The sequence below is a fragment of the Canis aureus genome, chromosome 19 (assembly GCF_053574225.1).
Source record: "Canis aureus isolate CA01 chromosome 19, VMU_Caureus_v.1.0, whole genome shotgun sequence".
In the NCBI taxonomy this organism is placed as follows: Eukaryota; Metazoa; Chordata; class Mammalia; order Carnivora; family Canidae; genus Canis; species Canis aureus.
In genome coordinates this window covers 56,711,253-57,255,835 of record NC_135629.1, presented here as the reverse complement: position 1 = coordinate 57,255,835, position 544,583 = coordinate 56,711,253, and the positions used below count along the sequence as shown (strand labels likewise).

At 60.2% G+C, this 544,583-nt stretch overlaps 25 protein-coding genes, 7 long non-coding RNA genes and 1 other non-coding gene across 90 annotated transcripts in view; 11 read left to right on the top strand and 22 right to left on the bottom strand.

Annotated features, from left to right (window-relative positions):
• The window catches only part of LOC144290875 (uncharacterized), a 4,146-nt gene extending 2,190 nt beyond the window's left edge, over positions 1-1,956 (bottom strand). The window contains exons 1-2 of the long non-coding RNA XR_013358369.1: positions 664-1,956; positions 1-5 (exon numbers count right to left, since the gene is read on the bottom strand). The exon at positions 1-5 is cut by the window's left edge and continues 1,206 nt beyond it. This is a non-coding gene — a long non-coding RNA (uncharacterized LOC144290875). The remainder of the gene's footprint in view (positions 6-663) is intronic.
• Positions 1-23,145, top strand: part of CELF5 (CUGBP Elav-like family member 5) — a 48,376-nt gene extending 25,231 nt beyond the window's left edge. For 2 of the 18 annotated variants that reach the window (XM_077860523.1, XM_077860533.1), the window contains exons 3-13: positions 4,789-4,840; positions 6,613-6,741; positions 8,963-9,042; positions 11,090-11,236; positions 11,862-12,003; positions 12,099-12,245; positions 13,741-13,803; positions 14,199-14,282; positions 17,516-17,659; positions 19,706-19,963; positions 20,769-23,145. In XM_077860523.1, coding sequence (XP_077716649.1) covers positions 4,789-4,840; positions 6,613-6,741; positions 8,963-9,042; positions 11,090-11,236; positions 11,862-12,003; positions 12,099-12,245; positions 13,741-13,803; positions 14,199-14,282; positions 17,516-17,659; positions 19,706-19,923 — 1,206 coding nt within the window. In that variant the 3' untranslated portion in view covers positions 19,924-19,963; positions 20,769-23,145. The other 16 variants (XM_077860535.1, XM_077860539.1, XM_077860538.1 and 13 more) reach the window with 16 other exon arrangements.
• Positions 22,825-28,295, bottom strand: LOC144290876 (uncharacterized). The gene is made up of 2 exons (XR_013358370.1): positions 27,919-28,295; positions 22,825-24,103 (listed from the first exon to the last, which is right to left on the bottom strand). It is a non-coding gene; the product is annotated as an uncharacterized LOC144290876 (long non-coding RNA).
• Positions 28,296-63,755: 35,460 nt separating this feature from the next.
• Positions 63,756-125,935, top strand: NFIC (nuclear factor I C). 6 transcript variants are annotated; one of them, XM_077860519.1, is made up of 11 exons: positions 63,756-63,883; positions 79,675-80,206; positions 104,145-104,216; positions 107,985-108,059; positions 108,686-108,809; positions 109,368-109,492; positions 114,404-114,529; positions 116,234-116,418; positions 117,015-117,162; positions 119,039-119,124; positions 123,214-125,935. In XM_077860519.1, exons 1-11 carry the CDS (start codon positions 63,881-63,883, stop codon positions 123,229-123,231), a joined length of 1,494 nt encoding a protein of 497 aa, XP_077716645.1. In that variant the 5' UTR covers positions 63,756-63,880; the 3' UTR covers positions 123,232-125,935. The 6 variants fall into 6 exon arrangements, with proteins under 6 accessions (XP_077716645.1, XP_077716644.1, XP_077716648.1 ...); XM_077860518.1 differs by lacking the exon at positions 63,756-63,883 and adding an exon at positions 69,922-70,092; XM_077860517.1 differs by lacking the exon at positions 63,756-63,883 and adding an exon at positions 79,075-79,185.
• LOC144290871 (uncharacterized) lies at positions 97,176-99,105 on the bottom strand. Its single transcript, XR_013358366.1, has 2 exons — positions 98,795-99,105; positions 97,176-97,903 (listed from the first exon to the last, which is right to left on the bottom strand). It is a non-coding gene; the product is annotated as an uncharacterized LOC144290871 (long non-coding RNA).
• Positions 125,936-132,693: 6,758 nt separating the features above from the next.
• On the bottom strand, positions 132,694-134,690 carry LOC144290868 (small integral membrane protein 24-like). Its single transcript, XM_077860516.1, has 3 exons — positions 134,535-134,690; positions 134,340-134,451; positions 132,694-133,531 (listed from the first exon to the last, which is right to left on the bottom strand). The coding sequence occupies exons 1-3, from the start codon at positions 134,611-134,613 to the stop codon at positions 133,408-133,410; spliced, it is 315 nt and encodes a 104-aa protein (XP_077716642.1). The 5' UTR covers positions 134,614-134,690; the 3' UTR covers positions 132,694-133,407.
• Positions 134,691-135,774: 1,084 nt separating this feature from the next.
• Positions 135,775-139,755, bottom strand: SMIM24 (small integral membrane protein 24). The gene is made up of 4 exons (XM_077860515.1): positions 139,620-139,755; positions 139,115-139,226; positions 138,793-138,858; positions 135,775-136,368 (listed from the first exon to the last, which is right to left on the bottom strand). The coding sequence occupies exons 1-4, from the start codon at positions 139,690-139,692 to the stop codon at positions 136,221-136,223; spliced, it is 399 nt and encodes a 132-aa protein (XP_077716641.1). The 5' UTR covers positions 139,693-139,755; the 3' UTR covers positions 135,775-136,220.
• A 107-nt stretch (positions 139,756-139,862) lies between these two features.
• SMIM44 (small integral membrane protein 44) lies at positions 139,863-143,231 on the bottom strand. The gene is given in 3 exon segments (XM_077860514.1): positions 139,863-141,576; positions 141,579-141,653; positions 141,807-143,231. Coding segments are annotated over 3 exon segments (537 nt in total). The 5' UTR covers positions 142,108-143,231; the 3' UTR covers positions 139,863-141,415.
• A 598-nt stretch (positions 143,232-143,829) lies between these two features.
• Positions 143,830-152,798, top strand: DOHH (deoxyhypusine hydroxylase). 2 transcript variants are annotated; one of them, XM_077860513.1, is made up of 5 exons: positions 143,830-143,992; positions 147,601-147,957; positions 149,664-149,740; positions 150,927-151,170; positions 152,021-152,798. In XM_077860513.1, exons 2-5 carry the CDS (start codon positions 147,684-147,686, stop codon positions 152,335-152,337), a joined length of 912 nt encoding a protein of 303 aa, XP_077716639.1. In that variant the 5' UTR covers positions 143,830-143,992; positions 147,601-147,683; the 3' UTR covers positions 152,338-152,798. The 2 variants fall into 2 exon arrangements, with proteins under 2 accessions (XP_077716639.1, XP_077716638.1); XM_077860512.1 differs by lacking the exon at positions 143,830-143,992 and adding an exon at positions 144,095-144,204.
• On the bottom strand, positions 148,250-149,828 carry LOC144290865 (uncharacterized). The gene is made up of 2 exons (XR_013358362.1): positions 149,087-149,828; positions 148,250-148,514 (listed from the first exon to the last, which is right to left on the bottom strand). It is a non-coding gene; the product is annotated as an uncharacterized LOC144290865 (long non-coding RNA).
• An 8,116-nt stretch (positions 152,799-160,914) lies between the features above and the next one.
• Positions 160,915-181,804, top strand: FZR1 (fizzy and cell division cycle 20 related 1). 2 transcript variants are annotated; one of them, XM_077860508.1, is made up of 14 exons: positions 160,915-161,077; positions 172,970-173,092; positions 174,747-174,872; positions 174,967-175,030; positions 175,106-175,233; positions 175,733-175,815; positions 176,253-176,436; positions 177,011-177,076; positions 177,582-177,684; positions 177,770-177,954; positions 178,072-178,305; positions 178,820-178,924; positions 179,534-179,635; positions 180,025-181,804. In XM_077860508.1, the coding sequence occupies exons 2-14, from the start codon at positions 173,024-173,026 to the stop codon at positions 180,064-180,066; spliced, it is 1,491 nt and encodes a 496-aa protein (XP_077716634.1). In that variant the 5' UTR covers positions 160,915-161,077; positions 172,970-173,023; the 3' UTR covers positions 180,067-181,804. The 2 variants fall into 2 exon arrangements, with proteins under 2 accessions (XP_077716634.1, XP_077716633.1); XM_077860507.1 differs by lacking the exon at positions 160,915-161,077 and having other exon boundaries at positions 179,534-179,626.
• A 1,670-nt stretch (positions 181,805-183,474) lies between these two features.
• On the top strand, positions 183,475-186,101 carry TEKTIP1 (tektin bundle interacting protein 1). Of its 2 annotated transcripts, XM_077860511.1 has the most exons (4): positions 183,475-183,631; positions 185,338-185,576; positions 185,679-185,804; positions 185,904-186,101. In XM_077860511.1, the coding sequence occupies exons 1-4, from the start codon at positions 183,549-183,551 to the stop codon at positions 186,080-186,082; spliced, it is 627 nt and encodes a 208-aa protein (XP_077716637.1). In that variant the 5' UTR covers positions 183,475-183,548; the 3' UTR covers positions 186,083-186,101. The 2 variants fall into 2 exon arrangements, with proteins under 2 accessions (XP_077716637.1, XP_077716636.1); XM_077860510.1 differs by having other exon boundaries at positions 185,679-186,101.
• On the bottom strand, positions 184,839-194,883 carry MFSD12 (major facilitator superfamily domain containing 12). The gene is made up of 10 exons (XM_077860509.1): positions 194,522-194,883; positions 190,558-190,768; positions 189,110-189,248; positions 188,833-189,015; positions 188,607-188,699; positions 188,421-188,513; positions 187,918-188,088; positions 187,747-187,841; positions 186,785-186,915; positions 184,839-186,684 (listed from the first exon to the last, which is right to left on the bottom strand). Exons 1-10 carry the CDS (start codon positions 194,817-194,819, stop codon positions 186,662-186,664), a joined length of 1,437 nt encoding a protein of 478 aa, XP_077716635.1. The 5' UTR covers positions 194,820-194,883; the 3' UTR covers positions 184,839-186,661.
• A 9,166-nt stretch (positions 194,884-204,049) lies between these two features.
• HMG20B (high mobility group 20B) lies at positions 204,050-209,087 on the top strand. Its single transcript, XM_077860506.1, has 10 exons — positions 204,050-204,139; positions 204,419-204,474; positions 204,810-204,918; positions 205,430-205,633; positions 206,169-206,289; positions 206,590-206,636; positions 206,904-206,976; positions 207,237-207,452; positions 207,963-208,095; positions 208,419-209,087. Exons 2-10 carry the CDS (start codon positions 204,437-204,439, stop codon positions 208,429-208,431), a joined length of 954 nt encoding a protein of 317 aa, XP_077716632.1. The 5' UTR covers positions 204,050-204,139; positions 204,419-204,436; the 3' UTR covers positions 208,432-209,087.
• A 458-nt stretch (positions 209,088-209,545) lies between these two features.
• Positions 209,546-211,699, bottom strand: LOC144290858 (uncharacterized). Its single transcript, XR_013358361.1, has 2 exons — positions 211,574-211,699; positions 209,546-211,006 (listed from the first exon to the last, which is right to left on the bottom strand). It is a non-coding gene; the product is annotated as an uncharacterized LOC144290858 (long non-coding RNA).
• GIPC3 (GIPC PDZ domain containing family member 3) lies at positions 211,693-219,228 on the top strand. 2 transcript variants are annotated; one of them, XM_077860502.1, is made up of 6 exons: positions 211,693-211,929; positions 212,693-212,878; positions 213,002-213,182; positions 214,636-214,748; positions 215,041-215,135; positions 215,250-219,228. In XM_077860502.1, the coding sequence occupies exons 1-6, from the start codon at positions 211,693-211,695 to the stop codon at positions 218,899-218,901; spliced, it is 4,464 nt and encodes a 1,487-aa protein (XP_077716628.1). In that variant the 3' UTR covers positions 218,902-219,228. The 2 variants fall into 2 exon arrangements, with proteins under 2 accessions (XP_077716628.1, XP_077716629.1); XM_077860503.1 differs by having other exon boundaries at positions 215,041-215,122; positions 215,250-215,533.
• An 833-nt stretch (positions 219,229-220,061) lies between these two features.
• On the bottom strand, positions 220,062-228,545 carry TBXA2R (thromboxane A2 receptor). The gene is made up of 3 exons (XM_077860505.1): positions 228,411-228,545; positions 223,978-224,810; positions 220,062-220,442 (listed from the first exon to the last, which is right to left on the bottom strand). Exons 2-3 carry the CDS (start codon positions 224,761-224,763, stop codon positions 220,197-220,199), a joined length of 1,032 nt encoding a protein of 343 aa, XP_077716631.1. The 5' UTR covers positions 224,764-224,810; positions 228,411-228,545; the 3' UTR covers positions 220,062-220,196.
• Positions 228,546-231,785: 3,240 nt separating this feature from the next.
• On the bottom strand, positions 231,786-245,779 carry CACTIN (cactin, spliceosome C complex subunit). Its single transcript, XM_077860501.1, has 10 exons — positions 245,573-245,779; positions 242,306-242,786; positions 239,561-239,656; positions 238,967-239,112; positions 237,940-238,102; positions 237,744-237,858; positions 234,651-234,843; positions 233,836-233,958; positions 233,439-233,722; positions 231,786-233,204 (listed from the first exon to the last, which is right to left on the bottom strand). Exons 1-10 carry the CDS (start codon positions 245,737-245,739, stop codon positions 232,714-232,716), a joined length of 2,259 nt encoding a protein of 752 aa, XP_077716627.1. The 5' UTR covers positions 245,740-245,779; the 3' UTR covers positions 231,786-232,713.
• A 1,726-nt stretch (positions 245,780-247,505) lies between these two features.
• Positions 247,506-310,181, bottom strand: PIP5K1C (phosphatidylinositol-4-phosphate 5-kinase type 1 gamma). Of its 14 annotated transcripts, none has more exons than XR_013358357.1 (20): positions 298,372-298,500; positions 297,617-297,740; positions 275,551-275,582; positions 273,964-274,056; positions 272,799-272,929; positions 271,962-272,079; positions 269,028-269,180; positions 267,590-267,889; positions 266,855-267,060; positions 265,230-265,313; positions 263,551-263,599; positions 261,898-261,982; positions 260,172-260,333; positions 259,287-259,425; positions 259,136-259,168; positions 257,395-257,499; positions 256,570-256,681; positions 254,800-254,920; positions 250,903-250,986; positions 247,506-250,307 (listed from the first exon to the last, which is right to left on the bottom strand). XR_013358357.1 is itself a non-coding variant. In XM_077860486.1 (20 exons), exons 3-20 carry the CDS (start codon positions 275,563-275,565, stop codon positions 250,305-250,307), a joined length of 1,959 nt encoding a protein of 652 aa, XP_077716612.1. In that variant the 5' UTR covers positions 275,566-275,582; positions 289,272-289,448; positions 298,372-298,529; the 3' UTR covers positions 247,506-250,304. The 14 variants fall into 14 exon arrangements, 12 of the variants coding, with proteins under 12 accessions (XP_077716612.1, XP_077716605.1, XP_077716616.1 ...); XM_077860486.1 differs by lacking the exons at positions 256,570-256,681; positions 297,617-297,740 and adding exons at positions 253,477-253,554; positions 289,272-289,448 and having other exon boundaries at positions 298,372-298,529; XM_077860479.1 differs by lacking the exon at positions 256,570-256,681 and adding an exon at positions 253,477-253,554 and having other exon boundaries at positions 298,372-298,499.
• Positions 303,019-330,386, top strand: TJP3 (tight junction protein 3). 4 transcript variants are annotated; one of them, XM_077860470.1, is made up of 21 exons: positions 303,019-303,267; positions 315,058-315,114; positions 315,244-315,353; positions 316,041-316,143; positions 316,360-316,687; positions 317,636-317,739; positions 318,672-318,837; positions 319,070-319,178; positions 321,134-321,192; positions 321,432-321,498; positions 321,708-321,864; positions 322,483-322,591; positions 322,666-322,903; positions 322,995-323,206; positions 325,314-325,409; positions 327,885-327,955; positions 328,237-328,447; positions 328,557-328,657; positions 328,808-329,065; positions 329,724-329,770; positions 330,185-330,386. In XM_077860470.1, the coding sequence occupies exons 2-21, from the start codon at positions 315,067-315,069 to the stop codon at positions 330,285-330,287; spliced, it is 2,697 nt and encodes an 898-aa protein (XP_077716596.1). In that variant the 5' UTR covers positions 303,019-303,267; positions 315,058-315,066; the 3' UTR covers positions 330,288-330,386. The 4 variants fall into 4 exon arrangements, with proteins under 4 accessions (XP_077716596.1, XP_077716598.1, XP_077716597.1 ...); XM_077860472.1 differs by lacking the exon at positions 303,019-303,267 and adding an exon at positions 304,766-304,845; XM_077860471.1 differs by lacking the exon at positions 303,019-303,267 and adding an exon at positions 310,488-310,629.
• A 97-nt stretch (positions 330,387-330,483) lies between these two features.
• On the bottom strand, positions 330,484-337,955 carry APBA3 (amyloid beta precursor protein binding family A member 3). The gene is made up of 11 exons (XM_077860491.1): positions 337,806-337,955; positions 336,648-337,250; positions 336,520-336,559; positions 332,948-333,093; positions 332,743-332,829; positions 332,501-332,662; positions 332,043-332,222; positions 331,748-331,960; positions 331,025-331,144; positions 330,791-330,931; positions 330,484-330,698 (listed from the first exon to the last, which is right to left on the bottom strand). Exons 2-11 carry the CDS (start codon positions 337,221-337,223, stop codon positions 330,627-330,629), a joined length of 1,737 nt encoding a protein of 578 aa, XP_077716617.1. The 5' UTR covers positions 337,224-337,250; positions 337,806-337,955; the 3' UTR covers positions 330,484-330,626.
• Positions 337,956-338,272: 317 nt separating this feature from the next.
• On the top strand, positions 338,273-341,679 carry MRPL54 (mitochondrial ribosomal protein L54). The gene is made up of 3 exons (XM_077860500.1): positions 338,273-338,872; positions 339,501-339,666; positions 340,216-341,679. The coding sequence occupies exons 1-3, from the start codon at positions 338,755-338,757 to the stop codon at positions 340,346-340,348; spliced, it is 417 nt and encodes a 138-aa protein (XP_077716626.1). The 5' UTR covers positions 338,273-338,754; the 3' UTR covers positions 340,349-341,679.
• RAX2 (retina and anterior neural fold homeobox 2) lies at positions 341,617-343,907 on the bottom strand. The gene is made up of 2 exons (XM_077860499.1): positions 343,680-343,907; positions 341,617-343,134 (listed from the first exon to the last, which is right to left on the bottom strand). The coding sequence occupies exons 1-2, from the start codon at positions 343,893-343,895 to the stop codon at positions 342,796-342,798; spliced, it is 555 nt and encodes a 184-aa protein (XP_077716625.1). The 5' UTR covers positions 343,896-343,907; the 3' UTR covers positions 341,617-342,795.
• Positions 343,908-346,908: 3,001 nt separating this feature from the next.
• MATK (megakaryocyte-associated tyrosine kinase) lies at positions 346,909-353,702 on the bottom strand. Of its 6 annotated transcripts, none has more exons than XM_077860493.1 (14): positions 353,116-353,326; positions 352,619-352,727; positions 351,785-351,844; positions 351,328-351,441; positions 351,083-351,198; positions 350,781-351,000; positions 350,202-350,295; positions 349,116-349,181; positions 348,411-348,510; positions 348,246-348,321; positions 348,076-348,149; positions 347,763-347,958; positions 347,428-347,514; positions 346,909-347,335 (listed from the first exon to the last, which is right to left on the bottom strand). In XM_077860493.1, the coding sequence occupies exons 2-14, from the start codon at positions 352,622-352,624 to the stop codon at positions 347,096-347,098; spliced, it is 1,449 nt and encodes a 482-aa protein (XP_077716619.1). In that variant the 5' UTR covers positions 352,625-352,727; positions 353,116-353,326; the 3' UTR covers positions 346,909-347,095. The 6 variants fall into 6 exon arrangements, with proteins under 6 accessions (XP_077716619.1, XP_077716620.1, XP_077716618.1 ...); XM_077860494.1 differs by having other exon boundaries at positions 348,237-348,321; positions 349,128-349,181; XM_077860492.1 differs by having other exon boundaries at positions 348,237-348,321; positions 353,116-353,322.
• ZFR2 (zinc finger RNA binding protein 2) lies at positions 353,634-409,305 on the bottom strand. 8 transcript variants are annotated; one of them, XR_013358356.1, is made up of 23 exons: positions 402,600-402,693; positions 388,536-388,749; positions 387,476-387,599; positions 386,849-387,067; positions 386,489-386,745; positions 383,755-383,937; positions 381,873-382,098; positions 380,670-380,827; positions 379,639-379,758; positions 377,999-378,123; positions 377,154-377,286; positions 376,301-376,488; positions 373,351-373,522; positions 370,409-370,547; positions 368,853-368,950; positions 368,552-368,647; positions 367,652-367,763; positions 367,042-367,139; positions 359,629-361,207; positions 357,117-358,289; positions 355,530-356,747; positions 353,900-354,858; positions 353,634-353,707 (listed from the first exon to the last, which is right to left on the bottom strand). XR_013358356.1 is itself a non-coding variant. In XM_077860477.1 (19 exons), exons 1-19 carry the CDS (start codon positions 402,650-402,652, stop codon positions 361,136-361,138), a joined length of 2,787 nt encoding a protein of 928 aa, XP_077716603.1. In that variant the 5' UTR covers positions 402,653-402,693; the 3' UTR covers positions 358,340-361,135. The 8 variants fall into 8 exon arrangements, 5 of the variants coding, with proteins under 5 accessions (XP_077716603.1, XP_077716602.1, XP_077716600.1 ...); XR_013358354.1 differs by having other exon boundaries at positions 353,900-356,747; XR_013358355.1 differs by having other exon boundaries at positions 353,900-356,747; positions 357,117-358,283.
• Positions 398,067-402,320, bottom strand: LOC144290854 (uncharacterized). The gene is made up of 2 exons (XR_013358360.1): positions 402,038-402,320; positions 398,067-398,844 (listed from the first exon to the last, which is right to left on the bottom strand). It is a non-coding gene; the product is annotated as an uncharacterized LOC144290854 (long non-coding RNA).
• Positions 409,306-409,423: 118 nt separating the features above from the next.
• On the top strand, positions 409,424-439,235 carry ATCAY (ATCAY kinesin light chain interacting caytaxin). Its single transcript, XM_077860498.1, has 13 exons — positions 409,424-409,773; positions 412,320-412,437; positions 423,358-423,416; positions 426,174-426,395; positions 427,288-427,473; positions 427,785-427,887; positions 428,717-428,848; positions 429,552-429,638; positions 432,522-432,620; positions 433,300-433,335; positions 435,244-435,315; positions 436,827-436,859; positions 439,041-439,235. Exons 2-13 carry the CDS (start codon positions 412,361-412,363, stop codon positions 439,048-439,050), a joined length of 1,116 nt encoding a protein of 371 aa, XP_077716624.1. The 5' UTR covers positions 409,424-409,773; positions 412,320-412,360; the 3' UTR covers positions 439,051-439,235.
• Positions 439,236-447,413: 8,178 nt separating this feature from the next.
• Positions 447,414-461,076, bottom strand: DAPK3 (death associated protein kinase 3). Its single transcript, XM_077860469.1, has 9 exons — positions 460,953-461,076; positions 460,018-460,157; positions 454,621-454,981; positions 454,254-454,383; positions 453,918-453,966; positions 453,207-453,233; positions 450,317-450,469; positions 449,559-449,604; positions 447,414-449,148 (listed from the first exon to the last, which is right to left on the bottom strand). Exons 2-9 carry the CDS (start codon positions 460,077-460,079, stop codon positions 448,612-448,614), a joined length of 1,365 nt encoding a protein of 454 aa, XP_077716595.1. The 5' UTR covers positions 460,080-460,157; positions 460,953-461,076; the 3' UTR covers positions 447,414-448,611.
• A 3,521-nt stretch (positions 461,077-464,597) lies between these two features.
• Positions 464,598-473,604, bottom strand: EEF2 (eukaryotic translation elongation factor 2). Its single transcript, XM_077860468.1, has 15 exons — positions 473,450-473,604; positions 472,277-472,491; positions 471,196-471,377; positions 470,899-471,110; positions 470,240-470,418; positions 469,927-470,032; positions 469,601-469,714; positions 469,232-469,370; positions 468,867-469,062; positions 467,996-468,254; positions 467,457-467,564; positions 466,567-466,920; positions 466,100-466,282; positions 465,886-466,018; positions 464,598-465,303 (listed from the first exon to the last, which is right to left on the bottom strand). Exons 1-15 carry the CDS (start codon positions 473,450-473,452, stop codon positions 465,110-465,112), a joined length of 2,577 nt encoding a protein of 858 aa, XP_077716594.1. The 5' UTR covers positions 473,453-473,604; the 3' UTR covers positions 464,598-465,109.
• On the bottom strand, positions 470,495-470,559 carry LOC144291260 (small nucleolar RNA SNORD37). Its single transcript, XR_013358573.1, has one exon. It is a non-coding gene; the product is annotated as a small nucleolar RNA SNORD37 (small nucleolar RNA).
• A 21,140-nt stretch (positions 473,605-494,744) lies between the features above and the next one.
• On the bottom strand, positions 494,745-497,417 carry LOC144289391 (uncharacterized). The gene is made up of 2 exons (XR_013357282.1): positions 497,204-497,417; positions 494,745-495,200 (listed from the first exon to the last, which is right to left on the bottom strand). It is a non-coding gene; the product is annotated as an uncharacterized LOC144289391 (long non-coding RNA).
• Positions 497,418-497,899: 482 nt separating this feature from the next.
• PIAS4 (protein inhibitor of activated STAT 4) lies at positions 497,900-522,711 on the top strand. 3 transcript variants are annotated; one of them, XM_077860466.1, is made up of 11 exons: positions 497,900-498,037; positions 503,007-503,433; positions 514,290-514,374; positions 515,203-515,244; positions 515,568-515,658; positions 515,745-515,873; positions 515,979-516,084; positions 517,904-517,977; positions 518,065-518,225; positions 520,575-520,705; positions 520,876-522,711. In XM_077860466.1, the coding sequence occupies exons 1-11, from the start codon at positions 498,011-498,013 to the stop codon at positions 521,148-521,150; spliced, it is 1,548 nt and encodes a 515-aa protein (XP_077716592.1). In that variant the 5' UTR covers positions 497,900-498,010; the 3' UTR covers positions 521,151-522,711. The 3 variants fall into 3 exon arrangements, with proteins under 3 accessions (XP_077716592.1, XP_077716593.1, XP_077716591.1); XM_077860467.1 differs by having other exon boundaries at positions 497,959-498,037; positions 502,909-503,433; XM_077860465.1 differs by lacking the exon at positions 497,900-498,037 and adding an exon at positions 500,451-500,510.
• A 1,514-nt stretch (positions 522,712-524,225) lies between these two features.
• Positions 524,226-543,737, bottom strand: ZBTB7A (zinc finger and BTB domain containing 7A). 2 transcript variants are annotated; one of them, XM_077860464.1, is made up of 3 exons: positions 543,133-543,737; positions 532,530-533,803; positions 524,226-529,284 (listed from the first exon to the last, which is right to left on the bottom strand). In XM_077860464.1, the coding sequence occupies exons 2-3, from the start codon at positions 533,786-533,788 to the stop codon at positions 528,783-528,785; spliced, it is 1,761 nt and encodes a 586-aa protein (XP_077716590.1). In that variant the 5' UTR covers positions 533,789-533,803; positions 543,133-543,737; the 3' UTR covers positions 524,226-528,782. The 2 variants fall into 2 exon arrangements, with proteins under 2 accessions (XP_077716590.1, XP_077716589.1); XM_077860463.1 differs by lacking the exon at positions 543,133-543,737 and adding an exon at positions 541,878-542,122.
• Between the last annotated feature and the right edge of the window lie 846 nt (positions 543,738-544,583).

Genomic DNA, 544,583 nt, shown 5'->3' with positions numbered 1-544,583 from the left:
GCACCCTAGAAAAGGATAGGTTTGTCTGGCTGGCTTGGAGGGATCCCCCCCCCCCACAGCCTGCTGCAGAAAACCCGTCCTGTGCACACAGGGGTTTCTGAAGTGCCCCCTCACAAGGCCCACTCCCACATGCCGTGACGTGGCTCAGAGCCAAGCCAAACCAGAGAACGCACTAGGGGCCCCAGGTGCCGAATGTCCGGTGGTTTGACCTTCCCAGGCCTCAGTTTCTTCACTTGTGAAATGGGGCCGCAGAAGGGCTTTGAGGATCCGGTGGGGTGACACGGGCCCATTGCTGAGCTCACAACAGGAGCTTGGCAAATCCATGCTGAATGATCGAATGAATGAATGAATGAACTGTCCCACGCAAGTCAAGCCTGCAGGACTCCGGGCCAGTCACGTTGTCTGTCCAAGTCTGCTTTCTCCCTCGGGATAGGGGGATAGCGTGGACACAGCTGGGCACAAGCGCTTGTCACTCCCTGTGCAGGGCGCTGTCCCCAGCATGTCGTGCCCAGCTTGCTCTTGGCCCACAGGGACGGGGACTGGGGTTCCATAGGTCTTGTATCATGTCATTTTGGTTGTTGTTTGCGTACTCTGTGTTGGGGGTTTGGTGGGGAGGGAGGCGCGGGGCCCCTGGGCCCCTGCCCCCCCACCCCGGGAGCTCACCCAAGAGGGACACTGTGTCTGTTGGGGGATGTACCACAGTCAAAGTCGTGCCTCGGCAGAGCCCCTGAAGCAGATGGCCTTGGGGGGGGACATCTTCAGGGGGAGGTGGCGTTGGAGGGGTGGGGTGTGGAGGGGTGAGTTCCAGCCAGTGGGTTCAGCAGTCCTGGAGTGGGGGGTGGGAGGAGGAGTGGGGAGGAATCCCAGGGTGTCACCCCCAGGGCAGTAGGGCCACAGCAGCACCTAGAGCAGGAGAGAGGCCTGGCCTGGGTGTTGGACAGAGGCCGGGCTGGGGCCGAGGGGCCGAGGGGAGGCTGGAACGGGCCTGGGCACACCTGGCCTTCGCCTCCTTATCACCTGGAAACAACCCAGAAACAACCCCGTCTTCTAAAGGCACAGCTTTGCATCTTCTAAAGGACCATTTGGGGGCCCCAGCCTGACAGCCAGGAACAGCTCCTGCGGTCCCCCCGCCACCCCCCGCACCCTTGCCACCCTCCGCACCCTCGCCGTTTCCCCGTCTGCAATATACGTGGGTCAGACATGAGGGACGCTGGTTTCTCAATGATGTGTGGCTTGGCTGAGGTGGCCCAGCAAAAGCTGGGGGGCGGGGGTGGGGGGCAGAGCAAGGCCTGGGGCTCAGCTATCTAATGTGTGCCCACCCCAAAGGCACAGACGTTCCCCCAGAGCCCTGGCCCACGGGACCGCTGGCTGGGTCCTAGAGGACCCTGGGGGAACCAGCAGGGGGTCGGGCCTCCGCCTCTGACTCTCTCCTCTCCCTTTGTGACCTGCCCATCTGTAAAATGAGAACGTTCCCATCTCGTAGAGTAGAGTCGTTTGGAGATTAAATGAGTCAGTGGATGTAGGCATCCCTCCAGCCTGAGAAACTGTCTCCCCCCACCCCAAACTCTTACTCATACTTCAAAACCCATTGCGGATTTTCCATCTTCAGGGAAGCCCCAGGATAGCCTTTGGCTCTTCACTGTTCTATGCTCCAGGGTCTCCCAGGCCTGGATCCCCACCCTCAGGTCCGGGAGCGGCTGTATCTGCCTCTGCCTCCCCTCCGGGGGCCTCCCTGGGGTCGCAAGATCACTCAGCGTGGGGCACACGGGGGAATGTTGCTGAATAAATGGAGGGAGGAAAGGAGGGGGCAGGGAAGGGACGATGGGGAGCCAGGGAAGGTGGAGGAGGGAGGGAGGACACTAGGCAGAGACCTCTCGGTGGGACAGATGGAGAGACGGAGCCGGAAGGAGGTGGGCAGAGCCAGATGGGCGGGCAGGGGCGACAGGAGGGGTGGGTGTGGGGAGACCCAGCTCCCCCCAGCTCCCCCCCAGCTCCCCTCCCCCCGGCACGCCTCCGCCCCTCCCGGCTCGGCTCGGGCGGGCTCCGCCGGCAGGGCCCGGCCTCTGGCGGGCGGGCGGATCGGCAGCAGCGCCCGCCTGCCTGGGCGTCGGGCGCGGGGAGCGAGGCGCGGGCCGGTGCGCGTGCGGCGTGTGCGCGCCTGTGCGCCCGGGGCGGCCGGGCGGGCGGCGGCACGTGGAGGCCAGCCTGGCGCGCGTCTCCGGGCCGGTGGGTAAGGCGGGCCGCGGGTGCGGATGGCCAGGCCTCGGCGCCTCGGCTCCGGAGCGGGGGACGGGGAGGAGCGGCCCCGCAGCCTGGCTCCTCGGGCCCAGACGGGGACCCCTGCCCCGAGAGCCCCGCAGACCCGGGAGGGGGGAAGGGGGCCTCCCAGGGGACGCGGAGGGTCCCAGGCCCCGCAGCGGCGCGCGGGGGAGACGGGGCGCAGGTACCCAGGCCGCGAGAAGGGGGGGCGGGGGTGGAGGGTGCCGTGATGGGGACCAGGTTCCCTCCCCGTGGCCCCCCTCCCTCACTCCCTCCTTCAGCTCATCCATCTCCAGAAGATTATATTTAAATATCTCTTTTGTGCAAGGCAGGAGCTGGGCTCGCCCCTAAGAGGCGGTTTCCATGGCAACAACAATTGCCAGCTTCCGTGTGGTGAATCAGCGTTGCCATGGCAACCCCATCCTCATCTGCCCAAGGTGCTGGGAGGAGGGAGGAGGTGAGGGCCAGCGGAGGCGGGGTGGGAGGGGTGGAGGCGAACGGGAGGCTGGGCTCAGGTGCCCCCACTCCCCCCGCCACCTCTCTTCACAACCACAGCCTCCCCGCCGCACCCCCAGCCCAGAAACTGGTCCCATCTGGTTAAAATAACCTTCCCTCCTGCCTCCAGCTAGCTGGGTGTGGTACCCAGGTGGAGAGGGCCCTGGGTGTGTGTGTGTGTGGCAGTGCGTGATGGGGGAAGGGAGACGTGGTTTGGCCTTTCCCAGGTGGTCAGGGTCCCTCTAGGGATGCTGCTGGGTGGCAGGAATTGGGGACACTGGAAGGCCTCTCTGCTTCCGGGGCTCCCGAGGCTGAGTTCAAATTGAGGCAGCCCATATGAACCTGGGAACAAACAGTCAGAATGGGGGGGCTCCTGGAAAAGAGGGTGCAGAAGGAGGGAGGGGGCTTGGATGGTGTGGGGTTGCTCAGAGCTGAGATAAGGTCTAAGACAAGGGGAGGAAGATTTAGGGAGAGGGGTCTCTACTCATGGGAGCGGGTAGAAAGGTCCTGACATGTGAAGTCTGCGAAGGCTTAGTGCCTCGACTACCCCACCGTGACCTTGGGCACATCGTCTGGGCCTTGGTGCCACCATCTGTAAAGCCTGGTGAAAACCATGCCTCTCCCTGGAGCTTGCTGGGGACCTGCGCCGTGACTAGGAAGCTGACATCTGTCAAGCACCTGCTCTGCCTGGCCAGGGGGACGGTCTGACCTGGGAGGGGGTCCGGGCCTGGCGCTCATTCCAACCCCGGCCGGGACTAGAGGCACCAAGCGGCCCTCCTATGCTGCTGGGCATGAGCCACTTCCTTCTGGTCAGTTCGGTTCAGCAAGTTTCTCGGATTCTCCCTGCGTGGTGTGGGGAGAGCTGCCTGCTGTGAGGAAGCAAGACATAGACTCTTCCTGCCCTGAGGCAGAGGGAGGAAGGGACCCAGAAGGGTGGAAGGAAGGTGCCTGCATGGGGGCTTTGGAGGTGGGTTTTGAAGGATGAATAGGAGTTCACCAGGAGCCACCAGGCGTGGAGGATTCTATTCTCAGACCAGTGGAGAAGCAAATGCCACCCACTTCCCACATCCCTTGAGTTCATTCTCAAATATCCACATTAGCTCACACCATGGCTGGGTAAGTTTGGGGGAGGGGGGTTAGAGAAGGATTTCTGTCATTAGATGTCATTTCCAAAAAACAACAAAACCCTGTCATTTTCAGTGCTGGGGGTGGAGGATAGAAGTGTCCAGAACAATGAGTCCAGATTGAAAGCTGGCCCACTCAGGTATGACAGTCCTCCCGCCCAGGGCTCAGAGAGCAGAGAGTAGCTGCCTTGGTGTCACCCCAACCATTTTATCTGTGCGTGATTCCCTGGGTTAGGAAGCTCAGACCGGGCTCAGCCGGGTGGCTCTTCTGCGGGTCTCTCCCGGGGTCGTTCCTGCAGGGGTAGGCAGGGCTGGTCCGGATGAGCTGGGACAGGCCAGCCTCACCCCTCCGCGTGCGGTTTGTCAGTGGGGACTCTCGGTGCATGAGCTCTGTCCTCCCGCCTTGCCTGGGCTCATCACCTGACCACGTCAGGGTCCCCAAAACGGAAGTCTCTGGAGGCCAGAGCTTGGAACCACTGTCCTTCCACCACATTCCACTGGCCAGAGCAAGTCACACCAAGGCCCAGATGCAGAAGGGTGGGGAAATAGACTCCAGTTTTTGACGAGAGAAACTGCAAAGTCACATCACATCCGGGGACTAGCGGGGTCAGGCATCTTTGCAAGAGCCTCTACTGCCCTTGGGCAGGCAAGGAGGCCTCTTCCTACAGCAAGAAATGGCGTTACTGGATTTTGAAGGTAAAGTAAGAGTTTTGCAGAGGGCAGTGAGCGAAACCCTGTCAGTGGGACCACGTGTCACTTGTCTGACTGGTTTGCTGCTGCAAGTTTGGTGGGATGCTGAGCCTTGGGGCGGTGGGCAGGGTGCCTGCCAGAGCTCAGGTGAAGCCCGCACCCATGGTGCCCCCCACCCCCACCGCCAGCTTTGACATCCTCCTCCCCTCTCACTCCACAGATGGCGCGGCCGATCCAGGTGAAGCCGGCGGACAGCGAAAGCCGCGGAGGTAGTTGTCATCTCTCCGTGGCCACCAGGCTGGGTGTGGGGGGGAGGCAGGAGAATGGGTGGGGGAAGGAAGGGAATCCCCCATCAGAAGGACGTAGCAGTCACCTATCTGCTCACACCTCTCATGGTGGTGGCAAAGGGGCAGGGGAGCAGGGGCGCTGTGTCCCCTCTTCCAAATCACAGTGCCACAGGCCCAGGATTGGGGGGGGGGTCTGGCTAGGTCCAGCTGCTTGGCCCTAGAGCTTGAAATGCACCACTCCCCCTAGGATGCAATGTTGGGGGGGTCTTCTGACGCAGAGGGGATTGCTTTCAGCACCCACGTTTGTGCGTATGTGAGCATACGTTCCTTGGCACGCCTGTGTACAGATGTGCGTGAGCACACGCACATGTGCATGTGTGTTTCCGGGGCTTACACCCTGGGGATCCCTGCCTGGCCTGTGCGTGAACGCATGGGCCTGTGGATGTGTGTGTGTGCGAGCGTGTGTGCTTGACTGTAGTTCCAGGCTGGGCGTGTGGGTATGCAGGCTGGAGGCCTGGCGTCTGCATAGGTCTGGACCGTGTTGGGGACGTGACCATGGGGGAGGGGATGCTCGGCTGTCCCCCATCGGCTGTCCCCCAGGCTAGTCATTCTTGGAGATTTTCCTACCTCCTCCCCATTTCTGGTGGACTGGGGTCTGGGAGGTGGCGTGTGGAGCAGCGCTGTTGGGACGTGTGTGTGTGTGTGTGTGTGTGTGTGTGTGTGTAGGACCTGGTACGGCCCATCTGGGATGGGACCTTGTTCACGCTCTCCCACCAGCTGCTAGTGTAGGTCACGGATTAGAGGGGGGTGGTCTGCAGACTCCATCTCTAAGGCTTCTCTGTCTCTATAATGCTCCCTCCTCTCCTCCCCCTTGCTCTTCTGTCTCTCTCTGTGTCTCACCTTCTCTCTCTCCCTCTCACTCCATCCCTCTTTCTCTCTTATCTTTTTCTCTCCTTTCTCTCTGGTCCTCTCGTGCTCCTCTTTATGTGTCTCTCTGTCTCTTACTGTCTCTCTTTGCCTTCTCTGTCTCTGCTTCTCTCTGTCTCTCCTCTCTCACCTGTCTCTTTCCCTCACTCTCTGTTTCTCTGCTTCTGCGTCCTTCCCTTCCGTCCCCGTGAGTGACAGCTGCCAGAGAACCCGTTTCCATAGTAACCCAGCTCAGCATCCCTGGGAGCGGCTGCTGCCCTGGTCCGGATTACAGGGGAGGGAGCGGGACTCTGGTGCCCCTTGCCGGAGAGGCTGGCCCAGCCGGGCCTCCAGCCAGAGCCCCCCACCCCAGCGCCACCAGATGGGGGCTCAGGCTTCCCGGGCACCTGGTCCTGTGCGCACACGTGCCCGCACTCACTCAGCAGACACTGTGCCTGGCTCCTGTCGAGCGCTCACCCCGACTGGGAAATCTAGATGACAGACAGACAGACAGACAGCCATGCAGTTCGTAGCTAGAACCATGCGTGGGTCCTCGGAGGGCAAGGAGAGAGGCACCTCGGCCCGGAGGGTGGGAGCAGGGACGCGGAGGCCCCAAGACTGAAGGGAGGACGTTCCCGGAGGTGGGCACTGCGCGAGCAAGCGCTTGGAGAGGAGCCGCGCGCGGCACGTGGGAGGATGGAGAGAGCAGGGCCGCGCGGCGGGTCCTCCCACGCGCAGGCAGGGCAGGGGCCGGCAGTGCTCCCCCCACGCCCGGCTGCCGCGGCTCCGTTGGAGGGACCGAGAAATTCCCGGAGACCAGGACGCGGCTGAGGGGGTGTCTCCGCCCACAGGAGACCGGAAGCTGTTCGTGGGGATGCTGAACAAGCAGCAGTCAGAGGAGGACGTGCTGCGGCTCTTCCAGCCCTTTGGGGTCATCGACGAGTGCACCGTGCTGCGCGGGCCTGACGGCAGCAGCAAAGGTGACCGGCGGGGCGGGGACTGGCGGGGACGGGGGCTGGGGCGCGGAGCTGGGCGTCTGCGGGGATGGGCCCAGGCTGGGCGACGGGGGCGGGGCTGGCTCCTGGAGGGGCGGGGCGGGCACGTGAGAGGGCGGGGCTGGCTCCTGGGGGCGGGGCTGGCTCCTGGAGGGGCGGGGCGGGCACGTGAGAGGGCGGGGCTGGCTCCTGGGGGCGGGGCTGGCTCCTGGAGGGGCGGGGCGGGCACGTGAGATGGAGGGACTGGCTCCTGGGGACGGGCTGGGCACGTGAGAGATCGGGGCTGGCTGGGGGGCGAGCACGTGAGAGGGCGGGGCAGGGGCTCCTGGGGGCGGGGCTGGCACGTGAGGGGCGGGGCTGGCTCCTGGGGGCGGGCACGTGAGAGGGCGGGGCTGGCTCCTGGGGGCGGGCACGTGAGTGGGTGGGGTTGGCCCCCGGGGGCGGGGCTGCTGCTTGAGAAGGCAGGACTGTCTCCAGGGGGCGGGGCCAGAGCCATGGGAGGAGGGCGGGGTTGACTCCTGGGGGCGGGGCCACGCACTTGAGAAGGCGGGACTGGCTTCAGGGGCGGGGACAGACATTCGAGGGGGCGGGGCTAGCTCCTGGGGGCGGGGCCGGGCCGTGAGAGGGCGGGGTTGCCCTGGGGGCGGGGCGGTGTGGGCAGAGACAGCCTGGTCCCACCTGCTCCCACCTGGTCCCACCTGCATACCCAGTCTGTGGCGTCGTCTGTACCTCCCTGAGCCTGTGTGACAGTTTCCCGTGGACCCTCTGCCTTATCCTGGCTGATCGTGTAGGAAAGACTTGAGCTGCTTCCCTGTCCACCTACGTCTCGGTCTCTTTTTCTCCCTGAGTGTCTAAATGACTTTCGGTGTGGGTCTTCATGTGTCTGGTGGTTTTTGTCTGCTACGTTTTTGGGTTCATCTGTCAGGCACCAACTCTCGCCCTACCTGTGCTACTTTTTATCGTCTAGGATTGAATGAATCCCATGGTCCTTATTTGCTTGGCTCTCTCTTTTTTAAAATTATCTTCATTTTTTAAATTTTTAAGTGTTTTTTTTTAAAGTTTATCATCTCTACACCCGGTGTGGGGCTCAAACTCACGACCCTGAGATCAAGAGTCACAGGCTCAGGCAGCCCTGGTGGCTCAGCGGTTTAGCACCACCTTCAGTCCAGGGTGTGATCCTGGAGACCCAAGTCCCACGTCTGGCTCCCTACATGGAGCCCGCTTCTCCCTCTGCCTGTGCCTCTGCCTCTCTCTTCGCTCTCTCTGAATGAATGAATAAATAAATCTTAAAAAAAAAATCACAGACTCTACCCATGGAGCCAGCCCGGCGCCCTTCTTTTTTTTAATTGTTATTTACGTACTGTAAAATTCACCTTTTCCAAGTGTACAGAGAAATGCTTTTCAGTATATTCAAAAAATGCAACCCTTGCCACTCTCTAGTTGCATTTGTCCCACCTGCCTGGCTCTCCCATAGTACTCTGCCTGTCTGGAACTATGTCTAGTAGTCTCTCCTTATGATTGTGTGTCTGAATTTGCCTGTGTCTGCTGGTCCCTGGCCGTCTGTCTGCCTGATTTCTGATTTCTTCCTGTGTGACTGTTCATTTGGGTCTGACCTGTTTGCTTTTTTTGTTTGTTTGTTTGTTTTTTGTTTGGTTTTTTGTCCCGGTCTCTCTGACTCTGGTCACACGGGCATATCTGTCCGGGTGTGAATGTATCCATGCCTGAGTGTGCCCACAGGACTGTATCTCTGCACCTGTGTCAGAACATTTGTCACCTTCTCTCTGCATATCTGATTACAACTCTGGATCTCGTGGCATCCAGTGGCTGATGGGTGTTCTTAAGCCTGTGCCCTTCACTCGTTCTGGTGGGCAGGACCTGCCTCCCCGACTGCGCACCACCTCACTGTGTCTGTCCGACTGTGTGTGTGACAACTAGCTGTAGCTGGCTGGTTTCTGAGTGAAAGGACGGCCAACTGGCCGATGTTGTACTCTGCGGCTGGCTGCATGCTTGTCTTATTGCCTGATCCTTTACTGTCCAGCTGTCTATCTCAACAGATGACTGTTGTCTCTCTGTTCTGACTGTCTGACCTGGCTGCCTATGTCTGACACTGACCAGCCATCCAGGGCTCCCTGTCCCCTCCCCAGTGGCCCCTGCCCACCCGGAAAGGCCCTGTTGCCCCTCACGCATTCTCCTTCTCTTGGGGCAGGCTGTGCCTTTGTGAAGTTCTCCTCGCACACCGAGGCCCAGGCGGCCATCCATGCCCTGCATGGCAGCCAGACCATGCCGGTGAGTAGGAACTGCCCTGGGTCGTGGTGGTGGGTATGGGGACGGGGCCAGGGAAAAGAGACAAAGCCTCTCCCTACCGTTCCAGCCACCCTGTAGCCTCTGGCTATTCATCAGCAAGGCACAGGTGGAGAAAGAGGTGCAGTCTCTCACGGTGGTGTGGGTGGGCGTACGCATGTGAGTGTGCGATCGTGCATGTGTGCTGTGAATCAGTGTTTGTGTGAGCATGCAAGTAATTCTGCAGGGGTGTGCATGGATGTACTGCCGGTGTGTGGCTGCATGTGTGGTTGTGTGTGGACTAGCATGTGTGTGTCTATGTCTGTGTGTGTATTTAAGAGAAAATGTATGTGAGTGCATATGTGTGTGGTTGTTAGTAGGTGATTGTTAATGTGTAGTATGAGGTGTATGTGTGTTAATATGTATGGATAAGTGTGTGTGCTAGTGTACGTGTTTTTGTGTATGAGTGCATGTGTGTAAGTGTGTTGAATGAGTGTGCTTATGTAAGTGGGTTTTGCAGTATGTATGTAGGTGTGTGCCCATGTGTGTTTATACATGTGTGTACTGAGTGCACGTGTATGTGTGGGTCTGCCTGGACGATGGGGGGAATGAGTGCATTGTGCATCTGTAGGTATATGTGAGGGCAAGTGTTTGTGGATGGGTGAGCACTTGTGTGTGAATATGTGTGGATGTGATTGCATGTGTGATTGTGTGCATCTGAATGTAATGTGTGAATGCATGTGTGCAACCATGTGTGATATGCATGGTGAGTGTAAATATGTGCACATATTTGTGCGTGTGTTTATTATGTGAGTGTGTAAGTTTGTGTGTGTGGTGTGTGTGCAAATGGACATGAGCATGCACAGGGAGTATGCATGTGTATGTGAGTGTGAGCATGCATAATGTGTGTACGTGTGTGAGTGTATGAACATGTATGGTGTGTGTGTGGCACTTGTGCTGTGTGTATTTGTGTCTTCAGCTGCATGAGTCTGTGAGCATGCATGGGAATTATGTGTGTGACTGTATGACCATGTGTGTGCATAAGTGTGCACGTGTGTGGTGAATGTGTATGAGTGTGTGTGTGTGTGTGAGCATATAAGAGGGCATCCTAGAGGGGCGAGACCCAAAGCCAGCAAGGGGACATGGAGCGTGGGGAACGACAACAAGGATGGGGGTGGGAGGGGGTGGCCCCAGAGGAGTGGGGGACATGGCTGGAGGGGCTGCAGTCCACGGCCTGGGAGCACGGGGCTCCTAGGGTGATGAGGGGCCACGAAGGTTTGGGCAGGGGAGGGAGGGACGGGGCCAGGCCGGTTGGAAGTGTCCCCTGGGCCAGAGCGGGGATGGGCGGGGGGCAGGCCTGGGGCGGTGAGAGGCTGGGGACGACCAGCCAGGCACTGAGAGCGGCCCTGCCCTCTAGCAGGCGATGCCAGGTGCCACCGTCCCTGTACATAAATGTCCAAATTTGCCACAGGCCTTAGAGAACCAGCTCCCCTCTCAGCTGTTCTCAAAAATGGGTGTGAGGAGCGGGGCAGCGGGGAGCGCCGTTGCTCTCTGGGCATCGGGCATCGCTTGCAGTCCTCGGAGGGGCAGGTTCAGCTCAGCAGGAGGTCAGGCTTTCTCCTGCACCGGCGGGTGCGTCAGGGAGTGAGCTCTCCATCAAAGGGGGCATGTCCCCTCTCTGACGGTTGGGGTCTCACCTGTCCTCAGGGGTGAGCGACGGTCATAGGGGCCTCCTCCACTTGGGTCCCCATCGCTCCTCCCAAGCAGTTGGATTCTCAGTTTTTGAGAGTGTGGCCGATAGTCAGGGTCCCCTCCATGCCCCAGACACAGCCCCACCCGCGCACACAGGCGGCTGCACCGTCAAGCCGCAAGGCCCAGGATGCTGACCTCTGAGCTGTTCTCGCTGGGACACGCGTGTCCTGCAGCTCCAGGCCCGTGGGCAGGACTGGCAGCTGCTGGCATCACCGCTCACCCAAGGGCCGGAGCTGACGTGGTCCCGGGAACCCCGGAGTCCTGGCTACCTCCCTCCTTTCCCTCGTGCTTGCCGCTGTAGGGTGCCTCCTCCAGCCTGGTGGTCAAGTTTGCCGACACGGACAAGGAGCGAACGCTGCGGCGCATGCAGCAGATGGTGGGCCAGCTGGGCATCCTGACGCCATCCCTCACCCTGCCCTTCAGCCCCTACAGTGCCTACGCCCAGGCTGTGAGTGACCCCAGCAGATGCACTTCTGTCTCCAGCGGGGCCCCCGACACCACTCTGGGGGTCCGGCTCAGTCTGCTCGCGCGCTCTCTCTCCGTCTCTGCTCTGTTGGGGGTTCAGTGCCTCTCTGCTTGTCTTTCGGCCTCTCGCCCAGTCTCTCTGACTCACGGTCCTATCCTGGTCTTGGGTGACTCCCTAGATCCAGGCTGGTTCCTGAGCACCCCCACCCCAGCTCAGCCCCAGCTGAACCCCAACTCTGGACCACATGACCCCATGCTTAACCCCTAAATCTAGGCTGGGTCTCAAACCCCAAAGAAGCCTCTAAATCCAGGCTGACTCTGACTGGGACCCAACCAACCCTGGTTGAGTTTAATGTTGGCTGATCCATGGTCCCAGACCAAGTCCAAATTCCTGACTCAGCCCTCATCTCAAGGCTTGGCCCTGATCCGAAACTAATCCTTGATCCCAATTCCTAACTGAGCCCTGACCTCAGCCTGTGCCAAGATAGCCAGGCTGACCTCCTCCACCCTCCAGTTACTTGAAGGCCGGGCCTCCCTCCCGCTGTGAGTCATGACCTCAAGGCAGGTGCCACCCCTATTGTGCACGCTGACTCCCTTTCCACCCCCAGCTCATGCAGCAGCAGACAACGGTCCTGTCCACGTCGGGCAGCTACCTGAGCCCTGGCGTGGCCTTCTCACCCTGCCACATCCAGCAGATTGGCGCCGTCAGCCTTAACGGGCTGCCTGCCACGCCCATCGCCCCCGCCTCTGGTGAGAGTCCGCCAGGGGCCTAAGGATGGGTGGGCAGGGCAGGGCCAGGGCCAGGGCCAGGCTCAGGCTCCTCATGATGCTCCTCTGTCCTGCAGGACTGCACTCACCCCCGCTGCTTGGCACCACTGCCGTGCCCGGGCTCGTGGCTCCCATCACCAATGGCTTTGCAGGTGTCGTGCCCTTCCCTGGGGGGCACCCCGCCCTAGAGACCGTATATGCCAATGGCCTTGTGCCCTACCCAGGTAATTAAATGGTCCCCTGGGACCTAGGAAAGGGGGTAGGACAGGGAGTTCCTGTGCCATAGTGGGACACAGAGGGACACAGGAAATCTCAGCTGACTAGACGTGAGCCGTGGGCATACAGAAAGAGGCTGTAGCAGGGCGGTTAAACATGGGAACTTTCTATGCAGACATTTCTGAGTTCAAATTCCAGTTCGGGGGCCCTGGGTGGTTTGTGTGAATCTCTGGGCCTCGGTTTCCACACCTGGGACATGGGGCAGATGACATCAGTCATCTCATGAGGTTGCATTGACAATGAAATTAGCATGTAAAGTGCTTAACACATCACCTGTACCAAGAACAGCAGGGTCAGTCTTCACTGTGAATCGTCCCTATTTAGGAAGACATATTCATACCCATACCCATACCCATATTCATACCCATACCCATATTCATTCACGTATGCATCCATTCAGTATTAGGCACCGAGTCAGGCTGGGCCCTGCCCTTGTGAAGCAGAGGCCCCACCTTTCCCTGCCCTACACCGCGATTCCCAGGCAAGCATCCTCCAACGCCGTGCTTCAGTGAAGTAAGCCATCCGCGTTTCCACCATTGAGGAGAATTTATTTTTATTTTGAAATGAGTGGAGCTCACTGGGAGTTTCAAAAATAGTACAGAGAGGTCCTGGTCCCTTCAGCCCAGCCACCCCCCACCCATGCCAACATCTTACATAACCTGAGCACATGGTCGAAACCGGGAAACACACTGGTACAGTCCAGTGAACTCAGCGAGAGCTGGAGACCTTATCCACACGGCACCACGTTCTGTGTGCACTCGTGTGGGTGGGTGGGCAGGGTGGGGGTCTGTGCCATTTCATCACAGGCATAGATTTGTGCAACCACCACCACCATAATCAAGACACAGAACTGCTCCATCTCCGCAGTGATCCGTTCATGTGACCCCTGCATGGTCACCCCCACCCACACCCCATCCTCTAGCAACCACTCTCGATTCAGAATCTTTTGGCTAAATCCCCACCACCACCACCACCACCACCACGCACCAGCTCCAGTGGTCTGGACAACCTCCCCTCCCCTTACTTCCCCCCCTGGGAGCAGGTGGGAGGACACAGCCCTGTGGGGGATCCACGGGGTGTCTGATGAGTGAGGCAGGGGGTGGGAGAGAGAGAAACGGCGGGTGTGGGGGATAATCAGGAGCAGAGGCCTTAAGTCCTGGAGAACAGTGCAGGGGTCCATATGGGGGTGCTGGTCTCACCTCTCTGGAGTCCTCTTCGACTTGTGCCGCTGCCGATCCGAGGGGCCCTGTGCCAGCTGCTTCATCTCTCTCAGCCTCTGTTTTCCCACCTGTAAAATGGGGACCCTACCTGTAAAACGTTTATGCAGAGGTGAAGCTGGGGCGGGGTGGATGTCTATTGCTCTCCTTCCGGGCTCCTAAAGCTCGGGGCGGACGGAAGACTTCTCGTGCCCCCGTCCCACTCAGCCCTCTGTCTGCCCCGCAGCTCAGAGCCCGACCGTGGCCGAGACCCTCCATCCCGCCTTCTCCGGAGTCCAGCAGTACACAGGTACGCGGGCAGTCGGGCCGGGGCGGGTCGCGGGCGGGGCCCCGCCCCCTCGGCTCCGGCGGCCTCCCTAGGCCAGCCCCGCCCCTAGCCCCGCCCCTAGCCCCGCCCCCGCAGCATCTGGTCCCGCCCCGTTTCTGTCCGAACCCCGCCCTCAGGCAGGCTCCGCCCCTCGAGCTCTGGCCCCGCCCACTCCGGCGGGCACTCGTGTCATTGGCCCCTCCTTCAGCCCCGCCCCCGGCCGCGGCCACGCCCCCGGTGGCTGGCGTTGGCCCCGCCCCCTCCCGTGGGCACGCCCTCCGCCGCGGCAGCCCCGCCCCCCGCCCCCCTCCCCCCGCCCCGGGGCGCCCGCCGGCCTCACGCCCGCCTCCGCCGTGTCTCGCTCCCGGTCTCCGCAGCCATGTACCCCACCGCGGCCATCACGCCCATCGCGCACAGCGTCCCCCAGCCGCCGCCCCTCCTGCAGCAGCAGCAGCGAGAAGGTGAGGGGGCCGCGACCTCCCCTGGGCGCCAGCCCCGCCCTCTGACCGCCCCCCTCCACCTCCAGGACCCCCCCACCCCCTCCTCCCAGCTCGGCCTGGCCGGGAGCGCGACCCCGGAGAACCGCGGCCTGGAGCGCCGCCTGCTGGCCGGACAGACCTGGGTTCGAGTTCTGGGGCTTCTGGGGGAGCTGAACCCGGAGAGCAGAGCGGGGAACCCTAGGAGAGCGGTGACCCCACCACCGCCAGCCGCCCTCTGCAGGACCGGCTGATTTCCTGGATTTTTGGAAAGAACGCTCGTTTTGAGGTCGGGAGGTGGAGGGGCCATGAGATGTCTCGGGTAAACTGAGGCCTCCCCAGCAAAGTGGAAGGAGGGAGGAGTTAAGATTCTGGAATCAGACAACTCGAGTCCAGGTCCACCCAGTTCTGACTGTGTAAGGAAAGCACTTCGCTGCCCTGTGCCTCAGTTTTCTCCTCTGCGACAGGAGCGACCATCTGTGTCAAGAGGTGTCCCTGGGAAGGAAGCAGGGCCGGTGGGACCCGTGGTGCGGCTCAGCACCCAGCAAGGCCCCTTCCCTTGCCGGTCCAGCCAGTGGGGGTGGGGGAGAGGTGACCCACTAGAGAAGCCCCAGATCACCCCATGGCCAGGGGAGCTCCGCAGATGGCCTGGCACCAAGACCAAGTCCTTGGGGCCCCATTTCTCCCTTGCCCTTGGCCTGTGGAAGGGGCGGGGGGGACACTGCCAGGGTGCAGGAGCTGAGCTTTGGAGGCGAGCCCTAGGCTGAGGGGTCCCCAGCCCTGCCAACCAGATGCTACCCCGTTCCCCGTCAGATTTTACCATCTCCAGGATGCTCTGTGGTTAAAGTCACAGACAGTGGACATAAGGATTCGGCAGTGCCAGCAGCTCCAGTGTGACTTTTGGTGACCTCCCAACACCCCCTGTACCTCCCACCCAGGGCCGGCCAGTGGGAGCTTCAGAGAGGGCCCAGCCGCCTCGGGTCACTCGGACCTGGGTGTCTCCCTTCCCGGTCCCTTCTCCAGCTTCCCCCAACCTGGGCTGGGGACGTTATAGCACTGCTGTAACTCGAGACGTGCGTTCTGGGGAGTTCTGGAGAGTCACCACGGCATGCAGAACCGCGCAGTACCAGACTCCTGCTTGCATGGGGTCAGGATGCACCATTCCAAACCTTTGTCCGTGACACGTCAGAGCAAAACAAAACGAAAGACAGAACCCTAATAAAAACGGTAGCACAATGTCACGCATGTGAGCAGGTCCAAAAAAACCCACAATGACCTGACCCTTTATCCTGGAAGAGGGCTCAGGTCTGCGCGTGGAGGTGGCACTGATGGAAAGGGTTGCAGCTGTGGGTGCAGTGAAGAGGCTTGTCTGAAGTCAGACGGGGAGTCGTGACCCCAGACGGGGATGCGTGTGGCTCACAACACGCTTGGGGAGCTGAGGGAGTGGTAGGTGTTCCAGCCATGTGTGTGTGTGTGTGTGTGTGTGTGTATCTGTGGGCGCGTGTGTGCATACTTTGTTATCTCAAGAGGTCCGATTCAGCTGGGTGCGGCTCTCTGTGTTCACCCCGAGTTTCATGGAGGTGAGAGAGCACATGAGCAAGCGTAAAATCTGTGTCGAGGTCAGAATTGTGCCGTCCGAATCAATCGCAGTGATGACGTTGGAACACACTTGTGTTTTAAAAACGAGCATTTTTAGAACTGTGGCCCTAATCGGGAAGGTAAGGGTTAGACGTCAATGTGTAGTCTTGGACTTTATGTTTCTGGGGTGGAGCGTACCCATTTCCAGGCCAAAGGGAGTTCTTGGTGGTGGGGTTCCCCAGGTTTTGTGGGGCCATGGGAGAAGGTCATCCCTTGGTTTGGGATTAGGCAGATTTGGGGACTGTTCATGGCTTCGGATAGTGGAGGTTTTTATTTTTTATTTTATTTTATTATTTTTTTTTGGTGGAGGTTTTAAAATTGGATTATTATTTATAGCTTTTACATGAGTCAGGCATTGGGGATTATTTGGGGAGGGGATGGTTTTGAGAGTTTGCTATGCTTTTAAAAATTATTTCTAGTTGGCATAGTATATCATTTAAAAATTATCAGGTGGGGGGGCTGGTTACCTGTCTGGCTCTGGGTAGGGGACACAACTCGACCTCAGTGTTGTGAGTTTGAGCCCCACGCTGGGCATGGAACCTCCTTAAAAATAATTTTATTTTTATTTTAAAAAATTTTTAATATATTTTTTTCTCCTTAAAAATAAGATAAAATTACCAGGTGATTTGGGAGCTAGAGAGTTTTCTTCTTATCTTACTCGATTTTATTTTTGTGTCATCTGACTTTTGAAAGTTATTCAGGGTTTGGAGGATCATCCACAGTTTTGAAAAATATCTGGATTTCTGGGGCTTGGGACCAGGGAGTTACTTGCTTCGTTTTATTCTGTGATCGTTGGACTTATAAAGCGTGGACAGTTTATTTTATTTTATTTTTTTTAAGATTTTATTTATTTATTCATGAGAGACAGAGAGAGAGACAGAGAGAGAGAGGCAGAGACACAGGCAGAGGGAGAAGCAGGCTCCATGCAGGGAGCCCGATGTGGGACTCGCTGAGCCACCCAGGGATCCCCTAAAACCTGTTTTAGATTCACAGAATTAGTGCAAAGATAGTGCAGAGGGGCCGTCGTATACACCACATACAATTCGTCTGATGCTGTAAATGATCTGGAGTTTCAGGTTTAGGTTTTATTATATTTATTCATGAGAGACACAGAGAGGCAGAGACACAGGCAGAGGGAGAAGCAGACTCCTCATGGGGGGCCTGATGGGGAACTCGATCCCGGGACCCCAGGGTCACAACCTGACCGAAAGGCAGATGCTCAACCGCTGAGCCAGCCAGGCGCCCCAGGTTTGGGGACTTTTCAGGGGTTTCCGGTTGGCTGGGATTTGGGGATTATCCAGGGTCTGGCATTGAGGGTTTATCTCAGTTTTGGGGGTGTGGGAGGGACTGTCTGAATTGTGTGAATTATGTAGGGCCTGAGGATCCCGAGAGGTTCAGGGTCCCCAGGTGTGGGATTAGGCAGGCGAGGATCCCCTCCCTGCCGTCTCCACGTGCCCCTGCTTCCCCGGTACCCCCACCAGCTGCAGATGCCAGATGTGGGCTCCGGTCCCGCGCCCCTCCCCCGGGGGGTCCGCCTCCTCTCCTTGGGGGCTTTATGTCTTTCTCTCCCCCACCTGCAGGTCCCGAAGGCTGTAACCTGTTTATCTACCACCTCCCCCAGGAGTTTGGAGACACGGAGCTGACGCAGATGTTCCTGCCGTTCGGCAATATCATCTCATCCAAGGTGTTTATGGATCGGGCCACCAACCAGAGCAAATGTTTTGGTGAGTACCTGCTCCGGGCACCCCGTCCTGTCCCGCTGGCCAGCCCCGTCCCCGACTCCGCCTGCCGAGGAACAGGGGCGCGGGCGGGCGTGGTCCAAAAGAATCCCCATTTATAAACGAGAACGAGCACTTAGTAGGCGCCTGCTGTGTGCGCCAGCCAGTGCTGGGTGCTGGTACACAGCAGTGAAGGGAGCCAACGAAATCCCTGCCCTCCGGAGCTCAGGGCCCCGCTGTGCTGGCAAGCGGGGTTTGTCCACGGCGGAGATGTTCTGCATCTCTGCCGTCCGAGCCATCAGCCGCCGCTGGCCGCCCGGCGCCTGAAGCGTGGCACCCCACCCACAGAACCCAAGCTGTGGTTTTAACGAATCCAAATCTCAATAAGCACCTGTGGCCAGCGACTACGGAGTGGGAAAGCCCAGGTTTACGGGCAGCAGATGGAAATACACAAAGCAGGACGTAGGCCAGGGGGCTGGAGGTGGCGTGACAAACGCCATCATCATCTACTCCTAAAGACGTAGAAGCTGGCACACAGGAGGCAGTGTTTCGGCTCGGCCCCAAATGGTGAGATTTCCCAGCCACAGGACGTCGGGGGTATGGCGTTCCAGGCAGAGGGAGCAGCACATGCAAAGGCCCTGGGGCATGACCTGTCTGGCAGGTTGGAGGGCCAGCCAGGGGCCCCAAGTGGGTGGCTGGAGCAGAGTGAGAGAGGGAGGAGGGGAGGGGAGGGAGGGGACAGGGCAGGTCCTGCAGGGGCTCGGGGGGCTCCAAGTTCACACAGCAGCAAGAGGCAAATGTAGTTTTTTTTTTAGATTTTTTTTTTTTATTTACTCATGAGAGACACAAAGAGATGCAGAGACACAGGCCGAGGGAGAAGCAGGCTCCCTGCAGGGAGCCCGAGGCGGGACTCGATCCCAGGACCCTGGGGTCACGACCTGAGCCGAAGGCAGACGCTCCATCGTCCCCAAAACATAGATTAGAGCCAGTCTGTGTGACTCTAAAGTCTGGACTCTTAATCCCACCCTGTCTTACTCAAAAGGCCAACTGTTGCCTATCTAGTAGGCACCTCCTGTATACGTTCAGTATCCCCATGAAGTAGAATTGTGCCTATTTACTGAGGGACGAGGGAGAGGCTCAGGATGGCCACACAGCACAGCTGAGGCCACCCAGTAGGGGTGCTCGTCCAGTGCCCAGGCCCCTCCTCAGCGTCCTGCTTGCGGGAGGAAGCAGGAAATGTGTGCCATGGGGAGTCCTGTGCCTTCTCAGTCTCAGTATATTGGGGCGGGCGGGGCAGGTGTTAGGGACATGACAGATAGGAAGACGTCACTCCCTCGCTGGCTCCACGTTCCCTCATGGCTCCCCGTGGGCCTCCACTCACCCCTGTCCCCACCACCTCTCTGCCTGGCCCCCCACCCGGCCTCTTGAACAGAGCTCAGGGACCCCCGCCTCAAATGCCTGTGCATGTGGTCCCTCGGTCCAGAGGGCCCCTGGCCGCTGTGGCCCCACACCGTCCCGGGAAGCCTGTGAGGGGCAGGAGTGGGGCGGGTGGCCTGGGGTGGCAGGTGGAGGGAGCTGGGGCTGCTGGACACTGCAGGGGTGGCAGCCTGGGATGTTTCTCATGGCCTTGGGGGACATGGGGGGAGAGGGGGTGGAGAGACAGAGATGGAGAGACGAACGGCAGAGGACAAGAAGAGTAGAAGGTGCACAGGACACTCAGAGTCCGATGCACAGTCAAGATCCCAGAAGGATAGCGGCCTCAGAGGGGCAGGGGGTTAGCACCCAGGGCCCTGAAGGAGGCGGGCATCCAGGATGGGGAGGGAGGAAGGGAGAATGTGACCCTCCCAGGACCCCCAGGCCTCCCCTGCACCCTCTGCAGCGGGGGAAGCCGCAGCAGAGCAGACCCCAGGTAAGGAGCAAGCACCCCGTCCCCAGAGGCATGCAAGTCCAGAGGGTGTCAGAACCAGCCCCGGGCTGCCATGTGTGCTCTGGTGCCCCCTCCCACCTCGCCGGGCCCATCTGCCCCTGCGAGCGCACACCCCCCGCCCCCAGGACCCCGCGAGCCGGGAAGCCGGGGCTGCAGCACTGGAGCAGAGGACGCCCACGTTGCCCACCATCGCGGGTCCGCCCCGGTCTCCGCAGGCTTCGTGAGCTTTGACAACCCGGCCAGCGCGCAGACCGCCATCCAGGCCATGAACGGCTTTCAGATCGGCATGAAGAGGCTCAAAGTGCAGCTGAAGCGGCCCAAAGACCCGGGACACCCCTACTGACCGCGCCCACAGCCGCCCGGAGGCTGCGGGCCTGGCCCAGGTGAGCCGCCAGGCGGCCCCACCCACACCCACCCACCCCCTCCCCGTCTTGGCCAAACACCCCCTCATTCTCCAAACCCTCCCCAGCCCCCCGGGGGATGCTGCTGGAGACCACGAGGAGCCCCCAGTTGGGTCGGTGGGGACACAGTCACCCCCATCCCCCCTTTGGCCGGGGCTGGGACAGAGGGTGGAATTGGGGTCCGGGGGTGGTTGGGGGATCCTTCCAGAAGAAGGCTTTGAGGGATGAATAGGAGTTCATCCGAGAGGCCAGGTTTGGTCTGGGGTGGGGCAGGCCATGGGGAGGGGCTTGTGTCCTGTCCTAGGAATTGGGGAGCGGGGCCCCCGTCCATAGCCCCTCGTTTGGTGTAATCGTGCTCAGAGGACTGGTGAGAAAGTGGAACGTTTGCCCTGCTCACCAGCGTGCCCCCCCAAAGATACCCCCAAACAGATCTCCCAGAGTGTATTTTGCCCTCAGAGAGAACACCTTTATCAACAACCAAACACCTTCCTTGGGGAACGAACAGAGAGCCTAAGGGGCCAGTGGGGAAACGTAACTGGCCACAGGCCTCGGTGAGCCTCATCTGTGCAGTGGGTTCGTGAAAGTCGCCTCCCGAGAGGCAGCAGGGAGCATCCGCTTGGGGATGCCGCGTTTTCCCAGCCGAGCCCAGGACCCGCCACCTGGAAGGCTCTTGATCATTTGTTTCGATTCTCTTTTTTTCCACCGCGAGCGCCGTCATCATCAAAGCACCGCGCCTGGGGTCTGGCGCGAAGTAGGTGCTCAGTTAGGGGCTGCGCGTGCTTTTCAGACCCCGGCGAACCAGCACCCACAGATCCGAGGGTATTCAGTCACGGGATCAGGCACCCAAGAGACGCCCCATGCTCCTGAACACTCTGGGACCGCACATCCTTGCTGAGCACCTACTATGCGCTGGGCTCGGTTTCCAGCGCTCGGGGTCACAGCTGTGAATGACCAGAAGCGGGGTTGGGGTTGGGGGAGGGCTGCCTCTGCGGAGCTTCAGTGCCCGGGAGCGGGGGAGGGGACACGAGAAGAACCCCAACTCTTGCCCCACACCCCCCCACACCCCCACCCTGGGTTTGCAGGAGGAAATGGGCTCCGAGACCCAAAGTCCCCTCCAAGGCGGTTTGTTGGCCTCCGAATCTGAAAATGGACTCTCTGTCTCTGACAAGATAGGGGCCCCCCGGGTTCCCAGAACCCAGCCTGGCCAGGGCAGCGGGGCGGGTGGGGGGCACTGCCGTAGGCCTGCGTGCCCCCCATCACTGCGCCCTAACGCCCCTCCCTTCTCCGCCAGGTGAGGGGGCCTCCCCACCCCAGGAGGGCTTCCCGCTTCCAACCGATCCCGGACTTTCCCGTAAATTACAACCGAGTTTGGACACCAGCCCTCCCTCTCCTGTCCCACCTCCCCTTGCCCCCCACCCCCTAATGTGAACGGGCAGGGGGGTGTCGTGGTCCACCCTAGCGCTGGAGGGGGAGGCGGGCTCCTGAGTCGGGGGCCGAGGGTTTCACCGCCCCCTCCTTGGTGGCTTCCCCAAACGAAATCTCAACGTTTCCTATATATATATATGCATATATATATAGAGCTATAGACAGTATATATATTTTTTGAGTGTAGATCATGGGACCAAACTTTTCCGACTTCCTTCCGTCCAAGAGAAGGTGACCCTGGCCCGGTCACTCAGCAGGGACATAAGAAGGGCTGAGGATGACCGGGCAGCCCAGTGTCTCCCCATCTCCCGCTGTCATGTCAGACCAGGGCACCGAAAAGCACTGGGAATCATCAGCCAACGCGATATACCTCCAGGACTTTGGGCCCCTGCCGTCGACGGTTCTCGCAGGCCTCCCGGCTCAGCCAGCTCAAGTGTCCCTGGTCTTAGCAGCAGCTCCCGGAACCCCCAACCCCTCCCGCGCCCCAGGGCCCTGCCTTCCCCGACGATGTAGGCACAAGAGAGACCCCCGCCCCGGCCTTCCCCCCATCATAGCCTTACTCATGTGACCAATAGCCCTTAGCTTTCCGTCAGGGGCAGACAGGGTCGGGGGAGCCCCCCCCAACCCCTCGTGCCCCCTCCCAAGGGCAGGCAGCCACCCTCCCTGCCTTCGGATCACCAGCCTGGAGTTCACGATCTCATGACCAAGATTGCCAAGCGCGTTGGACGAGCCCAACCTGCACAGCACCCCTTTACCAGAGATACCTCTACAAATGATTTTTTTTTTCTTAATTTTGGTCTTTCTGAGCAGATACAAAGAAGAAAAGAGAAAAAAAATGGGGAAAAAATCAGACGACAGTGGATTTTTGTTTCCTAGTTGGGGCGGGGAGGGAGGTCTTGCGGGGCATCTCTGTATAGCTACTCAAACCGTGAAAACCCACCTTGAAGCACAGAGTCAAGTTCGTGGACGTCATTGGGGCCTCTTGCCAAGTGAGGCGCCAGAGAACTTAATAAGCTCAAGAAAAGAAGAAAAAAATTTGTAAAGAAAAAAAAAAAAACAGCATTCCCTTTTGTTTCTACCAAAATGTGTTGACTGACCCAGAAAAAAAAAAAAAAACACATAGCAAAAAAAAAAAAAAAAAAGGAAAAGAAAAAAAAAAATCTTATGACCAACTTGTTTCGATATTCCAGAGTTTGATAATTGTTCCGAGACACTCTAGCGTGCCTGTGTCCCGTGCGTCTGCGTGTGCAAGCACGTGCCCAGGGGCCCCGAGGGGGCCTCGTCCGCGTCCCCGGCACCTGCCAAGCCCCCGCCGGGCCTGCTTGGGAGTGCGTGCTGGCGTGCAGTGGCGTGTGTCCTTCTGGTCCATGTTTACTGGCTGTAAATACCATTTTTATACTCCACATCGAAGACCTACGTGATTTGTACGATGTACTTTATTTCTGCTACGAGTAATTTCATGAAGTTTCAACTTGCAAACCGACTTTTGGAGACAAACCGCCACACACACACACACACACACACACCTCTACACATACACACAAACACACAGAAAAGGAAGACAAGAAAGGGACTTCGAGGGAACTTTGGGTTGGCGTGGTTTGGATTTCTGGCTGGAGAGGTCCTTGTCACTGTGGCGTGTTCAGGTGAGAAGCTGCGAGCATCATCTTAATGTCCAAACGCCTCTCTTTGGTCTGGAGAAACTGAAAGTTTATTTAATAAAAGTTTTACTTGCTAAAGGACTGGGTCCTCTCTTATTTGCCCTCTCTCGTCGATGAAAGGCCCAGCGTCGCAGAACATCCCCGTGACCGGGCTTCTGGCTGACGCGTGCGGAAGTTGCCCAGATGGGACCGTTTCTTCTGCAGAAGAGCAGGTGGCTGTGCCGGTGCAGCCACACGCGTCCACAATGCAGACGCCGGCCGTGCGCCCACCCCCGTGCTGGCCGCCGTGACCGGGGGGCTCCAACGTGCGTCTCCTCTAAATCGAGGTCAAATTCACGTAACGTAAAATTCTCCATTTTTGCCACTTTAAAGTGTACGATCCAGTGGCATTAGGTAGGTTCACAAGGTTGTGCCTAATTCCAGGACATTCTTACCCGCGAAAGCAGCCCCGTCCCCATGAACACTCACCCCTTGTCCCCCTCGAGCCCCCTCCCTGTCCGTAGATGAGCCTGTCCTGCATGTGTCACACACGTGGACTCACACCCCACGGGGCCTCCTGTGTCTGGTTCCCTCCCTGAGCGTCGGGGGCTCGGGGTCCGACCCCGGGGTGACGTGTGGGCGCCTCACTCCTGTCCGCGGCTGAGGGACGTGCACTTGGGAGCACGGACCACGTTTTGTGCATTCGTTCATCCGTCTGCGGACACTTTGGGTGTCACCTCCTTTCGGCCGTTGCACGCGGTGCCACTCTAGATATTCGGGTGTGTGTGTGTGAACACCTGCCTGGGTTCCTGGGTGCGGGGAGTGGGGCCGCGGGGCCGCTGGGTGGGGTGCCGTGAGCTCTTGGAGGGGCACCCACCTGGTGACCGGAGACAGAGATGCGCCGTCAGACCTGAAACAGCTGAGGACTCAGCAGCGTCTCAAAGAGGTGAGGCCCAGAGGAGGTGACCCTGGGGAGGTGACAGGGCTGTGGCTGAAGGAGAACCAAAACGAAACTGCATGCTGCTCCTTGCCGTGCTCCTGGGAGGCCTAGAAGTCCCTAAAAAAAATAAAATAAATAATTGAGACCTGGGGTTAGAGACACCAGCTCGGGGCAGGGTCTGGCTGGGCAGGGGTGCAAATAGTGGGGACGGCCACAGCCACACTCATACTGACCACTCATCAGTGAGCCACTTAACACCCCGCCAGCCACTTGCCACTAGCCACGTCTTTCCATCTTATCAATGACTCATCCCATTTTCTGGTTCAGGAAACTGAGGCCCAGAGACGGCAAGCGCCTTGCTCCAGCACGTCAGACAGGGCAGGGCCAGTTAGGGAGGAGGCTGGGAAGCTGAGTCTGCCTGGCAGGGCTTTGTGGGTGGAAGGAACAGCCTGGGCAAAGGCTCAGAGGCTGAGATGTTGTGGAGGTTGCACGGTCGGCTCAGACGCAGCTCTGGCGGCAGAAGCAGCTGCGGAGGTGGCGGGGCCTCAGCTACACGGGCCCCTCGTGATTCAGCAGCTACCAGGTGCCGGGCCTTGTCCCCGCGCTCCCACGGCGCCGGTCAAGGGGGAAGATGGCAAACAAAACCCCAAAAAACCCAGAAGTGCCCATCCCGGCAAGAAAGAGTAACTGCAGAGTGTGCTAAGAGTTGTAACCACAGCGACACGAACGAATCTGGGCTATTATCTCGAGGGCAGTGAGGCGCCCCAGCAGGGCTTTTTTTTTTTTTTAAGATTTTTATTTATTTATTCATGAGAGACACAGAGAGAGGCAGAGACACAGGCAGAGGGAGAAGCAGGCTCCACGCAGGGAGCCCGACGCGGGACTCGATCTCAGGTCTCCAGGATCAGGCCCTGGACTGAAGGTGACGCTAAACCACTGAGCCACCCGGGCTGTCCTCCCAGGGCTTTGAGCAGGGATCCGACTGGCGAATGAGAAGGAAACAGGGGCGGGGTGGGGCATCCTGCTGCTGGGAAGTAACTCCATGCTCTGGATGATAACGTGGCCGGACAGTAGTTCCACCAAGCATTGATTAAGCACTTACTATTTGCCAAGCATTGTTTCAAGCCTGAGTCACACACGCCAGTAGCCGCCGCTCATCACGCACGGCTATTTAAAAGTTAAACCGATTTACCGAAATTATAAATTCACTTCCTTGGCCAACCCAAGCTGCGTTTCAGGGGCTCAGCAGCTCTATGTCCATCACCGCACAGCGTTCCCGCGGACAGCCCTGGGCCGAGCGTCTGTACGATGTCACTCACGTAACCTGCCACCACCCTGTGAGGTATGTCCTGATGACAGCCCCATTCTAGGAGTGAGTAAACTGAGGCCCAGAGACAGCAAGTGCCTGCCTGAGGCAGCCCAGCAGGAAGGCGATCCCGGCCCTCTGGCTGGCCTCTTAACCACGGTGCCAGTGCCCAGTGCCGTAGTGGCTAAAATGCAAATGTATTAGATTGTCATTTGAATTATTTATAAGACTCCAACATGGGGATCCCTGGGTGGCGCAGCGGTTTAGCGCCTGCCTTTGGCCCAGGGCGCGATCCTGGAGACCCGGGATCGAATCCCATGTCGGGCTCCCGGTGCATGGAGCCTGCTTCTCCCTCTGCCTGTGTCTCTGCCTCTCTCTCTCTCTCACTGTGTGCCTATCATAAATAAATTAAAAAAAAAAAGACTCCAACAGAAGCTTTTAACCATAACTAAGACCCCAACAGAAGCTTTTAACCTTAACTCAAAGTTGCCAAACGTTTGAAACGTGCATCCTCACAATACAGCAGTTCGGGCGTGTGCTTGAGACACCGAGGCCTGCTGTGATGTCGGGGTCCACCCAGTGGGAGGGGCTCAGTGAGGTCCAGGGTGTATCAGTTAGCGATCACTGCCTAACAACCACACCCCCTCCCAGCAGTGTAGGAGCTCAAAGCAACACGCATTTATTTTCTGATGGTTCCTGCGGTCAGGAATGCCGGAGCTGACTTAGCTGGGTGGTCCTGGCGCAGGGGGCTCTCCCGTCAGCACAGAGGCCAGCACATAGGAAGGCTGGACGGGGGCGAGAGGAGCCGGTCATGCTGGTGCCCTTGCAGGGCTGCTGGCGGGAGGGAGGCCTCAGCTCCTTACTGCGTCGGTCTCTCCGTGGGGCTGCTCATGACCTGGCAGCCGGCTTCCCTGTGACCCAAAGGAGGAGCAGGGGAGGGACGGAGAGAGTGGATGCTGCCTTTTATGGTCTGTGTCCAGGTCACACATCACCACCCGCACCTCGTCCGTGTGGCTGTCAGAGGATACAACCCTCTCCAGGCCACGTCCTCTGATGAAAACGAGAGAGTTGCAGGGAATACCGGCAGGGAATACCGTGTGTGTACGTAAAGCATGCATTCTGTCCAGGGACGCGTGTGTGATCGCAAGGATGTTATGATCACACACGCTGGAGGTGTGTTCACCAGGATGGGGAAGGAGGTGGCTTTGGGGAGTGGGGAACGGAGGGTCTAGAGGAAGCACAGTGGAGCCTCACCTGCAATCTTTACAAGGTGGGTATATTCATTGCTTAGGAAATTAAGAATTCATCTTAAATACATCTTGTGAAGATGCAAGAATGGAAAAGGCAGGGATGGGAGGCACTTTGGAAAGAGCGCCGGCATCTCCCATGACTGCCCCACCGCCCTGTGGAGAGGCCCACGTGGCAAAGACCAGCCATCAGTGAGGGACGGAGTCTTGCCAGCAGCCACACAAGTTTGGAAGTGGGTCTTTCCCCCATGAACCCGCCCTGGCCATGCCCTTGAATGCAGCCCACCGCAGGCCGGGAAGCAGACGAGAGAACCCAGCTGAGCACCCTCAGGCTCCCGAGCCTCGGAAACTCAGACAATGAACGGTTTAGGCCACTAAGGTCAAGACTCCCAATCTTGAAGAGAACTTCGGCACAGTTCAGATCGCCAGGATAGAACTGGACCAACTGATCCTCACAGTCATGCAGGTAACTGAATTGCAAGCGAAGCCGGGCCGGGATGCGCCAAAACCAATGGCTGGTTACTGTGCGCATACGACGTGCCTGACACGCTGGGCTCGGGCTCGGTTCCCTAAATCTGCCCGGTGCCGCCGGCTGCGGGTTTTATCTACTTCCCTATTCCCGGGGCCTGGCTCGGAGCAGCTGTTTGCTGAGCGTCCTAAAAGCATAGTCCTGAAGTCTGGAGGCCTTGCGCCCAGGGTTGGAATCGCAGTCATGACACTTGTCAGAACGGTGGCCTATCCCTCGGCTCAGACCTCTCAGTGTCCCCTCTCTGCAGAGTAGGCTCACCGGGCACCCCGTTTTGAGGGTTCTTGTGGGAACGAACGCGTTAAAATATTTAGAAAGCACGAAGGAGTGAGCGGGCTACACAAGCGGCCAAAATAAATCAATCCCTTTTCCAACTTTCCAAAGACTTCCTCCCAGGACACCAGCAGGGGGCAGCAGAGACCAGTATTGGCGTCACCATTTTGAAAGGCCGCGAGCATTTATTGAGCACCCGCTGTGTGCCATGCACTGCTCTGGAGGCTGCGGGAGGTGGCAAGGGGAACTGTGGGTTCTCTGCGGGGACACTAAAGGAATACCCTGTCCAAATGTCTCAGCCCGTGCCTTAAGGCCGGTGGGGTCAGCCCCGTCCCCTGCGCGGCTGCCAGGCCTTGGCTCTCCTTCCCACTCCGGATGCTGAGATGCTCGGCTGGGACGCAGGCACACGTAACTCCTGAGCAGAGGGGACAGCACTGACCGCGGTGGAGGGGAAGGGGTCAACCGGGCCCCAGTGGCGGAGCAGGGGACGCCAGCGGCGTGCGTGGTGGTCAAACCGAGGGTAAGGTGGGGCGCCCGCCCCCCCCCCCCCCCCGCCCCAGGATGCGGACTGCATGCTCACCTCTGAGTTCTCAGGACCTGCTGGGTAGAGTCGCGGTCGGCCCGCCCTGGGGCAGCCTCTTTCTCTCTCCAAACCTCAGTTTCCTCATCTGTAAAATGGGACTCGCGACAGCATGCCCCGTCCAGGACTGCGGAGCTCTCATCAGGGAGATTAATTAATGCACGTAAGTTGCGACAGCCGGCGTCATTTTAATGCAGTCCGATGAGGCAAAACAGAACCTGCTCCCAAGTCGGAGCAGTGAACCCTCAGACATCACTCCTAGTGGGTTCGGGCGTCGGCAGCATCTATCGAGCACCTGCTGTGTGCACCCCGGCAGGTCCCACCAGACCGGAAAGCCCAAAGCTCCCAGAGGGCACGTGCAGCACGGCGCCCCGCCCCCGGCCCCGCCTTCTCCCCGCCCCCTCTCTGTCCCGAGCCTATCAGAGTGCGGCGGGGGGTGGGGACTATCTACATATTCATGAGGCCATCAGCCAATCCCCGGCCGGGACTCGGGCGGGTCTTTAGAGCCCGGTGAGTGAAGCCTTAGGTGACCCTTAAAGGTACAGTACCGGCCTGCAGCGAAGGGAGCCTGGCACCTCCCGGCCCGCCTTTGGAGGTGCGTCCAGCCGTGGAGGTCTGTCCAGACCCCGCAGGTTGGGGGGCGCCCAGCAGAGAAGCCGGCTCAGGCCAACGGCGCCGGAGCAGGGGGTAGGTAGGCCTCGAGCGCCCGCTCCCGAGCGAGCCCGGGTTCGCCACAGGCAGCTTAGCTTCAGCACCGGGGGGCGCGGACAGGGCCAGGGGCGCGCCGGCGGGGGGCCGCGTGGACGGGCCGGGGGCAGGATCCGGAAAGGAGCCCAGGCAGCCAGCCAGCCCAGCAGGGGCCGGGGCCTGCCCTTGTCCGCCTGTCCACCCCCCACCAAAGCCTCCAATGAGCCAAGAATCCACCTGACACCCTCCCCCAGAGGCTGTCCCTCCGGACCCCAAGACCTGCCTGGACCCCCCCCAACCCAGTCCACCAAAGGGCACCCGTGAGCACCCGAGTCGGTGCGGCCCTCCTCTGCCCACAGCCCTCCAGGACTCCCACCTTCCTGGGGGGAAGAGCCCCAAACCTCCCCGAGGCCTCCCAAGACCCTGCAGGACCTACTCCCATCCCCTCCCAACCTCACTCACTCTGTTCCAGCCACACGGCCTCTTCGTTGTTCCTCCAACACTCCAGGCAGGTCTTGCCCCAGGACCTTTGAATAGGCCCTGTCCTCTACCTGGAACCCTCTTCCTCCAGCTTCTCACCCGCAAATTATTCTCACTTTCTTTCCACACACAGGGGTAGCCTTGGGGGAGTGGAGGTGGGAGATGTTAGCAGAGGGCTGACTAAAGCGGTTACAGTCTCTGGAGACCTGGTGACAATGCTGGTCTTTATTCAAAAAATATATTTATTCATATATATATAAATATTTTTATATATATAAAATAATTTAATGTTCACCCCCCACCCCGGCATACTGTGAGCTGCCCGATGGCAGGATTGGGGTCTGCCTTGGTCTTGTTATGTTCCCCAGGGCTCAGTACAGGACCTAGCATACAGCAGGTGCTTAATAAAAGTCTGATGAATCAACAAATAAGTGTCTCATGCCCAGAGCCCTAGCTAGGAGGCATCTGACATCGCACCGTCTCTCGCAACAAAGCTGCAAAGAAAAACGTCACTGGACCCATTTCACAGATGGGGAAATTAAGACCCAAGGAAGGAAAGTGGTTGGCCCGAGCAAACCCAGGCAGACACGAAAGAGGCTTCTGGTGGTCGTGAAAGGTCTCATTCCTCAGAAGGCGGCATGGGGGGCAACGGTGGAGCCACACGGTTGCAGAGGATGGAATCACCTGGCAACCCAATGGCAAGATAGCGTGCGGCCCAGTCGGGGAACGGGTCCGGAGCGGAAAGTCCAACCCGTGCAGACAAGAGCACTGTGGTCAAGGGATCACGCCATCCCCCAAGTGACGGCAGCACCTGCCACTTGCTCTAACCAATAGCGTATGGCAAGGGCGATGGTGTCAACTCCCATGGTTGGGTTACTTTTCTCCCTCTTGTGTTTTTTTCTTCAATTTATGCATGTAACGTAAAATATGTGTAATACTGTGCACGTAACGTAAACTCTATCATTTGAACCATTTTCAGGCACACAGCGTAATGGCACCAAGCGCATTCATACAATCTATAACATACGCCTTTGACGCTGTAATTTTTTCACCTAAGTGCCGTTTTAGCTGCAGCTCATACATTCTGATGTGTTGTGTTTTCAGTTTCGTTGAATTAGAAGTATTTTCTCACATTTCACGTGTTCCTCTCTGATCTGGATTCTTTTTTTTTTTTTTTTAAGATTTTATTTATTCATGAGAGACACAGAGACAGAGGGAGACATGGCAGAGGGAGAAGCAGGCTCCATGCAGGGAGCCTGATGCAGGACTTGATCCCGGGACCCCAGGGTCACGCCCTGAGCCAAAGGCGGATGCTCAACCGCTGAGCCCCCCAGGCGCCCCCTCTGATCTGGATTCTTAAGAGAAGTTGGTGGCTTGACGTCCAAACATCCAGAAATTTGTTTCCCCACATGCCTCTTTGCCAATGATATATAGTTCCATTTTGTCATGGTCAGAAAACATTAATTTGGGCGGCTTGAATTCTCTTAAATTTATGATGGTTCATTTCACACCCTGTCTTGGTGAATATGACAAAAGAATATGGTCTCTCTTGGGGGATGTTCCATGTTAACTTGAAAAGGAGGCATATTCTGTTATATGATGGCGTGTTCCATCACACTGAGATGGAACTGAGCCACCCAGATGTCCCTGTTTCTTATATTTTATTTTTATTTATTTTTTTAAAGATTTATTTATTTATTCATGAGAGACATAGAGAGAGAGGCAGAGACACAGGCAGAGGGAGAAGCAGGCTCCATGCCAGGAGCCTGACGTGGGATTCGATCCCAGGACCCCAGGATCCCACCCTGGGCCAAAGGCAGGCGCCAAACCACTGAGCCACCCGGGGATCCCCCTGTTTCTTATATTTTAATTGTCTGTTGTTAGACAGTTTGCTGATTAGATGTGCTTAGATGCACACACATTCCGGATTCGGGGACTGAGCCCACCATCAGTATGCACACCTTGCTAAGTGTCTGCCTTGTCTGTGTTTAATATATTCACCCCAGTGTATTTTAACTGTTCCCTCATACATTTCCTCCATCCTTTATCTTTATATTTAAAATGAGTGTCGGGGATCCCTAGGTGGCTCAGCGGTTTGGCCCCTGCCTTTGGTCCAGGGCATGATCCTGGAGTCCTGGGATCAAGTCCTGCATCGGGCTTCCGGCATGGAAACTGCTTTTCCCTCTGCCTGTGTCTCTGCCTCTCTCTCTCTCTCTCTCTCTATGTCTATCAGAATAAATAAATAAAATCTTTTAAAAAATAAAAAATAAAGTGAGTGTCTTGCTCATCATAATCCCCCCCCCCCAGTATTCATTTGCTAAAAAATCCTTCCTTTCTCCTTCATTTTCAAGTGATACTTTCATTGGGTATAAAATTCTGGGTTGACAGTCTTTTCCTGTCCGCAGATATCACTCCATTGCCGTCTGGCCTGTACATGTTCAGATGAGACGTCTGTGGTGACTCTTACTGTGGGTCTCCTGTATGTGATGCATCTCTTTGTTTCCTTAGCCCCCTACAAAAATTTTCTCTGTAGCTTTAATTTCATGTACTTTTAAAAAGAATTTATTTATGGGGACCCCCGGGTGGCTCACTGGTTGAGCATCTGTCTTCAGCTCAGGGAGTGATCCCGGGGTCCTGGGATCGAGTCCCATGTCAGGCTCCCTGCATGGAGTCTGCTTCTCCCTCTGCCTGTGTCTCTGCTTCTCTCTGTGTGTCTCTCATGAATAAATAAATAAATAATGTTTTTTAAAAGATTTTATTTATTTATTTGAGAGAGAGCAAGAAGGAGAGGGAGAAGCAGACTCCTTGCTGACCAGGGAGCCTGACATGGGGCTCGATCCCAGGACCCCAAGATCATGGTCTGAGCCAAAGGCAGGTGCTTTGCCGACTGAGTCACCCAGGTGCCCCTAATTGTATTCTTTTTGCATATGACTTACCTAAGTAGGTGTTGAGTGGGGCAGGGCGATATTTATTCTGTTTAGTAGTTTCTGAGCTTTTGGGATCTGTGATTTAATGTCTTTAATTTTTGAAACTTATTGGCCAGTCCCTCTTAAAATATTCAGCCTCTTTTTTTTCTTCTGGGGATTCCGATGACACGTGTGTTAGATCATCTGATCCCGTCCCACAGCCCTTGGATGCTCCTAAGCTGTCAATCTGTCCGTTACGCCTCTCTAACACTTGTTACCTTTTCAACAGAGAGAGAGCAGACTTTAGACTTCATCTCTGGCCAGAGGTGGATAAGACTGAGGCGTTTCCTGCATGCATCTTTACCGCTGGCCTTGACTCATGGCAGCCTGAGGGGCGAGTTATATTTTTCTCTTTAAATACACCTCGGTCTTTTTATATGGATAGTTTGATTGAAAGAAAAACATTGGGCAATGACTGGACAGAATGGAGAAGGCGAGTAACAGAAGGCTGAACAGGGCTGAACGGGCCTCATCTAGCCTGCTTGTTCGGCCGCTGGGGAAACCAAGGCACAGTGTGGGCAAAGATCTGTGCACCTGGGCCTTCTGCCCTTGGAACTGGAGGATAGGAAGCGGGGGGGCCGTCACAGAGACCCAGGCCCTGGCCCAGCTCAGCCGCTGCTGAGGCTTTGGGCTGCTATCTCAGGGGGTCTCGGTTCCCCCGAGTGGAAACAGTAGCTCATCAGCCAGGCCCGCAGGGCTGGGAGTGCAGGGTGTGTGACCCAGAGGCCTGTCGCAGGGGGGGTGGCCGGTCCCCTGGCCCTCCTCTTGGCCCTCCCCGCTTTACCTCTGTGTTGTGTTTCTCTGTTCCAGTTTGTCTCTGTGCCTCTGCTCGCTGGTCTCAATCTGTCTCCGTCCCCCACCTCTCCCTCTGTCTCCCCGTGTGTGTGTCTCTCTCTCTCCCTCCCTCTCTCCCTTCTTGTTTGAAGACTGCCTCCCACATCTGCCTTCCGCCGGGCCCGGGCTCTGACCCGCCGTCTGAATGCCTTACTCCGACCGCACATCTGTGGGGTAATTGTCTCCTACGACCACAAGGTACTGAGGCAAATTATAGTTACGGGCGGGGGCCTCCATGTGGGCGAACCGCGTCCGCCGGGCCTGGGCTGTACCGGCCTCGGCGGGGTGAGGCAGCTGAGGCCGAGGCGGGGCCTCCCTGGGCCTGGGCCTGAGAGCCAGTGCCGGCCCCTGGCCCCTCCCTGCCCCTCTTGCCAGACCTGCATCTTTTGTGGCAAGATGAAAATGCCTTTTGTGAAAGTCAGCAGGAAATGCCATTGTTTTGCAAAACCCTGGCCCATTATTTATTCACTCACTGGTCCATTCAACAAATATATTACGGAGCGTCCACTCTGTGCCAGGCGCTGTTCCAGGCACTGAGGCCAACGCCGTGAACACGACCCAGGGAAGTCCTTGCCCTCCTGGAGCTCACAGTCCACTAGGGGATGCAGACGAGAAATAAATAATCGTGATAAAGAATGACAAAGCTGGGAAGGGAGCCACGTTAAACGGGGGGTCGGGGGGTCAGAGGGAGGTGAGGGCAGTGGGGGGGGATTCGCGGCCCTCCCACATCGCAGGGGGAGACCTCCTTGCCATGTGTCCCTGGGCTTGCGACCTGACTTCTCTGAGCCTCAGTTTTCCCGTCTGTAAAAGAGGAACACTCAAAGTACCGATCCCCCATGGCTCTGGGGGCTTGCGTGTGGTCGTGCACCTGGCCCGTATAAGTGGTCCCTAAATGGCTGCCGTGAATAATGAGGTGCAAGTAATTGGGTCTAGTCCACGTGCTTGCCCTCTGCCAGCAATCGCGGAGACTGCTGCATGCACAGCTCTGAGCCGGGTGAGGAGGGAGTCCCAGGGACGTGGGGAATGTCAGGCTGGGTTTTGAGGGATGTGCAAGAGTCCTTGGGTGATACAAGAATGAAGGGTGTACCAGGCAGAGGGGATGCCGGGAAGCCAGGCGCAGTGCTTGGGCCTTCACGAGGGGACCTGGGAGCCATGGAGGGTTGCAGGCAGCGGAGAGGAGCACTCAGAGCCCCCCTGAGGAAGAACTGTCCAGGTGGTTTGGGGACAGAGCAGGGAGGGAGAGCCCGTGCAGCCAGGACCCCCTGTGCCGCCCTGCTTCACTCAGCCTTGGTCTCCATCCACGAGCAGCACGTGCTGCTCCACAAATCCTGCCTCCCCTGCCCACTCCCGGCCGGCAGCCTGCAAGGCCACCTGGAAACCCGGAGCAAGTGCTTTCCAGCCAGACGAGCACGTGGGCAGCCCTCACGCGGCAGTCCTTCCTGCTGTCTATCTTCTGCCCCTCCTGCTACCAATGCCGGCCGGACAGCCAACACACACAGAGCAGGCACCCGCGTACTGAGATGAGGCATACACCCAGCGCTCCATAAAGACACAGCAATTATTAGATTACAAAATGCAAAGAGCCTCCCCGGCTTGCCCCTTCTCAGAGGTGGGGAGAAGGAAGGGAGGACGGGAAATCACAGGGCGGTAGGAGCCCCTGCTCTGGGCTTTGGTGTTTTGTCTCCGACCCCCACCCCCACCCGGGCGCCCACCTGGGCCCCACCTGGTCCTCATCCTCAGCGATTCTGCACCCTTTTCCAGACAGGCGTGGGGGCCCGCGGAGGGCCAGCCACTTGGAGGTGGCACCAGCCCCAGCTCAGCACCCACCTCCTCCCAGGCCCCGGGCCCCTGCGGCGCGGCCTCTTCCCGCACGCTCGGGCACCCAACCTCTCCAAAGGCCCTCCACCGCCCGGCCTCGGCCTCGGGCCGTTCCCAGGGCGCCCGGGACGCGGGAGGTGGGAGGTGGGCCGGCCTCGGGCGCGACCCCGACCCGCTGCGCCCCAGCGCCCCTCCCCGACGGAGCCGACGGGAGGCAGGGAGGCGGGGGGCCGCCCGGCCGAGCCACACTCCTTCCGGGGGTGGGCGGGGGGATATTCCCGGGCAGAGGCTCATTCACAAACCCACGGGCCGGGCGCCGCCGCACGCGCACTCGGGGCGGTGGGTGGCCCTCGCGGGATGGCCCGGCGGGTCTCAGACTAGCGCGTCCCGCCCGCCCCGCCCGCTCCCCGCAGCCGGCGCTGAGCCGGGCAGGGGACCCCTCCTCCGCGCCCCGGAGCCCCGGGCCATGGGCGCCCGCTCCCCCGCCCCGCACCCCCGGCCCGCCCGGCCCGCGCTGCGCTCCCAGTAGGCTCCGGCCGCCCGTGCCCCCGCGAGCATGGAGGTGCCCGGGCCCCCCGTGGCCAGCAAGCCCGGAGAGACCTCGGTCAAATGGCAGCTGTGCTACGACGTGACGGCCAAGATGTGGTGGATGGTGAGTGGGGCGCCCCGCGGGACCTCGGGGGACCCCTGGGCGCCGGGGCCAGGTGGGGCTGCGGACGCGCCGCCCTTCCCCGGGTGTTTGCAAAATGGGGAGAGGTGGGCACAAGGGGGGGAAACCGAGGCCAGAGATGGACGATCAGCGCACCCGAGTCTTCCACCTGGAAGTGGGTCCGAGGCTGCCCCCGGGGGCGCATGTCCTGGTCCCGGAGGGCAGTGGGGGTGGCGTCCCCCTGGCAGGTCGGCAGGGAAGTAGCCAGGCTGGAGACCTTGCAGGGCCCTGTCCGGGACTCCTGTTGCCCCCGGAGTATCTTGGGGGGCTGGGGGCGGGGGACCCCCCAGGCGAGCTGGCCGGGACTCTGCGCCACCCAGGCTGCGCCTCTGCCCGTTTCTGCGCCCCCTGACCCGGGGAGGGAGTGGACGCCCTGCGGCATCCACCCTTAAGACTGAGCACCCTTCTAGACGCTTCCAGGGAGAGTGACCAAGGCCCCCGAGCCAGGGTTCAGCGACGGGGCAGGGTGGGCCGTGGAGGCTGAGGCTCTCAGAGCCAGCACGAGGCCACTAGGCCAACACACCATTGTCTGCCCAACTGTCCCCCACCCTGCGTCCCTCCAGGAGCTGGCCTGTCAGCCACAGCCAGGCTCTGGAAGCTTCTCTCAACAGTTCTAGACCATACAGACTAGGTTTGGAGCTGGGTATGCCATGTGACTGGGGTCAGCAGCGAGGGGCGCGGGGGTGCGGGGAGGCGTCTCATGACCGGCCACGACCACTGGTCCCTGCCGCCTCTCAGGTTCCTCTGACTTGCGGGGACTGGGGGCAGTGGGAGCTGCTTCCTTGGAGTGTGGCCGTCTTGGGATCCACGGGGACAGGTCTCCCCTCGTTTCTGGGGAGGCTCATACACTGCTTTCATGTGTCATCATTCCTCATCCAGCCAACATTTACTGAACACCTACCGTGTCTCCAGCCCTGTTCGCATGCCCAGGACACAGCAGTGACTCAGACAGAAATCCCTGTTCTCTTGGGGCTGATGTATTGGTGGGGGAGACAGAAAATAAAAATACCAGTGCCCAGAGTCAGACAACCATGAACGTGGAAAGGATTATATGGACCTGGGGGGAGAGGGGGCTTTGAATAAGCCTGGGCGATCTAGGAGGGCTTCCCTGAGGAGGTGACATGTGCTCTGAGGCCTGAATGAGACAGAATTCATTAGAAAGGAAAGAGCAACAGCGTTCCAGGCAGCAGGAACAGGCCATGCAAAGGCCCTGGGGCAGCACCAGGCCTGGCCCACTGGAGGGACAGCGAGGAGGCCTGTGTGGCTGGAGCAGCATGAATGAAGGGGAGAGAAGGAGGACGGGAGGGCAGTGAGGGGAGAGGGCAGGCCGTGCGGGGGGGCCCTGGGGGCCGCAGGGAGGACTTGCCCCCCCCCCCAGGGAGCTGGGTGCCCTGAGGGCTGTGGGCAGAGGAGGCCTGTTTTACATTTTTTAAGCTCCCTTGGGCTGCTGTGGGGAGAAGGGCTGGTCCGGGGCTGACGTGGCAGCCGGAGGCCAGGGGGAGCCTGGGGCGGCGTCCGGGCGAGCGCTGATGGGGGCCTGGGGGTGGGAGGAAGAACGGCGGGAACTTGACAATTAACGTGAAAACTCGAATCGTGGAGCGACTTGCTCAGAGGCCCGCAGCCAAGCAGGGGGGGGAGGCCGAGCTGACGGGGGCAGAAGGGGCGCAGGGCAGGAGGTCAGCGGCGAGGGCACGAGGCCCCGGGGCCCACCTCCACGGTCCTGGGGCAGCCGTAGGACCTGGCAGCAAGAGGCGCGTTTCCATGCAAACTTGAGGTCTTATCAATGGAGGTAGTAGCCCTGACACCGGGGAGGTTTGGAGCCAGTACTCAGCCAAGGCAGGTGGCCCCTGAAGAGGAAGAGGCTGGCGCACGTGGGCACGGGGGCTGCAGGGGGCCGGCAGGAGGGACAGGGTCTGCACAGGCCCTGGAGGGTGGAACTTGGCGTCCGCGGCCTCAGCTGCACTTGGCTAACCACTTTCTACTAAGTGGGTGTCAGGTGATGAGGCCTCCAGTGCAGGAGGCAACCAAGCCCCAAGTGGTGGGAATTCCACCCTCTGAGGCAGGATGGACTCCATGATTCTGAACATCAAAGACCCCAACATGGCTGGGGGTGGGGGGCAGGCGGTGTTGAGAATGTGGGAGGGGAGCGGGGAGGGACCCCAGCCTCGACCCGGAGTCCCTGTGCCTGCACATGGCTGTGCAGGAAATCCAGTCAGCGGGGGCAGGGGGCCGAGCCAGGGGGGCGGGGGGGCAGGGGCGGTCTTACAAACTGTGAAGCACCGCGCCCAGGTGGGGAACCGGCTAATACTCACGCAGTTACTGCAGGAGGAATTGTGGTCAGACCCCAAGAAGACTTCCGTGGCCACGCCGCCTGCTCAGGGAGTGCCCGCTCCAGCTGCGCTGCCCTGGGACCCCACGACCCCCCCATGCCCCCCGCCCCCGGGCCCCTCCTTCCTGGGCTCTCAGTCCAGCACAGGAAACAGAGAGAAAAGGAATCAATGCGTGAGATTATTTCAAACTGGGAGGAGGCCGTAGGGCTTTGGAAGCGGGTCATAGAAGCCAGGTGGGCCGGGTGGGCCGGGCAGGCCTCCCCGAGGAAGCGGCAGTGCAGTCTGAGGGATCTCAATGGACCAGAGCTCTAGGGGCAGAGAGCACAGCATGTGCAAAGGCCCTGGGGCACGACCCGGTCTGGCGTGCTGGGGGGGATGGCGAGGAGGCCCGTGTGTGGCTGGAGCAGAGTGGAGAGGGGAGGGCAAGGAGGGGTCAGGGGAGGTCGCACAGGCCTTGTGGGCCCGGTGGGGGGTGGTGGGCTGTGTGCAGAGGGCACCAGGGAGCCCCGGGAGGGCTCTAAGCAGGGGAGGGCCTCCGCCGCCCGCCCGGCTGTAAGTGCAGCCCGCCACCTCCCCCGCCGTGTGCCGGGCGCTGGGGTGGGGGTCGGGGTGCGCAGTCTCCCCAGTCCCCAGCCCGCGCCCGCCCGGCCGCCGCCCACTCTGCCCACATCTGAGGCGCCGAGGAGCCGGACAGTCTGCTGCAAACCACGGAATGTTTCCCGGAGCGCCCGGGCCGGGAATGTCGGCGGCGGGGAGGAGAGGGCGGGGAGCCCCGGAGAAGAGAGTCGGGGAGACACAGGAGGCAGGACCGGGGTGGGGGGCGGACCCGGCACCACTGGGCGCCGGTGCTGAGGCTGCTGTCAACCAACGATGGGCCACCACGAGGCCCCCTGGCTTCAAGGACGGGGAAACTGAGGCAGGCCCACAGAGGCGCAGGCCCACAGAGCTGCAGAGAGGCGGACTCGAACCCAGCCCACCTGGCTGCAGAGCTGGGGCTCGACGGGCAGCCTCTAGGGACGGAGCCAGGGCAGCCTTTCCTGGTGAATGAGTGAAGGCGAATGAATGAATGAGGGCTGCAGGCACCACCCAGCCGGCCCGGCGCCCGTCAGCCCCCGTCCCCGCATCCCAGTGCTGCCCTACCCTCCACACGTCCCTCTGCGGACGCGCCCTGGACCCTCCTCGCCCCTTTCTCCTCCAGGGCAGACAAACACAGTGTCCACACCCTCCCCTGGGGGCACCTGCCCCCCCAGGAGGGATACGGAGGGGCCACCGCTCGTTCTAGAGGAGTCATCAGAGAAGGGACCGCCTAGGCCCAGAGAGGGTCGGCACCCGCCCCACGGCCACAGAGCAAAGGACCCTGAGCCGACACCTCAAGAGAGCGGCCGGGCGGCCCCCACGTGCCACGTCCTTCCAGCTGCGCCGCAAGCCCACGGGGAAGGAGCCGCCACGATGATCACCTGATCACCGTCTCATGGGCAGGGAAACCGAGGCGCGGATGGGGCAGGCAGTGCGCGGGGTTGGGGCGGGTGAGCAGGGTGCCGTGGCGGCCCCGGGGGAGCGAGCGGAGATGGCTCGTCCACGTCCGTCCGCGGGTGGGTGATGTTCTGGGAAGCCGCGCTGCCGGGTGGGGGTGCTTTGCACTTCGGGGCGCCTTTGCGCTTGGTGGCCCTGCAAGTCTCCACGGGCCTGGGAGCCTGGGGGGGAGGGGGCACCTGGTCCTTGGATGGAAACGCAGGGAGCCAGGAGTGGCCCCCGGAGAAGGTGGCATCGGAGCCCGGCCTGGAGGGGTCACACCGAGATGGCAGGCCGGGCTCCCACACAGGTGTGGTGGCGGGACTGTGAGGGGTGACGGTGGGCGGGGTGAGAGCGTGTGCACCTCAAATGCTGGGGAGCGCAGGAGGGAGCCGTTGGGGGGCGTCAGAGCAGGGAGCACCATGGCCACACCTAAGGCAGGTGCGGGGTGTGCAGTGGGGACCAGGAGAGGGTGGAAGAGCCTTGATCCAGGTGGGAGAAAAGGAGACCCGAGCCCAGGCCAGGACCGCGGGCGGACGGGGGAGACCCCAGGGTGCAGGGACCCCAGCCGGGCAGACGCACAGCACATGGCAGGGAAGGGGCCAGGCCAGTGCGCCGGTTCCCACCTCAGGTACGGGAGCGACGGGGAAACTGTCCGTGAGGTGGGGACACTCAGGGGCAGCAGGTTCAGGAGGTCTAGGGACTCTGGGGGATGCTCAGGTGGGGGGGATGCTGAGTGAGGTGTGCGGAAGTCTCCTGGGGCCTCAGAACACCTGATCCATCTTTGTGACCCAGAATCACTTGTCAATGGCAGGGAGGGAGGGAGGAGTGAATCCAGGGGGGATGATGGATGGATGGATGGATGGATAAGTGGGTGGATGGGTGGGTGGATGGATAGAGAGAGGGATGGGTGGGTGGGTGGGTAGTGCATGGGTGGATAGGTGGGGGAGGGATGGATAGAGGGACGGACGGGTGGGTGGACAGGGAGAGGCCGGGTGGGTGGGTGGGTGGAAGCTAGAGACAAGTGGTTGTCCTGAGTGTGTGGCAAAGGCCTCCGCATGGCCCCGGGAAGCCCCCCCCAGTTCAGGCAGGGGAGGGGAGACGGGGTCCCCGTAACCATCGTCTCTCGGCGAGGCCCTCCCACCCACGCCCTCTCCTCTGCCCTCACCCCCCCACACACATGGCTCTGCTCTGGGGGGCCCACCGCAGGCAAATCAGTGGAAAATTAAAATAGTGCCTGTGCGCCCGAGATCGGGGCCTCGGCTGGGCCACTTAATGAGACCTTTCTGGGGATTGTTACCAGCTGGAGGTGCCGGGGGAGGGGGTCAGCGCCCAGCCGCCCCACGTGCCAGGACAGGAGGGTGGTCCCTGGAGGGGGAGCCAGCCGGGGCTCGGTCGTAGTTGGGGGAAGATGCCCCCAGGCTCCAGGCGGACTCACCTATCCCCGCCCCCCCGCAGCCCCGTGGGTCCCTCTCACGGTCTGTCCCTGCAGCACCTCCTGCCGGCCCGCTCTTCCCCTGCTCTGCCTGGGTAGCTCCGGCTCACCTTTTAGGTCCCCGGTCCATGTCACCACCTCCGGGGAGCCCTCCCAGAAGAGGCCAGCTCCTCCTGTGGTTTCCTCTATCGCCTTACCCTCCAGCCACACAGGGGTGAGGAGCAGGGCCTGCTCTTTGCCCCTCCCCTGCGGTGTGTCCTCCGGCAGGCCACTTCCCTCTCTGGGCCTCACGTTCCTCGTCTGGAAACCGGGATGCGACGTGCTGGTCCCTCCTCAGGGCGGGCCGAGCAGGCCACTCAGAGCCCACAGTACGCGTTGAGCGAGTACTCTGCGCCGCGTGGGGCCTGGGTCTGGTCCCCAGGCCCTGACAGTCCCATCTTACGGGGTGGGGACACTGAGGCCGGGAGCATCATCGGGGCTGCGACTAGCCCAAAGTCCTCTGCTGTGGACGACCCCCCCCCCGCCCGCCCCCCACCTGGGGCTGCGGTCTGGTCCCTACCATCCACCTCCCAGCAACGACTACTGGAGGGCCCCCGTGAGCACCCCCCCCACCCGCCCCCATCCTGCTCCCACCTCACTGGGTAAAAACTCAAATCCTCCCTGAGCCCCCCCCCCCCCCCGTCCTGCATGACGCAACTGGCCCCCTCCCCTCCCCTCCTTCCTGTCACCTCGCCCACCCTGCTCCAGCTGCACAGGCCTCCTTGCTGCACCTGCAACAGTCGGGTCAGGTCCTGCCCCAGGACCTTTGCACAGGCCGTGCCCCTCTGTTCCATATCCTGTTGGCCAAGTTGATTTTGTCACATTCCTCTGTCCTGAGCTCAGATGGCACCTAGGAAACCCCCACTGCTCAGCTGAAGTAGGTCCTCCTGCCAGTCTATCTCTGGCCCCTCCTGCATTATGCTCTCTCTCTCATTTTTAAAAAAAGATTTTACTTATTTATTCATGATAGAGAGAGAGAGAGAGAGAGAGAGGCAGAGACACAGGCAGAGGGAGAAGCAGGCTCCATGCACCGGGAGCCTGACGCGAGACTCGATCCCAGGACTCCAGGATTGCGCCCTGGGCCAAAGGCAGGCGCCAAACCGCTGAGCCACCCAGGGATCCCCACTCTCATTTTTTAAAGATTTTATTTATTGATATGACAGAGAGAGCTCAGTTACTGGAGCTCCCACCTCCCCAAGCTCAGGACCCTTTCCCCCACCCTGGGCCGACTTCGTGATGATTTTTTAAAGAGTACATCATGGATTCCATTCTGCTTATTTTAATTTTCTGGCTTAAGAATCAGTTATATATGGAAAAACGCCGATCCAAAGGGCGGAAATAGGCCCCCGACACATTGCGGGGGGTGCTTATTCCAATTAGCGGAGAAGTGACAGGTTCTTCAGTGAATTTTGATAAGACAGCATTAAGGGCAGGGGAGGGGGGAAGCCCGTATGTTTTATTTTAGAATAATTTTGGATTTATTCCAAAAATTGTGGCAAAGTGGCAAAGTGTGGAAAAGTGGCAAAGACAGCTCGGAGAGTTCCCTCCAGCCTGGTTTCCCCGATGAAAACACCTTTCTTAAAGCTCTGCTTTAGTGTACTATCCGCTACCGAATTATGAATTTTTTTGCTCTGATTTCTCTGGTTCTGCCACTGGGGCGGTTCCACAAGGCTCCCGTGAGGAGGACAACTCTTTAGCCACTGGAGAAAGTATGAACTTGTTTCCCTTATATGGTAGACATCAGTCCCCAATATGCATCACATGTGGGTTAAAGATTTAGCTGTTAGAAAACTAAAATGTAAAATACTAGAAGAAAATTCCAGGAGAAACTGTTTATAGGATCAACGTGTAAAGGCCTTTCTAAGTGAGAACAAAGCCCCAGAGACCATGAAAGAAAGACTTAAAGGTTTCCTTACGTAGGATTTAAAATTCTATGCATGGCAGAAAGTCCAGGAAACCAAACATGCTTGCAGAAGATTTTTACCGGATCACGAATATGTCAAGAGTGTCTACAAATCAATAAGAAAAGATGAACAGCAACAACAACAGAAATACAAAGGATGTGAACAGGCCATGACAGAAAAGACTTACAATGGATAAAAATGGACAAAATCTATGAAAAGATGTGTAATGTTGTTCCTACGAGGAGACATTCACGTTAAAGCTACGACAGGACAGCTACTGTTCAAATTTCGAAGAGTGAAAGTCGTCTCGCACGTGAACTTGTTATAGGCTTGGGGCACTGACTGTCAACCGGGACTGATTTCGACCCCGGGGGATGCTCGGCGACATCTGGAGACATCCTTTTAGTGGTTATAACTCAGGGGAGGAGACGGCTGGCGTCTAGTGGGAGGAGGTTAGGGATGCTCCTCGACACGCTACGATGCGCAGAAGGCCGCCCCCTCAGCAGGGAATGATTCAGCCCAAAGCGTCAACGAGAAAGCAAGCTCTTCCGTGGACCACTTGTGAGACCATACGTCTTTTGGGGGTGCCTTGGTGACATCTGCCAAAATGCTCAGTGTGGACACCTCATACCGCCCTTCCAGTTCTCGTAATACGTCTTAAATGTCTGCAGCGTTACCTTAATGCATGTAAGGGGGTTCACCCCATCGCGACCAGAGTCCCCGAAGACCGGAAATCGCCAAAATGAGCCGCAAGCAGAGACTAGCTTGAACCATGGTCTGTGGGAAGCAGTGTGGCAGGTCCTCAAATCCTTAAAAAAGGAATTACTGTCTGACCCGGCTATTTCACTGCTGGGTCTTTATTCCCCCAAAATCGGAAGCGAGGATTGGAAGAGACATTTACACACCCACGTTCACAGCAGCATTAGGTACAACCTCCAAAGCTGGAGGCAACGCAAGCGTCCACTGGTGGGTAAATGGATAAAGAAAGTGCGACCCCTCCATACGATGGAATCCGGCCTCGGGGAGGAAGGGGACCTGCCACCTGCCCTGCGTGGACGGACCCCGAGGACACCGGGCTCAGGGAGGGGACCCAGACCCAGAAGGACACCTCCTGCAGGACCCCACTCCAGAGGAGGCCCGCCCACAGAGACAGAGAGGGGGTGGTGGGAGCCAGGGGTGGGGCGGGGGGCGGGGGTCAAGCTTCCTGGGGACGGGGCCTCCGTGTGGGGAGATGGAAGGTTCTGGAGGCGGTGGTCGGGGAGGGTGTGCTTCATGCTCTGAGCTGCGCACTTAGAAATGGTCAATACAGTAAATTACAGATTATGTGTATTTAACCACAATTTCTGTGACGGCCGGGCATCCACGCGAAGGCCCGCTGCACCTGCCAGCAATCCCGAGTCTTGGCTGTTTCGCTTTGCGGCGCAACCACGGCCCAGGCGAGCCAAGTAATAAGGCTGCGGTGCTCACCGTCCCCGCGAGAGGGCAGCGCAGGACCGGGACACCCGCCTTCGGGCCGCCTCTGCCCTTGGCCATTTTGGTGGTTTTCTTCTCTTCCTCCCTTTTTGTTGGTTCCTCTACCTAAGTCTCTCTGTCCGCTTTTCCCTTCGCCTCCTTTTGATCCCTTAGCCCGTTCCCTGCCCACCTCCAGTGTTCAACGTCTTTTCTTTTTAATTATTATTTCTATGTGTCCTTGAAAAATGCATTTTGTTGCCATAGGTTGCACACGCAGGTGATTTGCTTCCGAAGGGGATACCTAAGCCAATGGGTGTGGCCACGTGCCAATAAAATTCTATTTATAAAAACCAGCAGCGGAGTGGGGGGAGCCTGGGGGCTCAGCAGTTAAGCATCTCCCTTCGGCTCAGGCGTGATCCCGGGGTCCTGGGATCGAGTCCCGCATCGGGCTCCCTGCATGGAGCCTGCTTCTCTCTCTGCCTGTGTCTCTGCCTCTCTATCTGTGTCTAATGAATAAATAAATAAAATCTTATAAAAAAAAAACAAAAAGCGGGATCCCTGGGTGGCGCAGCGGTTTGGCGCCTGCCTTTGGCCCGGGGCGCGATCCTGGAGACCCGGGATCGAGTCCCACGTCGGGCTCCCGGTGCATGGAGCCTGCTTCTCCCTCTGCCTGTGTCTCTGCCTCTCTCTCTCTCTGTGACTATCATAAATAAATAAAAATTAAAAAAAAAAAAGCAGTGGTGGGCTGTGTTCTCTGGAACCCTGAACCCCGTGGCCAGGGTTCTCCAGAGAAACGGGACCCGTAGCATGGGTGGGTGTGTGTGCACAGGTACCACGTGGATGGTTAGGCATAGACAGACAGACATGGAGATAGGGATATGCATACATACGGATGTTTATTTTTTTTAATTTTATTTATTTATTCATGAAGACACAGAGAGAGAGAGAGAGGCAGAAACCCAGGCAGAGGGAGAAGCAGGCTCCATGCAGGGAGCCCGATGCGGGACTCAATCCCAGGCCCCCGGGGTCATGCCCTGTGCCAAAGGCAGACGCTCAACCACTGAGCCCCCAGGGCTCCCCCTAAAGATGTTTATTTTAAGAAGTTGTCCCATGTGCTGTAGGAGCCGGCAAGGCCAACATGTATAGGACAGGCCAGCACGCTGGAAATTGGGGTAAGAGCAGATGTTGTGGTCTCGAGCCTGAAACGTGTAGGGCAGGCTGGGAGCTGGAAAGTCAGGCAGGCTTTCTGTCATGGCCTATGAAGCAGAACTCCTTCCTCCCCCGGACGCCTCAGTGTTGGCTCTTAAGTCCTGCAACTGATTAGATGAAGCCCACCCTCCTCGCAGCCATCTGCCTCCTTCACTTAAAGTCAGCGGGTTGTACGTGCGTGTAAACGCGATCGCATCTGCAAAACAGGTGCATGGGGCTGTCTGGTCCGGCATCTGAGCGAGCGGCGGGGCGCCACGGCCCAGCCGGGTGGACACATAAACTTTAACCATCACAGCTGGCTCGGGTCCAGGGGCCACACCTGGCCAGCTCGCGTGTGTGCTTCTTTCCTGGCGCTGCCGTGATTGAGGTACCAAGAGCTGGGCGGCTAAAGGAGCAGGAACGGCCCGGTGACCCCGGGGCCACAGGTCTGCCGTCGAGGCGGCGGCGGCGGGGTGGGTGCTGTGAGGGCGGCGAGAAAGGCTCCACTCCCGGCCTGTCCACTTGGCTCGCCCCGTCCCAGCCCCCGGGTGTCCCCATGTGCGCAGCCCTGTCCTCGTTCGGGTTACCAGGAGCCCCGGCCTGTTGGACTGGGCCGCCCCAACCCATGTCCCTTATGGTCCAAAAGGGGAGTCTGGGCGGGGGGGGACACGGCTGACACATCACACCACCGCGGTATAAATGGAGAGGGCTGGCTCTCCGCGGCGCAGCCCTCCCCGCTGCCCTCTGCCGCCCTTCGCCCTTCTCGTCTGTTCTGGGGATGGTGCTCGGAGGCTGTTTGTGGACCCGCTGCCCGGGGCGTCCCTGCGGGTGCGCGCCTGTGGGTGTGACCGGGTGGCGACAGAGGGCCTCCCCGGGCCTGCTGCTGCCCAAACTCACACACATGTGCGCACATGTACACACTCACATGTGTGCGCTCATACACGTGTGCCTGCACACATGCTCGCATGCACACACTCAGGCACACATGTACACACGTGCTCACGTTTGTGCAGTGCTCAGATGCAGACTCACATGCGTGTGCGTGCTCACACTCGTGCGTGCACAGGTGCGTGCTCACATGTACACACTCATGCACATGCCTGCGCTCATACTAGTGCGCCTGCACACGTGCTCACACGCGCACGCGCGGGCTCTGCGAGCCTGGGCAGCTCCTGCCCTTCTCATCTCTGCCCCCTCGTGGGCGCGGGTGGCGGGGTTCCGGAAGCGGCCCTGCCACCCCACCCCCTGCTCCGTTCCCAGTGCCCTTCGTGGGGCAGAAATCCTTCCAGTTATTGTCAAATCCACGCATGGGTCGCACAGCAGCGCGTGCGCTGGAAGTTCTGCTTAAGAAACCCCTTCCCGCCGCCTAGTCGTGAAGCACCCCCCCCCCCCGGTTTCCCGTGTGCGGACTTAATCCAGGTGGCTCCCCACTTCGGGGGCTCATCAGGCGGGGAGCCAGCCTCCCACACTCCGCAGGCGACAGGCGGGGAAACTGAGGCTCAGGAAGGCGAGTGCTCCCAGAGTCGCGCTGGCTGCTGGGGACGTAGAGGCAGCGCTGGAAGCCGGCACAGGGTCGGGTGACTCCATCGGTGTGATTTCTTGCCGTTAATCTAAAGCAGGAGGCGCGAAGCTTCTCCGTAAAGGGCTGGACGCTCAGTCGGTGGGGGTCTGTGCGCTGGGCGGTCTCGGCTGGGACTAGTCAGCTCTGTCCAGCGACGCAAGAGCGGCCACAGATGCCACGTGAACACGTGCATGTGGCCCAGGACTGATAAAACTTTATTTGTGAAATCAAGGGGTTGGCCCGCCTTGGCGTCTGGCCTATGGTTTGCTGACCACTCGCCTAAATGTTTATCAAGCTCCTACAGGGTACTGAGCCCTGTTCTCCAGGCCTGGAGGTCCAGCAGTGATCAGGACAGGTGTGCAGACAACTGAACAGATAGGGTGACATCAGATGAGTGTGAGGCTGTGGGATAAAACAGGATGGGAGGACGGGGGAGCGGGAGAGGAGACAGGAGGGCAGGAGAGAATGTTCCCGAAAGATGCGAAGAAGGCAGCATTGGACACAGCCTGTGCAAAGGTCCTGGGGCCTTTGCATTGGAGGTCCGGGCCTGGTGCATTGGAGGAACAGCCAGGAGGCCCGAGCGGCTGCAGCAGAGTGGGCTACAGGGAGAGAGTGAGGAGGGGACGGCAGGGAGGGGTGGGGCAGGTGGTGTGGGCCCTGGGGGCCACGGGAAGAGAAGGCTCGATTTTACCTAAAGGGCAATGAGGAGCCAGAGAGAATTCAAAAGGTATGTTTTAGGGACAGGACGGGGTGGGGGCAGGAGTGAAACCCAGGAGGCCAGGGAGGGGCCGGAGCAGCCTGCACTGAGCAAGCGGCTTCACGTCCCGGCTCCTCTGTGAAGCAGGATCCACGGCACCCACTTACTCACACAGCAGAGCAAGGGCCCGTGGCGGGGTGTCCACGGGCGCAGGTCCCGGAGTCAGACAGGGGCTGAGCTGGGGGTCAAGCGGTCGTGGCCTGGGCTGTGGCCGGACTCGGGCGGCGGCCCCTCGGAGCAGAGCACGACCTCGGGACGGAAGGGGCGAGGGCAGGAACCTCTCCCGCCTCCTGCCACACCTGCTGTGTGGGTTGTGCAGGCTGCCCCCAGACTCCACTACTATTGGGATGGGAGGTTCTCGAGTCTGGAAGCAGGTTGCCAAGCTGAGGCCAAAGGGATGCTGGGGTCAGGGAGCCCCTGGGTCCCCCCCGCCTCCAGGGACGCCGGACACCTGCCCGGGCCGGCCCGGCTCCTGCGGCGGGCACAGGGGAGGCCGCGACCTTCCTCCCAGATCCCAGAGCTGAGTAACGGTGACCGGAAAAATAGCCCTGCCAGCCGGGTGGCTGCCCTGTGCCCTCGGGAAGCGGGTCCAGGTCCCCGGCCAGGCCGCAGGAGGCGGGGGCCATGTGACCGGGCTGAGGGTCCCCCTCCTCGCGCACCCTCCGCTCTCCATGCTGCACCCAGGAGGCCTGAAGGGAGGTGTGGGAAGAGCCCCCGGGCCCTGGCTGCCCCCGTGTCTCCCCAGGCCTTGCTCCCACAGAGCCTGTGTTGGGGAGGAGGGAGTCGGTGACGCGGCCGGCCAGGAGCCCGGACATCGGGGCCCTTCAACCTGAGCGCCGTTGCTTTCTGGTGGGGTGACCTTGCACAGGTGACCCCCCTTCCTGAGGCTTGGTTTTCTCCTCTGGACAATGGGAGCTAAGAGACCCCCCACCCCGGCTCCGAGAGGCTGGGGTGCAGTAGGGTGGCCCGGGGCACCGCGTGGTCCTGAGTGGCTCAGGCTTGGGAGGCCGGGAGGCCGCAGCAAGCAGAACAAAGGCACCTGCCCCCGTGCAGGCGACATTCCGGGGGGAGGGGGAGGACACCAGCATGTGACGTCCAGGAGCCCAGAGACCACGGAGCTCATGGGACCTACCTCGCATTTGTTACCGTCGCCACTGTGGCTGGTGATGCTCCATGAATGCACCCCACTGTCCGCAGCCTTCCAAGGCATGTGATTATTTAGCGCTGACTGTGTACGGCGCTCCGGATGCATGACCCCACACGCCCATCCCCCGAGGACAAAGTGAGGCCCTCGGTCTGTGCTGGTTGTACAGACAAGGGCCTGGGAGCAGAGCTGCCCTGGGGTGCGGGGGGGCATGCTTCGGGGACCCCGCTGCCTCCCCGGGCAGAGCTGGCACCCTGTGCCCTGAGCCTCCCCAAGCCGGGGTCGAGATGGGCAGTGGCCGGGGCGGCGCAGGAGTGGGGTGCCCGCTGCCCACCCCCCACCCCCAGGGCTGCCTGGGGAACGCCAACGCCTAATCCTGGCTCAAGAGGACACGTTGTACTAGAGATTATATAAACCGCCTCTCCCTTTGTTTGTTTAACGCTTTCAGGCTCCCCCCAACCCCATCTGTCACGCTCCCATCGTCCTGTCAGCGGGGCCGGGGTGGGTGGGATACTTTGGGCCTGGCCTCTTGGAGGAGGAGGGTCTGCAGCCCGTCGCGTGCTCCCCCTGCGTCCCGGCCACCCCATTCCCTCTCCCTGGCCAGAGATCCAAGTGGGGTCTCTGCCCCCCCAAGACCAGGTGCACCCGGCATGCAGGGCGGGGTGCTGGGCGGGCTGATGGAGCGTGACTGAGAAACAGGAGCCTAAGGGCCCAGAGCAAGGGCTCCGAGGTCAGGCTCTCACCCACTCTGACCCTGGCCGTGTCTCTGCACCTCAGTTTTTCCCTCCTCCAGAAAATGGGGGTCTGAAAGGCCCCGACCTCTGGGTGCTTGAAAAGGCCATGCAAGGAGCTTGCGTAGTATACAGTAGGTGCTCACTTAGCGCTGGCTGTTCACTCTCATTGTGCACCCTGAGAAGCGTTGATGCCGCCCCTGCCCAGCCTGGGGGTACCCGACCCTGGGCGCCCTCGCTAAGATGTGGGGTTCCCATCCGTGGAATGGGGAAGCCAACACGGAGCTCCCCTAGTCCGAGCTGCAGGGCAGACCTCCACAGGGAGGTCTGGGTTCAAATCTCAGTGGGGATCCACTGAGTGAGAGCACCCCCTCCTGCCCCGGGGTCCCCGAGAGGGTTAAAAGCACTCGTCCACAGAAGGTGCTTAGCACGGGCGCTTTACACATGCGTGTACACGTGTGTGCTAAGAAGGGGAAAGTTAGAACCGAAGCGTAAGGTCGTGAAAATGCCGGGCCCACGGGACAGATGGGCCGACAGGGGCTGCGGTTCGCGCGGCAGGTCCAGGGTAGGCCTGGGACTTGGGAAACCAAGTTGGCTGCCCTCACCCCCCGCGCCCACGGTGCCCGCGCCCGGATGGAGGGCGTCCAGCCCCAGCGGCAGGATTCAAACCCCAGGCGGCCTCCAGCCAGTAGCCGGCCCGCGCGAACCTGCATTTCCCGCCTCCTTCGGATGGGACCTGGGTGGGTGGCAACATCAGGGTGCCCGCCTCCCCGCCTGCTGCCCCGCCCCTTGGCAACCCGGCCGCCGGCCGGAAATCACAGTGCCAACGACTCTCTCCCTGTGTAACCCACTTCCTGCCGTTACCGACCCACCTCGGGTGCCCGTGGCGTCCCCCCCCCCCGGCCCGCCGTGGCAGAGAGGTATAGCCCTTCGCCCTGAGGCTCCCACCCCGGGGGCACCCCCCTACTCTTCGACCGCCCGTGGGCTGGCCGGGCTCCCTTCTGCCACTCGGCTGGGAGGTGGCTTGCTGGCCACCCCGTTCCTGCAGCGGCAGGATAAGGGGCAACGGGCCAGGAGCCCCCTTCGCGGATGGAGAGGAGCAGGAGGGAAGCAGGCCTCGGGGTGGCAGGGCTTCCCAGGGCAGCTAGCAGGGGCGGGCGGGGGCTGCCCTCGCAGTACAAAGTACCGTGGGGGCCACGAGGCCAGTCCCGCCGAGAGGGACAGCTGCGTGCTTCAAGCGCTGGGCCCATTTACGGGGTGAGCGGGCTACCTGCCCACCTGCCCACCTGCCCACCTGCCCCAGCCGCGAGGTCTGTAAGCAGCAGAGCTGGTCTCTGAACGTCCAGAGGCCTGATTGCGTGGGCACGGGGCGGCCTTGGTGGGCTCTGGGGGCCCAGGAACCACAGCTGCAACCCCCACCCCACATTTCTGCCCGGAGACGGATCCTCGTCTCTTCCCTGCGGCGACCCTGCCTGGCTTGTTAGCAGACAAGATGGGGACACTGAGGCCAGGAATACAGAAGCGATGCGTGCCAGTTCCCACACGACAGTGGGGATGCCTCATCGGGTCCCCGGGCCCCTCCCACCCGTGAGGTCCTGGCACACTTGGGACTCAGTTTCTCCACCCAAAGGGGGAGAGGCCAGAGAGGTGTGAGCGGGACTCGGGAGATGGGCCCGGGGCGGGCGTGTGCGGGCAGGCTCCGCGCTGCCAGGCGGTGCCCGAGCCCACACCCAGGTGCCCACGCCCGGGTGCGAAGGGGCTGGGCGGAGTCCGTTCCCCGTGTCCTCTGCGGAGGCCTGGCCTTGACTCCGGCTGCACGCTCCACGGCCTTGTGGCTGTCCCCAAGCCTGCCAAGCTCCGTCCCACCTCGGGACCTTTGTTCAAAGTCACGCAGCAAGCAAGCGCAAACCCAGCTCAGCCGAACTCAGAAAGCTACAACATGTGGGGAATTTCAGAGGATTCCGGGCGCCAGCTCCCGGGCCAGCCGGAGTCCCACCACCCCGGGGCAAGCGGCCACACCTGCCTGAGCCGTGACATCCCTATTTCTTACAAAAGTGGCACCATTCACCCGCTCTTTGCTCCTCTCCCGAGGGTGTGAAGTGTGTCCAAAGGGGGAGAAAACATGGGTAGATTCCCTGCTCCACTGACCTCCAGACCCGGGAAGTGCTGCCAGGTGTCTAGCTGTAGTGTGTCTGGCTGCTTGGCTCCCCCTCTCAGTTGTTTGGACACTCCCCCCCGCCCCGGGAGGGGGGGCGGTGCAGGCAGTGGGGGCTGCTACCCAGGGCAGCCGAGGAGGTGGGTACAGTGGTCACCAGGCAGGGGACGTGGCCTGGAGGTGGACGGAGCCTCAGTTGGCTTCAGGCTCAGCGTGGGACCCCCCGGGGCAGGCGGCACAGTTTGCACAACCGTGAAATGGGTGAGAAGTGGCTGCAGCCGAGGGTGTAGACGAGGCGGGGAGGGGGGCGCCCAGCACACAGTAGGTGTGGAGAAAAGCCTGGCCACCCCCCACTGCAGCCGCCCGTAAAGGCTCCGCGGGGAGACTGAGGCAGCCCCTTTCCAGCAGGCGATGCTTTCCAGTTTCCAAAATGGCTAGGCCTCGGGGGCGCGGGTCCACCCGGCGGGGCAGGGGCGCTGCGGGCAGTGGTGGGGGCGCAGCAGCACCCCGGCCCCCTCCCGCTGCCGCCGGGGCACCCTGTTGTGACAACCACGGATGGCCCGGGGAGGGGCGGCGCCAGCGCCTGCGGGCACCTGGGGGGGTCGGGGGCTGGGCGGCCTGCACCCCGGGTTCCAGGAACTGGCACGAGGAGCCCAGGGCGTGCACAGCTGCAACATCTGAGGGCGGCAGGCCGGCGTGCCCGGGCAGGGCCCCCCCTCGGCAGCTCGCAACCGGGCACCAGCACCCCCGGCTGGGATCGCGGGCTCGGGCGGCGGGGGCGGCCCAGGTGGGGCCTGCGCCCTGCGCCCTGCGCCTCGCCCTGCGCCCCGGCCTATCCGGCGAAGCTGGGTGCGTGCTGGCCAATGGGGAGGCCCCAGCGAGGACGGCCACACCCCCGCGGAGGCCCATTGGCGCAGGGCAGCGCGAGGGGTGGTCCCCCCGCCTCCCCCCCCCACCCCGGGTCCTGCGCCGCGGCGAGCTGCGGGTGCTTCCTAATACGGGGGCGCGGGGGGGGGCCTCCCCACCCTGAGCGCCGCTCGCAGGCGGGACCCTGGCTGTGCTCCCTTCCCTGAGCCAGAATGAGGCTTGACGGTTCAGGAAGGCGTTCGCACGCCGCGTGTAGGGGGAGCGCGGGTCTGCGCGGCGGGCGCAGCCCGTGCAAAGATCCTGGGGCAGCACGGGGCCCGGCGCGTTGCAGGGACGGCCAGGAGGCCGGTGCGGCTGGGCGGCCGGAGCGGAGTGAACGGAGGGGGAGAGGGAGGAGGGAGGGCAGGGAGGGGACGGGGCGGGCCCTGCAGGGCCTCTTGGCTGCGGGGAGGACTTTGTCATCCTGACGACCATGGGAGGCCGTGGAGGGCTTCAGACGGTGGAGCGATGTGATGTGCCCCCAGAGACAGTGGGGTTTGGGGCAAAGGGCTTTGCGTGCGCGGGCCAGCAGCCCCTCGTGCATCAGCCGGGGGATCACAGCACCTCCTGGGGGGCCGCCGTGGAGAGAGGCTCGAGCGGGGTGGCTGGCGCATAGCAGGTGCACAGCCGTCACCGCTCCGGCCCAGCGTCACCCACTCGGAGCACTGCAGGACCCCCCCACGCCCCACCGGTCCCGGGGCTCCCGCCCTCGCCCCCCCACAATCCGTCCTCCCGGAAGCGGCCACCAGAGGGCGCCCGTGAGCACCCGAGCCGGGTCCCGCCCTTCCTTGCCCCCAGAGCCCTCCGGGGCTCCCACCCTCCCCGCGGGTCCCCGAGGCCCTGCACCACCTGCCCCCCGCCCTCCCCCGTCCCCCTCACTAACTCCATCGGGTCACACCAGCTTCCTGGCTGTTCCTCCACGCCGGGCCCAGTCGTGCCCCAGGACCTTTGCATGAACTGTTCCCTGTGGAACCCCCTCCCCCGAGACACCCACATGCCTCCTCTTCCACCTCCCTCCTGTCTTAGCTCCTTAAAATCCCACCCCCAGGCCCGACCCCCCCACTCTCCCTCCCCCGCCCCCCAGCATGGCTTTTCTCAGAGATACCACCACGCAGTGCGCAGTACACTCCACGTCTGCCTCTTGCTCACCATCTGTCTCCCCCACTGGATCGTCAGCTCCATGAGGGCAGAAATTTTGACTTTTTGTTCTCTGCTGCATCCTCCGTGCCCAGAACAGCCCTTGGCACATAGCAAGTGCTCAGCAAATGTTGATGAATGAATTCATGAACGATGACTATTATTATCCTCCTCCCCACACCTCAAGTTCCAGTCAGTGTGTGCTCCCCTTCCTGGCCTGCCCCGCAGCTCCCCCAGCCCTACGGGAACCCCAGGGGTTCATGGGGCCGCAAGAGGGAGGAGTGGGCATGGCCAGGAGGACTGGGGTGGGGGGCATGTGCCAGCAGAACAGCCACCTGCAGCCACCTTCGGCCCCCTGGTCACGCCGATGCCCCGGGCAGGTCCCCGCGATTTCTGTTTGGGGGAGAGGCGGGGGAGCAACCGAGGCGGCTCCGGGCTCGTGTGTGGGAAGGTTCTGCGGCCTGGCAGGGCCTCATTCTGGCCGGTGTCAGAAGTCATCCGGCCCGGTTCCCGGGAACAGAGGAGACGGGGCCACGTGGGTGCGAGCCGATGAGTGGAGGGGGTCCCGAGACCCACCCGCCCAGAAGCCTGCGCCGACCAGGGGGGTTGGGTGGCCGCGGCCTGGCCGGCCCTCTCCTCTGCTCTGGGCCCCGAGCGCCTGCCCCTCGGCTCCAGGATCTCTCCACTAGTGGAACCCCGGTGCCGAGGTTCTCAACGATGAACAGATGGTCTTAGGTCGGGGGGTGGGGTGCAGGGGCGGGGAGCTGAGCCCTGGAGGGGACCGGGGGTCCCTGGAGCAGCCCTGCAGCCCTCCTGGAGGGAAACTGAGCCAGGGAGCTCCTCCGAGCTTCTGTAACCCAGGGTGGGGGGTACCATCCGCAGAGGGTCCCCTGGTTTGGCCACGTTGCACTTGGCAGAGGACGGCTTGGGGAGGGCGGAGACCCGGGCCCTCTGCCAGGTCAGATTCCTCCCAGCAGCGGTTGGGGGGGAGGGAGAGGGTGTTTTTTTTTTTTCCACCAGAATCAAAAGGAGGAGAGAGAGCTGTTGGCAGGAAGAAGGGATTGGAACGGAGCCTAGGCTGGGCTCACCCTGAAAATCACACTCCTGGCCTCGCGCTTGGCAGCTGGGAATGGGGGTGGCGGGAAGGGGAGTTTGGAGGCTCTCAGCATCCACCGCACCCCTGCATTTTGCAGAAAAGGAGGCAGCCTCCTCGAAGGGTACTGGATGCGGCCTTCAAGGCCCCCCCCCAACTGCCTCAGCCCCTCTCCCACTGGTTACTCAAGGGACTTTGCTGCCTCCACACCTTTGCTCCGGCTGTTCCCTCTGCCTGGGATGCCCTTCCCATCCGGGCCCCCGTGGATCTGGGCTTCCATCCCCCTGGACCTCCAGGGCTGGGGTGGGGGTGCCAGGTGCTAACCCGAGGCTGAAACACCCCAAATCTGTAATGCTGACCTTACCTTTTCCAAAACATGGTTACTCTGTTAGCCGTGGGTTGTCTGCGTTCAGTTTGATTCTTCACAAGATTGTGGTAAGAGGTGAGCTGCCTCGAGGACCGAGAGCAGCCCTGGTGCAGCCCCCCAATAAGTGCCTCACCCTCCTTTCGGCTCTGGCGGTCTAGCTTGTCCTGTAACAAGGCCAGAAATGAGCAGAACCCAAGCCCAGCCATCACCCCTGGAGACAGACACGGGGAGGTGAGACCCTGATAAAGGGGCCCAGGCAGCAGTGGGGGTGGGGGTCCCCGTGGGCACATCGGACCCATGCTCTGCCCTCTGGTCCTGGAGCCTATCCCGGCGAGCAGGCGCCCGGCAGACCTGGTCACACCAGTGTCCCCACGTGTGACCCTGGGCAAGTCATTTCCTTCTTCTGGCCTCAGTAATGCCTCTTCCACCAAACTTGTTCATCGGGGCTCCCCTGCCTGCCTCCAGGGCTGTTTGTGCACCCGATGGGATAATAGCTGGAAATGGCTGCCTACACAATGAGAGCTGTTATTAGGGCTTCCTGGCCACCTGCAGGCCTCAATTTCCTCATCTATAAAATGGGCGTAATGATACCCACTACGGCTAACCTCTAGGGTTCCAGAGGTTTCTAGGTGGGGGGCGGGGGATGATGAGACTTGGCAGAGGGAACATCTGAGGGCCGAGAATGTTCTGTGCAGGTAGGGACCGTGGCCAAGTCTGAACACATACACACACACACACACCCCCGCATTAGAGTAACACCTCCTACAGCAACACTGTCAAGGAGAAAAAGGTTAGCAAAAAAAAAAAAATTCAGCTAACACCATTGTTGCAAATGTGACCTCTTTCCTCCTGGTCCGTTCCCGGCTCCACCTTTCTGTTTTCCTCCCCTTTTCACAGCTCAGAGCTAGAAGGTAACTGGAGGGGGCGGTTAGGCAGTGGCCCTTGTGAGCCAGACAGCCCGCCTAGTTTTATTTATTTTAAAGATTTTGTTTATTTATTCATGAGAGACACAGAGAGAGAGGCAGAGACACAGGCAGAGGGAGAAGCCCGACGCGGGACTCGATCCCAGGACTCCAGGATCGTGCCCTGGGCCAAAGGCAGGCGCTAAACCGCTGAGCCACCCTGGATTCCCCCGGCCCAGCTTTAAATCCCAGGCTTACCACGTATTGGCTGTGTGGCCTGGGGCAACCCTCTCCACCTCCCTGGGTCTCGGTTTCCTCATCTGTACAATGAGAATGATGCTAGTCTCTGTCGCGTGGAGCTGCAGTGATCAGTTAATGCGAGGATCTGCAAACCACATGCCAGGGGCCGGATTTTTTTGTGCTCGGCCCATGAGCTAAGAACTGTTTTATGTGACATCGTAAGTGGGTGGAAAACTCAAAAGAATCATGAAAATCACGTGAAATTTATACCTTGGCGTTCGTGAATAAAGTTTTATTGGTACACGGCCCATCGGTTGACACACTGTCATCCCTAATGGCTTTTGGCTTTTTGGCTTTTGGCTCAGTAGGTGCTGAGTAGGTACATCAGAGACCATCTGGTTGGCAAAGCTGAAAATATTTACCCTCTGGCTCATCCCAGAAGTTTCTCACCCCTGAGTAACTTTCAACAGTGCTGGGCACATAATGAGCTTGGTATCCTCATACTGGCCATTGTTATGAAATATGTGGTTTGTATAAAAATCACATGCTATTTCTTCCCCTTAAAATGTCATATTTTTCCCACACCACTGAGGATTCTGGGAAGCTGACCTCACTCCCCCCATCCTGTGAAAGTTCCTCCCCGATCCCCTCCTGTTGGGTGCTCAGGTTATTCCCAGATGCTAAGGTAGAGCTGCGGAGGCCAACGCCCCCACACCTCCAGCTGGGTTTGTGTTCACGTATCCGACACCTCGCTGTCGTTTGCGGCGTGCCGGGTCCTGTCCTAGGCCCTTTGCAAATGTGAACCTGTTTAGTCCTTGCGATGGCTCCCGTGATCCTCCCGTTTTCCAGATGGGCACACAGAGGCTCAGATGACTGGCATGACTGGCCCAGGGGACACGGCCAGCATTCAAACCCAGGCTGGGGGGCCCCTGTCTGTGTCTCGACTGCGGTCCTCGTTTCCGAGGAAGAGAGACCCAGAAGCCAAATCCTGGTATCAAAGCGGGACAGGAGTAAAAGATTCTGGCAAACTGCCCCTGCTGTATACATATGGAGGTCACTTAGGGCTAATGCGAGGTTTGATGCTCAAAACCTGACTACGGCCTCCCAGGGGCAGGTCCTAGAATCTGAGTGTTGCCAGGAGAACTGGCCGTCCCTGCCAGGTAGGGAAGCAGCAATCCCTTGGTTACAATCCAGGTGCAGTGGCTGGGCCCCAAACCTGCAGCTGCTTCCCTCACCTGGGCCTGGGGGCGTGGCCAGCAGGTTCTGCACAAATCCAGGCCTTCATCTTGCCAGGACCTAACCCCCCCCAAGCTACCTCTTTCCCCTTCACCCGCCCTGTCTGAAAGGATGCCTAGGCTCTTCCCTTCGTTCAGGCTCAGCCACCAGAGGTGGGGCAGCTCGGACTCCCCATCCCTCCTGGCAGGTATGTCAAATGGTGCAACCGCCTCGGAGAACAGTTTGGCAAGTTCCAGAAAAGTTAGATACACACCCACCGCCACAGGACCCAGCGTTTTACCCCCTGGGTGTCTTCACCCAAGAGCAATGAAAGCTGATGGCGGTGCACGCACTTCTACATAGACGCCCCCAGCCTGTCACCCATTCCAGTCCCAGACATTCACCGGGAGGAATGAAAGGGCACGTCCATAAGGTGTCGTGCCACCCGCAAGTCCCAGCCACTTTCTTTGTGACAGTCTGAGGAAACACCGCAGATGCCCATCGGCAGGTGAGCCAGAGAAGCATGCTGCGACCTATCCGGCCCATAGCACGCTAGCCGCCAAGAAGGAGGCGTGAGCCATGGGTGTACATGGCAGATGGATGAACCCCAAAATAATTAAGCTGAGCGTGAGGATCCAGACACGTGGCCGTGCCTGTGGGTTGACTTATTGTCCAGGGTGGCTTCCGTGCTACTGGGGCAGAGTTGAGTAGAGAAGAGCTCTGGGTAATCAGTAACTGTCTGGGTCTCAGGTCCCGCAGCTATGGAAGGGGCCTAGGCGTGGCCCCTGACCCCACAGCCGTGGGTGCCCCCTGCTGCGGTGCCGCGTGGCTCCGGCTGTGCTCTGGCCTAGATGCCGGAAGGAAGTCTCCTTCATCCAGCGATTTGGGTTTTCTCTTTGCTTTGCCTCCGAGACAAAGCATCGTGGACATCGGTTCACGCCAGTGATTGAGTAACCCTGGGAGGGGGGTGGGGTATGTGTGTGATTCTTTTAAATATGTGTATTTACGTGTCTCGTTATCTAATAAACATATTTAATATGTTTATACACGTGGTAACATACAATTATGCATTATACAGTGTGTAACAATACCTGGCGCCTTCGAGTGCATGTACATTGGATGTGACACGTTACACACGTGTGAATATATACTATATGTTATGTGATGTCCATAGCATATTTAAAGCATAGACGTTTTATATAAATACACTAGGTAAATAATAAATACATACACTACATATACGTTGTATGTTACACGTTTCATGTGCACATATATTATGCATATCAATACAACATATACATAAACATATGAGATGTGGGGTTTTTTCTTCCTTTTTTTTTTTTTTTTTTAGAGCGGGAGGCGGGAGGGGCAGAGGGAGAGGGAGAGAGAGAACCTTAAGCAGGCTCCATGCCCAGTGTGGAGCCCAACATGGGACTTGATCTCAGGACCCTGAGATCATGACCCTGAGCTGAAATCAAGAGTCAGACGCTTGGGGCTCCTGGGTGGCTCAGTCTGTTGAAGCATCTGCCTTCGGCTCAGGTCATGATCTCAAGGTCCTGGGATTGAGTCCCACAGTTGGGCCCCCTGCTCAGCCTCTGCTGCTCCCCCTGCTTCTGCTCTCTCACTCTCTCTGTCAAACAAATAAATATATATGAAGAGTCAGATGCTTAACCGACTGAGCCACCCAGGCACCCCTGTGATTTGTTCTTAAAATGGGATTTTTACAAGGCCTTTGGTCCCTCAGACTTGCATTCATTCAGTCAATATTTATTGAGCACCTACTTCGTACCAGGAGCTGTTCTCGGTGTCAGGATGCAGCTGTGAACTCACCAGATGGGTACCCCCTACCCTCGCGGCGTGGAGCTGACAGTTTACTCTCACACGTTATTCTGAGCTGGTGGTTTCGGCAGTTTGTTTGGGCTTTAGATGCTGAAATGAGTTCAGTCCCAGGCTGACTCATGACTTACTCTCATCACTGTTCCACTTATCAGTAAGTTTTAAATTTTGCTAATAGGATAGATACCCACCAACTCAACACCACCTGGATAAAGAGAATTTTAGCAATGACCCCATCCTGCTGCCTGGATTCTCCCTTAGAAAGCAACCACACTCCCTGATCTGGGGAAAGGATCATTTATCCTTTCCCTCCCTCCCCACCCCCCTCAAAAATAAGCATATCTCAAATTGTTATTCCCCCGTAAAATGTCGTTTCAAGTACTCTAACTTCATAAGGAGGCTATCACACCATGTGTAACTTCTGGAGGCTCCCTGCCCCCTCGATGTTGCATTGCTCCGTCCCTCCATACTGTTGGCCTGTGGCTGGGGACACCCCCTGGCCGGGCTGCTGATTGATACTCCAGTAGGTGAATTTCCCACAATGCATCTCTCCATTCTCACAGCAATGGGCATTAGGGTCGTTTCTGGGTTTTTGGCTTCTTCACGTTGCAGTGATGACTGTTGGGGGGGCGCATCTCCCAGAAGCAACGAGCAAAGCTTTCTGGTGGATGTGTATCCGGGAGCGGAAAGGCCATGTTATGCGGCCCATGGATGTTCAGGGCTGCGATTCAGGCCAGTCTGTTTCCCGGAGTGTTTGCAGTGTGCAAGAGCTCTGTGTACGCACAACCTCTGTGACATTTGGTATTGCTGGACATTTTAAATGTAGGGCTATGAGGAAAATTGGGCCTTGCCACGGCCTTCCCGTGCATTCCCTTGATCTTTTAAAAAATTATTTATTTATTCATGAGAGACACAGAGAGGGAGAGACAGAGACACAGGCAGAGGGAGAAGCAGGCTCCCTGCGGGGAACCTGATGTGGGACTGGATCCTGGGACCCCAGGATCAAGCCTTGGGCCGAAGGCCAATGCTCAACCGCTGAGCACCCAGGCATCCCTCCCTTGGCCCTTAAAGAGGCTGGACATCTCGTCATGAACTTGTTGGCCACTCCTGTCTCATCATTCATCGTACACCTGTTCGTGCTTTCGACCTATTTTCCTTTTGAGTGGTTGTCTTGTTCTTACTAGAACCTCACTCCTTTTCACATTTCATCAGAAGTCTGTGCCATTATTTGTAGTATGCATTCTCGAGAAGGGCAAAAATTGGTCTGGTGGTGGGAGGGTTGTAAATAAAATCTTACTCTTCTGATGTACAAAACACAGATATACATTAAATATAAACACAAGCACGCGGTATACCCGTGGTATTAAAATTTCACGAGAGGTGATCAGGAAAGAAAAAGTCTCAAGCAGGGGCGTCTGGGTGGCTCAGCGGTTAAGCATCTGCCTTCAGCTCAGATGGTGATCCTGGGGCCCAGGGATCGATCCTGCAGGGAGCCTGCTTCTCCCTCTGCCTGTGTGTCTGCCTCCCTATGTGTCTCTCATGAATAAATAAATAAAATCTTAAAAAAAAAAAAGTCTCAGACAGTTCAAGAGGGACTCTAGTGGGGGAAAAAAAAGGCTGAGAAACATTGTTTTGTAGCAATTCTCACAAGCATAGGGCAAGGAACATCTTCTGGGGCACTCATAGGTTATGGGAGTTCGAGACAGACTCCCAGAAGTTGGGCCCCGAGGCCTGAACGTGCCTTCGCCCCCTGCCATGCCTGCCAACTGCTTTCCCAACTCATACACATTCACCTCCGAGCACTTTGTGAAAATGCCTGTTTCACCACATCCTCACCAGCACTAGCTTTTTATCAATTTAACAATCTTTACCTACTTTGATGAGCGCCAGAGCATGGTATTTTTCTTACTGTTTGTTATCCTTTCTTTGGCCTCTGTAACACTGGGCACTTTTCGTGTGTTTACTAATCAGTCTGCCTCCCAGGAATGTAACAGAGTAGAAGCACTGCAGGCCAACACATCTGGAGGAAAAGGGGGGGTCCTTGGTCTGTGGTGGCAGAGACTCAGCTGAGCTGTGTCCTACAGTTATACAGGAAACAGGAGTTGATGATGTGAGAGATTCTCAGCCTATTCAGATCACAAAAGAAGCTAAAATGAGAGGAGGTTAAGTCAGGAAGGCGTCCTCCAGGCCAGCTGGGTGACCTTGGGCACATGTCTAAACCTGTCTGAGCCTCAGTTTCTCCACTCATGAAATGGGGATGGAATTAATAGCACCCACCTCATAGGGTTGCTGGGAAGGGTAACAGAGCAGGCTCACACATGAGCTCGGTTCCTGCAGCCCAGGGGTGGCCTCTGGGGAAAATGATGGGTGGGAGCTGCTTCTGTGCCCTCCTGACTGTCCGCTGGACCCCAATCCCTGGGGTCTGGCAGCTATCAACTCAGGCCCCGCCCCTCCTCTCAGGTACCTAAGAGGGAGGGGCAGAGGATTCATGCTGGGGATTAACAGGGGAAGATTAGAGATTGGGGGGAGGGGGGGGAGAGAGGCAGAGGGTGGGGGAAGGGGTCTCTATCCACTTAACCCTTCCCTCGCCAGCGCCAGAGTAGCCACCCCTACTTCCTTTGGCCTCAGGTTTGTGAGAGGGCAGGCCACCTGCAGAACCTTCCCCTCTCACCACCGCAGAACCCTGGAGGAGGCTTTAGGGTTGGGGTCCTCAGGCTTCCCACATGCTGGTTGACCTGGGGAAGATGGGGTTCCTCTCTGGGCCTCAGTTTTCTCTCCTGAAAAACTGGGAGAGCGTGCAGAGGCGATGAGACCTCGGCTGGCAGGGCGGGAGCTCAGGGCCTGGTGGAGATCTGCTGGGGCGGCCCAGACTTACTGAGCACCTACTATGCAGGCAGGGCTGCTGTCACATCTCATTTGTCCGAGATTTCCCAGCCTCTGGGATGCCCAGCAGCGCGCGCAGAGCCGCAGAATCAACTTCCAGAAGCCCCCAGAGTCCGCCACGGCTGCGGAAGGGCGGTCCGGGGCCCGATTCCCGTCCTGAGCCCCCGCCTGCCCCCTCCCTAAACCCCGGCGTCCTCCCTGGGAGAGCTGGGAACCACTTCTCCAAAGGGGTCCTTGAATCCCGGCGCCCCAGTGCGGGGACCTGGGGGCGCAGGCTGAGGGGAGCCCAGACAGCAGGACGCTCGCAGGCTCTCCTCCGCCCACCCGGCCCGGGCAAGACCCCTCCCGTCGTCCCCCAGCTGCGCCAGACGCAGAGCCCGGGAGGGGGGAAGGGGGCGGCGCCTGCTCTGCGGCTGCCGGAGGAGGGGGACTGCGGGAGAGCGCTGGGGGTGGGGGGGCGCTGCGGCACCGCGGCCCGGCTCACCGCGGCCCGCGCGGCAGGGGCGGGGGGTGACCCTCCTCGCCCGCCCCTCCCCCCGCTGCGGACGCTCCACCATTAACCGTGACCCGGGGAGGGGGCGCCCGCTCACCCCCACCTGCGAGGCCGCCGCGCGCGCTCCCCGCCCCCCGCCCCGCTGGAGCCCCTGCGGGACCCCCAGGGGACCCCCGCGCCCCAGGTCTGTCGCCCTCGGTGTCCGAGTCTGTCTGTGTCCCCATCTGTCCCGTCTCCCCGCTATGCGTGCTTGTTGTGACTGCGTGTATCCGGGACACCTGCACTCACGGGCCCGGGGTGGGGGGGCGGGCGCGATCGCCTGGGGGAGGCCTCCCGGGGTCGGTGTGCGGGTCAGGCCGAGGTCTGGAGGGTCTTTCCACGGCCGTCCATCTGTGTGGGTGTCCAGGGGACACCCCGCGGGCTGTGAGTGTGCATGTGACAGCGTGGAGGCTGTGGCTGTCTGCGTGACACCCCACAGGCTGCGAGTACGTGCGAGTGCCCGGGGTGTCTGTCTGGGTGGCAGCCGCAGGCCGTGCGGGTGTGCGTCCGTGGCCCCCTGCGGGAGGCGTGCGTCCGAGACAGCCCCCTCGGCGGCGAGCGTGGCCCCGCGCCCCGGGTGACGCCGCAGGCTGTGTGTGTTGCACGCTGCGGGCGAGCCTGTGCGGGTCTGCGCGCGTCGCTGTGCGTTGTGTGTCCGCGTCGGGGTCGGAGGCCCGGGCCGCGAGTGTCCCTGAGCCCTGTGCGCGCGTGTGTGCGTGTGAGTGCGAGTGTGTGTGCGAGTGTGTGTGCGAGTGTGTGTGCGAGCGCGCGCGCGCCGCGGCGAAGGTGGATCCGCTTCCTCCGCAGCCAGCCCGACCTGGGCCCCGCGACCCGCCGCGGCCGCCGCTCGCTCGGCCTCCCCTCGCGCGGGCCGCGCCGGGGATGGAGCCGCAGCCGGGGCCGCCGCAGCCGGGGCCGGGGCGCGGAGCGGCCTGAGGCGCGGGCGGCGCGCGGGGCCGGGGGGAGGGCGGGCCGAGGGGAGGGTCCTGCGGGCCGGGGGGGCGGGCGCGGCGCGCCCCCTCCCTCGCGCGCTCGCTCCCTCCCCCGCGCGCCCTCCCTCGCCGCCTCCTCCCGCCGCCTCCGGCCCCCCCTCGCCGGGGACCGAGCGCGCTCGCTCCGGCGCCGGCCTCGCCTCCTCGCAGCAGCGCCATGGTACGTCGCCGCCCCCACTTTCGTTTTCGCCCGGGGAGTTTTTGGGGTGGTGCGTGGGCTCCCGGCGAAAGTTGCGAGGTCTGGGGGGGCGGGGGGCGGGGGCCGCCCAGGGGAGGGGCTCCAGGCGGGGACCCCCCCCGCGCCGCCCGCGGCCGCGGGACCCCCGCCCGCCGATCCCCCCCGCCCCCCCCGCGCGCGGCTGGAGGCGGAGCCGGCGCGCGGGGCTCAGCGGGGGACCCCGAGTGGGGGGCCGCGGAGTTGGCGGGGAGGGCGGGGCTCCCCGGAGAGGCCCCCCCCCCCCCCCGGACCCGGCTCCCGCCTCCCGCCTCCTCCCGGGCCCGGCCGGCGCGGGAGGGCGCGGCCCGGAGCGCACGACCCCCGAGCGCGCAGCCCGCGGGGGCGCGGGGCCGAGGAGGGGGCGCCCGGCGGGGCGCGCGGGGGGCGGGGGCGGGGGGCGGCGGGCCCCGCGGGGTGCCCCGGCCCGGACGAGCGCCGCGCGCCAGCTAGCGGAAAATGGCCGCTGCGGAGAGGGGCGGAGAGCGCGCAGCGGCCGCCGCCGGGCGCCTTGAACTTGGAGCGGGGCGGGCGGCTGCGCTCGGGGGCCGCACCCCGCCCGCGCCAGGCCGCAGCCCCGCCCCCGGGCCGCCCCCGGGCCGACCCCGGCCCTCCGCCGCGCGCGCCGGCCGCCGCCGGGAGGGGTCCCCGGGTCTCGGCCCCGCGCGCCCCGGGCCCGCTTGGCGTCGGCGGCTGCGCCCGAGGGCTCCGGCCCGGCCCGCGGGCGTCGGCGGCATCCGGCGCTCGGGGGGCGCGTGGGGGGCGCCTGTGCCCCGGCGGGTCCGCGCGGGAAGCCCGGGCGCGTCGGCGGCTCTGCACGGCCGGGGGCCCCGTCGCGGGCCGCGGGCCGCGGGTCTCGAGGCGTCGAGCCCTCCTTTATGTGCCTGCGTGTGTCCGCGCACCCACGTGGCCGAGTGTGTTGTGTTGCGCGTGTGTCCGAGCATTGTGCGGCTCGGGGGCGGCGGGAGCGCCGGTGGCCGCGCGTCCCGCTGGGAAGATGTTGTGAAGCTGCGAGGAGGGCCGCGGTGTCCCGGGGTGACCCGCGGGGGTCCGCATGGGGATGTGCGGCCGCCGGGGGGCTGTGTGGAGCGGCCGCGTCCCAGGGGACGGCCGGGTGTCGCCGTGTGCGTGACTCTCGCGCCCAGGGACTCTTCCTGGGGATGGGTCTGCACGCTCCCTGGGCCCCCCCAGTTCCTTTTCTCCTGCACCCGGGGCTCCTGAGTGAGGGACGGGTGCTTCCCCTACCGCGTCCAAACTCTGACCCCTCATCGCACCCCACACCACCCCCTCCACTCGGGGTGCCCCATCCGCGGGGCCCCAGGTGGTCCCGGCTTGAGGCTCGGGCGCGAGGTGGCGCCGGGACACGATCGCTCGGCGGCGGCGCCTGCTCCCGCCCGGGGCTGCGCGTGCGCGGGGACCTGCCCCAGAGGGAGGCGGGGCGGCGGGTGTCCCCCCACTCCGCGGCGGAGGAGGTCCCGAGGGACGGCTGGCTACAGAGGCGCGGGGGCCAGGTGGGGCCCGGGAGGGTGGCCGAGGAAACCCCCTCACCCCCGAAGCGGGGAGCCACCCCCAGGCCTGCCTCCCTGCGCTTGCCCCCTCCCAGGCCAGAGGGGCGGGCACAGAGTGTTGTTTGCTCCCCTGCGGGGGAATCCCCGCCGCACCCCCACCCCCACACCGGGGCGCTTGATATAATTTTCTAAATATAAAAGCGCCAAGGCCAGGCCGGAGGAGCAGCTTTTTTTCCTTTAAACCTGCAACCCATTTTAGGGGGCTGTTGGGGAAAGGGAAAGAGGGGTCCTACACCGACACCGGGATGTGTAGGCGCCCCACCCTCAAGGTCGGGAGGTCTGGTAAACTGCCCCCCTCTCTCTGCCAGTGTGCCCCCTCCCCTGCGCTCCCCGCCACTGCGGAGACACAACAGTCCAGCCACCCTCCCGCCCAGTGGGACACCTGGTCCGCCTGCCCTTCCCAGCACGAGCCTCTCCCGCCGGGCGCCTGGTGCAGTGGGACACATCTGTGCAGGAGCATTGACAAGCACACACCCAGGACACAGGTGTACAGCACTGCACGCCCGCACCACCGCACACAGACCCACACTGACACTCCCAGCCGCAAACAGGCACCTGCATTTGGGGTGGGGAGACAGGCCCTGCCGCCACCACCCACCACCCCTGTGCAGCCCACTGGGGAGAGCATTGAGCCTGGGCCCGGCTCTGGGGGGCACGGGTTGGGGAGGAGCAGGGATGTGGTGCGCACGTGCAGGCACCTGTGTAGGGATCCTGGGAGGGCTGCTGCTTGTGGGCGTGTGCATGGTTGTGTTTGGGTGTGAGGGTGTGATGGTGAAGGAGCATATATGTGTTATGTTCACGGTTGTGTGTGGACTGGAGTGGATCTGTGTGTCTCCCCAAGTCTGCTGAAGGTGTGTGTGTGTGTGTGTGAGCCTGTGCCGTGTGTGAGTCTGTGGGAGTCCGGGTGTCCCTGGGTGCCCCTCTGAGGAGATGTTTGAGGCCAGGTGTGGGGAAGTCTGAGTTCATGGGAGTCTCTGTGTTTGTGTCACGTGTGTGTGACTGTATGTGTCATATGAGGACTGTGTGTCTGCATTTTTGTGATGTGAGTGTCCGTGGGGCATGGTGTGTGTGTCTGCGTGTATCTGTACCAGCCTTGTGCCCCATCCTACCTTTACTTGTGGAGACCAAAGACCTTAACATCGCCTTCTAGAACCTCAGTTTCTCCTCTGTAAAATGGGAACACAAGGGCAGAGGAGGGGTGACACTGTCACATTCCCAGGGCCTGGACGGTGCTGTGTCCTCTGTTCTCTGGGTGTGGTGGCTGTGGACTTACTGTGTGGACACCTGTGGTCCCTGCCTCAGCTGCCCTGTGAATGGCACTCACTTTTTTTAAAAAGTTGGTTGTTAATGACACAAACCATCCAGGAGCATCTAAGGAAGATATAAAAGTCCCCAAAGTGAAAAGCAGCCTTCCTCACCACCCCTCCCCGAGTGGGACCCCACTCCGGGGCAGCTCTCTTTCCATCAGCTTTGTCTGAACCATTGCACACATAACAGGTACATATTCTTACAAATATGCTTCCTTTTTTTTTTTTTTTTAACAAAAGAATCCCAGATGAGAGCTTGAGTCTCCTTGCAGCATTTCCAGTGGGCGGGGTGGGGTGGGGTGGGGGGTGTCACCCAGGGACTGTTCTGCCCCAGGAGACACTGGGTAATGTCTGGGGACATCTGTCTGGATTGGGGGGTGCCCCTGGCATCCAGTGGGAAGGAGCCAGGGATGCTGCTCAGCACCCCTCCCCCACAGTGTCCAGGATGCCCCCAGTCCCCGCCCCCCTCCCGGCAGAGAATGATCCAGAGCACCCTGCAGGGAGAAGCCCTGCCTACAGCTTGCTTGTGCTTTTATGGAGCTGCATAGTAGTCTCCCCGAACTGCCCTCCCCCCATGGACTCGGTGGCTTGTTCCCAAATTGTTGCCGTTGGTGTTAGAGAGTGGTAGTCAACACACTTGTGCGTCTGTCCCAGGGACAGTTAGAGAGAAGACAGAATGAGCTATAAAGGAGCGAGCGTGTTTTATTTAATCTTTTTAAACCAACGAGCTATATGGTGCTCCATCCAGGGTGCCAGAGGCTAAATCGTGCCCCCACCCTCGCCTCCTGGGCCCTGGCACAAACAGGTCCGGATCCACCAATTGCTTTGGTAAGACACTGCCAGGTGCAAGGCAGTGTCCTAACGTCAGTCCAGTCACTGGTTCACCCACGACATCCCAAGGGGTTGGAACTACCTTTGCCCTTTCTCACGGAGGGGAAGCTGAGGGGAAGCTGAGGCGCCCTGGAGTTTAGCTGCTGCTGGAGGAGGCACAGACCTGGCCGCAGCCCTGCACTAGCGCTGGCCCGCTGTGTGCTCGCAGGGCCCCTCCTGCCCGGACTAGAGCACATACATCCGCACTGTCCCACTCGTGGTGTCCAGGGTGTCCACACAGGTAACCCCAGGACTCCCAACTCCCCAGCCCTCCTCCAGGCGGGTCCTAGCACCTTTGCCATTTTACAGATGTGGAGACTGACGCTCCCAGGGGGTTAGTCTGTACTCTCCAAACCTCACTTTGCCAACAGAAGCCTGGGGGTTGGGGGGCAGGCTGGGCTCAGAGGGCCAAAGCCGGGAGAACCCTCTGAAGCCAAGGGCAACTTTTAAATGTCTGTGAATTCGGGATCTTGTACTCTCTGTGCTCCTTGCACTTTTAAAATAATAAAATACTGCCTGACGTTATGTTGGCATTTGGATTCCTAGACACCTGCCTTCCCCGTTCATCCTGGGGTTTTGAAATGCACCCCTCCCCACACTCCCCGCCCGACAGGGGTTTTCAGACATTCCCATGAAGTGCTCCTGATGTGCTAAGCACTATTTGTTTGAATAACGGACACCCACATGCAGTGGGGAGGTCCCCGTGGCCCTGAACGTGTGTTCTGTGGGAACCCTGCTCCCGCCTGGTCCATCCCTGGGGCCCTGGGCGAGCGGCTCCCTTTCTCTGGGCCTGTTTCCTCCCTGTAATGCGGGAGAATAACAGGGTTCCTGGCACCTTGCTTTACCCTGGGCATGGGGCAGCTGCCCCAAGTTGGCAAGAGGGTATCATTTGGCGTCAGGATACTGGGAGAGAACAAATCAAAATCACCAGGCTTTCTAAGAATGCCTCGGTGCACATTTGACAGAAGGTCAAGGCTCTGCTAAGTGCCATTATCCTCATGCCCATGGATCCCATGGGTGGGCACCGTCAGTGCACTTGACAGGGGACGACACCAAGGGGCAGAGCGACACATCGCCCTGGTCTGTGGGGTGGGAGTGGGAGCTTCCGCGGTGGAGGCTGGGAATGGGAGGATTCTGGGAGTGAATGGGGAAGGGTTGAGGTCATGGTCCTCAGGCACCCTGGGGGCTCAGATGAAGGGGGATGTCAGGTCTATGCCCCTTTCTCTAGAGGGAGAACAGTGGAGCTTTAGGAATGTGGGTTCTGGGGCCAGGTGGCCTGGCTCCAAGCCACTCGCTGTGCCTCAGTTTCCAGATCCGTGAAATGGGCACACTGCTGGGGCCAGTAGGAATTACTGGACGCCCAGGGAAGAGGCTGCAAGGGTTCACCTGGCCAGCCTGAGGTTCTGGACACATCCTCCTGGCATGTTGGGGAGACTCGTGGGGGATGCCACAGCAACCCCCCTCCCTGCACACCCAGGTCCCCTCGGGTGCTAACTGAAGAGGCGAGAGCAGAGTGCTGGCGGCTCTGGGGTCAGCTGGGACCTTTGGGGCTGGTGGGCTGGTGGAGGAGTGCACTTGGAGCCAACCCCTGCGCCCAGGGAACCGCAGCCCATGTGTGGCTCTGGGGGAGCGGCGGGAGACGATGCCCCCGGAGCCCCCTCTCCTGCCCTGCACCCCGGGTTGTACATCTTTAAGGGGAAAGACGCGCGCTGGCGCCGGGCCTCTGCACACGTCACTTCTTCATTCTTTCCCTCCCCCCCCCCCAACTTGGCTCTTTTCTCCAACTTCCCGGCCAGCGCGGGGAGGGTAAGGGGGGGGTCTTAAAAATCCACCTCCGGCCCCAAAGTGTCCAGCACCAGCCCAGCACCCCCTCCCCACTTGACTCGGGTGGGCGGTCCTGGGGGACCCGCGGTGACCCGGGTCGCGCGGCCAGTCGGTCCCCGTCGGTGCCCGGGACCAGGCGGCTCGTAATTCGTAATAATAGCGATGATAGGGGTTCACGGGGCGTGGGGGGGGAGCGGCTTTGCTTCCCCGCTCGCTCGCGCTCTTTTTTCCCTCGTTTCTTTGAAAGTTGGATGTTGAGAAGTGGGAGGTTCGGGTGGGAGGGGAGGGGAATTGGGGGGAGGGAGGGGGGAGGCTGCCGGAGGGAGGAGAGACAGAGACACGGAGAGACAGAGACGGAGGAGGAGGAGAGAGGGAGGGGGGACAGGAAAGGAAGAGAGGGAGAGCGAGCGAGCGCGGGAGGGAGGGAGGAGGGAGATCCAGGGAGGAGGCGGCGAGGAGCGCGCCGGCCGCGGCCGCGGGGGGGGGTTTGGAAAAATGACTCAGTAAGTTCAGCGCGCCCGCTCCGGCCGGCCCTGCGCCTCCCGCCGCGCCCGGGATGTATTCGTCCCCGCTCTGCCTGACCCAGGTACGCCCCGCGCCCCCCGCGCCCCCGCGCCCCCCGCGCCCCCCGCGCCAGGGCCCCGAGCCGGGAAGCCCGAGGAGGCGGGACGGGAAGGGCGCGCGTCCCTCCCGCCGCCCCGCAGGGTGCCCCCGCCGAGGGCCGGGGGCCGGTGGGGGATGGGCCGGCCCGGGGACCCCCCCCCCGCGAGAGCCGTCCCCGGGACCCCCGCCCCGCCCCCGGCGCCCCGGCCGCTCCCCTGCGCGGGCGCGGGGCTCGGGGTGCGGGCCGGGCGCTCGCCCCCACCCGGGAAGGTCCGGGGAGCGCCCCCCCCAGCGGCGAGGGCGGGCCTCTGCGGGGACCCCCCCACCCCGGCCTGCCTCCGGGCGCAATCGAGGGGTCCTGGCCGCCCCCCCCCCCGGGCACTGCCGAGGACAGGATCCCTCCGACGAGCTCCCCAGACAGCGCCCCCCCACCCGCCCCGGGACGCCGTCCCCCCGCGCTGGCCCACGTGTGCGGGGAGGGGGAGGGGGAGGGGGCGCGCGGAGTTGGAGGCGCCAGGGCGGGGGGAGGGGGGAGGGGGCGCTGACACCGCGGCTCGGCCTCCGCCCCCCCCCCCCCCCCCCCCCCCCCCCGACACCGAGCTGATATTTTCACCGCATCGATCCTGGATTGTTGCGCCGCCGCCGCCGGGAGGAGCCGGGAGGCCGGGCGTTCCGGGGTCTGGCCGGGCACTGCGGCGCTGCGGACGCCTCGCCAGCCCGGCACCTGCCCTGCCCCTGCCCCCTCCCGTAGGCTCTCACCCCTGGCCGCGCTCCCAGACCGCCCCGGGCTGAGCCCTTGTGCAACGGGCCCGGGGGTGCGTGGGGAGGGGGCGGCCGGCCGGCCCGGCCTCCTCTAGTTCTCTCTGGGACACCCCCAGGTCTACTTCCAGCTCCCCCCACACCCTCGTGTCTCTTTAGGCCAGGGGGGTTCCGGCCTCAGTTTCTCCTGAGGACTAAGGCAGGTTCTGGAGACAGGGCCGGGGTGGCCTCCAGCCTGCAAAGTGCAGGACTCTGGGAGTCCTCTGAGTGGGGGGGGGGACTGCGTGTCCCGTGTCCCTCCTCCCTCCCTTGTGGGGAGCACGTGGATGCCTGGCTCAGGCCTCAGGGACCGCCAGCCTCTGTGGGGAGGGTCCCTAATCCAGGATCTTGGGGTCCCCAGTCATTGGTGGTGGACTCTTTCCTGCTGGGGTAGGGAGTAGGGAGTTCCTGGTTCCCCCCAGCAAATGGGTGGACGGGTGCCCCCCCCCCCGGGGGGGTCTCAGAGCTTGTCTTACCCATAATCCCCTGAGTGACCTTGGGCCAGTCCCTGCCCCAGTGCAGGCCTCAGTTTCCCCTTCTGAACAACTTTGGAGGGGGGTCTCCCCCGGAAGCTGTCAGTGCTGCCCCTCCTCTGCCTCCCCACTGTCCTGCAGCTCCTGGGAGCAACTGGGAGCTACTGGGGTTCTCGTCTGGGTTGCCGTGTGACCTTGGGCCTCCCAGCCTCTGCGCTCACGGGGTGGCCTGGGTGGCTGTGGGTGCCCCCGCCCCCTCCGCCCTCCATGCGCTTGCCAGCTCCCGCCAGCCACACAGGGGGGCTGAGCCAGGGAGGCTATTCCAGGGGAGGAGGTTGGAAGGCCGCCTTTTGTCACCGAGCCCTGGAATTCCCCCATCAGGACTCCTCGGGAGACAGGCCTTCATCCACGTTGCCGCGAGAGGCGGTGGCGGTGAGGAGCGGAGCCCTGGGGTGAGCGTGTGTGCTCACGGGGCCTGGCGGGGCTGTGCCCCTGCTGGACGTGGCCCTGACGCCTCCCTGAGCCTGTCCCGGGCTGGGGACAGGGAGACAGAGACAGGGAGCCCCCTTGCCACCAGGCCAGGGTGCGGAGAGAGTGGCCCACGTGCAGGGGGGTCCCCTCCCTCCCCTATCTCCTGCGTCCCCACCAGGATGGGAGTCCTGGGACCCTCTGTCAGGCAGCCTGGGGGCAACTCCAGAGCTCCTGGGAGAGCCAGTCTGGCCTGGGGCCTCTGGCGGGGGTCCCCGGAGCACCCCGACTGATCCCCCTCATGCAGGACCTCTGCTCCTGGCTGCCCGGCGGCTCAGGTCCCTAAGCACGCCACCACCCCCCTTCTCTGTGACCGCCCCCAGCTCCATCTCCCTGTCTCTCCGTCTCTCCCCGTCTCTGCCTGCGTCTCTGTCTGTGTCTCCATCCGGTTCCGTGTGTCTCTCCCCCGGCCCCCCAGTCCGTCGTCTCTCCAGTGTGTCTCCCCGTCTCTGGGCCTCCGTCTCCCCCCTTTTCCCAACTCATTTTACAACCTGAGCCCATCCTAAAATAGCTCGCTTTTAGCTGATCCGACCCGGATCCTTGTCGGAGCCGGAGCCGAGGGGGGAGGCAGCGCCCCGGTGCCCGCGCCCGGTGCCCCCCGGGCCTGCCCGCCAAGGGGGGGCGGCGGCGGCCGCGGCCCTGGAGGATTCTGGGAGCCCCGTCCCTGTTTCAGTGGTGACTCAAGCGCTTTTTCACTTTTACTCTTAAGAGGAACTGTGTGGAGCAGCCGTTACTTCCATAAATCCTGGCGGCGGGAAGGCCGGCCTCCCCGCGCTGGCCCTGCTCCGGGCCTCCCTCCCTGCCTCCCTCCGCCCGGCACCGCCACGTTAGTTATTCCGGGTTTGGGGCCAAATCCCTCTTGGCTGCAGTGCCCAGGATTCCCCGGGGCCGAGGCCGGCCGCGGCGGCCGCCAGGGCCCCTCCCTCATTCATTCATTCCTCCCTTCATTTCTGCCCCGGCTCCCCTGGGCCTGGCGCCCCGGCACTGCCGATTCCCCAGGGGGGAGGCCGAGGCCAGAGGGCGCCCCGCCGCTGAGGCGCCTGGGGGGGCGGGGGAGGCAGTGAGCTCTAGGCCTGGCCTGGGCTGTGGGGCGGTCGGGGTGCCCCAGCATGAGGACTGGGCGACGCCGAGCCCAGAGAGGGCCAGGGCCTGCCGGGGCGGCACAGCACGGCCTGCGGGGCGCGTCGGGGACACTCCCGCTTGGCTGTCTAGCCGGGCCTGGCAGGTGGGCGCTCCCCGGGTGATCCCCCCACCCCACCCCGCCACCCGCAGGGTCTGCTGGCCTCTGCTCGGCTCCTGCAAAAAGCACAACCTCCCTGTCGCTGTCTCTGCGTCTGTCTCTCCCTCCTCCCTTCTCTGCGGCGCGGAGGTGCCTCAGCGAGCGCGCCAGGGCCAGGCGCCTTGTAAATCACGAAGCTGGGATTCTGGCCGAGTCAGCGTTCCCTCTCTCCCTCTCTCTCCCTCTCTCTCCCTCTCTCTCCCTCTCTCTCCCTCTCTCTCCCTCTCTCTCTCCTCCTCCTCCTCCTTCTCTCCTTCTCTCTCTCCCTCTATCTCTGTCTCTCTCCCCCCACCTCTCTCTCCCCCTCCCCATCTGTCTCCCCCCACCTCTGTCTCTCTTTCTCCCCCCACCTCTCTGTCTCTCTCTTTCGCCACCTCTCTCCCCCCACCTCTGTCTCTCTCCCCCATCTCTGTCTCTCCCCCACCTCTGTCTCTGTCTCTGTCTCTCTCCCCCTCCCCATCTCTCTCTCCCTGCACCTCTGTCCCTGTCTCTCTCCCCCCACCTCTGTCTCTCTCGCCCCACTTCTCTCTCACCCCTCCCCCATCTCTCTCCCCCACCTCTGTCTCTCCCCCTCCCCCACCTCTGTGTCTCCCCCATCTCTCTCTCCCCCAACCTCTGTCTCTGTCTCTTTCTCCCCATCTCTGTCTCTCCCCCTCCCCACCTCTGTGTCTACCCCATCTCTCTCTCCCCTCACCTCTGTCTCTTCTCTCCCCATCTCTGTGTCCCCCCATCTCTCTCCCCGCAGCTCTATCTCTGTCTCTCTCTCCCCCACCTGTCTCTCCCCTTTCCCCACCTCTGTGTCTCCCCCATCTCTCTCCCCCTACCTCTGTCTCTCCTCCTCCCCATCTCTGTGTCTCCTCCATCTCTCTCTCCCCACACCTCTGTCTCTGTCTCTTTCTCCCCCCATCTCTGTCTCTCCCCCTCCCCATCTCTGTGTCTCCCCGCATCTCTCTCTCCCCACACCTCTATCTCTGTCTCTCTCTGCCCCCACTTCTCTCTCCCCCACCTCTGTCTCTCCCCCTTCTCCACCTCTGTGTCTCCCCCATCTCTCTCTCCCCGCACCTCTGTCTCTCTCTCTCCCCCCATCTCTGCCTCTCCCCCCACCTCTGTCTCTGTCTCTTTCTGTCAGCCTGAGCCCTCCTCCCTCCGTCCTCACATCACAGGGATGGGAACCGCTCAGCACCTCCGGGTCCTCCTGTCGCCCTCACGCGTGGATGCACTGTTCACACCCCCCTGCACACACGTGTGCTGCCCACTCGCCCAGGGGCGTGCACGCAGACAGGCTGCTCGCTGACGGCACCGTCGAAGACGCAGCCCGGCCTGGCTGGCCCCACAGGTGCTCTGACGAGGGTCACCGGGATGCAGGCCTGGGGCCCCCAGAGCCCATGCAGACCGTGCTCGGGAGGGAGTTCTCAGCTTCGGGGCCACATGGCCCATCCGTGTCCCCTTGTCCCCACTGTGATGGTCAGCGGTCATCTCGAGCTGCGGATTCGGGAGGCGGGACCCCTGTGAAGTGCTCAGCGCAGGGCCTGGCATGCAGTAGGCGCTCACGGGTACCTGCCACGTGAAGGGATGGACGGCCCGGCCGAGAGCGGCCACTCTGTGAGCCTCAGTTCCCGCCCGCATGAGACCCTGGGGGAGACAGTCCTGCCGTTCTCAGAGGCTTCACCCCCAACACAGTGCCTGGTATACAGTGGGTGCCAAATAAAGGTGGCTGTGATTCGGGCTGTTGCTATACTTCTCAGGGGTGCTTTGGACGCGCCCTCCCTCCACCCTGTCACAGTTGGCTCAGCGGGAGCCAGGCCTTGGCCTGGGTGACAGGGTCAGCTGGGACCCCGGAGGGTTCTGTCCAGGGTCATTCCTCCCCCGCGGCCTTCTCCGGGGTCCTGCTGAGTCTGGCCAACCCCACGGGGGTGCCGGCATCCGCTGGCGTGTGGGGAGTTTGGACTGGGTGACGTAGGGATTGCTCCTGGGGGATCCGGGTGCTGGGGGCCCAGCCGGGGACCGGGATGATACATCCATGTCCTGGAGGGGCCGCGGTCCGGGCGCTGGGCAGGGCAAGGAGGCCCTGGGGAGGCAGACAGAGCCTACGGGGTGCAGGGTGGGCCTCTCTGGGGAGTCCCAGCAGTGGGGCTGAGGTGTCAGGAGGCCCGCGGTCACGGGGACGCGGGGTGGATCCTAGCGGGGCTCCTTCTGGCTGGGTGGCTTCCGTGCCCAGTGCCTCGGTCTCTCCCTGCGGAAAGCGGGTACGAGGTCGGCCCTGTGTTGTGGGGTTGATCGCTCGAGACACGCGCAGCCCATGGCCGGGTGGCCCCACTCCCGGCCTCCCTCCGCGCCTGGCCACCTGGCTCAGCCCCCGCCGTGTCCCTGGCACAGAAGGCACAGAGAGGGAAGGCAGGAGATCCAGGGTTCAGCCTCCCCGGTCACTGGGGCAGGAAGTCTCCACCCCCACTACTCCGCGTGCCCAGATTCCTCCCAGAGGCCCCCAAGACCCCGCACAGGCAGACCCCGGCACCTCCCTGCCCTCCCCCACCCCCCTCCTCGTTCGCTCCGTTTCAGCCACACGGACCTCTTCACTCTTCTCACAAACCTGAGTTGCGGTGCTGCCTCTGGGCCTTGGCACATGCTGTCCTCACTCTCTGGAAAGCTCCTACCCTGGCCTGGCATTTTTTTAGATCTTTTTTTCAAATGTCCTCTCCCACGAAAGACCCCACCCCACCTCCGCCGCCACCGGGACCACTGTCAGCTAAGAAACAACCCCCTGGGCATTCCCCTGGCCCTCCCCAAACACCTTGAAATTTTTTCAGGGCACTTTGTTCAGACTGACATTTTATTTTTATTTTATTTTATTTTTTTTTATTTTTTTTCAGACTGACATTTTATTACACATCGTGCCGGCTTGTTTAACATCCATCCCTGCCCCAGGTCAGGATCCACGCGGGGACTGAGCCCAGGTCACTGCTGGATCCGTAGCACCATGCACGGGGCTCGCATACAGCAGGCACTCCATATATGTTTGTCGAACGATCACACGGATCTCGCCCTGATGACCTGGGGTCATGTGTACGCTGTGCTGCTCTGAGTGTGAGGGGAGGGATGATCCGAGGTTGGGAACACCCCCTCTGGTGCCAGGTGGACCCGGTTTTGACCAGGAGCTCTGCCCTTCGCCCCTTAATGCTGGCCTTAACGTAGAGGAAAAGACGTCGGAACCAGGGCTTTGCAGGATGCGTAAGAGTTCGGGATCGGCATTTAGGTGGTTCAGGCAGTGCCCGGTAACGCTTGGCGAGCCGCTGAGTGACTGAGGGAGAGAGACTCCTTCCTGGAAATCTTGTGGTTGGTGGACGGGAGCGTCGTGGCCCCAGCCAGCCACCAGCCAGGGCTTGGACCCAGGTGTCCACCTCCCAGCTGCTGACCTCCTGGGCCAGGAAATCCCAGCGGGCCGAGCGGAGTTTCTGGGAAAGGCCTGGCCTTGCTCGGCCTGCCCCCGACATTGCCTCCCCGGTTACCAGGAACAGACAACCCCACCCCCCCGCCCCAGGACACACCCGACAGCTGTAGGATCCCATCCCGCCGGGTGTACAGGATGAGAAACCGAGGCCCAAAGCAGAGCCTCGGTTTGTTCTGGGGCCAGATGGAAGGTGAAAATGGAGGCCCTTTGCCGCCCAGCCTCATCCCCTTGTAGAGTCTGCTTGGCAAACGCGTGCTTCGGCCCCCGGTCTCAGTCTCGGGGTTGGGGGTTGGGGAGTAGCAGTAGAGCTGGACTCAGAAGCCCGGCCTGTGTGGTCCAGGCGAGGTCTGCGGGAATCCCTAAGGAGAGCACGGAAGGCTGCCCGAAGGAGAAGGAACGTGGGGACAGGGCTTTGAGGGATGTGTAGGAGTTCGGGAGGAATCTCCACCTCTGGCCCGCCTGGACTGCCTCCTTTGCCTGTCAAGCCCGGGGGGAGGGGGGGATGTGCCTGGGAAAGATGCCTCGGATGTTGCAGGTCCCGTGGGACAAAGAGTAACAGGCCTGCCTCTCACCTGACCTGACCCCCCGGGGAGGACGAGGGAGGATAGGGCAGCAGGTCCGTGACCCAGTTACAGACTGTTTGTCTTCCTTCCTCCCGGACCAGCTGGGGTCACTGGTGACGTGGGCTCCCGCCCCTGTCCGCCTCCCTGGCACCTCTCTGGAGAGTGGGCCCCCCGGGGGTGTGTAGGGCCCCCAGAAAGGGGAGGCGCGCGGGGATCCGTCAGCCTGCCCCACCGGCCCGCATTCCAGCTGCCCCTTCCCAGCTCCCTCTTATCGCTACCCCAGTAAGCGCCGGTTTGGGTGGCAGCCACGGCTCTATGTCAACACCACTGCTTGGCCTCTTGCCACCCTGGCCTCCCCTCTGCTGGGGGCAGCGACCTGGGCCTCTATCGATTCCCTACCCCTGGTCCTCCGGCCGGGAAGCCTGGGCTCTGGTCCCAGCTCTGCTGAGCGGCGGTGTGACCCTGGGTGAGTCACTCCCCGACTCTGGGGCCGTCAGGTGGGCCTCAGGCGCAGAAGCCCCGCCAACGACCATGACCACGACCATGAGCACGAGGGACAGGGAGCGGGACCGGGATGCACCCCCCCGCCCCTCCCCCTGCCTCAGCAGGTCAGCCGGGGTGGGGGTGGGGAGTGGGCCGAGGAAGAGAGCCCTGAGGTCCAGCCCCTGCCGCAGCTGTTCTGGTGACTCACGCTTTGGGGGACATCGGAGTGGGGAGCGGGCTGGCATGAGCCGAGCCCCATCCGCCCCACCCGGGCGAGGGCGGGAGGCTATTTTCAGAGCCTCAGTAATAGGTGAAATCTGAGGTCATCTCCCTCCCCCCGCCAGCGCCCCATGGCCCGGCCAGGGGTGCACAGAGCAGGGAGGGCACATGCTGGGGGCTCCGGGGACAGTCCTGGCCTGGTGGTGGGCCCGAGCCAGGCCACGTCCAACCCGAAGGCAAACGGAGAGCCCGAGCAGCCGCCTCCCCGGGACCCCAGGCCGTTCTGGGAAAGCGGTGGCGGCCTCCGCACAGGGCTTGGGGGCCTGGGCTGGGGTCCTCACGAGGCCCTGAGACCCTGGGGGAGCCAGGGCGGGTGTCCGCTCCTCTCCGGGCCTCAGGTCCCATCACTTGATGGGTAGCTGCGGCCTGTGGAGGGGCTCACGTCCCTGGAAGCCCACGGCCCAGGCCACAGGCAGAGTCCGGGAGCCTCAGGGTTTCTCCTCTCTGCCTTCCTTTCTCCTGGACGCTGAGAAGCCAGGCCCCAGGGGTTCTGCAGACTCAGTTTCCCTTGATGAAACCTGGAGAGGGTGGGACCACCATCCCACCGGACAGAAGGGGTCAGGGACCTCCCACGACCCAGCCAGCGCTGCTGTTGTTTTCATGGGGAACGGTCCATGCCCCCCATGAGTAGGGCGCCTCTTGGGGCCTCGGTTTCTTCATCCGTAAAACAGGTGTTAGTGTCTCCCAGCAACGCCGGTTAGGCAAGACGTGTGGGGGGTGTTGAAGTCACAGGTCTGGTCAGGCCTTGGTTTCTCCATCTGAATGGGTCTGTGGGGGGCAGGGTCATGGGGTGAACGGGCGCCGGGGGGCCCCTCTCTCCAGCTCTGAACCTCCGTGGCCCAGCTCCCCTTCTCTCGATCTCTCAGCCCCTACGGTGGGTCCATGCAGGAGCCCTCCCCCGCCCCCGCCCCGGCTGCCCTAGTGTCGCCCCATGGACCTCTGCCGGTCTGTCTCTACGAATGACCCCTAGACCTCATTGTTTTGTTTTGTTTTGTTTTTTAATTTAAGGGGCCAGTAGAGGCAGCCCTGAGGACCCCCCCCCCCGCCCCCGAATCCAGTGTCAGCTTTCTTTGCTGATGATGACACTATCTGAGCCTGGTTTCTGCTGCAGTCGTCGAGCACCTGCTGTATGCTTGGCCCTGCTCTGGACATTGGAGCTCAGACTGCAGTTCAGGAGTTTGCAGACAACAGGCCTGGGGCCCAGCGCCCGCCACCACCTGTTTTTGTAAATAAAGTTTTATCGGCACTCAGCCATGCCCATGGCTTGTGCGTCACGTCTAGGGCTAACCGGGGGCCACCGTGCACAGTTGGGTAGCTGCAAGGGACTAGGATGCTCGCTGTCTCGTTCTTTAGGGCGCTTGCAGACTGGGGTTTGCAGACCCCCATCCTGGTGGACAGACAGTAGGTCCGTAACCTCCCCATTCTCCCGACCTCAGTTTTCCCCGACTATACAGCGGGTCAGCTCCCATAGGACCTCTGGGGACCTTCCGCTTGCTCTGTCTGTGTGTTGGGGTTCAGGACGGTCCTTCAGGCACTTCTGCTGGGTCCCCTCCGGCCTTGAGTTTTCCCCAGGAGGTACCAGGTCAGCGGCGGCCCCCATGCGCCTGGCCCTCCCCGCGGGTCTTCCTGGAGCCCCCCTGCCTCAGTCTCCCGGGCGGGGCAGGGGCCCACGGTCCCCCGGCGCCTCCTGACCTCTGTCCTCTCGTGCCCACAGGATGAGTTCCACCCGTTCATCGAGGCGCTGCTGCCTCACGTCCGCGCCTTCGCCTACACCTGGTTCAACCTGCAGGCGCGGAAGCGCAAATACTTCAAGAAGCATGAGAAGCGGATGTCGAAGGACGAGGAGCGCGCGGTGAAGGACGAGCTGCTGGGCGAGAAGGCCGAGGTGAAGCAGAAGTGGGCATCCCGGCTGCTGGCCAAGCTGCGCAAAGACATCCGGCCCGAGTGCCGCGAGGACTTCGTGCTGGCCATCACCGGCAAGAAGGCGCCGGGCTGCGTGCTCTCCAACCCCGACCAGAAGGGCAAGATGCGCCGCATCGACTGCCTGCGCCAGGCCGACAAGGTGTGGCGGCTGGACCTGGTCATGGTCATCCTCTTCAAGGGCATCCCGCTGGAGAGCACCGACGGCGAGCGCCTGGTCAAGGCGGCGCAGTGCGGCCACCCGGTGCTCTGCGTGCAGCCGCATCACATCGGCGTGGCGGTCAAGGAGCTCGACCTCTACCTGGCCTACTTCGTGCGCGAGCGAGGTGAGGGGGCGGCTGTGGGCGCCCAGGGGCGGGGGGCAGGTGTGTGCGCGGCCCGTGAGGGAGGGGACGTCCCCTGGGGAGGCCTGCGGATGGAGGGACTGCAGGTGCCGTGGGAGGCGGCGTGTCCAGGGCCGTGGAGGGTGAGAGACAGGCCCATGAGATCTCGGGAGATGAGACCTTGTCCCAGAACGTCTAAGGGGCAGCATAAGGCCTTGTTGGGACAGTGGTGAGGACAGGATGGTGACCAACCGAGAGGCAGGGAAAGCTGACAGAGTGCCCGCGTTGCACGCTGTGGATGCTAGTTGATTGACTCTCAGACCTTCAGCAGAGGCCTGACAGGTCCCACGTTTGTGCTGAGGGGGAGGCTGTGTGCTGTGTGACTTTGGCTAGGTTTCCACCCTCCCTGGTCCCCTGTGTCCCTGGCTCTGGCCGTCCTAGAGGGTGTTTGCTGGCTGCCTGGTCAGACGCCCCACCTGGGGACCAGCAGGGTCTGGGGGACGGGGATCCCTGGCCGCTTCCTGGAGGGAGTGCTATGGCAGATGTGAGCTCTGCAGGGCAACTGTGGGGGCAGGGGGGTCCCAGAGGGTCAGCAGCCTGGGCAAAGATGTGGAGGCCGGATGTCAGCAGGGCTGGTGGCCAAGGGCAGGGCCTGGCCGGGAGGGCGGTGTTATCTGTCGCCCTGCTGCCCCTGGCTGTGTGGCCAGCCTGGGCCTCAGTTTCCCCCATCTGTCAAGTGGCGGCCACCTGAGTCTGAAGCTGGAGTAGGCCACAGGGGATTGGCCGGATCACGCATGTGGAGTGTGAACCCTGGCCTGCCATGTGGCAGGTGTCAGCTGGGAAGGTCTTCATGCGGACACAGTCAAGTGTGCTCGTGGAACCCAAGTGTCAGGTGTGCCCCAGGTCCCCGGCAGGGCGGAGTGTAGTTCACACCTGGGTAGCTCAGGCTGCAAACCAGCCCCAGCGACCCTGCAGGAGCACAACCCCATGGGAGCATGCGCCTGGGGTTGGGGAGGAAGTGGCACCACCAGAGACAGATGGGAGGCGGCCGGGGGAGAGGCGGGGGCATGTAGCGGGGACAGGTGGGGGCCACTGCCCTTTGTGGGCTGTGTGACTTTGGACGCATCACTGCCCCGTGCCTGTCCCCTCTGGAAGGCGTGGAAACGATGGCGCTGCCCCGGCCAGGAAGGATCAGACCAGCTTGCAGGGCTCTGGGTCCCCGGGGTGTGTGGGAGGGAGACGCAGGGCAGTTTCCCAGTCTCGACCTTGACTCCTTGACCTTGACCCCTCCTGCCCCCGCCCCCACCCTCCGAGGCCCAGGATGCAGAGGGGTGGACGCCACCTGGGTGACCGCCTGTCCCTGGCGGGGGGGCGGGGGTGGCCTTGGGGGCGGAGGGCGCATTGCCATGCGGGGCCAGGCCTCTCCCACCACATCCATCCTCTGAGCCCGGCCCTGCCCCCACCTCCTCCGCGCTGAGCTGATAAAATTTTGAAGCGAGTTTTCTGCCTGTGTCAGCACAATCTGCAGGCGCCTCCCCTCCCCCAGCCGCCCCCTCCCCCCTGGGCTCAGCAGGCAGGCCAGGCCTCCAGGCTTCCCCAGACACCTTCGCGTCCGGCCGCCCTGCCTTCCCCTCCAGGCCAGCCATGGGCGATGGGCCTCGGGGCTGGGGCAGGTCAGAGTGGTCCGGCCGTGCTCCCAACGCCCCTCATGCCCTGCTCCAGCTGCCCCCCCTCCCCGACCCAGCCGCAACTGCAGCCCCCGCGAGTGAGGCTAAGGCTCCGTCCAAGGCCGGCTCAGCACTTGCCCGCTGGGCCACCCCAGACAAGTCACCTAACCTCTCTGTGCCTCCTTTCCTTGTCCTTAAGGCGGGAAGCTCAGGATAGCTACCTGGTTGGGTCCTCGTGGTGAGTGCTCCCCAGACAGCCCCTACAGGGGGGCGTGGGGGGGCCGGCTGGCGGGGAGGGCTCTGCGGGCCACTGTTCTTACCACCCCCCACTCCATACCATCCTCATCGTGCTTAGTTACCATTTACCAATTCCACGCCTTTGCCTTGCTGCGCCCCGGGGAGCACACGGAAAGCTCCTGCGTATGCTTCAGCACCCCAGCTCCTAAGTCCCCTTTCTCTCTGCCGGGCATTTTTCCTGAGCGCCTAGCAGTTCTTTCCGGGTCTGTCAGCAGCCCTACAAGGGCGGGGTCACTGTCGTACTCCTCCCGCCGCAGATGAGGAAACAGGCGCAGCGCAGGGCCCTGGCTGCCCAAGGCCCCACTGCCGGGGAGGGTGGGGGGCAGAGGGGGTTGTGGGTGCAGGCAGCTGCTGTGGAGGATGGCCCCCAGCCCTCCGCCCCCGACGGTGGGAGAGGATGGAGGTAAATCGTGCGCTCCAAAGCCGCTACCCGGGCAGCGTGTTTGGCACGTCAGGGTTGGGGCCGGGTTCTAGGCTCCCCAGACCCTGGGGCCACCCTCCAGGACCCCCCAACCTCGTTCCAGGCCCAGTGAAGTCTCTGTTCTTGGTGAGGCAGGTGTCGGTATGACAGTGGAGAGAGCTGGCCGCCCCCTGACCACAGCATGGCACTCCCTTCACCCAGCCCTGCCGGGAGCCATGGACTGGATGGGGAGGCAGGGGACAGGCCTCTGGGAGTGGGTGCAGGTGGATGTTGGGGCGGGGCCCCCCTGCAGCTGCAAGGGCACCACCTCCGACCTGGCAGCCCCAGCCCGTGCGTCTCTGCTGGACAGGGGTGCCCCCCGCCCTCCATCCTCAGGTTTATTTGAGGGGGGGAGGGGAGGTGAGCTCTGAGAAGGTGCCCTCACCACTGCGGCTGCACTGCGGCCCGGTCAGAGCCGGGGGTGCCTCCTGAGGCTAAATCTGGTGACTCTGGGCATCCCTCTGGGACCAGAGGGCCCTGATTCCAGGGGCAGCACTCGGTGTTGCCCTGGGGGCTGCCTAGGGCACATCTGGGGGGACCGTGAGGAGGGGGCAATGCGAGCTCTACTTTGGGGCTATGGGGGGGCTGTCTGCGGAACGGCTGTGTTGGGTGGGGTGCAACTGAGGGGGGGACCCGGAAACCGCCAGGTCACAGTTCAGTGAATAAGAACAAGGGCAGGAAAAGAAAGCAGGGGCAGGGTGTGGGGCACTCCAGACCCAGGAGTTGGGGGGGGGAGTGCCCAGGGATGCGCCTGAAGGAAGTTTGGGAGCCACAGAGGGATTTGTGTGAGTGCACAGTGGGGGGGGGGGGCAAAGCCAGTGCAAAGGCCCAGAGGCCAGCGCCCCGGAGCCTGAGGAGCAGGGCAGGAAGGCCCCGGGGGACCGTGGCGGGGAGGCCAGGCCCGCTGCGCCGCGTGGCTTCCGGGGAGGCCCGGAGCGGGGAGCCCGCCACTCCTCCACCTGCCCGGCACTTGGGAGGGAGCCTGCAGGAACCGGGGCCCAGAGAGGGAAGCCGCCGGCCCAGCCCTGAAGCCCGGCCAGGCCTCCCCGCCCCCTCTGGCGGCCCGAGAAACCCGAGGCGCGGGCGGGCGCCGTGCCAGGGCCGGGCGGGGGAGGGGTGCCAGGCCCGCCCGCCCCGGCAGCTGCCAGCCCGCCCCGAGCCGCCAGCCCAGATGGTGCCCATCTGCTGACGCTGCCGCGGGCCGGCCTCCCGTTCCCGCCTTGTGCGGTGCCAACCTCCCGGGGTGGCGCTGCGGGCCGGGGCCGGGCTTGGGAGGCTTGCAGCTGCTGGAGGGGCTCCCGGGGCACCCCCGGAGGGTCCCCACCCCCCCCACGGGAGCGGGAAGCGGCAGTAGCGACGGGTATAGTAATGGCGAACACGTGTCATGTGGGTCCAACACCGGGTGCCTGCTCCTGGGCTCACCCCATGTTCTCGCTCGTGGACTCCTCTCCACCACCCCGAAAGGGGGGGACTGCTACCTTGTCCCCGGGCTCGGGTAAGGAAAGGGCCCAGAGAGCGCCAGCCACCGGCCCAGGGCCACACAGCCCCGGAGAATCGGAGCAGAGTTAGAAGCCGCAGGATCCTGAGTGCTCCGAAGCCGGAAAGCACGTTGGAGGTTATCCCCTCCCGGTTTGTGCAGCCGATAAAAAGAGGAGGCGCTGGGTACAGGGCGAATAAATGAATGAGTAGCGGTGAGCCACGTTGAAGAGCCCAGTGTGACCGAGCCCGGGGGCCGGGGTCACCGTAAAGCACACCCTGGGTTCGGGTGCAGGAGAAGGGGCCTCAGTGTGGAGCAAGGGGGCCCGGGTCAGCTGTGTGACCGAGGGCAGAGCCCTGCCCTCTCTGGTCTGCGGGGGAGGCGGGCGGAGCTGAGGGCAGGAAGGTAGGGCCTTGTGGGGCACAGAGAGGAGCAAGCGGGCTCATGACTGAGGGTCCCCCTGCCTCCAACCCCGTTAAACTCCATCCCAGCACTGGGCCCTTGGGAGACGAGGGGTGGGCAGGAGGGTGTGAGGTCACCCGTTTATCTGCGTGACGGACAGAGTGAGTCCGTGAGATGCATTCCCCTGTGAAGCCTTGGTTTTCCCATCTGTAAACGGGGAGCGTGAGAACTGTGTCCACCGCACTGAGGACCGGAGTCAGCGATCCCCTCCCTATACAGGAAGCGCTAAATAAATGCCCAGCCCCTTCCTGGATGCTCTCCCCAGCCCGAGGCGACAGTGGGAGGGCGCCTCAGTGGCACTCTGAGACCTCGGGCCTTCTTCCCGCCCAGTGAACCCACAGGGACACCTGTGACCCGGGACGGGCTCGTCCACTGGCAGCCGGCCGGCCGCCCTCTCCAGGTGTCTGGGCGGCGGAGGGGTGAGGGGCTGCTGGCGGCCGGAGCACCCCCAGGGCCGGGCAGCCAGGTGTACGCCGTCTGTCTGTGCAGGGAAGGTGGCTGCACGGCTGTGAGGCCCAGACGCCAGCTGACGGTGTATTTATAGCGATGGCAGGCCTCCAGGCTCACGGCCAGCGGCAGACAGCGACAGGTGAGGGTTGTGCTCACGGAGCAGAGGCCAGGAGCCGGGGGCGGGGGCGCTGGCCGTGTTTTGGGGAGAGTTGGGGCACAATCTGTGGCCAGACCACCCTGGCTCAAATCTCACGGCTCCTGAGATTCGCGGCCTTTGGTAAGTGACGTCACTGCCTGCATCTCGGTTTCCTTCCGTCTCACGTGGGCAGGGTGAGAACACCTGTGCGCTCCTCGCCGCGCCCCGTAGGGTGAAAGTAGGGAACACGTGGGGAGTGTAGAATGCGGGGTACAGGGTAAGCCAGCATTCGAAAGCCATTTGTCATCCCAGGAAGGAAAGGGCCCTGCCACCTGCCCCGTGTGGACGGACCCCGAGGACACCGGGCTCAGGGAGGGGACCCAGGCCCAGAAGGACGCCTCCCGCAGGACCCCACTCCCAGGAAGTCCCCAGAGGAGGCCCGTCCACAGAGACAGAGGAGGTGGTGGGAGCCAGGGGTGGGGCAGGGGGCGGGGGTCAGTGCTTCCTGGGGACGGGGTCTCCGTGCGGGGAGATGGAAGGTTCTGGAGACTGTGGTCGGGGAGGGTGCGCGACGGGGTGAGGGTGCTCGGTGCCCTGAGCTGCAGGGGGTTACGGCGGTGAATCTACGTCGTCGTGTGTATCTTACTCCCACTGATGCGATTGTTGCCGTCCGCGTTGATCCTACCGAGTTCTGTAGGTATCGCGTGCTGATGAATAATTCGTGGAGATACGGCTCTGGGGACGCAGTGAGAGAGCGTCACCCTCAAGGCGCTGGGGCTCTGGTCGGCTCTGCTCTCTGGCCTGCTGGGTGCTCTTGGGCAGCGCAGCGCCCATCTCTGTGCTGCTGCGTCTGCAGAACGAGCAGAGGGCGCGAGTCCACGAGTAGGTGCTGCGCTGCGGCCCTCCGCACCCCTGCGGCCGTGATGCCGCCATGGCAGGGTTGCAGGGGCTCCGGGGGCCGCCCCCAGGGTGAGGGAGGGCAGGGCCGGGCCGGGCTCTCCCCGGAGCCGGCAGGAGGGGGAGGCGGCCTGCTGCACCTGTGGCGTCCACCCCGGCGTGGGGGGGGCTGCACTTGCCACCTTGGCCCTCTGCCCAGGGAGCCGAGGGGACGCCGAGGGCAGCTAGGGACATCTCTGGCACCCCCCGCCCCCCCTGCCAGCTGCCAGGCCAGCCCCTCTTCCTCCAGCTGGGTGTGGGCAGGAAGTCACAGATGGTCAGATGTGGCGAAGGGTGAGGGAGGGGGCACACGGGGACACTGCATGTCTGGTCCAGACGGGGAGACCGAGGCCCAGGGAGGGGTGGGGCGTTGTCCCGGGCCGCCCGGAGAGGGCCCTGCCTCTGGTCCCTTCTGCACCATCTTGGCCTCCGGGCTGGCTTTCAGGGGTGTTGGGAGGCGCAGGTGGACGGGGACCCTGGCGCCTCAGGGAAGACGACGCGCGTGTGGCGGGCAGGGGCTCCAAGCCTGGGGCGGGGAGTGGGGGGATGATTCTAGAGCGCCAGAAGCTGAGGAGGCTTCCAAATCCTGCAGGAGGCCGGTTCTGGATCTCCCCAGGCCTGAGTTCGGGAACCCTCACCATCCTCACCGTCCCCGCGGCTCTGCAGTTCTCCCAGGCGGGGGGCGCCGGGGTGGCTCCGAGGCTTTGGCCTCTGACGCTCCATCACAGCCCAGGGTCCTGAGTTCAAGCCCCGCGATGGGCTCCGCGTGGGTCTCCTCGGCGGGCTTGGGTGCGATACCCGGCGAGCCACATAGACAGTTGAACGTTGTTGTCTTTCAGGTGTCCGCACTCTGAAGCGCGTACATACGTACCCAGGGGAAGTTGGGTTAATTAACAACGTGGTCACCCGGGACGTCCGCAGTCTCGTCCTTTTGACGCGTCGTCGGCCTGAATGGGTTATTGGGGTGTTTTACGTTATTTTATTTGTTCTGTCTCTGACGTCAGTGTGTGTTTTACACTCACACCCCCCCCCCGATTCTGAGCAGCCACGTTGCGGGGCGCAGAGCCACATGGGGACCCGGGCAGCTCCGCGCTGGAGCATGTGAAGTCCAAATGATTTCAAGGCCCCGTCTCAGGTCGGCCCCCGGCTGGATCACAGAGAACGTGAGGAGGGCGTCCTAGAATTCCCCACTTGGCTTCTTGGAAATCCAGGGAGTAGGTTCTAGAAGGCCTCACCTTGGCGCTTTTGAATGTAGAAAGGCAGGTCTCTCCCCTTTGGCACCACTGACCTCGGGGCTCGGCCAATGTCTGGTTGGCGTCCAGGGCGCTGAGGAGGGCTGAGCAGCATCCCTGGCCTGCACCCCTCTGGGATGCAGGAGCACCCCAATTGTGCGGCCACAGATGTGCCCAGACATGGCCCTAGTGTCCCCTGAGGGCAGAAGCCCCATGCTGAGCCCCCCTGAGCCCCCCAGGGAGACTGCGTTCTGACCCCTCGGGCATCTACCCTGGTGTCTACTCTGACCCCCACCCACTTAACTGTGACCACCAGAAATGTCTCCAGACGTCGACAGGTGTCCCCCAGGGGACAGAGTCACCCCGGTTGAGAGCCGCTGTGCTCAGGGCAGCCTTAGAATTCTTTGAGGTTGGCCGATTTAAGGATCCAGGTAACTGCTCTAGGGCCTTGCTCTGGAACCTGGATCGGCAAGCCGGTCCCTCGATCTAGAATTCCTCGAGGGTACTCTGGACCACCTGGGAGTTGAACCAAGAATTTCCCCAGCTGGGTCACCGAGGGTCTCGACGCAGCGTCCAGGATGCTTTACGAAAACGTGTCACCCTGGGTTTTTGCTCCACTGAGGGCCAAGCTCCAGAGACCTGCGGGTTGGGTTCTAGAACACGTGGGTCCTCGCCTTCTTCGAGGTGGGTTTCTTTTCAGCAGCTGGGGACAGATCTCACATATCCCACGCAGGTTCTCAGGAGGCAGGCTGCCTTCTTGGGGATGGGGGGCGGGCAGCTGGCTGGACCGGGGCCCCAGTTCTGGGGTGAGATGTCTGGGGGCATTTCATGGGGGTTACGTGACTGCGAGAACCTGCAACCCGGTAGTCCTGGGAACAGGAATCGAGACTTTGTTGGATCTGACGCTTACTGGATGTGGGGACGCAGAACCCCAGGGTGGGGGGTGGGTTCCAGAGGCTGCTGTGGGGCCCAGGGACACCAGGAGGGGTGTTTAGTAGGTCCTCAGTTGAAGGCAGTGGCTGTCCTCGAGACTGACACCTGGAGGGAGGCAGAGTGCACGCAAGTGTGTCTGGGCGTTGGCGTGCGTGTACGGGGGGCGCTTGCGGGCATCCCAGGGACGCCCCCAGCTGGACCCTCAGTAGATGTCAGGTCCTGTTAGCACCATTTCATTTTATCCTCATGCCAGCGAGGTAGAGATGGGCGTGACCTGCATGTCAGAGTCGAGGAAATGGAGGCCCCGAGAGGAGAAGCCACTGGCCCGAGGCCAGGTAGCTAAAAGGCAGCGTCAGGACTGGAACCCAGGCCCACAGGGGTCCCCTCGGAAGGGGCAGTTGGAGATGTGTCAGGGACCTCCCCAGAATGGCCCAGGACCACCACCCCACCTCCTTGGGCCTATAGGACGTCGGTGCTAGCCGGTGGGCACCAGGTTTGGCTGGATCAAGGGGCCTCTTGGGGGGCTGCACCCCAGCTGGGGGTTGGGCCAGCCTCACACTCAGTTCAGGGACCCAGGGGAGCAGGAGGTGCTGCCGAGAGGCCGGGTGTGTCTCTCCGTGTCTCTCTGTCCGTCTCTGTGTCTCTGCCTCCCTCCCAGCGCCCGTCTCTGCCTCTGCTCGCCCCTCACTGTCCCTGCCTTTGCCAGCCTCCTCCCTACCTCCCACCCAGGCCAGCCCGTGGGCTGCCCGGAGGTGGCAGCGGCAGCTGAATGGGCCCCTTGTTCCCGACCACACCCCGCCCCTTGGGGTAACCCCGGGACAAGCCCTGGCCGCCTGCTGCCTTAAAGGGCCAGTGCCCACAGAGAAGGGGAAGGAGGGGGCCGCCTCCCCTCCCGAGCCACACCCCTGCCAAAGATGGGGAATGGACGGGGGTGGGGGGCTGCCATCCCCAGACACCCCCAAGCTCCCCGGGGGGCAGACGGAGGGTCCGGGGCTGGGGAGACCCGCTGGGGACAGAGACGGTGCACGCGGGGTAGGGCTTGGATTGGGCCTTGGACAAATCCAGGCTCTCCATGCCTCGGTTGGCTTCCCGGTCTGTCTCTCGGGCTCCCGAGTCCACCTCGGGGCTCGTTGTCGGGACAGTATCTGGGCCAGAGGTCGGTATACAGTCGGCACTCTTCCCGGCTGGGGGGGAGGGGGTCACCCTCACGCATTCCCCTCTGTCCCTGCGGCTTCAGGGTAGCACAGGGCAGTGGCCACGCCAGCTGCCCAGGGGCAAGCGGGTTGATAGAATTAAAAGGCTTTTCGAGCAGGCCCCACGGAGTTGAGTGCTGCTGCATTTATTGAGTGCCAGCTGTACACTAGGCGTGGCGAGAAAGCTGCTGCCGCAGCCCCGCTGTGCGAAGGAGTGGGGACGTCGGGGCTCCGCTGAGGCCGCACCGTCCACGTCTGCGCTGCGCTCGGGGCTGGGCCGCGCTGGGCTGCTCGCTCGCCCTCTCTGGGCTCAGTCTCACCTTCGGAGCAATGGGAGGCCCGTCCACCCGCGGACCAGAAGCCCGCTGCCTCCCCGCCGAGGATGCCCTGTGTGCGCCCCCCGCGGGAGCCGACCCCAAGGCCCGTGGCCGGGGCTGCGCCCGGTGGCCACTCTGGGTGGCCCAGCGCTCCTGCGCCCCAGGCCGGCCCCGCAGACGGCCCGGGACAGGTTGCTGCCGGATGGACAAGCCTGTTCCCTGCTTCCTTATGTAACCAGGTTATGCAAGGGCGGCTGGGCTGCTTACATAAGGAGAGGCCGGGCCAGCGCCCAGCTGGGGAGGGGGAAGCTCTTAAAGGGGCCGGTGGCCCCCCGGGTCCTCCCCCCGCCCCCCCGCCCCCACCCACACCGGGGAACTGGATCCACGGGCCGATTCTGTGTGGGTCAGTGCCTCCTCGGTGTCGTTACTATTACTGTCGTTGATGTTGTTGACGATCAACTGTGTTGTTGGCCGCAGGTCAGCCGCTGGGGCACAGTGATCCCTGGCTTGGGCCTGCTCGGCTTCTGACCCTAGCCTTAGTTTCCCCACCTGTAAAATATGCTCGCCCCGTGGGGTTGCCGGGGTGGTGGTGGGGGGAAGTGTGTGAGCACTGGCGAGTGGTCTGGGGCGGCGTAGAGCGCGCCCACCCAGCACCCACCCAGCTAGAACCATGGTGTAGTCAGTGGATGACTCAGGAATAGAGATGGGGGCTACGGGGGGCGCTGTTTGAGCTGGGACCTGAGGGTTGAGGAGCCGGCTGTGCAAACGAATGGCAGGAGAGCATTGCAGGTGGGAGGAACAGCCTGTGCAAAGGCCCTGGGGCAGCCCTGGGCCTGGCGGTTTGGAGGAGCAGCAGGGAGGCTCGTGCGGCTGGAGCGGAGTGGGTGAAGGCGAGAGAGGGAGGAGGGGCCGGGGCAGGTGTGCAGGGCCTTGGGGGCTCTGCTGGAAGCACTTGGGCCTTGACCAGGGGGAGATGGGGGCCCTGGAGGGCTCACAGGCGCCCTCTGGCCACCGTGTGGAGCACAGACGCAGGCAGGAAGGGGGCTGGAGGGAGTCAACGGGCCCAGGCCACCGTGGGGGTTCAGGAGAGGGACAGGGACCCTCTCCCGGTTGGTTCCCTTGTCGCAGCCGGGGCCGCGTGGAGCCTGCAGGCTGACCGCCCGGATTGTGTGCCCCCACCCCCCTGCCGCAGGGCACCTGCCTGGGCATAGCAGGGGAGGGGTGCTGAAGTCAGGGCAGGACGCCCTAGACCTGCCCAGACACCCTCTGGGAATGGGGCGCTGCTGTCAGGCTAGCTGGGTGCAACCCAGGAGGCCCCTGGGGCCTGGGGGGTCCCCGCGGGGCAGCGTCTTGACCATTTTATCTCCGATCTCATCAGGGGAGCTTTATAGGCCAGCGCCTGCCCTGCTCTGTGCCTCGGTTTCCTTGTCTGTGAAACGGGAGCGATAATCCATGAGTGTCCAGTGGGTTCCAGGAGCACCTAGCACGCAGTAGGCGCCTTCTCAGGGATGGGCCGCAAGGAGGCCAGAGGCCGGCACGGGAGGTGTGCAGGGGGAAGCGCGCATGCTCACCGAGACAGGCCCCAGGCGGGGAGACCACCCGCGACCTCGGAGGCCCTGCTTTGTTCCGGGAAAATGGGAGCGCGGACACGGAAGGCACCAGGTGCCTGCACAGGTTCCAGCACAAGGTGCAGAGGCTGGTGTCCTGCTGCCCATCTGGGGGCGAGGCCGGGGGGGTGGGCGGTCACCTCACGCCATGGCTCTGATGCCCCGGGAACATGAAGATGCCTCTGGAACAGGGGTCCTGACTCCGGGCCACTCGCCGTGCCTCAGTTTCCAGGTCTGTGAAATGGGCACACTGCTGGGGCCAGTAGGAATTACTGGATGCCTGGGGAAGAGGCTGCAGGGGTTCACCTGGCCAGCCTGAGGTTCTGGGCACGTCCTCCTGGGATGTTGGGGAGACTCGTGGGGGATGCACAGCAACCCCCCCCTGCACACCCAGGTCCCCTCGGGTGCTAACTGGAGAGGTGAGAGCAGAGTGCTGGTGGCTCTGGGGTCAGCTCGGGGTTCCTGGCTGGCGGAGGGGATGCAGCTGTAGCTGAGCCCCTGGACCCAGGCCCCACAGCCCCTGCCGTACAAACACGCAATACGTGGAAGTGGTGGTTATTACTTTCGTGCACTCTTCTCACCCCCCAGGAGCCCCTTCAGTGCCTGGCAAACTCCTACTCACACATCAAAGCCCCAGCTCCAATATCCGCTCCCCCAGGAAGCTGTCCTGGGCCCCCAGGACAGACTCCAGTTACTTCCTCAGGCTTCTCTACCCTCTGAGACATTCAGGATCTGGAGCCATCGGGGGGATCTACTCGAGAGAGGATTTCTGCTGATCCTCGAGGGCCCAAGGGGACCGAGGTGGGCAGTGTTGGGGTGACGTTCCACACTCTGTCCCGGGCCTGCTCTCAGAACCCCCTGCGTCACCAGTGACTGGAGTCTGTATCGCCCTCGGCCAGGTCTTTCCCTTTGAATATTCCCCGATTTTCCCACCATTCCTCCAGTTCCTTGCACAAGCGTTTATTGTGCACCTGTTGTGTACCAGGCCCCATCAGGATCATGCCAGCCAGTCACACGACAAGCATGTATGTATTGGGTGCCTACTGCGTGCGGCCCCCACTGGGATCGTCATCACTTGCCTACAAGCATCCATCGAGTGCTGGCTACATGTGAGCATTTATTGAGCACCGACTGTGTGCCAGGCTCCCCGAAGAGAGGTTGTCAGGAAGGCCGGGGGAGCAGCAAAGTCTCCCGCGGCCTCCCCCTCTGGCGCCGAGGCCGTGGGTTTAGAGTAACTGGGCTCCGACGTGCTGGCCCACTCGCTGGCGGTGGGACCCGGGCCCCACCTGCCCGCGGCCCTCGCTTTGACCCCCCACGAAACGGGCTGCCCAGCACCTGAAGGGTGTGCACGTTGACACCTGCTCTGTGCAGAAAGGGAGATGAGCATGAGGGGGGCCTGGGGCCCCTGTGTCCCCGCAAGCAGGGCTGGGTGGGGGGGACCATTCTACTGACCCCACTGCGGGGCTAGGGGTGCCCCCCCGCAAGGCCCGAGGCCACACAACTCCCGGCAGGCCCGAGGCCTGGGGCCTCCTCAGTGTCCGCCTCCCTTGGTGGCCTCGTGGGGGGCGGGGCACAGTGGGGCAGGGGGGTTGGGGGGCGGCCCTAGAGGCCTCAGAAAGCAGGGGTGAGCTGGGGGGTCGTGGCCCCCGCCCCCCCGCCCCTTGCCCGCCTCGGGCAGCCGGTGTCCTCACGCGCTCCCGCTGGGCTCCGTCCGCCGCGCGGCCTCGTGGGGTCGGGGGCCTCCGTCCCCTCCCGGGCCGCCCACGTGTGCTCAGCCCGGGGACATGTGGCCCCGCGCCCCCGGTCCCCCCCCGCGGCCGCTGCCGGGCCTGCCAGGGAGGCGGGAGGAGGCCCTGGCTCGGCTGACGGAGAAGCCAAGAATTTGCTCCAAATGTAAACAGCAAGTTATTTTAAGTCTGCCCCCCTCCCCGGGTGGCGTTGACACATTTGACATTGGAGGGGACCGCGGGGGGGGGGGGGACGCGCGTGTGGGTATTTTTAACCTGTTTTTCGCGGCCCCGGTGGCACCCGGAGCGGAGCCGCCGGCAGCCCCGAGCCCGCGAGCCCCCCGCGCCCCGCCCGCGCCCAGCCCCGTGCCAGCCTCGCCTCCTGCGCCGACAAAATGGCCGCCCGGGCCCGCAGAAGCATCTGGAAGGCGGCGGGGAGAGGGGAGAAAATGGCCGCCGCAGCACTGATGTCATCGGGCGGCCTGGCCGCCAGGAGCGGGGCCGGGACCCTGCCTGCCGGCCGGGGGAGGCGGGGGCCTCGGAGCGGCGGCGGAGCCGGGCCGGCGGGAGGGAAACAGAAACTTTTCTTTGAAAGTGACTCCGGAGCAGGTTGGCTCGGGCCCAGCGGCCGCGGCGGCGGCAGAGGAAGAGGGAAAGTGTGGGCCAGACTCGAGGAGCACGCGGGCCAGGAAGCGCCCGAGGCCGCCGCGCCGTCCCCGCCGTCCCCGTCCCCGCCGCCGCCTGTGGCCCCTGGCGGCTCCCGCCCGCCCCGGCCCGCACCCGGCCCCGGGGACAGAGCGGCTCTGCGGGCGCCACTCGGCGGGGCGAGGCGGGGCGCAGGGCCAGGCGGGCGGGCTGCGGGGCCTCCTGCCCCCCGAGCCGCCGCCGACGTCCCGTAGCCCGCAGGCCTCGGCCCCGCTGCCATGGCGGGGGCAAGCCCCGGGCCGGGACCGCGTGCGGCCGGATGAGGGCCACGGCCTGGCCTACGCGGGCACTTGCGCAGACACCAGCAGCGGGCTGCAGGGGCGAGGCTCAGGGACGCGGAGCGGGCGTCCCGGCACCCGACGGCCGCGGGAATGTGTTGTCGCACTTCTCGGGAGAGCCGCGGGGAGGTGAGGTCCCAGCCTACCCGGCTCAGAGCCTGGATCCTGCGCCCACGGCTGTGAACGCATAAACCGCACTTGAGCAGACCTGATACAAAGTGAGGGCTTGAGCCAGGCAGGCATTGACAGGAAAGGCATTCCAGGCAGCTGGCACAGCCTGTGCAAAGGCCCTGGGGCGGCCCCCGGCCTGGCGTGTGTTGCAGGAACAGCGGGGAGGCGTGTGAGGCTGCAGTGGAGCGAGCAGGGGGGCGGAGGGCAGGAAGGGGGCACGGCGGCAGCGCGGAGGTCATAGGCCAGGGTCGCGGGTACAGCACGGCCCTTCCAGGACACGGAAAGTTGAACCTCGGCTGGCTAATGTTTAAAAATGGCTGGTGACACCCGGGAGCTGGGAATTCCAGGGCCTGGCTTTGGTTTCCTCTCTGGCTGGCGGCGGCGGGAGGCAGACGTGGCAGCCCGTGGAGCCAGCTGCACTTGGACGCCGCAGACGTTGGAACGTGGACCCGGTGATAGGTCCCCGTGCAGGCGCCGCAGGTCCCGCAGACGTGCCGCGGCCCAGGCCCCCTGCCTCCCGCCGGGTTTCAAGGAAGGGGCACGACGACGGTGCCAGCAAGTCCTGTCTGTTCTACATCCTGAGGATCCACGAACGAAGACCCTCTGTCCGCGCCCTGGCCGTCCGTGGGGACACCTACCCCCAGGATCTTGGAATTCCCTGAGACGTGTGTGTGTGTGTGTGTGTTATTGTGGTTGAAAGACATGGAATATAAAATTCACCATTTTAACCATTTCTGAGCACACAGCTCAGGGCACAAGGCACCCTCACCTGCCGCACACCTGCCCCCACTGCTGTCTCCAGAACCTTCCGTCTCCCCACTCAGAGACCCCGTCCCCAGGAAGCACTGACCCCCGCCCCACCCCCAACTCCCACCACCTCCTCTGTCTCTGTGGACGGGCCTCCTCTGGAGACCTCCTGGGAGTGGGGTCCTGCGGGAGGCGTCCTTCTGGGTCTGGGTCCCCTCCCTGAGCCCGGCGTCCTCGGGGTCCGTCCATGTGGAGGCAGGTGTCGGGCCCCTTCCTTCCTGGGGCTGGGTCGTGTTCCGGGTGTGGATGGGACGTGTCACGCTGATGGGCACCGGGGCGGCCTCCCTCTGTGGTGACCGTTGACCCCGCTGCTGTGCGGGCGGGGTGCATCCATGGGGAGCCTCTGCTTTCACCTCTTTGGGGAAGATCCACGGGCCTGGAGTTGTTGGGTCATGTGGGAACCCCACGTTTAAGTTCCCGTGGAAGCGGAAGTGCCAGGCCGGCCTCCACCACCACGCACCACGCTTCCAGGTCCTGCGCAGCCTCGAGGCCAGCCACACGGTTGAGTCCCCCAGAGCTGGAGTCGCGGCGCCCCATGTGGCGCTTGAGGGTCCAGGCCGAGCTTCCCTCTGCGGTCACGTGGCTCAGGGGCTCAGTCCTGTCCCCTTTGTCTCAGCACGCAGTGCCACGTGGCCCAGCCCTCAGACGTCCCCACTTTATTCCTGCCCCAGGGCTTTGGCCCTGGTTGCGCCTCCGCCCAGCTCCCCCGACCCCGTTGCACAGGCCTCTGTGCCCACGTGGCCTCCTCCGCCGCCTGACGGCACCCCCAGACCCGATCTCTGTCCCCTCACCCAGGTTCATGGCCTCGCAGGAACGTAGAGCCGTGCACAGGGGTCTGGGGTCTGGGGTGTGGGCACGCGTCCCGCCGTCTCTCCCCCGCCCCAGGGTGTCCCCTGCCCCCGATGCCTGGCGGGCCTTGGTGATCGCTAACTGCTAACCGCCTGCGGGACGGCGGGACAGGACGACCGTCGACTGTCTGTCTGGTGGTGCGTGGTCTCCCAGCTCCAACCCGGGTGACGGGAGCTGTCACTGCACGGGGGTGGGAGCTCCCGCGGGAGGGGCAGGAAGGGCGGGACCGGAGGCCCGATGGCGCCTTTGTCGTGGGCTGGGACGAACCAAATTTGGGCTCGTGGCCACGGACAGGAAAGAACAGTTTGTACGCTCGTCAGTGGGATCCAGTTTACATTTCTATTGTCACCACGGTCATGTGCTCGTTTGAGCAAACGGCCGCAGGAGGTGGTGACGTCCCGGCTGCGCACAAACACCCCAGGGACCTGCAAAGTCGAGGGAGCTGGGCCCAGGCCAGGGCAGGGAGTCACCTGCAGGGCAGCTGCTGTCGGGCCGGGGTCTCTCTGATCCTCACGCAGGCGTGGGTGACTGTGCGCCGCGCGGGTGCTGAAGGGCCTTCTGTGTGTGTCAGAGAAGGAGACGTGTGAGGGGGGCCCCGGGTGACAGAGGGGGCAGGGTCAGCCGTGCAGATGCTGGGGGAACAGTGTTCCAGGCGGAAGGCACAGCCGGTGCAAAGGTCCTGGGGGCAGTAACTGCCTGGCGTGTTGGAGGAGCAGCCCGAGGCCCGTGAGGCTGGGGTGGCAGGACGGCAGGTCCTGCGTGGGCCGCGGGAGAGGGGAGCCCTGCAGGGCACTTGGCGGAGGAAGGACGGCGAGTTCAACTAAAATCAGAGTTTGGAAAAACGCCGTCACCGAAGCTGTATTTGTCCCTTATCTGCCATTGGCCCTTCCTGTTCCGGAGCTCCTGTAACTTCTGCCTGACCCGGAAAGGGAGGCAGCGATTGAGAACGTTCACTTGACGGATGGGGAAACCGAGTCTGGGAGCGGGGCGGGGACTCAAGGTCAGGGCTGGCAGATGGATGGGTGGACGGAGGGATGGACAAAGCTGGGAGCCGCTGCCCCTTCGAGACTCCAGGGCATTTTAAAGACCCTACAGGGGCGCCTGGGCGGCTCAGGGCGTGACCCCGGGGTCCTGGGATCGAGTCCCACATCATCTCCCCGCAGGGAGCCTGCTTCTCCCTCTGCCTGTGTGTCTGCCTCTCTCTGTGTGTCTCTCATGAATAAATAAATGGAATCTTTTAAAAAATTTTTTTTTATTATAAATAAATAAATAAATAAATAAATAAATAAATAAATAAATAAATAAATAAAGGCAGGCAGGCCCTGGAAAGTCCTGCAGCTGCTCGCAGACCCAGTGAGGCTGGCGCGGCTTGGTCGCGTCTGGAACCACACGCCCGGCTCCCCAGCGGCCACGTCCGGCATCTTTTCCACGGGAGACACGTCCATGTTTTCCTCGTGGGGAGCCCAGCGGCCGGTGGCGCGCCCGCCCCGCGGGGGCTGCGTGTTCAGGGCCGGGAAGCGTGCGCCGCCGCCCGCCGGGTCACGGAGAGCTCACAAGCAACCAACGCCGCAAGGCTGGCGGCGGTCGTGGGACCACGTCCAACGGGGTGTTCGCTTACGCGTGTTCTTTTTTAAGAGGGGAGTGGAGAAACCCGGTGGGCCCATCGGCCGGCTGCTGTGTGGCCCCGGGTAGCCCGCTCACCCTCTCTGGGTAACCCGGGAGCTGCGGCCTCCATCAGGTGCACGGCTGCCGGCCGGCCCGGGTGCGGCGCGCCGTGGGTACGTGGCTGGTGTTGTTGGCCCACGCGGTGGGCTCGGGGGGGTGGGGGGCCCTGTCGCCCTGGGGTGTTTGCCGCCCTGCATGGGGCCGGGGGCAGCCGGGCCTCACCTGGTCAGGAGCGCAGGAAACAGAAGTGCGGCCTCCACTCTGGGCCCGTGGCCTCCGGCCGGTGCTACACACCTTTAAAGCTGCCTATCTGGTGCCTCAGTTTCCCCATCTAGCAAATGGGGACGAAAATGGCAATGTTCCTCCTGGGGGAATTTATTTATTTATTTATTTTGTTTGTTGTCTTAATCAGGGTTGATTTTTTTTTAATTTTTATTTATTTATGATAGTCACAGAGAGAGAGAGAGAGAGAGAGAGAGAGAGAGAGGCAGAGACACAGGCAGAGGGAGAAGCAGGCTCCATGCACCGGGGGCCCGATGTGGGATTCGATCCCGGGTCTCCAGGATCGCGCCCTGGGCCAAAGGCAGGCGCGAAACCGCTGAGCCACCCAGGGATCCCTGATTTTTTTTAAATAAATCTTTAATCTTAATTCCTATCTAGTTACTGTCCCGTGTCACACGAGTCTCAGGCGTGGGATAGGGGGATTCCGCAGTCCTACCTGGGAGCACGCTCCCTAATCCCCTCCGCCCCCCCGACCGCCACCCGCCTCCCCTCTGGGGACCACCTGTTTGTTCTGTGGTTGTTGTCAAGAGTCTGATTTCTGGTTCATTGCTCTTCCCTTCCCCGCCCCCCTTTGCTTGTTTGTTTCTTCAATTCCGCATTTGGGTGACACCGTGCGGTGCTGGTCTTTCTCTGACCGACTTACTTCGCTCGGCCTTACACTCTCAGTCTCCACAGTGTTGTCTGTCCTCCTGGGGACAGTTTTCGAAGATCAAAGAAGTCAGTGGAGGTGAAAGTTGCAGCCCAGTCAAAGAAGTGACTCACTAAGTATTAACTCTTGGAATGTACCATTCCCCACACAGCGGCCTTAACCACCCTCCCGGAGGCTCTGGCCGGAGCCCCTCTCCCTCCAGGGGCTGCCACCCGCATCTCCCGCTTGGTTTGGCCTTCCTGGCACTTGGCACAGCCTGAGGCTCTCTCTCCTCCTCGTTTATTTGCTTACCCGTTGGTTGGTTGCCTGTCGCTCCCCCGTTAGGACAGCAGGGCCGCGAGGGCAGGGACTTCTGTGCATCCTGGTCGCTGCTGTGTCCCCCTGGGGCAGCTGACACCTAGGAGGTGCTCAGCAAGCAATTCCTTTCAAAAGAACAAGGTGACGTTAGTGAGGTTCACATCTGGTTTATGGATGACGGAAGGGTACCCAGAGACGTCAGAGGACGTGCCCCGTGACACGCAGCCGGGAGGCCGCACTCACGGTAAACGGCCCAGAGGGCGAATATTTAAGACCTGGCAGGTCTCGTACAGTTTCTGCCTCATGGTCTCCTTTCTCCTTTTACAATCCCTTAAAAAAATGTACTAGGGTACAACACGTACCGATCTTTTTTATTATTGCTTCCCCGACATATTCCTTTTTAGACCTTTTTCTATAATCTCTCCATTCCATGAAGCTGGGTTCGTTTGTTTGTTTTTTTTTCCTAAGATTTTTATTTATTTGTTCATGAGAGACCGAGAGAGGCAGAGACACAGGCAGAGGGAGAAGCAGGCTCCCTGTAGGGAGACGATGCGGGACTCGATCCTGGGACCCCGGGGTCACGACCTGAGCCGAAGGCAGACGCTCAACCGCTGAGCCCCCCAGGCGCCCCCTCCGTGAAGTTTTCATATCACAGGAATATTACACATTTATTCACGTGCCACGTCTAGATGGACGTATCAATGTTTTACACGCAAAAGAGCAAAACCCCTCAGCTCCTCCGTCCCCGCACGAACCGGTTTTCACCCCCACTGAAAATGGATGGATCCAGACCAGGGTCTCCCCACTTGGCACTGCAGACACTGGGCCAGGTCATGCTTGTGGGGGCGTCCCTGCGCCCCTGCCCCCCCATGCCAGGAGCACCCCCCGTCGTGACGACCACAGATGTCCCCAGATACTGTCCCGAGGGGCAGGCTCCCCCCAGTGGAGGTGCTTCTGTGCACACAACTTCTTTGACTTGACATCGGTGTTGGGAAATAGGCTCTCTGAGGCTGGCCTCAGTTTACCAAACTCATCAATTGGGTGGGTTGAATCAGATGGTGCCGTGAAGCTCGTTGCACAGTGAAACTCAGCAAATGAGAGCTGCTGGCTCCGGGCCTGGGACATCCTGGGGCATCGGACGGTAGCCGTCCCTGAGACGTTATCCACTCCAGGTACCTCTGTTCGGGCCAGAGAAAGGTGTGTTTTAGGGCGCCGGAGTAGATGCAAGGAGGAGGGATTATCTGTGCCCCTTTGCTCCTGAGTTTTCATGGAAACATCCACAGGCCCTCAGCCCCTTCTGTGGTGATGGTGATATTTGGCACCGTCCAGTTCAGTCCCCATCAGTCTTGTGGGCTATTGAGTATGGAAAAGTGGCCAGTGCCACTGAGGCCCTGAAATTCTGACTTAATTTCGATTTAGCATATTTAAATTTAAAGTCTCATGTGGGGCAGCCCAGGTGGCTCAGCGGTTTAGCGCCGCCTTCAACCCAGGGCGTGATCCTGGAGACCCGGGATCGAGTCCCGCGTCCAGCTCCCATTGCATGGAGCCTGCTTCTGTCTCTGCCTGTGTCTTTGCCTCTCTCTCTGTGTCTCTCATGTATAAATAAATAAAATCCTAAAAAATAAAAATAAAGTCTCAGGGCAGCCCTGGTGGTTCAGCGGTTTAGTGCCGCCTTCAGCCCCGGGCCTGATCCTGGAGACCTGGGATCGAGTCCCATGTCGGGCTCCCTGCATGGAGCCTGCTTCTCCCTCTGCCTGTCTCTGCCTCTCTCTCTGTCATGAATAAATAAATAAAATATTAAGAAAAAAAGAAATCTTTTAAAAATAAAGTCTCGGGATCCCTGGGTGGCGCAGCGGTTTGGCGCCTGCCTTTGGCCTAGGGTGCGATCCTGGAGACCCAGGATCGAGTCCCACATCGGGCTCCCGGTGCATGGAGCCTGCTTCTCCCTCTGCCTGTGTCTCTGCCTCTCTCTCTCTCTCTCTCTCTCTGTGACTATCATAAATAAATAAAAAATTAAAAAAAAAATAAAAATAAAAAATAAATAAAAATAAAGTCTCACGTGGCGAGTGGCTCCCATAGGGGACAGCTCTAGAAGGTGGGGTTTTCAGGAGCCAAATGACAGGCAAATGGTTGGCAGATGGATGAGAAATATTTCAAGGGTGAGAGATAATTAAAAATATGATGGCATAATTAAAAGGAAGGACATCCTACACCTATGTCCCCACGTGGATGGACCCCGAGGACACTGGGCTCAGGGAGGGGACCCAGACCCAGAAGGACACCTCCTGCAGGACCCCACTCACTCCCAGGAGGTCCCCAGAGGAGGCCCGTCCACAGAGACAGAGAGGAGGTGGTGGGAGCCAGGGGTGGGGCGGGGGGCGGGGGTCAGTGTGGGGAGATGGAAGGTTCTGGAGACAGTGGTGGGGGTGGGTGCGCGGCGGGGTGAGTGTGCTTTGTGCTGCTGTGCTTTGCAGTTAGAGATGGCTAAACGGTAAATTTTATGGTATGTATATTTAAGCACATTCTAGAAACTAAATTTAAAAAATTTTGATAAGATAGCATATAATTACAGTATTATTTTTGAGAAACTACACTTATTTAATTTTACAAAAATGCTCCTGGGACCATGGAAAGAGAAGAGAACCCCTTCGGCCCATTGCAGGGGTCAGCAGAGAGCCAGCCACATGACCACTGCACCGAGGAGGTGAGATCCTGAGTGACTTCACCCCAAGAGCAGAAGCGAGAAGGGACACTCGCTCTCCGCACTGGTGCTCAGCATTGTGCCGGGGGTCCTCGCCAGAGCGATAAGGCAAGAAAAGGAAATCCGAGGCATACAGATGAGAGGTCAGGATGGTCTGCTGAGGAAATTCCAAGGAGTCTATGCAAACGTGAACATCTAGAACCATCAGGGGAGCTCCGGAGGGCTCGCCGAGTACGAGATCGACCCACAAAGACCGGCCGTAGTTCCCCGCGCTGGCAACGAACAATCAGAAACCGAAATTGAGAGCACAGTGTCATTTTCGGCCGCTCCCCAAGCCTGCCATTTCTGTGAATGTCAGCCGGCGGGTGCCAACCCTCTCACACGTATTATTAGCTGCCTTGGCGCCCTAACAACGCCTGGAGGTGGCTCTGACCATCTTCCCCGCGGGACTCTCAGGAAGCGAAGGCTCACAGAGGTGGGGTGGCCGGCCGGCCCGGTCAGAGTGAATGAGCAAGGGGACGAGGGCTCCCAGCTGGAGCCTGCCGCCGCCCAGGGCCATCACTCTCGGCTGGTGCCAAGGCACACGGAGGACCAGCACCCAGGACGGAAACGAGGGACATCACACTAACAGCAGTAAAGCCCCCTGTCCGATTGATGATGGGCTTCCCGTGAACCCCCCACCCGGTGGGGTACTGGGGTGCATTCACTGTCCCCCTATTGGTCCGGAACGGCGTGTGCGAGGCGTGCTGTAGTTGTGCCCACTTCCCGGATGAGGAGAGCGAGGCACAGGGGAGGGGAGGCCCACAGCCCCGCTGCCCTGATCCCCAAGCCAGCAGGCGGCCGGTGTTCGGGCACTACTCCCCCCCCCCCGCCCGGGGCAGCACCCGGGTGCCAGCCGGGCACTGCTGCCTGCTGAGTCCGTGTGGGCGCCGGTTCCTCGGGAGGGTCCTGTGCCCGAGGCCCGCAGCCCGACGGCCGGCTGCCCGGGCTGGGCTCTTCCCAACGCAGGGGCCACCCGTGCCCAGCCGCCTGGTCGTCCAAGCAGAAGTGGCCCGCGCCAAGGGGCCGCTGGCTGCCCAGCCTGGGAGCGACCGCAGGGCGCGGGGCCGAGCCGGGCACACTCCCCTCGGCTGCTGCCCAGCCGTGCCCGGCCCAGTGGGTCACGCCTGGGGCTGCTCCCGTCTGCGCCTGTCAGGGGTGGGGAAACTGAGGCACAGGTTCCGGCTCCGGTGTGGTTTCAGGCATCCTCAATCTTGGCAGGCAGGAGGTGCCCCACACATGGAGTGGGTGAGGCCACAGGGCAAAGGGTGAGGGCCCATGGCTGTTTTGGGGCGGCACCCACATATCATGTCCACGGCACTCCGGGGTTGCTGAGGCTCCCGGGGCTGGGGTGGCCCTCGGGTGTCTGAGCACAGCGCTGGGCGCCTGGACGCACCCGTGCAAACGAATGCGGAATATCACCCCCGTAAGGGAGGAGCACTTGTTCGCGGTGTCAGCCTCAGTTGTCCTCGCCTATAAAAGGGGTGCGCTAACGTTGTGGCTCTCCCGAGGATTCAGGGGAACGTCTACAATGGGAACTTCAAGTGAAGCGCCCCATTTACGGTCGTCTTAGGGGTTCAAACATAACCCCACCGCCAGGGACACCGGGATGGACGTCACCTGGTATCCGGTCCTTGGCGTGCCCTGGGTGCTTCGTCGGCATCGTCTCTCCACCCCCTCTTGGTGATGCTTACACGCACCTGAAAGAGAGAACGGCCGCTCAGAACAGCTCAGCCGCTGGCCCGAGGTCACACTGCGAGGATGCCTGGCCTCGGGGGGTGGCAGGTGGAAGGGGCTGATGCTTTCGTTGGCCTCTGATGGTGATGCCTCTCACCACCTTGGTCTTTGACCTGACGGACAGCCGGGTAGGGCCGGGGGTTCCGTCTGGCTGGGCTTGGCCGCGTGCGCCCCCCACCGCCTGCCCCAGCATCGGTCCTGGGTGGACGTGGTGGGGGCTGCCGCGGGGGGTTGGCGCTACTCGCCCTCCATCCAGGCCGCCAGAGCTGATAATGCTGAGCTCAGCGTCTGTCTGCTTCGCCCGTCTGCCAAGGAGCCTGATTATTTTTAGATAAGATGGAGAGGCGGGCGCCGGGGTGGGAGGGAGCCCCCAAGCCAGGCGGGTGGGTGGCGGTGTAGCAGCTGCAGGGGGACGCCCCTCCGCCCCCTCCTGGGGGCTGCGAGCGACAACCCAAGGACCAAGGGCTGGACCCGCAGGACGTCAGGGGCAGAGGCCAAGCGGAGGGGGCCTGAGGGCTCGATGACTCATCTCTTTGGCCATCAGTTTCCCCATCTGTAAAATGGGCATAACGAGAGCTCCCACCGCACAGGGTTGAGCCAGTTAGTGAATAAACGGGCTCGAGGAGGGGAAGATCTCCAGCCTGCGACTGAGCCGGCGCCTGTACACGGGTTCTGGCAAGTGGGTGCCCTGCCAGGCCCCCGTGACCCTGTGGGGCAGCAGCCAAGGGAGGGGGCGAAGCGGAGACCCTGGGGCCTGGGCGCCTTCGGAACCACCTCTCCACGGCACTGCACAGGGGTGGGGGTCTCCTCTCTCCCTGGGGTGGGGTTCCCTGCAATGTCACCACCTCTTCCTCCTTCTCTCTGCAGACGCAGAGCAAAGCGGCAGTCCCCGGGCAGGGATGGGCTCGGACCAGGAGGACAGCAAGCCCATCACACTGGGTGAGTCTGGGGATGGCGACGGGGGAGGGTGCCCGGCTCCACTGCCAGCTCCTATTTAAGAATCTGAGCCACATCTGTGTGCTCTGCATGGCCCCACGCGGGCATCTCTCAGACACTGATAGATTTGTTCATCACAGCCGTGGCGTGGGCAGGTGCTGCTGTGGATGAGAACACCAAGGCTCAGAGAGGTTACGGGCCCTTCCCTGGGGCACCCAGGAAGCTTCTGCCCTGGTCTGCTCCCGTAATTGCCCTCCTGACCAGAGGAGTCCCCTGCACCCTGGTCCCCTGGCTTCTGCCCTCACCCTTCCTAGTGTGTCCTCCCTAATGTAGCCCGGGGGGGGGGGGGGCGCCTGTGAGCACCTGAGTCAGGTCCTGCCTTCCTCTGCTGGCAGCCCTCCACGATTCCCACCTCCCTTGGGGTAAAAATCCTCCCCTGACCCCCAAGGCCCTGCACAACCTGTCCCTGTGTCCTCCCTGCCTTCCCCTCCTGTCTCCTCCTCACTCTCTCTGCTCCAGCCACATGGGCCTCCTAACTATTCCTCCAACAGTCTAGATCCAGTCACTGCCTCAGGGCCTTTGCATGTGCTTTGCTCTCTATTTGGATAGCTAACTGCTCTCTCTCTCTCTCTCTGTCTCTCTCTCTCTCTCTCTGCCCCCCTCTCTCCGGATCACTCAGGTCTCAGGTGACATGCTCTCCTCTCAGAGAGATCTTCTGTTCTCAAGCAGCCTTAGCCACTCTCGATGGCTGCCTTCTGTTTTATTTCCTTGTGAGGAAGTTAGTGATTGCATATGTATTTGCTTAGTTGCTTAGTGACTGCACACACATTTGTTTATCTCCCCTAATGCAGCATCACCTCCTTGAGAGCAGAGGCTTTTGTCTGTCCTGGTTGCTATTGTGTTCTCAGTGCCTAGAATAGGATACATGATAGGTGCTCAATAAATATTTGCAGAAAGGAGAAGAAAAAAAGAGAGAGGGAGAGATGGAGCAGAGAGAAAAAGAGAAACTAGAGGGCTGCTTTACCAGGGGTGAGGAGGGAGGAGAGATGAAAAGGAAGGAAGAATGGAAGGAAAAGCAAATGGGTGAGGACATCCCTGTTGGAAGGACCAGCACGGGGAGGCTGGTTCCAGGAGGTTCAAGGGCCCCAGGCTGCTGACCACTGGCCGTCTGTGACCTGAGTCCTCCTTGGCCTCCTGTGATCTCCAGGCGCCTGCCTCCAAGCCAGATGTTCGAGGCAGGCGGGGGCAGCGGCGCTTGGCCTGGTCCCATGGGGAGCTCCAGTGTCTGGCGGAGGAAAGCACTTCCTCCCACCCGCCAGGGAGTCCCCTGGAGATGGAGCTGGGCGAGTGCTGCACAAACAGGAAACCCCGGTGGGGGGAAGGCGGAGGGGCGTGCTGACACCAGCTGGCCAGCCGGGTGGCAGGAAACGGCCGTGGCCACTTCCCCTGGATGCTGGGAGGCCATCGCCCGGTCCTCCCAGGGATGTTGTGGCCCTGGGCCTCCGAGCACGGGGCTGGGCATATAATAATTGCTCAATAAATGGTGTTCACAAAGCTTGTAACTGGGGAGCCTGGAGTCTCTGGACTGGCGGTGGGGGCGTGGGTGTCCCACAGCTGGGGAACTGGGCTCGAGGTCAGCTCCCCGGGGCCCGTGCTGCCCCCTGGGGGCCTGGAGAAGAACTGCTCTCACTGCCCCAGGAAGCCCAGAGCTGCCCACCTGCTGGTCCCGTCCTCCCTGGCTCCCGTCACTCCAGCCCTGGTGGCCTCCGACCCCAGGGCTTCTGCATGGGCCATCGCTGGGAACATCAAGGCCCTCGGGGAGGCGGCAAAACACCACATTTGAGATCACCCCGAAAGCGGCAGCCAACGCTCGCTGGCGTGGTGGTCACCCAGCGCCAGGTGCTGTCCTTGCCGTTTCCCAAATTTGAACGTGTCTGCTCCTCTGGTCCACCCGCACCTTGAGGTCTTGGTAGAATGTCGCCCACTGCACGGCCTTCTGAGAGTCCCTTGCGTACACTAGGTCCCCTCACCAGTGGGCTCCCCTCACCCTGCCCGCTGGCTGCTGCCCGGCACACGGCGCCTTTGACTTCATAAGCTTAATTTTTTATTTTTTATTTTTTTTAATTTTTATTTATTTATGATAGTCACACAGAGAGAGAGAGAGAGAGGGGGGCAGAGACACAGGCAGAGGGAGAAGCAGGCTCCATGCACCGGGAGCCCGACATGGGATTCGATCTCGTGTCTCCAGGATCGCGCCCTGGGCCAAAGGCAGGCGCCAAACCGCTGCGCCACCCAGAGATCCCGAGCTTAATTTTTTAATTGTGGTTAAATTCACATAACATCAAATGTACAGTTAGTGGCTTTAAGTACGTTCACTCTGTCGTGCAACCTATCCGTCTAAAACATTTCTGTTGCCCTAAAAAGAAGCCCCATCACCATTAGTGGTCACCTCCACCCCTCCCCCGGCCCCCCAGCCCCTTTCAGGTCCGCGGACGAGACCATCCTGGACATGTCACCCACATGGACTCACACCCCGTGGGGCCTCCCGTGTCTGGTCCCCTCCCTGAGCATCATGGGCTCGGGGTCCGTCCCTGGGGCGGTGCATGTGGACACCTTGCACCTGCTTGCGGCCAAGGGACATGCCCGCGTGTGGATGGACGGCATTTTGGGTATCGGCTCATCTGCTGATGGGCTGTTCCCAGTTTGGGCTGTTGTAGACCAGGACCAAGCCACCATGCACATGCACGCACAAGAGTTTTTTTGTTTTTGTTTTTGTTTTTGTTTTTTTGCCTTATTCATGTCACATGGTGCCCACTGCCCACACAGACCGTGCGTCCCAGGAGGGCAGCCACTTGCGTCTGTCTCATTCCCACGGTGTCCGCAGGGCCCAGCTCAGAACTAGACACTGGAGGCCCTTGGTTAATGATTGTTGAGTAAGTGAATTGTGCCTGTGGGGGCCTCAGGGGACACAAGAGGCCTGCTCCCGGCTGTCTGAGGTCAGCCAGGGTTCCCGCCCTCTTGGAGCCAACCCACATCCACATCCACAAAACGGGTCCCAGCCACCCCAGGCCAGAGAGGAGGGTCCGTCTTCCTTTGCATTATAGGCAGGAGCAGTTCTAGGGACCCTGGGGACTTTAACGGCTGCAGGTGGACCCTCCCTTCAGCCCCCGCTGTTGGGCCAGGCTCCGGGCTGGGCACTAGGGGACACCGTGGGACCTGGGCACGCAGAACCCCAGCCTCACGGAGCTCCCCGTCTGGAGGGGGATGGATAACAGGCTGCACTGCTGCATGGCATAATAAGTGACGGGTGGCATTTTCCCAGCTGCCTAGGTGACATTTTCAAGATGAGGGAGCACGAGGCTCAGGGATGAGAAGGGACTTGCCCAAGATCATATCCCCAGTGGCAGCGGAGGCAAAATTTGCACCTGGGTCCGGCCTCTTCCTCCATCTCGCCGCAGGGCTGCAGAGGGTGGACAGGGTGACCCCCAAGCCCCCGGAGTCTGGGTAGCCCATGGTGTCAAGGAAGGAAACAGGGATCCCTGGGTGGCGCAACGGTTTGGCGCCTGCCTTTGGCCCAGGGCACGATCCTGGAGACCCGGGATCGAATCCCATGTCGGGCTCCCGGTGCATGGAGCCTGCTTCTCCCTCTGCCTGTGTCTCTGCCTCTCTCTCTCTCTCACTGTGTGCCTATCATAAATAAATAAAATAAAAAAAATTTAAAAAAAAAGGAAGGAAACAGACCCGGTGACCCCCGTTTTCTCCCTGTTGCAGACACCACCGACTTCCAGGAGAGCTTTGTCACCTCCGGTGTGTTCAGTGTCACCGAGCTCATCCAAGTGTCCCGGAGTGAGTGTCCCTGCCTACCTTGTGCTGGGATGGGAAGAGGGGAGGGACTCACGCAGGGGAGGGGCGCCGGAGGGGGGCGGGGGACTCTGAGAGAGAAGGGGCCCCCGGGAGAGGGGAGGAGCCCCTGCCCATCCCCCTGCCCCACTCCCCTCTGTCACCAAGCCAAGGTTCCTAGCAAGGGCAGCATCCAGGCCCTCCCTGGAGCCCAAGGTCAGAGCAGCACACTCCTCCCCAGGAAACAGACTCCACATGCTGCCTGGAGGGTGCTGGAAAACCCTCTGCCCCGCACCCCCAGGAGGAGACCCCAAAGGGCCCCCCCTCCTGTCTCTGCCTCCAGTCCCCTTACCTTCCTAACAGGCCCTGACACCCCCTGTGGGCACCGTCCTGCCTCAACCCCGACCGTCAGCCTCCCAGTCTGCATCAGCAGAGCCGGGCCTCTCTGGCTGCCTTCGGTCTCCTGATCCATAGACTAAGGACAGTTTCAGCCAAATTAGGAACCAGGCCAGTTAGGGAAGGGGTTCCCTTTCGGACTGGCCAGCCCCCGGATGGCTCTCCCCACCGTCCGGGGCCGAGTGCAGCCCTGGGCCTTGCGCCCTGCTCACCCTGCTCTCTCTCGCCCCCCGCAGCACCCGTGGTGACTGGAACAGGACCCAACTTCTCCCTGGGCGAGCTGCAGGGACACCTGGCCTACGATCTGAATCCAGCCAGCACAGGCATGAGAAGAACGCTACCCAGCACTTCCTCCAGCGGGTACGTGGCCTGGTCGCCCTCTGAGCATTTACCCTCCCCACACCCCGGCGGTCCCAGCCCCCTGGTTCATTCCCCTCCTTGCCTGCTTGCAAGGCCCACGTGGTAAACTCCTACTTATCCTTCAAAACCCAGCCCCGAGGCCTGCTTTCCCCCGACCCGACACCCCGGTCAGAGTCCCCGTCCACGGCCCCTCGAGACCCCAAGAGAACGCGGACACTTGTTCCCGCAGAGATGCGCAGTGCGGGCGTGGGCTTCCCCATCTGTGAAATGGGACCGTGGTCCTGAGGTTGACGGTGGGCCCGGTGATTAGCCAGGCCTCCAGCGTTTTAGTCCGCAGCCCGCTGACGCTGGGCCCCCCGCTGCCTCGGGCCTCACGCGTCCCATCCGAGCAATGGGCAGGTGGAGGCAGGCGCTCACGCCTCCCGCTGGAAGCTCGCGGCTCCCGCGACGTCTCGCGATAGCGCCCTGCCCTCTAGGGACCGGAAGTTAGCGCAGCCTGCCCCACGCCCTCGCGTCTCCGTGGTAACCGGCCCGCGCTCTCCCTCCCCCTCCCTTCAGGAGCAAGCGGCACAAATCGGGCTCGATGGAGGAAGACGTGGACACGAGCCCCGGCGGCGATTACTACACCTCGCCCAGCTCTCCCACGAGTAGCAGCCGCAACTGGACTGAGGACATGGAAGGAGGTGGGGCTGGCGGGGGGCGGGGGGCGGGGCCGGGTGACCGCGGCGGGGACTACGTGTTCCGGCAGGCACTGCGCGGGCACCGGGGAGCCGGAAGCCCGGGGGCTGGAGCCGCGGAGCCTCCTGGGAGTTGTAGTCGCGCGGGCGGCTCCCCGCTGCAAGTCCGAGCTGGGGTTCCCGAGCGTTCGGGTTTGGCTGCGTGCAGGGAGGGCGCACAGTCGTCGCGGTGTGGTTCGTCTCCGCGGGCTGCAGCGCGGACTCGGGTGGCCTCGGGTCAGCAGGGCGCTGAGCCCCGGGGTCGGCCCAGACCCTCCTCTAGCGGGTCCCCTCTGCCTGCGTGCTCGTGTTCCTGCGGGTTCCCATCTCCCGGCCGAGCCCCGTCGCTTCTCTGTCGGCGCCCTTCCCGGGAAAGTTGCGTCCTCCCGCGGCCGATCGGGGCCCTATCCGTTTCCGTGGGCTCTCGTGGGGCAGCGCTGGCTCCCCAGGAACCCCCCACCCCGCCCTAGAGACTTCCCTCCCGTGGGGGCCCGTCTCCACCGCGCGTGTCCTCCAAGAGCCCGAGGCTCTGCTCTGCAGCGGGGCGGCCTCAGGGATGCTCAGGACCTGGTGCACGGGGCGCGCCCCTCACCCCCCGCCTCCGGCCTGACCCAGGGCACAGAGTCCCTGGCGACGCCCAGATCCTCAGCGGGACCCGTCCCCACATTTCAGAAGCATCACTGTGTGCAGATGACCCCTTGTCAAGGGGTCGCCCTACTGATGGGCCAGGGGTTGCCAACCTGGACCCGGGGGTGCACGCCCACTGCTCTGAGCCTGTTTCCTCTCAGTACCTGCAGGACTCACCTAAGGTCGTGGGGACTAAGCAAGTTAGTGCATTTGGTGTCCCTAAAACAGGCCTGGCACAAAATACACATCCAGTAAACCTTAGGGTTTGTTTACTTGTTCCCTCCCCCTTTGTCCTCCCTCCGTATATCCCCCAAGAGCCAGCTTTCTTATAAAGCTGTCTGTACAGAGTGCCCTGCCTACAGGATTCCTGGAAAGCAGTGTAAGATTACAGTTAAGAAGGCAGGTTTGGACGCCAGAGAGACGTGGGTTCGAAATCCAGCGCTGCCATTGGCTCGCTGTGTGGGCTGCATAACTTTGGGTAGGTGGCTCCACTTTTCTGGGGCTCAATTTCCTTATGTCCAAGATGGGATGGGTGAGCTGACTCTTCTGACCCGGAGCTGGAAGGAGGAAATGGTACAACGTGCCTAAAGCAACTCTCTGGCTCATGATACGTGCCCAGGACACAGGAGAGTTCATTGTTTGTGTCTTTATAAAATTACCGTCTCTATGAGTTGGTCTCTAAGACATCTGGTTGTGACATTCAAGCCGGAGGGGCCCCCCTCCTCCTTCCATTGTGTTGGCGTCCAGAGCAGGTACCCAACTTTGGGAGGATCTGTCTATTATAGGCTCTAACTTATGAGTCAGAATGTCTCTGTGGTTCCCCATTTGTCAGGTTTGCCTGTGTAAAGATCCTATATTTAATAAGCTTTACGCTTAATTGTGAGAAACAGAAAACCCAAAAGGACAGGGCATTTCTCTCAAAGTAAATGTTCCACCATCAGCAACCCTGGACGTGTGTGGTGTGCGGGACTTAGGCTCCTGGCTTAGGCTCCAGTGAATGTGGTTTTCGTTCCCATCTTGTGGTCCAAGAAAACTGTTGGAGCTCCAGCCATCACGTCTGCTTTCCAGCCAGCGGGAGAGAAGGGTCAAGTCTGAGCATGTCCTCGCCCTTTAAGTATAGAATAATTCTCGGAAGATGCACCACTTACCTCTTCTGCTTATCTCTGTGCCCACCGCTCCCTGCCCCCGAGTTGTCATATGGCCGCACTCTGCCACAAGGGACTCTGGGAAATGTGGCCTTATTTTCGGCAAGCGTGTGCCCAGCTCAAGGGGAAAGGCTCTGTGAGTAAGGAGGAAGGGTAGAGCAGATGTTGGGAGACTGTTACCTTCTGCCCCAGCGTTTACCGTCGGGGACCCCAAAAGCATGTGTCCTCAGCTCTGTGATCCACGGGGCTACGTCTACGTGTAGAGCGGATGCTCTTTGGAGGTGGGGGACAGCCCCGGTGAGGTGGCCACAGCAGCCCCGAGAGGAAAAGTTATAGCCCTGGGTCTGTGGATTAGAAAAAGAGGAGGGAGGGGTGGAAGTAGAAAAACCTAGCTTTCAATGCAGGAAGCTCAGAAAGAAAAAAAAAATTAAAAGGAAGGAAATGTTCGAGAGAGTCAGCGGAGCTCCGGCTGAACTTCCTGCCTCGAGCTTGAAGTGGCAGCAGCCTGGGGGGGCGGGGGGGGGGGAGGACGAGGAGGAAGCCCACGCCCCGCTTCTGTTGCGCCATGGGGAACCACCCAGCCTCCTCGGGAGGGAACTTCAGGGAGGATCTGTCCCCTCTCACGTCCATTGGTTGCCTCTGGCGATGGCAGGCTCGCTCCTGCCGGCGGGGGCCCTCCCCCTGCACCCCAGCCCTGTGTCTGTCTACGCCCTGCAGGTGCTCGCAGCCTGGGGGAAGATGGACGTGGATGCTCCCCCTCCTCTTCCTTTCCCTCCTCCCTCCCCTCCCCCTCTGGTCTCCTCCTCCCTCCCCCACTTTCCCCTCCTCCTGGCTCCCTCCAGCTTCCTGTCTAGACAGCCCCCAATTAGCTGCTCATTAATGGGGTTAAGCTGATTAGAGCACTCTCTCCCTTCCTCTGCTCTGGCCACAAGGGCAGTGCTCAGCTAACCACCCCCCTCAGCATCCACACTCCCCTCCCTGGGAAGGGCGGAGGCCTGGGGGTGGGGGTCGTGGGAGTGCCCCCCCAGGCAGCATCCCGCAGCCACGCCTCTCAGGCCCTGGCCCTCTGTGCCCCATGAGGAGCGCCTTTTCTCCTGCTGGCCACCCCCTCCCGAAGTCTTCCCTGATTACCCCCCACGGGAGCCAGGGAGAGGGCACCCTCTGCTCAGCTGCCAGAGTGCTTGGTTCTTGCTGCTTCTGTGCCCCCCACCCTCCCATGCAGGTATATTTGGGCTGAAGCAGGCAGCTCCCTTCTCTCACCCGGGGGGCTTCTGGTAGAACTCGGGGGGCGGGAGGGGGCCCAAGCGTGGGGTGTCTGCTCCACCATCCTGGGCTGGTGACCTTCCATCAGGCCCCACTGCCCCCATCCGTGAAGTGGGGTGACTCCTGTAAGCCCAGTTCGGGGCAGCTGTGAGCAGGACGGCCTCCCAGGGCCAGGCCAACGTCAGGACATCTGCGTGTCACAGCTCAGGGGAGGGGTGGGGCTGGGGATGCTGCTCAGCCCCCACCGTGCCCTGGGCGCCCCTGTGGACAGTGACCGGGCCCCACGTCCCCAGGGCCACGGGGGCATCATGTGTGCTCCATGCACTTGCACACGCCACAGCAGGCTGCGTGTTCAGGCAGGGCAGGAGGGGATCCTCACATGGGGGGCAGGCCTGGTGGTTGGATGGGGACATGGGGGCATGTGTGTCGAGCAGAACCATGACTGCTCGGATCCGGGGGTGGAGGATACGTGGATGTCATCCTAACCCGATGGCAGCTGCTCACACGGGCACGTGGTAGGCACGTGGGTCGAACCAGCAAGGGATGTGCAGGTGCGGGGCTCACACCCAGGGCCTCCGAGGGCCTGCCCGGGAGCACGCAGGGCTGTTCTTTCTTGCGGGCCCAGGCTCCCCCCCTACCTCCCCCAGGCCCCGTCTCAGGAAGCTCTAGAACACCTGTAGAGAGGCGGCGGGCCAGGGTCCAGCCAGGCTGTTTCCATCCAGGACAGGCTGTTCTAGGAAATCCTCCGAAGTGAGCGTCTGCCGGCCCTAACCTCCTTCCCACCACAGCCCCATGGGAGCAAGGAGCCTGTGGCCCCCCCACACATGCCCACGGTCCCCAGGGCTGGCCTCCTTCCCTGCCCGCCCCCCCCCCCGCCCCCCGGCCCACCAGCTCCCTGTTCCTGGAGAGCTTGGCCGCCAGGCCTGTTGGGCCTGCTGACCCTGTTGACCCTGCTGACCCAGGTCCCCGCACACACTCACCCACAGCGCGTGATCGGGGCCACCAACCAGGGTTCATAGTAGCAAAACTAGCCGACTGCCCCAGGGGCCACTGGGGGGCACAGGGCTCCCGGGTCTGGCTCACCACCAGTGCGGCTTGGGAGGGACCCTGAGAGGCAGGACCCAGCAGGGTGGTTGGGGGAACATGGTGCAGGACTGGGCTGGGGGAGCTCGCGCCACGGGAGACCCCAGCCTCAGAGGACGGCAGCCGCTCTCAGCAGGGCGACTCTGCCCCAGGACACCCGCGGTTGTCACCCTGGGGGGCTCCTGGGATGGGGAAGGGATGTGGGCAAGATTCTTCCCGGCCTGCACGGAACATCCCCCCCACACACGGGGATGACCCGCCCTGATGTCAGCGGTGCCGGTCGGAAGGAAGCACACCCCTCCTCGTGTTCCTCTGTGGGTCTCAGTGGGTGCGTTTCTCCCTAAGATATATATTATTTTTATTTAAATAATCTCTAAGCACGTCCACCTGCAGGTGCCACAGCCCTGAGATCCCGCTCCTGGGCTCTGCACTAGCCATCCTCCGCCCTCACGTCTGGGGGCTCAGCAGGGGTGGGGTGCAGGGGGCTCGCCTGTGTGTGGAGGGTCCCTACGTGGCCAGCCATGGCGTGATCTGTCCCCATCCGTGCCACGTTGTCTGCTGCATCCGTGCGCGCCCATTTCACAGCGTGCATTCGTGGGGGAAGGTGCCAGGGGCCGGGCTGGAGGCCCCTCTGCAGGGCATCCCCGCGCCCTGGTCTCGGTCCCAGGGCTCTGTCTCCCCTCGTGCCCACGGTGGCTGGGGAGAGGGGAAGGCGAGGCTCTGCCTGCAGCCTGGTGACCCTCTGGCTCCTCCCACGCAGGTATCTCGTCCCCGGTGAAGAAGACAGAGATGGACAAGTCACCTTTCCACAGCCCGTCTCCCCAGGACTCACCTCGCCTCTCCAGCTTCACGCAGCACCACCGGCCTGTCATTGCCGTGCACAGCGGTGAGCCCTGGGCCCCAGGCAGGGAGGCAGGCCGGGCCCTCTCAGCAGCCGGGGAAGCCCCATACGCCATCCGACCAACGGTCCTTGCTGTCGCCCCCTGCCAGGCAGCAAAACCTGGAGGTGTCCCTGTGCAGAGCACCTGGCCCTGACTCAGTCTCTTGGGCCTCAGTTTCCCCTTCTGTACAGGAAGGAGGTACAGTCTGGGCTTGTCCCCAACCAGCTCCCTTTATCTCATACTCTACCTCCCACAGGGTTGGGAGGCCCCAGAAGGAGGGCGACACTCCCAACGCAGGGCTGGGGACACACACAAGGCCACACAGGGGCGCCATGTGGACAGGAGGCTGCATACGTAGCTGGGGGGGGTGCGGGGGGGGGGCGTCTCCAGCAACCACAGGGCGTGTGCTGAGCTGATCACGGTGCCCCTGGCGCTCCGTTTGTTCGCCTCTCGGTTGGGGTACATAGATGTGTCCCCCCACACACACCACCCCCAGGACTGACTTCAGGACCACATGAGCTAAATCCAGGGAATGTCGCCGGTCACCCCGTTGTTACGGTGATAACGGTTTAGTCCCGCACGAGGGCAGACACACGTACCGGAGGCCGGCAAAAATCAGAGCAGTGCAGAGGTTTGGACCAGCCCGTGGCGCCCGTTGGTATAAATAAGGTGTCGCGGGTGCGTGGCCGTGTCCACCCGTTTACACATCGCCTGTGCGGCTTTGAGGCTGCGGTGGCAAAGTCAGGTGCTTGCAAGAGACCCTGGGGCCTGAAAAGCCAAAAATATTTACTGTTTGGCCAGGAGCTAGAGAGGGGGGGAGGGGAGTGAGCGGGAGAGTAGAACAGAAGCAGGGCTGCCTTTGGGTGTGATGGAAATGTTCTAGAATTACAAAGCGAATATATCAAAAGTCACTAGATTGTTTAGAGAAAAGAAGAAAAGCAAATAGTACCTGGGCAGGTCACTCACCTGCAAACTGGGGCGAGGCGCCCACACTCCCCCCCCCCCAGGGATGGACGCCGAGCCCACGACGCTCAGGGGGGAGCCAGACACAGGACGCCCCACGGGGTGTGAGTCCACGTGTGTGACACATGCAGGACAGGCTCATCCATGGGCAGGAAGGGGGCTCGGGGTGGGGGGTGACAGCTGCTGGGGATGGGGTTGCTCTTCGGGATAAGAATGTCCTAAAAGAAACTAGTGGTGGTTGCACAGTCCCAAGAATGTGCTAGAATTGCCTACGGGACGTGTGCATTGTCTCCGGAAAGAGAGCCAGCCGAGCCCCGGGTTGGGGTTGGGCTGTGGGGCCAGACTGTCCCCAGGTCTGCCACCACCTCGCTGTGTGGCCTGGGGCGGGGGACGTGACCTCTGAGAGCCACTGAGTCACCCTGTTCTCAAAACCAAAAACAAAACCCGGGTTCCCCCGGGGTGGCTCATCCGTTGAGCGTCTGACTCTTGATCTCAGCTCAGGTCTCCATCTCGGGGTCGTGAGTTCAAGCCCCCCGTTGGGCTCCACGCTGGGTGTGGAGCCTACTTAAGAAACAAAGAACAAAAAATAAGAGGGTGGTACGGGACCCCGGCGGGCTCGTGGTGCAGGTCAGCCTGTTCGGCGTACGGGGGACAGCCGGGCCCCAGTGACGGGGCTGCTGGGTCTCGCTGTGCCATCGGGACTGAGCCGCTCACCGCCGCTCACACCGCCGCTCCCGTCTCCGCAGGGATTGCCCGGAGCCCTCACCCCTCCTCGGCGCTGCACTTCCCCACCACGTCCATCCTGCCCCAGACGGCCTCCACCTACTTCCCGCACACGGCCATCCGCTACCCGCCTCACCTCAACCCCCAGGACCCGCTCAAAGATCTCGTGTCGCTGGCCTGTGACCCGGCCAGCCAGCAGCCTGGACCGGTGAGTCTGGGGGGCTGGGGCCTCCCCTCTTGGCCCACGCGTGGCTCTGGGTGACCTCGCGGGGGCCCCGGCGCGTCCCTCGGCTGTCCCCGGGCGGTTGCTCGACCAGGCAGCCTCCGTCTCACGTGGTTTCTAGACGGCAGGTCCGCGCCCCGCGCCCCGAGTGCTCGGAGCCGGGTCAGAAGTCAGGCCCTTCTGGGCGTCGGAGTTGACAGCACACGTCTTCCCCCCCATCAGACGTGGCCCTGTGGCCGCAGCTTGGCCCTCTGGGTGCGAGGAGCTTGTTGCATCTTGGAGCCGCGGGCGAGGCGGTGGACGCCGCGTCCCTGTCGCGAGTGAGGGGGGTGCAGACCCGCCCCGGGGTCGGCTGCGGTTTCGGATGAGGTGACGGCTCTGGAAGGAAAGCAGACGGGTAGAGAGTGGCCTCAGGAGGACACGCAGGGTCCCCGGGATGCTGCCACAGGCGGGCGGGCGTCAGCGGCCCCACCGACTCGCCCTGGTCCCGCCAAGCCCGCCGTCCCCCGCAGGACGCGGACGGCAGCCCGAGGCAGAGGGGCGCCCGCCGCCTTAACCACCTGTCTCTCTGTTCCTCCCAGTTAAATGGAAGTGGTCAGCTCAAAATGTCCAGTCACTGCCTTTCCGCTCAGATGCTGGCACCCCCGCCCCCTGGGCTGCCGCGGCTGGCGCTCCCCCCTGCCACCAAACCCACCTCCGAGGGAGGAAGCACGTCGCCGACCTCGCCCTGTAAGCACTCGGGAAGCGGTGCCCGTGGCAGGGCGGGCGTCCCTGAGGGGCCCCCTCCCCTCCCCTCCCCGACTGCTGGGGTCAGGGGCTCAGGCCTGCCTGGTACCGGTGAGTTTGGTGGGTCCCCAGACAGAAGCCTGGGGGGCCACGTGGTCGGGCCCACGTGGGGCCAAGGCAGCCTTAGGGAGTGGCAGGCGAGGGCCAGGGGGGCGTCTGGGGTCCCCGTGTGTCCGCTCCCGGCCTCCGAGCCTCCTCCGTGCAAAGGGCAGGTGGCAGTAGGTCAAGACCTCAAACTGGTGGCCGTGGGGGCAGGCGCAGCCCCCAGATGCCTTTTGTCTGTAGAAGATGAGAATCTGTTGTCTTAGAGTCAGGACAGGTCACGTGAAAATCTCGGGGTTCTGGGTTCTTGGCAAAAAGGCAAGCATGATGGCCGTGTTCCTGCTGGTGAGCCCGGCTGGGCCACGCCTCTCAATGGGACAGTCCCCACCTGCCCACCTGACCCTAGGAGGCCTTGAGTTGACTGCCTCGTCTTCTAGAACTTTCCACCCGCTGGATACATGGCTTCCAGAGGACAGCTCGCGGGCCCCTCGTGCACCCTCCCCCCACAGTCTGGGACTTGGCTCCCAGGTGCTCCAGCCTCTCCCTGGACCCGGTGCAGGCTCGGGTGGGCCGTCCCCGCTCCTCCAGGCCGCCTCACTCTGGGCCGCCGGCCTCCAGGTGTCCCCCAAGGCCGTCTCAGTTGGTGCCTCCCCAAGTGGATGATCTCAGGGACACCCCCCCCACCCTGGGCTCTCAGTCTGCCCCTCACACGCTGGGTATCCCTCTCCCTTTGTCCCAAATGCGGTTCCTCACCGCACCTGAGCGGGGGTGCTGGCAGCCTGCTCCCTGCCCCGCAGGCACACCCCTGCCCCCCGCATCCGGGGCCGGCCAGGACGCAGGGCGGCAGCTGCATGAGCACACGGGCTTTCTCTGCGGCGCGAGGCACTGGGTTTGAATCCTGTCCCTGCGGATTCTCAGCTGTAGAATGGGACGGTCACAGGTCCCCGAGCGCCGGGTGGTGGGGAGCAGGCGAGGAGCTAGATCGGGGTGGGGGGGACACGGGCGCCGCGCCAGGCACAGGGTAGGGAGCCAGGACGCTGGACGGGGCACCGCCACTGCTCGCTGGGCTGTAAAATGGGAAGAGTCATCACGTCTGCTAGATGGGGGCCTGTGCAGGCTGGTGGGGTCGGGGCCCGTGAACCCCCCCACGCCCGGGTTATGACAGCACGTACTGCCCGCCCCTACCAGGGCCCCCGCGCCCCCCACGCAACCCCCCCCCGGCTGATGCCGCCCCCGGCCGGCCTGAGGCCTCCCCACCACCCCCGGCAGCCCCGGGCCGCGGATCCCTCACTGGCCCACAAGACGGAACTGGCGGGACGACGACCTAACTGTAAACGTAAACATAAAGGTGAATGCGTGTGTGCCTGCGCGTGCGTGTCTGCGAACACCCGGCCCTCCCGTGCAGCTGCAAGAGGAAAATTAATAAATAAAGCGCCCTCAATAATTCATGGCGCCCCGCGCGGGATGCGGGCCGCGGAGCAGGACGGAGCAGGCAGTGCAGCTTCCTGAATAATTCACAGGCGGTTTCTGGTTATGAATCTTTCATCTCGTGCCTTCCCTCTCAGCAGATGCCCCGCCTGTGTGACCCCAGGGCCCGGCACTGTGGGCTTTCCGGGGTGCCCGGATCGGCGGGGGGGCGGGGGGGCGCAGCAAGCTTGGAGGCGTCGGGCGCTGGGTGCGAAGGCCCGGCTGTGTGACCCTGGGCAGCGGCCACCCTCTCTGGGTGCTCCCGCGCACCCCCTCGCTAACGGGCTCTCGGTCTCTCTCGTCCCTGCAGCCTACTCTACGCCCGGCACGTCCCCTGCAAACCGTTCCTTTGTGGGATTAGGACCAAGGGATCCAGCGGGCATTTATCAGGCACAGGTAGGGGCCGAGAGGCCGGCTGGGGGGGAGGGGGGCAGGGCAGAGGGGCCCGCCTGGGTGTGCAGGGAGAGGCCGGCCTGCCGGTCCCGTGCCACCCCTCCAGCCGCACCCCTGGCACAGTGGCCGCTGAGCGTGGCAGGGGGGCCAGCTTCCCATACCCTTCCAGGGCCTCGAGCCCGCGCCGGGGAGGTGGTACGGCCGCCAACCCTGCCTGCCGCTTCCCAGCGGGAGGCGCTCCCGGCAGAGCGGCTGCCAGGCAGGGCCTGTTACCACGCCAGGCCCATTTGTACCGATGGGAAGACTGAGGCCCGCCGAGGCGAGGGGGTTTGCCCAGGATCACACAGCACGTCAGCCCGAGCTTACAGCCCCCAGCCTTCGTCCCCAGAAAGGGGGCAGAGGGTAGCGGTGGACTCTAGGACTCCAGGGGCAGGTGGGGAAACTGAGGCAGCTCCTGGCCCCGCCCCCCAGAAAGGGGGCAGAGGGTAGTGGTGGACTCTAGGACTCCAGGGGCAGGTGGGGAAACTGAGGCAGCCCCTGGCCCCCGCCCCCCGGGGTGGGAGGGGTCTCCCAGTGGAGCATGTGTATCCCCCCGCCATGCTGGAGAGCAGAGCAGCAGAGGCATCGCGGAACTGCAGCTGAGCACCGGGGTGGGGGGGAGCGGCCGAGGACAAGAGCAGGAGGCCCAGAGAGGAGGAGCGGGTTGCCTGAGGTCGCACAGCAGCGGAGGGCAGAGCCCCGATGGTCCAGAACTAAGACTCGTGGCTGCCAGCTTCCCGCAGGGTCGGGGTCTGAGTCCAGGCCGCACGCTGGCCCTGGGAGCGTGTTGGCAGCCGGGGGCTGGGGCCTGGAGCCCCTGCTCCCCACTGCGGTGCGTGTTGGGGAGGGGGGTTGTAGTGCGGGTTTGTGGGACCCATGGGCTGCAGCCGGCGCCCCCCCCTCGCCCCGGTAGCTGCGGGCAGGTTTTTTGCAGCCAAGGCCGTGGGCAGAGATGGGGAGGAGCTGGGGAGCTGGCCACGTCCCCCATCGTCCCCCATCGTCAGCTAAAACCCAGTCAGCTGGGGGCCCTCCGGCAGCTCACGGGGCTGCGGGCTCCGGGGAGGCCTGGCCTTTACCGGCTGCTTCACACACGGAACGCCTGTCTCGTCTTCTGGCCTTGGACGCCTCCCGGGGGTGCTCCTGCAGGGACCAGTTTAGCTGAAAGGCACCAAAAGGCAGAGCGGCTGCCCACGTGCCCTTGCAAACCCCCCCCCGGGGAGGAGGAGTGCGTGGCCTTGCTCCGGCCGGGGCCCAGACGGGAGTCTCTTGGTCAGGCTCCCCCAGCAAGCTGGGGCGACTCCAGGACTCCCCACTCTGGGTCTGGGGTACCCCACGGCACCTTCTGTGGGTCCCAGCGTGGACGCGCCCACTGCCCAGTGCTCTGGAGCCATCCATTTCTTCTCCTGCGCCCACCCCCCAGCCCACCCCCAGCGGGAGGCTGGGAATGCCCTAACTGCTCCAGAACCCAGAGGTGACACGCAGTGACCTGAAGGAGGCCCTGCCCCTGCCTCACCTCCCCATTATTGACCCCTCCATGGGGCCCCTCTCCCCACAGCAGGTGTCCTGGGAGAGGAAGGAAACTGAGGCAGGCCAGGGCAGGACTTTGCTTCTGCACACCTCTCATGGCCCCCTCTTGGCCAGCGAGCCCCAGGCGGGTGTGGAGGCAGCTCAGGGAGGGGCACCGAGCCCCCTGCCCGGGTCGGGAGAGGCTGGAGCTGGTACAGAGACTGCCCGACAGAGGAGCAGGGTAAGGGCGCCCAGGCAGGGGGCTTGGCCCTGACAGAGGCTGGAGATGCTAGAGAAACAGCTGGAATGTGGGCTGTGTCCTGAGGGCCATGGGGAGCCATGGACAGCTTCGACGTGAGGGAGGGGCACAGCCAGATCTGGAAACGAGAAAGAAATTTCTGGGGGGGACGTGGACGTGGAAGGGAGATGGCTGGGTTGCGGGAGTGGGGAGGCCCCAGCCTGCGTGAGCGGGGAGGGCGGCTCTCGGGGATGCCCCTGGCAGCGCTGCGGTCGGCTGGGCTAAGGCACCCCGGTTCTCTGGTGGGGTCAGAGCCCCCTGCAGACCCTAAAGGGAAGGAAGGACACTATGAGACCCCTGCCCCCCCTCCTGGAGGCCCTCCGCCTCCATTATTCCTGGGAGGTTTGCGTTCCCCTGGCCCCCCAACCCTCAACTGCCCCCCAGCCTACAGCTGCTTTCCCTCCCCACACCCTCCACCTGCCGTACCTCATGTCAGTGCCCTTCCCCCACCACTATCTCCTCCCCCAGGGACACCTGGGTGGCTCAGCAGTTGAGCATCTGCCTTCAACTCAGGGCATGACCCGCGGGTCCTGGGATCGAGTCCCATGTCAGGCTCCCCACATGGAGCCTGCTTCTCCCTCTGCCTGGGTCTCTGCTTCTCTCTCTTTCTCTCTGTGTCTCTCATGAATAAATAAATAAAATCTTAAAAAAAAACCTCCCCCATCAATACCCCCCTTCCCCAGCAGCGCCCCTCCCCACCAACATCCTCTCCATCATCCCTCCCCACCATCAGTGCCCCGCCCCGCCCCACTCCATGCCCATCCCCCCTCCGTGCCCCTCCCCTATCCATTACCCACCTCCATCTCCCCATGCACCCCCCAGTCCTCAGCCACCCATCGCTTTGGCCCCCAGCGTGGGCTCTGAGGGCGCTGACACCTCTGCCCCATCCCATGTGATGGGAGCCCCCCGGCTGAGCATTTTACACCAGGATCCTTTCTGCCCGAGGTGAGGCGCGTGACCCCCATCCAGCAGATGAGTGACTCGAGCTAAGGACCAGAGGGGTTAAGCCGCCTGCCACCGCCACACTGGTGGCTCCAGCCAGGCCAGGGAGAGTCCAGAGTCCGGACCTTGTGCCCCACCCCCACCCCAGCACCTCAGGCTCCCCCTCAGCCAAAGGGGAGGATGTTAAGTTACTGGGACCAGAGGCCTGGGAGGGAGGAGGGAGGAAGGGCCGAGGGGAGGCCACCGTGGGGGAGGGTCACGCCCAGAGTCTGTCTGGTTGCCAACAGAAACCAGACATGAGGTAATGGCCAAGATGAACTTGAACTTGGCTGGAGGTGGGGGGCTGGGAGGCAGGGCGCCAGTCCGTGGGGATGGCCCACGCGGCGGCCTGGGTGGAGGGGCACAACTGACCTACGGCAGGGCTGGGGGGGTCCCCAGGCCGGCCCCACACAGGTGGACCGTTAGATGCATTTCCAGGGGAAAGGCCTGTCCGGCTTCCCGGTGGAGACCCAGGCTGGAGCTGTCCCTGAGGCTGAGCCCCGGGACCCCCCCGGGTGAAGTAGAGGTCGCGACCCCTGGAGGGCCAGGCCGGGGTCAGACCCGGGCAGGGAACAAGGGTTGGAACCGGGCTGCCGAGCTGGGAATCTGCCGTGGCGCCCCTTCGCTGGTGGACTCAGGCCAATTACTTGACTTCTCTGGGCCCATGTTTTCTTCGCTTTGAAACGGGGTAGTCGGGGGCGTCGTCCCTCCTTTATGGAGAATTGGGGGGGTCATTAAATGGGAAAACATTTGTTTGAAGAATGACAGCAGACAGCCCTGGTCACCCTGTGACCCTGGTCACAGCGCCTGGACGAGGCGGCGCTCCCTAGAGCTTCAGCACGTGGAGGGAAGCCCAGGGCGGAGCCACATCCTCTCCCCTTTTTTAGACTCAGGGCACCGAGAGCTGGTCGTAAACAAAGGATGCTCAAGCAGATTTAAGTTCCAGATAAACGAGAGATAAAAATAAGTCTGAAAAATACCTGTTTTAGCATAAGTATATACCGGAAGTTGCGTGTGGTATACAGGTTTCCCCGAGGCTTCTCCAGAACTCGGGTGTCCGTGGGCACCCCGAGTTTCATCCAGGGCAGCCTGGGCCAGGGGCCTCTCGCAGGTCCTGACACGCCTGGGGCTGGGGGGACGGGGGAGACGGGTCCCAGGGAGGCGGGTGTGGGCAGTGGCCAGCGCGGTCAGTGGTGGAGCCTGACCCCCGTGTGTCTCTCTCTCTCTCCCCCCCCACCCCGCTCCGTGTGTCCCCGTCGGGCACCCAGTCCTGGTATCTGGGATAAGAAAGATTTCGTCCCACGCCCTGCTCCTTCGTCGCGGGAATCCCAGGGGGTCGCCCAGCCGGCCCCCGGCCCACGTTTTCGGTGGAAAGTTAGAGCGAGCAAGAACACCCCGCCGACTCCCAGCCTGGCCGAAAAGACAAAACAGACACATACACACAGGAGGGAAACAAGCAAAAAGAGAAAAGAAAAAAAAAAAAAGGCAAAAAAAAAGAAAAAAAAAGACAAACGGAAAAAAAAAAAAACCACCATAAAAACAAACCCACCCAACCAAGAAGACAAAAGGTAAAGACGGCAGCCCCCAGACTGTGGGGTCGCCGCGGCCGGACCAGAGGCCAGGCCCCGCCACCGCTCCGAGGCCGCGCGAGGGTCAGGGCGCCGTCCTGTTACTCATCTCTGGCTGCTGCTCTGGAAGGGCAGGCGCCCGCTCCCCGCCTCCGCCCAGGACCAGGTGAGCGCGGCCCGGTGCCCCTGCCCGGGCCTCACGGGGCAGGACACCCAGCACGGCCACCTCTCCCTGGGTCCCCACTGCCGGGATGTCAGCCAGGCCCCCGCCACGGTGTCCACCGTGCGGGGAAGCAGGTGTCGTGGGGACGGTGGGGGGGCCTGGCGAGGACAGCCGAGGCCGCCGCTGCTGGAGGCCCGAGTGGGCAGGGAAGCGACGAGGGCAGAAGAGGGTTGTGGGGAGACCCTGGGTGTCGCCAGGGGGACTGGGACGCGTGGCAGGAACTTTCTCAGGAGCGTCCTGCGGTCGCGGGACCTCCGCCTGCCCCAAAGCGTGCGCGCTCGGCTGGGCTTGCTCGGGACTCGGTCTTTCCGCCCCATGCCTGCCCTGTTTGGGAGGAGAAGTCTCTATGCAATTGACCCCCCAGCTCCACCCCGCGGCACAGGAGGCCACCCCACACCGCACCCCGCTGGCCCTGCTCCACACCCCACCCCGGGGAGGGACCCACGTTGCACACACTGTAAGAAATGCACTTTCCGAGGAAGGGGCTGGGGGGGTGGAGAGACTCGGAGCTCCCCAGGCGGGGACAGCTGCCCGAGCCTCCATCCGCCCGCGCCCTGGGAGGGGAGGACCCCCCCTGAAGCCCACGGAGGTGGGAGGTGAGAGCGAGTGGTTTAAGTGCCTGATTCCCACCGCCCGCCCCCCTTTGTCCAGCTGGAATGGGAAGTGGCCGCGGGCCCCTTCCATTCCCTCCCACAACCCGGCCACCTCCAGTCGCCGACCCTCATTGCTGTGCTCCCCTCAGAACTAGAGAGATGGGAACACCCCCCACCTGCAGTTGGCCCAAGGGGCAGAGCTGGGCTCCCTCGGGCCCTGCTGCTCTCGGGCACGGGGGTGGGATCTGGGGAAGCCAGCAGGCCCTCCCTCGTCTCCTCTGCCAGTGCCTTACATCCTGGAGCGGCACCCCCTCCCTGGTGCTTCCCAGCCCAAAGGGGGACCACGGTTTGCACTTTCATCTTCCCCCGCCGAAGTGGGGCGCAGCCAGGGAGGTGCATTGCAGCTGGGCCCCCACCAGGAAAGAAGGCCGGGCGGCCACATCCGTGCACTCCCGGATGAGGGTTGGGGGGGTTCTGGCCGGGGGAGGGGGGGTTGGCGCCTTGGGGTGTCCCCTGTGGCCATGTGGGGGACCTCCTGTCTGCTAAATGTTTTCCGTTGAGCCGCTCCAAAAACACTAAGCTGGGGACACCGGGTGCCCCCCAACCCCGGCTCCCTGGCCCCATCCCCACCCCCACCCCAGGATGGCCATCTTGGGTGGGGGCCCTGGGAGGGGGTGTTAGGTGTTCTAGGGTCACCAGGCCCGAACACAGGGACCCCTCCCATCCCATCCATCTGAGTCCCAACTGGCCTCCTCCACGCCTGGCCCTGGGGAAGACCTTCCCCACCGCGACCCCCCATCCCCCAGCCTGGGCCAAAGCCATCGCCCTGGGCTGGGCCTCCGCCTCATCTGCTCTCAGCCTGGCCCTCCTGACCCTCTCCCGGTGCCCCAGGCCTGGCCAGCCTCCTCCCATCAACCCAGAAACTGGACTTTCCTCCCAAACCAGCCCCAGAGAGGGTTGGCAAACCCACTCAACCGTATAGAGAAAGACCCTTCCCCACCAACCCCCCTCCCACTGTCCAGAGGCATTCAAGAACCCTTGGTCCGTCCGTCTGTCCCCAAGGCCCCCTCCACTGGGTGGCCGTTGGGGAGCAAAGCCTGGGCCGCTCTCCGGGAGGGCAGGAGGGGGGTGGGTCGTGCAGGTGGGGTATCCGGAAGCTTCTCAGCCATGGAACCTTAGGGTGCGGGTAGGCGGGGTAGGGGAGGGGCACCTGGCAGCCCCCAGCTACCTAACTTTGCATGGTGCTTAGTCGGGGATTCCTGTGACCTGGCTCCTGTTGTCAGCTCGCCGCGGCTGATACTGCATGGCAAATTATACCTGGCTCTATCCCCCTCTCCCAGCCCTCCCCGAACCCTCCGACACTACCCCCTCCTCTTTAAAAAAAAAAAAAAAAAAAAAAGATACAAAAAAAAAACCCTTAAAAAAACTCCATGTTTCCTAATTTGCACGAAATTTTCTACCACATGATGTGCCTTGCCTTCCGAAAATAAGTATTACCTTTAAACAATATCAGCGCACACAGTTAGCTGCATGCACTGCTCGTGTAGTTAAAAAAAAAAAAACAAAAAGACAAAACAATGACATGAAATAAAAAATAAAAATTGAAGAGGGATGTATTTCTATTTGTAAAAAAAGAGAAAAAAAGAAAAAAAAGAATTAAAAAAAAAGAAAAATTCCACGCTAGAAAAAGCAATCCACAGAACAATCGCCCCATGGTCTGCCCCACGCCCACCCCCTGGCTCTGTCTCCACCTCCTGCTGCAGTGGGGGTGCGCCCTGGTGCTCTGCTGCCCCCAGCCCCACCCCTGCGCTCCAGAAGGGTCACTTCCGAGGCCCCTGCCCACAGCGGCGGACAGACCTCAGGGGTGAGCCCTGACCCCAGTGCAGGGGTTTGTCCTGCCACCGGGCCAGTGGTGTCCCCACGGGGTGGCCATCCTGCCTACAGCCAGACCCCCACCCCACCTTTCCTGCAGGCTGGCGTCCCTCTGGCTCAGGGTCACATTGCCGCCCCCCCTCCCCAGGTTCCCCTCCAACCCTCCCCCAGGCCCCCCTTCCTTCTTGCCAAAGGACTCGCCTCCGCCCCCCCATTCCCTGGAGACCGGCCTGGGACGGCACTCCCCTCCTGCCCCCTTCGTGCCGCCAGCACCCACTTCTGTCTTCCAGCTGTGACTGGGGGGGGGGGGTTATCTGGGATGAAACAAACAGAAAACAAGCCAAACCCAATATATGCAATATCTGTCTGTCTGTCCCTGGAGACTGAGCGCAGCCGCCGTAGGCCCAGCCGGCGCCCGCGGGCACACGGACGGCCCAGGACGGGGACCCCTGGGCACGGGCCTCCATCTGGTGGCTGCTCTCGCTGTTGTCTTGTCCTTGATTTCATGTTCCCTTTCTGTTTTTTTCTTTCTTTGTTGTTGGTTTGTTTTTGTTTTGTTTTGTTTTTATTTTTTTTTTCCCCAATTTCCTTTGCTTTTGACTCGACCAAAGCTGAGACAGTAGCAGCCGGTTAGCGGGGTGTCAGAGGGCTGGATTCTTCAAGCTCGGCCTCCCACTCATCTCCTGTGGGGACAGGGCGGGCAGGGCAGACGGTCGCCCCCCAGAGCAGGGAGGAGCCTCGCGGGCCCACCCGGCTTCCATCCACCATCCTACGCTCATCCCATGTCTTTTAAAAAGATGCCTCAGCACGTCCCAGGGGGCAGGTCGCTGCCCCTGAGAACTGTCCTTTGGTCCGAGAGCCCAAGGCCCTGCCTGTCAGTTTCCATGGGGCAGATTTCTGAGTTTTATTCTCTTCCCCCCAGAACTGGGGAGCAGCCTACCTAGGACCCCTCCCCGAGGGCTTGGGGGGACCATGTGGTCTGCCCACAGCCCACCCCGAGCTGTGCGCTGCTGCTGCTGAGTAGGTAGTGCCATCCTAGGCTCGTCCACTCCCCCTGGAGGAAAGGCCACGGGCAGAATTTGGCAGAAGCAGCAGGATCCAGACCCCTTCCCCAGGTCTGCGGTTTGGGCTCCAGGCGGGGCACAGGGTGTCCTGTTGTTTTTTACCGGCGTGAAACTAACTTGTTCTCAAACCCCCTTCCCTCCCGCCTGCTGCCACCCGCCATCCATCATCGTCCTTCCCCATGGGAGGCCCCCCTCCCAGTCTGAGCCTGGGTGCCCCCCACCCACCCCATGCTGTGGAAGAGAACGGGGAGGCTTCCCAGATATATGCAAGTTGCCCTCCCTCCTCTCTTGGACGAGGGCGTGGGATGACCAGGGTGGAAAAGGAGGTGCAGAGGGGCAGGAAGACCTGGCCCTGTCCACCGAGAAGGGGGTCAGGGATCCCCAGGCCTGGGTTCGCAGCTCAGCCTCTTGTCAAGTTCCGAGCTCAGACCCATCCCCGCCCTGATCTAGACAATCAGACCCAAGAGGAACCCCGAAGGCGACCTGGGGGGTGGCTGCACCCCCCAAGCAGCAGACAATTCCAGCCTCAGCCCCACACATCCCCCATCTCTGCTCTGGAACCTGCTGTCTGTCCCCAGGGACAGCAGCCAGTTAGGAGCCTGGGGCTAGGAGGAACTCCAGCCCCCCTGCAAGATGCAGCTTGAGGACCCTCTCCCCACTCTGACTTCTCCCACGGTACTTTGACCTCCAACGTAGGGCTATACTATATACACACAGACACACACACACATACATATATACATATATATATATATATAATTTTGGAGTTTTTTTCTCATAATACAGGTTATACAGTGGCTACTTTTTTATTTTGACCTGGATTCCCTCTCTGAGACCCTGGTTTCTACTTTCTTTTTGGAGGGTGTTGGCAGAGAGGTTCCAGAGATCCATCCTCAAATCCGGCTTCCTCCGCATCCTCCCATCTTTCCCCATTTCTGCCCCTTTGGACACCTGAGAGTCCCACCTTAAACTGACAGCCTCCCCCATTCATCCATCCATCCATCCATCCCTAAGTGTTTCAGAGTGCATGGGGCCCCCGGCGCTGGCCCACCCCCCCACCACACCCCCCTCCAGGTGAGGCAGGGAGACAGACCCAAAGCTGTACCAGCGGGACTTGTTGCCAGCGATACCAAAACAGACTTTTCCCAAGCAGTGCCTCCACATGTCTCCTGGTGTGGCTTTGGGGTTCTCCTCCCCTGTTCCCCAGGGCCCTCCCCAGGCCTCAGGAAAGAGAAGGTGGGATCTAACAGGAGTCAGGGCTCAGAGAGGAAGTCATGCACCCCCAAGCTGCTGCCCTCCCCACGGCCCTCCATTCACACCTCCTGGCCAGAAGGGGACCCACGGAAGGGGAATGGGAGCTATCCCAGCCCCCTCCTGTTGGAAACCCCAAAAGTCCATTCCCCAAATGCATCAACACCCCATCCTCCCATCTTGGGTCCCAGCCAGGCCTCCAAAACCAAAGTCCCTTCAAATCTGGGGGTCCTGGCCTCTGCCCCCAGCTTCCTGCCCTCCTACCCCCAGGACCCTACACGGGGGAAGAGGAGAGAGTCTGAGGGATGGAGCCCAGTGCAGGGGGCAGCCAGGAGGAAGGAGAGAGACCCACTTGACTCTTGAGTTTCTTTTCTCTTTCCTTTTTTCCTTCCTTCCTTCCTTCCTTCCTTCCTTCCTTCCTTCCTTCTTTCCTTCCTTCCTTCCAAAAACTTTTTGGTGATGTTGCTCTTCATTTTCTTTTCCCTCCAAGATATTTTTTGAGGTCCCCCTCTATTTTGTATTTTACTAATATTACCAGAATAGTTTACTCTGTCTCTTGCTTCCTGCTTGCCACGCACACCGGATCACACACACATACACACACATACACCCATGCTCATGAACCCAGGTTGGGAGAAGGCCTAGGCTGGGTCTGCTGCCCACGCCCTCCCCCTTCCCCCTCCGGGACAGGGACAGGGGACATGTGGTAGACCAGCCGGACTCCTCCCTTGCCCGGCTCGCCCGCCTACCCCCCTCACAGCATACTCTGGTCATAACCTTGTGTATTATGCAGTCATTTCGGTTTTTGCAGATGCGCCTACCATTTACAGAAAAGTGACTCTGGCTGTTATTATTTTGTTTGTTTGTTTCCCTATGCAAAAAAAAAAAAAAAAGAAAAAAGAAAAAATGAAACAAAGGGGGGTTCCATACAAGATTCAATAAAAAGCAAAAAAAAAAAAAAAAGACAAAAGAAGGAAGAAAAAAATGTATAAAAATTAAACAAGCTATGCTTCGACTCTCGCTGACTGTCCTGGGTCCTCCTTTCTGTGCTGTTTGGGTGGTTCTGTGCCTGAGTGAAGGGGAGGGGCGGCTGCTGGGCGAGCAGGCAGGTGCTCTGAGATTCTGGGACCCCCCATGGCACTCAGGGACCCCACACACATAGCGGTCTGGCCCCATGTCCACATCCACTGAGCCCACGGGAGGGACCTGCTTTACACACTGACCTCGGTGAGCTCTGGGTCCCGCCTGGTCCCACCTGCAGTGCCCCTGGTGGCTCCAGTGCTCTGCCCACCCCACGAGGGGCTGTTTCACACCCCTGAGCCTTGGCTCCTGCTATTCTGCTGCTCATCGCTGGCTCCCCAATCTCCGCAGACCCTTGAGGCCCCACAACAACATCCTCTTCCTCCAGGTGGCCACCCCACCTTTCCCCAGTAGCTTCCACCCCCACCAGCCGCTTAGGATCTCTGCAGGGACTTCAATCAACAAACGCCATGGTAACTTCCACCTCTCCCACCACGCCCCACCCCTGGCTCCAAGGACAGAGCCTGGCACACAGTCGGTGCCCCATAAATGTACAGAATGCTCTCCCTCTCCTTTTCCACCTAGCAAACTCTGATTCAGCAAAGATTTCCTGAGCATCTGCACACTACAAGTACTGGGGACCCAGCGAGGAACATAAAACGCCCCAAATAACCAGCGTTCATAGCGCTTACAGTCCCAAGTTGGGGAGATGCATAGTCAACGGTAGAAATAACTAAAATACATATCAGGGGCGCCTGGGTGGCTCAGCGGCTGAGCATCTGCCATTGACTCAGGCCGTGATCCCAGGGTCCTGGGATCGAGTCCTGTATCAGGCTCCCTGTGAGGAGCCTGCTTCTCCTTCTGCCTGTGTCTCTGCCTCTCTCCCTGTGTCTCTCAGGAATAAATACAATATTTTCTTTTAAAAAAGTGTAAAATAGGGCAGCCCGGGTGGCTCAGTGGTTTAGCACCTGCCTTCCGCCCAGGGCATGATCCTGCAGTCCGGGAATTGAGTCCCGCATCCGGCTCCCTGCATGGAGCCTACTTCTCCCTCTGCCTGTGTCTCTGCCTCTCTCTCTGTCTCTCATTAATAAATAAATAAAATCTTTTTAAAAAATAAAATAAAATTTCAAGGGATCCCTGGGTGGCGCAGCGGTTTGGCGCCTGCCTTTGGCCCAGGGCGCGATCCTGGGGATCCAGGATCGAATCCCACGTCTGGCTTCCGGTGCATGGAGCCTGCTTCTCCCTCTGCCTGTGTCTCTGCCTCTCTCTCTCTCTCTCTCTGTGACTATCATAAATAAATTTAAAAAGTTTAAAAAATAAATAAATAAATAAATAAAATTTCAAAATTGTAAAATATATATCAGAGGAGGTAAGTGCCAAAGAAGTGAAGCAAAGTAAAGGATAAGAGAGTGGGTCTCCCAGGAGGAGGTAACATTTAACCAGAGACGAATAGAAGAAGGGAAACATCTGAAAGATGAGTGTTTCAGGCAGGGGCATGGTCTGTGCAAAGGCCCTGGGGTTAGGCCCCGGCCTCGCATGTTGAAGGAACAGCCAGGAGGCCCGTGTGGCTGGAGAAGAGTGAGGGACCAGGGGAGGAGGGGAGGGCAGGGAGGGGATGGGGCGGGTCCTGCAGGGTTTCTCGGGCTTTCACCCACCCACCCCAGGAGCTGGGAGTCCTGGAGGCCTGTGGGCAGAGGGAGGACCTGACTTCATTCTAACCACGACTCATCCAGGAGGCCTTCCCCACTTGTCTGGGCAGAGCCCCTATTCCCGCCCCAGCTTCCGGCCCCGAACCCCTCCCACCTGGGCCCTGATGACACACAGGGGTGTCCAGCAGGGGTGTCAAGCGCTGCGTCCAGTTCTTCCCCCCACCCTCACCCACCCCCCGGCAGCCGTGGGGGCTTCTCAGCCACTGGAGTCCAATGGGAGGGAGGCTGTGGCGCTCGGGAGCATCACAGGAGTGAGGGGCTGTCACTTCCCCTTCTCGGGGGGCTGGGATCCTTGAGCCCTTGCCCGTCACCCTGCCCCAGCATCTCGAGCCCCCCCGATGGGGGGAACCCCACAATGGGCAAGCAAAGCTCTGGGCTGCGCAGGCTCCTGCCGTCGTACAACAGACCCACCCAGGAGGGACCATTACAGCCGGCTCACTGATGGGGACACTGAGGCACAACGACAGGCGCACACAGGGACCCAGGCACAGTGCCATGCAGTGCACACAGGTGTGCGGCCCTACGCCCCACCCAGCCGGGAACAGACCACAGTCGGAGGTGGGGGTCCGAGGGCCCCCCAGACCACACATTCCCTCCCCGCACATCCCCAGCGGGGTTGGGTGCTTCTACCCCCAGCAGCGAGGTTCTGGCGCCCCCTTGTGGGCGGGATGAGATCTGGACCCAGAAGCTGGGTTTTGGGGGGCCCCCAGCTACCTGCACCCGAACCCCCACAGTCCTGCCCCTCCCTGCAGCGGGAAACAGGGCGCTCATAGGAGCTTCTTTTGCAGGGTGAAGACCCAGCAGGGGGAGGGGCTCAGGCTGGATGGGGGCTCAGCCCCTGGTTGAGGGGTTCAGTAGGGGTGAGCAGTCAGCCAGCCCTGAGGGGCTTAGCCTGGGGTGCGGGTGGGGGGGGCTTGGCTGGAGTGGGGGTGGGGTCAACCAGGCCTGGGGTTCAACCAAAGTGGCCTGGAGTTGTCAGGGTTGACGGGCTCCACCAGTGTGGGGGTGTCAGCCCGGGTTGGGGTCCTCACACCGGAGGTCGGGGCTCTGCTGGGCCAGGATGAGGGCAATCTGGCCCTGGATCCCACTATGGGCGCCTGAAGTGATGCAGTTGTTGGCTTTGGGGGGCTGTCCCAAGACTGCGGGCTGGGCCTCCCTATAAAAGGGGGCAGGGCTTATCACAGCCACAAAAGGCCCCCCCACACCAATTTCCAGACACCCTGGTGGGGAGAAGTCCAGCCCCTTCGGAAAAGGAGGAGTCCACACAACAGGGATGCTCTGGGAACCCCCCTGAACCCCCCTCACCCCCCGACCTGGCACGACCTGGAGGCAGAGGACGCCAGCCAGAGCCAGAGCCGCAGTTGAACGCTCACTCTGGGCCCTTCTAAATCCCCCAAACCTGGGGGGGGACACCCGTGCCCCTGGCCCCCGCCCACATCATTTCAGTGTAACCAACACCTGACGTTTATTAGACACCTTTTGGGTTCCGGGTCCGGTGCTCGCGATTTTTGTGGACGTTATTTCATCGAATCCTCATGACAACCCAAGGATCAAGTTATCTTCCTCTCCCTCCTCCCCCTCTGACAAGACGGGACACGGGCACAGACGTTAAAGTACGTGCTTAGGGCCACACGGCAAGGAGGCACCAGGGGTTCAGCCCTCCGGAGGGGACCAGCGGGAGGGCAGCACAGGACGGGGCGTGATGACCGTCTCCTCCCGCCCCCGCCACCCACACCTACGCAGCTTGCAGACAGTGACGGGAAACTCGGCTCACGGCGGGGCGGGGGGGGGGGGGGGCTGGTCTCCCAGGAAAGGGCCGTGTGTGCCGCTGAGTCCGCTCAAAGCTCGGGCCCAGGAGCCACGAAGGCAAGGTGGCTGGGGGGCTGGACCTGCTCTGGGGCCGCAACCGCAGGGCCTTTGCACAGGTTCCCCCTCCACCGTGGCTCTTACCCTTCAGCGGGGCCTGCGCAGGGTGTGCTTGGGAAGGAGGTGTATGAACGCCCGGGGAAATAAAAGCAAAGGGGGGATGGGGGGCGGGTTCTGAGGGCTCCTCATCTGAACCCCACATGGGATAATTTCACTGGCCCCAGGACCAGGTCTGTGCTAGTCGGGTGCACGGGGTGTCCCTGGGGGCCTGCCTGGAGGCGGCAGGCGGGAAGCCTTCATTCAGAGGAGTTCGCCCCTCTTTCGTGGCTTGGAGGCCCCTCCTTCTCCTCCAGGGCCAGCTCACAGTCGCCCTCTCCTTTCTCCTCCTCTCTCACGGCCCCCACTTCCTCCTCTTTATGGCTGTGGAGACAAGAAGGATCCAGAAAACCTCACTTAATTAAGGAATTACGGGGCCCAGGCTTGTACGATTCTCCCAGAACTTCTGCGCCCCGCGCTCTCGTTGTCCCCACCCCGACAGAAGCGGTCCTGAGGCCCAGACAGGTTAGGACACTTGCCCCGTGTGAACCTGATGGGAGGGCCGGTGCCTGGCCTGCCCGTTCCCTGGGTCTCGGGACTGTGGGTGAGTGAACGGGCAGGAGGACAGGGCGACGGACCCATGGATTGTGGTAGGTTAACGAGTGGATGTGGACAGACACCTCGACGGACATGGGGACAGGTGGTGGGAAGGTGGACAGAGCCACAGACAGCGGGACGGTTACGCACAGAGGACTTGGGGGGGGGGGTGCGAGAGGGATGGATAGATGCGTGGGGCCCAGGGGAGTGGTAAAGACCTCACAGATCCCCCCTGGGACTCGTCTTAGGGTTGGGGTCTCAGGGCCCAGAGAAGGTGATAAAGACATCACAGATTCCCCCCTGGGACTTGTCTTAGGGTTGGGGTCTCAGGGCCCAGGGGAGTGGTAAAGACATCACAGATTCCCCCCTGGGACGTGTCTTAGGGTTGGGGTCTCAGGGAAGCCATCTCGTTTTTCAGGTTCGTAGCAAGGGGGGAAAGGGGGGTGCGTGTTGCCTGAGGTCCCGGCGGTTCTGAATCAAAGAACCCCCTGGCCTGTTGAGGCTCAGAGAGGAGAGGGGAGAGGAGGGATTCTGAGCACCAGTGGTGCTACGGGGGGCGGGGGGAGCTCATGCAGGACGGGGGGGGGGTGCCCACCTGTCGCGGGACTGGCTGCACCAGATGGCGTAGAGCAGGGTGAGGACGAAGAGGAGGAAGAGGGCGGCCAGCACGGCCCCCAGCCCCACCAGCCACAGCTTCCTCTGGGCCACTGCGGGCGGGGCGGGGCGGGGTCAGCTGCTGGGCCACCAGGTGGGGGCTCCCTTCCCCCTCCTGTCCCTCCCGAGGCCTTACGGGGTTGGGCCCAAACCGGCCCCAGGACCAGAGCTGCCAAAAGGGAGGCCCGGCCAGTGGTCGTCCAGAATCGGTCCATCCCTGTCCGTCTGTCTTCGCGTCCCTCCAGCAGGTTCTGGGGTGCCACCCCGTCAGAGGAGGAAGTGGCCGCCCCGGACACCCCAGCGCAGGGTGTGGCCAGCACCCTGCAGGAAGTGAGGAGTGGGGCCCCCTTCCCTGGATCCTGGGTGTGCCGGGGAGGGGGTCCAGAGGCCCAGGCGTCCCAGCACCCTGTCCCCCTGAGGCCCCCCGCCCTCCGCTCCCCACAGCCACAGCCACGGGAGAGAGAGGCCAGGAAAGGTGCGGAACGCGTTTCCTGAGCACCTACTATGCGCCGGGCCCTGCAATGGTTCTTAAGCCCCAGCACCTGTTTCAAGCCTCGTAACTCTGGTCCTCAGGTTGCAGATGAGGGGTTACCGCCCCCTGGGGGGGGGACACATGGCATCCCAGAGGGACACAGCTCTCGCCGCGAGGAACCGCAGCCGGGAATGAACACCCCCCACCCCGACCCTCTCTGATCATCCTACAAACCCCCTCAGCGTTCGGGCAGCCTGGGCTTCCACGCGAGCTCTGCCAACAGCCACCCGCGAGACCGGCCCGTGACGTCTCTCCTGCCAGGCCTCAGTGTTTCCAGCTGGAAAACGGGGCTAACCGTGTACTGACCAGACGCCAGGTGCTCACCGGGAGCATCCGTGAGGGCGCTTATTAGCTTCATTTCATTTATGTTTTTTCCACCCTCTGGCGGACGATCCTGGAAGTCCCGCACAGCCGCTCCCTGCCTCTGGGTCTCACCACCCCCCCAAGCCCGGCTACGGGGCCTGAACGCCAACCTTTATCAGGGTCCTTATTAAGAAATAGTTAACATCCAGGGCAAGGGCCAGGGCCCGGAGAAAGTGAGGTGAAAGGGGAGGCTGGAAACTGGGAGGAGAAAGTACTCGTTGCTTCCCAGGGGAGCACAGAGCCCTGGGACACAGCCTCCCGGACCCAGGTCCCTGGAACAGTCACGTGGCCCCAGACGAGGGGTGGGGTAGCAAGGATTTCCCAGGATACGGGGCTCAAAGTCCAGAGCTCCGCAGCAGGATCAAGATTGCCGGGGGCATCTGGGCACTGGGCAGCCTGCCCTCCCATCCCTGCTCAGGCATCGGCCCCAACCACTGCCTCCCCCAGGGGGAAACTGAGTCCCAAGAGACAACAGGAGCCCTTCTGAAGGGCTCTTATTAATTCTTTAATGCAGGTCTCTGAAAGGCAGCCCCTGCCCCACGTTGGTCCCGAGGCTGAGTAGGACGGAGGAGCTTCTGGCCAACAGATACTAGGGAGAGGGAAAAGAAATCAGGCCGTGGGTAGAAGTGGGGGAGCCGTGACACGGCGGGAGCTCGGGGGTTTCTCCATAACCCAGAATGCGCTCCAAGTGCGAGAGGAATCACTAGGCAGACAAATCGGGAAGGAGGGTGCACAAAGCCCAGGCATGCAGCACACAGAGAGCCCACCCCCCCGAGGGGCAGGGCAAGTCCCAGGCCTCTTCATTTGGGGGCCAGTATTCTCCACTCTGCATGGAGTTACTATGGTGGCTTCACGTCCAGGTCATCGCTTACACGGTGTGGAGGGGGCATCTCTGGGTGGCTGCCTGGAGGAAGCCGTGTCGCGTCTTCACATGGCTGTGTTCGTGACTTTCCCTTCAACTCTGGGCTCCTCTTGCTCCTCCAGCTCCAGCCCCAAGTTCCTCTCTCCTTCTTTCTCAGCCTTCCTGCCCTTCGTGTCCTTTATCTCCTCTATCTTCTCCCTCTTGCCTTCTTCACTGTAGGGATACAAAGGCCCCAGACACAATGAGAAACAGTCGCTCCCATTGGACAGACATGGGCCTGTGCCAGGCCTTGTGACAGGTGTTTTACAAAAAGTTTCTTTGTTGAATCCTCAAAACAGTCCTTGGGAGGAAGCCTTGCTATTTCCATTTCACAAAGGCAGAAAGTAGGACTCAACTGTCCCATGGATGGACAGATGGATGGAGAATGGATGGATGTGTGGATGTATGGAAGGATGGACGCATGGGAGGACGGATGAATAGGAAGATTAGTAGAGAAGTGAATGGAAGGTTGCATGGAGGCATGAACAGACAGCATGATAGGTGAGTAGATTAATTACAGAAAGGAAAGAATGATGGGTCAATGGATGGATGGGTAGGAGTGCAGATGGGTGGATGGGTGGAGAGATCACTGGGCTGATGAGTGGGAGAAATGGGTGGGTGGATGGATGGGTGGGTGAGTAGATAGATGGGTAGGTTAGGGGAATGAATGGATGAATGGATAGATGGAGAAGGGGGTGGGTGGGTGGGTGGATTGATAGATAGGTGATGGGCAGGTAAGTGGTTAGGTGAATGGATAGCTGCGTGGAGAGATGAAAAAATGAATAGGAAGATGAGGGACGCCCGGGTGGTTCAGTGGTTAAGTGTCTGCCTTCGGCTCAGGTCATGATCCTGGGGTCCTGGGATCGAGTCCCACATCGGGCTCCCTTCATGGAGCCTGCTTCTCTCTCTACCTCTGTCTCTGCCTCTCTCTCTGTGTCTCTCATAAATAAACAAACAAATAAATAAAACCTTAAAAAATAGAATAGGAAGATGAGTGAATGACCAGGCCAAAGAAGAGCGTGACAGATCAATGGATGGGAGTATAAATGCGTGGAGAGATGGCAGTGTAGACATGTGGATGGATGAATGGATCAATGGTTTACTGGGTAGGAAGATCAATGGATGAATGATGGATGGTTGGAAAGGGAAGTGTGGGTAGGAGGATGGATGGATGGTTGGATGGATGGGGGGATGGATGGTTGGATGGATGGATGGATCTGGGGATGGATGGGGATGGGTGGGTGGGTGGATGGGTGTAGATAGGTGGATAGATGGATGTGGGGGGATGGATGGATGGTTGGATGGGTGGATGGATGGATGGGTAAATGGGTGGATGAGGGATGGATGGATGGATGGATACGGGGATGGATGGGTGGATGGGTGGGTAGGTGGATGGGTGAGTAGATGGGTGGATAGATGGATGTGGGGGGATGGATGGATGGATGGATGGATGGTTGAATGTTGGATGGGTGGGTGGATGGGTGGATGGATGGATGGGGGCATGGATGGATGGGGGATAGATGGATGGGGGGATGGATGGTTGGGTGAATGGATAGATGGATGGAGGGATGGATGAATGGATTGGAGGATGGATGGGTAGGGGAATGGGGGGTGGATGGATGGATGGATGGAAGGATGGAAGGATAGAGGGAGGGAGGGAGGGAGGGAGGGATGGATGGATGGATGGATGGATGGATGGACGAGGGGATGGATGGGTAGATGGGTGGATGGATGGATGGGAGGTAGGAGGGTGGGGGATGGGGGATGGATGGAGGAATGGACAAGGAGAAAACTACCAACACAGGAGTTCAGGTGGGTTCGAGAACCTCCAGCCCACCCTGGGAGCGGGAATCACACTTTGCTGGAGCGGCACTGAGTCTCAGACAAAGCAAACAATGAGGCCTACAGCTCTCTCCCTCACATACGTCTCGAGCTCGACTGAGAATGTTCCAGTCAGGCTGGCCTCCTCCTATCTCCTACTCTCGCCTCCCAACTTTGGCCAAGTGGGGACACTGCCCTGGAAGAGCCCCCACCCCTGCCACATCCCTGAGCCTCCCCCAGAATCTCGTCTGGAAGCAGTCGGGACCACAGTAGAGTCACCCGCGCCAGTACCCACGCTCGTGTGCAGACACCTACACGACCCCACAGCACAGTGTCGCTCAACAGGGATCTGCTCAGTGCCCACTGTGCGCCAGGCCACCCGGGGACACAGCCGGGCCAGAGCTAAGCTCCTTCCATCTACTGGGAGCCACCGTCCAGCGACGACAGAGCGGTAAATGGCTAAGATAATTTCGGCTGCCGGTCAGGGCAAAGAACGCAGAGCTGTGGGACGCAGTGTGTCGGAGGCCTGGTGGCCGGGGTGGGCTTCCGGGAGGAGGAAATATCTGAGCAGGGACTGGAGGACGAGGCAGCTCAAAGATACAGGAAAGAGCGTCCCAATCAGAGAGAAGACTAAGTGCAAAGGTCCCGGCTGGAATGCGCTTGACGTGTTCAAGAGTAGAAAGAGGTCACCGGTGCACACTCACCCCTCCCCACCCCCCAGAGGGGCTCACACAAACCCCCGACCCCACACCAGCACGCTCACACAGGCAGTAGTACCTCACGCCCACGTCCCGATAGGGGTTGGAACACATTCTGAACCCGGTGTCCTCCTCATCCTGGGCTCTATAGGAGAGAGAGAGAGACAGAGGGGTGAGGGTGGGTGACGGGCAAGTCGCCTCCACGGTGTCCCGCGGCTGCACAGAGCAAGGTGCACGGCCGCATGGCTGTCCCGGGCCGTGAAGCGGGGGGTGTGAGCAGAAGCAGGGAGACGGGAGACAGGGGAAGCGACCAGAGAGAGTCAGCAGGCGGGAGGGGTGCCCAGCACTCTGGGGGAGAGGACAGGGACAGCGGTGCGGAGCGTGGGGAGAGGGGCTCCCACCTCACTTTGGAGCACCAGACGCGGTTGGCCAGCATGAGGACGAAGACGATGAACAGGAATCCCACGACGGCAGCCAGGCCCACCAGCCAGGGCTTCAGTTGATACTGCGTGGCTGTCCGAAGGCGGGCAGGTGGGAGTCAGAGATGGCGGGGAGCGGGGCACGCCCCCAAAAGGGGAGACAGCAAGGGTCCAGGGGTGAGGCGGGGATGCTCGAGCAGGTGGGGTCTCAGAAAGAGCTGGTCAGACACCAGTTCTAGAGAAGGGAGGGGGCTGGGGCCTGGGGGGGTGTCCCCAGGGATGGGCAGGGAGGCCCCGGGGGAGCGTGGGGGCTGGGGGGCTCCAAGAGGGGCCCGGCCCCATTCCTCCTCTGTCCGCCTACTCTTCTCAGAGGGGTTCCTCACCATGAAAAATGGGGAGATGTTGAGCCTTCGAAGGAGCCCCTGCCATGACCCCTCCCGACCACTGCACCGTGCACCCCGCCCCCCAGCCCGGGTGGGCGCCCTACCCTGCTGGGCCTCTGCAGGTGACAGGAGCAGGGCGCTGAGCAGGAGAAGGGCCTCCAGGGTCCCCATGGTCATGGAAGAGCCAGCGGCGCGCACAGTCAGGGGCGGCTGGGTGAGGCCGAGCCCAGGCCCTGATATGCAGGCGGGCGGGCCTAGGGGCGGACCCGCAGCTCAGACTCTGGACCTGGTATAACAATTAACGCGGGGAGTCCAGCCCTCGCCCTGCGCCCTGCCCCAGGCCCCCGCCTCCAGGTCCCCAGGCCCCGCGCCGCAGCGGCCAGGCTGACACGGGCCGGGTCAGGGCTTCCAGGCATCGTGGGCTCCCTCTCCGGACACCGCACGCAGGGCTCCCGCTCCCTTCCACAGAGAAGCCCTAGGAGGCCGGGGCACGGAGGTCACCCAGAAACAGCTGGAGCTGGGACCCGAACCCAGATCTCCCTCACCCCCGGCTTCAACTTCCGCGTCCTGGCTCCCGGACCCCCGCGGGCCCGCAGCCACTATGGGATGAGCACACGGATGAGAGGTGATGGGCCACGTGCCCGCGGCCCATCTGGGGCCCAGCCCCGCCCTTGCGGCCAGAGAACGGGATGCGCAGCAGCGGGTGACTCAGGCTCAGGGCTCTCCTGTCCATCAACCTTGGTCCCTGGCTGATTAGATAGGGGGCCCTGCCCAGGAGAAGGAGCGTCCGTGCCACCCCTGCTGCCACTGGGCAGCCACGGCCCAGGCACGTGGCAGGAAGCCCAGACTGGGGGGGGCCTCTGTAGGACCCTCAGGGGTTGGGGGGATGCCAGTGTCACTGCACACACCTTTATGGGGCACCTGTGCATACCCGGGGCCTCCTGCCTCCTGAGGTCTGCGCACCTGGGCACCCGGGAGAGCGAAGGCACTCAGGACCTGGCCGGCGTGAGCCCACGTCAGCCACCGGGCCATGCCTGTGACGCTCCTACTGCGTGCGCCTGTCCTTGCAAAGCTCGGAAGGGAAGGGGAAGCCTCATGCGGTGCCATCCGGGGGTTCCTGGGTTAGTTGGGAAGTCAGGACCCCCAGAGGCGGTGGATCCTGCAGGGCCACAGAGCTGGGAAGGAGCCAGGGAGGTGGGGGTGCAGCAGATTCGGGCTTAAGAGCAGGAGCAGAACCCCGCCTGGGGACTCCTGCTTTTTCCAAAGGCAGGTCACCCACTGGCCTCTTTCTGCAAAAAGTTCTCTGAGCTCCAAGCACATCATTTCTGGGCGTTGTGCCTCCATGTTCCCATCTGTTACGGGGGTCGGGGGGAGCTGGCCTGTGAGGATCCAATGAAATACTTCGAGGAGAAGGCTCCCGAGCACGCTAGCAGGCACACACTAAGTACCAGGCAACGGCCAGCCACCTGGTTACTATTTTAAGACATCTTCTTGGGGCAGCCCGGGTGGCTCAGAGGTTTAGTGCCACCTTCAGCCCGGGGTGTGATCCTGGAGTCCCGGGGTCGAGTCCCACGTCGGTCTCCCTGCATGGAGCCTGCTTCTCCCTCTGCCTGTGTCTCTGCCTCTTTCTTTCTCTCTGTGTCTCTCATGAATAAATAAATAAAATCTTTAAAAAATAAAACATCTTCTTGGTGGTGGAGGTTGGCTCCGGGGGCCACCGGGGAAAGGAGCACGGAAAGCACCGGTGACCAACCACGGGAATCTGCCGGCCAAGAAACAGAACGTCCTCCGCCACGACTGGGCAGGTCAGTGGAGCAAGGGGTCCAGTGTGCACGAGTCGTCTATACAGCTGCCAAAGGGGTTCAGAGCCAGGACCCGGGGCCAGAGGGCAGGGCCTGGCTCAGGCCAGCCTCCAGAAGGAGCTCCGACCAGGTGGGTCCTTGAAGGCGATGGAAGGGCGGCGGGGAGCCTGGGCGGGGGCTTCTGCAGGGGCTGCGTCACCAGCCTCGCCAGGGTCCTCGTCACCCCGCCAGGCCAGAGCCAGCTGCAGGTCAGCTCCTCCAGATCCTCACCCTCCAGGCTCGAGCGCAGCTCCCGGGGGGCGTCCTCCTGGTCCGGCTTCGGGCCAAAGGCCCAGTCTGCAGGAGGATGTGGGTGAGGAGCCTCCCAGGGCCTCACCCACCCTCGGTGCCCTCCCTGGCCAGGACGGGCCCTCGCATCACCACCACCACCACCCCCGAGTGGCCCAGTGCCACCCCAAGCAGGGCCCACAGTTGAGGGGAGCAGCTCACCGGCCAGGTCGTGGGCGAGGTCCTTGATGAGGTGTCCAACGATGGCATAGGCCACAGCCACCACCAGGAGCGCTGCCAGCAGCAGGTACAGCGCGTACCTGGGCAGGCGGATGGCATCGAGAGGCGGCGGGCGGTACTCCTCATACAGCGGCGGGGTTGGGCTCCAGCCCTCCATCCCCTCCTCAACTGCCAGCCCCGGCATGATGGCCACCGGGAGCAGGAGAGGCCCGGAGGTGACCCTCGTGGCGGAAGTATTTAGGGGCTTTGGGTAAGAGGATTGGGGATCCTCCAAGGCCACCATCTGCCAGGATTAATCACAGCGCAAATCACTTCCGCCCAGTGGGCCCCCTCACCGCCCTCATTCAGCTCCAGCCAGCCCAGCTGGCACTCTGCACATCCATCCCCACCTCAGGGCCTTTGCTCGAGCTGTTCCCTCTCCTGGGAAAATCCCTGAACTGACACTCAAAATAGGAGGATAGACTCTGAGAAGAACACAACCCTAGAGGAAGTGACGTTTTGGGTTAGGAAGCAAAGAGCAGTATTTGGGGTGGTTCAGTTGGTTGAGCAACTGACTCTTAATTTCGGCTCAGGTCATGATCGTGGGTCGTAGGATGGAGCTGGAAGTTGGGTTCCATGCTCAGTGGGGAGTCCACTTCTCTCCTCCTGCCCCTCTCCCCCTCATGCACATGCATGTGAGTGCACGTGAGCAAGCACGCCCTTTTTCTAACATAAATAAAACCTAAAAAGAAAAAGTGGCATTGGGGCGGAGGTACCACGGTCTAAGGGGTTGGGACTACTAGGAGGGAGAGTTAAAGTTTAAAATAGGATAGCCACTGCCCTCTGGAGATGCACGGGAGCAGAGACCCAGGGGAGGGAGGGAACCAGGCAGGGGAGTACCAGGGGGAAGAGCCGTCCAGGCAGAGGGCAGAGCACATGCAAAGGCCCGAGGAAGGACTGGGTCTGGCGTGTTGGAAAAAAGCAAGGAGGCCCGTGTGGCTGGAGCAGAGTGAGCAACGGGGTGACAGGGAGGAGGGAAGGGTAGGGACCGGCCCAGTGCAGGTCATGCGGGGCCTTGGGGGTCAGGGGAGAACTTGAGCTTTTACCCTGGGGGAGGTGGGAGCCCTGGAGGGCTGTGGGCAGAGGAGGGCCGGAGCTGGTGCCCACAGGTGCCCTCTGGTGGCCACTGCAGAGAGGACAGACCTGGGGGCCAGGAAGACAGGTAGGAGGGGCTGTGGTGGCAGGTGAGCAATGATGTTTTTTTCCAAATCATTTTTTTCCTCGCCGTTATACATAATAACGTGGCCACCCATGCTTCTTTCCCACATTGCAAAGTGGAAACACTTTTCGCACGTGTTGCCCTGATTAGAACCCGCCGGCTTCTCAGTGCGGCGGAGTAAAGCCAAGTCCGTCCCAGGCCCAGGCGCTCCTTCCCGCACCTGCCGCGGGCTCCGGCCCCGCCCCCCGGGACCACGCGCCCCGCCCGCGCCCTACACTCCTTCACCTGGGTCACCGCCCGCGTGCATTTCACTCGCTTATTTCCCGTCTGTCTGCCCCAGGCCACCAGGCTGTCTAGCCCTCGGCCCCCACTATTTGTTAAGTAAACGACAAACTCGGACTCGCTCGGGTCCGAAAAAAAGCACGAGATGCGCCCCGCCCCCGCCTGCCCGGAGCTCGAGTCCGGCCACCTGAAGCCATTGGCCACGCCCCCTGAAGCCACTGGCCACGCCCCCAGGTTTGGGCACGCCCCCAGGCTTTGGCCACGCCCAGGAACGCGGCGCATGCTCCGTCGCTAGCCAGCCCCGCGTCGCTGAATCGGCACAAACCATTTCCACCCATCGAAGTGGGTGTGGAGCCGGAGAGCATGTCCTCCACGGAAACAGTGGGCGTTGCCCTTCCCTCCCCTGAGGGATTCCTTTAGACTCCTCTGGTGTGTCAGTGTGGACTATGGCACCGATGCGGACTCAAGCTTCCAGACCGGTCTCGTGCCGCGGAGGCTTTGACGGGAACCCCCCCGCTGCTGCGTTGGTGCCGTCCGGCCCTGTCACGTGGGCGAGAAGATGGCGGCCCCCAGAGAGTGCCGCGAGCGTCGCGGTTGGTGAGACGCTGGTGGCCGCGGAGGGGGAGGGTGAGCTCGGAGACCTCGACTTCCGGGAGCTCGTTTGGGCGTCTCGGCGGCAGGGAGCGCGGTGCGTGGCCCGGGCCTGGGGGGCTGGCACGGGGAGGTCGCCTCGGGGGGAGGTCCCGTCTCTAGGATTCGTGGGGTGGGGGTGGGGGTGGGGGGGGTCGAGGGCCTCCTGATGGGTTCTGGGGACCCTGTCGCCGGGGGTCTCTTCGTTGGGGGGGGCGCGTGTGTTGCTTGCCGGGCCACCCGTTTCTCGAGTTCCCGGGAGAACCAAAGGTGTGAAGCACCCGGTACTTGGGGATCCGCGTAGACGGGTCTTGAAGCATCCGGTTCCTCGGGGTGTCCTCCAGGGGGAGGGATCCCGTATTGGGACGACCCCTTTCTGGGGGGCCGTCGGTTACCAGACATGTTGTTGGGAATTCTTGGTTTGGGTGAGTCTCGGGGGTGGGGGGATCCCTGGGGGGCTCAGCGGTTCGGCGCCTGCCCTTGGCCCAGGGCGTGACCCCGGGGTCACGGGATCGAGTCCAGCGTCGGGCTCCCTGCGTGGAGCCTGCCTCTCCCTCTGCCTGGGTCTCTGCCTCTCTCTGTGTCTCTATGTCTATCATGAATGAGTAAAAAAAAAAATCTTAAAAGTAAAAAATAGATGAGTCTCGGGTGGGGACGGGAGGCCGAGGACCCTGGTCTCCTCTCTCCATTGGGGACCGTCCATCAAGAGGCTTTCACAGGGGCCAGCGGATCCCCAGATTCGGCTTGGGTGGGGGCTGCTCCCCTGCACCCCACGCCCACCTCCTCGCCCGGCCTCCCCCTGGAAAGCTGGCCAAGGCTTGAATTGTGGGCTTCCAGGAGGTGTGCCCTCCTGAGCCCAGGGAGGTGGATTCGGGGCTCCCCACGGGAGCATTTGATGCCGCGTACTAGGTGCCAGCAGTTGTACGAGGCGCTCCGTGAGCGCTCCTCCTCCTCCTTTTTTAAGATTATTTTTTTAAGATTTTATTTACTCATGAGAGACACAGAGAGAGAGAGAGGCAGAGACACAGGCAGAGGGAGAAGCAGGCTCCATGCAGGAAGCCCGATGTGGGACTCGATCCCAGGACCCTGGGGTCACGCCCTGGGCTGAAGGCAGATGCTCAGCCCCTGAGCCACCCAGGTGCCCACCCCGCGATACAGATTTATTTTTATTTACGTGTACAAGTGTGCATGTATGTATATGTATGATATGAAGTCCTGTCTTCGGGGCACTAACTTGTCTGGTAAAAACCTGATCTGTGATGCACACTGGACACCAGCTGCCGTTAGGTGCTGTGGGGGACCCTGAAGCCCCGGCAGGTGAGGAGGGCAGAGCAGGGAGGGTTTGCGTCGCTAACCTCGGGTGCTCCGAGAGTTCCTTCCTGCCTGCATAACTGAATATCTGAACAGAGACTGGAAGGAAACCTGACTTGTGAGCTGTTAATAGGCTTTATTCCAAATGTAGAGACTTTGCCGCAGTTCAGGCCTTGCCCTAGAGCCCTGCGGCGTATTTCCCCCTCCCCCTCCTCTCCCACAGCTGGAGCTGCCCTGTTGGCCACATTCCCCCTCATTCCTGGGCATCTAAGGACTCCGGGGGATGTGTGGGTGATGAAGGGCCTTTTCCACATGCCTCAGGGCAACCTCCGCACAGACCGGGAGTCAGGAGTCTTGGGTCCTGTTTGCCCTTGGCTTGCTGTGTGACCCCCACACCAGTCTCATGGCCCCTGATGCCTTGGTAGCTCGCTCACTCCTGGCTTTTCTGGTTTCTTTTTCTTTTTGTTTTTAGATTTTTTTTTTTAATTTATTCATTTGAGAAAGAGAAAGAGCAGAGCAGGGGGAGGGTGTCAGAGGGGAGGGAGAAGCAGACTGCGAGAGAGCGGCGAGCCCAGTGCGACGCGGGGCTCCATCCCAGGACCCTGGGATCATGACCTGAGCTGAAGGCAGACGCTCAACCAGCTGAGCCACCCAGGCGCCCTTGGCTTCTGTGGCTTCTCCTGGTCCCTCTTTCAAGGTGTCCCCTCCTTTGATGGTCACCTGTGCTCGGGCAGCTGCACCTCCCTCATCAAGCCCAGTCAGCTGTGCTGACGCTGCCAGGAGCCAGAGGCTGCGACGTGCCACTGCTCGCTTTATGAAGCGTCGACCAGGTCTTCATTGGTCTGGAGGACAGAGGTGGAGCCCCTCCTCCCAGCCAGGCTGTGTCATTGTGTCGCAGTCCACCCACTCGACACGGCATCTGTGGTTTAGAGTGACTCTAGAGCCCAGCTACCTGGATTTATAGTCTCAACGCTATTCCTGAGCAAGTTATTAAGCTCCCTGTGTGTCTGCTTTCTCACCTGTGAAAGGGCGATGAGCCTAGCACCGCTCTCATAGGTTATGGGGACAGGTAGATGAGTTCATGAGTGTGAGGGGCCTCGAAGAGGTGCCTGGCACATAGCAGGTCTCAGTAAATATCAGCTGCTGTTGCTGGTAGGGCTGGTGTTTTTATTGAGGGCCTACTGAGTGCTGGGAGTCCAGTGGTGATTAGCATAGACTCGGTCCCTGCCTTCAGGGTTCTGGTGAGGGGTAAGACCAACCATAGGCAGCTAAACTGATAAACATCCTGTGTGATATCTCGTGGTGGTAAGTGCTCGGAAGAAAAGTAGAACAAGGGAAGAGAGTAACAGTGAAGAGTGATCAGGGAGGGCTTCCGTGAGGAGGTGACATTTGAGACCCAAAGAAGTGAGAGGGTGGCCATGGGGGGCATTTGGGGAAGAACGTTCCTGGGGAGGAGAAGAGCCCATACAAAGGTCCTGGGGCAGGACCGGGCCAGGTGTGTTGGAGGAACAGCCAGGAGGCCTGTGTGGCTGGAACAGAGTGTGCAAGGGGTAGAGGAGGAGGAGGGGAGCCCTGGCAAAGGTCGGGGCAGGTCACGCGGGGCCTTTGGGATCGTGAAGGAGTTTGGAAGAACGAGGACCCATGGGAGGATTGTGGAAGGACCCAGTGAACACGCTGGGAGCACCTGCAGCCCAGTCACCTGTCATGGAACAGACGGCCCCACGCTTGGCAGCCTTGAGCAGCGGCACATGCTCTCCCGGTCGGGGCGGCCGGGATCTGGGCCTGATCGGGATCTGGTGCCTCTGGCTCAGAGCCGCCGTGAGGTGGCGTTTGGGCCGCCAGCGGCAGTGGTGGCTTCGGCTGCCGCCGGCCTCCCACGCTCCCTGGCAGTGGCCCGGAGGCCTCAGTTCCCCGGCCAGTGGGCCGCTTTAGGGCCGGGGGAGCCTCCTCGTAGCCCTGGAGCGGCGAGGAGGAAGCCCCGGGTCTCTTAGGACCTGCCCTCGGTGTCGTTCCTTCCACATCCTGCTGCTCACACTGCTCGATGGAGGCTACTCAGTGTGGGAGGGCCGCACGCACAGTGGGGGTCCCCGGGGACCTTGTGTCCCCTCTGGCTTCCGTGCGGAGGGGACCAGCAGAAGTCACTGCTGATGTACAGACGAGAGGTCAGGGAGGGCAGGTAACGTAGATGACCCCGCGGGTACACGGGGCTGACCCTGCCCTTCCCCCCCATGCCCGGCAGGGAGCAGGTAGGAGGACCCCCCCACACACACCCCCCAGGGTGTGATTCTTCAGGGAACTAATCCCCGGATGGATGAGAAGCGCCTCTCACCTGGGCTCTGGGTTTTCCACCCGTAGGTCCTCGTGCCCAGGAGCCCCCCACCCCGTTTCAGCCCACGTGGGGCCGCGGAAGGCCTGGGCCCACGGCAGCGGGCGGCACCATGGTGACGGAGCAGGAGGTGGAGGCGATTGGGCGGACGCTGGTGGACACCCGGCAGCCCCTGCAGGCCCGCTTCCGGGCGCTCTTCACGCTGCGCGGCCTCGGCGGCCCCGGGGCCATCGCCTGGATCAGCCGGGCCTTCGGCGACGACTCCGCCCTGCTCAAGCACGAGCTGGCCTACTGCCTGGGCCAGATGCAGGACTCCCGGGCCATCCCGGTGCTGGTGGACGTGCTGCGTGACGCCCGCCAGGAGCCCATGGTGCGCCACGAGGCAGGTGAGTGGCCAGGGCGCCGGCCCTCCACCCCGCCGTCACCCCTCCTCGGCCTCCTCCCCGCGCGACCCCGGGCAGGCCTCATCTGTACAGGGCAGGCCGTCAAACGTTCAGCCCCGTGGGCCCGGCAGCCTCCGTTGCCGGACTCCGCTCTGTCCTTGTGCTCGAGAGGCGTGGCCACGGGCCCGGGCCCCTTGAGGGCGCTCAGGTCGGGAGTCCACCCGAGTTTCACACGTCGGGAAATGTCGCCCCTTTGATTTAAAAATAATAATGATAATTATTTTTTAAAAGACTATCTTTTTAAAAGATTTTGTTTATTCACGAGAGACGCAGAGAGAGGCAGAGGGAGAAGCAGGCTCCCTGTGGGGCGCCCGATGTGGGACTCGATCCCGGGACCCCGGGTCACAACCCGAGCCAAAGGCAGACACTCAACCGCTAAGCCATCCAGGTGTCGCCAAAGACTCAATTTTTAAGTTATCTCTGTACCCAGTGTGGGCTCAAACTTCTCAACCCCGAGATCCAGAGTCATGCGCTCTACTGGTGGAGCCGGCCAGGGGCCTCTAAAAAAAAAAAAAGACACGTGAAAACTAAAAACCATTCTTGTTCACACAAAACCAGGCGGCGAGCTCCCCAACCCCTGACGTCTCCTCTTCCGTTCGTTCGTGTAATGTGCTGGGCCAGTGTTTACTGAGCACCTGCCGTGTACCAGGCCCTGTTATCTCGAGGGACACCGGAAAGGAGAAATGCATAAAACCCGTGGCCAGCCTGGGCTGCTGAGACTGTGCCTCTCACCACCACCTCCACGCTGGGAGGGGGAGCTGGTGTCCATCCTGCTCTGTGTCTCATGTTCCCCGATGTCCAGCCCCACGAGCCGCCCTCACCCCAGGCTGCCCCGGTAACTCTCAGCGTGCCAGTCACTGGTTTTGTCAGAGCTCTCCTTACCGAGAACGTTCTCCCTAGCCTCACCTCTCCGGAAGTTCTGCTATTTTGAGCATGTGTGATCACAGAACGCCGACTGAGGTGGTGGGAACGCATAAGTGTCGAGGAGAAACGAGGCAGGGCGTAGGACGAGGGTGCCAGAGGTGTTGCCTTTTGTAATCAGTGGACAGAGATGTGGATGAAGGCAGATTACCTGGAGGAAGGTACTTCAGGCAGAGGATGCCGCCCGTGCAAAGGTCCTGGGGCAGTTCCCTGTGAGCTCCTTGGAGGAGTGGCAAGGAAGCCCCTCTGGCTAGAGCGGAGTGAGTGACCGCGAGAGAGGGAGGAGGGCAGGGGCAGGTCCTGGCCCGGACTCCCTTCCATTAGGATGTTGTTGATGGTGGGCAGCAGCGTACCCTGCCAGCCTGCGAGGCAGAGGAGGGGTTGAGTGGGGAGCGAGTGCGTGCCGGCTGCGGTCTCCCCGCTCAGCGCCTGTGTGGCCTGGGGCAGCCCAGGCCCCTCCATCAGGCCCTGCCTTCCTCTGCTGACCCTCCTCCCTCACGTCGCCGCGGAAAACCTCCTCTGGGGCTCACCCCGACGGGCTCTACTCATCCGGGTGCCCTGGGAAGCTCCGTGCTCACCGAGGGCCCCACGCTGTGATGTGCCCCCATCCAGACCGCGAGCTGGGGGGGGGGGAGCAGAGCACAGGAGGGGGTGGTGCAGGTGGGCGCCCCCGCCCGGTGTCCGTGGCGTTCCCTAACCACACTGAGCCTTCTGCGTGGTTCTTCCAGGGGAGGCCCTGGGGGCCATCGGGAACCCGGAAGTTCTGGACGTCCTGAAGCAGTACTGCACCGACCCTGTCATCGAGGTACCGTGGCCTGACCCCCTCCCCGCCCCCCAGCCTGGGCCAGCGTCCCCTGTGTCTGGGTGCTGCCCCGTCAGCAAAACCCGACTGACTCCCCCACTAAACCCCGCCCGGCTGACCCGCCTCACCTCTCCCCTCCCACCCAGCCTGTCCCCTCCAGCCCCGTCCAGCCCTTGCACCAGGATCCCCTGGAGCCCACCCGCCCCAGCCCGTCTGGCCTCTTCCAGGCTCTCCCAGCACCTGCCTGTCTCCGTTCTTCAGGGAACAGCTTTATTGAGATGTTAGTCACATACCACAGGGTTCAACACTTCAGGGGTTTCTAGAGCATCCACAGTTGGGTGCGACATTCTCCTAATTCCAGAACATTCCATCATCCCAGAAGGAGCCCCGCCTCATCAGTAGTCAGCCCTCGGCCCCCACGAGTCCCTCCCCATGCATGGACAAGCGTCCTGGACGTGTCACACACGTGGACTCACACCCCATGGGGCCTCCTGTCTCTGGTTCCCTCCTGAGCGTCATGGGCTCGGGATCCGTCCCCGGAGTAGTGCGTGTGGGCTCCTCGCTCCTGTCCATGACCGGGGGACATCCCTGCACGTGGGGGACACACTGTATTTATCCACTCCTCTGTCCCTGGACACGTGGGCCGCTTCCACTTTGGCCACCGGAACCCGCGCAGGTATCCACGTGGACGTGTGTTTCTCACCTGCTGCTTCTCACCTCCGGAAGCTCCGCCCCAGCCCCTCTCGGCAGCTGGAGGTCAAGGCAGAACTAGGTCTCCTAACCTCTTGTGGCGAAAGCTCTCCTGTGCTCGTGACAGTGACCTTTAGGATGGAACCCCAAATTCTCGCTGCAGCTCCAGGCCCTGCATGAGGGAGGGCTCCGCACTGTCACCCCTCCCCATGAGCTCTGGCGCCTGTGCCCCCTCATCCCCAGCCCCTCCGGGCACTCCTCCTCCCTCTCCCTCCTCCTCCCTCTCCCTCCTCCCTTCTCCTTCCTCCTCTTCTTCCTCTTCCTTCCTCTTCCTTCCTCTTTTCCCTCCCTCCCTAACCACTCAAGCCCCGCAGGGCTGTTTCCACCTAGAATGACTGGTTAGCTCCCGAGTCCCTCGAGCCCCCGGAGGTGGGGCAGGGGGTCCATCGTGTCCACTGTCAGGTCCTCAGTGGCCGCCCATGCGCCGCTGTCCCCGCAGGTGGCAGAGACGTGCCAGCTGGCCGTCAGGCGGCTGGAGTGGCTGCAGGAGCACAGCAGGGAGCCGGCGGTGGCGGCAGGGCCCTACCTGTCCGTGGACCCGGCCCCTCCGGCCGAGGAGCAGGACGTGGGGCGGCTGCGGGAGGTGCTGCTGGACGAAGCCCGGCCGCTCTTCGACCGCTACCGAGCCATGTTCGCCCTGCGCGATGCGGGCGGCGAAGAGGCGGCCTTGGCGCTGGCGGAGGGTGAGTGGGGGTCGGGGTCACGGTCGGTGCGCCTCGCCCAGGCTCCTGGCCGCACCCGGAAATGGAGGAACAGAGTGACCAGGGAACGTGCGTCCTGCCCCGGTGCCCGGACTCCCCCACGGGCTTTCCCGGAGGCGGGCAGGCACACTTGCCCCCACTTCCCGTGGGGAGGCCGAGGCCAGAAAGGCGGAGAGAGTTGCCTGAGCAGACAGCGGTTGGCAGCCACAGAGCTGGGATCCGGTCCCTGGGAGTGTGGCTCCGTGACTTGAGTGACTTGAGTCACTCCTGCCCAGGCCCCCAGGGCGCTCTCTGCAGGCCTCTCCCAGGGCAGCCTGTGGTCCCTGCTGCCCTCCGGCACTTCCTGTCTGGCCATCACTGGGACCTGGGCCACAGGGTGGGGGTCCCAGGCGATGCCGGGCAGGAGCACAGGGCTGGGTGGCCTTGAGTCCTGGCTCGGCCTTGGGGGCCTCTGGTCCTGGGCGGTCACCGCACGTCTCCCGGTGGTTGTGCCATCAGTATAAAGCCCGACCTGTGTGTGGAGTGGGGGCCAGGTGCCCGTGACTGTCCCTTATTAATCACTGCGGAGGGGCGGGAGCAGCTGGAAGGGGACCCTGGGTGCAGGAGGGCCACGCCTGCCCTGTCTGGCCTTTGGGAGGGCAGAGCTGTGACCTTAGGGCCCCCCCAGGACCCGCCCCCCCCGCCGGCTGCAGACCCCTCCCTCTGAGCAGCGCTGACCACCGGGGCTGGGGCGGCTGTCCTTGAAACAAGGAGCCCCTTTCCACCTCTCCTGGTCCCCCGCCTGCCCCGATGGCACCGCCCAGCCAGTGACCAGTCGCCCTCCCGCCCGCAGGCCTGCGCTGTGGCAGCGCCCTCTTCCGCCACGAGATCGGCTACGTCCTGGGCCAGCTGCAGCACGAGGCGGCCGTGCCCCAGCTGGCAGCCACCCTGGCCCAGCGGGCCGAGAGCCCCATGGTGCGGCACGAGTGCGCTGAGGCCCTGGGAGCCATCGCCCGGCCCTCCTGCCTGGCCGCCCTGCGGGCCCACGCGGCCGACCCCGAGCGCGTGGTGCGGGAGAGCTGCGAGGTGGCCCTGGACATGTACGAGTACGAGACGGGGCCGGCCTTCCAGTACGCCGACGGGCTGGAGCAGCTGCACGCCCCCTCCTAGAGCCGCCCGCCGCCTCCCCGGCGGGGCCCAGCGCACAAGCTGCCCATACACCGAGCGTGCGGGTGGGATCTGACCTCGCGGGGCTGTCCGCTTGGCCGGATCTGGCTGCTTTTGCATCTTTCCTCCCCCAGGGCCAGGCTGAGGTGTCCTGTGACCCCCACCCAGTGGCATGGCGCAGGGCTGTAGCTCCCGGGTTTTGGGTCACGGGGGTGGGCACGGGGGTCTGAGGGTGCAGGCCAGGGCTGTGCTCAGGGGAGCGAGGTTGCCTTGGCCCAGCTTCTCGAGGAACTAGGGGTGCTGGGAAAGGCGCTATGGGCAAACCCGCCCCCCTCGGGCCTGGGCAGCGGCCGGGGCTGCCAAGGGCTGTTCCTGGGGCCTCTGGCTCCCCAGCCTGGGACTGGCTGGGTGGGTGGGCATGGAGACCCCAGTGTCCAAATGGATTATTAAATTATTTTTGCCAAGCCGTGAGTCTCAGAGTGTGTTGGGGGTTCCACAGGGCTGCTCTCTAGGAACATCGGGGTGGGGCGCAGGGGGCTGGGGTGTTGGAGGAGCTCAGCTCTGAGATCTGCCCCCGCCACACGTGCCCTGGTTTCATCTCCAGCCAGCCCTCTCCAAGGGGCTTGGGGGAGTCAGCCCTCCGGCCTGGCCCTCCCCAGGCCCTCGTTGTCCCCTGCTCTATCGGGGGCAGTGGGGCAGGGGTTTAGTGGTATGGCTAAGAGCCCAGGCCATGGCTTCTCATCCCAGCTACCCGCCCTCACGTTCTCCAAGTCCAGCCTGAACAACCTGCTTTACAGCCATAAAGTGGGTGTAACCCTAGAACCTAATCTCACGTGGAACACGTTCCACCTGCTGCTCTCCGCCAGCCAGCAGCAACCCTGACACAGGTGGAGGGGTCACATGAGGCCGGGGATGCCCAGATGGGGGTTGTGAGCTGGTTCTCCTGTGCACATGCCTTCTGTCCCCAGCCCTTCTGACACCTGGCACACCAGGCGTGTGGGGTCTCTGTCCGAATCAAGTCATTTGTCCGCGGGTGTCGTATGAATCGATCCAGTTCTGAGGCTCACTGCCCAAATGCACACAGACCCCTGGGTCCCCCACTCAGGGTTCCCACCCCCTCCTCACTTGTGATGTATTGCTAGCAGAGCTCACAGAATTCCAGAAAGTGCTCGACCTGCCTGTGTCTTGTAAACGGTGTCAGGAGCCGCCGGACAAGGGGTCCCGGGTACAGGGGCTGCTTCCTGGTGGAGTTTGGGGCACAACCCCCTCCCACACCTGGATGCGTTCACCTGCCCAGGAGCTCAGTGCCCTTCGGTTGGGGTCTTGTGGAAGCTCTGGGTGCAGGCAAGGTTGGGGACTCTCCCCAGGGGGCGGGGGTGTGCCCAAAAGTCCTCACCCCACCCCCACCCCCGCCGCGGCCCCCAGCCTAATCCAGCAGCCACCCCGGAGCCGGAGTGTGGGAGGGCCTTCCTCTGGCCCTTGGCTCTCAGGAAGTTACGGGCTTTTTTTTTAAGATTTATTTACTTGAGAGAGACAGAGCCACGGAGCAGGGGGAGGGACAGAGGGAGAGCAAGTCCCAAGCTGACTGCTCACTAGGTGTGCGGCCTGACGTGGGCTCGATCCCAGGACCCCGGGATCATGACCTGAGTCTAAGAGTCTGTCATCCAGCCCAGTGAGCCACCCGGATGCCCCGGGAAGTTACAGACTTTTCAAAGCGCCCAGGCCCCCGACACATGTTCCTTGAATACAAGGGGAAAAAAACCCTCAGCCTTCGTGGGGTCACGGCACCCCCAGGTTCTGTCTCCCGCCCACTTTCTGCTGCTCTTTCCAGCAACAGCCCTGGGAAGAGCCAAACCCTGACCGCCTCCCGCGACTCACCTGTCCCTCCTGCGCCGGCAGCTCAGCCTCTCCTGTCCCCAGACCCATCATAGTGTCTGTCTTCCCTCTCCCCGCAGGGTCTGACAGCCCGGCCCGTTCTGGGAACTGTCAGAGACCCGGCTACCCCCCCACCCCATGCCCAGGCAGGCTGGTCCCAGCTGCAGACTCGGGGTCCGGCTGCCCTGCCCCATCTCCACTTAGACACTGGTGAGGTGCCCCAAACTTAGCGGGGGAACTCTCATTCCAGGAGCTCAGCCTAAAAACGTCGGGGTTGAATCAGTTTAAAGTCTCTCCCAGGTCTGCGGCCACCCACCCCGCCCCCATCATCATCTGCCTGGACCTGCTCCAGCCCCTCCCCGTCCTCCCGTGGCGGCCACTGGAGGGCGCCCCTGAGCACCCGCGTCAGGTCCTGTCGGGGGGCGGGGGGTAAAGCCCAAGTCCTTGGCCTGCAAGGCCCTGCACGACCTTCCCCTGCCCCCTCCGCTCTGCCACCCTCTCTGCTCCAGCCAATCACGACTCAATGTGCTTCCGACAGGCCAGGCCAGGCCCAGTCCTGCCCCAGGACTTTTGCACGTGCTGTTTACCTGGAACCTCTCTCCCTCAGGTGTCTGTTTACTCCCTCACTGAAATGTTTGCTCCTTTGTTCTAAGAGCACGTTAAAATCACGTGCTCCTCCTCCCGTTAAAGTCATAACCTCACTCTAAATGTTCCTTTTATAAAATAAATAAAATAAATTAAATAAATTAAAAATAAATAAATAAATAAATAAATAAATGTTCGTTTTATCCTGTCCCGTGTCTTATTTTTCTCCAGGGCATTGATATTGTCCTGTTCGCTTCTCGTAATTATTTTGCTTATTGCCCGTTTTCTGCATTAGAATTAGCACCACGGGAGCAGGGATTTTGTCTGCTTTGTTTTCTGTGACGTGACAGCGGTGTAGTGGTTAAGCAGCCACCTGGAAAATAAAAATAAAGCCCTAGTTTGTAGCGGATGAGGGTTCTCGTAGTTTAAATATACCCACCGTGGGGCTCCTGGGCGGCTCAGCGCTTGACCATCTGCATTCGGCTCAGGGAATGATCTCGGGTCCCGGGATCGAATCCCGCATCGGGCCCCCTACAGGGAGCCTGCTTCTCCCTCTGCCTGTGTCTCTGCCTCTCTCTCTGTGTCTCTCATGAATAAATAAATACAATCTTTTAAAAATAAATATTCCCACCATGGTGCGCGCATGCAGTTTCCGATCATGACTTCTGTAGTCAACACCCATGGGCTCCAGCACATCACTAAGTGGATCCCTAGCACCCATGACATGCGTGGCTTTAGTAGGTGCCAGGTCAGTATTGAGGACTACTCACCCACAGGGGTGCTGGTTACACGGTGGTGCACGTGAACGTTAAGGATCAGACCTTCCGAAGGAGGCCAGGATCCCCGTGTGACAGGAAAAGCAGTCCTTGCAGCAGCATCCTGCCATCTCATTTGCATAAGTGGAATTATATGTGTTATATGTTATGAGTCATATGTGTAAATTACATATCGATAACATTTTTGAAAAATACCCAAGCATTTGCCCAAAGTACTTTAAATCTTTTTTGTTGTTGTTCCCAAAGATTTTATTTCTTTGAGAAAGAAAATGAGCACAAGCAGGGGGAGGGGCAGAGGGAGGGGGAGAAGCCAACTCCCCGCTGAGCAGGGAGCCCGACCTGGGACACGGGGGCTCGATCCCAGGACCCTGGGGTCACGCCCTGAGCCGAAGGCCGACGCTCAACTGACTGAGCCACCCGGGCGCCCCAAGCCACGGAGGTGCCCCTAAATCCTGTAGCTCCCTGTGCTACTTGAAATTTTTTTACTGTGATATTTACTTTGACATTTGTCAGGAAGGATTGGCGGTGGGCCCTTCAGAGTGAGCAAACAGCCAGCACTAGGCGGCTGCTTTCCCCTGGGGCCAGAATCGTCTGGTCACTGAGGTTCTGTTCTTGGCTTTCTCTCGCTTCCTCTCTCAAATAAATCTTCAAAAAAAAAAATGTGGGCAGTTAATTAAAAACACCAAAATGCCACGCATAACAAAAAAGGCACTTTGACAAGCTCACTATTGGTTTAAACATCCAGGCATTCATTTCACAAATATTTATTGAACACCTACCGTGCAGCAGGCAGTCCAGGCACGGGGTGCGGGGTGGGGGGGTACAGAACGAGATGGTCTCTGGTCTCATGGAGCTGACATCCTGATACTATTTTTTTTTAAGTGATTTCCACACCAAATGTGGGGCCTGCACTCACAACCTCGAGCTCAAGCATCACGGGCTCTGCTCTACAGACCAGGCCAGCGGGCGCCCCCTATATTCTTAGGTATTGTCTTCCCTGCCTTTGAAGGGTGACTCCAGGTTGAGGTGGTCGCGGGGCCCTTGGCTGCCTTGCAGGGACGCCGTCTCGACCGTGTTGTGTGGCTCAGGCCGATGTTCACGCGGGGCTTCCCTGGGGGGCCGGGCGCTGTGCTGACTCTGGAAGGCTCCGAGGCAGTACGCCAGGTGTGATTGGGAGGAGGTAGGCCCAGGGGTGCAGGAAGCAGATATGGGACGCCACACCCCAACGCAAGACCTGTGTGCATCAGAGAACTTGGAATCTTGAACCTACAGACCCGCGACACCCCGATAGCAAGAGACATCTGTGCTAAGCAGACATCCCCGCCTTCCGGTCTGCGGCTCCTTCGCACCGAGCAAGTCCAAGCTCAAAGCTTGGTCAGCAACGCCGGCCGGCCTGGGCCTTCCTTGGCCTGGGGACACAGCTCTCCGGCCTGTGCCTCGGCCCCTCTCTCTGCGTCCAGATTCCCCTCTTCTTTTTTTTTTTTTTTTTAATTATTATTTATTTATGATAGTCACAGAGAGAGGGAGAGAGAGAGAGAGAGAGAGAGAGGCAGAGACATAGGCAGGCTCCATGCCCCGGGAGCCCGACGTGGGATTCGATCCCGGGTCTCCAGGATCACGCCCTGGGCCAAAGGCAGGCGCTAAACCGCTGAGCCACCCAGGGATCCCCGCCCCTCTGGACTTCTAATTTGTCCAAAACCAGAACCTCTGCTTTAAAAAAAAGAAAAAAAAAAAAAAAAAAAAAACGAGTTAAGTAGGAATTCAGTGATGCCCTCTAGGAGCAGAACGAGAGAGAGGAGAGGGTTTGTTCAGCACTGTGGCGGGTGAGCCCCAGATCGAAGGGGTGCCAAAATCTCAGTAAGTAAATCAGTAATAGCTTAATGCTTTTTTTTTTTCTTTTTAAAAGTTAACACGTAGGGACGCCTGGGGTCTCAGGCATCTGCCTTCGGTTTAGGTCGTGATCCTGGGGGCCTGAGGTGGAGCCCTATGTCCAGCTCCCTGCTCAGTGGGGAGTCTGCTTCTCCCTCTGCCTCTCCCCCTCCCACTTATGTGCACCTTCTCTCTGTCTCAAATAAATAAAATTGTTTTAAATAAATAAATACATGAAATAGGGATCCCTGGGTGGCGCAGCGGTTTGGCGCCTGCCTTTGGCCCAGGGCGCGATCCTGGAGACCCGGGATCGAATCCCACATCGGGCTCCCTGTGCATGGAGCCTGCTTCTCCCTCTGCCTGTGTCTCTGCGCCTCTCTCTCTCTCTCTGTGACTATCATAAATAAATAAAAATTAAAAAAAAAAAAAAGTTTAAATAAATAAATACATGAAATGGACGTGTATGTTGAGATCACTGTAGATCCCATTGCAGTTCTAAGAAATAATCCAGAAGGCGCAGTGCAACCTTCACCTAGTGACACAGAATGGGGCGCACAGCACAAGTGATGACCGGCCCCCAAAAACACTGCTCCCTGACCCCCAGAACCGGTGACTGTGCGCTATGAAAGGAACTCTACAGATAGCGGTAAGTTATGAATCTTGAGGTGGGGGTGACCCTGGGTTCCCAGGGGGCCCCAGCATCCTCACCAGGTCCTCCCAAGAAGGAGGCAAAGGATGGGCGTCCCAGAGACGTGCAGACCCTGTGCTGCTGGCGGTGAGGACGGAGGAGGGACAGGGAGGGGGCGCCTCTGGAAGTGGGAGAAGGCTGGAGCCGGGACTCCCTGGGGCCCTGGAGGGGTGCAGGGGAACCAGTCCTGCCCACGCCTGGGTTTTACCCTGGGAGGCTCGTGCCAGATTTCTGACCTCCAGCATGGTGAAATAACAGTTACGCTGTGCTCAGCTCACAGTAAGTTTGGGGCAACTCGTTGCAACAGCAGTGGGAAACCACACTGGGTGACCTCCCCTGCTTTTATAAACCCCCACATTCCTCCCTCATTGATGAGATTTTTTTTTAAGATTTTATTTATTCATGAGAGACACAGAGAGAGAGAGAGAGAGGCAGAAACAGGCAGAGGGAAAAGCAGGCTCCATGCACGAAGCCCGATGTGGGACTGGATTCCAGGACTCCAGGATCACGCCCTGGGCCGAAGGCAGGAGATAAACCACTGAACCACCCAGGGATCCCCCTGATGAGATATTTTTAAAAATCAAAATTAATGTGCAAAAAAAAAACCCACGCTTTTTTTTTTTTAAGATTTTATTTACTTATTCATGAAAGACACACAGAGAGAGGCAGAGACACAGGCAGAGGGAGAAGCAGGTTCCCTGTCCTGTGGGCAGCCTGATGCGAGACTCGATCCCAGGACCTTGGGATCACGCCCTGAGCTGAAGGCAGACGCTCCACCGCTGAGCCCCCCAGGTGCCCCTCTTTGTATTTTTTAAATGTGGCTAGAAGAAAATTTGCAATTACTCATGTAGCTCATGTTTCTACTAGATCCTGCCGCTCGAGATCCTGTAGTGTTTGCCGAGTCACTGAAATCAGATAAAGGCGCACACGTGTGACATACATCATTTCACACGAAATAAACAAACCAACAGAAACCACGTGCCGTGGTATATTCTTTTCCTTCAAACCTTTGCCTGAATATCCCTCATCCACCGTGTTTGAGACTCCAACCCCTCACCCTATTCTCCCTTGTTTCATTCATTATTCTTCATCCTTCAGCTCCCGGCACACAGGAATCTTTTTATGGTGACTTTATTGAGATAACAATCCTCATAGTATAAAATTCACTCAAAGTGTATGATTCATCTGGTTTTAGTGTATTCAGAGTGATGCAACTGTCATCACATTCAATTTTAAAACATTCCATCACCCCAGCAAGAAAGTTCCTAGCAGTCACTTCCAAGTCCTCTCCGCCCCTCCACCCGAAGCCCCTGGGGACCACCAATTTACTTTCTGTATCTATAGAAACAATTCAGTGGCCTTTTGTGTCTGGCCTCTGTCCCAGGGGCTCATCCACATGGTAGCTTCAGCGTTTCGCTGCTTTTTACCGCCAAACGATACACCTGCACGTGGTTATGCCACATTTTGTCCACCCAATCATCCTTATAGGCATCTGGGTGGTTTGTGTTTTTCATTTATTGTGAATGGCGCTAAGAACATCCAGGTAGACATGTTTACATGGACACATCTTCAACCCTCCTGGGTTCCTAGGAGAGGAATCAATCGCTGGGTCATCTGGTAATTCAACCTGCAACGTGGAGGAGCTGCCCGACCGCCTTCCAGGCGGCTGCCCCAATTTCCACCCCACCGGCAATGCGGGGAGGGTTCATTTGCTCTGCAGCTTCACCCACACTTATTTTTCCTGGTGTTGTCTTTTATCAGAGCTGCCCTGTCAGGAGTGAGACTGTGGTTGTCTTTTTTACTTTTTAAATATTTTATTAGTGAGGGACACACAGAGCGAAGCAGAGAGACACAGGCAGAAGGAGAAGCAGGCTCCCTGAGGGGGAGCCCTAGGCGGGGTCAGGACCTGGGCCTAGGGCAGATGCTCAACCTCCGCAAGATGCTCAACCACTGAACCAACCACCCAGGTGCCTGTTTTTTGTTTTGTTTTGTTTTTTATTTACTTGAGAAAGCGCGCAGGTTGGGGGGGGGGGGTGCAGAGGGAAAGGGAGAAGCAGGCCGATGACCCTTAACCCACTGAGCCACCCAGGCGCCCCGCCTGTGATTTTGATTGCATTTCCCTGATGACTCACGCTGGTGAGCAACTTCTCCGAGCTTCTCGACCACCTATTTTTTTTTAAATAAATTTATTTTTTATTGGTGTTCGATTTACCAACACACAGAATAACACCCAGTGCTCATCCCGTCAAGTGCCCCCCCCCTCAGTGCCCGTCATCGACCACCTATTTTGTTTGGAAAGTGGATGCTCTGCCCATGTGGGGGGCAGGGATTTTTGTCCCTCCCCTGGGCCAGCGCTGGGTGCGAGCGCAGTCTGCGGACTGAACCACCGTCCCGCGGGGGCAGCGGGGTCGGCCCGACCCAGACGTGCACCTGCTGTGGGGCGCGCCCGCCCGGGGGGGAGGGGAGGGTCTGCCCTTCAGTGCCCGGCCCGAGCCTGTCCCCCGCTCGGACCCACGACCTAAAGGAAGCACAGCCGGGCCCGGGGGACCCCGCCCGCCCCGGTCGCCCGTGGCAACGCTTGGCGCCGCGCTTCCTGTATTGATTCGAATCGCGGGCTACGTCACGTCCTCCCGAGATGCCCGCCGCGCGCAGGCGCAGTCGCGCGGGTGGGCGTGGCGGGGCGCGCGGCGCGGGCGCGCGGGTGGGCGGGGCGTGGCGGCCGCACGCAGCGCGCCGGCGCGGGGGCGTGGCCGGCCGCGGGAGCGCGCGCGGCGGAGGAGGGCTCCGGGAGGCCGCGGAACAGCGACCGCCGCCATATTAAGGAGCGCGGAGCCCGGGGTCCCGTCGGCGGCGGTCGCGGCCCGGCCGGTGCAGCTGTGGGCGGCGGAGGCCGGCGCGGCGCCGGGAGAGGCGGGGTCGGCGGAGCCAGCGGGCGACCGGAGCGAGCCAGGTGAGGCGGCCGCGGGGCGGGGGCGGGGACCCGCCCCCCGGGCCCGGGCCGCGACCCCCCCACCCCGAGCCGGGCAGGGCCGGACGGCGGCGCGGGCCCACCCGGGGCCCCTGACTCCGAGCCGGCGGCCCCGGACGCCGCCCCCCGAGCCGCGCCGGGCCCGGGTGACCTCCGCATCGCCCCGCCGGCGTCGCCCCTCCCGAGCCCCCTGCGGCCGAGCCCCCCCCCCTCCCGCCGGCAGCCCCCGAGCCCCGCTCGTGAGGGCGCGGCCGAGCTGTCCCCGAGAAGCGCCCAGCCCGGGCCTCCTCCAGCCCTGCCCCGACCGAGGCTGCCCCCGTGGCTGTCACGGCCCAGCCGGGCTCGCCCCCTCCCCCCGCCCTGCGGCCCCGAGACCCCGAGGCGCCCCCCGTGCGCCCCCCGCGCCGCCAGCCCGCCGGGGTCCAGCTCTCCGTGGGGGCCCGGACCCCCACCTCTGCCCAGCCACCCTGTCATCCCAGGGCTCTTCCCGGGAGCCCCCCGTGGGGAGTGCTGCTCCCATCACAGCCATGCCCCCCCCACCCCACCCCACCCATTGGCCCTGCACCCCCAGTCCAGCCCGAAGCGGGAGACCCTCCCCTGTGCACCTGCCTGGCCCAGACCTGCGTCGTCGTCCCCGAGAAATCATCCCCTCTTTCAGCTGCCCGCCCTACTGGGAACTAGCCCTCCTGCTTTCACTCCAGTCCGCGGAGTGATGACCTCATGCCTCCTGTGGGTGAGGCTGCACCCTCCCCCTTCGCCTCGCCCCCCCCCCCCAACTTCTTCCCTTACCTTCAGTGGGGGAGGATTTACCCAAAGGAGAAACAGGCCACCGCAACATACACAGGTGTTTCCCTTACCCCAAATCGGGGACAGGTGAGAGGATCTTTGAAATGAAGGAGGTCGGGTGGTCTCCGCCACCCCGCCGGGGATCTGCACACTAGAGGCTGATGGGATCTGGGGACAATCCTCAGAGCGGGGGCATTGTCCCCTAGAACGCATCCTAGGCTGTTGTTCGTCCAGAATTTCCCGTGGGCCGTCCAGGCCTCTGAGGTCAAGGGTCCCTTCCGTCTCAGGAGTACTAGACTGGCTGGCTGCCTTCCGAGCCCAGGGTGCTGCGCCCGAGTGCCGAGTGAGCGGGGTTCCACTGCTCCAGGAGCGTTTTAGGGAGGGTGATGGGCTCTCCCGCTCTGCATCCAGGCTTCTGGCCCGTGGATGGCTCTCGGTTCAAAGGACAGTTGCTTTGCTGGGTGGTGGGCAGTGTCTGGGAAGCTAGCCGGCCTGGCTCTTCAGGCTCCCATGACTGCTTCTCTGGGGGAAATCTCAGACCCCGGGGCCCAGCCGGTGGTGGTAGCTGTTTGGGGCCAGGGGAGAAGTGCTGGGAAGCAGCTGGGGAAGCGGTGAGTCTTCAAAAGCCGGTCTGCCTCCATTCTCACACCAGGCCCTCTCTTTCAGCAGGAGATCTCCCCGTGCTATTCGGTTGGGGCCTCTGGCCTGGTGGGTGTGGGGACCTTTTGCCTGGTAGCACCGAGCCAGGCGAGGATCCTAGATCATTCTTTTGGAGGGCTGATCCTGGGGACCCATGTCAGGTGTCAAGATCAAGGGACTTGGTCTTTTAGGAACCAGCAGAATGGCAGTGCCATCGTAACTCTCTCCTGGAGCAGAGGTTCTTTTTTTTTTTTTTTTAATAACATTTTTTTAATATATATATATATTTTTAAGACTTTATTTATTCATAGAGATGCAGGGAGAGAGAGAGAGAGAGGCAGAGGCACAGGCAGAGGGAGAAGCAGGCTCCATGCAGAGAGCCTGACGTGGGACTCGATCCCGCGACTCCAGGATCATGCCCTGGGCTGCAGGCGGCGCTAAACTGCTGCACCACCAGGGCCGCCCTGGAGCAGAGGTTCTCAGCCGAGACATTGGTGCTGTCTGGGATATCTGTGGTGATCACGACTGTGGGTGCTCATGGTGTCGAGTGGGTGGGGTCAGGGATGCTGCCCCCCTTCCCCACCCAGTGCTCAGGATGGCCCCAAATATCCACAGTGTCGGGGGGAGACTTGGGCCTGGGTTGAGACCAAGAGCCCTCTGAGGGCAGGGACCTCCCCAGGGCCTGCATAGTGCCTGGTAAGGCTGGAGCTCCAGAGCACTGGCCTGAGTGGGTGCTCAAGGGCGGGAGTGGCCCGAGGATAGGGTGCGTTTGGCCCCTTCTGGGAGTTGGCACAGGGAGCCAGAGGCCTCGAGAGCTGGGAAAGGACTACTAGGCTGCCCCTCTTCTGCCCAGCTGCTTCCCACCATGCAGCTTCTGGTCCCTCACAGACCCTAGTAGCCTCCTGCTTGTCAAGTCCACTGGTCACCGCCCTGGCTACCTCTCACTGCACCTGCCTGAGATTTGGTGTGTGCAGAGCAGCCACAGGTGTGTGGGGGGGGGGGGGGGGGGGCGGGGGGGCGTGTTGAGCCAGATGCGTCCTGCAGCTCCTGCTGAGCGCTGGGACTCCACATGCAACCAGAGCTCCTTCTCATGTGGCATTGACGTTCTGGATGGGGGACATTGGTGTCCCCAGCAGCCATGCATCCTTGGCAAGTGACTAATTTCTCCTGCTATGGCTTCCTCGCTTGAGACTGGTACAGGAGCACATGGTGCGTCCCACCAGTGGTTCAGTCCTCAACCATCGTGCCTAATAAATGACCCCTGCCCCCCAAAAGTGGACTGTGGACTCCACTCTCTGTGGCTTCGTATACCTGCCTGCCAGTGAGCAGACTCCTTCACTGGCCCTTCTTTTCGTTATTTATTTGCTGAATTTTTGTTGGTAATAGATCTATTCAGATATAATTCCCGCACCATATGGTTCACCAATTTAAAGTACAGAGGCCAGTGGTCTTCAGCTTTTGCATCTATCCCCACTAATTCCAAAGCATTCTCATCATTCTGAACAAACCTTTCCTTTACGCATCAGTTCTATACCCTCCCCAGCCTCCGGCCCCCACGAGCCCCCTCCCTGTCCGTGGATGAGCCTGTCCTGGACGTGTCACACACGTGGACTCACACACTGTGGGGCCTCCTGTGTCTGGTTCCCTCCCTGAGTGTCATGGACCCAGGGTCCGTCCCTGGGACAGCGTGTGGGCACCTTGCCCCTGTTCGTGGCCCAGTGATCTGCCCCTGTGTGGGGGGACACATTATGCTTCTCCACTCGCCAGCTGCTGGACACTTGGGCTGTTTCCACCTATTACCTGTTACAGATATAGCCTCTACGAACAGTTGAGTACAGGTTCTCGTGTGGCGACCCTTATTTCTGATTTGAACCCAGATGCTTGTCTGCTCTCCACATGCTTTCTTGGCGGGCACACTTAGCTTCCTGTCCTCATTTGCTGCTGGTGCCTGAGGCTGGCTCCAGAACTCCAGGCCCATGTGGCCGGTGCCAGTCGTTGTTTGGTTGTCCTGCAGGCACCCGGGTTGAGTTAGCCCAGAAGAGGCCACTCTTTCCTTGCACCTTCCCCACCCCAGCCTCACTTGGGGCCCTCCTCTCTGCCCCCCTCCTCTCAGGCCCACCTGCTTCCTCACCTGGACTGGGCAGGCACAGCCTGGTCCCCCTGCTCCCCAGTGCTCCTCTCCACGTGACCCCACCTTCGGTCCATAGAGGCACATCTCTCGCTACTCCTGGCTCCCCGTCCTGCCCCACCTCCCTGCCACTGGCCCCAGGACACGGCCCGGCCTGGTAGAGTGTGCTTTCAGCCTTCCCTTTCCCTCTTCCTGCCTCCAGCGTGCTCCTTACACCCAGCCTCCCCAGACATGTGCAGTTCTCTAGAGCAGCAGACCATTCCTTCCAGATTCCGGTGCCTTTTTGCATATTCTCCTTCCAGAGGAAGAAACCACTGATTTGCATGGGACAGACATGCCAGGCTGTGTTTGCATAGTGTCCTACAATAAGAGGAAAAAAGGAGACGCTGGCTGGGCAGGAGGTAGCGTGGGGAAAGGATGGAGTGAGCAAGAGAGGGTCTGACTGCTTCTTGGAGCTTGTCTGTCTGCACTTAAGGCTGAACAGCAAGAGAAAGGTCAGCGCTGGTCTACTGAGCCTGAGGGAAGCCACTCTTCCCCTTAAGGATTCCCGTAAAGCAGGGTTTCTCTCCTGGAAGCAACGTCTAGCGATGTTTATGGTTATCATACTGGGGGTGTTCTGGCATCAAGTGGGTGGGGGCCAGGGATGCTGCTCAGCCGCCTGTGGTGCCCGTGACGGCTGCCCACAGAGAAGGATGGGGCCACAGTGTCAGCAGGCATGGTTGGGGTTCCCTGCCCAAAGCATACTAGGTTTTAGGGTTTCCTTCTGTCCTTACCTGGGACCCGGAAGTGGGATCCATGGTGAGACCTATTGAGGATGCACTTTCTGATGCTCAGGGCTCCCTGAGAGGGTCAGCTCCCTGTTCCTGCAGGTGTGCAAGCAGATGCAGTCGTGAGGGGGCTCACTCTGAAGCCTTTAAGGCCTGTCCAGCCTTGAGATCTGGCCCTCTGACGTAAACCACAGCTGCAGTCACATAAGTGAGCATACATCGTTCAGGTGCCGTCGCCAAGTTTTCTTTCCTTTGCATCCTCTGGGCTGCTGTGGACCCTACACCTTTGTGGCCCAGATGTCTCACCACATCACACTGGGGAATGGGTACCTTGCAGTGCCGAGAGCTGGGAGATGAGTGGCTTGACCTTGGGCCCGCTTCTGAGGCTTAGAGCAGCAGTGCTCACCTGGGGAGCCAGGTGTGTGCTCTCACGACCCTTGTCACAGAGTAAAAAGGGAGAGCCTTTGCTCCAGAAAGCCACATCCTCTAGACTGCCAGCCCTGGGGGACAGGACTCCTTGATCAGCCCAGGGCCTGCCCGTACAGAGTGGGGAGGGGGGGCGGTCAGCATTCACTGAGTGAATGCATGCTGGAACTTGCTCCTCAGGCACCAGCCCCTTCTGGCCTCCCCAGAAACAACTTGCCTCTCATGGTGATTCACATCAGCCCCCCAGGGGAGGCACATTGTCACCTGTGTCAGGAGCACCTGTGTTAGGTGCCATTTAGATGCCAGCTCTTCCAGGCCTTGCCTTTCGCTATAGTGAGAGGTGAGGGACCACGAGCTCATCATGTTCCCTCTGCCAGGGGGGACCTCCCTCTTCAAAAATCCCATTCTGTGCAGCAACTATTGGGCTCCTAGGAGCTGGCATTCTAGTTGAGGTCTAGAGGCCATGGCCAGCCCTCCATCACACGGCTCTACATCTCTTACTGACCATAGCCTTCCCTCCTCTTGTGAGAGATCCATTCTTCTCCCCTGCAGGGGCAGTGAGGGAGGAGAAGGGGCTCCACCTGGCCACCCAGCCTGCAGCTGGGGCCAGCTCCTCACTGAACAGCAGCAGCCGTGGCCGCTGGGGAACCTCCCTGTGCCACAGACCACACACGCTGCCGACAGAGGAGCAGGAGGCAGGCATATCTGGGGTCTGTTGTGCTCCTGTCACCGAGGCCCTGGGATCAGCCACCACTTCCTAGCCTCTCCTCTCCCTCTCCTCTGGGTCAGGCACACTGCTGGCTGCTTCAGAGAAGTCCCGCCCAGTTTTATAGCAACATAGGTGGCCATATCCCTTTAACCCACTTCAGAGAGAAGCTGCTGGGCCAGTAGGAGTTGAAGCCAGGACTCAAAGCCAGGTCTGCCCTTTTCTGAAGCCCTCCTTTATCTTTATCTGATAGACCTTTCTAGGACTGTATGGTGTTGTGTGTGTGTGTGTGTGTGTGTGTTGGGGGGGGGTGCTGTGAGGACTGCTTACAAGTCTGCCTGAGCGGAGACAGAAGCAGCAAAGCCAGAGGCTCCCATGTGAGCAGAAGATGGAACAACTCCCCCTTTTTCTCGTTGGATCTTTCTCATGTGCTACTTCCCCAACCTCTTAGAGACCAGCTGAGAAGAATATGACCACCTCCTGGGCCCCCGGCAAGACGTTCCGGTCTTCTCAGGAGGAAAGGGCTGCTAGTCCGTAGTGTGGGAGCATCCAGAGCTGCCCCCGGGTCTCTGGCAGCCTCTGCCTGTGGATCTCTCAGGTGCACGTTCCTCTGGAGAGTTCAGGGGTCCTGTGATGGGCTGTGCCCTCTGGTGGCAGTTCCCAGGGAACCCATAGCCATTTACCAGTATATTCCTTATTGGTGGATGGTTCCTGCGAGAAGCCACCAGCAAATATTCACATGTGGTATGATGTGATGCCCCAATCCAGAGCAGGCCTTTGATCTTCAAGCAGCTGGCTCAGGTGCTGGGCCTGGGGACTCTTCCCGCTGGGGCAGCAGCATAATCTGAGCAGCTACGGGTGCTCCCAGCCGGTTCCTCCTTTGTGGAAGGGAGATAGCATTGCACCTGGGGGAGGAATTAAGTAGAGGACCTGGAGCTATGCTGGCCCGAGGAAGGGTGGGGGCAGGATCTGCCGCTGTCATTGTGACAGGGGCCAAGAGTGGTATCCTGTTCATTTGGGGCCCTGTGCCCACACGGAACATGGCAGGGTGTGTGTCCACAGGCTCCTTCATACCCGTGTGGGTAATACCAGGTGCCACTTGACCTCGACCTGTTGGCAGATGGCTTCTCCCACAGAAACTGGAGTTACCCTCACCCAGGACAGTTTGCCAGGGGACGCCGGGTGGTGTCAAGGACATGTGGTCATCACAATGGGAAGAGCTACTGGTGTACTCCATTTCATAGGTAGCCAGACCCAGGCCAAGGTCATCCTCAAACACCAAGTCGTGAAAGCCCTGTTGTGGGGACATTTCATTTCTTTTGGCTTACTGAAGAGCCTTACAACTTCTACCCCAGGAGGGACCGGTTTTTCGAGATAAACAGGACCTTCGAGAACTTGAAATTTGGTGAGCGCTTCTGGAAGCAGAGTGCTCCGTCCTGGGCCCAGCACGAACTTGGGAGGAGATGTGGCCTGTGCTGCACCCAGGCCTGGAGACGGGACTGCTACGTGTCCAGGCCAGTGCCCCTGTGATGCCCCCCGTGGCTGCACCCTGATCCGGGAGGCTGGGAGGCAGGTGGAAGTGCCACATGTTGTGTCATTGGTCCTTGCTCACGCCAGGCTCAGCCACGTGTCTCATCATCTCCCTCATTTGCTGGCCTCCCTGGCCCGGCCCCAGAGCAGGTCTGCCGGGCACTGAACATTCCAGCCGGACCACTCTCTGAGAGGGTGTCCCTGGCCCCACCCCTCCATGCCAGGACTACCCTAGTCGTGACAACCACACATGTCCCCAGACACCACCCAGTGTCCCCTGGGGGTTGGGGAAGGAAGATGGTCCCAGCAAGAACCACTGGGTCGCGCCTAGAGTAAGCCATCCTTGCTGAGTTCCCAGTCGGTGGAAGCCACGTGAGCACCGCTCCCGGGGCTGGGCGAGGTCGGGGCTAGCGGGGAGCTGCGGAGGCTGCGCTCCATTGCTGCTGGTGGGAACGGGCCTGCTCTCAGGCCCCAGATGGGTGAGGAACATGGCCAGCGCCCGGGAGGGGAGCCTGGGGGCCTGGGCAGTCCCTGACCTGTGCAGACACTAGCTTCTGCTGTGTGGGAACCTCCTCGTCCTGTGAGGTGACTGGGGTGCTGGCCATCTCCCAGAAGAACAGGCGTGCAGGTTGGAAGCTTGTCTGAGGCAGGGGCAGAAGGTGGGCCTCCTGGCTCTTCATTCCGGGGGCCACTGCGAGAGAAGGGGAGACCCCCTTCTTTTTTTTTTTTTTTAAGATTTTATTTATTTATTCATAGAGACAGAGAGAGAGAGGCAGAGGGAGAAGCAGGCTTCATGCAGGGAGCCCGATGCGGGACTCGATCCCGGGTCTCCAGGATCACACCCCAGGCTGCAGGCGGCACCAAACCGCTGTGCCACCAGGGCTGCCCCAGGAGACCCCCTTCTTAAGGGTTGGCTTGCTAGGTGCACTGGTCCCCCAGTGACCGTACCCCGTGGAGGGGACAGTGGCAGCGAGTGGCCGAGGGCTCTGGCCCCCCTACCTGACCTGGACACCAGATCCCCTGCTGCCTTCCAGCTCGGGCTCAGCCATGGAGGGGGGAGCAGGGAAGCAGATGACAGCTCGTTCACAGAAGCATCACCGCAGGCTGTTGGGTATTGTATCAGGAGGACCTTCTCGTCTGAGGGACAGAGGCCAGGGTGCCCTGCTGGCCGCACCCCGGCCCTGGGCCCCGCAGCTCCATCTCCCCCGCTGGCCTGTTTCTTTGGCGAACACGTTCACGGGACACAGAATCCAAGAAATACAAGCTGCCACACCTGAGGAAACCAGGCTCCCTCTGCTCCAGGCCCCTGCCCCCTCGGTGTCTCCCACAGCCAACCTGGGCTGCCCGATGTGCCCCGGGCCCCCGGAGGGAGCTTGCACCGCGCTGGCTGCCCTGTCCCCTGGTGGGGAACCAGCCTGCCGACGCTGTCCTTGGACGCGTGGTTTTGCACACACAGCTACTATGGGCAAATTCTTAGAAGCAGAGCTACTGCATCAGAAAGGATGTGCGTTTGAAAATTAGGAAGCAGCTGCCAAATTGCTGTCCTTAGAAGTCGGGTCTCAGCTCCTGCTGGGGAGCATGTGAGCCTGCCTTCTCCCTGCGGCTGGGCGGCCGGAGGGGGCGCCGGAGGTGGGCACCTGCTGCCCTCCAGTGCTGGCGAGGATGGGCGTCTTTTCTCAGGAAGGCCACGCTCCCACCCTGCACCACTCTGTGTCTCCCGCGCCTGGCACATATTTCTCCCGGTTGTGTCGTCTTTTTAAATAAAACCATTTGTGGTTTGTCTTGCCTTCTGGACACTTCGTTTCTCCTGGGCCCTGCTGTCCTCACACGGAGTCACCTGAGGACATAAGCGTGGTGGCCTTGCTCTGTGAGTAGAGGGTCTGGTTTCCATTGGAAGTGAGCCTACCTGGGCTGAGAGGTTTAGAGCCCCGTAGTGCACAGTGTGACTGTTCCCCGTGCTGAGGTTTCTCATTCCCCTAAGCCACCCTGGCCCTGAGCAGCCCTGCCTGGGGAGAGCCAGAGAGGGGCGTCCCCTGAGCGTAGGGACTGCGCATGGCCTTCACCTGGTCCCCCCAGGGCTCACTGCCTGGTGGGCCAGGTGGGCTTCACTCTGCACACAGTGGCCAAGGGAGATAGCTTCCTCTCTAACCCTCGTTTCCTTGTCTGCAAAGGGGAGAGGACAGCTGACTGGCCCAACTCTGGGAAAGTACCCCTCAATGGTAAGACTTACCAGAATGGAGCCGTGGTTGCTCCTCTTCCGGTCCCTCTTCCTCCTGCTTGGGAAGGAATTCTCAGTCCTCAAAGTGGCTGCTGGCCTCCTGGAGCTCAGCCTTGGTGTGCATGTGGCTCAGCCTCACTCTCAGGACTGTCTTCTGAATGGGTGTCTCTGGCCTGGACAGAAATTCGTATGGGCATGCCGCCCCAGGAGTGGTCACGGTGGTTGGGGTTTGTTCCTGGGGCAGACCAGTAGGTCGACGTGGAGCTGGCCTGGAAGGGGAAGGTGGGAAAAGGGGTCTCACCCCCAGAGAAGTGAGGGACACAGCCATCACTCACTTCTGGACTCAGTGACAAATGGGCTGAACCAGTCTGGTTCTGCTGGGGCATTCAGGGTACATGCAAGGGGGGTGGTGGCCAAGAAGGGGATGGCTGTTCCCACAGGTTTACCCCAGCCAGAGGGCCTCAGCCCCACTTTGCTCACCAAGCAGGAGGCCCACTCTGTGGCCCTGTGGGGAGGACAGAGGCCGGGGGAGCTCAGAGGAACGCCAGGCCCAGTGGAGGGAGGACCCTGGGGGCCGGTGGCCACAGACAGTCAGGCCTTTGGGCAGGAGCCCCTTTCCCTGCCCCCATGTGACCCTGAGGTGTTGCTGCCCCTCGCTCAGCCATCACATGTCCACGTGCATGAGGCGGTAGTGCAAGCTCGCAGTTTGTGAGGCCATGCACTGGGAGCCCCAGCTAAGATGTGCGAGCCTGCTAACATGGTACAAGCTGTGGGACACACTGTGGTGGCTGGTGGCTGCGTTCTTTTGCCTCCGAGTTGAGTCCAGCTGGCTTGGCTTTGGCTGAGTGTCCGGCTCTGGGCCTGGACCACGTCAGGCCCGGCCTCTGTGTCCCATGATTGCAGGGGAGGGTCAAAGACTGAACTGGCTCATGCCTGCCCTTCAGCCACTGGCCCTGGAACCCATCAGAGAGGCTGTTTGGGGACTTGGATTGGCCTCAGTATATCCTGGTGTGGCCACACCTGGAGAGGGCCAAGTGGTATATACCCAGGTTTGTTCCCTTCCGGGTGAGGTGAAGCTAGTACTTTTCTCAGGAGTCTCGTGGATGGGACCCTCTGGGGACCCCCTATGAGTGGGGTCATACAGGAGGTGTCCTCCTGTGTCTGGCTTCTCTCGCTGAGAGCAGTGTCCTCAGGCATCAGAACGTCCTTTCTTTATAAGGTTGAGTAACATCCAGTGCGTGGGTGGCCCCCACTGTTTGTCCTTCATCTGTGGACGGACACTGGGGAGTCTTTTTCTGAGTGGCTACTAGGAGTAATGCTAGTCAGGGCGTTAGAGTACTAGTTCCGGCGTGCGTCTGCCTTCCTCCCTCCTGGGTGTGTGCCTACAAGTGGAATTCATGGGGCACGTGGCTGTGTGTGTGTGTGTGTGAGGCTTCTCCGGAAGCTCGTGGAGATGGGAGCGGGGAGTCCGTGCTTCCTGGGGACAGAGTCTCAGTTTGGGGAAGATGAGAAAGTTCTGGAGACGGATGCTGGGGGTGGTTGCAGGACAGTGTGATCGTGCTGCTGAGCTGTGCACTTACAGTGGTTACAGTGTCTTTTGCCACAATTGTTTTAAAGGCGAGTATTGATGTCTCCAGGGCGTTACACCTTGGAATTCATAAACAATTTTTGACCAGCCTTTGTTTTTTAACTTGATGTTTTCCTGTCATGGACCCAGGCTCCAGCCAGAGTAGCCCAGTGACGGTGACTGTGGGTGCACAGGGGGTCTGGGCCAGAGAGCAGGTGCACTGGGGGAAGCTGCAGTCCTCTGAGCCCCCTCTGTGCCAGGCTCTGTCCCTGCAAAGTCTTACATCAGCCTCCAGAGGCTCTGTGGTGCCTCTGGGGAGGTAGGGCTGGCAAATGTTTCATGTTGGCTTCTGGAAGCAGCTGCTGGCAGTGGGCCTGGTGTCCGGCCTCATGGCGAAGAGCATCCTCCTCTCAGAGGTGGCTACTCCCTCCCCCTTGCGCACAGCCCTTTCTTGCCTCCATGTGTTCCTCCTTCTAGAACATTCTTCCCTGCCTCCCCTCTTCTTACTCCTCTTCAGAGAAGCCTTCCAAGCTGGGATGAACTCAGTGGGAGGTGGGTGTGAGCTCTGCACACTGGCCAGGAGCAGAGTGGAGCTGCTGAATCCCACCCCACTTGTGTACACACAAGTGCCTGTAGGTTAAGGACTGTGGTCCGGTTCTTGCATTAGGACCCAGAGGCTGCCCTATTCAGGGAGGAATCCATGCTGAGACGGTAGCTCTTGTCCAGCCCCCACCTCAGGGCTGCACATGGTCTGGGGGCAGCTTGTGGCCTCCGAGGATCTGAAGCAGGAAGGCAGCACGATGGGGTGCATGGGTTGGAGGGGTGGTCCCAGCGTGAGCCCCGTGGCCCAGGAATAGATGAGAGACTTGCACTAACCAGGACAAAGCCAGGAGGTCTGGCAGACGGTCCCTCAGAGGAGTCCCGGTCCTCCCCATCCCATCCCCCTGGGGCCTCTCTGGCCTGTGGGGTGCACCCTGGGCTCCTGGGAGGAAGGCCCTACACATGGTAGAAGGACTCCGCCGTCACCACGGGGTTTCCTGTGGTCACCAGGCAGTGGAGGGAGCTGCTCCTCACTGGTGCTGACCTCTTCTGTCCTTCCTGCTCCAGGCTGACCTTGGCCTGCTGACCTTGGCCGGCAGGCTGTGCCTGCCCTGCGGCGCCATGGACCAGGAGTATGAGCGGCGCCTCCTGCGGCAGATTGTTGTTCAGAATGAGAACACGATGCCCTGCGTGAGTACCTGGCACCGCAGCCCCACTGGTGCAGTCCTGGCTCCACGCGGTTGGGGGCTGGAGGGGTGCAGTGAGCCACTGGGCTTCAGCCTGCAGGGGATGGGGTGCTGGGCAGGTGAGAGGCACAGCCACACACCAGGGAGTCCTCGGGCTGCCAGTGTGCCTCCTGCTGCTGGAGCCCTCATGGACCATCGGCTCCCCCTCTGTTCCTGTGGGGCCATGCTCGGGACTGCCTAGGGGGCCAGGGGACATGAGCTGCCCTCCCAGTCTCCAGAGAAGGAGGTGAAGGGCCCAGGGGCTCAGAGCTGTGGGGCTCGCCTGACCAGGCAGAAGTGTGATGGTGGCCTGAGGTGGCCCTGTCCTTATCTGCAGGAACCCAGCAGAGTTTGGAGGTGCCTCTTTCCTGTGCCCCACCCCTCTCAGCCATGCCGCCTGTGTCCTGGGCTCCTGACCTGCCCCAGGCTGTACCTGCTGCTCCCCTCAGCACTCTCTAAGCTCGGCGCCTGGCAATCAGGCTCCACCCGAGGTATCCCAGGGCCATGCTCCTTCTGGGGGCCCCGTGGGGGCATCCTTTGCCTCTCTCAGCTCCTGATGTGGCCAGCAGTCCTTGGCTTCAGAGCCATCACTCCCATCTCTGCCTTATCATCATGTCCCCTTCTCTGTGTGTTGGGAGTCTCTGACTCTTAGGACACAAGGTGTGGATTTGGGGCCCATCCCACTCCAGGATGGTCTTTTTTTTTTTTTTAAAGATTTTATTTATTTGTTCATGAGAGACCCAGAGGCAGACACACAAGCAGAGGGAGAAGCAGAATCCTTGTAGGGAGCCCGATGCAGGCCTGGATCCCAGGACCCCGGGGTCACACCCTGGGCCCAAGGCAGTCGCTCAACCACTGAGCCACCCAGACGCCCCCAGGATGGTCTTGTCTTAACTGAATTACACCTGCAAAGACTCTGTGTCTGAATAAAGTCACTTCCCAGGTGCTGGGGGATAGAACTTCATGTCCTTCTGGGAGACACAGTTGAACCCACAGCAGATCCCTTATAGGAAAAGGACCTTCCAGGGGTGCGTGGGTGGTTCAGTCAGCTTAGCATCTGCCTTTGGCTCAGGTCAGGATCTCAGGGTCCTGGGATTGAGTCCTGTGTCAGGGCTCCCTGCTCAGTGGAGAGTTGTGCCCCCCCACCCCCCACCGTGCTCGCTTTCTCTCAAATAAGTAAATAAACTATAAGAAAAAAAGAGAGAAAGGACATTCCTGCAACAGTTGAGAGGGGTGGGCTGCTTGGCTGGGAGCTACACCCCCGCGCCTACTTCCTGGTTCTGCTGAGTCGAGGTTCTGTGGAGGGACCGTCCTTGTTTGATGGAGATGGGGCAGCAGCTCTCAGTACCCAGGGAGTCAGGGGCCTTAGGTCTGTACTGTCCCCTCTCTAGCTGTTTGTGATGGCTGGGAAATAAAAGCCCTGTCACGCCAAACCGAGCGCATGGCTCACCTACCATTTCACCTCTCCTCCTGGACCTCGAAATCAATCCCCTGGTTCGGTGGCCAGAGACTGAGTGCAAGGAGCCAGGCTAGGCCCGGCCTCCGGGTCTGAGAGGAGAGGCTGGCCTTGGCACTTCATGCTGGGGGGCTCTGAGGCACCAGCCCTGCCGTCATTGCAGGTTGCGGAGATGCGGCGAACCCTGACGCCTGCCAACTCTCCCGTGTCCTCCCCCAGCAAGCATGGAGACCGCTTCATCCCCTCCAGAGCTGGTGCCAACTGGAGCGTGAATTTCCACAGGATCAATGTGAGGGGCTGCCCAGAGGGCAGGGGGTCCGGGGGGGGCGGGGGCTGGGCAGGTTGCTCCAGCTGGCCCTGCCTCCTTTCCCTCCCTCCCACAGGAGAATGAGAAGTCCCCCAGCCAAAATCGGAAAGCCAAGGATGCCACGTCAGACAACGGCAAAGGTCAGGAGTCCGGTCCCCCTGCCCCAGCCACACCCCCCCAGCCCCTCCCTGGCCTCATGGAGCCCCTGCCCGCAGACGGCCTGGCCTACTCTGCCTTGCTGAAGAACGAGCTGCTGGGAGCCGGCATCGAGAAGGTGCAGGACCCGCAGACAGAGGACCGCCGGCTGCAGCCTTCCACGCCCGAGAAGAAGGGTCTGTTTACGGTGAGCCTGCTGCCTCCCGGCTAGCAGCCTACACCACTCCAGGCCACCCGGCTTGGCCTCCCCACTTGTTCCTCCCGAGCTCCCCTTGGGAGCCACTTAACCCCATGTCTCCAGCCAAGAGTTTGCTCTCCTACTGCCACGAAGGCAGCCCTGGGGCAGATCTCATGTGCATGGTCCTGAGCCTTGGGGCAGCCCCGGGGCGGTGTCGGAGCCTGTTTGGGTCTCCTCAGAGATGGCTGGGGGGCTGGTGGCTGGGGGGGTGGAGAGGTGGACACTGGCAAGTCACAGTCCAGAGGCCTTGGTCATGAGGCCTGGTTTGCTTCTCTGGATCCCCGGAGCCCAGGCCATGCCTCTGGCCAGTGCTTCCCCCGGGGTCAGTGTGCACCCCACACTCCTGCCCAGTCGCCAGCTGGGCAGGGGCACCAGGGCTCTGAGTGGGAGGTCCCTGAGCTCAGGCTGAGGCTCCACTCAGCTGTTGTCTGCCCTCCCCTGCCCCCAGTATTCCCTCAGCACCAAGCGCTCCAGCCCTGACGATGGCAACGATGTGTCTCCCTACTCCTTGTCCCCAGTCAGCAACAAAAGGTGAGTCTGGGCCTGCATGGGCCAGGATGGGACGGGGCGGGCGGCCAAGTGGTGCTTGGGAGCCAAGATTGGTCCTAGAACTGGGCTCAGGGTACAGCGGTGGTCCGGGGCGCCTCCCACATTGAGGATGCAGCACAGACTCCGTGGCATTGCACCCAGACGGGAGTCAGGGAGGGCTCCCCAGAGGACGTGCCAGGCAGAAGGGCATGATGTGGCTGTCAGAGCTCCAGGCGGCCAAACATCTGATGGTGGAGAGGTTGGTGGCCACTGGGTCACGCATAGCCTGGGATCGTGTGGGCGGCCGGAGTCAGGGCCCAGTGAGTAGGAGACCCTGAGAGGGAGCCTACGGCTTCTAGGACTGCAGAATGGGGAGGAGACCGTGGTTGCCTTAGGTTACACCAGCACAGACCCACGAGGGGGCCTCTATCTCTCTGTAGTCAGAAGCTACTGCGGTCGCCACGGAAACCTACACGCAAGATCTCCAAGATCCCCTTCAAGGTCCTGGATGCCCCGGAGCTGCAGGACGACTTCTACCTGAACCTGGTGGACTGGTCATCCCTCAATGTGCTCAGCGTGGGGCTGGGGACCTGCGTGTACCTGTGGAGCGCTTGCACCAGCCAGGTGGCCCTGCTCGGGGAGCATGTGCTGGGGGGGGAGCAGTGGGGGTCTCAGTCGGCCTCCACCTGTGTCAGCGGGAGAGGCGCAGCCTGGGGACAGCTGAGGGGGCCATGTCCCTCCCTGGTGGCGGTCCACCCACCTACCCTGGCAGCGGGTCTCTCCGAGTGGCAGCTGGGGTTTAGGGCCGCTGCTCTTTGGAGTGGGCTGTTGTCAGGAGTAAAACTGAATGCAACTGGGCTCCTAGGAGGCAAGTGAAGCCGCCCCAGAGAGAGGACCACCCTTCCTCTGCCCACAGCAGCTGGTGCCCTGCACCCATGACATGGTGCTTTGTCACCCGGGCGCCCCTCCCCTAGGTCTGTGCTGCTGTGTGTCCCCTCCCAGCGTGCAGCCTCCTGAACACTCCAGCTGCGTTACCCTGCGTCTCAGCGCTGACACCAGGGCCCACAGGCCTGAGCAAATTAATGGGTGTTTGGGGGATGGACGGGGGCGGTGGGGTGGTTGAACAGATGGTGAGGGGGTTTCCAGAGGCCCAGTGGGCAGTATGTCCACTCACACTGACCATGTCCCCTTTCCCCAGGTGACCCGGCTCTGTGACCTCTCAGTGGAAGGGGACTCAGTGACGTCTGTGGGCTGGTCTGAACGGGTCAGTACACAGGCCCCGTCCCCCGGCTGGGCAGGGCTGGCACAGGGGAGATCTGGTCTTGCTGGCAGGGGCCCTTCACAGTGCTGGGAGGGCTTCAGAGACCCACAGGAGCCAGAACCCAGGCTGGAGGTCACTCGTCTAAGCTCCAGGAGTGGCATCGGCACCCCTGCCTGTCCCCAGCCTGAGAAAGATGGTTACAGTTGTAGGGCTCCTCCGCAGAGACCCTGGGTCACACTCGATCCCCTGCAGGTGGCTCCCCCTCGCCTTCACAGCTGGTGCGGCAGCCGCGCATTGAAGCGCAGATGATTAGTGTGTCTGTTAGCTGGATTTTAACAAACCTCTGTGTTGGCGTGACCATCTTCCTAGAGGTTTCCAAGGAGAGGTAGCCTTTTGGCCCAAAGGAACTTGCAAAGATATGACCTCAAGGCCCTGCAGCAAGGAGGGTGAGGGAGAGGTCCCCATGCGGGGCCTGATGTCTGCTCCCTCCCCATGTGATTGGTCTTAGGGGAACCTGGTGGCCGTGGGCACGCACAAGGGTTTCGTGCAGATCTGGGATGCAGCCGCAGGGAAGAAGCTGTCCATGCTGGAAGGCCACACGGCACGCGTTGGTGAGGAGCTGCTTGGTTCCCAGGGGACAGGTGTGATTCTGGGGGGCAAAGCCTCAGCCTCCCTTGCCCTCTGTCTGGCCTCTAGGGGCACTGGCCTGGAACGCTGACCAGCTCTCATCTGGGAGCCGGGACCGCATGATTCTGCAGAGGGACATCCGGACCCCGCCCCTGCAGTCAGAGCGGCGACTGCAGGGCCACCGGCAGGAGGTGTGCGGACTCAAGTGGTCCACGGACCACCAGCTCCTCGCCTCAGGGGGCAACGACAACAAGGTAGGCACCACAGGCCCCCTGCCATCCTGGCCTGAGGCCTGTCCCTTCCACCACAGGTGTTTCGGGGTGCAGGGGGCTGAGACAAGCTCAGAGGTCTCACTGCCACTGCCCCCGCAGCTGCTGGTCTGGAACCACTCCAGCCTGAGCCCCGTGCAGCAGTACACGGAGCATCTGGCGGCTGTGAAGGCCATCGCCTGGTCCCCACACCAGCATGGGCTGCTGGCATCTGGCGGCGGCACAGCTGACCGCTGCATCCGCTTCTGGAACACACTCACAGGGCAGCCACTGCAGTGCATCGACACAGGCTCCCAGGTGTGCAACCTCGCCTGGTCAAAGCACGCCAACGAGCTGGTGAGTGCGGGGCTGGGTAGGGCCTGCGGGCAGGAGCATGCATGCGTCCCACCTCGATAGAAAGCCGTCAGGAAAAAAAAAAAAGAAAGCCGTCAGGGTCCCTCAGTGAAGAGGCAGGGGCAAAGGAGCCTGGGTGTGCAGGCGTGGGGGCTGCGCGGGAGCCCTGGCCCAGTCAAGGCTTCCCCTAGGGTCCTGAGGTTTGGCCGGGCACCTGCCACCCATGTCTTGGAAGACTGGAATGTCTGGATGTGCCCATTCTGGACGCAGGCCCTCCCACCCAGCGCGCACTGGAGAGTTCACAGAGTTCTCAGGCGCTGTGTGGCTCTGGTCAAATCCAGCCGTCAGCCAGAGTGCAGGGAGCAAGGGCTGTCCCCTGTGGCCTCTTGCTTGGCGAGCCTAACACGCAGGCTCCGGCAGCCTCGCTGCCTGGGTGGGAGCGTCACACTGCTTGCATCTGAGCCCTGGGGCCACCGAAGGGGGGCCTGGGTTCTGACAGTGCCTTCTCTGCCCCCAGGTGAGCACGCACGGCTACTCACAGAACCAGATCCTGGTCTGGAAGTACCCGTCCCTGACCCAGGTGGCAAAGCTGACCGGGCACTCGTACAGGGTCCTGTACCTGGTGAGTCTGCCCTGACCGGGTTCTGGAAGAACAGCACTGCCCCATGCGCCTGAGAGGCATTGTGCAGCCCTGCCTCAGCATCCCCCGGCCTGGGCAGCCTCCAGGACTGCAGTAGGGGACATCTGTAAAGGCCAGGATGTCGCACCACCTGGAATCTGTTTTCCGCACCCCTGCCTTCCTCCACTCATCTGTGTGTGTGCACACGCACGGAAGGAGTCTCTGTGGATAACCCGGGTCCGAGTGCTCAGCTGCTGTCTGGACATTTCACCAGACCACCGTTTGATCGGGCTTGGAGAAAGGACCACTCTCTCCAGATGTGCCCCGTTGTTTTTTTCTTCTCAGAAGAAAATGTTTTGTGTTTAAACCAACATATCATTTGTCTGATTGTACAGAACAAACTGTGTCTCCTTGCGGTGGGTGGGGGACGGCCTTGCATTTTTACCAGGATGCTCTAACCTCGCTCTGTCGTGCAGCCTCGGTGGGGCCCACCCCCTTGAGCCCCCGACTCCCCCTGCACCCCTCTGCCCCTCTGCTCCATTCCGGTAGCTTTGTCCAGGGAGGGGTGTCTGCAGGACAAAAGGATGAGGAAGGGTCTGTCTCCTTCCACAGGCCATGTCCCCCGATGGAGAGGCCATAGTCACTGGTGCTGGGGACGAAACACTGAGGTTCTGGAACGTCTTTAGCAAAACCCGTTCGACAAAGGTAAAGTGGGTCGGTATCAGTGCCAGATGTTCCCCCACGCGCGTCCCCTCAGCCTCAGTCCTGGGGGCTCCCCCTCGCCCCGCAACCTGACCAGCCCTGTTTACCCTGTCAGCTACACTCTCCCCGGGGTCCCCCCTCTCTCTCTGCTCCCCATCGCCGAGCAGCCCCAGCCACGTGGTACCAGGTGCTCGGAGCCTGGCTCCCTGCACACCTCGGGGTCCTGGGAACGGTGCCCGCAGGCCCCTGTGCCCGAAGCCCCGCATGCCCTCCAGGCAGAGGTTTTTCCCACCCCCCTGCTGCCTGGCGCCTGGCCCGGGTGGCCTGGCTGAGTGGCCCGCGATTACAGGGAGGCCGCCCAAGGGCTGCCGGCTCAGCGGTGCCTCCTTTGTGCCCCACAGGAATCCGTGTCAGTGCTCAACCTCTTCACCAGGATCCGGTAAACCCTCGGGCCTCCGTCCGGGTCGGAAGAGTACCACCTCTCGTCGGCGTGCATGGACCCTCCCCTCCCCAGCTCACGGTCCCCAGAGGGGGCGGGCGGGGAGTCGGGCCTGGAGAGACCCCGAAGATTCTCATTAAAGCCTGATTGCGAACCCTGGCAGCCGGTGTTTGGGGCGGGGACGTGGCCGGGCACCAGCAGGAGGGGGCCTGGCTCCCTCCATCCTGGGTGGCCCCAGCAGGGACCATCTGTTTGGCTGCTGTGCTCAGAGCACGATGGACACTTCCTGGGACCCAGCCTGCTTCCATCTGCGTCCGCCGCTGCATCGTCGGGGCTGCATGCTCTTCCCAGAAGCACGTGCTCACTGCCACTGCCGCCGTCACCGCCACCACCACTCATGCCTACAGGACAGACCCCTGGGGCTGGGCGGACTGCCGAGGTCAGCACATGGATCGAAGGGACAGAGCCACCTGATAGGTTTCTCTGCGGCTGGTCCTGCTGTCCTTGCCCCGGCAGCCACGCCGCTGACTCTTCCAGAGGCACCACGTCAGGAGCAGGCCCTGGGCAGTCTCCGTGCCGAAGGACGTCATCTTGAGATGGACTTGTCTGAGGAAAACGAGTCAGGTCCATCGGCTGTCTTGTGTTTACCCTGACCCTGCACTGTCCTTGTTACTAACGGGGGTCACAGCCCTGTTTTGTCCCCAAGCAGGACTCGGGTTCTCGCGGCTTGCTGGGCAGCCAGTCAGGGTAACCCAAGGGCAGACTCGACCCTGAGAGGGTTCCTGTGGGCATCTGGCCCTCCTCCCTAGCCCCTTGCCACACCCTAGGCCCCCTGGTTGGGTCCTGCCATTGGTGCCATTGGCCTTGGGGCAGCCAGGGGAGGAGGCACCCATAGGTCCTTCCAGATACTTCCTGAGCTTCCCCCAGCCTGCCTCATGGCCCTCTGCTCTGTCCAGCTGCCCCATGGGCCCATCCACTCCTGCCTTGTCTCCAGACCAGGAGAAATGGAGGAAGGGAGAGCCTGGGCGTGGCCAAGGTTGTGAGCATCCTCCCCACCCCCCCGCCGCGCCTCAGATCAAGGGGTGCTGATGGAGCAGACGGGGTGGAGCAGGCCTGGGCGAGGTGGGTCCTGCAGAGCCAGGGAGGCCTGCACGGAGCCCCTCCAGGTCCCCGTGGCCATGTGTGTGCACGTGTATATATGTACTTGTGATTTTTCTTTGGGTTTGTTTGTTTGTAGATCAGTCCCAGAAAATTTAAGCCTGGTGGGGCAGGAGCGGTGGCTCACCCACTACCCACTGGGGGGTCGGGCGGTGGGGGGACAGCGCTCACAGCTCCCGATCAGCCAAACCTGCCTGAACTTGGGGAAGGGACCCCTCCTCCCCAGCCCTGATCTGCCTGCCACAGGGATGACAAGGGACAGTGTACATAGATGTGTGTATTTTGATTGGTCGTTCTTTGAGTGTTTTTTTTTTTTTAAGAAAACGATCCTGACTCTGCCACGCCCTCACCTCGTGCAGTTGCCAGAGCCCTGGAGCTGGCCGTGCTCGTGACTGTGTGCCCCCCAGCCTGTGGACTGGGCCTGGGCCTTGGGATAGAGAGAGGGGCGCAAAGTGTGTCTGCAGCCGCAAGTGTGCGTGGGGCTAAGTGCAGGGGCTGGGGACGGAGGGGCGCCTGGTGCAGAGCTAGCCTTGTTCTTGTGAAGTGCAGCATCGTTGTCATTAAACCAGTCGTGGGTTCATGCACTGCTAGGGCTGGCTGTCCATCTGTCTTGTCTGTCTGGTCCTCGGCCGGGGTGTCTAGGTGTCACAGACGGCGCAGGCGGCTTACCCCGGGTGAGCCGGCCATGGAGAAGACTCACCTATAGTCTGTAAGAGGTGCTGGTGACCCCGAATTCAGGGTCCCCGGGGGCTGAGGACGTGGGTGTGGCCCAGCCAGGGTGCAGCCCCGCCGTGGGGAAGAGGCACTCAGCCCTGGTTACCATCTGGAAGGAGAATGGGCCAGAGTAGTGGTCTGTGTGTGCACGGGCTGGTCACGGTGGGGTCGAGGGAGGGCTGGAGCGAAGGAGCAGGTGAGGACGGGGTGAGGGGGCCGCACAGCAGCTCTCAGGTGAGACAGGTGCTCCGACCACCTCCACCCTACCCAGGGAAACGGAGGCCAGTGTGGGATCTCCCTGGCCCAGCATCTCCCACAGGGGTGGAGGCTGGGGGCAACGGGCAAGGTTGGTTTTTGTTGATCCGTGAATGTAGCTTTTGCAGTGAAGGGAATGGGATTTAGTAGTAGTAGGGGGTGAGGCACAGGCCATGGGGGGAGCACGGAGCGGCCGGTGTGGGGGCTGACGAGAGGATCATAGAAGAGGGATTTGGATGTGGTCGAGGGGAGGGAGCAGCAGGTTTTGTGTCTCTGGAGGAAAGCCAGCCCATGCCAGAGGGGAGGTGACTCCGGGCAGGACCTGGCAGGTCAGGGAGCCTCAGGGGGTCTTGGGAAGAGGGATGAGCCCCCTACAGTGAGCAGCTGCCCACATGTGGCACAGCACCCAGAGCCCCTTCCCTCTAGGTGAGGAGCCCTGTCCGGGCAGTGGGGACCAGGCCATGGGGAGGGTGTGGGCTTCCACCCCTCAGACAGCAGGGACAGCAGGGCCGGTGTGGGGCCAGCAGGAGGCGCTGCGCAGGCAGCCAGGAGCGGGTGGAAGGGGGGCAGGCAGGTCTTGCGGTTCTCGTTCTATTTTTCATTACTGTGGTAAATATGCATAACATACAGTTTACCATCTGAAAGTGTATAATTCCGTGGTTTTTACTACATTCATGAAGTTGTGCTGCCCCCATCTCTAGCTCCAGAACATTCCACCACCCCAGAAGCATCCCACCCCAGAAGCATCCCCATCCCCACCCCTAGCCCCCTTTCCATCCGTGGAGGAGCCCATCCTGGACGTGTCACATAAATGGACTCATACACCGTGTGGCCTCGTGTCTGGTTCCCTCCCCGAGCGTCGTGGGCTCAGGGTCCGTCCCTCGGGCAGTGCGTGTGGGTGGACACATGGTCTGTGTCGTCATGCAGTTGAGGACTGTGCATGGGGCTGCTGTGCGTGCCTGCCCGGGGATCTTGCTGAGTGTCTCAGAAGCAGATGAGGGACAGGGCCCAAGGAAGGGGGGATGGAAGCTGGGGTCCCAGCGGGAGCTCTGGAAGGGTGCGCCTGGGGCATAGCCCGGAGCCGAGGAGGTGGGAGTCCAGGGTCGCACACAGGGAGCCGGGGCCTCACGGCCAGCAGCTCGCTCCTGGACAGACCCCCCCCCCCCCCAACCAGGCACGCGCCTCCTCTCACCTGGCCCTCCCGGCCCAGCCCCCTCCACTGGGGGAGAGAGGAGCAGGCTGGATGGGGGCCAGTGCTGGCCAGTAGCGTTGCCAGGACACCGAGGGTGGCCTTTATCACTGTCAACAATGGCCCTACAGGCCTTGCAGGCTTGAGCCCCTGGGGACCCAGAGGCAGACATGCAGACCCTACGGCGGGAGGCAGCCCGGCCCTTCGTCCCCCGGGGGACCCTCGAAGCCGACTTCCCAGCACTGCTGTCCAGGTGAGTGCCCACACGGCCCCATGCGCCACCGCCGTGTGTCATGCCTGATGTTCTTGAGTGTCACTGACTCCAGTCAAGGCCCGTCGGTGCTGTGCCCTTGCCCTGTCCTAGCCTGGCCGCTCCCCGGGGGTACAGGCAGGGCCGGCAGAATGGACTGGCTCCCCAGGAGTCTCCTGCAGCGGCCTGCACACACCGCCAGGCTGGGGGCTGAAGCCAGAGAGGTGTTCTCTCCTGGTTCTGGAAGCCAGCAGTCCGAGACCAGCTGGTCCGCAGGCCAGTTCCTCCAGGGCCTAGTGCAGCAGCTCCACTGTGCCTCCCTGGCAGTCCTCGGTGCCCCCTGGGGATGCATCCCCCCCCAGTCTCTGCCCTGGTGACAGTCCTCAGTGTCCAAGCTCCCCCGTCCAAGGACACCAGGCCCTGCACGCGGGCGGGGCCGGCCCCAGGTGCCCACAGCTTAGCAATGGCGTCTGCTGGGACCCTGCTTCCCAGCGGGGTGGCTCTGAGACACCAGCAGGACGTGGACTTGGGGGGCCCTTCCCACCCAGGGGAGGGGGTAGTGACCCTGGGCCGCCCCACTGCGCGCCTGTGCAGACGGGAGCGCCCACTCAAGAGCAGGTGCAGAACTCGCCGGAAGCCCAGGCGCGGGGGCCGCGGCAAGGGGTAGGGTTAGCGAGGGCAGGCTGTCCCGTCACCTCTTTCCAGTGGCAGGAAGGCTCTGGGTTGTGGGCCAGGGTGGCATTCGCTTGAGGTTCTCCCCAGCTCCAACGTGCTCTTCAGCTGTTACATCGACATTTGACAGAGACCTGCTGGCTGTCACCGCGTTTTACGTGCACCTCCGTCGTGAAGTGTTGAGCTCACGGGGCAGGGTTCCCGAGGCGACCTCGAAGCTGCCCTTTGAGCAGCAAACCCTGTCTCCGTCAGGTCCCCAAACCCACCAGGCTTGTCCCGCCCGCAAGCAGACGGGTGGGTTTCTAGTCCGTGATGTGACCCCTCCCGAGGGGTGAGAACAGGATGCAGGGAGAAGCCTGGGGCCCGCAGCTCCCGGGGCCAAGGCCCGGCTCGTCCTCGCCCTGGGCCTGGGCGGCGGTGCTGCCAGACGAGATTCCCTGCAGCCTCAGCAGCTTTGAAGGGGTCTTTCGCTTTTTGGTTTTCTTTTCCACTTTTTGGGTTTTTGTCTGCTTTTGTTTTTAATGTTACCACATTGAAATTCGATTTTTAGATTTTATTTTATTTTTAAGTCATTTTTACACCCAACACAGGGCTTGACCTCACAACCCCCGAGATGAGGAGTCACACGCTCCCCACCCCACCCCCACCCCGACTGCACCAGCAGGGGGGGGTCCTTCAACCTTTACGGTCCAGCTCTGGCCTGTGTCCCGTTCCTTACACCGTTCCCTGTGCCCCGGGGCCTCTGTACATCCCCCTCGTCAGGGAAGCCATCCTAATGCTCAGCCTCAGACAGGCTCTGGCAGCAGAGGCCGCCTGGCACAGGGGCTCCCCCTGCCACCCCGTGTCCCCGGGATGGGGTGGGGAGGACAGGCCAAAAACACTTAAAATAGGAAAAGGTTTAGGGAGGGTCCTGGAGGGCTGGAGAGAGGGGGCTGCAGGGCTCAGCACCGCCCCCCCAGCCTGGTGTGCGTGCCTACAACGCAGGGGAGGGCCACAGGCTCAGCCTCTATCTCCTGCCCCCTGCCTTCACCCCCTAGTGAGGACTACCTGTCCCTGGAGGGGCCCCGCTGGGCACCGGCCATCAAGCAGGCAACACGCTGGAAGTACACACCCCTGGGACGTGACGCGGCCGGCCAGCTGTGGTACACCGGCCTAACCAACTCGGACTCCCGCGAGGCCTGGTACACGCTCCCGCGGGCCCCGGACAGCCCGTACCGGGAGGCCTATGCCCGCTGGCACGGATGTCACAGGCACCGGGAGCGAAGCATGCCCTCGGGTGAGTGCTCAGCCCTGCCTGCCCCCAGCCCCAGGCCAGCCCCGGGGTGGGGGCGGACGGGGGCAAGGGCCAGAGACGACCTCCCGCCCCCTCCCCCCACAGCCTATACCCAGTGCCTCCGGGAGACCGCTTGGCATGACCCCATCATCCCTGCCCAGTACAGGGCCCCCAGCACGCAGTGGGGGAGCATGCTCTGGAAAGACAGGCCCATCCGGGGCAAGGAATACGGTGAGGAGGGGGTGGGGGCAGCCGGAGGGAGCTGGGCCACCTGGGCTGGGGTTCACACGGCCCAGGGGACAGGAGGTGACCTGGGTCCTGGCCCCATAGTGCTCAACAGACACCGGTACGGGGTGGAGCCACCGGGGCCGGCCTCTGACTACGTGCCGTACCTGTCGGTGCCTCAGCGCCCGCGCTACACCACCCAGAACTACCGGCAGTGGGACCTGGAGCCTTACTGCCCCTCCACCAACCAGCGGCCCCCGCCCATCTACACACCCATCCACTGATAAAGTTCATGCTGCCTGATGCCACCCTCTACAGGGACCCCAGCGCCTCTAGCCCTCCCCAGCCCACTCCTGTGTATCTGCTCCCTGGGGACTGGGGTGTGGGGAGGACTGGGGTGTGGTGGGGTCCAGCGGCAGCCAGATAAAGGGAGCTACTAACCAAGACCCTGGTGACCAAGACTCTGGGACCCACCAGCTGCCCTCTCCCCACTCTGGGCTCCAGGCAGACAGCTGAGGCCACAGTCCTCACCCACGGGTGGCTCTTTATTCGTGGTCAGCAGCGGCCTGGGCACAGGGCAGGGGACCTGCTCCTCCCACCTCTGCCCGAGGCTCCAGTCCAGCTCCGTGACCACGCCGTTATCGAGGGACCTGGCAGCATGTGGGACACCCCATGGTGAGGGGTGAGCTGGGCACAGCCCCGGGTCCCAGAGGGCCAAGCTCAGTGGGATCCTGACCGCCTGCCCTGGTGCCCTTAGGCCCAGGCAAGGATGGAGGAGCAGGGATGGCAGGCGGGGTGGCACGGGGCTGCTCCTGGCCTCAGCTGGGCACCGTGCATGTGCACAGGACAGGGACCGTGGGGGGTCAGGGCTGGGCTCCAGGGTCCCCTGCAAGAGAAAGGGGTGGGGGTGGTCAGGGAGGGCGGGGCCTGCCCCTGGCCCAACCCTGCAGCCCGTGGCCAGTGGGGGCACGGCAGAGAGGACTCACAGCTCCGCAGGCGGATGGGCCAGATGAGGAGACTGCACAGACAGAGGGTGGCGGCCACGCCCACACCACCGGTGGCGGCCACCATCACCCAGCGGTAGAAGCCCATGCAGGCCCTGCAGCAAATCTCCAAGCTAGGGGGAGGGGGAGGGGGAGGGGAGGGCAGACGCAGGTGAGTCACCAGCTGTCCGGCCTCCAGCCTGGGCCTCCTGCCCAGTCCTCTCCCAGCGTCCGCCTCCTGCAGGTCCAGCCCCATCATCGCCCGCCTAGACCACAGTCCCCTCCTCTGGGTTCTCCCCACAGTGGCCACCAGAGGGCTCCCAGCCCCCTCAGCCCCCCTCACCCAGGCCTTGCACACCTGCCCTGTCCCCTTTAGCTGCGGAGGCCTCCCCGCCAATGCCAAGCCCAGTCCTGCCCCGGGACCTTTGCACTGGTGGCTCCTGCGCGTTTGCCTGGAACTCCCTGCCCGGTCTCAGGTCCAGTGGCACCTCCTCAAGGAAGCCCTCCCTGACCTCTTGCCCCAGGCAGGCCTCCATAAGTGATGTTTTCTACACCCCCGTGCCACCGGTTTAGGTAACAGTTATATGCTTATTAAAGCGGCTGGCGTTGCCCCAGGTCCGTGAGGACTGAGGGATGGGTTTTTGTTCCCAGATCCTAGGCTCCTACGAGGCTCCAACTCAGTAGTCTAGAACCATCTGGGTCTGGAACCCTAGGTAGGTTCTGAGGGTCTGAACACAGGCTCTGGCTTTGCCCAGCCCTGCCCACCCCCACTCCCCCAGTGCGGGCGTATGCTGTGTCCCCGGCACACGACAGACACAGCGCTTGCCGAGCAGGCCAGCCAGGTGCCACAGGTAAGGAGCGAGCAGGTCTTTCGTCGGGGCCGAAGCCGCAGACCTGGAGCGGGGCCTGGCGCCGGCACGCGCAGCACACTCTTACTACATGAACAGATAGCGGGTGGCACTCACGAGCAGGGATACAGGCTCTGGATGGCCATGACCGCCAGCCCGTTGGCCACTTTATCCGAGAAGCTCATGGCGCCGTACACGAAGGCTCCGCTGTGCTGGGGTACACGAGCAGGGAGGTCAGCCGCCCGCCCCGGCCCCGGCCCGGCCCCCCGCCCACACCATCAGCCTCACCGTGTGGGGGCCGATGAGGTCGGCCGTCATGGCCAGCGAGGTGACGAGGATGGTGGCGCAGCCCGAGCCGAGCAGCACCGCCGCCGCGTACACGGCCATGCCCAGCCTGTCCGCCAGCGCCACCCAGGCCGCGAACGCCAGGATCACCAGGAGGCCCGTAAAGTAGGTCAGCTGCGGGCGAGCGGCCGGCGTCAGAGCCCTCACCGCGGGCGCCGCCCGCCCTGTCTGCGAGCACCCCGGGCTCCGACCTCGGAGGGCCGTGAGGCCGGGGTGCCAAGCGCCACGGAGCCGGCCCTGGGGCCGGAGCTGGCTGCAGCCACACGCAGATCGATACGAATCTCAACGCGGCGCAACGTCGAGGTCCCGAACCGCGCTGGCCGGGCTCAGGTCCCCCCGCCCCACCGGCGGCGCCCGGCGTGGCACGGGGTGCTCGAGCTCCCTCGGGGTGCCGGCGCTCGGCTGTGGGGTCCTCCCGGCCCCCCCCCGCAGCCCTGCCCACTCACGTTCCTCCCGATGCACTTGTTGACGGGCTTCATGAGGAAGGACGAGCAGAAGCCACTGAGGTACATCACCAGCGGGATGGTGGCGATGAACTTCTGCGGGGGCAGAGCGAGCGTGGGCTCATCAGCGGGGGCCCCGCCGCCCTGTGCGCCCAGGGCCCCCGCCCCGCCCCGCCCCGCCCAGCTCACCTTGGGCAGGCTGAGCGAGTAGGTGAGGTACATGGCTATGTACGTCTGCGACAGGTTCACGATGAGCCTCGTGCTCATGTACAGCAGGCCCACCTGCGGGCGGGCGGGCGAGGGCTCGGGTCGGGCCGCCTCTGTCCCCGGCGGCCGGGGACGCGGGGCCTCCGGGAGCGCCGTGGCGGTGGAGGACGGCGGAGGGACGGTGGGCCCCCGCGCCCCCCCAGCACACCTGATAGAAGGCCGGCTCCCGCAGCCAGTGTCTCCAGAGCAGCAGGGGCCGGGCAGTAGTGGGCGCCAGCAGCGGGCGGTTCTCGTCCGGCTCCTCGGCCTGAGGCCGGCGCCCCTCCCTGGTGCCCAGGTGGAACAGCAGCGAGAAGACGGCTCCAACTCCTATCACCAACAGGGAGAGGTTCTGGAGGCCAGGCGGGAGAGGGGTCAGCGGCAGCGCTCTCAGCCCGGGCCCCAGGTTCGGGGCCACCGGGGCGTCCCTCCCGGGCCCGGCTCACCTGGAACACCTGCACGTCCTGGATCCCCAGCTGGTCACTGGCATCCCGGGCCATCTCCACGTTCGGAGAGCCCTGCAGGTGGAGCAGGAACCAGGCGGCAGCGTACACGGTGATGTTGGCCACCACGGTGAAGGCATACCTGCGGAGGCGGGCGAGGCTTCAGCACGTGGCCGGGAAGGCCTTGGCCCCACACCATCTGATGACGGACATCGGACGCACGACTCTGCTGTGCGTCCCGCTGCCCAGGCCGGGACTGATGTGGCCAAGACCGGAGATGCTCAGAAGGGGACTGGGATGGGTTCCCAGATCCTGGGCCTGGACGGGGCCGGGCCTCGGTGGTCTCGGAGCATGTGGGGCCCCTCCTGCCTATAGCCATAGAGCAGCATCCCTCCGAGGACTGGGGGTGTGGGGGCAGAGCCCCCGGAGCTCGCACCAGGACTCAGTTTCCCTTTCTGAAAGTGAGAACAAGAATACCCCAGGGATCGGAGTGAAGAGGCCACAAGGCTGGTAGGAAAGCGCCTGCAGGTAGGAGGCGCCCCGGAGCCCGGTCTCAGCACCACCCGTCCTGCCGGCTGGGGCCCTCGGGGCCTGGGCATTGGGCAACCCCGAATGCGGAACTCAACGGCGGGGTTGGGAGGAAGCCAGGCTGGCAGCGCTGGGGGCCAAACGGGCCGAGGTGGCAGAGCAAGGCCCTCGAAGATGCCCTCGAGGCGGCCAGCCCTTTCCTGGGCTCCAGCCACACCGGCCGCCGCCCCGGGTGCCGGCCCTCTCCCTGCAACTCCATCCTTGCCAGCCTCTCCTGCTGCGGCCCTCCCCCAGGGACATGCCCTGCCCACACCCTCGCGGGGGCATGTGACCCTCTAGGAAGATTAAAGATAATGCAGGTGAAAGGCCTGGATCTGTGCCTGCACACAGCAAGCGCTCCATAAATGCTCCTGTTACCACCGTATCCAGGAGAACCTCCATTAGTGCCCCAAGCAAGTCAACAGATGAGCAGCTGTATGCACGTGTGGCAGCCAGGATGCCAAGATGGCCCTGTCCCACCCCACCTAGTCCCTCCCCTTGGGGACGGGGCCTGTGAATATGGGACGTCGCTCCCACAATGAAGCAGCATTTGGTGACAAAGGTAAAGGGAATCTATGGATATAACGAAGGGAGGTTATCCTGGGTGAGCCAGACCTAATCAGGAGATCCTCAGAAGACCCTAAGCCTCAGCAGAGGCCCCAGCCCCAGCCAGTGCCCTGATGGAAGCCTCCGGACAGACCACCACCCCAGCTAAGTGGTGGGGCGCCTCGGTCGAGCGTCCACCGGTGATATCGGCTCAGCTCAAGTCACAAGGACGGGGTCGAGGCTGTGAGATTCCCTCCCTCTCCCCCTCCCCCCACCCTCTCTAATAAATCAACCTTAAAGAAAGAAAACACGGCTAAGCGGCCCGGCCAGGTGCGTACCTGAGGGCCGTGAGCTCCACCTTCTCGTGGTCATTGGTGGCGAGCTCCGGGATGAGGCTGAGGTGGGCGATCTGCGTGGCGGCCCAGCCGAACTGGAAGATGACAATGAAAGGTCCGTAGTAGAGGAGGGCGGCCCACTCGGGGGTGGCTGGCCCGCAGCCCAGGCACGGGCTGAAGATGAAGGGGAAGGACAGCAGGACACAGACGGTGCCTGTGGATGAGCAGAGAGCGGGCAGGTCACCCCGCAGGGCCCGGCCTCCACCTGCTACGTGCCCCCAGTGTCTGCCGGGGAAACCGAGGCACACAACGGTGTCCTGGTCCCTAGGTCGTGCGCTGCCACCAGACAAAGGACAGGGCCGGGACGTACGCCGAGTGATAAGGAAGGACAAAACGGGGCCTCCCCTGCCAGCCTCGGGTCCCCCAGCAGGAAGGAAACAGGAGGGTGACAGGTGGGGAAACGGAGCAGGGTGTCCGTGGCCACACGGAGCAGGGTGCCCACGGCCACGTACCAGGTAGAAAGGGCACGCAGGGTCCCCGGAGGCCACACACACCCTCTTCGCCCACAAGCCCCCCTCCACCCCCGGCCCCACGGGGCCTTTCCCCAGGTCCCGCCCAGCGTCCTGCCGTGTTCCCAGCAGTCAGGCGGCCAGGTGCAGCCGGGCAGGGTGACACCTAACCCTGCCCTCCCTGTGCCCCAGGGTCGCCATCAGCTCATAAGGAGGTCTCTTCCCCGGAAAACCCAGGACCTCGGAAGCCCAAGTCCACAGGCGCAGCCAACAGGCTCTGCGGGACCCGCCCACCCCGCCACCCCCCAGCCCCCACACCAGGCTCCGTCCTGCCCCAGGGCCTTTGCACAGCTGTGCCCTTCATTCCCCTCACATCCTAAGGAGGCTGAGTCTTCCCGTCTCAGGACTCAACTCCAATGCCACCTCCTCAAAGCTGGCCCCCACCAACGCGATCACCAGCTGTCCCCTCCCCGCCAATCCCTCTAGACGCTGCTCGCTTCTCTCGTGGCTTAGCGCACACAGGGGCGCTTTTGTCTCTGCTTGTTTCCTGCCCGCCTCCCCCACGGGGCCGGGCTCCGGGAGCGTGGGCACTAGGTCTCTCCGGGTCCCTGCTGGGGCCCAGGCCACCGGCGCGGAGCCTGGCGCGTATCTCCGGGATGAGTAAGTCAGGTACTTAGAGCACCCAGGGGTGGCCTCCCATCCTCCCCGCTGCGGGCCCACCCCTCCCCACCCAGCACCCTCTCCCCATCCCCTGCCCGCCCTGCCAGCTGGCCCTGGACCTCACGTCCCCGGGCCTGGGGCCGCCTCCGCGCCCGGGAGGAGGAAATGAAAGCAAAAGCACCCTTCCTTGCTATTTCCCTGGAAGTGGGGCCCGGGAGGGGGACCCTGAGCTCACGCGGTGGGGGGGGGGGGCGCACAGACTGCGTAGACTCTGGTCAGAAGAATGTGCTGTCCTGGCTGGAATCCGCCCCGGCACCGGCTGGGCCGGGTTAACCATTGCCGGGAGGAGGCTGGGGGGGGCAGGGGGAGGCAGGAGCTCTGCGGCCTCGAGACGGTGTCGCAGCCGTCGCAGCCGCCCCCGCCCCCCCCACTCCTATTCATCCTTCACAGCAACACCTCTCCCTTAGGAAACTGTCCACCCACATGCCCCAGCCGGGACCCCACGGGAGAAGCCACATGTGGCTCTGAGGGTCCCCTCTGGGCTAGAGCGGGGGCGCCCAGGGAGCTGGCGAAGGGGAAGAGAACCCGCCACCCAGAGGCTCAGGGGCCAAAAGAAAGAAGCGGGCACGGTTTCCGAGGTGACTTTCACTCAAGCCACCTTATCAGGCATCAGGAGGGGCTGCCCCAGCTTCCTCTCCCCACAGATCATCCCGGGGCTCCCACATGCTCCCCCTGAGGCGGAGAAGGGGCGCAAGTGGGGGCCCTGGAGCCCGCTGGGGGCCCCTATCCCCCGGGCCCGTTTTACATGAACACAAAGCCTTCGCTTCTTTATTTACAAAGGTGCCTAACCTCTGCCTCTGCTGGGGGCTCCGATGCCTCCCGGGACGTCGGGGGTCTGTCACTGAACCCCACGCCCCCCACAAAGGAGCCCACAATCAGGCCTGGAGCACACGCGACACCCGCTGCCAGGACTGCCCTCCCACAGCGTGTTCTGCGCCTTGCCCCCCCCCCCCCTCCCCGGGCAGAGACCCCCGCCTTCCACCATCCGCCCGCCCAAGACGAAACCTCGCTGGAGGGGCGCCCGGGGGCTCAGCGGTGGAGCGTCTGCCTTGGGCCCAGGGCGAGACCCCGGGGTCCCAGGATCGAGTCCCGCATGGGGCTCCCCACAGGGAGCCTGCTTCTCCCTTGGCCTGGGTCCCGCCTCTCTCTGTGTCTATCATGAATAAATAAATACAATCTTTAAAAAAAAAAACAAACGTCACTGGAGACTCTGGGCTCAGCTCCGCCCACAATCCCAACATCAGCCCAAAGGGGGGCACCTTTTTCGGTGGAGGCGATCACCCGCCTGAGTCCTCCGCCTCCCCTGCTTCCCTCCCGGTGCTACGGCCGCAAGCACCCAGCGCAGCCTGGTGTCCTTCGTGCCGCAACCCCCGAGATCCGAGGTGCGCCGCGCCCGCAGAAGTAGCCCTCACGAGGCCCCGGGGCGATCGCCGCCGTGGTGACCGCTCCAAGGCCAGGGAGCCACCAGCCAGCCCCTCCGGACTCTGGAAGCTGCCGCCCAGGATTCACAGGACCGGGCAGGCGTCCTGTCCCTGCCCCCTGATGCCCAGAGGCCCCAAACGCCAGGACGCCGGGAAAGAACAGCAGAGAACGCGGCTGGGGCTAATCTCAAGGCCCAGCAACCCGGCGGCAGAGGGGGGACGCGGGGGCCAGGCCTTATCAAGGGTGCGCCCCAGGCAGGACAGCCGGCTGCCGGGGACCTGCCGCCTCCCTCGCCACCAGAGGTGGTCTGACCGCTCCCCCGGACCACCGTGCGCCCCGTGGCCGGACCGACCCCCACGTCTCTGGTCTCCCCTGGCCCCCAAGCCTTGGCTCCCCAGGGCAGCACCCCTAAACCTCCCTGTGATGGGGCAGAAGACATGGGCAGCAGTGCTCTAGAAAAACGGACAGACTGATGGACGGGGCTCTAGGCAGCCTGCCCCTCATGCAGACGGAGTTGCCCTGAGCAGTCACTGACAGACAGATGGAAGAGTCAAGCTGGGCCAGGCAGACTGACGGAGGGGGCTCTAGGCAGTCAGGCCGCATCCAGAGAGGGCTCGGGGTGCCCACCGGGGTCAGACAGAAAGACAAAGGGAAGTGCCACTGGAGGGTCACATGAGCGGTCAGGTGGCAGACAGACGGAGGAGGTCACGGATGGGGCAAGAGGGCTACTGAGCAGCTGGAGGGAGGAGGCTCAGGCCCTGGGGCAGGCGGAGGGGGTAGGCAGAGAGGGACGCTCAGGCCCTGGGACAGACGGAGGGAGGAGGCTCAGGCCCTGGGGCAGACAGAGGGGGGAGGCTCAGGCCCTGGGGCAGACAGAGGGGGGAGGCTCAGGGCCTGGGGCAAACAGAGGCGGAGGCTCAGGCCCTGAGGCAGACGGAGGGGGGACGCTCAGACCCTGGGGTAGGCGGAGGGGGTAGGCTTAGACCCTGGGGTAGGCTGGCAGGCAGAGGGGGCAGGTGGGGGGGGGGGGTGAGGCTCAGGCCCTGGGGTAGGCTCAGGCCCTGGGGCAGGCTGGCAAGCAGAGGGGGCAGGCGGCGGGGGGGTGGGGGGGATGAGGCTCAGGACCTGGGATGGGCGGAGGGGGGAGGCTCAGACCCTGGGGCAGGCAGAGGGGGGAGGCTCAGGCCCCGGGGCAGGCGGAGGGTGGAGGCTCAGGCCCTGGGGTAGGCAGGCAGGCGGGGGAGGCTCGGGCCTCCGGGAGGCAGTCGGAGGGGGCAGGCGCAGGCCCCGGGGCGGGAGGCTCGGCCGCGACTTACCAACCAGGTGCCAGGCCTTTCGGGGCCCGCAGCGCACGCAGCGGCCGGCGGCGCGGTCGGCCTCGTAGCCCACGAGGGGCGTGCACAGCCCGTCGGCCACCTGGCCGAGCAGCAGCAGCAGGCCGGCGCCGCGCGAGCTGTAGGCGCGCACCGAGTGCAGGTAGAGCAGCAGGTAGGTGAACCACATGGACGCGCACAGGTCATTGAGGAAGTGGCCCACCGCGTAGCTCAGCCGCGCGGACAGCGACAGGGGCCGCGGGGGCGCCGCCGCTCCGGCCGCCGGGGGCCCGGGGCCCATGGCCGCGCTCCGCACCCGGGCCGGGCGGTCTGGCGAGCGGCAGACGCGACCCCGGGGCGCACCGTCCCCGCCCGGCTCTCCCCGCGCCGCCGCCGCCCAAGCCCGCCCCTCCGAGCGCGCCTGCGGCCGCCGGGCCCCGAACCCCGCATTAAGGCCCGGGCGGGGCGGGGCGGGGGATGCTGGCGGCCGCCCCCGCCAATCGGGGCCGCGCGCCGGAGCCCGGCAGCCAATCACCGGAGAGGGGGCGTGGCCTCGGGGCCAGCGCGGCCTCCACGCCCTGCGCCGGCGGGGCGGGGCGGTCCTAGCGCCCGACGGCTCACCGTGGGCTCGCGGGCCCCCAGGGGCGGGGGACGGCGCGGGGGTGCCCACACCCACACTCCGGCCTCCGGGCCGCGCCGCCCCAGCCCGCCCGCTGCTTCACGAGGCCTAATGAGTGGGGCCGGGGGCGGGGGTACGGGGTGGGCCGGGGGCGTGGAGGGTGGGCGGGGGGCTGCCTGCGGATTCTGCGTGGAGCTGCCCCTCCTCGGTCCAGTGACTTCCCGGAGAGGCCCAGTCGGACGCGGAGAGGGCGCATTAGTTCTAATTAATTAGTTTATTAAGGATAATAATGGGGGTAATCATCATAATAACACCAGCTGGCGTTTAATGAGCGCTGACTGTGAGCCAGAGGCCCCACGTGGGTCTTCTCCCCAGGCCCGGAGGGAAGCGGGCGCCGGAGCGCGGGGAGGGCGCGCGGGGCTGAGTCAGGTGCACGCGGCGCCCCCCAGGCCTGCGCTCCGAGCTCCTCCCCACTCCTCCAACCGTCCTCCCGTCCTCCCGGCAAGTTCCTCCCAGCGGTGCACGCAGTCGTCACCCCACCCCTCGGGCCTCCTCCAGCAGCGGTTTGACACCTGCACCCGGAGCCAGACGCTTGGGGCCAAACCCAGCCCCGCTGCCACCCGCTGTTCCAGCTCCGACACGCCCTGCAACTCTGCGGGGTCTCGTCTCCCCAGATCTGGGCTGGGTGTCATGCACACAGGTCCTACAGGGGCGCCTGGCTGGCTCGGCCCATACAGGGTACCTACCACCCTTGATCTCAGCCCCACGTTGGCCTAGAGATTACTTTTTTAAAAAATAGAATAAAATCTGTTTTTTTTTTTTTTTAAGTGACATAATTGTTAGCTCTTAATAGTCTTAGGCAGAAAGGTTTCTTCTCCCCCACCCCCCCTCTCCCCGGTCACCTCTACAGTACTCTGGGCCGCCCCTCCCCATCATAACCCTGACATCTCTCTTCTGGCCACCCCAGCTGTAGCTGTGTCCCCCACTGAACTATGACCCCCGTGAAGGCAGGGGCCAGAGCCCTGTCGGTCACTGTGCTGTCTCCAGCGACGCCTGGCACATAGTAGGAGCTCAAGAAATGTCTGTCGAATGACCGTATGCTGGACACAGAGGCAGAGATTCCGAAGTTCAGAAACAGACAGGAACCCGCTGACCAACCCGGGGCCCAGGCAGCCCACGAAGGGGGGGTGTCCCAGTCCAGACCCCCACACTGACGCAGACCACCCACCACAGTACCCACTGTTTTATGAAAAGGAGCCCCCAAAATGGGTGTGGATGGGGTAATAGGGACTCAAGATAACCTAGTGGGGGGAGGCAGCGGGGAGATAAGGGGTCACCAATTTGGAGGAGATAAACCGATAAGGAGAGACAAGAATCTCAATTCTTTCCTCCCCGGGGGCCATGCTCCCGCCCGGTTCTCCACTGGAACGAGAGATGACTTAAAGACATTCTAAAAAAAAAAAAAAAAAAAAAAAAAAAAAAGACATTCTCAGCCTCAGCTTTACACTACTTTTAAAAAATACTTGCCTACACTTCTTTAAAATGTTTTTAAAAAGTTATTTGTTGGGGGCAGCCCTGGTGGCCCAGCGGTTTAGCGGTTTAGCGCCGTCCTCAGCCCAGGGCCTGATCCTAGAGACCAGGGATGGAGTCCCACGTCGGGCCCCCGGTGTGGAGCCTGCTTCTCCCTCCTCCTGTGTCTCTGCCTCTCTCTCTCTCTCTCTCTCATGAATAAATAAATAAAATCTTAAATATAAATAAATAAAAAATTATTTGTTGATTTAAGGCCCCTCCACCCCCAACGTGGGGCTCGAACTCACGAGATCCAGAGTCACACGCTCTGCATCTGAGCCAGCCAGGCGCCCCTCACCTAAGCTTTGTATTTACAGTTTCTCATCTCCTTTCATCCCACATCCCTGGGGGATCCTATACTCCTTCTTACCCATTTTACAGAGAGAACAGGCTCTTACAGAAGTCCCTGGCCAGAGGGCACGCGGCTAACAAGAGGCAGATTCAGGAGCCAAGCTCTGCTCCCCGCGTGATCCGCAGCTCAGCGTCTTTGAGTTCTTTATTTGCTGGTGGGGCCCCACCTGGAGAGAAAGGTGCCTGGAGTCCGCTCTGACCGGCCTCCCCTGCGGGTCAGGAACGCACAGGGCGCAGCCCGCACCCCCTGGAGCAGGTGCAGCACGAGGAGCGGAGCAGGGGGCGTTTGGCAGAAGCACCAACACATCTCTGGGTTTTCCTCCCAGGGGAGCCGCAGGCTATTCCCCGGGCCTGAACCTTGGCTGGGGGACTGGGCGGGGGGGTGGGGGTGTGGCAAGAACAAGGCAGACCCTAGCTGTGTCCTTCCTTCCTTCCCTCCAACCTTCCTTTCCAGACTCATTCATCTGCTGGATCTGGCCTCACGCTGAGCCCCAAAGACTGAGGCCCCCAGTCGGCCCCCCTGTGGCTGGTGCTGGTGCTGGAGGCGTCAGACACTGAGTGGCAGCCCGAGTCTGGACGTTCCTCCAGGGCTGGGGAGCCACGGTGGGGTTTTGAGAGGACCTGGGGGGGAGGGGGGGTCCCATATAGAGTCTGGGTGGGGACGAGGGCGTCTGCTCCTAAACAGGCCTTTGGCTGCTGGGGTTGAGGCAGGGGTGAGGCTTGTGGGGAAGATCAGAGAAGGTCCTGCCTCAAGGAGGATGTGAGAAAGCAGGCCCTCGGGACAGGACGGAGACAGGCTCAGGGTCCAGAGATCCGGACGGGCTCAGACGTGCCCAGAGCGTCCAGCGCCCCCGCCCCCGCCCCTGCTGGAGATCGGATATCCTCCTGGCCACGGTCCAGCTGCAGGTAGGGAGGGGGGTTTGCTTTGATCCTCTCCCAGACCAGCCCCCACCCCGTGACTAGGAGCGGGGGTGGGGGAGGATGGGGGTGGGGGGTGGGAAGGGGACCGGTGGAGGTTTCTAGAAGCCGCCTGGGACCTTGGCCAACTTCCATAAGATCCCAGGGTGGCTGTGGGTGGGGCCCACAGCCAAGATCAAACCCAGTCTCAGGGAAGCTCCCAAGCCTCAGTTTTCCTTTCTGTAAAGTGGGCACGACTGTAACACTGCGGGATAGGGTCACGGCGTTGGCGTTCAGCCTGGAGATCGGGGTTCGCCAGCCCGGGCACAACGACACATGGCTCCAGATCATCCTGTGGGGCTGCGGGGGGCTGTCCTGTGCATCCCGGCATCGCTGGCCCCCACCCAGTAGACTCCAGGGGCACCCCCCACCGCAGGTCGTCACAGCCAAAGATGTTTCTAGGCATCGTGCAGGGTGCCCTGAGTCACCCTGGGAGACAACCACCATACTAGAAAATTCTCCGTGGGCGGGGGGGTGGGGGGGTGTCTGCAGCTGCACGGACAAACAGGGACCAAACCAGCGAACACGTTCAGTCCACTGGGCTTGAAGGCTGAGCTCCAAGCCCAGTTCTAAGGCAGAACATGAATTAAGCTCCTTAACCCCTCGACGTCCTGACACAGTCACTGTCCCGCTCTGGGAGCGCTGGACCGAGGCGCAGGCAGCTTCGGTAAACAGCTCGAGTCACACACCAAGGGCTCAGGGCCACCTCCCTGACCTTCCGAAGGCCCCTGCCCCCCACCCCTTCTTTCTGGTGGCTGGGACCTCAGTCCTCCATCGCCCATCACAGCAGCCCCTCATGCTAAAGGTGTCCATCAAAAATCCCGAGGGTGGCCCAGGTGTCCCAGCAGCGCTAACTACACCCTGATTCATTTTTTTCTTTAAAAAAGTATTTTAATTATTCATGAGAGACACAGAGAGAGGGAGAGACACAGGCAGGGGAGGAGCAGGCTCCCTGCGGGGAGCCCGATGCAAGACTCGATCCCAAGACCCAGGGATCACGCCCTGGGCCCAAGGCAGATGCTCAACCACGGAGCCCCCCAGACGCCCCCGCACCCTGATCCTACCCCGTGTTGGCAAATAAGCATTAAACATTTCAGTGGGGGACACCGCAACCCAGGGCTGGTGTTTACAGCACGAGGACAGTCTGATCACAAACACAAAGGATGGCCTCTCATCTGTACAGAAACACGTGTGTGTGTGCATGTGTGTGTGTGCGAGACTTGTGTTTCCCGTTGTGTCCTCTCCCCTGCCACCTCCCTACCCCCCACCCCGGACTTCCATCTGGAAGTCCCAACCCCCAGGATCCGGAAATACACCCTTGTTTGGAAATAGGGCGATTGCAGATGTGGTGAGTTAAGATGACGTCACTCTGCAGGGTCCCGTGTGGACCCAGTCACAAAGGAAGGATGGACACCGACACACGGGGAGAAGCCAAGTGACCATGAAGGCAGGGAGGTCCAGGCGCCGCTTGGACAGGCCGTGGAGTCCCCTGGACGACCAGCGAGCAGACCCCGGGAAGCGGGGAGAGCCGGGGACAGTGTCCCTGGGGCCGCAGAGGGAGCCAGCTCTGCCCAAGCCCTGCAAGTGCACCTCCAGGCCCTGGCCCCCGGCCCAGTACCTTTCTGTTGTGTAAGGCCCAGGTTTGCGGTGCTTTGTTTCTGCGGCTCCAGCAGTGTGCGCACACGTGTGCACGCGTGTGGGTAGGAAATGTTCTATTAAGTGTAACAGGTTGGGACGCCCGGATGGCTCACCGGTTGGGCACCTGCCTTGGGCCCAGGGCCTGATCCCCCGGGATCGAGTCCCTCGTCGGGCTCCCTGCATGGAGCCTGCTCCTCCCTCTGCCTGTGTCTCTGCCTCTCTCTCTCTCTCTATCATGAATAAATAAATCTTAAAAAAAAAAAAAAAGAAAAGAAACTAACACGAAATTTATGACTTTAGACAGCTGTGGTTCCTGCTTTTAAGGAGAGCTAGGTGGGTTGTTTTTTTTTTTTTTAAGACTTTATTTATGGGGCAGCCCGGGTGGCTCAGGGGCAGCCCGGGTGGCTCAGAAGTTTAGCACCGCTTGCGGCCCAGGACCTGATCCTAGGGACCCGGGATCGAGTCCCACATCTCATTAATAAATAAAATTAAAAAAAAAAAAGACTTTATTTATTTTAGAGAAAGAGAGCGCAAGTGGGGAGAGAGAGTATCCCAAGTGACTCGATGCTGACTGCAGAGCCCTTCATGGGGCTCAATCTCATGACCCTGAGATCATGACCTGAGATCATGGCCTGACCTAAACCAAGAGTGGGTGGCTGACCCAGCTGAACCACCCAGGCGCTCCTACCGAGGCCTAAGTACTGAGAGACCTTTCTGTAGCTAAGAAAAAACAAGGGGCGCCTCGCTGCTTCAGTTATTGGACACACGACTCTTGATCTTGGGGTCATGAGTTCGAGCGTGAAGCCTACTGGAAAAAAAAGAAAAGGAAAAAATGATTTATAATTTCAGGGCAGAAAGGACCTGCTGTCAAATAAATCACGAAGGATGTAAAGTCAAATTATAGTAGGAACACTGCTGCTTGTGTGTCGCTTGTTTGGGGTTGTGGGTGTGTATGGGCTGCATGAATTGGACGGAATCCAATGCAGTTTGGACTGGAAACCCTTATTTTTTCTAGAGAATATCCATGCAGCAAGATCTTTTTCTTGATCCCCAGGAGCTGCAAATTGCTTTCAAAATCAACCTCAGGGGTGCCTGGGTGGCTCAGTCCGTTAGGCGTGGGACTCTTGGTTTCGGCTCAGGTCATGATCCCGGGCTGCCTGGACGGAGCCCCTCTTCTGGCGGCAGGCTCTGCGCGGAGTCCGCTGGAAATCATCTCCCTCTCCCTCTGCTCCCTCCCTGCTTGCTCTCTCTGTAAAATAAATAAATATTCTTAAAAAAAAAAAAAAAAGGAGGGGGGAATCCCTGGGTGACTCAGCGGTTTAGCCCCTGCCTTCCGCCCAGGGCATGATCCTGGAGTCCCAGGATCGAGTCCCGCGTGGGGGTCCCTGCATGGGGCCTGCTTCTCCCTCTGCTGTGCCTCTGCCTCTCTCTGTCTTTCATAAATAAATAAACAAACAAATAAACAAACAAATAAATAAATAAAATCTTTAAAAAAAGAAAACCGACCTCAAAAGATATCATTTCTTTCTGACCTGCAGGATGACCCTGAATTCCTTGGGTGGTACCTTGGGGGGCGGGGAGGACAGTTTCTAAGGCAACCCCTTGTCAATCAAGCCAAAGAGGCGGGGTTCCCCATCTTCTTGCCTGGACTTCTCACCTAGGTTTTTGTTTAACGCAGCGGAGGGAGGCGAGGGCGGTGTGTCCCAAGAAGCAGTAGAGCAGGGTCTGGAATCTGGATCCGTCAAAATTCCAGGGCACGCTCATCCCACTCAGCCCCGGGCTGCCTCTTAGGGAAGCAGGTTGTGCGGAGCTTTAATTCACATACCATACAATGCACCCATTTAAAGTGTGCCATTCTGAGGTTTTTAGTATATTTAGACTTATGCAACCATCACCGCGGTCTAATTTTAGAACATTTTGATCACTCAAAAAGGAACTCCATGCCCATTAGCAGCTTCTCCCCCATTGCCTGTCCCCGCGAATTCCCCAGCCCCAGGCATCCACTAACTTTCCGTCTCTGCGGATTTATTTGCCTGTTCTGGACATTTTGTATGAATGGAGCCACACACTTGTGGTCTTTTGTGACTGGCGTCTTTCACTGAGCATCATGTTTTCAAAGTTCACCCCCGTTGTAGCATGAATCAGCAATTTATTCCTTTTTTTTTTTTTTTTTAAGTTTATCTTCGTGACCCCTACATCTAACGTGGGGCTTGAACTCATGACCCGGAGATCAAGAGTCACAGGCTCCTCTGACTGAGCCAGCCAGGCGCCCCTTATTTGTTTCTTTTTATGGCCACTGATATTCTATTAGATTGAATGGACCACATTTTGTTTGTTAATCAACTGATGGGCTTTGGAGTTATTTCTACTTTTCGGCCATTCTGAATCATGCTGCTGTGAACATTTGTGGACAAGTTCCTGCGTAGACATGTGTTCTCCATTCTCTTGAATTCACCTCTAGGAAGGGGGTTTCTGGATCACCTGGTAACTTCATGTTTAATGTTTTGAGGAACTGCTAGGCTGTTTTCCAAAGCACTTGCCTCTGAGAAATTTACTGTATTTCACACATTTGCTTATTCAACAAATACGGATTGAGCAACTCCTAGGGGCACTGTTCTAGGTGCTGGAAGTGTTAAAAACCACTCCCCCATAAAAGAGCCTCTTGGGGCAAGTCACCAAAGTGGGGCTTAATGCCTAAGCCAATTACAGCTTCAGCCTCCCCCAGAAATGTTAGGTCTTACTGGGTCAGCCAGGAACTTTCCCTCCTCACCCCAAAGGAAAATGAGAGAATCTGCATAGTAAGACCTCCAGCTCTTGCCCTGCTAAGGGAAAGTCACCTTGCGAGTAGGAACAATTCTTTTCTCTTGCTAAGAACATCTTCTCCCCTTTTTCCTTCCTCTATAACTTCCCTTTAAAAATTTTATTTATTTATTTATTTATTTATTCATTCATTCATTCATTCATGAAGATACAGAGAGAGAGAGAGAGAGAGAGAGGCCGGGACACAGGCAGAGGGGGAAACAGGCTCCATGCAGGGAGCCCAATGCGGGATTCGGATTCGATCCCAGGAACCCAGGGTCATGACCTGAACCAACAACTGAGCAGCCCAGCCGTCCCTAACCTTCCATTTTGTTCACCTCTTTGGAGCCCCCTTCTACTTGCTAGATGGGATACTGCTCCACCCATGAATCCCTCAACAAAGCCACTTAGATTTTCAAATTTATTCTGTTAAAATTTTGTTCTTTGGGGGGCGCCTGGCCGGCTCAGTCATAGAGCATGTGACTCTTGATTTCTGGGTGGGCCCACGTTGGGGGTAGAGCTTACTTAAATAAAACTGAAAACAAAACTGTTATGTAGCAGAGGAAACAAACACATGGGGAACAAATAAGGTGTATGGGGGAAACCTCATTGAGAAGCTGACATTTCAGCAAAGACCTGAAGGAGATCAAGCCATGAGCCAGGCGGATAATCTGGAGGAAAGGGCACACCAGGTGCAAAAGCCTGGAGGCGGGAGTGAGAGAAAGGGACCTATTTGTATGTGAGGGACATCAGGAGGTGGAGAAGGCAGAGGAGGGCAGGGCGGTGATGTGGGAGAGTTGTTTGGGGACTAACGGGACATCGTGAGCATCCAGCGGCCGCAGCTGTCATCCTGGGAGTCGGGGAAGTCCCAGCCCAGGCCACAGGACCACGCTGCCGCCTGGGGCTCCCCCAGATCCCAGAGCAGAGCCTCCTGCCCCTCCATCTCCACGGGGTCCCAGCCCCGGGCCTCAGCTTCGGGCATCCCAGCCTCCTGGTCCTGCACATCGTGCAAGGTCCCCATTGCACGGGAGGGAAAGCGGAGCCTCCGGGGGAAGAGCAGCCCCCGCCCGCGCACTGCGGGGCTGGGCACAGCGGGACGCCGGGGGCCCTAACTTCAGGGACTAGCGGGTAACTTCCCCGCCGGGTTTGCAAGATACGAAGACAGGTCCCACCTCGTCCTGGAGCGGGGGGTGGGGGAGACCGCCACGCCGCGGGGAAGGACCTTAACCCCCTTCCCTAGCAACCGGCCGCCGTCTCCATGGCAACCAGGGAGGGGCGCGATCTCGCCGGGCAGGTCCCGGGATCCCGCTGGGGCGGGGAGTCTCGCCTTGGCCGGGAGAGGAGGAGTCCGCGCCGCCCCTGCTGGCCCTTTAAGGGGCTCCGCCCGGCGCGGCCCCAAGGCGCCCCGATTGGCCCCGAGAGCGGCCGAGCGCAGCCGAACTTGACGCACCCGCCCGCGGCCTTCCCCGTCCACCTCCCACGCGGCCCAGCGGCTGCCCCAGCCAATCGCCGGCCGGCGCGCCAACCCTCATCTGCATGGCCACGCCCCAGGGAAAGCCTGCACCCAATCGGACGGCTCGCGGAGGCCGCATTAGCATGCCGGGGGCGGGGCGAGCGGCAGGGGCGGGCTCGGGGCGGTTGGTTGGAGCGTCGCAGCAGCCGAGAGGTCCGGGAAAGTTTCTTTGGAGGTGAAAACAGCCGCGGAACTCGGGGCCCTGCGAGGGGGCGGGGGCGCGGGGGTCCCGGGACCGGGGAGGGGCCCCTCCCGGACCGGGGGAGAGTGGGCCCGGCCCTCCCGGGGGGCGATCGCCCAACAAAGGATCCCTGGGGCGCCCGCCCTCGAGGGCCTCCCCGCCCCTGGATCCGGCCCCCCCAAACACCCCGGGCCCGGCATTCCGGGATCCCCCGCCGGCCCGGCCCGTCGGCGGCTCGGGCGCCGCTCACCCGGCCACGCGTCTGCCTTCCAGGTGGGGCCGGGAGCGGCCATGTCCCACGGCTCCAAGCAGCCCGGCGCGGCCGCCGCGTGAGTGCGACTCCCCTCCCCCAGCCCACTCGGGTCTGCAGCCCCGCCCCCGCCCTCCCTGTCGGAGCTCGTCGCCCCTCGCCCCTCGCCCCTCGCCCCCGGGTCTTGACTCCCCCCACTGCCGGGCAGGACCTCCCCGCACGCCCCCAGCTCCCCGCCCCGGTTCCTCCCGGGGGTCTCTCCCGCCCCCCACCCCCGTGCTTCCGTCCCGGCCCGCGGATAGTGACCCCCGCAGAGCCCTGCTCCCGGGCCCCGGGCCCCAGGCCCCTCTGTGCCAGCTCCGCGGTCGGGATGGACGTGAGGGCGGCGGTGACCCTGGCGTCCCGTGGCTCCAGGCCGGCGGGCGGCAAGGCTCCGGGACCGCACGGGGGCTTCGTGGTGGCCGTCAAGCAGGAGCGCGGCGAGGGCCCCCGGGCCGGCGAGAAGGGGTCCCACGAGGAGGAGGTGAGTCCCTGCGCCGTGGTGGGGGCAGCCCTGGGGCTCGCCCCTCGCCTGGAAGCTCCACCCCGGGCTGGATTTGAATTAGCTGCGGCCCCGCCCGCAGTCCTGATTTTCCTCCCGGAGCTGAGGCCCCGCCCCGTGCCGCGTGCCACGCCCCCGGAGGTCCGCGGCCTCGGAGCCCAGGCCCCGCCCACCGCCAAATGTCCGGTGGGAGGCACCTTCCCGTCGTCCCGCGGGGCTTTCCTCCGGCGAGAAGCCACGCCCACGCCAGGTGCCACGCCCACTCGCCGTCGCGGGGCCCAACCCGGCTCCTTGTGCCCCGCGCCCGGGATCGCCCGGGACCTCCGATCCGTCACCCACGCGGCCGGCGTTCCCCGAAACCCGCCCTCTCCCAGTTCTGGCCCTTGATCAAGCCATACCTGCAGGTTTCCAGGATAGGCCCCGCCCAGCCCTCTAGCCCCGCCCCAACCCTCCAGGCCCCTCCCAACGGCGCGGAGTGGGTACTGTTCTGCAGCCCGTGAAGAAGCGCGGCTGGCCCAAGGGCAAGAAGCGGAAGAAGATCCTGCCAAATGGGCCCAAGGCACCGGTCACCGGCTACGTGCGCTTCCTGAACGAGCGGCGCGAGCAGATTCGCACGCGCCACCCGGATCTGCCCTTTCCCGAGATCACCAAGATGCTGGGTGCCGAGTGGAGCAAGCTGCAGCCGGCGGAGAAGCAGGTGGGGACCACTGACCTTGCCCCGCCCACTCGGACACTGCCCTGCGGCCACATCCCCCAAAGGGCTTCCGCGGGGAGCACTGACCACCCTTGAGCCCTCCCCAGCAGGCGGAAGGAGGGGAGGGTCACAATAAGCAGGAATCCACGGAAAGCTTGATAACCAACACGGAGAGGTCTAAAGAAGTAGGAGTGGGGGCCGGATTTTTATGTGATAGCTCTTGGTTTTCAAATCCTGCTAATTAAAGTTGCAAAAATATAGGAAACAAAACACACCACCAGTTTGCACCCTCTAAGTGGGATTTCACCAAGCAAAATGGGTGTGGGAGCCCAGCCCAGCCTGGAGATGGGAGCCTGCCCTCAGACAACTGGGAGAGGCTTTTAAAGGCAAGAGTTTGGGGGAGGAAGGTGCCCCGCACAGCAGGCCGAGGAGCCGGGTTCACCTCCAAGGAGGGAGCTGTGGGAAGGTGCGGTGTTGGCCTTGGAGGCCGGCCGCCCCTGCCCCTGGGCTGGGACAAGCCTTCCGCTGCCCCCACCAGCGGTACCTGGATGAGGCCGAGCGGGAGAAGCAGCAGTACATGAAGGAGCTGCGCGCCTACCAGCAGTCGGAAGCCTACAAGATGTGCACGGAGAAGATCCAGGAAAAGAAGATCAAGAAAGGTGGGAAGGGCCCCAGCCCCCAGGCAGCTGGGTGCGGGCTCTGAGACAGGTGACCCAGGCAGACCGACCTGCCCTCCTCCATGGGACTCAGTCCCATGAAGACGAGACAGCTGTGGGTGGACAGGGCTGAGCAGTGCCAACACGGGGGCACACAGACACTGGGGGTCCTCACAGGAGCCTGCCCCAGGACAAGTAGGGCTAACCTGGGGGGGGTCCCAGGCAGGGGGGACAGCACTTGCATTGCAAAGCAATGTGTGGGCCCCTGCCAGGCTGATCCTGCCCTCCTCCCTCCCCCACCAGAGGACTCGGGCTCTGGGCTCATGAATACGCTCTTGAATGGACACAAGGTAAGTACCCCTCCTCCTAGGACCATGCCTGGGTGAGAAAGGTCTGTAGGTCTTTAGACCCTGGGTGAGCCAGAGCCAGCTCTCATGGGAGGAAGCAGTGCCGGGCCTCCAAGTGTGCCAGCCGACGTGGGGCAGCCACATGGTGGGAATGTTGTTAAAAGGACGTCGATGCAGACGGCCAGAGGAATCCCTCTCAAGCTTGAGGGACGTCCCAGAGGGGTTGTAGCTGCCCCACCCCCCCATCATCACCTTGTCCTGTCGTCCCAGGGTGGGGACTGTGATGGCTTCTCCACCTTCGACGTCCCCATCTTCACTGAAGAGTTCTTGGACCAAAACAAAGGTGAGCGCTGACCAGGGGTTCTTGGGGAGGGTGCGCGGGCCAAAAGGGTGCCAAGGCCGCAGGGGGCGGGGGTGGTGGTGGTGGGGAGCATTTAGCACTCCCAACAAGCTGCGGCGCCCACCTCCCCCGCCCCGCGTGGGGCTGCAGGCAGAGCAGGACAGCCGGCCTGGCAGGGAGGCCCAGCTAAGGCAAAGGCCCCTCGCAGGGCAGGGAGGGCAGGGAGGAAGCGCAGGCTCTGACCCGGCTCCCCCATGCCGCAGCGCGGGAGGCAGAGCTGCGGCGCCTGCGCAAGATGAACGTGGCCTTCGAGGAGCAGAACGCCGTGCTGCAGAGGCACACGCAGAGCATGAGCAGCGCGCGGGAGCGCCTGGAGCAGGAGCTGGCGCTGGAGGAGCGGCGGACGCTGGCGCTGCAGCAGCAGCTCCAGGCCGTGCGCCAGGCGCTCACCGCCAGCTTCGCCTCGCTGCCGGTGCCGGGTGCGGAGGCCCCGCCCCGCCGAGCCCCGCCCCGCCCCTCCGAGCCCGGGCCCCGCCCACTCCCGCCCCGCCCCGCCGGCCCCACCTCCTGGCCCCCGCCCCCGGCCGTGCGACTCCAGCTCCGAAGGACCGTCCCGGTCGTGAGCAGAGCACGCGCCCGCCCCGCTGACCCCTGCCCCGCCCCCCTCCTCCCTGGCCTTCCGCGCTGCGGCCGCAGCTGACAGCGGCTACTTCCTCCTCCCGGGTTTGGATCCCCCGGAACCCGCCCCCGGGGCTGCCCCTCACCACTTAGCACCCTCTGCCCCCTGCCGCACAGCTGGCCTTGGTTTTTCCGGGTCTAGACGTCCTGATCTCCCACCTGACCCCACCGACGCGCCGCGCCTCTGGCCCCGCGCCCCGGGACCCTGCCCCTGCAGACCCCCACCCCCTGACCTCTGCTCCTGTGGAACCCCGGCTGCGTCGGCCCCCCTCCTCCGCTGGGCCCCGGTGACCGGTCCCTGCCCTCTCCAGGCACGGGCGAGACGCCCACTCTCGGCACCCTGGACTTCTACATGGCTCGGCTGCACGGCGCCATCGAGCGCGACCCCGCCCAGCACGAGAAGCTCATCGTCCGCATCAAGGAGATCCTGGCCCAGGTCGCCAGGTGTGTGCCCGGGGCGGTGGGGCCGCCCTGCGCGGGCGGTGGGGGGCTGCCTGGGGCCCCGCGGACATGAGGCCGCCGCCACCCGGGACCTGCCAGGTGGGGCCTGTTTGATGCCCGCGGCCGGTGCGCTGGGTGGCGCTGATCAGATCGGGTACTTTACTGCTGCCGGTGGGGTGTGCTAGTCCCCCTTGGCCAGTGGGATCCCCTGGGAGGCTAGAACGTCCCCACAGCTGCTCGGTGGGTTTGGGTGGCTTCCAGCTGCCCGAGACCCAGGGCGATAAATGATGGGGGTTCCCCGTCACCCGTCTTCTCTCCTGTCACAGTGAGCATCTATGAGGGTGTCTGCAGCCCCACGGATCCAGAGAAGACCAAGCTTTGGTCATGGCCCCTTCTCTACCCCCATGGAGGAGGATTGGGGGTCCACCTTTTGGGGCCATGCCCAATCCTGCACCTTGGGGGCTCCAGCCCCCCTAAAATTAAATTTCTACAGCATCCCTCTAGCTTTCAATTTCCCCAGCCCCCTGAACCCAGAAAGATCACCTGCTGTACACGATATACCTAGAACCCATAGCCCCGAGGCCCGGCAAGGCCTGCTCGCCTTGCACATGACACTACAGGGATGGGGGAGCACCACAGGGCTGCGGAACCCGGGACACAAGGGGACCTGCGGCAGCTGGCTCGCCCAGTGTGGGGAGGGTTACACCTGCTGCACCCGACCGGGCCAGGGACAGGGTAGAGAAAGCCCACCCCTGACACGCTGGGACCCCCAGCAGGTGCTCACCACAGGTGCCCCCACACAGGCAGGCACACTGCAGGGACACGGTCTCGTACCCGGGGCGGGGCCCTCTGCTTGTGACCTCAGATTCCTGCACCCCAGAATTGAGGGGGCTGGTACTGACCACCCCTCCCTCATTCAGCCGAGGGACCTTTGTGGAGGCAGCCTCTGCCTTTGCTCAATCTGGACTTTTTAAATAAAAAAAGTGGAATTTGAATTCCAAGCTTGTGAATGTTTTTTTCTGGGGGGGGAGGGGAGGTGGGCCAAAAGATGTGCCAAGGGCTCCCAAGACACCCCCGCTGGGTGTCCCAGGCCTGCCCACCCCTGGCAGCCACTAACCCCCTTTCTGTCTGGATGAACCTGTCCTGGATGTTTCACGGAAATGGACTCACACACCTGTGGCCTCCACCATGGGCTCAGGGTCCATCCCCAGGGCGGCACCTGTCGGCACCTCGCTCTTTTTCGTGGCTGAATAATATTCCAGCGTGTGGATGGACCACATTCTGTTGATCCCTTCACCCGCTGATGAACATTTTGGTTGTTTCCACCTCTTGGCTGCCGCGAGTCGGGCTGTGTGAACACGCGTGGACAGGCGTTTGAACACCTGCTTCCAATTCGGCAGGCTCTCTCCCAGGCGTGGGATGCTGTGCTTGACTTACTGAGGAAGCCTCGCTGCGACTTTTTGTTTAATGCGCTATTGAAGACATCCCAAAATTTTTGGAGAACAACTTGACAAACGCCCGTATCATGGGTTGAATCATGTCCCCTCAAAAGACGCTGAAGCCCTAAACCCCAGCTCTCAGAATGTGACCTTATTTGGAAATAGGGTCGTTGCAGATATAATTAGTCAGGATGAGGTCATCTTGCAGTGGGGTGGGCCCCTGATCCAATATGACTGGTGTCCTTATAAGAAGATGAAGATGTGGACAGCCACGTGACCAGAGAGCAGAAATGGGAATAACGCAAGCTGCCAGAGAGCGCCGAGGAGCGCCCGCCGCCCCGGCAGCTACGACAGGCTGGGAAGGGCTCTACCGAGGGCTCGAGGGCTCGGCGGCAGCGGGGCCTTGCTGACAGGCTGACGTCACACTTCGGGCCCCTGGAACCGAGAGACAGCAAATCCCTGTGGTTTTAAGCCCCCCTCAGCCCGGAGAGACTCGCACAGCCAGACGTCGCCACCTCCCCGACCCCAGGTCCCTTGTCTGCCCCACACACCGCCCCCGCCAACGGCACAGGTACCCCCATCCCGAATTTGGAGTATATAGCAGGCGGGTCTTTATATACTTTGAGCACGCAAGTATGTCTTCCTCGAAGAGTACCGCTTTGATGGGGTTTGGTTTTTTTTGTTCAGTTTTCAAAGGTTTGAAAGTGTACAAGTCTGTGGTTTCTAGCGTATTTACAAAGTTGTGCAATCATCGGCACAATCGAATTCCAGAACATTTCTGTTGCCTCAAGGAGAAACCCCGTACCCCTCTCAGCCACCGCACCCCCCCCACCTCCATCAGCCCCTCGGGGACACGAGCCCCCCTGCCTGTCCCAGGACGAGCCCGGCCCAGACGTGTCACACGCGTCTGCTCACACGCAGGCGGGGCCTCCTGTGTCTGGTCCCCCACCCCCACCCCTCGGCCCCGCCAAGCGTCATGTTTTCAAGGCTCGTCCATGGTAACACACGGCGTGTTTTGCAGGCTTTTAAACTTGACATTACATTTTCTTACATTGTCCAAAGCCTTCTGGGACTTGCCTTTTTCCATCAACGCTTGGTTTCTGAGATTCTCCCAGGGCGGGAGGCCCCTCTTTGGGCCACTCCGTGGCATTCCAGGGCCGCTGACTGTAAGAGCCAACATTCTCATTGTTGGATGCCTCGATGTTGCGTCCCAGGGGATTCCGACAGGTGCCTCCCGGGGGCCAGAGCCTCCTTCCCTCCTGTGACCTGGGAGTCCATGCCTTTCCTCACTGCAGATTGCCGGGGTGCCTGCTGTCTCCGGGCACCAGACCCCAGGATGTGGCAGCGGGGAGAAGAGGCCAGAGCCCCTGCCCTCCTGGGGCTGACACTGCGGTTGTGGGGACAGCCGGGATACAGGACGATTAAGTAGAACAGTTGATATCTATCAGGTAGGGCTCAATACCAGGGAGAAAAACCTAGGAAAAGGGATTGAGAGGTGGAAGGAGCGGACAACATTTGAGCAAGTAGCTGAGGTGAGGCAGGGACCCGAGCGCATGACTGGGAGATGGCATTCCAGGCAGAAGGAAGAGCACGTGCAAAGGCCCTGGGGCAGGACCCAACCTGGCATTAGAGGAAAGGCAAGGAGGCCGGTATGGCTGGAGCAGCGTGTGCCAGGGGGAGATGGGGAGGAAGGGAGGGCAGGGAGGGCGGCCGGGCTGGTCGTGCAGAGCCTGGCGGGCCTCAGGGAGGACGGAGCCCCCGGGGGCTGCGGCGGGTAGGGACAGGGTGTAGCTGAGGTGATCCCTGGTCCCTGTCCTGCCCTTTCTAGGGTCCTTGCAAGGAGTACATGGGCGCGCTCACTGCCCTGGTCCTCACTGGGGACCCCCGTTTCCGCCCCGTGTGCTGCTCAGGCCCCGCGGCCCGCCCGGCGTCCCCCGGGAGCGCGCAGCTGGCCTAGCAGGGCCCGCGCACCTGGGCCAGACCCCCCTCCGCGGCCCGCGGTGTCGCCTTCCCGGGAGGCTCGGGTTCCCGGATCCCCTTACCCAGCGGCTCGGCTGTCGCGCCCTGGGCCGGGGGAGGGGAGGCTGCAGGAAGCGGCGGATCCGGCGGCGGCGGCGGCGGTGGCGGTGGCGGTGGCCGCGGTGGCCCAGCTCCTCCCGCCATGGAGAGCGCAGCGGCCCACGAGCCCCGGGGCGCCGAGGCCCCGCGCCCGTCCGCGCCCCCGCCCCCGCCCTCGCCCGCGCCCGCGGAGCCCCCCGCCGCGCCCCGCGCGCGTCCGCGCCTGGTCTTCCGCACGCAGCTGGCGCACGGCAGCCCCACGGGCAAGATCGAGGGCTTCACCAACGTCCGCGAGCTCTACGCCAAGATCGCCGAGGCCTTCGGGATCGCGCCCACAGAGGTGAGGACCCCCGAGGTCCCCCCGTTCCCCGCGCCAGAGCCCCCCCCCACGCCGTCTGAGCGGGGAGAGGGGTGGAGCCCGGGGCGCGGGGCTGGGGGCCCGGACCTCCCCTCCCGGGTGCACGGGCTCCCATCAGCGGGTCTCAGAGACACGCCGCTCACATCCTGGGGGCCCCGTACCCCAGACACCCTCTTGGCTCGCCCTGCGCAGAGGGCCTGCGTCGGGGTCAGCGGGTCCCTAGCCTCCCCGGAGCCCTGCGCTGGGCCAGCTAAGAGCGGACCCCGCCGGCGGGGAGGCGCCTCTGCGGTTCCAGGGCGCGGCGGGGGCCGGGGTTCCAGGTGCGAAGTCGCCGGGGTAGGGGCCGGGCTGCAGGGCGGTGCGGCTCGTGGCCCCCAGGGGGCGCCAGCAGATCCAGAATCGACCCCAAAAGTCGGTCTGGGTGTCAGGGCGCCAATGTATCAAAACTGAAAATCTAGGGGTGACGGGGTGGGGGGGGGCTCTCTTCCTGCCCACAGCCCCCTTATCACCCTGCTCCCCATTCTCAGGGTCTCAGACTCCTTCTTGCCCCTCTACCCCATTCGGAGGGCCCCACACCCCGCCTTGGACTGGGATCCCCAGGGGCTGGGTGACCAGGCCAGTTTCATGCCCCTTTCTGCCTCAATTTCCCTCCCAGGCTCCTGAGCCCATCACCCTGGTTGTTCTGCACAGACAGAGGGCGATGAGCGCTGTCATTAACTCTGGGCTTCCCCTCCCCTTGGGACAGATCTTATTCTGTACCCTAAACAGCCACAAAGTGGACATGCAGAAACTCCTGGGCGGCCAGATCGGGCTGGAGGACTTCATCTTTGCGCACGTGCGCGGAGAGACCAAGGAGGTAGAGGTCACCAAGACTGAAGACGCCCTGGGACTGACCATCACGGACAACGGGGCCGGCTACGCCTTCATCAAGGTGCCCACGGAGGGCGGGTGGCCTCCTGGGGGCTCAGGGCCCTGGGATGAGCCACTACCTGGGCTCTGGGAAGCTGAGGGGGGTGGCTGGGGTGGCCCCCTGAGTGACTCTGGGTCCCTACAGAGGATCAAGGAGGGCAGCATTATCAACCGGATCCAGGCTGTGTGCGTGGGCGACAGCATCGAGGCCATCAACGATCACTCCATCGTGGGCTGCCGCCACTACGAGGTGGCCAAGATGCTCCGGGAGCTGCCCAAGTCCCAGCCCTTCACCCTGCGCCTGGTGCAGCCCAAGAGAGCCTTCGGTGAGGGCCGCCTGGGGCCCAGGGGGCAGGTGGGGTGCTGGCGAGGAGCCCTTCCAGAAGCGGGTTCTCTGGATGCCCAGCACAGTGGACGATGGGGGGACGGGACAGGATGGAAGGTTCTAGATGTCTCTGGTGGCATGACAGAGAGCCTTTGGCACTGTGTCAGGAAGAGGTCGGTAGTCTCTAGATTGTTATGGTCAGTCCAGCATGGGGGCGGCGGGTGAGGAGGTGTCTGGACCTGTTTGGTAACCTGGCTAGGAGGTTTTAAAGTACTGTGGTCAGGCTACGGTCCTGAGAATGTTTTCCCAAGTGAGTTCTAGAATGGTGCCTTTTTTTTTTTTTTTAAGATTTTAATTATTTATTTGAGAGAGAGAGAGAGAGAGAGAAAGCGAGCACAAGGAGGGGGAGCAGCGGGCAGAGGGAGAAGCAGGCTCCCATTGGGCCAGGGAGCCCTATGTGAGGCTCACTCCCGGGACCCCGAGATCATGACCTGAGCTGAAGGCAGATGCTTAACTGACTGGGTCCTCCCACAGGCGCCCCAGCAGGTAATTTTTTTTAATAGCAAGACCTTCTCAAGGAGGGAACCAGCATGTTGCTTCCCATTCCAGCCCCACTTTCCTATTTCTTTACGGACTGGCCTTTGAGTAGCACCATTCTCCAGCAAGAGGTTCTAGAAGCGCCCTGATGCATCTGGAGGGAGGTCCCAGGGAGAATGGGACAGGATGGGGTTCCAGATCTGCCCTGTTGCACAGCAGGGGACCCTGAGAGCCAGGCCCCAACGTTAGGACTGAGTTCTACACAAAGTCTCCTCTAGGTTGACCCTCTGGCTACGGGAGGGTCTCAAGCATTCCTTCTAGAGAGAGTTGTTTTATTTTATTTTTTTTTATTTATTTTATTTTATTATTTATTTATTTTGAGAGAGTTGTTTTAAAAAGAGGAGGGATGGGGCGCCTGTCTGGCTCAGTGAGTGGAGCATGTGATGCTTTTTTTTTTTTTTTTTTGTAGATTTTTAAAAAAGATTTTATTTATTTATTCATGAGACACACACACACACACACACACACACACACAGGCAGAGGGAGAAGCAGGCTCCCTGCTGGGAGCCTGATGCGGGACTCGATCCCAGGACCCCAGGACCCCAGGGTCACCCCCTGAGCTGAAGGCAGACACTCAACCGCTGAGCCACCAGGCGGCCTGGAGCATGTGCCTCTTGATCTCACTGTCGGGAACTCGAGCCCCATGCTGGGCATAGAGATTACTTAAAAAAACGTAAAAAAATAAGAAGAGGAGGGAGATTCAGGGGAAGAGAGGATTCTCAAGGGAGGTCTCTGAAGATTCACCTGTGGACCTAAGGAGGGCTTTGAAGGCTTAGAAGGTTCCAGAAAGGCTCGAGGGCTTACACAGATGCGGGTCTGCCCAGAACGCACGCCCCTCCCCACTCTGTCCCCTGCAGATATGATCGGCCAGAGGAGCAGGAGCAGCAAATGCCCCGTGGAAGCAAAAGTGACCAGTGGGAGGGAGACCCTGCGTCTTCGTTCTGGGGGGGCTGCCACCGTGGAGGAAGTGGTGAGTGAAGGGGAAGGGAGTCTCCTGGGGCTCTTGCACCGAGCACTCGGCAGAGGCGGTGGGACCTCGGGTAAGACCCTCTCCTTCTTCCCGCCTGCTCCCCTCCCTGCCAAGTGGGTCCTCCCTGCGAGGCGGGGCAGCGGCGGGGCACTGAGCTCTGCCTCTGCTCACACCTAAGGGGCGGGGCCTCGGAGGGGCGGGGCCTCGGAGGGGCGGGGCCTCGGGGGCGGGGCCGCGTGGCGGAGCGGGAGGGAGCCAATTTCTGACCCTGTGGTGGATGCTCCTCCCCCAGCCCAGCGAATTTGAGGAGGAGGCGTCCCGGAGGGTGGACGACCTGCTGGAGAGTTACATGGGCATTCGGGACCCAGAGCTGGGTAAGGGGCCAGGGTAAGCCGGGCGGACCCTGGGGGGAGGACAGCCCACGGGGAGGGCGCCGAGGCCCACGGGGAGGCCGGGGCCCGGGGAGCACCCTCACCCGCCTTCCTCCTGCTCGGCCTGCAGCGTCCACCATGGTGGACACCTCCAAGAAGACAGCGAGCGTCCAGGAGTTTGCGCGCCGTTTAGACTCCGTCTTGGGCGAGTTCGCCTTCCCGGACGAGTTTGTGGTGGAGGTGTGGGCCGCCATCGGCGAGGCCAGGGAGGCCTGCGGCTAGTCTGCCCCGGCGCTGAGTGCGGCCCCAGCCCGGAGCCCAGCCCCCTGCCCCAAACCTCCCGGCCGGTTCCCGAAGCCCGGCTCTGCACCACAGCCCGGGCCCCATCTGAGACCCAGCCCCGCTGCAGAGCCCAGGCCAGCCCTGGGGCTGAGTTTACCTCTAGAACCCACAGCAGTGTCGACACCAGTCCCAGCTCTGAGGCCAAGCCCTGCTCTAGACTCCAGGCCGGCCCTGAGGCCGAGTTCATCTCTAGAACCCAAACCACGCCTGAGACCCAACCCAGCTCAGAGACACAGCCTCCTTCCAGAGCCCAGGCCAGCTCTGAGACCAAGTTCGTCTCTAGAACCCCTTCCAGTTCTCAGACCAAGCCCAGCTCTGAGGTCAAGTCTTGCTCTAGAACCAAGCTCAGTTCTGAGACCAAGCCCTGTTCTAGACCCCAGGCCAACCCCGAGACTAAGGTCATTGCTAGAATGCAGTTCGGTTCCGAGAACCAACCCAGCTCCAAAACCCAGCCCTTTCTTAGAACCCAAGACAGCTCTGAAGCTAAACCAAACTCTGAAATCAAGTTAAGGTCTGGATCCCAGATAAGTGTTAAGACACAGCCCGGCTCTGAGACCAATCCCAGTTCTGGAACCCAGCCCAGATCTATGACCAAGACCTGCCACCCAACTCAATCTGACACTGGAACTCAAGACAATCTCATGACTCAGCCGTACGAAGACACCCGGTCTAGCTCAGGAACTCCCATTAGTTCTAGAGCCCAAGTCAGACTCAAGAAACAGCCCAGCAACAGGAGCCACACCAGCTCAGGATTGGAAGATGGCTCCCAAACCCAACGCTGCTCACGAGCCCAGATGCATGCTACAGCTCAGTCCAGACCCAGACCCCAGCCCTGCTCTAAAACCCAACTGCATTCGACTACCCACCCCCATCCTGGGGCCTGGTCCAGTTCCAGCGATGAGTCCAGCTCAGAGAATGAGTCTGGTTTTAGACCCCACCCTAGTGCTACAACCGGGCCCATCTCCAGAAGTCAGACAAGCTCTGAAGCCCCATCCACCTCTGAGGCCAGCCCGGCCTCTGGAGCTCAGCTTGATGCCGAGCCTGGTTCTCACTGTAGAACACAGACCCGCTCTACAATGCCAGCTAACTCTGGGACCCAGACCAACGTTAAGGCCTGGACATTTTCCAGAGCTCAGTCCAGCTCAGGGACGCCACCCAGCTCCAGAACGCAGCTCAATTCTGAAGCACAGACGGGGTCTGAAATCCCTTCCAGCTCCCAAACACAGTCGGTTGTTGGGACCTCACTGAGTTCCAGAATCCAGTTAAACTCTGGAATCCACTCCAGCCCCGGGACCCAGATCAATGCAGCAGCAGATTTATGCTCCACAAATCTGCCTCACTCTGAAGGGAGGCCCAGCTCCAGGACCCAGACTGGCCCAGGAACTCAGTCAACTTCTGGAAGTCAGATCATTTTGGAAACCCTGTCAACTTCTAGATACCAGCTCCAGGCTGCAACCCAGGGCAGCTCTGGAGTCGAGCCGGACTTTGGGAAGCAGACCAGCTCTGGAACTCAGCTCATTTCTAGAGCCCAGCCGAGCTCTGGGGCCCAGATAAGTTCAAGAATTCAGCCCAGCTCCAGTACCCAGCACAGCCCCAGGATTCACTTTGGCCCTGAGACCTGGCCCAACTTGGAAACCCAGAGCAATTCCAGAACCCAGACTATTTCTGAAGCCCAACCCAGCTCTAGAACCCTGATCAGTTCTGGAACCCAGCTCAGCTCTGAGACCCAGCCCAGTGCAAGAATTCAGCCCAGCCCTGGAGCTCAACTTAGCTCCGGAACCCAGCCCAGTTCCAGGATTCAGCTCAGCCCCGAGACTCAGCCCAACTCTGGAACCCAGAGCAGTTCAAGAACTCAGGCCAGATCTGGAACTTACCTTAGTTCTAGAACCCAGACTGTTTCTGGAACCCAGTCCAGCTCCGGGATCCAGACCAGTTCCAGGATTCAGCTCAGCCCTGAGACTCAGCCCAACTCTGGAACCCAGAGCAGTTCAAGAACTCAGGCCAGATCTGGAACTTACCTTAGTTCTAGAACCCAGACTGTTTCTGGAACCCAGTCCAGCTCCGGGACCCAGACCAGTTCCAGGATTCAGCTCAGCCCTGAGACTCAGCCCAACTCTGGAACCCAGAGCAGTTCAAGAACTCAGGCCAGCTCTGGAACTTACCCTAGTTCTAGAACCCAGACTGTTTCTGGAACCCAGTCCAGCTCCGGGACCCAGACCAGTTCCAGGATTCAGCTCAGCCCTGAGACTCAGCCCAACTCTGGAACCCAGAGCAGTTCAAGAACTCAGGCCAGCTCTGGAACTTACCCTAGTTCTAGAACCCAGACTGTTTCTGGAACCCAGTCCAGCTCCGGGACCCAGACCAGTTCCAGGATTCAGCCCAGACCTGAGACTCAGCCCAACTCTGGAACCCAGAGCAGTTCAAGAACTCAGGCCAGCTCCAGAACTTACCTTAGTTCTAGAACCCAGACTGTTTCTGGAACCCAGTCCAGCTCTGGGACCCAGACCAGTTCTGGAACCCAGCTCAGCTTCAAGAACCATCCAAGCTCTGGGACCAAGAACAGTGTAACAATTCAACTCAGCTCTGGAACTCATGTCAGTTCCAGGATCCAGCCTCTTTCTGGAACCCAACCAAGCTCTGGAGCCCAGAGTAGTATAAATATTCCACCCAGCTCTGGAGCCCAGCTTAGCTCTAGAACCCAGTTTACCTCTGAGACCCGGCTCAGCTCTGAAACCCAGCCCAGCTCTAGAACCCTGATCAGTTCTGGAACCCAGCTCAGCTCTGAAATCCAGCCTACCTCAGAGACCCAGCCCAGCTCCAGGATTCAGCTCAGTCCTGAGAACCATCCCACCTCAGAAACCCAGAGCAGTTCAAGAACTCAGCCCAGCTCTGGAACTTACCTTACTTCCAGGTCCCAGCCTGTTTCTGGAACCCAATCCAGCTCTAGAACCCAGACCAACTCAAAGATCCAGCTCAGCTCTAGCAATAGACGCCACCTACAGACCCCTGGCCTTGACCCTAGAACCCAGGCTGATCTCACTCGCCCTGTCCAAAATCAGCCCTCAGGCCCACAACCCAGAGCCCTGACTCGGGCCCCGAGCACAGTCTCTCAGCCTCAGCCGCAGCCCCATGATCTGGTACATGGAACGCAGGCCAGTACCGGCCTGGGCAGAAGCCCACCAACTTCCCACCTGGCCCCACAGCCACAGAGCCCCTCAGCACCCCAGAAACCAGCGCTCTTCCCCAAGCCCCAGCTAGGACCCCAGAAGCCCACCCTACCCCCCATATCTGTTATCTCTAGTTCTGCCCCCAGGGCAGCCGTCCTGCATTCCCAGCCCCCTGAACCTCTAGCCCAGAGACTTGTCCCCTCCCCTACACTCAAGGAGTCGAGGTCTGCTCCTTGGGGGTCCGAGCCCCTGCCCCACCAAGGGGAGCTGTAGCTTGAGGGTAACATAATTGGCTTCCATGGTTCCCCCATCCTGTCTCCTGCCCCTCCCTCCCAGCCTGGGTCCCCTGGAGGCAGCAGGTGACCTCATTCCCCCAGCAGGTGGGGAGGGGGGGAGTGGGGAGAGTGGAAACAGGGGCTTTAGTTTCACTCGGCCTGGCTCTGAGAGGTGTAAGCAGATCCCGGGTCTGTGGAGTGGAAAGCCAGGCGTATGGCGGAGGGGGGCATGTGGGCCGGAGGTGGAGACGTTGGAGCAGGAGACAATTTTGTCCTCATGTACCTCGAGGGCTGGCAGGGAATAAAGGCATCTCCCACCCCTGCAGCTGGGTGCGTCGTTTTTGGGGGACGTTCATGGGAAGGTGGGGGAAGGAGCAGGTGTGAGTGTCCAGGGGGCTCACGTGACCACACGCGGCTCTGTGCCCAGCCCTTTACTAAGTGCGCGTGTGCCCGTGTGCCTGCGCGCACCTGATGCTGTGTAAGGCTCGTCCTCCGGCCGGTCGGGCCGTGTTCACACCTGCTGTGGGCCAGGGGCTGTGTGTTCCAGGCCCCGCGGGTCTGAAGTGTTGAGCGAACAAGCAGGTAAAGGCACGAGCCCCGTATGGAGGGGGAGGCAGGTGCTCCCTCCAGGATCCCGTGTCTTCTCTCTTTCCTCACCTCCCGGGGGTTAATCCCAGAACCCCAGGGGCCGCGGGGAGGCTCCCAGGAGATGTGACCATGGCAGGCCCGCCGAGGGCGAGGGCGCGGAGGAGAGCGGCGGGCACCCAGCGCACCCCCTCCGCCCTGCCCGGCCCCGGCGCGGCTCCGGCTGCGGCCAACACAGGGGAACAGCAATCTGACGCCCGAACTTTAAAGATTGATGATTTCCGGACCCAAAGGAAAGTAAAGCTGGGGGGGCCAGTATATATTTTGGCAAGAGAGCGGTGTCTTGCCTGTGCACACTCAATGTTTTCTAAATAGAGCCTTCTCGGGGCTGGGGAGTCAAAGGGAATCAACTGTACCCCAGGAAGCAGGTCATATCCAGGGGTCAGAGTCCCCCCATTCTCAGGGGATTCCTGGAAGGGGCGGCTTCCAAGTCCGATTTCCTCAGACACCCTCCCCCCAACATGCCTGCCCACCCTTTCTGGGTAGGGAGGGGGAAGGGATCAGAGAGGAGTTGGTGGTGGGTCCCCAGGGCCGCTGGGGGGGCCCCACCATCCTGGCATGCACAGTCTTGGCCCTTCTGAGACTCCGGGCTCCCGGGGCTCCGGGCTGGCTGGGGGGCCCCCCGTGTGCGGCCGTCCCGCTGGGGCCCTACGGCACCGGGCGCCTCTGGGTGAGCTGGGGCTGCAGGGACAGCGACCTGGGCCGCGCGCTGAGGCGAGGGTGCAGGCGACGGATCACCGCCCGGCGGAACAGGATGTACACCCAGGGGTCCAGGATCTGGTTCCAGGTGGCCACGCGCAGGTAAATGAGCAGCTGCTGCTCGGTGGCCCGGGACAGCTGTCCGGTCGGGCTCATGGCGGGCGGGCTGCGCAGCACCGTCTGGGCAATGAAGACCTGCGGGGGGTCAGAGCCGTTAGCGGGGCACCAGCCGCTGCCCGCACCCCACCCCGCGATCCAGTGCCGCTTCTGTCGCCGCCTTGCTGGGTGACCTGGGGGGGGGTGCCCAGCCTCTCTGAGCTTCCCCGACGCAATCTTCCTGCCTGTCTCCACAATTAAATACGGTGGAAAACAAGGCGGGTGTGAGCACGCAGAGCCCCCGCACCGCCAGCGTTATTATCCTCCTAAACACCTGAAAATTCGTAAAAATTTCATAATGTAAAACTATACTATTCAATTGCACCTTAAGTATTTAATTTTTTAAAAGCTTTTATTTATGTATTCCTGAGAGACACACAGAAGGAGGCGGAGACACAGGCAGAGGGAGAAGCAGGCTCCCTGCGGGGACCCCGATGCGGGACTTGATGCTGGGACCCTGGGGTCACGCCCTGAGCTGAAGGCAGACGGTCCACCGCGGAGCTACCCAGGCGTCCAAAAATAAAATCTTAAAAAAGAAATTTGATTAATGTTGTTTCCTGAGCACCTGCTGGGCAGTGCTGGGGACACTGCGCTGGCCACGAGGGACCAGTCCCCGCTGCACAGGCTTGCGGCCCCAACAGGAGGCGGCCAGGAAGTCACAGCGTGGGGGCGGGGGTGACAGAGCTGTGACAGGGGACACATGGGGCCTGCGGGAGGCCAGCGTGGGCGCCTGAGCTGACCCAGGGCTGGGAGCCAGTTGGCAAACTGGGTTCCCCAGGTGAGCTTGAGGGCCTCCTGGGGGGCTTATCCTCTGGGCCCATGGGGATCCGGGGCGGGATTAGAGCACCAGCTAGCCCCTTGGCCAAATCAGGCCTTTCCCCTCTTCCTGTTTGGTTTGCTTGGGCTTTTATGGTTTCATTTTATTGTTTTGTTAAGGACGTTTTTACATGTGCAAATAGTGGGAGAAAAAAAATAGGAAGGAGTTTGTGACATGTGAGAACGACATGAAATTCTCGGTGTCCTCTGGGCGCACAGTCAGGCCCACTCGCTGCCTGTGGCTGCGTTCCCGCCCGGGAGGGGACAACACAGCTGAGCCTGTGACAGACCGCGTTGAAAATACCACACGGAAAAAAAAAAAATTAAAAAAAAAAAAGAAAATACCACATGGCCCTTTATGAAACAGTTTGCCCACAAAGGGGACTCAGGGGGTGTCTAATGATTCAGTGATCCTACTAGGACGGCTTCCCTCTTATGTGTAGCAAGGAAACTCCTATTCATGCTTCAAAGCCCCGGTTCCAATGGTTCAGAGCAGCACGGAGCCCATTCTGGGTGTCCCCGGGAGAGACCGGGGGGCAGGGAGGAGACCGAGGCAGGTTCTCCCCGGTCCTCCCCGGCCCTCCCTCTCCGTCTCGCCCACTCTGCTCCTCCGACATGCCAGGCAGCGTCCTGCCCCAGAGCCTTTGCACGTGCTGTGCCCCCTTCCTGGAATGCCTTCGCCCCCAGATCTCCGCACAGCCCGCTTCCTCCCCTGGACCGCGTCTTTGCTTAAATGTCACCTTCACGGAGACGTCCCTGACCAGGATCTGCCGCAGTCTCCCGGGACCCCCAGAACGGGCCACGCTCTGCTCGGGACCACGGGCTCTGGGGCTCTGGAGCATGGGTGCGAGGTTCACAGCTGGATCAAAACCAGGTAGGTGTCCTAGATCGAATCTCACGGAGTCGTGAAATGGTTCCCGGGGCCCCTTTGGTGGCCACCTTCCTTCTTACAGGGCTGTGGAATAAATATTCTAAACGCAGTCCCTGTCGCAGCTGGGCCACCGCAGCCTCGGAGCTACAGGGAGGCACAGGGGCGTGGCTGTGCTCTAGCGTTATTTCTGGATGCGGAAATTTGAATTCCATGTCATTGTCACATGTCACAAAACATCAAAATATGATGCTCCTTTGTACTTTTTCCCCGACTACTTACGTATGTGAAAAATTCTTAGCAAAACAAAACACAAAGCAAAAAAAAAAAAAAAATATGATCTTTCCATTTGCAGTGCTTTCTTTTTTTAAGATTTTATTTTTAGGGGGCGCCCGGGTGGCTCAGTGGTTGAGCGTCTGCCTTTGGCTCAGGTCGTGATCCCAGGGTCCTGGGATCGAGCCCGGGTGGGGCTCCTGCTTCTCCCTCTGCCTCTGCCTGCCGCTCCCCCTGCTTGTGCGCACGCAGTCTCTCTGTCAAATAAATACATAAAATCTTTTTTTTAAAAATGCATTTAAGGTTTTAAGTCCTCTCTACACCCAACGGGAGGCTCGAACTCAGAACCCCGAGATGAGGAGTTGCAGGCTCGACCGACTGAGCCCGCCGGGCGCCCATGCGGGGTTGGTTTGCACTCTAGCTCTTTTCACTCCCATCTGCCGCCTCCCGCATCGTCGCACACGTGCACGACCGGCCCTCCCCGCTGGCAAGAGCTCCCAGGGGGCTCCGTTGCTTTCATCCTCCGCTGTGTCCTTGGTGTCTACACCGCAGCCTGGGACCTAGCAGTCACTCATGAAACGCTTGTGGAAGCAGCAGATGGATACACGAGTTCATTTCAACCTCACCACCACTTGGAAGGGCAGGCAACTTTTTTTTTTTTTTTAAGATTTTTTTATTTATTCATGAGAGAGAGAGAGAGAGGCAGACATACAGGCAGAGGGAGAAGCAGGCTCCATGCAGGGAGCCCGACATGGGACTCGATCCCGGGACTCCAGGATCATGCCCTGGGCCGAAGGCAGGCACTAAACCTCTGAGCCACCCAGGGATCCCCAAACTTTTGAATCCCCGTAATCAGGCCTTGGGGAGGGGAGCCCAGAGCCAGAGTCACACAGCAAGTCCTTGAAGGACACGGGTTGGAAGCCGACTGTCTGACTTCAGACTCCAGACTTGTTCTGATCGAGTCAGAAATGGAAAAATGACCACCCCAAATGGCCAAGGACGTCGGCCAAGCTCCCCTGACTGGGAAAATCCGGGCAGAGATGGGTCTCGGACCAGAACCCAACACAAAGTGGCCTCAGGAAATGTCTGACGGGTCGGTGATACTACGTAGAACGCTTTCCTTGGTTTTGTTTGGCAGATAAACTCTTATGTGTCCTTCAAAACCCCAGCTCCAGCGCCCCTCCTCTGGAGAACCCGCTGATGACCCAGATGGAAGCTTGGAGCCCCTCCGCTGGCATCCCGGGCCTGGCCCCCCCTGGTTGGGGGGTTGTCTGTGTCTTATCCATGAGCTCCTCTGGGAAGGATGCTCAAACATCGGGGGTCTGTGCCCACATTTTCCTGGGTGGGTGGGAACCTGGGAACCTAAATCCACTGTGGAGGGGCACCTGGGGGGCTCAGTGGGTTAAGTGAGCCTCTGCCTTCGGCTCAGGTCGTGATCCCCGGGGTTCCAGGGTCGAGCCCCACGAGGGGCTCCCTGCCCAGCGCTTCTCCCTCCGCCCCCAGCCCTGCTCGTGCCCGCACACGGGCTCGCTCTCTCTGAAATAAATAAAACCTTGAACAAAGAGGCAACAGGTCCAGGCGGATGGAGCCCCCCCGCCCCGGGGAGGGTGCACTCACCAGCAGCGGCATCCAGCAGATGCTGGCCACCACCATGATGCCCGTGAGCTGGGCCATCATCTCCACCTCGCAGTCCCGCGGGCGCTGCTGGGCCGCCTCCTGCCCGTGGTACACGTGGCACAGGGTGGCCACGCTGATGGTGTTGAGCAGGAAGGACAGCCCCACCGAGAGGCTGCCGAGGAGCGTGAAGAGGAGGCCGAAGGCCACGTCCCCGGGCTGGGCGCCGAGCGTCAGGAAGCACCAGGAGCCGGGGTACTGCACGGTGTAGCGGCCCACGCCCAGCAGCGGCAGCAGGCCCAGCGCCAGCGCCGCGGCCCACACCAGCGCCACGGTGGCCCAGGCCCGGCGGCGCGAGGAGGCCGCGGGCCGCGAGAAGGGCCGCGTGATGCCCAGGTGGCGCTCCGAGGCCATGGCGGCGCCCAGCAGCAGCGGGCAGAGGCCGAAGAAGACCATGACGACGCCCATGAACTGGCACAGGCGGCAGCCGGGGTCGGCGGCGCGCCAGTCGAGCAGCGCGGCGTGCTGGGCCACCACGATGGCGCCGGTCACCAGCAGCCCCATGAAGTCGGTGAGGACCAGGCCGCAGAGGAGCGTGAGGAAGGAGGAGCGCGCGTGCGAGCCGCCCTGCCTGGCGCCCGCCAGCACGCCCAGCGCCAGCAGGTTGGACGCCAGGCCCGCCAGGCAGAAGGAGGCCGCGAACCAGGGCGACGCGATGAGGCGCCGCTCCTCCGCCGTCAGGTTGCTCGGCCGGAAACACGGCCCCGCGGAGCTGCCGTTGGGCCACATGGCGCCGAGCCGGGCGCGGGGTCAGCACCCCATGGGGCGCGGCGCACCTGGGGGCACAGAGAGGGTGTGCTAGGCCCGGCGGCGCCTCCTCGCGCTCCCGCGCCGCGTGACTCTTACTGCCTCTAGCAGCGCCGCTGTCCTTGATGGTCTGGGTTAGAAGCGCGGCCCCGGCCCCCCCCGCCCCCCGACGTGACCCCAGGACCCGATGGGCCGTGCCCCGCCGAGCCCTTGGCCGCCGCGGAATGCAGGACGGTCGGCCCGAGCGCGCCGCGGCCGAGGTGAGGAGGTCGCCGGCTCTCACGCGCTCCGGGCGGCCCTGGGCCCCGGTCCCGGCTTTTCGGAAGCCGCTGCCTCACACATGTTGGGGTCATGTGGATTCTTCCCCCGTCTGCCCCCGTTTTTATAATAAGAAATAAACCCAGAAATCCAGTTCCATTCTGGGAACAGCAGCAAAAAACCCCGGCTCACTCGGAGCAACAGACTCCCCAGGGACGAGCTATAAATGGCAGCGAGAGGGACCTGTCACCCTCCGGGGCTGCGAGACGAGGCGGAGACGCCCGGGCCCCGCCGCGAGTGTGGACGGGTGTGGACGGCTGGACCGGACGGGGTGGCAGGGGCAGGGGGGATGTCCAGGAGAAAGAAAACGAGGGACCATTCTGGAAACCGTTCCCGGTGCCCGAGGACAGGCCGGGGGGCCTTCCGGGGGCTCCTGGCGGCAGCTGGCGGGTCCCCAGCCTCCTGCCCTGGTCCGTGCACCGGGCTCGGGTGGGCAGGCGTGGGCGGTACGCACGCAGGTGCCCGGGGGGCAGAGCCAGGCAGTGCCTACGAGGATCCCCACTTTGCAGAGCCCCGGAGGGGGAGACACAGGGGTCAAGCCTCGTCTGTCCCACTGGCTTGAGTTGACCTGATATGTAAATTCAGGCCTTGTTATGCGTAAGCCCATTCGCAGGCCCGGGCCTGGGGGGTCCGGGGGCGTGGGTGTGGGCACCCCCCATTGTCGGATTCTTCTTTAAGGGGTAGAATTTTCTACAGCAGGGTCCGGCCAGATCTGCACCCAGGCTTGGCCACGAGCCCCCTCACGGCCCTGCTGAGCTTCAGCTCCCCTTCCTGTAAGCAGGGACGGTGGGAAAGAGCCAGGCGAGCGCAGGGCCTGCGGGTGCCCGTGGGTGCTGCCGTGGCGCCGGCCCTGGGGTGGGGGGGGCCCCTGCGGCCGCCAGCCCTCGGCCCCCAGCTCCCCTGCTCATCGCTGCGTTGGTCGGGCCCCTCTGCGCGGCTCCTTATCGCTCCTCATAAATCACCCAGGCCCTGAGCTTCCCTCCCAGGCCGTGAGCCAAGGCCCGGGCGCTGGTGGGGCGGGGCCTCCTGGGCGGGGGTGGGGGGTGAGGGGGGTGGGGTGGGAAACCGAGGCCTGAGACCCACAGGGTCTTAGCCTCCTGCAGGGCAGGGCTTTGCCCTCTGCTCCCGCAGCGAGGCCTTCTTCAGGCCCTCTCGGGCCCGGGCACCCTCTGCCTCGGGAGCTGCTCTGCACCGTTTCTGAACATTCCTTTTTTTTTTTTAATTTTTTTTTTTCTTTTTTTTTATGATAGTCACAGAGAGACAGAGAGAGAGGCAGAGACACAGGCAGAGGGAGAAGCAGGCTCCATGCACCGGAAGCCCGATGTGGGACTCGATCCCGGGTCTCCAGGATCGCACCCTGGGCCAAAGGCAGGCGCCAAACCGCTGCGCCACCCAGGGATCCCCCCGTTTCTGAACATTCCCGGGGACTCGACTCGGGCTGCGCCTCCACGTCCTGGGTCTCGCGGCCCCAACCGGGTGTGGGGGTTCGTGCACCAGCCATTCGCGGGGGGCCGCACACCCCGAGACTGCCAACGGCCTCCCTTGTCTGAGAACAAACCTGTGACCCAGAGCCCTTGGCGTGGCCTCCCGGGGCAAGCTGGAAACTGGCATGACTCCCCCTGGCCACCGCCGGTGGTTTCTAGTCCCCCCGCAGGTTCAGGTGATAGCGGCCGTCTCAGGTTCCCCAGGCACCCGGGCCAGGCCAGTAGGGGCACCAGGCACGGCCTCCTGCCCTTCCCAAGTTGTCTGGGAGGGATGGCGGGGCCCTCACCCTGCAGGGGACTGTCCTCGTCCGCGCGAGGTCCTGAATCAGCACCGCGTGGCCCTTGGGGGAGTCCAGCTCCAGCTCCCCGGGCCTCACGGGAGGCATGGACCCCAAGTTCCCAGGCCGGATTTGCTGGACAAACCCAGGCTTCCAGGACCCAGGCGCGGGGAGGTGTGGGCTCCGAAGGACCAGGGATCTGGAATCCTCCCAAGATGGTTCTGGAACCCCCGGAGGCCTCAAATACCAGTGGCTGAGGTGCCAGCACTTCGCCGGGCATGTGGCAGGGCCCTGGGTTCCAGAGCACGGGCCTCAGCTCCCGGTCTGTCCTGGGGGACGACCCTGCGTGGTGGTCAGTCCACCTGGGGAGGCCGCCCGTCCTGCCCCGTCCTGCTCCTCCCGCGCCCAGGCCCCTGTGGAATGTGATCTGGGCTCCCAAGCGCCAGGCCCCTCCTCTGTCCGAGGTCACCAACGCCCAGCGCCCCTCCTCCCGCCCCAGGGAGCAGGCCAGCCCCCCATGCGTCCCTCTCCTGCGCTGCAGCCCACGCACTGGGGCCCCTGACCTGCCCCTGCCAGGCTGGGGGCGCTGCTGCTGAGCCTCAGCATCCCCCCTCCCTGAAATGCAGAGAAGGGGGACACCGAGTGGCCCGCTGGCATCCTGGCTGGCCTCCCCAGGCCTGACCCGCTCCCGCCCCCGCCCGGTGAGCCTCTCCTGCTCCTGGGGTGCTCCCAGCTTAACCTGTTGGCCGTGTGCACGCGTGGGGCGGTGGGGGGCAGCCCTGCGGCGGCCCCAGCACATTTTCTGAGTCCTGAGTGCTAATGACCGTCGCTGCCCTTTGGTGTGACACCACAGGGGCCCGGCCAGCCCAGGCCTGATGCAGACCCGTGGCTCCCGGGCGCGGCGCCCCCACAGACACCCACCCAGACACACCTGCCGGTTCCCAGGCCGCCCCTGCCCACCCTCCCACATCACAAGGCTCAGTTTCCGGGAACTTTTTCCTGTTTGTGACACCGACCTAGCCCTCACCTCAGAGGGTGCAAAGTGGGGCCTCCACAGTCAGCCCACTAGGTCTCAGCCCAGCCTGGGCCTGACTCAGGGGCCCCCTGGGAGCCTCAGTTTCCTCATCTGTACAATGGGTGTGCCCTCGAGGGCTCACCACCCACGGCCAGGGGGTCTGTGCAGGGGGGCAGGTGCGGGATGAAGGCCCCGGGGCCTGTGGCCGAGGTTAGGGCTGCACAGTTAGTGATGGTGCAGACGGGCGCTGAGACCTCGCTGCCTGTGCATGCGCGCGCGCGCACACACACACACACACACACACACACACACTTGCTCACAGCCACACCCAGACCCTTGCACCCTTCCCGCGACACCAGAGGCCCCAAGTGGCTCCACGCTCGTGGACCCCGGGACACGCACACGAGCACATCCTCAGCCACCCCGGGGCGGTGGCACACCTGGTCTCAACACCCCCCCAACACCCACACCTGGGCCGGCTGGTGGGGGGACACACCCACCCAGGCCCCTCCCCTGACCCGTCGCGGGTCTCACCTGGAGGTGGTGATCGGTGGGATGCGCTGGGGTCGCCGCGGCCGGGAGCGGGCCCAGGCCGGAAGGGCGGAGCGGGGAGCGGGGCGGCCGGGCCTCCGGGGCCCCTGGGGAAACAGAGTCACAGCCGGGGGCGGGCAGCTCGGAGGAGCCTCGCAGGGCACAGAGGGAGGGCGCGGCGGCGCAGCAGGAAGGGGTGCGCGTCCCCCGGGGCTGGGGGGGGCACGAGCCCCCCGGGCCAGAGCGGGTCCGCGGGGGCTGGGAACGGCCAGGCCCGGGGCTCTCGCTCCGCCGCCCGCGCCCTCTGTGCCGTGTGTCTGTCCGTCCCTCCATCCGTCTCTCTGCGGCCCCGCCCCTGAGCTGGCCACGCCCCTCCGGCCAGCCCGGCTGCTGGGGGTCGGTGGGGGTCGGTGGGCGCCCCGGGCGGCCTGGGCAGCGGCGGGGATGCGGGGCCGCGGCTCTGGAGCCTCGCCCCGGGCCCCCCTGGAGCTGCCCCGCGGCCCCGCGTTGTTCACCAGCCCGGCAGCCCTGGATCGCAGGCCGGGAGGGCCGGCATCGGCCTCCCCCACCCCAGGCGCCCAGACCCGCGCCCAGGGCCCGGGGCTCTCAGCTGGTGACCCCGAGGGCTGGCGCCTGGCACCCAGAGGTACCTAAGAGGCTCTGTGGGCACCGGGCGGAGCCCTCGGGGGGGGGGGGGGGCTGGGGGTCCCCGCCTCCCTGCGGGAGTGTCCTGCAGGGCAGAGGCTTGGAGAGGCTGTGGGGCTGGAGAGAGCACAGCCCTAGAGCCCAGCAGGGGGAGGAGGTCCGGACCCCTTGCCCCTCCACCTCTCACCCCTGCGTGGGGTGGGCAAGGGTGCCCGGCCGCTCAGCTCAGGCGGGAGTGCGGGTGAGGCCCGGGGCTTGGGTGCGGGCCGCAGGCAGGGTGCGCTTCCTCGGAGACCCCAGACCCCGTCCCCCCAGCCCCAAGAGCAGAGGGCGGCCAGGCTGGACGCGGCCGAGCAAAGGCCCCAGAGGTGCCCTGTGCTGCAGGTAAGTGAGGCGAGGTGAGGGGGGCAGGAGGCCTGACCCGGGCCTCACTGGCCCCAAGTGAACCGCCTGGACCGGGCGACTGGCCGCTTTGGCCTCAACCCCGCCCCGTCCATCCCCCCCCCCCCCCCCCCGCCCCCGGGGCTCTGCCCTCCTCTGCCCTGAGTCCCGACAGCCGCCTCCCGCGCCCCCGTCCTTCCGGCCTCCAGGCCTTAGCTCACACCCAGCGTCCTCCCAGACGGCCCCTCCCCGAGGCCGTTAACTCTTAACTTCTCCTCCTTGGGAAGGGGTCCCCCCAACTCCTAGGCGCCTGGCACAGCCCTGGCTCCAAGGGCCCCTCCTTTGTAAAGCTCAGCTCTCCCAGGCAGTCTTGCTACCTCCAGCCTCCCTTGGGGCAACTCAGTGTCCTAGTCCCTGCGCCGGCACAGTTTTGCGCTGGATCTGCCCTCGAGGATGCCCTCGTGTGGGAGAAAGACCCAGCGAGAGGGACAGTCCGGCCCCCTGGGGCCAGGGCTGGGCCAGAGGAGGTGACGGGGCGTAGGGGGTGCCCAGAGGTGAGCCAGGAAGGCATCCTGACAGAACTGGGGCTTTGTAGGACGAACAGGAGTCCCCCGGTCTGAGAGACGGTCGTGGCAGAAATGACATGATCAAGACGTTGAGGAGGAGACGGGAGCACTGAGGCTTCGGGAAATTGTAAGGAAGGCAGATGTGGTGGCGAGAGGATGTGGAGCGGGGGCTACAGATGTGGGGACTTGAAGGACCCTGCTCCCCACTTCCTCTGCCGCGAGATAACAAGGACAGCATCCCTTCTGGGAACAGCCGCGGCGGTGTCAGAAGGGGCCTGACCTGCGCGCCGCCGCCAGCAGCGCCCGAGGCAGTGGGGGCGGGGGAGGGGACCGAGGGGCGCCGGCCAGCTCGTTGGCAGAGGGTACGACGTCCGGGTCGTGAGCTCAGCCCTGTGTCACGTGTGGGGATTACTCAAAAAGTCTTAAAAAAGGGGGGGGGGAAACTGAGGCCCACAGGAGGAAACGAGGCAGCAGAGGCCTCGTGCGGGCACGCAGCTCGCGGCCACGTCCGCCTCCTCCGGGCCTCCCTCCGGGCCCGCTCCCGGCCCCCCTCCCGGCCCCGGCCCCGCCCGCCGGCTCAGGCTCAGCTCATCTGCTGGGGAGGACCAGATGGTGGGAACAGAGGCCAGGCTCAGGATGCGCCCCCCGTGGCGGGCTTCCGGTGGGGGCCAGGCAGGCAGTGTCTATTCTTAGCCTCCAAGGCCAAGGGCAGGAAGACGGGGTGGGGGCTGGGGCAGCTTAAGGCACCGGGCGGACCCTGGGGGAGGGCAGGGGGGTGGGGGCGGCTGCGCTGTCTCCACTGACACCCAGCTCCAGGCCGCCAGACATTCGCCCTCTATGGCTCCCAGGGCCACCCCCGGCCCGCAGTCACTGCTCCCCACCCCACCCCTCCCCCAGCACCTGCTGCCTCAACCTCTCCCCGCAGCCCCGAGCCCTGAGCCACAGCCCTGCCCAGCGCCCCTTCTCCCCTTCTCCAGGGAGCCTTCCACGTTCCTTCTGGGGGCCAGACCCAAGCCCCCCTTGCCGCAGCCTGACCCCTAGGTCGCCCTTGGGGTCCGCACCCCGTGGGGGAGCAGGTGGACACAGGCTGGGGCGCGGTTGGGAGGTGGGATCCTCCCAGCCGGAGACTCCAACCCCGGCTCGCACACGTGGCCTCTCTCCGTGAGCCGCTGTGCGGTGCCTGGATGCACACAGCCCGCGCTGGGACCACAGGCAGCAGCGGACCCAGCCTGCGACCCACGGGCGAGCCCCAGACTCAGGCTCGCGCCCAGGGGCCTGCGTGCACCCGGACAGGGGAGCAGATCCGGGATGCACTGGTGCCAACTGCTGGGACGTGCGGGACAGTGGAAGATCGCTCCAGCAGGCGCCACTGATTAGCGATGTCTGTTGGGGGTTGTGAGGGGGCCCCTTCGTGCTGCCCCCAGCTGCGGTGGGCACATGTGAGCTGTGCCAGGCGCTCCTGGGAGTGTACGGTGGGCTTGGGGGCCACCCGTGGCCCTGGAACAGTCTAGGCTGTGCACCCTGGGGGGTGCTGACCAGAGCACCCTCCCCACCCAGGTTCCAGCCGGTCAGACGCACTGGGAGGTGAGGCCGGGCGGGCAGAGACGGGAAACCTGGAGCGGGAGGTTCCCGAGGGGCCGCCACCTCTGAAGTGCTCTGCAGCTTTGTAAAAGGTCGTCTTGCCCGAGCCCTGGCTGGGACGTGTGTGCTGGGCTCACGGGAGATGGTAAGGACATGGCGGCAGGGCAGGGCGGGGCACTCTGCAGCATTTCTGACAGTCTGGAAGTATTCTAAAATAAAGTGTTTATTAAAAAAACATGCAACTTCATGAGTCGACCAATTAAATGAAAATAAGATCTTTCCCCCACCTAAAAAAAGTCTTCGTAGAGAAACCACCTAAAACATTTCCAGACAGAACAGGGCGTGTGGGTGGGGCCGTTGGAGGAGCCCGCAGGTGGCCCTTGGTGGGGTGGGGGTCATCCCCCTTAAGGCCAGAAGGAACCGTCTCTGGAACCAAATGTCAGAAGAAACGTTTCTGGGGCAGCGTGTGACCGGGTGGTGACTGCACCTGTCAGCCCCGCCGGGCTCAGGCCACACACGGACGCCGAGGCCAGTTTTGAGCCGGCTGGGAGGTGCTCTCCAGGGACATAGCTGTCCCAACATGGGGGGCCCCCAGGCCAGATGGCGTGCCACAGCCGCACACAGAGACCAGGCTCCTGCAGCCACAGAACATCTCAGCCCCCCCCCCCCCCCCCCGGGCTCCTGGACCCGACGGCAGATGGTGATGGGTCTTCCTCGCCCACCCGGGGGGCACTGGCCCACACCAGCACTGGGGCCACCTGGGGAGCCAGAGCTCAGGCGCCCCTCAGCAGGCTCTCCTGGACCGTGCCCGGCGGGGACCCACATCCCTGTGCTGCAGGCCCAGCCAGGCCAGCCAGGGAAGGGGCCAGGGGTGTGAGTCCTGCAGCCGCCCTGGACTTGGTTTCCTGCCCCTCGAGAGCGCCGCTCCCTGTTCCGCACCCTGTTGCACTGACTGTCCCCAGCAGGCTCTGTGGTGAGCCCCCCTGCACCCCCTTCCCACTGGGGAAATTGAGTCTGGTGGAGCGGCAGGCCCAGCCTGAGCTCCCGGGGCCCCTCGCCCGGCCCGGGGAGGCTGCTGGCTCCACCAGACCCCGAGGGGGGCAGCAGATGGTGTGGGAGGAAGGCCCCTGCCGTCACCGCCGGTAGCGGTAGCGCTTGAAGTGGAACCAGAGCTGGAAGATGCCGTTGGCGAACTGGCAGCGGAAGCCGTGCCGGTGGGAGTACTCCCACTCGCGGTTGACGATCTTGAAGGCGATGTCCTCGTAGGGCGGCCCAGCGTGGAAGCGCAGCGTGGCGAAGTCCTTGTTGTCGGGGCACGCCTCCAGGAAGTACTCGGGCGTGGAGCGCTTGTCGATGAGGTCGGGGTAGAAGATGTTGAACTTGTAGCCCTGCACGATCTTGGGCGGCGGGTTATCGAAGTCGTAGTGCGTCTGGTTGTACTTGTTCCACTCGAAGCCCGTGTGCACGCGGTTGAAGAAGCGCGGCTTGCGGGGCCGGTACTTGTCGGCCCACAGGTAGGCCTTGCCCGTCAGCGGCATCTCCACGCTGAACTGCGCCTCGTCCTGGCCCATGCCCTCCTTGGCCCGCCGGAAGAAGATGTCCTCCGCACTCTCGCTGGCGTCGCCTGCGGGCAGGGGTGCGCGTTGGCGGGGATGCGGCAGCCCTGGGCCCCGGCTCCACCGAGAGGTGCACAGAAAGCCCCCCCCTCGCTGCCCCCTGCCCCCGACGCCCGGTCTGGGTCATCTCCGCGCGTCCTCCTGGGTGGGCACCGAAGAGCCTGTGGCCAGGAGCGCGGCCAGAGAGCCTGCTGGTGAAAGCCCTGCACGTGAGCCCCGGGCAGGTCCCCACGCCCCCGTACCTGTGACCTGGAGCTGCTGGCGGGACAGCTGCAGGCGCTGCAGGTCCTCGTCGGGCTCCAGCACGTGGGCGTCCAGTGGCAGCTCGTGCGCTGTAAGCAGCCGGGGGCTGTACTTGCCGGCGTCGTAGTCATCCAGGCTCTGCTGGATCAGGTCCTCCTCCATGAGCACGGCCTCCCCGTCCGCCTCACCCTCCACGGGTGCCGCCCCTTCCGCCTCGGGCTCCGCAGAGCCGCCCTCCGAGGAGGGCCCTGGCGGGGTCGGTGCCGGGTCCTCAGGCTCCAGGCTGCACAAGGGAGGAGGCTGGGCTGGGCCAGGCAGCAAGGAGCAAGGTGCTGCCCGGGGACCCACAAGAGGTCCTTGGCTGAGGGGTGGGGTGGGGGCCACGGGGTGGCCTACCTGTGGCCAGGGGACGGGGGCTCCTGCTTGAGGATGGGAAACAGAGGCTCGCTCTCCACGCCCTGCTCCTGCTTCAGCTTGTAGAGCTTCTGACGCAGCACGTCCTGGTGGCGCTCTCGGAGCCTGGAACGCAGGCTGCCGGTCACCCCGACACTGGCCGCACAGGGGCCCCTCTCCTCCCCCACGGCCTTTCTTCCGACCCCCTTTGATGGTGAGGGCCTGGAGCCTGGGAGGGCACCAAGGGGTCCCTGCCCAAGCCCTGAGGCTCCAGGCTGTGGAGGGGAGTGGGGCGGGGGGGCGGGGGGAGCCTGCCAGGGTGGGGGTGCTGCAGGGGGTGGGGACCTCTGGGCCAGGGGCCGGGACTCAGAGTGACGACCCTGCCGGGAGCAGCATTCTGCGGTTGGCAAGGGCAGGTCCCCGTTCAAGGGATTCATGCGCCATGTCAGCCACTGAGCCAGGCGGGACAGGGCGCAAGACGCCAGCAGGGGACGAGTGAACTCAGAGGCAGCTCTGCAGTTAGCGACAGCCAGGCGCTGTGTTTATGCGGCGCGGCCAAACATGCTGAGAATTTGTACACAGAGGGCGTGGGGTGGGCGGGAGACGGGGGACAGGCGGCCTCCGGGCCCGCCGAGATGCCCGCTGACCCGGGCGAGACGAAGGCCAGGTGCGGCTGGAGGCCAGGCCCGCAGAGGCCCTGCCCGCCGCCCCGGACCCTGACCCCCGACCCCAGGGGCACAGCCTTCCAACTGGGACAGTGAGCGGACGCTCCCCGGGGCCGGCTCCTGGGCCCCACAGAGGCCGGGGGCAGCACTGACCTGGCGCGCGCCATGTGGGCACGGAGCTGCTGCAGGAGGCTCTCCCAGTAGCCCATGTCCAGGTTGGGGCCCCCGGCCCGGATTTTGCCCTCGATGCCCTGGAAGATGACCTGCAGCTGGCTGTACGTCTTCCCCTTGAAGACCGACTGCACGTCAGAGCTGACCGAGGCATTGACCCCCTCTCGCCGCTCTCCTGCAGGGGACGGGACGCTCAGCACGGGCCGGGGTCTGAGCTTTCCCTCTGCCTGCCCCCCTCCTCCCCTGCTCCTGGGGTCCTCCTCCCCACCTCTGGCTGGATCCTGCTAACACATGAAGTGGACACCAGGCCACAGACCCTGGCTGGGATGGTTCGGACTCTGTGGGCCTGGGGAGCCGGGCAGGTCCTTCAGCGGGCCTGACCCCCGGGCCACGTCCGAGCACCTCAGCCTGGCATGTCTGGCCTGTCACCCCGAAAAACATCTGAAGAACAAGGAGGGATCGCCTGACAGCCCAACTCTCGGGAGTTCAGATCCTGCTCCCGCTCTCGGCCGTGTGATCCTGGGTAGGGGGCTCGCCGCTTCTGGGTCTCCCCGTTCCCCAGGAAGGAGAGCTGCTCATCTCCCAGGCTTTGCAAGAAATCCTGGCGCTGCCCGGAGGGGAGCATGCTCACCACCCCCCACCACGGTCCTGCATCCGTGTTAGCTGGGGGCCCCGGAGGGCGGTGCTGGGTGCTGCGGGCCCCACCCGCTCTGGCACACCCGCCTCCTTGTTGCTCAGCACAGACACCACACCCTGTCGCAGGGCCTTTCCTCCAGCAATGTGACCTTCCCTATCCGTTTGCCTCCCAGATCGCTCCCCTTGGCCCGGATGCCCGATTTGTGGCTTCCCCGGGGCAGGGGCCTTGTGGGGCCTCTCTGCGGAGCCGTGCTGGCCCTCAGGAGTTAGGATGCAGCTGCTGCTGGGTGCAGAGGGACATGAGCAGAACATGGTCCCTGCTCAAGACCTGGCTTCTGCTACCCTCCCGCTGGACGGAGTCGTAGCCGGTCAGAGAGGGGCACGAAGGAAGCACGCTCCTCTAGCCAACCAGCGCAGGACCCGGGAAGCAGCACCGAGACTCGGCCCCTCTGCACACAGCTGGGCGCCCCAGGTACCCTAGTCTGACCGGCTGAGTCTGCGACGGGCACAGAAACGTTACAGGATCAGAAGTGAATTCAGAGACAGCTCCCAGCCGCCCCTGGGGCCACATCCCGCGCTCGCTCACACAGAACTCACACCACACACAGACTGCGTCTGCCGGCACAGCCCCACACGAGCCAAGCTCCACCTTGTCATGGGTTAAAGTCGGGTCCCAGGTCCAGATGCCCCCTAACACCCAGCTACACGGCCCGGCTGGCTGGAGGCGGGTGCCCGAGTGGCTGTGCCCTGCTGACTGGAGCACTCTGCGGGCAGCACACGGGGAGAACCCACAGGGAACGGTAGTGGGGGACCCGTCGCGGTCACCCACTTTCTACCGCACAGCTACCAACGTGAGAACAAGAGAAGCCCAACTGAACTTGTAAAGACAACGTGTGGCGCTTGACTCAAGGAACGATGGAACTGAGACTGCTTGGAAATGAGGCCGAAGGGAGAAACGGAAAAGCAAAGCTCACCTCAGAGGATGGCTCAGGTGAGGGGGGAGAGCGGGCGGGGACTGGGCACAGGGCAGCTGTGCGCAGGGGCACAGGGCGGGCCGGCCCCCACTCTTCCCCAGCCGGACGTGCATGACGTCCCAGAACTTCCTGATTCTCGCCAGAAATTACTGGAGGATGCGTCCCACTAAGATGAGGGAGCAAAGTGCCAAAAATGGTGATGTGGGGGGTCACAGTGGGGCTCCAACATGGGCAAGTGAAGGGAACCCCAGGAGGTGGGGGGTGAGGGAGGCAAAGGCCAGTGGTGAGCCTGAATGCCACGACCCTCGGTGACACTGGTCAGTGCAGCTTCTGGTACGTGACAACCACCTACTCGTTTCTCCTCCCGTGATGCTCCCAAACATGTCTTATCATCCCTGGGGGACAAAAAGGACAACCAGGCTCCCAGGAGCAGCCGACTGGCCCAGGTCACTGAGTGGCCTGGTGGCCTGGATCGGCACTCAGGGCCACACCTGCCCAGTCAGTGCCCTTTGGTCCAGAGTTCTATACCCAGCCCCGCTGCCACCGAAGGAAATGCCTCCTCAAGCATCTCCAACAGCAAAGTATTTCCTTTTCCTTCTCCTGAAGTTACTACAGGACGTGCGGAGGGGACGCAAGAAAACAAAGCACCAGTTACAAAGACAAGGAAAGACGTGCCTCCTTCTCCTAAGCAGAGGAAACCAGCCCCAGCCCTGTCTGAGCAACACAGGCGTGGGGGAGGGGAGGCCACCACGCCTGAGAAATAGCAGCAGAGGACGTGCCCAGGATAAGCGCAGAGGAGCCAGGCGTGGTTTGAGGGGCGGCTCGAGGGGTGGAATGCCGTGTTGGTTATAAGCTCCTAGAACAGCGGTTCTCACCCTGGACAATCCTGCCTCCAGGGGACACCAGGTTATGTTTAGGGAGCTCTGTGGCTGTCAGGACGGAGTGTTTCTGACACCGAGTGGGTCGGGGTCCAGCGTCTGTGGTGCTGAGCTCCAGAGTCATGCCCCAGAGGTCATGAGTGTGTGGCCACCTCCAGGGCAAGAACGCACACGGAAAGATCACCAGGTTGAACAGACTAGGGCTCCAGGGGGTTCCCAGACAAGCGGAGCCGAGTCCCACTCTGGTTCAAACACACCAAGCCTCTGGCAAAAACTTGAAACCCAAACAAACAGGCCCCTGCTGGCACCACTCCCAGGGAAGCTGAGCGGCTGAGTGTTTCAAGGAGGCCGGTGGGTGCGCTGGGGGCTCTGAGCCCCCACCCAGTCAGCGTCAGGAGCACCTGCTGCTGCCCCCTGGTGGCTCCCGGAGAGGCCTCGAGAGGGACGGAGACCCCATGTGGGGAAACTGAAGCAGCAGCGAGGCCAAGGTTCCCTGGGGAGCCACCCAGACGAAGGCAGATCCAGTTATGTGTCCCTCAGAGCACACCGGGCGCTTTCTGGTGACTCTGGCGCCCGTGCTGGGTTACCTGGGCCCTTGCCCGACGCTTCCAGCTTGCGCAGCTTGGCGATCTCATCCTCTGTGATGGTGGTCATGTCCCGCCAGAAGTCTGCGTTCTTGCCCTGCTCCAGCTCCATGTACACCTGGAGGTGGACGTGCAGAGGGGCGAGTTGGCGGAGGGCTATCCCAAGGGCCCGGGTGCAAGGGGCAGGGCCGGGCAGTACCTGGATGTCCTCCAGCAGGTCCTCCATATCCGCTACGGTGAGGCCGTTGAGGAAGGTGTATGGCTCGTGCATCTCCACAGCCAGGTCATCGTCCTCGGCGCTGATGTACTTGGCCAGCAGGTCAATGGGCTTGGCCCGCCCGTCCCGGATGCGGATCTTGGAGCTGCCAAGGAGCAGGGAAGTGGTGTCAGAGCCCAGGACATCATGACCCCCGCTGCCCCTCCTGAAGACCCTACTCTGGAGGGGTGCCAGGGGGAGAGCCTGGCCTGGAGGGGCTGGTGGTCACAGAAGTCTTCGGGAAGGGGGGGTGCCAGGCACAGGAGCAAGGGAATTGGAAGACGTAAGTAAGCGTGGCATCTGAGGAGCAGCAGGTGGGAGTGGAGCAGGGCAGGGAGGAGCCCACTACCTGGGGTGGGCTGCTGGGGTGGAAGATCCGAAGCCTCACTGCTGTACCCATGGGGACAGGAGTCAGAACCAGGTAGGTCTGAGCCCCTGGGGCTGGCATGGCCAGCAGGCCTCAGGACAGAGGGGCCAGGAGTGGGTTCCTGGCGCACACACACCGGGCCTGGGGTGCTCGTGAGCCCTAGAGCCTCACAGTCCTTGTCTGTGGACCAGGCTGTGGGCTGGAGTAGAGAGGGGTGACCACTCTGGCTTGGGGTCTAGCACTCTGCTCAGCTCCTGTGGCACCACTACATGGAGCGAAGATCACGCAGATGTCTCCTTGGCATGTGACTCAATGGGGGAGACAAGGGGACTCGTCAGTGACAGGCTCAGGGAAGGAAGTGAACAGGAAGCGGCACACACAGCAGGGGTTGGCACCAGAAAGGGGGTGAGGGAGGGACCCCCTGAGGCGGCGATGGGTGGAAACCTGAAGGGCAAGGGGAACCAGCCAGGGCAGAAGGCTCCAAGCAGTGCAAACAGCATATACAAAGGCCCTGGGGCAGACAGGGCTCTGTGCGTTTGGGCCCAGAAAGAGGCTGTGGGCAGAGGGAGGTGGAGGCAGCACCGTGCAGGCCTGCCCACGTACCGCAGCTTGGCCTGCTGGAGGTGGAAGTTGTCCTCCTGCTCCTCCCACGTCTTGAAGTGCTCTGCCTCCTTCTCCCGCTGCAGCATCTCCAGCTCCTGCTCCCGCATGGCCTTCTCCCGCTCCCGCTCCAGTCGCAGCTGCTTCACCTGGGGGTGCACGGGGAGGACGTACTCTCTAAGGCCATGGGGGACCCTGAGGTCAGGGGTGGGACTCTATCCCAGGCCTGGCCCCAGCCCACCAGCCCGGGTGTGGACTAGTCAGGAAAGCCTGCTTCAGACAGACACTAGGGCAGACGCACATTCTTTCTGCTGGAAACACAGCAGCCTGCAGCAGCCAGGACCATTTCAGACCTTTAACTGAAGGAAGTTTCTGAGAGTAAAGCCCAGAGCCCATCAAAACCGAGAGATGGAGGGAGACAGTGTGCTGAGACACGGCCTGAACCCCTTGATCCAGCTGTGCCTGAAGCCAACCTCCCCTGGACTTACTGCATAAGCCAGTCAGGTCTCCCTTGACTTAAGCCAGGGTCAGCCAGCGTTTAGGCCCTCACAAGGGAAGGCCTCCTGACCCGCGTAGGCAGGCCCAGGGCAACCCCACCTTCTGCAGCTCTAGACGATTATCCTCCTGGATTCTCTTGTTGCGCTCCTTCAGCTCCTTCTCCTCCAGGTGGCTGATCCCCTTCTTTTCCAGGGCCTGGAAGGGCCAAGCACATGCCCACTGAGCAGAGACGCCTCCGTCCCAGGCACCACCCGCCAAGGATCTTCCATGCCCTCCTCTGTGAGACCCAGATCGAGATCCACCTGGCTGAGTAGCGTCTCTGCAGGTGAGGCCCAGAGAAGTGACCTGTCCACGGCCACACCTCCCTGAGTCCCACTGAAGATGCGGCCCCCTCAGTGCTCCTAGACCCAACACGGCCGAATGCAATGCTCAGAGCAGCCTCCTGCACGGGTGGGACATACACTAACGTGCAGAGGGGAGGCAGCCGCCTGCCCCAGGGACTCTCGGAGGTCTCTCTCAGAAGCACCTCAACATGAGCCCCACTGCCCTGGTTTACACAGGAGCCTAGCTGTGCCAGGTCCGTTTAAGCCCCCAGCAGGTCAGAGGCCCACTGTATGTGGGCAGAGGCAGGACATCGATGGAAGGACTCAGAGAGCACACTTGCTGGGCTCGCTATGAGAGGAACAGCAGTCCCCGGGCTCACAGACCCCTGGGGTGCCATGCAACATGGTCAATGCTTCTTTCCTATCTGCCCCCTCACCCAATGGAGGGTGCTTGGGGCACAGGGGCTGGAGACCCCTCGACCCTGACATCCCCCCCATGATTACTGCCTGAGCCGGGCGCTAAGCCCACACTTACTGACATGTACTCCCCTGGCTCCGAGGGCTGTCAAGGAGGCCCCCAGTGCCCAGGAAAATATGCCCGCAGCAGGACACGGAGCTCAGTGAGGGACCACCCGGCGACGCCCGTGCTGCTCCTTGGCCTCCCCAGCCGCCACACCTATTAGCAGCGACCATACTTGTCACCTCTGTGGCCACAAAGAACAGCAACTGAGGAGCTGGGCAGCCCTGGTTCCAATCACGGCTCTGCCGTTCAGGAGCATAGAGACCGTGGGCCACCAACTCAGTGACCTGGAGCCGACAAGGCCAAGTCAGGGAGAGCCAACACGCAGAGAGCACTGTGAACAACACCCAGCATGGAGTGTGTGTCAACGATTAACATGGTGACTGCCCATGCTGCCAGCCAGCGGTCCTGGGAAAAGGAGACAAAACGCATGATGCTGCCCAAACTGTTGGCCTGTCTAGAGCGGCCTCAGAGGCTGAGCTGGGGTCGACCCCCAACGTGCTGATCACCGGAGGGGCCAATGAAGGCCTCTTGTGGGGCAAATCCCCCTAAGCCAGCATGGGGCCCAAGAAAGACCGTTGGGGAAATGCCTGAGCACATGTGTGTGCACACCACCCCACCCCGAACTCATTCATTCCACACCTACCCAGGGTCGAGCGTGCACCAGGCTCTGGGGACAGAGCTTGCCCGGTGGGGCTCACAGTCTGGCAGGAATCGCACGCACGTTATCAATCAGAACCCGCGTTTAGATGTTTATTCTAAACCACAGCCAGAGCACCCCAACACCTGCCTGCCTTCTCCTCCTCTGTGCTTTGCAAGCAGACATCTAAAGCGGGTCTTGATTGTACAGTCTGCGTTCTCTCCAGATAGCCGTCCACAGCTCTGTCCCCAGAGCCTGGTGCACGCTCACGGATGCATGCTGGGCCTGCACGGTCCCCAGTGCCAGCAGTTGAGTGGCACAGGTTCATGAGTGAAGTGCTAGGAGGGGAGAGGCAGCACTAGGACCTGTGGGACCAAGGGGGGCAACAAGCGGGCCCCGAACAGGGACCAGGTCAGCTGCGATCTGAAGGAACGAGAAAGCAGCAGCCACAGAAAGAGGTAGGAAGTGCTCCAGGCAGAGGTGCGGCGAGGAGCAGGGCCCACGGTGGCGTGGACTCAGTGTGTTCTAGACAAAGGCCTGGAGTGCACATGGTGAGTGGCAGACATCATGGCATCCGACTGTGCCACCTCAGGGGTCCCCCACCCCCCATCCCACCATAGATGGGTGCCGTGTGAGGGTTAACTGCACCCTCCAGAAAGACGCATCCACTTCCCAAGCCCAGAACCTGTGAAGGGGACCTTACATGGAAACAGGGTAGTGTTCAGAGCAGCCTCCTGCACGGGTGGGACATACACTAACGTGCAGAGAGGAGGGACCCCAGATGTAGTGAAATAAGACCAAGTCACGTGGAGTTAGGCTGGGCTCTAAACCAATGACCAGTGTCCTTACACGAAGACACAAGATGGCCACGTGACCGTGATGACAGAGGTTGGGGAAAGCAGCCATGAGCCGACTTCTGAACTAGGAGAGAAAACCTGTGGCTTTAAGTCCTGTGCGCAAGGCCGGGACTGACGGGTGAGTGATCCGCATGTGACTTTCATCTCGACAATGAGACGTCCACAAGACGACTGAGCATCTGTAACTGGAATCCCATCTTGGGCACCCGACGCAGAGAACCTGCTCCCGGTCACGTCTGAGATTAGCCTGGTGTCTTGGGGAAAGTCTTTGGAATTTTACACGGCAAGAAAATTGACTCAGTAAAAGGTGGCAGAAACCAGGGCGCGTGCGCACGGATAAAATACACTCTTAACGGCAAAGTACCACCTGGGAACACGTGCTGCGTGTGCTAAACCACGTCTCTTGAAACAGAAACCGTAAAAGGCATATGAAGCAAACCCACGAGAAAGGAAGGAAGAACCTGCAAAGGATGCGCCACGTGCCGAGGGCGGGAAGAGGCTCACCTTGTTCCAGATGAAGGTGCCCAGGAGATTGTTGTCGCCGAAGGGGTTGTCGGTGTTGGTGTAGCCCATGTACTCCTCCCCCCAGCCCATCTTCTCCCGCTTCTTCCTCTCCTTGGCCTCCTTCTTGGCCAGCCGCCGGGCCCGCTTCTCCTCGGGAGTCTCGAAGGCCTTCATGAGCTCCTCCTGCTGCTTCCGCTCCTCCCGCAGCCGCAGCCGCTCCTGCAAGCTCTGCTGCTGGCTCAGGGCTGCCGCCGCCTCCCGAGGGCTCTGGGAGCGGTCTGGGGAGGCCGAGCTGGATGCCGAGGAGCCCGGGGACCAAGAACGTGTCCGTCGCCGGCGGGCCCATCGGCGCCGCTGCTGCTCCTGCCGTTCCTCATCCGAGTCGGACTGAGAGGACCGGTCCTGTGAGCGCCATCGTGGTGGCAGTGGGCTCGGGCTCGGCCTCCTTCGTCGCTGCCACCTTTCTTCCTCCGAATCTGACCTGTGGAGGGAATCCACAGAGGTGCGCTCACTGCCTGCTGGTCAGTCTCTTGTTTGACAGATGTTTACCGAGCACCTACTGTGCCAGGCGCTGTTCTAGGTCCTGGGGACACGGCCGTGACCAGCAGTGATACCGACCAAAGGTCGCACCCTTTGGAAGGCTCCCATCAACAAACACGCCACATGACACTAGACAGTGCTAGAAGTCGCAAAGAAGAGTGACTAGGCATTAGGAGATAGAGATCTGAGGAGGCAACTCTGGAGGAAGTGGGGGAAGATGCCACAGGGAGAGAGTCATCCATGAAGAGGGTACAGCAGGAGCAAAGGCCCTGCGGCAGAAATTTACTTGGCATGTTCAAAAAGCAGCAGGAAGCCTGTGTGGCTGGAGCAACGTGAACAAAGGGGAGTAAAGGGAGGGAGTGAGGACAGGGAGGCGGGCTGTGGCCTGGATGGTACAGGAGCTGTAAGTATAGGACACAGAGGATCTGATCTGTCCGAGGTAACAAGAGGGAGCTTACAGGAGAAGTGGTGGCTCAACAGGTCTCATAGGATGGGCCAGAGTGAACTGGAGTAAGACTGGCAGGACCCAAGCACCAGGCAAAGAATACTGTGGACACGAAATGGAATGCACGAGCCCTACTGCAGGGATAGGCTCCTTAACGGTCAGGGGCCTTTGAGTGTGCAGAGGAACAACCGTGTCTCTTCATTTTGTTAAACGCTCCACTTGTTAAGCTCACAAAAAAAAATCTATGCCACGGGAACCAATTATTTTAGAGTCCCTGTAGGCAAACTACACACTTGATCAGATTTTTTTTTTTTTAAAGATTTTACTTTTTTATTAATGAAAGACACAGAAAGGGGGGGGCAGAAGGAGAAGCAGGCTCCATGCAGGGAGCCCGATGTGGGACGCGATTCCAGGACCCCGGGGTCATGCCCTGGGCCGAAGGCAGGTGGTAAACTGCTGAGCCACCCAGGAATTCCCCCTTGATCAGATTTTCATAAACAACCCAACTTGAACTCGGTACCCAGGATGGCTGATTCTCCTGAGTAACTCGAATACCAGGAAACAGCAAATATGAGAGATGCACAGAAGACTGACTGCTGTCCGTGAACCAGTGCAGGAAACACCAACCCCAGGGGCTCACACCAGAGCCAGCAAACTCTCTCTGTAAATGGCCAGATGGTCGAGGACACAGTCTGCTGCTCTGCTGGTGTAGGGAAATAGTAGCTCGGACAGACAGGAACTAATGGGCATGGGTGGGTCCCAGTAAGTTTTTACTTCTGCACCCCAAAACTTGGACGCATTCAAGTACCCCATAAAATTTTCACGTCTCATGAAATACTTTTCTTTTCCCCCCCTCGCCATTTAAAAACGTAAAAACCAAGGGCACCTGGGTGGCTCCGTCGGTTAAATGTCTGCCTTCGCTTCAGGTCATGATCCTGGGGTCCTGGGATCAAGCTCCGTGTTGGGCTCCCTGCTCAGCGGGGAGTCTGCTTCTCCCTCCTCCACTCCCCCCTGCTCATGCACGTACCTACGCGCTCTCTAATAAATGAAGAAAATCTTTAAAAAGACATGTATAAACCATTCTCGCTTCACAAGCGGCAGGCTGCACACCCTGCTTTAAACCCTGTCTGCGCTACTTCCGTTCTGCTTCTTATAACTTCTCGGCAGCCTGCGGTTGCAATGATCTTAGGAGCCTCAGAAAAGAAAAACTTTCTCGAAGCTAGAGGGCCATCAGCCACTTCTGACTACAGCCACTGCGGCTACTACGGTGTGAACAGGCCGGAGGGACGGGAGACAAGGCGTGCTGGGAGAGGCCCCATGGACATCTTCGGTACGGAGAGGAGCACACGTGGGCCACACTGGGGCAGGGACTGGCCCGACGGTCACAGCCAGGCAGGCGGCTAGTCAGCACTGGGACCGAGATCGGGAAGTCAGTCCCCGGCACCGTCGGGTCCCTTTGTGCAGGAGCAGCCTGAAGCCAAGCCTGGAGAGCGGAGAGGTGTCCCATTCCCCCCCGAACCCGCTTTTTAAAGCTCGTATTTATTCATTTGGCAGAGAAAGTGAGCACAAGCAGAGGGAGGGGGTGTGAGGCTCCATCCCAGGACCCGGCCATCACGACCTGAGCCGGAGGCAGAGCACTTAACCAAGGGAGCCACCCAGACGCCCCAGGCGTCCCCTTTCCAAAAAGACGGGACTGCGGGCCTCGGAGAAGCGGAGACCCAGGTCCTAGAAGTCGGCCCAGGCCTGCCACCTGTCGCCAGCAGTTCTTCTGTCTGGCGCCCACTCCGGCGGCAAGAGCTGTCACCTCCACTTAGGAATCCCTCTCGAGTGTGCCTCCCACCGCCTCCCTCCGTTGCCCAGACGACCGAACCACCTTCCTCCTCCCCGCTGTCGCTCCTGCCAGCCTCCTCCGTCCCTTTCCCACGCGAAAACCGGCGGAAAGTTCCACAAAGTAAGTCAGGCCACGTCGCTCTCTTGCTCAGAATCCCTCCCTGGCTTCGTGCTTCCCTCCCAGTAGCGACCGAACCTCTCACCGCGGCGCAAGGACGGCCGGGTGGGCTCTCGGCTCTCGGCTCTCGGCCGGACCGCGCCGCCCAGCCCGCCCCCGCCTGCTCGCGGCGCTCCCACTGTCCCCTCCGACCCCCGGGACGCCTGGGGCGCCTCTCGCTCTGCTGTCGCTGCCCAACCGACACCCGCAGCCGGACGCCTCCTCCTCCAGGAAGCCCTCACGGACTAATTCCGGGATCCCCGGCTCCCCAGCGCCGTCCGCGCAGCGAGCCCACCTGCGCTCCCGGCTCTGCCGCCTCCGCCTGCGCCGTACTTCGTCGTCCCGGCGCCGGCGGCTTCGCCGTCCATGGCTCCCGCTTCGACTTCGGCTCCGACTCCCGCTCCGTTGCCTGCGGCGCCTGCGACCAGCCGACCGCGAGCGCGAGCGTGTGTCCCGACCCATCAGCTGAGACGGCGGCGGCAGCGCTGACACAATATCCGGGGCCTGCGCCGGGGGCCTTCCTCCCCTGCGGCGCGCGCCAGGCTGCCCCGCCCGCGCCTGAGCCGAGGGAAGGAAACCTGTGTCGCTGTCCCGTCCCGCCGGGACTCCGGCGCCCCGTCACCTCTCCACTGCCCTCAAATGTGGCCCGTGTGACGGCCTCCGGCCAGGCCTCCGTCTCCAGGGTGGAGGACTCGCCCTTTAGGCAGTATTAGGGGCAGCTCCATGTGGGTCCTCGCGCCTTGGTGGGGGGGGCCCGGGGGCCGTGGGCGGAGCCAGAGCGAACCCGGAACAGCGAGGGGGGCGGAGCCTGGGAGGGGGCGGGGCCTCGGGGGGGGGCGGGGCCAAAGCGGAGGCGCGCCGCGCCCGCGAGATCTCGGGGCCCGTGCAGGCGGGCAGGCTGCGACGTCGTGGGTTCGAGTCCAGGCTGCTCACCGGGGAGACTGACGGACTCCAGGTCGGAGACTGAAAAGTCTCGAGGCTGGGCTGACCTTTGAGAGTTACCCTCATGCTCCATCGCCCGCAAAGATGGGGAAACTGAGGCTCAGAGATGGAAAGTCAGTTTAAGAAACAGTAGTCCCCCCGGCCCCAGCCCCGATGAGGCAATATGGAGCTGGGATCTGAACTAGGTGGTGCGGTTTTGTTCTGTGGGTGCTGGGGAGTCACAGGAGCGCTTTGAGCAGGGAGAGGGGTGTGTGTGTGGGTGCTGGTTGTTAGGTGGGGTCCCTGAGGGACTGGTGGCCCAGGAAGGACCAGGGCAGGTAGGGCTGGAAGACCCCGAAGTCCCTGCTCCAAGCTCCCGCAGCCCACCCCAGAGGATGGTACTTCGTGTTCTAGTTTAAGCTCTTCAAATGTTTATCTTTACAACTTCATGACCTCACCCTAAATGCTAGTTTGCACTCTGCTTCGTGCCAAGGCGCTGGGTGGGGTGGGTGGTGCAGAAGACTTCCCGAAGACCGTCTCCTGCCACCCTCCGTAACAAGCCAGCTTATCAGGATGTGGATGAAACCCAAAGGGCCCTGTGACTCTCAAAATGCAGATGCATCTTTGAGAGTACGCGAATACTCTCTGGACGTGACGGTAAACGTGCTGCAGCTCATCGGCATGTCCAGGTTCTAAGTGAGCTGTGCTGTTCCGCATCAGGATGAAACTGGGCGTCCAGTGGCCTGCTCACAGATGGGATCTTACTTTCAAAGCAGCGTTTCTCCAGTTGGGAATCCTGGAGAAATATTTTCCCCTTAAAAGGGGTCCATGCATTCATTACTCAATTTGAGCAATGCTGGCGGAACAAATACAAACTTTGGCAAGTTTGTTCTTTTGAGCTGGGCTGATGTCAGAAATTTTTCAGTTTCCTGAGCTGAACTGGAACCCAAAGCAGGCCACAGCTATTAAGGCATTAGGTCCTGTTATTTTTTTTTATTTTTAAATTGCTTTTTTTTTAAAGATTTATTTATTTATTCATGATAGACATAGAGAGAGAGAGAGAGAGAGAGGCAGAGACACAGGAGGAGGGCGAAGCAGGCTCCGCCAGGAGCCCGACGTGGGACTTGATCCCGGGAGCCCAGGATCGCACCCTGGGCCAAAGGCAGGCGCCAAACCGCTGAGCCACCCAGGGATCCCCGGTCCTGTTATTTTAAATCTGACCAAAGTTTCTTTCTGTTCTCCTTCAAAGTCAGTCCTTAAATTCCCCAGCCAACCACCAGAACGTACGGAGGCAGAGAGAGAGAGGGTGATGCTTATTACCCGATTTTATTAGAGAGAACTCTTCAACGTAAAAAGGAGGAGGGGCGGTAGGGAGGATAGGGGCCGGGGGGCTGCATATGTTATTTGGGGCCAGCAGGACTGCACAGTTACAGAGGTGCCCATGGCTCTGGGTTTGAAAGAGACGGCGTTCTGTGCCTGATGAGGCCGCGCTCCAGATTGTCACACCCCAGACCACGGGGGCTGAGCACACGGAACCCCCAGAGAGAATTAAGACACACGAGGTTTGCAGTTTCATTGTGTTGAAATCAGTTCGACCATAAAAACGACATTGGGGGCGGGGACAGGCAATGCAACTGAGCCACCAGAGAAAAGGCGGTGGAGGGCGCTGGCCCGGGGAGCAGACCGAGGGGCTGCAGCGACAGTACCATGGCAAGGGACCCCACCGGGAGTATTGCACTGAGCCAAGTGGTGGAGGGAGGGGCGAGGGGAGGCGGGAGGACGGAGGCTGGAGGCTGGCAGGGGCTCTCAGGAAGTTGCACCTTGTCAGTCTCAGGAAATGCCTTTTGTTTTCACAGCACAGCAATCCAGACGGTGCCCAGGCTCTCATCTCTCAGGGACAGCAGCCATCTCAGGGACAGCAGCCATCGGGGATGAGCCATGAAGGAACTCAGATTTCTATGCTGGGGGTGGGCACAGCTGGGTGGGTCCAGGGCTTTCCTGGGATGGGGAAGGGGGGTAGGGGGTGGAGCCTGGGAAAGGCCCTGAATTTTGCTACACATTATAAATAAGGTCTTGCCTTCCTGCCCCCACCCCCCACCCCCGGAACATAATAAGCAAACACTCCCACCGGCACAGTCTGCAGACCACGTTTAGCATCCACGTGACAGTTCTCTGAAAAGGGACAAAGAAAGCAACCAACACAAAACAGGTCTCCAAAGGGGTCTCTGGGACCTAACACAAAAATAGAAACATCATGATATCCAGGACGTCTGCAAATTTCTCTCAAGTGTCAGCATCTAAGTGATGCCTTTGTTTCGTGATTCAATTAGGAAAGCCCGCGGGGACCAGAAGGGCTCCCCTCCTGTCTCCTAAAGCTCCAGGTGGCTGTCAGTGTCCTGTGTCCAGGGCACACTGCTCCAGGAGGACTGTGCCTGCTGCTCTGGTCATCCCCACAGAACTCACAATGTGCCTGAACATCCGACCTTTGGGGGCCGGGAGGGGACTCCCAATGCCGGCTTTTGGATGACATAGTTGTCCCTGTCAGTCACCAAGGCCTGAGATACCCCTTCAGACCTCCGTCTGCTCAGTCGCCACCTTCCTTGGCGAGAAGGGGTAGGGATGTGCTGACGACTCACAGCATGCAGCCAGGGCACCTGCAGAGATGCTGATCTGAAATCCAGGTAAGGACGCTTTCTGCCTCTGGACAAAGGCTCCTTGGGCAAGAGGGGGAGGACATCACTTTGCTTCTAATTGGGAACACCCACGGGCTTGTTCTGACGGATCCTCTCAGGATTGCCTTCTCTCAGGGCCGCACGCTGGCACATTCCCTGGCAGCTCTGGACCGATGGCAGCCAGGCCAACAGGCTCCCTCCAGGCACAAGAAAAGAGCCAGGCGAGGGGAGATGAGGGACACAGAAAATCAATCTCCTGGATCAGTAGGTTTTCCACCAGGAAGGCAAGGGCTGGGAGAAATTCTTCCAGAAGGCACAGCTTCTGCTCCAAGCCAGCTCCCAGCTCCTCCCAAGCAAGCCAGTGGGGGGCAGAGCGGTTAGGGGGAAGACCATCCCCGCCATGCCACCTCTCAGGAGGTGGGAGTGCATTTCTGTGGGGACAGGATGGACCCTGCCATGCTGTTGGTGCCCACAGTGACACAGCGAGCTCTCTGAGCCCAAGGGGGGGGGGGGCTGCCCCTGCTGAGGACAACAAACCGGAAAAAAATTTATTTTTCATGAGGAATTTTGTCTCCTATCCTTTAACTTGCGTTCATGTCAGCATCTTAAAGAGAAAGCCCAAAGCCCATCCCAGGCCTGGAGGAGCATCTCTTACTGGACAGCCGAGCAGCGTGAGCACGGGAGGGCCCCTGCTCCAGGACCGGCTCTCGGCAAGTCCCACGGCCTGAGGGCCCAGCGCGCCTCCCCGGCTCAGGCCCTCTTCCAGACACTGAGCAGGCCATGCCGGGAGCACAGACAGGCCCACAGTCCTGAGCTCCGGCGAGAGGGGTGGCCCCCGGCCATACCTGCTCATGAGTCACCTGGCAGGTGAGGTGGTGGGAAACAGACTCGTAGAGGTTACAGGCTTCGGCAGGGTGGAGAGTCGCCCCCGGACCACTGGTCAGCCACCTCCAAGGTCGGATGTCCAGTGCCTGGCCCGGAAACCTGAGCCCATGGGCTGCGGGTGGGGGCCCTTCCTTCCTCTGCATCCCGTCCAAGTGTGAAAGACAGAGCCTCGGAGTGTGGATTTCAGCCGGGGGGGCACGGCCCCCCGAGCCCACAGGCCTTGTTCCCTCCGGGAGACACATGCAAGCACAGCAAAGAACCACAAAGTGCAGTGGACTTTCTTCTTTTCCCGTGACACGTCCTTTTTTTTTTTTTTTTTTTTATCTTTTTCTAAAAAAGCACACGTGTGCTGCTGTCTTTGTGCAAAGAGTAAGGACCCAAAATAAATACATGATCGGACACTCAGGGAGGTTCACAGTCTCACAGGCATAGGTAGTTGACGGGAGCGGCGGCGGCGGCCGGCGTGCAGCCAGGTCCTGCGGGCGGGCCTCCGGGGAGCAGCCGGGGCGGCGGCGGGCGCTCGGCTCCGGGTCGGTGACTGCATAGGAATTACTGCGGAAGGCAAGAGGGTGGCTGAGGGGTGGAGGGGTGGGGCGGGACCCCCAGCTGCTGCCCTCCTCCCCCCCCCCCCCGCTGTCTCCCCCTTGGTCCTGGGCAGGTGGCCAGGCGGGGCCAGGCGGGGTTAGGTGGGGCCAGGTGGCCAGGAGAGGCCAGGTGGGACCAGGTGGGGCCAGGTGGGGTTAGGTGGGGCCAGGGGTGGTCAGGTGGGGTCAGGTAGGGCCAGGCGGGGCCAGGCGGGGCCAGGTGGCCAGGCGGGGTCAGGCGGGGCCAGGTGGGGCCAGGTGGGGCCAGGTGGCCAGGCGGGGTCAGGCGGGGTCAGGCGGGGTTAGGTGGGGCCAGGTGGCCAGGAGAGGCCAGGTGGGACCAGGTGGGGCCAGGGGGGGTCAGGTGGGGCCAGGGGTGGTCAGGTGGGGTCAGGTAGGGCCAGGCGGGGCCAGGTGGGGCCAGGTGGCCAGGCGGGTCAGGCGGGGCCAGGTGGGGCCAGGCGGGGCCAGGTGGCCAGGCGGGGTCAGGTGGCCAGGCGTCAGGTGGCCAGGCGGGCCGGGCAGGCCGTGCGCTGGCCCGAGGCCGAGCGGGGCGCACTTACGGTGTCGCTCTCGCCGTCGGAGGCTGGGTGGGCGTGCGCGCTATAGTGAAGCGGGGAGTACACCCAGCTCCTCTCATCGGTGGGCTGGGCGGGCGGGCGGGCGCGCGTGCAGGAAGGGCGCAGAAGAGCAGGGGTGCGAGGAGGCGCGACAGAGGCGACAGGGAGGAAGGAAGAAACAGAAATAAAGGAGGCGGACCCCAACGCGGACGACGAGGCGGCGGCTCAGCCCCTGGCCCCGGCGGGCCCTCCCCCCACCCGGACGGCTCCGGGCCGCGGGCGAGCGGGGCAGCGCGGGGCGGGCGGCAGGAAGCGGAGCGCAGGGTGCAGCGGAGCTGGGGGGGGCGCTTTGCTTGCTGTCCCTGTCCCCTCCCCCCTGCTCAGCCCCCGCCCGGGGGGTGGCACCCAGGCTCGGGTCCTGCCTCCTGTGTGGCCACCGGGGCCGCCCCTCCACCGAGGGTCCTGGGTGATGAGGGCAGTCGGGTTGCAGGTGGAGCCCATTTCCTCATGTTGGGGGCGGGAGAGGGGGCGACCAAGGCGCGGGCCACCTAGAGAGCCAGCCACAGGGGGTGGGCCGCTCTTCTCCCGGCTCAGGGGAGGGGTCCGTCCCCGTTCTGGGTCAGACTCGGGGGGGGGGGGGGGGGGGGCGGGGGGGGGGCAGGGTGCACCTTCCTCCGGCACCCACACCTGTCCCTCCTGGGTCTGTTCTCAGCACCAGAACCCCTGCAGATCCCTTCTCCCTCTTCCTCCTCTTTCCTGGGGATCCCCACCCCCAGTCTGCAGCGCCCTTGCTCCACCTCTGCCCTGGCTAAACCCGCGGAGGCCACAACCCGAAGAGCCCCCAGACCTGCCCCTCCTCGGTCGGGTCACAACCACGAGCCTCAGCTCTGCAGGGGCGGCTTCTTCAGAGCCTCCTGAAGGACAAGTACGAGCACGCGACCTCCAGGCTCTCTGGGTGAACCCAGGACCCCCCTGACCTTGCTGCCCTTCAAGGCCCCCACTGCCTCTCCCCACCTCTGTGTCCCCTCCATCCCGCCCTCCTACAGCTCTGGCTGCAGAACCTGCCCTCACAGGCCAGACCACCGGCACTGGCACCAGGCACCTGGCCCAGGGCCACATCCCCCTGAAGGCCGTCCATCAGCGGGCAGCCTGGCACAGAGAGGCGCATAGGCCCTGCTCACCGCTTGGTGGTCACAGCACACCCCGCCCGGCCCCCATCCCAGCCGGCTGGAACCGGTAGTCCGGGAGCATGGGGCGAGGCCTCTTTTGGGGCTGCTCATGCCCAGTGTCCAACACAGGGCAGCTGCAGCACACATTCGATGCCAGGGCAGCTGCCCCTCTAGGACAAGAATGTGGGACAAAAGAATCTCCATCTGAACTCTGCAAAGAGCTGGCCTCAGGGGAAGGAGGGATCGCGGGCAGCAGGATCCAGAACTCTGCGATGACCCCACTGAAGTGGGGCCAAGGACACATCCTCCCCAGGCCCTAGGGTCTGTGCCCACTCACCTAGCCCTCACACTTGCTTCCGTTGTGCCCTCTATGGAGGCCCCCTCCTCTTCCCGCCTCCCCACATCCTGAGTGTTTCCTGGTCCGGGTCAACCCCTCTCCAGGCAGCCTCTGCAAATCACTTCCCCAGGGGGCCTCAGGGCCTGCTGTGTATCCCCAGCTCTTGGATCATCTTCGGGGTGTGGAATCCCTGTCTCAGCAGGACACAGCATGGCAGGAAGGTCTGGGGAAGTGGTTTCCACTTCTTGGGTTTGCTTGGCAGTGCTGGACACCCACTGACGCTCAGAGGCATTTAGGGTAGGGGATGGGAGCCTCTGAGGGGCCTCATCTTGAGAACAGAAATTCCTACTTCAAGTATTCAACTTGTTTTGCCTGCTTGAGTGCTGTGTGGCTCTGGGCAGGTTCCTAGGCCTCTCTGGGTCCCTCATTTATTGCTCATGACGAAAGTAACAGGTCCTGATAATACCATGGCTACACGATACCCACAGTGTCCCAAGCACAATAGGTGTCTACTAGACACAGGGGCTGCTTGGGAATTTGGACCCAGATTTTACCTGAACTGTGCCCTTTTGTGGGCTTCCTGGGGAGCTGAGCCCGTGGTTTCTCCACTATCAAGTAGGTATGGAGATACCACCTCCTCTCTCCTGCAGCGAAAAGCTTGGCTTTGAAGTCCCTTTGCTGACCCACATGACCACCTGCTTCTGCAGGGCAGATGCCCCTTGGGGGGCCACTGGCAGCCAGGTCTGAATATTAGACAAGAGTCTACCGACTTGTCCCTGACTTAGCAGGCTGGGGAGGGGGCAAAGACAGCCAGGGGCTGGGGTCAGATGCAGACCCCATCGCTACAGACAAGTCCCCTTAGCCCTGGCTGTGTGCCTACCGGCCTAGCAATGCCCACCTCAGAGGGACCTAGGTGACATCACTGGGGACACATGACCAGCTTCAGTCGTGGTGATTATTTCCCCAAGTCCCTTCGCAGAGGACGAGGGACAGCCAGGACTTGTGGCTCCCTGCTGCCCAGGGTGGTGGGACAGGGGCTGGGCTCCCTGGAGGCCTGCTGTGGTCACTTACAGTCCCTGAGGAGCTCAGCGTCACGGCCCGCAGTCGGCGATGCCGGGGAGAGTAAATCCAGTACCTCCCATCGGTGAACTGGGCGGGCCGGGTGGGCGGGGGAAGAAGCAAACAGAGGACAGGATGAGGCAACAGGAATCCAGGGGACGGTTAGGTGGGGAGGGTGCTGGGCAGGGGCAGGTAAGCCGATAGCCAAGCAGGAGGTGAGTTTCAGGGTGGCAGGGGTCCCACAGCAGCCCGATACCTTCTCTGCTGCCCACAGGGCCTGGCCGCCCACTTGGGTGTCAGGACCCAGACACACATACAGGACATGGCCCCCTGGGGCCACCTCACACACCGGTCCACAGGATGGGACACAAACCAAGCCCCCAGGGATGGGGATATGACGGCGGGTGTGTGGACGCATAGACAGTGCACCTGTTCCTTCTCCAGGCCCGACGGAGGCCCCAAGACAGAGCAAGGTGGTGTTAGCTACACAGCAGCAGCAGCAGCAGCAGCAGTAGGCCCCCAGCTCACTGGCCAACAAGATCGAAGGTCTGGGAGGAGGAGAGGCAGTCCCCTTCATTGCATAAGGCCTTCTGACCTGACCCCTCAGTAGGGCTGCCTGAGGAAGGCAGCCCCAGGACCCACTGGGGCAGGGGGGGTATCATTGGACTGGATTTTGCAGGCTACCTGGCTGCCCAGCACCCACCTCACCCAGGCTCCTGGCCCAGCTGTTTGCCTGTGGGAGATGCAGTGGGGGGAGGCGACCCCCTGCTCTGGAAGAGAGGTCCCAGGTCCCTGGGGGAGGGCCGCTTCTTGCTCCCACAGACCCCGCCCCATCCAGGAGCAGCCATGAGTCCTCAGCCAGTGAGGTTGGCAGCGTGAAGCACACCTACCCCTTGCCACAATTCCCTTGCATCCTTGAGAACAAAACCCGCCTAGCTGTACCCACCACCCAGCAGGAGAAGATCCACATGGTTTGCAGCCCTCAGAGGCTGGCCCGGTGGGGCACACAGCTTGAGGACTCCAGATGTTTCCTAGGGAGATGCGGTGGCATGGCTAGGGCCTTGCCTGGCGGTGGTCACGAGGCCTGGGGAGGAGGGACAGGGCTGTTTCCTGGTCTTGGAGTAGCCTGGCCTGGATGGCGAAGGCAATGTGTTCCCATGCCATGTGAGCATGTGATGTGAACGTGTGTGAGGGCACACTGGGCGTGCAAGAGTGTATGCATGTGACTGCTGACCAGTCAGTGCACTGTGTCCACGTGGGTGTTCTGTGAGTGTGACTGCAGGAGTGTATGCCTGGTCAGGGGTCTGGTGACGGAAGGAGTTGCAGGGGACTTACAAAGTAGATGTCTGTGGCGGGTGCATCCTCCTCATCCGAGGCCTGGCTGGCGGGCTCCGAGGCCTGGCTGGTGGTTTCTGCTTCGGCAGCCGCACAGGCATGAGCTGGAGAAGCCTCCACCCTGGGGACACGAGGACAGGGGAGTCCTGAGGCGGGGCTCCGGACAGCACCCACACCAGCCCCAGCCTGCACCTGCCTCTTCCCCTCTCATCAGGAGGTCATCATGGGGACAAAAGACTCAGGAAGCCAAATAACTGCCCCCCCACCCCCTGCCTCCAAACACCTCTGTGGCGAGGTGGGGAGGATGTGCCCACCAACAGGTGAGCCTCTACTGACCGCTGCTCAAGCACACACGGGTGGGCAGGTCCTGGCCTCACCACTCACCCCTGGCGACCCTGAAGGTCCTTTCCCAACCCTAAGCCTCAAGTAGCCCCACCTGTAAAGGAGGGACACCTAGCACCCATCCCACATTGAGGTCAGAACCCCTTTGTAATCTTTACTGAGCATTTGCGATCTTGGAAGAGCCAGGTATCCTGAGTTATGGAAACAGGCTCCAGATGGGAGGGGAGGCGACTCCTAGGTCTCACCTGGTGGCCAGGTGATTGGGGGCACAAGTTCATCTCATGAGCAAAATGCACAGCTCTGAGATGGGAGGGGCACCTATAACCACGGGGAGCTGGCTCTCCAGCCACGTGGGATGGTAGGCTGTTTTGGGGGCAAAGACAGAAAGATGTGTCACACGGCAGGAATTCAGTTAATGGGAAAAAGTGGCTGGTGGCAGAAACCGCTGTGTGTGCACGCGGGCGTCTGTCTGCGTGTCTGCAAAGTAATTCTTGATGGCAACGCGCAGGCGGGGAGTGTGTGTGAACGCTAAGAAAGGGGTCTTGGAAAGAAGAGAAATTTTAGAAGCAGGGAAGGAGAAATCAACAATGGAAGCAAGAAGAATTTGATAACAAAGCAAACACAGAACCAAACAGACCAAACCGAACAAGGACATAGGCAACTAGATGCCTCGATCAATACACGGGACACAGAACGTTCCTTCCCTCCACAGAAAACACACGTTTCTCCCACATGCCCACTGATTTGGGGGCACCTGGGAGGCTCAGTCGGTGAAGCAGGTCAGGATCCTGCGGTCCTGGTGTTGAGTCCCACATCCTTCCCTCCGGCTCCCTGCTCGGCGGGGAGTCTGATTCTCCCCTCTGCCCTCCCCCCAGCCCCGCTTGTCTCTCTCGAATAAATAAATAAAATCTTTAATAAATTTTGGGGATCCCTGGGTGGCTCAGCAGTTTAGAGCCTGCCTTCGGCTGAGGACATGATCCTGGAGTCCTGTCCCACCAGTCCCACCTCTGGCTTCCTCCAGGGAGCCTGCTTCTCCCTCTCTCTCTGTCTCCCATGAATAAATAAATAAAATCTTTTAAAAAAATAAAATAAAATAGAAAGATAAATTTTGGGGACGCCCGGGTGGCTCAGTGATTGAGTGTCTGTCTTTGGCTCAGGGCATGATCCTGGGGTCCTGGGATCCAATCCCTTGTTGGGGTCCCTGGAGGGAGCCTGCTTTTCCCACTGCCTGTGTCTCTGCCTCTTTTTCTGTCTCTCACGGATAAATAAATAAAATCCTTGAATAAAAAAAGATAAGTTTTGTATTCAATCATGAAGGCTTTGATCTGTTTTTAAAATATACGTCTATTTCTTTAAGGCCGCTTTCTTCAACTTATAACTAAAGACGTATAGGGGGATCCCTGGGTGGCTCAGGGGTTTGGCGCCTGCCTTTGGCCCAGGGCGCGATCTTGGAGTCCCGGGATCGAGTCCCGCGTCGGGCTCCCGGCATGGAGCCTGCTTCTCCCTCCTCCTGTGTCTCTGCCTCTCTCTCTCTCTATGTCTATCATAAATAAATAAATAAATCTTTAAAAAATAAATAAATAAAAACATATAGAAATCAGCCCTGAAAATATAAACAGGTCTTCAAATCCTGTAAAGTTGAGAGACACTTCTAAAACCCTACAGCAGGGTGTCCCTCCCGGCACACGGGGGGTGGGGCTGACCGCCACAGGTGTCCCTGGGGTGGGGGGGGCAGGGTCACTCCCGGTCGCTGAGAGCCACTGCCCCGGATTAAGGAGCCGGTAGAGAACTGCCCCACGTGAACCCAGGAGAAGGGGCGGCCGCGGGCGCCTCCCCGTTGAGGGAAAGGCCTGAGCACGGAGAGGAACCAGGAGCGGGAAGGCAGGTGCTCCGCAGGAGCAGAAGCAGCGGACACAGGAACATACACACGGGGCAAGGGGGCTGCATCCAGAGGCTCCCTGGGGAACCGGAAAGCCCCCTCCCGCAACCCGGGGCTCAGGGCAGAAGGGGTGAGGAACCCTGGGAGATCCGAGGCTCCCCAGGGGCCCCTGCACAGACTGCCTGGTTCCCACGCCCTGCACCGCCCCTTTCCAGTGGGAGGCCCCATTCCCAGGCTCTCCCCCCTGTGGCTCCCCCACCCTGCCTGGACTACATCCCCCAGCCTGCCTTGCTGCCAGCTGGCCATGTGACTGCGCTTAGCCAATCGGATTGGACCGAGCGCGTAGTGCAGAGGTCGGGCGATGCGACACTCACCCCGCGTCCTCTTCCGTGGGGACCACGATCTCCACGCTGCACGCGGGCTCCACCTGCACCGTGATCTGCTGCAGGTCCTCCTCTGCATGTGTCTCCTCCTGGGGCCTGGAGGCAGTGGGAAACTGCACCTCACTCTCTGTCCTCACCCTAACTCTGCCCCTGGGGGCAAGCTCCAGGCCAGCTCAGATCTCCAGCCCTGGTAGGAAGCCGGGGGGCCTCTATGGGGTGCTCTCTCTGGGTGCCATCTGACCAGTGCCCTGGGCTGGTCCAGCTCACCCCTGGTCCTGTGGGTGTTATGCCCACCTGGGGTCTGCAATGGGGGCAGGGACTGGTTGTCCACCTTGTTAAGTTTTTTTAGTAACTAGACGGAAATGAGACCGCCAAGGCAAGCGAGGGTCCAAGAACAGATTTTATTGCAGGCACCCTCGGGCGAGGTTCCCCGACTCACGGGGGAAAGAGAGTGAGTCGAGGAAGTCGCCCCAAGACAAGGTGGTAGGGGGTTTACATAACGTTGTAAGGCAGAACGGTTTCCTATTGGTTGGCTCATATGCAAAGGAAGGATTGCAATCCAACCAGTCAGAGTGACCCTCACTATGCAAAGGAAGGATTGCAATTCGACCAGTCAAAGGTGACTTCCTCCTCTGGGGTTTGAAGGGCATTGGGTTCGGTTGAGGAAGTCCAAAGGAGAGGTGTAAGGGTCTGCTCAAGCTGTCATCCCAAGTGGAGGTGGTGACAGGAACTTCAGCCATTTTGGCGTATCCGCCATCTTGAGGAGTTTCCCTTCCCGCCTGGCCCCAACACACCTGAGACCATCTTGTGACTCTGGTACCAGCAGGGGCATAATGCATAGGGTGGGATCCTGCTCACCCTCCTGGGGGGAAGCTGCACATGGACCTGGACTGGGGGTGGGGTGGCTCCAGGGCTTTCAAGGTCCAGGCCCCTGATGCAGGTGGGTCAGAACATTCCGGCAGCCAGGCATGCAGAAGCTCTCTGGATGGATGGCAGCATCAGAGAGCAGAAAGGTCGCTGAGGTGGGAGCAAGCAGCAGGAGAGAGAAGTGCATTCTGCCAAATGTGCTTTGTGCTGTAACTTTTTTTTTTAATGACCGGAATAATTGCCCCAAAACTAAGGAAAGCAAGCCCTATTCACTGTGGTCGCGATGGCAAGATCAGGCAAGTGCAACCACCGAAGTGCCCCCGAGGGCAGGCTACATTCCGTCAGACGGAACGCGCAGGCGCTCCCCCCAGCTCACAGATGACCTTTATCTGCTAAGTGCACAAAGCAAGAGGCCTGCAGTGGCAGAGAGCTGTGCTGGTGTCAAGACCAAAGGCAGAAACAGGCCAGTAGGTTTGTTTTCTCGTATAGTCATAAAATATTTCTAGAAAAATAAAAAACCCATCCAGGGGCTGCTCCCGGGGAGGGGAAGGGGCACGGGGCAGGGGGAGGTGTTTCACTATATTGTCTTTTGTACCGCTTAGAATAAAAATATGTAATAATGATTAAAAAAAGGATCAACAAGCAGGTTCAGGGGAGGGGTCCTCTGGCCCCTCTGGGGGTCTGTGTGGAGAGAACCACAAAGTAACTCAAGATTCTGTGACATTCTAGAGTCTAACTTAAAGCTGTGCCCAGGGGAGTGGCCAGAGAGGCGGGACTCTGGGTGGGAAAGTGCAGGGGTGCCTCAGGGGAGGCCGGACTGTGGGGGCGGTCGGGGTCTGGGGGGGAAGCTGGGGTCTCAGCTCACCGGCCATCGGGTCCTGAAGACTGTGTGCGCCTCCTGCAGAAAGACGCAAGCAGGTGGATCAGGTAGGGGAGGCAGCCCGCCGCGCCCCTCCCACGGAGGATTCGCACTCCCCACCCCTGCCTCACGGAGGGAGAGGCCCCAGGCTCCTCACCGGTACCGCGGCTGCTCTGATGACTCCGAGGGAGATCGCTCCGGGATGGAGAGAGACGTGGAGGACAGGGTTGTAGCGATGGAGGCGGTGGTGGCCTCCTCAAAAGACGGGGGCGTGCAGGGCAGGAGGTCGGGCCGACCTGTGGGGAGGAGGCTGTGGGCGCTGCGGCAGCCAGGCCCCCTCACCAGCCCTCCCAGGCCTCTGGCTCCACCTGCAGCTTGGCTCACCTTCAGCAGCCCGTGCCCCGCCCCACCTGCCACCCAACACTCCATTCTGCTTGGCAGCTTTAAGAGGACAAATAAGCTTGAATTTACTGTCGGCACCAAGGTTTCGGTAGCCCACTACTCTCAAACTGCAATCGAAACCCTCCTCAGGCCCACAGGTCCTGCTGGAGGCCCACTTCCTCCCTCTCTCCTTCCCTGACTTTGCTCCAACCACACAGGTGTCCTGCTGTCCCTCCAACACAGCAGCCCCAGGGCCTCTGCATGTGCGGTTTCTCCCTTCCTTTATGCTATTCCACCCAGCCCCTCCGTGCCTGGAATCTTTGACTCTTTAACCCTGGGAACTGGGGGGGACCTTCCAAAACATCATACCCAATTCCATCAAATGCTTCATGCCTCTAGGTCTCCAGGTGTCTGGTGATGGGGTGGGTCACCTCCCCGGTGGCACCTTCTCTGTTTAGCTCTCCCTGTGGCAGTCTCAGCTGCTCCCCCTCCCCACATGGCCGCAGATCTTTGGCTGGGCTAGGGGTGACTGTGACCCAGGCCCCTCCCGTCCAGGTAGCCAGCCTCAGTAAACCCTTCCTCACACTGTCCCTTAGCCCCAGGGACAGCACCTGTCCCCAGCAGCCCCCTTATCTCTCCCATCACCAAAGCACCCAGTCACCTTCGTCCTCCAGCGTGGGGTAGCTGCGGGCCCCCCGGAGGTCGTACTGTGCGTCCTCCCGCTCGCTGGGGATCTGGCTGGCCGAGAAGGCAGCTGTGGGTCCCAGGGGCTTGACAGCCAGCAAGGCCCCACGGCCCTTCTTGGACGGTGAAGATTTCAGGGCTGTGGACGGTGGAGAGGTGGAGTGGCGCTTGGGGCAGCCTGAGAGCCGAGGCAGCGTGGAGGCAGGCCCCCCCAGCCCCGGCCCTCCTCCGCACGGAAGCCTGGTTGGTACCCCCCGAGGCCCGCTGCCTGCACACAGGGCCCCCCACTGCCCGGCCTCCAGCGTGGGCAAGCAACATTCTCTGTGCAGAAAACCCTGCCCTGCTCTCTACCCAGCTCTGCCTGGAGGTCCCAGGAGGCCCTGTCCCGCGGCCCGCCCTGCCCGTGGCCTCCACTTTCACACGAGGACACGGAAAGCCTTGGGGCATGCGGGGTCAGCACCAAGGCCCAGGCTCCAACCCAGGACAGAGCCTGGGGAACGGGGCCCGCCCCAGCGTCACCGTCTGCAGCAACAGGGTGGGACGAGGCAGGTGAGCCCTGTGGCACCCCCCGCACCAGGCCTCGCCCATCCGCTCCTGCTGTGAGCTCTGCTCCCAGGATGGCCACAGCTCCCAGCACACACGTGCCGGATTCCCTGTACACGGCCCTCTCGTCCCTGGAGGCTGGCAAGCGCCCCTGGACCACAGTGAGAGTGACGCTCCAGGCAAGGTTCTCATCTGCTCACATGGATGGTACGCTCACGTGGATGAACCACCCGCTCTCAGGAGACAAACGCCAGAACTGTGGCGTTTGCACACTTCCCCAATGTGAACAATATAAATAATCCCCCTGCCATCGAGTTCAAGCTACTGGCTAGATGTCAGAGAACGTGGGGTCGCGTTGGCACCATGACTGGCTCCAGGTGACCGGAGCTGGGTCACCGCCCACACACACCTGGCAGAGAGGTGGGGTTCCATCGCTCCTGCAGGTCGAAGCCTGGATGGTAAAGTGTATGCCCACGAACACTGACTGAACACCTGCTGCGTGCCAGGGACATACAGTGCAAGGCTGACAAGCACGCTGCCTTCTGGCGGCCCAGGGGGCAGATGCCAGGCAGGCACATGGGGACAGAGACAGGCCCTATCAGGCAGCACATGGGATCCTGGGCTGGGGTGTGCACCAGGGTCTGGGACTCGAGGCCCAGTGCAGACAGGGGACCTCCCGAGGCCACCCCTGGAGCACAGGCACCTCTGTCCTGTGCCCTCCTTAACAATGCCCGGTCTGGCTGATGATGGGCTGCCTCCATGCCCACTAAGGCCACGTGTCCTTGGTGATGCCACGAGGCCACAGGTGATGCCCTTGAGGACCGGTATAGGGCCAAAGGCACCCGTAAACACATCTTGCTCTCACAGCTCTGTACAGACAGGCAAACCGAGGCATGGGGTAGGGCATCACCTGCTGGAGGTCACACAGGCAGGATGCGGTGCGGCCAGGACTCAAGCTCAGACAGTGGGCACCAGGCCCTGTGCTGGGGCCCATGAGGGTGGCACCCTGACCACCCTGCTCTCTGGACCTCGTCCCTGAGCCAGGCCCAAGGATGGCCAGGCAGCGGGAGGAGGTGCTCCGGGTTTACTGCACTCTTGGCCACCCCGCCTCCCCGCTCCGCACCCCGGGGCTCTCCTGCCAAAGGGCCTGGGAAGCTCACAGGAATTCTTCCGGAAGACGGTGTTGCTCATGAACTTGAAGAAGCGCTCTGCATAGAAGCTGGGCCGGTGGACAGAGACAGTGTCCTGGGAAGAAAAGTGGGGCCCGAGGGCAAGAAGGGCTGAGTGCCACCAGGCCGCCAGGAGCTCCGTGTCCCACAGGACGGCCCAGGCCACGGTGGCGGGACAGGGAGATGGGTTCACGGTGTGGGGCTGCCTGGAAGACTCAAGGACCAGGTAACAGTGGCAGGGAGGGGGCCCGTCAGGAAGGGGGCCTGGCACACAGCCAGTGCTCCAGTGTAATGCTGGACCCCGAAAGGTGGGGATGCCTTGCTCCTCCCCAAGGGCCAGTGTCCCCGGCCTCCATGGCACAGTCTCCCCTTGGCACTACGCACGCCAGCCCCGGCGCTGTGGGAGCCTAGCACGATCCCTGCCCCCACCCCTTGATGCCGGGAAGCTCCCCCAGGCATGAGGATCACAGATGTCCCCAGACGTGGCCCGGTCCTCCCCCCACTGTAATGTAACAGGACCCGCAGGGACACGTGGACCTCAGAATGCTCGCTATGGTGAGCATCCTTGCTGCCACGAGGCGTGACCGCATGCTCTGGCAGACGGCATGGGAGCCGAGGCGGGGACAGAGGCAGCCTGCAGGGCTGGGGGCGAGGGTCACGCCCGAGGGTGTGCAGCGACACGCAGGAAAGACCTGGGCCTCCACTCCACCGGCCACCCCTCCTGCCCCAGACTGCTCACGCCTGTGTGGTCACTGTGATCAACATCTGGACCCCGGGAGCTGACGCAAACCCCACTTCAGAGATTACTAGTGGCCTCGCCAGGACTTGGCAGCTCTCTCGTCTGCCACGGCCTCATAACCTATGGAACAGCTTCCTGCTCACCGGCTGCCACCTGGACCTTCCCAGTGCACTTTCCAGAAGCTCCCGCCTAGACCCTCCAAACACTCTGAGGGGTGTCGGGAGCTTGCTGGGATTTCCGACTTTACAGACTATGCAAACACACACAGCCCTTAGCACTTTAGTAAGAATTGGTCTGCAAGGGGGCACGGGAGGGGAGGCGTGCACCCGAGGCACCGGCCAGCTTGTCAGCACCACTGGACCAGGGCTGGACCAGGGCTGCCTGGGGCCCCCCAGGTGGGCTCCGTTTGCTCCCCAACCATTGGTTCTCAGTCTTTTATATCTGGGAATCGCCCACTGCCAGCATGCAGACGTTGGCAGCGCTGACAGGAAACCGTGCATTCCAAGCTACTCTCACGCAGTGGAGCCATCCTGGAGCAGGCCACACGCCTCCAGGGCAAAGGGTCAGCGCTGCACGGCCCCTGGGTGTGGCCAGTGCCCAAGACCCCCTCCGTATCGCACGTGTCCACAATGGCCCGACTTTCCTGCCAGGCTGTCCTTGGGAATCCTTCCCACTCCACCTCCGAGGAGCCTTCCTGTTCCGCTCACCAGTGGAGCTCAGAGCCCTCACTGGAGAGCCTGTGGCTGCCGCCTGTGCTCTCCTGTCCTGACCCCGACCCCCTGGCCTGTGACTGCCAGGTCACAGGGCCGCCCCCACTGGACGGAGACTCCAGGGAGGAGGGAACACGTCTCTTGTCGTGGCCGCGGGAGGTCATTATGTTTGTGGATTGATGGACGAACACTCACCCCATCGTGAACAAGAGCCTTCCAAGTATGTTCCAGCTTCTTGATGAACCTGCAGAGAGAAGAAATACCTGAACACCTGCCAAACTTTCAGGCCCAGTGGTTCCCAGTGGGGCACTGGGCCGTGTCTGGGGATGTGTGTGGTCACCACGACTGGGGGTGCTCCTGGCACGGAGTGGGTGGGGGAGCCCTGGTCCAGAGGAGCTGAGGCTGCCTGCTGCACCCACCAGAAGCCGCCTCCCTCTTGTCCGCTTGTCCCCCTCCAGGCCTGCTGGCAGCTCCTACCACTGCTGCTCTTGGAGCGGAAGTGAAAAGACCATGGTGCTTGACCCCCTGTGGGGGACGGAGGGCCAGCGCCTCCCAGAGCACGTCCTTCACCTCTCCTCATGGCCTGGCCTGAGCCCCGGGCCCCCCTGCTGGAACTATTGTCCTGCACAGTGGCTCTAACTAGGCCCCTGCACACGTGGGCTGGGGAGAGTGTTGCCTCCTCCAGACAGCCCTCCCGGACACCCCCTAGCCTGCAGCGGTGGAGGGTCCTCTCCTCAGCACACCCCCCATGACACCCCTGCCCCAGGATGAGTTTGTGGCTGCCTGACACACACAGGCCCCCCTCCTTGCCTCCACTCAGAGCATCTGCAGAAACCTTGCTCTGCTACCTCAGAAGCTTCCTAATCCTGCCCTAAATTGAGAGGAACATTCTGCAGCAGACACTGGCCTCAGGCAGGAAATCAACAGGCTGTGAGTCTGAGCGTCTGACGGGCAGGAGTCGCGTTTTGATTTAGGGAGTAGAGACCCGTGAGGAAGAAAAGACCCAAGGCTCAGCGGGCTCCCGAGGCGGAGGGCAAGGAGCAGGGGCCACCCGCCCACAACGTCCCCTGGGTCCTGTCAGCCCAAGCACGAGGACATACGCTACCCTCAGGACAACACGTTCATTGGCAAAGCCTCGTGAAGGACAAGCACAGGGCAGCCCGGTGGCTCAGTGGTTTAGCGCTGCCTTCAGCCCAGGGCCTGACCCTGGAGACCACGGATCAAGTCCCACGTCGAGCTCCCTGCATGGAACCTGCTTCTCCCTCTGCCTGTGTCTCTGCCCCTCTCTATGTCTCTCATGCATAAATAAAAAAAAATCTTTAAAAAAAAAAAAAAAGGGATGAGCACAGACGACGGGGCTGCTGACCCCCCAGCTGTCACGAGGCTGGAGTATCTGTCCCTCAGGCCACGAGCATGTACTGCCCCCGCGTGAGCGGTCCAGGGATGCCGGGCTTTGTGGCCACGAATGAGCTTCCATCCTGCTCAGTGTAGCCCAGCGCTTGGCACACAGCAGGTGCTCAATAGACAGGGGAGCTGGCGATAGCCTGTCCCCCACGCCAGCCTCTACCTGACGTGGGCTCTCACCGCACTCCTAGCACAGATCCTCACGCGGAGTCACCACCTGGTCGGGGACCAGATGCCTCCCCTCAGGGCTGGGGAGGAGGGCGTGCTAAGGAAGGCTGGACAGCAGAGGGCACGCTGCTCCTGTGAGCAGGCGAGTGTATCTGGGGGAAAGGAGAGGCAGGGCAGGGAGAAGGCGGGAGGTGGGGAGGCAGGGGCGGAAGGGGGGGAGGCAGAGGCGGGTGGGGGGCAGGGGGAGGCGGGCAGGGGGGCAGGGAGGAGGCAGGGCAGGGGGAGGCAGGGCGGGCGCCCACCTGTAGGACTGCAGAATGTCGATGATGCCGATATGCAACAGCAGGCGCTCCCCTCGGCCATTCACGGCGGGAATCCCACCCATCCTGGGGGGGAGAGGGAGAGAGTACCCTCTTCAGCACCCCACAGAGCCGGACCACATGGGAGGGCACCAGGCACTCACCCTGCCCCGAGCCCCCCTGCTAGAGCCCAGCCTGCACCCCCGTGCTCCCTGCAGGCGGCAGCGCAGCTGGGACTGAGCCGCTCCCCTCCTCTGGGGCACTCGAGGCTGGAGGCCGCCAAAGGGTCCGGCACCCACATGCCCATGTGCACGCATACGCACACCCATGCACGTGCATGCACACGCTCACCGGGGGCAGGGCCACCAGGGCTTCTGGGTGCCCACCGGGGAGTTAGTTGCTTCACTCAGCCCCTGGCCCACATGTGCCAGGCCCAGCAGGGTTAGTGAGGTCACACAACACAGCGACTGTCCTCAGGTCACCAATGACCCCAGACCCACTGGCCCAGGCCCCCCACAGGCTCAGCTCACTGCACTCCACGCACTGCTGAGCTCACCTGCGCACCCCGCCAGCCCCTGCCAGGCCCGGCACAGATCCTACAAACACCAAGATGGTTGGAGGTGGGCTAGCCGCGCCAGGCCCTGCTGCTCCCCAGCCTGCCCTGGGGGGCTGGGCTCAGCTCCTCCTCTGGCCCCCCTGCAGCTGCTGGCCAAGTGTGGTGACCAGGCCATGGGCAAGCCTCGGCCCGGTCACCAGCCGGCTGTGCACCCAGGACAGCTGCTTCTGCCTCTGAGCCCCCGTGTCCCCAGCTACGGTGGGGGTGACGCCCCCTCCTTCACCAGCCACTCCCCCGTGATGGTCCCCAGCATGGTCAGCGTGTGGTGACGAGAAGTCACCCTTGACATCTGCCTTCAGCAGTGGTCCCCACCCAGGAAATGCCTTCCACAAGCTCTGGACAATGTCTGGAGACATCTGTGGTCCTCACGACGGGGGTCGCTCCTGGCACCGAGTGGGTGGGGGTCGGGGAGGCTGCTCAGCCCCCCAGGGCCCAGACAACGACCCGGCCCAGCATCCACAGTGCTGGGAAGGTGGGAGGGGGCACCGTGCAAGGCTATCTCCCCCCTGAGCCGAGCCCCATGGCAGGACTGGGTCAGCCCGCTGATCCGAGCCATGAGCTCATCCTCCATCACATCACGGCCACCTATCCCTGGAGCTGTGGGTCTGATGGCCCGTGGCAGGAGCCCACCCCCGTGCCCAGTGCCGCACCCTCTTCAATGCCTTTCCAGCTTTGCTTTGGACGGTGGTGCTTTACCCCGTTCTGGGGCCCGCCAGGAAGAGGGGGCAGCTGTGCTTCCCGCAGGGCCAGCCAATGGCCTCAGCCCGCTGGAGTGCTCATCCACACGTGGGGGTCTATGTGTCCGCGCGTGTGACCCCTATGGGGCCTGCCAGGCAGGCGCCGTTGCTCTGGTTCCCACACCCTGAACTGGCTGCAGATGGGTTTCTGGACTCATCTGCTCTGTGGTCTCTTGCCCCCCCCGGCCACCCTCCCCCTACCCCCGCCCGCCTCACACCTGCCAAAGGGGTGTGGACAGAGGAGCTGGACGCCCCGCTGGCCCCGGGCCACCTACGTGTCGTCCGACTCGATGGCCTCCCCGCGCGCGGCCCCGCCCTGGATGGACTCCATGGCCGTGGAGTACAGGGCCTTCTGGCCCAGAGGCCGCTTCTCGTCCGCGGTGCTCTGGGCGCCCTCCGCCTGCCGCTCGCGCTCCTGCTGGTCGATGTTGTGCACGCCCAGGAGCAGGCTGTAGTCCATGATCTTGAAGCTCTCCAGCACCTGCCAGAGGTGGGGGTCAAGAGATCAAGTTCTCCGTCCCCATCCCCAAACCCGGCCTGGCGCAACCCCAAGCCACGTCTGGGTCTGGGCCCACTCAGCCATGTGAGGGCCGATCCCCGTTGCACAGACGGTGAGGAGACCAAGGGGCCAGGCCTCCAATCGGGACTGGGACAGGGTGTGTCCTTCCTCCCGACAGAGCTCCCACCTGCCTGGTGACAGCTGAGGAGCCCAGGTGCTCCCGGCCCCAGCGTCTCTGACATCGGGGCTTAGGGGAGCAGGAGGTCCTCAGAGGTCTGTGGGGGTCATCTGGGGAGATCATGCAGTTTTCAGAGGCCTGGAAGCCGGGGGTGGTGGGCTGGGGGGCTGCGGATGGGGCAGAGGGCCCTGGAAGACCCGGCCCGGCAGGCTGGGCATGTCAGGCAGGGCTGCAGGGGTGGAGGAGACCGCACAGACACACGATGGAGGCTCAGAGAGGCGAGGGCCCGCGGGTCCCCCTGTGCTCAGGGGAGGCTGGGCGCAGCGGCCTCACCAGGCAGTCCCGCTGCAGCGTCTTGACGAGCGCGGAGAAGGTGTCTGCGTCGAGCAGGAGCCCCTCGGGCATGTCCTGGATGAAGTCCAGGTCCTTGTAGGTGGGGATGCTCTTCTCCTTCTCCTTCTTGCTCGCCCGCCGCTTGTACGTGGAGCCCTTGAGGTCGAACTTGAGGTGCATCTTGACCACGCGCGGCAGGATGTTGTTCATGACCACCACGCGGATGTTCTTGCCGCCCGACTGCACGCAGTACAGCCCGTAGAACTTGGGCAGCAGCGTCCTCGGGTTCTGGTTGAGGTTCTGGGAGGTGGGGGAGCAGAGAGGGGTCAGAGGAGTGGCCCCCTCAGGAAGCGCTCCCTGGCCACCTCCCGGGGGGGCAGGCGCCCCCCCCCCCAGCATCCTGACGGGAGCTGGGCACCATCTCCCCAGCAGACAAGAGGCTCCAGGAGGGCCCGCTGCAGGTGTCAGGGCCAGACCGGGGGTCCCACGTGCCCAGCCCACCCCGGGGTGACATGGGGCACGGCCGCTGGGCACTGTCCAGGGCAAGGGTTGGCAAGCTCCGGCTGGAGGGCCAAATCCGAGCACCCGCTTGTTCTCACGCGGCTGGCTGAAGGTAGGGTTTTGTGACACATGAAGATTACGTGAAGTTCACGTTTCCATGTCAGTTGGTGAAGTGTCACCAGCGCTACGACACGCCTGCTGCTCCCTCCAGGCCCGCGGGGCCCTCCCTGCGACATCAGCAGGGCTGAGCAGGGCAGGGAGAGGCCGTCTGGCTCCTTCCAGAAAGCGTGCTGAGCCCCGACCGAGGGGAGCCGGGAGCCAGGGGCCCACCCAAGCCCACGTGCTAGGATGAGACGCCCCAAGCGGAGAGGGGTCCGCGCACAGCTGCCAAGAAAGGGCGGGCCCACCGCTGCCAGGTGCCAGGTCGGGCTCAGCAGGGCAGGTGGGCGCTCAGGCCGAGCCAGCTCCACCCCGGGATGGCTGGATATGGAAGTGGAGGCTCCTGCTTCCACCTCCACCAGGGGGTCTGTTGTGCCCTTTCCGGTTGTGAGTCACCCGGGAAATGGGAAGCGCCCCAGCAGCTGGTCCTTGGTGACAGGCCAGCTGGTGGCCCGCCCCCCTCCCCCACGCCTGAGTCACCAGCTACTGACACACAAGCCCCACGAGACAGGATTTCTGGGATCTGTGACTCGGGGGTGTCAGTGGGGGCAGGGGACAGGGAGCGGGGGCTGCTCGGGTGCCCACCTCCCCCCCCCGGATGGCAATCTCTGCCTGCCGTGTGGGGGGGACCGCGTGAGGGGGATCCTGTGGGTGAGGCTCAGTGACCCGGCAAGGCCCCCGCAGCCCCCAAGAGGTGGGGTGGTGCCTGGGACCCCTGCTCCGGCGCCTGCCCTGTGAGGGAAAGGAGCTGGGGGAGGGGGCTGCAGGGCAGGCTCACCATGTAGTAGCCGGGCAGCAGCTTCTGCAGGAACTCGGCCTCCTTGTGCATCACCGTCTTGATGATGAACTCGTCGTCGCTTGTGACGTAGAAGAGGGAGCCGCTGGCGCCAGGGTTGGACAGCTCGATCAGGGGCTCGTTGCACAGCGAGTACTGGGGGGGCAGAGAGTGTGCAGGTGGGTTGCTGACACCTCACAGCCCAGCGGCTAGAAGACGACTCTGGAACAGGTCACTGTTCCTTTCACAGACGAAGAAATAGGCTCAGAGAGGGAGACCGACGTGCCTGAGGTCACACAGCACAGAGTCGAACCCGGGCCGAGCCAGCAGCTGGGGTGCTCACCTCCTAGGGCCCAGTCCTTCTCCTGCTGCTAACAGACCCAGTCGGGGTGGGGTGCTGACACATCGGGCCACACTCACTTCCCAACCACTCCCCCACCCACCCCCCCCAGCTAGGTGAGGCCGCAAGAGTCAGCTCTGGCCAGTATCTGCCTGTAGAAGCTTCTGAGTGGAGCTTTAGGGAAGACTCCCTAAGCAAGTGACAGAGGAGGGCATACCTGGAGTTTGGGACCTTCCCTCCATCCCATCTATTTCCCACCCGGAGTGCTGACGTGAGAGCTGGAGCCCCAGCAGCCACGTTGGACCACAGGGTGACCTTTGGTACGGAGACCACCCTCCAGAACAGCACAGAGGGGGACCTGTGCCTCTGGTGAGCAGCCCTTAGCCCACCTTCTCTTCCACTGACATCTGCTTCACCTCTGCTCTTGCGGTCCAGCAGCCCCACACGCCCTCCCACCAACAGTCAGTACGTTCTGTGGATGCAGGAATTTTTAAGCGTGTTGTTGGTGGAGGGTCCCCAGCGCCTAGGACGGTGGCCGGCAAGCAAAGGAGTGGACAGCAAAGCCCTGCAGGCTGCTCTCCCTGGGCCCATTCAGCTAGGGAGCCGGTGAAGCACTCTCCAGGGTGACGGCTGTTTGGGCTGGCTTTCTGTCCCTGCACCCCCAGTCCTGACTGAGCACCGTGGGTATAGAACACGGATGAGGCCCCAGCACATTCCCCACTGGGCTGAGAGTGTAAGACTGGGGCCGACAGGTGGGGGGGGGGACACAGGGAGGAGCAGGACGCCCCCCACCCCCACCGGGTGCCACGTGCTGCCCCTGGCCCGGGGAACACCAGCGTGCTGGGGGTGTCCTGCAGTGTGGCGGGGAGGCTCACAGGGCCGCAGCAGCACGGGGAAACAAGGTGTCACCAGCTCCAGTGTGGCCGTGCCCCCGGGGAGAAGCGAGCTACAGTGAGGCCTGGACCCCAAGACCAGGCGTTTGCCATCACAGCACACCCTGCCAGCCCTGGGCTGACTCTGCCGAGGGCCCAAGGCCAGAGGGCACCCGTAACCCTACACCCCAGCAGTCAGCGTTCCCCAGCTGGATGAAGACCCAGGGGATCGGGAGCCCCCACCCGCTCCTGGGTGGCACCGTGGGAACCCCAGGGTGGGGCCCGGTGTGCCAAGCACTGACCGCAGTGGGGCTGGCTGAAGGTGCGATGGGCACCCCCCGAGGCGTGACCTCCCAGGGACCAGGTGGGGGCTGTCGGTGGAGGGGAGCGGAGTCAACGGGCCTCCCACCTGCACTGGCACAGGCAGCCAGCAACCAGCTCAGGGAGGCAGTGGGTGTGGAGGGAGACCCACGGCCCTCCATCCATCCGTGGCAGCCATGAGGCTCAGGACAGCCGGGCACCATGAGGGAGATGGTGCAGGGGATGCCCAGCCCACCCTGGGCTCTGAGGGAGAAGGGACACACCTGGGGTCACCTGCCCGTGACCCCGCCCTGCTGGCTGGCCACCCGGCCAGGAGGTCCCTGTGTCACCTCTTCTCCCTCGGCAGCCAGGACCCCGAGAGGCCTGACCCCATATCCCCACCAGGCCACTCCCTGAGGGCAACTGTTATTAGCCATGTGGTTCCAGAACATTCTCTGCTCATAGACTTTTGGACAAAGCCATTCCCTTCTCACCACTTGTTTCTCTCAGCACTATCCCCCATCTCCTGCCAGCTGGGGTCGGCCGTACCGCCTTTGGGGTTTGCCTGTGAGGGACAGTGGCTGTGGGCTCCAGAGGTCCAGGACACCAGCCCCCGCAAGCTCCCCGCTTGCCCCTCGCTTCTGCTTTATAAGAGGGAGAGCTGACGTTAACACCAGGACGCAGCAACAGTGGGCACGCCCCCATGAGACTCAGGACCAGCAGCAGCTGCCAGAGAAGTCTCTGACCCAAGGCAGTGCCCGTGGCCCACAGGGACCCCTCCAGGAGACAAGACCCCCAAAGGGGTTGCGCTGACAAGCAGGGACAATGATGTCGTCTGGGTGCCCGCTCCAGCTGCACCCAAGCTCCCGCCCCTGCCACGGGAGCGTCTCTCAGTCCCAGGGGTCTCATCCCCATTGCTGCAGCAGGATGGGTCTTGAAGGGGACAGAGAGGCCGAGAGAGGACCTCACCGTGTCTGAGTCCCCGCCCTGCAGCCAGGCCGCGCCAGCTGGTGCCCGCTCCCCGCTAAGGGCACGGAGGCCACATCACCACGACCGTTCGTGCAGCAGGTCTCCGCTCTACTCACGAGACCTCAAACCTAGGTGGCCCTGGGTCGTTTCCACTCCAGGACCACCAGGATGTCTTCGCTCTAATGAGGCTGCTGGACCATGGGGAAGGTGTTCACGGGGCTGCAGGGGACAGCAGGGGTGGCCGTGGAGCACGACACAGAGCCCGTGGTTGGGGGACCAGGCCTTGGCCTTGACAAGGGGCCCCGTGCCTTCTGCACCCCGGGCAGCTGGAGAACTTTGGGACCAACGCGTCCCTGGCCGGAGCAGTGCTGGTTCCCTCGGGAAGTTCCTGACCCGCGGGAAGCACCTGCCGTGGAACCTGCTATGCGGCGGTCGTGCCTTGACTAAGGTGCTCACCAAGTAATCGTCCGGCCGGATCCCGAAGAGCTCCCGGAAGTAGCGGAAGGCGACAGGTGCGTAGGTCTTGAACCTGAAGTCCTGGAAGTGGTGGGCGGGGGTGAGGTTGCTGCCTTCACTGTGGAGCAAGGAGGGAGGGAAGCCCGTGAGGGACACTGGCTTCGGGGGTGCATGTGCCCAGCACGCTGGCGGGCGCACAGCCTCCCCTGGTGGCCAGCCCAGAGAGCAGCACGGGGCCCCCGGGGGCCAAGGGCCATGGCCCGTCTCCAGCTGTGTCCCAGTATCCACTCCCACCCAGAATAAGTCCACTGCCGGCCCCTCCTGCCAGTGGGGGCGGTCACGTGCCTTTGCGTGGCCAAAGAGCTATGGGCGGAACAGAAACCTGTGCCATTTCCAGGTCCTGCGCTTAGAGGGAAGGGGCTTGTGCTCCCCTTCTCCTTTTCCTCCCACAGGTGGAATGCAGGTGTGATGGCAGGATCCCAGGCAGCCGCCGGACAGTACTGGCTGGCAAAGCTGCACATGAGGATGGCGGACCTGCTGGAAGGAACAGGGGCCCCACCCAGGGAGCCGCCTGACAGCCCTGGACTGACTGCCTATCAGTTCTTTTCACATGAGAGAAAAAGAAACTTCAGATTTTCTCTTCCTGTTTTCTCCCAACCAGTCACACCGCATCTCTCTGGTTCAGTAGAGAACTAACAGCGTGGCAGATACGGGGTCAGACCTCCAAGCCGAGCACATGCCAGGAGAGACCTGGGCGATTTGCAGCAGAGCAGGGCGCTCCGAGAGCAAGGTTGCAGGCACCGCAGCGGCAGCTCCACGGCGCAGGGCCAGGCCTACCTGGGGAAGAAGATGCTCTCCACGACGTAGAAGTCTTGCATGAGCACGTCGCGTTCCGGCTTGGAGCTCAGATTGCCCACCGTGTAGCCGATGCCCAGCTGGATGGCCCCCTTCAGGGTGGAGGATGTGGTCTGCAGGGAAACCCAGCTGCATCAAGGCCCTTGGCCCCCAGGGTGACCAGCAAAAGCAGCAGCCCCCCCGGGCAGGAGATCGGGGCACGTGCCCAGCCCGCAGCTGCACTCAGGCAACCGCCACCACCGCCGGGCCCCAGGGCACCTGCCAAGTACTTGTCACAGACCCGCTGGCCTCTGTGCCACTTAGCACACACGGGCGCACAGCAAGGAGGTGGCCTGGCTGAAACTCCAGTATCACCTCACGTGGCCCCAAGGCCTGTTTTCCATCTAGGTTCTAGAAGGTTCCAACTTCTCAAAACTGTCCTGACTCAGGAAGGGTCAGTCTACTGCCAGGATCTTTTTTCAGGGGTGGCATAAATTTACAGAGTGACACCCCAACTCCACTTCTGTTCCTTCCACCCATCCTCCCAGGGATGTGCATCATCACGCTGGGGGAATGACGCTGCTGCTGTGCCTCAGTTTCTCCACCCATAGTTGGGCATGAAGATGGCAGTACTGGCCATCCTGGGGCTGCCAGGCGTTATGTGGTCTGAGCCGCCGGGGCTGAAACCTGCCCACACCTGAAGGGGGGGGAGATGGGAGTGATAGCTAACGGGGACGTCATTTTGGGTGACAGAAACAGTCAGCGCTATGACTGACTGTGGTGATAGCTGGACACAACTGGAAGATGCTAGAAACCATCTAACTTGGAAAGGGTGAGTCACGTGGTCACCCTTCCTGTGCACCCCGTGGCCTGGCCTCGCTCAGGCTTCCATCAGCTCAGCCCCACGTTCAAGGGAAGGAAGGAGAACGGCATGTCCCCCTCCCCAGAGGAGCCAGCAGGGCCGGAGGTGGCAGGTGACCCCTGCAGCCACCTGAGCACAGCGCCCGACGCCTGTGACATCAGCGACAGGAGGCAAGGACGTCGCTGGGACGAGGGGCCTGCACGAGAGCATGTGCCTCCAGCCAGATTCAGGCACAGGGCTCGCCCGACCCTGTGGGGCCCCAGGACGGCCGGGGGCCCACCCCACCAGCTAAGGGCAGGAGAGAACCTTCTTGTAGGTGGTTTCACCAGATGCGTCCACGCCCCGATGACCCAACTTCTTCCCGTGGCCAGGACCCGGCTGTCCAGTCATCAGCGGGGCCTGAAGAAGAGGAAGTAGGAAGCATCAAAAACCAGCACGGAGGTGCCGCTGGGGCCAGAACACTCTGGAAACCCTGAGCAGGAGGCTGAGTCGCCGGGTACTGACAAAACACATGGGGTAGAGGCTGGTGCGGACGGGCGCCAGGGCAGAGCAGGTGGCCTGTCACCCCAGGGCCCACACGGCCCAACTCTGCACACCCAGGAGGGCCCACCCCCAGGCCGCTTCCGGCTCCCAGACAAAGGCAGGAAATCGGCCAGCACAGCCTCCTTGCAGGGTCTGGCACCACTGACACAGGGGCCGGGTCATTCCCCGCGGCCCCCACCCCTTGGGGCAGCCCTGCCCTGGCACGACGACCACAGATGTCCCCAGACACCGTGCAGACACTGGGCAGTCACCCACCTGGGACCCTGGGCTGGAATGGCCGGGGGCTGAGGGGCACGGTGCCCCCGGCCTGGGCCCTCTCTGGGGACAGCCGTGGCAGGCGTGACAGACTGGTGCACGAGCACCAGCACCGACGTGTGACTCCACGGGGGCAGTGGTGGAAGGGGCAGGGGGGGGCAGCTGGGAGCCCGAGGCCGAGGCGGCCAGCAGAAGGGAGCCGGGCCTCCCGGGGGCTGGACCGTCACTGACCCTCAAGCGTCATCTGTGCACCTGCTGCCATCTGCAGAGCCCGCACAGCCCTGCGGCCCCCAGCTGGGACGGCTCGGAGCAGCCCGACCCACTGCCCCACATCGGGGCCCAGCAGCCCCTCCGATGCCCCACCTGCCCCAGCTCCTGAGCCCGGCTGCCGTGTGTTCTGCACACCGGCCGCCAGGGGGCGGGCTCTCCCCGGCAATCGGAAGGCACAGCCCCTGCCCTGCAGCCCCCTGCCCTGCAGGCCTCGAGGACTCCCCAGCGCCCCACGGCTTGACACCGCCTGGGAAGCCCTCCTTGCAAGATGCCACGTGGCAGATGGCATCCAGGGGACATGGATGCCTGGGGCCCGGCAGCTGGCACAGGCACAGGAACGCCACCCCTGGGCCGCTCCTGGAACGCAGGGCTCCTTTCAGGACCAGGGACCAGGGACCAGGGAAGGGCTGACGCCACCCCCACCCCCAGCAGGGCTGAGTGGGAGGGCGGCCCAGGCCCCAGAGGCGGCACCCCCAGGGAAAGCTCTCTGGAGCACGACTGACGACGCGGGACGCTACAGTAAGGGTGCTGGTGCTGGGCACTGGGCCCGGTCCCGTCCTCCTGGGAACTCCACAGGGACCCGCACGTGCCGGCTGCCTTCCCGCTCTCTGCCCCTCGGTCTCCGGTCCCTCTGTCCCTCACTGTCCGGGCCGGGTCCTCACTCTCCCCGCCCCAGCGGCTCCCCTCCCTGAAACTCGAGACGCTGGCCAGACTGCAGGACTTTCACCCCTGCCACTGGGGCCCCTGGAGGTGCGGTCAGCTGCCCCGGACCCCGGGCCGCTGTCTCTGGAGAGGAGGAGGGTCAGGCGGGCACAGGACACTCACCTCCGTCGGGACCATCTTCTTCTGTGCCAAGCCTGCGGGAGAGAAGGGAGAGGCTTCAGCCTGGAGCCGGGGCGGCCCTCCACCCGCTGTCACCACCCTGCCTCCGCCACACACAGGTGCCTCTGACCCCACTCAGCCCTGCACCCCTATGGAGGGATGGGAGGACCGGGGGTGTGAAACGGGCAAGGATGCCAACCCACCACGGACGCCTCAAGACGTCAGGTACCCCGTGGCAAACAACTGGCTGAACTGACAAAGCCGTCTACACCCGCTGGTGGGAGCAGGGGTTAACAAGGAGAGGCTCGGGCCCCCGTTGGGTCGGTGGGAAGGGCCAGTGCCCAGGGCTGCGGACATGGCCCCCTGGCTCCTGTCCACACAGTCCCCGGGGAGAGCTGCTTGCCACGGAGAGAAGTCGGAGGCAGCGGAGCGCTTTGGGGGGCCCTCCCCCCAATCCTGGCTCCCGTGAGGCCACCAGCGACCTCTCTGAGCCTTGGCACCCTCCCCTGGAAGGCAGGCTTCTGCTGAGGACTGTGTTCAATGAGTGTGGATGGCAGATAGGGCCACTCCCTGCGGATGACGGGCTCTGCAGGGGGGCAAGGTGGGGGCGACCCTGGGTTCCCGGGGGGCCTCACGAGAGGGAGCCAGAGGTGGGAGCCCCAGAGACCGGCAGACCCCCACGGAGGTGAGGACAGAGGAGGGGCCGCAGGCTGGGGAGGGCCGCCTCTGGAAGCTGGGGGGCAGGAGCGGGTCTCCCTGGGGCCCCGGGGGGGTAGAGGGGGGCCAGCCCTGCCCACACCTGGGTTTTAGCCCCGGGAGACCCCTTTTAGGCCTGTGACCTCCAGAGAGTGACACAGGTGTGTGGTTTTAGACCAAGCCGTGGTGACTTGTCACGGCGGCAACAGAAGCTCATACACGGTGTCCACCACGTGTCCGGCTGGCAGGAAGGCAAGTGGGACCAGGACAGACACCGCCCCCACCTGCAAGGGCTCACAGTCGGGGGGTGGGGGGCAGAGAAGGCCTGGCCAGTGTGGAGAGAGCCAGGAGGAGGGCCTGGGGTGACGGGTGAGGGGTCGGGTCAGGTCGGCAAGGGAGGGCTGGGGCTTTTCCCCCAGGGAGGTGGGAGCTGGGCGGGGGGGGGGGGTCTGGCTCGGGTGCTCACGGGTGCCCTCTGGGGGCCGCCGTGGGGAGGGCAGGGGGTGGGGAGGAGGGTGGGGGCCCAGCTGGGTGGAGAGGGAGGCGATGGGGTGCACCAGGTGGAGGCCCAGGAGGGAGAGGGGTGCGCAGGTTCTGACAGGTGTCAGGTTAGGCTACGCTCATTGGAAGCAAAGTGAAGAAAACAAGAAGTCGAGAATGACTTCTCGGATTCAGAGAAGGATTCTGACTGCAGCAGTGACAGGACAGGACACACGGCCTCAGCCGAGATGAGTGACGGGGCAGGACGGTCGGGGACAGTGTGGCTGAGCTGAGTGAGGGACGCCCCGGACCCTCGGGCAAGGAGACCTCCAGGGTCAGCAGACCTTGGGGGGGGGGGCCAGTCTGGAGACAGGACTGTGGGCATCGTCCCGCCATCGACAGGGGAGAGTGGACGAGGCTACTAATGGGAATAGGGCTTCCTCCAGGGGACGAGAATGTTCTAGAATCAGCGTGTACAGTTGCACCACATTGCGAACACACGAAAACTAAATTGTAAGCTTAAAAGTGTGAGTGACGGCACATGGATTACACTTAGAGGAAAAGCGACCCCAGGGGACCCTGAGTGGGGAGGGGGGTCCTCGTTCAGCCGTAACCACCTGCGCCTCAGCCATATGCTGGACGTGGTCTAGCCAAGGAAACGGGCTCGGTGGGCGACAGGCCGATACCAGGGGAACACCGGCTGCCGGGCGCCCCCAGCTTGTCAGGGGCAGCGTGGCAGCTCCAGGCCACACCAACACCAGCATCTGAGACGCCGTCCTGCCCAGGCCTGACCTGCCTGAGGACACCCGATGACACGACCAAGCTGCCGCTGTGTCACCTGCTTCGTGACTGGGGTCCCCGTGACAGCCACACTCTCTAGCCCGACTCACATGCGGGCTAATAAAAGGGAGACTCAACCTCCCACCTGGAATATTCTGGACTCCGTGACAGAAGGGGCCGCAGGAAGGCCACACACTGGCTCGGGTGAGAGGGGGGGGCCCGACTGCCCCACTGCAGCAGGATGCCGGGAGCGGCCCGCTGCTCTCCGACGGCGGCTTCGGGGGCGGTGGCTGCTCCGGGCCGGCGGGCTGCTGGAGGCCACGCTGTGTCGAGCTCCTCCCAGCCCCCAGCCCGAGACGTGACCATCCTCTTCTGAGCGAGCCACCCCATTTTTGAGGAAATTTTTTAAAAATAGCCTGGGGGATCCCTGGGTGGCGCAGCGGTTTAGCGCCTGCCTTTGGCCCAGGGCGCGATCCTGGAGACCCGGGATCGAGTCCCACGTCGGGCTCCACGTTGGGCTCCCGGTGCATGGAGCCTGCTTCTCCCTCTGCCTGTGTCTCTGCCTCTCTCTCTCTCTGTGTGACTATCATAAATAAATAAAATTAAAAAAAAAATAGCCTGGGGAGGGAGAGAGTGGGCCAGGCTGGACCAACACCTGCCTGGGCCCAGCTGGGCCGGCCGCCGGGCGGAAGAGGGGGGCGCCTCGGCACCAGGGCCCCGACTGCTCAGGGCGAGGCGGTGTCCCTGCTGCGCCGCTGCGTGACTCGGGCACATCCTCCGCCTCCCTGAGCAGCTTCCTCTGGTCTCCCCGCGCCTCCATGGGTGGCCGCAGCCAGCTCTCCGGAGCTGGGCCCCTCGCCCTAGCCTACCACCCGGCGCCACCATCGGGTCCTGCTGCGGGCCGCCGGGTCACTCCTGTGCAGGTGACCTCACAGCCCCACATGCTCCTCTAGGGCCAGAGCCAGGCCGAGCACCCACCCTGGGAGGTAGCTGCTCCCGCCCTGGCCTGCGGCCACCTTCACCAGGCAGCTCCCTGTCCCCCCACCGCCCTGCCCGGCTCCCTGTCCCGGGCCCCAGCCACGCCCCTGTCCCCCTGCCCGGCGCCCTGGCCCCGGCCCCCCGCCCCCCACCTGGCTCCCGGTCCTGGGCCCCCGCCGCCCTCAGTACACGCTGCTCCCACGCCTGCCGCCTTCTCCACTCAGGAACCGCTGCTCCTCCCTGCAGACCCTGTCCTGTCCCTCCGGGCGACAATGACGTCAACATCCGTCCTCCCCGCAGGAGCTGGGGTCCTCCTCCCTCAGGGCTGGCCCTGCCCTTAGCAGGCACCTACTAACGTTTGCCGACTGACAACCGTTCCTCTCCCCTCCGCACACACATGAGCTTCAGCAAGAGCCGCTTCTCCACGTTTGCTTCACGTGGAAACTGAGGACTGCGGGGCCCCAGGACCAGACATGAGCCTTCCCATCAGCCACCTGTACCCTTACAATCCGTCCAAAACCTGCCCCCGTCCCTGACCCTCTCAGCCATCACCTGAGCACGGTCCCCTCCACCCCATCCCAGGCTCCTGCCCTCACCCCCGTCCGTCCTCCCCGCGACGGTCCCCAGAGGGCGCCTGTGAGCACCTGGGTCAGGTCCCGCCCTCCTCTGCCCGCAGGGGAGGGGGGAGACAGGACAAGTCCAAGGCCTCCCTGGGTCCCCAGGGCCCTGCACGACCTGCTCCGTCCCCTCCCTGTCCTCCCCTCCTCTCTTGGGTCCTGCCCCAGGGCCTTTGCACAGGTTGGGGCCCCTCCCCACCTGAGACACCACTCCCAAGACACTTGAGGGGTTTGTTCCCTTGCGTCATCCAAGACCTGGCTCAAACGTCCCCCGCTGTGAGGTGTCCCCCAACCACCTCACCCCAAACAGCCCCTCTGAGGTCACTCCTCACCTCCGCCTGCTCAGTCTCCCAGGGACTCAGCAGCACCTGGCGCCTCTGTGCGATGTCTCCCCCACTACGGGGAGACCGGGTCTCCCCTGACAGACACCTCCAGCGCTCTCCGAGGGCGGGTCCCCACTGGACAGGGGCCGCAGAGGGGCACGAGGCCCGGCAGCTCTGCGCAGAGGCCAGGCGCCAGGGCGGGGCCGCTTCCCAGAGCAGGACTGCCGGGTGCCCAGGACGGGTGCCGGGTCCCCGTGACTCAGAACAAACAAGAAAGCACGGGGACAAGGCAGGCCGGGCCAGCAGCCACGAGGAGCCAGGAAGTGGCGCGGAGGCCCGGCCGCACACACTTCCCTCATTAGCTAGAATGATCTGGCCCCTGCGGGCCGCCGGCGAGGAGCCTGGGGGAGCCCGGCAGCCTCTGGGGGCAGCGCCCACCCTCACCTCGGTCAGGCTCGGCCGCCCAGACGCTCACAAGCCCCACTCGAGAAGTGGAAGAAAGTCTCCCGTGGCGGAGGGAACGGGGCCAGGTCTTTGCATCCACGTGATGCTCTGAGCAGCAGAGGGTGACCCCAGAAGCCGGAGGGCGCGGCAGTGCTGGCGGCTTCTGACCCGCCCCCAGGAACCCTGCGCCCCAAGGTCCATGGCGGGGTCTCTGCCAGAGACCGGAGAGCCCGTGGGGACAGGCAGGCGGCCCCCAGCTGAGGGCTGGATTTCGTGCCACCTGCTGAGCGTGGCTGCGTGGCTGACCCCAGGTGAGGCCGCGGAGGAACCGCCCCGCTGAAGCTGGGGACAGAATCACGAGCAAACACGCAGGTGTTCTCGGCACTAAGCTCTGGGGTGGTTTGTTACGCAGCATCAGCGGACTGGGGCTGGTATTATACGTGCACGTGGAGAGTGTTTCTAAAAGGAATACAATGACCTATTACCAGGGACTTCGGGGAGACAGAAGGGAAATAGAATTTTAAGTCTTGTATCCAATTAAAATTCCTTACATTCAAGACAGCGTTAAAAATATTCAAATGGTAGATGATTAAGTCATACAAAGGATGAAGTGCTGACACGCGCTGCCCTGCAGACGGACCCCCGAGCCCACGACCCTTGGGGGTGCGGGGTAACCAGACATATGAGGCCCCACAGCGTGAGTCCATGTGTGACACGTCCAGGATGGGCTCTTCCATGGACAGGGAGGGGGCTCCTGGGGGTCGGGGGGAGGGGGACGGGAAGTGGTCACTAATGGGGACTGGGTTTCCTTCGGGGTGATGGAATGTTCTCGAACTAGACAGTGGTAACAGTGGCACAACAGGCGAATGTAGTAAAACCCAATGAATTGTACACTTTAGAGGGTTTTTTAAAGACTATTTTAATTTTTTTAAAGTTTTTATTTATTTGTGAGAGACACAGAGAGAGAGGCAGAGACACAGGCAAAGGAAGAAGCAGGCTCCATGTGGGGAGCCCGATGGGGACTCGATCCTGGATCCTGGGATCAGGACCTGAGCCGCCCAGGCATCCCAAGACTATTTATTTTAGACAGAAAAAGACAGCGAGAATGACCATGAGCAGGGGAGGAGCAGAGGGGGAGTCAGAACTGCAAGCTGACTCCCCACTGAGCATGGAGCCCCATACGGAGCTCGATCCCATGACCCTGAGATCACAACCTGAACCAAAACCAAGAGTTGGATGTTCAACAGACTGAGCCACCGAGGTGCCCCAATGGGGTGAATTTTATGGCATATGAACGCATCTCAAAAATGAATCCCTTAGTTGCATAACCACTGCCCAACGATACCCACCATCCAGAATGTTCTCTGGACTCTAGTCTTTCTGGCAGGTGGTGCTGCAACGTGAGAGAAGGAGTGGCCCAGGTCACGCTGCCCCAGGCAGGGAGGCCAGAGGGTGCCTGTGAGCTCCTGGGACAGATGCCACCTGACTTAATGGTCTCGTTCTGGTACCAACATTTTACAGGGAAGGCAGGGAAAGGGTTTGAAGAAATTCACCCAGGTCGAAAGTGAAAAACCTAAGGATTACATCTCAGAATCCAGATAGGCATTGAACAAAATTCAACAGATTTCACATCCAAAACTATTAGAAACCAGAGAAACAAACAGAAAATGGGGGCCGGACAGGGGTAAGAACTGCCTTTACTTGAAAAAACACCATAAAGCGAAAGCCCACAGCAAACACGCAGCGTCCACCGCCAGAGGAGTGCAGCCGAGAGCCGAGAGCTGGCCACTGCAGTATGACAAGAAAAAAAAAAAAGGAACAGAGACCAGAAGGAAAGGCAAAATTTTAGGAATCCCAGAGAACCAAGCGGCCGACTGCTAGAACTAAACAGAGCAGAGCAGGTGGCCGGCAACTCACCCGAGGCCTGCACCGCACGTGTGCTGAGGAGGCGGCTCTGGGAGCTTCTGCCCCTTGCTCCCACCACCTGCTCTTTATCCGGCCGCCTCTCCCAGGTTTCACGCTTCGGTTAACTTTTACCTGTCAGATGTACAATAAGCGGACCCTGGGAAGGTTCCCCGTCCCCCAGGGGCACCAAGGCCCCAGAGCGGGGAGGGGATACGGGGGGGACAGGTGGACGGAAGGGGGGGATGGAGGGAGGTAAGTGGGGAGAGGCGCGAAGCAAGCACAGCAAAATGCCAATGGTAGGACCCAAGTGGTACGCAGTGCGCGTCCACTGTCCCATCCTTTCAACTTTTCTGCCCGGCTGAAAATTTTCCTGATGCGATCTTTTCCCTCTGGGTTAAAGGTGGAGTTTGACTTTCACCGCCAGGTGTTTTCAAGCTTAGGAGAAGCACGTTTTTTTGAGTTGATTCTGCCCAAGGAAATGTGAGCAATCACAAGGGAAGCAGCAGTTGTTACGGAGCACCGTGTGCGAGGCTCCGTGCCTCTGCACGTTCACCCAGCAGACCTTCAAGAAGGCACATTCCCACCTCAGGGCCTTTGCACTCACCGCGCCCTCTGCCAGAATGCACTATCCATCTCCACATGCCTGGCTGCTGTCTGTCCTCCACCACCCAGGTCTCCCTTGAATATCGCCTGCTGGAGGGACTGTCCTTCCCACCCCCGACCATGCCTGCTTGATTAATTCATGACACACCTCGCTGTCTGGAGCTAATTGCTCGGCCGCCTTGCTCCTTACCAATGGAGCAGGGACCAGGACTGTCTTGCTGACATTACTTCCCCACGGCCTAGCCCAATCCTGGCACACGGTCAGAGCGCGGCGGCCACAGGTCCCGTGGGGCTGGGCGGGGGACGCTGGGACGGACAGGTGGGCCTGGATCTGGGAAGCACCCTGGAGGGAGGACAGCCCGGCTGTGAGAGGGGAGCACCAGGGAGGACACGATGCCAGGGACTGGGTAGGGTGGACAGCAGAGGCGGGACACCTGGATGTGGCCAGATGCTCAGGGCGGGGCACACACGCAGGACAGTGCCTGAAGGGCATCACAGGTGCTCGATCAACGTCCCTGTCAGGACTGGATACACAGACACTGTGGTTAGCACCCCCCACCCCACACTGTCCAAAACCCGGTTGGGCTGGCCCCCAGGGCACGTGGGAAACGCATCCCACTCAGTCCCCTCACGCCAAGGAGAACATACCGCGTGGGCGCTGGGCAACCACACGGGGCCTCAGCAGCAGCAGGACAGCCTAGAACAGCCTAGAACTTCAGAAGACAGGGCAAGTCTCCAACCAGGGCCTGGGGATTAATCCAGCTGTCCTCCCCCTCTTGGATGCGCCTCCCCCCACAGGTGTGCCTGCATCACTCGGAGCCCCTGCAACACTGAATGGGGTCAGGTCAGGAATTAGGAATCTTCCTTAACAATCAACTACCCAGAGAACAGTCTGTTTCTTTCCTTTACTTCCTCACTTGCTCGTTCCAGACTGGGGAGCATTTCCTGCTCGCTGGGCCCTGCCGTGGGGATGAAGGGCTATGGAGGGAGGGGCACGGCCTAAACATGATGCTGAGTGACAAACGGATTTGAAACAAGGTGTAGGGATCCCTGGGTGGCACAGCGGTTTGGCGCCTGCCTTTGGCCCAGGGCGCGATCCTGGAGACCCGGGATCGAATCCCACGTCGGGCTGCCGGTGCATGGAGCCTGCTTCTCCCTCTGCCTATGTCTCTGCCTCGCTCTCTCTCTCTCTCTGTGACTATCATAAATAAATAAAAATTAAAAAAAAAAAAAAAAGAAACAAGGTGTAATATAAGGGACACCCCCAGGTTAAACAGATCTCGTCTTGTTTATCCCTTAAGTCAGGGGTCGTCAAATATGTCCTGTTAAAGACCAGAGGGACCCCGGGGAGGCAGGGACGGTGACCAGGGCAGAGGGGAGTGACATATAGGTGGCTCTCACCCAGGCCGGTCCTGCCCCACCTGGGGGGCTCCTGGTCCAGAGGCTGCTCAGCCTCCCCAGTGCCCGGGACGTCCCCCCCAGAACAACCCGGCTCTGTGTCCACAGTGCTGGAGACAGACTCTGGGGCTGCCATGGGGGTGGGAGTGGGAAGGACGAGGTGTCAGTATTCTCCAGGTATTTAAAACACTTTAGGGGGGTGCCTGGGAGGCTCAGGTCATGACCCCGGGGTCCTGGGAGGCTCAGGTCATGACCCCGGGGTCCTGGGATCGAGCCCCGCGTCGGGCCCTCTGCTCAGGGGGCGCCTGCTTCTCCCTCTCCCTCTGTGCGCTCTGGCTCTACCTCTCTGTCAGATAAATAAATACATCTTTAAAAAAGATGTTACGATAGGGCAGCCCGGATGACTCAGCGGTTTGGCGCCGCCTTCAGTCCAGGGCGTGATCCCAGAGACCCGCGTCCAGCTCCCCCTGCACGCAGCCGCTTCTCCCTCTGCCTGTGTCTCTGCCTCTCTCTCTCTCCCGGTCTCTATGAATAAATAAATAAAATCTTTAAAAAAATGTTACGATAAAAACATATTTGTACCATCCTGTGTGCTTCTGTCTGGCTTGCAGTTCCCCGTAGTAAAAAGCTACAGCGCGCACACCTTCCCCAGCGCTGGGCTGGGCCCCGGAAGCAGCTTCTCCAACCTCCTAACAAACACTCCTGCAGGCAACTGTCACCGGACCCACCTTACAGCCGGGAAGACTGAGGCTCAGACGTCCAGGCCAGTTCAAGGCAGCAGAGCTGGACTCACTGGTGACCTCTCACGAGGGCTGGCTCTCAGCTTTGCTCAAGGCAGCCCCAGCTGGCCTGTCCTGACGCGTGACCGGAAGCTTCCTCCCAAAGCCCTCCGGTGGCTTTCCCTGACCCCCCGGGCTGACCTGCTGCCCCTAAATGTGCTCCCTCGCGCGAGCCCGCGTCCTGCACCCATCTGGTCACTGTGTGACCCCCACCACCCTGTCTACGGGGCTCGAGCACAGAGCCCCTGCTGGGCCTAGTACTGGACCTGGTGCCGCGCTCTGAGCCCGTGCGACCTCCTGCCAAGCTCTCGGCACGCGGTGTCACCCACACCGTCACCGTCACAGGGACAGAGGGCGACTGCTCGTCTTTCAAGAACCTGGACACCCCAGGCTCACCCTCCAGACCCAGCACCCAGTAGTCACCCGCCCGCGCCCATGCACCCGCCAGCCTGTGGTCTGCTGTCTGCTCAGGTTCCTTCGCGCTGTGGGCCCTGGGCCATGCAGCAGCCGCATCTCCTCCCCACATCCCCTCTGCTTGGTGAATGCCTCCCCGGGGCCCATCCTGGGGCCTGGGGGTTCAGGGTTCTAGCCTCTCCTTGCAGCTTCCCTCTGGAACCCACAGCACGACACCACCTTCAGGGCTCTCCTGGCTCCAAGGACAGCTCCTCAGGACAGGTCGCTTCTCCCTGCCTCCCTCACTGACCCCCCTACCAGCCCTCAGGCACAGAGCTAGCCTCAGTGCACATGGCAGAGAAACCCTGGAGGGCTGCGTGGAGGCAGCTGAGGGCAAGCACCGCGGGACCCTCAGGGGAAGGGAAGGGCAGGGGGAATGCAGCTCTCACGTGTTCCCCGAGCTGGACATCTGATGAAGGGCTTCCCACCGGGCCTGTCCTGGGTATGCCTCTCACCCCTCTTCTTCAGAGGGTGAAACGGGCTCAAAGAAGGGGGATTAGGTGGCTTTGCGTTCAGTCAGACGCCTACCTCACACTGCTGGGACAACAGAGGGACATTCTTTTTAACAACTTTATTTATTGAGACAGAAAGATACAGAGAGATGCAGAGAGAGAGAGAGAAAGAGAGAGACCACGAGCAGGGGAGAGGCACAGAGGGAGGGAGAAGCAGACTCCCCCGCTGAGCCGGGAGCCTGACGTGGGACTCGATCCCAGGACCCAGGGATCATGACCTGAGCTGAGGGCAGACGCTTAACTATCTGAGCCACCCGGGGTGCACCAAGAGATATACAGGTTTCAAAGATTTCATTTCTTTATTTTAGAGAAGAGAGCGAGCATGAGGGGAGGGACAGAGAATCTCACACAGACCCCTCCTGAGCACAGAACCCGACACGGGCTCGATCCCACAACCCTGAGATCATGACCTGAGCAGAAGCTAAGAGGTGGACATTCCACTGACTGAGCCACCCAGGGCCCCTGTGCCTCCGTAAGATTTAATTTGAAAGAGAAAGAGAGAGAGAGAGAGAGAGGGAGAGGGAGAGAGGGAGAGAGACGGGGAGAGGGGCTGTTGTTAATATAACCCGGACCAGCAAACTGCGCCCTGCGGAACAATCCCACACGCTGTTTTATAAATGAAGTTTAATGGACACAGAGCCACGTGCACCCATTTCGGGATCCCTACAGCGGCTTTTGCGCTTCGACGGGAGAACGGGACGCTCGCCCCGGGCCCACCGGCCCTGCCCGGAAGCTCGCCAAGCCCCGACCGACGGAAGAGGGCAGGTGCGAGGAGCCTCCCCCCGGGCTCCTGGGGCCCCAGGACTGGCTCCCCCGCTGTCAGCGCCGCGGCCCTCCCGGCAGGGCCCCCAGGCAGGCGCTGACTGTCGGCTCTGAAGTCCCAGGGTAGGGTCCCCACGCGGCCCTGCAGCCAGCGGCGCCCTGCCTCGGGTGGGGGGTCGGGGCTCCTCGGGGGACGCCAGGTGGCCAACGCTGGACCCAGCCGGGACGGTCCGGGGACGAGGCTGACCTGGAGACGGAAGGGCAGGACGGGCGGGGAGGGAGGGAGCCCCGCCCCGGCAGGTGCCCCGCAGAACATCACGCGCTGTCTCAGGACCAACGTGTGAGGTTCCTTGGCCCAGTTTTCCTCCCAGATATATTTTTACTCCCCGGAAGCCAGGGCTGGGCTGCAACACCGCGCCTGAATTCTGAAATGCCAAGAGCGCTGAGGACGCAAGCGGGGCTGCCGGCAGAGGCCCCCGGCCCGGGGCTCGTCACGCCCGCAGGTGCGCGCCGGTCAGGCTCCAGGTGGACATTGCCTCGGCACGCGGTAAGCCCCAGGTGGGCCGGCCTCCCCATCAGGGCAGCTCCGGGCCTCCAGAATCCCGGGGCCAGCATGGGTGGCGAGCCGGGCCCGAACCAGGCCCCCGACGCCCGCCGGGCCCCAGGATCACCACGGGAGCCTTTCACCTTGAGGGTCCCTCCGCAACAGGCACGCGCTGGCTGCCCCACCCCGCGAGCCAAGGGCCAGCACGGCCCCACCCTCCGAAGCCCGCGCGGGTGGCCAGCCTCCAGGACAGCCTCCGGTGGGCCGGGCCCCCGCGTCCTCCTGCAGTGGCCGGTGGGTGTGGTCGACGGGGTAGGGCTCAAGCCAGACACCGTCATGTTCCCGGGTGGACGAGTGGCTGCCATGCCGGGAACCAAGGCCACCTGCCACCAGGCATGCAATGGAGTAGGTGGGGAGTGGCTCCTCCAGCCGCAGTCAAACCTTCAGGTGAGGCAGGAGGCTTGACTGCAAGCTGCTCTGAGACCCTGTGGAACCACGCAGCTCGGCCGCCCTCGGGTTCCGGACACACAGACATCATGAGATAATAAACACGTGCCACTGTCTAAAGCCACTACATTTGGGGTAATTTGTTTCACAGCAACAGCTACCTGATACACGCAGGGTTTCCACATGGCCCCCGAGTACAGATGAGGATGGCAGGCTGGGGGATGCCCACAAGGCTGGCTCTCTGCCCCCCATGCTCCTGCCACATGGCTTCCTCACTGTCCTCACATGTGCCAGGCAGTCCTGCCCCAGGGCCTTTGCACACACTTCTCTGGGATGCTCTTCCCCATCTCACCATTCAGGCCTGGATCAAAGTCTCCTCCCCAGAGAGAGGCCCTCCCTGCACACCTGGCTGAAGACTGCTCCCCACCCCACTTGCCCCATCATAACCCCTACCCCTGATCAGTTCAAAGCTCCTCCTTGCTCCTGCAGTCCCACTGGCTGCTCTCTTAGAGGCCAGAAGCCTCCTGAGGGCAGCAAGCACATTGTGCTTCATGGCCACAGCTCAGGGAGCTGCTCGGCAGGGCCACCCACACAGTATCTGCTCCCTCCTGCCTGGTGGTGACGCAGGGAGGCACACGGGGAGTCACGACAAGGCCTGGGGGCCGGGGCATGAAAAGCCTGGCTCAGGAGGCAGACAGGGGAGCAGGAGGCTTGGGGCACAGCCTGCTTTGTGTCTCTAACCACTGGGCCTCTCCTGCCTGACGCTCCAGCACCGGCTAGAGAGCAGCAGGGCCGCGGACACAGCACCAAGGAGCTGACGTTTGCTGAGCCTGAACGTGGGGCCGGCAGCGTGGGACACCCTTGCGTGTGAATTCACCACATCCTCCAGCAGCCCTAGGCGGTGGGTCTGCTGCTACCTACACTTAATGACGTGGAAGCCAAGGCTCCAAGAGGCCAGCCAGGCCACTGGCCTGAGGTGCCCCAGGAAAAAGTGGGAACAGATGAGTGTGATTCTGGGCAATCGGGCTCCAGCGTGAGCCGCAAGCACACAGAGGAAAGGAGACGCCGAAGCACTAGCCACACTATAGCCAGCAGAGCCTCCCTGGCAGAAGGAAGAGCCAGTGCAAAGGCCCTGGGGCATGACTGTGTCTGAGAGTGTCTAGCGGTCAAGTGACCATCCCTGCCGCCCGTGCTGCTCAGGAGCGCGGGACAGGGTGGGAATCCGGTCACAGGGGCAAAGGCTGGTGCGGGCCTCTTCCTGTGTTCCTTCCTTCTGGGCTTCCCTCCAGGCCCAGCATACAGTAAGCGCTTAGGGCTGATGAGCAAGCAGGAGTGCCCGGCCTGTGCACAATGGGATATCACATGGGCTTCAGAAGACCCCGGGGGGCCCTGAGCTGCACCCACAAGGACAAAGCCAAACCTAATGTGTTAAAGTGTAAACTGCAGAACACAGTGGAAGATTCCCAGTTCCCCATTTTTTTTCTTTTTTACAGATTTATTTGTTTTGGAGAGAAACAGAGCGAGTGGGAGGAGGGGCAGAGGGAGGAGGATCTCAAGCCGCCTCCCCACTGAGCGCGGAGCCCGATGTGGGGCTCAATGCCGGGACCCCAAGATCACGACCGGAGCTGAAACTGAGTCAGACGCGTCACCAACTGAGCCGCCCAGGCGCCTCTCCCATTTCCTCATTTCCTAACTGATGACAAAGCCACAGTAATCCAGGCCAGGTGGTCCCCACAGAGGCAGGGACATCGTGGAATGGTCCAGAATGCATCAGTGAGGATCCAGGCGTCCATGTGCACACTTGCAGCCCGCTGAGATCCACCGGGCACCACGACCCCTCGGTGGGGCGGGGGGGGGTGCAATCCCCACGCCGGGACGACAGGACCTCCCTGCGTGGAGGACGGAGCGGGGCCCCATCCCACACCACACACAGGACAGACCCCCAGCACAGCGGGACTCGAAACCGATGTAACGAACAGAGGAAAACACGGCCGAGCCTTTACCACGTCGGGTCCGGCCGTGGCTTCTTGCACGTGACAACGAAGCACAAGCAACCGAGGCAAAATAGACTGGACTTCCTCAAAATGAGAAACATTTGCGCTTCGGGGGCGGCGCCCGGCGGGCTCGGTGAAGTGTACGACTCTTGACTCTTGGTGGCCGGCTCTTGAGCATGAAGCACACTTGAAAAGTAAATAAATAAATAAAATATTTGTTACAAAATGTTTGCCTACACAACAGGAGAAAATATTTGTGGATCACAGGCCTGGGAAGGGACCGGTCTCTACGACACACAAAGGACGCTTAGGATTCAACAATAGAAAGAAAAACCACCCAAGGGAAGAACGAGCAAAGGCTCTGAACAGACACGTCCCCACGGAAGACGAACCCATGAAGAGGACTCCACGTCGTCAGCGGGATGCAGGCCCCCGGGGGGGGCACCTCACCCCCCAGAACAGCCAGAGCTGAGCTGACACCCGGGAGCAAGTACCGTCCAGGACGGGGGATCCGAGGCCTCATGCATGGCGGGTGGGATGGGAAGGGGGGCAGCTGCGGTGGGGGAGTCTGGAGGTTGTTCACAAGGTTAAACCCAGACTTTCCACGCGACCCAGCAACTCCGCAGCCGGGTGTCCGCCCACACGACAACCTGCCCACGCAGATGCACAGCACACCACCCGTTATTGGCAAAACAGCAGAAACGACCCAGTTGCATCAACAGATGAATGGATACACAGGACCCGCTCCATCCCCAGTATGGAACGAAGAAGAGCGAGGTGTCCACACATGGTACCCGTGGATGAAGCCCGAGCACATGACGCCTAGTGACAGCGGGGAGGGTGAAGGCATCCTAAGGGGGAGAGAGCACGTGCAAAGGTCCTGGGGGAACAGGATGGGATGCTTTTGAGCAAAGAACAGGATGGGTTTGGTGTGGCTGGAGGGGAGGGAGCAACTGGAGGAGCCGAGAATGGGGGCAGGGAGCAGCCTGGGGGGGCAGAGCCCCGACCAGCAGCCGAGCCTCTCCCCCCACACCCCCCCCAGATCTGTCCATCCCCTTCTGCTCCCCCACCTGAATCTCACTGCACAAAGTGAATGCGTTTCCAGAGCAATAAACAGGAAGCCTTGCAAAGGATGGGGGAGGGTGGCCATGGGTCCAGAACTCCGCAGGCCTCAGGCCAGTGGTCACTTTTCCAGAACCCCCCAGCATTCAAGAAAGAGGATTCCAGAACTTTCACCAGTCTTGCCACCAACACGGCCACACACAGGTCCAGGCCAGCACGGGCCTCCCCACAGAGTCCAGGGCCTGAAGCTTGAGAGAATCTGGCGGCTTCCTGAAGAAGCAGGCTAGGGGACCAGCGCTGAGCGAGCGGCGGGCGGAAGGCCTGGGGGTCGGGTCCACAGAGTGTGATCCTGGACCCCATCCTGGCGAGGAGACAGTCGCAGCCCTGAGGGACAGTTTTGGACTAACTGATATCCTGGGAATCCTGACCGTGCATCGGATCAGTGGTGACCTCGGGGGCGACTTGACCCCACACTTAGGGACGAGAACGTCTCTGATTTTAGGATCCGCAGCAGCTCGTTATTCGCGGGCCTGTACCAGCCGATCCACCCACTGGCCAAATCAACACCCGCGAGCCTTTCACCGTCACCTGCAGACACGCAGGGTAGTGAGAAATCTGTCACCTCCCACCCGTGTCCAGCTGAGGTCACTCTGCCTTCATGGTTCACCTCATGGACCACAGACACTTTCCACGGCCTAATGAGTGACGTGTCTTGAATTTTTGTGCTTTTTGTTGGTGATTTTCACAGGTTAAAACGGCCCCCAAGCGTCTGCCTTCGGCTGAGGTCATGATCGAAGGGTCCAGAGGTGGAGCCCCGTGTGGTGTCGGGCTCCCTGCTTCCCCCCAGTCCCCCCAGCCCCGGCAGCTCCCCCTGCTTGTGCTCTCCCTCTGAAAGAAATAAAGTGGCCCCCAAGCGTAGAGCCGCAGTGCTCTGGGGCCCGCGGGCGCAGAAGACCGTGTGTGACAGGCCCTCAGAAGGAAAACACTCGTGGGCAGCCCGGGTGGCTCAGCGGTTCAGCGCCGCCTTCAGCCCAGGGCCTGATCCGGGAGACCCAGGATCGAATCCCACGTCGGGCTCCCTTCTCCCTCTGCCTGTGTCTCTGCCTCTCTCTCTCTCTCTCTCTCTCTCTCTCTGTCTTTCATGAATGAATAAATAAAAATCTTAAAAAAAAAAAAAAAGAAAGGGAAAACACCCGTGTGGACAAGCCTCCCCCACGCATGAGCTCCAGCGCCGCGGGCCAGGCCCTCAGCCTTAGTGAATCGACCACACATACCTTACAGAGAGGCTCTGAGCAGAAACACACGTGACACAAGCTTCCACGATGAAACTGTGAGCAGAGGCTTGCAGGGACCTCACCCTGTGCGCCCGCGGGAGCCCTGCTTCCGTATCCACGGACTCGGTGTTCGCGCCGACCTTACAGGACAGAACCGACGCAAATGAGGAAAACCGGCCACCTGGGTGTATCAGGGCCAAAGGGGCATCAAGTCCGCAGCCGACTCTCAAGTGGCCCGCAGCATCTCTCTGTCTCCCTCACACACGCACGCGTGCGCGTGCGTGATAATACCCATTTGGTAAAAAGATAACGTAACGTGGTGAAGTGTGAGCAGCTGGCGAATCTCAGCTAAAGGCCTATGGGTGTTTGCTGCAGTATTCCTGCAACTTTTTCTGCAGGCTTGAGAATTTTCAAAACAGGAAGTTAAAAAAGAAAATGTACGGACACAGAAAACCACCTGGGATGACGGTTATCTCTCCTGGAAGCAGAGGGCGAGACAGGAATCTTCCCTCTCCCCTGACCACAGGTCTGATTGTTGCTTTTTTAAAGGAAACATGTTATTACTCGTCGTTACAGACTCGCCTGCTGCAAGAACCAGGCGGATGAGTGGGACAGAATAGAAAGTCCAGAAATAGAGCAGCCACGTGCACGAATCTGGTATGTGATAAAGGTGGCATCTCAAATCAGGGAGGAAAAGCAGCTTATCCAGAAAGTAGAGTTGGGACAACCCCGAACCACCTGGAAAAACACGGAACAGTAGACTCTCTTACACCTTGTGTAGGGATGAGTTCCAAATATAGCAAGATTTTAAATGTGTTGTTTTTTTTTTTTAAGTGAAACTACAGAGGCTCTAGAAAAATTATAACCTCAGAACAGGGAACTCTTCTGTCCACGACACCAAACCGAGAAACCGTAAGAGTAGAGATTGATAAGTTTGGCCACGTAAATACAAAGATATCTGCCTGACATTATTTATCATCATAAGAGATGAGAAAAGACCACTCATACCTGTGCATAAATTAAAAAGAACAAAAATGAACACTGTTCACGATATATAAAGAGCTTCCACCAATCAATAAGAAAAAGACCCCGAATGAATATGGGAAAGTTACAACCGCCCAGTTCCCAGAAGATACAGAGAGTTGTGAGACGTGAGTTATTAAATGTGGGAACAGGGGTGAGCAATGAGGAGGGGACTGGCCCAAGTGCACCTCGGGGCGTCCTTCATACACGAATACCCGAGGCTCACCCCACTTCCTTAAAGCTTCCAGGGGAATAAAGGCCAAGAAACGTGTGTACGGTGTAAACAAGAGACAAAAAGCAACTGTGACAAAACTGTCACCGTTTTGGGGGTTGCTTCTTCCAACCAAAAGCCAGGCTAAGTCCCCAAGACGCCTTCACACGGACTCAAGCTCGCGGGGCCCCTCGGGCTGGACCCCAAGCCTGTCAGGGTGGCCGGCTGGTAAAGCAGGTGCAGGGCCCCGTGGCTAATCCCCCGGGCCCATAATCCCCACACGGGGCAGCCCACAGCTCCAGGCCCCCCTGTCCAGCTGGCAGCGGCAGGCAATCCTCAGTGGGGTCTCAACCTGCCTTGTCACGAGTGGCGACACGTGGCTCAGCTACAGCAGCAGGCGGTGCAGACAGGAAGGCCCGGGAGCCCGAGACCCCCCTGGAGCCCGGGCCTCCCCAGCTCTGAATGCTGACATCACGAATCTGTCATTTGGTGAGCGCCACCCAGGGGCTGCAGGCCTCCCCCCCCCCCCCCCGTTCCTGCCTCCCGAATCCCCAGGACCCCACTGCCCTCATCTTGAAAGGAGTTGACATGGGGAGCAGCAACTGCACTGGCTCAGAGGCACAGCGTCCGGGGGGCAAGGGGGGCCGGACCCAGGCCAAGACCCTGCGTGCCCCTCCCACATCAGCACCAGCCTGCAACAACTTGCTCCTCCCCAGGCTCTCCCCAAGGCCCCCCACCAGCTCCAAGGCAGGGGCCAATCCCTTGTGGGTTCTTCGGCTCCCTCAGCCTCCATCCAGGCCCCCAGCACCGCTCAGCACAGCTCACCTGGTACCTGCCCTAGGAAGCTGGGCCAGGCCCCCCACCCCCACCCCACAACCCCACATGACTGGCCCTGCCCGTTTCAGAGCCACCCACAACACCAATTTTGTTCCCATGGATCAAATGACTCAAGCTCATGCCTACCTCAGGGCCTTTGCACGGGCTAACCCCTCTGCCCAGAACACTTGACCCGTGGCTGCACTTCTCACTTAGGCCACCCCTCCCCAACCACCCCACTGCAGCTGGCCCCACACTGGCAGTCGCCCCGACACTGGCTTCTTTTTCCTCTGCACGCTCACTACTGACCAGCCTGCTCTCACCCAGGGGACAACAAACACTTTCCACTTTCCGTAAAGCACAAGACCGTGAGTATGCCTGACATTGCAGGCCATGAAGTCTACGAGCAAAAAGTCTTCTCAGGCCACACGTGAGTGGGTGGGTGCAGCTGTGTGTGAATAAAACTACTGATGAAAACTGGTGCTGGAGGGGCTTGACCCCATGGCCCAGTGGCTGAGCCCCGACCCTGCCTGCCTGTGTGTCGAGAGCACAAGGGAGCCTCCGGGTCACTGCACCGGCCCAGCTGGCCCTCTGTGGGTGCCTGATGTTTAAGGGGCCTTGTTCAAAGACGAAGAAGCAACTGGGTGTCCCCAGGAACCCCGAGCCTGATGGCAGACCCCACCCCGCGCCAGGCTCTGCAGGCAGCAGGTCCAGCACGCGGCCCTTGACCGGAGGAGGGAGGAGCCCAGCACCCACCCGGGGCCAGCTAAGGGCCCAGGGCACTAAGGCCGTAGGGGCCACCGGCCTGACCCAGCCCCATGAGAAACGTGCAGCCGTCGCACCCATTTCCCAGGTGGACACCCTGAGGTGGGGGCCCCTGGCTGGTGGAGGACGCATGCAGGATGTGGACCAAGCAGTCTAGCTGCCAAGGCCTCTCCATGGAGGGGACGAAACTGGCAGAGGCAAAAGCGTCACGTTGCCAAGAAGCACCCAGGGCACAATTCCATCTGGGAGATTTCTGCCTCCGAAGCACACAGATGACTGGCAGCAGGGGGTGAGGGACCATGCGCCCACAACTACAGAGGAGGCCTCCGGTGACAATGCCCCACCCCAGCCCCGTGGGCTCCTGCTGGTTTTCAAGCACACAGGCCTTTGCCGGGGCTGTGCCATCTTCTTTTCTCTCCTTCAGGCCTCCTTCCAATGCTGGGGGAGGCCTCACTGACAAGGAGCTATTTGAGCAAAAACTTGAAAGAGCTAAGGAAGCAAACAACACAGAAATGACAAACATTCTAGACAGAGGGCATATGTGCAAAGGCCCTGAGGCAGGACCACACCTAGTGTGATGGAGGAACAGCAAAGGGGCCCACGTGGCTGGACCAGAGTGGGTGAGAGGGGGAGGGGGAGAGAGGGAGGAGGGGAGGCAGGTAGGTGGCGAAGGCCCTCATGGGCCTTGGGGAGGACTTGGGTTTTTATCCCAGGTAGGTGGGTGCCCTGGAGGGCGGTGGGCAGAGGAGGGTGGAACCTAAGTCTGTTTTTTTTCTTTTTTTAAAGATTTTAATTATTTATGAGAGACACACACAGGGAGGCAAAGACACAGGCAGAGGGAGAAGCAGGCTCCTTGCGGGGAGCCTGATGCAGGACTCGATCCCAGGACCCCGGGGTCACAGCCTGAGCCCGAGACAGATGGTCAACCACTGAGCCACCCAGGCGCCCCCTAAGTCAGTTTTTAATGGGAGCCTTCTGGAATGAGCTGTAGGGAGCACAGCAGGGACAGGGGACCAGGCCAGCGATGCTTGACAGGGCTAGACCAGGTGGGGCAGAGATGGGGGAAGAAGGAGGCAGACTCTGGGTCCATTGTGAAGACAAAACCAGCATAATCTGCCACCAGATTAGATGTGGGAGGGGGCTGGGGGGGTGCCGAGAACGAAGCCAACTGTTCTGTGACATCATGCAAGCACGAAGGACAGGAGGGAAATGGCTCCGAAAACCAGATCGCAGCTCAGGCCAAAAACCCACAGGTCCTAACAGTCGGCCCCGTGAACATATCCGACCCCCCTCCGGCCCTTCCTGGGCCAGGCTCGGGAGCAAGGAGCAGGGCATTTAAAGTAACCGGATTCTAAACACCACGATACCATTTCACCTCCACCTCACTGGCCAAAATCAAGGAGCGGGTAACATTCGGAGCTGGCACCACTATGGCGGAAATCTGGCCCCTGCCAGACCTTTCTAGAAAGTCAGTGGGCATCAGATACTGACGTTCAATCTGCTCGCCACCACCCAGCCAGTCCCAAGCAGGGGCTTCAACTGCTAGAAGGTAAAGGGCCACAGTCAAGGGCCACGATCAGAGATGTTTACCATAGCATCTCTCGAAACATTAAAAGGTGGACTCCGGTAGGTCCATTAAAATGGTCCTCGGTAGGAGGCTGGTTGAACCAGTAATGGCTGGTGCCTAGAACAGCCTGTGTCGAATGTTCATGAAACACTGTCAACAGGCTGACGCATGCTAACTCAGTAAGGCTCATGGCCAGCCCCAGGCAGGACACACATCACCCCACTTAACAGACGGGACTACTGAGGCCCAGCGAGAAGTCAAGGCATTTGCCCTTCAAGGTCACACAGCACTCGACCAGGGTTTGCACCCTCTTAACCACGGCACCATATTCTCTCTCTCTCTCTGAAGAAAGAAACTGATATCAACATGGGAGAAAAATTCAGATAAATTGCAAGATAAATGCAGATAAAAAGCAAGCCAAGTTATGGAATAAAAGATACAGTACGATGGTTCTCACCCGGGCTGACGGTGTCTCCAGGGGACACCGGAGGTATCTGGGGGCATTTATGGTCATCACGACTCAGGGGAGATGTTTCTGTCACTGAAAGGGCGGGGCCGGGATGCTGCCCAACACCCTATGGTGCCCAGGACGGTACTTCCAAAACAAAGAATTTTCCAGCCAAAAATGTCAATAGTGCCGAGGCGGAGAACCCCTGGTGCGGCATGGAACCATTTTGGCAAAAAATAAGCAGACGTGTTTATGGATTTCTACATTTCTAGGAGCAGTAGGAAAAGTGTGGACAGTTATTACCCAAATGAGGACTTACACCAGGAGAAATGAGTTTGGAAAGGGAGCGGTAGCTCTGCATTTTAAAGTTAGTGAAGTAAATGATTTGCTGGGGGAGTCAGATTTCTGCGGATCTTGGTGATGGGCAGTCAGGGCCGGTCCCTTATCTCCCACGTCCCCTTGCTTAAACCCGCCACCCCGCCACCGCTGGGGCCTGGGGCTCTATCTGCCCCCCGTGTGGCTCACTGAGCCCCTGATAAAATAAATGTTAGCTCTGTGGCTTCCTTGTGATCACTGGGTCGTGGGCTGATCTGTCTCTGAGCAGCCCAGGTCGGAGGGCTGATCGTGCGGGCCAGGGGTCTGATAAAGGAGCACGGCTGGGTGCCCGAACCACGTCTAGGGCCAGCCAGGCCAGGGCACCGGGCCCGGCCAAGAACAAGGGCGAGGCAACCGGCAACCGGATGGTGGAAGGGAAGCGGGTCATCTACCAAGCACTTCCAGATGGCAGTAGGGACAGAAGCGGCGGGAGCCTTCCAGAGCCTGGGGGAAGCTCGCTCGCTGGCCCTGGCGCTCTCTCCCCAGACATTTCGCCCAGCCCCCCTCCCCCCGCCCCAGCCACACAGCACATCCCGCCCTGCCTGCCAAGGAAGCTTCAGGAGGCCTGGGGGAGAAGGAGGACGGATGCCCATGTGGGTGTCTGCAGGGCCTCTGCTGGCGAGGGCTGCCCGAGGAGAGCGGAGGATCCTGCAGATCCGGAAACTTCTGTTTGGAAGCTTGAGAATGTGACCCAGAAGGAACCTTGGGGGACAAGGGGCCATCCCTCTGGGCAGCAGCTGGGCTCTGCGAGTGCCCCGGACACGGCTGGCCGGGAGCCTCCGGGGCTGGGCCGGGCCACCTCGCTCTGCACACCTGCTGTTCTGGAGGAGGCAGCCCCCTCCAGCGTCCAGGGAGAAGGCTGTGGGGTGAGGGGGGCCGCCTGTTTCTGCTCCACCTGCCTGCAGAGCCGTCCAGATGTCATGTCCTCAGCCCCCTCCTGTTGCAAGCAGGGAAACCGAGGCCCAGAACGGCAATGAGTGGCCAGTGCACTAGAAACTGGGGTTTGGGGGACTCCCAAATGAGGAGGAATGAGGCAGCCAGGAGGCTGACCCAGATGGCCTCAAAGACCCCCCGCCTCCCCCGTGGCAGCTCCTGGCCTTCGGCGCACCGCTCAGCAGAGGATGTGCCCACGGTTGTGCTGCGGGAGGCCCAGGGAGGGGGGCTGTCAGCGCCCCGGCCCCGCTCACCGGGCAGGCGCGGCCCCCGCCAACCAGACTGGGTGGGATGCGACCCCGGGCGCCCTCGGCGGGAGGCAGCGCGCCCACCCTCCGCGTGCACCCCCGCCCGCCCCGAGGTGCGGACCCCGGTTCCCTGCACGCCTCGGACGGGGGCTGCTCCCGAACCGGCCCCGCACGCGCCCCGGGAGCCCCCGGGCAGGGCGGCGGCCCCGCGAGCCCCGGCGAGGGGCGCCCCATCCCCCCCCGGGAGCGCCCCCGAGTGGAACGTTCCGGCCTCCCCGCGGCGGTCCCGGCGCCCCTCCGGCGCTCGGGCGGGTCCACTGGGCCGCGGCGGGGGGAGGCGGGCGGGCCCATCGGGGAGCGCGGAGGGAGGAGGTCCGGCCCCGCTACCTGCCGCCGCGCCGCTCTCCGTGGTCCAGGACGCCTCCGAGGTCACGGCCTCCGCCTCGGCGCTCTCCGCCTCGTCCGGCACCTCCAGCTCCATGGCCGCGCGCGGACCGGCCGGCGGGCGGGCGGCCGAGGCTGCACCCGAGCTGCGGCCGCCGCCGCCGAACAACAACCGCCGCCGGCTGGAGGGCGGAGGGAGGGGGCCGGGGGCGGGGCCGGGGCGGGCCGGGGGCGGGGCCTGCGTGCGCCTGCGCACAGCACATGCGCCGCCGGCAGGGGCTCGGGGCGGGCCTGCGTGCGTCCCCGCGCCTCGAGCGCCCCCAAGCGCCCGGGGGGTGGAAGGGCGGCGCCGCGCGCGTCCCTAAGGTTAGAGCCGGGATAACCCGCGCGGGTCACAGACCCAAGCGCTGCCTACGAGGAGCGGAGCGCTGTCAGCATCGCATCGCGGATGACAACTTCTGCGCTTTGTCGTCAGGAGCAGCTATGATGACGCAACAAATGACGCAATAAGTAAAAATAAACAGGATCTGTGTTAACGTGCACGGCATATAAATGACGCGGTAGGAAGGTACAGGCAAATTAATACCGCCAGACAAAAGTATATAATTTTGACAACAGAGATAATGTTAAAGCGTCGCAGACGTATATAATATATAACACTATGTATGATGTAATGCGAAGTTACAAATAACGATGCAATTAAATATCAGGCTAGATGCTAAAGCCTCTGAGTACAATCCCGTTGTAAGTTAGGGACCTATTTCTTGTTTGCCTTTTTTTTTTTTTTTTTTAAACTACTAATACGTTCCCGGTACCTAATATGGAGCATAACACCTAGAAGAAAATAAATATTTGAAAGTATTGATCAACCAGATTGGGACTCTTATCATTCCCATTTTACACACACAAAGAAAACAGGAAAAAAAGAAAGGAAGGAAGGAAGGAAGGAAGGAAGGAAGGAAGGAAGGAAGGAAGGAAGGAAGGAAGGAAGGAAGGAAGGAAACAGGAGCTCAGAGAGCTGAAGCCACCTGCTGGAAATCATAAATAAGGATGCTGTGAATCAGTGTGTTTACATACTGTATTAGGACTCACTGTGTTTGTGTCATTAAAGTTTAATGGTGAATTTTTTTAAAGATTTGTTTATGATAGACAGAGAGAGAGAGAGAGAGAGAGAGAGGCAGAGACACAGGCAGAGGGAGAAGCAGACTCCATGCCGGGAGCCCGACGTGGGACTCGATGCCTGGACTCCAGGATCACGCCCCGGGCCAAAGGCAGTCACCAAACTGCTGAGCCACCCAGGGATCCCCTTAATGGTGAATTTATTGATGACATGTCTAGGTTACTAATTCTGAGGCCATGATTCAGGGAGTAATAAATGTTGGTATTATTAGTTTCGTTCGTGACTAATGATTTCTGTTGGGGGGTGAGTGGGGGAGTCTGAGTACCCAGCCGGTGAGGGACAGCCTAGGATATTTTCACCCAGGCCTGTCTGACTCTGGAGACGTGGCCCTTCAGCACAGTCTGGGGTCCTGGCAAGGAAGTGGGAGACTGGACTCTGGGGTGCTTGGCAATGGGATGATGGGGATTGGGAAGATGGAGCAGGTCACAGTCAAACCCAGAGGTTAGAAAGATGTTTCTGAAATGTTTTCCATCAAAACAAGGAGGCAAATCAAGAAAGGAAAGGGATGGATAATAGGACTCAGGATGTGGCAAAAGGAACCCCCAGCTTAGCTGTGCCCTCTGTCAGAAGAGAGCCAACCCAGATCGGAGTCCAAAGACTTAAGGGAATCAAAGCATGAAGGATAAACAAAATGTGGCCCATCCACACACTGGAATGTTCTCCAGTCTTAGGAAGGAAGGGACCCTGACACCTGCCCCCACATGGATGGGCCCCGAGGACACCGGGCTCAGGGAGGGGACCCAGACCCAGAAGGACACTTCCTGTAGGACCCCACTCCCAGGAGGTCCCCAGAGAAGGCCCGTCCACAGAGACAGAGAGGAGGTGGTGAGAGCCAGGGGTGGGACCGGGGGCCGGGGTCAGTGCTTCCTGGGGACGGGGTCTCCATGTGGGGAGTTAGAAGGTTCTGGAGAACGATGAGTGTGCTTGATGCTACTTAGTTGTACACTTAAAAATGGCGAGAGTGGGAAATTTTATGTTGTGTGCATATTTTTTTTTTAATGATAGTCACACAGAGAGAGAGAGAGAGGCAGAGACACAGGCAGAGGGAGAAGCAGGCTCCATGCACCGGGAGCCCGACGTGGGACTCGATCCCGGGTCTCCAGGATCGCGCCCTGGGCCAAAGGCAGGCACCAAACCGCTGCGCCACCCAGGGATCCCTGTTGTGTGCATTTTATCATTTAAAACAACGTAACAGGGATCCCTGGGTGGCACAGTGATTTGGCGCCTGCCTTTGGCCCAGGACGCAATCCTGGAGACCCGGGATCGAATCCCACGTTGGGCTCCCGGTGCATGGAGCCTGCTTCTCCCTCTGCCTGTGTCTCTGCCTCTCTCTCTCTCTCTCTCTTTCTCTCTCTCTCTGACTATCATAAATAAATAAAAATTTAAAAAAATAAAAAATAAAACAACGTAACATAAAGCCTCCAGGAAGAACTCTTTGAATACACACCATGGATAGATCTCCTGAATCATCTTGAATCTGGTGTTTTGTTAAGATTTTGTTTCTTTAAGTCATCTCTACACCCCGCATGGGGCTCAAACTCACACGTCCCTCATCCTCCACTGACTGAGCCAGCCGGGCACCCCTCATTTTAAATCCATTTTGAAGGAAGATTAGAGGGATGGTCCTCGAAGCCTGGTCCTTGGACCAACAGCAGCAGCCTCAGCATCACCTGGGAGCTGGTTAGAAATGCAGATTCTTGGGCAGCCTCAGACTTCCTCTATCAAACACTCCATGAGTGGGTGGGACCTGTAATCTGGGTTTCGGGGAACACCCTCCGCCCCACCTCCTCCTCACCTGAACTCCAGGCAATTCAGATGCCTGGGTTTGAAAACCACTGGCTCAGACAACTGGAGAAGGGTTGGGGGCTGGGTCAATGATAAGGATCTTGAAAAAGAACCAAATTAAAAAAAAATCGGGATCCCTGGGTGTCGCAGCGGTTTGGCGCCTGCCTTTGGCCCGGGGCGCGATCCTGGAGACCTGGGATTGAGTCCCACGTCGGGCTCCTGGTGCATGGAGCCTGCTTCTCCCTCTGCCTGTGTCTCTGCCTCTCTGTCTCTCTCTGTGACTATCATGAATAAATAAATCAAATCTTTAAAAAAAAATCAACTTCCAGGTTGATTCTGAAAGTCTCCTGGAGGGAAGTCAATACTAACATCGAAAAAAAAAAAAGTGGCAAGACAGGTCTTACTTAGATATGCGGAAGTGAATGTCCAAATAATCAGTTAAAAGACGCTCAAGGAGGGGTGCCTCTGGGAAGGGAGGAACTGTGGGGTGGCAGTGGCACTGCTAAGTTTAGCAAACCTAAATGATGACTCTTTAGGGTGCATGCATTACTGGGGGAAAACACACACACACACACACCAAACAAAAAACAAACTGGTGTTGTGGGAGGCAGGAGAGCATGGTTAGGGAATGGAGGGGAGGGGCGGGGATCCGGGCGGAGGTCGCAGCTTCTGAGCCTCCTACCTCATCCCGTCGTGTTCCCATTTTACAGGCCGGAAAACTGAGGTTCCAGGGCTGAGGCCGGTTATCTGGTTTCTAGCGCCCCCTGGTGGCTGTTACCGCCAGCTCCAGGTTCTCCAGATAGGGACTCCGCGCTTCCCTCCATCATTCATTCATTCATTCATTCATTCATTCATTCATGCCACAAGTCTTCACTGAGCACCTACTGTGTACCGGGCACTGTTCCAGGCCATGGGGACATAGAACTGTCACGCGTGCCAATTTAAATGGAAAGCTGTAACGTCATCTTAAAGTTTTTAGTAACCACATCTCGAAGAGTGAAAAATGAACAGGGAAGATTACTTTTAACGATTAAATTTAATCTAACCCAAAACATCTGAAACTGTTACTGTTACTGTTCCAACACGGAATCAGTATTCAAAATAACGAGGTATTTTACGTTCTCTTTTGCACGCTGAGCCCCCCACATCCAGCGTGTGCCTTACACCTACCGGCACCTGAGGACGGATCATCGTGGCTAGAAGGTGCGGACCCAGCATGGTCCTATGAGCACTTTACAGACATTTTCATCCGTTTATCCAACTTCTCAAATAGCCCCAGAACGTAGGGGCTGGTGCTTTTCCCATTTTTCAGGTGAGGAAACTGAGGACACTCGGTGACTTGCCCACAGCTGCCCAGCAGGGAAATGGTTGGCCAGTCCCGGCACAGGAATCCACGCAGGGGCGGCAGTGGCTGAGGAGCAGAATTTGCGCTCAGATGTGTTCCGCGGGCGGGAGCCAGCCGAGCGGTGATCTGCGGGGGGCATGTCCACCCCCCCGACAGAGCTAGCCAGGCTCAGATGCAGGGGAGCCGAGGGAAGGGGAGCCACCAGGTGCGTCCATGGCCCACCTGTTCCTTCCAGTCCCGTGGTGATGCCAGGGACTCACGGCAAGGGAAGCGTTGTGAGCGGGGCGGTCCCTCCGGGCGAGCAGGGGTTAAGGCCAGCGACGCCCACGTGAGAGCACCTTGGGACAAAGCCACACACCCAACCAGCTGCCGGTGCTGCTGGTGCTGCTGCTGCCGCCTTGTGCACCCCGTCCTGCTGGTTCCACCTGGCACAGGACAGAGCCGCTGCACTCACGGGGGAGGAAAAGTTTGGGAACCCAGTGCGGAGGACAGAGCTCAAACCTCAGGTCCCCACCCCACCCCATGCCAGGCGGGCACCCAAGCCCTGGCTCCTGCCGCCTGCCCAGAGGCCACCCCGCCTCCTAGACAGGTAAGTCCCTGGCCCTGCTCTACGACGACGCAGACGCAGACTGAGCTCCCCAGCACCAGTCCTGGGACCCCCGTCACCTCCCCTCTGCTGCCCCTGAAAGCAGGACACTCACACTCCCGTGTGGGCATTTGACAAAGTTTCTACGGGCTTCTCTGGCTGGAAGTTAGCGCCCCTGGCAACCTGCCCAGGACGCCAGAGCCAGAGACTTAAAAGGGTCATTGTGGACCTAGGTGGGGCCAGGGAGGCCGAGAAGGTAGGGACTGGTCCCCGATCCCCCCACGCTGGGGCAGGGAGGCCCGCGCAGGGAGGCAGCAGGCGAGGCAGCCTGGCTCCTGGTGGGTGTGTGGGCCTCCTGGAGCTTCCAAGGAGACTCCCCAGTTTCCAGGCAGCGGCCCCCACCTCCCCTACTGCTGGGACCCGCAGGACCCGGGGAGGGGTCCCGTGCTGGGCTTATCTCATGCATCTGGAGTCCCTCTCTGGGCAGCACCTGCCAATGGAGAAGCGCAAGAAGGGGGTGGGGGTGAGCAAGGTGCTGGGGGTCCCTGGGGGCAGAGGAAGCCCAGAAACAGCAGAGGACAGGGTTAGGTGGCGAGAGGTTTCTTTTCTGGGTCGTTTGCTCCCAAAAGTGCAGGACAAAGAGAGCTTCCTGGCCAGCTAAGTGTCCGATTGCACCTCATGCCTCTTTGTCTGGGGCAGAGAGGGTCCCTCGGGGCTGGGTTGGGGGCACAGGCATACAGCTGGTTTGGAATTTGGGGTCACTCCCAGGGAGTGGAGAGCTTGAGAATCTGGAGTCTGTGGGGTTGGAAGGGGACAGATCTTGACTGTCGGATCCCACCTGCCTGGGGTTTTGGAGAGAAAATCCACAGAGTCTGGGAGATCTATGCCCCCGGCCGCTCAGCCTATCTAAACGTCAATTTTCCACTCTGTGAAATGGGTGCAATCCGAGTCGGTGCAACCCAGGGCTGCAGAGGGCAGCAAAGGAGAGCGTGGGCAATAGATTCTCAGTCACGGGGGGAGTCGGGTGTAAACTGTCCCACCCAAAATCGGGACTCAGAGTGCCAAGCTCGCCACAATGCCCCATCCACCTTCCTTAGACAGAAGTTGAACTCGGGCTCAGAGAGGGGCGGCCACTTGCCCAGGGCTGCACAGTAGAGAACGGATGCCAGGCAGATAGGGGAGCGGGGGGGTCTGGGGGCTGCCCTTGCCTCCTACCTCCTTCCCCCCCCAAAACCAAACACTCCCGGCTCAGCATCTTGTAAAAGTCCTGCCTCTGCGGCTCAGTGTTTCCGCGTGGCCCTGAGTTCTGGCGAAAGTCCACTGAGGCCAGTTTGGGTTCCTGTTCTTCCTCCTCGGCCTGGCCTTGTGCCACAGAAGCAGTGTTTGCTCAGGGAGGAGCCTGACACCCTTTGGAATGGGCTGAGGTTAGCGAGAGATGCCACCAGGAGGAGGGGCCGCCCCGGGAGCGAGCTTGCACTTATTGAGCACCTACTACGTGCCGGGTGCCGCTCCGGGGCCTTGGGGATTCTGGGCAGGAAACCAGACGGACAAAGCTCCCTGGTCTGGCGGGCTTGTATTCAGGTGGGTGAAGACATATGAGAAACAAGACGTATTATAAGGAAGTGAATCATATCCGGGGTTAAAGACTGGTCAGTCCCATGGAGGGAAAGATGTGGAACAACAGGGACGGGAGTGAAGCAGGCAGAGAGGTATTTTACAAACCTCAGTAGAAAGATCAGGGCGGCCCTGCTGAGCGGGGGACATTTGAAGAGACAGAAAGGAAGTGAGGATTTGGGCATTCCAGGTACATGGCTCAGCCCGTGCAAAGGTCCTGGGGCAGGATTGGGCCTGGCATGTTGGAGGAACAGCGAGGAAGCCCATGTGACCGGAGCAGAGTGGGAGAGGAGGAGAAGGAAGGGGGGGGACTGGGGGCAAGTCATGCAGGGCCTAGGAGGCTGCATATGTTGGTAGGACTCAGGCCTTTACCCCTAGGAGAGTGGGAGCCCCGGAGGGCTGTGGGCACAGGAGGGCAGAGGAATGTTCCAGGGCTTGGCAACATGGGGGGACCCAGGGCACCATGGGGAGAGCCCTGTGCCATAGGAGGGGGTCAAGGCTCCAGTGGGGACAAATGGAGGTGATCTCACGGCATTCCCAAGGCTGGGGGGTCCCCACATGCCATCTGTGCCAAGGCCTGTCCGTCTGTCCAGATCCCTGGTGGTGCCTATTACCAGCCTGGCCTCTGCGCCTATACCCCAGGCCAGCTCCCCTCAACCGGCCCTCAGGGAAGCCCCCCCTAGGTCGCCAGTCCTTACCTGCTCTGTGGCCGGACCTGCCACACCCTGAGTCTGTCCTTCTGGGGTACACGGCACGGGTGTTCCTACTCTGATCAGAGTCTTGGGTGGCTCCCCAGGAGCTCTCTGGTCATCTCAGCTGTGGCCTAGGCGCTCGGGGTGATACAGGGAGGCGCGGGGCTCACAGACCAGCAGGGACAGCAGATCCTCCAAAAGTAGCCCGGAAATAAACGTGCAGTGAGCGAGCTGTGACCTTAGCTCACAAACATCAACAGGTCCTTAGCATTTGTGTGGTGACGGAGTATCGATTAATGTCAGGCTCTGGTGCGCCCTCCCAAACCTCCGGGGCTTCCTGTTGCCTCTGGACTATTTATTGTACAACCCCTGGAAACTTTTTTTTTTTAATTTTTAATTAAAAAAAATTATTTCACAGCTCTTGTGGCTTAGAGCTGACTGGTAGCGCGGCAAACTTGACTCTGGTCCATAGAAACGCAAACGAATTTTGCTCAACGGAGACTGTTGATTATTGCCCCGTGGTTAGTGTCTGGCTTATTGTTTATCTGTACATTCGTTGCAGTGTTCTTGATGTGTGTGTACACGTGTGTGTACACGTGTGCGCACGTGTGTGTGCACCAGCACTCTGCCGTTCGGTTCATGGTGACCGTGGTGGGATGTTGATGTATTAGCTCTGACAACAAACCGGGGTCGTGGAAGACGTTAGTGCTGGGGGAGACCAGGTGAGGGTCATGTGGGGACTCTCTGAATTATAGCTGCAACTTTGCAGTCAAGTTTTTTTTTTTTTTTTAAGATTTTATCTATTTATTCATGAGAGACACAGAAAGACAGGTAGAGACGCAGGCAGAGGGAGAAGCAGGCTCCCTGTGGGGAGCCCGAGGGGGGACTTGATCCCGGGACCCTGGGGTCACGCCCTGAGCCAAAGGCAGATGCTCCACCGCTGAGCCACCTGAGCGTCCCCTTTTCTGTCAATTTTTAAATGATTCAAAGTGAAACGTTTGTTTGTTTCCAAGCTACATCTTGCAGGGCCTGCAGGTTGGGCCTTCCGGGTCACCCCCCCTCCCCCGGGCCGTCCTCCCACAGTGGCCACCAGGGGGCGCCTGCGAGCACCTAAACTAAGGCCCCCTCTGCCTACTGCCCTCCAGGGCTCCCACCTCCCAGCAGTAAAAGCCCAAGTCCTCCCCAGGGCCCCCAAGTACAGGACCTTTCTTATTCCTCTTCCCACCGTCCCCTCCTCCTCCTCTCTCCCCCTCGCCCACTCTGCTCCCGCCACACAGGCCTCCTGGCTGTTCCTCCAACACGCCAGCCCTGTCCTGCCCCGGGGCCTTTGCACAGGCTGTGCAGCTGCCTGGAACACCTAGATCTCCCCAGGGCTCCCCCCTCATCTCCTTTAGGTCTAATTGTTCGTCTGCTTAGACCCCTCTCACCTAGGTCACTCCTACTGGATTCAGTTTGTTTTTTTTTAAGATTTTATTTATTTATTCATGAGAGACACACACACAGAGAGAGGCAGAGATACAGGCAGAGGGAGAAGCAGGCTCCCTGCAGGGAGCCCGAGGTGGGACTCGATCCTGGGACTCCGGGATCACACCCTGGGCCAAAGGCAGATGCTCAACCACTGAGCCACCTGGGTGCCCCTGAACTCAGTTCTTGTTTCAAGGGCCATTCCTTGGGGAAGCCCTTCCTGAGCCCCCAGCCCCCGTACGTCCCCCGCTGATGCACTCAGAGGTCTAGGCGGTCCCTTTTACTTGTGCTACGTGACGATTCGACTACTGTGTGCCTCTCTCAGATCTGTCTCGTCAGTCCTGGGCACACAGTGGGTGTTCAGTAAGTGCAGATGACTGAGCCAGAGCTGGCCAGGCTGCACAGCTGCTCAGGGCGGTCTTGGGTTCGAATGACACCGTCAGGCCACAGATACAGCCTCAGCCTCCTGCAGCCCCACAAAGCAGCCTTCACCGGGGAGGCCCCAAGCCAGTAGGTGACTCCCGGCCCCCAGGCTTTCACCTCTTCTGTGGCCAGCTCTCTGGAGGAGGGGGAGGGGGCCTCAGCCCCACCCCCCCACATTCTTGGGGTCTCAGTTTCCTCATAAGCACCAAGATCAGTGGAGCAAGGTCATCCCAGGGGTCCTTCTGGGACCCGCCTTCCCCCACTCTCCCTGCCTGGTTGAATTTGGCACGGAAATTTCAGATGGGAAGTCGGTCCCTATGGCCTGACACATTTTTGTTGCGTTAATGACTGAATAAAAACAATGAATGGAGTCGATTGATGAAAAGCAGAATTTTATTTCCTTACAGTAATCGGGCTGGGGGTGGGGGGTGGCGGCTGCAATAGGAGGCTTAAGGCCAGTTCCTCCAGCCTGTGGGGCAGCACTGGCCGCACCCTTTTTCTTTTTCCTTTTTTTTTTTTTAATTCAAAAAACTTTAATGCACCCTTTTTCTTTTTTTTTAATATTTTTTTTAATTTATTTATGATAGTCACACAGAGAGAGAGAGAGAGAGAGGCAGAGACACAGGCCGAGGGAGAAGCAGGCTCCATGCAGGGAGCCCGACGTGGGATTTGATCCCGGGTCTCCAGGATCGCGCCTTGGGCCAAAGGCAGGCGCCAAACCTCTGTGCCACCCAGGGATCCCTGCACCCTTTTTCAAAACCCTGCATTTGGTGGGCCGCCTGGCCGGCTCAGTTGGTGGAACCTGGGACTCTCAATCTCAGGCTGGGGGGTTCAGGCCCCACGTTGGGTGTGGAGCTCACTTTATTTTTATTTTTTAATTTCTTTAAAGATTTTATTTATTCATTAGGGTACCCTGGGGTCACGCCCTGAGCCAAAGGCAGATGCTCATCCGCTGAGCCACCCAGGCGTCCCAATTAAAAAAACAAAAAACCCACAAACTCTGCCTTAGAGCACAGGGTCATCTGATGGGTACTAGGGAGCCACTGAGAATTCTTGAGCCTGAATAGGTGGGGGCAAACGTCGGGTGGTTAGAGGAAGACCATGCGTCTTGGGGTGGTTGCCCCCCTTCCGAGGCTGGTCCAGAGTGGGGTTCCTCTACTACATTAGTGCCATTAACATTCTCACCCAGGTCATTCCTTGTGGGGAGCAGTGCTGGGCGCGGGGGATGAGCAGCACCCCTGGGCTCCACCTACTTGATGCCAGGCATCTCCAAGTGTCCCCCAGGGGCAAATTCCCCTATAGCGAGCCAGAAGCACTGTATGGAGCTAGGGGCGCGGGGTCAAACAGAGCCATACGGGGTGGGTTTGGGGGGGCCAAATCCAGCTCTTGCTGGCGGCGCTTGCCACTCAGTCAGGCTGCCAACGCGTAGACACGTGGACATCCCGTGTACCCGGGGCGAAGCAAACGCTCAGTAGACGTGCACCAGGGGGCTCATTACCTACAAATTCAACCCATTTGTTCCCCCCATGATGGTGCTGAGGTCTGTAGTGGAGCGGGAGTTTAGGACGCTCCTCACCTACAGGCCTCTCCGGGTGCTACAGACGCAAACACCCACGTTCGTTCGCGTGTCAGTGGGGAACTTATTTATGTTTTCCTATGACTCATTAAAACTAATACACAGCGACTTAAAAAGAAAAAAAGTTTGACCTTGGTCTACCTCAAGTTGTTCTGTGTGCCGCCTGCTGGTGGCCTGACAGCAGGGGGTGGGGGGGGTGACTGCGAGACACGGAGCTTCCCCCCCAGCCTCGAGGTTTCACGCAGGTCCTCAGAGGGGTTTCTGCAGAGACTGACTGTCTTGGGGACCTTTGGAGATGCGTGAGGGGCCCATTCGGGCCGCCTGGGCTCTAGGACTAGTGTTTTTTTTGGGGGGGAGGTACTACAGTGAGGAGGGGTAAGAAGTCAACTCTGGGGGCCTCGAAAATGTTTATTACATCCTATTACAGCGATTATACCGTCCACGTTGTTCCCTTGGCAAACTCTTACCCAACCTTCAAAACCCCGCTGCCGTGTTCCCTCTTCTGGGAAGCATTTCCTGAGACACACACACACACACACACACACACATGCACACACACACCCCGTCTCCTTGTTTCTCTGCCTTTCTGTGCCGCAGCGTGGGGCTCCGTGGGGCTCCTTTCTGCCGGAGTTGCCTGCATGAGGCTGGGAAGGGGCCTCTGCCCAGATTTGCCCTTCCGACCTTGGCGCGAGGTGGGGCACCGAAGAGCTGGGCCTCAGGGTGTGTGTGCATATTTATATTTACACGTAAAGGGGTGAGGAGCGCGGGGTGTAGCCAGGGGCAGCTCCAGCCCCCCTCCCCCCGGGGGATCCCTCCCTCCCCCCCAAGGAGGGGCTCTGCTCGGGCCTTCCCAGATCTTACCTTCTAAGGCCCAGGAGGAAGCCTGACCTTTGCTCCCAGGAGCCTGAAGAATGTTCTGGGCCAGGCCAGGCCCGCCCTCCTCAGCTGGGGGCCCGGCGCCCTGCGGGGTGTGAGGACGGGGCTCTCCGGGTGCCAGTGGCCCAGCACCTTCAGGAGGTCGGTGCGGCTGACCTCCCTGGGCCTCAGTCTCCCCGTCTGTGTGATGGGGGTGAACCTCCCGCGGCTGGGGAGCCCCGCGAAGGCCCAGGCCTGCGTCCCCAGGTCCCCGGCCCTGCGCTTGCCCCCGCGGTCACAGGCGTCCCCACCCGGAGACGCGCGCGGGCCCCGGGCGCCGAGCCGCGGGCCCGTCCGGTCCGCCGCCCGCGCTCCTCCGGGTCTTCCCGGCAGCCGGGTCCCGCCGGCCTCCAGCCCCGACGGCGGGCGAGCGGCGCGGCGGGCTGGGAAACCCGGACTGGATCGAGGCCCGGAGCCTGGATCCCGCGCTTCGGGCGGAGGCGGCCCCGCGCGGCCCGGGGGCGGGGCGGGCGGGGCGGGCGGGGCGGGCGGAGGAAGAGGGGCAGGTGCAGCGGCCGCGGCCGGGCGGGCGGGAGGAGGGCGAGGGCCGCCGCCGGGGCCGCCGCGAGCCTCCGCCGCCTGCTGCCTCGCCCCCAGGTGGGGCCCGACTGCCCGTCCAGGCCCCCCGAGGGGCACGGGCGCCGCAGAGCCCCGGGGTGGACCATGGCGGTGAGATTCCAGGCGAGTAGCCGCAGAGGGCGGGCGGGGGAGGGGATCTAGCAGGAGTGGGGCCTGCGACCCGGACCCGGGACCCCAGACCACCCCGGATGACGGATGGGGAAACTGAGGCCCGGACGCAGGTGCAGGCGCGCGGCGAGGTCCCTGAAAGCCGTCTCTGGGGTCTTTCTCTGCCCCCAAGGTCCGCTCCGTTACCTGGTGGATCTGGGTTCCAATTCTGACTTTTCTGTATGACTCTGGGCCAGTGAATCAAGGCTTCCCGGTACTTCGCCTATAAAAGTGATGATCTTCGCTTTAAAGAAGGTGCAGGGAGGATCCCAGGAGGAAAATGTGTTTTAAGCGCCCGGCACGCATGGGGTGCCCAATAAAGATGTTTACGTCCGGCTCCTGGGTGTTCGGCCGGGCTGAGCTTGAGCAACAGTGGAAAGGCGGCAGTGACTTCTCTTGTGGGCTGGAGTGGCTTCAGGGAAAGCCACGAGGCTGCTGGAGAGGGAAGCAGCATGCATGTATGAGCGCCTGCTGTGTACAGGGGTGGCAGACATAGGGGTCGAGAGCCCCTTTTCCACAGAAGCAAACATGCTGGATGGAGAGGGTCTCCGTGTCTCTATTTGGGGTACCACACTGTCCAGGGATGGAGCTTGAACTGACTCTTCCACAATCGCGGTATTGGGTGGGAGATCGCGCCTGGGGTTGGGGGTAATGGGGGTAAACTGAGGCCATAGGGAAATGTGGCTCAGCCCAGACCACCCGGCCTGATCCCTGAGGCCGGGCCCTTCTGGTTGCCGCCTGAGCCCTGAGGCCGGGCCCTTCTGGTTGCCGCCTGCCGGGGAAACAGCTTCCAGAATCCCCTCCCCGACTCGCCTATCTGTGGCCCCCCTGCCCGCCTCCGGGCCTTTGTTCTGGAGGTGGGGGGAGGGGGAGAGAGGACTCCAGTCCCGGAGCCCAGGGCGTGGGGTTGTGTGCCTGGGTACCACCTGACCTGCCCCTCTGGGCGACTCCTCCTCTCCCCACTGTTTGTCAGTGGGTCCGAGCCCCCGCCCCAGCCTCCGGGCTGGAGGAAGGCACAGGCCCCGCCCCCTCAGCTCACCTGGATGGGTTACCTGCTGTGGGGTCTAGGAATTCCGGACACACCTGGCTGATTTCCTGACCAAATATACCTTTTATGTCACCACGTACCTGTTCCTCAAACTCAGTCTCCCTGCTGGTCCTGTGGGGACTACGCTGGGGTCCAGGGCCGCCAGCCCTGCCCACCAGCAGGCCCCAGACTAGAGGGGTATATGGGAGACAGTGGACAGGGGCATCCCAAATTCTAGTAATTAGGGATGTGAGATGTGTGTCTGGGACCACTGAAGACTCATTTTCTGGAGGAAGAGACAGTGGCACTGGGGCTGTGAAGGATGAATAGGAGTTTGCCAGAGAGTACAGCACCTGCTAAGGCGTGGGGCGGAGGCTGATCGCCAGGCCCAGGAGGTGCCAGTGGACGTCACCAGAGTGTGCAAATAAATAGCCGGCCTCACCCAGCCTTCACAGCCCAAGAGGAAAGACCAGAAACTTGCCAACCGGTGATTACACAGGGTACATTTAAGATGGTTCAGAGGCCCTGAATAAAGCGCAATAAAACAAAGAAGAGTGCTAGGGAGCCAGGGAGGCTTGGGCAGCCAAGGAGGGCTCCTGAGGAGGCAGCTTTTGAGCTGAGACCCTGAGTGGCAAGGGCTGGCTGTGCACAAATCCTGGGAGGGTGTGTTAGGGACAGGGGTCAGTCAGGGAAAGATGTGGAGGTGAACTAGGCTGACAGGGGCTGCGGGGTTAGCCTCCCCCCCCCCCCCACGGTTTTCATCAAGGCCTCAGAGCAGTGGAGGCACCTATGAGAGGTGGGATGAGCCTTGGCCACCTGCACCTGTCCCCCTAGGGGCCCTGGTACTCTGGGGCTGTTTGTTTGTTTGTTTGTTTCTTTCTTTCTTCTCTTTCTTTTTTAACTTTTCTATTTATTCATGAGAGACACAGAGAGAGAGGCAGAGGGAGAAGCAGGCTCCATGCAAGGAACCTGATGCAGACTCGATCCCAGGACCCCGGGATCATGCCCTGAGCCAAAGGCAGATGCTCAACTGCTGAGCCACCCAAGCGACCCCCTGGGGCTGTTTCTTTTTTTTAATATATTTTTTAATTTTATTTTATTTTGATAGTCACACAGAGAGAGAGAGAGAGAGAGGCAGAGACATAGGCAGAGGGAGAAGCAGGCTCCACGCACCGGGAGCCCGACGTGGGATTCGATCCCGGGTCTCCAGGATCGCGCTGGGGCTGTTTCTTAAAATAAGGCCAGGAAATCAAAATTCTGGAGGGCATTTCATGATACAAAGTGTAAAATCAAACCAAGTGAAAAAGATTGTTTTGAAAAATAAGCTTCCAAAGAAAAAAATGAAATAAGCAGCAGGATGCCGTGGGTGAGGAGCAGGGGTGGGGGACGGGCCACCCGTGTCCACCGTCTGCTGTGTGACCTCCCGCAACTTCTGGACCTCTCTGGGCCTTCCTTTGCTCTCCCTTGGTGTAGGAACAATATTGGTGCCGCGGCCTAAGGCCCCTCCGGGTTGAACGAGGTGGGTGCGTGTAAAGCTCCGGTTGGCAGCCAGCACGGAGCAGGGTTTTCTCCTCCGTGCACAGGAGGAATGTCGGCATCCTGCCCTCTAGGAACCAATGCCGGGTCCCTGGAAGGGACCTTTCGCGCGTGGGGCTCCCTGCCTGGCCCCAGCTCCTCTGCCGTGAAGGACCAGGCAGCAGGGACCCGGGTTACCCATTTTACAGGCAGGGAAACTGAGGCCGGAAGAGGCGCAGGGCAGCCAGCAGAGGGGTTTGAGTCTGGGTGGTGAGGGCTGCCCTGGGCTCCCTGGTAACCGCAGCCCGGTGCCCGCGAGGCCCCGCCCTTGGCTTTGTTCCTCTCCCCTCCCTGGGAGCCAGGAATGCTGCTCTCCTGGGAACCTTAAGAAAAGGCCCTGGAGCCGCCAGCGGGGGTTCCTCTGCGGAGGGCATCACCCACCTGCTGTGCCAGGCTGGGGAGGGCCTCCCCCCCCCCCGCCCCCTCCCCCAGGAAATAGGGCCCCCCAGTGTGTGTGGGGGGGTGAGCTCCTCCTCCGCCTTCCCTCTGGCAGGTGTCCTGCAGTGTGGCCTTCCCGTCTAGAGCACCAGCACGGGCCTGAAAATAATCTGGTATTTCCACATTCCCCAGCCGCGACCTCCGTCAGCTCTGTTTTCTTGGCAGGTGACTTTGCCTCTCTGGGTCTGGAGGCCCTGTCTGTGCGGTGTGGGGGGGGGGGGGGATAAGAAAATCTCCTTCAATGAGTGCATTAAATGAGATAGTACATGGAAAGGGCTCCACTGCGAACGAGACGAACAAAAATCTCTGTCCCTCTGGATCTGATTTTTCTTCCTTCCTTTTTTCTTTTTTCTTTTTTTTTTAAAGATTTTATTTATTTATTCATGAGAGACACAGGCAGAGGGAGGAGCAGGCTCCCTGCAGGGAGCCCGATTCAGGACTCCATCCCAGTACCCCAGGATCACGCCCTGAGCCCAAGGCAGATGCTCAGCCGCTGAGCCACCCCAGGTGACCCCTGATCTGATTTTCTAGAGAGGGGAGTTGGACAGACCCCCCAAAAAATCCAGAGGACGTCAAGGGGTCAGAAGTTGTGTGCATTAGGGCACCGTGTTGGGGCAGGGGGTTGGGGTGGTCTGTTGTGCAGTGGGCCGGCCTCGCTGTTCTAAACCGGCAGGTGGGGAGGCCGTGCAGATAAGATAACAAGTGAGCCACGAAGAGCAGGGGTGAGGGGAGGAGCCTGGTGGAAATCTGGGGGAAGAGGGTTTCTGGCAGAAGGAACAGCACATGCAAAGGCCTCAGGTGTTGGAGGGACCCTGAGGAGCCCCAGGGTGGCTGGAGCTGAGTGTGCTCCCTCTGCCCAGCAGGCCTGGCTTGAGCCCCCAGGCACGGGGCCCCTCACCCCCACCCCCGGGCTTGATCCCCCTCCCCCCAGCCGTTTGTCTTTTCTCTGCTCGTACCTGTGTGGTTCACTTAAACCAGGGTCTCAGCTTTGGCATTTGGACATTTGGGCCTGGACTGTTCTTTGTGGGGGCTTGAGCAGCATCCCGCCCCCCCCCACCCGGGTGCCAGCAGCACTCCGGGTTGTGATGACCATGGATGCCTCCAGACGTCGCCAAGTGTACCTGGGGGTGGGGGGCAGAATGGTTCCCGGCTGAGATCCCCCCCTTGACTTAAACCCACTTTGCAGATGAAAAAGCTGAGGTCTCCAGAGAGGTGGCAACCTGCCTGTGGGCTTGGGACCATGGGGGCGCCAGAGCCAGGCCCCCACCCGGGGCAGGGGAGGTCCCTGAGTGCCCCAGGGGACCTGCCACGGCCTCACGCCCGCCCTCTGTTCCCTCCCGCAGGTGCTGGACATGGAGGAGCTGACCATTTGGGAACAGCACACGGCCACGCTCTGCAGGGTGAGGCCTCCCTCCCCCCGAATGGGTGCCAATGAGAATGTCACCTGGATCCCGGGCTGCTCAGCGGGAGGGGAGAAGCTATGTGCCCACGGGAAGTAAAAGCTCATCGACTACCTCATCCTCTCTTAGGACCCCCGGCGAGGCTTTGGCATTGCGATCTCTGGTGGCCGGGACCGGGCCAGCGGGTCCGTGGTCGTGTCTGATGTGGTGCCGGGGGGACCCGCGGATGGCAGACTACAGTGAGTATCAAGGTGGCGGGGGGCGGCCCCAGGAGGGACCCCGTGTGCGCCAGTGCTGGGAGTCAGGAAAGTGCCGGGTGCCTTCCAGCACCTTCGACACAGGGCTTGGAGCTGGCTGCATGGCCCTCACTGTCCCCAGGGCACTTCCTGGTCCTTCCTGGTCGGTCTCGGGGTCATAGTGGCCCCACGGCATTCCTGGAATGAGAAGTCCTGGAACCCTGTCTTGGCTGGAGGGAGGGAGACCCAGGGTTCTGAGCCCCGGGGGGCAGTAGGGCTTCTGGGAGTTACGTTGGGGGAAATGGTTCTGGGACCTGAGCAGCTGCCGGGTGACACGGCTCAGCCCCGGCACAGCTTCAGAGAGAGAGATTTTGAAACACAGGGAACGAGGAGAACAGCAGGAAGAGGACATTGACAGAAGAAATGGGGGTGAGGAGAGACCAGTTATAACCACAGCCTCCGTTCTGTGGTTGCGTTTTATTATTATAGTAGCATCCACGACTGGCCCCCGTTTTACAGATGAGGAAACTGAGGCCCAGAAGAATTGATGTCTTTGTGAGACACGGGACAGTGAATTAGAACGAGGCCTTTGTGGACCTGGGAGTGATGGCCCCAAAGTGGGGCACTGGGGCAGGTGCCGGGGCACCAGGGACGGGGGCCTCCTCCCTGAGACCCAGCCTCCTCCCTCAGGACAGGCGACCACGTCGTCATGGTGAATGGGGTTTCCATGGAGAGTGTCACCTCCACCTTCGCCATCCAGATACTCAAGACCTGCACAAAGTTGGCCAACATTGTGAGTGGGGTCAGGTGGGAGGGGAGCCCCTGGCACAGTGGCACCGCTGCGCCCCGCTGAGCCCCCCCCATCCTGCAGGCCACGGGCAGAACAGGTGTGAGCTTGTCCCATTTCACAGCTTGGATGTTGAGGCCCAGAGAGGGACTGGGGTCCCCCAGGAGCACCCAGGGGACGGGGTGGAGCCCTGAGCTGACCCTCCCCTCGCTCCCCTGACAGACGGTGAAGCGTCCCCGGAAAATCCAGCTGCCTGCCACCAAGGCTGGCACCTCCGGCCGGGGACGCCAGGGCTTGGAGGAGGAGGCCGACTGCGGCCAGGGCTATGACGGCGACACGTCCAGTGGCTCTGGCCGCTCCTGGGACGAGCGCTCCCGCCGGGCGAGGACGGGCCGCCGGAGCCAGGCTGGCAGCCGTGGGCGCAGGAGCCCGGGCGGGAACTCGGAGGCCAACGGGCTGGCGCTGGTGTCCGGCTTCAAGCGGCTGCCGCGCCAGGACGTGCACATGAGGCCCGTGAAGTCCGTGTTGGTGCGGAGGACGGAGAGCGAAGGTGAGCCGGGGCGGCCGGGGCGTGGTGCTGGCCGTGGGGTCAGAGCTCCCGCTGAGGTGGCCCCCCGGTCACCGCCCGACACCCTGTCCCGCGTGGCGTGCGTGGGCGCGGCAGGATAAAGCCCCCAGGGACGTCCCCATCCTGGTCCCTGGGACCCAGGACGTTGCCTCCCATGACGAGGGGACCTTGCAGAGGGCAAGTCAAGGCCCCCGAGGTGGGGGTGACCCTGGGTTCCCGGGGGGCCTCTGGAGAGGGAGGCAGATGGGGGGAACCCCAGAGACGGGTAGACCCCACGCTGCTGGCGGTGAGGACGGCGGAGGGGCCGCGGGCTGGGGAGGGGGCGCCTCTGGACGGGACAAGGCCGGAGCTGGCCTCCCTGGGGGCCCGGGGGGGTGGTGACCAGCCCTGCCCGCCCCTGGGTTTTAGGACTTCTGACCCCAGTACTGAGATTACAAAGTAGCATTGCTTTAAAGCCGCTGAATCCGTGGCAATGGTGAGCAACCCCAGAAAACTGAGGCCCGGGGACACCGATAGAGTCACGAACCTGGAATTCCCTTCGTGACACAAACAACGGGGATGTGACCTCTGACCCCACCTCGATTCAGTGGCAGCACTGTGACCTTTGAATTCTAAATGTCATGTGACAAGTGGCACCGGGGCCCCGTCCCCATCTTGCAATTCAATAACAAGAGTCACGTCCTGAAAACAGGAGGCGATGTCATTAAGGGTCTCCGTGGGGTCACGCTGGAGCCCCTGCGGTGACCAGCAGGGCGCTGGGAGCCAGGGGCAGGGGCCGAGGCTCTCTGTTCTGTCCCAGGCCTCCCCCAACCCCACCGGTGGCGGCCCCGGAGGGCGGGAAGGCCGAGGGCAGGTGAGAAGTCAGAGCTTGAGAGGAGCCCGCAGCCCAGACCCCAGGCCCCGCCTCAGTTTCCCTGCTCGCCCCCACAGAGTTCGGGGTCACCCTGGGCAGTCAGATCTTCATCAAGCACATCACCGACTCGGGCCTGGCCGCCAGGAATCGCGGTTTGCAGGAAGGAGACCTCATCCTACAGGTGTCCCCAGGCTTCCTGTCGGGGGCGGGACAGGGAGACCGGGAGGCTGAGGTGTGACCCTGCCACCCGGTGGGCAGGGCTGGCTGCAACCTGCTGCCTTCCGCGCTGTTGCCTGTTTCCCAGGGACCCCCTGCCCCCGGCCTCTGCCCAAACGCGGCTAGATGTCAGGTTCTGGTAGCCCCCCCGCCGCCGAATCACACGGGGGCTCCGGCCCAAGGGGGTCGGGGCCCACGGTCCAGAGGCCAGGCTTAGAGGAGCGGCTCTGCCGTGCAGTGGGTTTCTTTCCAGACTCCTCTCCTGAAACTCTGTTTCTAGCCATTCCTAATTTTTTATTTTTTAAATTTTATTCTTTTTAAAGATTTTATTTATTCATGGGAGACACAGAGAGAGGCAGAGACACAAGCAGAGGGAGAAGCAGGCTCCCTGTGGGGAACCCGATGCGGGACTCGATCCCAGGCCCTGGGGTCACGCCCTGGGCTGAAGGCAGAAGCTCAACCACCGAGCCACCCGGGTGCCCCCCACACGAAGTTTCTAAGCCACGTCTAAGTGTCTGATTCCAGGACCTCCCACAGATTGGCTGTCTACCCCCGCCCCCTAGTTAGACTTGTTTCTAATGTTTGTTCCTGGTGTTTCCTGGGAAACTCCCCTTGGAGGGAATCAACCTGCTTCTAATTTTCCCCTAGCACCTACCCCGCCCCTCAGAAAACTGGCCGATTCTGGGTCTTGTGGGAGTCACTTCTGGGCGTGTCTCCTCTGAGCAGGAGGAAGCCAATTCTATTATTTCCTCTTGAGAACGTCTGTTTCTATGAATTCCTGGGGACTGTGTGTTTCTAGTCCCCCCACCCCACCCTGTAAGCTGTTTCTAGTATCCACCCCCCACCGCCCCATCTGGCGTGGACTCACCTCCTGTCTTCCTTCCCGGCCCTTTCTAGATCAATGGTGTGTCCAGCGAGAATCTGTCCCTGAGCGACACCCGGCGCCTGATTGAGAAGTCCGAGGGGAAGCTGACGCTGCTGGTGCTCAGGGACCGAGGGCAGTTCCTGGTGAACATCCCGCCGGCCGTCAGTGACAGCGACAGCGACAGCTCCTTCCTGGATGGTGAGGGGCCCCCGGGCAGGTTGAAGGGAGAGAGGCCAGGGGAGGCCGAGAGGCCCAGAGAGGCATAGAAACATGCCCGAGGCCGCACAGTAAGCCGGGCTGGAGGCTGTGGCCGAGCCTGACTCCGTCCGGGCTCCTTTGCTTCGAGGAGCCTTGATGTTCCTCCCTGTGAAATGGGTCCGGCCTGGCAGGTGTGGGCCGGAGGCCTGAGGGGACGTGCTCTCCCCCGCAGACATCTCGGCCCTGGGCTCAGAGCTGTCTCAGGCGGTGCCGTCCCATGTCCCACCGCCACCCCCGCATGCGCAGCGGAGTCTGGACTCCGACGGAACCGACTCCCCCAGGTACGTACCCCCGACGGCCAGAGCGCTGGAGCAGGAGGGGATCGTGGGCACGTCTTTTCCAGCTGGTGCCCTGCCTGGAAGAGGCTTCCCCCTCCCACCCGTAGTCCTCCCGGCCCCCAGGACGGGGCTCTGCATGCTTGGTATGGGGCAGGGCAGGGGGGGACCTGGTATCGATCGCCTGAAAGCAAAAGGAACTGAATTTTACAACACATCCCCGGAGATGTCAGAACACAAAGGGCCCCTTTTTAGGGCTTTTCTCTTGGGGGCAAAATGGCCGTGGATGTGTGTGGGGGATTGGAGGCTGCTTGTTCACTGTGGTGACGTTCGCAGGCGGGGACAGGTGGCAGTGACCTTGCACTGGTGTCCCGTGGTGGCTGTAACAAAGTGCCACAAACCTGGTGGCTTAGGATGGAGAAGGGTGTGGGCTCCAGGGTCCCAGATGAGGGTGAGGACAGGGCCACATTCCACTGGAGGCCTGGGTGGCGCGGGGCTCTCCGAGCTTCTGGGAGCTTCCGGGAGCCTCCCCTGCAGTCCTGAGCCCGTCGTGCCCACCTCCTCTCTGTCTGCACATCATCCTCTCCCCCGTGCATGTCTGTCTCTCTGCCCCAATGTCCCCATTTTATAATCCCCCATGGGTTCAGGGCCCTCCCCGCTCCTACTTGTCGGACCTCCTGTCCCCTGATTACACCCACAGCGACCCTATTTCCAAGTACCTCCACGTTTGGAGATGCTGGGGCTTGAGAGCTGAGCCGATGAATTTTGAGGGGACACGACTCAATGTCTATAGTAACCTAAGTGCCCCACACGTGGGGATTCGACAGCGGGAACCTTCCTAGCCTCCCACACCTGTGAGGCAGGGGGTCGGTCTGTTACCCGTGGCTGTGGGACAGGTTACCCTACAGCCTGGCAGCTCGGAACCCTGGACAACCTTCTCAGGCCGCGTCTGAGAGCCTGGAGCCAGGGCGGCTTGGCGGGGGCCGTCGAGGGCTGGAGGATCTGGGAGTGGGTGAGCCATTCCCGAGCTCACTCGCGGGGCGTTGGCAGGAGGACACAGGTCCTCGCCGGATGGACCACCCCTCTTGTGCCGCTGCTGTCCTGGGTGCCCCGGGACCTCTGGAGCGACACAGGGCAGCATTTCTCCAAGGGTTTTGGGGGGTGACTCTCGCATGACCTTACCGGGCATCCCGCTTGTGCACAGGAGGAGGATCTGCGGGGCCCGTTTCTCTGATGTGGACCTGCTGGGGGGGGTCGTATTTTCAAACCTCTTCCCCACCCCAAATCACCCAGTGCTAAGTGCTGACATGGGGGCTGATGGTTTCCTCCACGCGTGTTTATCGGAAAGTGACGGGAAAGTCTGGAAAGTAGGTCCTGCGTGCTAAGCGCGGATGGGCTTTGCAGGTGACCTTCTGACCCGTCTAAGTCGTCCAGCTCAGGCCGTGATGACAAATGCCGGGCGGAGGGGGGTTGTGGGCCCGCAGCCGCTGCTCCTCATGGCTCCGGAGGCTGCAAGGTCACGGCCGTGGCTGCGCTGCCCCTGCTGGGGGCCGTCACCCCGCCGCCCACAGCTTCCCGCTGTGCCCCCTTCCCAGGGGCCGCACCCTCATGACCTCACCCGACCTGTCACCTCCCAGACACCGCAGCTCCACAACCACAACCATCCCACTGGGGTTGGGGGGACAGGGACACACTCAGGCCAGAGAACCTGCTACCACTTCTCACTAATACTGAGATAATACATGTGACCGCCTGTCACCGGCTCCGTCCCTTGGAGCCAGGGCTCCTGGTGGCCCTGACTCCGCTGTCCCCGGCACTCGCTCGGAGGGAGCACGGGCCCCACGGCCTCACGGCTAGGGAGGGGCAGACACAGGCCTTGGACCCGGGTGCACGCGCACTAGAATCCCCCAGTCACCTCTCAGCGCGCACCCCCACTTCACCCAAGTACTGTCTCCCTCCAGGGACAGTCCCCCCCTTCGGCGGGAAAATTCTCTGGATTCCAGAACCATCTCGGAACCCGGTGAGCAGACGATGCGAGGGTGGTAACTCTGAGCATCCCCCTGGTTTTTCTGATCCCAGCCAGTGAGGTTGTGCCAGGCAGGGCGGGAAGGGCTGGCACGGGTCTCAGGGGTCAGCGGCAGCTCCCTGGGAAGGGCGGAGGGCCGGGTGACGGCGCCGAGGGGCAGGGACGCCGCAAGGCAGGGGTGCGGCAGCGGGAACAGCCCGTGTGCCCGGAGACAGGCTGCTGTTCCCTTCCAGACGCCCCGAGGCACAGCAGCTATGACATCTACAGGGTGCCCAGCAGCCAGAGCGCAGAGGACCGTGGGTATGTCCCCCGGAGAGAAAGCCCACCCGCCCAGACCCGCACATCCCGGGGCCGCCTCCCTGTCATGCTACCCTGCCTCCTGGCACCAGTGTGTTGGTGGGGCCACCGTGCGGGGCTGGGGCCCGGAGCAGGTGCGGGGCTCCCCCAAGGACGCCCAGCACGCCCCCTGCACCCACTCGGGCTTGACCCCGCCCCTGCCTCCCCCCCAGGTACAGCCCCGACTCCAGGGTAGTCCGCTTCCACAAGGGCACGACCATCGGGCTGCGGCTGGCCGGCGGCAACGACGTGGGCATCTTCGTGTCGGGGGTGCAGGAGGGCAGCCCGGCCGACGGGCAGGGCATCCAGGAGGGAGATCAGATTCTGCAGGTGACGCGGGGCTGGCGCCGGGCGTGCAGTCCCCGCCCGCGCGTCCCCCTCTTTGCCCACCCCCGCGGACAGGCGACACCCCGTGCAGACATTTGAACACTTTAACGTCTCTCTGCCTGCGTCATGACCCTGGTGGCTGGACCACAACCTTACTGATCGGGGCACGACTTGCCCAGGGCACAACCTTGTCCTTGTCACATCCTGGTTATCAGTGTCCCCAACCGTGTCATCCAGGTCACGCCCTTGTCCCATTCACGGCCGTGTCATCAACATCATGATCTGGTCATTGGTGTCACGGCCACGCTCACCGTGTCCTGACTCTATTGTCTGTGTCACGGCCTCGGCTACTCCCCCACGACCCCCATGACCTCTCCAGTCCCTCTGTGCGCCACCACGCGGTGTCTTTCGCGGCCTCATCCACGTCGTGCCTTCCCCATGCATCTTGCCTCCCTCCACACCTGTCCCCTCTCACAGTTTTACATTCTCATCCCTGTCCCCACGCCCTCACTCCAGTGTCCCGCTGTCCTCCCGGGAGGGGGCTCTGCAGAGGCCGAGCTGGGGTGACCAACCAGGGGTCCCCCGGTGGCCGCGGCCCGTCTCATGCCCCCTTCCTGGCAGGTGAATGACGTGCCCTTCAGGAACCTGACCCGGGAGGAGGCTGTGCAGTTCCTGGTGGCGCTGCCGCCGGGCGAGGAAGTGGAGCTGGTGACGCAGCGGAAGCAGGACAGTGAGTGCGTGTGGCCGGGAGGGCCGGGTCCGGGCGGTGACCCCCGGGTGCTCACCAAGCCCCCCACTCCACAGTCTTCCGGAAAATGGTGCAGTCCCGCGTGGGCGACTCCTTCTACATCCGCACACACTTCGAGCTGGAGGCCAGCCCACCGTCGGGCCTGGGCTTCACCCGCGGGGACGTCTTCCATGTGCTGGACACGCTGTGCCCCGGCCCCGGGCCGAGCGGCGCCCGCGGGACCCACTGGCTGGCCGTGCGCATGGGCCGCGACCTCCGGGAGCAGGAGCGCGGCATCATCCCCAACCAGAGCAGGTGCGCCCCCCGTCCCCCCGGGGCCTCGGCTTCCCCGCCGGCGTTGGCTCGGCCCCGCAGCACAGTCACGGGTCCCCTGCCTTCTCCCCAGGGCCGAGCAGCTGGCCAGTCTGGAGGCCGCCCAGCGCGCCGTGGGGGCCGGGCCAGGTGCCTCCGTGGGCTCCAGCGCGAGGGCCGAGTTCTGGCGGCTGCGGGGCCTGCGGCGTGGAGCCAAGAAGTCCACCCAGCGGAGCCGCGAGGACCTGTCGGCTCTGACCAGGCAGGGCCACTACCCACCGTATGAACGCGTGGTGCTGCGAGAAGGTGGGTCCCCGGGCCGGGAGGGTGGGGGGTGCCACGGGGGCGTCGTAAGATTGTCGGAGCTTCTGGACCCGCGATCCATCCACGTCCAGCCTTGGGAAGCCGCCATCCTTACCTTTCTCTGCTCACCAGAAATAACCCATTTTTTAGGGTGCTGGAGGAAACAGGGAAGGGCTTCTTTCCTTAAAAATTCATTCCTATTTCCAGTTGACACATGCAAGCCACGTAGGTAATCTTGAAAAAGAAATGGTTAAAGATAAGTTAAATAATTTATATCTAAACCATTATTTTAATAGATAATCCAATTATGGAATTAGTATTTCACATCTTTCTTTTGTGCGTGTGTATTGTCTTCGAATTCCAGTGTGTGTTTTGCACTCAGAGCAGCACGCCTTGGTTCAGAGGAGCCGCGTTGCAAGTGCCCCACGGCCACACGTGGCCAGCGCTTGTTGCAGACAGCACAGCGAGAGGGGGCGGTACTCGCAGTGGGTGCTGCTGGCGCCAAGCAGACGCCGTTTAAAATACAGGCGTGCAGTGAACGGGCGTTAGACCCCACCTTGCACACGCATGCTCACAGCAGCCAAAATGTGGAAACAGTCCAAATGCTCATCAGTAGATGAAGGGATATAATACAGCATGTCCCCCACGCGCGGGCATGTCCCCTGGCCACCGACAAGAGCCAGGCGCCCACATGTGCTGCCCCAGGGATGGACTCTGGGCCCATGATCCTCAGGGTTGGAACCAGACACAGGAGGCCCCACAGGGTGTGAGTCCACATGTGTGACACGTCCAGGACGGGTTCCTGCACGGATGAGGAGGGGGCTCATGGGGGCCGGGACGGGGGTGGGTTGGTGACGGCTGATGGGGACAAATTTCCTTACGGTGATGAGAATATTCTGAGACTTAGTGGTGGTGGCTGCACAGCTCTGTGAATGTACTAAATGCCACTGACCTGTACATCTTTTACTGTACATACAGTAAAATAACTAATTTCATGTCATGTATGTTTCAAAACATATGTAATAATTTTACAAATATTTTTTTAAAGATTTTTATTTTATTTATTTGTTCATGAGAGACACACACAGAGAGAGGCAGAGACACAGGCAGAGGGAGAAGCAGGCTCCATGCAGGCAGCCCGACATGGGACTTGATCCCGGGTCTCCAGGATCATGCCCTGGGCTGAAGGCGGTGGCGCTAAACCACTGAGCCATCTGGGCTGCCCTCAAAACCTTAATTTTAAAAAGTCACAAATCTTAACTAAAAAAGTTAATCCAATCTTTAGAAAAACAGACAGAAGCAGCACATAGATCATAAATCCTTCCTCTGGTGGGGAGACAGCCCCGTCGGGATTGCAGGAAGGAGAGTGAACCCTGGCCCACGGCCTTGGGGGGAGAAAGAATTACAGCAGATGCAGAGGCCTTTAAAAAAAAAAAATAACCTGCCGATGGGAATGGGCTGAGTTGATGCTCCAAGGTCCGGGAGAGGAGAAAGATTTATGTTTTATTTTTGTGAGAAAGACTTCAGAGGCCAAAAACTTAATTTTGACCAAAGAATGTTTAGAAATCAAGGTATGGAGCTCTTGGGAGAGGGGCCTGTAGTCCAGGGGCACTGAACAAGAGCGGGGGCAGGGTATAGCCCAGCAGGGAGGCAGCATGGAAAGGGTGCCTGGGACTGTGCGCCAATAAAACTTTATTTATAAAGCAGGCAGGGGCTGGATGTCGCCCCCCCCCCTCCCCGGGGCTGCTGTAGTTTGCAGACCACTGAGTCGGCTAGGCTCAGCTGCTCCAGCCGGCCGCCCACCTCACCCCCGGGACAGCTGCAGACACAGACGAGATGCAGCCCAGGGCGGCCTCCCCGCGTCTTTGTTTTTCTGTGCAACTGGGGTGCAGGGTGGCTGCCCACACCTACCTGGGGGGCGGTGCTAGGGGCCAGGAGGTGAAGCAAGGCCGCTGTGCTCGTGCCCCATTGGCCAGGACAGAGTCACGTGGCCGTTGCCTGCAGGGGATGCTGGGAGATGTAGTCTTTGGCTGGGCAGCCGTGGGCAAGGCTGGATCTGGTGTCTTTGCTGCAAATGGGACCTCGACTGTTGCGGTTTCTGCGCCCTCAGCCAGCTTCAAGCGCCCAGTGGTGATCCTGGGGCCCGTGGCGGACATCGCTATGCAGAAGCTGACTGCCGAGATGCCTGACCAGTTCGAAATCGCAGGTAAGAAGACAGGTCCTAGCAGGGCCTTGTTGGCGGGGAGGGGGTTGGGGATCCTTTGACAACCGTTTCTCTACCGCGGGGGTGCCGAGGCAGGTTGGTGAGCCGGCTGCTGTTTGGGGAAAGGGCTAGAACAGCCCATGGGAAATGGGAGTCACAGCACCCTTCCGACGCCTGGGCCAGATGTCCTGAATCAGTCTGGATTGAGCCTCAGAATCTTTCTTAACACAGTTCACCAGGTAGCCAGTGTGCTCCCCCCCTTCGTTTGTTAAAGAGGTATTTATTGAGCCACAGACACGGGCACTGAGCAAGACAGAGAAGTTCCCCGGGAGAGGTCCAAAATTCGCAATGAGCTAGAGTGGAGGGTCAGCAAATGAAAGCTCCTGGGCCAAACCTGGGTCCTCAACTTTTATACCACCTGCTAAGAATGGAATTTACACATTTTAAAAATATTTATTTATATATATATATTTGGAGAGAGAGAGTGTGCACGTGAGCATGAGAGCTGCGGGGGCGGGGGGGGGGAGGGAGAGAGGGCGTCTCCGGCAGACTCCCCGCTGATCTCACAACCCCGAGATCATGACCGGAGCCAAAATCACAAGTCGGACACCTAACCCGCCGAGCCACCCAGGAGCCCTGCATTTACACATTTTAAGTGGCCTAAGAGAAGTTAGATATTTTGTGACACGTGACAGCGACAGGAAATTCAGGTGTCGGCATCTACAAATAGTTTCATTGGGGTACAGCCACGCCCTTGGGTTTCGGATCGTCTGGGGCTGCCTCGCAGCGGAGACAAGTTTGTGCGGAGCGGATGCGCTTAAATAGAGCAGCCGCCGAGCTCTTGGTCGGGAGCCCCCAGCGCAGGGTGGGGCGGCTTCTGCAGCCGGAGGGTCCCCCTGGCCGGGCCTTCGAGTGAGGCTGTTAGGAGGGCGTGTGTGAGCTGCAGGCAACGCCGCGGGCCCAGGGGACCAGTGCCCTAAATCCGTTCCGCTCTGCAGGGTGGGGTGACCCCCGGGCTGGCGCCTTGCCCTCTCGAGACCCTGCTTCCTCGTCTCTCCCTCGGGGGCCGTTGTGCTCGGGAGGACGGGTGAGGGACCAGGGCGGGTGCGCGTGGCCTGCGTCCCCAGGCACTGGGGGGGAGCCCGCGTGAGCTGTGAGGCTCAGGAGGCGAGGCCCTCTGGCCCTTTGGGGCTTGGCAGCTTTCGGGAGGGCGACCTGGGAGGCCGGGTCTGTGGGACGCAGCCTGGTGGGAGGAGGAGGCTCCGGGCATGGTTCAGAAGGCGACGTGCGAGGCGAAGTCACACCCGAGAGGGGCCATCATGTAAAGCAAAACAGACGGACGGAGCAGGTGTCCGGGAGGATGTGGAGCAGGTGCGGCCCCAAGGTGACTGGGGCTGGAGGGGGCGGTGCCGGGGAAGACCGTTGGCAGCTCCCCGGAAACTTAAATACAGAGTCAGCATCTGACCCAGCAAGTCCGCGTCTGGGTCTATACCCAGGAGACGTGAAGGCCAGGCCGCAGCCTGGGACCCGCGCCCTGAGCTCCGGGCAGCGCTGTCCACTGCGGGCACACTGCGTTCTCAACCCATCGACAGGGGAGCGGGGACACATGGTGAGGCCCGTCCACACCTGGGATACGACCCAGCCCCAGGAAGGAAGGGGCCCGACACCTGCCCCCATGTGGACGGACCCCGAGGACACTGGGCTCAGGGAGGGGACCCAGACCCAAAAGGATGCCTCCTGTAGGACCCCACTCCCAGGAGGTCCCCAGAGGAGGCCCGTCCACAGAGACAGAGGAGGTGGTGGGAGCCAGGGGTGGGGCAGGGGGGCGGGGGTCAGTGCTTCTTGGGGACAGGGTCTCCATGTGGGAGATGGAAGGTTCTGGAGATGGTGGTCGGGGAGGGTGTGCGCAGCGGGGTGAGCGTGCTTCGTGGTGCCCTGAGCTGTGCGCTTAGAGATGGTTACGATGCTTAATTTTATGTTGTCCATATTTTATAATAATTAAAAAAACACATAAGGCTGTTACCGCCTCTTCCTTCCCGGTCCCCCCAGGGCAGGCGTGCCTCCTGCTGCCTGGCTGTACTGGAGGGCTTCCTGGGGGAAGCCGCGCTCCACCTCAAGTCCTAGAGGGCAGATGGGGGGCAGGAGAGCCGCTTCCATCCACACGGTCTGGGCAGAGGCCTCCACAGAGCTGGGGTCACCTCCGCACAGAGACTCCAGATCAGGCTCTTTCCCTGCCCCCCTGTTGGCTCAGCGACCGTGAGCCCGTGACCTTAGGTCCCCGAGGCCGAGTCCCATCTGCCTGCTGGGTCAGTGGCCGGGAAGGCCACGGTGGGCCCGGAGGCCGAGCGCAGCAGCCTTAGGGTGGCCGTCAGGGCGATGGGAGCCCGGGCGGGCTGCGCAGCAGGAGGGGCAGGGAGCGGGGAGCTTGGGCGGCTGGGGGCGCCCCTTCTGAAGCTGCCGGCTCATCTCCCCGCACAGACAGCGTGTTGAGGACCGACAGCCCCTCCAAGATCATCAAGCTGGACACCGTGCGCGTGATCGCGGAGAAGGTAAGCAGGGCCCCCCCGGGGGGGAGGGCGTTTCGAGGGCGGGGAAACCAAGGCCCAGGCCTCCGACCCCTCTCGCCCCACCCCGCGTGGTGATGTGGGGGCCTGCGAGGGACACGTGGGGGGGGAGCCCTGGGCCGTCACGGACCCCGCCCCCGCCCCCCGCGGGCTGCCTGCGGCGCGAGCCTGGGGTCCACCTGGCCCTTCACCTCCGTGTCTGGTCGCCCCCTGCCTCCCCTGCCTCCTGGCCCGGGTCCTGCTGTCCGCCCCTCCCCTCCGCCCAGAACAAGCACGCGCTCTTGGACGTGACGCCGTCGGCGGTCGAGCGCCTCAACTACGTGCAGTACTACCCCATCGTGGTCTTCTGCGCCCCCGAGAGCCGGGCGGCCCTCAAGGCCCTGCGCCAGTGGCTGGCGCCCGCCTCCCGCCGCAGCGCGCGCCGCCTCTACGCGCAAGCCCAGAAGCTTCGGAAGCACAGCGAACACCTGTTCACGGGTCGGTGGGCGGGGCCGGCCGGGGGCGGGGCCAGTAGGGGGCGGGGCCAGGAGGGGGCGGGGCCTGGCCGGGTGGGCGGGGCCTCCCTGACGCCGCCCCCTCCGCGCAGCCACCATCCCCCTGCGCGGCACGAGCGACACCTGGTACCAGGAGCTCAAGGCCGTGGTCCGCGAGCAGCAGACCCGGCCCATCTGGACGGCGGAGGACCAGGTACGGGCGTGGGGGGGTGGGGGGTGTCCGCGGCCCAGATCTGGCCCGAGGTTCGGGTCTTGACCCGGCTGGGACCGAGGCCGAAGGCTGGTGTCCTGGGTCTGGGGCCTGGGGGTGGGCGTCTCGGCTCAGCGCCCCCTTCGCCCCCAGCTGGACAACTCGTCCGAGGACAACCTGGAGCTCCCTCACCGCGGCCTGGCCGACAGCTCGGCGGATCTGAGCTGCGACAGCCGGGTCAACAGCGACTACGAGACGGACGGCGAGGGCTACACGGACGGCGAGGGCTACACGGACGTGGACGAGGGGCCGCCGGCGCCCGCTCTGGCCCGGTCCTCGGAGCCCGTGCTGGAGGAGGAGCCCCGGAGCCCGCGGGATCACGGGAGAGCCTCGGGTGCCCGAGGAGCCCGGGTGAGCGGGCCGGGTGGGCGTGCAGGGGTCCTGGGGTGAGGCCGAGACACACGGGGGGAATGGGGTCCCCTCCAGGAAGGCGGCGAACAGGGGCGTCTCTGCTCAGACCCGTGTCTCCCACCCAGACCCAGGGTGTGGGAACCGTGAGTCCCTGAACGACTTAAAACCAGTGCTTTAACCTCCGTGCGTCCTAACCTGGGTACAACGGACTAGATAGATCTTGAGGCTCCAAGCGGTTGTTTAAACCCAACGCACTTACCCAAGTCCCAGCCTGCACGACCTGGGTGTTGACCAGTGACAAGGATTTATATGCTATTTATTTTTTGTGAGGCTGCCTCAGCCCCCGCAGTGCCTTTCTAGAAGTTCGACAAAGGTGCCCCTTCCTCCAGGCCCTCTCTGGTGAGATGTGAAAATGGACGAATCTATGAAATGCTCCCTGGAGTTGTGCAGTACCCAACCTGCTCAGCTGTCCGTGGCAGCCTTTGCATACCCAGACTTACTTACCCACCCCTGGCCCAGTGTCTCTTCTCACTAAGAGTTGGAGGAGCTGCAGAGCTGAGTGGGGCAAGGAGGGAGTCTGTGGGCAGTGGAGCCTGGGCCCAGGTGGGGAGCTGGACGGGGTGGGGAGGTGCTGACCTCCTTTCTCCCCTCCCCCCAGGTGGACAGGCACCCCTACCACAGCCAGGGGCGACAGGACAGCATGCGGTAAGAGCCCCCGCGCTCCACACTGGAGTCCCTCAGCCCTCTTCCTGGGACTCAGGCTCCAGGGGTCAAGGGACCTTGAACCCAGCTCTGCCTTCACGTGCTCCCAGCCCTGTGGGCGGGATGAAGGCGGAGAGGCTGATCCCACCCCACGCAGTCAGGGCCAAGGAAGTAGGAGCCTGCTTCCTGGGAGGACTGGGAAAGCTTGGGGGAGGACAGGACACGAGCTGGGGCTTTGAAGGATGTGTAGAAGTTCGTTAAGGAGGCCTGACACACCCACGCACACCCACCCCCGCCATGTGCAGCCCCACTTGTCTCTGTGCACACCCACTGTGTCTGGCAGAGTCAGCCTCAGGTAAGGGCAGTTCCAGCCTCCCCACCGGGCTCACGGCCTCCCCTCTATTTCCTGATCCCCAGGACGTATGGGCAGGAAGCCCTGAAGAAGAAGTTTACACGAGCTCGAGATGTGGAGTCCTCCGATGAGGACGGCTATGACTGGGGCCCGGCCACCGACCTGTGACCCCTCCCAGGTTCCCTGGGGCTGGACCTGGTTTCCCACTCAGAACCCAGAACCCCGCGTCCTTCTGCCAGTCATTAATAAATAAGAGTATTTTCACAACACTGCTTTCTGGAGACTTCTGAGCAGGACACGACACGAGAGTCGGTCCTATCTGTCTTCTCTCAACGTCACAGACCTCAGTCCAAGATTCTGCTGGTTTTCTTTTTTTTTAAAGCATTTAATGTTTTACATGAGAAAATAACACGGCGCCAACGAGCCCGGGAAGCCCTGCAGATGGAGTCCCTGGGCCGCTGGAGCTAAGGCACGACGGGGGGCGGGGGCAGGGGTGCTGGTGGCCGGTCACAGGTACACGGGCTGCTCCTGGCCTGTGAGCAGGCGGTAGGTGGCGGCCGGCATGGTTTTGATGTGGACCTAGGGGAGCAGAGAGGGGGGCCGGTAGTTCCGGGGGACCTGCGCTGGCAGGAGCAGGGCCCCCCGCCCCGGACCCGCCCGCCGCCACGCACCTCGGTGTGGGCCTCGGTGAGCAGCTCGATGATGCGGGCGTGCGGTGTGGCCACCACGCTCTGCCCGTTGATCTCGATGATGCGGTGCCCCACGCGCACGCCCCCACGCTCCGCGATGCCGCCCCGGAGGAGACTGCAGATCTGCGGGGATGGAGGCGCCGCGCTGCTCAGGCGGCCGTGCTTGGCGCCCCCCCCCGTCCCTCCGTCCCCCCCCATCTGGGGCTGGGGTCTCACGATGCCGTCCTCCACGCAGAAGCCCAGCTGTTCGCGGGCGTGGGGCCGGCGGATGATGGCTGTGGTGACTGGTGGGCAGTGGATGATGCTGAGGGTGACCAAGGTCTGCGACTTCACCTCCTGGGCAGGACAGGGGCTGTTGGCCTAGCTGGGCCTCCAGGGTGCTGCAGGGCCTCTCGGGACACCGCAGCCCCTGGGGGCCTCAGTTTACCCACTCTGAAATGAAAGCTTTGGAGTCGAGGCTCTAGATTCTAGAAGACACCTCAAGGAGCAGTTAAGGACACAGACTCAAGCCAGGAGGCCTCGGGTCGGAGGGGTGACCTCTCCGCTCCTGATCTGTGGCCTCAGTCTCCCCATCAAGAGCAAGCTTCCAGCAGCACCTGCCACACTCAAATGCTCGGCAACACGCTGCGTGGATCTGCCCTCCTGACCTGCCTGGGGCCCTCCCCAGCTCGGGCCTCAGTCTCCCTGTCTGGCAACAAAGGTCAAGACCCAAGAACACGCGGGCTGCCTCGTGGTGGAGGAAGGCTCCTGGCCCCGCAGCCCAGCTGCCTGTGTTCGAGTCCTGCCCTCACACCACCAAGGTCCCCCCTGGGCCGGCAACGGCTCCCTCCCCAGGAGTCCGTTCCCTTGGGCGCCCGGGAGCGGGCGGGACGGTACGCTGCACCTCGGCCCTTCTGGAGCGCGCCAGGGAAGGGCGCCCCGCTCCCGGGGAGGACTCACGCGGACAGCGGCCTGGCAGGCGGCCAGGGGCAGCCCCACCAGGCTGGTCCCGTTGATGGCAGTGAGGCGGTCCCCGATGCTGAGGGCCCCCGAGCGTTCGGCGGGCCCCCCATGCAGCAGGTTGGCGATGACGGCCGTGGGCAGCAGGGAGCCCCAGCCCGACTCCACCAGGGCCACGCCCAGGCCCTCACCCCGGCGCTTCTCGATGCACACCTGGGAGGGCGACACGGGGCGGGGGGCGGGCGTGAGGGCCGCGCGTGGGGGGGCCGGCGGGGCCACCGGGCCGCTTGCTCACCTCCCTGCAGTTCTCGCTGTTGGAGAAGTGGTCGAGGTCCCCGTTGTGCAGGTGGCCGGGGCCTGCGGCGCCCTGGCTCTGCGGGGCGCCCACCTGGCTGGGGTCGATGCCGCTTTCCCGGAGGAACTGGCTGTAGGCGGCGGCGAAGGCCTGGCCGATGGCCTGAGCGATGAGCTGGGCCTGCGAGCCGACGGGCAGCGTCCGTCCGGGGGGCGTCCTCAGAGCCGCCCTGCCACCCACCAGGGGACGGCGCGATGGCCCCGTGGAGTCCAGCCGGGGCGGGGGCGAGGGGGGAGAGGGAGGCAGGGAGGCCGGCCCAGAGGGGGCACGGTTCAGGGGTCGGCCCACGGAGGGACCAGGGGCTGAGGGGGTGGCGGGCGGACAGCGCCGAGGACCAGCGGGAGGATACTGGGGGCCCCCGGTGGGGGCGTCCGGCCCAAGTACCCCCCCACGCTCACATCCTCTGAGTGGAAGACGTGGCACAGCATCTTGTAGAGCCTGCGGCTGCGCGTCTGGGAGGCCGGCCTCCGCGCCAGCCGCCGCCGGGCCATGAGCACCAGCACGCTGCCGATGTCGGCCGTGTAGGAGATGGTCTGCAGCGCGTGGTCCATCATCGCCTCCTGCCGCGGGGGACAGCACGCTGGGCGGGCTGCGCGGGCCCTCGGCGGGGACCCCCACGCCCCGCAGGCCCGGCCCGTACCTGGGAGTCGGCCGTCAGGACCTTGACCCTCTTGGTGGACACAAAGAGGTCCACTTCCGTCATGGGCTGGGTCTCCCCGTCGGGGGCCTGTGGGGGCGAGTGGGAGGTGGAGGCCCGCCGGGACCCAGCCTCTAAGGCGCTGGGCTCCAGGGGCCTCGGGGACCCGCCCGCCCCGGGGACCCCGCCTGCCCAGCCCTGGCTTCACCTTGACCCGGTCCATCGCCTCCCGGGCCTGGGCCATGCGCGTGCTGGGCGGTGGGTTCCGCTCGGACACCAGCTGCGTGGAGCCCAGGTATTTCGCCCCAAATATGACACCGTCCAGGAGGTCTTCGTGGTCACAGGGACCAGGTACTGGAGGCAACAGTGGAGGACGGTCAGCCCCTGGGAGGCCCCCGCCACGCGTGTCCAACCCCACAGGCTCGGCCTTGGGTCCCGGCTCCCTCGGCGGGCTGGAAACACAGAGCCCTCGCCACGGCTTAGCACTCCGGACCACACAGGTCCACTCGCTGTTCCAGAACCATCCTGTCAACAGGAGCTACGGACAGGCAGCTCGGCCCTCAGAGGTCTAGAGCCCCTTGCCAGTCTAGAGCCAGCTCGGGCTCCATCCATGGCTCAAGGACCCCGGGGCAGGGGACCCAGTTTTCAGGGGGCCTCCGAGCGTCTAGAACCACGGCCAGATCTGAAAACCCGCTCTAGCACCCAGACACCTCCACCCTGTGTTTTTTCTGTAATTCTGTCCTCAGGCGAGAACCGGGCAGTCCCATTTCTAAAACCAGCAAGGTCAGAAAAACCACAGTCAACTGCACTCAATGGTTCTGGAGTCCCCCCTGGATCAATCCAGAGCCAGTTAGCTTTGCCCACTGTTCTAGATTTCTCCTTCGTCGGCCCAGGACCGGAGACAACTGTGCTCCATGGTTATACAACGGCCCAATTAGGGGTAGAGAGAGACAACGTCCCCCATGTCCAAAACTCACACACCATCCAGAACCCCAAATGGCCCCAATTCGTGGTTCTAGAGCTCCTCGACAGTCACAGAATTCCACAGGGGTTCTAGAAACCAGCACTGCTCCAGAACCACATTTTCCCCACGCCGTGCTTCTGTACCTTCTTAACCATGATGCGCTGGATAGCTCTTCCTCTGCTTCTAGAACATCCTCCACCAGCTGGACACCTCAGCTGTACCCAGTGGTTCTAACACTTATCCGAGTAGTCCAGAGACGAACGACTCTGCTCACGGTTCTAGAATTCCACCAACCTGGCCCAGAACCACACCGAGAACTCTGCCCTCATGGCTCCCGTAACTCCCTGGGCTGCCCAGAACCAGCCAGCCCTGCCAGTTCTGAAAGGTCCAAACCTGCAGCCGTTGCCCCTTGGATTTAGAACTGCAGGTACCGGCCCCAGCTCTGGGTGACGTGAAGTGATTTAAACCACAGCCAGCTCTGCCCATTATCTTTCGTGACCTAAGCATTCTGGAACAACAGACGACTCCACTCTGGGGTTCTAGAACTGTGCCATCGAGCACGGTAGCAGCCAGGCACGTGTGTGTATCGTGCACCTGAAATGCGGCTGGCCCAGACTGAGAAGTGCTGTGAGTGTCAAATGTGCGTGGGGTTTTGAAAATTTTATATGAAAAAAACGTAAAATAATCGTAAGATCTGGATTATATGTTCAAACAACACCTAAAATATACTGAGTTAGGGATGCCTGGGTGGCTCAGTGGTTGAGCGTCTACCTTTGGCTCAGGGCGTGATCCTGGGGTCCCGGGATCGAGTCCCACATCGGGCTCCCTGCCTGAAGTCTGCTTCTCCCTCTGCCTGTGTCTCTCTGTCTCTCACAAATAAATAAATAAAACCTTAATATATATAAAAATATTATTAATCTTACCTGTAATTTTTTTTGTTTCGCTTTCATTTTTATTTAAATCATCTCTACACCCAACATAGGGCTTGAAGTCACGACCCCATGATCAAGAGTCACAGGTCCTCTGACTGAGCCAGCCAGGTGCCCCATGTTTATTTTTTTAGAGCAGGTAACTAGGAAATTAAAAGTCACACATAGGGGGCACCTGGCTGGCACAGTTGGTTGAGCGTCCGACTCTTGATTTCAGCTCAGGTCATGATCTTAGGGTCCTGGGATCAAGCCCAGGGACCCAGTTGGGTTCAACACTCAGCAGGGAGTCTGCTTGGGATTTTCTCTCTCCCTCCGCCCTTCCTCCTGCTAGTGTGCTCTCTAAATAAATAAAATCTTAAAAAAACAAACAAAGTCACAGGGAGCCTGGGTGGCTCAGCAGTTGAGCATCTGCCTTCGGCTCAGGGTGTGATCCTGGGGTCCCGGGATCAAGTCCCATATCAGGCTCCCAGCCTGCTTCTCCCTCTGCCTGTGTCTCTGCCTCTCTCTCTCTGTGTCTCTCATGAATAAATAAATAAAATCCTTTAAAAAATTTTTAAAAATAATTGGGCAGCCCCAGTGGCGCGGTGGTTTGGCGCTGCCTGCAGCCTGGGGCCTGATCCTGGAGACCTGGGATTGAGTCTTACGTCGGGCTCCCTGCATGGAGCCCACTTCTCCCTCTGCCTGTGTCTCTCTCTGTGTTTCTATGAATGAACGAATAAAAAAAAAAAAATCTTAAAAAATTTTAAAAATAAAAAAGTCACACATCACTCACATTTTGATTCTACTGTACAGAGTGACTCTAGAACTGATTCCTCTAGAATCAGAGAGCCGTGTCCACAGTGCTAGGACACCCTCTGATCTAGAACTGTAGATAAGTTCTATTCACTCCACGATCATGAACACTCCCCGTCTAGATAGCTCGGTCTCATTCCAGAACACTGCCAGCCCAGGTTCCTTTAATCTAGAACCACAGGCAAAATGCCAAATTCTGGAACTCCCTAGGTGAGTCATAGTCCCATCCATGATTCCAGCAACTTCTTAGAACTGTGAGTTAAACTAACTCTCCTTCCCACAACGATAAAACTTGCTCTTTGACTCACAGCCTCAGGTAGTTTGGGGGGGGGAAATCCTAGAACTTTCCAGGTGCCCAGAATTGGTTCTTTCCATGCTCTCAGGGCAGAGATTCACAAACCTTCTTTTTTTTAAAGCAGGTTCCACGCCAAGCCTAGAGCCCGAGGTGGAGCTTGAACTCACAGCCCTGAGATCAAGACCTGAGGTGAGATCAAGGGTCAGACACTTAACTGAGCTACCCAGGCGCCCCAAGATCGGCAAACTTCCTATGCCGGGGGCCAAACCAGTAAATATGCTTGCGCTTGTGGGCCAGATGGTCTGTGCTGCAACTGTTCAACCCTCTCTTTGTTAACACGAAAGCCACCGTAGACCATATGTAAATGAATGGGCATGACTGTGTCTCAATAAAACTTTATTTGTGGACACGGAAATTTGAGTTGCACATTGTTTTCATGGATTGAGAAACACTATTCTATTTTTCTCCAACCACTTAAAAACGCAAAGGCCGCTGTTAACTCACAACTCACATGAGAACAGGTGAGCTGGATTGGATCCGCAGATGGCTGTAATCCGCCAATCCCCGCTCTAGAACCCAGTGCTACAAATGCCATACCTGCCCTTCCATCCCCTATTCGTTCTAGAACATTCTCGCCTCTATCTCTCTCCTCTCAGACCGTCTGGAATCTACTCAAACCAACCTCAGAGCCTCTCTAGAAGCAACTCCTTACTGGCAAACTTTTGTGCCACTCTGGGAGCCTGGTGTGGGCTATTCTGAAACTGCTACGTCTCTAGGGCCAGGGTGGGCAGGACACTCACCCTCCTGGAGGGCAGGGTATGGCACCAGGGTCTTGGGGCTCTGGAAGAAGATAGAAGAGGGGCAGGACTGAGTCCCCTGGCTTGGTTCCTGGCAGCAGAGGCGGCCTGGGGGGCGGGACAGGCTCTACCTGGGCACTGGCAGGCGGTTCTTCAGGAGCAACCAGAGGTACCGTCTCCAGCCAGGGTTCTGGGGAGCTGCTTGAGCTCCTACTGCCACCCTGCTCGGCAGAAGCTCCCTCCGCCCATTCCGGGGCACTGGTATCTCCATCCGGGTCCTCGGGGGGCTGCAACAGGCGAGGGGCAGGGTCCGGAGGCTCCTTGGGACAAGGCTGGGAGGGAGGGCACTCCTGGCACTGCAGAAGGCTCAGCAGGTCCTCCCGGCCCGCCTCCGCAGACAAGAGCCCATGGGCATCAGCAACGTCCTGGGAAGCCAGGCCGTGGCCCGTGGCAACGTGCAAGGGGCAGGGACGTCCATCTGGGGACAAGCCCACCAGATCACCAGGCAGGGCCTCAAACTGCTGCACCAGGTCCTGAACACTTGGCCCATCGAGTTCCATCTGACTCAGGCTGCCGGAGCTTGCCGGCACTGGGTCCCACTGGCAGGTGGGCGTGAGGTCCTGAGAGGGTGACAGGGTGTCCCTGGGCTCCTCCAAGTCCATGGCTGGAGGGGCTGAGGGAGACTGGGAAGCCGTCAGGAAGTCCATGCTGGGACCGCGGGCTCAGGTCAGCATCTGAAAACACAGGTTCAAAGATTAAGATTCCCCAAGTGCAGCCGCGGTGCGGGCTCTGGTGGGAGCCGTTCCCACAGAACACATGCACAGGTTAACCCCCACATGCCCTGCAGGGAAGGGTCCGCTGCGATCTCCGTTTTAGGGACGAGGAAACCCAGAGCGGCGCAGGGGGTTGTCAGGCAGTGGCTTCGCGGGCGGCGAGCCGGGGGTGCGTGTCCCCGCCCGTGGGCCCCGTGCCCCAGGCCTGGCTCTTCCAAGTCTTCCTCCACCGCGACGTGTAACCCAGGCTGCCTACACCGACCCGGCAGGCGCAGGTAGCCGGGGCCTCGGCCTCGGGGCCCCAGACCTACTACCTAGAGATCCAAGCCGCCGGTCCCACGCTCAAGATCAAGGCCGGACTCCGACCCGGACCTCGAACCCAGCCCCGAAGACCGAACTCCAGCCCGAGGCTGCGAGTAAGCCCCCGGGGCTCTCGCGGACCCCAGCCTCAAGCCCTCACAGCCCTTCCGTCAGCCGCCGGCTCCAGACCCTGCTCGGCCCCGCCGGGACACTCACCTCCCAAGCCGAGGTGGCCTCAGCCCAGAGCCCCACGCCCCCGGCCCGACCGTCCCCCGGTGGCCGCCGCTCGCAGATCCGCGGCCGCGGCGCCGGCAGGTCTGTCCGCGCAGCGCTCCGACCCACTGGGCTTGCGCGCGTTTGCGAGGCCTGCTGGGAAATGTAGTTCTCCCAGCCAGCAGCGCCGCGCCGGAACTCTAGGTGTCCGGACCAAGGGTTCGCATCCTGAGCCTCAGTTTACACAGAGTGGCAGCCCAGGCTGGCCTCTGCTCCTGTTTCCTCCGCCACAAAGCGGGGTAGTGATCGCTGCCCATTATTAATAATGCCGCGGCTGCGGGCATTATTCCAAAGGATGGCAGATGGGAAGAAATAGGACTGGGAGATATTAAAGCGGAAGGCGGTCCCTTTCGACGAAAGGGACACCGGAAAGCAGCGCGGGGACCCTAATTGTAGACGGACTTCCGGTTTCGCTCACAGCTGGGAAAGCGGAATGGCGCGTCCTGGCAGGATTTGCCGTCCCTGCGCTCCGCTTCCGGAATTATAAACCGGGGATGATAATAAGAGCACCGACCTCCTACTTGTGAGCATGAAGCGGGCTCGAGCTGGTTACGGATTTAGCAAAAGGAATGGGATATAACGAGTCTATTAAGTATTGCCTAATTATTTTGGGGCTTTTAGTAGTTGCTGATTGAATAGAATCAGGCATGCATAAGGCGTGATCTTAAAGTAGGTGATAAGCAACCCGAGAAGGGCAGTAAGTAAACGAGATGTCTTTTGAAAGTCTCATACAGTAACAGGGTATCCGTAAAAGTTTAAAGAAGACTCAGGGAACGCCTAAGACTGGAATACTACATTTCCCAGAAATCTCTAGGAGCCTACAACTCCCAAGCACCCCCTGGCCGCTGTCGGCTCCCGGAACAAGTGCACGTGCCGGCAGTCGGCGTACGTCATGGCGGCCAGACGCCTCTTTGGGGCTACGTGGAGCTGGGCCCGCTGGCGGGCCCGGGAGCCCATGGCCCCTGCCGAGCCTGGAAGACTCCTCGTTCGGGGTTACGCTAAGAGACCGGGTGAGCTGGGTTAAGAGGGACCCGGGTGAGAGAGGTTTGGGACATTGGGGAGTTGGTAGTGCGCAGGCGCTGGTTTGGGAGGTGGGCCCGGAGCTCCGTGCGCAGGCGCAGTGCGAGGTACCTGGGAGGTGATCGGACCCACTGCGCAGGTGCGGGGTGGATGCACCGTTGCATGGAGGGGGGTGTGTGTGGCGGGGGGTGGGGTCCTCGTGAGCTTGGGTCCCAGGCCTGGTTGTGCCTCCCGGGCACCGTGTGAACCTGAGCAAGTCGCCAGCGGACCTCGAGGCCGCTGAGCATTGGGCACCGAAGCAACCCCCAATCAGCCGGGTGTAGCCTCGCCTCGTCTCCTTCGTTGGAAGGAGAGACTTGACAACATGTTGGGCCTGCGAGCGTCCGAGCCCTTTCTCCGTGACGCAGACGGGAGGAATCAAAACCATTGGAAAGCGGTGACCTGGTCCCTCCAGGCCTCAGTGTGTAACGCAGTAGCCACGTCCCACCTAAAGTCATCTTGGGCGCAGCAGACAGTCCGGTCAGGGGCCCCAGGGCCACCGGGGGAAAGAGGGAGCAGAAGGGAAGGTGGGGCTCCCGAGGCCGCAGCCGGCAGAAACGACCCTCCCCCACCCCGCAGTCATGAAGGGGGGCAAAGGTGGCAAAGTCGGCGTGGCCAGTGAGGCCCTGAAGGACCCAGACGTGTGCACTGACCCTGTCCGCCTCACCACACACGCCATGGGCGTCAACATCTACAAGGACGGCCAGGATGTGGTCCTGAAGCCAGACGCCGAGTACCCCGAGTGGTGAGTGACGGGGCTGGAGAGCCGGGAGAGTGTGATGGGGCGAGGGTGGCCTGGCTGAGCAAATCTAAGGTTTCCGTAGGGCTTCCCTGGGGAGGGGAGGCGGGGCTGGAGACCTAAGTGGGCGGTAGACTTTTTAAAGGTGGAGGGAACAGCCAGTGCAAAGGCCCTGGGGCAGAACTGCATATGCTTTGTTAGCAGGACAGCAGGAAGCGAAGGTGGAGATGGGTGGTGGTGGTGATGGGTCCCAGCCCTCACAGGGCCAGCGGGGAGGCAGGCAAGATTTTGCTCTCGGCCCCAGGACCAGTAGCAGGGCACTGAGGCCATTGACCCACACTGATCCTTAAAGCCGGGGAAGCTTCAGAGAGGTTGTGTGGGTGCGGAGGTGTCCCCCCCGGACAGCACAGGCAATGGGCAGGAGGCAGAGGAAGCGGTGCGTGCCCACCTCCCAGACCAGTGCCAGCTTTCCCACAGCCGGGAACTGGCGCAGGATGGGGTGGGGGAGCCTTGGGGGTCGGCCCACCTCCCTGATCCCCGCCCACACCGCGGCAGGCTGTTCCAGATGAACGTGGGGCCCCCCAAGAAGCTGGAGGAGCTGGACCCCGAGAGCCGGGAGTACTGGCGGCTGCTGCGCAAACAGAACATCTGGCGTCACAACCGGCTGAGCCGGAGCCGGAGGTTCTAGCGGGAGGGGGCCGTCCGCCCAGAGCCCCCGGGGCCTGCCCCGGCCCTAAAGGACGACCCAGACGCACGCCGCGTCCCTACCCGGCCCCCGCACGGGACTTTATATTCCTGAGGAGAACAGAGTTTTCTGAGGACAGAGGAGGCCCCTGACCTGGCGCCTGTGTGGTCCCCACGGGCCACCCCTGGCAGCCCTGGATGCTGCTGGGTGCTGCGGGTGGTGGGGGCGGGGGGCACCTCAGCCCCATGGCTCCAGGGGCAGGGTTTCCTAGACACGTCCCTTCTTCCGGGTTGCAGGGGACTCACGCCTCCAAACTAGCCAGACGTGAGAGTCTCTGAGCTTCAGAGACTCTGTCCAGGTGGGCTCGGCCTTCAGGCACGCTGCACTCGGGGGCTTCGGTGTCCAGACGTGCGGCTCCTTCTGGCTCTGGTCCCTGTAGCCCCAGGGGGTAGTTCTGCGGGGCGGGGGTGGGGGCGCTCCAGGACTCCCGGCTGACACCCCTGCCCGGTCAGCAAGCCCAGCCACAGGGAAGGCACTTCCTTTTCCTTCCCATGAGCTCACATGTTCTCTGCCTGGGCCAGTCGAGCTCAGGACCTAGGCCTCCCGTCCATCCTCCTGTCCACTGCCTAGTTCTTGGGTCTCAGCCTCCCCTGCGCCCACCCCACCGGGAAACGCACCCGGGAGTCTTAATCTGGCACCATGAACCCGACCCTGAGTGAGAACCCCAGCTCCCCGGTTCCTGACTCCTGGCCTGCGCGGCTGGGGGCAGGGGCCGGGGGTGAAGCCTGGGAGGGTATGCGGTTGCAGGGGTGGCAGGATGAGGGCGCCACCTGGGGGCTGGGCCAGGGCCCCTCCAGGCTCCTCTGCACCCTCTCGGCTCGCCGGGTGGGCGGGGCCGGGGGCTAATTCTAGTCCCGGGAACCCTGGAGCCCTCATCCTCTTACAAGGACTCTGCCAAGCGGATTATCTGCCCTCCCTGGTGGCCTGCCCAGAGCAGGTGGAGGGTCCCAGTCCTCCATGGCTCTCAGGGTAGAAACAAAGCTGTGGTGGCCACAAGGCCTTGCCAGACCTGCCTCCTGTTGTCCCCCCCCCCCCCCCCCCCCCCCCCCCCGTGGGCACCTCGCTGGCTTTCCTTCAGCCACAGGGGCCTCCTGGTTGTTCCTCCCACATCCCAGGCCCGGTACTACCCCCGGGCTTTGGATGTGCCATTCCCTCTGCCCGGGTGGCTCTTCCCCAAGTGTTCTCTTGGCACCCTCTTTTATCTCCTCCAGTCCTCTGATGTCACCTCCAAGAGGCCCTCAACCACCCCTGGTAAACTGCTCTCGTGCCACACACTCTGGTTTGCCTCTTGTGGTCTTATTTTCTCTCAACACTTAAACCAGCTGGTGTTTTATGTATGTGTGCATTTATTTGTGTTGTCTTCCTCCCACTGGGGCGGAAGTTCCACCAGGGCAGGGATTTTTGTCTGTTCACCCATCACATCCCTGTGCATGGATGAGTAGGTGCACGGACGGGGTGATGGAGGGGTGGGTGGCCGGGTGGGTGATGGAGGGCGGATGAATGGATGATGGGTGAGATGGACGGTGGATTGGTGGGTGGATGGGTGGGTGGGTAGATGGACGATGAGTGGATAGATGGGTGGGTGATGGGTGGGTGAGGGGGGTTGGCGATTGACCCGGCTGCCACGACGTAGAGAAGACATGGGCATAGGCTCATGTGAGTTGCCCAGTGAGACGAGATGAGCAGGCCAGCTTGAACCCGGTGGGTGCGCACCGGTGCGAGGACCCAGCAGTGATCCTACAGTCACTTTGTGGACAGACCTCAAAAGCAGGGTGCTCGTCACTTGCGACTTCTGCCCTTGAGCCCCTCCCCTCCTGTTCTGACCCAGGCTGCCCCGTCCTGCCCCGTCCCCTGGGGAGATCCGCTGTTGTGCTGAGACTAGGCCAGGCCCGAGCCTGGTCACACCCTGTTCCTTGCCCTCAACGCCTCCTAGTCCTGGAGTCCAGCTGAGTTCTGGGAAGGGTGGTCAGCAAGCTTGGCCTCTGGGCCTCGGTTTCCTCCCCGAGAAAGCAGCTGTCTTGAGGGTCAGGTGATGGGCCCAGGACGGGCACACGGTGAAAGACGCTGGGGAACGTGCGCTGCCCCGGCTGTTCTTGGTCATGTCTTGGAGAGTGGGAGGCCCGGGAGCTGGGGCTCGGCTGGGGAGGACCAGGCGCGGGCGGGGGGCCGGGGCGCAGCGAGCCGGGTGGCTTGTGATTGCAGCCTTGTTGTCCCAGAGCCTCCCCCCACGCCCGCCCGTCTGGCAGATGGGGAGGCCGAGGCCCCAGGCCGGGCCACTTCCTTCCTGAGGCAGCGCCCGTCTCCCTGCAAGGCAGGGTGAGGAGGTGAGGGGGGACCAGCACGGGTGGGCACGGACAGGCCGAGGCAGGAGGGCTAGGCGGGCCCCACACTCAGGCCTGTGGCCAGGCCCTGTCCAGAGCCTGCGCGTGCTCCTTGGCCAGCAGCCGCAGGGACGCCTCCTCCAGGGTGAAGCCCTCCGCGAAGGCCGGACCAAAGGCGTGGGGCCCGAACGACGCCTGCAGCCCGGGGCCCGGGGCCAGGAGGCGCGGGAGGCCCGGCACGGCGGGGGGTGCGGGGCCCAGCCAGGGCTCCAGGGGCAGTGGCATGGCTGGCGGGCGGGCAAAGGGCAGCGACGGGGCCTCGGGGAGCCTTGGGGCTGCCACAGGCCCGGAGCCTGACTCCAGACGCTCCTGGCGGCGCCACTTGGCCCGGCGGTTCTGGAACCACACCTGGAGGTGGTGAGAGGGGTGCTCCCAGCTGAGGGCCCGGCCACCCCTCGCTCCACCGTGAGCTGCTCGGGGCTCCTGCCGTGCGGGGTCCTGCCTGCTGCTGTGCCTCAAGGGGATGGTGTCTCGGGAGAAGGTCCCCCCAAGGCCCCCACCAGGTCAGCCGAGGTCCCCTGAAGCTCGGCCCTCCTGGCCTCAGCTGGGGACACCCTGCACGGGCTGCGCCCCCCGGCCCACCCCCTGGGTGCCGGCAGGATGGGAACCCTCCGGTGGCACCCCTCCACAGCTGGTGCCCAGAGAGACACCCACCTTCCTTCCTTCTTTAAAAGATTTCAAGTACCCTTAGACCCAGCGTGGGGCTGGAACCCCCAACCCCGAGATCAGGAGTCACTCGCTCTACCTGCTGAGCCAGCCGCGCCCCCGACCCTTTCTGCTTTCTAACTGGAAAACCTGTGCTCCGGCGCCAGGGTCCCAGTCCCACATCCCCTCCTTCCCGGATGTCCAGGTCTCCCGCCTGCGCTCCTCCCGGGGCCGCCGGGCGCCCTCACCTGCACGCGCACCTCGGGCAGGTGCACCTTGGCCGCCAGCTCCTCGCGGCTGTACACGTCTGGGTAGTGCGACGCCTCGAACGCCCTCTCCAGCTGGTGCAGCTGGTACGTGGTGAAGGTCGTGCGGTTCCTGCGGTGCTTCTTCTTGGGGGTCTCCTCACCGGGGCCCGGGCCCCCCGCCTCTGCCGCCGGCCCCTCCCCGGGGCTCAGGAACATGGCTTCTCCTCGGCCCCCTGGGGGGCGGCAGGGCAGGGGGCCGTGAGGCGGGCCCCGGTCTGCCGGTCTGTCCCTCCACCTGTGTCCCCTCCCGCCCGAGCTCTCCCTCGTGGCCTCCGGCCCCCACCCCCGCTTTCGTCCGTCCGTCCATCTCCGGGTGCCTAGGACGCCGCCCCCAGAGCCCCCCTGGCCCCGCTCAGTACTCACCGCCGCCGGCAGCCCCTCGGCCCCCCAGCGTCCACGCGGGCCCGGCGCCCCGACTGCTGCTGGCCCGGCCCTGCCAGACCCGAGCGGGTTGGGGTCTGCGAGGAGATTAGCGCCAGGTGATTAATCGGGGCCCCTCCCGCCCGGCTGGCCTGGCTGGCCGCTCTGAGCTGCAGGGGGCGGGCACGGGGGAGGGAGGCTGGGCTCCAGAGGGGTGAGCTCCCCTTGCGGGGGGACCCGGCCAGGGCCTCCCCCTCTCCGGGCCTCGGCTTCCCCGGGACCTACCTGATGGGCTCTCACGGGGCAAGGGGGGATGAGGGAGCGGGCGCCGTGACTGCGTACAGGGCGTGCTCGGGGAGTGTCCACTGCTACTGGTTTTATCAGCTGGGGCCAGAGAGGTGCTCTCAGCCACACAGGTGCTGGGGGGCCGTTCCCGTCGGCCCCGGACAGTGAGCTGGCCAGGGAGTAGGGGGCATTGTTGCTGGGTTTTGAGGAATGAATAGAAGTTCACTCTTCATCCATGCAGTGGACATTATTGAGCACGAGCTATACACCAGGAACTGTTCACGGCGGTGAACAAAACAGACTTGGAGCTGACATCCTAGTAGGGGAGGTAGACAACCAGCAAATAAGATGCGAGCGTGTCAGGGGGTCACAGGCTAGCGAGGAAACGCAAGCAGGGGAGAGAAGGGGGAACGGAGGGTGGGCTATTGTAGAGAAAGTCCTTGGAATGGAGGATGGAGCAGGAGGCTAAGACTGTGGACACAAGGCGTGGAAGGGGAGGGTACTGGGGAGCCATGGGAGGTCGTGGAGCAGGGAAGGGATGCAGTCAGATGGCATTTTGGGTGAGTATGTATTGTGGGCAAGATGGGAGGCCAGGAGGAAGCTGGGGCCTGAGCAGGCAGGGCTGTGGGGATGGAAGTGGGGGGATGGGGGGCAGGGGAACATCCCCGGGGAGAAAGTTCGGGGAAGAGGGAGGAGCTGGTGATACCCAGGCCCCTGTTTTGGGGACAAGTGGATGACAGGATTGTTCCAGAGGCTGAGCAGGTTCCATGGAAGCCCCTGAGCCTGGTTTACTCCCCCCAAAGGAGCCTGGGGCCCAAGGGGAGGGGAAAGGAGAGGTGGGGACCTGGGGGGGGCAAGAAAATGTCTGATGGATTTAGTGACATGGAGGACGGAGGGAGATGGTGTCTGGCATGAGGCAGGAGGCCCTGGAGGGTGAGCACGGACCAGGGAGCAAGTGGGGCGGGGAGAGGGCACCTGCCAGGGAGCTAGTGGGGCGGGGAGAGGGCACCTGCCAGGGAGCTAGTGGGGCGGGGAGAGGGCACCTGCCAGGGAGCAAGTGGGGCGGGGAGAGGGCACCTGCCAGGGAGCTAGTGGGGCGGGGAGAGGGCACCTGCCCTAACGGAGGCTTCGAAGGGAGGGGCCCGCGGGAGGGAGCAGCGCCCGTGCACCCGCACACACGGTGGGGCGGCCGGCCCAGGAGGGGGTCCACGGCCTTGCGCGGCCAGGATGCAGAACCAGCTGCGGGTCCGGCTGTGGGGGGGGCGGGCAAGGAGGCCCTGGAGGACACCCTGCCCCGGGCGGGAGGGCAGCAGGTGCTCCCCGAGGCTCCCTGGGACCTGCCCCGTCGGTGAGGGGGGCTCGGGGGCCAGGGGCACGAGGCCTGGGGTGGGGGGCGGGGGAGGCTCCCTGATTCCCTAATTGCTTCCTTGCTAACGAGCTGCTCTGTTCTCAGGCCCCAATTAGCTAATTGGCCCGGGGAGGTTAAGAGGCTGCAGGAGGATCAGGCGTTAGGCGCAGGGGCTCTGCTGGCTTAGCGGATGCGGCTGAGGGTGCAGACGCTGTGTCAGCTTAGAGGACCGGATTAGGGGCTGGGTGGGGCGGGGCCCGGTGTCCCCTCCAGCTGGATTAGGTGGGGGTCAGGCCACCCTCAGCCTCCTATCCCTCCACCTGGAAGGGGCTTCCTGAAGCCCCTTCAGGGGCTAGTGGGGAAACTGAACCCAGAAGGGGGCAGGACTTCAGGGGGGCACTGCAGGAGGTCAGTGTGACCTTGGCAAAGTCCCCGGCTGAGGCTGTGTCAGGCGCAGGCGGGCCAGCCACCATGGGAGGGTGTGCTGTGGGGTGGGGCCCCTTCTGGCATGGGGGGTTCCTGGGATGAGGGAACCCCTGGGAACATCAGGGGGTGGGGGTGATGGGGTCACAGCACTGAGCACCAGCTGTGTGTGCTGGATCGCTGGGATGAGCCTTCAGGTCCCTACCCCCACCCCGAGGCTGCTGGGGTGCAGGGGGGGACTGACCCGTGTGTCCCCGTCCCCGAAATGCTCTCCATTGGGGGCGGCTGGTCGCCACAGGTCGGGGTCAGGGCCACAGAGCGGAGGGTGAATCAGACTCAGACCCCGGGGGTGTGGGCCTGGGCCCCAGCCCCCGAGTGGGTGTAGATGGGGGGCGGGGCCAGTGCTCCTCAGCCCGTCCCCCACCCCAGTCACTGGGTGGTACCGAGCACCCCCTGGCAGGCCACCGCGGGGCAGAGGTTCCCCGGGCTCCCACAGGCCCACCCTGAGGGGCAGGGGTGCTGGAGCCTGGACCTCCCGAGGGTACGACGGTGGGAACCATGGGTGACGGCAGGCCTGTGGGGGGGCTGTGGTCCTGGCCGGGGGCTCCATCCCTGCGCACCTGTGTGCCCACGGCGGCTGCAAGGCCCTGGCTGGGGTGGGTGATCGGCCCGGGCTGAGTGATGGGGGTCCCCTGGGGTTCACCCCTGGGGTGAAGGACGCCAAGGGTTGTAGAGAGACACAGACACCCACAGTCCTTGGAACCAGTCTTTATGGAGGCACTGCCCCGGGCCTCCCTGGGTGTAGGGTGCCCACGGGCTGCCCGGAGCCCCACGTGGGCGGCTCCCTGGCCCTGACCCTCCCGAGGCCTGGCCCCATGCCCGCCCCGCACCCGCCCCGCGCCCTCCGCTCTCCTCTGGGGCCTGCGGCCCCCGGGCAGGGTCAGGGCTCCTGGCCGCGGGGCGAGGAGGAACTGTCCGTGTCCTGGGCCCCCACCAGGGCCGGGGCCCCCGCGCTGCGCAGCTCCCGGGCCAGCTTCTCTGCCAGTTTTCGGAAGGGCGGCCGGCGGGCAGGCTCAGCCTCCCAGCAGCTGCCCATGAGGGCATGGATGGGGCCCGGGCAGCCCTCGGGGGGCTCCATGCGGTACCCCTTCTCCACGGCCTCGGACACCTCCTTCAGCGACTGTGGGCAGAGGGCACACCGGCATGGCTGGGGTCAGGGCCTTGGCGGCCAGACCTGCGGGGCACCCGGCGCCTCCCCAACACCCCACTCACCATCTTGGGGTATGGAGCCCGGCCGTATGAGAACACCTCCCACAGAAGCACCCCGAAACTCCAGACATCCGACTTGCTGGAGAACTTCTGTGGGGCCCAGGATTGGGGTGAGGAGGGCCCCGAGGGGCTTGTGCACCAGTCCCCTGCCCGGGGACTCGGACTCCGTGCGGGGTTGGGGGGGTGTTCTTGTTATTCTTGGCCTGGCATGGAGCCCGTCTGTGTCAGAAACGGGGAGACGGAGGCCCAGAGGGTCCCACAAGCGAGAGGCCAGACGCAGGGTCACACAGTGGGCAGAACTGGGGCTTCAGGGGTCCCGGGGGCAGAGGGGCGCTCACCCCGTGTTTGAGAGCCTCGGGTGCCGTCCACTTGACCGGAAGCCGGCTTGAGTCCAGCCCCTTCCGCTCGGCTTTGGCCAGACCGAAGTCACTGACCTTGGCCACCAGGTCCTCGGAAATGAGGATGTTGCGCGCGGCAAGGTCTCGATGCACCAGCTTCTTGCTCTCCAGGTACTCCATGCCCTCAGCGACGTGCCTGCGGCGGTGGTGCGACGCTGCCAACGCCCCAGGCCAGGCCGGCCCCGCTCCATGCCCCAGTCTCCCCCTGACCTGGGAGGGCCCCCGTCCCCGCGCCCCGGGGAACCCCACTCACAGGGAAAACTGCAGGAGCTGGGAGGTGCTCACAAGGGCCCGGCCTCGGGTCCGCAGAAAGTTCACCAGGTTGCCCTGTGGGGAAGGGAAGTGGGTCTGGGGGCCTCAAGCCACTCTGCGGCCCCCCCCAAACCCTGATGGCACCTCAGGCCCCACCCCCACCTTGCTCACGTGCTCCATGACGATGTAGAGCCCCTGGTGCAGGATGACGCCCAGCAGACGCACCAGGTTCTTATGCTGCATCTTCCTGGGGGGCCGGCAGGCGTGCCGTGAGGGCGCGGCTGGGACCCCTACCCCGGGACGCCCGCCACCCACCCCCGCGACCCCCGGACTCACGTCATGACCGCCGTCTCGTCCAGGAAGGCCTGGGCCGTCACATCGCACTTAATGTTCTTCACAGCCACCTTCTGCCCCAAGTACTCACCCTGGAGGACCGCTGGGGGGGGGGGGGGGGGCGTGGGGACAGACAGATGGAAATACCCGCTGTCCCGACCCCGCGTACACCGACACAGCAGTGGGGAGCCCCTCAGCCTCCGCGCTGCTCAGAGAATCACCGGGGTGAGGTCTGCAAACTGCAGCCGTGGGCAGAGCCGCCCCGGACAGCGGACCCCGGCATTTTGCGAGGCCCCTAAGTTCTGAGCGGGTTTTGCATTTTTAAATGTTTGAGAAAAAAAATCAAAAGAGGAATAATACTTTGCAACAAATGAAAATTTACACAAAGTTCACATTTCAGCGTCCAGAAATAAAGTTTTATCGGCGCGTGGCCGCGCCCGTTCATTCCCGCCGCAGAGGCAGAGCTGGACACACGTGACACGGGCTGTGGCGCTCAGGCCCCGCTCCAAGCCCCAGAGCCTTCCAGAACAGTCTCCGGGAGTCCGGGAGTGGCGTTCCAGGCGCGGGGCCCGGAGGCATGCAGGCACCCCACGGCCCCCGAGCGGACGCCAGCCCCCCTCCCGGAGCAGGTGGTGACGCGGGTGTGGATTAATCCACCCCTAAACCTGAGCGCACCCCCCGCAGCCCCCGACCCGGGCCTCCACTCACCTCCAAACTCACCCTCTCCTATCCGCGCGCCCAGCGTCAGATGCTGCAGGTTCAGTAACCAGCCGGCTGTGGGGTGGGGACGGGCTCAGAGGGGAACGGCCCCCCCACAGCGAGGGGCCAGGTGGTGTCCCCCCCATTTTGGGTGGCTGCTGCTCCTGGAGGTGGCCCAAGGGCTAGTCCGGGACACCCCATCCAGCGCTGGAGAGCAGCAGAGCCCGTGGGCCTCAGGGCCCGAGGAAAGGGGCTTGGGGACGGTAAGGCCCCAGCCCTGCTCCCCAGGAGTGCCCACCCGGCCCGGGGGCGTGGGCAGCCCCATTAGGGCCACCCCTCTCTACCTGGAGACCGCGGCCCTCCACGTACCCCAGGGGCTCCTCCCTTTACAGTCCTTTGCTCTGGCCACCCCGACACAGCAAAACAGCAAACAGGGAGACTGCTAACGCTTCTGGAGTCTTCCGACAAAGGTTCCAGAATCTTCCCATGCTCTACGTGGTCATCTGTGGTCCAGCCTCCCTGACCCATGCCTCAGACATGCCCGTGTTCTCCCAGCCTCTCTCCTCTAGTAGGTTCCACGGGCCGCTTCCCCTTCCTCCCCAAAGCGCCCCCTCCAAATCTCGAGCCTGAGTTGCAGTCAGACACAGGGACACCAGCCTCCCCTCGGGCCCGACCCCGACACGGGAGAGACGAGCTTCCAAGGAGGCAGCCAGGACCACCGGGTTCAAGGGTCAAGGGCAGTGGCCGTGGACGGGCCTTGCACATGAACCAAGAAAGATGGCTGGGCCACGAGGGAAGGTTCTAGAAGGCAGGGTGGATTTTCACCGTAGAATGTCCCCTCGGGGGGCACCGAAGCAGGGGTCCGGTGGAAGGGGAGTGCCCCCCAGGGAGGAGGTGGTCTGACGGCCGGGGCTGAGGCGGCCCGTGGCCCAGGCGACGGGCAGATGACGGACACGTGCAAGCAGCCACAGGCGTGGGGATGCGCTCCCTCGGGCTGATGGGTATCTGTGGGCGCCCCTGCCCGGCCCGGGGGCTGCCCCCCGCCTTCCGCTCACAGTGCCAGGCACCGGGGCCCAGTGGGGGGCGGACCCGCACCTTTGGCCAGCTCCTCCTCTGCGGACCTGGTGCCCTGCTTCCTCTTGGGCTTCACCAGCTTCGTGCAGATGGCTCCCTTGTCCTTGCTGTAGTGCTGCAGGGAGGGGCAGCGTGGGGGAGCCGTGAGGCGGCCCCGGGTGCGGGGGACCCTGCTTCTGCGCCCCTCCCCGGGGGGTGCTCTCTGAATGGGGTGGGCAGGAGCTGGGGAGGAGAGGGGTTTGCTTCCCACTGGGGGAGTTGGGCTGGTTTCCATGGGAACGGAGAGGATGCTAGGAAACAGGAGGATCCTGGGGAAGGTGGGGCGGTGGTCCCTGGCTTAGTGTCAACTTGGAGGTTCCTAGGGGTCCCCAGAGGAGCCAGCCCAGCCCGTCCCTAGAGGTGGACGCAGAGGACTCAGACCACCTGTGGGGTTGCTGGGCTGTGGAGACAGCCCCTCCTTCCCACCCTGCGACACATGAGGCTTCGGGTACCCGGGGCCCACCCGGTTGCCACAACAGGACAGGGGGGCCCTGGGGTCCCTCCATCTCCACAGCTCAGACCACACGGCTCTGGGGGGGCCTGGGCCCCGGGGGGCCGCACCTCCACCATGTCCATGAGGTTGCAGAAGCAGACGGCCTCGTCGATGGTCAGGTGGCCGTCGCGGTGCAGCACGCGGTAGTGGATGACATCACGGCCGAAGCTCACGCACAGCACGTAGTCGCCGGGGTGCCGCGCTGACTCGCGCACCAGGAACAGCCCGTCCTCGGGCGGCTGCAGCTGCTGCACGGCCTCCTGCCCGGAGATCTTGCCGTGGAACCACCTGCGGCCGGAGGCGGGAAGGGCACGCTGGGCGGGTCGGCCAGGCCCCCCTGCCGCCCGCCCCGGGGCGCCCCGCGACTCACGGCATGAGGCTGAGCTTGGGGTCGGCCGACAGGGCCTCTCGCTCCCGCAGCGCCCCCGCCGCCAGCAGACCCTCCTGGCCGCTGGCGTGGTGCTTCGCGCGGTACCAGCTCTTGCTCTGCCAGGGAGGGAGCCAGGAGTCGGTGTGTGTGTGTGTGTGTGTGTGTGTGTGTGTGTGTCAGGGCAGGGGTGTCCTGGCAGAGACACATGTCCCCAAGCGCGCCCAGGCCCTCTGGCCACCGCTCACCTCACAGGCCTCCAGGATGGTGACCACGTCGCCCTTGCGGAAGGCCAGCTCTCCCGGCTTGGGGCGCATGTGCTCACACTTGGTGATGCATTGGGTGCCTGGGGCCCAGCGCCTCTGAGAGGGGGTGGGGGGCAAAGGGGCATGAGGGGGAGGCCCAGGGCGTGGAGGACAGGGGATTTGGGCGAAAGACAGCAAGGCAGACACAGAAGGAGCAGAAATCAAGAGGGAGCAGCCAAGGCAGAAACATCAGTCACAAACCCAGGTACCCAGCGCAGAAAGTCAGGAAGGAAAGGTGACACAAGTGTCACACCAACTGACAATGTTACAGCAGGCAGCGTCTTCCCGAAGGGGGCAGGTGTCACCAAGTGCAGCCCGGGGACAGCGGGCTAAGGTCCCCGGGGGGGGGACTGAGCGGAGGACCAGCCGGGACACAGGCCCCGGGGTTGGGGGTACTCACCGTTGGCATCCTGGCTGAGATGCGCGTGGGGTGCCAGGCACGGAGGAAGTGAGGGCTCACCTGGGGGCGGGCAAAGACCAGCTGCAGAGACCAGCTGCGGAGCCCAGACTGGGGGCCGGCTGGGGCCCGGGGCCATTCCTGACTAACCACTTCCCGCCCAGGCCTGGTGGAGGCAAGCGCAGGAGGGCATCCCCATGAGGGCCTCCAGGCGGTGGCTCCCCAAGCCCCCTGGGAGCGGTGGTCTCTACCCACAGGGGTTCCTTATCACCGTCGCAGCCATGGAACCTCTGCGAGGGAACCGCAGAGTCTAGCCCCGCCACGGTCCCGAGAGGGAAACAGAGGCCCGAGGTGGGCACGGAGCAAGCGGCCACCGGGTGGGCAGGGCTGAAGCGCCACGTTCAGGCCCCAGCAGGCACACGGTGGGTGGGGGACGCGGTGCCACCTAATTGAGTTGGTTCTTCCTCTTTTCTGCTAAGTGGGCAGGAGCAGGGCAAGGAAACAGGATGATTCAAGGTCATTCCTAAGTATCTCTGAACCTAGGGTGGGGCCCCGGGGGGGGGGGGGGGGGGGAGGGGGCATGCAGCCCTGCCGGGCTCCTCTGGCCCTCGGAGCCCTCGGCTGAACCTCTCCCATGCCCCCCAGTCCCGATGCCAACCTGGGACAGACACGCGGTGTCTCACCACTGCTGGGTGGGGGCTTTTCCAGGCCTTTCCTCCTGCACGGACCCCACAGCAGGTGGCTGGGCTGCGGCGAGGGTTGGGGGCACGAGCCTCTGCCCCTCCAGGACTGCCCCCCCCCCCCGTAAGTCCCCAGCCCCCCGCCCCGTGTACTCACACGCATACTGATCCATGTACACACGAGCACACACAGAAACACACGGGGCTTGGACACAGGTGGACACAGGTGCCCACAGGCGCGGGTGTGCAAGCAAAAGCACGTTCACCTAGAGACAGGTGTGTACACTTCTACACACGTGTACACGCGGACAGACTCTGAGACAGCCAGCAACGCGGGTACCTGTCCCCCCAGCACACACGCAGCCCCACACTTGGACACCTGGGCGCCAGACACTGGGCCACCGGGGCACGCAGGGCCGCACGCAGGGCCGCGCACACGCGAGCACCCCTCCACGTGGACGCGCGGATACACACACCGGGAGCTCGCAGACGCGCACACTCGCGCCCAGAACCCCCCCACCCGGCGCCCGATGGCCGCGAAGCACCCGCCGCCCCAGCCGCGTGCCCGCCGCGCACACTCGCGCGCGCCCCGGACCCCCGCCGCACGCCGGGCGCCCCTCCCCCGCGGCCCCCTCCCCCCGCCGCCGCGCTCACCTGCTCAGGGGGCGCCCCCGGGCCGCGCCCCGCGCCCACACCCAGGAGGGCCCCCGCGCGCCGGCTGCGCACCCCCAGGCAGCCCCGGCTGCACAACTTGGAACAAGTTGCTCCGTTTCCTCATTTTGGGGTGGGGGGGCAGGGCCGGGGGAGCGGGGGAGCGGGAGGCGCCGCGGCCGGGAGCCCCCGCAGGTCCTAGCGCCGGCCGCACTGCGGTCTCCTCCGCGCGCCGCCGCCGCCGCCGCCGCCGCCGCCGCGGCCCCTCCCCGCCCCGCCCCGCCCGAGGCCCCCGCGCCGCCCGCCCCGCCCGAGGGGGGCCGGGGCGCTCGCCAGCTGCCCCCTCCCCGGCCCGGTGCCGCGGGGCGCGCACCCCGCCCACCTGGAAGCCCAGGCCGCGGGGCGCGGGGCGGGTGCCGCGCACGGGGCGGGGGGCGAGGCGGGAACGCGAGAGTGAGCTGCCCGTCCGGGGAGAGAAGCAAGCCGCAGAGCCCGGACGCCGCAGGGATTCCGACGCGCTCGCTCACCTCCCTGCCAGGAGGGTCGTTGGCGTCTGGTGCAAAGAAGTGCTCAGAAATGCCGCCGGTCACCAGTGCTGTTAGGATCGCCAGCAACAGTAAGGGGGTGTGGGGGCCCCCGGAAGAAAGGTCACGGGGACCCGGGGAACCCGAGGCCTCGGGCTGGAGCGGCCGCCTCGGAGGGCGCAGTGGAGCCCGCCCGGGTCAACCCGCTGAGCCGGGGCTCGACCTCCCTCCGCGGGGCCCGCACCGCGGCTTCGACCTCGGACCTGGCGCAGCGGTTCAGTCGCTGCACATCTGGGGCCGGCGCCCTGGGCCTGGCCTGGGCGCCCAGCGAGCTCTGCTTCTCCTCGGGGAGTCCGCTTGGACCAGCATGGAGCTGGTGGGAGGCGGTGATGAGCCAGGACGCCCGGGAGCCCGAGTCCTGCGGCCCCAAGATGCCCACTTGCCCAAAAGGCTAAGTAAATGTCTGTGCTCTAAGGCATCATGTGGTTTCTCAGAATACAGGCCCAGTTGCAGAATTACAAAACATCCCTATTATGGAATATTATAGAACAAAAACTAGGAAATCATGTGTATCAAGGTTCTAGAATCAACAGTTGTCGAAAACCACCCCCACCACCCCCACCACCCCCACGCCGTGACACAACCCAGACAGCACCACCCTGTCCTGTTATACAGGAGAGCATAAGTCCAACGGGGAAAGTTCTAGAAGGAGACCCTCCAGATGGCACCAGGGTTATCCCAGCGAGGGCAGGGGGCAGGGGAGGGGAGCCCCGGAGGGAGAAGACGGCTGTCCTTCCTTTCCTTCCAGGTGGTGGAGCTCCCAGAAGTGGTAGTGTTGGCAGGGAGGGTGCCCTAGCATCTTCCTGCTAATAAGCAGGGGTCCCCGGGCTCCCCGGGCTCCCCGGGCTCCCCGGGGCCGGCTGCTGGGAGTCCTGGGGTCTCGCCCCACCTCCCAACCACAGGCACTGCTGTGGACCCAGGGCTGGGGACCCTGCCACCAGCATTCTGCTGGGTCACGGGGCCACCATATATGGCAAAGCATCATCACTTGCCTGAAATAGAAACATTGAAAGAGCCACAGGAAGCCCAGCAGCACCAGTAGATTCAGACCAGAGTCAGAGGTCCCACGATGGGGTTCGCCTGCTGTCGCCTCAGCGGGGACGGAGCCCGTGTGTAAAGCTGGAGGAGGCCCTGACACCCCAGGGAAGCTCTCTCCTTGACGCTGTCAGGGAGATGGGGAGCGGTTGAGGGGGGCTGGCTTGCTCCCTCAGTGAATCAATACTTGGTGTCTGAGTGGTACCCGCGTCTTCCCCGGCACCCCATGGACCCTTGTCCCACACTCTGGAAGGCCCTACCCCAGAAGGAGGGATCAGAGGGCCCACAGGGGCTGGACTGGAGAAAGACAGACTTTAGTGGGCAGCACCAGGTTCCCCAATCTCCAAGGAGGGCTGACCTGGGGTGCAGGGGGCCCCCCAGCATACGGGCACCTGACTCCAGGGAGCGAGGTTTGAGTCCATGGCTTATTTGGGGTGAACTCCCCATCCCCGAAGGCATTCAAGCGTTGGCCACTTTGAATCTCAAAGACAAAGATGGGAATTCCAGGCCTCAGAGGTGGGAACCCCTAGTTTCTCCTCCTCCTGCCAGGAGCGGGGTGTGGGGGAACTTGGGGGGACTTGCCCCTTCCTCTGCCAGCCTGAAGCCAGCCGGCAGCCACACCAGCAGGCTGGACTCCAGAGCTACCCAGCCCCGCGCTGCTCACCCCCCATATTTCTGTCCTGTCAACGTGATTGTGGAAAATCCCTGACGCCCCAGGCCACCCGCTGGTGCAGGTGACACAGAAGGCCCCCCCGGGCTCCCTAGTTGCCTCCAGTGTTTCTCCTTGCCATCACTCACCTTCCGCTGCGTGCCCAAGGATGAAGATGTGACTGCGCGCCCCGGGCCCCGCTGTGAGTCCTCCCAGAGCTCCCCGCCACCGCCACTGAGGCGCTGGGTCTGGCACTCAGAGCTCTTCCCGTGCAGGAGTTTGCGTCCCCTTGTGCCACCTGTCCCTTCTGCCTGCAGTGCCCTGCCACCTCACCCGGCCGGTGTCCCCCGCTCATGCCCCCCTCAACTGGCAGCATGTCGGTGAAGCCTTCTTGGATGCCCGCGCTCTGCTCACAGCAAGACCCGGCCCCGGGAAGACCCCCCGCGGGAGGCCCTGGCCCTCTGGTCTCGCTGTGTCGCGCTGGCCGTGGACCTGGCCTTGGTGACCGAGCCCTCGGCCCGCCGGGAAAGGAGCCCAGTCCCAGTGATGTGGGAAACAAAGGCAGAAGGAAATTATTCCATTTCCTTACTCCCTACAGCCCGCTGACAAAGTCCTTGCAACGGGCAGAGCGACCTTCCTCTAGGGACTCGGCTGCCTCGATGTGACGCTCTGCCAAGGGCAAGAGGCAGCCCTAGCCCGACCCCAGGACCCTGTGCATCTACTCTGACATACAAAAATCCGGGGGATCCCTGGGTGGCTCAGCGGTTTAGCGCCTGCCTTCGGCCCAGGGCGCAATCCTGGAGTCCCGGGATCGAATCCCGCATCAGGCTCCCGGCATGGAGCCTGCTTCTCCCTCCTCCTGTGTCTCTGCCTCTCTCTCTCTCTATGTCTATCATAAATAAATAAATCTTAAAAAAAAAAAAAGAGCCTGTCCTCTATTTAAAAAAAAAATCCCTTTGGAAACTTCCTTTATCTTTACCCCCCAAGATATCACCCTCCGAGCGATCATCCACCAAGCATATGACCCCCCCCCGACGTCTATCTGAAGGGTATCATGACTGAGTTTTTGCTAAATAATAATAAATGATCTTTCCCAACAATAGCTAGCCCCCTCGGGATCCGGGAAACCTTGTTCCCAAAATACCTGGGAGGCTTACACTCTCCCTAACCCGCTCTCAGCTTGAGAGTGTATCATGGGCCATCCTCCTGACCCCATAATGGGCAGCTCTTTCTGCCCACGGGCCCCGGGCCTCGCACTTTAATAAATCCACCTTCTTGCATCAAAGACGTCTCAAGGATTCTTTGTGGGCCGTCAGCTTCGAACCCTCACGTCTCCCCTACATCAGCAAGACGGCAGGGGCTGAATCCTGCAGGAAGAAAGAATGCAAATCCTTGGATCCTGCCAGAGGTCACGCTACGACTAGTGCTGGAAGCCACTGGTTGCTTTTTGGGTTGCTTCTGAGGCGGGTTTCTGCTACCTGCAAGCAGAAGGAATCCTAATACCGAAAACGGGGCAGGAAGTAGGGCGGTGGAAAGACTTGGAGAAGCTGATTAGATTTCCCTCAACCCAGTCAGGAAGCAGGATCTCTTGGGTGCGCCCTCCCACGATTCCATAAATCTGCCCGCCACCCATCCCTCACCTGCGGCAGAAGGACCCCGAGGGACCCCTTCAATCCCTCCCCAACGCCTTTCCTTCTTTATTTCTTTATCCAAATCTCACTCTGCTTCCCTCCTACCTTTCTCCTGTTTGGGCTGTTGCGATTTGGGTGGGGAGTTGGGGGGGCCGATCCCCTCCTTCTGGAATTGGAGCAGCTGAGTTCCAGAGAGGCAAAGCGACTAGTCCCTGCTCACGCAGCTGGCCGGGGCTACACACCAGGCCTGCGGACTCCACTCAGGGGGGCTGTAAGCTTCTCAAAGGCAGAGCTCGTTTCTTCTTCTTTACTAATACGGATGAAGGTCAACGTAGGCAATGAACAGGGGGGGTCATGTGACCTGCCCTTCACATAGTGCATCGGTCAGTTACGGACGGAGGACCCCCAAGTGCGAGAGGCTTGAACTAGACAGAAAGTAAATCTCTGAGGGGTGTGCTCCTGGGCAATGTCAGGAACCGGGGCTCCCGCCGTCTTGCTGCTCTGCCTTTCATAGCACGCGAACTTCCATCTCTTGCGCTAAGAGGGCTGCTCAAGCTCCAGCCCTCCCATGTGCATTCCAGCCAACAGGAAGCAGGAAACTGGGGGGGGAAAGGTTCACCTCTTCTCCTTAAGGCCTCTTCCTGGGGATGCCCGGGGCAGGGTGTGTGTGTGTGTGTGTGTGTGTGTGTGTGTGTGAGTGGTTGAGCGTCTGCCTTTGGCTCAGGTTGTGATCCCGGCGTCCTGGGATCGAGTCCTGCATCCGGTTCCCGCTTCTCCCTCTGCCTGTGTCTCTGCCTCTCTCTCTGTGTCTCTCATGAAAATCTTTAAAATATAAAAATTTAAAAAAATAAATAAATACATAAAGCCTCTTCCTGGAAGATTCACGGTGACACCTTTGCTTCATTCCACTGGATGGAACTTAGCCACGAGGTCAAAATCAGTAGCAGGGGAAGCTGGGAAATGTAGTCTTTACAGCGTGGCAGGGCAGGGCAGGGCAGGGGGAGGCAAAGAAGCTTCCTCAAAGCCCTGTTCCCACCCCAGGGCCTTTGCCTCAGCTGTGCCTTCTGCCGGGGCACTTCCCCAGACATACCTTACAGAATATTGCAACGTGCTGACACTTCACGTCCCCGCCCCTTGGAGCTCTGCAGAGCTCCCGTAGTCTAACTGACCATATATGCTGTTTGTTTTTCTTGTTGCTGGCCGCATCCTCTCTCGAACATCAGCTCCCCCGAGGGCAGGGATTTTGGACTGTGTCATTCATTGCTGTGGCCTCTGTACCTGGCACACAGGAGATGCTCAGAACCTATTTTTTGTTTTGTTTTGTTTTATTTTTAAGCCAGTGAATATCGGGGAGGGGAGAGGTAACGGCAGTGAAGACACCTGTGCGCTGACCACTTCCATTGTACCCATTTACAGACGTGAAAAACTAAGGCTCAGAGGGTTCTGCGGCTCACCCCAGGACACAGGAAGTAGGCAGGCTGAACTTTTTAACCCAGGGCTGTCAGGGTCCAGGGCCCCACACTCCAGCTGCACAGCAAGCATCCGAGAGACCACCCGTCCGAAGAGTTTTATAGAGGGCAGGTGAGGCAGGCCAGCGGCAGCCAGGTGTAGGAACAGCTACACCCTAGTGGATCTTCCGCTGGAGCATGTGGCCAGGTCAGACTGCCCCAATTAGTACACCTTTAAATTTAGCTTTCCCTTCCCTGCCAGGGGACTTGGGGATTCGGCGGAGGAACACTCCGCTCTTTCGAGGAAAATTGCTGCATCGCTCGCTCTGCAGCTGGAGGCGGGGCTTGATGGGCCATTCTCTGCTCTACTGCTTTGGGGTGCCAGGGATGGTCGGCCTTGGGTGGTAGAGTCGATCTGCTCCCACATCCCTCACCTTGCCTTCCTTGTTCCATAGGTGGAGCTGGGCCTGTCATTTCCCAGCCACGCTTGCACGTTCAACACGTGTAAACTGGGTCTGGGTCCCTTTTTGGCTTAAAATCTTGCCGTTTTAAGGCTCCGCCACGCTTAGGGTAAACCCAGGCTCCTCACTGCGGCCCGTCTCCAGCTGGGTCTGGCTGCTGTGACCTCTTGCTCCGAGCTCCCTCCACTTCCCTGGGCTGGCTCTCTACCACCTCCTCTCTGCTCCTCCTGCCTGTTCCTCGAACGTTCTAGGCATTGATTGCCCAGCCTTGGAGCCTTCGCACAGGCTGTTTTCTCCTCCTAGTATTTGCTTTTCCCGGCTTGACTCTCAAGATTGGCTCCCTCTCAGCACTTCTGGCTCCTCTGAGAGACCCTTTACTGACCACCCATAATGGCTACCCACCATCTGAGCCCAAATCACTGCCTGTTATCCTGTCTTACTCATTCTTGTTGACTGCCCTCCTGACTTGCTCTGACCCCCTTCATAAAATATATATATATTCCATGAACGAGGGCAGGGACTGTCTCTGGCTTGGTCAGTCATTCATCTCTGGACCTGGCACAGAGCAGACCCTTATGTTATTATATGTGAATTGCTCACAGCAGAGCAACGTCCACATAAGAACACTTTTATTTTCTAGGACTTGCTTTGTTATTTTCCTGGAGTTAATAGTTGCCTTTGTTTTGTGTATCTATGACATCCTCTTACCTCCAGCCATTCTGATGGAAGAAACTTCTCCACTCAGGGCCAGCTGCAGCCCAGCTGTACCCCTGGCCCTTCTTTTTTGGCACGTGGGTATTTCTGGGATGTAGCTCCTGTTTCTTGGGTCCGGGTCTCCCTGTTTCTTGGTCTGTGCCCTTGTTTTGGGAATGTGAGCCCTCTAGGCATTTCCAGAGAAGGTATTCTCTCTCCGTACTCTTCTGTGATGGTGGTTTGGCTGAGGACGCTGTGCTGGGTGGGGGCTAATTTCCTTTGCCTTGTGTCTTCCAGCTTCCAGTCTTGGGCAGTTGAACAGCCTGAAGCCAATCCTCTTTCCTCATTGTCTGCTCCTCATGTTGTCTTCTCTCTCTTGGGGAAGCTTGTAGAATCTTCTTATTCTCCTCATCCTGCACTTTCAAAGTGTGGGTTTGGTGTGGGTCTTTTCTTCGCCTGTGGTGCTGGATATTTAGTGGGGCTGTATCATGTCTTCCATTCCCCGCAAACTTCCTAGAATGACATCACTGGTGATATCTTCGACCTTGGTGTCTCCTCTGTGGAACTCTTCTTTGACATGTGTTGGCCTTCCTGGGTTGATCTTCTAATTTTCTTGCCTACCTTTTTTTCATTTTGTCTCCTCATTCTACTTTTTCTTCCAAGCCTGTCAACATTTCCATCTTGACTATCAGGTTTTTAATTTCCAAGGGCTGTTTCTTGTCCATTGAATGTTCTTTTTCTTAAAGATTTTTAGGACATCTCTACACCCAACGCAGGGCTTCAACCCACTCTCCTGAGATCAAGAGTCGCATGCTCCCCTGACTGAACCAGCCAGGCACCCCTCGGTGTTCTTTTTCCAAAAGCTGCTTCCTGATCGCTGTGTCTCCTGAGACCTGAGGATTAACCTACTCGAGGGTTTCTCTGCAACTCATTGTCTCTTTCCTCCAACAAGTTACTTTTTTCTTCTCCTTTTGGGTTTTAGTCTCTCACTAGCTGCTAGAATTTTTGAGGCATGTGCTGCAGAGCTGGCAGGGGGGCCCCTTGCCGTTGGGGTGGCTTCACTCTGGTTTGAGTCTGAGGCACTAGCCACTGTAGGCGAGTCCCAAACACCAGCAACATCTGCAGGGTCTTTCTCACAGCCCCGCGGCTGGTGTTCTAAAGATGAAGGGGCCACTGTTCCATGTGTGACTTTGTGACTTTCATCTCGATTGCTGGTTTCCACCTTCACACTTGCCCTCTGCCACACCTATAACTCTGAGGCTGACCCTTTCTGGGCAGCAGGTGTGAAAAAATACATTTTATCACTGAGTTCTCCCCCCAGCTCTGCAACCTGGGTGCTAGTAGTTGAAATTCAGCTTTATAGAGGCTCGGGGAGGTGACACCCCACAGCTAATATGTCCAAGGGCCACACTGATACTAGAGCCCGGAGTCACCCTCCCTGCACGAGTTACAGGGTCTGGGTCGTCTTTGGGTCCCCTCAAGGAAGGCGGTGAGTGCTTGCTGATTGAATATTGAACACATTTCAACACTCTTGGTGGGAGCCATGGGGAAGCCACGCGAGTGACTGTAGTTCGATAAACACTGTGTTGAACAACTGAGGAAAAGAAAGAACAGCGGTGTGGGATGTGAGACATCACACAGGAGGAAACCGAACTGTTACACTTCTGTCCATGCGAAGAGAAACGTTTGGGACATGAGAAGACAGGGTCCTGACTTGGGGGTGGAGTCTGGGGCTCCTTCGGTTACAGCGAGAGGGACACTGGCAAAACCTGATGGAACACAATCTCGCACATGGAAGTTTCGGATGCCTTAAAATGCTCGTGCCCTTAGATTGAGAAGCTCCATTTTTGGACACCTATGGGGGTCAGCGACAGAACCCCAACTGTACAACAGCAATCTAAGTGTCCAACAGTAGGGGGGGATGGTTAAGCAAATGAAGGTATGTTTATTTTATGGAATATTATGCAGCTGTTAAAAATTTTCTCTCTTCATAATAGCCCCAAAGTGGCTATTTCCAGTTTTGGAAACAACGCAAATGTCCATCAATGGATGAGTAGATAACAAGACGTGACCCACCCACACGTGGGAATATCAGCTACGAACAGGAGTGAGGCGGCCACACGCGCTGCCCTGTGGACAGTTGGACCCTGAAGTCACGACGCTCAGGGAGGGAACCAGATTCAGGAGGCCCCACGGGGTGTTAAGTCCACATGTGTGACATGTCCGGGATGGGCTCGTCCATGAATGGGAATGGGGCTCGTGGGGGCCGGGGGCTGGGGGTGACAGATGAGGAGGCTAGGTTTCGTTTTTGGGGTGATGGAATGTTCTGGAATGAGACAGTGGTAAAGGTTGCACACCTCTGGAAAAAAAAACAACCCAAAACCACTGGGTTTTACACTTTGAAATGAAGTGGTTAAGTTTCACACTATGTGCTCAATTTTAAAAATTACGTCATGAGGTCTGCAGAAGTATAAGAAAAAGTATCTGAACACATTAAAACACATGAGAAAGCCACGCTGTGACAGCGTCGAGTGAAGAAAAGCAGGAATCACGATGGTATAAAGAGCCTCTCCGCAACCAGGAGAGCATGAGAGGCGGGAAAGGAAGGAAACCCGGGTTCAGGTTCGCAGCGGTCCACTGCATTCCGCTCTTCCACTGTTATGGAACTTTCAAGTTCTTTGTAATGGGAAACCGCAACGCATTCAAGCTCCTTAGTGTAAAGCGGATGTAAACTCACCATCTTCACCATCATAATTGCCTCTAGGCTCACAGCTCAGGGCACGGAGCACACTCACTCCGCCACACACCCACCCCCACCACTGTCTCCAGAACCTTCCATCTCCCCACACGGAGACCCCGTCCCCAGGAAGCACTGACCCCCTGCCCCCTGCCCCACCCCCGGCTCCCACCACCTCTTCTCTGTCTCTGTGGATGGGCCTCGACACCTGCCCCCACGTGGACGGACCTTGAGGACACCGGGCTCAGGGAGGGGACCCAGGCCCAGAAGGACTCCCCCTGCAGGACCCCACTCCCAGGAGGTCCCCAGAGGAGGCCCGTCCACAGAGACAGAAGAGGTGGTGGGAGCCAGGGGTGGAGAGGGGGGCAGGGGGTCAGTGCTTCCTGGGGCAGGTGTCGGGGCCCCTTCCTCCCCGAGGCTGGGTCGTGTCCCGGGTGTGGACGGGCCGCACTGTGTATTGACCTGTTGACGGGCAAGTGGGTCATGTCCACCCTTTGTCTGCCGTGGACAATGCTGCTGGGAACATGGGGAGGCAAATACCTGCTTCCTAATACTTTTTTTTTTTGGCAGAACCTGGGCAGACATAACCGGGCACTACTCCCCCAGCCCAGGGCCCTTCCGCACCGAAGGGGCAGCTCTGGCCTCTGGCTCATCCGCTAGCACAGCCTTCACCTGCTCGCCTGGAACACCTTCCCGACTAACAGGCACCCAGGGAGCCCAGGGAGCCCGCCCGCAGGGCCTCTGGAGATGCCCCCGCTGCCCCTGGGGCGCCACTTATCCCCCGACAAGGGACGCGGCGGGTTTTCACGGTCAGCAGGGACTTTGGATGAAGTTGGCAGACCTGCCCTTCCATTTTTGTCTCTGGGGACGGGCTGCCAGGTTCAGCTCCAGCCCTGCCCACACGGCCCGCGTCATCCCTCCCACACTCACCGCCGTCTCCTAGCAACCTGCTCGCCCGCCAGCATCCTGCAGCCTGAGGTCTAGGGGGGCTTCCCGGGCGCCGCCGGCCTGCGCTGGGGTCTCCTGCCCGGGGCTGCAACGAGCTCGGCGGCCCAGACGCTTCATCCATCTGGACCCAACGCTTCGCTAGCCAACTGCTTGATCATTGTGGAATTGCTGGAGGGGGGAGGGGGGTGCAGATCTGCCTCCCCAACAACGGCATTGGTTTCAGAGCACCCGGTGGTGAGGATGCCATCGTCTTCCCCAGCGAGAACAGTGGGTTATGGGGTTGTCTGGGGTCGCCCCTGCCAGGCACTGTGCCCGTGGGGCTTTCCACGACCGCCCCGCATGGTGGAGGCCAAGCCATCCTCCCTTTTCTTCACCTTCCCCCCTCCTGCCACCCCCCCACCCCCCCCACCACCGCAGCTGAGGCCTCACCCCAACCCTTCCAACAGCCTCCTGGGATGGACACAAACGGGGTCCTCACTGCCAGGAGGCATTTCCTCTGACAGGGAGCCGCATCTCGGAGGCAGAGCACGGCTCCAAGCCACCTAACGCGTTTATTGGGCTACGACGGTGTCCGTGGTCTGTTCTGGGGGATACCGTGGTGAGCGGAGCGGCCGCACTCCCTGCCCACAGAGAAGTCACATCCCTGGGGGAAGGCGGGGAACATGTGATTCTAACCAGGGGTGTGCGGTAGTCAGAAAAACGGTCATGTGACCATCAGGCGTGCTCGAGGAGTCTCCTGTGAGGGGGTGACACCTGAGCTGAGACCCGAGGGAAGGGAGGAGTCGCGGGCCCTACAGGTCAGGGAAGAGCTTACTGGGTAGTGGGAACAGCATGTGCAAAGGCCCTGGGGTAAGGAGGTCTGAAGCAGCAGAGGGCCGCCGTCACGGCAGGCAGAAGGGGGGCTTGCACCCGAGCAGGCGGCAGTGAGCCGGGGCATCTGGGTGAGAGGCAGGGCCCTGGACGGGGAGCGTGGGGTGAAGGCCTGCTGCGGGAGGTGGAGAAGGCGGGGACGCCCTCCCCGTGCCCACCTGTGGCTGCAACCAGGGCCAGCTGAGGGGCTGGCTCTGACTCCTGGTGTTGTGGGGAGCGGGGGCGGGGGGCGGGGGCCGCCTGCCCTCTGGGAGGTGGTGGCGGCTAGGCGCGGGCTGGCTACAACGAGGCTCGGCCTCTCCCCGAGGGGCTGATGGCCCCCCGGCCAGGCTCTGAGAGGGGGTCCTGGCACCTCCCCACCCTGGTTGGCATGCGCCCTGCCCGTGCTCCGACAGGGCCACTCCCGCTGGACACCGTGCCCCCTCCCCTCTGGGCCCCTCCCTGCTGCCTACGCCACTGCCCGGGGCGCCCTGGCTTGAGGCTGTCAGCAGCTCAGCACGTGACCAGGTCTCCCCATGTGAGCCCCCCTACCCACCCCCGGAGGTCTGCAGTGAGGATTTGGGAAAACTCCAGCAAACTCTTGGTGGGAGACCTGCAGGCAGAGAACCCCCACCCCACCAACCCCGCTTGGCCGCCGCCTCCTCCAGGAAGCCCTCTGGGCCTCTGACTGTCGTGCTGATGGCCCCACTGTTCATTTCTGGGACCAGAACAAGAAGGGTTCCTTGAGCAGCCGTGGGGCAGGTGTGAGAGGAGTGCTTCTGGGGCAGGGTCCCCAAGTGTGGGGATGGCCCGAGGGACCACACGTCAGGGTGCAGCCTCCAGGAAGCACCAGCTCCTCAGACCTCCCCACTGGTCACACTCGAGGCCTGAGTCCCAGAGGCCAACACTGGCTGGTCAGGTGCCCCTGCTCGGAGCCCCGAGGGAGTGGGGGGGGGGCCCGTAGGCGCGCCTGTACCCCGAGCAAAGGATTGCACAGTGCACAGCAAAAGATGCTGTTTATTTACTCCCCGCCCCCCACAAACTCTGGGGTAGCCCTACAAGGACATGAGACACGAAGCCACACTCAGACTGTCCCCTAAACACAGAGGTGAAACTAAAAGGACCAAGTGACTGTAGACTTTTCTCCTTCAGGGTCACGGGGCAGCTGGTCAGAACCCCCGAGCACAGGGAGGCCTGCTGGGGCGGGCGGGGGCTGGGGGGTGCCCCACGTCCACCAGCGCTCCTGCACCAGGCCCCGCCCTCGGCCCACCCGCAGCTGCACGTGAGTGGGGCCGAGGGCAAGGCCCAGCCCCGAACGAGAAGCTGCACATGGCAGCATTACTAGAAGGCACTCGGCGGTAGGGGTCAGGGCACACTGGGTCATGGACGCGGCTGGGAGGCGAGGGGGTGCCCAGCCTGCATCCTCACCACCCTCCCTGAGGGCTGACGTCGGTGGGGTGGGGGAGACACCAGCCCAGCTCAGGCCTGCAGACCTCTGGCTGTGGGGTCGGGGGCTTCTCTAGGCTGGGGGTCTGGAGGGGTCGGCTGGGTCGGCAGCAGGCTGGGCCTGGGGAGCCCGGCTCCAGGCCTGGCAGTGCCCCGGGTTCACCCCCCCGCCCCCCAGTGCTCCCTGGCCTGCCTCCCCCGCCAAGGGGGCCTATCCGCCTGATTTCCAGTCCTCACACGGCTGGGGCATCCCAAGGAAGCGCTCCCGAGCCCCACGTGCCTAGCAGGCCACCGGCGAGTTGAAAGCCAGTGAGAAACACCAGGGTTTACCATCCCATCGGTGCGCTGTACCTCCTACCGGCTGGGGGGGGAGGGGGGGCAGGCCTGGGCTGGCGGGGCTGCCCCAGTCGGCTCTCACTCCCAACAGCGTGGTTTCACTGAAGATCTAAGCACAACTGTTTTTAAAGAAACCCACGGAGCGTTTCCGGAAAGGAAAACACGACTGTCCTCTGGCTGCGGGGACATGTGCCACATCACTCGCAGGGGTGAGGCTGCTCACGCAGGTCCCTCTCTGCCCTGCCCGCCCTGCTTCCTCTGGACTTCGCACTCCGAGGCCACAACCTCCTCCCGCAGCCTCTTCCGGAAGCGTGGCCCTGGCCTGCTCCTGGGGGGTGGCAGCGGCTCCATGCCCAGGATCGTGTGGATCTGCCGGAAGGCCAACAGGCGCAGGGCGTGCTGGGGGCAGAGAGCCAGTCAGGGCCCACCCGCGGCCTCCCCTGCTGCAGCCCCAGCCCGGCCCACCGCGGGCACAGGGGCTCCAGGGGTGTCCTTGACAGCAGCCTTCCGCCAACCACAGAGCCCAGGGCACACTAGGCGTGAAGAGGTGTGGGGGGCTCGCCGGGCGCTGATGGCAGGACGCTGCCTGGGAGCCCCTGGGGTGTCAGCCCCTTCCGGCCTCCCTGTGGGGACCCCAAATCCAGCCTCTGCTGTTGCCTCTGATCCGGAGCAACTTGGCTCTTCCTGTCAGGGGCAATTCGTAAGTGCCAGGCCTGATGCGGTTTGTGTGCCACTGGGAGATCTTCTTATAAATAAACTCGCCGACGAAAGGGAAACCACAGGCGGGGGCTGTGCTGGGGGCCAGCCGAGCTCGAGGCCATGGCTGGGTGTTTTCACAGCACAGGGAGGGGGGGCTGGGGGCGCCCAGGGAAGTCCCAGCCAGCAAGGGCCCAGGTGTGTGCCTCGTCGCCATGGCAGCCGGGCTGTCCTGCTCCTGGGAAGGGTCCTGCCACCTGCAGGCCACCCATCTCCACAAAGGGAAGGTGGGGGAGGGAGAGCCCCAGACCATTTGCAGGACCACCAAGCCTTGCTGGGACCTGGGTGCCACCCTCCGTCTGCTGGGGCTGGACTCCACTCAGAGCCCTGTGAGCCGCAGAGATCGGCTGTCCTACCTGGGCAGTGGCCGTGAGGTCCTCGCGCTGCTGGGGGGTCATGGACTCGAGGGTGTCCCTCTGGTCTCTCTCGCAGGGATCCTGGAGCCCAGGCCCATCTTGGTGAGGGGAGGTGGGGGCGGCGAAGGAGAGAGCACCCTGGTGAAACACTGCCATGGCCACGGGGCCATGCAGGGGCCCAGGCGGGTTCCAGGGCGTCCGCCCCTGCCCCCCCCCCATGCACCTGTGACCGCAGTGACATGAAGGGCCCACAGGACGGGCCCACGGCATCACTTCTCCCCTCTCTTAACCTGCCACCATCCCGCAGCACCAGAAGGACCAGGAAACCCCATTTCTGCATCTAACACCTCAACGTTGCAGTGGGTATGGGGACGCCCTCGGCACCCGTAACATAGGCCGCGTGAGCACCTCGGCGCGCAGCCCACTGTCCCGCCGGTTATTTCCTTGGGCAAGATTCCCGGGCTCTCCCGACACAGGGGGGCCCCTGAGAACCAGGGCTGTGCGGCCCCTCCCACTCTCCTTCGCAGGCGCCGTCCTGAGCCTGTGTATGCAGCTCCCTCTGCACCTGCCACGTGCTCTAGCGTTCTGGGCTCCGGCTGGTGGGACTGACCTGGCAGGAGTGTCCCCGAGGCCACGCACTCCAGGACACGCCTCAAGCCGTCCCCAGGGTTCAGGCGCCCACATGCGCTGCTCAGAGCCTTCTCCACCAGCAGCTCCAGGGCCTGGGGTGCGGGGACAGGACAGACACTGAGGTGTAAGAGAGCGCTTGGGCCGCTGGCTCCCACCCCAACAAGAGCCAACCCTGGGCCGAGAGGCCCCCCCACCCTGCCCGGCTCTCTGCCTCTCGCCCACCCTTCCCCGGAGCCTGGCCTCCTGCCCCCGTCACGCCCTCTGTGACCCTCTTGCATTTAGCCCTCTCAGAGTGGACCCCGTGTCCACCCTGGGGTGGTGTCAAGAGCGGTGCCCCCCTAGACACGGCGGGAAGTGGAGGTTGGGGAGGGGGCACGAGAACCCTGGTGGCTAAGGCCCAGGGCTGGGCGCGGGGAAGGGCTTTGGAGGCAGAACTGCAAGTAGAAAAACTTGTCCCCAAAGTAAACGAGGGAGGGACAGACTCAGACCCGCCCTCGGGTGCAGGGGTGTGGCGCGATCCCAAAGGAGGGTGTGAGGCGGGGAGTAGCCCAGAGAGGGCAGGGGGCTGGGGGCCTTGCAACACGGCACCTCGGGGCCTGGGCGCACGTGTGCCCCGTGGTGTCTTCTCCCCGCTTCCCCACGATGGGCTCCAGGGTGACTGCCAGGGGGTGTCAGAGGAGAGAGGGCGCAGGCCAGGCTCCTGTTCTGTGTGCAAGGCGTGGGTTTAAGGTGCTCCCCCTGGTCCCAAGGGACCCCTGAGACGTGCCCCCCATCCACCTTCCCTGGCTGCTCAGGCTTCAGTGGGCGCCTTTCTGAAAAGCCCAGCCTGGGATGGGGAGCGTCTGTCTGGGACAAAGCGGGGCCCCCGGGGATGCCTCACCCAGTCTGGCAGGGCGCCCCACGTGGGCACACGCTGGCAGAGGTCACGAAGGACCCTGAGGACGATCACACATGACTGCAGGCCGCTGGCTCGAGCCTTTGGGGGAAGAGGCGCCCGTGAGCTCAGGGAGCCAGCCCGTGAGGCGTGGGGAACAAGGGCCACCCGGGGCCGTTGGCCAGGAGACATGGGCCGACGCCAGGCAGGGAGCCGCCGTCAGACGCTGCCCTTCATGGTTGTACTCAGAGCCCGCTCTCCTGCGCGGCAGGGCAGACCGCGTGGCCCCCCGCCCCTGCCCCCTGACCTGGAACCACTTGGCATGGCGGAGGGCGGCCAGTGACTGCAGGCACTTCTCTGGGCTCAGGATGTCGTCGGGGTTGGGCTGAGGCACCTGCACTCCTTCTAGAAGTAAAGGGCACGTGGGCACGGTGCCCCCTACCCCTCCTCCCACCCCCCCGCCTCCCAGGGCCCTAGACCGGCCACCTTCCTCCAGACACTGCAAGGGCCAGAGACAATCCTCTCCCCCTGTGGTTTCTTTTCTTCTTTTCTTTTCTTTTCTTTTCTTTTCTTTTCTTTTCTTTTCTTTTCTTTAAGATTTATTTATTCATGATAGAGAGAAAGAGAGAGAAGCAGAGACACAGGCAGAGGGAGAAGCAGGCTCCATGCCGGGAGCCCGACGTGGGACTCGATCCCGGGTCTCCAGGATCGCGCCCTGGGCCAAAGGCAGGCACCAAACCGCTGAGCCACCCAGGGATCCCCTCCCCCTGTGGTTTCAAGGGGGAAACTCCAGCACCCAGTCCCGTGGTGAGCAAATTCCACATCAGGTGGAAAACGATAAATGAAGCCAGGCTTCCAGATACTTCCAAGTGCATCCCAACAAGGGAGCAAGAGGGTCAGATTCAAACAGATGCCACCGCTGATGGCAAAGGCCCGGCGTTGGGGAGACACCCTCTGACTGCTGCTTCACACGCACCTCCTCGCCCCAGGAGGCCCCGGGTACAGAGGTCAGCAGTGGGACCCATGTCACTTGTGCATAGATGTCCCCACAGTGGGTGTCAGGCCAGCTGCTCTCTCAGGCAGAGATGGAGGCGGCAGGGGTGTCTGCGAGGAGGGGCTTTTGACACCCCCTCTGGTGACCACCAGCCGGGGCCCGGACACCCCTGGGGACACAGGGGCCACCCCCAAGCCTGCGCCGTTAGTGGACTCGGGCCGTCCACACTTCCCGACCTGCCCCATCTGCCCCTTGTTCATGTGCTGGAGCAAAGCCTCATGGGGCCTTCGGCTACAATTTAATGGTGTTTTATCCCCGAGTTTATTTTTTAGATGAATGTGACAGCTGGTAATGTTTTCCACCAACGGTTCAACGGTGCCACTCAAAAAATTAAAGTGACAAAAGTGAACTGATTTAAAGAACAGTGTGAGACGTTCGGGGTCCTCAGCTCTGACGAAACAAGCAGAAGGGGCTTTAAGAATGACCAGAGCTTGGGACGCCTGGTGGCTAAGCATTTGAGCGTCTGCCTCCAGCCCAGGGTGTGATCCCGGGGTCACAAGATCGAGTCCCACACTGGGCCTCCTGCAGGGAGCCTGCTTCTCCCTCTGCCTGTGTCTCTGCTTCTCCCTCTGCATCTCTCAGGAATAAATAAATAAAATCTTTAAAAAATAAAAATAAAGGAATGACCAGCTGTGGGCCCGTGTCTGTCGGCAGCTGCCCTGAGGCCCAGCTCTTCTCCCATGGCAGCATCCAGGGCTGACAGAATACATCCCTGGCCGCGGCCCCCACCCCACCCGCACACAGGCAGATGCTGCCCTCAGCCACCAGTGAGTGTGGGGAGCAGGTGGGGCGCAGGGGCCCGGCCGCACCTTGGTCCACAGAGGAGTCCTCCCGCATCAGGGGCGAGGTGACACACACAATGACCTTCATCCTGGGCTCCTCACAGGAGGAAATGATGACGCTGTCTTCAGAGTCAGAGGAGACCTCATACTTATCTTCTGTCACCATCTGTGAGGTGCAAAGGCAACAGGAGTCCGTGTCACTGCAGCTGAGAAGCACAGGGAAACCAGCAAGGATGGAGTCGAGTGACAAGCCCCGGGCTGGGCGTCTGGAACCTCCAAGGGACCGAGACATCGCCCCCACCCTGCAGGGGCGCAAATATGTAGCAATGCGTACAGATAACGGATCCTACATGTAGGTACCTTCATATGTAAAGAATGCCCACAGCTCAATAACAAGATGAGCAATCCAATTAAAGAAACAAACTGGTGAGTAACCTAACAGGCAGTTTGTGGAAAAGAAACAGAAAGGACCCTCTTTACACAACAACACAGCTTCCTCCCATGGTGAGGACGAAGCAAATTAAAACTATAATGAGGGATCCCTGGGTGGCGCAGTGGTTTGGCGCCTGCCTTTGGCCCAGGGCGCGATCCTGGAGACCCGGGATCGAATCCCACGTCGGGCCCCCGGTGCATGGAGCCTGCTTCTCCCTCTGCCTGTGTCTCTGCCTCTCTCTCTCTCTCTCTCTCTCTGTGTGGCTATCATAAATAAATAAAAATTAAAAAAAATAAAAATAAAATAAAACTATAATGAGGTGCCATCGTCACCCGTGAGGACAAACCTCAAGAAGTCTGAGGGGCAGCCCGGCTGGCAAACCCGGGCACCCATAAACTGCTGGCAGAGGCTGATCTGGAGACGTGCACCAGAAGCATCTGGCCTCCCGTTGCCCAGCAATTCTGCCCCTGGGAGAAGCTCTCACAGGCGTACAAGGTCATCTCCTCGCTGGTAACACTGCGCACCGGAAACGGCCTGACTGTCCAACTACACGGGCGGGGCCCTCAAGTGATGGACGGACAGCAGTGAAATGCTCATCGGCCACATGACACGGCGACGCTCCTTAAGCAAGCTTACGCAACTGGACCCAAGAGGTGCTGCCCAGTGAGAACGGCAAGACCACTTAGCGGGTCTAACAAGCTCCAGGGTGGGCATACCAGGGAAGCGTGGGGAGAGCCCATTCCACGTCCTGCCTCCAGGCAAGACCCAGGCGCCCTCTGGCTCTGGTCGCCACCCTTACCTGCCACAGGGGCCCAGGCACGGCCACTGCCTCTCACTGGGGGCGGCCCTGAGCCGGCCACCCTCACACGCAGGGCCTCCGGGGAGATTTCACAACCGAGGCATGTTTGGTGCAGCGCCCACTGCCCCAAGAGGCCTTACTGTGCCCCTTGCCTTGTTTGGGCAGGGTGCTCCCGAGCTGGCCTGGAGCTTCAGGCAGCCGTGTCTGCACCCCTGGACATGCTCCACGCCCCGGCTAAGCCGCCTGGCCCCCACCTGGCCAGCACAGATGAGCCCGAGTCAGGCGGTGGGTTCAGATGCTTCCCCGTCACATCTCCACATCTTAGTGTGGGGACCAGGGAGCCCACGGCCCACCTCAGGGGGCCTGGGGCCTGCAGCACGGAGCTGTGCACCCAGCACCCAGCGTCCATCACCCTCTGACACCACCTGCATATACGCCTGAGGCCACTCTTGGCCCTGAAACGCACCCTCCTCCTGCCCGGTCCCCTGTTCTGCTCAGGGCCTCCTGCTGAGGTGGCCCCGGCGGCCTGTCCACGCTGCTGGAGTGGGGCGCACTGCCCACGACTGAGGCCATCCTCATGGGGCTGCACATGAGCCATGCTTGCACCCCTGCAGTAGTGAGCTGGAGACTACAGTGAAGGAAACAAGTATTTACTGATTTACTTAAAGATTAACTATGAGAGAGAGAGAGTGAGTGAGCTTGAGCCCGCTCATGTGGGCATACAAGGCGGGGGAGAGCAGAGGAGGAGGGAGAGGGAGAGGGAACCTCAAGCAGACCCCCTGCTGAGCACCGACCCCGTTGCAGGGCTCGATCCCATGACCCTAGTATCATGACCTGAGCCGAGATCAAGAGTCCGAAACCTAACCGGCTGAGCCACAGAAACGAGTATTTACGTGGCCAAGTGGGGGCACGTCACTCCTCTGCTCAGAACCCTCCTGTCTTCCCACTTCCAGGGAAGTGGTGTGATCCAGGCCCCCGTGTGCTCGGACACACCTGCCCCGCGGCCACTGCAGATGCAGGTCCTTCTACAGGGAACACTGCTCCCCCACCTTTCAAGGCCACCCCGGTCTCTAGCTCCTGCCTTGAGCGCTCTACCCTGTTGGGATGCACGCCTCCCACCACCCCGTGTCATGTGCCTCCCCGCTCCCGCCAGTGCTCCCTCCTTGGCATCAGGCTTTCACTTCTTCACCGACACGCTGGAGGTTAGCTTGCTCTCGTGCTCCCTGGTTGTGCGTCCTGACCAGCGTGGAGATGTGCCGGGGTCTGCCCGGCCCCCATGCGGGGTTCTCCCAGGATCAGAGGCTGACACACCAGGAAGGGCCCCCCACACACACTCCGGAACTGATTTTTTTTAGCCTGAGATGATCCATTTAGATCACAAGGCCATCTCAGTCCTCCCACAATTGTTGTTTCTGGGGAGAAAGTCCCAGGAGCCCAGGCCGCCTCCCGCTGGCCCCAGACGCCGCTCTGGCTACCCCAGCACAAAGGGCCCCGTAAGGTTCTCGGCTCCCCTTGCCCCGCAGTGGCTGGTAAGTCGGCACTGCCGCGACAGGACACTGTTGCTGGGACTTACCCTGAAGTCACCTTAGGAAGGAACCCCAACGTTCCTCCCCCTCTTGTCAACCTTTTAATGAAAACAACCTGGTTTGCATCTAACAGCCAAGCCTCTTGTTTCTTAGAACCGCGTGGAAACAAGTCATCCCGCCTGGAGCCCACGGGCGGAGCCGAGGCTCTTACCGGGAGCTGGCGGGGCAGCTGCTCCGAGATTCTCCGCAGCAAGGCGCGAGTGGGCTTCTGCGAGCAGAGCAGGGTCAGCTGCACCGTCCTGTCTCCCCGCAGGAGGAGGCCCTTTGCCAGGAGGCCGACCCGCATCACGCCCTTCAGGACCCGAGCTGAGGAGGAGCCGCCGCTGTGAAGACAAGCCCACAGAGGTGTGAGACCCGCAGGGTTAGGGGGGTGGGGAAGAGGCGCTGCCGCCAGGGTCCCTGGCTCCGGCGCTCACGGGCTCCTTGCCAAGCCTCTGCCTCAGCTTCTGCACCTGTGAAATGGGCACATGCCCGGGGACAAGGCTGCTGGGCTGCACGTGCTCAGTAAGGGCTGGAGGTTGTTACTCCTTCCGGATAATCTACACTCTGACAAAGGCCCCCAAAGGCCATCCCCGTGGGCCCTGGTCACCGGCGGGCCCCACCCACACGGGCCCTTGGCTGTGTGTCCCCTCCGAGTGTCTCTGGGGTCATGGAGCCCCCACCTTAGCTCCTTGGCTGGGAGGCCTGCCAGGTCCTCTGCTGGGAGCCTGCCCTCTCCCCTCAGGCCCAGGTCCTGAGGCCGGGGGCGCCCCACCTGCAGCGGCCTGACGCAGGTCCCTGCTCGGCCCTCTGAAGGCCTGGCCTGCTTGCTGCCGTGTGAACCTGACTACTGCCTCTGTCCAGTGCAGCCCCTCTGCAGGCTGGGGGGGACACTCCAGCTTCTCCCAGCCCGGCTTGAGGCCTCCTGGCCACCACCCTCTCCCTCGTGGCCTCACTGCCTCCCTCCATGGGCCTCTGCCTCAGCCCCTCACCAAATCCCTGCCTCGGCTCAGGAACTGCCACCTTTGGTTTGACACTTCTTGGGATAGGAGGGGCTCCAATTTTTACAAATCCATTTATGTATTTCTTTTTCTTTCTACCTTTTTTAGGTAGGCTCCATTCCCAGTGAGGAGCACAGTGCAGGGTTTGAACTCACAACCCGGAGACCAAGACTCAGACACTTAACCAACTGAGCCACACAGGTGCCCCCACTTATGTATTTCTTGTTGGTTTCTGGACCACAGTGCGCTGGAGCCCAACATGGCCAGAGAGGCCTGGGCCGAGAGGCCAACAGCAACATGCAGATGGGAGATGGCTGCAGAGGGGCCAAGGTCCACGGAGGGCAGAGCTCGGGGGCGGGTGGTGGGGGCTGCAGACACAGAGACTCAGAGCTCGCCAACCAGTCTGGATCCTAATTCATACCCACTGTAAAACAAAACCACCCCCAAACCCACAGTCTGACCTCTGTGGGACAACAGGAAATTTCAACCCTGCGTATCTGACAATGTTGAAGGATTGTTGTTGAAATATAATGGCATTGTGGTTTGTTAAGTCAAACAAGAGCCCTCGATGCTTAGGATGGGCTTCTGGCCTCTCAGCTCCCTTCTGAGGGATCAGCTGGGACAGGCACCAGGCGTTCCCCAGGGCTTCACTGTGTGTATGTGACAGGCCCTCCACAGTAAGCGAAAACCCCCAAACACGAGCACACTCTGCCCCCAGCTGAGTAAATGACTGTCTACTATGATCCCGTGTAAAGAAGGCACATCCCTGTTTTTGAACAATAACATAAAGATCTAACACGTGATGTGACATAAAGGTCAAGTGAAAGCTTAAAATGGGGTCAGGGCGCCTGGGGGGCTCAGTGGGTGAGGTCTGCCTTCAGCTCAGGTCGAGATCCCGGGGTCCTGGGATCGAATCTCGCCTCGGGCTCCCTGCTCAGCGGGGAGTCAGCTTCTCCCTCTGCCTCTGCCCCTCCCCCAGCTCATCCCTGAGCACTCTCTTAAAAAAAATTTTATAAAAAGAACAAGGTAAGTTTTGTTCTTCGAGCACACAGCGGCTGCAAGGTTTAGGGGAGGCTGACTCGTGGCCGTGGGGCCACACGAATCTGCAGGTCCTGAGCTGAGCATGGTGGGCGTGCGCACATCCCCAACAAGCTGGAACGGGACTTTGCCCTCTTGTACGAGGACGCCCGTGGGGAACAGAAAGCGTGTCTCTTTGCACCCCTGCTTCCACCAGCACTCGAGGTGGAGGAAGGGCACTCTCCTGGGGGAGGCCCTGGAACCTGGGGGCATTTGTGTCAGGATGACCCCCTGGAGCTCACTCAGGGGCGGTACACATGCGCTTTCCTAGGGCACAAGTCTGCAGAACAAGAAGCTCCTGAGTGGCACCCGCCAGATGCAAAAGGGCCAACCCTGTAGGGGTTCCTCTTGCAAGTGTGTGCAGTGTCCGGAACAGGCCGAGCACAGGGACAGGACGTGCAGTGGTGGGTGCCAGGGCCGGGGTGGCCAATTTACCAGGGCCGGATTTCTGCATGAGGGGGCGGAAAAGCTCTGGAAGCAGATGGTGGCAATGGGCACACAACCTGTGAGTGTCCCCTGTGCCGCTGGACCATACGCACGAACGTGGAGTACTTTAGCCTCATACAAACAACTCAAAAAGGAAACGAAGCCACCACTCAGAAAGAAAGGCCTTGGAAAGGCAGACTTCCTTCAGATCACAGGCAGCGGGGCCTTCCCACCCGACAGTCACAGCGACCGGAATAGTGACTCACTGCGGGGGCGCTCCAGGGCATCCTCCCGCCAGCGGGGGTGGGGCCAGAGGAAGAAGAGGGTCAGAATCACCCTAATCTCCACTTCACAGAAGAGGAACAGTCTGGTTTGCCCTTTGTGAAGTACATTTCTAGATGCACCTTCCGTAGGAAATGCCAGTTTGGGGAATGTTCTGCCCACGGGTGGAAAGCCCCAGAAACTGGGGTGAGCTCAAAGCCAATCAGGGTGAGGCTGCCTCTGCCCTCCTGCCAGCCAGCCACGTCCCATCCGAGACCCCGACCCTCCCCCCAGGGGGACCTCTCTGCCCTGCCAAGTCACCCCGGGGCCCTGGGAACGGAGAGTGGCCCCCACTACCTGTGCTCACCACCCGCGTGCTCCGGGCTCCCGGAGCTGTCCTCGGCCAGCGTGTCAGACACCAGCTTGAGGGCACGCTCTGAGTGGGAGACGGCCTTCTGGACGGCCAGGAGCTCCTCCTCCGTGGGGTAGATGGCGGCGTGCTTACACAGGACGTGCCGGTCATCGCTGGTCTCCCGCCACGTGGACTGCAGGGCAAGGCGTGCACGTCACAGGCTGGCTGCGAGGCCCCAGGCGCCCGGTGGGCAGGCGACAGGAGGTCAGCCCTGCTGAGGCACAGCACATGCAGCAGGAGGCCACAGGGAACCCCAGAGTCAGGCTGGCTTCGGGGGTGACAGGCAAGTGGCAGCAGGGAGCCAGGCCAAGGGAGGACAGGAACCCGTGAGGCATGGAACAGCGGGGATGCGGGACTGCATGGGGCCAGAGGGCTCCCTTTCGGTGACGTTCTTACATTTCTGAGCCAGAGGCTTTTCAGCCAACTCAGTGGGGCTCTTCCCCTCAGCAAGGTGGGAATGAAGGCTCCCATCCAAGCCTAGGCCCAGCCTGCACGGACGGACGCCGAGGGCTCTGGAGGGAGGTGGTGGCCCGGGCCTCGGAGCTGAAGGAACTCCCGTGGCCAGTGGTGGGGCCTGGGCCTGGGGCTCCTGCAGGTGACCGGTGATGGGGTGGGTAGGCTATGGCTCTCAGGCCCTGCCAGCTCCCACCCTCGGGCCCCTCTTAGGGGGGTTTCAGTTCAAAGTCATGTCCCTCACCCTGGAGAACTCAGGTCCTAGCGAGGACTTGAGAGGGTCACCTGCCTGCGGGGCCTCCACCGTGGGAGGCATGATGGCACCAAGACAAGGCCACCACCCACCAGAGCTGAGCCGGCAGGCGCCCCTGGCCTGCTCTTGAGGGAAGGAGGGTGCTGGTCAGGTGATGGGGGTCCGGGGTGCTCATCCTGGGCCTGGGGCCCCTCCTCCAGGCGTCTCCTGCACAGCTCGTGGCGCCTGCCGGGGAACCAGGGGCGAACAGGGTGCTCAAGTGGCTGCAGGCCCCACTGGGCTGGTCACATCAGAACCACACCTGGTCGTGGGGCTCAGCAAGGCTGGTGGCTCCAGGACCACCAGGGAGGGTCTCAGCTGCCCGACGGGGCCCTGAGAGCCCAGGAGATGGAGGCGAGGTGGGCTGGGAGGACACAGGCCAAGGGCAGCAGCGGGGGAAGGCAGGGGCGGCTGCAGCCCCCGGTCTGTCCAGGGCTTCGTTCCCCAGCTCAGCCACGGCCCAAATCTTCCATCAATCATACACTAGGTCAGAAAAGGCTTCCAAACTGCTCCAGATGGTGAAGGGGGACATGACAAATGTGTGTGTGCTCAGGGGACACCAGGATTCAGGGGGGACGCAAGGAACACTAAGATTTAGGGGAGACAAGAGATCAGGACACAGGATGTCAGAGGGACTCTGGGGAGAGAGGGAGACACAGAGCATGCCCAGGAATGGGGGCCCAGAGCACCTGCCCTGCGGTCACAGGGGCTGTGCTGTTCTGCATTTATTATGTGACAGTAGCACAGATCCTCAGTGTGACCGTCTCCCCCAAGGGCGGTGTCCCCTGCTAGCCTCTCAAGGGTGAGCACCCGGGTCCTCAAGCCTGAAGCGAGCAGAGGGTGTTCGGGAGGGTGGGGGCGGCCTGGCAGGGACCCTGTGCACCCCATCCCCGCGTACCAGCGTCGCATCTCCTCAAGCCGCTTCTTGGTCAGCTGCCTCTGCTTCCTCAGCCTGGCCTCCAGGAGCTTCTGGGTTCTGTGGCTGGGCTTCAGTGCAATCGGAAGGTCAGGGTTCACTTTTTTCTGGAAAGTGGAGGAAGGGCCGTGAGACAGGAGACCTTCATTTCCATGAGCGCTGGGAGCCCCAGGAGCCCCCATGCCTACAGCCTCCTGTGCTGACTCAACAGTTGGGGCTCCATCCCACAGAGTCCTAAGGCTCCTGGGACTGGGAGCCACAAAACAGGGAGCTTCTAGGGGGAGTTTGCCCAGCAGACACCCGGGTGTGGCCACCCAAGGAAGAAGGGCATTCGGTACCACCTTGAGACACTTCACTGACCCTGGATGGGTCGCTGCAGAGCCAACCCCAAGTGCGTATTTCTAATCAAGCAAATTCAGCAGAAGCACCATTTGCGTGAAATCCGGCAATCTGAGTTTTCTATACCGTTGCAGCTTCTCTCTTCCTTCATCATCCAGAAAGTGCAGCACTGTCTAGGGAGCACTCACTGCCGGCAACGGTCCACGTGTACACGTTCCCCCGACACGGGCACATCCCTCAGCTGCAAACAGCGGAGTGAGGCGCCCACACATGCCACCCCGGGGACAGACCCTGAGCCCACGACGCTCAGGGAGGGAACCAGACACAGGAGGCCCCATGGGGTGTGAGTCCATGTGTGTGACACGTCCAGGACAGGCTCCTGCACGGATGGGGAGGGGGCCCATGGAGCAGTGTGTGCAGGTGTGATGGGACCTCATTTCGGGGTGATGGAATGTTCCGGAACTAGAGAGAGGAAATGGTCACAGTGTGTGAATATACAGTAGTAAAAGCCGTGAAACCATACCCTTTATATGGGCAAATTGTGTGGCGTGTGAATGACGTCTCAATAGAGCAGCTAGAAAGGAGTGGCCCTGTGAGAGAGCCACTCATGTGTGCTGTGCACAAGCTTGCTCGTCGCCCATGTGCACACGTAACAAGACCCATGCTCTGCAAACCTGTGAGAGGGAGGCTGAGGGGGGCAGCTGACAGCTGCACTGGCTGGGCCCATGGGGCAGAAAGGCCCACAGGCCACCCCCTTGGGTGGGAAGTGGAGTGCATGGACAAAGGCCCCACTGGCGCTGGAGGCCCTCAGCACCTGTTGCCCAGGGTCCTCGGAGGACTGGCTCCCTGAAGACACTCAGCCTGGACAGCCCAGCACTCCTGCCACATCTGTGGCCCCTGGGTCACACCCTCCTGCCCCCCAGGCTCCCCACTCAGCCCCGCACGCTAGCTGGAGCTCCTGGTAGACACCAGAAGAGAACACGGACGCTGAGAGCCTGGGGACAGGAGGCGGCATCCGTGAGCCCATCCCATGTGCTTCGAGGACCCCCTCCCGCAATAAGCGGGCACGGAGTTTTACCACTAAACCTTCCTTGGCAGGAGCTGAGACACCACGGGAGACACAGCTAGTGCTGGGTCTCCTCCCACGGTCCCCAGGCAGCGGGAATGCGGGTGTGGACACTGCCTGACAGGCCCATGGGGCCTGGAGCTCCCGGCAGGGGCTCAGACTCAGGAGCGGGGGCCAGGGCGGGGTGCATGAAGCCTGGTCAGTCAATCCCACATACCTTGTACTGCAGCCGATGTCGCCGTCCCCGCACATGCGTGTCCCTGGCCGTGGGGTCGCCAAAACTGCACTCACACAGCCTGCAGTGGAACCGGATCACCTTGCCTTCCTCATTGCACACCTGAGACACAGAGACCTGCTGAGTTGGCTGTTGCCCACGCAGTGTGTCTAGTCCCTGGGCAGGGGGACCCCTGTCCCCTCAGGGGCACTGAGCCTCCCCCGGAGGCCCTGATAAGGGACAATGGAGCCATCCAGGCCTGCGTGCTGGCTTCCTGCCTGCCAAGAGGCCTTCAGGGGAGCCAGCATGTCACCAACACACCCTCCCGTGCCCTGGGTCTCCCCTGCCTCCACCCCCTTCCCCCACCCCCATCCCCACCCCGGGTGCCGACACCTGGGGCCCAGGCCCTGTCCTGCAGAGCTCCTGCCTCTGTTCTGTGGCGAGTTCCACATCATCAAGCCCTTCCGTGCTTCCTGCGGCTTTTATGCACCTTATCTCCTCCACTACTAAATGACGGGGCTTCCCACGGCAGGACTCCTATCTGGTGTGGTTATTTTATAAGGGACAGAACAGAAGATGCTGAATGGGTTGAACAAAGAGAAGAAATGGTGATGCTCACACACTCCCTTTCAGCCACTGACGGGGAGCCTGGGAACTATGGAAGCGGCCAGTGGAGGCGGCTTCCAAATCGGGATCTAGAAGGCTGTTCAAGGCAGGCCGTGCAGGGCCACTGCTTGAGCTCTGGGCATCTGGGCGATGCCACAGAGGCCACACACCAGCTCCTAATGCCCAAGAGTCCTGTGCCTCTGTCTCAGGCCTTCCTCCTAGGGTCTGAAACCTAGTGCTGGGACCTTCCAGTGAGTTCTGCAAGATGGTTCACTGAGTCTGCCTGTGGACAGGTGTGTACATGTCAGATGGAGAACTGGGGTGCAGTCTTAAAGCCTGACCCCTGCCAGAGCCCTCTACCACAGCCCAGAGGCGGAGCAGGGTGCACACCGACGGTCCAGGGCACGGCAGCTGCCTGGCAGTGTTACCTCTTCCACGTAGCCTGGGCCCACTGGCTGCGCCTCACAGCTTCCAGAAGCTTCTGCAGAGCCTCCTCGGGTGGGCGGATCTCTAGGCCTGTCTGGTATGGGGTGTGCCCGCTTGCCCTCTGGGGGTCTGCTGCCTGCTGCCTGCGGCTTGGAAGGCCCTGGAAAGAAAAACTGGATTGCTCATGACCTGCTCCAGCGGGGAACTAGGGCCGGCTTCTGTTCTGCTAGTGTGAAGGGTGGAACGCCACGCAAACCGAGGTCTCCCACTGCCCATTCACCCCCTTGTGACATCAGCCAGTTTGGTGCCAATCTGAACACATCCACAGGGCGGCCCTGGAGGCAGGCCCCTTGCCAAGGAGCCCACAGCCACACCAACTCTGCAGCCCTTGGGTCCCAAAGATGGAGGTCCTGGTGGACCCAATGTCATGGTCAACTGAGCCCCATGAGGCAAAGTCACTGGGCCTCAGAGGGGAGACGTGTCTTGTTACCACACTGCTCTTTGGTTTGGTCTTCGATGTTGTGTGGTGATTCAAAACACAGAGCTGCTGAGGCTTAAAATAAGTCCTCCTCCCCCTTCCTGGGCAAGGCCTGGAGGTGGAGAGCAGACCTGTCGGCCAGATCTGAGTCTGAATCTCACCTCTAAGAGCTGTGTATGAAGGGGCCCAGGGGCAGGTACATGACCTCACCTCACCTCTCTTTCTCCCTCTGCAAACTGGGATTACAGCAGAACCTACTTTCCAGAGTCATGGAGGGCAAACTGGTCAACGCCGTGAAGCAGTCAGTGGACTGAGCGTCTCACACGCGACCCTAGCTGTTAGCCACTCAATCTGCACCACCAGGCAGCCTTTACTGCCCGGGCCCCCCCAGGGGAGGTGGGACCACAGGTGGGGGGACCAGGAGCCCACTTTAATCTCCCCGAGACCCACATAACTCATCAGAGCCTGCTCCGTTCACCCTGAACACCAGGATGTGAATCGTGCTGTCACCATGCTGGCTCTCAAGGGTGTGGCCCAGAGGTGGCCAGGATGCGGGAGAGGCCTGCCTCTCACCATTCCCCACCCTCCATCCAGAGCTTAGTCCCTCTGGAAAGATGTGATGGCTGTACACATACACACAAGTTAACGGGACAAGCACTTCTGTGAAATTCCAGCATGAGGAGTGAGTCAGGGCACGGGCATTAGGCTGTGACACGCAGACATGTACCCACACACGTGGCCTTCAAAGCTGGTCTCTTGGCTAGTGCTGGCTTGCTCAGGGTGCACATGCTGGGGCCAGCAGGGGCTGTGGGCTTGGCAGAGGCCGTGGAGAGATTCTCCGTGGTGAGAGGGGCTGGCTTGCTGGTACAGGTGGCCTGGGCCGAGCTGGAGTCCCCTGGCACTGGTTCTATGGCAGGGATGGGCTTCCCCAGCTGAGTGTGCAGCTTGAGGACCTGGAACAGACCCAGGCCCCCTGTCAGGGCCACCTCCAGGTCTGATTAGACCTCCTAAAAGAAGAGCACCTGGGTGGGTGTAGGAGGCAGACAACCTGGAGAAAGGGGGGTGCGGGTCCCATCCCAGGCCCCAGGGATATGCCCTTGGCTCCCAAGCATCACTTCCTGCTTCCAGGCCCACTAGTCATGCCCCGGCAGGACCTAGAACATCTCAACACCCTGTGCTGCTGACATCCACAGCTCTGTCCAAACGGCATGGTCTCAGCTGAAAGACAGAGCTGTTTTTGGCATCCCAAGCAGCAGCCCAGTGCCCACCCCAGATGGGTACAGGGACCACCTGCTAAGATGTATGACGGTCCACATGCACGGATACACTCCATGTTCCCTTGGGACTGTGCATCCCTGTCCAGGGACACGGATTCACGTAGGATTTGGTGACACCCTGTCCTTGGCATCCCAGCACCCCCCTCAATGCATTACTACAAGGACTACCCCACCACCTGCAGCATCTTTGCTGACAACCACCTCAGACCTGGCTTGGGTGCCGCGGCTCTGACACTCACAGCTCAGACCTGCCCCCTCCCAGAGCTGGCTGCAGGATTCCTTGGCCCCTGGAACAGCCCAGCCCTGTTGGGTCCCAGCTCTCTTGCCTGCAGCCCCACACGGCCAGGCCTGTGCACCCACTCTTCCCACTCCTCTGCTTGCTTGCTTGCTTCCCTTCCTCCAGGTATCTGCTCTCTCCTTTTGTGGGCTTTGTGGGTTTGCTCAGGCTTCTGAGAGCCTGGCCTGGCTGGGCTGAGGACAAGGCCCTTGAGGAGGGGAGGGGAAAACACAGGACCTTGGGCTGGTGACCTTGGGGTGGCCCAGCTGGCAACAGGAACTGGAGGAGGGCCGGCAGCGGGGCAGGGCAGGAGCAGAGGCCCCAGGGGCAGGAGGGAGCACAGAGCGGGTTCCGTGTGGGCCCACAGACCGGGGCCTCCCTAACTCTCCTGCCTGTGAACTATATGTCACCAAGCTGGTGTCCCACCAGGCACTCCTCGTCCTGCCTTCAGGGCACACCCCCTGCAAGTGAGCATTACCTAGCTGGTTAACAATACCATTTGGGCAGCGTTGCTGCTTTTCAAAAAGCTCCCTCTGGAGCCCAGCAAGGGCAGACCCCTCAGGGAGAGAGGTGGGTGTCTCTCTACCTTCTCTAGCCAAGGGGATCCCACTGAGCTTCTCATAAGCTGGCATAATACAGGCACTTTAAGGCCACAGGAAAAGGTTGATATTAACATAGTAATAAATATAAAAAACACAGATGTTAAAGAATCTCATACCCATTAAAACACTGCTATCAAAATTGACATGGGAACTTGACCATTTTAATTGTATTCATTTGATCTACTTTTTAAAAAGCAGAACCCCAAATTGAACATGCAGTTTGACCTCATCCGTGTTCCAACTCTCATTTCCATAAGCAGGTAAACATACCTAAGGCCCAGAGCAGTCTTCCCTGGAGTCTGGGAATGAAAGAGGCCTCGATCCAGGGGGCGGGTACAACTTCTAGAACATCCCAAGGAATGCAGCCGCATGGGCCCCACAGGAAAAGCTTCCTGTTGTGGGCAGCTGCCCCCTGGGAGGCCATCGGTGGGGGGTGGGCATGAGGGCTCCTACCTTCTGGTGCCTGGCCCCCCGGATGTGAGCGGCGTAGGCTTCTGCCCCCGTGCATGACACGGCACACAGGCTGCAGCGCAGCTGTGCCTGCACCCCACACGGGCTGCCATTGGGCTGCGTGCCCGCCTTCTGGGCCGCCTCTCTCTTTTTGTGCTTCTGTCCCTCCAGGTGCTCGCGGTAAGTCTGCAGGCAGAGAGTGAGAGCGGCCTGAGAGGCCCGTGTGTGCAGTTCCGTGATGGGGGAGACCCAGGCCTCCCGCCCCCCTCCCTCCGTTCACTGGCCACCCAGACGGTTGTGTGCCACTTTATTAGACCTGGTCAACAGGCCAGAAGCTCAGCCTGAAAGACATAAGTTTTCTTTCTCTTCTTGGAAAATTGATGACCTTCTTGAGTTTCAGGGGCTACTTCAAAGGAACATGCTGGCTATTTAGATCTGACCTCAAGAACCACACGAGACATATGCTACCAGAATCACACAGGGCACACTTCCTTGTCAGAAGGCGGCGAACATGCCGGGGGGTCTGTGAGGGAGGGTGCGTGAGTCACCGGCCTGTGCGTGCTGCACCAGCGTGCCCGAAATATCTGATGGCGTCTGGCAAGTGACCAAGCTCTTACGGGGCATTCCAGATTCCCCTCTGGGAGTCCTTAAGATGAGGCCAGCTGCAGTAAGCATGCTCTAAGTGGGCCTGCTCAGCCACCTCGTCAAGAATCGGCCTGCCCTGGTGACATGCGCCAGTGACACAGGCCAGTTCCGGGGCAGATGGGAGGCAGCCAGCAACAGGAGCAGGAGAGGAACTCTCTGGAGCTCAGGAAACTTATGAGCATTTACCTGAGCAACAGAACACACACACACACGCACGCACGCACCCCCCCAGGTAAAGGCCTGTGGGGCAGAGAAAAGCCTGGAAGAACAGACTCCATGGTGCTAAAGGGAAAGCCGCTGTAAGTACAGCAAGTAAGGCAGCTCCGGCCTGCTCCTACATGCACCACACCAGTTAACCCTCACGACTTCGACCATCTGAGGTCTGACTTCTGGCTTCATCACTGTGGCGAGTCTGAGTTCCTCGGTTCTGGGCCCCAGGCCTCCCCCTGACACATGGACGTGGTGATGAAATGATCTACAGGACGTGGGGCGCAGAATCTGAAGCTCAAAGTAAGAGGAAACGTTTGCAACTGTCTTTCTGCCACCAGACCTCCCACCATCAACATGCATTCAGTGTGTGAAGACAGAAAGACCAGGAAAGAGGCCTGTCTGGTGCTCCTGCAGCTCCAAGGACTCCCCTTGGCCACACAGGGGCCCCATAGTCCGCATAGTCCTGGGGGCCCCATAGTCCACTGGGGACCACTGAGAAAGGCCCTCAGGACACCCCGAGAACAGGTACCAGGGACGAAGCCCTGCACATGTAGCAGATGGGAGTGAAGGGCCAGGGGTAGGTAAGTGCTGGGAACATGCAGGTCCCCGAGGTGGTGGTGGCAGATGCAGGGGCCTGCCCAGGTGCTAAGTCTGCACAGAACAAGATGCACACACATGTACACATGTGCATGACAAGCTGCAGACATCTGAATAAGAAGGATGGCTCGCATCAATGTCACCACCCTGGTTGTGACACTGACTGCAGCCCGGAAACTGGTGGCCTTGGGGAAGTTGGGGCAGGGGGTACAGGGACATCTCTGAGTCATTATCTACACCTGCTTCTGAACCCACAGCTTTCTCAGCAAAAATTCCAATTTCAAGAGAGCCATTAACCTTAGCAAAAAAGCTGGCATTGACAAGAGCTCAAGTTTCTGTGGCACATGGCACGTCCAACAGGTGCCAACCTCGCAGCAGGCATGTGTCCCCCTCGTGGGGGAGCGCCCCACCTCACTCAACACAGTGCTGTGCAGGGCCTAGAATTAGGAGTGGAGGCTTGTGTTTGGCAAGTGAGAGGACCCAACAATCGCAGAGATGCAGAATAAAAATCCCGCAGAGAAGTAAAGACAGGAGCAGAGAAAACTAACCTCCCCTTAATGAGCACGTGTGTTTTACAGTGGAAAGAGTGCACAGAAGTTTCAATCAAGAGGCCTGTAAAGAAAGCAGGAGGCAGGAAAGGGCCCCAGCCTGGCCAGGGAGGTGGGGGCTGGATGGGGGTACTGAGGGCTCCCCATGCACCCTGATAGCCTGCCATCCTGGAATCTACGCACTCCTCCAATTTCCAGCTTTCTCTCAGAGTAATAAAAAGAAAACAAAACTAGTGTGAGGTACTCTGTGAAGAGGGAGCCCTGGGGTCTGATGACTTCAGACTGCGTGAGAGCTGGGTTATCCGTGAGTGTGGCTGCGGGATCTCCTTCTTAGACACCGACAGGCACACACGCGAGCGCACGCTGGCCTCCTTAGGTGACCCTGCAGCGAAGGCACGCAACCCCCAGGCGCCTCTTGGAACGGCGCCTACTGGACCCATCAGGTGCGGAAGAGGGGGCCCCGCCCAGTCTCTGCCCTCTCAGGCAAGGGAACCCCCAGACCACGTTCCCACCGCCAGCAGTCAGTGCTACGCCTGCCCTCTGTCTTCCACAAGCACGCCAGAAAGGCAACTCTGACGTGCACTTGACACTGCCAGTTTAATAACAGGCCTTTTGGGGCAATGACCCAGATGTCTGGTTAGCCAGGTGGGGGAGGGGGCTCTCCCAGCCCACGGCGGGCAGGACGGTCCCCAGAAGGTCCTCTGGGCCTGCTCAGCGGGGGGTGGATGGCAGCTGACCTGGGGACCAGCACAGCTGATCTTGCAGATGTCACAGTAGTGAAGCGGGGGCTCCCTGGGGCCGCCCTTAGGTTTCGGCAGTTTGGGGGGAGCCAGTAGCTTCCCAGAGAAGCTGCCGGCAGAACTGGCACCGGGACTGCTCCCTGAGCCGCCCCACAGGGAGCCCGGGGGCTCCGGGAACGGGAGGGGCGGCAGTGGGGGGCAGTGAGGACCAGCCGCCGAGTGCACCGCTGCTTCGTAGCCCAGGTAGCTTGGTCCTAGAAAGCAGAGAGAAAAAGGAGACAGGAGGATACGGGTTGGTTTCAATGACACTATTAGAAGTATGGCCTGTGCCTGCACGTGCCCGGAAGCACGTCTCACCCATGTCCGGGGCAGAGGTGGGGCTGTAGGAGGTCGGGGTGTAGGAAGGCAGGGCAGAGACAGAGGCCTCTGGCAGAGTGCTGGTCGCCAGCGGGTAGGTGTAGTTCTCCATGCAGCTCGAGGCCAGGGTGCCGGGTGGCTGCCCTGCCTTGGCCGTGGCCGCTGGTTGTAGGGCTTGGCTGTCCCCTCCGCTGGGCTGGATGGAAGTTCCTTTAGTCCCTGGGGGGCAAGCAGAGTCTCTCTGCAAAGCCACCCTTTGGAATGACTCCCAGCAGACAGTGGTGGCCACACTCCCTGTGGCCGTAGCAACTGGCCGCCCCAGGCACTACTGCCACACCACCCTGGAAGTCTAAGCTTGGCCAAAGGCCAGAGCCCCCCTCTCTTCCATCTCTAAACTCCAAGTCCTCAGCAGAACTCACCTCCTTGGAAGAAACTGGTTAGCGCCCCTTCTAGTTCTCTCTCTTTCCTTCCTGCCCTCTCTGTCCTACACCAGCCCCACCCCTGGCCAGGAAGATAGCCCTGATGTGCACGGGACCCCTGGCCCTCCTCTGAAGCTGCAAAGTTTCAAGTGTGACTTCGCGGCAGCTCCTGGCACCGTAAGGCCAGTGCCTCCATGCAGAGGCCCACCTGGCTGGCAGAGCGTGGCAGTGGCTGGGAGCTGAGGCTGGCTGGAGGCAGGTAAGTGACACTGTCCGTCCTCGTAGCTACTGTAGCTACTGGCACCTGCCGACGGTCTGTAGAGGGAACTGTCCTGCAAGGGTGTTACCAGAGAGACACAGAGGAGGGGAAAGCCCTTCAGGGCAGGGGTGAGGGCTGCCCTCGTTCGCCCCACAAGTGGCACACGTTCACACGGTTCCTGAGCTCCTGCTCTGAACTGGGTCATTTCAGGAGCTGGGGACACACTGACCAGTGACATGGACACAGCCGCTCCCGTGGAACTGTTAACATCTGAGAGCAGACATGCTCTGAGGAGTGTCTAGCTTGGCGACAGCTCCTCGGAGGAGCAGTACAGGCAGCGCACACGTGAGCCAGGGCCGGCACGCGGAGGCAGCAGGTGGGCTTGCCGACCAGAGGGCAGTAAGAGCACAGGCCTGTGCACATGCCATCTGGGGCCAGAGGGACAGGTGGGGCCAGGGGCTCGGGGAGGGTCTGGGTGCCATGCCAAGGGGCATTTGGGCTGTTGCGTGGAACAGGTCAACATGCAGGCAAGGACAACAGCAGAGGCCAGGCAGCGCCCTGGGGGTGGGCATGAGTTTAGGGGTGGCCTGGAGGGAGAGTCTCAGACGCAAGGGAGGGAGGAACAAGGCAGAAACAGGCAGTGTGAGCTTTGCAAGCTGGGCAGCCCATGGTACCACCCGCTAACGTCAGGGGTACATGTGGTCAGGGGCAGAGGCTCGGGGGTTGGACCATGCCCAGCTTGGGACGTGTTGGCAATTCCAAGTGGAAATGCAGCAGCCAGATGTCTAGGCTCAGAGCTCTGAGTTGAGGAGATGGCATCATCAGTGCCAGAAGCGCCCTATTAGCACAAGCTCATCCCCTGCTGCCTGTCAGGGGCAGGGACAAGAGCAGGAAGGTAAGTCTGTATGTGTCCTCATTTGTCTGCCACTACGGGCTGCCCAGCGCACATGCCCACTCAACGGTATCCGTGTCTTCAACAGTGCTAGCCAAAGAAAGGCAAGGCTGATACCTGGTAGGAGGAGGCCATGGTGGGTGCCAGGGCGGGCTCCTGGGGCTGGCTAGAGTGGAGCTGGTACCCGCCATATCCCGCTGGGGTGACAGGCCCGGGTGGCTGGGTGGCTGCAGGGAACGGTGGGGTCATAGTGGGACCCATTCCAGCAGCGGGGCCCGAGGCAAGGCTGGCTCCAGCGGTCGGGAGGGGAAAAGCCATCGGAGGCTGGGCGCTAGAACCACAGATAAACACGACAGCTGGTTGCGTCAGATGAATTCTAAGTAACACTACTGTGGAACACACCCTAAGTTCCATCAGGCCCTGGGCGTCAGCTGCTCTGGACGCCTACAGTAAACCCGCCCTTTCTGTGACTACTAACGTTTGTTAAGACCTTTCTAGGGCAGCAGGCTTGGGTCTAAGCACTTTCCACGAGTTAACACAATGTCCTAACAACTCTGTGAGTCAGAGGCCCCCCTTGTCCCCACTGACAGGAGAGGAAACTGAGGCACTGTAAGTGGCAAAGTCAGGCCCTGAGCCCGTTGGTCGACTTCTCAGCTCATCGGTGTGGGCAGCAAGCTTTTTCTGGACATCAAGATTCTTTAAAGCAAGCTGGTCTTGAATGGAATTTTGTAACTGAGGGACAAGTGGATCCTGGATCACCCCTCACCCCTGTTATTAAAATACAGAAGATCAGTTAACACGAAACTAAAAACTCATTGTCACCAGAACTCGTTTTATCACCAGTCTGCTCTGAAGGCAGCACAGCACCTCTGTCTCCTCCTCCACTTCCTCATCACAGAGGCGGTGCCAACTGTGTCCATCTGTCTGTCCGTCAGTCCCGTTTCTGGATGAGGAAATCTGTGACGACCATGACACAGGGCAGGTGCTTGATTTGGACCTAGATCTTTGTGACCCAAGCATCCCTCACTCTGCTAAATAGCCGTCACCGAGGAGATGGTCCTCGAAGGTGAAAGTCCATCTGTCTGGGAAGGGCGTCACCGAGGCTCTCAGCCCCATACCAGTATGGATCACATAAAGCCACCGCAAACCCTGCAGGGGACGAGCCTGGTGTGCACGTGTGGTTTGGGGCAGGCAGGCCCAAGTACAAAGAGACCGCAGCAGCGGTGCTCATGTACCTTCGCACTTGTTCTAGACCAAAGCTAGCCACACGATGGCTGCCGAGCTGCCCCTGTCCCTCTAAGTGGCTTGCCGCCCAGCTGGCACAACACGGGGAGCACTCTCCAGGCCGAGCACAATGCTGACGGTCAACCACACAGAGTGAAGTGCCAACGCCGCTCACAGGGGCTGGGGGCCAGCAGAGCCCGGTGCCTCACCCCTGCCGGGCGCCCGTCCACCTCCTCACTGGCTCCGTCCCCCTGGCAGCCAGACCACAGCATAAACCTGTCTGTGTCACCTTCCTGCTTAGAACCCTCCAAGCCTCCGAGATGTGGCCCCATCCCACTCCTGATGGTCGCTGTTCGAATGTCACCTCCTCCAACAAGCTCTCCCTGAGCCCGTCTAGGACAGCAGCAGTACCCTGCCCCTTGCCCTGCTGGATTTTTCTTCCCAGTACCACCTGATCCTCTCGGAACTGTCTGTCCCCTGGCCGTCTCCTCCCCCATAGCATGAGCCCACAGGGGCACAAGAATGGCAGTGTCCCCCAAGGTCTTTCTGGGCACTGCAGGAGCATCTGGCGCAGAGCAGGTGCTCAGCAAATACAGCTGCGGGAGCAGGTGTTTACAGTCCTCCTGGGGGGCATGTGTTCAGGTAAGGGTGGGTGGGGGAGGCCCCTGCAGCTCCCATCTAGAGCATCTTTCTGGATCCAATCAAAGGCAGCATCCTGGACCCACCAGGGCCCCCGGGGCCACTCCTGAGTGCAACGCCCACTGTCCAAACAGGTCGAAGTCTGCAGCCCTACGGCAAAATTATAACGCCACCTGGAAACCAGACCTCTAACAACCTGAGATGCTTTCACCTCTCCCAGGAAAAATGGAAGCACCCTGTCTGCTATGAAGGAACGCTGAGATTTCTCAAGTCAGCCACTTGTGAGGTTCACGTGTCTCTGTGCACCGTCTCAGAGACCTTCTTGGTCAAAAAGCAGATCAAGCGAATGGCTGACTAGCTCTCTGGATCCCTCGGCATTGGGACTTCTTTCTTAGACAATTTTCAAGCACAGAACATAATGACTGCACACCGCTGAGATGTAATAAACCTTCATGTTTTGCCCTATGTCCCCCAGAACTTCTTTAATGAAAACTGAATCTTACCCCCATCAGATCCCCTTCCTACCTCCCCCGGGCTTGGCCCTTATTTTTATACTTTTACTACACAGGAAGGAGTTTCCATGTCCCAGTGCCGTCTTCCAACGTTAAAGCCATGTCCGTATTATATATCATACCCCGCAACCTGCTTCTCCACCCCCAACATCCCCAGGCTGTCCAAAGGTACTGGAATGAGACAAATACTTGTGCTTCCTTCATATTTAACTCTGTTATGGCCCATGCTGCCCTTCACTTGGGCTAAGGAGCCCCTGACCTGGCCCCCACATTTTATTTTATTTTATATTTTATTTTATTTTATTTATTTTATTTATTTTATTTTATTTTATTTTATTTTATTTTTTTCTGGCCCCACATTTTAGAGCTATGCTGCTCAATATGGCAGCACTGGCCACATGTGGCCCCAAGGCACTTACAGTTTGGCTCCAGTGGTTGAGGAATGGAATTCAACGTTTAGTTTCATTTTAATTAATTTAGGTTTCAAGAGCCACCTGTGGCTAGCGGCCATCACGGTGGAAGGCGTAGATATAGAACATTTCCATCATCACTGAAAGTCCCGTGGGGCAGTGCTGCATTAGAAGCCCCCCCCCATCACAAATACACACTTGTACTGAGAAGCACACAAGCCTCTCTGCCCCCACCTGCTCCTGTGACCACCCCTCTTCAGGCCCTGGGGAGACCCTTCTCCCCACCTCTTGCTCTAGGACATGAAAGCAAAATGTGGTCTACACACACATAATAGATTATTTAGCTTTAGGAAGGAAGGGACCCCGACACCTGCCCCCACATGGACGGACCCCGAGGACACCAGGCTCAGGGAGCGGACCCAGATCCAGGACACCTCCTGCAGGACCCCACTCCCAGGAGGTCTGTCCACAGAGACAGGAGATGGTGGGAGCCAGGGCTGGGGTGGGGGGCGGGGGGTCCGTGTGGGAAGATGGAAGTTCTGGAGACGGTGGTGGGGGTGGGTGCGCAGCAGGGTGAGTGTGTTGATGTTGCTGAGCCATGCACTTAAGAAATGGTTCATTGGTATATTTTATGTCTATTTAACTGCAATAAAAAGAAACCTCACAATCACTACCTGTCACTCCCCATCCCCACCCATATAGTTTGTCTTTACATTAACAGAAAATTTTTAATATTTTTTAAAGATTTTATTTATTTATTCATAGAGACACAGAGAGAGAGAAGGAGAGAGAGAGCCAGGCAGAGGGAGAAGCAGGCTCCACGCAGGGAGCCCGACATGGGACTCGATCCTGGGTCTCCAGGATCACACCCCTGGCTGCAGGTGGTGCCAAACCACTGCGCCACTGGGGCTGCCCATTTTTTAATATTTTAAGAAAGAAACCTTTAGAAACACATGAAAAATTGTTTTGATTTTCCATGTTTTACATTTACTCAGCATTTTTAAAAAATATACTCAGCATTTTTGATGAGAATATATCTGTTTGGCACACTCTGGCTTTAACTGCATCTTATGGTTGGATCTTCTAGCTCAGCCTTTCTCAACTGGGGTCCCAGTGGAAATGAAGGCCTCTTGCCCCCAGGTATCCGTGTAGGTAAGAACTCTCGTCCCCCTGTGGAGCCTGGAATGACGCTGCTTGTGGCCCGTCCCTCGAGGACTCAGGCTCTCCGACTCTCTGACCATCTCCCGTGTTCTGCAGCTGTGAGGTGGAACTCTCATCATCTAAGGGGCTGTGTTGGTTTGCTCGGGGTGCCGTTACAAAGTCCCACCAATGGGGGCAGCCTGGGTGGCTCAGTGGTTTGGTGCCTGCCTTTGGCCCTGGGGTGTGATCCTGGAGTCTGGGGATCAAGTCCCAGGTCGGGCTCCCTCCATGGAGCCTGCTTCTCCCTCTGCCTCTGTCTCTGCCTCTCTCTCTGTCTTTTATGAATGAGTAAATAAAATCTTTAAAAATAACAAAGTCCCACCGATGGGGTGGCTTGAACAACAGACATTACTGTACAGGCCAGAAGTCCAAGATCAAGGAGTTGGCAGGGCGGGTTCCTTCCAAGGTGTCTCTCTGGGTGTGCAGACACTGTCTTCTCCTGTGTCCTCACAGGGTCATCCCTTTATGTGTGTCTGTGTCCTCATCTCCTCTTACTAAGACACCAGTCAGATTAGATTGGGGCCCACCTTTGTGACTACATTTTAACTTAATCACTAACTTAATGACCTTTTTAAAGATCCCAATCTCCAAATACAGTCACATTCTGAGTGAGGTCTTGAGGGTTAGGATTTCCAACATATAAAATTTAGGAGGACACAAGTCAGCCCACCCATGACAGCTGCCTCATTATTGTAACAAAACTCAAATAACATGTAAATCTTCATTATGAAAACATCATTCATGCTGAAATGAAAGCACCTAAAATAAGTTTTACAGAATATATAATCATTTATGAATTTAGGACATCCAAACAGCACTAGCGGATCAACAGAATGCCCAGACATGCACGACAATAAACAAACTCAATCATCTTTGATGTTTTGCTAAACAGAAAAATCTTAGTCTCTCTTTTTTTTCTTTTGGAAAGAATTATTTGTCAAGGTAGGTAGGATAAAACCTACTCTATTTAAAAAAAAAAAAACCTACTGTATTTAAATTTTTGCCAGTTAGGTTTATAATGTTAAAATGTTTAGACATATGGTATGCAAGCTCCCATTTGTACTTTCATCCTGGGCCACCCAAATTTAAAGGCTGATTACTTAGTCCTTTGAATAGATCACAATTCATTTGCCTAACCTCCTCCTGGTAGATATTTATATCATGTATTAGTTCTATGTACTGCTGAGTCACAAAATTATCCCCAATGCCATGGTTTTGAATAATAGTAATCTTCACAGTTTCTGTGGGACAGGAACTCAGGAGTGGCTTGGCTGAGCTCTAGGCGGTCTTTCTGAGGTTGCCAACAAGATGCTGACCGGGGTGGCATCATCTGAAGGCTTGATGGGGGCGGTGGGCCATGCTTCCCCAATGTTCCCTTACATAGTGAGCCGTTTGCTGCTGGCCGTTTGCGAGGAGGCTTGGGTCCTCTTGCGTGGGCTCTTCCCAGCACAGCTGGAGCATTCTTACAACACAGCTCCTGGCTTCCCCCAGAGAGAATCGAGAGAGTCTGGGGAGTGGGAAGGCCCAGGCAGAAGCTGGCCTTGTAATGACCCAGCCTCTGACCCCAGTCACATGGCAGTGTTGCCACATTCTATTAGTTAGAAGTGAGATGCTAAATCAAACCCACACCCCAGGGCAGATGATCATGCCCCAACTTTTGAAGAAAGGAGCATAAAAGAGCTCCTGGGCATCTCTTTAAACCACCAAACATTAATTCCAATTTCCTGCAGGTAAAGCAATGCTACAAGGTATCCTCACGTACATTCTGCATATGCTTTCTTGCACTGACTCCCTCTCATGACTTCCTGTCCAGGCTGGGTTCCACATCACACACCACAAACCAAGCACAGGCTACAGGATGGGGCCAGGGTGGCTGCCTCAGACCCACCCGTGTCTTCATGTAACTTCAGTGACTTCATTAAAGGCATCACATTGGGGGTTAGAGTTTCATATGAAGGAGGTGGGGAGAAGGGGACACAATTCAGCCTACAGCATCACCTTACCATCCTCAAACAGGACAAATCTTGCACTATCTTGGTGATTCTCCATTGATTACTGCATAAAAGCAGCTTCTGCCTCATATCTGAGAGCCCCGAGCCCACCGTCTAGCCTCCTGCCACATCCTCTGTCCCTCAGCACACAGCAGTTTCCCTGTCAGCGCCTGTACTTTGCTTCCATTTCAGTGTCCATTCCAGGCCCTTCTCTCAGGCCAGTGGGTCATGTCCAAGGCCCACCCATCAAAATCCCAGTCGCCCTTTACTGTAAGGCCTCTTCCGGCCTTGGGAGGTAGAGGAGGGCTCCTGCTAACTGAAGGGCTGCTGGCCCATCCATTCTTCCTCCTTCGGGGCTTTACCAACACAACGGGGTTTTGCAGAGCAATCTAGGGTAGTAAATGTGTGGTGACAATGACCAAAGTGGTGGCTGTGGGCCAAAAAAGGGAACACTAGACCAACCTTATCCTAAGTAACTACTCACGACACCACGAAGGCACCTGTGAGTGTTTATGGTCTGGGAGGGTAGAGTGTTGCCTCACTTTTATTTAGTGAGCTCTAGAAGGATGTGGAGCATGGACTCCCCCTCAAACTCGGGGAGGGCATGTGCTGTGCATCTCACACCCACTCTTAGAGACCTGGCACAACAGGGCCCAACGGGAGAGATGAAGTGAGAAACGGGAAGGTTTTCAGCAGGGTTTGGCAAGGGACAGCCACATCTGTCCACTGCCTGCTTTTGTATGGCCCACAGCAAACTATGGTTTTCCCACTTTTAAATGACTAAAGAAAGACCCTTGGGTGGCTCAGTGACTGAGCATCTGCCTTTGGCTCATGTTGTGATCCCGGCCGGGGTCCTGGGATTGAGCCCTGCATCAGGGTCCCCATAGGAAGCCTGCTTCTTCTGCCTATGTCTTTGCCTCTCTGTGTTTGTCATGAATGAATGAATAAATGAATGAATGAATAAATCAATAAATGAGTGGAGAAAGTTAAAGGAGTAATATTTCGTGACATGTGAAAATTATGTGATGTTCACACTTCAGAGTCACACTAAAGCTTTGATGACACACAGCCATGCCCACTTGTATACCGTCTACGGCTGCCCTTGCCCTAGAATGGTGGAGCTCAGGGGCTGCTGGCACTGGGTCAGTCACCAGGGATGCTGCTCCACTCCCCACAGCACTTACCCCGAGTGACCTGCCTCAATGTCAAAAGTGCTGCTGAGAAACTCAGACCTGCCAAAATGGGTGAGGATACTGCAAGCTTAGGGACTGCAAATTGAGCCTAACGTTTGGGGAGAAAGGCAGCCAAGGGGGCAGTAGAGGCACTTTCTTTCGCCCAGGCTCCCTGCACACATCCAGAGGTAGAGCACCCCACGTCTGCTCAGGCTCCCCTTCATGGGAGGTCATTGGTCACCTTGCCTTCTCTCAATTTCCAAGTTTTCTGGGTTAAGAATCAGCCAGAAGCTGAGACTTCCTTCCCTCCGAGTCCTTGGAAATGGCAGTTTTGCCTGCAGTCACCTGGGCTTCACAAGCCCCCGATTAAGAATCCCTACTGGAACAGAGATAGGGGTAGGGGAAGTAAAAAGCAGTTGTTGAAGTTAAATGGCAAATTTTATGTGGCCCTGTGTGACGTGGCCTGTCCCCTTCTCTTGGGAAATGTGAAGTCTCCTTGCAGTGGCACGGACCTCTTCGTGTCCTTACTCAGGCACCTTCTGGGGATTAAAATCCCACAGGCACACGTGAGACATTCCCTTCAAGAAAGTTGGTAGAGAAGAGAGGCTGAGGATAAGAAAGTTCTGCCTAAGGACTGAGCTGGAGTCACAGAGGCTTCAGGATTAGGAACTGGAAAGAGAGCCCCAGCCCAGAGGGATGGCTTCCAGTCCTGCGCTGCAGCCTGGGGCCTTGAGCAAGTTACTCTTTCCTACGCTTGGTTTACTCGCCTGTAGAACGGGAACATCCACCTCTTGAGATGGCAGGACAATTCAACAGGAACTCAAGTGCTACAACACCTGGCACGGGCAGGAGCTTACGATGCAGTCCAGAGGTGCCAGATCTTGCGATTTTAAGCAGGTCCAGGGATGCAGATTTTCCAATTAAAATCAGGGTTTTTGCAAAGTCTCCCAATGTTTATTTTTTAAAGTGTTAAGTAACCTTGACCCCCAACATGGGGCTCAAACTCACAACCCCCAAATCATCAGTCACATGCTCCTCCGACTGACCCAGCCAGGCCCCCAAAGTCTCCCGATTTTTAAATGCTGGTAACCAATTCAAATAAAGCAAGCGACAAGCCTACTCCACACAGGCTGAAGAGGGCAGCTGTAAGAATCAACAACCATGGTGCACAGGCTGCCAATTTTCAACTCTTGATGGATAAGGAACAATAAAAAGCTACAAATTTGCTCTTGGTGAAGCCGCCCCTTAAGCCAGCAGCCTAAGCTGTGAGGCTATTGTTGGAAGTCACCGGTTGTTTAAGGAGAGGGTGTGCCACTGTGCTACAAGGCTGAGGGCCGCTGTCTTCACAATGAGGATCACATGACAACAAGGACCCAGCTGGGGCCGTCTGCCCAGGAGGGAGAAAAGCTGAGGCCAGAAGCTGGGGGCAAAGCGTTGGGCACCTGTTAGCACAGGAAACGCAGTATTTAAGCACATCTATGTGCTTAAATATGTGGATTCCTAAGTCCTACCTGGCATCCTCATCTTTGGATCAAAGCAAGTATCTTCTAATGGCTTTTGGGTCTAAATGTTTGTTTCAGGAAGTCAGGGGGTTTTTTGAGAACACCATCTAGATAAAATTTTAGAATGCAAGGTTGGCAAGACCCGTTGATATCATTTTGCTCAGTCACCTAATTGATGGGGACATGGAGGGCTGGAGATAGAAGGGACTTGTCTGAGATCAGGTTCTTTCTCCCATGGGAGATGCTCCTGCTTGCTCCTGAAAGGCCAAACATAAAAGAACACAGGGAACCCTGAATGTAGACCTCACTTCAGAAAGGTGGGTCTGAGGAACCTACAGCAGGTAATGAAATGTTTTGGGTTTGCTGGAGCAGTGGTGGCTTCTATATATAACTTTCAACAGGTCATGCTCAGTGGGAACACACACACAAAACTAGAAACATTTAGAGTCTGAAAAAAAAAATCAAGTGGAAAAAAGATTTTCCTGGGCAGCTCCAGTGGCTCAGCAGTTTAGCGCCACCTTCAGTCCGGGGTGTGACCCTGGAGACCGGGGATCAAGTCCCACATCCAACTCCCTGCATGGAGCCTGCTTCTCCTTCTAACTCTCTATGTTTCTCATTAATAAATAAAATCTTAAAAAAAAAAAAAAGATTTTCCTGCAATCATAGTGCTGAGATACTTCAGTCAGTATTTTCTTTTTATACCTTGGACCCTTCTTTCCAGAACACAGCTCTTCACCTATTCATTTACTTCCTCCTCCTCCTCCTACCACTGCCCCACATGGCATAAACTAAGCCCGACTGAGATTATACCCAAGTACCCAGCAGCTGGAAATCTCACTGAATTGCTGGAGAGAAAACGGCTCCAGCACCCTGACCTTGGTACAGTTTTCCAAGCAGGTCTGTGACAACTCAAAGGCTGAGGGAACAGAGTTTAGATGGCTCACGGTGAACCACAATACCCACTGCTAATATGGTCACTAAACACATTCATCAGAAAGGACTTTTCCAAATCTGTTTTATTGTAAGACCATATTATTTTATGTGTACATGCACATAAAAAATACCCAGGGATCATCTCATTTGGCACTTTGGTTTGCAAGGTTTTTATATTCAAAATATACATTATACACATTCACATTCATAACAATTCTGATTTTTAAAAATATTTTATTTTTCTAAAGTTTATTTAAGTAACCTCTACACTCAACATGGGGCTTGGACTCATGACCCTGAGATCAAGATTCACATGCTCTTCCCAATGAGCTAGCCAGTGCTCTACAATTCTGATTTTTTAGTGAATTTTTTTTTAATTATGAAAGCCTTATATAGCTCCTCCAAGTGAAATCCCATTTCAGATCCAGATACCCCAGAAAACATCCCAACATACTAGAAAGGGATTTGATAAACTAAATCCTCGGGCTCTTGAGAAGATGACAGAACTTCATTCCTCAACCCCAACTGCAACCTTCTTGAAACTGCAGTCAGGAGTCTCCAGCTCTGACTCAGGGCCAGCCTGGCTCCTCAAGACAGAGCCACTGGGCTGCTCCACATTCCTGAGGCAGGGACTCCCAAGGCTGGCAACAGGTGTTTCCCGAGCCTCCAGGGTGAACCAGATTCTGTGCTTGGCAGTGCATCTCTTCCATCCTTCTGCAAAGGAACATGGTACCCACATGGAGGGTGGCCCCAAGGTTAGTCCGCCAGGCAGGTGCTCACAAATGCTGTCTTGATGAGATCATGCTGAGTAAGCCAAAGAGAAAGCATTCTGTATGCGCCCTCCTAGAAGTGCAAGCGAAAGAATTTCCAACTGGGGTCACAATGGCCTCGCTAGTCTATTGCTGTAAATCCAACTGGTGACAGGCCAATGTCTGGGGGCTGGCGAGGGGTCCCGTGTGGTTCCAGCCCTCTTCTGCTGCTTTCAGGGGTGGAGAAACCTCCACAGCCACATCTACACTAGTCTAACACATGCACCTCTTATGTCAACAGAGTGAAAGGCAGGACTAGACAGCCAATGTGAGGTTCTCGTGAGGTTCTCATGAGCAAGTACAACAGATGTCCAACTACCAACCCTGGATTCAAGCAATGACATTCAAATGAAAAAGAAGCCCCTGGTGGGGCACCTGGGTGGCACAGTCGGTTACAAGTCCCACCCTTGGTTTCAGCTCAGGTCATGAACTCCCAAGCCCTGAGACTCAGCCCCCAAGTTGCGTTCCTGCTCAGCAGGGAGTCTGCTTGTGATTCTCTCTCCCTCTCCTCCTCTGTCCCTCCTCCCACTCTCAAATAAATAAATCTTTAAAAAGAGAGAGAGAGAGAAAGCTTCTCAATGTTTATTAAAATAGAGCTTCTCCTGATGGGAAATCAAGTATTACCCCCAAATCCAGCAGGTGTTTTATTTAGATTGAACAAGAATGTGAAGGTGAGGTAGCCAGGTCTACTATAGCAGTGGCATTTTCACAAAACTGCTAAACAAAGAGGGAAGGAAATGTAATGAGAGAGGGCCAGCCTGTCCTGTTCCACCAGTATGGACTTCCAGAGCTCAGTTCCCAGTTCTAGATGTTTCCATTACCAAAGTGATTTAAACACACATAGAACCCTGCTGGAGTTCCTGAGCTGCTCTCACTGAAAACCACACTTGGGACTAATGAAAAGCACCATCAAGGGGATCCCTGGGTAGCTCAGCGGTTTAGCGCCTGCCTTTGACCCAGGGCATGATCCTGGAGTCCCGGGATTGAGTCCCGGGATTGAGTCCCGCATCAGGCTCCCTCCATGGAGCCTGCCTCTCCCTCTGCCTATGTCTCTGCCTCTCTCTCTCTCTCTCTTTCTGTGTCTCTCATGAATAAATAAAATCTTTTTTTAAAAAATGAAAGAAAAGAAAAGCACCGTCAAATTCAATTTTCCACATGGGATTAATCCTTCACTCTGAAGACCTGCAGCACTAACTCTATAAAGCCTTAGGAAATTTAAAAGACCATATAACATACAATAAATGAAACTCATCATTACCAACAATTTTAAACTTTTCTCACACCTTCAAGAGTGAATGTGCATCTAACTCCTATTGACCAAGAACTCAAAAAGTTCAGATCCCAACCCTAATAATGGACAACAGTGTAAGGAATATTCCTATCTGGGGCTATGGTTATCAAGCTTAAAAGCCAAGAAAACCTACTCAAAATTCCTCCAAGAAAAAAACTGTTGTCTTTACTTTGGCAATTTGTGAAACAGGCTTTGAAAATACTATTGTCCAAATGCTACCATGAAGTTGATGTGCAATGTCAAAATCTGTTAACTAGTTTCCTCATAGCACACTGCATTACAAATATGTACTCTAACAGCAGAAGGTTCCAAGCAAGTCACTTCCCCCAGAAGAAAATGTCTAAAGTCATTCAGATAATGCAGATGGTATCTTTCAAATGTTTTGTAAGACTGCAGTTTATTTTACCATGATACCCGTTTCAATTTCACTTAAATTTACTTCTTTTTTAAGATTTTATTTTTTTAAGTAATCTTTACACCTAACGTGGGCCTCAAACTCATGACCCTGAGATCAAGAGTCCCACACCCTGAGCCAGCTGGGCACCCCTACTTTTTCCTTTTTATTTTTTTAAGATTTTATTTATTTATTCATGAGAGACACACAGAGAGAGGCAGAGACACAGGCAGAGGGAGAGGCAGGCTCCATGCAGGGAGCCTGAGGTGGGACTCAATCCCGGTCTCCGGGATCACGCCCTGGGCTGATGGCAGCTCTAAACCGCTGACCCATCTGGGCTGCCCCCCCCACCCTTACTCTTTTCTTAAGGAATAACATGTTCTTGGGGACAATTCTAAAGCACAGACTAATATGACATTTCACTCAGGGTAGTTTCCCAACCTAAGTTACAGGTGGGTATCGCTTAAGTCATCAGAATACAGACAACAGCTAGGCTGAAACGTGTACGAACGTTAATTCAAATAAATGACAGATGTGCCCGCTGGAGCCCAGCAACTATTTATTTTAACAGTGTAAATACTCCGTTTCTCCTCCATAAGATTTTTTTAAGTATGTATTTAGGTATGTATGACAGGGAAAAAGACAGCGGGAGCAGAGAGGGAGGGAGGAAGAGGAGCAAGCAGACTCTACGCTGGGGCTTGATTCCAGGACCCTGATATTCTTTTTTTTTTTTTTTTTTAAGATTTATTTATTCATTCATGAGAGACACAGAGAGAGAGAGAGAGAGAGAGAGAGAGAGAGGCAGAGACACAGGCAGAGGGAGAAGCAGGCTCCACGCAGGGAGCCCGACGCGGGACCCGATCCCGGGTCTCCAGGATCGCGCCCTGGGCTGCAGGCGGCGCTAAACCGCGGCGCCACCCGGGCTGCCCAGGACCCTGATATTCTGACCTAAGCTGACACCCAGAGTTGCACACTTAACTGAGCCAGCAGGCCCCTCCCCCAGAAGGTGACCTTAACAGACAGCGTTAGCATTCGCGCGACTTCCCACGCACGACTGAAGAATGCGCTGGAGAAAGAAAGAAAAAAAAAAAAAAAAGGAGAAAAGGAAGAAGTGCCTGCGGCGGGCGGAGGGTGAAGCGCACGCAGCCAACACCCCAGCCGACTGGGGAGTCCGGGGAGCCGGCGGTAGCAGCGCTGAGGGTGTGGGGGGAACAGGACGAAGTAAGAACAGTGTGCGGCAGAGACCGCGGACGCCATCGGAACCCCCACCTGAGAAGCCGCTCCAAGTGCGGAAACCATGCGCAGCAGCCCCCCCTTCCCAGCACCCTCACTTCCGAGCAAGCGCTGGGACCCCAGAGGGAAGAGGCGGCAGGGTCGCCCCGACGCGGTGCGCGGTCGGCCCAAGCTTTCCACTCCTGTCCTCGACCCGCTGAGACCAGGCGTGCGGCCCCGGCCCCCGGGGCAGCGGCCCCCGCGTCTCAGGGGCGCAAACGGCGTCCCTGCGGGAAAGCGTCTCCCGGAATCCCAAGGCTGCAATCTTACCGAGGGTGGGCCAGGCCACAGCAGGAGGCGGACCCCCCGCGGGGGCCGACCCCGACCCCGCCGCGCCGCCTGGGTCCTGCCCCTGAGGCTGAGGAGGCTGAAGAGGCTGAGAAGGCTGAGGAGGCTGAGGAGGCTGAGGAGGGCGGCCCCGAGGAGGCGGGGCGCGCGTACATCCGGGTCCGGCACAGCCCGCGTGCCCCGACCCGTCCTCCCCTCCCCCGACGCCCCTCAGAGGCCGGTGCGCCACCCGGCACCGCCCGGGCTCCGTCTTCCCGCCTCCTCAGGGCCGTCCCCGCCCCCGCGGCCACCGCGACCCTCCGGGGAGTCCGTCCCTCCCCCACCCCCGGCCCCCGGCCCCCGGCCCCGCCCCGAGGGCTGCTGCCCTGCCCGCCTCAGGCCTCCCGGCGGCGCGGCCATCTTAGCTGGCGCAGGCCTCCCAGCGCGCCTCTCGCCTCGTTCCAGCCGACACGCCGGCCCGCGGGTCGCGCCCCCGTCGGGCCGGCGGCGCGGGCGGCGCGGGCGGCGCGGGCGGCACGGGCGGCACGGGCGGCGCGGGGGTTACCTGGACTGTGGGCCGGCGCCCCACGCGAAGCCGGAGCAGCGACCCGCCGCCATCTTGGCGCCTCCACCGAGCGCGAGCCCCGCCGAGGCGCGAAGGGGCGGGGCCGCCGGCGGTGACGTCCCCGGGCCCCGCCCCCCCGCGCCGCGTGCCGCTCGCGCCCCGCCACGCGCCCCAGGCCCCGCCCCCCTGCGCGAGGCTCCGGCCCTCTCGCTTCGCTGCACGTCTGTGGGCGGTCGCTGCGTCAGGCCACGCCCCCTCCCGGGGCCCCGCCTTCCCTTTACCCAATAGGCTTTGCGGCCCAGCACCTGAGCCTGCAGGTGCTCTTACCTGGTGTCCCACCAGGGTGGGGTTGGGAGTTCCGCTGACCGCCCTGGCTGAGTGCAGGTGGCCCTGTCCGTTCGACCACGTCCTGCTTGGCCCTTCCGCAGTCCCTGGTGGGCGGCCTTCCGTGGGGCCTTTTTTTTTTTTCTGTTAAAGATTGTAGTTATTTATTCATGATAGGCACAGAGACAGGCAGAAAGAGGCAGGCTCCATGCAAGGAGCCTGATGCGCGACTCAATCCCATGACCCTGGAATCACGCCCTGAGCCAGGGCAGATGCCCAACCATTGAGCTACCCAGGCGCCCCTTCCATGGGGCCTTTTTTTTTTTTTGCTATAAAAAATTTTGCTATAAAAATTTCCATATACTTTTAACAATATTTTTTTTGTTGGAGTTCAATTTGCCAACATATAGCATAACACCCAGTGCTCATCCCGCCAAGTTCTGTGGGGCCTTTTAAGAGTCCACTCAGCACCTAAGATTTGGTGACCCCTAAACTAGTGGTTCTCAACTGGAGTGATTTGTCTCAGGGCACACTGGGCAGTGTCTAGGGACATCTGTGGATGTCATACTGGGGTGCTCCTGGCATGGAGCAGGTGGGGCACCAGGGATGTTGCTCAGCCCTCCACAGAGCCCAAGACAGCCTCGCAGAAAAAGACCCCACTTTGTTTATTTATTCATGAGAGACATAGAGAGAGGCAGAGACACAGCAGAAGGAGAAGCAGGCTCCCTGTCAGAAGCTTGATGCGGGACTCGATCCCAGGACCCTGGGGTCATGATCTGAGCCAAAGGCAGACCTCAACCACTGAGCCATCCAGGTGCCCCTTGAGAGATACATCTTGACCCACCTACTACAAGCCCGGCCACGTGGAGGGATGCAGCAGTGAGCAAAGCCGCATGGTGCCAGTCCTCCTAGAGTTGGGGAGGCAGATCATAACCAAACTATTCATTACAATCGTTTACAACTATTCATTACAATGCCTTTTTGGTTAATAGCAGCTTTACCAAGATAGAATTCACGTACCAGACAATTCATCCATTTAAAGTGTGCAGTTCAGTGGTTTTCAGCACATTGACAGAGGTGAACAACCATCACCACTGTGAGATTCCAGAACATTTTCATCACCCCGAGTAGAAGCTGTCTCAATTAGCAATCACCTCTCAATGTCTCAGCCCCTGGCTACCACTAGCTTGCTTTTTTGTTCCTGTTCTGCACATTTCAAATAAATAGAACACTTCTTAGCAACAAAAAGGAATATATTCTTTTTTTAAGATTTTATTTTTAAAAAGGAATAAATTCTTGATACACGCAACAACTTGGATGAAGCTCTAGAGAATTATGCTGAGTGGGAAAAGCCAATGCAAAAAGGTTACATGCTCTACATACTCTTATGATTCCATTTACATAAACTTCTTGAAACGTCAAAATCACAAAAAATGGAGAACATATTTTTGACTTCTAGGGGTTAAGGACATGGGGAAGAGGGCATGGGGAGTGGAAGCGTTATAAAAAGACAACATGAGGGATCCCTGGGTGGCGCAGCGGTTTAGTGCCTGCCTTTGGCCCAGGGTGCGATCCTGGAGACTCGGGATCGAATCCCACATCGGGTTCCCGGTGCATGGAGCCTGCTTCTCCCTCTGCCTATGTCTCTGCCTCTCTCTCTCTCTCTCTGTGTGTGTGTGACTATCATAAGTAAATAAAAATTTAAAAAAAAATTTAAAAAAAGACAACATGAGGTATCCCCGGGTGAGGAAATCTTCTGTATCTCAACTGTATGGGAAGCAATGGTGATACGGCACTATAACTCTGTGAGATTTTACCACTGGGTGAATGGGGGGAAAGGGTACACGGGGTCTCCGTTATTTCTTACTGCATATGAATCCACAATTACTTGAGATTTTAAAAAAGTAATTTTTAAAAAGTGCATTTACTGACTGTGGAGGGGTGCTGTTCCTTTCCTCCTTTATATGAAGCAGGCGCAGGGCTAGTTAGTTCTTGGACAGAAACCATGGCAAGCCCAGGGTGCCAAGGAAAGCCGTATGGGTGATTTAGTGGATGGCATTCTTCCACTTGTGTCTTCATGACCATGTGTGGCCACCAGGAACAATCTAGTGGGGCTGGCAAATGCAGCTCTCCCACCATGCCCTGGCTAAAGTTCAGAGTGATAATTATACAGGGCCTCCCTCCAATTCCCTGCAGCTCTAACTAGGTAATGAAGGCTGTGTGCTTTACACAAAAGCAGGTCTGTTTTAATGTTTTCTCTGGATTACATAATATCTTTTTCCCTCCTGTTATTTACTACAAACATTGTGCTAAACGTTTTGCATGCACGATCTTACCTGGTCCTTACAATAGTCTCAGAAATAGAAACAGTTGATTCTCATTATTGGCAGCAGCTCTGTTCTATAAAGTTGCAGCAGACTCTGGAAGGTGAAGGCTGAAGCATGGCTCCTGGGGGAAAAGAAACCCTGGGGTAGGTTCCTGCAAGCCTCTGGTCACAATATTTTCATCAACTGCTCAATACATAATCTTGTGTTCTGTATGCTTCTGTCTAAGGATACCTTATTGAATATACATTGTTGATTCATTAACAGCCAACAGGACTGTAATTCATGCCTGAATGAAGCTTATCTAACGCATATATTTTCTCTGTGAGCTGCACCCCAGCCTTCTTGTGCTCAGAAACACCAGACAGCACTTTGGCACCATGCACGGGGGCACCATAAGCAGCAAAACCAGCAATATAAAGTGCAGAAACGCAAAATTTATGGTAGTAAATGGATCCTGAAAGGGGCCATTTACAACCTGGGCTGGAATAAGGAGGCAAAATGGTGCCTCATTCAAACCCAGCTGGGAACTTGTGAGGCCAGCACTTAAAGTTTTCACCACTCTGCATTGTCTGCAAATGACCCCGAAAGCATCGTGAGTATTGATTTGGAGGTTACAAATGTTACAGATGAATTTCAGCCAGTAGGCCAATTTACAAATACAGAAACAACTAATAATGAGGCTCGAATGTCCTTGTGTCAATTCCCTTTGCAAATCAGGAAAATGACAGCCAAGAAGCTTTAGCAATTTCATTGCCTCAACCCGATTTAATGAGAACTGACTATGTTTCAGGCGGTCTTCTAGGGCAGGGCTTCTCAACCCACGCTGTCGATATTTGGGGCCAGATAATTTTCTGCTGTGGGGGGCCGTCAGGTACATTGTAGGGTGTTGAGCGGCACCTTTGGTCTGTACCCACTCAATGCCAGTATTGTCTCCATCCCCCAAGTCGTGATAACCAAAAATGTCCCCAGACATTGCCCAATGTCCCGTGAGGGGCAGGACCCCCGCCCCACCGTGAAAACCCTGGTCTAGGGATTTGAGACGCAGCAATGACAAAGTGCAACAGCTCTGGTCTCAAGAAGCTGGCATTATGGGAGAATGGTGAATGGGGGTGGGGAGGTAGTGTCTAAGGGGGACAGAGTTTCCGTTTGGGAAGGTGAAAAAGTTCTGGAGGTGGCTGGTGGGGATGGTGGCACATTGTGAATGTAATTGATGCCACTGAATTTTACACTTAAAAATATCAGAAAGGCAAGTATTATGTTATGTATGTATATATATTTTAACCACAAGTAAACATAAACCAGACAAGAGCCAAGCTTGGTTCTTGCAGAGGCTCCTTGGCAGTGGCCACAGCACCACGGACAGCTCCCCGTGCTCTCTCATCCGGGAGGGAGCGCGGCTCCGTAAATGTCCCTCTGTCCAGAATGCCTTACTCTGTTTCTTCATCCATCCCACTCCCACCCACTCCTCAGGGCCCCCGACTCACATGGTCGCTACCCACCCTCCACCCCGGGAAGTCTTCCCATGCACCCTCCCCCACGCCACTCTGCTCCAAAGATGTCTAAATCAGCCCAGACTCCTTTGCCCATCTGTTTCTCCAAATGGGAGTTCTGCAAAAGCAAAGTCTTTCTTATTCACACACTGGACCCCAGTGCCCGGCACAAAGGCTGGCCTGGATTTCCAATTAACACAAGTGTCTCTTCCCAGAGCTCCACTTCCTCCAGCCAGGAGGCTCTGGGCTCTCCTCCCGTGCTGTGGGGCAATGCCCTTCTGCCTTGGGCTTGGAGGGCACAGACCCTGATGCAGTGAGTGAGGCAGCCACGTGGGCAGAGTGTTGTCTGGTATCCGGGAGGAGGGCCGGCATCCCCACATTCCACCTGCATCTCCCAGAAGTCTCCTCTGCGCTGGGTGCTGCTGCCCTCTGCAGAGAACATGGCGGTGTACAAGACTAACCAAGCCTCTTTTATCTTGAATTTTATATTCTAGCTAGGGGGTCAGGGAATTAGCAAAGACATAAGTAAATAATTTCAATTAGTGGTGAGTGCTGTGGGCGAAAATCAGGCTCCTCAGTAAGTGAAACAGAGACTTACTGGGGGCAATTCCACTCCCAGACATGTACCCAAAGGACATGAAAACAGATAAGTCTATGCACATCCGTGTTCACAGCTGCACTACTCACAACAGCCAAAAAGTAGAAACAGCCCCAATGAATATATAAACAAAATGTGGCACATGCATACAATAGAATATACTATTCAGCCATCAAAAGGAATAGAGCGCTGGCACTTGCTGCATTGTGGATGATCCATGAAAAATTATGCTCAACCAAAGAGGCCAGACACACAAAAAAATAACATCGTGTATGATTCCATTTATATGAAATGTCCAGAACAGGCAAATCCACAGAGATAGAAATAGGATTAGTGGTTGTCGGGGTTTGGGGCTAGACGATGGGGAGTTAGTTTAATGGGGACAGAGTTTCAGCTTGGGAAGATGGAAAAAGTCCTGGAAATAGATAGTGGGGATGGTTGCATGGCCATGTGAGTGTGCTTAATATCACTCAATGTATGCTTTCCAATGGTTATAATAGTAAATTTTATGTTATGAGTATTTTACCACGATTTAAAAATGTATATACTAAAAAAAAAATCAGACTGGGCAATGGAATGGGTGATGGAGCAGGGGTGGGGGGCCAGGTAGGAGGGGTTAGGGAAGGCCTCTCTAAGAGATTACTTCTGAGCTGACACCTGAATAATGAACATCTGCTGGAAGAGTGTTATGGCAGTGGGAACAGCATGTTCAAAGGCCCTTGATGTGTTCACAGAACAAATCAAAAACCAGCAGTCACAGAGCAATAGGCATCGGTCCAATCAGGGCCATGTATTAGTTCCCTGGTGTAACAAAGTACCACAAACCAGGTGGCTCAAAATGATAGATTTCCATTCTCTCATAGTTCTGGAGGCCAGAAGTCAAAAATCAAGGTATTGAGACGGTTAGCTCCTTCTGGAGGCTGTGAGGGAGAATCCATTCTAGCTCTGATGGTTTTTGGAGATCCTTGGTACCCCTTGGTTTGCAGATGCAGAGACATTTGTCATTGGATTTGGGATTCACCATAAATCCAGGTGATCTCATCTGGAGAAGAGAGTACCGGACTCCTAATTCCATCTGCAAAGATCTTTCTCCCAAATAAGGTCATATTCACAAGTTCCAGAGGTTAGGATGTGCCCATATCTGGGCATCCCGGGTAGCTCACCAGTTTAGCACCGCCTTCAGCCCAGGGCCTGATCCTGGAGACCCAGGATCGAGTCCCACATTGGGCTCCCTTCAGGGAGCCTGCTCCTCCCTCTGCCTGTGTCTCTGCCTCTCTCTCTCTCTCTCTCTCTCTCTCTGTGTGTGTGTGTGTGTATTTTTCTCATGAATAAATAACTAAAATCTTAAAAAAAAGACATGGCCATATCTTGTGGGGGCCACCATTCAGCCTGCTACAGGTCTAAAAATAGACACAGCAACGGCAAGAAACGCCTATAGCAGCTTTCCAGGGCTCCGTGCTAAGTGTGTCTCATGAAACGCCCCAACGCCAGTACCATGGTGTTTACATTTCACAGATGGGGAAACTGAGGCCTAGCAGGTAAGATCACTTACCCCGTGGTGTATCCCAGCTAGTTAGTTAGCCACCCAGCCAGGCTTGAACCTCCTCCTGGTCTGATTTCAGAGGCTGCACGCTTCATGTCCTCCTGAAGTCCTCCGGGGCAGGGCCGCTGCAGCGCACACCTGCAGGGGGCGCCTTTCCCTGGTTCCGCCCCCTCCTCCCCCAGCAGGTGTGTCTCCGCAGACTCAGCCTTCCCAGCACCCAGCCGGGCCCTCAGCACACACGGCTTGGTCCACCGTGAGGGGCCCCGGCTGACGGACTCAGGGAATGGGGTCCTAAGCATCTTCCCCTCCTCCCTCCCTCCTAATCTCAGGAATGAGGCCATCGCTGTCATTTATTTATTTGTTTGTTTGTTTGTTCCTGGTCCTGTTTTTAAATCTGTGATGCGCCATCAGGAAATCATTTCCGCTTCTGCCACCGGTGAGGCTCAGAGATATTCCCCTTCCAGCCAATGGAGAGCACCGGATTCTGGCTGGGGGCTGTGCTTTTTGGTCAGCCCTGCCCCCACCCACCCACCCTGCACACAAAAGCAGCATAATTAACTGTCTTAAGGCAGCCGAGCCTCCGCCAGCTGGGAGCTGGCGAGAAGCACACACTCGGGAGGCACGGGCGGGAGGGTGGCAGGGGCCGCGATCGCAGCCGGCAGAGGGGCAGGCGACCACCGACTGCGTCCGCCCCCCAGCCCTGGACAAGAGCAGCCCCTCTGCGACGCCTCGCTGCTCCGGGTGACCTTCCCTGGGTGCAGAGTCCGCCCCAGCGCCCGCCGCCCTCCGATGCTCTGAAGGCCCCGGGGCTGCGCTCGGAAGGCCGGGGATGTCCGGCTGCATCGGCGCGGGGCTCGCCTTTGTTTGCGCGTAACCGGCAGAGGCCGCCGAGGTGAGTCCACCTTGCTTTCCCCCGGCCCGGCCCGGCCCGGCCCGGCCCGGCCAGGTTTGGCCAGGTTTGGCCGGGGCCGGCCGCTGCCGCAAAGCCCCTTCAGCAGGTGGGGCGGGTGGGAGCAGGGAGCCGCCGGCTTGTGATGCTCCCGGATGACAACCCAGCCACATCTCGGGATGATGCGGGATGATGCCGAGCGAAGCCATCGCAGGCACACACACCCACGGCGCACCTTCCGTGCCCACCGTTGGAAGGCAGGCGATTGCACCATTTTTCAGGACGTGCTTAGAGATTAGGCTGATAAAACCCTCAGCCTCTCTCTGGGACGCTTCCTAAGAGACCGAAATGGACACGTCCCATCTCTGTGATTTTCCTATTTATAACACCGTGAGCGGATCTGGAAAAAAAGGAAAAAAAAAAAAAAAGAGAAGAAGACTTGCTAGATGTGTACCTAGAGGTTTGCCGATGGGGTGGGGAGGAAGGGAGAAGGTTGGAGACTTGTAGCTCCTCTGTGTGAATTGGGGTAATTCAGCACCCCAGCTCGAAGGCACACTTCCCAGCTGCCCCCCACCTAGCCTCATTTTCCAATCCTCGAACGCGAAGTCGGGATCTTAGAACAGGAGTGCACGGGGCCCAGCAGGGACCCACCCACACCCCACGTTTACACGATCGTGGGGCCAGCTGTGTGGCTACAGAGTCTCAGTGGTGGGTGGGATGGAGGGGAGCATGCTTCCTGGGGGCTGAGGTCATGCCCAGCTCAGGATAAGGAAAACCAATCCTTATTGGTGCAGAGACCAATCTCCTCGGAAAAAAAATTAATTTCCATTGACCTGAACTTTCCTTTGCAGTAAGGTTCTGGGAGGTGGCTGTTGCCAGAGGCATCAGGGAGAGATTTTTTTTTTTTTTTTTTTTTTTTTTTGCGTACTGCGTCGAACTGTCCCTCCTCCATGAATGAATGACGACATTTGAACAGTGACAAGAATCCAGTGGGAAACTCTCACCCAAATGTGGGGGGAGGGGTGGCTAATTTTAGCCACCCCTCCCCCTGCCTGGCCTTCACCCGGCCTAGGCTCCCTCTGGGTCTTTCCTGACCCACAACCTCAAATGCACACCCCCACACCCCCACACCCCCACACAGGGGCTGCTATCCTGGGCAGGGCTTCAGATGACACGCCCAAACTGTTAGCCACGCATCAGCTCTACAGAGGGACAGCCTCGGCATCTGGAAGGGTGAGGTCTGGCGGGGGGCAGGGGAGCCCTGGTACAGGGCTGTGAGAATAACAACCCAGGAGCTACCTGGAGGATGGGATGCAGGGACAGAGAGCCCTCTACAATGACTGTCATACCCTGCCCGAGGTCCTTCCACAGTGTGCCATTAGGACAGGGCTTCTCCATCTCGGATCTGTGGATGTTTGGGGCTGGATCACTCGTGGTCCTGGAGGCCACCCTGATCACTGTGCAGTGCTGAGCAGCATCTCTGGCCTCCGCCCACTCCATGCCAGGAGTTCTCTCTCCAAGTTGTGACAACCAAAAATGCCTCTAAACATTGCCAAGTGTCCCCTGGGTGGGTGGGGAGAGGGCAAACTTATCCCCTGTTGTAAACCACTGGTTTAAAAGCACAGAACCCATTAGCCCTGGGGTCAGTAGGTTGTCAGGACTTGCTTCTTTGTTGGGGAATAAAGGGGCAGGGCAGGCAGCCTAGAGAAAAGTAAAGGTGGGTTGGGGTCGACCAGGTCCTATTTGAAAGTGTCGTTCCCAGCAAGGAAGCTTAAGTATATCAGTCACTAACACCTTAGTATAAATTATTTTAATTAGGGACACCTGGCTGGCTCAGCAGATGAGTGTCTGCCTTTGACTCAGGGCGTGATCCTGGGGTCCAGGATCAAGTCCCACATCGGGGTCCCCACAAGGAGCCTGCTTCTTCCGCTGCCTGTGTCTTTGCCTCTTTTTTTTTTTTAATTTTTATTTATTTATGATAGTCATACAGAGAGAAAGAGAGGCAGAGACATAGGCAGAGGGAGAAGCAGGCTCCATGCACCGGGAGCCCGATGTGGGATTTGAGGATCTCGAGGATCGAGCCCTGGGCCAAAGGCAGGCGCCAAACCGCTGTGCCACCCAGGGACCCCTGTGTCTTTGCCTCTTTCTCTCTGTGTCTCTCATGAGTAAATAAATAAAATCTTTTAAAAAAAATAAGTAAATTATTTTAATTGGCTTTATTGCTTCCCAGTTTAAGTCCAAGGTAAGGGAGGGATGATGAGGCCTAAGGAGAATGGGCTTCGGAGAATGGGCTTCAACAGGAGAGAGGCTTATACCTGGTGGCTCAGCCCCTCACCTGGATTCAAATTCCAGACCCACGTGGGTGTCATTAGCTCTTTACACCTCTGTTTTCTCACCTGTGATGTGGGAAAACCTCACGGGGCTGGTCAACGGTTCGGTGTAACAGGGGATGCAACACTCTGTGCCTATGGAGCTGAAGCGCTGCACGTGGGTGAGGGGCCGTAATTATGACAACTGTGCAGTCAAACCTCCCTTTGGCCCTCCCTCAGGATTCATCTCTGCTGCCAGCCAGAGCCTCTCCTCGGCTCTCATGGGGACCACGGAAGCCACGCTCCGGATGGAAAACGTGGATGTGAAGGAAGAATGGCAGGACGAAGCTCTTCCCAGGTACGGCTTCCCCGTCCGCTCCCACATCACCTGTTGCATGGAGGGGAGGTGCCCACGGCTTCTCTGAGGTGGGGTGTGGGGGCCGCCGCCGCTGTCGCCGCTTGATGGGGCCAGGCACATAATCGATATTTGCTGGGTTACTTAAGATTGGTTCCCCAGGGATCCCTGGGTGGCTCAGCGGTTGAGCATCTGCCTTCGGCTCAGTGTGTGACCCCAGGGTCCCGGGATCGAGTCCCACATGGGGCTCCCCGCAGTGAGCCTGCTTCTCCCTCTGCCTGTGGCTCTGCCTCTCTCTGTGTGTGTCTCATGAATAAACAAAATCTTTGAAAAAAATTTTTTTGATTCCCCGCCCCCGCCCCCACCAAAGCACCACAAAAGCTCCCATTCCCGCGTTATTTTAAGAGTCCTGGACGTTCTCCTACAACCATCCGATGGACTGTTACGTTCCTACATGTGTTCCCAGGAATTCAGGTGATAGCGTATGTTCTCCTGTGGCAGCCACAGGGATCGCGTCCCCCTCCTGCTTGAAACCCCCTGGGGCAGAGGCCCGTCCCAAAGAAAACCCCATGTTCAGCCTCCCCTGCGGCTTCTTCGACCTCTCTCCCACCACATCCCCTTCTTGCCCCTCCGGTTCTAGCAGCTTCCTTCCCATTCCCCTCCCTGAACTGTCACACTTCGCTCTGGCTGTTCCCTGTGCCTGCAGTGCCCCCCCCCAGACGCCCATGCTTCCCTCACCTACTTCAGGCCTCTGCCCGTAAGCCTCACTCTCAGAGGACCTCTTGGCGCCACCGATTTACCCCCTCCCTCGGTTCCTGAATTGTTTCCTTCCTGAACAGCGGTCCCCAGAGATGCCCAGGTCCCAATCCCTGTCCCCTGAGAATGCTCCCCTACATGGCAAAACCCTTCTGCGAACGTAATAGGGCTAAGTAAGGATCTCAGAATGGGGAGGTGACCCCAAGTTATCCAGGGGGGGCTCCGACATCACAAGCATCCTTCCGGGAGCTCGAAGGGAGAATCTGTTTTCATCCCCTTACCAGATTCTTCCTTCACGCTTCCAGAAGGAACCAGCCCTGGCCGCACCTTGCCTTCAGCCCCGTGCCACGAATTTTGGACTCATTTCTGGCCTCTAGACTCATAAGAGAATAAATTCATGTTGTTTTAAGCCACTAAACGGTGTGGTGATTTGTAACAGCAGCCACTGCGACTCTGCGAGGAGTCTCATACCCTAAATATTCCGTGCATTTATCTTGTTTAGAGTCTGTTTCCCCCACCAAATGGAACCCCACGACCGCGGGGGCCTTTGGTTGGATCACTGTTGTAAGGCAGCATGAGGACAGACCCCGGCATACAGTCGGCGCTCAATAGCTATTGGGTGAGTGGGTGATGGCCACTGTGGGAATAAGAAACCACGTAGGGGGAAGTTGAGGTGTGTGAACCGCCAGGGCTTGCGCCCCTCTGTGTGCTGCTCGGGCGGCGTGGGACAACAGAGGACGTGGTCAGCACGGGTGCCCCGATCCGATGGCTGGACTCACGGCCCACCGCTGCCTGTCTTTAATGCAAGCAGCTTACCCCAGGGGATGATGCCCAACAGCTCGTTATATAACCATCCGGGCAGGACTAGCCAAGGGATGAGCGTTGTCACCCCGGAAAAGAAAATCAGAAAGAGCCGAAGGCTTCCTGGTGCCTCAGTTTCCCTGTCTGTGAAGTGGGGACTCCCGATAATCCCTCCCTCTCAAAGTTGCTGGAAGAACTGGCTGGGGTGCTCAGGGCTGGGTGGCCAGGCTGGGGTCGTTGCATGATGCAGGCGGCCCAGACACCAACCCCGCGCCCCAATTTCTCAGCTTTGTCGTGTTTGCCCCGGCTCCCTGTGCCCCCCACCCCCACCACCTCCTAAAAGCTGTCCCCTCTCCCAAGCCCTGTTGAGACAAAAGGGGGCAGCTGCAAATGTGGATTTTCAGAGTTTCTCCCAGCTGCAGAGGGTCCCCGCGCCCTTTTCTGTAGGCCAGTGTGTGGGGGACAGTGGCCCGCTGTGCGGCGCGCGCGGGGCGGGAGCCAGCCTCGCTCTGGAGGAGGGGCGAGCAGCTCCTTGAGGCCGCAGCCAGCTGCAGCTCCACATAAGCACCTCTGTCTGCTGCCAGACAACCCACAGTTCTGTTCCTTCCAGCTCAGCGATCTCGTCCGTGGGGCGTCTTCGAGCTTCCTGGGCCGCTGGGGAGGATGGGGGGGCAGAGTGCCGGCCCTGCGCCCGCAGCCCCCCCTGCTGCCATGACCTTTTACTATCGCCCTTCACCCCTGCCTTCCTGCAGGTTCCCGTGGGGCCAGAGGGCAGCCCCGGAGATGGTGTAGCTCGCTGCCTTACCCGCCCCCACCCCCCCCCCCGGTTCATTCTCGGTGATGATATGCACCCCCTGTATGCCAGGCCCCCGGCGAGGCACACGGCGAGCAAGACAGACACCCTCACGGGGGCATTCAGTCTAGGGCAGAGGCAGGCCTTCCCCTTGTTAAACTTTACAACCCAAGATAGAACTGAGGCTGGGTTCCTGGTACCTGGAGAATGCCTGGGTGGGGTCCCTCCCGGCTGGAGAGACTGCAGAGATGGGGAGGGCACTGGTCCTAAGCTGTGAAGGCTGAAGAGCGCGAGGGGGTAGAAGCTGAGCATTTGGAGCTCGGAGAGCGGTGTGTGCAAAGGCCCTGAGGCCAGTGGAAGCGGGCTGAGGAACAGAAGGAAAGCTGAGGGGGGATCTTGGCCAGTGCCTCACAGCAGAAGAGAGGCAGGTACAGGGTTAGACGTCTGACGGGCGCCCCGGCCTGCCCTAACCTCCACCAGCAAGCGGCCGGCCATGGCCGTGGATTTGTTTGTCTCCAACTTTTTATTCTGACACAGTTCCAAACTGAGAAAAAAAAAAATTACAAGAATGGTGTAAGGCATATCTGTGAACCTTTCCCCGGATTTGCCAATTAAATTTCACTCCCTGTGATTTATCACTCCCTCCCCACCTCTCCCTCCCTCCTCTGCCGCTCTCTGCCCCTCCAAACATATACATCAGTTCCCTGTTTGTATCTCCCCATCCCGCCGGGGCAATGCCAGCGCTTCGTCTCTCCCCCAGCCCAGCACACGCGCAGAGCTGATTTTGTGTGGCACACACCTCAACAGCCCCCCCAAAATGTGTGCAGCCACTGGGGGTTCAGGGCGAGGAGCAGGGAGGGCTCTGGGCAGCCTGAGCATCATCGAGGGGCGCCCCTCCGCCGCTCTGCTGCGGCCTCCGCTCTCCTCTGCCCCAGTCTGCTCCGGATGCCACAGCAGGACGCCACGGTTACCCTTCTGCTCCCACAGTCCCGGAGGCTGGGAGTCGGGTCAGGGTCGGGGGGCTGGGTGAGGGGGGGCTGGGGGCCGGCGAGGGCTCTGTCCATGGCTTGTGGCTGCCTTCGGGCCGGGGTCTTTGTGCCGTGTGTGGAGGGATCACTCCTGTCTGTCTCCCCCCCTTCTCCTAGAGCCACAGCCCGCTGGGATCAAGGCCCCCCAATGACCTCATGTGACCTTGATTGTTTCTTACCGGCCCATCTCCAAATGCAATCATATTGGGGGTTGGTCCTTCACTATGTGACTCTGGGGGCTGGGGGCATGCGATTCAGTCTAACATCCTCTTTGCTGAGACGGAGCCCCACTGCTGGAGCCTTTGGTTGGATCACTGAGTGGGGGTGGGGGCAGGGCTTGGTGCCGCCGCTGCCCGTGGTTCTGAGTGTACCCCAGGCCTTGGGACCCTCCCTGGGGGTGGCGGTGCTGGGGGAAGGAAGGGGAGCGAGATGAAGGGACAGACGTGTTGGACATCGCAGCACATTTGTCCAGTCTACGGAAGCCACCAGAGTGGCCAAGAAATAATCTGTTCGCCCTCTCTGGTTCCCTGGGTGGGGCTTTGGGGGTGTCAATGCCGTTGGCCCAGTCTCGAGCCTCGGGAAAGCCTCCCTCTACCCAGAAAGCGATTTCTGTGGTCATCGTGCACCAAATGTGGCCTCGGTCGGGCAGAGGCAGAGGCTGGCCAGCCCCGGAGGGGAGACCGAGGCAGCAGAGGGCAAGCTTGATACCCTCCAAGTCCTGGAGCACAGGCTGGGGTCGGGGCAGGGGGCAGGTCAAAGGTCATTCCCAGTCCCCTTGTCTCCGACATGAGAGACCAAAGCCAGAGGCGGGGAATGTGTGGGTGGAACTGGACCCAACCGGGGAGGTCAGAACTGTGCTCCCCCCATCACAGGAGGTGCCCTCACCCAGTCTGCCCTGCGACAAGCCACTTCTCTGAGGGCCAGACCGTGACTCACCAAAGTGAGGTAGGAGGAGGCAGTTTGTCGTCGTCCCAGGAAGCAAGCAGTTAGTGGGTGCGACCGCTGGGTTCTGGGGCGGACGGCGGGGTAGCTGGAGGCCGGGCTCACTCAGAACCTCCCGGAGAACCCTGCCCCAGCCTTAAAGGCTAAGCAACTTTACCACACAGACAAGGCAGGAAGCAGCACTCTGGACGGGGGGGGGGGGGGGGGGGGGGGGGGGGGGGTGCAAAGGCACTGGGGCAGAGGAAGGGAACGCAGCCCAAGAGCCCAGCCAGATCGCGGCCGTGGGGCTGCAGGGTTCACAGACGGCACATCCTGGAGGGGTGCCCAGGTGGGAGGCCAGGAGTCCACATCGCGGGCAGCACGCGTGTCCCAGGGTTGCCGCACTGGGTGGCCTGTGATGACAGACATGTGTCCTCGCACGGTCCTGGAGGCTAGAAGTCAGCAGGACCCTGCTCCCTCCTAGGACTCCCCAAGCTCATTTCCCCCTACCAGCCTCTGCCCAAATGGAACGCCTTCCCCCAGTCTTCCCAGGCCACCAACCTCCTGCCTTCGGGTCTCCATTCACAAGTCACCTCCTCAAAGAGGCCTTCCCTGACTGCCTGCAACTGCACCTCCCCTCCTCCCCCTTCTCCTGGCTTATTTTCTTTGTGGCAAGTATCACCATCCTGCTTCCTTCATCTATTTTGATGTAGGAACAGATGGTAGGGTTCGAAGCCAATGGCCAAGGAGGAATTCTTGAGAAGTCTTTGGTGCAAGGGTCCTTTGGGACAGGACCCGGGGGCAGGAAGAGCTGCACTGGGCTCGTGAGGAGTGGCCCATGATATTCTCTCAAGTTAGGGAGGGGGTTAGGGAGAGGCAAAGTCTCCAAGGTATTTTGGAAACAAGGCTCCCAGGACTCTGAGGGCTCTAGCTATTGTCGGGAAAATGTCATTTATCACCGTCTGATAAAACCTTGGTCAGGGCGGCCCGGGTGGCTCAGCAGTTTGGTGCCACCTTTGGCCCAGGGTGTGATCCTAGAGACCCGGGATCGAGTCCCGCATCGGGCTCCCTGTGTGGAGCCTGCTTCCCCCTCTCCCTGGGTCTCTGCCTCTCTCTCTCTGTGTGTGTGAGTGTGTGTCTCTCATGAGTAAATACATGAAATCTTAAAAAAAAAATAACTTGGTCATAAGACCCTTCAAATGTATATTGGTGGGTCATATGCTTGGCAGATGATTGCTCGGAGGGTTATATCTTCGGGGGTAGAGATAAAGGAAGTTTCCAAAGGGATTTTTGTATGTCAGAGTAGACGCACAGGGTCCTGGGGTCGGGCTAGGGCTGCCTCTTGCCCTTGGCAGAGCGTCACATCAAGGCAGCTGAGTCCCTAGAGGAAGGTCGCTCTGCCTGTTGCAAGGACTTGTCAGCGGGCTGTAGGGAGTAAGGAAATGGAATAATTTCCTTCTGCCTTTGTTTCCCACATCATATATGTCGACTCCATTGTTCTCTTTCTCCCCTCTACTATCAGTCAGGTTCCCCGCAAAATAACAGAACCAACAGTTTTTTAATATATCTACGATATCTAGTATTAATAATACTTTATATTAAAATCATATATTAATTATGTAACATATGTTCTATAATTAAATGTGTATATATAAATTACTTATATTTGGAAATTACTTATATTTGTGTTACTTTATTCATTTATACGTTATTGATATATATTATGCTTATTGTATTTTTGTGTCGTACATACAATTACATGCAATTACACATAATCAGATCTATAATTATGTATATTTTATATGTAATATAAAGTATAAAATATATTATATATTTTCTATATTATTTTGTACATGAGTATGTATATATTTTTTTGAGAGAGAGAGAGAGAGTGAGCAGGGCAAGGGGAGAGGGAGAGAGAATCCCAAGCAGATGCCCCCTGATGTGGGGCTCGATTTCACGCCCCGAGATCATGACCTGGGCGGAGATCAAGAGTCGGAGGCTTAACCGACAGCCACCCAGGCGCCCCGAGGAGGTGTGTTCTCCATGCACCTGACCTATTCCAAGGCACCAGCTCATGCACTGCGGGGACTGGCGGGTCTGAAACCCAGGGGGCAGGCTGGGATCGCAGGCGGTAGTGATGCCACCGTCCTGAGGGAAAGTTGCCTCTTCCTTGGGGAAACCTTGACGCCTTCCAGCTGCACGAGACCCACATCAAGGAGCGTCACAGGACTGCGGAGGTCACGCCTACCCAACACCTTGACAGCAGCCCCTAGATGGGGTTTCTACGGCCGGACGAGTGTCTCTCTGCCCTCACTCCACCCTGCAGTTAGCCCGGAGCCCCAACGCCTACCATGTACCCATTAGCTGCGTGAAACGAGGTGCTAGCTCGGGTCCCTTTTAAAGATGAGGGAAACCGGCCCAGAGCAGGAAGGGCACCACCCCCAAGCATCGCGCTGGAGATCAGTGGTGGGGCGAGGGGTGCTTCCAGGCTCCCGGACATCCGCTCTGTCTCCCTGGAGCCTCGGTTTCCCTGTCTGCACCTTGACAGTTTGGCGGTGGCCGGGTCACAATCCTCTGGGTCAGCGGCCAGCATAGGATTTACGCGGCCCTGTCCAGGGTCGGGCGGCTGAGTCACATCCTGATGGGAATTGGACAGCCTGGGCTGCAAAACAGCGCAGCTTCCCTCCGGCTGGGGGGTTGGTGGCAGGACGGGGGGGAGGGGGTCCAGAGGGCCCCTGGCTGGATGGAGGGTGGGGCGCCCAGGCCAGTGGATTGTTCCCTGGTGTCCTCATTGGGGTCGCTGCCCTTGCGCTGACCGGACACAAGGGGGCAGTAGAGGGCAGTGGCTGGAATCTGGGCTGTCACTGGGTAGTTTCTACTCCCCTGTGCCCCGGGGGGGACCCCAGGCCGGCCTCAGTTTCCTCCTCTGTGCAGTGGGCTCCCCCCTGCCTCCTAGGGTGGCTGTGAGGAGCAAGTAAGATCATGCCACGAGCATTCCAAGCCGGCACGCCGCGAGTGCCCTGCCTGTGGGGTAAGTCGTGATTCCAGCTCGTTCTAGAACAGGGATTGCAGCCTGAGACCTCGTCGATGGGCGCTGGGCAGGCGGTGGACGTGCTAGAAGGAGCCAGAAGCAACCGCATCCTGGCGCCCAGGGGAGCAGGAGTGGCCCGCAGTCGGCTGCTGGTGGCTTGTCACCACTCGCGGAGGGCAGGTCCCTGATTGCAGAAAAGATAGAAATCCAAGTTTTTTGTGTGTCACGTCTCTGATTTGACAGCAAATGTAAAATGTTTCCAGATGCTGTGTGGGCAGGACAGAGCTGCAGGCGGTGCGCCCGCCGCCGGTCTGCAGGCTGGGGTCCCCTGGCAGGTGGCTGGTGTTTCCTGGGCTCTGGGGCCCTGGGCCCCTCGCGGGTCACCCGCAGTGCGGAGCAGGAGCTCCCGAGACAGGCTGGCTCTCCGGCCCTGTCCGCCTCTTCTGACTCTATTCCAAGCTTGTTTGCTTTTCTTTTAAATGAGGGAGGATTCACAGAGCGTGAAAGCGACGGGGTTAAGTGCACGGCTCAGTGGCATTTGGTACATTTGGAATGTTGTGCAGCCACCACCCCTGTTGCATTCCAGAACATTCCACTTCCCCAAAATGGAAGCCCCTCCCCATCATTCCCCGTCCCCTCCTTGGCTCCTGTGAGCCCCCTTCCTGCCTGTAGATGAGCCTGTCCTGCACGTGTCACACACGTGGACTCACACCCCCGGGGCCTCCTGTGTCTGGTTCCCTCGCTGAGCGTCGGGGACTTGGGGTCTGACCCTGGGGCAGCGTGTGGGCTCCTCGCTCCTGCTCGTGGGCTAGTGACGCGCCCACAGGTGGGGGACACGTTGTCTATACCCCTTCGCCCCTTCATGGACACTGGGGGTGTTTCCAGCCTTTGGCTGCTGCAAACCTTGTCGCTGTGAGCACCAGGGGGTGAGTTCTTCTGTGGATACGTGTCCTCACTTCCCGTGGGCCTGTTCTGACCTGTGACCTCTGCGAGGGAGCAGAGTGGGGTCCTGTTCCTCCCTTACCTCCCCCCCCATCACTGCACCTGGCGGTGGGGGGGGAAGTGGTTTCTCAGGGAACACCCGATGCTCCGTGAGCAGGAGGAAAGGAGAGAGAAGAGGAAGACAAGAGCCGACTCAGGCCCTGGCAGGAATGAATTGTTTTCTTTTTCTTTTTTTTAAGATTTTATTTAAAAAAAATATTTTATTTATTTATTCATGAGACACAGAGAGACACATAGGCAGAGGGAGAAGCAGGCTCCACGCAAGGGGCCAGATGCAGGACTCGATCCCGGGACCCCGGGGTCACGCCCTGAGCCAAAGTCAGATGCTCAGTGAAAGGGAAACGCATTCCAGCACCCTCCTCTCCTGACCAGCACCCCCGGAGCCCGCACACCCTGCAGCCAGAGCCCCTGGCAGCCCGCGCTCTCTGCCTACACCTGTTGCCCAGGAGCAGAGGAGCCGGAGCGTCCGGCTCCAACTCGGGCAGCGTGAGCCGGGGCCCCAGGAGTGGTCCAGGCTGGTCCAGGCGGTGCGGCCTGAAGAAAGGTCTTATTTTGCAAATCCACGCTCAGCTGGCCGTTACAGGGGCACCAACGCATAGTTGGCGGCGTTATTTTAAAGAAATAAAACAAAACTTTACCTTTTAGAAGTTTCAGATTTACCAGGGGCGCCTGGGTGGCTCAGTTGGTTAAGTGCCTGACTCTTGATTGGGGCTCAGGTCACGATCTCGGGGTCGTGAGCTCCAGCCCCAGTGTCTGGCCTCCACAGTCAGCGGGGAGTCTGCTTCTCTCCCTCTCCCCCTTCGCCACCCCCACCCCCCCAAAAAAATAAGTAAATAAATTAAGAGTTACAGAAAAGTTGCAAGAATATGACAGAAAGTTTCCATATATTCTGCAGTCAGCTTGTCCTGGGGTTTACATCTTTTTAAGATTTTATTTATTTATTTGAGAGAGAGAGAGCGAGAGAGCATGAGCAGGGGGAGCAGCAGAGGGAGAGGGAGAAGCAGACTCCCCGCTGAGCAGGGCGCCCAATGCTGGGGGCTCGATCCCAGGACCCCAAGATCATGACCTGAGCTGAAGGCTGGGGCTTAACCGAGTGAGCCCCCCGGGCACCCCCATGATTAACGTCTTACATTAGGAGACTGCATCTGTTACAATTAACAGATCAATGTTGACACATTCCTAGTGAGCGAAGTCCACGATTGATTCTGATTTCCTCAGTTTCCCCAACGTCCCTCTTCCGTCCCAGCATCCCCCAGGATACGCAGGCGTCACATCTCCTCGGGCTCCTCCCGGCTGGGACAGTTTCTCAGACTTTCCTTGTCTCTGATTCTGATGCCCCTTGACGGTAGCATGGAGGTCCGGGCAGGGCTTTTTTTTCTTTTTTTTTTAAGATTTTATTTATTTATTCATGACAGACAAAGAGAGAGAGAGAGACAGGCAGAGGGAGAAGCAGGCTCCATGCAGGGAGCCTGATGCAGGACTCGATCCCGGGACTCCAGGATCAGGCCCTGGGCTGAAGGCGGCGCTAAACCACTGAGCCACCCGGGCCGCCCCCGGGCAGGGCTTTTGTAGGAAGCCCCTTCCTTGGGTCTGTCTGGGGTTTTTCTCATGGCAAGGCCGGGGTGATGGGTTTTGGGAGGAAGACTCCGGAGCAAAGTGCCCTCCTCCTGGGGCCATCTCAGGGGGCGCGTGCTGTCACCATGGCTTGTCACTGCGGACGTTGGCCTTGGTCCCCTGGCTGGGGTGGGCGGGCAGGTGTCTCCCCTGCAGGGTCCCTCGCTTCCTCTTTGCTGACTATCCCCGCGTCCTGGCCCACACTTACAGAGAAGGGAGTCATTCTGTGTCCTTGATGACAGAGAATCTACATACATGATTTGGAATTCTATTCCACAAAAATTTGTCTCTTCCTCCTATTTATTTACTTATTCAATCATTTATCTACATCTTTATGGACTCATAGCTGTTTTTTTTTTTAAGATTTTATTTATTAATTCCTGAGAGACACAGAGAAAGAGGCAGAGACCCAGGCAGAGGGAGAAGCAGGCTCCATGCGGGGAGCCCGATGCGGGACTCGATCCCAGGACTTCGGGGTCACGCCCTGAGCCACAGGCAGACGCTCTACCGCTGAGCCACCCAGGCGCCCCTCGTGGCCGTTTATTTTGTAGTTCTGGCTCAGAGTCCAATAATCCATGATGTCCTTTGTGGCTCGAACCATCCCAGCGGTGACCACGGAGAGCCTTTCGGTTGATTACTGGGTTTACCCGACAACGCCTTGCAGCATTTAGTAGCCAAAACGCATCCCGGGGACCAGACTCTGCAGGGTCACCCCTGAAAAGTGCTGTGCATATTCCGAAGGGAAAGTGCGTGTGATCCGCCCCCCCATCCGTGGGCTTTGGCATTCTGCATCCAAAAGAAGGCAAGAAAGGCTGAACATCCGTAGATGATCCGAAGGGGACCCCCCCCCCGCCGCTCTGGCACTGACGGGTTATGATTTTCTGCGCTGAGAGCAGGTGTGTCCCGGCCCAGCGACTCCCCAGAACTAACCAAGTCTTATTGTTGTTGTTGTTTGCCCTCGGCCCGGCCTGCAGGCCGCTCCCGGAAGAGACGGGGATGGACCCGCTTGGCAGCCCCACGGAAGACACGTCCTGTAAGTGTCCGCGCGAGTGGCCTGGGGCGCGCTGTTTCCAGCTCTCGCTCTGCGTGAGGTTGGACTGTAGAAATGTCAGGGGAGGGGGTTGTTCTGCTTGGAGGCCCGGAGGGACCTCAGCCACGGTGGGTCATGAAGTTGGCACGTGGCATTGCTATGTGTCCTTGAGCTGGTTGCTCGGCCATTCTGTGCCTCCAGGTCCTTATCTATTAAATGTAGGTAGTGAGCTTCCCACAGAAGGGGGTGTGCAAGGATTTAATGAAGCGACATGTATAAAGTGCCCAGGGGTTGCCAGGTGCAAAGTCAGGCCTGGGAAGGCTCTGCTGCTCCAAGCGCTCAGGAGGGCTCACAGCCCCAGGATAAGAGGGGGTCCAGGGCAGCCAGAGGAGCTCCCCTGAATAAGTCCTCCTCAGTGGCATCTCCTCAGAGTCCAGCTGCGGCCCCCGCTCTGCCCGCATCTCCCCCATGCAGCTCATCACAGCGCCCACCCTTTCTGAGGGAAGACTGACGAGAGAGGGACAGCCACATCCCTGACGTCACACAGCACTAGGAGCCAGGTCTGCCTGTGAGCCAGATGGGGGGCCAGCGCGGCCCAGTTTTCTGGGGCCATTCAGGATGGTTGGTCACCTTAGGGTACCGGTCCTCCTCCTGGCCTGAGCACACAGGCTCTGCCTGCTGTTGTCACATCCCCAGAGGGTGATCCTGGTGGGTCCCTTCACCCCTTTGGGCCCTGTTTCCTTTTTTAAAAATTTTTTAAAGGATTTTATTTATTTATTCATGAGAGACACAGAGAGAGAGGCAGGGATGCAGGCAGAGGGAGAAGCAGGCTCCCCACAGGGAGCCCGATGTGGGACTCGATCCCAAGACCCTGGGACCATGCCCTGGGCCGAAGGGCAATGCTCAACCCACTGAGCCACCCAGGGGTCCGTGATTTTTATTTAGTTAAGGAGCTGGAGAGATAGGGTGGTGAGTTGTATGTGTCCACGTGGCTGGGCCACCCCACCCAGAGATGTGGCCAAGCATTATTCTACATGTTCCTGTTGAGAGTCACTTTTCTGATGAGATTAACATTTAAATGAGTAGACACTGAGTAAAGCCGATTGCACTCGAGAGCGTGGGTGGGCCGCATCTGATCAGTCGAGGGCCGTAGAGGAAGAAGACTCCAGTGTGGCTCACCCTGGGACAGAATTCCTCTTCAGCCGTGAACACGGGATACCCAACAGGTTTCTGGCTTCCGTAATATGATGGTGGGGCAGGCGTGGGACACACAACCTCATTCCCAAAAGGAAAAATAGGAAGGAAGACAGAGATCATCAATCCCAGTCGATCCCAGCAAGTCTGAAGCTTGGCAGGACAAATTCTATCAGATTTTTTTTTTAATTCTATTGGATTTTAAGGCTGGAGAGCACTCCTCTGGCTCGATGCTCTGTGCTGCGGGTGCCCCCCCCCCCCCGTGGCATTACCCCCGCCTTGCTTCCCTGCTGGGGAGAATCGTTGTGTGGACAGCCTCTGTCTCCCTGTCACCATGCTGTGACCCCGCAGCTCCACCCCCTGGGAGAGGGAGCCCCGTTTCTACCGAGCACGCTGGATGCACCGCCCCAGCCACGTGCTCCCGGCAATCACCACCTCGGTGTCCCCATCTGTAAAGTGGCTGATGCGACCTGCCACGCCAGGTCATGCTGAGATCGAGGCGTCACGTCAGTGGCGGGAGCACGGAACAGGCACAGAGTGAACAGGGCGGTTTTGTTTTTATCACTTTGTGCCAAAGCACACATTTACCTCCAAGCCACTCGTGAAGCGGTCACCTCTGACCCATGGCTCGGGGCCGGAGAAATTCAGAGAAAAAAAAGAAAAAGAAAAGTGAGGAGCTGGTGCATTTAATTGTGGATCGAGGAGCGTCTTCATCCGGTGAGAGAGGGGCAGGGCTCTCGCATCGGCCCATTTATTTTGTCCTCGATGGTGAACCTGGCCGCGCCTTCCCAGGGTCTCCAGAAGAGCGGGCTTGGGGGCAGCCGGGGGCTCTCCTCGCCCGTAGGGTAACCTCCGGCCCCCCCCCACCCCCCCCACCCCCCCCCGTGCTGGCTCTGCTGCACTCGCTGCGGGATCGGCTCTAACCCCTTGGGGAGGAGCCACCTGTCACAAGGAGACCGCGTGCAGGCTGAGGGTGTCCGGGAGAAAGCAGTGCAAGCCCGGAGGCTCGCGCACCCTGACCAGCTCCAGAGGGAGCACCTGTACCCCCCGTGCCTCAGTGTGCTCACCTGGCAAAGGGGATGATAACAGAACTTGCCTGGCACGGATATCAGTGCAAAGATGGCCCGTGAAAAGGCTGGGGGAGCACTTCACGGGGGGCCTGGCCCCAGTGCCGGGGTCGGTTCATGCCAGTTATTAAAGGGAGAGGCCAAAAGTCACCCGTGGGGGTTCATCCGCTGGCCGGATGCAGAGGGAGCTGTGGTCACAGGGACTGGCAGGTGGGGAGCACAGTGTCTGGGGCTGGTCCGCAGGCCCCGGGGTGCCCCTGACCTCACTCACCTCATGGAAGTCGCATCTGGCAGATGGCGAGAGCAAGGCAGGCCCAGGGAGGCGAGGCGAGCTAGGAAGCAGCCCCTCCGGGCGGAAGGTTAGGGCATGAACCCCCACCGGCCCCACAGGACGTCCTCCGATTTCTAGATTTCTAGCCGGTCCGCACGATGGGGCTCAGCCCTGGCCGGGTCGGCGAAGCCGCAACTGTTTTGTCTCCTTTCCCGGTTTTCCGAACAGCCCCTCCCAACGCCTTGAACTTCAACGGAGCTCATCGCAAGCGGAAGACGCTGGTCGCCCCGGAGATCAACATTTCCCTGGATCAGAGCGAGGGCTCCCTGCTGTCTGACGACTTCCTGGACACCCCCGATGACCTGGACATCAACGTGGATGACATCGAGACCCCCGACGAGACCGACTCGCTGGAGTTCCTGGGCAACGGCAACGAGCTGGAGTGGGAAGGTGAGGCCCGGGCACAGCAAAACCGACGGGCACAAGCTCGTCGCAGCTGGTCGTCCGTGTTGTGAGGCGTTGGGACAGGGTGGGGGGTGGGTCTCACCTGAGGGGCCATCCTGCCCCAGGGGTCACGGGGCTATGTCTGGGGCTGTCACACTGGGGGTGCTCCTGGGCCCACCCTGCCCCCCGGCGCCTGGGATGCCCCGAATTTTCTGCAGTGGCGAGGGACAAGGATTGGTGTTACCCACTTACTCATTTTAAAAAGATTTCATATATTTATTTGACAGAGAGAGGGGGAGCGCGAGTATGGGGTGCATAGGCAGAGGGAGAAGCAGGCTCCCTGCAAGGAGCCCGAGGCAGGACTCGATCCCTCTTTAGATGTTTGCTGGAATTCAGGACACCTGGGGGGCTCAGTGGCTGAGCATCTGCCTTCCGCTCAGGGCGTGATCTGGGGTCCTGGGATCGAGTCCTGCCTCGGGCTCCTTGCAGGGAGCCTGCTTCTGCCTCTCCCACTCCCCCTGCTGGTTTTCTCTCTCTCTCTCTCTCTCTCTCTCTCTCAAATAAATAAAATCTTAAAAACGAAAAGAAAAGATAGGTGTCTGCTGAGTTTTAGCCACAAAGTCACCCGGCCCTGGGCTTCTCCGCACTGGGGGCTTCCCATCACTGACCCGGTTTCCTTCTGGAGAAGGTGGCAGTTGAGCTGGAGCGTGAAGGGAGAGCAGGAAGGGACAGTGGACGAGCAGGGGCTCCGGGCAGGGAGACACACATGGACCAGTGTCACAGGAGAAGGATGGGGTGACACGTCCACAGGCAGCAGGGCACAGGGGTCCCGGGCAGGAGGTTGCAATAAAACCTCTGGCCTCAGGCGTCCCTTCTGCTCGTCCCGGCCCGCTTCTAGATGACACCCCCGTGGCTGCCGCCAAGAACATGCCCGGGGACAGCGCGGACCTGTTTGGGGACGGCGCCACGGAAGATGGTGGTGCCGCCAATGGGCGCCTGTGGAGGACGGTGATCATCGGAGAACAAGAACACCGAATCGACCTGCACATGATCCGGCCCTACATGAGGGTAGTGACCCACGGAGGTGAGACCGCACCCCTCGGGCTCCTCCTGGCTCCAGCCAGCCGCCTGCGGGTCGTCGGAGGGCCTCTCTGAGCCTCAGTCTCTTCTGCAGGGATGTTACGCCCTCGTCTCTGGGTGGGCGCACACAGGGGTGCTCACGGGTGCCTGTGAGGGTGGCCAGACGGGGGTGGGGGTTGCTGACTCCCCTGGCGAGGTTCTAGGACTCAGAGCTGTGCCCTCTGGGAAGGGGCCTGGCTGGCGAGCAGGTGGGTGCCTGGGCCGGAGCACGGGGCCTCTCAGAGCTCCCGCCGCTCACCGGCCGCCTGTCCCCAGGGTACTACGGCGAAGGTCTCAACGCCATCATCGTGTTTGCTGCCTGCTTCCTCCCGGACAGCAGCTCCCCCGACTACCACTACATCATGGAGAACCTCTTCCTGTGAGTGGCCGCTCGCTCCATCCCGGCCCGGGGTTCTGAGCGCCCCCCCATTGCCACCCGAGCTTACTGAGCATTTACCGTGGGGCAGCCACGGGCCCAAGCACTGCGTGTGCAGAAACACCACCAGTAGGTGCTGATGCCCTTCCCTCTGCAGGTGCGACACCTGCCCGGGACAGCCTGGTCCAGTCCTGTTATCAGGGAGACGGATAATACACCTGCGGGTAACAGAAAGGGCTCGCAAATCACGATTAGTCCTGTGTTTGTTATTATGAAGATTTCCTTCTCACCCCGTGGGGCTGGGGGGCCCGTGGTTCAGAGGATGACCGGTCAGAGCCGGAAGAAGACGAGAAACCAGGGAGCCCACCCCCCCCCACCTCCCACTGACAGGTGGGGAAGTAGAGGCTGAGACAGAGGAGAGGATTTCTCTGAAATGGCTCAGGGAGGAAGGGGCAGGGACAGACCCCAGAGTGGTGAGGTCCGATGGGGGGGCTGTCCACGGGGTGCCCGTTCCCCACCTGTAACTGGGGCTGTGAGACCCACCGCTCAGGATTAACCGAGACACTCTATCCTCACGCGTATAAAACACTTGGTGCCTAGTAAGTGCCATCAGGTAGTAACGACTGCTGTCGGTCTGTCCACTGACACGAATCTCGAGGGGGCTGCGTCTACCCCTTCCCCCGCCCCCAGCGAGCCGGGAGGGCCGCCGGCTGAGCAGGTGTGGCTGGCATGGCGGGGGCGAGAGAGCCCAGAGGCCAGGTGCCCCAGGTGTTCAGCCGTGGGGACCGCGGCTCCCTAACTCTTGCCCCCCGTCTCCCGCACCTGCGACCAGGTACGTCATCAGCAGTCTGGAACTGCTCGTGGCGGAGGATTACATGATCGTGTACCTGAACGGGGCCACCCCCCGGCGGAGGATGCCCGGCATCGGCTGGCTGAAGAAGTGCTACCAGATGATCGACAGGAGGTGAGTGCGGCGGGGCCGCCTCGGGGGCGAGGGCGCGTGGAGGCTCACCCGGAGCAAGGGACCCCCGGGCCCCTGCATGGCAGCCGTGTGGTCGTCAGCCCGGCCCCGGAGGCGGGCGGCCGAGGATCGCTGTGGGCAGGGCTGGGAGGGGGCGTCTGTCCCTGTGCCTCCGGGCTCCCGGGGGTCCTCGGCCATCCTGGGCGTCCCTCGGCTTGTAGACGCGTCGCCCCATCTCTGCCTCCGTGGTCACATGGCCTGTCCCCCTTGTGTCCGTGTCCAAACATCCCCTCTTTGTAAGGACACTGGTGACAGGATAGGGTCACCCCTCTCTGGCATGGCCTCTTAGCAAATTACCTCTGCGATGACCTTATTTCCCAATGTCCTGATCCGAGGTGCAGGGGGCAGGGCTATAGCATAGGAATCGGGAGGGGGGGGGGGCGATGCAGTTTGACATGACTGTGACAGGTGCTCAGAACCAGGTGGGGGAGCGGCGGTTCTGGAGCAGGTGGCAGCGAGGACTAGACATCAGGGTGGCCACCTGCAAACCCCACAAAGCAGTCACGCAACCCAGCTTCACGGACCCCTCTTCCCCACCCCCTGGAAACTGAAGACAAGCGTGGCCGGACCAGGGAGCGCAGGGGAGGAACCACCCCTTAGCTCCTCCCTTCCCGGGGGCGCTCCCTCTGCTCCCTCCTCCCCCCAGATTGCGGAAAAACCTGAAGTCCCTCATCATCGTGCACCCGTCCTGGTTCATCCGCACCGTCCTGGCTATCTCCCGGCCCTTTATCAGGTAAGGACGCTGTGCCCTGTGTGGGGCCCCCACTCGGGTCATGGGCCTCTGCTGTTCTATTCCGGATTTTGCAGCTTCTCTAGGGCGACTACGTATTGTTGCTTTAACCCGTTTTCAGCCGTAGGTGCGGTTATTGAGGAACAAACAGGAAAAATAATAGCAGGCAGCCCCCCGTATTACGTGTTGGATCCCTCTTAACATTTACAACCGCAGCCTGAGAGGCCGATGCTGTTGCGAACTCCTTGCCCGGATAAGGGAACCGGGACCCTGTAGGGTCAAGGGACCCAGCCCGGGTCACGCAGCCAGGTCGCTAGCCCACGGAGTCCCCAGAAGTGGGCCGAGCTCCGTCCGCCACAGCATCTGCGCAGGGACCCCGAGGACGCCAGGAGGGTCCGAGCCCCTCCCCGCAATGATGCAGGAACCCTGTGCGTTGGGGTCCTCGAGACTCAGGTGTGGTGATTCACGGCAAGGGCTCACAGCTCAGAGCAGCTGCTATGGTTTGCTGCAGGGGAAGGATGCAGTGAAGGTGCAAGGGACGAAGGTGCACGCGGGCAGGCGTCCAGACTCCACTTGTCCCCTCCCGTGCGGCGAGCTCCCCTTGCTCTCCAAGGTTTACACCGGGTTTAGCCACACGGGGATGGAGTAGCCAAGGGTCCGACCTTAGCTGCTGTCCTCGGGTGGCCCAGCGGTCACACTGACGTGATGTGCCCGAGACGCCCACCACGAGTCACACCCTTGACACAGACTGTGTGACAGGGTCCCGGCCCAGGTCACCAGGGCGCTCCTCGCGGGTGGGGCATTCCAGGAGCCGCCAGGCGGCCTCCCCGAGCATCAGGAAGCTGGTTCTTTCTTTTCGATGTGCAGGCTTTGGGGACCCCCACCCGCTGGGTTCACCACGCGATATAAGAGCACCCGACATGCAGATCAAGTAAAGCGAAACTAGTCGTAGGAAATGCCCCAGTCGATGGCATAAACCCCATATTGAATCCAATATGCTTCAAAGCGTTGAATCGGATCGAGACCCTTCAGGGGCGCCTGGCTGCCTCGAGCCGCAGAGCACGTGTGCAGCTCTTGATCTCAGGGTCATGAGTTCGAGCCCCGCGTTGGGTGTACAGACTGCTTACGTAATAAACTTGAAAAGAAAAATCCAAAAAAAAAAAAAAAAAAAAAAAATTCCATCACATCCACATTCCCAGTTCACGATGTGTGGCGAGGTTGAGGGAAGGTCCACGCTCTGAGAGGGTCACGCTCTCGGCGTGAACAGTTTGCAAGGAGGTGATGTCAGACTGTGTGTGTTCAGGGACTTGGTGGCACCCTGAAACACTTGCACACTAGTAAAACCAGGTAAGTGCACTAATCACGGGCCGCGTGTGCTCATGATGAAACTCCCCCTCCCCCAACCGCTGGGCAAAACGGTGAAGACGTCCTCCTGCCCAACAGAAGCTCGCTCTGCCGTCCTTGGCACCCCCAACCGGGAACATACGTTTGCCCTGATGCAGGTAACTCTCTCACTTGGGATTGCTTTCCCACGGCGAATTTTGAGGGGTCAGGTTTGAGTTTCTATTTTTTCTAAGATTTTATTTATTTATTCATGAGAGACACAGAGAGAGAGGCAGAGACACAGGCAGAGGGAGAAGCAGGCTCCGTGCAAGGAGCCCGATGCGGAACTCGATCTCGGGTATCCAGGATCACGCCCCGGGCTGAAGGCAGGCGCTAAACCGCCACCCAGGTGTCCCAGGTTTGAGCTTCTAAAGAAAAAAGAGGAGGCGGGAGAGAAACATGAGCTTCCCCATTTATAAGCCTAGGAAGGTGGAGGCCATTCTGAGCCCGCCGGGAGATAGGACGCGGGCCCCCCAGGCAGACGGAGACTTGTCACCGCGGAGATTCGGGCACAGTGTCAGGGGATGGGCACGGTGGGCATCGCGGGGCCGCAGCGGCCGTGCTCTCCGCCTGTATGGATAGCCCGGCGCCCAGAGCAGCAGGTGCGGGCTCTGCGTACCCTAAAACCCTTCCTAACGGATCAGATCGTCCACCCTCAGAGCCCCTGGGCCTGGACGCACTCAGGTAACATGGACACGACTCCTGCCTGGCTGGCTGAGGCCCACGCCCTGCCCCCGGTCCCTTCTCGAGACAACTCCATGTTCCAAGAATAACTGGGTTGGGTTTTTTTTTTTCCTTTGTATTAAAAAAAGTGATTTGAACTGCGTGAAGGCAATTGGGGCCACTCATTGTGCCGCACATGGCCGCTTGTGACCCTCCGTGGGGGGACACCTGTCGTCCCGAGTCAGTGACCAGCCGCCTTCTGCCGAGCAGCCGCTTTATTTTTCCCTAATGGACACTGCGAACCATGTGATTCCTCATCTGTCCCCCTGTGCATCGGCTGCGGGAAAGCTGGAGCCAAATTCTTATCTCATCTCTAAAAATAGATATGAAACGCCTTAGCACACTTCTGTACATGTTTGGCTTTATCTTCTCTCTTTTTTTTTTTACTGTTACTCTATCATTTTATTATTTCTGTAGTGCTGTATGCTCCGGGCCTTATGTTTGTCGTTCAGCAACATCGTTTGACCTTGAAAAAAAGGTCATTTAACACTTTACGTGTTACCGAAATTAGGTTTAATTAAATGTGAAAAAAGTAGTCGCGGCCATGAGTTCACAGCAGCATGCTGGTGACACAGCCCGGCAGGGACCCTGCCCCTTGACCCCGGGCTCTGCTCTGTGCACCCCCACGAGGGGCGGGGGTCGAGGCTAGCCTGGGCAGCCAGGGAGGTTTGAGGGAAGGTGCTCGGGACATCGTGCAGGAGGCTTGTGTGCTCATCCCCGACTGCCAGCGCCCCCTCCGGGCCCGGACTTCAGGCGTCTGCCCCCCTCTCCCCCCGCCAGCGTCAAATTCATCAACAAGATCCAGTATGTGCACAGCTTGGAGGATCTGGAGCAGCTCATCCCCATGGAACACGTGCAGATCCCAGACTGCGTGCTGCAGTAAGTGTCCCTGGGCCGTGTGAGTGTCCCCCGTCCCCAGCCCCAGCGATGCTAGCCTCCTCATCTCCCCTCTCCGGGATGGGGGTGGTGGGGACCAGCCCCTGGATGTGAGTGGGAGCAGCGGAGCAGAGGGGAACACAGTGGGCATCTAGCGCAGGGCAGGGGCCGGCAAGCCACGGCCCACAGCTTGTTTTATAAATAAAGTTTTATCGGCGCACAGCCACGCCCGCCCACTGATGCATCAGCTGTGGCTGCTCCCGAGCTGCCTCTGCATGGAGTAGCGCGGCTGCAAGTGGCCTACAAAGTCGAAAATATTTACTCTCTGGGCTGTTACAGAAAAGCTGCCCCGATGTTGGGGTGGCGGCCAGCCCTCATCAGCGAGGATGCCGCTTCCTGACGGCACTGCTTCAGTTGCTGGTGCTGAATCAGGCAAAAAAAAAAAAGAAAAAAAAAATCTGCTGAGTGGCCTGTACCCCGCGCTGGAGTTCGCCAGCGAGTCAGGTGTTCCCGGCTGGGGCGCTGCGGGCCGCTGCGGGGCTCGCTCTCCGCTCCGGAGCCTGGCGTGTGTGCACACCTGACAGTGAGCTTTTCTCCCCTCCCGGGAGGAAGGACATCCCGCCGGGGCGCCTTCGGGGGGCAGGAGGGCCGCGGCCGACCGGCTGTGCTTTCTCTCTTCCAGGTACGAGGAGGAACGGCTCAAGGCCCGGAGAGAGAGGTCTGTGCGGGGCGGCCGTCGGGCCGGGGCCGGGCCGGGTCGGGCTCACGTCTCGGGGGCAGGTGGGGGCGTCAGCTGAACAGGGGCCGGTGACCCCCTACACACACACGGCTGGGGGCCTTGTCAAGGGCCTTGAATCAGACCCGGGTTCGAACCCCGTCGGCCCCACGGGCGGGTTACCGTGGGAGATCAGGTCGACGGGACCCCCCGGCAAAAACAGTGGCTCATCGTCATCGTGATTAAATTATCGTGCAGCGTCCTGGCCCCGGACACCCCCAGAAACGCCCCGTCGCTAACTTACTGGCTCAATTTTCACTGGTGGCATCACCGTGTGTGGCGGTCACGGGGCCCCGGGGCTACTCCAGGCCCACCCTGTCACGGGGCCCTGCGCCATCTCCCCTTCACCCCATCCCGCTCCCCACCGCCCGGAGCAGGCCAGGGCCAGGGCTCCTGACAGCATCTTACCGCCCAGGAACCCAAGGGCCGGAGTCGGCAAGGCAGCTGCCCCAGGCCGCACCCCGAGTCTGGGAGACGGGGCGGGGCGATCCCTGCCAGGCCCCGTGCCTGCCCTGGGGTGGGGGGGCAGGTGGCTAAGACAGGGTCCTGGGCTCTGCAAACAGCCCGGGAGAGGGACACGGCGCCAAGGAAGGAAGGGGGAGCCCGCGGCAGGGTGGGCGACATGGGTGGACGGGCCACAGAAGGAGCAGAGCTATGGTGGCCTTGCACGATGACGAGCCGAGGGCGACAGGGAGGGAGGCCGAGGGCAGGCGGACGCACCAACCCCAGCCTCCTCCCCTCCCCGTCCCGCCTTCTGTCCTCTCTCTCTCTCTCTCTCTCTCTCTCTCTCTCTTTCTCAATGTTTTATTGTGTTAAATATATATAACATGAAATTCACCATCGTAACCCCCGGTAGGCGCACAGCTCGGGGCACGAAGCACACTCACCCCGCCGTGCACCGCCCCCCACCGCCTCCAGAACCTTCCATCTCCCCACACGGAGGCCCCGTCCCCAGGAACCACTGACCCCCGCCCCCCTGCCCCACCCCTGGCTCCCACCACCTCCTCTGTCTCTGTGGACGGGCCTCCTCTGGGGACCTCCTGGGAGTGGGGTCCTGCGGGAGGCGTCCTTCTGGTCTGGGTCCCCTCCCTGAGCCCGGTGTCCTCGGGGTCCGTCCATCCACGTGGGGGCAGGTGTTGGGGCCCCTTCCTTCCCGAGGCTGGGTCGTATCCCGGGTGTGGACAGAGTGCACTGGGTTTATCCTTCATCCACGATGGACACTGGGTTGCCCCCACCTTTGGGCTGCTGTGAACGGGGTGCAAACATCCGTTTGGGTCCCTGTTTTCCCAGATGGAATCACTGGGACAGCTGGTAATTCCACTTCTAAGAGGTAGAGGAACTGCCACGCCGCGCTCTGCGGCAGGGTCACTGTCTCGGGCCCAGTCCCGCAGCCTCTCCCGGCTCATCGTCGCTGCAGCTTCTGGTTTTAGGACAGGAGCCCCGCCCTGGGTGTGAGGCGGAGATGTCTGTCTGTCTGCCTTTCTCCTCCCTCTCTGCCCCTCTCTCCATCTCTCTCTCCCTGTCTCTCTGAATCTGTCTCCCTGAGTAGTGCCCCCCCATCCGGGCCCCCCAAGCCTTAGCTGCGGGGGGGACAGAGACCAGCACCACAGGCCAGAGTCAGGGCACAGGGTGGCAGCATCCATGCCACAAGGGCCACAGGACGAGGGCACAAGCATCTGGGATGATGGGCCACCCCGGTCAGGCCCCATCCCCGTGGCCGCCTCTGCTGCCAGTAACCCCTGGGTGATCTCTGCACCCTGGGGGCCTGTGCAGGGGCAGGGAGACCCCCGACACTACCCGCAGAGACCACAGTGGCCAGCTTGTCACCCTGCCGCCTCTGTCTGTCCCCAGCACCAGGCCGCAGCCAGAGTTCGTCCTGCCCCGGTCTGATGAGAAGCCAGAGGCCGCGTCGGCGGAGGACAGGTGAGCGTGCAGGTGACCGTGGCGAGGGCCGCCGAGCCCCCAAACCCCTGGTGAGCGTGCCCCCCACGCTATCGTGACAAGGGCATAAGAATGCGGGTGTGAACAGCCAGCATGATGCCCACTCCCTTGTGGGGGCTCAGTATCGGGGTCCCCCTTCCCTCCACCCGGGCTGCCCCTCGGGGACACCACAGAGGCCGGCTCAGTCAGCGGAGGGTGGGACTCCCAGTCTCCGGGATGTGACTTCAAGCCCCACGTTGGGCACAGACAGGACTTAAAAAAGTAAAATCTTTTAAAATAAATAAACATGGGGGCACCTGGGGGGGTTAGTTGGTGAAGCATCTGCCTTTGGCTCAGGTCATGGTCCTGGGGTCCTGGGGTCCTGGGATCGAGTCCCACATCAGGCTCCCTGCTCACTGGGGAGCCAGCTTCTCCCTCCCTCTGCCGCTCTGCCTACTTGTGTTCCCTATCAAATAAATAAAATCTTTAAAAAATAAATAGGTAGGTAGACAGATGAACTAACAGTCAATAAAATGGAAAAGCCTGCTCCTCTCTGGGGCTCGGCTGCCTTCTCGGGGCCACGGGGGCTCAGAACACACGCGCCCACTGTGCAGCACGACCCTGGATGGCCGGCCATGGTCCCCCCTCTTCTCCGGGGGCTTCCTCACCACAGTGAAATTCATGTGATGTGCAATGAACTATTGTGGGGTATTTTTTAAAAGATTTTATTTATTTGAGAGAGAGAGAGTGCGCAAAGCAGGGGGAAGGGCAGATGAGGAAGCAGACTCCCTGCTGAGCAGGGACCCCCCCCCCCAACTGGGACTCGATCCCAGGACCCTGGGATCAGGACCCGAGCCAAAGGCAGATGCCTCACTGACTGAGTCCCTGAGGCGTCCCTCAATGAACCGTTTTTAGTGCCCATTCCAGTGCCCATCACCCCACGAGGGACCCCAGACCCATTGAGCAGTTGCTCCCATTCCCCCTCCCCTGTTCTTTCTTCAGCAAATATTGTTACAAGTCCTTTAGCACCTTGCCCTGGGACGGGCAGAAACACGGCGCGGCCCTGGCCCTCTCCCTGCCACCCACCGCCACCTGGCCGGCCTGCCTTCTGCATCTGGCCCGGGTCACCCTCCATCCCTGCCCTGCACGACCTGGGGGCAGGGGCTGTGTCTCGGGACCATCCCCCGCCCCCACCCCCTGCATCCAGCACAGGCCAAGGGTAGGGACCGTGGGTGGCTGAGGCTGGCAGGTGACTATCATGCCACTCCGCGGGGGTGGGTTTGGCCTCCCCAGGCCAGGACCCTGAGGCACATTACTGGTCTCATTTTGGGTTAGTGAGGAGCCTCGGCCCCTCTTCTCCGGACTGCCTGGCTCACTGACAACCCAACAGACACGTGCTGATGCTTGCTTGGCCCCAGATGACGACAGGGCCGTGCTGGCCCTCGTGGAGCTCGCGGCCAAATGCCAAGGCTCCCCAGATAGGCCAACGACATTAAGACGTCTCTCTTCCACAGGTCTGCTCTGTCCACGGAAGATCAGGAAACAAGGTGAGGCAGAAGCAGGGCCATCTTGGTGCCCGGTTTTCCGCGCACGTGGAGCCTACCCCATGGGAACTGCCCCACGATTTATTGTCTGGGGTCAGAGGGGCACCAGCTATCAGGACAACAGGGTCTTCTCTGTGGCAAGCAGCCTGTCCCCGCACAGCTCCAGGGGGTGCCATTGACAGGAGGCCCCAGAGCCAGGCTGCACGGCAGCCCTGCCTGAGACGCGTGCCTGGAGCCAGGCCATGTGGAGCCTGGACTTGCTATCTATCTATCTATCTATCTATCTATCTATCTATTTACTTTTTATAGCTATTTATTTTTAAATTTTAAGTAGGCTCCACGCCCAACATGGGGCTTGAGCTCATGACCCCAAGATCGAGAGTTGCATGCTGTAGTGACTGAGCTGGCCTGGTGCCCCAAGCCTGGGCTGTATTACTTAGCCATGGGTACACTGCCTGCCCACAGCCAGTGTCAGCGTCCACACCTGTTCTAGATGCCAGGAGAAGCCTCTCAGCGTGTGTGTATTGTGGGGGGGTGTCCATGGAGACCACCCCCAGGTTCAGGTTTGCTAGAATGACCCACAGGACTCAGTAATGCTGCTATGCTCACGGTTATGGTTTAATACAGCCGAGGAGTGATGAATGCAGGTGAAGATCAGCCATGAGCAACGGTGCATGATTCCAGGGCCAAGAGAGACCAGGGCAGGGTTTCCAGCAGTTGCCTCCTGGGGGACTTATCCAGACAGCCCTTAGTTCTCTCAGCAGCATGTGGTAATACACAGGTCATGCCGCCAACCAGGGACACTCTCCCCCGTCTTGGTGTTCGGGGTGTTTGCTGGGGGCAGTCCCTTATGCATGGCTAGTCACCCCCAGGGCTGACCTCAGCCTCAGCTCCTGTAGAGGCCGGGCTGATCCCCCCATCCTAGGTCACATTGTTAGCACAGACTCTCCCATGTGGCCCAAGGTCTCCAGGTGGACAAAGGCACTCTTACCAGGCAGGGCCCTCCAAGGAAGGACTGCGTTACCTCCTGCGATCTGGGAAAGGGCCGTACCTTCCTTTGGAACATGCAGCAGTAAGGGCTAACCCTTGACCACACGGTCTCCTACAAATCTGGGACACAGCCTGACCACATGCCTTAATAGCAGCTGCTCGACCGGGAGGCCCCAAGCCGAGAGAGAAACATCAAAAATGGTCTTAGTGGGTGCCCAGGTGGCTCCATGGTTGGACGTCTGCCTTCAGCTCAGGGCATGATCCCAGGGTCCTGGGATCGAGTTCTGCATCATGTTTCTCCCACAGGGAGCCTGCTTCTCCCTCTGCCTGTGTCTCTGCCTCTCTCTCTGTCTCTCATGAATAAATAAGTAAAATCTTAAAAAAAAAAAAAAAAAAAGGTCTTAGACCAGCACTGCCCTGGGTACACTGAATGGAAGCAAGTTCTCGGTACATCTCCGAGGTCATCTCAATCCCTGTCTTCCGGAGATGACTTTGTGTCCACAGACACAGAACATGCAAGGAAGGCAGCCACCATGAGTGAGAGCCAGCAGATACAATGAAAAACAGGGTTAGACTCCTCGTGGGAATCCTCAGGTAGGGGTGATAAATCAAGATGTTTTAAATGATCAAAGATGAGGCACCTGGGTGGCTCAGTCGGTTAGGCATCCGACACTTGATCTTGGGTCAGGTGGTGATCTCAGGGTCGTGAGACCAAGCCCCATGTCAGGCTCCTCACTCAGCGCGGACTCTGCTTGTCCCTCTCCTCCTCTCTGCTCCCTTCATGCTTGCTCTCTCTCTCTCTCTCTCTCTCTCTAAAAATGAACAAATAAAATCTTTAAAAATCATTAAGGACATGGAAGAGATTGTAGGAAGCAATGGATGGATGGACAGACAGGTGGGTGAGTAGATGGGCAGACAGAGGAACAGAAAGATGAGTGGCTGATTTGAAGTGTCCCTCTGGTCTGATTGGTGGCGCCAGCCCCGGAGCCCCATTCCACTAAGGCTGAGAGATAGAGAGAGAGAGGTCCCCTTCAGAACCACATCTGGAGGGTGGGTGGCGGGCAGGTACACCTCTTGCTGCTGAGGACCCCCAAAGCCGGAGAAGATCGTGCTCCTGGATTCCACACAGGGATGCATCCCCTACTTTCTTTAAAAACAATCCTAGTGACCTGGCCTGTGTTTATTCCTCTCTAGCATGTCCTGAGGTGACAAGAATGCAGAGAAGAACAAGAAAGAAGATTCCAGATGCCAAGAAACCTCTGTCAGACGCCCTCTGGCCCTGGACCTCAACCCTGCCTCGCCCTGAGTCCCCGTCTTCGGGGTGGGGGTGTGTGTGCCAGTCCCCTCCATCCATCTCTGAAACCCAGCATCCTTTTTAGCTGCTTGGAAGCATTTTTGTTTTGTTTTTTATTATTTAAACAGCGCAGTATTCGTGTGTTCCAGAAGGGGCCCTGGTTCTCAGCCCTCCACCCCTCCACACTCATGAGCTCATGGCCAGGATGAGCGAGCGGCTCAGGGCACGACCCGTGTGTCCTGGACGGCTTCAGAGACCCCTCCCACTGCGCCAAGTCCTGGTTCGAGACCCTTCTGTCGTTTGTCACCTGGCCCACGTTGGAGCCACCGATGCCCACCAGCTCCCTGGCCGGATCTGGATTCGTTCTTGTGCCTTTTCTCCTAGAATATTCCCTGCAGCTCTGGGCATCTGGCCTGGAAGCTCAGCTGCCCAGCAGGGCCGTGCCCCAGGGACCTCCCAGCCTTCCATTTGACCAGCTCCCTTCATCTCTTGTGACACCCGCCGTCTCTGGGAGCATCGGAACCCACAGCACACAAGTGCGCTGCCGATAACCATCCCTGCCCTGCAGTTACAAAGCCGCCCCTCCCAGTCTAGAACATTCTCAAGCCCCTTTAACATGGATGCCACCGCAGGGCAATCCTGATCAATCAATACCTCCTACTGAGGGAATGAAGTCTCCCCACTTTCCTGAGCCCCCTCCACAATCAATGCAGGGTTGGGATGCGCCCCTGAAGTTCCCCCCAAGGGGACCCGGCTCCGAACTGCATGAAGGAAGATACAGGGTACTGCAGATTTGAGTATTTCGAAGTTCACTTGGGAGAGCACATCCTTGTAGCCCGGACGCTGTGGGGACCTGCCGTCAAAGGGGGCAAACTGACCTTGGACAAAAGACAGACTTTCCTAATGCAGCCCAAACCCAGGGCTGGCCAGGTTGGCCTCTAGAGGTAGTGAGTTCCCCACCGGTGGAGGCATTTAAGAAAAGGCCGGCAAGTGCTTGCAGAATGTGGCCCTCTGCGGTCCCCTCCAGTCCTAAGAGTCTCTATTTATATAAACCTGAGAACTGGGATGGACGCCTTCCCCCGGCCCCTCCTAAGCTCACGCAGCTTCTTAGCCGTGGAGATGGTGAGTGTGGGGTTCCTGGCCCCGGAGGAAAGGTCAGATGCCTCTCAGCCTGGGACCTCAGGTGTTTGGGAGGGGCCAGTGGTGTTTGGTGCCGCACACATGGCTGCGTGGGAGGGGGTCCTGCATGTCACGGGCCGCTCCCACCCCCAACACCAGAGGCTCCTGCCTTGGGGAACGCGGGGTTTCTGAGCGCTCCTGGGCCTGGATCCCCGGGACACTTGGGGGCGGGGGGGCTCTTAAGTGTGTGTTTCTACCGCGTTTCCCGAATGTTGAGTGAAGGACAGGCCTGTGGCCCGGGCCTGGTGACCGTGTGTCACCTGGAGCCCGAGGCAGCGGAGGCTGGCAGGCGCCGGGTGCGAGCCGAGGGCTGGGACCGTGCGGGCTGCCCGGTGCCAGGGAGGCGACAGAGGGAGAGGAAGCGGCAGACCGCAGCCCCAGACGAGCCCGCAGCTGCACGGGGACCCCCCGGCTGGCCCGCCGCCCTCGGACCACCAGCAGCCACAGACCCCGGCAAGCAGGACCCAGGACCCCGGCTCAGCCGCGGCAGCCCCTCCAGAATAAAGAATAAAGAATAAAGGCGCACAGCTCCGTCCCCACGGGGCCACCACGTCCAGGCCAGCCGCTGCCCGCACTCAGAGCGCCTTTGTGCAAGGCGTGCGTCCCGGGGCGGTCGCAGCCAAAACGCAACGGACCCCGGGCTTCGTGGGAAAGGGACCCCGGGTTTTCCTCCCATGACACGTGGGATGTGTCCCAGGTCGTAGCTCACATGTCCATCCTCACCACGGCGAGTTTTGTGGTTTTTAAAAAAAGAAACCCTTCATTATGATTACTGTCGTGATGTTCAGACATCATCTCCATGAGCTTTGGGGGATTTTTATGTGGAAATAAATACGCGATAACTGAGAAGGGAGGTCTGTTCCTTTTGTCCACTTCTCCGAGGTGTGGCGGGGCGGGCGCACCGGCCTGAAGCCCCCGCCCGAAGCCCCCGCCCGGCAACCTCGGGCAACCTTGGGTGGCCTCAGGTGACCCCCCAGCCCTCTCTGGAATCAAACCTAGCCAGCAGGTAACAGTAGTAACAATTTAATAATCATATACCTGTTCTTATTACTCTTCCGCCCGCTGTCCCCACCCCACCAAGTCCCTCGTGACCCTGAGGGGGTTCTTGAAGCCTGACCCCTTCACTCATAAATGCATGCGGTCGCTCATCTGCTGGCGCTGGGGGTCCTGCAGGGTCCCCGCTCCTGCACACTGCTCCTGGCCTGGGGGTGGGGAGCTCGACCCAGGGCCTCCGTGGGGACCAGGATGAGGGGCCGGGTGCTGCTCTGGAAAGAAGGGTCCTCTCTGATGGGAGACCCGATGGGGAAGCAGCAGGCAGCAGGCAGCCGGGGGTGGGGGGTGGCGTCCGGGGCAGAGGGCCCCGCCGGGCACAGGGCTGGGGGCTGGGTCAGCGGCCCGGGTGCCTTAGTGGGACCAAGAGCTCACTGAGGACCTAGCCTCTCTCTCCCTCTTCTAAATTTACCATTAGTGGCGTGTAGAACATTCACGACACTGTGCACCTGTCAGTACTATCTAGTTCCGGAACATTCCATCTCCACCAAAGGGAAAGCCTGTCCCCACGAGCAGTCGCCCCCAGGCCCTGGCACCCACTAACCTACTTTTTTCTCTCTCTGTGGATTTGCCTGTTCTGGACGTTTCACACAAAGGGAATCCAACACTCTGTGGCAGGATGGTCGCTCTTCGTGACCTGTGGACTGTTTGGGGATAGGCAGGTCGCGTTGTGTGCCAGGTGAGCTGACGCCAAGCGGCAGGTGGCCTCCCAGAGGTGCCCTGCCAGGGCCCCCGTCGGGGACGTCCCTGTCCCCCGTGGTCTGGGCTTCAGGCCCCACAAGGAGGCTCCCAGGAAGCTCTGGCCACTGAAACTGGGGCGGAGGCCATCCCCCCTCCCCCGCACCAGCTCCCTGCCCGCCTGCCAGCCAGGCGCCTGGGGGAGCTCAGGGGTCACAGTCCAGCTCAGAAACTGAGGCCCACAAGGGGCTGTAGGTGGGAGGAGAAGAGGTTGGGCCACTTGCTCCCTCTGTCCCCGGTGGCTGCCTTCCATGCGAGGGTCACACCCCCGGTGACCTCTCCGAACCTCTGAACCAGGTCAGTCCCGCTGTGGCCGAGCAGGGAGTCCTTAATGACCAACCAACCGGATGACACGTGTTCAGTCTCCCTGGGGTGTCTGGGCCACTGCAGTCCTGCCAGCAGAACCAGGGGACACACAGGGCAGCCCCAGAGGAGGATGTCAGGGCAGGGGAAGGGCAGCACCTGCTCGGGCTTTGTGCGAAGCTGCCTCTGGTCACACGTAGACAGGGAGTGTCAGAGAGAGCCAGAGCCAGACAGTCGCTGGGGCGGAAGAAGAGGCTGCGCTCAGCGTCCACTGCAGGCGGGAGAAGCCCTAGGTGTCGCGTGGGGGGGGACACGGGCGCGTTACAGCCAAAGGGAGGCGGCTCGGTGGACAGAGGTCGCTGTCAGGAGACACAGGGGTATGGGGGGAGGGGGGCTGCACAATCTGACTTTCCCAGTCTCAGCATCAGAAGTCCTGTGTCATGGAGAACCAGGCACGCGGGGATGCCGGTCACCGTATGCGTGCCCCCCACCACCCCGGGGCCACAGATGAGAGGTAGGAAGGCCTGCGGGTCACGGTCAGGAGGGCCTGGGCCCCCGAGCCCACCCACCACCCACGAGCCATGCAGCTAACAGCTCAGGACCCTGCGTCCCTGTACACTTGGGCCAGATTTGAATCTGTCAGGGCACTTAAAACGAAACAAAAATCAAAACCAAAAGACACTCTTATGAATTCAGTCGTGCCCCCCCCCACCCCGCCACCAAAGGTTCATACAGTGGAGCCCCAATATCCCAGGACCTCAGAATGTGACTGTATTTGGAGGTGGTTCAGTTAAGGTGAGGCCACGAGGCGGGGGGCCTGGCTGGCTCAGCACGTGGAGCATGGGACTCTTGATTTCAGGTCGTGAGTTCAAGCCCCATGCAGGGTGTAGAAATGACTTAAAAATAGTATCTTTAGGGATCCCTGGGTGGCGCAGCGGTTTGGCGCCTGCCTTTGGCCTAGGGCGCGATCCTGGAGACCCAGGATCGATTCCCACATCGGGCTCCCGGTGCATGGAGCCTGCTTCTCCCTCTGCCTGTGTCTCTGCCTCTCCTTCTCTCTCTGTGACTATCATAAATAAATAAAAATTAAAAAATATATATTTAAAAAAAATAGTATCTTTAAAAGAAAAAATGAGGTTGGGGCGCCTGGGCAGCTCAGTCAGCTAAGCGTCTGACTCTTGGTTTTGGCTCAGATTGTGGTCTCGGGGTCATAAGAGGGGAGAGCTGCGTCGGGCCCTGCTCAGCACACAGTCTGCGTCTCCCTCTGCCCCTCCCTGTGCTCATGTGCTCACTCTCTTCTCTCTCTCTCAAAATAAATAAATCTTTAAAAAATAAATGATGTCACAAGGGTGGGTGGGCCCTAACCCAACATGACCTGTGTCCTTACAGGAGAGCAGCTCAGGACGGAGGGGGGCACCATGAGAAGACGTGGGGAGGAGACGGCCTTCTCCCGCAGGGCGGCAGGGGCAGCAAGGGGCAGCAGGGGGGACAGGGGCTGGCGGGGCACACAGGGGACGCTGAGCCTTTGCAGGGCTTTCTGGGGGCAACTAGTCCACAGGGGCTCCTGCAAGTCCTGAGCACACGGTGCATGTGCTCCTGAATGCTGGACAGGTGTCTAGCAGCTGTCTGTCCGCTCCCTACGCTCCCAGAGCCGGCCTAAATAACAGGGGTTGCCCTGGTTATTAATAGCAGCACCGAGTGTGGTAGGGAACCCGGCGGCCGAGGGCTTGGCCAGCCCAGGCCTCCTCCCTGACACCTGCTCACAACCCCAGGCCAGGGCACAGGGTACAGGGCATGCGGCCTGCCGCTGACCTACAGCAAGGTGGCAGCACCCACGGACACAGTGTGGTGTGGGAATTCCTACACCCGACACCCCCGCCAACCTAACAGGACTTGTGCTTAGGGGGTGCCTGTTGTGCTGACCACCTTTCCTCCACCCCTCACTGCCCGCCTGGGAGATACCCTAAGGCAGGGCCGACATGGCAAAGGGAGGAGGTGTGTCTGCCATGAGCCCAGAGCCTGATGAGGCTGTGCTCAAGCCCGTCAGAGACCCTGTCCCTGGGAAGCAGGGGGGACTGACCCCCCCGCTCCCCCTCCGGCTCCCACCACCTCCTGTTTCTGTGGATGGGCCTCCTCTGGGGACCTCCTGGGAGTGGGGTCCTGCAGGAGGTGTCCTTTTGGGTCTGGGTCCCCTCCCTGAGCCCGGTGTCCTTGGGGTCCATCCACGTGGGGACAGGTGTCGGGGTCCCTTTCTAAGGCTGGGTCGTATTCCAGTGCGTGGACAGACACCATGTTCTTCGTCCATTCATCTGTCAATGGACACTTGGGTTGTGTCCACCTTTGGTACCGTGACCTGCATTGAAGCACGTATCTTGACCCATTTAATCCTCAAAACCAACCGAAGGTTGATTCTGTTCTGGACATTTCACAGAGGGGGACACTGAGCCACGGAGACGTGAGATGACCTGTGCACAGCCGCAGAGCGCCGAACGCGAGCCGCGACTCTGGAGCTGGGCGGTGTGGCTCCGGTCATGACTGAGATGCCTGTGCCCATCCCTGTGCCCACCCCCGCGCCCTCTCCGCAGCCCGTGTCGGGGCCGCATGCGGGGAGAACCCAACCCGCCCCGGGGATGCCCACAGTGGTGGCCTCGCCTGCTCAGACTCGGCTGCCACCAGCTTCGACATCTCCGAGAACACCGCACTACAGGATTACAAAGCCCTCTCCGAGCTCCCACCGGACCCTCACGGCGTTGTGGGGAAGGGGGATCACCACCATTGTGCACTTGGGCGTTGTTTGCAGGAGGGGGTAACGCACCTGAGGTCCCTCTGCAATTGCTGAGCTTTGTTTTGAGACAAACACGAAGCTTTACACCCTTCCCTCCAATGAGCTTCACACACACTGCAGCCCAAATCGGGGCCAACCTAGGGGCAGCTCTGCCCGGATTCCTGCCTGGAGGAGGAATGCAATCCACAGCTCCCATAGTCCATCCTTCCAACACACCCCGGGAAACCAGCATGATGACACCCCCACTTTGCACAAGGCAAAACCAGACGGCAGGGAGCCCTCACCCCGCACACATGCTCCATGGTCCATTCCACTCCGAAGGAAGATGCCGGCCCAGCACTAACACGCGCCCCAATCACAACCCCTTAAAGAGGGGACGAAGGCTCAACAAGCAGTGTGGCCGCAGAGGACATGAGCAGAAGGTCAACTGTTCAGGAAGCACACAGGTGGCTGTGGCTCACCTTCCTCAGTGTATCCGTCAGCTACTGCCGTGTAACACAGGACCGCGCATGGTGGCCTGAAACGACGCACGTTCTCCCCAGTGTCTGTGGGCCTGGAGTGCAGGCACGGCTTACCTGGGCCTCTGCTCAGCGCCCCTTGATCCAGGCCTGGGTCTTAGCTCTCGACTCCACTGGGGAAGGGTCTGCTTCCGGGACCATTCGTGCGGTTGGTGGGCTTTACGCCTTGCTGGCTGTTCCCCGCCACCTGGGCCTCCGGCGTGGCAACTCCCTTCATCTAAGCAGGCGAGGGAGTCAGCTAGCAAGATGGGAGCCACAGTCCTACGTGGCCTAAGGAGGGAAGTGACCCCCATCACCTCTGCTGTATTGTTGGTTAGGACCCACCTGGGGACCAGCCTCCTCTCAGGGGGCAAAGCTCCATGGAGGTGAGCTCAGAGTCCGTGGGCCAATGTCCAAGTAACTATATTAGCTCCACGGGCTCTGCTAAATGCCTGCACGGGCCAGACACCCTGGCTCGTGCCCTGGTGGCCCAAGGTGGCTCCTCAGGCCCTCAAATGGTGGAATGAGGAAGCAGGGGCTGAGCTGTGTGAAGCCACCCAAGATAACCCAGGTGGGAGGGGTGGAACCAAATTGTTTCCAAGGCCAGGACACCTGCCCGTTACCCTTAGTAGACGCAGGGAATCTAGGCCTGCAGCGTGGCCGACCCTGGATACTGAGCAGGTGGGTGGAAGTCCGAAGTGGATTCCCGTTCCTACCCAACCTCAGAGCAGCTGGAGATATGCCTACTCCCTCCTCTCCCGCATCAGGACAGACATGGTCTCAAGCTCCCGCCAACGCCTCCTGTTGCCCACCACAGTGCCCAGAAGGTGCGAGAACGGCTCAGCACTGGCTGGAGGCTGGACAGGTGCTGTCTACCGGCCCCTGGGGCCCCATGTGGTCTGGAGTTTACTGACCCCACACACATCTGGGCGCCCCTCGCCCACAGCTGGCCCACTGCTCTTTGCGGTGTGACATATAGCAGAATTGGTTGCTCGGTCATCATCCTAAAGGACCTGACAGCTGGACACCATATGCGGGCCAGACCGGGTCCTGGGCTGCACAATCCAGCTGCAGAGAACAGTTGGGGACAAAGGGAGAAGACCCGAGGTCTGAGCAAAGAGCTGAAATTTACTGAAATGCCAAACTTGAAGTTGCTAACCAGGAAGAGATTAAAAGGGAGATATGTTATGGTACCTCAGATCTCAAATTTTTAAAATTAAAATGCAAAGACAAGACGAACAAGGAGAAATGTGCCCTGAGGTGTATGGGATGAGGCAACAAAATGATGGCTGGGGGCTCCCAGGAAGGAAGTAGGAGGGCTTCTTCCTGGAACATTCCAGACCCAGGGGCTGCACAGAACAGCAGCAGGGGCGATGAGGGCGCCGCTCACATCCCTCCCAAGAAGATGGGGTGGCCCAAGCTGGGGCCCAACGTGGGCAGGGGAGCCTGTGTGTAGCCTGGTAGTGTGTGACGCAGGACAAATGGACAGGAAACCCCTCTGACTTCACCCTGGCTGCCTGGAAGCTTCTGGTTCATTACAAGGAAATGAGACCAGTCCAACCCCAAGATCACGCAGCCTGCAGCCCCCATGATGCCCTCTTCTTCCCAAGCACAGGGGCAGCAGCGGGGAGAAGAGACGGGCCAACCTGGCGAGGCCCCGGCAGCGGGTAACCACAAGGCTGGCTGCCCCTGCCCGGCCTCACAACACACACAGCTGCATGTCGGGGAAGTGGGGCTTTATTTCCCTTAGGCTTGCGGCACACATGCAAATGGGTACAGCTGAGCTCGTGGAGGGGTACACAGTGGCTCCTGACCCAGCCCTGCAGACAGGTCTAGCACATGGGGGGACACCTCTGTCTGACCTCGCAGCCGGGTCCTGAGGTCCTGGCCAGTCCCACTGCCCGGTTCCTCCCTGCACTCGGCCCAGGTTGGCTTCTGCCTGGAGAACTCCTCCAGGGCCATGGGAGGGCTGCACAGATGTCACTCGCTTAACCCGACCTGCCACAGGGAACGTGCGCAGAGCACTTCACGTTCAGGTGAAGCCCAGACCTTAGGGCACCTTCTCTGCCACGTGACCCTGCTCGAGGGCGGCACCTAGTGGCGGCGATAGTGCTGCCCACTGCAACCCCTCCACTCCTCTCTGTCGGGGGCATCAGGCCCTGCGTGGGGCGGTGAGGGGCAGCAGGGGGACAGGGACTGGTGGGGCACACAGGGGACGCTGAGCCTTTGCAGGGCTTTCTGGGGGCAACTAGTCCACAGGGGTTCCCGCAAGCCCTGAGGTGAAAAGGCAGCACTGGAACAGGGACTGAGGCTGGGGCGTGAGGTCGGGGCGGGGGGGGGGGGGGGGGGGGGGGCGTCCTCCACATGCACGGAGGCCACAGGTGCTGCAGAGGAGCGTGCAGCCCAGACGGCTCCTCTTCCCACCCAGGGCTCCCTGGGCTTCTGCAGCAGGGCACCATGCCTGGTAACACAACCCCCAGGACCCACTCCAAACTGACGGCTTGAGGGCTAGGCCATCTCCACTCTGGCCCTGGTGCCAGCTCAGACCTTGGGGTGCAGTCAGGATGGGGGATGGCGGGGTCCCCACGAGAGACCCCAGGGGAGCTGCCTCCCATGGCTAGAAGAGGTGGGACTTTGGTGCCCAGCAGAGGCAGGGGAGGCCCCTCTGATTCTAAGCCCTGGATCCTCAGCAAGGCTCCCAACACAGGCCCAGCACAAGGCGGTGTCCCCGCCAGCCCAGAGTTCCCCAGGTGGTGCTGCCCCAGAAGCCCCAGAGTTGCCAAAGCCGGAGGCCAGAGGAGCTCAGCCAGGAAAGGTAGCACTGAGTTCCCAACCCCCACCCCCGAGAGCACATCCCAGTGTGGCGCCACTCCCGCCAGAGCCCAGGAGCAGGGTGAAAGGTGCCTCGGCCATGCGGCCCTAGCGTAGGCCACACTCCACCCCCTGCAGCTTCTCCTGCTCCATGGCGCGCACCAGATCCTGCACGAAGCGCATCTCAGAGGCCACCTGCTTTGCCAGGGCCTCGTAGCGGTTCTCGAGGCGGCTGAAGCGCCGCTTGAGCCCACTGGCCCCCAGCAGGGCGCCCTTGGCCTCCTCCTGGGCCTGCCGCTGCAACGCCTCCGTCTTGTGCAGCTCCTGGCGCAGCCGCCGCAGGTCCTGGCCGATGCTCTCGTTCTCCTCCCTGTACCAGGCCTCCTTCTCCTCGTAGATGGCCGTCAGCGCCTCGATGTCCTCGTGGAAGAGGCGCCGGCTGTGCTCCAGCCCCCGCAGACCCTCCTCTGCCGCCGCCACCTCCTCTAGCACCTTGGAGAAGCGCTCAAAGTTGACATAGGTGTTGTTGGGGGGCATGCTCGAGTGGGACTTGATGGTGTACTCCTTGAGGCGTGCCGTCTTCAGGCGCCGCCGCTCGGGCTTCCGGCCACTGTCTTCACGCCGCACGTTCCGCCGCCGGATCGCCTGTGGAGAGAGGCCCAGGGCCTGGAGCAGGGGGCGGAGGCGGCCACTGAGGGCCACATCCCACCCTCCACCAGCTTTCCCGGACAAAGTTTCATCAGCACGGGGCCACCTTGCCCGTTCAGGCAGGGTATGCGTGGCTCTGGCACCAGAGACCGCAGAGAGGAAAACACAAGACTCTCCGGCCCTTTACTGCTGCCCCTGGCAGACGTCACCCATTCTAGGAGTTTCTGTGGGAGGGTGCCCTGCTGTGTGCAAATGGGCTGAAGAGCCAGCCAGCATCACAGGGAGCCGGCACCAGCACCACCTCAGGCGCACCCCATGTCCTCTGCCACCCAGGCCCACTCCCCTGGGTCCCTCCCTCCCTTGTCACACATGGCATCCTTGAATGGGAGCAGCCCCGCCCACCTCACCTTGATCCAGGAATGCTCCAGGCTCTGGGCGATGGTCATTCTTCTCCTGTAAGAGCCCCCCACCCTGGTTAGTCGCACACATTCCACGTGCTCTCTCCTCCCACAAGGCTGGTGGGGAACCGAGCAGAGATCAGGGAAGGGTTTTCCAGGCTCTCCCTGGCACTTCTGCTCTCCACCCCCACCTTAAAGGACTCCCACACGTGGGCCCCTAGGGACTCCCCTCTGGCCTGGGAACAAGTCCCTGAAATGACCTTGAAACCACCTGTGCCCTCCAGAGCATCTGCCCTGCTCAGCCAGACACAGGCCCTGGGGCCTTCCATGCTTTCTCAGAGGTTTTGTGAATCAGGGCAAGACCTAACGCTGGGTCTTGCCAACTCGGGAGCCCACGGGAGGGACCAGGTAAGTAGCAGGAATGGGTGGCTGCACCAGGGCAAGACTGTCACCAACAGGAGCCCCTCTCCAGGAGTGAGGGCTCTGTGACACCAGAAGTTTTAGGTTTTCCTAGGAAAAAAACCCAGGAATCTGGAATTTCACATGAAAATTATCTTAAACAAACAAACAAAAAATTATCTTAAACATCAGCAAGGACTTAACAGCTCTTAAAGAGACACAGCGGAAGCCAAGCTAAGCACACTGCCACCCCAACCCCCAGGTATGTGGAGGGGACTGCATGGAGGCCCGTGCTCCTGGGGGACCCAGCAGCCTTCCCTGACAGCCTCCTGCCCCCCCACCCTCTCAGCCCGGCCTGGCGCTCCTACTTGGGGTCCTTGACAAGCAGGCGGCGGATGAAGTCCTTGGCCAGCTCGCTGGTGTTGCTGAAATACTCCTCGTCAAAGTCGTAGTTCACAGCCGAGATGTTGGTCAGGGTCTCCTGCTTGGTCTCACCCAGGAATGGGGAGGCGCCGCTCAGGCTGGAAGGCAGACACAGGGCTCAGCGGCCCCTGCGCTCGCTCCACAAACAGGCCACTGCCTGGGCTCCCAGCGGCTCTGCCCTGCCACCTCGGGGGGCCGAACACAGAGGAAAGCAGACGCCAGGCCCTGGGTGTCCCCCACATCCCCTGTTACTTGCACTCAACCAGCCCGTAACCTTCCACCAGAAAGCACAAAATCTTCCCCCCTGGCCACTGATGGGCACTGAAGAGTGGGCAAATGTCCCTAAGGAAGCTTGAAGCACCCGTCCTAAACATTTAGTGATCACGGGGAAAGCTGTTGACTTCCCAGAAGGGTACCCTGGCTGACGTCAGCACTCGGCCAGGGTGCACATCACCAGAGATGACACAAGGACGTCGTGTGCCATCCTGATGGTGCTTGGGGGCCACACTACCATCTCGTGAGGCTCTGGGCACGTGGCACTGTGACAATAACAATTACACTTCCGGTCCTCACCCCAGTCCTCAGGCACAGAGCTCCCATAAGCCTCGCGCTTTCCTAAATGCTACCAACTAAGAAAGTGGCAACAACTGTTCTGACATTCGGTCTCTATCCTCGGTTTCTGAAGCGGCTGCAGGGTGATGAGATGAGAAGAGCCTTTTGCCGACCATCAAGAGCGCCTTTCAACCACACCAGAGTTTATGTGAACAAGGCGACTTCTGGAAGTCACCCCAGATGACCCTGGGATGGGGCTGGTGGTTGGAGGAAGCAGCCATGAGATTAACAGGATGGAACCGCTGGCCCCACCCCTGACCTCTGGGGCAAGAAGAGGGGCCAGAGATTGATTCCATCACCAACAACTTAATCATGCCTACACAATGGAACATCCATAAAATCCCTCAATGAAAGGGCTTGAAGTTTCCAGGCTGAATGTCCCCACGTGTGGAGAAGAGGGTGCACCCCCAAGTCCACGGAGACAGAAACTCCTGCGCTTGAAGCCCTCCCAGACCTTACCCTACTACGTGCCTCCTCATCTGGCCTTTCATCCATATCTACGGTCTTCATAATTAACTGGTACCAGAAAGCACACTGTTCTGAGTTCTGTGAGCCCCTCCAGCAAGCTCTCCAGGTCGAGGGGGTCAAGGGAGCCTCTGATCTGATAACCTGGCCTGTGGCTGGTGGCAGAACTGGGACCAATCCCTGAGCCACCTCCAGGCTGACGGCGCCAGAAGTGAGGGACGCTGCGGGATGCGATCCAGGGTGGGGTCCTGGACCACAAAGAGGCAAGAGCAGGAAAACTCTGGGATTCTACTTGCTAGTGTTGTACTGGGCTCATTTCTTGGTGTTGACAGATGCTCTTTAGGGCACTAACGCTGGGACGCTGGGTGAGGCACACAGGAATTCTGTACTGGCTCTGTAGCTCCTCTGTAAACCTCAATCTTTATTTTTTTTAAGATTTTATTTATTCATTCATTCATTCATTCATTCATAGAGACAGAGAGAGAGGCAGAGACACAGGCAGAGGGAGAAGCAGGCACCATACAGAGAGCCCGATGCGGGACTCGATCCCGGGTCTCCAGGATCACGCCCCGGGCTGCAGGCGGCGCTAAACCGCTGCGTCACCGGGGCTGCCCAACCTCAATCTTTAAAAACAAAAACTGGGGATCCCTGGGTGGCGCAGCAGTTTGGCACCTGCCTTTGGCTCAGGGCGCGATCCTGGAGATCCGGGATCGAATCCCACATCGGGCTCTCGGTGCATGGAGCCTGCTTCTCCCTCTGCCTGTGTCTCTGGCTCTCTCTCTCTCTCTGTGTGACTATCATAAATAAATAAAAATTATAAATAAATAAATAAATAAATAAATAAATAAATAAATAAATAAATAAAACAAAAACTGACCTAATAAAAACCTGTCTTAACAAACCTTTAGAGTGTATCGCTCTACCATCTGACAAGGGAAGAAAAAGCAGTGGGAGCCTGCTTGACGCAGGGATGGAGATGAGGAACAATCCAACCTGAGGGAATGGTGCCTGAGGGAATGAGGTCAGGGAAAACCACTCTGCACAGAGCAGGGCTCTCCAGGAGCCCGAGACAGGAACTGTCTTTCCCTCCTGCGCAAATCCATGCATTCTTCACTCATCCATCCACCCAACCACCCATACAACCATCCACAATCCACCCATCCATCTACCCATCCATCCACCTTTTCACCCACCCACCAGCCACCCATCCACACATCCACCCATCCATCACCCACCCACTATCCACCCATCCATCTATTCATACCCACCTATCCACTCACTCATCCACCACTCACCCACTATCCACCACCCACCATCCACCCACCTATTCACCCACCCATCCACCACCCACCATCCATCCACCTATTCACCCACCCATCCACCACTCACCCACTATCCACCACCCACCATCCATCCACCTATTCACCCACCCATCTGCTACCCACCATCCACCCATCCATCCACCCACCCATCTGCCACCCACCATCTACCCATCCAGCCATCCACCTATTTATCCACCCATTCACCTATTCACCCACCCATCTGCCACCCACCATCTACCCACCCACCCATCCAGCTATTCACCCACCCATCCAGCTATTCACCCACCCATCCACCACCTACCCATCCACCCACCAAGTTCACTGAGCACTCTGGTGGGTCAGAGCTCATAGTCCCCATCCCTGCACAGGAGCCATCCTGACCCTCCTCCTGACCCAGGGCCTCAAGAAATGCAGGAAGCATCAACCGGGAACTCACAGGATATAGGTGATGACTCCAATGCTCCTGGAGAGAACACACAAGAAGAGAAGTCAGCTCAGCAGTGGGCGGCAACACCCCAATTCTCAAAACGTCTAAATGGCTGGGGATCCAGAGTCCAGGTGGGGAAGCCAGAAGCCCATAGCCTGCTCTCCTTCCAGGGTCTGCATGGCCTCCACTAAGAGCCTTCCTCTCTCCCACTCTGGGGGTCTCAGGATTGGACGCTTGAGCTCGTCTGGCCACACCCACCTATCCAGCTCAGAGCAGGGGAGGGGTTGCAGCAGATGCAGGACTCTATGACGCCTGCTGTGCTCAAAAGTGGGCTGACACACTTTCTACAAAGGGTGAGACAATGAATATTTCACACTTTGTGGACCACAGTCTCTGTCGCTTATTTGTCTGTTTTGTTTTTAACATCACCTTAAAAACAAAACCATTCCAAGCTCACAGACCTGTTCTGGCTGGTGGGCCATTGTTTGCTGACCCCTGTTCTAAGGCAATGGTCTACCTGGCCCAGGCCCATACCCAAGAGCATCAAAACCATGAGGATGGGCTACGTCCTACCCTGTGGTTGTGGCCCGGCAGCTCCCATGGACAGTCAGGGGACTCCCAGAGGAGCAAAGGTGCTATATGCCAGGTGTGTTGTGTGCTGGGCTCAGCGCCAGCAGCCCTACCACTCCTTGCCACTCCCTGCCACTCCTTGCCACTCACCACATGTCTGCTTCCAGACCCAGGGGTTCATAGTTGACAATCTCTGGAGCTGCAGAGACAGAGAAACAGAAGGTACAGAGTCAGACGCTGGGTAGATCTAAGGCAACAATGGGGACACAGCCACAAGGAGCAGCACAGCCCACCTGCAGGTGGGGGGCAAGGCCGGCTCTGGGGGCAGCAGGCCTGACCTCATGTACCTAACACCAGGACTCGGGAAAGGAAATCTGAGTGAGGTGGACCAGATGACCAGGGGTTAGGCCTGAGGCACGCACGCAGGCCAGGAAACCTCAAACGGTCCCACAAACCCTAGCCCCAAAGCACCATGCAGCGCCATACCCACAAATTCAGGGGTGCCGAAAATGTTCTTGAACTCATTCCCCGCTTCGATCTTGTGGGCGATGCCAAAGTCGATGAGCTTGATCCGTGGGTTGGGCACGTTCTTGTCTAGCAGCATGATGTTTTCTGGCTGGGGGGTGGAGGAGGACTCTGTAGCTCTGCTGGCCCAGGGTTCCCAGGGACAGCCTCGGCTCTTCCCTGGGAACCCCTCATAGGTGGCAGGCCTGAGCTGGTCTGTCTCGACCCCTAGGCAGCAACGGGGCTGCAAGGGTGCACTCTGTGCCATAAGAGCTGGACCCCCTTCCCAGCCCCCCACCTCACCTGCCCAGTTGGTCCCCAGCTCCCTCCCTGGCCCACCAGGGCCCACCTTGAGGTCAAAGTGGGCAATGCGCTTGGAGTGCAGGTAGTGGACACCATCCAGGATCTGCTTGAGGAACTGGGTGGCCTCGTCCTCTGTCAGTGACTCCTTCTCTGCCAGGAAGTCGAAGAGCTCCCCGCCTGAGACCAGCTCCAGGATGAGCACTACGTCAGTCTTGTTCTCAAAGATGTCGTGCAGCGTGATGATGTTGGGGTGCCGGATCTCCCGTAGGATGTTCACCTCCCGCTCGATCTCCTCCCGGCTGACTCCCCGCCGGCTGGACGACAGGCGGCGCTTCTTGATGAACTTGGCCGCATACTCCTTCCCAGTCCCCTTCTGCCGGCATTTCCGCACAATCGCAAACTGGCCGCTGCGGGGACAGAGGAGTGAGTGGAGCCCTGTGAGGGACTGGGGGAGTGGAAAGGATGCAGCTTCTGAGACAGCACCTTCCGGCCCTGCCCCTCTGCCTCTTGTTGGGGGGGGGGGGGGCGGCTGTTAGGTGTGTTCAAAGCGGCCATGGTATTTCTGCACTGCAGAGGGCAAAGCAGCCCCTCGGTGTTTGCAAAAGGGAATTAAGTCCATCCCGGGGTCGGTGGAATCCCACACAGCCAGGAGAAAGCAGCAGACTGGGAGACAAACTGAGGACCTGCTCGGGGCAAGATGGGCTTGCTTACAAAGGCCTGTGCAGTGGGCAGGAGGCCTGAGGGCTCGCCACCATGTCAGAGAAGGGGTGGAGGCTCAGGGCAGCCAAGAGCGGCTTTTACTTTTACGTAACACAATTCTAGACTGATTTATCTTTCCCTGGTCTATTTCATCATTTTTAAAAACCTAAGAAAAAAGAAAAAAAGCCACTGACTTCAAAGGGGCTTCTTATTCAACTGGCTGAGTGAGAGGAACACACCCATTTTCAAACTGACAGAGGATGGGGACCGGAGCCCACACCCATGGAAACGGGCTACTGGTTCCCCAAGAGCTTAGACACTGTTTCCATGCGCTTCTGCAATTCCCTCCAGTGTCTGCCCAAGAGAAACGACAACATAAATCCACAGAGAAGCTTCTACGCAAATCCTCAATCAGCCAGATTCACAGCAGCCTCAAGAGGGAAAGAACCAGATGTCCATCGACAGATGAACATAATGTGTCCACCATGCATGGGCCCATCCCTCTGCCGTGAATAGCAGTGAGGCGCCCAAACACACTGCCCTGGGGACAGACCCTGAGCCCACGACACTCAGGGAGGGAACGAGACACAGAAAGCCACGTGTGTGAGTCCACGTGTGGGACACATCCAGAACAGGGTCATGCAAGGACAGGAGGGGGCTCGTGGGGGCCGGGGGCTGGGGGAGGGATGGGGAGTAACAGCTGATGGGGATGGGGTTCCTTTTAGGTGATGGAATATTCTGGAATTATTTAGGGTAACAGTTGCAAAACCCTGTAAATACACTAAAGATCACTAACTTGCACACTGTAAATGGGTGAACTGTACAATATGTGGATTATAGCTCAAGACAGCAGTTATTAAAAGCGAAAGAAAAAAAAAGCGAAAGAGAGAGAAATCCTATTTACTGCACTCCAGGGAGCTGTCCAACGTCCCAATTATTTTGCTATCCAGGAACTTAGTTATATTAACTTACTTTAACTCAAGAGTTGGCTGAAAAAGGCCAGACAGTAAATATTTTTAGCCCTATGGGCCATGTGGTTTCTGTCATAATTCTTGTGTGTTTTTACAACCTTTGAAAAAATAAAAAAACATTCCAGGTTCACAGGCAGGCAGGGCCACACTAGGCTGGGGCTGGATTTGCCCACAGGCCGTAGTCTGCTGACTCCACATGCACAGGAACCAATTCCAAGACAAAGCACGCGCTCTACAAAGAAAATTTTAAGACACCACCAGGGATCCAGAGAAAAGATGATATGACCTGTCGGGGAACTGAAGGAGAGGGCGTAACGGGAGGAAGGAAGGGCAGAGACTGGGAAGGCGGGTGTCCGGGCAGGCTCTCTGACGCTGGGGATGGCAGAGGGAAGACAGGCCAGGCAGGAGCCCAAGAACAGAGACACACAGACTAATGAGGGACGCCGTTGCCAAGCCAGCAGGGCCCCCGAAAAAGCTGAGGAACCCAACTGGGTTTGTTTGATAAGCGGACCAGGCAAAGTTCAAGGTGAGCAGGTGGGAGGTACAAAATTATTACTAACACACTGGGTTGAACGACAGCCCCCACTAAATGCCCACATGTGAATCCCCAAGACCTGTGAATATATCACCTCTCCTGGTAAAAGGGACCTTGCAGGTGGAAGCAAGTCAAGGCCACCGAGGTGGGGGTGACCCTAGGTTCCTGGGGGGCCCAGCGTGCTCACTAGGTCCTCACAAGAGGGAGGCAGAGGGTGGGAGTCCCAGAGACGAGCAGACCTTGCGCTGCTGGCAGTGAGGACAGAGTAGGGGCCTCGGGCCAGGGAGGCAGCGTAGGAGCCGGGTCTCCCTGGGGCCCTGGGGGGACCAGCCCTACAGGTCCACTACAGACTCTCGACTCCCAGACCTTTCACATAATAATTGCACACTCTTCTAGGCTGAACTGTGATCACTGACAGCAGTGACAGGAGACTCAGGCCTCGCCCCCCCCATCCCCTGAACCTGCTACAACAGTCTCCTGGGTACATCATGCTCCTGTCCCCTCCATATCTCCACTAACTCTCCCGCCACCTGAAATGCTTTCCTTTCTCTTTTGCCTACAGCAGCCAAGCTAATTTTTCCAGGCCCACCTCCAGTCCCATGACAAACTCCTGATGGTAATGCCATTGAACGCCGAACATTCACCTCATACCAGTGGCACTGTGCTTCGAGCTAGACGTGGGGCCTCATTTTCAAATGTATGGATTATTTTTCCCTGCTTTATTCTGAGCTGAGCTAACAAATGAAGAGCAGTAATGCTCATGGAAACAGGTAAAAAGATGCTATTCTAGACTGAACTGTGTTACCCCAAAAATCCATGTTGAGGTCTTAACCCCCAGCACCTCAGAACGGGACTATCTGGAGACAGGGCCTTTAAAGAGGTGATTCAGTTAGAAAGAGCTCACAGGAGAGGCTGAACCCAATCTAATCCAAGCCCTTTTAAGAGGAGAGCAGAACAGATTTGTTCTGACAGAGGGACAGCCCTGGGAGGCCACAGGGAAAAGATGGCCATCTGTACATCAAGGAGAGGCACCTCAGAAGGAATCAGCCCCAGTGACACCCTGATCTGTGCCTCCTGCCTCCAGGCCCGGGAGAGCATAAACCTCTGGTTCGTGGCCCCCTGTCCCAAGCCAGCCCAGGTGCACACATCACTCTACCAAGGCAAAGCCAGGGTGAAAGTCCACACTTGTCGACCACAGACTAATTATTTATTTCCCAAGACTATCAATGTGAACTAGGAAGAAAGAATTCCCCAACCCCTCCCAAGCACACACACAAAGAAACTTGCTTCCAGTTCATGTGGCCCCATCCCCCTGGAACAACAAAGTGTCGCCCTGTTTTAGTCCTGGTCCTCGTTGCCACGGTGATGCTTGGCAGCTAACTCCCCAAAGACAATCAGCAACTGGCCTCAGGGAAGACCCTGCCTGCCTCTGAAACTGAGAGCTCCCTGCAGCAGCCACCTGCCACCTGCCAAAGTGCAGAGCAAGCATGGGAGAGGATGCTCTCAGGGGCAGAAGGATGCATGCTCTTCCTGACGTGCAGGGCTGCTCTTCACTGGGACCTCTAATGGGCCTGTTCCAGGGGGGCAGGCGGAAGCCTAATGTTCACCTCTGGTTCCAGAATGCCTGGGCTTTGCACCCAGCAGGGCCTGGTCTCAAGGCTTGACCCCCACATGGCCTTGGACAAGTTGCTTCCCTCCTTTCAGCCTCCACTCCTTTATGAAACGGGGAGGGTAAGCACACCTGCCTCGTAGGTCCTTTCGCAGATGAACAAAACATAAAGACAGACTAGAATTCAGACGTCAAAACGACATCCGTAACTCATACAAACTGCAGCACAGTGCTCACAGTGTCCTGTCCCTTGAACCCTTCACCTCATGGTTCTCTGAGCACAACTGGGATCACCAGAGCAGTGCTGTCCAAGATGACAGGCACCAGCCACATGGTGGCCCACAGGCCAGTCCAAACCGAGATGTATTCTGAGTGTATATCACACACCAGACCTCAAAAGCTTCATATCAAAAAGAAAGGTGGTAAAATTTTTCATTCATAATTTTTATTGTGATTACAAGCAAAATGTAATAGTTCAATCTATTGGGTTAAATAAAATATATTAAAACTATTAAAACTGACACAGCTACTACAAAACTTCAATACACTTCTTAGGTGGTGAACATCATATAGGTTGCCTGGATCCTTGTAATGGCTGCGTAATATTCCACCCACAGAGGCAGTGGTGCTGGGGGGACCACTGAAGAGGCTCCCCGCCCTTTGTTCATATACAATCCTTACAGCAACCACCCCCGTTCTTGGGTCACTGGGTTTGCATATGCATGTATTCCCGCTGAATTAATTCCTAACAGTGGAGCTGGCGAATTAAGGGGAATCTACATGGGACACTGGCTGACTTTTGCCAAGCCACCCTCAGCAGGAGGACCTAACACATTTTCAACAGTAAAGGATGAGATTGGGCAGGGGGCATGGGGGGAGAGAAGGGGACGGGGTGAGGGACCCTACGTTCTCTACGACTCTATTAAGGAAATTCCTAAAGGAGAGACTTCAGAATCCCAAATGAGCCTGAAACACTTTCTCAGCCAAGGCCTGAGGCACGACTCAGTTATTTACATTCCCTTTTGGTGACATCATGGGTTGGTCAGCAGAGAACTCACCAAATAAGGTTTGAAGCTGGAGGGGGGGTGGGGTGGGGAGGAGATGGTGACTGGCTAGTCTGAGGCAGGGTGTTCTCAGGGGACACTCAAGGCCCCGCCAGACAGGAAATCAGCTGCCTGGCTGGAATGGGAAACCTCCGAGCTTTCCCACAAGAATGCTAAACAATTGGCAGGGACGTGGGCCCAGACAGGAGGCCTCTCCTGCAAACGTGCCCGAGAATCAATCACCTCCCTCAATCAAGACAGGCTTCAACAGGGGGACAGACCTTTACCAACAAACACCGCCACCACCTACCGCTCTCATGTCACGTGCCAGGCGCTCTGGTAGGCGCTCCATGCGCTCCACTCTATTTTTCCCCGAAGGAAATGCACAGAGAAGGTCAGAGCAAGAACGTGCGGTCAGGGCCACCTGACTCCAAAGCCTAAATTCCCTCCGCCAGCACATGCCACTGACTCATTCGCGCTGGAGAGGGGAATGAAGGACAGGAGGGGGGATGCGATGTGGAAACCCCCGCAGCACCTCTTGCTCTTGCCCATGCCCGGAGCCCTGGCGGCCACAGGCCCTGCTCACCTGCCCAGCTCCTCCCCCATCTCATAGTAGTCTTCCACGTCTTCCTGCCTGAATGTGGACATGGTGGGCGGCCTGCCTTCTGGTGCCCTCCTCTCACTGAAGGCTGGCGACAGGACCTCAGGGAGTCCCTGAGCTGTGACCTGGAGGAGACAGGGAAATAGGGAAGAAGTGAGACACCAGCCATTACTCCTAAATGGAACTAAGTTCCCCCAAAACTAAGTTCCCCGATCCTCGGCCAGGGCACGTGCATGCGGCGCCCGGGGTGCTTTCCTGTTATCCCGCTCGGTGACCACACCACCCAAAATGTTGGTGGCAACCCCACTGTGCCCGCTTAGCCCCGAAACCTCCCCCAGGCCCACGCCGCCGGCTCCCCTCACGCCGCCCCAGCCCTTCTCTGCCTCTCCCTCCCAGGCTTCTCCCGACCTGCTCATCCAAAGCCCCCCCTTCCTGCAAGTTCCCCCACACTCCGCACACCCTAAGCCCCGGGGCTCCGCACGCCTGCCCAACTTGCTGAGTCGGCGCGGCGCCGGCCCCCGCAGCTCCCCTCCCCCACTCCCCCCGGACCCCGGCCGTCAAGCTCGCGCCAGCCCCCGCCGCCGGCCCCTCGCCCCGGCCCCCGGCGCCCCGCCCCCGAAGGCTCCCCCGCGGAGGCCCCCACGCCGTCTCCCCCACCCGCAAAGGGCCACACCGCAGAGCCTCCTCCTCTGCCCTCTGCCCCGACCCCGGGGCGAGCTCGGGGGCAGACCCCCCGCAGGTGTCTCCGAGCCCTAACCCCCGCTAGGAGCGCCCCGGAGGCCGCCACGCCCCTCGCAAGCCCCGACCAGCCCCTTCACCGGCCCGCTCAGCCCACGGGTCCCCGGACGTGCCCCCGCGCCTCCAAGAGCCGCCCCGGCCTCCCCCGCCCGCCGCCGCCGCCGGCCGCGCCCGCTCCGCACCCTCCGCGGCCCCGCGCCCCGGCCCGCCGTCTGCCGCGCTGGCTACCGCCGCCCTCCTCAGCCCCGCCGCCTCGGCCACCGGGACGCTTCGACCCGCGTCGACGTCACCGCGTCCGCCAGTGCCCGCCCCCCGGGGGCGGTCCCCGCCGCCCATTGGCCAACGCCCCCGCCGCTCGTGACGCCCCGCCCCCGGCCGCCTTCCAGGCCCCGCCCGCCGGCGTCCGGTCCTCCGAACCCGGATGCCGCCTCGCCACTGGCTGACACTTTCGCCCTCCCGCAGCCGATTGGCTGGGGCGGACGTCGGGCACACTTAGGAAGTCGGAAGGCCGACTTCCGGCCCCGGGCCGCCCCGCCCACTCTCCTCTGACCTGGGTCCTGAAGCCGAGGAGCTCGGTGCTGACCCTCTGCATCCCTCTTACCTTCCTAGAGCTCGAGATACGCGAAAGCGCTCCCGCACGACCGCTCCTGGGGTGGGCCCAGGCACGGCTTTCGTCCCTGACTTCAGTTTCCCCCTCCGTAAAATGTTACCCACATCCCAAATGCATAAATAAAAATGCAGATGAGGCCGGTCAGGTGTTGCCATTCATCCTTGAGACGTTTCTGATTCCTGTTGTCTCAAGGCACGGGATGAAGCAGCTAGTTCGTACGAACCAGGCAACAATCTTAGGAGGTAACGTATGTTAACATTTCTCTCGTTCTACAGACGGGGAAGCCGAGACCAGAGGTTAAGTAACTCACTGGGAGTCACACAATGTCATGGCTGAGATTCATTCCCAGAAAGACCCGAACCCAAAGCCGGTGCTGCACCACTGCAGATGCCATGTGACTAAAGACCCCAAGTCTTGAGCGTCCCCGACTATCCTGACCTCATGCTGTTCTGTCCTCATTCACCCCACTCCAAGCTCATTTGCCTTCCGATTTCAAACATTGCACTCCCACCCACGTATTTGCACAAGTTGGTCCTTCGGCCTGGAGATCGCCTTTCTCCATTCTTGTTTAAAGTACCTCCCACACCCATTGCCAACTACATATTACATTATGGCACACTTGTCACAACTAGTGAACCAGCAATACATGATCATAACCAAATCCATCGTTTATTCAGATTTGTGTTCCCGAACATCATCATCCTCTTGTATCAAATCTCATCCGGGATCCCACATATTCAGTCCTTAAGAGTCCTCATCGTTTCACTTTCCTTTTAGTGACATTGACAGTTCCAAGGACTGGTCAGGTATTTTGTAGAATGTCCCTCAACTGGATTTGTCTGTTATTCTCATAGACTGGGGTGATGGGTTTTAGGGAGGAAGACCAAGTCCTCTTCTCATGACACCGTATCATGGGCCCAGGTTATCACCATATTGCTGTTCACGTTGACCTTGGTCACCTGGTTCCAGGTAGTGTCCGTCCATCAGGTTTCTCCAGAATACTTTTCTCCCCTTCCCATGCCGTATTCTTTGGAACTAACTTATGTAGATACCACACTTAAGAGTCGGATCATTTTTCTCGAAATAACCCAATAAAATGTAGTAAATTAGACTTGGGTATACGGCATTTTCTCAAAAACCTTATCACAAGGGCAAACAATGGACAGGATTTGTTGCCAATGGTCAAATTTTAACTACTGTAGAAAAAAAATCCAAAACTTGACAGTGATTTCCTGATACTTCAACCCTTCCCTGATGAAACTGTTCCATGAATGTGACCTTTCAGTATTTAATGAAATGTATCCACTGGAAAAACAGCAAACATCGTATACCAGTATTTCCAAGGAACTGATGCATGGTGTTACAAAAGCATGCATGGGAAAAGGACACAAAGTGCAAGATGGAGCCAATGGAGTTTAATTAACAGCATGAAAAGCTCATCGATGCGATTTAGGATACCACATAATTAAATTACCACTTGAGTTTTTGGTGTTGTATCAAAGAATACCCACACCAACCACCTGAGAACAATTCTTAAAGTGCTTCTCTTCTCCAAGGACAGGAATGAAGCTGGATACGCTACATAGAATCCAACCAAAACCACGTTATCACGATAGACTTAACACAGCAGACGTGATAATCTGGCTTCTATTAAGCCAGAGAGTTCAAAGATTACAAAAACGTTGAATACCACTAATTTTTTGGAAGGTTCTTTTCCTCATAAAAACATTATCAAACAATGGGTTTATTATCTTTAAAACAATTATTCTTAAATCTCTCAAATTTTTAAACATGGTAAGTATCAGTAGATAAAACCCATGTAAACAAAAAGGATCTTTGGGGGTCCTCGATATGATTAATATACAGGTGTCCTGAGACTAAAAAGGTTGAGAACTACTGGCCTAGAGGGACAAGAGTTAAAATCGATTAAAGGAAAACATGTAGCCAACAATACACACCCACACACACACATACTTGAACACGTTGATGCTTGGGAATAATTTAACACAAAGACATAATGAAGTCAGGTCAGCCCTTACAAATGTAATCCTTTTGAAATTTACAGCTGAAAATGCACAACTAGACTTGCTGTTAGCAAGCCAAACACCCCAAGTGACATATGAATTTAGAATTTAAAACTTAAAACAGTCTCCTCTTCAATTTACAGTCCTATCTTTTGACAAATTGCTGGATGTTAAAAATGTGCAAAACTAAATGCAGTGAGGTATCCTGGATTGGACCCTGCAACTGTGTAAAGGACTTTAGTGGAAAACCAAGTAAACAGTCAATTAGCGCACCTTTGTAACATCTTTGCACCTTTTCTGTAAATATAAAATTATTCAAAAATAAATGTTTACAAAAGTGCAAAAAACACACGTGCCCTTCAAGCAATGTCAGGTTTTGAAATAAGAACAACTTCCAAAAGGGCGCTTAGATGGCTCAGCCTGCTGAAGTGTCTGATCCACCGTCCTGACACTCAGACCCACATCAGTATTCTGGCTCAGCAGGGAATCGGCTTCTCTCCCTCTCCTCGTGCTCTCAAAAGCTTCCCACCAAGGAGTGCTCCCTCCAAATCTTAAACATTTTCCAACTTTAAAAGGACCTTGTTGGCAGATGCTGGGGGTCGGAGACTGCACAGTACAACTTAGATGGGCAGAGCTGTGCAATGCAGGACATCCATCATCCCTGGTTCCCGCCTTTTAATTACTGATAGTGTTCGGCTCCCATCACAGTTATGGCATCACTGTTAAAGCTAGGTTTTTTTCAATCCAAGGAAGATTAAAAGGCATGAAGTAGAAAGATCTTAGTACTACATTCTGTCTAGAATTAAAACGTTGAGGTTAAAATAAAAATCTATTACATAGGTGTGTCACTTATATTCCCACTTTTAACTTCTGAATAACCAATTGTGGTTGAATAAGACAACTTGCCTGGCAGGTGATGGTTTCTTCTGTGGTTTTCCCTCACTGGGACAGGGCTCACTTCAGAACCCAGAAGCCACACCAGCCAGGGGCTGCCCCTCTGTACCACATGGGTCCATGAGGCTCCGCCATCCCATCAGCTAGCCCCATGTGCCAAAGGGGAGGACTGCTGGGCTCTAAAAAGGTACTTCAAGGTCAGGTTTAACCTGCATTGCAGTATCACCAATGGTGGGGAATGGCACAGGGGAGCCCACTGCAGCCTGACTGGACCAAGGAAGTCACAGGGACACACACAGTCACCACCATATCAAATTTATTATTCCAATGGCACTAATACAGCTGGAGGTGCTCACGGTGACACCGCACAAAGTTTCCTGCCTTCTAGCTTCTGTCCAAAAAGAAAGGTCTACCCGCTCGTTCCTTCCCCCTTTCTGGGGGGAAATCCACTACGGGCCATTTACCCAAATAAACCTCTTAATGCGTTTTGACATTTGAGTTTCTGAAATGGAAAAAAAAAATGTTGAGTGTCCCATCCCTCCTCCCCCACCCCCACCGGCCAAATAAGTCCCTGCTGCTAGGGCGTTTGTTGCCTCTGAAATTTTGAAATAAATATTGAAAGAAACGGCATCAAGTGTTCACGTTGAGTGATGGCACTAAGTGGGCCCCAGAACCTGTCAGGTGGAGCGTCACTGGACAGTCTCGAGGTGTCATGGAGAATGCGAGGGCTTGTTGCTGTGGTCGATCGTCAGCCGGGTGCAGGGGCTGTGCTGAGTCCCACCTGGGGTGGTGGGCTGCAGGGGAGGGCTGCCTACAATTTGTCCAGGAAGTTGTCCAGGGCAGGGATGCCTTCCTTCAAGCCTTTACGCTTGCGTGTTTCAGCCACCACCTGGCTGGGGCGGCTGGTGTTGTCGAAGGGATCCCCGGGCAGGATCTGCCAGTGGTCAAATACGCACTGGGGGAAGGCCTGGCCACCGGTGTTGGACCTCAGGTCAGCAGTGAAGCCTGTGGGGAGGGACAGGGCTTACTAGCAGGCTCAGGAGACTTAACTCCCACTACCTCCATGGCAAAACCCTGGAGGAGGCGGCAGGGGACAACAAAGGCACAGAGATCACAGAGCCTAATCAACCCAAACTGGATCAGACATTAAACCTAACCCTGGAATCTCACCCAAGCCTTGCTCAGAGAACACTAATTTGTAAGAGAGGCAGTGTTGGCCATTCCTGGGCCTCCCCCCTCTGCTCATCCACAGGATGAACCTGAGCTACAGCCCAACTGCTCTGCTGCCCTTGAACATAACATTTCACCAAGTTACACATCCCAGGGTGGTCTTCTGCAAATTCACCATTTCAGGGGATCTGCTTGTTGAGTGGGCCACACTCTCCTCTGAACTGCTGTTCCAATGGCCCAAATGGGTGGGGGCTAGGGCAGCACTTTACAGATTCCATCAATGATTCAAATATCAGACCCACTCTAGGATGTGCCAAAGGCAAAACCCAGACATATCCTAGACCAGGTTTGCCCGGAAGCCATCTAGCCACAATCAAGTGGGCATTCGAGGAATGATGCATTGATATTGAGACTTACCAAAGGACTCATTCACAGGCAGGTAGGCCTTCACAACAAACATGGGAGTGCCGGCCACCTGGGACTCCTCAAAGACGTGACCTCGCTTCCTATTCAGGACACCATAGATGCCACCAACCACTTGTTCTGGACACTGTCAGGAAAAAATGGCCATTATAAGCAGTTGTTGGGCAAAAAAGAGCCTGTTAGAATCAAGAGGACCAAGCCTCCCCACCTGAATCTCCACAAGGTAGATAGGCTCCATAAGCCGGGGCTGGGCAGTCAGCACACTGGCGTAGAGGCAGCGCCGGGCAGTGGGGATAATCTGGCCACCCCCGCGGTGGATAGCGTCTGCGTGCAGGGTCACATCGTGGACATCGAAGCGAACACCACGCATGTTTTCCTCACACAGAGCACCCTGCAGAAGGAGCAGAGACTGTCATCACTGCAGCCCTTCCCTCCAGAATGGATCACATAGCTTCTACAATGCCTCCAGGTCTCTAGACAGACCTGTTGGGTCCTGCCCCACCAACCCCACCCTCCCTAACATTCCCTTCCCAGAAGGCAGGACAAGAGCCCCCACATCACCCGCAGTAAACTAAGGACATATCCTAAGATCCCAACAGCTGTGAGCATCCCTGGCCTGAGAACACCATAGGTGACTGATCCACTGTCAGCTAGACACCCAAGCGACCCACTCACCTCTTTGGTGGCCCACTGGAAGCCAGCTACCACGCTATCCTTGATCTCGTTGAGGTACTGCACACCCTTAGTGATATCAGTGAGGACGTTGGGGCCAGTGCCGTCAGGCCCGAAGCACCAGATCTTGCGGGCCTCAGCCACATCCCACTCATACTTTTCTGCCAGATAGCGGGCCCGCTGCTTGAGCTCCTGGCGGGCAGACACCTCACCCTTGTCAATGTCCTCAGCCAGGCCGTCAGGGAAGGGCCGTGCCTTCATGTACAGCCGGTTGTGCTTGTTGGGGGACTTGGACAAGCAGAGCACATTCGACTCCTCACTGACGGTCTCACGATAGGAGACAACAGGGTCAGATTTCTGCAAAAAGATTGTTAAAGTCAGGCCAGCCTCCAGGAAGCAGTGACCACTCAAGATTTACAGTATCTTCCTGATTCGATTCATGAATGTAACATATACATGGATGGAGCTTGGTGCCTTGCAAAAGCAAATGAAATCCAAACCACCCTGAGACTTGCTACAAAAATCTAAATGATCTGTATCTTAGAAGTTTCCAAGCTTTTAGTGTATGGAAAACAACACACCCCAGGTATGCCTGGGTGGCTCAGTGCTTGAGCAACTGCCTTCAGCCCACATCAGGCTCCCTGCATGGAGCCTGCTTCTCTGCCTAGGTCTCAGCCTCTCTCTCATGAATAAATATCTTAAAAAGAAAAAAAAAAGCAGGCCCCTCACACTGCAACCTCAACCATTCTGAACACATATGCAAACGGTTTCCTAATAATAGCACATTTTTCTGACAAACACATCAAGGAAACGTGGACTATGCAGTCTACTTGTCCTGCTCTGTACTGGAAAACGCAGGCCTCCAGCCATCTGAGCCCAGAGCCAGGCCTCACCTTGATGGGAATGCACGCATGGTCCTCCTCCAGGTCCTTCAGACAGATCTCCAGGTGCAGCTCCCCAGCCCCCGCGATGATGTGCTCCCCGGACTCCTCAATGATGCACTGCAATGGGCCAGGAGTTAGGCTCTGGGCATGGACCCCAAGACACTCAGAGACCCCAATAAATTCTAGGAACAGGTATAAAGCTCCAGGTTTCCCTCCAGATAGAGAAGACCAGACCCACCAGAAATGGGTTTTGTGGCAACTCAGGGCTCGTAAAAGGCAGCAGGAGCTGTTTTTGCTATTCTCGTTAACCTCACAATCTGCTCCACAGCCAAACCATAAAAATAGAACTGGTATACAAAGAATTAACTAGATTTCTCAGAAAAAAGCCACCACCTTGTCACACAGTAGCTCTGCCAGGGAAAGTGTATGCTCAGCACACACCAGACTTTCCAAGATTTGAATATCCGTAAATCTGTGACAAGCCCTATGTAAGCCACAAATTAACCACTTGCACCGCGGTGTTCCCATCTGCCAGGGCACCCACCTACCTGCACCATGGGGTCCGACTTGGCCAGCCGTTTCAGACCCTCCACTAGCTTGGGAAGGTCAGCTGGATTCTTTGCCTCCACAGCAACCCGGACAACGGGGCTCACGCTGAACTTCATCACCCTCATGTTGTGGGCATGCTCAAAGGTGGTGATGGTGCCAGTCTTCACCAGGAACTGGTCCACTCCCACTAGACCCACAATGTTCCCACAAGGCACATCTTCAATAGGCTCAACATAACGGCCCATCATCAGGATTGTTCTAGGAAGACAAAAAAAACCCTCCAGATCCCGAAATGACCCCAAAACACCCCTTCCTTCTAAAGCCTGTGGCCATCCCATCCACCTGAAATGCTGATGTGAACCCAACTCCCAGAGCCTCAGGCCCTAGCCCTAGTTTCACCTTATCAGCCCAGTTCCTGTGACAATAAGTCCCAGCTCTCTTACCCCAAAGCAGAAGCCACCTGCTCCTCCCCGACTCCCCTATGTAGGGCTCCACACCCAACCTAGCACTGATAGGACTGTCACGGGAACCTGAGAACCAATGAAAATCAGGGCTGCAAGAAGCTGGAGAGATGGAAGTTCACTCTTCCCACTACCCACACCAGGAGCCAGGGAATGGTGACTACCACTAGCCTCTCGAGACGGAGACGGCTCTGCAGATGCGTGCCACCACCCTGACCTTAGGGCCAGGTCTGTCCAAGTCAGAACTAGCGCAGTGCGCCTCACCCAGACAAATCACTCCCTCCCTCAGCTTCAAGGGTCCTCCACCCTTCTCTGGACCACATTATGTCTTGTCACCCTCCCTGTGGAAAGAGATAATCTTGGATATGGACCAGACTGGGACGTACCCAGGAGCTGCTGGGCACCTCACCTCTGGATGGGCTTCAGGTACAGGTCCTCCTTCTTCCCAGGGGTGTAGTTGGGCCCCATGATCCTGACTTTCAGGCCAGTGGACACCAGCCCCGAGAATACACGACCAAAGGCGTAGAACCGACCTTTGTCGGAGGTTGGCACCATTTTAGAAATGTACATCATGAGAGGGCCTTTGGGGTCACAGCTTTTAATGCCTGTGAAGAGGAATTCCCAAAACAAAACATGTGATTCCCTCAGAGCTCACCCTCACAGAACCCTGTGACCTGGACTTGCCAATGAGCATCACCACCTGACCACAGCCACAAAAATACTTAGGCCTCTGCCCAGCAATCTAACCCCAGGACGCAGGTGACCCTCACATACCCATGGCTGCCTCGTCGTCTGGGGGGCCCTCATACAAGAGCTCACAGCGGTATTTCTGGGCTGTCACAGGGGAAGGCAGATGGATGGTGATCATCTGCAGCAAAGCATCCCCGGCAGGTAGCCAGCGGCGCATCACAGCCTACAGGAGAAGACAGGGAGGTCAAGCAAGGCCCAAAGCCCTCAGAATGCCATGCCCAAGGTCCTGGTGAGAGGCACTTAGATTCTGAGCTGCCCCTCCTGGAGAGGTGCCAACAACACAGATCCCCTGACCACCCTGTTGGTGATGGGGACATGACTGGAAGATATGACAAAGAGCTCCAGTCAGTGCAAAACTGGTAGGCCCACCCCAAGAGGCACATCCGCATTCACCTTCAGAAGTGGTTTGCCTTCCTTATCTTTGTCTTCACTGTCCAGCTTGATGTCCAGCTTTTCAATCAGCTTTGCGGTCTCCTCTTTCTTGAAATTCATGATCGCGTCAAACACCTGACAAGTCACAAAAACAGGAAGATGGGTTCAGGAATGTTACTGGAAATCTGCAGCTGCTTCCTACCAGGCAAACCTCACCCTCCTCCAGCACCCACCTGTCAACCCAGCTCTGCCCAGCCAGTTAGGTCAGGTAACAGATCCTCCGGGAGCCACCAGGCCCAAGGACAGCCCAGGGGACGCACATCCATGAAGCACACTCAGCAGCTCACCTTGAAAATAGGGTCCAAGATGAGCTGGCAAAACGTCCGCGGTAGCTTCTTGCCGTCAGGGCTGGTGGCTGACTTGCTGAATTTGCCGTTGGCTGGATCAAAATACCTGGCAGAGGAGTACAGGAGTATTTCACCAACTCAACGATGGTAGATGGGTTGGAGAAACAGGAGACCCAAGTGAGTGAGGAAACCAAGCTGGGCAGAAGGACCCTACAGACGTTTGGTGGCCCTTAGTCATGTTCCCACCACTGCAGGCAGGTCCCTGCCCCAGCACACAGGTACCAGAGTGCCCTGCACCTCCCCCAGTACTCACCGGTCACCCCACAGCTTCTTCATCATGTCCTCCACTTTCTTGGCCCGCTCAGCAGGCCCCAGCTGGCCCTCGCCCTTGGCAGCAAATTTGGCCACATACATCTCTGCAAACTGCTTCAAGGTAAAGGCCCAACCGTGGAGTCCAGACCCAAAGCCAACGGTCCCAAGTACAGGGTCGATCTGTGAGGGTCAGAGAACACTATGAGCGGAAGTAAACAGCTGTACAGAAAGCACAAGAGTCCCTGGGCACCATGGGCCTCAGACGTCAGTTTTCTTCAACAGCCATCAGGTCAAAGTGAAGAAATTTTAGTCATCACTTACAAGGCCCAACTCTACGCCATCCCCTCTGGAGGAGCAAGGAGAAGGTGTGCATAAACTTGGTGAGCACAGACAGCAAGCAGAACCCACTACCCCACAGCTCCCCCACCCCACCCCAAGTGCCAGATGAAATAGCTACAAAACTGGTCCAGGCCCCTTGGCACTCTACAGGTCCTGGCAAACCTTTCAGAAGTGCTATCAATAGTCCCCAAGATCAGCACCCTCTCAACCAGAGCCCTTCCAGTGCGAGTTAAGGACTGTGGTTCCCCACCTTGGGAGACATGCGACATCAGCAAGCTGGTGGAGGGACCCTCACTTTCAATAGGCAGTTAAGCTACTTACCATGATGTTACCCATGGGACCGCTCTCGCCCTCCCCATACGTAGAAATGATGACGTTGACGTTCTCCACAATGCGCTGGAAGGTCTGGTAGAGCTCCTCAGGCTCCAGCTGCAGCTCCAGAAGAGCCCGGTCCATCTTGTTCATCATCAGCACTGGCTTGATGCGCTCTGCAATGGCCTGCCGCAGCACCGTCTCTGTCTGCACGCACACACCTGGGGATGGGCATCTCCATCAGCCAGAGGAGGAGATAATAGCCCCCGGGTCCCAGCCACACCGAGGGGGGTACTTATCGCTTACCAGACACACAGTCCACTACCACCAAGGCACCGTCGGTGACACGGAGGGCGGCAGTCACCTCTGAGGAGAAGTCCACGTGCCCCGGGGAGTCGATGAGGTTGATTAGAAAGCCAGAGCCATCCTTACTCTGCTTGATAAAGTTCAAGTCGTTTTCGGAGAGCTCATAGAAGAGTGAGATAGCCCTGAGGAGATTGGTGCAAGTTGGATCGATGGAAGCCACGTTTCATTGCCCTCCCAGTGACCCCTGGAGTCAAGCCCAGGTTCCTGTCCAGGGTTAATATGGCTTTCTTAAGTATCAAGGAGATTGTAAACGGTTAAAAAACCAAGTCCCACACTACAAAAACACCACAACCTGTTTCCTCTCCTTGCTAATTACTTCTTCCTGCAGACAGACAGATTTCAGATTTCCCACAAAGAAACCATTCCACCCAAGCAGCTTTGCCCTCAGCCAGGGAGGTCCACCTCCCTCCTAGTACCAGCTACCAATAGCAGCCTCTGGGAGTCCACCTGTGCAGCCCCTTCATTCAGGTTATTCCCAGGCTCAACACACTTGCTTCCAAATATGAACCCTGTGCCCAAACTATATCTAAAAACCCTAAACTATCTCTTTTCCTCCGTTGTCACCTAAAATAAATCTCAAATGACCTAGTAGAACCTCACAAACAATAGATAATTGGCAGCTACAGGCACTACTTTGAATGCCCTTGCTCAAAACGGGGAGCCAAAAAACTGTCGCTGCACAGCATAAGATTTTTGGCAGCATCCTTATGCCAGTGGCACTACCCCCACACTTCTCCAGGCACTGCTCAGAGCCCTGAAATGAAGCTGCCGGGTTAACCCTCTTTTCAAGGCTCCCCTGCCGCCCCATCCCAAGCATCACTGCGCCTCTCCAACTGGCTGCACTTTTCCATCACTCCACTGCGCCTGTCTGCCTCACAGTTCAGAATCCCAACCCCCAGCTGCTCCAATCATCTCCCCAGCAGCCCCAGGAACACGGTAGCACCTGCCCTCTGGCTTCTCCACCCAAGACCTGGGTGAGGACCTCCCTCCCATCCTCCCTAGGATATCAGAGCCTGCTCACGTGGACTTGATGGTGATGCAGCGCTCCTGCTCGTCCTTCCGGGTGTCAGTGAAGCGGGTCTCCCCAGCGCGGGCGGAGGCAATGATACCGGCCTTGCACACCAGCGAGTCCGTCAACGTGGACTTGCCGTGGTCCACGTGGGCGATGACGGACATGTTTCGGATGTTGGCCTTCTTGTCCATGATGGCCCGGATCTGGTCTACCGTGAAGTTCACCTGGGCGGGGAGGGGAGGAGGGGAGGCTCAGGCCGGCCCAGGCGGCCTTGGGACTTCACAATCGATGGGCTGCCAGGCCCCTGCCAGGAGTGCACACTGCAGCTGGGCTGGCCCCAAACCACCACCTGAACTCCATCTGTTTGCTGACACCCCTTGAAAATGCCACTTGCCCCGTGGGGGGGGAGGGGCAACGCCGCCTGTCACGGACACACCGCAACTCGGACGGGGACGAAGTCTCTGGCCCCGAGGCCGTGACTTCCCAGGGCACACGCTGGTCAGAGGCAGCCCGGCCGCTGCAGGGTGCAGGAAGGAGGAGGCTCCCCGCAAGCCCCATCCCCGCTGCCTTCTCCCCGGCCTCTCCCAACCGGAGATCCAAGGTCATCCCTCCAGCTGGGGGTCACACGGGGCCAGCGTCCCCCGGAGGGACGGCTGGGCGGGGAGCTCGCCCTGCCCCCCGCGGACGCCAGCCTCCATTTGCAGGCCGGCTGTCAGCTGTTCTGAGCCGGGACGCGGACGCGCCGGGGGCACAGGCAGGCGGGCGAGGGAGGCCCCCCGCGCTGGGCGGGGGGAGGGGCTCCCCCCCCCCCCCGCGGACCCCCCAGCTCACGACCCGGGTTACAGAAGGCGGCTCCCCTCGCCGCGCTCCCCACACGGCGCCCGCCATTACAGCGTCTGCCACATCATCATCACCACCACCACCCCCCCGCCCCGCCTCGGCCCCAGCTCCGGACCGGCCCGGGCTCCACGCGAGGCGGAGGCGCCCCCGGAAGCGGGGAAGGGGCTCGGCGAACGGCGCGTCGCGCAGACATGGCGGCGGCCGCTTCCTCAGCCCCGGCCCCGCCGGCGCCGCCATGTCTCCTCCACGTCCGGGCGGCCCCAGCGCTCCAAGGCCAAGAGCGCCGGCCCCGCGGAGGCCCCGCCGCCCTCCCAGGCCGCCCGGCCCGCCGGCGTCGCTCACCATGGTGGCGGATGGCGGTGGATTCTCCCAGGTAGATCCGAGCGAGGCGAGTCGCGCCGAGGATGGCGGCGACGACGGCGGAAGAGAACGTTGACGTCAACACCCGACCTTTTATAGGCAGAAGCCGGTTGGGCGGGTCATCTGACCGCGCTGCGGGGGCGGGGCGAGAAGCAACGCCCTGCGCAGGCGCAAGGACGCACTCCTCCGGTTAACCCTTCAGGCGCTGGCGTGGCTGCGGGAGCTCCCGGGGGCGGTGGTCTCCCGGGACCTGGGGGCACGCCTCCAGAATGCGATGCTCAGGTGCAGAAAGCGAAAGGCGCCGTTTTAGCTGAGAATATTAATCGTAGCAGCTCTATCAGCTTCCAAAATGCCATGCACTTCTGTTAAGAGCACTTGACAATGGGAAAAGGGTCTGTGGATTGTACCGCAGCCAGTTTTCTGGTTTTGCTGTTATGTAATGAATCCACTGAGGGACAGTGGAGCAAGGATACTCGACACCTCTCTGTACTGTTTTTGCAACTACCTGCCTATAATTATTTCAAATATGAAAACCTTTTTTGAAAGCAGATGTTAATCACACGCTTATCCCACAAAGATAGATTGGCTATTTACTTCACCAAGAACTGTGATAGGTGTAGTCGCTATAGCAATAAACAAAACACCTTACCAGCCCCACCACTTTACCTGCTCTTACACTAGGTATTTGGGTTTTTCTGAGCCTCAGTTTCTTCATCTGTAAAATGGGGTAATCGGTACTACTTCACTGGGGGAAGGAAAGAGTAAACACATGCAAAGGGATTAGCTCTGGTGCCTGACACAGCACCCAAAGCACGTCAGCTCTCTTAATTAGCTATCATTGCTATTAATACAACATTTATTTCAGGGACATGGTTTGCTATGTCTCAGGCACAGGGCTCAGCGCTTTCCAGGTGCCATCTCATTTTCTATTTCATTTCCTCTCCAGCCGGAGGTTCACAAGTCTATTTTGCATTTGTGTCCTAATGTGACCCTAACAAACTATTGTATTCAGGTCTTTGGCTCGAGAGAACAAATCGGCATGCCATTCCATATCTCTATTCTTTATAAAGAGCCAACCTCAATGCTTGGTACGAAATACATGCTTAGGAAATATTTCTTGCATCATCAGTGAACAGTATTCTTACTAGCACAAACCCCATAAGGTACATCTTCCCCTACACTCATGCTGTCAAAATGAGAGGGACAGCATGGCTTTTCCCCAGCTGGGAAGAGGGAAGATGTGCATCCCCAAAAGGCAATGCTAGATGGAATCTGAGCTCAGCCTGTGCATCCCTCCTTCCACAAATGCTTTGCATGTTTTGCTTTGTAAAGCACTGTCCAGCCCTGATTGCATTTACACTGATTGCATTTACACTGAGGGTTGATTCAGGGGCTTTATTTTTGTTTAAGATTTTATTTATTTATTCATGAGAGATACGTAGAGAGAGAGGCACAGACACAGGCAGAGAGAGAAGCAGGCTCCATACAGGGAACCCGACATGAGACTCGATCTCAGGGCTCCAGGATCACACCCTGGGCCGAAGGCAACACTAAATCGCTGAGCCACCAGGGCTCCCCAATTCAGGGGCTTTAAATACCTACATCTGTGTTCACGACACATTTGATGCTAATTTTTACAAGGCAAATGTATGTGCCATTGAAGGACACGTTTTCAGCAGATGGGTATCCAGTTTCCCATTCTTAATGCATTTTAATTTTTATTATTTTTTAAAAAGATTTTGTTCATTCATGAGAGACACAGAGAGGGAGGAGCAAGCTCCATGCAGGGAGCCCGACATGGGACTTGATCCTGGGACTATGGGATCAAGACCTTAGCCAAAGGCAAATGCTCAACTGCTGAGCCACCTAGGAGCCACCTAGGCATTCCCAATACATTTTAATCTTTATTTTTTTTAAATCTTTTTAATTTAAAAGATTTAATTTAAAAGATTTTATAAAAAGATTTAATTTAAAAGATTTAATTTAAAAATTTAATTAAAAACTTTTAATCTTTATTTTTTTTAAATCTTTATTTTTATTTATTTATGATAGTCACAGAGAGAGGGAGAGAGAGAGGCAGAGACACAGGCAGAGGGAGAAGCAGGCTCCATGCACCAGGAGCCCGATGTGGGATTCGATCCCGGGCCTCCAGGATCGCGCCCTGAGCCAGAGGCAGGCGCTAAACCGCTGCACCACCCAGGGATCCCCATTTTAATCTTTAAATGTATTGAGCACCCACTATGTACTGGGCTCTGTGTCAAGCACTTCTCAGCACTTCCTTGCAAACTGGAGCATTTCATTGATGAAAAGCAAAGGTTTTCATTATAAGGGGGAGCCAGTGTGCTCTCAAGTGAATAGAATGTTTATTACGAAAACTCCATTTAGTGTAAATTGAATAAGCAGGGTTGAATTTAAGAAGAATAGTGAGATTTAAGTCTTTCCCTCCACTGCTACCCTGGGGGGGGGGGGGGGGGCGGTGGCGCGGGTTCTGTCCCACAGCTACAGAGATGGGACCAGGTATTGGCAGGACACCTGTCCCCATCGCTATCCCCAGACCCATGTTGAGCGGAAGCCTGGGGAAGGATTTGGGTCTCAGCAGAGAGCAAAAGCCACAGCCAGGTTCAAGGTCTGCGGTCATAAATACAGGCCTAGGTTAAGGGCGGAGAAGAACCCTGAGAAAAAAAGTCACCTCTGCAGGGAGGCTCAGCTGCGCATGCGCCAGCCCAGTCGCTGGGAGGCGACGGCAGCGGCCCCTGCTGACCTGCAGCTGCCATTGCAGGCCCCTCGGATCTGCTTTTTTTTTTTTTAACGTGAAAATGAATTTATTTCAGTAACAATGCAGTGATTACTCATCATTCAGTATTTCCTAAAGACTGTCAGAAATCCAGAAGTCATTCCAACACAGAGCCCATGAAAGAATCCAATCCACTAAGTGCTGCTTACTATTTCAGGCCACGGATCTGCCTTTTGATGCGCATTGAGCGCTTATAGGATGTTAGCCACCGCCCTCCCAATCAATGAATTAATTCACTTAATCCTCCTCACCCCGGGCTTTGGCTAAACTCCTTCGTGCTGCAGAAAACGGAGACTCCCAGAAGTTAAGTGATTTGATCAAAGTCTCACAGCTGATTAGAGCAGAAACAAGTGACTCAGAAAGACATGGTTTAGTACACACATAATGGAAGGTTCTTGAACCTTAGGAAGGACAAACATTCCTGCACCTGCCACAATGTGGACGGACCCGGAGGACACCAGGCTCGGTGACAGGACCCAGACCTAGATGGACACCTCCTGCAGGACCCCACTCCCAGGAGGTCCCCAGAGGAGGCCCATCCAGAGAGACAGAGAGGAGGTGGTGGGAGCCAGGGGTGGAGTAGGGGGCGGGGGGTCAGTGCTTCATGGGGACAGGGTCTCTGAGTGGGAAGATGGAAGGTTCTAGAGATGGATAGTGGGGGTGGGTGCACAAGAGTGAATACTTAGTGCAATAAACTGTATAAAGTGGTTAAAATTGGGGTGCCTGGGTGGCTCCTAGTTGGTTAAGCGTCTGTCTTTGGTACAGATCATGGTCCTAGGGTCCTGCTCAGTGGGGAGTCTGCTTCTCCCTCTGCCCTCCCCCTGCTCATGCTCTCTCTCATGCTGTCTCTCAAAGAAATAAGTAAAATATTTTTAAAAATGGTTAAAATCATAAAAGTTATGTACATTTTACCACATACACAAAAAGACATGATTTAATCAGGGAGCAACTCTGCCCCACTACTATTGCCTGGACATGGTTTAGATCTGGTTGTAACTGCAGCCAGACATGGTGTGTTTCAATTCTGGTTCTGCCCACACTGGCTGTGTGACCTTGGACATGTTACTGAACCTCTCTGAGCCCAGATTTTGCATGTAAAATATTGAATGATTACAGAACCTATTTTATTATGTGGCTCTTGTGAGGCTTGGAGAAAATAATACCTACTATACAGTATTCCCTTAAGAGTTTACTACTGTTAAAATTAAAAGAAAAAAAGGATTTAGTCCTGTTTGGTGCTGAAGGGTGTCCCTCACTACCACCACCACCACCCAAATAATATACTGAAGTCCTAACCCCCGGTACCTCAGAATTTGATTGTATCTGGAGAGAGGTTTTTTAAAGAGTAATGAAGTTGTAATGAGGTCATTACAGCAGGTCCTCATCCCATGTGACCTAAGTCCTATTGGTCGGATTACGACACAGCAAGAAGTTGGCCATTTAATAGCCAGCAAGGGAGACCACAGGAGAACCAGCCCTGCAGGTGCCTCGATCTCGCACTTCTGGCCTCCAGAACTGGAAGACAACAAATACTTGTTTGAGCCCCGCAATGCAATGTTTTGTTATTAAGCCATAGCAAACGAATACAGCTCCGATTATGGGATAGAAACACTAGATTTCATGCTGCACCCATTCCATCGAAGATTTTTATTAATTTATTCATGAGAGAGAAACAGAGAGAAAGGCAGAGGGAGAAGGAGGCTCCCCACAGGGAGCCTGAAGTGGGACCCGACCCTGGGGCCATGGGGTCACGCCCTGAGCCAAAGGCAGACAGACACTCAACCGCTGAGTCACGCAGGCATCCCCCTCCCAACACCAAATTTTTAAACCACGATAGGACCAACATTATTATGGATTTTTCCCTTTGCCTCAGGGTCCAGCACGTCTCCCAAACAGCTCTTCGGTGCACAGTTCTGCGAGATGCCTGCGTTGCCTTCAAGTCCCAAGAAAGCAGTGTCGAATAGCATCCTCCCAAAGCAGCCTTAGGGAGAGACAGATTGCGCCCCAGGGAGGGCGGAGTAAACAGGTTTAGGGAAGTCTGGCAAGGCGAAGTGGTGAGCACGGCAGCTCCAGGGCAAAGCTGGTGTCCGGGTCACTGAACTCTGCAGAGGCCTTAAAGAAAAGACAGACTTGCTTCTCCCCTTCAACAGGGTTCCTCCAGGCAGCCCTGAAGCCCCAGTTTGCACAGACTTAGGTGGAGAGTCTGGGAGGTGAAGTAAAGGTGACCCTCTCTCCCGCCCCACTCGTCCTTAGGGACTTGATTAGAGCCCTTGGCAAACTGTTTTGCATTTCTTTGTTTTTAAGCTGCCCCTAGGACCTCCAGCCCGGGGACTTTCCAGGGGCCCCACCCCATCCCGCCCGCCAACACGCCCATCAGCTGGGCGGCCTGGCTCCACCTTTTCGCCTGGAATTCTTCACATCCCTCAGTCGGGGAGCTTCTCCGATTATCTCCTGGGAGAGTCCCTGCCCTCCAGGAGCTGACGAGCTGGTGGAGGAAATAGTCAATCAAATATTTGCACAAGCTGAACCTTTCTAATTGGGCTTGGAAGGAGAGATAGGCTGAGCAAAGATGATAGAACAGGGAGGGCTATGACCTGGTGGGGTGCGGGATCAGGGAGGGCTGCTGGGAGGAGGTGGCTCTTAAGCTGTTACCTGAAAGGTGAAAAAGCTCTCACTGAGAAAAAGTGGAGACTGATTAGCAAATCCAAAGGCTCTAAACAATGAAAGCCCAGTGGCTCTCTACCTCCACTACTGCCAACACAGCAGGGAGTGACAGGGGAGCTTCGGCGGCACTGGCCAGGGCATGACTCCAGGACAGAAGACCGCTGACTTTCTTCAAGGGCCAAGTGGAAAGCAGGTCAGCTTTTTGGGTCCCCACAGTTTCAACCACAGCCTCTGCGGGGGTAGCATGTAAGCAACCGCAGACAGACTATGAGAAAGGGCACAGCTGTGTTCCAATAAAACTTTATTGATGAATGTTACAATTTGATTTCACGCAGTTTTCACAAGACATCGAAATAGTCCGCTCCCAATCATCTAAAATGGGAGAACCGTGGGACGCCTGGGTGGCTCAGGGGTTTAGCACCTGCCTTTTTAAAAATATGAAAGCCATTCTTAGCTCCTTGGGCATACAAAAGCCAACAGTAGGGTGGATCTCGGCCTGGGGCTGCAGGTTGCCACTCCTTGCTCTAGGAGGAGGGTGTCCCTATAATTTATCACCCAAATAGGAACATTTTATGTTGACATCCTTGTGACTGAAGTTTAACCAGTTTTACAGAAAGGGCATAAATCAAATGTGAAAAAATCTGATGCCTCTTCGGAAACTAAACATAGCACAATAATCGACGTGAGGATTAAAGTACAGACCGTGGCGCTCAGTTGGTTCAGGGTCTGACTCTTGATTTTGGCTGGGGCCATGATCTCAGGGTCCTGGGATGGAGCCCCACAGGCTCAGCGGGGAATCTGCTTGAGATTCTCTCCCCCTCACCCCACCCCCTCACATTCTGTCTCCCTCTCTCTATCAAAATAAATAAATCTTTAAAATACAGACTGCAACCCGCGTTCAGAAATCCTAGAAATGCCCTCACGTCTCTTCCAGTCACTACCACCCCAGATAAAGCACCATCATGTCTTCTAACCACACAGATGAATGGGGTGCTATTTGTGAATTTTGTGTATGTTCAATCACGCAGCACGGCCTATTCTCAATGCTGTCTTTTCCTTTTGAGACCCTGGCAATATTGGTCCATTTCACTGTTGGTGGGTATTTGGGTTGTTTCCAGTTCGGGGCAGTTATGACTAACGCTGCTGTGGAACATTCTAGCACATGTCCCAACAGCATTTCTGTTGGGTACATACCTCCGAGTGGAGTTGCTGAGTCATACAACCGTGCCTGATTCCAGCTCCAGTGGATGCATCCGACTACCAAAGTGCAAACCGGGATGATTTTGAAAGCAAAAAGAATGTCCCAGGACCCTGGGACATGTGGTTCCCCCAGAGTATAGAGGAACATATGAGTAGAGATGCCAATGAGAAGAACCTGATGTTTGGCACGCCTCCTGTAAGCCTCAGTTGTAAACTGGAACAGGTAATCCTCACTCTGCATCAGTGGAGAGCACCCTGGAGCAATTCCGTCCCCCCGTGGGACACCGGGCTGTGTCTGAGGACATCTGTAGTTGTCACAACTGGGAGTGCTCCTGGCATCAAGTGATGCTGCTCCACACTCCACCCCACAGTGCCCAGGAGACCCCACAGTGCCCAGCATAGCCCCACTTTAGAAAATGATCAGGTCCTGAATATTCACAGTGTGGAGACTGAGCGAAAACCTATTGTGTGATCTTTTTTTTTTTTTTTTTTAATAATATGCTCTACGGGGCGCCTGGCTGGCTCAGTCAGCAGAGCATGTGAGTCTTGATCTCGATCTCAGGGTCATGAATGGGAGCTCCACATTTGGGGTAGAGATTACTAAAAATAAATAGTTCTAAATTTTTATTTTTATTGTTTTTGAGATTTTATTAGTTCATGAGAGACACACAGAGAGAGGCAGAGACACAGGCAGAGGGAGAAGCAAGCTCTGTGCAGGGAGCCTGATGTGGGACTCAATCCCGGGACGCTGGGGTCACGCCCTGAGCCAAAGGCAGATGCTGAACCACAGAGCCACCCAGGCGTCCCTAGTTCTAAACTTTTAGAATGTGAATGATATTCATCTATCCTGCATATATCTAGTGAGCACCTCCCATCTGCCAGACATTGACTGAGGTGCTGGGGACTCCGAACAATCATTCCTGTTCTTGTGGGGCTTGTATTCCAGTGGGACATGGCAAGGAGAACCATAAATACACAAATACCATATATTGTATGTCAGATGGTGACAAGCACTATGGAGGAAGCCGAAATAGGATTAGGGGCTGGGAGGACTGGGGAGCAGATGGTAGTACAGATTTCACATGTACAAGGATATAGCAGAGCAGACATCTGATCAGGGAGAGAGCAATGTGAGTGTCCGGGGGAAGGGCATTTGAAGTGTGTGTGTGGGGGGGACAGCATGTGCAAAGGTCCTGGGGCAGGACCATGCCTGGAGTGTTGAAGGAAGAGTGAGGAGGCCCTGTGCCTGGCGTATAGTGAGGGAGAGGGAGAGAGGGAGGAGGGAAGAGCAGGGAGGGGGTAGGGTGTATCTTGCAGAGCCTTAAGGTCCTCTGGGAGGACTAAGGCTTTTACCCTCCAGGGAGCTGGAAGTCCTGGAGGGCTGTGGGCAGAGGAGGGCAGGACCTGACTCAGGTGTTCACGGGTCCCCTCTGGTGGCTGCTGCAGGGAGGACAGACTGCGGGCAGCAGAGGACAGTGGGGATCTTGCTGGTGCATGCCCCCTGCACACTGGAATACTAAGCTTTAAAGGGAGAGAAGCACTGGCACTCACACTACAACGTGGATGGACCTTTTTCACATCATGCTCAGTGAAAAGAGACCTAAAGGTCACATACCATATGATTCAATTTGTAAGAAACGTCCAGGACACAGGCACCTGGGTGGCTCAGTTGGTGAAGCGTCTGCCTTTGGCTCAGGTCATGATCTCGGGGTCCTGGGATGGAGCCCCACATCAGGTTCCCTGCTCAGCGGGGAGTCTGCTGCTCCCTCTCCCTCTGCCTGCCGCTCCCCCTGCATGTTCTCTGTCAAATAAATAAAACCTTAAAAAAAAGAAATGTCTAGAACCAACAAATCCACAGAGGCAGAAAGTAGGTTAGTGGTTAACAGGGGCTGGGGGAGGAGGAATGGGGAGTGAGTGCTAAGGACTACAGGGTTTCTTTTTAGGGTGCTAGAAATGTTTTAAAATTAGAACATGGTGCTATGAAAACTCGCTGTACACTTAAAATTGATTCTGTCTACTTTGCTCCATCCCCTCTGCCCCCACCCTGGTCCAGGACCTCATCCTCACTTGTCTGGGTGACTGCACCCACATCCTCCCAGGTCTCCTGCCTCCCTGTATGGCCCCCCCACCACAGTCTCCGATTATTCCACAGCCGCCAGAGGGATGTCTATAAATGGAAATCCTACCGTACTCTATGGGCTAATTAACTGTATGTGTCCACTTTGCCAGGCCATGGTGTGCATATTTCATCCAACAGTATTCTGGATGTTTCTGTGAAAGTATTTTTGGATGAAATTAACACTTGAGTCAGTGTACTAATAAGCAAAGCAGGTTGCCCTCCTTAATGTAGTGGGCCTCATCCGATCAGGTGAAGGCCTGAATAAAACCAAAAGATTGAAAAAAAATTAAAAAAAAAAAAAAATTAAAAAAAAAAAAAAAAAAAAAACCAAAAGATTGGGACACTGGGGCTCAGCGGTTCAGTGTCTGCCTTGGGCTCAGGGCGTGATCCCAGAGTCCCAGGATTGAGTCCTGCATTGGACTCCTGAAGGGAGCCTGCTTCTCCCTCTGCCTGCATCTCTGCCTCTCTGTGTGTCTCTCATGAGTAAATAAATAAAATCTTAAAAAAAAAAGACTGCCCTTCCCCAAGCAAGAATCCCGCCAGCAAATGCATACATATGTATATACATGCATCCGTATATGCAGACACACATCCCCACGTGTGCATGCATAAACACACATGTGCATGCACACATGCACAGCGTACATATTTACACACATGCACACATATACACACGCATGTGTACCTGTGGATCTTCTATACTGCCTGTGTGTTTTTTTTTAAAGATTTTATTTATTCATTCATGAGAGACACACGGAAGGAGAGAGAGGCAGAAACACAGGCAGAGGGAGAAGCAGGCTCCATGCAGGGAGCCTGATGTGGGACTTGATTCCAGGACCCCGGGGTCACACTCGGGCCAAAGGCAGGCACTAAACCACTGAGCCACCCGCCTGTGTTGTTTCTATGTAACGTGTATCTTATTACACATACACAGGGTATCTGTAAAATATATTTGTGACATACATATTACCATCAACACCCCAAGATCCTTCTTTTTCTTTCAAGATTTTTATTTATTTATTCATGAGAGACACAAGCAAAGGGAGAAGCAGGATCCATGCGGGGAGCCCAATGCGGGACTCAATCCCAGGACTCCAGGATCATGCCCTAAGCCAAAGGCAGATGCTCAACCACTGAGCCACCCAGGCGCCCCAAGATCCTTGTTTGCCTCATTCTCCATAGAGTATTGATTCTCCTCACCCTCGTGGCCCAAGACTGTGCACCACATGACCACCTTGCAGCCAAAAGCAAAAAGGGAAAAGAAGTGTGCATATCACTACCATAATTGGCTAGAATTTAGTCACGTGCCCACACTTAGATGCAAGGGAATCTGGGAAATGTAGTCTTTATTCTGGGAGGCTGTGCCAAGCTTAGCAGAGGAAGTCTTATTACTGGCAGAGAGGACAGATACGGGGGAACAATTCAGCTTTACCATCCTGTGATAATGCTAAGAATGCTGTGAGCCTTGCTACCTCTTGGAACACCCAGCACAAATTTTTCTGCAAATCACACACTTCCAAATTTACCAGTTCAGAGTTTGGGATATATGTGTGTACGTATATGTGTATGTGTGTTGGGATGTGTATATACACACACACACATATATATACATACACACACACACACACACACACACACATGTCTCTATGGAATAAATACCTATTTTATTTTTTTTTTATTGGTCCTATGGAATAAATACCTAAAAGTGAAATTGCCAGGCCAATTTGTATGCCTACTTTTAATTATTTTATTTTTTAATATTTTATTCATGGAAAAAAATATTTTATCCATGGGACACCTGGGTAGCTCGGCAATTGAGCCTATGTCTCTGTCTCTTTCTCTCTCTGTGTCTCTCATGAATAAATATATAAATCTTTGAAAAAAAAGATTGTATTCATTTACTCATGAGAGACACACAGAGAGAGGCAGAAACACAGGCAGAAGGAGAAGCAGGAGAGCTCCTTGCGGGGAGCTCAATCTGGGACTCGATCCCAGGGCTCCAGGATTACTCCCTGGACCGAAGGCAGACGCTCAACCACTGAGCCACCCAGGTGTCCCAACTACCTTTAATTTTTAATAATGATGTGAATGTGGGGCACTGGGGTGGCTCAGTCAGCTAGGCGTCCGACTCTTGGTTTCAGCTCAGGTCATTATCTCATAAGTTGTGGGATCCAGCCCCAAGTTGGGCTTCGTGCTCAACAGGGAGTCTGCTTGAGAATTCTCTCCCTCCCTCCCTCTCTCTCTCTCTCCTTCTCTTTCTCTGCCCCTCCCTTTACTCATGCTCTCGTGTTCTCTCTCTCTCTGAAATGAGTAAAAGTCACAAAAAATAATAACACAAAGGTCAGTGTGCCTGGCTGCTTTAGTCGGTGGAGCATATGACTCTTTATCTCAGGGTTTTGAGTTTGAGCCCCATGTTGGGGGTACATATTGCTCAAAAAATAATAAAACGAATATTTAATATTGTACATAGGATCAAATTATGTACACAGGATCAAATTACGTACACTAGGGATCCCTGGGTGGCGCAGCGGTTTAGCGCCTGCCTTTGGCCCAGGGCACGATCCTGGAGACCCGGGATCAAATCCCACGTCGGGCTCCCGGTGCATGGAGCCTGCTTCTCCCTCTGCCTCTCTCTCTCTCTCTCTCTTTCTGTGACTATCATAAATAAATAAAAAAAATTTTTAAAGTTTTTTTTTAATAAATAAAAATTTTTAAAAAATTACATACACTACTTTTAAGATGCTTCTAGTATTTTTATTATGAACATTTTCAAATATACTGTGGTGGACAGACTCTTAGGTGGCCCTCCACATCCCCACCTCCTGGTATCTACACCTTTGTGCACACTCCTCCCCCCAAGTGTGGGTAGGACCTATGATTTGCTTCTAACTACCAGAATACAGCAGATGTGCTGCATGTCGTTCCCATGAATCTGTTCCATAGGATTGCAGTCTCCAGCATGCGAGCTGTCTCTCTCACTTGCTGGTTGGGATGCAGTGAGCATGCACATTAGGAAGGTTCCTGTGACAAGTCCTGCAGGGTGGCTTCTAGCTGACAGCCAGCAAGGAGCTGAGTCCCTCAGTCCTACAACCACAAGGAACTGAATTCTACTCATGACCACAGCACACATGGAACCATTTCTTTCTTCGGGCCTTCAGATGAGACCATGGCCCGGCACACATCTAGATTTCAGCTCAGACTCTAAGAAGCAGAACTACATAAGCTGCCCATTGGATGCTTGAACTATAGGAACTGTGACTAAAAAACAGGCATTATTTTAAGCTGCTACATGAGTGCTTATATGTTACACAGCAATAGCTACACATTCAAGTTAAAGTGACCGGTATAAAGAATCATCAGGTATCAGTTATTCAACAGTCAAGATTTTGCAAGTTTGCAACAATTTCTATCATGAAATACATTAGAAGTCTATGGAATTTCTCAAAAATGTCATTTTCCTGTTTTTTTTTCTTCTTCTTTTGAACAGTATATCAGTTTCCTAGGACTTCTATAACAATATGTCCATGGGGCAGCCCTGGTGGTGCAGCGGTTTAGTGCTGCCTTCCGCCCAGGGTGTGATCCTGGAGAACCTGGATCGAGTCCCATGTCGGGTTCCCTGCAGGGAGCCTGTTTCTCCCTCTGCCTGTGTCTCTGCCTCTCTCTGTGTGTGTCTCTATGAATGAATAAGTAAAATCTTTAAAAAACAAACAAACAAACAAACAAAACAACAATATGTCCAAACTTGGGCTTTGTAATTGACAGGAGCTTGTGTCCTAGTTCTAGAGGACAGATATCCAAGATCAAGTTGTGTTGGCAGTGTGGGCAGGATTGGCTCTTCTGAGGCCATAGGAAGGGATCTGTCCCATGCCTCTCCCCCAGTTCTGATAGCCAGCCTCAGGCGTTGTCTTGTACATGGCTGACTTCTTCCTGTCTTCACATTGTCTTCTCTCTGTACATGTCCAAATCTCCCATTTTTATAAGGACACAAGTCATACTGGTTTGAGGCCATCGTAACAACCTCATCTTCTCTCGATCATTCACAAAGACACTATCTCCAAACAAACTCACATTCACAGGTGCTGGGGGTCAGGACTCTAAGATCTTTTGGGGAGACACAATTCAACCCATAACAAACAGGATTCAACAAAGTCCATGGTTAAATTTAGTTGCTACATCTCTGGAGTCTTTTCATTACAACTGTTCTCCCTCCCCCGGCTTGCTTTTCCAAATCTGACCTCATTGAAGAAACCGGGTCAGTTGTGATGAAAAGTGTTGCACATTCTTGGATGTGTTAATGTGCTTCCTCGGGGTGCCTGTGTCTGTTAACCATCTGGTCTAGTCTTGATAAAATGGCAGTTAGGGCTGGAGTCTTGGTTGAATTCAGGATCAACTTTTGGGGCAAAAATGCTTCCTAGGTGGAGCTATTCGCTTCCTATTGCATTTTACCAGAAGGCTCAGAATGCTGCATGTCCCAAGTAGAGTGATTCTTTTTTTTTTTTTTTTTTTTTTTTATTTATATAGTCACAGAGAGAGAGAGAGAGAGAGAGGCAGAGACACAGGCAGAGGGAGAAGCAGGCTCCATGGACCGGGAGCCCGACGTGGGATTCGATCCCGGGTCTCCAGGATCACGCCCTGGGCCAAAGGCAGGCGCCAAACCGCTGCGCCACCCAGGGATCCCCCAAGTAGAGTGATTCTAAGAGAGATTTGAGTGTCCAGGTGACGGCAACCCAACCCCTTCAACATCAACTTATCATTCCATCGATTGGCTTTGGCCAAGAATCATTTCTGCTGGAATCAATGATTTTTTTAAAGTTGCAAAATGGCAGCTTTCTAATTCCATCAAAATGTAGGCTTTCTCTTTTTTTCCCCTTTTAAAAATTGAGCTATAGTTGGGCAACCTGGGTGGCTCAGGGGCTTAGCGCCACCTTCAGCAGAGGGAGTGATCCTGGAGACCCGGGATCGAGTCCCACGTCGGGCCCCCTGTGTGGAGCCTGCTTCTCCTTCTGCCTGTGTCTCTGCCTCTCTCTCTGTCTCTGTGTCTCTCATGAATAAATAAATAAAACTTAAAAAAAAATAAAAATAAAAATTGAGCTATAGGGACGCCTGGGTGGCTCAGTGGTTGAGCGCCTGCCTTTGGCTCAAGTTATGATCCCGGGGTCCTGAGATTGAGCCCCACATTGGGCTCCCCACAGGGAGCTTCTCCTTCTGCCTGTGTCTCTGTCTCTCTCTGTGTGTTTCTCATGAATAAATAAAATCTTTAAAAAAATAAATAAAAATTGAGCTATAATTGATATATAGATTAATTTCCAGTGTATAATACAATGATTGATTTAATATTCATGTTAAACATAGACTTGCTAGGGTCACCTGGGTGGCTCAGTGGTTGAGTGTCTGCCTTTGGCTCAGGTCATGATCCCAGGGTCCTGGGACCGAGTCCCACATTGGGCTCTCCATGGGGAGCCTGCTTCATCTTCTGCCTATGTCTCTACCTCTCTCTGTGTGTCTCTCATGAATAAATAAATAACATCTTAAAAAAACAACAACATACACTTGCTAATTCCTATACAGATTGGCTGGAATTCTGTAAACAAAAAACAAACAACAAAACCTTCCCCTTATCAGCTACAGCTACTTGATTCCACTGAAATAGTTTGTAGGGTAAAGGCTGATTAAATGCTTAATTCTCTACCTTTGAAAGCCTGCTTTGATAGGAGTGGGTGCCCTAGTTACCTCCAAGGGTGACTAGGGGTAGCTTAGTTTTCTTCTGCTGCTGCTTTTATGAAGTAGCATTAGGAACTTAGGGGTTTCTATATTTGCAATGTGTCTGGCCAATTGCAGTCACCTCATTATTCTCTGAAAGCTGCTTTTTCCCCACCATGTAAAATCACGTTGTGAAGCCTTGTCCATTATTCCATTGAGTCCAAAATAAGCATGCCATTATTACCACAACTTCTGTATCAAATAAGAAATAAATGACATCATCCATCAATCTATATCACACAATTGATTTTTAAGAAGCATCTTAATTTCAGTGACATTAAAACATGAAGACCACAGACATTTGAATTTTTAAAATTTATTTATTTATAAGATTGTATTTGCTTATTCATGACAGACACAGAGAGAGTAAGAGACACAGACAGAGGGAAAAGCAGGCTCCCTACAGCGACTTGATCCCAGGATCCCGGGATCACGAACTGAGCCAAAGGCAGACGCTCAACCACTGAGCCACCCAGGTGCCCCCAAATTTTTTTGTCATGTTGTGTAACAGTCTATCTTGCTGTTTTTTTAAAAAAAAACTTTTACTTTAATTTTATTTTTTTTGAAATAATTATGGATTCATAGGAAGTTGCAAAGATAGCACAGACAGGTTCCCTGTACCCTTTACCCAGTTCCCTCCTGATGGTTACATCTTATATAACTACAGCACAGTATCAAAGTCAGGAAGGTATTGGTATTATGTGTGTCTAGTTTGGTGTCATTTATGTGTAGATTTGCATAACCACCACTGTAATCAAAGTACAGAACTATTCCATTGCTCCGAATGTCTTCCTTGTGCTATTCCTTTCCTGTCTCCCTTAATTCACTCCCCATGGCCCAGCCCTTATGCCTGGAAACCACTAATCTTTGTTCCAGCTCTCTAATTTTCTTAATTCCAAAATGTTGTCTAAATGGAATCATGGGGGAATGCAAGCTGGTGCAGCCACTCTGGAAAACAGGATGGAGATTCCCCAAAAAGTTGAAAATAGAGCTACCCTAGGACCCAGCAATTGCACTACTGAGTATTTACCCTAAAGATACAAATGTAGTGATCCAAAGTGGCACTTGCACCCCAATGTTCATAGCAGCAATGTCCACAATAGCTAAACTATGGGAAGAGCCCACATGTCCACCGGCGGATGAATGGATAAAGATATGGTGTATATATACAATGGAATACAACTAAAAAAAAAATGAAATCTTACCATTTGCAATGACATGGATGGAACTAGAGGATATTACGCTAAGTAAAATAAGTGAATCAGAGAAAGACAATTATTGTATGATCTCACTCATATGTGGAATTTAAGAAACAAAACAGAGGATCATAGGGGAAAGGAGGGAAAAATAAAAGAAGATGAAATCAGAGAGACAAACCATGAGACTTTTTTTTTTAAGATGTATTTATTTATTTATGGTAGGCATAGAGAGAAAGAGAGGCAGAGATTCAGGAGGAGGGAGAAGCAGGCTCCATGCCGGGAGCCTGACGCGGGACTCGATCCCGGGACTCCAGGATCGCGCCCTGGGCCAAAGGCAGGCGCCAAACCACTGAGCCACCCAGGGATCCCCCCATGAGAGACTCTTAAGCATAGGAAACAAACTGAGAGTTGCTGCCTATTGGGTGATGGGCATTAAGGAGGGCACGCGGGGATCCCTGGGTGGCTCAGCGGTTCGGTGCCTGCCTTTGGCTCAGGGTGTGATCCTGGAGTCCTAGGATCGAGTCCCACGTCGGGCTCCCTGCATGGAGCCTGCTTCTCCCTCCTCCTGAATCTCTGCCTCTCTCTCTCTCTCTCTCTCATGAATAAATAAATAAAATCTTAAAAAAAAATAAGGAGGGCACGTGATGTAATGAGCACTGGGTGTTAATATAAGACTGATGAATCAGTGACCTCTATCTCTGAAACCAGTAATACATTGCAAATTACTGGAAATTGATTGAATTTAAATAAAAATTAAAAAAATAAATGGGGACGCTTGGGTGGCTCAGTGCTTGGGTGCCTGTCTTTGGCTCAGGGCATGATTTCAGTTCAGGAATTGAGTCACACGTCGGGCTCCCTGTGGGGAACCTGCTTCCCCCTCTATGTCTCTGCTTCTCTCTGTGTCTCGTGGAAATAAATAAATAAAATCTTAAAAAAAATAAATGAATGCATCATATGATATGTAACATTTTGAGATTGGCTTTTTTTTTCTGCCCCATTCAGCACAATGCCGTTGAAATTATTTTGTCCTTTCTCAATTAGTGCTATAATAAACATTTCAATTCTGGACTGGTTACTGAGTGCCAGGCACTGGACAAGGTGCCCTGTGGCCCTAAGGTCACCTAGGAAGCAGATGCTGTTTGTGGCGGCCACAGCAATCCTCACCCCCTGGTATCCAAGCCTGGTCCCCACTCCCACTGAACAGGGCTAAGCTTCATGACCAATGGGATATTGTTATAATGGTACAGAGTGACTTCCAAGGCTCAGTGAGGAAAGATGGCATGGGTCCCTCCTTGCTCTGGCTGCAGGATCACCCATCTGAGAAGTCAGCCACCATGTTGTGAAGAAACTGAGGTAGCCCTGTGGATAGATTCACATGGTAAAGAATTGAGGCTTCCCACCAACAGCCCTATGATGGAACCTACCTTGCAAGCAGACCTTCCAACCCCAGTTAAGCCTTCAGATGATAGTAGCTCTGTCCAACATCCCATCTACAACCCCATTAGAAACCCAAGCCAGAACGACCCGGCTAAGATGCCTCCAAATTTCTGACCCACAGAAACCGGGTGGAATAACAAATATCGGCTGTTATTTGAAGCTGCCAAATTTTGGGGTCATTTGTTACAGTTGTATATAACCGATACATTATCTCCTTCCTCTCCTTTATGGATGAGGAAAATGAAGCTTTGACAAGTTAAATAACCTGCCCAGGGTTACACAGAGCACAGGTCCTAAAGTTGGTATTCAAACCCAGGATAACAGCCCTGGAGTTGTGCTCTTCCACTATGTAAATAGATATGTAATTTAGTAATTCGATCCTCTGTGGCTGAGCACGTAGGTTATTTCCAGATGGTCACAGGGGTAAATAGCATTGCCTTGATCATTGGGGTGCATATCTTTTTATGCCCTTATTTTCCTACAGTGACCCTGGCAACTCATTTAACCACTCATGACCTCCATTTTCTCAGCTGTAAATTGGAACCAATAATAGGGCCTATTTCATGGGTTTCCGTAGGGGTGATGTGATAACATATGTGAGGTGCATAAAACAGGGTTCAGCATTCAAGGAAATATTAGCCAGTCTTATTATTATCATCGTTATAATCACTAACATCGTTATTATTTCCTGGGGAAGTGGAATTGGTAAGTCAATGGCTAATTAACTTCCTTTTCCAGAAAGCCAATCAAGTCAGCCATTTTACACATTGGTTCTTTGAAATATTACCAGCTTCTCTTTCTTCTCATTTTTTTAAAAGATTTTATTTATTTATTCATAGAGACAGAGAGAAAGAGAGAGAGAGAGAGAGAGAGAGAGAGGCAGAGACACACAGGCAGAGGGAGAAGCAGGCATCATACAGAGAGCCTGATGTGGGACTCGATCCAGGTTCTCCAGGATCACGCCCTGGGCTGCAGGCGGGGCTAAACCGCTGCGCCACCGGAGCTGCCCCTCTTCTCATTTTTATTTTTTTTCTAATTTTTTAAAAATTTTTATTTATTTATGATAGTGACAGAGAGAGAGAGAGAGAAAGAGGCAGAGACACAGGCAGAGGGAGAAGCAGGCTCCATGCACCGGGAGCCCGATGTGGGACTCAATCCTGGGTCTCCAGGATCGCGCCCTGGGCCAAAGGCAGGCGCCAAACCGCTGCGCCACCCAGGGATCCCCTCTTATCATTTTTAAATGAATAAAATACTAGGGCGCCTGGGTGGCTCAGTCAGTTGAGCATCCAACTCTTGATGTTGGTTCAAGTCATGATCTCAGGGTCCTGAGATGGAGCTCAGGGTCTGTCTCCAAGCTAAGTGAGAAGCCTGCTTGAGAGTCTTTCTTTCTCTCCCTCCCTCCCTCCCCCTCTGCTAGCTCTCTCCCTCTCTAAAATAAATAAATAATAACCTTTAAAAAATAAAATACTAAACACCTGGAACAGGTAGAAAAGACAAAAGATAAAGCAGTCACAAAAATTAATTGGGGAAGCAAGAACTGGAGTTTTGTTTCTGTTGCACATTTTGCCCCCTAATTAAAAAAAAAAAGGGGCAGCCAGTGATTAATTATTTATTTAAGAAAGAGAGAATACAAAGGGCAGCCCGGGTGGCTCAGTGGTTTAGTGCCGCCTTTGGCCCAGGTGTGATCCTCGGGACCCAGGATCGAGTCCTACATCAGGCCCCCTGCATGGAGCCTGCTTCTCCCTCTGCCTGTCTCTCTGCCTCTCTCTCTCTCTCTCATGATTAAATAAATAAAATCTTAAAAAAAAAAGAGAGAGAGAATACGAGAGAGCATGTGCAGCCATGCAGGGTAGGGAGGGGCAGAGGGAGAGGGAGAGAAAGTCAAGCTGACTCCATGCTGAGTGTGAGCCCAAGGGTGGGCTCAATCTCACCACCCTGAGATCACTACTTGAGCTAAAACCAAGAGTTGGAAGCTTCACCAACTGGGTCACCCAGGCGCCCTGATAATTTTTTTATTTATACTTGAAAAAAAGGTAAGAAAATACACATAACATTAAGTTTACTCTCAAATCTATTTCTTTGGTCAGTATGTTTGTGCAGAGGCCGGAACCATACCATTTTAATCACATAGGGTTTTTGTTTTTAATATGTGAATTTCTATTTTTAAAAAGATTTTATTTATTTGACAGAGAGAGTGATAGAGCACAAGCAGAGGTAGTGGTAGAGGGAGAGAGAGAAGCAGACTCCCTGCTGAGCAGGGAGCCCAACGTGGGGTTTGGTCCCAGGACCCTGGGATTATGACCTGAGCCGAAGGCAGACGCTTAACTGACTGAACTGCCCAGGTGCCCCAACCACATAGCTTTATAGTAAATTTTCAAATCAGGAAATGTGAGTCCTCGGATTTGCTCTTTTTTATCTTCCCAAAATTGTATTGGCTATTTGGGGTCCCTTGAGATTCAATATAGATTTTCGGATGAATTTTTCTATCTCTGCAAAAAAAGTTGGGATTTTAACGGAGATTGCGTTGAATCTGTAGACCGATCACCTTTTAATAATATTAAATCAGGCACCCAGGGAAGAGGGGAAAATATTTGCAAATCATACATCTGATGTGGCATGAATGGCCACATATATAAAGAACTCCTATAACTCAACAACACAAAACACAAACAGCTCAATTAAAAGAAGAGGGGGCCAAAAGACTTGAATAGACGTTTCTGCAAAGAAGATATACATATGACCAATAATTGCCTGAAGAAATGAGAATTCGGAGTATGAATCCTAGGAAATGCAAACCCAAACCCCAATGAGATACTATTTCATACCCATTAGGATGGCTATTGTTAAAACAAAATGAAACAAAGAAAAGCAGAAAGTAACAAGTGTTGTTGAGAATGTGGAGAAATGGGAACCTTGGTGCCCTGCTGGTAGGAATGGAAAATGCACCAGCCACCATACAAAACAGAATGGCAGTTCCTAAAAAAGTTAAACATATCGCCACCACATGATCCAGCGATCCCACTTCTGGGTATTTACCCAAAAGAGCTGAAAGCATGTTCTCAAAGAGGTATTCATTCACCCAATGTTCACAGCAGGATTATTCAGAAACAGTCAAGAGGTACAAGCAACCCAAGTATCTATCCATTGACAGATGAATGGATAAACAAAAGGTGGCACATCCATACAACAGAATGATATTCAGCCTGAAAAAGGAAGGACGTTCTGGCACCTGGCACAACATGGATGAACCATGAGGCTATCACGCTCATCAAAATAAGCCAGACACCAAAGGACAAATACTGTATGATTCCACTTATAAAAGTGACCTAAAGGAGTCTCATCCACAGAGACAGAGAGTAGATGGTGGGAGCCAGGAGTGGGGAGTCAGTGCTTCCTGGGGACAGGGTTCCGTGTTGGGAGATGGAAAGTTCTGGAGATCGGTGGTGGGGGTGGTTGCATAACAGTGTGGGTGGGCTTCATGCCACTGAGCTGTGCACCTTAAAATGGTTAAGATGGCACATTTAAAAAAATATTTATTTATTCATTCATTCATTCATTCATTCATTCAAGAGAGTGGGAATAGGGGCAGAGGAGAAAATCCACAAGGAGACTCCCAGGTGAGTGCAGAGGCCTGCCACGGGGCTCCATCCCAGGACCCATGAGACCCCGACCTGAGCCTGAGCCGAAACCAAGAGTCAGACACCTAATCGACTGAACCACTCAAGCACCCCAACGATGGTACATTTTCTATTTTGTATTTTATCACAATTGGAAATTAAGAAAGAAAACAGAAAGAATGGAAGAGAGGAAGAGAAGGAGGAAGAGCCAAATCTAGCCTCACAACTTTTTGTACAGCCTTTGATCCAAAGATGTTTTATCTTTTTATCTTTTTTTTTAAATACTTTATTTTTTTTTAATTTTTTTTAATTTTTATTTATTTATGATAGTCACACAGAGAGAAAGAGAGAGAGGCAGAGACACAGGCAGAGGGAGAAGCAGGCTCCATGCACCGGGAGCCCGATGTGGGATTCGATCCTGGGTCTCCAGGATCGCACCCTGGGCCAAAGGCAGGCGCCAAACCGCTGCGCCACCCAGGGATCCCTTAAATACTTTATTTATTTATTTGACAGAGAGAAGGAGAGAGAGAGAAGGTGCACACAAGAAGGGGGAACAGCAAAGGGAAAAGGAGAAGCAGTCTCCCTGCTGAGCAGATCCATGTGGGGCTGGATCCCAGGACCCTGAGATCATGACCTGAGCTGAAGGTAAATGCTTAACCGAATGAGCCACCCAAGTGCCCCTAAGATGTTTTATCTTTTATTTTATTTTATTTTTTTGTTTTATGTTTTAAATGTTTGTATACATGCTGCCGAAGCGAGCACTCTTTTAAATGTTTGAAGAAAACAGAAGAATATTTCCTAACATAAGACAATTATATACAATTCAGATTTCAATATTTATAGTTTTATTGGCACATAGCTGTGCCTGTTAGTTTACGTATAACCCAAGACTTCTGCCCCCTGATGATAAAGTTGAGTAGTTGTGAGATACACTGTATGTGGCCTGCAAAGACAAAAAGAAAAAAAAATTTTTTTTAAGGATTTATTTTTATTTTTTTCTAATTTTTTATTTATTTATGATAGGCACACAGTGAGAGAGAGAGAGGCAGAGACACAGGCAGAGGGAGAAGCAGGCTTCATGCACCGGGAGCCTGACGTGGGATTCGATCCCGGATCTCCAGGATCGCGCCCTGGGCCAAAGGCAGGCGCTAAACCGCTGCGCCACCCAGGGATCCCGAAAAAAAAATTTTTTAAGATTCTATTTACTTATTCAACAGAGACACAGAGAGAGGTAGAGACCTACGCAGAGGGAGAAGCAGACTCCCTGAAGGGATTCCGATGTGGGACCTGATCCTAGGACCATGGGATCATGACCCGAGCCAAAGGCAGACACTCGACCACTGAGCCATCCAGGTGCCTGACAAAAATATTTCTTATCTAGACCTTTACAGAAAGTGTTTACTGACCCCTGATCCAAAACAGTATCTGGTATTTAACTGCTCAATTTATGGATAAATTATTACTATCTCATGAAGGGGCACCTGGCGAGCATCCAACTGTTGCTTTGGGCTCAGGTCATGATCTCAGGGTCATTAGATCAGGCCCTGGGTCAGGCTCCATGCTCAGCACGGAATCTGCTAGCATTCTCTCTCCCTCTGCCCCTCCCCACTGTGTGTGTGTGTGTGTGTGTGTGTTCTCTCTCTCTCTCTCAAATAAATAAATTTAAAAAAAAATCTCACAGAAGAGATTAATGCAATTTATGACTGTGGTCTTGGAGCGGGTCAACCTGGGTTAAGCTTCTCCCTCTGCCAAAGTCAGGCTGCTTCTCATTTCTGAGCCTGGGTTTCAACTCCAGAAGATGATGGACAACTAGAGTCCTAACTTCCGGGAAAGAGCTTGACCTGGCAGTTCTGGGAGAGTAAGAGCACAGCAGTCTTAGCTACTATCACAATCCTTCAGAGATCCAGGCTCTGGCCTCAATAATGAGCAATTCCCCCTCCGTTTAGTTTCACCTCTTCTCTCCCCACCGCCTGCACACTCTCATTATTACAGCAAATCCTGCATCATTTCTTCTGTTAATATGCCCACAAGTACTTTTCGCTTTTTATTTTTTATCAAATATTTTATTTACTTATTTTTTATTTACTTATTCATGAGAGAGACAGAGACACAACACAGGCAGAGGGAGAAGCAGGCTCCCTGCAGGGTGCCTGATACAGGACTAGATGCCAGGGCCCTGGGATCACCACATGAGTCAAAGGCAGACGCTCAACCACTGAGCCACCCCTATGCCCCTTCACTGACTGTTCTTAAAACACAGCCATAAAAACCATTATCACGCTTTAAACCATTAGAACCATGATGGTTTCAAGAATCTACATGTGTGATCAGATTTCCTAGAACTATACACCGCCCCCACCAAAAAGTACACGTAAAAACTGGAGAAATGTAGACATCTGTACCCGAGTGCATTGCGTTTTACCGACTTCACTGTCCTGGCTTAGACAACACACGGTGTTTATGAAAGATGTTATCATTAGGGGAAGCTGGCTTGTGAAGAGTAGGTAAAACTCTATGCACGGTCTTTGCAGCTTCTTACAAAATCTGAAAACCGTTCGGAAAATTTAAAGATTGCAATGACAATAAAACAAACCCCGAGAATTAGGCTTGGGGTGAGGTCAGTGAGGTCTTGTGCAATTACAATTGCAATTGCAAGTGCAGCTGGATTCTAACTTAAGAATTTTGAAATTGTCATCACCGTGGATTTTTTTTTTCCTCTTGCATTTTATATATATATAAAAAAATTACTCTAACATATTTGGAGTGTTCTGGGGGGTGCTTCCCTAAATGTCTCTTAATTCCTTTCCTGAGAATCATGAACTCAGGGTATGAGCCCTGGAACATACATTTTTTTGGAAAAAAAAATTTTTTTTTAGATGTCAGCATTATTATTTCTAAGTAAGCTCGCCCCCCTCCTCCGCTCCCCAACGTGGGGCTGGAACTCACGACCCCCGCATCAGAGCCGCACGCTGGGGCGCCGCCGGGGCACGCAGGGGTGTCCTGTCGCCTCCCGCCTTCGGCACAGGCGAGTTGCAGCAGCGCTGCCGGCGGGCGCTGGGGAGCCCAGGAAGGCTCTAGAGCAGGGGAGGTTCCAGGCGGCGCCGATTCCAAAGGTTGCAGCGGGCGGGGAGGCGGGACCCGCGCGAGGGTCGCCCGCGGGGGCGGGGCAGCGCGAGCCGCGGGAAGCGGGCGGGGGGAGGTCCTCGCGGCCCGGCCCTGGGCCAGCCGGGGGGCGCCGCGCCGGGACCCGGATGTGAGCGCGCGGGGCGCCGGGCCCGCCGGGGCTGCACCGGGCCGCGCGGACGGGCTCCCCGCTGCACGCGCCGGAGGCCGCTGCGCCGGAGCCCCGGCCCCTCCCCCGACGCCGCCGGGCGTCCGGGCGCGCACCTGGCCGGCGGCCCAGCGCGGGGGCCGCGCACCTGGCTGCATTGTTGTCCCCTTCCCGACCCACCGCCCGCCCCCACCTGTGCGTGACGCGTATCCCTTTAAGTAGCCAGACGCCGGCAGGGGTGGGCGTGGTCGCCGCGAGGGAGGCGCTGGGGGGGGGGGGGGGCAGCGTCGGGCCGTCCTGATTGGCCCGGGGCCCGGGCGGCGGTCGCATGCGCCTGCGCACTGCAGGGCAGCGCGCGCCGGGGGGGGGCAGGAGGGCGCGCGGTGCTAATTGGCCGCCGCCGCGGCCCCGCCCGCGAGTGGCGGGCGGTCACGTGACGCGACGGCTGGGGGCTCCCGGCGCGGGGGACGCTGGTGGCCAAGATGGCGGCGGAGCTGGTGGAGGCCAAAGTGAGTGAGCGGCGGCGGCGCCGGCCCGGGCGGGCGGGAGAAGGGGCGGGGGCCGGGCGGCGGGCGGAGGTCTGCGCCTTCCGCCCGGGGCCCCGCGGCGCGGCCCGCTTGCGGTTCGCCGCCCGGCCCCCTCGCCCGCCCCTGGCCCTGGCGCGCCGGGTGCGGGCGGGGGGCGGGGAGGCCGGGGGCGGGGCCCCCCAAACCTTACCCCAGCCTCCGCGCTGGGGGTTGGTTCCCGGGCGTGAGGCGGGGTCGCCCCCCCGCCCGCCCGAGGGGTTGGGGGCGAGTCTCCCGGAGCCTGGGCGCAGGGCCGCGCCTCCCGGACAGCCTGACGGGCTGGGCTGCTCGTCCCCTCCGCGCCCCGAGCCGGGCTCCTGCTCTTTGGCCTGGGGGAGCGTGTTCGCCTCGCCGCCCCCCGTGGCAGCGAGGGTCGGCCCCTGGGTCTCAGCCTCCCTGCCCAGCAGGCCGGCCGGGCTTGGCGACTCCCTGCTCAGAAGGGCCCCGTGCCCCTTGTGCCGCCGCTTCCCGCGCCCGGGGTGACGGGCCGGGGTCCCGAAGCACCCCCCAGACGCCGCGTCCGCTTGGGGGTTTGTACCCCGGGCTGGAGGTCGCCCCCCTGCTTCGGCTCCCGCGTTGGTCCCGGAGCCCCGCCCCCCTCCCGACACCGTCTCGCTCGCCCTCGGAGTGGGCACCGGGTCTCTCGAGTTTGCTCTCCCGCCTGGGATGGAGCCCTGCCCCTGTTCCCTGTTCAGAGCCTTCCTCCGTGCCCGTCTCCTCGGTCTTGGGTCCTGGGCTCTGCCTTGCTCCCCGTTTTTACTCTCGGGACAGCGTTTGTGAGATTTTGGACTCTGCTCCTGGGGTCTCTCAACTTCACGCTAACAGAATTAGACCCTGTGCCGGCTGTTTCTTTTATACTCCCAAGTGCTTCTACTGAGGTGGTACTGTGTCTACGCAGCTCCCCAGAACCTACTTTAGATCCCTTTATACGCCCCAACTCTGGCTTCTGAGGCTGCCTCTTCCCTTCTGCTGGTTTCTTGTGTTGGTTCATGGAGAGTGCTTCTCCACCCTCTCTCTTTAGTGCTTCTAGTGCTTCTCCCTCATGCTCCATTTTGGGGTCCAGGTTCCACATCCCATAGAGGCCATTTCTGTTCCAGGGGTACTGTCTTCCAGGTACCTTGCCCCACACTACAGTGGGGTTGTTCCCTTCCTCCCTGAGAAGTTTACTCCAGGCCTTTGGTGGCCGGGAGGTGGGAGACCGGACCTTTCCTGGACAGAGGCTCCGCCTTTTCCCCTCCCACTGATCTTCCCTCCCCAGGTCCTGACCTGTAAATGTTTTCTTTCTCCTGTTCCTCTCTCTCCCTCCATCTCCCTTCTCTTCCTGCGGAGATCTGAAATGCAGTTCCCTTCCCCCTGGAGCGTCCCCCTCAATGCCTGTACTACACTCTGCCCTTCTGTAGGGTTTTGAGAAATTGGGACTTGCCCTGGAGATGTGGAAGTCTGAACTCTGCATGCCCAAGGTAGCAGCCAGTGGGCTTGAGGACCCCCGGAGCCCTCAAATAAAGCCGTCCCATAGGGCTGTGACTCTGGGTGCACCCCAACCCCCACCCGGTCCCAGTCCCAGCCAGAAGGTAGGGACTGAATTCTTTTATACCATCCAGGGCCTTGAAATATGATCTCATGAACTCTACTTGACCCTCGGGTGGCTGGGGCCCCCACCCCAATTAAATCAAGTTGACCCTTTTTTCAAGTTCTCTAGAACGTGAGCCTCTGTTCAGTGACACAGCTCGCTCCGAGCCTCGGGTGCCTTTCTTTAGTCTGTGGCTGCCACTGTGGAGTGTCTTAGGTGTCGTTGAAGTGTTCTCTTCTTTTAGGTGCTTACCTAGCCTTTTGTAGTAACAGGGGCTGGAGATTTTGTCTTTTGGAGTTCAAAACAGGCTGGTCCTCAGGGAGAATGACAGGGGCTTGTTGGTAAACTTGGAAATCCGCCTTTGCCTGAGGCCCCTGTGAGGGCTTGGGGAGAAGAGGCAGTCTGGGAACCCCTTGAGATGGGAGCATTTTGCACAGATCTCCCATTTCCTGGCGATAAGGACCTTAACTTTCCGCCACATTCAGAGGAACCTATACCCGAGACGGGTTAAGTTAAGCGCGGCAGCTCTATCCAGGCTGATGTTTTTCCACATAGCTCCAAACAAGCCCAGAGTTGAGACTCTGGAAGCCGTGGGGGCCTGGTGCTGTTTATAAACACAGATCTGAGGGGCAGGCGGGTAGGATGAAGCCATGGCAGGAAGTGATTTGCAAAGTGCTTGGGGCTTCTTCCTGAATGTTTGTGCCCCTCTCACACTGTCCCCCCTCCCAGTGTCAAGGGCAGGCTCCTTGGTGGTGGCAGCTGCTGAGAAATCCGAGTCGTGAACATATGGCAGCTTGAGGGATGTGCCCCAGGATGCTTGTGCGGCAGCTCCGGATGTCCAACCTGGTGAAAGGGCTGGGCCATGGCGGGGGCAGGGTGCTCCCAGGGGCGGGGTGATGGTAGAAGATGTGTTGTGGTCAGACTCGGCACACCGAGCCCACCTGCCTTTAGCTCCGTGGAGGGCACTCAGCTTCCACATGACGTCTCCTCTCCCCTCCAAGGCCTTGGGCCTCTTCCAGAAGAAACATCTTGTCTGCAAGCCTATTTTCTCTGCTCAAGGTAGGAAGTCAGGCCAAGGAAGGTGAAGTCTTTGTGTTTTTGTAAGCATTCTGGGCTCTCTGAGAGCCTACAGATTGCTTAAGTCCCAAGGCAGGAGGTGTGCTGGGATGTGAGGGGTCCCCAGGCCCCCAGATAGCTGGGTGGGAGTGGAAGGAAGTGCCCTTGGGACTCTGATGGCTCCTGCCACTGACACGTGGGGAGGCTCTGGGCCAGCCACGTTTTTCACGGGGCCTCGGTTTTCTAACCTGCCTGGTGGGCGTGGACCCTTGTGAGATTCGTGGCCGCAAAGAGCCCTTGTGCTTGGTGTGTGGCGGACGCTCCACGTCTGTAGTGTGGGAATAGGAGGAAGGCCCTGCAGCGGGAAAAGGCTCCCCCTTGAGATTTTGCAGGCAGGATGGGCAGCCCCACATGTGTGTATCTGTCATTTTGTGCCTTGACAGCCTCTCTGCTATCAGCAGGAACCTGGTGGACGGCTGCCGAAATCTTAGAGGGCTCACATCTTGCATGGGTAGATGAGATGCCCAAAGTGCAGAGGGGCCCTACAGAGGACCTGGGGTTGCCTAGGAACCCAGAGCTCCTGAGTCCTGGTGTTGCCCTCAGACTACACGCCTCACCCTTCAACAGCCAGGAAACGGGAAACACCAGAGCCTTCTGGCAGTGAGACTGCTACGTAAACACCCTGGCAGGGTTCCCACCCACCTCTAACTGTCAGACTCTCAAGTTGAATTTAAGGGCTTCATTGGTTTCCTTGGGTGCTGTCCTGCCCTGTGCCCGCCAGCTTCCCATATACACCTTCATCACTTGTACCTGTTTTCCCCATTCCCCTGGAAGTTTCTTTTTCCCCACCACATTTCATTCATTGCAGGCCAGCTTTGGGGCTCAGTGTGGGTGGCCCTGAAACCCTGCCGGCCTATCCATCCTTCAAGGATACTTTGCTTATGTAGCATATTGCGGAGTGTCAGTCCCCTTGGCGTCCCAGAGTCTCCCCGAGGCCAGGCTATGGTCAGGCCGCCCCAAAGAAAACATTGGCGTCAGCTGAGCTCTCGTGTTTGGTTTGATTTAGTCGGAGGGACCCTGCCAGGTAGTAAGTGCCAGACTCTGCTAGACCTCTTTCATCACTTTGCCACAGCTCACAGCCTCCGTGGCTGCTGTATTCCCAAAGCCTTCTCCTCAGACCCGTGGTTCTAAATGGGCCGAAACTGTTCCCAGGGCACACTTGGCAGTGTCTGGGGGACCTTTGTCATTATCACCACGGGAGCTTGGGGAGAGTTCCTGGCATCGAGTGGGTGGAGGTCAGGGATGCTGCTGAGTACCCAACAGTGCCCAGGATGGCCCCGCCCCAGAGAACAATCCAGTCCCAACGTCCACAGGGTCGAGGCAGAGAAGGCCTTCTGGAATGATCAGCAGACGTTTGATGTTCACCAGTGCTCAGCCCCATGTGGACACCCCTAGTGCAATAGAGAGAAATTACCCCTGGCTTTGGAGTCAGGCCTAGGTTTGAATCTTGGCTGTCATGTGGAGCTCCCCACAGCCCAGCAGGATTGTCATAAGAATCAGCGTTGAGTATATGATCACATGTGCAGCTCAGTTCCTGGCGAGTGATTGGTATTAAGTCGTGGCTACCATACTCCAGACTGAAGGGAAAATGTGTTTGTGGCCAACGTTGATTTTCTCTGCTTTCCGTATGTTACCTCATCTGGTCCTTCCCACATCCCAACGAAGTGGGTCCTGTCATCCTGACGAAGAGACTGAGGGTCACAGAGGCCATTAGTGTTCTTGGCTAGGGAGTGGCTGAGACTGTTTACGGGTAAAGGAAGATTCCCAGTTCCTGCCCTGGGGATGCTTTCAGGCTTGAAGATGGGAAAAGAGAACTTAAAATAGAAGGCAGCGGTGTGTGTTGGGGGGGCGGTCAGAAGCTTTTGCTGCGTTGGCAGTGCTGAGGAAGGTTTGAGGAGGAAGAGGTGGAGGGGAGCAGGGTTAAGCTGGGAGGGGGCATCATAGGGAAGGGTGAGCGGGCAGCGTGAGCAAGGTCATGGAAGTGGGACTGAGCCTGGGCTGGTGGGCCTGGTGCCTACGCCTCCTCCTCCTCCTGGGCTCCTGCTCCTGCCCACCAGAGTGAAGGGGGTCTGGAGGGAGGGCCAGGCAGCACCTGATGGGCTCTCCTTTCGCTGTCCCCCCCGTTTAGGGCCCAGGTGGCTCCACGAAGCCCCTTGCCCCATTGGCAGTCCCCGAATCTGGCTGTGTCTCCTCTGAGCGTGTGTATCTGTGGTTGCTCTTCCCCAGAACATGGTGATGAGTTTCCGAGTCTCCGACCTTCAGATGCTCCTGGGTTTTGTTGGCCGGAGTAAGAGCGGACTTAAACACGAACTTGTCACCCGGGCCCTCCAGCTGGTCCAGTTTGACTGTAGCCCCGAGCTGTTCAAGAAAATCAAGGAGCTGTACGAAACGCGCTACGCCAAGAAGAGCTCAGAGCCTGTCCCCCAGCCCCACCGGCCCCTGGACCCCCTGACCATGCACTCAACCTACGATCGGGCTGGCACGGTGCCCAGGACTCCCCTCTCGGGCCCCAACATTGACTACCCCGTGCTCTATGGGAAGTACTTGAATGGACTTGGACGCTTGCCCACCAAGACCCTCAAGCCGGAAGTGCGTCTGGTGAAGCTTCCCTTCTTTAACATGCTGGATGAATTGCTGAAGCCTACAGAGCTGGGTGAGTCTGCCACCACCTGGGGGTGGGGGGCCCCGACCTGCACTCTCGCAGTGCCTCTGGCCAGCCATAGTCACTGACCCAGAGTGTCTCCTGGGAAGCAGTGAGGGCCAAGGGGTGGGGGTGGGAGGGCTTTCCTTCCCAGGAAGCACAAGAGCCTCCTCTGGATCTATCAGCAACCTGGTGAGTCGTCTCATGAGTACCCTGAATCTCAGTAGCTTAGCACCACAGGCACTCATCTGCTCTCAGCTTGTGAGGGTTAGAACTTGGGAGTGACTTAGTGGAGTGGTCCTGATACAACCTGATACACGGTCACTCGTCAGGTCTCATCTGAAGGCCCGACTAGGGCTGGGGGCCACCCACTCCCATGCTTGCTGGCAGGTCTTGGTTTCTTGCTGTCTGTCAGCAGAGACCCCACTTCTTGCCATGTGGGTTCCATAGACTGCTTGAGCATCGTGACAGCGTGGAATGATGGCTTGCTTCCTTTGGAACCAGTGATGGAGTGGGAGAGTTAGTGTGCGCACTTGAGAGTGAATGATGTAGAACAGGGAGAAGCCAGAAGCAGCTAGAAGTCGTCTCCATGACCTCAGCTTGGAAGTGGCCTAACTGCCACACTCTATCAGTCACACAGAACAGCTCTGTGTTGTGGGCCAGGCCTGGACCATCGGAGGGAGGCATCTCTGGGGGCCACCGGGGATGCTGGCTTGTGTGCTCTAACTCCCTGTGGCAGAGGGGCTGGAAGTTGGATCTGATCTCCCTTCCTCCTGCAAAAGGCTTGTTTCCTGGTAGGCGGCCTTCGGAGTAACCTTGGCCAGTGGGGTGCAGTCTGGTCACCATGGGCCAGCTGGTTAGGGAATGGCTAGCTGTGCTCCCAAGAGGTGGGACACCGCCAGGAGTGTAGGAGACAATGCCAGGGCCCTGTGGTTCCTGTCTGCCATAGAGAAATTCTCTGACTCCCAAGGTTGATGGTGTGCTGCACATGGATGGGCCCCTGGTCTTTCTCTGGCATCTGTGGTAGTGGTGGGGTGGGTGGGCGTCAGCCTGGCCTCGGCCTCATGTGCTCCCACCAGCCACAGCTGCCTGCGCCTCCAGGGCTCCAGATGGCAAGTCTAGTAAGAGGGCTTCTTGGCCCCCCTTGGATTTGACGGGGTCCCTGTGTGGCCCTGGAGACCCCTTTTGTCATCATTCTTGTCTTCTTTGCCTTGAGAACCTGCCAGGTGGATGCCCATGGAAGCCCTCCCTGGGGACGCTCACCCCGGGGACATGGCAGGGAGCAAGCAGAGCACCCCACCCTCATGAAGGTTCCCTCCGGCAGTCCTGGAGGTGCCCCGAGCATGTGTCGGCACCGTGGGTCCTGCTGTCTCCCTGTAGCCCTCATCCCCATCTCCATTTCAACCTCCCACGTCTTTGCCGAGCCCCCGCTGCACACCAGCCTCTGGCCCTGGTTGTGAGTTGGTTTTCTCTGTAACGTGGCAGAGGTCACAGCCCCTCCGTGCCCCCACCCACCGGGCTCTCTGCCGTGTGGTTCACTCCCTCCCTCCCTGCTGACCCAGCATCCTGTCTTGCTCAGCCAAGGGGCCCCTCTGTGCATGGAGAGCTCCACGCCAGCCACATGCCAGCCAGCCCACTCTGTCCAGCCCTAGCTGGGGGGCAGTGGGAGGGATGCGGCTGCCTCCCTTCCTCCTTCCTGTAGCTCTGGAGCTTTGTGAGGCTGGACGAGGGGGCTGTGGTTCTGAGTGAGGCTGAAGGAGGTGGCGGGAGGAGTTGCTGGTCGTCCAGGCTCTGGAGTCCCAAGGCCCCATTTCGGCTCGAGGCTCTGATCTCTCCTGCCTTCTCTCTGCAGTGTTTGTCACCAGCCCCCAAGTGGGGAGTAAGTTGCCCTAGCGGCACCTGTCGTAAACTTAATGCGGCAGCATTGGAGAACCTGAGTTTCTCCAGGACAGCCTCACTCCTCCCCCAATCCCAGCCTCCACACTCTGCTCGTCCCCACTCCCCTCTGTACATGTTAGAACCCATTCACCCCTACCCCCAGGGGTTCTCCGGCAGGCTCTGGGGGCCTTGGGACTGGCTGGCTCTGAAGGTCAGGCTGACGGTTCAGGTTTCTAAGGACTCGGGGATGCTGTTCATGATAGGGAGGCTGGGTTTTCACCGGGAAGCAGTTAAGTCAGGCTCAGCACTGGGCGGGGGACAGAGGTGACTTTGAACTCAAGGGCCAGCGGTCTCCCTCCCCTGCCTGGACTATAGGCTTCCTTCCTGCATGGCCCGCTCCCACTCCCGCCCCATAATGCATCACTTTGCCCTGAGCCCCTGGGGACCCCAGTCACCTGATCTCCGGGAGAGTCTGCTCCCCTGTCTACACCAGGAATTACTCTGCTGGCGGCTCAGAACAAAGAGGCTGACCCCGCCCTGCCCTGGCTTCCACCCACTCCCCTGCCCCAGTCCTGAACATACTTCTTCCCTGGAACCCCCATCCTCAGGAACCCCCCAGCAGCTGCCAGGTTCCTAGGGAGAGTCCTCAATGAGCACAGACCTGGCCCTGAAGCAGTCCGGTCCCCTCTGTTCCAGGACCAGTGATTTTGTCCACCCACTTCTCAACCTGGGTCCCTCCCTTTGGTGACTTCTGCAGCGCTGGCATTGCCCAAGAGCCACTTCATGAGGCTCAAGCTCAGCCAGCTTCCCCTTCCCCCTCGCTCCTGACCATGACCTGCTGACCAGAATGAGGTCCAAACACTCTAGTCTGTTTCCCCGGAAGAGCCGCCAGCCAGCTCCAGCTTCGGGATGGAGACCGCGCCGGGTGCAGAGGAGACATAAATCACAGGGAGTGGAATGTTTGGGTTGGGGGAGGGGAGGAGAATAATGGAGCTGGAAGGACCTTAGGAGACAGATGATCTTTCTGGATGGTGGCTGGCACCTAGAAAGGTCGGGAGACCGGTGCAAGGTCACACAGCATCCAGAGGAAGGGGCTCTGGGGCCACGTGCTCAACCATCTTACCGTCTTCCCATCTTCCCGACTCTGACCCCTCCCTGAGTCATAGTGCCTTGTACCCCTGTGGGGAGGTACCCATTTTGAACCATGTAGAGGTTCTGGACCTCAGGCCTCCTGTTAGCTCAGAGAGCTTGGCTCTTCTACCCATCCCAGCCAGGGGAGGGGCACTTGCTTCTTGACCACAGCAGGACCCAAGTGGGGCCAGGGAACACTGTCCTGGTCGTGCCACTGCAGCTGGGGGCTTACTGGGCACCTGATAGCCTAAAGGTAGATGGCAATGGCCAGAGACTGACTGGGAAGGCCCAGACCTCTGTCAGGGTGCATGGCAGAAAGGAGAGGCCGTCATGAGACTTGTGGGTGGAAGGAAGGAAACACGTTGATCTCGTGCAGTGCTGCTCCGGGAGGCTCCTCAGCAATCCGTGGCCAGCATCTCAGGCTGTGGGGCTGTGTCCTTGCTGCTGAGCAGTGAAGGAGCCACCCCATGTTGTGACAACTCTCAAGTGTCCCTGGTTTTCTGCGGTACCCCTAGGGGTAGCCAACACCAATGCTGGTGGAGGACCACTGGTCCAGCACCCACCTGTTGTGCAGGTCACACGTGTATCCCTCATCTAGCCTCTCAAGCCTTTGGGTTGGTATTGCCCAAGCCACAGGGGAGGTGTGGGGTTCCTGGCCTGGTGTGTTTTGCTGGGAAGCTGCACTAAAGGTGAATAAGTGGTGCCAGGAGAGGAATGCTCTGGTTGGGGAGTGCAGGCTTCGTAGGGGGCAGTCAGGGCCAGGGGCCCTTTGTTACATATATGTGGGGAGGTGGCAGTCAGGAGGCTTCCTGGAGGAGACCACCTTCCAGACCTGAGGTGGGTAGCCATTAGCCTGACAGAGAGGAAGGAGGAGGGGAGTGTGTTCCAGGCCCAGGCCTGGCAGTAAACGAGGGCTCTGGGACGGAAGTCATCGTGACTAGAGCGGAGTGTGGCGTGGGAGGAGAGAGGGAGGGAGAGGCTGGAGAACACAAGGTGGGCAGGCCATGGGGAGAATGGCGACCAGTGAGACTGTACTGAGGGCTTTGGCATCCTCGAAAGTCTGGTGAGCTTTTCCAGGTCTCGTTTCCTGGGGTCCTCTCTGAGGTGGGTGTTAACCCGCGGGGTGCACAGAGGCAGAGCGGCCTATGTGCCGTCTAGCGGCCAGCCAGGGTGCACATGAAGGCCCATGCTCTCTCCCTGGGTCCTCAGGTCCATCCTGTGCCCTGAGAGCCTGGGTGGTCATGTGGCATCCCAGGTCTGGTCTCCTAGCTCAAGAGGCCGGCGGGCCAACCTACTAGGCTAACAGGGCACCCCCAATAGCCCAGCTGCCCAGCTGCCTCCTTGGCTTCTTCCCTACACGTCGCTAGTCTCCCCAGAAGCCAGAGGAAACTTCCTCTGTTCAAAACATACGTGACCACTGTTTCTGCCTGGTTTCTTTCCTGCTTTCCTCTCCTCTCTCTCTGCCTTCCCGTTGCCCACTGTGCTCCATCCAGGCATACAGGCCTCACTGTTCCTCTAAAACACTAGGCCCAGAGTTGCCCCAGGGCTTTTCCGTGTGCTGAACCTTGTCTGTCACACTTTCCCAGATGCCACATGGCCCTTCCCTCCCCTGCCAGCTACCCTGAAACTCACCTTCCTTTCCTCCTTACCTTCCTTCACCTTCTCATCACCACCTTGTCCTCCCCTGTGTCCTTGCCGCCAGCCCTGATGTGGCTTATTTGATTGTAGGTATTCTTCTTTAATACCTGGGCCCGGAAAGGGTTCATCCCGTCACTGCATCCATGGTGTAGAGCGGAGCAGGAGGCGCCCAGTCCAGGACCTGAGAAGCAGCTCAGGGGCTGCAGTGAGAATCACCGTGAACTGGCATTCTCTGGCTCTGCTTCAGCGTGTGACCCTGTCCCATCCCCATAATCTCATAAGTAGCAAGTCAAGAGCCTGTCAGCTGGGTGGAGGAGTTGGGGTGTGAGCCCAGAGCCCCTGACCCAGGGCTTGTGCCTCCTGGCTCCCTGCCGTTGGCAAGGGCCCCTGCACCCAGCCCGGAGCACCGGTTTTCCCATCTCCTCCCCCAGTGCCACCCTAGCACCACCTGTACTGCCTACACTGTCTCTCAGACCTTGACTTCTCCATCTGGGGAGCTGGGGCCGGAGTTCGAGACCATGTGTGGGTCTGGGGGCATTGGTCTGGAGGACGAGCCTTGATCCCTCTCAGGCCCCAGGGTGCAGGAGGCTACAGGCCAGTGGGAGGGAGACCAGGTCTGTCCCAACTGATTTGAGATCTTTTTCTTTGCTTCTGTTTTTTTAAAGATTTTATTTATTTATTCATGAGAGACACAGAGAGAGTGAGCCAGAGACATGGGCAGAGGAAGAAACAGGGAACCTGACGTGGGACTCGATCCCAGGTTTCCAGGATCACGCCCTGGGTCGAGGACAGCACTAAACTGCTGAGCCACCTGGGCTGCCCACTTTTGCTTCTTATTGAAACTTTTGTCAAAAGTGTGTGTGTGTTGTATGAAACAGAGTCAGGCCTCTGTTGGAGGTTTGGGCTTGTCCTTGCCACTCTTGTTTGCATGTGTGATCCTCTGAAATGGTGGCAATGTCCTAACTACTGTTTTATCTATCCCCCCCCCCCCCCCCCCCCCATATCAGGAGTGGCCGCTCAGGTCACTAAGCATTGTTTGCTGGTTGTGGTTTGTATGGGCCTGGCAGCCGGAGTAGAGACAGTCGTGTTGGGGTTCTCTGTTAGTGTCTTAGATTGAACCAGAGGCTGGTTCTCTGAGGATCTGGGAGCAGGGGGGGTTCCCTCCCTTTAGTTTCTGGGGGGCTCTGAGGCCTGGGACAGACGCCTCATTCTCGTCCACACACCACCTGGCAGGGCCCCCATGGCTTTGCAGCAGCCTGTGTGACACAGCAGAGGTACTTTGGGGTTGGTTTCATGTTCATCATCCAAAGACGCTGAGAAGTTGTTATTCTCAGGAGGTAAGAGTTTTAAAATCGTGCAGGCAAGGAGACATGGGGAGTTACCAGGATTGCAGGGGGGCTGGGGGGCTTGCAGTTTCTAAATAAAAGTGCTTGGGGAAGGCTGTCATTCTGGCAGCGTTTGAGTAGACTTCAGAGACATCAGCCATCTAAGTAGTTGGGGGAGGAATGTTCTGGAAGAGGGGATGTCCAATACAAAGGCCCCAAGGCAGGTTGTCCTTAGCATGTGAGGAGCATGAGGTGGCGGCCAGGATGGCTGCCATGGGATCAAGGCCACTGGGGGTGGGGACAGCATCCCTCGAGTGGCAGGCGGTGAGCTTGGGGAACCAGGGGGCCAGCGAGGGTTTTGCGTACTGAACAGAGGGGCGGGAGTGGTGGGGAAGGGACCTTGCTACTGTGTTTTTAAATTGGAGCCAACTGGGAATTGATGCGGGAGTGGGGGCGGTTGGGGGTGCCAAGAATCGTGGATGCTGCCCATGGCTCAGCCCTGAATAGCTGAGAGGGTGGAGCTGCCACTGGCAGTGGATGATGGAGGCCTGGGTTTGGGGGTCCCCCACCCCCTTCCTCTGTAGGGCATGCTGTTTTGCAGCTGAGGTGGCAGCTTGCCTCCCACTGGCTACTTGGCTTCCTGAGAGAGCAATTAGCTACCTGGGGCCAGTGGTGCAGCAGAAGATCCAAATGTTGTCCCCGCAGGGACATCATCTAGAAGTGGGAGCCCTGGGGACACCTGGGTGGCTCGGCGATTTAGTGCCTGCCTTCAGCCCAGGGCATGATCCTGGGGTCCCGGGATCGAGTCCCACATCCACCTCCCCGCATGGAGCCTGCTTCTCCTTCTGCCTGTGTCTCTGTCCCTCCTCCCCCCCCGCCCCCGTCTCTCATGAATAAATAAAATCTTAAAAAAAAAAAAAAATAGAAGTGGGAGCCCTGGAGGGGACCCCGGACTCCTGGTCTCCCATGATAGAACTCACCTGCCTTCCTTGTTTCTGGGGACAGCTCCCTGACCAGTGGGTGGGGTTGAGGGTGGTACTCTTGGCTTCACTCAGCTGTCACAGCCCAGCTGAGGGTATGTGAGCACCCCTGCGCTGTCCCGCCCCGTCAGAAATAATTGCCCCTTGGTTTTCTGGGCAGGTCTGGGCACGTCTGCAGGTGGATTTTGTGCATTCCCACTCCCCAGTTAGATGGCCCTCCTCAGGGGCTCTAACCAGGACTCTGCAGGGACTGACCAGGCCCTCAATAAACAAGCATGTAGCTCTCTGCCCTGAGAAATGGGTCCCGTGTACAGAAGGCACCCAGGGGTTGGGGGGGGGGATAGTGTGCCCCAGGCAGGACTCAGGTATGAACCCTGGGTGGTCTGGCTTCTGACCCTGAGCTGTTTTTAAATCCAAATTGTGGAAAAAAAAAAAAATTGTGTGTGCTTTTTATTTTTATTTATTGTTTTTATTTAAAAAAATATTTATTCATGAGAGTGGCAGAGAGGCAGAGACACAGGCAGAGGGAGAAGCAGGCTCCCTGTGGGGAGCCCGATGCAGAACTCGATCCCAGGACCCTGGGGTCACGCCCTGAGCCGAAGGCAGATGCCCAACTGCTGAGCCACCGGGTGTCCCTGTGTCTGCTTTTTAAATAGGTTACCTGCTGCTGTGGTTTAGAATTCAGAAGGTTCTGGAGCAAGAGTTGGCCGATTAGGGCCGGGGGCCAACTTCATTGGCTGCCTCTTCTACTAAACCAAGCTGTATTGACACACAGCAATGCCCATTTGTCCGTTTACTGTCTCTGATGGCTTTTGTGGTAGAAGGCAGAGTAGGGACATTGAGGCAGAAACCACGTAGCTCATTAAAAACCAAAACTATTTACACTCCAGCCCTTTATGGGAACAGCATGTACAGCTCTGTTGGAAGGGGTTTGCGGTACAAAGAAAGCTGGCACCGTGCCTTTCCTAGTTACTCCGAGGGGGTGACCGTGGCCGGTTCTCACAGAGCCCCCAGCCCCGAGATGGCTGTCACACAGATGAGCAGACATGCACTTGCGCCGACCCTTCTCTCTGCCGGCGACTGGAGTCTGCGTGTGATGCACACCTGCCCGCACCACCTGCCGTCACCTGAAGAAAACATCTTGGAAGCTACTCTGTATCAGTGTGAAGAGCTTCTGGATTCTTCGCTGTGTTGGGGGTCACGTACTCTGCCTCTGTCTGCCGTTCTGGAGCGCATCTTCACCAGACCAGATCGGCGGGCACTTAGGTCGTCAGTCATCGGATGGAAACCGTTCTGAGTACTGGCTGCCCGCGGGCCTCGCCTATCCGTGGTGTGTGAGCACGCCTGCAGTTGGGCTTCTAAGAACAGGCGGGCCGCTGTGTCCCACGCTGTGTGTTGGTGTGGGCAGATGGAGTGAGATGGCCTGCCCTCCAGGCTTCCGTTCCTGCCAGCCACGTCTCATCCAGTCTTGCGATCAGGCGGCTTTCCGGTGTCATTGGTTAGGTTTTTTAAGATTTTATTTTTGAGTCATCTCTGCACCCAACGTGGGGCTTGAACTCACAACCCCCACCCAGGATTGAGTCGTACGCTTCCCTGACTGAGCCAGTCAGGCACCCCTATTCAGTATAGGTGTATTTTTAAGTTGAGGTATAATTTATGTACGGAGTCCTGCTAAGTGAGTGTACCCCAGGAACCCAAACACCGGCAAACGGAACATACCCGTTATGTAAAACCCCTCGCCCCCCTGCCCATCCCTCGCCTCCCACACTCCCAGAGGCAGCCCTCATTCCGGTTCCTGTCACTGTGGGTTAGCTGTGCCCATTGTGGACGTGGCCTAGCACACGTGCAGCGGGTACTTCTGGGCATCTGCCGACTGTGGTTCGGCACCCTGACTTTTAGATATGCCTGGGCGCTTGTCTAGGTCATCAGTTTTATTTTACTGTGTGAACCTACCATTGCTTGTTTATCTGTTTTTCCATTGGCAGGCATTCAGCAGTTTCCAGTTTAGGTCTCTTCAGGAATAAGATTGCCATGAGCGTCCTCGTGCAAGTGTTTGTGTAGACCTATTTCCATTTATATGGGGGACAGATACCTAAAAGTGGGGTTTCTGAGTTACTGGGTAGGTACATGTTTAACTTTGTTAGGAATTGCCATACAGTTTTCCAGAGGGGTTGTGCCTATAGCAGAGAATCCTGCTCGTTCCGCATCCCTGTCAGCACTTGGAGTTGTTGCTCTTTCCGTTTTAGCCATGCTAGAGGATGTATAGGGGTTTTAGACCAATGTTGCATTCCTGAGCTAAATCCCAAGGGCCTGGATGTTTGCTGATATTTTCTAAAGAATTTTTATGACAGTGTTCATGAGAAATGTTTATAATTTTCCTTTCTTGATATTGTTTTGTCAGGTTCTAGAATCAGGGTCATGTCAGCCTTGTAAAGTGAGTTAGCAATTCTTTATTTTTTGAAAGTTCATAAATGTTTATATGGTTTCATAAAAACTTAATAGAACTCACCAGTTGGATCTGTGATTTTCTTGGCAGAAAAGTTTTTATTTATTATTATTATTTTTTAAAGATTTTATTTATTCATGAGAGACACAGAGAGAGAGGGAGAGAGACAGGCAGAGGGAGAAGCAGGCTGGGTCTCCAGGATCAGGCCCTGGGCTGAAGGTGGCGCTAAACCGCTGAGCCACCTGGGCTGCCCAGAAAAGTATTTAATTTTGAGTTCGGTTTCTTTAACTGGTAAAGGGCTTCTCAAACTTCCTTTATCTTTTGTTGCTAGTTTTGGTCATTTGGATCTTTGGAAGAGTCTGTCCATTTCATCTGAGTTTTCAAATTGATTGCCATAAAATTGTTACATTCCAATATTAAACCAAAAGACCATGGGATCTGTACTACTGTCTACCTTTTCGTTTCTGACAGTGTGTATGTTTACGATCTTTTTTTATTGCTCATTCTAGCTAGTTTATCAAAGAACTCTGGCTTGATTTTCTCTGTTGCTTTCTATTTTTATCTTTAATTTCTTTCCTGTTAATGACTTCATTCTTAGTTTGCTCTTCTTTTTTTAGTTTTTTGTGGAAGAAATGCAAGTTACTCATTCAAAACCTTTTTCTGTGTTTTTTAACAGAAGCGTTTAAAGCTATGATTTTGCCTCTAATGACTGTGTTAGCTGCTTCCCCCAAGTTTTGGAGCACTGTATACTCTCATTCAGTTCAGAGACTTTCTGATCACCCCAGGGGTTCTCGATGCAGTTATAACTAAGAGTGGAGAGTCAGCTTGTCACCACATGGTCTCCATCTGCTGGCAGATGTTCCTCTACTTCTGCACCCAGTGGGTGCTTTGGGATGGCTGGTGTGGCTCTGTATGGTGTTCCCTGCTGCCCTCATGCCTCCCACTGTGAGCTGGGCTGTTCCGTGACTCTTGTTTTGTGCACTTGGGAGATTCACTGTTTCACTCCTATCTCTGCCACTATTGGCCATGGATGACCGAGGCAGGACCTCTGTCCCGCGGGTGCCTGGAACAGCCATACAAGGTGCGGCTAGAGTTGTTGCTGGCATCTTACAGGCTCCGGGTGAAGCAGCTGGCCCAAGGGCATGCAGGCTGTCCCACTGCGTCCTGCCGAGCCAGCAGGCTCCTTTCCCTGAGCCCAGGGCTTCTCTGTCTTCCTTAGAGACCTGAACCCCAGAGAGCCATGAAGGCTGCTGCTTCCCAGGGCCGTTCCAGGGTTGGGGGTGTTCCCTGAATCGGAGGCACTTCTTCCTTAGAGGTCTTGCTTCCATCCCACAGGCCCAGCTGCCTGAGTGAGGCTCAACCTCCTGTTCCCAGCTTCCCAGTCTAAGGAGGGACTGGCCCATGGAAGTGGATGTGGCTGGCTTCTGTACCGGGGACCAGAGGCAACCCTGACTCTGCGTTTATCTTTAGTTCCACAGAATAATGAGAAGCTTCAAGAGAGCCCATGTATCTTTGCGTTGACGCCAAGGCAAGTGGAGCTGATCCGGAACTCCAGGTGCGCTGCTCCCTGCACCCCTGCTGGCCTCCGTGGCAGGCAGTAGACTGCATGGTCTCGGGCCATCTAGAGGGCTGGGCTAGGGAGCCTTCAGTAGACCTGCTGTAGACCCTGTGCTCCGCAGGAGGGAAGCAGAAGCCCTGCCCTCTGTGCTCAGCACTTGCCATATGTCCCGGGCGTTGTGCTCAGTCTGCGTGCTCATACCATTTTTGACCTGCAGCCCCCAGAGGTGGGCTGGTGTACCCTCCCCTTCAATGGGGCTCCCCTTCGCACTGTTGGTTTTGGAGCTGGGTCACTCTTTGGAGTGGGGTGCCCCAGGCACCCTGAGGGGCTGAGCAGCATCCCAGCCCCCTCCCCCTACCCCGCCCCCCACTGGACGGTAGGAGTCCCCTTTGTTGTGAGAACCACACCTGTCCCCAGGCACTGCCTGGGGTCCAGCAGGGGCAGGATCGCCCTGATGAGGACACTAAGCCATAACAGTTGAGGGACAGAGGCCATTGTCAGTCCTGCTGTCTGAGGCCCTTTGATCTCCAGCTGAGACCGGAATCACCACTGGAGCAGCCATTTGTTGGCCCACTTGGCACATGCCAGGCCTGAGTCCACCAACTGACTTAATATATCCCATGGACACCCCCCCATATGTACAAAGAGAGGAGGTCATTTGCCCAATTCACCAGTGAGTAAACAGGAGGGAATGTTGTAGTCAACAGCCATTGACCTTCGGCTGCCAGGGAAGGTAGCAGGTGAAGGGAGCAGCCTGGTGGGCCGAGTGCTCTCCTGCCTCACTGACCCCTCTTCTCCTCCCCTCTGATTCCTCGGCACACACAGAGAACTGCAGCCCGGGATCAAGGCCGTGCAGGTCGTCCTCAGGTAAGCCCAGGCGGGCCTGGACCACTGCTGGCCGTAGCCCCGTGTCCTCCCCGGGTGCACCCCTGTCAGGCCCCTCTCTCTCCTGGCAGCTTCTCTTGGGCTCCTCCCTCCTCCTCTTCTCTTCTTGCCTTCTGTCCTTGCTTGTGGACAGGACAGGCTCGCTCAGACCAGATCCGGAGCCCGGAGAGCCCCTTGTGCCATCCAGAACTGTGATCCGCCTGCCAGATGGGCTCTTCCACCCTGGCCCCGCACCCATCTGCCTCTCAGGGCCGCCCCTCTGTCCAGAGCCCCTGCTGGCCTCACGGTCCACATTGTTGTTGCAGAATTTGCTACTCAGACACCAGCGGCCCTCAGGAGGACCAGTACCCACCCAACATCGCCGTGAAGGTCAACCACAGCTACTGCTCAGTCCCGGTGAGTGGGACCTCCTGTGCGGGATGGGGCAGAGAGCCTACAAGGGAACATCTTTCTGAGGCCTGAGCCCCCATGTCTGCTTCCAGGGCTACTACCCCTCCAATAAGCCTGGAGTGGAGCCCAAGAGGCCCTGCCGCCCCATCAACCTCACCCACCTCATGTACCTGTCCTCGGCCACCAACCGCATCACCGTGACCTGGGGGAACTACGGCAAGGTGAGTGGGGTGGGGGTGCTGCCCGCCTGTCCCCCCCACCACCACTGCCGCCCTCCCACAAGCCCTGCCTGGGCCTGACCACCCCTCCCCCACCTCTGCCCCCAGAGTTACTCCGTGGCCTTGTACTTGGTGCGGCAGCTGACCTCTTCAGAGCTGCTGCAGAGGTTGAAAACCATCGGGGTCAAGCATCCAGAGCTGTGCAAGGCGCTTGGTGAGCTTGTGGGCCTGTGTCACCCCAGGGGGTGTGGGAGGAGGGGGGCTGGGCAGCAGAAGAGCCTGCGAGGAGGCCCTGAGGCAGGGCCGTGGGAGGCGGGTCCCCCAGCCCAGTGAGCCGGGGTGCTGAGAGGTGGGGGCCTGGGGCACAGGCGGCCAGGGCAGACCCGATTCACTGCTGCAGGTACGGGGCGGTGATGGAGACCAGACTGGCTGTGTTAAGGGGGCCGGGGGGACAGCGAGGGCTGAACGTGAACCACCAAGGACGGGCAGACAAAACCAGATCAGTTTCTCCTCTCGTGTCTGTGTCCATGGTGGCTGTGTGGCCTCGGGCGAGTCACTGGCCCTCTCCGGTGATGCTCCTTCTGACCAGATCTCACAGTCCTGGGCCGAGGGACCTGGCAGGGTCTCCATCTGACCTCTGGGGACACTTGGCGCAAAGTGGCAGGGCTCCCGCCTGTGTACCCCACCCCAGCACCTCCCACTTCCCTCAAAGAGCTCTTTCTTCATAAGCGCCCCCCACCTGTCCGTCTCCCTGTGGGGACAATGCCGGACTTGACCAGAGGGGCAGGTGTTAGCCTGGGGGCAGGCAGGATTCAACCTCGGCCCACAAGGTGGGGCGTGGAACTCTGGGAGGGGCAGGGGCCGCAGTGCTGTCGGGGGCAGTGTGTATGGGATGTGGGGCCCCTGCTTGACTCCGATGGTCCGGTTTCCTCTCTGAAGCCAGCCTCAGGCCAGGCCACTGGGTTTCTAGTTGCCGCGGGAAGTCCTGTAGTTGTCTCACCGGTAGCCCCAGCCTTCTGTGTCACGGGGAGGGGGCCTTGCTTCAAAAACTGATGTGCCTGTGTCATCATTGGCATTTCACCAGAGAGGCGAGTCCCGAGGTGGGAACTCACATGGAGGTGTGAAGGGCTGATGTGGCCTTCGGGACAGCTGGGGAGTGGGGTGGGGATGTGCCAACCCTGTGGGGGGAGGAGGAGGGGCTGCAGGGGCTGCATGGAGGAAGGAGGGGCAGGTCTGCGGTCAGTCTGTCCTCTGGGCGTCTGTCGGCCGGTTTCCCATTCCCACGGAGAGCAGAACAAACGCAGACAGAACGAGCCTGAAAGGGTCCAGAGGGAGGGAGACCCCGCAACTCCTTGCGGGTCCACCCCAGGGTTTGCTCTGCATGCGTTTTCTTCTAGTTTTTCCTCTAGTCTGTGTTCACAGTTGAGAAGGGGGCCTTGCATGTTGTTGCCAGCATTTTCCATGAGGCCTCTGGCTTCAGGCGCCGGTCAGCTTTTACTTAGTTGGGTGGACTTGGTCACGCAAGAAGCTGTGCTTGGGGGCTCGCTCGTGCCCTGCAGGGTTTGGGGTGTTCAGGACAGGAGCCTTGGTCGTCCTCGCCCCACATGTGGTGCGGAGCCGTCAGGACCGTTCCGGAGCGGCCCGTCTCCCTTCTTGCTGAATCAGGGATCATTTGTGTGGGATACACAGTCGTGGTGGACGGCCCCGTGGGCTCCCATCTTTTTCCCAAGAGAGGCCTGGGGCTGTGGAAATGTGTAGCAGGGTGGGCTTGTTGGGACGGCCTGCCTCGTCGGCATGCCAGGTTGTCCGGAATAACCATCCGCTGCCAGGACGCTTCCACAGGTGACCCTCGCAGCCCTGGCTCTGGCCCCGAGATGTGCATCCCAGCCTCCTGGGAGGTGGATGTTGGGCTGCTCCATGTGTGCACTGTCTTACCCTGGCGTCAGCAGGTGCTAGAAAAATTTGCCTCTTGGCTCCGACCCCACAGACGTCTCTGTCCCTTGTACTAACGACAGCCATCCCCTTCTCTGCAGTCAAAGAGAAGCTGCGTCTGGACCCCGACAGCGAGATCGCCACCACCGGCGTGCGGGTCTCCCTCATCTGCCCAGTGAGTCGGGGTATGCCCGCGGTGTGGGGCCTTCCAGGGTGAGCAGTGTGGGGCCGGGGGGCCGCTGACGCCACCCCCTCCCCGCAGCTGGTGAAGATGCGGCTGTCAGTGCCCTGCCGGGCGGAGACCTGCGCCCACCTGCAGTGCTTCGATGCCGTCTTCTACCTCCAGATGAACGAGAAGAAGCCCACCTGGATGTGCCCCGTGTGCGACAAACCAGCCCCCTACGACCAGCTCATCATCGACGGGTGAGGCTCTGGGTGGCCCTGTGTGCCCCCTGGGGCACCTGACTTTCTGGGGAGCCCTCTGCTTGGGGAGCCCTCCTTGGGGCAGGGAGCAGCAGGGGGCTCTTCGGGGCCTTGGCTACAAAGGTGGAGGCTGTTAGCTTAGGCGCCCTGGGCCCAGAAAGCCCACGGTGCTTGTGACCCCCTAGATCTGGAGCCTGCTTTCCCCCCGCGCTGAGCAGCAGCCCTGGGAAGCCTCAGCCTCACGGCCACTGCACAAGCCAAAGAGCTGCTTCCCACACAACAGTTAGCCTGGTCTCCGTTATACCCCCTGTGATGTCTTCCCAGGTGGCGCCAGTGTGCAGCCAGGCTGTCCCCGTGACCTAACCACCAGGTCCCCCCCACAGTGCCACGGAGTGGAGGGGGGACAAGAGGAAATAGGCCGTTCTCCCCAAAAGGGAAACTGCTCAGGTCTTAGGTTCCAGAAACTGAGCCCAGCACCTGACCGAGCAGCTCCTGCCAGGCGCCAACCACACCCATGTCCTGTCCCCAGAGCTGGGGGGGTGGGGAGGGAGAGAGGCCGTGGCCAGGCTGGGTCTGTGGCCACACGCTGCACCTGGCAGTCTGTGAGGGCCCAGACGCGTGTTGCGGGGGGTATGCCCGTGGCCTCTAGGGGTTTGGCATGAATCCGTCCCCAAGTTCTGGTGCTTGTCTCCATCGGGTCACCACTCCTGGCTGTCGTCAAGCCATCCCCGCCCACTATGACGGGAGGTGGGCCTTGATCGTTCCCACCTTACAGATGAGGAGACTGAGGCTCAGAGGGGCCATCACCTGCCCCGGCGTGCCCAGCTTATAGGTGACCAGGCCAGCTCGGAGCCCGGGTCCCCTCCCTTGCAGGGCTGAGCTGCCGCGCCCCAGTGCCCCCACGCCGTCTAGCCTTGGGGTGGAGTGAGGAGGCCCCTGGGGCCGGGCACAAGGACCAGGGCTGAATAGCTGCTCTGTTCCTGGTCTGGCAGCTGTGCGGCCCCGTGCCTGCCTCTCCCCCCACCCCCACAGGCCTAGAGCGGGTCACCCAGGCTCAAGTGGCGGCAGCTCCGACAGCTCCAGGGGCAGATGGGCCTGGGGTTTGGAGGTGTGGCTGTGCCTCACCCAGACCACAGTCCCAGCATCCCCAGGGCCTGGGCATAGCCAGGGAGGCTTCCTGGAGGCAGGGTCCTTGATTCGTGCATTTTCCTGGAGGATTGGCTATTTTGTCCCACCCTTGTACTGGAGCTGGGTGATTCTGGGGGCGCCCATGAGGACTGTCCCAGAGTGCCTTCAGAGCACTCCCGGCTGGGCCTGGGGTGGGGCAGGAGGGCATGGGGAACTTCACCAGAAAGACCTAGTGCTCTCACTTGGGCTTGGAGGAGGGGGAGGCGCTGTGGACAGGGCCTTTCCCTTGGGAGGTGTCCGTGGGGCCTGCCATAGACAGCAGAGTGGCCCTGCGGTGGCTGGTCTGTGAGTGTGATGAGGGAGGGCCCCAGGGTGTCCTGGAGCAGGAAAGGGCCTCCCTTCTGTGCAACTGCACCCGAGGTGCTTGGAGTCTCCTGGAGGCAGATGCAGCTTTGACGTGAAACAAGTGCCGGGGGTGGTGTGGTGCAGCGCTGCTGGGGCACGCGCGTGCCCTGTACCTGGCGTGGGCCCCCAGCTGCTACATGTGGTGGGCGCTGCATACGCCTCATGGGCGGGGAGATGGAAGCTCCGTGGCCGGGAAGTGGCAGGGCCAGGAATGGACCCAAGAGGGGCTGCTTTCTGGCCTCGTTGGCTTCGGGGAGCTTACCACCACCCCAGGCCTGTTTGTCCATCTGTAAAGCGGGCCTGGCTGCCAGTACGTCAGTGGCACGGCGTCCAGGGCCAGAGCACGTCCCGCTGGGCCTGGCTCGCTGTGGGTGCTGTCACATGTGCAGGGATGTAGTGGCCCCCTTCTACCTCCTGCCCGGCCCAGAGCCGCTCCAGGGGGCTGCGTGTTGCACGGCCCACCTGCCCACACCTGGTGCCTCGTCCGTAAACAGGGACAGCGCAGAATCAGGGTGGGAGGGTAGGGGGCCCAGACCAGCTTCCCTGGGCTCCTGCTGTGGAGCAGAGGGCAGTCCCTGTGCCCCGAGCAGGGCGCTAACTGCGGGCACGCGGAGCCCCGCCCGAGCAGGCCCCTCGCTCAGAGGGGGGAGAGGGGGCGGCTGAGCCGGCCCTCAGGGCGCAGGCCCTGCTGGGTGCCATCCTAGAAACGCCTCTGCAAAGGAGGGAGTGACTTACTTAGCGAGCTCCTCCGAGTCCAGGGGAGCGGGGTGGGGAGACAGTGGCCCTGCCGCCCGAGTCAGCCCTTCGCCCCCCCAGGCTCCTCTCCAAGATCCTGAGTGAGTGCGAGGATGCCGACGAGATTGAGTACCTGGTGGACGGCTCGTGGTGCCCCATCCGCGCCGAGAAGGAGCGCAGCTGCAGCCCGCAGTGCCCCATCCTCGTGCTCGGTGAGTGGGCTCCTGAGGGAGGGGCAGACGGGGCGCCCGCCGTGTGCCGGGCCCTGTACGGGGCTCTGGGGACCCAGCGGCGATCGAGGAGGCGCAGGGGATGTCCCGGGTCCCTGCGCCTCACTGGCTTCCGTGTCCCCGCTGCGAGCACCTCTCCCTGTTGCCCTCAGGCACCTCGGACGCCAACGGGCTCCTGTCCACCCCCAACGTCAATGGTGGTGGTGGTGGCGGCGGCGCGCTCGGGGGCGCTGGTGGAGGGGGCGGCGCGGTAGGCGGTGTTGAGAACGGGAAGCCAGGAGCCGACGTGGTGGACCTCACGCTGGACAGCTCATCATCCTCAGAAGAGGAGGAAGAGGATGAGGAAGATGAAGAGGATGAGGATGAGGAGGGCCCCCGGCCCAAGCGACGCTGTCCCTTCCAGAAGGGCCTGGTGTCGGCCTGCTGACTGCTCGCCGGCGCCGCCACCACCACCACCACCACCACCACCGCCACCACCACCGGCTGGACACTCGACTTTCCTGGTGCTCACCCACGCGGATGGGGCGCAGGCGGGCCTCGGGGTACAGAGGGAGGAGTGATTTTTTTTCTTTTTATTGTTCATTTTGTTTTTCCACCCCTTTCCCTGGCTCCTGGCACCTGTACCTCTGGACTCTCCTATCGGAGGATTAAAAAAAAGTAAAATGACAAAAAAAAGTACAAAAAAAAAAAAAAAAGAAAAAAAAATCAAACTCTTTCAAACAAGGCAAGCCACCCACACAGCTGCTTCCCCAGCCGGAGCCGGAGCCCCAGAGCCAAAGCCGGCCCTGGGCAGGGGCGGGCAGACCGGGGGCTGCGCTCTCGGAAGCCCCGCCTCGCCTCTTCCAGTGACCATTCCAGCTGGTGCAGGGGGACAGGGCGCGTGGGGGTAGTGGGGGCAGCGGGGAGACTGAAGGGCACACGGCCCCCCTCCCTGGCAGCAGCCACGACTTTGACATTCGTCTGTTCCTTTGCTTTTTTTTCTCTGCAAACACGTTCTCTCGCCCAGAGACCCTGGAGCGCGCCGCCGAGCAGGGAGCATTTTAGCCAAGAAGCCATGGAGTGGGTTGGGGCGGGGAGGGGGGCGGGGGGCACGGGGGGCGGGCCGGGGGTGGGGGGCCGGGGAGGGTTTAGCCACAGATGTGTTGTATTTTTTGAAAGTGCAATAACTTGGTATTTTGAAGACCCAGCATGTGGCCAGGATCCCCCGTGGAAGGCGGGGGCCCCAGGGTGCGGCGGCGTGTGGCGTGGGGGGGTCTCAGTTCTCTAGCCAGCTACCTCGGTAACTCCAATTCAGGTTAACTTCCCTACGGAACAGCGCAGATGTCCACAGATGCCACCACCACCACCGGCCCTCCTCGGCGGGCGGGGCGGGCGGGCAGGCGGCCACTACCCGAGGGGCAGCAGGGACTCCCGCCCCACCCTCTCCACGTGGGGGGGCCCCTTCCCCCTCTTCTTGCTCTTGGGTTTTCCGACGGGTAGAGGCCTGCCTGGCCCCCCCTCCCCTGGGAGCCTCACTCTCGTCTTCCAACAGGACCGGGCCAAGGGCCACCCTTCCGCGACTCGCCCGGCCTCGGGGGTCCGGCCAGCGCGGGGGGCCCCCACAACTGCCCCAGATGCCTCCAGGAACCCACAGCTGGGTGCCCGGCCCCCCGCCCAGCATCCATGTCCTCTGGAGGCCATGCTTGGTTTTCCCACCGCCTCTGCCCTCCGTTCTGTTCTGCTTTTTTTCCTTGCCCCCCCCCCCCCCGCCCCAGAATAATTTCCTTTGTGTAAACAGAGCTCTTCTAGTCAGGAAGCAATACCGTTTCAGGTCTGAAGAAGAAAGGGACATCAATCTGGCCGAGGGCAAATTCAGTTTTACTGTATAAACTCGGCTGTGCAGCTCCCCTCCGGCTGCACTGGCAGCTGCGGGCCGCGGTTTTCTAATATTTGTATTCTAATTTAATTGTTTTTAAAAAACGCAAATAAAAAAGGTCAAGGTGAAGCCACCGAGGCGTCCGCTTCTCTGTGCGTCGGGGCGCTGGCCGCGGGTGACGGATCACGGGACACAAGCTGCCGGTTCACCGTCCCGTTTGGCTGCACGACGATCCGGGTGCAGGAGGCGCGGCATTTGGTCAAATGCAGGAGGTTTTGTCGCTTTGCGCCTCGGGCCCGGTGTCGTCCTGCTGGGCCTGGCAAGGACCGAGGCAGAGCCGCCGAGGCCAGGACGGTCCCCGCGCCCCTGGGTGGCCCGGCAGCTGGTGGGAGGACGCCGAGCTTCGGGGGTCACGGGGAAATACGGGCCGCGGCCCCCCGCCGTGAGGACTGCGCTCAGATGGCAAGTGTCGGCGAGGCTGTGGCGGGATGGCGACCATCCTGTGTGGCTGGCGGGGGTGGGGCGTGGGCCGCCGCCCCGGGGGACAGGTCCGCGGTGGCCCGCGGGGAGACCCGGAGTGACCGTGGGGCAGCCGCGCCGGCCTAGGTCGGCAAGACGAGTTCTCCCTGCCCGGACCGCATGTGCGGGCGCCCAGAAGGCACAGCCTCGCGTCCGGCGACAGATGACAGATAAAGGGTGCGACCCTTGGCCGGGGACGGACCCCGAGCCCAGGACGCTCAGGGAAGGGACCGGACACGGGAGGCCCCACGGGCCGCGAGTCCACATGTGTGACACAGCCAGGACGGGCTTGTCCACGCATGGGGCGCTCGGGGGGCAGTGTGTATGGGTCAGGCTTCTGGGCTGATGGAATGTTCTAGAACCAGACGGGTGGGTTCCTGGAACGTGCTGAGACCCCTGGTTTCAGGGTGAGTCCTGTGTGAACACGATTTCACTCAAAGACCACCCCCTCCTCCCAGCGCGGTGGTGAGGAGGCCCATGGGCAGGTGGCCTGCCCCCCCGCGCCCCCAAGGCCCTCCCTGAGCCCCCACTAGTGCTCTCCAGGCCATGGCATGGCCGTCTCGGCCCCCGGGTCCCGCCCCCCCCCCCACACTCGGGGCCCTGCAAGTGGCCGTGTTTGGTAACCACAGCCCGGACGTGGGCGCCGCGGCCGGGACCCCCCCTCCTCCTGGGAGTGGCGGTGCCCCGGCCGCGCGCAGATCTGGGCTCAGATCTTGATCCTGTGCCTGGGGCCCAGCGTGGGGCCGCACCCGGGGGCCTCCGATGGACTTGGGGTTCCCGGCCCGCCGCCCCGCCCCCAGCCTCCGGAAACCCTGGAGCTGGAGGTGACCGAGAAGCCCGTCTGGCCAGTTCTCCCTGCCCGCCCCCAGGCCCCTTCCTGGTGCCACCTGCCCAAGCCGGGCATGTGGGTCACCTCCTCGGCAGGGGCCCCAGGCCTGCCGGTGCTGGCGCTCCCCAGGGCCCAGGCCCCCGGCGGGCAGGGTCAGGCTGAGCAGGGGGGGCCCGCGGTCGTGGGTGCATGAGGGGTGCCCCTCGGTGAAGGGGCCCCAGGCCCTCCGTCCCCGCCCCCAGCCTCCCCCCCCAACAAAACACAAGGAACGTCAAAATCAGGCAAATGAGGCAGCAGCGTTCGTAACAGGCTGCGTTTAGTGGTTTTTTATGTACAAGAAAAATGATTTTTTTGTCTGGTTTTTCATCTTTTGTCTTTTTGTTTTTGTTTTTATTACTTTTAAAGCTTCTCCCCCCCACCCCCAAAAAGTGCATTTTTATCAATTGATTTTTTTTTTAATCTCCCACACTTTTATAAAGACTCTCAGATACAGTCTATGGAATGTCTGCTCTGTGCTCTGTGCCCCCGGGCGCCGCCCCTGCCCCCCTTCACCGGCCCGGCCCCCCCAAAGTCCAAGGCACCTCGTATCTGGGCCTGGGAGGGGCAGGGGGGAACCTGGGTATGAGGACCCCTGGCCGCGGCCTCCAGGCAGCCCCGGCTCCGGGACGGGGGTCTCCCGGGCCCCCTCCAGCTCCTGGCCCTGCCCGCCCACCCCCCGTGTAAATCTAAGTATTTAGTACGAGCTAGTCTTAACTCTGAGGTTATGGCTCCCGGGGCGCCTGAGCCCCCAGGCCCGGACCCGTCCTGCGCCAGCCGCCCCTCCAGGAAGGCTGCTTCCTCAGCTTAAATAACTTTTTAAAATAAAACTGCAAATATAAATATCTTTCTTTCTCAAAAAATAGGATTTTTGCTTTTTTTTTTTTTTTTTTTTTTTTATGGGTTTTAAATTTTTTGTCCTGCTTTTCCTTTCACTCTGTCTGGCCTCCTACAATCCTGGCTGCCTGGACTGCCTTGGTCCTGGGGGGGGCCGCCCCCCCACCCCCACCCCGGCCCCAGCCCCTGCCTCGGTGGGACCACGGCGTGCCACTTGTCCGACACTGCCCCTCCCGCACTCCCGCCACGGTCGATGGGTCTCAGGCAAAGACTCCCCAGAAGGCCCTGGAAGGGGCTGGGGGGCCCCCCCTCCCCAGAAGGAAGCAAAGGGACAGCCATATACAAACGGAAACGGGATGAGATGCCACATGGGGTCTCCCGGGCAAGCCACCCAAGGCGGGCAGACTTTGGTTCGGCCTGCTGGAGCCCGGCTGGGCGCAGGCCCACACCCGCGCCAGGCTAGGCCTGCTCCGGCACTTTACATTCACTGGGTTTTAAGGTTTTTTTTTTTGTTTTTTGTTTTTTTGCCTTTTTTTTTTTTTCTTAATCTCAAAAGGCGGGGGCAGGGTTGGGGTGGGGGAGGCTAGGCAGGGAGCAGTAGCAAGGGTGTTCACCTCTCTCTCTCCCAGGTCCCGCAGGCCGGTGGACGGCTCTGGGTGGGGGCTGCCCCCGGAGTGCCCCCTCCCCCGGAGCCCCCACCCGGAACCCCAGGCCGGGACCTCACTCTTGCACACGCGCGCACAACACACATCCACGCAACTTCACCAAGATGATGGAAATAACAATTTCGCTTTGTTTTTCTTTTCTTTTTTTTTTTTTTTGTACCAGGCAGTTTAAAAAAAAAAAAAAAACACCCCAAAAAAAGAAAACACAAAAAAAAACCCAAACAACCAAACAAAAAAACGTTTTGCTGTGTCCTTTCTGACCAGTCAGCACGTTCCCCCTCAAATATTTTTTTTTTGTTTGTTTGTTTCCTGAAACGCGAGAATTCAGCAGTATCTTTGGCAACACTTTATCACGACCTTAATTTAAAGAATAAAAATAAAATCGATTCACGTCTATATACAGTATGTGATTGCGCAGAGTTGGGGGGCTGGGGTCCCGGCGCTGGGCCCATGCAGACGCTGCGGCCCCTAGGACGGGCTGGCGGGCAGCAGGAGAGGGGTTAAGGCGGAGTGGGTGGGCAGGGCTGTCAGAAGCTGAGCTCAGAGCTAGGGGCAGGGGTTTAGTGCAATTCCCGAGGAAGTCTGTGTTAAAAGTGTGCTCGGCGGGGGGGTTCAGCCCTTCCCCCGCCATAGTCCCAGAGGCCTCGATCCCCCAATCCAGTCGCCCCCACTGGCCAGGACGACAGCTGTGATTTTTCAGTTGGTTTTATTGCGAGGGGGGTGTATGGGGTAGGGCAGGGGGAGAGGGCTGCGCCCTCAGGGAACCTCTTGGCCGGGGTGGGGGCGGGGGTCCCTGGCCTGGGCGCTTGAGCTCCCTGCTTGGCCTCCACAGATGGTTCTCCGAAAGAGCGAGGCCACCCGGCCCTGGGCTCCCCTGCCACCCCCCTCAGGAGGGGGGGTCCTGAGACATTTGGGGGGCTGATGGGCCCGGGGGGTGGGGTGGGGCACGAAAACTATCCTGTAGAAACAATGATGAAAGTTGCCTTCTTAAAAAGCTTCCCTTTAAAAAAAAAAAAAAAGAAAGAAAGAAAAGACGAGAAGACGGGGTCTGTCACAGAGCCAAGGGGTGCGGGGAGATGGACCAGCAGCTGGAGGGGGGGCAGGGGCACCCCTCACCTTGGGCTTTGATGGGGGAGGGTCTCGGCTTGGCAGAGCGTCTATTTACAGGGTCCCACGCTAGGCATTGCATATGCGAGAGGGCGTCGGGGTGAGGGTGCCCTGGCCTCTGGCGACACGGTCCCCCCAGCCCTGGCCCCCGTCCGTGGCCTGTGGCTCGGTCGATACCGGGCCTTTTGGGGGGCCAGAGGCTGGGGGGAGGCGGGTGCCGGCCCCCAGATTACAGTCAGTGCCTTTGAATAAAAAGAGGGGTGCCTGGGGGATGTAAGGCCCTGGAGGTGGGGCCCCGTCACCCACCTCGACGGGGATGGCATGTCCTAGATGGCGGCTCCTTGGCGGCCACGGCGGCGGCGGGGGGGGGGCAGCCATGCTGAGGGGGAGCCCCAAAGTGGGGGGGTTGCTCCGGCTGGTCGGAAGGCCAGCCCTCTCTCGGTCCGTCCCTGAGCTGGGGAGTCAGTAAGGAGGGTCCCCGCGGACACGGGCGGCCATCGTATGGCTGGCGGGTGATGAGACTTCTCCGAATCAGAACCAAAAAGGGGACGGGGTGGGGGTGGGGGGGGGGACACGGCAGAAACACAAAAACCCCGCGGTCCTGCCTGCAAGGCAAGCCCCCCGCGGCGAAGCCCCGAGAGAGGAGCCCGGGGACCTCGGCCCGTGCCTTCCTGACCCCGCCTCACCTCGGGGAACAGAAGTGGATTCTGCATCTGTGGTGGGTTTTTTTTTTTATTATTTTGTACAAAAATAAATTGACTTTTAGGAATTTGTTTGCTCTCTCGCTCGCTCGCTCTCTCTCGCTCGCTCTCTCTCTTTTATTTTTGTTTTTTTTTTTTGTCTTTTCGACTTTTCATAGAAGTTGGTTGCAACTTGTAAACATGTTTTTAAATTAAGAATTAAGATAAAGTGTAGTACCCGTTCTGTTACAAAGTGCCAAGACTTCTATTTGTGGTTGGTTGTCTTTTTTTTTTCCTTTTTTTTTTTGTTTGTTTTTTGTTTTTTTTTGTTTTTTCCTTTCGTTTTGTAAAATCTTGTTTTTATTGCTTTTGTGACACTGGAACTTCTGGACTCTCTCCCCTCCTCCCTGCCACCGTGAGACCCTGGGCTCCCTCTGCTCTGGGCTCGTCCACCCCACACTGTCGCCTGCTCCTCTGAGGAAAGTATATTTTATATATATATATCTATATATATCTATATATAAATTTTGTTTGTTTTTTTTTTTTTAAGGAGGAAAAAAAAATCTAAAAAGTGCTTTAAAAACTCGGGAGAGGGCTCGGGGCGGGCGGGCGGTGAAGACAAAACAGTTTTGAATCTCCAAACATCTCGTGGGGTCTGGGCGGCCTGGGTCGGGGAGCGCAGCCGGGGTGGCGGGGCGCCCTGAGCGGCGGTCCGGGGTGGGGTCGGGGTGGGGGGCCCGCCGGGGTGTAAGTGCCGTGAAGGGAGGCGGCGGGAGCCCCCTGGAGCCGCCGTGGCGACCCCCCCCCCCAGCTCCCCTCTCTCCAGGCCTGGAAATAAATAGATTTGTGTCACAGCGGCCAGGAGACACAGAGGACCACAGGCAGGAATGGGAGGCGGGGAGGCCGTCGGGGAGATCGGTGGGGGGGGACCCCCACTTAGTAAGTGCCCTGAGGAAGGAGGGTGGGGGTGGGGACGGGGTGCATTTTAACGTCCACTCACAGTGGACAGAGATCATTTAAGGTCCTGTCTGAAAGACTCGTAGAAACCAGCGAGGGGATGAAAACAAAAGCCCACCCCGCTCCCCAGCGCCCCCCGCGGCCACCCTCACCCCCACCTGGGGCCCGGGGCCCTGACCAGGCCTCAGAGGGGACCCCGGACGCTGCGCCAGGGTTGTCCCGGGGGGCGGGGGCGTCCGAATCCCTGTGTCCCACAAAAACCCCAAACCGAGCCCCGAAAGCCATCGACGGGGTGGGGGGGACGGGGAGCCGGAGCGGGGGCGAGGGTCCCCGTGGAGGGAGAGAACATCATGAAGGAGAAAACTCTGAGAAAAGCACTACCCTAGATTCTGTGACGCTTCATATATATATATCTGTATATATATATATAGATATAGATATCTGTATATAGATAGATTTTCTTTTTTTGTGTTTTTGGGGGGGTGGTGGGTGATTCTCTCTCTCTCTCTCTCTCTCTCTCTCTCTCTGTCTCTCTCTCTCTCTCTCTCGGGTTTCTGTTTTCTCTTTTTGGTTTTCAGGCAAGTCCGGCCGCGAAGCTGCCCTCGGCGGGGGCCCCGGCGCCCCCATCGCCCCCCCCTCCGCCGGCGCCCGCTACATTCACCCTGCTCAGGCCGTCGGGGGCCTCCTCCTCGTCCTCCTCCTCGTCCTTAAAGTGCTTCTCCCGGCCGTTGCGCGGGGCGTCGGGGGAGCCGGGCGGGGCCGGGGCGCCGGGCGGGGCGGCGGCGCCCGGGGAGGGGGACGGGTCGGGCCCCCCGAGCCCCCCGCCCCGCACGCGGGGCTTGCGGCCGCGGCGCGAGGGGACGCCGTTGCAGCCGTCCTTCTTGAGGTGTCTGTGCAGGTGGTCGGAGCGGACGAAGGTCTTGCAGCAGCTGTCGCACTGGTAGGGGCGCAGGCCGGTGTGCACGCGCATGTGGTTCTTCAGGTCGTAGTTGTGCGCGAAGGCCGCCCCGCACTGCTGGCACAGGTACGGCTTCTCGCCCGTGTGCTTCCTCATGTGCACTTTCAGCTTGTCCTGCCTGCGGACGGGGCGAGGGTCAGCGGGCGCCGCCCCGGGAGCGACCCCGCCCTGGGGCACCGGGGGGCAGGGGGGCGCGGGGCCCACGGCGCCTCCATCGGAGGTGGAAGGTCACAGAGCGTCTGCGAGGAGCATCCCCGGACCCGCTCCAGGCGCCGCGAAATATGACCGGGCACGAGTTGGGGTGCCGGGCTGTGTGGTAACGCGGGGGCACCAGCAGCCCTGGTTCCTAACACCGAGGGGCCGGCCTCCACCCCCTGGCCCCCGTCCCTGCCAAGGCCACAGCACCTGTGCCCCTCTCTGCTCTGGCTGCACCGGCTTCCTGGCTGTCCCCGCAGCTCGCTAAGCACACGCCTACCTCAGGGCCTTTGCACAGGCTGTTCCCGCCGCCGCCCAGAGCACTTTCTTCCCAGATCCTCACATCTGAATCCCAGCTCAACTGTCACTTCCTCAGAGAGCCCTCCCACCCGCGACAGCCACCCCCGCCCCATGGCCCTCCTGCCACCACCGCCTGATGCTCCTTGGCGAACCGAGTTCCTAGTTCCTCATCTGTCCTCCGGACTGGACCATGAGCCCCAAGACAGCAGGGTCTGGGTGACCCCGGGACCCCCTCCCCGCCCATCCTGCCCCACAGGGAACAGCAGGTCCTGGCTCTGTCACCCCAGCTCTGCCTATGGGCCTCAGGCGACCACGGCACAGGTGCTGCTCTGTCCCATCCGGCAGCGCGTGCTCACACGTGGCCCCCGGGCCCTGACACGTGGCGCGCCCCACCTGAGGCGCCAGGAGTGCAGGAGGCACCCAGACCCCAGAACCCCCATTCACTTAGCGTGACGGGAAATACACGCACTAGTTACGCGTTAACCGTTAACACAAAGGCTATAACTCACGTGATTCACGTTATTTTCACGTGTTCCTTGTACTTTTTTAAAAACGTGGCTATCAGAAAGTGCAAAATCAACAAGTGCCCCGCGGGGTGCTTTGTGGCACCGTGTTGGGTCTGTAGTCACGGGGAGAGGACTCCTGCCTGGACCCACGGGGCAGGGCAGAGACCCGGTCACTGGAGCCCCGGCAGCGTCTGACTCATTCCTCGCTGCAGCTTCTTGCGTCCCACGTCTGAGCACCCCGGGCCGCTCGCTTCCCACACACACCAGCCTGGTCAGTGCCAGGCCTGGCAAACTCCTATTCATCCTTCAAAGCCCCATCTCAAATGCCCTCCTCCTCCAGGAAGCCTTTCCCGCCCCTCAGGCAAAGGTTTGGTCTCCCCAGGCTCTTCTAGCCCCGGGTCCCTCCCTCCGGCATCACTCACAGAGCTGCTGTCCTTACTTGCTCTAACCCTTTTGTGGCCCCTACTGCTCTGAGGGCCAAGGCCGCCCTCGGCGGCCACACCCCTGCTCGTCCTCCAGCCTTATTACTCCCACGTGAGTCAACAGAACTCAGGCCGCAGTGAACTCATCGTTCCCTGGACTGAGCGGGTCAGTCGGCAGCGAGGGGATGCGACTGCCAGGAGCGCCCTCCCTGCACCCCTCCGAGGGCACTAACGTGCTCGTCCAGCAGGGGGGCAGGTCCGGCGGGCACAGCGGGGACTCAGCACCGTGCAGAGATCTCCCCAGGTGAGGCTCAGAGAGGGCAAGTGCCCTGCCCCAAGCTGCACAGCGGGCCAGGGGCCGCACGGTGCTGGGGTGGGGGTGGAAGCAGCCTGTTTCGTCACCCCAAGCCCTGTCCGGGTAATTATAGCCCCGGCTGCCACAGGCCCCGCTTACTCAACTCTCTAGTGTGACTCAGAGGGGCCCCTGGGCTCCCTGGCCTGGAGGAAGGCGTGGGGGCTGGGGCCCCTGAGTTGGGGGCAAAGTGGAACCAGGTGGGTGCACGGGGAAGAGGCCCAGCCCAGTGGCCCTCCCCGTGCCTCAGTCTCCCTGACTGGTAAACAGGATCAGCCCGCGTCAGAGCAGGGGGACCATAAGGACACCAGGTCAGAAGGAACCCCAGACTGTGGTTAGGGGTGCTGGGGGGGGGTCCGGGCCTCTGCTCAGCCTGCCCCTCTCCAGACGCTGGCTTGCTGGGCCTCCACCAGGCTGGCCCTCCCAGACCCACAGCCCCGAGGACTCCTGCGTGGAGGAAGAGGGTGGCCCCAAGACCGCCAGCACCCCAACCTCACCTGCAGATGGGAGCTGGGCCACTGACCAGACTGCCTATGTCCCCAGGGCAGCCTTCGCCCCTGCTAGGGCTCCTGGGCCCTGTGGTCTGGGCCACAGCCTCTCCTCCTGGCCAGCTGGGGAGGGGGCCAGGGGTCAGCCCCTAGGTCCTGTCCCCACCGGGCAGGGCCGGGAAGCCGGGACAATGGCCTCTTTCTTCAGCTTGGGTGGGCGTGGCTGGGGGAACCCCAGGGCGGGTGGGGGTAGGGGGTGATGCTGAGTCACCCAGCCTGGCCAGGCCCCTGCACGCCAGCCCCCCACCCCCACTGGGCTGGCCCACGAGGCCCGGCCAGCCAGCCCTGGACTCTGAAGATCCGATCACAGATTCCCCCAGCCTGGCCTCCAATTCCTCCTGCCCAGTGGCTCCGCGGGCTGCGGCGACCCTCCGCGCTCTACTGGCCTCAGGGCCTTTGCAGCGGCCGTTCACTCTGCCATTCCCCTGCCGCCGCGCCCCTGTCCTCTGCTCCCTTTGCCCCTGCCGACTCGTTATCAGTGCTGTGGTTTTATCTCCCGCATGCCCCATCGCCCCCCACGGGGATGCGAGCGCATCTCCCCCCTTCTGGGTCCCTGGTGCCTAGAACAGGGCCCCGGCCCCCAGCAGGTGCTCCACAAACGGCCCGTAGAGCGAGTCCCCGGGGCCCGCGGCGGCCTCCAGGAGAGAGCACAGCGCCCTGAGCCCTACGGGGCAGCCACCCTCTCCCCAGGCAAACACCCACTCCAGGCCCCACGACAAGAACCCCCCGGGGAAAAGACGAGCGACTCTCGCTGGGCCCTTCCCTCCCGCCTCCCGGGGTCGGGCCCGCAGCCTGCACGGTCCCCCCACCCGAAGGCTGCTCCCCAGGGGGGCTGGGCAGGCAGGGCCGTGAAACGGAGGACGCACCATTCTTCCCGCGTGGGTCCTACATGTGCGGGGTGGGTGGGTGGGGGGTGCACACGTGGCTGCGGTCTCAGCCCACGACCTGGCCACCCCCCTGCCCGTGGCTCCCCCTCTGCCCCCCGCTGCCCCCGGCCGCCCCCCGACACCCGCCGCCCCGCCGCGGCCCCGCCGGCTCACCTGGTGAAGCGGACCTTGCAGATGTTGCACTCGTACGGCTTCTCCCCGGTGTGGGTCCGGATGTGCCGCGGCAGCTTGCCGGCGCCCTGGATGACCTTCTCGCAGATGGGGCACTTCTGGAAAGCCTTGGCCCGGATCTTCTTTTCCACCTTCTGCGACCAGGCCGGGTACACATCCCCGTCGTGGGCGCCGCTGAAATACTTCAGGTAGTAGTCCACGACGCCCTTGTCGTCCGCCCGCGACTCCTCGTCGCTGTCCCCCGCCGCCGCCGCCCCCGCCCGGCCCACCGACGACATCATCTGCTGCAGCAGCGTGCTGGCCGCCAGCCCGTCCGCGTCGGGCCCGTCCCCGTCCCCGTCCTCGGCCGCGCCCGAGAGGAAGCCCGGAGAGTCGCCTGGCTCGGGGGCCGCCTCGGACAGCGAGGCCGCCTCCTCCTCCCCGGCCCGGCCGTAGTGGCCGTTCTGCGTGGCGGCGGCCGGCGGGGCCACGGGGGGCGGGAAGAGGCCCCCGGCAGGGGCGTCCTCGTCCCGCTCCGGCCACAGACCCGGGTTGCTGTCGCCCTCGTCCCCGTCCCCGGCCGAAGGCCGATCGGCCGGCGGTCCCGGCCCGTAGAAGTCCAAGCCGTTGCAGTCGCCGGCGGCCACGGCGGCCACGGCCGCGGCCACGGCCTCCTTGGTGGCGTCCAGGTCGTCGTCGGACGCGCCGAAGGCGGACCAGGGGAAGGCGGCGGCGGCGGCGGGGGGCAGGCTGTTCATGGGGTTGCTCTGGAAGAACTCGAGGTACTCCTTGGCCCGGAGCAGGTTCCGCTGGTCGGTCTGATCCACGAGGTCCAGCTGCCCGGCGTCGGCGCCCGCGTCGGCCGCCAGGATCTGCCGGTCGAGGAGGTCGGCGCACACGTGGCTCACGGCGGGGATCTCGAGCAGGCGGGCGGCGCTCAGGATGTCGCCCACGTTGGCCGTGCTGACGGTGAGCGTGGCCGTGTAGGCGAAGTCCATGAGGGCCGTGAGCGCCTCGGCGCTGACGAAGTCGATCTCGTACACGTTCTGCTGGTCCACCACGGCGCCCGACGTGAACAGCTTCTTGAAGTACTGGCTGCAGGCCGCCAGCACGGAGCGGTGCGTGGGGAACTCGCGGCCCTCCACCAGGATCACCACGTCGCACAGCAGGCCCTGCGTCCGCTGCTCGTTGAGCCCGCTCAGGATGTCGCTGCTGTGGTCAGGGAACGGGATCCCGATGGGGCCGTCCACGCCGCCGGCCATCTTCCGCGCCGAGACCTGCAGCGCCGGGGGGTGGGGGGGGGGGGCTCGTGAGGCTGCGGGGCCGGGCGGCGGCCAGGAGGGAAGCCCTCCCCAGCCGGTCCCGCCTCTCACGGACCGGGCACCCTCCCCTCCACCCGGGCCGTGCAAGGGACGGTCGGAGGCGGTACCGGAGCCCACGCAGGTGCTCGGGCCAGGCCTCGCTCGACTCGCTTCCTAAGGAACCTGAGCGCTGGCTTCTGCCCGCACCCCCTCCCGGAGGCCGTGACGCAAGGCACCCCCTGTGCGCCGTCAGGCCCGAGCCCCCAGCAGCCCGCGGGCACCCCGTCTCCGCCGTGGAGGCGGGAGACCAGGACCAGCAGGGAGAGCGGTGCCCGCGGCCCCGCAGCTGCAGCCCAACAGGGTGTAGGACCTGAGGGTCAGCGCCAACCGCCCCCCCCCCCGCCCCTGGGCCTCCCCGCCCCTCGCTCCTGCCTCCCAGCGAGGCCCGGTCCTCGAGGGGCTCTGGGGCAGAGGGAAAGGGAGCGGCCGAGACCCGGAGACCAGGCCGGGGTCAGCAGGCTGTGGGCGTGCCCTGGAGGGGGAGCCAGCGGCGGCACCACCACCCCTCCTGCCCCGTGGAGCCCCCAGGACCCCCGGGACGTGGGTCTGGCCTGGCGGCGAGCAGCAGCGAAGTGCCTGGCGCTCCTTTTCCCTGCCCACCCAGACTGAACCCCCAAAGGAGGAGCAGGGGGCCGCGGCTTCCCATCCGCCTCACGCCCACCCAGCCCCTCCCCAACTCTTGGCCACCCTGGCCACTGCTGCCCAGCCCAGGGCCTCAGTCTCCCCATCTGTCAAGTGGACAGAGACCTTTGGAAGAGCTGGCCGTGGGGGGGGGGGCCCACTCGGTCCTGCCCCTCTCTCCCCCATTCCTTTTTTCCGCCTTCCCCTGGGCTGTGACTCATCCACCCACTCGGGCGCTTGTGCAACCCTCTGGCTCCTGTCCCCACCCCTCCACCCTCTCTGGGGAGCCCCCGGCTGCCCCAAGCCACCCAACACAACCCACATTCCTCTAACTGGTCAGCTCTCGGGGACAGTGCCCCTGGACCTGTCCCGGGAGAGGCGCGAAAATGTGCCTTCCTTGGCCCCCCAGGGACCTCAGGAGCCTGAGCCTCCCAAGCGGAGCCGCCCGACGCAGCTGGGACCCAGATCCCCGTCGCCGCCGGGAGTGGGCCAGCCTGGCACGGGACCCCGGGGTTGGTCCGGCCGGACCCAAGGCCAGGGCAGGACCGTCCCAACCCTGGGCCGCCCTGGGAACAGGGTCCAGGCCCTGGGTTGACACAGACGCCTTTGTGTGGCCGCTCAGGCAGGCACTACACTTCCCAGGACGCCTCTCTGCGGCCCGCCCTCTTTCCCGCTGACCACACCAGCTGCTCGGTTCCCCCCTCTGTTCCGCCAGCGCGTGGTGGGGGTGGGGGAGGCTCAGAGGTGGCTGCTGGGAGCAGGAGGACGGGGGGCTGACCCCATATGAGGCTCAGCCTCGGAGGAGCCCCTCTGGCGGCTTCCACCCCCTGCCACCATCTGCTGTCTGGCCCCAGGCCCCAGGGAGCGAGTGGGCAGATGGGCTCCGGATCAGACTGGCCTCGGCCCTCCTCACCCCCTTCTGATCCAGGCCACCGATGCCTCAAGATGGCCCCCCCAGGTGGCCCAACGTCCCCTCGGGCCCTGGGATGTCTCCAGGGGCCCCGAAATGGTTCAGATGATTCACCAGCCCCCTCCACGGCTGCTCCACCCCCGTCTTCCCACGGGCACTGGGCCCGCCGGGCAAGGGGCTGGCACAGCCCTACTTCGTGTGCGAAGATGCCCAGGCCCTAGGCCGCTGGAAGCCACCCGGCTGGGGAGCAGCAAGCATGGGCCTCGGACCGGGCGCGGGGCACTGGACAGAGCCCAGGTCAGGGTCTCCAGCGGCTGCGGAGCCTGCTGCACCGGGTCCCAGAGCTGCTCCTTCCCTACGTAACAGTCAGGGATCGTCCCCCAAAGGGCCAGGCCTGGGAAGACCGATGCCAGCCAAAGAAACCCCCAGGCCAGCAGCGAGACCCCCACCAAAAGAGAACACACCTGGGATCCCAGCCAGGGCCCGGCCAGCCCGACCCTCAGGATCTGGCCTCCCATCTCCCCTCATCCCTCACCCTGGAGACTAAACTCTGCAGACACCTGGCCCACACCCTCTCTCCAGGAACACAGGCCACCTGCCCGCCACGCCCTGGCCGCTGCCCCCACCCGGCCTCCGGGGCCCTCCCTCCAACGAGGAGGCAGAAGGCCGAGCCGGACGCCAGAGGAAGACAGCTGAGCCCCCTCGGAGGGTCAGGCGGGCTCCCCGCGGCAAACGCGGGCGTGTGCTGAGCACCCACTGTGCGCCACCGCATCTCTGCACCAGGGGAGCCCGTGGCTTCCTGCGCTCCGGCACCCAGTAGGTGCCCCCACACCACGCGGTTTCCTGGGTGACGACGATCCAGTCAAACGTCTCTCTTCCAGAAAGCCCCACCCCCACGCCGGCCGGGTCCCCACCCAGGGCGGCCAGGGTCCCCAGGGCTCGGGCCCACACCCACCGGGCCGTCTTTCATCAGAGCTCCGCCCCCGCGCTCGCCTCCGTGGGATTTCCGGGGTGCTGGGTGCTGACTCGGCGGCCGAGGGGCAGGCCTCAGCAGGCTCCTCCCGGGCTAGAGGTGGGGCACCCCTTCCCTCTGTGTCCCCGCCCCCCCACTGCTGCGGGCGCACAGTAGGGGCGCAGCAAACCGGATGAACCGAAGACCACAGAGCAAGGCGCTGGAGCGCCCACACCCGGCCCCGCCCACCTGGCTGGCGGGCTCCGGTCCCACCTCCCATCTACCCCAGGGTCGTTTGCTGCACTTTTTCCCAGGCGGCAGTTACCCAGGCCAGTCGGTTTCCACCCTCCTGGGGGCCTCCCCTGTGCCCTGGACGGTTCAGGAACTAACTGGGCACCTTTACTTCATCCCTCCTGCTGGAAGCCCTAAGCCCTGGGCTCCGCAGACGAGGAGAGGCTCAGAGCAGTGAGGACACCCGGGCAAGGTCACACAGCAGACGGGCGGCCGGGCTGGGGCTGACCCTCGGGCCTGAGCTGCTGCCGCTCAAGCGCCGGGGCCTCGGGGGGAGGTCGGGAGCACCTTCCCCGGGTCCCAGGAGTAGCAGGTGTCACCTGGGAGGGACCCCGGGCCTGTGGGAGGGGCGTCCTGAGCCCGGGGAATGGCCACCCTGCCGAGGCCTGGAGGTGGGCGCCCGGGAGAGGGACAGGGAAGGAGGCTGCCTCCACCGGGCTTCCCAAGGTCAGGCGCAAGGTGAGGCTGGGGCGGCCTCCTCCCCCTCCCCGCCCTCCTCGGGAAGGAGAGGGGGCCGCCAGCACCAGGTGGGCAGGTAACTGGCACCCGAGGCCTTCCCGGGGGAGTGCTGGGGGGCAGCTGATGCGGCGTTAGCGCCCTCCGTCCCCCACCCACGGAGAGGATGCCGGGAAACCAGAGGGACCTCTAGCACCTACTGTGTGCCACGCACAGCAGCCGGGGCCCGAGTCCCCGCTCTCCCGCTGCCACGCGCTGGACCCGGGGCGGGAGGCATGGCTCGGTGCCTCACTGGCCTCGGGGGGCAGGACAGTGGCTCCGGGGCCCGCTCTCGCCCACTGGGCGCTGCCTGAGGACCTACTGTGTGCCGGGCCCGGGCCCCAGAGGCCCAGTGAGGCTGTTTAGTGACCCTCCCCTCGTGGATGGGCGGCCTTGACCTTGACCTCTGAGCCTTAGTGCAGGAGTCGGCCCGTCCCCACCTACTGTGTGTCAAGGGAGAGGGGGCGTGGGGGGCAGGTGGAAGCCAGGGCAGAGGAGCCGTCACCTGGTGGGGAAAACCGGGCCCAGAGAGGGCGGGTGGCCGGCCCAAGGTCGCCCAGCAAGGCTGGTGCCCAGGTGCGGCTGCCAGGCCCACGCCCAGCCGCCCCCACCCCCTCCCAGGCCAGCGGCCTGTGTTGCAAGGTTGGTCCCAACGGGTAACCCCGCCCTGACCTGGTGCCAATCCCTGCCTGGCCCGGTCCCCGGGCTGGGGTTTAATGGGACAGGAATGCAGTGTCCCGATTAGGGAGTGGGGGGCACCAGCGGCCCGGCGTGGCCCGGCTGCCGCCCGCCTGTCCTCCTGGGCCTCCCTGCAGGCCGGCACCAGCACACGGGCCCTCGGCCATTTTCTGTGTCCATTTATTGCCCTAAATGGGGAGGGGCTTCCTGCCCAGCCCTTAAAGGGCCAGAGGCAGGAAGGCTGCGGGCCCAGTGGGAAGTGTGTGCGGGGGGAGGGGCGCCGAGGAGGTCAAGGGGACCCCACCTGACCCCCCACTCACGGGTGGGGCTGACGCTCGCCCTATTCCCACGCTCAAGCCGGCACGGCTCAGGAAGTGACAGCCCTGACCCCAGTACCGGGTTCCAAGAGGAAGCCCCGGGAAGACCGAAGCCATTCGTGGTGAGTTAGAAGGAATGAGCTTCCCATCACCCGGAGTAAGCAAAGCCAGGCTTCGCAGAATCCCAGAATCCCGTCACTGCCTATCCCACCCTTGCTCGGGCTGCACCTGCTGGTACGAAATGCCCAGGAGAGGCCTGCGTGGCCTCCAGAAGCTGTACTCCCCTCTACCTCCAGAGCTCTCCCTCCCTCCCCCAGGCCTGCTTGTTACCGGGAGGTACCTGCACCGCTCCGCCCCCGCCCCGCCCCCAGCCCGGGCAGGTGGAGGGCTCAGCCTGGGAGCCCCAGACACGGGAAGCTCGTGTCCTGTGCCCGCAAACCCGCCATCAAACACATCCTGACGGGAGGTGGGACGGGACCTTGTTTTCCAGTTAAACCAGAAAGGCGTGGGTGGGGACACTTCCACTGAGTGGCCGTTCACAGCCTGCTGGGGGGACAGATGGAGGGGCTGGTCCTTTGGCCACGCTCCTCACAAGCGCCGGATTCTCCGCAGGGCATCTTTCCCGCTTTGGTGCTCCCGACTCAGGCCTTGGGGCCCGAGGGCAAGGGCTGCTCCTCAACAGGCTGGGGGTCGGGGTCGGGGTCCAGGGGCTGATCATGACCATCTCCACATCAAGCCTCACGGGGTCTGTCATTGCCCCACCTTATGGGTCAGGAAAGTGAAGCTCAGAGCGGGGAAGTGACTGGCCCAGGGTCACACCGCAGAGCTGACCGGGAACACAAGCCCCCTGGCTCTGTACTGTGGCTCCGTGCCCCCTCCTCCACGCTGCCCCCAGGCACCAGCAAGGCACTAAACCCCCTACCCCGGGGGGGCCTTGGGGCCGAGGACAGCTTATTCCCACGCCCCCTCAGAGCTGCCTTGTGATAGCCCAGGGAAGGGAGAGGTTTGCCTGAGGTCACACAGGGAGCCTGGGGCAGGACTGGAGTCGGCTGACCCCTGGTCACCAGGAGAGGGATGCAGGAGGGGCTCGCCCGGGCCCTGACCCCGCACGCCAGGGACCCTGCACAGGCTCCTGGGGAACCCCGGGCTAAACCCTCAGGACCACAGATTCGGGCTGGCAGCAAGACAGGTTGACAGAGGGGTAGTGACCTCCCCAGGTAAACCCCAGGTGGAGGTGAGGGCCGGGCCGCGACTGGACCACACTGGCCCCCACCCAAGCCTGTTCCTCTGGCCCCACCGCCCAGGGCTGTTGCAGGGCGGTTTATGCTCCTTCAGGTGCCTGGAGCGCCAGGTGACAGGTGGGGGGTGCTGCGTGTCTCAAGTGGCTCGACCGGCCACATACTCCCGCAGAATCCTGGTTGTGCCCCGAGCTGACCCAGGTGCTCCGTCCAAGAGCAGGGGGAAGGAACGAGAACACAGGTGGATCTGCAGGCACCACCCACCGGGGACCCTATAAGCCCCAATTTACCTAGGGGGACACCCAGACCCCCAAAGGCCCAGGGGCTTGTCCGAAGTCATGCAATAGCCAGGGGGCCGTCAGTCGGAACCCCGGCAGACGTCGGGCCAGCTCTGCTGCACAGGGGCTGGCCCTGAGACGTGGCTTTTGCGAGGTGACCTCGGTCATCTTGGGTAAAATGGGTCATAAAACCCAGAGCCCTGCCCGTCTCCAGGGGCCAAGGTGCGGGACTGTGGCGCGGAGGGGGGTGGGAAAGGCACTGGCAAGCCATAAAAGTGCCTGCCACAGAAGGCTGGGAGGCGAGCGCACGCGGCCGGTGCTGTGTGACCTTGGGCACCTTGCTGGCCCTCTCTGAGCCTCCCTGGCCTCTTTGGGCAAAGGGTTTCAGGAGCCCCAGGAAAGCTCCCCTTGGCCTACAGGTGCCCGCTCTCAACCCCCAGGCTCTCTGGAAGACGGTGGGTGGCCGTCCCTCAGCAGAGAGGAAGGACACCCGGGCCTCATCCTGAGCCGAGAGGCAGGACCACGATGGTCAGACCCAGCTCCAGCTAGGTGACCTTGGGCTGCTCTCTGCGTCCCCCCAGGCCTTGGTCTCCCCCGCCCAGCGCCGGCATGTGCTGGGCACCCGCTCGGAGGGTTGCCGCAAGCCCCCCGCTGGGCTCCCTCGCAGGGCAAAGGGGGCATCGGGGGCTGCCACTGGCCTGGACCAGCCGCGGGTCAGGGGGCCCCAAGGAAGAGAAAGCAAGGGGAAAAAAAAGCAAACACAGGCCCTTGCTACTGCCCCGGGACCCTGCCCCGCCGGACGGAGGCTGAGCAATGCCAGGCCTCAGTATCCCCCGCGGAGAAGAGGGTGCTTGGGCTTCCTGCGGCCACCCTAGTGCTGCTTCTCCTAAGGCCTGCCTGTGCTGAGAGTTTCGTGGCTCCCGGCCCGGGCCAGGGTGCTGACTGGTCACCACGCAGCCAATCAGAACTGAATAATAAATACCCCCCCAAAGTGACCCACGAATTAAAATTTCAGTGTCCCCGTTGGCTCCTCTTTCCTTCATTAGGCATGCGGATCCCAGGGCTTCGCTCCTCCAGTCACCGGCTCCTGCCCCCCCTTCCCCTAGGCTCCCGTCTCCACAGCGATGGCTGGCGGTAAACAGAGCCCCGAGCCCAGCCGACAAGTGCCAGGCCCGGTGTGCTCCAGGGGCCTCGCCGGGGGCGGGGGGGTGGCCCCCAGAGGGGAAGATAACCCGCGGCCTGCAGCCCTCCATCGGGCCGCAGCAGGGCCCGGCCTGGGCGCCCCGGCCCTCTCCCAAGACCAGCTCTGCCAATAGGAAGTGATCGGCTGGTCCTGCGGAGGCCCCCCCAGTGTGGGAGCGGCACACTCAGGGTTACGCCCTGGCCGTGTTTTGGGGGGGGGGCTGACATGGAATCCCGGATGCCCTCTCCAGCCGGCCCTGCTCCCGGAGGCAGCTGGCAGGGAGCGGGGGGAGAGTAAACCAAGCCTGCCACCCATGGGTGAACCAGGTGGGCACGCCCGGGGAAGGGGCACCAGCAGCCCTCTCACTTCCGCCGCCCGGCTAGGGGGAGACAGAGGAGTTGTCTGCCTCCCCCTGCCGCTCACTCCACCGCTGGCTGCATTCCCCAAACATTTAGTGGGCGCCCACTGGGTGCCCCAGCCTGGTTGGACAGCAGTCTCTCGCTGCGGTCCGCCGAGCTCCCCCGCAGCCAGCCAGCGCGGGCAGAGCCTCCCAGAACCCGCAAAGGCCTGCGCCTGGGGGTGCACCGGCCCCGGCGCCCGGCTCAGGCCCCTGCCGGGTTCCCAGGCCTGCGGCAGGGGGAGGGGGCTGGTTCCCAAGCCAGGGAGGGAGGAAGAGCGGGGGGGGGGGGGCCGGATCCCACCAGCTCACCCCCTCCTCTGCCGGGGCTCAGGGTTCGCACGTGGTGGTGGCGTCAAGGGGAAGGAGGGGGGTCCGGGCCGCAGGAGACGGGGTCACGCGCTTTGGGGGCGCGGGCGGGAGGACTGGGGTGCTCCCCGCCCCCTCCCCGGGGGCCGGAGCCGCCTGGCCGCGCGGGCGGGGCAAGGGGCCAGGCCGGTCCCCCCACCCAGGGCTGAGTCAGGCCCGGGCGGGGGCAGGAAGCGGCCCCCTCCCCCGCCCCGGCCGCGGCGCGCGGCCCCCGCCCGGCCCGCGGGCCCCCGCCGCGCCGCCCGCGCGGGGGGCTCCTACCTCCTTCCCGGGGCAGCGGCGAGGGGGCCCGGCCCCGGCGGCGGCGGTGGCGGCGGCTGCGGCTGGGCTGGCTCCCTCCGAGGGGCCGGGAGGCGGCAGTGAGCCTGGCCCCGCGCCACCCCCCGCCGCCGGCGGCCAATCCCCACCCGGGCTGGGGGGAGGGCGATGCAAATTACCCCGGATCTGGGTCCGCCCGCCCGCCTCCCCCACGCCCGGGCCCGGCCTGCACTAGGCCGCGCATCCCCGGGCTCGCTTGCGCCGCGCGGCCGCTCGGGCCGCCGCCCTCCCCGGGGAGCGCCGGGTGGGTGACCCCCCCCCGGGGCGGGGGGCCGAGGGGAGGGGGGCTGGGGACGGTTACACAACCAGGCGGGGAGGGGCCCCGGGGCGGGGAGGGGGCCGGCCCGCGGGCCGCGCAGCCGGAAGCCGGGGACCGCCACCGGCCCCCGGCGAGGGGAGCCGGGCTTCAGGCCCCGCCCCCGGGCCGGCTCGGCCCGCCCCCGCGCCGCGCCGCGCGATCGCTCCGCGCCCATTGGCCCGCGGGCCCGCCGCTCACCGCCCCTCCTCCGCACCGCCCCTACCCGCGGACCGCGGCGGGCCGCCGGCGCGAGGCACCCTGGGACTTGTAGTCCGAGCCGCCTGCCACCTGCCGGCCGCAAGCGGCGGGGGGACTACGACGTCCAGAAGCCCCCGCGGCCGCGCCCGCCCACCGGGACACTCCACCCCTTCCCCCTCCTTTGCAAAGCCCCCCTCCCTGTTTTTTCAGCCCCCTCCCCCCCATCCCCCATGGAGCTCAATCCTGGCCAACTCCAACGTATGCACGCAGCACCGAATAGGCCCCCGGGGGGCGAGAGCACCCCCAGCGCCTCGCTGCAAACTTAGCACGCGACGCGCCCCCCTATCTCCCCACGCCGGTTTCCCCCACCCTCAATGCGGCCCCGCTTCCCCTCCCCCGCTCCCCGCGCGCCTGGGATCCCCGAAAAGCCGTGCACTCGAGTGGGGGGGGGGGAGGCCGGGGCACAAGCCCATGCACTTCGCCCCCAACCCCCCCTCCCCGGGCGGCGCCCCCTCCCCGCGCCCGGGATCCAGGGCACCTCCAGCCTCCGGGCAGCTGCCAGCCACCCCCTCCTCAGAAACTTGCGGAACGTCGGCGGCTCCCCGTATCCCCCCTCCCCGAGAGGGCAGAGGTGGGCGCAGCGCCCCCGGCCCGTCCCCGCCCTGCACCCCGCGCGGGGGGCCGCGCCGGGCGCTGACTTACCTCGCGCGGCCGGGCCGGGGCCGGGCCGGGCCGGGGCGCGAGGGGCCGGGGCCCGGAGTTGGGACTGGGCTCCTCGGCCGCTCGCCTCCGGGGTCCGCGTCTCCGGCTCTCCGCCTCTCGCGCTCTCCCCTCGTCGCTCCCTCGCTCCGGCGGCGGCGGCGGCGTCACTGCCCTACAGTAACTGTACAGTACAGCCAAAGCCCCGTATGATGCTCGCGACTCCCTTCCTGGTTTCTCCGAGGGCAAGAGGGGTCCTCCCTTGTCTTAAAGGTGCCGCAGCCGCCGGCCCCCCCCCCACGCCCAGCCCGCCCCCCCCACCCGGCCTCGGAGGCCAGAACAGGCTCGGCAGGTCCCCTCTTGCCACGTCTCTGCCCTCCCGTGGGGCTTCGCCCGCCGCGCCGGGGAGACCGGGCTGTTATTAGGTTTTGTCAAGTTGGGGGGGGGTCCAGCCCGCCCCCGGCGCGCCCCCCCTCCTCTGACCTCTCCGCCCCGCTGCGCGGCGCCGTGCCAGCTTGCCAGCTTATCTGGCCCCAGAGCTCCCCGGGGCGCGGGGGGAGCGGGCCCCCCGGGGTGGAGGGGGGGTGGGGGCCTCCAGATAAACAGGCCCCCAGCCTCTGCGCAGGGGCGGGCGCGGGGGGGCGCGGGCTGTGCCCCCGACGCCCGGGGCGTGGCAGGATGGCAGCGGGGGCGGGGAGGGCTGTGCGCACTGCGAGGACCGGCGCGGGCGTGGGTCGCGGCGGCGCGGGCGGCGGGGGCGCGGGCGGGGGCGCGGGGGGCGAGCGCGCGGGGACCCGGGCCGGGCGCCGGCCCTCCCGAGGCCGCGCTCTGCGCAGCGGCGGAGGGGACCCGGGCGCGGGCTTTCCGGGGACGCCGCGGGTCCGCCGGGCTCCCGGGTCCCCAAATGAAGCAGCCAACCTGCCCGCCCGCGATTATATAAAAGAGTCGCCTCCGCCCGCCGCGCCAGGGGCGTAGCGGGGGAAGGGGTTGGCGAGGGGCGGGCTGGGCGGTTGTTTTCCCGGCTCTCCGAGCTCCCCCACCCGGCGGCGGGCCGCGGGGCTGCACGGGCGCCGGGCCCCGGACGCCTGGGTCCCGCGGGCCGCCCGCGCCAGGGTCTGCGTGGCCCCGCAGGGGCGGCGATGGGGAGCGCGGCGGCGCTGGCCCGACCCAACTTTTCTCTGTCCGTTTCTCGCACTTCCTCCCCGGTCGTGGGAGAGGTCCGGCGGGGGACGGGGGAGGGGGAGGAGGGGACGAGCGCTGAGAACAGCCTGACCCGGCCCGGCCGCTGCCCGCCGCACACAGTAGGCGCCGGGGCGGGGCGGGGGCGCGCTGGCTGGTGCGCCGCGCCGCGCGGGGGGCGCCGGGCCTCAGTTTCCCCTTCCTCCCTGCCTTGCACGGAGAGGGCCGGCACCTGCTCTCCAGCTGCCTTTTCCTGCGCGCCTCTCGAGTGGCTG

Bases quoted from the DNA above. Each gene is read 5' to 3' on its own strand.
- NFIC (XM_077860517.1), top strand. From the start codon at position 79,090: ATGCTTGGCCCTGCTCTGGACATTGGAGCTCAGACTGCAGTTCAGGAG. The intron at 80,207-104,144 runs GTGAGGGGGCGG...TTCTCTCTGCAG, and splicing joins CTACTTCGTGCGCGAGCGAG to ACGCAGAGCAAAGCGGCAGT. The intron at 108,060-108,685 runs GTGAGTGTCCCT...CGCCCCCCGCAG, and splicing joins GCTCATCCAAGTGTCCCGGA to CACCCGTGGTGACTGGAACA.
- LOC144290868 (XM_077860516.1), bottom strand. From the start codon at position 134,613: ATGGACCGATTCTGGACGACCACTGGCCGGGCCTCCCTTTTGGCAGCT. The intron at 134,452-134,534 runs GTAAGGCCTCGG...CCCCGCCCGCAG, and splicing joins GCCGGTTTGGGCCCAACCCC to TGGCCCAGAGGAAGCTGTGG. The intron at 133,532-134,339 runs GTGGGCACCCCC...TTGTCTCCACAG, and splicing joins TGCAGCCAGTCCCGCGACAG to CCATAAAGAGGAGGAAGTGG.
- SMIM24 (XM_077860515.1), bottom strand. From the start codon at position 139,692: ATGACCATGGGGACCCTGGAGGCCCTTCTCCTGCTCAGCGCCCTGCTC. The intron at 139,227-139,619 runs GTAGGGCGCCCA...GCCTTCGGACAG, and splicing joins ACCTGCAGAGGCCCAGCAGG to CCACGCAGTATCAACTGAAG. The intron at 136,369-138,792 runs GTACTACTGCCT...GTATCCCTACAG, and splicing joins TATCGGGACGTGGGCGTGAG to TGAAGAAGGCAAGAGGGAGA.
- DOHH (XM_077860513.1), top strand. From the start codon at position 147,684: ATGGTGACGGAGCAGGAGGTGGAGGCGATTGGGCGGACGCTGGTGGAC. The intron at 147,958-149,663 runs GTGAGTGGCCAG...TGGTTCTTCCAG, and splicing joins CATGGTGCGCCACGAGGCAG to GGGAGGCCCTGGGGGCCATC. The intron at 151,171-152,020 runs GTGAGTGGGGGT...TCCCGCCCGCAG, and splicing joins GGCCTTGGCGCTGGCGGAGG to GCCTGCGCTGTGGCAGCGCC.
- FZR1 (XM_077860508.1), top strand. From the start codon at position 173,024: ATGGACCAGGAGTATGAGCGGCGCCTCCTGCGGCAGATTGTTGTTCAG. The intron at 177,955-178,071 runs GTAGGCACCACA...CTGCCCCCGCAG, and splicing joins CAGGGGGCAACGACAACAAG to CTGCTGGTCTGGAACCACTC. The intron at 178,925-179,533 runs GTGAGTCTGCCC...CTCCTTCCACAG, and splicing joins CGTACAGGGTCCTGTACCTG to GCCATGTCCCCCGATGGAGA.
- TEKTIP1 (XM_077860510.1), top strand. From the start codon at position 183,549: ATGCAGACCCTACGGCGGGAGGCAGCCCGGCCCTTCGTCCCCCGGGGG. The intron at 183,632-185,337 runs GTGAGTGCCCAC...TTCACCCCCTAG, and splicing joins TTCCCAGCACTGCTGTCCAG to TGAGGACTACCTGTCCCTGG. The intron at 185,577-185,678 runs GTGAGTGCTCAG...CTCCCCCCACAG, and splicing joins GGAGCGAAGCATGCCCTCGG to CCTATACCCAGTGCCTCCGG.
- MFSD12 (XM_077860509.1), bottom strand. From the start codon at position 194,819: ATGGGCCCCGGGCCCCCGGCGGCCGGAGCGGCGGCGCCCCCGCGGCCC. The intron at 190,769-194,521 runs GTAAGTCGCGGC...GCTCATCCACAG, and splicing joins AAAGGCCTGGCACCTGGTTG to GCACCGTCTGTGTCCTGCTG. The intron at 187,842-187,917 runs GTGAGGCTGATG...CGTGTACCCCAG, and splicing joins ACCTCATCGGCCCCCACACG to CACAGCGGAGCCTTCGTGTA.
- HMG20B (XM_077860506.1), top strand. From the start codon at position 204,437: ATGTCCCACGGCTCCAAGCAGCCCGGCGCGGCCGCCGC. The intron at 204,475-204,809 runs GTGAGTGCGACT...CCGTGGCTCCAG, and splicing joins CAGCCCGGCGCGGCCGCCGC to GCCGGCGGGCGGCAAGGCTC. The intron at 206,637-206,903 runs GTAAGTACCCCT...CTGTCGTCCCAG, and splicing joins CGCTCTTGAATGGACACAAG to GGTGGGGACTGTGATGGCTT.
- GIPC3 (XM_077860502.1), top strand. From the start codon at position 211,693: ATGGAGAGCGCAGCGGCCCACGAGCCCCGGGGCGCCGAGGCCCCGCGC. The intron at 212,879-213,001 runs GTGCCCACGGAG...GGGTCCCTACAG, and splicing joins CCGGCTACGCCTTCATCAAG to AGGATCAAGGAGGGCAGCAT. The intron at 214,749-215,040 runs GTGAGTGAAGGG...CTCCTCCCCCAG, and splicing joins CTGCCACCGTGGAGGAAGTG to CCCAGCGAATTTGAGGAGGA.
- TBXA2R (XM_077860505.1), bottom strand. From the start codon at position 224,763: ATGTGGCCCAACGGCAGCTCCGCGGGGCCGTGTTTCCGGCCGAGCAAC. The intron at 220,443-223,977 runs GTGAGTGCACCC...GACCCCCCGCAG, and splicing joins TCTGCTGGATGCCGCTGCTG to GTCTTCATTGCCCAGACGGT.
- CACTIN (XM_077860501.1), bottom strand. From the start codon at position 245,739: ATGGGTCGGGACACACGCTCGCGCTCGCGGTCGGCTGGTCGCAGGCGC. The intron at 233,723-233,835 runs GTAGGCCACCCC...TCCCTTGTGCAG, and splicing joins CCCCCGTCCCCTGGCCACAG to CCTGGAGCCTGAGGACCCGG. The intron at 233,205-233,438 runs GTACGGGGGCGT...CCCTGCCCGCAG, and splicing joins CCAGCAGCTCCAGGTCACAG to GCGACGCCAGCGAGAGTGCG.
- PIP5K1C (XM_077860479.1), bottom strand. From the start codon at position 297,725: ATGACATCTGGACGGCTCTGCAGGCAGGTGGAGCAGAAACAGGCGGCC. The intron at 274,057-275,550 runs GTGAGTGTCCTG...CCTCTTCTTCAG, and splicing joins AGAAGATGGTCCCGACGGAG to GCCCCGCTGATGACTGGACA. The intron at 267,890-269,027 runs GTGAGCCTGCCC...CCCACCTCCCAG, and splicing joins TGCTGCCCGGCTACTACATG to AACCTCAACCAGAACCCGAG.
- TJP3 (XM_077860471.1), top strand. The intron at 317,740-318,671 runs GTGTCCCCAGGC...GGCCCTTTCTAG, and splicing joins AAGGAGACCTCATCCTACAG to ATCAATGGTGTGTCCAGCGA. The intron at 329,066-329,723 runs GTGAGCGGGCCG...CCCTCCCCCCAG, and splicing joins CGGGTGCCCGAGGAGCCCGG to GTGGACAGGCACCCCTACCA.
- APBA3 (XM_077860491.1), bottom strand. From the start codon at position 337,223: ATGGACTTCCTGACGGCTTCCCAGTCTCCCTCAGCCCCTCCAGCCATG. The intron at 332,830-332,947 runs GTGAAGCCAGGG...TCGCCCCCACAG, and splicing joins AGGCGATGGACCGGGTCAAG to GCCCCCGACGGGGAGACCCA. The intron at 332,663-332,742 runs GTACGGGCCGGG...CCCCCGCGGCAG, and splicing joins TCCTGACGGCCGACTCCCAG to GAGGCGATGATGGACCACGC.
- MRPL54 (XM_077860500.1), top strand. From the start codon at position 338,755: ATGGCGGCCAGACGCCTCTTTGGGGCTACGTGGAGCTGGGCCCGCTGG. The intron at 338,873-339,500 runs GTGAGCTGGGTT...CCCACCCCGCAG, and splicing joins GGGTTACGCTAAGAGACCGG to TCATGAAGGGGGGCAAAGGT. The intron at 339,667-340,215 runs GTGAGTGACGGG...ACACCGCGGCAG, and splicing joins GACGCCGAGTACCCCGAGTG to GCTGTTCCAGATGAACGTGG.
- RAX2 (XM_077860499.1), bottom strand. From the start codon at position 343,895: ATGTTCCTGAGCCCCGGGGAGGGGCCGGCGGCAGAGGCGGGGGGCCCG. The intron at 343,135-343,679 runs GTGAGGGCGCCC...CACCACCTCCAG, and splicing joins TGCCCGAGGTGCGCGTGCAG to GTGTGGTTCCAGAACCGCCG.
- MATK (XM_077860492.1), bottom strand. The intron at 351,199-351,327 runs GTGAGCGGTGGC...CCTCCCTGGCAG, and splicing joins CCATCCTGGAGGCCTGTGAG to AGCAAGAGCTGGTACCGCGC. The intron at 347,336-347,427 runs GTGAGTGGGGTG...CTCTGCCCACAG, and splicing joins GGGCTCCATACCCCAAGATG to TCGCTGAAGGAGGTGTCCGA.
- ZFR2 (XM_077860474.1), bottom strand. From the start codon at position 402,652: ATGGCGGCGGGTCGCTGCTCCGGCTTCGCGTGGGGCGCCGGCCCACAG. The intron at 378,124-379,638 runs GTATGTGGGATT...TCCACTTTCCAG, and splicing joins GACATCGGCTGCAGTACAAG to AAAAAAGTGAACCCTGACCT. The intron at 377,287-377,998 runs GTACGCGGGGAT...GTTCCCCGGCAG, and splicing joins CTTGAGGAGATGCGACGCTG to GCGCCACGAGCTGTGCAGGA.
- ATCAY (XM_077860498.1), top strand. From the start codon at position 412,361: ATGGGGACCACGGAAGCCACGCTCCGGATGGAAAACGTGGATGTGAAG. The intron at 427,474-427,784 runs GTGAGACCGCAC...GCCTGTCCCCAG, and splicing joins GAGGGTAGTGACCCACGGAG to GGTACTACGGCGAAGGTCTC. The intron at 429,639-432,521 runs GTAAGGACGCTG...TCCCCCCGCCAG, and splicing joins ATCTCCCGGCCCTTTATCAG to CGTCAAATTCATCAACAAGA.
- DAPK3 (XM_077860469.1), bottom strand. From the start codon at position 460,079: ATGTCCACATTCAGGCAGGAAGACGTGGAAGACTACTATGAGATGGGG. The intron at 453,234-453,917 runs GTGAGTGGCAAG...TGTTCTCTCCAG, and splicing joins GGTCTGGAAGCAGACATGTG to GAGCATTGGAGTCATCACCT. The intron at 449,149-449,558 runs GTGAGGTGGGCG...CTCTCTCCACAG, and splicing joins TGGAGCATTCCTGGATCAAG to GCGATCCGGCGGCGGAACGT.
- EEF2 (XM_077860468.1), bottom strand. The intron at 466,921-467,456 runs GTGAGGCCTGGC...ATCTTTTTGCAG, and splicing joins ATGCGTGCATTCCCATCAAG to AAATCTGACCCTGTTGTCTC. The intron at 466,019-466,099 runs GTGGGGAGGCTT...TTTTCCTGACAG, and splicing joins TCTACCTTGTGGAGATTCAG to TGTCCAGAACAAGTGGTTGG.
- PIAS4 (XM_077860465.1), top strand. From the start codon at position 500,466: ATGTGCCCCAGGATGCTTGTGCGGCAGCTCCGGATGTCCAACCTG. The intron at 514,375-515,202 runs GTGCGCTGCTCC...CGGCACACACAG, and splicing joins GAGCTGATCCGGAACTCCAG to AGAACTGCAGCCCGGGATCA. The intron at 515,659-515,744 runs GTGAGTGGGACC...GTCTGCTTCCAG, and splicing joins ACAGCTACTGCTCAGTCCCG to GGCTACTACCCCTCCAATAA.
- ZBTB7A (XM_077860464.1), bottom strand. From the start codon at position 533,788: ATGGCCGGCGGCGTGGACGGCCCCATCGGGATCCCGTTCCCTGACCAC. The intron at 529,285-532,529 runs GTGAGCCGGCGG...CCCCGTCCGCAG, and splicing joins TGCAAGGTCCGCTTCACCAG to GCAGGACAAGCTGAAAGTGC.